The 505,673-nt window shown below is 44.5% G+C and overlaps 15 protein-coding genes and 3 long non-coding RNA genes across 40 annotated transcripts; 9 read left to right on the forward strand and 9 right to left on the reverse strand.

The window, feature by feature from the left end:
- The first annotated feature begins 9,119 nt into the window (after positions 1 to 9,119).
- On the forward strand, positions 9,120 to 36,527 carry LOC116600036 (olfactory receptor 8A1). 4 transcript variants are annotated; one of them, XR_004289477.1, is made up of 4 exons: positions 9,120 to 10,004; positions 13,666 to 13,739; positions 14,092 to 14,132; positions 35,901 to 35,929. XR_004289477.1 is itself a non-coding variant. In XM_032360021.1 (3 exons), the coding sequence occupies exons 1-2, from the start codon at positions 9,120 to 9,122 to the stop codon at positions 35,925 to 35,927; spliced, it is 912 nt and encodes a 303-aa protein (XP_032215912.1). In that variant the 3' UTR covers positions 35,928 to 35,972; positions 36,321 to 36,527. The 4 variants fall into 4 exon arrangements, 2 of the variants coding, with proteins under 2 accessions (XP_032215912.1, XP_032215911.1); XR_004289476.1 differs by lacking the exon at positions 35,901 to 35,929 and adding an exon at positions 19,617 to 19,713; XM_032360021.1 differs by lacking the exons at positions 13,666 to 13,739; positions 14,092 to 14,132 and adding an exon at positions 36,321 to 36,527 and having other exon boundaries at positions 35,901 to 35,972.
- A 3,869-nt stretch (positions 36,528 to 40,396) lies between these two features.
- Positions 40,397 to 47,403, forward strand: PANX3 (pannexin 3). Its single transcript, XM_032360019.1, has 5 exons — positions 40,397 to 40,747; positions 41,945 to 42,087; positions 44,563 to 44,777; positions 46,317 to 46,987; positions 47,109 to 47,403. The coding sequence occupies exons 1-4, from the start codon at positions 40,567 to 40,569 to the stop codon at positions 46,954 to 46,956; spliced, it is 1,179 nt and encodes a 392-aa protein (XP_032215910.1). The 5' UTR covers positions 40,397 to 40,566; the 3' UTR covers positions 46,957 to 46,987; positions 47,109 to 47,403.
- A 3,146-nt stretch (positions 47,404 to 50,549) lies between these two features.
- On the forward strand, positions 50,550 to 60,613 carry TBRG1 (transforming growth factor beta regulator 1). 2 transcript variants are annotated; one of them, XM_032358602.1, is made up of 9 exons: positions 50,552 to 50,927; positions 52,709 to 52,779; positions 53,413 to 53,645; positions 54,236 to 54,372; positions 54,650 to 54,796; positions 58,638 to 58,735; positions 58,978 to 59,088; positions 59,468 to 59,610; positions 60,286 to 60,613. In XM_032358602.1, exons 1-9 carry the CDS (start codon positions 50,778 to 50,780, stop codon positions 60,429 to 60,431), a joined length of 1,236 nt encoding a protein of 411 aa, XP_032214493.1. In that variant the 5' UTR covers positions 50,552 to 50,777; the 3' UTR covers positions 60,432 to 60,613. The 2 variants fall into 2 exon arrangements, with proteins under 2 accessions (XP_032214495.1, XP_032214493.1); XM_032358604.1 differs by lacking the exon at positions 60,286 to 60,613 and having other exon boundaries at positions 50,550 to 50,927; positions 59,382 to 59,610.
- A 2,776-nt stretch (positions 60,614 to 63,389) lies between these two features.
- Positions 63,390 to 102,249, reverse strand: SIAE (sialic acid acetylesterase). Its single transcript, XM_032359692.1, has 10 exons — positions 101,991 to 102,249; positions 97,886 to 98,047; positions 89,448 to 89,623; positions 80,151 to 80,289; positions 76,430 to 76,607; positions 74,934 to 75,043; positions 74,244 to 74,377; positions 67,400 to 67,554; positions 65,978 to 66,167; positions 63,390 to 64,566 (listed from the first exon to the last, which is right to left on the reverse strand). The coding sequence occupies exons 1-10, from the start codon at positions 102,055 to 102,057 to the stop codon at positions 64,315 to 64,317; spliced, it is 1,563 nt and encodes a 520-aa protein (XP_032215583.1). The 5' UTR covers positions 102,058 to 102,249; the 3' UTR covers positions 63,390 to 64,314.
- Positions 102,250 to 102,260: 11 nt separating this feature from the next.
- On the forward strand, positions 102,261 to 115,224 carry SPA17 (sperm autoantigenic protein 17). The gene is made up of 5 exons (XM_032359698.1): positions 102,261 to 102,358; positions 103,462 to 103,642; positions 109,439 to 109,509; positions 111,587 to 111,673; positions 114,871 to 115,224. The coding sequence occupies exons 2-5, from the start codon at positions 103,489 to 103,491 to the stop codon at positions 115,006 to 115,008; spliced, it is 450 nt and encodes a 149-aa protein (XP_032215589.1). The 5' UTR covers positions 102,261 to 102,358; positions 103,462 to 103,488; the 3' UTR covers positions 115,009 to 115,224.
- Positions 103,752 to 138,757, reverse strand: LOC116599708. The gene is made up of 4 exons (XR_004289457.1): positions 138,568 to 138,757; positions 130,172 to 130,286; positions 124,678 to 124,718; positions 103,752 to 103,985 (listed from the first exon to the last, which is right to left on the reverse strand). It is a non-coding gene; the product is annotated as an uncharacterized LOC116599708 (long non-coding RNA).
- Positions 138,758 to 155,819: 17,062 nt separating this feature from the next.
- NRGN (neurogranin) lies at positions 155,820 to 162,517 on the forward strand. Its single transcript, XM_032359699.1, has 4 exons — positions 155,820 to 156,014; positions 160,804 to 161,030; positions 161,288 to 161,305; positions 161,708 to 162,517. Exons 1-2 carry the CDS (start codon positions 156,000 to 156,002, stop codon positions 161,023 to 161,025), a joined length of 237 nt encoding a protein of 78 aa, XP_032215590.1. The 5' UTR covers positions 155,820 to 155,999; the 3' UTR covers positions 161,026 to 161,030; positions 161,288 to 161,305; positions 161,708 to 162,517.
- Positions 162,518 to 162,781: 264 nt separating this feature from the next.
- On the reverse strand, positions 162,782 to 167,767 carry VSIG2 (V-set and immunoglobulin domain containing 2). The gene is made up of 7 exons (XM_032359697.1): positions 167,476 to 167,767; positions 166,747 to 166,910; positions 165,928 to 166,135; positions 164,968 to 165,126; positions 163,926 to 164,045; positions 163,666 to 163,810; positions 162,782 to 162,967 (listed from the first exon to the last, which is right to left on the reverse strand). Exons 1-7 carry the CDS (start codon positions 167,534 to 167,536, stop codon positions 162,835 to 162,837), a joined length of 990 nt encoding a protein of 329 aa, XP_032215588.1. The 5' UTR covers positions 167,537 to 167,767; the 3' UTR covers positions 162,782 to 162,834.
- A 947-nt stretch (positions 167,768 to 168,714) lies between these two features.
- ESAM (endothelial cell adhesion molecule) lies at positions 168,715 to 177,135 on the reverse strand. Of its 2 annotated transcripts, none has more exons than XM_032359696.1 (7): positions 176,968 to 177,135; positions 173,345 to 173,457; positions 172,032 to 172,233; positions 171,673 to 171,828; positions 170,168 to 170,290; positions 169,768 to 169,894; positions 168,715 to 169,529 (listed from the first exon to the last, which is right to left on the reverse strand). In XM_032359696.1, the coding sequence occupies exons 1-7, from the start codon at positions 177,035 to 177,037 to the stop codon at positions 169,214 to 169,216; spliced, it is 1,107 nt and encodes a 368-aa protein (XP_032215587.1). In that variant the 5' UTR covers positions 177,038 to 177,135; the 3' UTR covers positions 168,715 to 169,213. The 2 variants fall into 2 exon arrangements, with proteins under 2 accessions (XP_032215587.1, XP_032215584.1); XM_032359693.1 differs by having other exon boundaries at positions 173,270 to 173,457.
- A 4,010-nt stretch (positions 177,136 to 181,145) lies between these two features.
- On the reverse strand, positions 181,146 to 213,974 carry MSANTD2 (Myb/SANT DNA binding domain containing 2). Of its 7 annotated transcripts, XM_032359688.1 has the most exons (5): positions 196,654 to 198,145; positions 192,908 to 192,997; positions 188,906 to 189,005; positions 187,259 to 187,319; positions 181,146 to 182,681 (listed from the first exon to the last, which is right to left on the reverse strand). In XM_032359688.1, the coding sequence occupies exons 3-5, from the start codon at positions 188,979 to 188,981 to the stop codon at positions 181,829 to 181,831; spliced, it is 990 nt and encodes a 329-aa protein (XP_032215579.1). In that variant the 5' UTR covers positions 188,982 to 189,005; positions 192,908 to 192,997; positions 196,654 to 198,145; the 3' UTR covers positions 181,146 to 181,828. The 7 variants fall into 7 exon arrangements, with proteins under 7 accessions (XP_032215579.1, XP_032215576.1, XP_032215577.1 ...); XM_032359685.1 differs by lacking the exons at positions 192,908 to 192,997; positions 196,654 to 198,145 and adding an exon at positions 212,876 to 213,863 and having other exon boundaries at positions 188,906 to 189,161; XM_032359686.1 differs by lacking the exons at positions 192,908 to 192,997; positions 196,654 to 198,145 and adding an exon at positions 212,876 to 213,862.
- Positions 213,975 to 214,906: 932 nt separating this feature from the next.
- Positions 214,907 to 236,947, forward strand: LOC116599460. The gene is made up of 3 exons (XR_004289386.1): positions 214,907 to 215,389; positions 229,739 to 229,874; positions 233,723 to 236,947. It is a non-coding gene; the product is annotated as an uncharacterized LOC116599460 (long non-coding RNA).
- A 19,119-nt stretch (positions 236,948 to 256,066) lies between these two features.
- Positions 256,067 to 272,616, forward strand: ROBO3 (roundabout guidance receptor 3). 9 transcript variants are annotated; one of them, XM_032357967.1, is made up of 28 exons: positions 256,070 to 256,537; positions 259,664 to 259,990; positions 260,288 to 260,445; positions 260,950 to 261,070; positions 261,167 to 261,305; positions 261,587 to 261,714; positions 261,994 to 262,118; positions 263,512 to 263,683; positions 264,001 to 264,209; positions 264,435 to 264,516; positions 264,813 to 264,978; positions 265,225 to 265,391; positions 265,908 to 266,029; positions 266,221 to 266,446; positions 266,661 to 266,782; positions 267,027 to 267,198; positions 267,350 to 267,535; positions 268,521 to 268,544; positions 268,625 to 268,667; positions 268,870 to 269,009; positions 269,327 to 269,521; positions 269,679 to 269,817; positions 269,981 to 270,193; positions 270,573 to 270,724; positions 270,861 to 270,968; positions 271,177 to 271,344; positions 271,821 to 271,999; positions 272,308 to 272,616. In XM_032357967.1, the coding sequence occupies exons 1-28, from the start codon at positions 256,378 to 256,380 to the stop codon at positions 272,317 to 272,319; spliced, it is 4,155 nt and encodes a 1,384-aa protein (XP_032213858.1). In that variant the 5' UTR covers positions 256,070 to 256,377; the 3' UTR covers positions 272,320 to 272,616. The 9 variants fall into 9 exon arrangements, with proteins under 9 accessions (XP_032213856.1, XP_032213857.1, XP_032213854.1 ...); XM_032357963.1 differs by having other exon boundaries at positions 256,069 to 256,537; positions 268,521 to 269,009; XM_032357968.1 differs by lacking the exon at positions 268,870 to 269,009 and having other exon boundaries at positions 256,069 to 256,537; positions 268,521 to 268,667.
- A 1,662-nt stretch (positions 272,617 to 274,278) lies between these two features.
- ROBO4 (roundabout guidance receptor 4) lies at positions 274,279 to 288,161 on the reverse strand. The gene is made up of 18 exons (XM_032357973.1): positions 287,988 to 288,161; positions 287,303 to 287,632; positions 286,930 to 287,087; positions 286,630 to 286,750; positions 286,247 to 286,374; positions 285,918 to 286,146; positions 285,546 to 285,658; positions 284,664 to 284,832; positions 284,318 to 284,500; positions 284,163 to 284,205; positions 281,567 to 281,703; positions 281,183 to 281,446; positions 277,702 to 277,809; positions 277,377 to 277,515; positions 276,996 to 277,241; positions 276,481 to 276,839; positions 275,068 to 275,274; positions 274,279 to 274,930 (listed from the first exon to the last, which is right to left on the reverse strand). Exons 1-18 carry the CDS (start codon positions 288,055 to 288,057, stop codon positions 274,920 to 274,922), a joined length of 3,015 nt encoding a protein of 1,004 aa, XP_032213864.1. The 5' UTR covers positions 288,058 to 288,161; the 3' UTR covers positions 274,279 to 274,919.
- Positions 288,162 to 298,951: 10,790 nt separating this feature from the next.
- Positions 298,952 to 314,481, reverse strand: HEPACAM (hepatic and glial cell adhesion molecule). 2 transcript variants are annotated; one of them, XM_032359345.1, is made up of 7 exons: positions 314,025 to 314,481; positions 304,003 to 304,344; positions 302,994 to 303,275; positions 302,613 to 302,712; positions 301,865 to 302,094; positions 301,651 to 301,721; positions 298,952 to 301,123 (listed from the first exon to the last, which is right to left on the reverse strand). In XM_032359345.1, the coding sequence occupies exons 1-7, from the start codon at positions 314,383 to 314,385 to the stop codon at positions 300,821 to 300,823; spliced, it is 1,689 nt and encodes a 562-aa protein (XP_032215236.1). In that variant the 5' UTR covers positions 314,386 to 314,481; the 3' UTR covers positions 298,952 to 300,820. The 2 variants fall into 2 exon arrangements, with proteins under 2 accessions (XP_032215236.1, XP_032215237.1); XM_032359346.1 differs by having other exon boundaries at positions 302,021 to 302,094; positions 314,025 to 314,480.
- Positions 314,482 to 328,616: 14,135 nt separating this feature from the next.
- On the forward strand, positions 328,617 to 408,072 carry CCDC15 (coiled-coil domain containing 15). The gene is given in 19 exon segments (XM_032358255.1): positions 328,617 to 328,890; positions 329,228 to 329,416; positions 334,693 to 334,842; positions 335,376 to 335,567; positions 342,802 to 342,915; positions 345,136 to 345,213; positions 345,215 to 345,275; positions 346,124 to 346,128; positions 347,600 to 347,719; positions 348,443 to 349,075; positions 349,644 to 349,766; positions 350,015 to 350,137; positions 350,714 to 350,821; positions 351,779 to 351,853; positions 359,170 to 359,262; positions 361,546 to 361,649; positions 405,225 to 405,401; positions 405,608 to 405,756; positions 407,156 to 408,072. Coding segments are annotated over 18 exon segments (2,607 nt in total). The 5' UTR covers positions 328,617 to 328,890; positions 329,228 to 329,236; the 3' UTR covers positions 407,278 to 408,072.
- On the reverse strand, positions 344,181 to 352,438 carry LOC116598870. Its single transcript, XR_004289181.1, has 3 exons — positions 352,264 to 352,438; positions 350,760 to 350,854; positions 344,181 to 344,253 (listed from the first exon to the last, which is right to left on the reverse strand). It is a non-coding gene; the product is annotated as an uncharacterized LOC116598870 (long non-coding RNA).
- Positions 408,073 to 429,169: 21,097 nt separating the features above from the next.
- SLC37A2 (solute carrier family 37 member 2) lies at positions 429,170 to 452,069 on the forward strand. Of its 2 annotated transcripts, XM_032357528.1 has the most exons (19): positions 429,170 to 429,526; positions 441,042 to 441,123; positions 441,594 to 441,687; positions 441,800 to 441,878; positions 442,848 to 442,983; positions 443,162 to 443,238; positions 444,137 to 444,303; positions 444,869 to 444,912; positions 445,196 to 445,348; positions 445,633 to 445,723; positions 447,050 to 447,112; positions 447,475 to 447,560; positions 448,049 to 448,097; positions 448,297 to 448,370; positions 448,655 to 448,733; positions 448,876 to 448,973; positions 449,175 to 449,239; positions 449,414 to 449,470; positions 451,008 to 452,069. In XM_032357528.1, exons 1-18 carry the CDS (start codon positions 429,468 to 429,470, stop codon positions 449,442 to 449,444), a joined length of 1,527 nt encoding a protein of 508 aa, XP_032213419.1. In that variant the 5' UTR covers positions 429,170 to 429,467; the 3' UTR covers positions 449,445 to 449,470; positions 451,008 to 452,069. The 2 variants fall into 2 exon arrangements, with proteins under 2 accessions (XP_032213419.1, XP_032213420.1); XM_032357529.1 differs by lacking the exon at positions 449,414 to 449,470 and having other exon boundaries at positions 429,171 to 429,526.
- Positions 449,238 to 473,589, reverse strand: TMEM218 (transmembrane protein 218). 2 transcript variants are annotated; one of them, XR_004289098.1, is made up of 5 exons: positions 473,391 to 473,589; positions 463,213 to 463,322; positions 462,256 to 462,358; positions 458,582 to 458,782; positions 449,238 to 449,710 (listed from the first exon to the last, which is right to left on the reverse strand). XR_004289098.1 is itself a non-coding variant. In XM_032357530.1 (4 exons), the coding sequence occupies exons 2-4, from the start codon at positions 463,320 to 463,322 to the stop codon at positions 458,648 to 458,650; spliced, it is 348 nt and encodes a 115-aa protein (XP_032213421.1). In that variant the 5' UTR covers positions 473,391 to 473,589; the 3' UTR covers positions 454,956 to 458,647. The 2 variants fall into 2 exon arrangements, 1 of the variants encoding a protein (XP_032213421.1); XM_032357530.1 differs by lacking the exon at positions 449,238 to 449,710 and having other exon boundaries at positions 454,956 to 458,782.
- Between the last annotated feature and the right edge of the window lie 32,084 nt (positions 473,590 to 505,673).

Raw genomic sequence — 505,673 nt, forward strand, 5'->3', positions numbered from 1 at the left:
TCACAGTGAGGGTTAGGGCTTCAACATATGAATTTGGCAGGTGGGGGGAACACAACGCAACTCATTCCATTGCCCATGACTACAAATAAATTAATACTATTACATTATTTAAAAATGAATGAAAATATTACAATGTATGAAAGAACAGCAAAAGTCAGAATTAAGAAAACTTTTAAATTAGCAACAGAGCCCAAGAAATTATTAGAAATAAAAGGAAACAATAAGAAATATGACTGATTTAGAATTAGCAGAAGTGTGAATAAACACAACAGATAATACCTTGGGAGAAATAGAAGGTGAAAGGGGGGGTTAAAAAAAAGAGAGAGAGAGAGAAAAGAAACGAAGAGCATTTATGGCAAAGCAGCAAATACAGACACCAGCCAAAGAAGATCTAATCCACATGGAGTAGGAGCTCCAGAGGAGAAAACCAAAGCAAGGGACAGAACAGAAAATAAAGACTATAATTCTTGGATCTTTTCCTAGTGTCAAAAAGTTTTTTTTGAAGTGACATATTGAAAAGAATCATCACACCTAAGAAAATTGCCCCCAAAATAAGTATTAAAACATATACCAGTGAAATTATTAGCCTTTTCAAATGAGATCCTTTGGGAACCATGTAACCTAAAATTTTCTGGTTCTTTCTGGAAAGACTTAGAAACAATTACCAACCCAGAAACAATGAGCTTCTCTAGTACCTAATTACTAGTCTTGAAATACCATTTCACCACTTAAAGAAAGCATGTTTCCTGGAGAACTGGTCGATTCCTAATCTGAAGAATGAAATGTATGAGATGAGCTAAGAACATCTTGTCATAACAGATAAAAATTAATATTAAAGACTAGGAGCATCCTGTCAAAGACTCAAGAGACAAAATGGAGAAAATTCCACAGGCCAAAGATAGAAACTTTGAGCAACAAAAGGATAATAATTGTAATGACACATAAAATATGTTTAAACTGATGAGAGTATAATGATTCTTTTGTATTGTGTTATGCTAGTCACCATACATACATCATTTTAATGTAGTGTTCCATGATTCATTGTTTGCCTATAACACCCAGTGCTCCATTGAATATGTGCCCTCCCTAATACCCACCACCAGGCTCACCCATCCCCCCACCTCCCTCCCCTCTAAAACCCTCAGTTTGATTCCTGGACACCACAGTCTCTCATGGTTTGTCTCCCTCTCTGATTTCCTCCCCTTCATTTTTCCCTTCCTTCTCCTAATATCCTTCATGCTATTCCTTATGTTCCATAAATAAGTGAAACCAAATGATAACTGTCTTTCTCTGTTTGACTTATTTCACTTAACATAATTTCCTCCAGTTCCATCCATGCTGATGTAAATGTTGGGTATTCATCCTTTCTGATGGCTGAGTAATATTCCATTTATATACAGACCACATCTTCTTTATCCATTGGTCTGTTGAAGGGCATCTTGGCTCCTTCTACAGTTTGGCTATTGTGGACATTGCTGCTATGAACAGTGGGGTGCTTTCCAAAGAAAAGTAGCTGGTTACCTTTGGAGGATAATAAACCAAATCATTATTTTGAAAATCAGAAAATGAATGTCACATGAGTGTTTTTATCTGAGCTGTGATAACGAACCTGTGCATGAAATAAAGTTGCACTGAACTAAATGTACACACACACACAAATGAGCACAAGTAAAATGGGGGAAACCTGAATGAAGTGCATGGGGTATGTATGGCCGTATGCATGTGTGGTATTGTGATATTGCAGTATAATTTTGCAAAATGTTATCCTTGGGGAAAACTGTATGAAGGGTACACAGGATCTCTCCACAATGTTTCTTTCAACTGCATGTGATTCTGCAACTATCTCAAAATTAAAAGTCTAAAAATCTTTGTTACTGAGATGCCTGGTTGGCTCAGTCGGTTAAGTGTCTGCCTTAGGCTCAGGTCGCGATCTTAGGGTACTGGGATAGAGCCCCACATTGGGCTCCCTCCTCAGAGAGGAGTCTGCTTCTCCTCTTCTTGTGTGCCCTCCCCTCCCCCTCAGACAAATAAATAAATAAAATCTTTTTAAAAATTAAATAAAAATAAAAATCTTCATTAGCGGGGTTGTCTGGGTGGCTCAGTGGGTTAAGCCTCTGCCTTCAGCTCAGGTCATGATCTCAGGGTCCTGGGATTGAGCCCCGCATCAGGCTCTCTGCTAGGCAGGGAGCCTGCTTCCTCCTCTCTCTCTCTCTCTCTCTCTCTCTACTTGTGATCTCTCTGTGTTAAATAAATAAAATCTTTAAAAAAAAAATCTTCATTAGCAACATTTTCGTGAGTAAGATATCGCTGAATATAATCACTAAAAGTAAATTTTCTTATGAACATATTCCCTTTATGAATGAGAATATGCATGAAGAGTTCTTATAATCCTACCTCTTACATCCCTCAACCTCTTGCCATTCATTCCACAGTGGCCATCTATAGGTATGGCAGCAGGGTGACAAGTTTAGTGTTTCTTATAAATTTAACATCCCTCTACCAAAGTTCTGGCTTGTTTTAGTAAAATATTTTCGTTTGTTTCAGAAACATTTAAAATAAACGATTTCAGCCTAATTGATTATGCCTACTGAAGAGCAACATTGAGTAGTAGCCATAATGGTAGTAACAGGTGATGTGGGTGTAACGGGTAGTGGGCAGTAACGGGTGATGACTAGTAGCGTGGTGAGTGGGGGTGGGGGGTGAGGATCACGGGGTTGTTGGCTGTCAGAGATTTGAAGGCTGGCATTAGACTCTAGATTTCCCAAGCTGAAGATGACTCCAGATGAAAGGAAAATTAACACACCTGGGAGACAAACCATGCTTCACACCAAGACTCTAATTGCTCCTTCAGCGAGGACTCCAGGCTCCAGAGTGACGGCATCCCAGGAGGTTCTGCCTGTGTGTTACGTAAACAGACCCCCAAGTCTCCCAGTATCAGTGACCCCATTTTTCCTAACCGTGCTGGTGCCTCAGAATCCATTTTGGACTAGATATAAATCTGTATGTTTCTCTCCTTTCTCACTCTTTATTTCCTACTACAGGAATCAAGGCATCCCCTAAAATTTCCAGGAGACCGTGTTACTTTTTTCTCACCCCAGGTATTTAATTATGGATTTAAAGCAATTGTATAAGTAAAATATTTCTTCCATGAGCTCCTGTTTCTAATGCAGGCTTTATTTCTAACACTTGTCTACCTTCATCTCTCAGAGTCTTTTCTTTGTGTTCTGCGTTCTCATCGACAGCAATCCCAAGCCTCTGATGGTCAGGTAAAGCTAGAGGTAATCCTTGTAGTAACTGACACCAAATACATGGATCATGTTTGCTGATTTTATATCATTAGATGATTATAGGAGTAAAACATTAACTCGGTGCTGTCTAGGATTTTCGCCATCTGCACCACACTGAGCGCAGTTTACTCTGCAATTTTGTAAAGCACTTTGGTTTCTCGTAATAGTATATTCAAGCTGGATTTTCTATGTTTCTTATTGTTCTAAGAGGTAAAAATTGGGTACAAAGGGATATGTAAGATTTTTTTAATCTATTGTGATCCAGAAGAAATTTGTTTTCTCCTCTAATAAATGGGGGGAAAGTAGGTACTTCTGAGACTAGTTATTGTGAAGTTAAATGCCATACCACCAACAACTTAACATATGAGGTTTACAATGCAGTGCAGATTTTCTTGTTTTCACACCACATCCTAAGGATTTAAAGACTGTTACATCTAAGAAAAGGAAACACAGTTAGTTGCCAGAGTTATTATTATTATAGGAATCAAATGAGACAATGTATTATAAAGTACTTTATAAAGTACAAAAAGCATGTTACAAAATGTTTTTTAAAAAATACATATATAAAAATACTTATATACTTATACACATGTAAATATATATTATATATATATACATTCACATAGAAAAAAATCTAGAAAGATAGTCACTGCCGGTATTAGTCTCTAAATAGTGAGGAAATGCTATTTTTACTTTTCCTTATTTGTATTTTTTTTATGATTCATTTATTTTAGCGGGAGGGACAGGAGAGAGAGAGAGATTGAGAACCCCAAGCAGGCTCCACGCTCAGTAGGGAGCCCAACATGGGGCTTGATACCATGACTCTGGGATCATGACCTGAGCCAAAGGCAGAGGCTTAACCGACTAAGCCACCCAAACACCCCTGCCTTTGTAATTTCTTAAATGCCCCCTGAATAGGCAATGAAATCCATCCTGCATCTCCAAAAATTCAATAAATCAAGTTTATAAATAGTAATAAAGTACTACCCAAACATAAGCTACAGCAAAACAATACAATTTAATGGAAGCAAAAGAGATCATAGTCAGAAGTCCTGGGTTGTAGCCTACTTCTGCCTCTACTAACTGTATGATTTGGGGCAACATTTAGAGCTCTAATTTCCTAGAGGAGAGGGTGAGAAAAAAAAAATGCTGTGCTGAAGCTAAGATCTCAGGTGTAAAGCTTATCACTGTAGGTGGGCAGATATACAAGACTGCACACTGGGCTAAAAGAAATGAGCTCACAATCAGGAGAGAAGAGTTCTAAGTCACTGATCGTTAGTATACTTCAAGCAAGACACTGAGGATCTGGTGTACCTGTTTTCTCGATAGGAAAATGGAAATAAAAATCCTACTCAGAACACATTTCTCCTCATACCCAAAATTTTAGGAGTTAGAGATTGACCTTTGAGGACATTATACAAAAGTTAATAATTATATGAGGAAGCAATAGAAAGAATGAGAACTCAAGGTTTTTAGCCTAAGCAATATATCTTAGAGATGGGATGTCTATAAGTATCAGATCCAACAAGGACGATCCATGCTTCTTAAGGACATGTTGACAGTTTGAGTGCTGTGTCATTAGGGAGCTCATGGGGCCTGGTTTCATACTGCAATCTGAAAATCATCATCATAACACTAATGGCCTTTGGGCACTTACTCTGTACTATATTATGTGCCCATGCCCACACTGCACACAGATCAATTAAATTGAACCTCTATGGGTAGATCCCAGGCATCCATACTTTCAAATGCTCTGGGTGATTATAGTATACAGTCAGTGTTGAGAACCACTGTCTTAGAGCCTCAAGTCCCATGAAGAACTAAGAACAAATTCCAGACACCTAATGACAGCTCACTTTTATGCGAACTGAGTGCTTGAAAAAATATTTCTAAATATGCATTATCCTGTGTTATTTTTACAGCCACCTTTGAAATTGATATTACTGATTTTTTTTATTTAAACTCAATTAGCCAACATTCAATACATCATTAGTTTCAGATATAGTATTCATCACATCACATATCCTCCTATAATGCCCGTCACCCAATTACCCCATCCCCACACCCACCTCCCTTCAACCCTCAATTTTTTTCCTAGAGTTAAGAATCTCTCATGGTTTTTCTCCCACTCTGATGACTACCTATCCAGTTTTCCCTCCCTTCACCTATGATCCTCTGCGCTATTTCTTATATTCTATATATGAGTGAAACCATATGATAGTTGTCTTCCTCTGATTGAATTATTTCACTCAGCATAATACCCTCCAGTTCTGTCCACACTGATGTAAATGGTAAGTATTCATCCTTTCTGATGGCTGTGTGTATCTATATATAGATATGTATATATATATACATAGATATATATATACATATAGATATACATCGTGTGTGTGTATCTATATATAGATATGTATATAGATATATCTACTACATCTTCTTTATCCATTCACCTGTCGATGGATATCTCAGCTCTTTACACAGCTTTGCTATTCTGGACATTGCTGCTATAAACGCTGGGGTGCAGGTGCCCCTTTGGATCACTACATTTGTATCTTTGGGGTAAATAACTAGTAGTGCAATTGCCAGGTTGTAGGGTAGCTCTATTTTTAACGTCCATACTGTTTTGAGGAACGTCCATACTGTTTTTCCAAAATGGCTCTACCAGCTTGCATGCCCACGGACAGTGTAAGAGGGTTCCCCTTTCTCTGCATCCTCTCCAACATTCTTTATTTCCTGACTTGTTAATTTTAGCCATTTTGACTAGTGTGAGGTAATATCTCATTGTGGTTTTGATTTGTATTTCCCTCATGCCAAGTGATGTGAAGCATTTTTTCATGTGTCTGTTGGCCGTTTGGATGTCTTCTTCAAAAATATGTTTGTAATCTCTTCTGCCCATTTCTTGACTGGGTTATTTGTTTTTGGGTGTTGACTTTGATGAGTTTTTTATAGATCTTGGATATTAACCCTTTATCTGGTATGTCATTTGCAAATATCTTTTCCCATTCCATAGGTTGCCTTTTACTTTTAATGACTGTTTCCTTTGCTGAGCGGAAGCTTTTTATACTGATGAAGCTCATTTCCGTTTTTGTTTCCCTTGCCTTTGGAGATGTGTCTAGCAAGAAGTTGCTGCAGCCAAGGTCAAAGAGGTGTTCTCAAGGATTTTGATGGATTCCTGTGTCACATTGAGGTCTTTCATCCATTTTGAGTTTATCTTTGTGTCTGGTGTAAGAAAATGGTCCAGTTTCATTCTTTTACATGGGGCTGTCTAATTTTCCCAGCACCATTTGCTGAAGACACTGTCCTTTTTCCGTTGGATATTCTTTCCTGCCTTGTTGAAGATTAGTTGACTGTGGAGTTCTGTATTATCTCCTCTGAGTTCTCTGTTGTTTTCTACTGATCTGTGTCTGGTTTTGTGCCAGTACCATACTTTCTCGATGATTACAGCTTTGTAGTGTAGCTTGAAGTCTGGCATTGGGATGCCACCAGCTTTTGTTTTCTTTTCCAAAATTCCTGTGGCTATTTGGGGTCTTTTCCCATTCCATACAAATTTCAGGATTATTTGTTCCAGCTCTGTGAAGAATGTCAATGGTATTTTGATAGGGATTGCATTGAATGTGTAGATTGATCTAGATAGCATAGACATTTTAACAATATTTATTCTTTCAATCCATGAGCATGGAATGTTTTTCCATTTTCCTTTGTGTCTTCCTCAGTTCTTTAGTAAATGTTCTGTAGTTTTTACGGTATAGATCCTTTACCTCTTTGATTAGGTTTATTCCTAGGTATCTTATGGTTTTGGGTGCAATTGTAAATGGAATCAATTCCTTAGTTTCTGTTTCTTCTGTCTCATTGTTTTTGTATAGAAATGCAATTAGTTTCTATGCATTGATTTTATATCCTGCCACTTTGCTGAATTCCTGTATGAGTTCTAGCAATTTGGGGGCAGAGTCTTTTGGGTTTTCCACATAAAGTTTCATGTCATCTGTGAAGGGAGTTTGACTACTTCTTTGCCAATTTGGATGCCTTTTATTTCCTTTCATTGTCTGATGGCTGAGGCTAGGACTTTTAGTACTATGTTGAACAATAGTGGTGACCGCGGGCATCCCTGTCATATATCCGACCTTAGGGGGAAAGCTCTCCATTTTTCCCCATTGCAAATGATACTCACTGTGGGCTTTTCATGGATGGCTTTTATGATATGATATATTCTCTCTATCCCTATACTGTGGATAGTTTTAATGAAGAGAGGATGCTGTATTTTGTCAAATGCTCTTTCTGGATCTATTGAGAGGATCATATGGTTCTTGTCTTTTCTTTTATTAATGTAATGTATCACATTAATTGATTTGTGGATGTTGAACCAACCTTGCAGCCCAGGGATAAATCCCACTCGGTCGTGGTGAATAACTCTTTTAATGTACTGTTGGATCCTATTGGCTAGTATCTTGGTGAGAATTTTGGCATCCCTGTTCATCAGGGTTATTGGTCTGTAATTATCCTTTTTGATGGGGTCGTTGTCTGGTTTTGGGATCAAGGTAATGTTGGTCACATAGAACAAGTTTGGAAGTTTTCCTTCCATTTCTATTTTTTGAAACAGCTTCAGAAGAATAGGTATTAGTTCTTCTTTAAGTGTTTGTTAAAATTCCCTTAGGAAGCCCTCAGGCCCTGGACTGATTTCGTAGTCAACAAAAAGTATCTTGGAATGCAAGGTCTCCATCAGAGACAAGGGAAAGTTTCATTGCCCTGCAGTTTGCAACCAGTGAGACATGGCTTTGGGCTACAAAACCACAGTAGCTCTGTCAGAGAAGGATCAGGCTTGGAGTTTAAAGAAGCAAAAACCCTAGGGAAAGCTCTGTGCCCTTTATGGACATTGGTCAGACTCAGGTCCCAAGCTCCAAGTTTCAGGAGCAGAGTGGCAAGCAGGATACACAGCTCGCTATTTCTGGTAACAGTTTCAGGATGTGGCAGCCGCTAAAGAGCATGACAGGATGTGTTGCGAGGGTTTTTTTTTAAATGTTGCTGAATTTTGTGCAAGCTTGTCATCTCAGGCTGTGCTGACTGGTTTTGTTCCCTGTGGTCATTTGGCCTGATTAAAATTTTAGTTTTTCTCCCTTGACATGAAGGCACCCAACTTGCCTGTCAGCCATTACTGTCCAATTACTGGGGCCTCTTGTCCTCATCTGCATCTTTCAGATACAGACGCCGACTTGTCACTCAGTGATACAATTGTAATTGCTGTACTATCCTGACACTGTGTGGATTTGAGATGGGTATTTGTGCATTCACACTCGAGACTATTTGGGAATTGCACAGATGACAAGGACATTTTATTTCTGAAGCAAAATACATCTCCAAGTATAGACTATGAAAGATGCCTGCTGCTTGTTACCTATAGGTTAGAGGTTCTCAAACCTAAGCATACAGCATCACCTGGAGAGAGTGTTAAACCCAGATTGCTTCCCCCTGCCCCACGGTTTCTGATTTGGTAGGTCCTGGGTGAGGCTTGAGGGTTTGTATCTCTAACATGAGGCTGATGCTGCTGATCCAGGGACAACAATTTCAGAACAATTGCTGTAGGATATTTGAGAAATATACAAGGGGTGAACGTCCCAGATCTTGCCCCTTTTTTCCCCTCATCCTCATGATCTTTGAAACACCCAGAGGCTGGTCTTTCTCCCAGCAAACTGCAAGGTGAGGAGAGGATTCATCCGGAAAGAGCCCAGGATCGTCCAGCCGAGCCCAAGTGCTCAAAACTAACTTCATCTAAAGTCAAAGATGCAGCCTTTCATGGGCTCTTCTCTCCCATCCCCACAGGGCCTCCAAAATAGGAAAATGGCTGCAGAAAATCACTCTACAGTGACCGAGTTCATTCTCAGGGGATTGACAAATCAGCTAGAGCTCCAGCTCCCCCTTTTCTTCCTCTTCCTTGGGATCTACTTGGTCACCATGATAGGGAACCTGGGCATGTTCACACTGATCTGTCTGAATCCTCAGCTTCACACCCCCATGTACTACTTCCTTAGCAATCTGTCATTTGTGGACCTCTGCTACTCCTCTGTCATTACCCCAAAAATGTTGGTGAACTTTGTGTCAGAGAAGAACACCATCTCCTATGCAGGGTGCATGTCACAGCTCTACTTCTTCCTTGTGTTTGTCATTGCCGAGTGTTACATGCTGACAGTGATGGCCTATGACCGCTACGTCGCCATCTGCAGCCCTTTGCTCTACAATGTCATCATGTGCCGTCAAGTCTGCTCCCGGCTGGTGGCTGTGGTCTATGCCATGGGGCTCATTGGCTCAACAATAGAGACTGGCCTCATGTTAAAACTGTCCTATTGTGAGCTCTTCATCAGTCACTATTTCTGTGACATCCTCCCTCTCATGAAGCTCTCCTGCTCTAGCACCTATGATATTGAGATGACAGTCTTCTTTTTAGCTGGATTCAACATCATAGTCACCAGTTTAACAGTCCTTGTTTCCTACGTCTTCATCCTCTCCAACATCCTCCGCATCAGCACCACAGAGGGCAGGTCCAAAGCCTTCAGCACCTGCAGCTCCCACCTTGTGGCTGTGGGGATGTTCTATGGATCTACTGCGTTCATGTACTTAAAACCCTCCACAGCCAGTTCCCTGGCTCAGGAGAACGTGGCCTCCGTGTTCTACACCACAGTGATCCCCATGCTGAATCCCCTAATCTACAGCTTGAGGAATAAGGAGGTAAAGGCCGCCATGCAGAAAACACTGAGGAGAAACGTGTTTTGAGGTTTAGTGTTACTCTTTCTCAATTTTAAAATTAAGTTGTTTTAATGCCAGAGGGAAGCTCCCTGAATGCTTACCCAACCATGACGGGAAATGGGTGCCTGACTACATGTTGGATGAATGCCTCCTCCCCTTCTTGCATCTTCCTTCCCTCCTTCTCTGGACTCTCCTTTCTGTTTGAAATCAGATGACTTCAAGGTCATGTTTTCTTTCACTTGAGATCCATTTTTTCTGTCCTGGACCCTTTGGTAAACATTTACTATCTTAACTAGAATTTAACATAAATTTTAAACTTTCAGCATTGAGTTTGAAAGTCACCCATTGTTTTATTACCTTCCCTACAGAAAATATTACTCAACCCAGTTCTTCGTGTGTGTGTGTGTGTGTGTGTGCGCGCGCGCGCGTGCGCCAGGGAGTGTACAAAGAGAGGTGAATGTGAAAGTCACTGAGAAGTGAGACACAGCTACTTGCTCATCCAGACCTCCTCTCCTCTCTTCACTCCTCTCTACTTGCTCCTGCCCGAGCACCTCTGCATGATCCCTTTATGTAATTTCATAGCAACAATAAAAGTAGTTAAGAGCCAGTCACATGTTTTAAGATGCTTACCCTGAGCCATGCAACTCCCCTAAATGCTTCATAGGTGTTATTTCAATAATGCCTCACCACACATAGGTACTATTGTTATCCCCATCCCACAGATGTGTAAACTTGGTTCCGTAACTTGCTATGGTCACACAGCTGATGAACAAACAACACTGGAATCTGAATCTAGTAACTTAGAGCTCACAGTTGGCTCTCACACATTATCCCTCACCTTCAGGCTGACACTCCATTTGAACAGCCTCTTAAGTTTGACCTATGTATGCTTTTCCAGTTTCAGGTACCTCCAAAAAATAATTTCTCAGGTCCCCACCTTTGATCGCCTGCCCTAGCCTCTTTCCCTTTGTAGGAAACTTCTTCAAGATGACTAAGGGAAGATTACACCAGAGTGACCAACCTGACCCGGGTTGCCAGGCCTTTTCCCAGCATTAGCACTGAAAGCCCTACATTTCAGGAAATCTGTCCAGTCCCAGACAAAGCAGGTTGGGGGAGGGGGTCACCCTAGATGACACATTGCAGCAAAATCTCTTGTTCTGCTTAAATAACTGATAGATTTAGTGCCAGCCTCACTCAGTAAATCCAGTGGCCTTGGGACAAAGTTTCTTCCTCCTCCCCTTGTTTATAACGATATCAAGGGTAAAAGGGTTAAACTCAGTGGCCTGACATAGGGCAAAGGATTTATGGACATCCTCTTGTCATTTATAGTTCTTTTTGGTATGCTATTATATCAAGCAGTGGTTTATTATGGGAAATAGAAATAACTACTCTTCTCAAGGAGAAAGGAATCTAATACAGGAAACTAGTTGCTTACAGATTTTTGAATGACTGGAGAAGGGGTGAGAAGACCCCCAGAGTGACTCCACAATAGATATGATCTAGGGGTCCTACTGCCCCTGTCCTCACTTCCCCCATGAAAATTGCCTTTCACACTCATGAATAACAGAACCTAGGATGAGCATCACCTGGAAACCTGTCAGAAATGCAAATTTCTAGGTCCTCTGTGGGCTCCAGGCCTATAGAATTAGCCAAAATCTGTGCTTTAGTCAACCCTCAGATGATCCCAAGACACAGTGAAGTATGGGGAACCCCCTTCCACCACCTTTCCAGTGGCAATTCACATCCCAGGGCTCCAGCTACCAGGGCATCTGGGTATGTAATATTTAGTTTTTAACCTGACCAAAATGAGAGTAGAATGGATATTGAAAGAGCCATTCCCAGGTGGCTACCCATTCTTTCCTGATCTTTCTTCAGAAATAAGATCGCTACCACTATAGAAGTCCACTGGTTAGGGGGAAAAAAAAAAAAAAAAAAGCAAGTGGGAAAATACTTTTTAACTGAAGAAGAGACACCGTAAAGCCAAATAAATTGGTGAATATCATATCAGAAATTGGGATATTTGTTCAGCAAAGGACATAGGGGATGGAGATAATAGAAACAGAGTGGAAGATGATATCTAACTAACATATATTAGAAATGCAGAGAAGGGGGTGGGATTATGGACACTGGGGAGGGTATGTGCTTTGGTGAGTGCTGTGAAGTGTGTAAACCTGGTGATTCACAGACCTGTACCCCTGGGGATAAAAATATATGTTTATAAAAAATAAAAAATTAAAATCTCAAAAAAAAAAAAAGAAAAAGAAATGCAGGCAAACCAACGAGAAGAAAACCATCAAGAGAAAACATGGGCAAGGAATATATGACAATCACATTACATGACAAAACCTGAAGGGCCACCACGCATGTCAAGAGACTCTTCAACCAATTACTAAACAGAGCAGGGCAAATGGGGGCTTAAGTGGGTAGAAGAAGAATCAATGAAACAAGATGGAATTGGGAGGGAGACACACCATAAGTGACTTTTAATCTCACAAAACAAACTGAGGGTTGCTGGGGGGAGGGGGGTTGGGAGAAGGTGGTGGGATTATGGACATTGGGGAGGGTGTGTGCTTTGGTGAGTGCTGTGAAGTGTGTAAACCTGGTGATTCACAGACCTGTACCCCTGGGGATAAAAATATATGTTTATAAAAAATAAAAAAATTAAAAAAAAAAAAAGCTCTCTCTTTATACCCACCACTGGGTACATAAAAGGACAGGCTATGGCAGAGACTCGGCAGCAGTTAAAAGCAGAGGATCAGCTATGAGCGATGGAGACTAGAGCTCGAGGGCTGTGCGAGATCTACAACACATTACTTATGTACATAAAATTACATGTACACAAACAAACAAAAAAATTAGAAAGAAAAAATAATAACATAAAATATACATTAAATAGGTTAGAATGGATACCCAAAGAGATAAGATGCATGGAAGTAGGGAGTGGGGAAAAGAGAAATAGAAATAAAAGTTCCTTTTTCTAGACTCAACCCCCAGATGCATACCAATCAACACGGCCCAAGAGCCTGGGGATCAGAGCTGGCCAGTGGACTGCTAAATATGGAGACAGGCAAGCCCACCCTCAACATCTGTGAGGCCTAGAGAAAGATTCTCTTAATATTTGGAAATGAATAATCAAGCTAACAAAATGTTAAATATTTTCTTCTTCCTACCTTGACAAATATACCTTCACAACCAGCTAAAATGCCAGGTTCAAATTTAGAAATCTCAGAATGTTAAGAGTTCTGCACCAGAATGTGATATTAAAAAAAGGCTCTGCCTGGTCTCCAGCCCCCTGCCCACGGGCCACAGTGTGCTCCCTCCACGTCCCCCCACCAGATTCAGCCCCCTCTGTGAGGGGTCTCATACAGACACATTTATGGATATCCTCGCGTCCAATCTCCATCCATGTCCTCTAACACAGCCATCCCCTGGTAACCCCTTTGGTCTAGGGATGAACAACCATCTATGTGGTTTACTTTTAGGGGATGGACCTTGGGAAAAGCCCTATAAGCAGGTCAAGGGCATTCGAGGAGGGAATTCTGGCATCCCAACATTGAAAGCAAGTCCCCTTTAGATCTGTTCATCCTTTGGGGAAGGGGAGGCACAGCCAGAGAGACACTGAGGATGACACACCTCTCACCAGGTCTAAGAAGGCTGGAGTGGAGGGAGGTGACCTTTGCCTATGCGTCTGCCCATAGCTGCTTCTCTCCCTGACTGGTAAGTCCTACAGTTGAGATAAGTTTGTCCTTCATATTGCACTTCCCAAAGCATCTTTTTTTAGAGTGAATTCAAATTTGTATGCAAAAGACTGTTCTTTATCAGAAAGCATACTAAGTTTGAGATAACTTTAATTTCAGCTTTCTTGGGGTTTTTTCCTACTTATTATGGGTGTGGCATGGAGTTTTCTTAAAAAGAGAGGAAGGCCATGTGAGTGCATAAGCTTCTCACTCATTTTTCAGACCATTAGAGAGAGAAGAAGTGTGTTCACTGGAGCATCCTCTCTCATGTGTCCTCTGAGAAGGACACTCAGCCCGAACCTCAAAGGGTCTTTTTCTTTTTTTGTCTGTAGGTAACAATACGGCATTGTATACTCCAAGATTTGCTAAAATGGTAAGTCTTGTGTTGTGTTGGTGTCACAAAAAAATTTTTTAGATAGGAGACAGAAGGAAACTTTTGGAGGCAATGCATATGTTCATGGCATTGAGTGTGGTGATGGTTTTCATGGATGTATACTTATCTATGAGCTCATCTAGTTGTATACATTCAATACATCAATCACCTCAATAAAGTGTTTTTCTTTTAAATGGCATCTCAATGCTCAACAACAGTTAATACTTACTGTCTTGTGAGACCATCTTATATAGAGTTTACAAATAAGAAAAATAGGGGGTGCGTGGGTGGCTCGCTTCTTGTGGCCTCCGACTCTTGATTTCAGCTCAGGTCATGCTCTCAGGGTCATGGGGTCACAGGATGGAGCCCGTTGCACTCTGCACTCAGTGGGAAGTCTGCTTCTCTCCCTCTCTCTTTGCCCCTCCCCTACTCGCATGCACATGTGCTCACTCTCTTTCAAATAAATAAATAAATCTTTAAAAAAAAAAAAATAAGAAAAATAGAGCTAAGTGAGTTGTCCAAAGTGTGGAAAAAACAAAGACCACCGAAAGAGAACAAGCAAAGGCTATTTATTCAGAGCTTGCTGTAACAAGGAACGAGCCACTGTAGCTTGCCTTCAGTAGAGAGACTCATGAGGAGGTCAAGGAGGTGGAAAAAAGGGAAGGATTTCAGTGATGCTCTCATTAGAGGTGGTTGGCATGGGGAAGTTAGAGGCGGGGCTCCCTCTGTGATTGGCTGAGGGAGCGGATTTGGCTTTCCCTGGTTCAGCATTGGAACAGCATTGCAAAGCTGGTAGTCAGCAACTGAATCCTGACCATTCTGGGCTAATTCTTTTTTTTTTTTTTTAATTTGACAGAGAAAGAGAGATCACAAGTAGGGAGACAGGCAAGCAGAGAGAGAGGGAGAAGCAGGCTCCCCGCTGAGCAAGGAGCTGGTTGTGGGTCTAGATCCCAGGACCCTGAGATCATGACCTGAGCCAAAAGCAGAGGCTTAACCCACTGAGCCACCCAGGCACCCCTTCTGGGCTAATTCTTGCACAGGGTGTGGTTAGGCTTTACAGGTTAGGCTGGTTGCTCCACAGGTCGTGGGTAAGAATTCCATTTTTTTTAAGATTTTAATTTATTTATTTGACAGAGATCACAAGTAGGCAGAGAGGCAGGCAGAGAGAGGAGGAAGCAGACTCCCCACTGAGCAGAGAGCCTGATGTGGGGCTCTATCCCAGGACCCTGGCATCATAACCTGAGCTGAAGGCAGAGGCTTTAACTCACTGAACCACCCAGGCACCCCAGGAATTCCATTTTTACACAAGGTCTGGCCATTACGTGTTTGTGTATTCAGTTCCTCAAAAGTTACACAGTGAAAAACTAATACTACCATCCCTGGTCTTTCGACTGCAGCTTTCAAAGTTCATGCCTTCTGTACTTCTGTTCATGTACTGTTCATGTACTTCTGTATCCTGCTATGCGATCCAGAGCTTTTCAGAAGGATCTCATGTAGTTGAAACAGCTTGGAAAAATTCCAGGGCAAAGGTATAGAAAAGATGGTCTTTAGCATCAAATGCACAGTTTTGGAATGGGAACCACAGCTAAACCTTCATTGGGAAAAAGAAGAAAATGCAGTCATAATAATCCCAAGCAGAGTCTTGGGGTTCCATTCTCATTCCAAACCTCAAAATGAGAACCTTCAACACATTTAAGCAAATTTCGCTCAAAGTCCCACACCAGTAATGGAGGGTCACTGGCCCATAGCCTCCCTTTCCCTATCACCATGCTGAAAATTCCTTTGTGAGGGTTTAGCACAAAGCAGTGGAGCTCTACCAGCTCAGGGCAGCTCAGGGTAAACAGTCTGGCACCAGGCTCAGCTGAAGTTGGATCCTTTTCCAGCAAAGACTCTCTCAAGGCCAAGCCTCCCTCTAATGACCCGAGGCCAGAACAGTTAGAGAAGCATCTCCCGCTCCCAGCATAGATAACTGCTCAGAGCCAACTGCCTGAAGCTATCCTGTCCCAGGATCCCTCCTGCTGTCTCTGCCCCCACCCCTCTCCACCCCTACCCCAGGGCCCAGCACTATCTTGGGGCTTGTATACACAACTGCAGGGCACATGCTCTCTGAAGGCCTCCTGGCCAACATACCGTCACATTTATATCCTTGGGCTTCCTCCTGCCACTCATATCACTGGCCCACGAGTTACCCCCTGGGGAACTGCCACTGCATCAAACAGTGGGAGCCTCCACCACCTTATTTCCTGTCTTTGCCTGGAATTTAGAGGAAGGCAGCTCCAGGTGTGAAGCATACATTGACCGAGTTTCATTACTTGGGGCTGGGCTGGAAGCAATGAAGCAAGTGCTTAGGTATCAGTAAATCAGGACACCAAAAAGATTTTTTAAAACATCTCCACAATCTCCTAGTTTAAAAAAGAAAAAAAAAAGCCAGAAACTACTTTAATTTCAGAATAGAGGTAATTATTGCTCCATTTCAAATATTAAAATTAAATTTTGAATTTCATGTGGCTGACCGAGAGTGGGCACCATAATTGATTCATGGCCTGAAACCCCACTGTCATTGAAATGTGTCCTTGACTGATAGAGGAGTGGATGTCAAACTTGAGCCTGCATCAGAATGACCTAAGAGGCTTAGGAAGACAATGTGCAGGGCTGTACCCCAGAGTTTCTGATTTACTAACTCTGGAGCCGGGTTTGAGAAGCTGTATTTCTTTAAAGTTCCCGGGTGATGCTAATGCTGTAAGTTGGGGACTGCACTTCGAGAAGCACTGCTTTAATTAAACGGTGTCCATGTAAGTCACTTTATCGGTATGTATAACCTTGTTCCCTGAGGAAGTGAAATTCAGAATGTAGTCGATATTGGGCTCCCCAGCACCAGAACCCCCTTGTCTGTCTGGAGACCTTCCCGGTTCGACTGGAATTCTTCCCAGTTGGTAGCTAGTAAGGCCAGACAGTACTCTCCAGATCTCTACAAGGTACAGAGAGACCCCAGCCAATCAGATTCCCCCACTTAGATTTGCTTCCAGAGCAAGTGGTATGAAGAAGCAAGGAGAATTTTGAGAATAATGGAAAGAGAAAGGTTGTGCTCTCTTGCAACCAATGGTGATACATGTGTAATGGAACCAGTGATGATGGCCAGTGTCCGGTGTGACTTAAAGCAGCACATCCCTTACTTGTGGTCATAACTATGATTCTAGCCCCTGGGGCTTCCCATGGTTCCTAATTATTTCCTAAACTTGGTTCCCTAGATTCTGTACAGTTTTGTCAACTACCCCGTATCTTTCCAATACATTTCTCCCCTGCTGAAGTTAACCAGAGTCAGATTGCTTCTTGCAGCTAGGAACCATCACAGGCTGCATCCAGAGATAGCCCGTTGGAGCACCCAAGGGAAGGGAGGGGGTCAGAGAGCATTCCTGGCTGGAGAACAGCTCTCACATCCTGTGACTGTCAGGAGCCCCTCCACCATCTTCCTCGTGGGGTGAGAACTGCCCTCCCCTCTTGCTTCCACACAATACTCAATGTGTACTTATACTTGTTTCTTCCCTTCCAGGCTCTTTTAACTGGTGTAATATACCCCCTCCCAAAAAAAGTACAAAGAGGCCAAATTCCAGAGATGATTATTCCTTCAGAGAGCATCATCTTTGAGGAAGTGGGTACGGGAAGTCTGTAGGCCATTTGTCTCACAAGAACTGTATTTTAAAAAGATAAACTAATGCTCTAATGTGAGCAAAACAACTCTAACCACATTTGTTTGCAATCTAGATATCTATGAATCTGTTCAAAATTTACTGGGAAACTTCTTAAAATAATTTAATACGTCCCCCAAATTATTTTCAAACTCAAATAAGACTAACGACATCCTTATTGTTTACAGGCTAACATGTAGCATAGTTGGCATTTCTATTTTAAATGAACCCTGGTTATAGTAGTGCTCCTTTTATGTGACACACACATGTACCCACACACACATACATGCACACATGCACACTTTGTTGTCTGCTGAGGACTAACTCATTGCCTATGTTATACAATTTATTTAATTGGTTTTATGTTTTGAAAGATTATAGTGTATAATATGGGGTGTATCTTTATGACAGATAATTGGCCAGGCCTTTATTTGTTTTATACTCAATCTTCACTTGGAAACCATGTCCTATTTCTTAACATCGTTGCTATGGAAATACACGATTAAGTTTTACAGTGTGCTAAGAACTCTTTTCTCAGAGTCCTAAGTGATAAGTAGAAGGTGTCTGGCAGACAAGGGGAGAAGGATTTCCAGGTAGGGAAAGCAAAGCTAAAAAAAAGATGAGGATGTATAGAAAATACATTGTGGAGCATAAGGAATAACACAGAGGACATAGGGAGATGGAAAGGAGAAGGGAGTTGGGGGAAAAATTGGAGGGGGAGATGAACCATGAGAGATTGTGGACTCTGAGAAACAATCTGAGGGTTTTGGAGGGGAGGGAGGAGGGAGGTTGGGTGAGCCTGGTGGTGGGTATTATGGAGGGCACAGATTGCATGGAGCACTGGGTGTGGTGCGTAAACAATGAATTCTGAAATACTGAAAAGAAATTTTAAAAATAAATAAGAATATAAGTATATTTAGGAAAAGGGGAGTGATGGGCTAAATCAGTGAGTGTACTGAAGAGTTAAGAGAGCTTTGGGTAAGAGTGGTGTGATTCTTGATCTTATGTGTCAGTTTGGCTGTATCATGTTGGGAAGAAGTATGGCTTTGTTATTGTCTTTATATGGAGATTAAGTACAGTTCAAGGAGGTACGTTTAGATGCCAAGTTGACAATGGATGGACTGTGACAGCTGATTTTATATGTCAGCTTCTCTGTACTATAGTATCCAGTTGTTCGATCAAACATTAGTCTAGAAGTTGCCCTGGATGTATTTTGTAAATATGGTTAACATTTATGATCATCTGACTCTAAGCCATAGTGTGGGTAGCTCTCATCCAGTTGCTTGAAAGCCTTAAAAGCAAAGAAATTTCCGGAAGAAGGAGTTTTGCCTCCAGACATAGAATCCTGCCTTAGTCTCCACCTGCTGGTGTGCCCCATGACTTTGAGATTCAAAACTACAACATCAGCTCTTACTGAATTCCAGCAAGCCAGCCTGCTCTACAAATTGCAGACTTGTTTGCTTCCACAGCCATGTGAGCCAGTTCCTTAAAACAAATCTGTAGAGTGGGGGCACCTGGGTGGCTCAGTGGGTTGAGCCTCTGCCTTCGGCTCAGGTCATGATCTCAGGGTCCTGGGATCAAGCCCATCGCGCTCTCTGCTCGGTGGGGAGTCTGCTTCTTCCTCTCTCTCTTCCTGCCTCTCTGCCTACTTGTGATCTCTCTCTGTCAAATAAATAAATAAAATCTTTAAAAAAAAAAAAAACCCTGTAGATAGATAAATCCTATTGATTCTGCTTATCTGGAGAACACTGACTGGTATCGGCTGCTGATAATTAATCCTCCTCCCCTCCACACTCAGAGTCGTGAGCTAACTGAGAAAGAAGACGGGAGCCACACAACACAAGATAAGACCAGCCCAAACACTGAGAAGTTGATAAGATGCACCCGCACCGCTAGCCTGTTGGAGCACCCAAGGGAAGGGAGGGGGACAGAGAGCATTCCAGGCTGGAAAACAGCTCTCACATCCTGTGACTGTCAGGAACACCTCCACCATCTTCCTCGTGGGGTGAGAACTGCCCTCCCCTCTTGCTTCCACACAATACTCAGTGTGTACTTACACTTGGTTTTTTTTTTTTTCCCTTCCAGGCTCTTTTGTTGCTATAGTAAACCCTCCCCACAAAAAAAAAAAAAAGTACAAATAGGCCAAATTCCAGAGATGATTATTCTTTCAGAGAGTAATGTCTTTGCGGAAAAGGGTAGGGGAAGTCTGTAAGCCATTTGTCTCACAAGAGCGTTATTTTAAAAAGATAAACTAAAGAGGTTGGAGCTGTAACCATAAAAGGACTCTGTAATTTCCTACCTACTTCCCCAGATTAACTTTACAAACCAACAGAACTGGCCATAGTAGTCTTCCCTGCAAAGGGAGGCCACTCTGAACACGAGGAAACTCCTGAGGACAGGCCTGTCCTAAAAAGGGAAGGCTCAGGGGGTGGGGCCATACTTCACCAGTCCTGTGTCCTAGCCCCCACACTCAGGACTCACTATTCTCTCTTGGGGATGAGTCAGGAGGGAATGCAAACAAAGAGAAAGGATTCCTCCCATTTTTCATCATCCTGGGGTACAGAAGGAATAGGTACCCAGTTACCAGTTAGGCCAGAGCCAGTGGCCCCCTTCACAGATGGGGCAATCATTTGTCCACAGCAGGTTCCCTTCCTATCACATCTCAAAGACTCCCTTATTAAGTTCCATTAAATATAGTTCAATACTGTGATACCTTCGATTTTTAAACTACCCCCAAGAAATAATTAAGAAATCTTAAGATACAACCTCTTTAAAAGACTATTTCCCTTTTAGCCTTTCTCTCCACTGGTCAGAGTTTGGATCTGTTGCTGGGAACCCATGTGTAATTTGGGGTAAATACACAAAGTGCTTCTCAAGTCAAGAGCAATTCAGAGATCTCCCAATCCAATCTGGGAGTTCTTTTGGGAGACTAGCTGTTTGTGAGGGAGGGGAGCAGAGAGATGTACAACTATCATTCTTAATCTTTAGCTTTCCTGTGTCCTGTCCTTTTTTGTCCTGTGGGCTGCTGGGGCAGGCAAGGACACAAAATTTAGTGCACGGGATCCAGAGAGCAAAGCAAATCCGGTATTGGGTGAGGCAGGGAGAAAAGAGAGGCCCTAGCCAAGGGCCAGTAAGGCACAGGAGCTAGAAAAGCAAAGGCAGGAAGGACTACTTGAAGGTAGGTAGGAAGGAATCACTTCCTGCTTCCTGGTGACCTTTACATACAGAGTAGGGTAGGGCCACCATCAGCGGCTGATCATTTCCTGCTTCCTGGTGATCTTTACATACAGAGTAGGGCCACCATCAGCGGCTGGTGGGAAATAAAATGTTTCCCAGAGAGAGGACTGGTAAGAGGCAAGGTTAGAATCTAGGTCAAGGAAATGAGGGCTTGCCCAATGTCACTCAGAGTCCCACTAGAAAACAGCACACTCACATTGGACAGTTTACTCTACACTCAAATTCCAAAAGAATTTATGAAGAACATGGATGCTGGGGCGCCTGGGAGGCTCAGTCAGCTAAGTGTCCAACTCTTAATTTCGGCTCAGGTCATGATCCCAGCGTCATGGGATTGAGCCCCACATTGGGCTCATCACTCAGTGCCAAGTCTGCTTAAGATTCTCTCCCTTTTCCTCTGCCCTTCCCCTTGCTCATGCTCTCTCACATGCTCTCTCTCTAAAATAAATGAATAAGTCTTTTTTAAAAGAGTATGAGTGCTAAAGAAATGGGGAAGGGTGAAAAGGAAAGAAGAGGAAGAGAGAGTGATCAGTTTTAAATGGACTCTGTAGGTATTGAAACTTTGGACCTGGCCCCTCCCCATCAGAGATGATGCCTACAGAGATAAAGTGAGTAAAAACCTGAAATAAAGATACTAAGACTGATGACTACAAAGTTAGTGCCCATGACTACAAAACCCACGAGGCATAACACCGGAGCTATTTCAGGAGAGCCAGAGGAAGGGGCTACAACCTGTAAGAGTTGTTGCTGTTGTCTTCATAAAAGGTGGTCAATCAGGGCCTCCCGGTCAAGCCACGGCTCTACCAAACATTGTAACGTGGGAACCAAGCATGTGCAGGAAGGAATCATTAGAGAACACAGCCTCCACAGTGACCATAAGCCCCTAGTCTCAAAACACAGTGGTCACTGATGACAAAGAAAGAAATAAAAGTCTTGTAGTTTATGTAGTGATGATGATTAATGAGTTCAATTATTTGGGGGGCATTGAAAAATGAATAAAAGACATCTTTGAAGGATAAACTAAAGATAAGAAAAATAAGAAGACAAAGGGGTATGGAGTGACACACCACTTCCCTAAGATCAAGAAAAGGTAAATGACCTGCAGCTCTGGTCTATGTGTGAACTCTGCAGGGATCTAGCAATCATGCCTGAGCCACCCTTTTCTGGACAGTAATCTCTCGGTTTAGAAAAGAAGAATCTTATTAGAGGTCGAGCCATTTCCTTACCTTCAGAATGAGAATTTATCTCCAAATCAAGAGAATGTCTAGTTTCCATGCAAAGGAAGGGGAGGGAGGTAGTTATGGCTTTCCCTTCTTGTCCCTTTCCACACTTATGTGTGCTCTTCCCTTATAAATTCATCTGCAGGTCTGAAGTGTCCATAGGTCCTCAGCATATCTCCAGGCCAAGTGGAGTGGTGCCAGACTGTGCGCCAGAATCCAGTACTGACAGCATCTCAGAGAGATTGAGTAGTTGCCCAGGCTACTCAGAACTTGACCTTGAACCAGGTTTAAGACTGATACCTGGGGGAGCACCTGGGTGGCTCAGTGGGTTAAGCCTCTACCTTCAGCTCAGGTTATGATCTCAGGGTCCTGAGATCTAGCCCCGCATCAGGCTCACTGCTTAGCAGGGAGCCTGCTTCCCCTTCTCCCTCTGCCTGCCTCTCTGCCTACTTGTGATCTTTCTCTCTGTGTGTGTGTCAAATAAATAAATTTTTTAAATCCTAAAATAAAAAAAGACTGATACCTGGGAAGACCTCCTCCCTTGATTCATTCTCCCCCACCCCAGACCCAAACAAGAGGAGGGGACAAATCCAAACCAAAATCCACATCCAAAACATTCCGTTGTGGGACTCTAGATTGGGAATGATACCAAAAGACATGAAATGCAGCCACTCTCCCAATAGTGACATCAGAGCCAAGTCCTATGTTCCCTTCCCCTGCTGCTTCTAGAAGGGAAAATGCTGATAGGGGAGGTGGGGGGCAATTCTGAACCTAGATCCTTCTTTTCCCTATTATTCCAGGAAAAGAAGAGCCTAGTTCCTTTCTTTTTTTGTTAGCCTGGCAGGAATTCTGAGCTAAAGACCATGATTTCCAATTAAGACTGTGCCAGAAGCTCCTTTCCAAATGAAGGAGGAAAATATCCTTTGCCTGTATCACTGTGGCCATAAGATCATTTTTTTAAATTTTATTTATTTATTTGACAGAGAGAGAGAAAAAGAGCACAAGCAGGGGGAGCTGCAGGCCGAGGGAGAACCAGGCTCCGGGCGAGCAGGGAGCCCGATGTAGGACTTGATCCCGGGACCCTGGGATCATAGCCTGAGCCGAAGGCAGACGCTTAACCAACTGAGATACCCAGGCACACAGCCATAAGATGATATTTTAAAGAATTTTATTTTACATGTAGATAAATCAGAGGCCTAAGTAGTAATCAAGAAGTGGTTTCTTCAAATACTCACCTAGATATTATAGGAAACAGGGTACCATGGCCTTTGAGATCATACGTGAAGCACAGTTTAACCAATATGATACACAATTTCACTTCAACCCTGGCACTGCTTACTTCAGAACAATGGAGGCAGATGCCTACTCTTTCCGCTCCCCAATTTGGTCCCAGGGCCCAGGGTGGATGCTACACAGGAATCCCCACACTGGCTGTCTTCAAAGATGACCAAAATTCCATAACACAACTTACAGATCTGGATATTGGATGGGGTTGTAACATTTCCACATGACAGTAATGCTTGATTTTATTTTACTTTTTAAAATATGTATGTATATGTATACACACTATTTTACTATGTATTGCATATATATTCCTCCATTAAATAAATTATATATGTATATGTGTATATATAAAATGTAAATAAGTACATCTTTATATACATAAATATGTACACATTTAAATACAAATTTATATACATTTTTATATTTCCATTAAAAAGAGGTTGAAGATGGTGTTTAAAAATCAGCAAAGGCCTAAACATCTTCAATATGGGTTCAGAGTGGATGATTCCTTTATCTACTGCCACCTGGTGGCAACATGCCTAAAATTCAAGGATGGAAATCAAAGATCCTGCTCAGCAGCTCCCTGTATTCCAGGAAAGACTGACAATTAGTTCATAAACGCACAGAAAACCCAGATTTTGATTTACCGGTATATCTGCACAGAGGTGCCTGGGTATTAGGAGAGAGAAATGGGAAAGGAATGCCATAACATTTAAAAATGAACACCAGCCCTTGAATGTAGACAGAAATGGAAAGTACAATATACATCAATATACAATATACATCTAAATTTTTTACAGTAAAAGAAAAAGAGAGGGAAAGAGTATTGGGAGAACATTTTTAGTGTAAGGAAGGTGATCTTCTGCTTGTACACTGAGAAAAACTTAGTAGGGAAGAGAATATTAAAGGTACAAGGAAGAAAATAGAACATTTAGGATCTGAAGTACCTGAGGGGATGTGATGAGGTGGGGCCAAGAACACATGAAAAGGCATTTTACCAAATTCCATACTCATTCATTATGTCTAAACATTAAATAAATAGAAATTGGTAGTTCTTCAGATGAATTGAAAACATTCTTAATGTAAAAATATTCATTACTGTTATAGACTGGTTTGTGCCCCTCCCCCTCCAAATTCATGTGTTGAAGCCCTAATATGACTACATTGGGAAAGGGTCCTTTAAATAGGTAATTAAGTTACAATGAGGCCATTAGGGTGGGCCCTAATCCAACACCTCATCGAACTGGTGTCCTTATAAAATGAGGAAATTTGGACACTGAGAGAGACACCAGGGATGTGCGCATACAGAGGGAAAACCATGGGAGGGCACAGGGAGAGGACATCCATCTGCAAGCCAAGTGGAGGCCTTGGGAGAAGGCCACCTGCTGATAACCTTGATCTTAATTTCTAGCCTCCAAAACTGTGATGAAATAAATTTCTGTTGTTTATGCCACCCAATCAATACTATTTTGTTATGGCAGCCCCAGCAAACTAATGCATTCCCACTAAAACCTACACCAAGAAGAGGATGCCCACTATACTTAGTATTGTATAGGAGGGAAGAGGAAAATGCCATTAGGGAAGAGAACAGAATTAGAGGCAAAAGAATCAGAAAGAAAGAAGTAAAGACATGTGTATGTGCAGATGACATTATTATATATCTGAAAACTTCAAAAGAATTAATGAAAGTATACTAAAAATAATACCAATAAAATTACAGGAATAAAGTAAAAAATCAACATACTTCATATACAAATAGTAGCCTGTTGAAACATGCAATCATAGACCTCATTATAATAGAAAAATTAAAATAAAATTCCTAGGTAAAAATTCAACAAGAACTTTATAAAACCTCTCTGGCTAAAGATATAAACATACTTAGGACACAAATGAGATCTAACAAATAGGAAGACATTCCATGTTCTTGGATTGGAAGAGTCAACCAAAATATATCAATTCTAATTCTGTTTGCAAATGTAACATCTCAATAAATATAGTCTCAGTTTTTTTCTGGAGAATACAAACTGATTATAAAGTTTATAAGAAAGAATAAATAAACAAAAATAGCACAGAAAATCCTGGGGGTGTGGGGATTGGTGGGGAATGCACAATGTATAAGAGCTGACCCTAAGATATGGAGACATTATAAAGCTTCTATAACAGCACATGAAGAGAATAGTATATGGCTGGAGAGGAATATAAAACTTGCATATGGACTTGAGAACAAGTAGAAATTTAATATTTGATGAAGGTAGCATCTCAAGCCAGTAGGAAAAAGATGAGTTTCCATTTTTTTAAATAGTGATGGTACAACTGGATAGCCATATGAACAATAATAAAATTAGATCCATTTCTCACACCATAAACAGTGGAAATTTCAAATGTGTATATTTATATCTCAGACAAAAAGCTAAAGTCTGTAATATAGAGAGCTTCTAAAAATTGAGGATAAAAAGACCTACAACCCAAGAGAAAATGGACAAAAGACATGAATAGAGATTTCAAAGAAAATAGAAATATTAATTCCTTTTAAACACATGAATAAATGCTCAACTTTTCCCATGTGAGATGTCATGAAAAGTATACAGAAAAGATAATTCAAGAAAAATTGGGGTTGAAACTTCCTCTTCCAACCATGAGGGAGTACTAGGGTTCAGATTTGCCCTATGCCTTAAATTAGAAAAATAGAATATATGAAACAACTGTTCTTTATATATAATAGAATATATGTCAACAACTGTTGACAAAAAGCAGCAGAAGAATATAGGTCCAGGGGAAAAAGGGGGCGCGGATAAATATGATCACCTTGATTTTATTCCTAGAGGCAATTTCCAAACAGGAGTGCAGGGAAAGCAAAGCAATCATAGTCTGGTAATTGTGCTGAACTGAGGAGACAGATGCTGGCAGGTGGAGAGCCCAAAGCAACTAGAGTATTGGAGCAAAGAGAGCCTGCTCAGGGGAGCTCCAGAAGCCTGCATAAAGGTCTACTTGAGACTTTGGTTCAATACCAAATCTGAATACAGTTAAATTCCATGAGGCCAGATTTGGGGGAAGGAGGAAGGGGGGAAAAGAATCTAGGACAAAACCAACTACCAGAGAATATTAAGCAGAATAATTCCCAGAGCTCATGCAGCCTGAAATCATTCGAATTCCTGCCAGACAGGGCATACCCTAGGCTATTCTAGATGCATCCAGAAAAGCTTCAAATTTTAAAAGAAAGCCTGCTGGAAGAAAGCCCAATACACTTAAAAGAAATACAATAAGATTCTGTACTCACGAACATATAATCTGTAATTTTACATGCCATTAAAAATTACGAGATATGGAAGAAGCAGAAAAATGTGATCCAAAACCAGGAGGAAAATAAGTCAATAGAAACAGCCCAGAAGTGACAGAGATGATGGAATTTGCAGATAAGGACTTTACAATTAACTATTTTAAATATATTCAATATTCTCAATAATTTAAAGAAAAAATGAACATGATGCTAAAAGAAATTGAAGGTATAAAGAAAAAGCAAATGGAATATCTAGAAACTTAAAAATAAATATCTGAAGAGGGAAAAAAATCACTCAATTATATTAACATCAGATTTTACACTGCAGAAGAAAATATCAAGGCCCTTGAAGACAGAGCAATAGAAACTCTCTAGGAAGAAAGACAGAAAAAAGACTGACATAAAAATTAATAGAACCTCAGTAACCTTTAGAACAATAGCAACCAGTCTAACCTCTTTCTAACTAACCAGGTGCAATTTGAGTCCTAGCAAGAGAAAGGGGGGAAAATATTTTTTTAAAGTAATGGTTGAAATGTTTCCAAATTAGATGAAAATTATATATCCATGTATCCAAGAGGCTCATTTAATCTTCAAGCAGAAATGACACAAATAAAACCACACAAAGTTGTACCATAATCAAATTGCTAAATAGCAATCATAAAGTGAACATTTTAAAAGCAGCCAAAGAAAATAAATAAATAAATGAAAATTAAAAATAAAAGCCACCAAAGGATAAAAACACATTATAGACCAAGGAACAAAGATAAGAATTACTGCAGATTTCTCATCAGAAACAATGCAAGCAAGAAGATAATGGAATAACATGGTTAGAGTGCAGAAAGAAAACAATTAGCATTCTAGAATTCTGTATTCAATGGAAGTATCTTTCAAAATTGAAGGTGAAATCAAGATTTTTTTCCATACAAAAGCTTCAAGATTCTGTTGTCAGTTGACTGCACTGAAAGAAATGTTAGGGGAATTTCTCTAGGCGGAATGACAAAGATAATTTGGGGAGCCCTTGAAATTGTAAAATGTAACCTTGTATATATAATATAAATGTAAACCTGGAGAGCACTTAAAATTATAAGTACATGGATAAATATAAAAGATATTTTTTGTAATTTTTTATATCCTTAAAAATAAAGCAAGGAAAGATGATAGAAAGGGAGGGAAATGGGCTGCAATTTTATGTAAGATGGTGAGATTAGGCCTCATCATAAAGGTGATAATTGAACAAATACTTGAAAAAGACATGGCTAAATTGTGCTTGGTAATATCAGCTATTCTGATGTCCTGTTGTGTAAACATAGCTCAATGAAACATCCTTCCCAGGCAATACATTTTTGTCATGCATTTTAGTAACCATACCTTAATCCAGAGCCCTGGCTTTAAGGGAGAAAGCTTTAGACATAGAGATTAAAGAAGAAAAGTAGTTTCTGAGCATTTTAAGAAATCACAAATGGGGATGCCCGGGTGGCTTACTCAGTTAAGTGTCTGCTTTCAACTCAAGTCATGATCCCAGGGTCCTCGGACTGAGCCCAGCATCGGGCTCCTCACTTAGGGAGAAGCCAGATTCTCCCTCTGCCTGTCACTCCCCCTGCTTGTGCTTGCTCGCTCTCTCTCTCTGACAAATAAATAAAATCTTTTAAAAAAGATGCTACAGGTGCCTTGGTAGTTCAGTGGGCTAAGCCGCTGCCTTTGGCTCAGGTCATGATCTCAGGGTCCTGGAATCAAGCCCCACATTGGGCTTTCTGCTCAGCAGGGAGCATGCTTCCCCCTTGCCCTCTGCCTGCCTCTCTGCCTACTTGTGATCTCTTTTTTTCTGTCAAAAAAATAAATAAAATCTTTTTTTAAAAACTCAGAAATCACAAGTCGTATAACAAAGGCACCTATATTCTTTTCCTACATACCTATGTAGGTCTATAGGATATATAGGGTATATACATGTATACTATATATATATACATGTATATAGTATACATGTATATCCCTTTATAGGGTATACCTATATATCCAATTCTGTTCTTAAACACCCAGTCCTGGCTGCTCTGAATTCCATTCCTTGTGGAAGGGATCTGATAAACTCACTCCTTCAAGGACTAATATAGTTGGTATGTGAAAATCTGTATTCTACATTCCTTATTAGATACATTTTTATTTTAATGAGGACTTTTAGCCAATAAATCTTGATTTGAGGAAATTCAAGTCTCAGCAAGTTGGAGAGTTAGATGTATTTCTGGTCAGAGTTGAGGGCTGGAGTCCCTTTGGAGAAATTATGAAATTATAGCACAAATACCAAAACCAATCTTCTTCAAGGCCTGTTTATGTTGATGAGTATATATGCACACTTATCAGTGACTGCTTATTTTTCTTTGTGGCCCCTATTAAACCAATCTCAGCAGTGCAAGTTGGTACCTTATTTATAGATTTTTGCTTAGAATTTTTCTGCGTCCTTCAGTGTCATTAATAAATCCCAAGCTATCTCCTCAATCTTACTGCACAAAATTTACAAATAGAGAAAAACAATTCATTATCACAAACTTCACATAAGCCCCATAAGGCATAGTCTCCTTGGAACTTGAACACAAATAAGACCTCAGGGGTTCATTAAAAGTTGAGTTTTCTCTAAGAACCTTTGAGGGCTCTTGCTTGGATGATAACAACCCCAGGAGGAGATCCTCTGACTTGATATCACTTCAGAGACTGTTGCCATGGAGACATCATTTCAAAGGCATTTCAAAACTATTAGAGCCACCTGCTTTTTTATTTTCTGTTTTATTTTTGGTTTCTATTGAGGTAAAATTCACCACTTTAAGCATTTTAGGTTGTGTATACTATAGTTTTTAGTACATTTGCAATGCCTTGCTATTGTAAATAGTCACTCCCTACTCCCACCTACCCTCAGCCCCTGACAACCACTAATCTGCTTTCTGTCCCTATTGAGTTGCCTAATTCGGTCATTTCATATAAATGGAATTGTAAATATGTGGCCTTTCGTGTCTGTCTTCTTTTACTCAGTGTAATGTTTTCAAGATTCATTCACGTTATAGTGTATGTCACTATTTCAACCTTTTCATGGCTGAATAATATTCCATTGTATGGATATACTACATTTCTCTTATCCATGCATCTGTTGATGGACTTTTGTAAATAATGCTGCCTGAAGAGCAGTCAGAGGTGAGAACTTAGGATCTTCTCAGATCTATTCTGAGCACGTGCCCCTGCTGGGCATGAGTGTGCCCTTCTTGATTCTCAGGAATATACAGGAACTTTTCAAAGCCTCTATTTCCCAAAACATCTTATTTCCTAGTCTTTCTTCCCAAGTTTGCCCCAACTCTTATCCTTACAGTCACTAATGTATTTGCCTTTAAACACTTCTCACACATGTCCTCTTCCCCTACAGCCACCCTAGCCCTGGGAAAAGTCCAGGTTACTTAAAGTAGAGATCTTTGAGCTGGCCTTTCAGAGAACCATCAGAGAGGTCAAAACAAATGGCCATATTCTTTGAGAATCGGGTCTGCTGTTCTCCCTCCAGCACTGGTACTGATGCCAGGAATGCAGGCTGTTGTCTCCAAGGCCAACAACAAGCCCAGAGCAGGAGATGCATCCAGGATAAATTAAAATATCACAAAGCTGTCCTCCTGAGATTTAGCTTTTTTCCCTTAATTGTGTGTCTCTGTTGCTGCAAGCTTTCGGTTGGTATCCAGAGTTCCTAGAAAGTTAATTTCAAAAGTCTTTCATCAGTTTATTTATTGCTTTTGTGTATGAAAGGATGTGGGGAGTTCCCTACTCTGACATTTCTGCTGACATCACTGTAGGATCATCAGATATATCCTAGTTCCATGATAAATTATATGGCCCCGCTAATTATTCAGATCATACACTTTGGAATCAGTCTGATCTCAGTACAAATTCTGCCTCTGCCACTTCTTAGCTGAATGACAGTTGCAAAGTTGATTAACCTCTCTCTGACTTTCAAACCCCTTATCTTAAAATGGGATGATAAACACAACTCAAAGAGTTATATTCATGAATAAATGGTGCCATTTCTGGCACGATAATTTAAGGTATAAAGTTTATGATGCAATGTGGGTTTCTCTGTCTTTACTATTGAAATCTGAGCCAAGCCTAAAGGAACATGGTTAAGACGGAGAGGAGTGGAGAGGAGTGGAGGGAATCATATGAAACCATGTATTTTAAAATGCAACACAAAAAGTAAGTTATAAACAGTGTATATAATATGGTCTCATTTCAAGGAAAAAAAGGTACATGCGTCCATACAAAAAATATCTAGAAGGTAGACATTAAGTAATTAAAAATGGTCATCATTAAATAGAGGAAATATGGTGTTTTTAATTTCTCATTTTTTTCTTACCTACTTATATTTTCCCTTTTTTCCATGTGCATACATTGGTTTTGAAATTTTTAAAAAACGCTTTAAAATGATTTTGAAGTTAAAAAAAAAAGTAATAAGATCCCTCTCCTGTTTATCTGCAGAAACCCAGTAAATCCATTTTACTTTAAAAAATAAAGTCCTACACAAAAGTCAATTATAGCAAAACAGCATGTTGCAGGATGGACTGGTGGCCAGAAGTCCTGGGTCCCAGGCCCAGTTCTGTCTCTTGCTAGCTACCTGGTAACTTGAGTAACTTTTTGAGCTTTAGTTTCCTGGAAGATGAAAAAATTATAATAATACAGCATTCCTCTTTTCCCCTGTGCTGTGCAAATAGCAAACTCTCAAGAATAAGGTGCCTGAGAGACACCGGTGTACATATTTAAGAGGATACAAACTTAGGACAGTGGCTCTCTAATGTTCATGTACACCAGAATCGCCTAGAAAAGTTGTTAAGACTCAGATCACAGGACTCATCTCCAGAATTCTGATAGATCTGGGTAGGGCCCACGGTTTCTATTACAAATTCCCAGGGGTTGCTGATCATGCTGATCTGGGCACCACATGTTAAGAACCACTGAACTAGAGGCAAGGGGAAAAAAAAGTTCTTCGGTTTCAAGTTCCAAGTCATCTCTCAGTTCTGTGACCTTGGGCAAATCTCTTAATCTATCTGCTCTTGAGTTTCTTCACTGATAAAAAACATATTACAATTCCTGCTAATAAGTACCATCTGCCCCCAAGATTTTTATGAGGATTAAATGATTTAAATGTGTGAAAGGAATGCATAAACTCTACTGAATTATGCAAATGGCATTAATTATATAAGTAAGGCAACTAAAGTAACTAGAATTTAAATTATTTTTATTTTAGGAAATACATCTTAGACACAGATGTCTGTCAGTTTAGATTCCCAACAATGAAGATGCATGCTTCTAGAAAACATGTCTAAGACTTGAGTACTTTGCCACTGTGGAGATAATAGCACTTTGGTTAAATACCATGATGTGAACAAGTAAATAATAATAATAAACAACCCAAGAGTTAAAATTTATTGAACACTTGTTTACCAGGTCCCACGGTGATTTAAACCTCATGATTCTATGAAGTAACTACTATAATGATTCCCAAGCTGTAGCTAAGGTAGTTTAGGCTTCTAGTGGTCATATAACTTGCTCAGGGTCACACAGTCAAGATGGGAAACAGAGTTTCTAAATAATATGCTTACAGTGATCTTTGTTGATTCACTTAATTTAGATATTATTTGTTAATTCAGGGCCCAGAATAGTGTCTAACTCATTATAGTTATTATAAGTTCTTTGCTAAGGGAATTACTGTCAATTAGATTTGATTGGGATTTAGTTTTCTTAAACTTGCTGAACCCCCAATGCTTCTTACTTATCCCCCCAACATACATACATCACAGTTTGAATTTCTCAATACTTATTGTCTACTGCACTATGAGTATGTTTCTTAATTGGTTCTATTTTCTTTTTTCCAGAGTGAATGCTGTCCCCATGACTTTCTATGTCCTTCTTCTTAATATTTCTGCATACTTCACTCTCAGGAGTGGAGTACGACATGAGATGGGAATTTAAGAACAGACAGACTTCTTGGGACCCCAATATAAAGGATACATAGAGAAGGAACATCTGGTTCCCCACTCAAATTATCTTTCTTTTGATCTATAAAAATATTATATTTTATTTCTAGTTTCACTACTTCTAACCCTGACCTAACCTGAATTTTCCTGAGCTCCTCTCAGTACAGAAAGACCAATAGATCTCATCTTTTTTTCTTAGTTCCCTGATTTTATTCAATACAAACTACATTGTGAGCCTAATCTACCCAACTTTTAAGCTATAAAATTATTCTGATCCTGAATTTTTCAAGCTAGAAAATTCTCAGTTGATATAATCTAATCTTTCTTTAATAGAACACTGTAGAGAGTCATAGATCCTTGACTTTCCAGCATCATGGGGCTTAACCCAACTGCCAACTTACTGGATTCAGTTTCATATACAAAGAAAATCTAGTTACTGGCATAAATACACAAAGTACTATATCTTACTTCTTTTTTGCTTTTTTACAATTTTCAAAATGTACACTCACAAACATATATAATTTTTCACAGATAAATAACTGTGATAACATACATCTTTTTTGTGTGGATATATACAATTCTTTTTTTTTTATTATTTCTTTCCTTCGTCTTTGGCTCATCAACCATATACCACATGCAGGCATGTAAAACAGATTCTTCATGGTCTTCTAACTTCTACATCTGTGTGCATTAAAATTCAATGAGTCAATCTCCATCAATACCAATATGCATGATCACACGTGTCCCCGCCTTAATACCCATCACCAATGTTGACTAATTGAACATAATAAAAAGAAATATACTGATACACATGGGCTGTCAGAGTGCAGACTATACCCCTTTTGCTGTCACCCCAACGACTGCCCTCTGACTTAGCTGGTAACTAGTCTCTCCTGCTGTATTGGATCATAGAGCTTCAGGTCCAGAAAAAATCTAAAGTCAATTTCCAGCTGCCTGATGGCAACTTATATTTCTATAGCAACTGAGCATTTGAAAAAAAAATTTCCATGTGCATTACCCCATTTTGGGTTTACAGAACACCTTAAGAGTTGATATTCTGACTTCTCACTTGGTAGATCAGGGCAGGACTTGTCATTCAGTACATGGCAGAACTAGAACCATGCCACGTGGCACTCCCTGGATTGGGATAATGTCAGCTTTACATTATCATGTTCTGGTGAATATTTTGGGATTGCCTATATGAAAAAGGAGATTAAATTTCTGAAGCAAAATACACATCCAGACCCAAGAAATGCAGCACAAAAAGTCATCTCTGAATGTATGAAAAGTCTGTAGGCAGGAAAAACTCCCCAGGCCTTGGCCATTTCCTCTAACCATGCTGATCTCTGAAACACGGCCTAGACCTTCTGACTGCTAAGAAACACAGAGTGTAGTGAGATGAGTAAAACACAGGCAACAGCTCAGTGGGGCAGATGCTCATAGCTGGCCTCCCACTTGGAAGAGAATTCCTGTAGAACATAGCTATATAGGGACAGAGCTCATTCTCTGGGACTCCCCAGGTCTCTGGCTCCTCCTCTTCTAGGGAGCACCACCAGGGCGGGGGAGGGGAAGGGGGCGCATGCATGCTGAATGCTCTAATATTTCTTCCTTCTCAGCCTCACACTCCCATATACTACATCAGAAACTTACTGGTCGTGGTGTTTGTGATGGGGTTGATTGGCTCGACAGTAGACATTAAATTATTAAAACTATCCTTTTGTGAATTATTCATCAGTCATTACTTCTCCCATAGTCTAGCATGCAGGATACTGATAGGACAATTTTCTTTTTGGCTTAATTCAACATTGTAGTCCCTATTAACAGTCTTTGCGTCTTATGCCTTTTCTCTCCTGCATCCTCCAATGCAGCAGGCATCACGGAGGCAGGTCCAAAGCCTTCAGCAAAAGCTCTGAGATTTTTCTATGGGTCTGATACGTTCGTGTTCAGATTGTTGCCTCTCCGATTGCTTGCTGTGAAGAAGCCACTGAAAGATCAATATCATGCAGCCTCCAGAAAACACCGTTACACTGTCCTCCAAGAATGGAAGTTTAAAAACCAAATGGTGCATTAATATTAATTAGGAAAAGAGTTCCAGCCTTGCGTACCCCTTAAAAGCTCCTCAGGTACTCTCAGGGGCTCCTGGACCACATTTTGAGAACCTCTGCTTTGCATTCAACAGACACAAACTTTAAATTTGGAGGATGCTGGGGTGCCCGGATGGCTCGGTGGGTTGAATCTCTCTGCCTTCCACTGGGGTCATGATCTCGGGGTCCTGGGATAGAGCCCCACATCGGGCTTTCTGCTCAGCGGGGGGCCTGCTTCCCCCTTCCCCTCTGTCTCTCTCTGCCTGCTTGTGATCCCTCTCTGTCAAATAAATAAATAAAATCTTAAAGAAAAAAAAAAAGTTGGAGGATGTTAACTGTCAGTGAAGATAAGGGAATATAAGAAACTTTATGCACCACCACCATTCTAGAGAGCAATAGGATACGACTTGAGACAAGGTAACTACATGCTGCCCTATGACCCAGAACTTCTAGGTCCTTGATATATATCTTAACAGAATTTTCCTGAAGGACCACGTGGGGAAATGTACATTTTCTGGGGCACAAGTAAGAGTGAAATGTGTGTTCCTCAACAGGCAAAGGAGGAGGTAAAAACAACAGATTAGCTGTGAACAAGCAACATGAATTGACTTTAGAGGCACAGGGCTGTGTAAAAAACAAACAAACAAACAAACAATAAGATATAAAACACAAAATCACTTTTGAATATTAAAATTGTAGTGCATAGGGGTGCCTGCGTGGCTCAGTGGGTTAAGCATCTGCCTTCTGCTTGGGTCATGGTCTCAGCATCCTGGGATCGAGCCCTGCATCAGGCTCCTCGCTCAGTGGGAAGCCTGCTTCTCCCTCTCTCACTCCCTCTGCTTGTGCTCCCTTTCTTGCTGTGTCTCTATCAAATAAATAAATAAAATCTTTTTTAAAAATTGTAGTACATAGACTTTTAGGTAAAGTGCAGTATGTCAGGGCAGGGAATAAAAGGCTGTATTTACTACAAAAATTGTGTTTTGTTATCAGAATATCAGGAAGCTTTGGAAGAAATAAGGACAAGATGAATTAAACTTCCTGAGAGGACACACCCATTTCGAGGTAAGAGGACAATCTCCAGGAATTTTCACTCTGGAGGAATTTTCTGCTTGTGGCTGCCAGCTCACCATTGGCCTTGGTCCAAGCAATGGGGCTCTGTTGGGGCTAAAATGAACTATTGGATCCCTCCGCAGTTGTTAGGAAGGTAAAGTGACATTTGGAGATTTGAGGGACTTTAAACACGCACGCAGACTTCCCCACAGGACATTCCCCACATACTGGTGGACTAGACCAATAGTGACATCTCCTACTGCTTTGTGGTATTTAGGAAACAAAGACACTACACAGGGAGGGAGCCTGCATTCAACTCACTGATACAAATTCACTCAACCCAAGTCTCCTTCAAAACAGGTGCCAGATTGTGAAACTAACTACAGGCAGTGGGAGGCTAAAGAATTAAGCTGAAATCCTCTAAAGAGGATAATGGAAACTCTCCAGTCTTTCAGAGATTAAGAGACAAAGACCCAACAGGCTCCCAATCAAAAACCTGGAAAGATCAGGCTCTAAGATTAGAAAAAACTAAGTTGTGGAATGAATCTTATTAAAACTCCAGCGCTGGCCTAATTCAGCTCAGTCCCTGATCAGATTCAGTGATCAGCATCTTGCCCTATGTACCTAAGGGAAAAAAGGGGAAGCATCTGTGACAAAAAATAGCATCACCTAGAGCCATCTCTGGTTCTCTCAGTGTTCAGCATGTAGTACAAAAATGACAAGGAGGTAAGACCCTTTGCAAAAAAGAGACAATAGAAGCAGACCTTCAGATCGTCCCCAATTCTGGAGTTGGCAACAAAGATTTTAAAATAATTCTGATTAATACGATGGATGAATCAGACAAAAGAGTGGAAATTTTCACCAGAAAATAAGGATCCTTTAAAAAGAATAAAATGGAATTTTCTGGAGTGATGATAACATTCTAATCTTGAGTTAGGTGTGCATTACACCTGTGTCTGCATTTTTCAAACTCAGTGTATGCATACTTAAGTTTTGTGCACCTTGTATGTAAATTTTACCTTGAAAGAAACAAACTGTAAACAAATTTTAAGTATAATTAGTGATATTCATGCTGAATTATTTAGGGAGAAGTATGCAAATATTTGTCATTTACTTTGACATGTACCCAGAAAAATAACATCGATTGATAGGTGGATAGAGGGATGGATTGATAGATGTGCAAAAAAACCAAGCAGAGTACATATACTAATGATGGAAATATTACAGATATTCACTGTATAAGCTTTCAACTTTGTTTTATATTCAATGTTTTCATGACAAGCTATTGCTACAGTATAATGAAAGGATATCGTAAATACTGGTATGCAAAATAAATTTGACAATTTAGATGAAAAATGGACAATTTCCTCAGAAATTTAACTAGTCACTTGTAGTGTTTTTAAAATATTCCACATATTTTTTGACACTCCCTTCAATATGTGGTGCCTAATTCCCCTCCCCTTGAACATGGGCTGGATTTCATGACTCCCTTCTACTGAACAGTAAAAAAAAAAAAAAAAAAAAATAGAAACAGCCATTGCAGTGTCAGAGGTGAGGTCCTGAAAGGCACTACAGCTTCCTGTTTGATCTACCTGTTGGAGCATCTGCTCTGGAAAAACCGGCTGCCATGTTGCCCCCATGGAGAGGCCCCCAGGGTAAGAAATGGAGGCCTCCTGCCGACACCCAGTGAGGACCTAAGACTCCAGCCAGTATAATTAGTGGGTGAGCCTGGATTTGGATCCTCCAGTCCCGCTGAAGCCTTTGGTTGTGCAACCCCTGTCCAACATCTTGACTATAACATCATGACGGACCTTGAGTCAGAACAACCCAGCCAAGCTGCTCTTAGATTTCTGATCTACAGACTCTTTGAGATGATCTTTATGTACTGTCGCCATTCTAGAGAGCAATATGATAGTACTCAAGACAAGATATGCTGTCCTATGACCTAAAACTTCTAGGTCCTCGATATATATTCCAATTGAATTCTCTTGAAGGACCACAAGGGGAAATGTACATTTTCTGTGGCACAAGGAGTACAAGCAAAATGAATGTTCATCAACAGGCAAAGGAGGAGATTAAATGAATATATGATTGTTTCAAGCCCTCAGTTTTGGGACAGTTTTATACATAACAATAGAAAACTAGTGCCTTTAAGCTAATAGAAGAGAGACCAGAAAATCTGAATAGTCAAATACTTACTAAGGAACTTGAATCCATTAACTAAAACTTCCCCACAAAGAAAACCCCATGCCTAGATGGCTTCACCTATGAATTCTTGCAAATATTTAGTGAAGAGAATTGACACTGATCTTGCACAAAACTTTTCCAGAGAACAAATAAAAAAGAAGTATTTTCTAATTCTTTTCATGAAGCTGGCATTACGTGCCAGAGTCCTTCCCAGAAAAGAAAATTAGATCAAGCTTGTTCTTTTTTGTAAATATAAATGCAAAATCTTTGACCAAATTTTAACAAACTGAAACCACCAAAAAAAACCAAGAACATAATGTAGTGCAAAAGAAGCCAGACACAAAAGAGTTTATCCATCTGATACCGTTTCTAGAATATACAAAGAAGACACAACACTAATGTATGTTATTAGAAGTTAGCATAATGGTTACCATTTGGGAAATGATACTTGGGAAGGAGCACAAAGGTAGCTTCTGGGGTATTACTAAGGTTCTATTTCTTGATCAGAAGAAAGTTCATTGAACTATACACTTATGATATGTGATTACTAATGTCTGTATATCTTCCAACAAAATGTAAACTGATTTAGGCAAAAGAAAATACATACATACAAACCAATAATGAACATTTGATAAAAACACACACAATGAAAAGATATTGAAATGGGGGTGTAGAAAGACTGATGGAGTATAGAAAAGATAAAAATGGGGAATAGAATAGATCCTGTTCCCATGCCTGGGTCAGTCCATTTAACACACAGGGCAGCTCTGAATCAGAGTCGGCCTCTAGCCCGGGAGTGAAGCGACAGGCAGGTCCAGCCTGAACATTTGTGAGCCCAGGAAAAGCAGTTCAAATAGAGGTCCACAGACCATATATCTAAACACTTAAAAGTTATAAATCAAGCTAACAAAATGTTAAATAAAATATGTTCTTTCTACCTTGACACACATACAGACATACACATATACCCTCTGTTATCATCAGGAATACCAGACTTGAATTTAGAATCCCCAGACTTTCCAGATCCCTTCTTTCCAAACCACCTAAGTTCTACATTGCAAAAAGCTTCACACAATTGCCTGTGTGGGCACCCAACAACTTTTAAATTCTACCCAAATCCCTATAACAAGCCATTTCTTAGGCCCAGGAGCGCACACCAGCAGCACAATCTGCCTTTGGGAGGATGCACCCGAGGAGAAGGCCCATACCAGCCCTGGAAGCAGGCCGGGGCCACCTCGACAGGGAATTACAGTGTCCTAGTGCTAGGAGAGTGGCCCACAGCCGGTGCACATGCTCTGAATGGACACTTCCCCTCAGCCCCCGGGACTCTTGCCTTGGGAGAAGGATACAACCAAAGGGGCCCAGTGTTAAGGCCAAGGTCAAGGCCTCAATTGCCAAGTCTCAAGATAGTGCTAAAGACAGAGTGCCCTAGGCCCCAGTGTTTGATTTTCCACCCACCCAAGTCCACCAAATTGAAACAGAGTTGACATTTTCCCTGCACTTTACAGTTTACACCTTCACATACAAATACTCTTAATCACCCTCACAATCTTGTAAGATTACAACATAATTCCATTTGATAGATGAGAATATTGAAGCAAAAGTGACTCGCCTCAAGTCACGTAATAAAAAAAAATTTTTTTAATTTTAAAAAAAGAGTTCTGCTAGGTCTCCAGTGGGAGACTTTTCCCTCTAAAATGTAAAGACCATGTTCTTTCCACTATTCAATACTGCCCCCCATCCCTCAGCTTTCTAGAGAACTGATGGGGGCTAAAAAAAAAAAAATTGTAAATAGATGGAAATTGTACGTATGTGGTTGAAACTGTGGGAGAAGACCAGAGGCAAATTTAACAGCAAATATAGAGTAGTTTCTGGGAAAGAGCCTGGGCCCAAGGCAAAAGTCATCACGGAGACAAAGAATACTATGTAGGAGCAACAATCCTGGCGGGGTCTTAGGGGCTCCACTCCCACCCTAACCACAAAATGAGGGCCCTCAACAGATTTAAGCAATCTCCACCCAAATTCCACACCAATTACTTGGGGGGCCCGGCTCCACCACCCTCCTTCTCTCCACCACCCCACCAAAAATACTTTATTAATGAGAGGGCAGCATAAAACCACGGACTCCATCTGCTAGGGGACAATCCAGAGGGAGCAGCCTGGCACCAGCCCCAGCTGAAGCCCGACCCTCCTCCAGTGAGGACCCACTAAGCTGTGCCTCCCTCTAATTACCAGATGCCTGGCTCAGGGCCTGGCCGGTTATTTAGAGAACCAGTGCCTGCTCCTAGCACATATCTCCGCGAGGCTGGTGCTGCAGTCACTGTCTGCTCAAAGCCAGCTGCTTGAAGCTGCCATCCCTCCCCAACGACTGTCCTGGGACCCCTCCTTCCGTCGCTGCACCCCAAAGGTCCCTGGCACCATGTCGCTCGCACACGCAGCTGCAGAATACATGCTGTCAGATGCCTTGCTGCCGGACCGCAGAGGCCCCCGCCTCAAAGGACTGCGCCTGGAACTTCCCCTGGACCGCATGGTCAAGTTCATAGCTGTGGGCTTCCCCTTGTTGCTGATGTCTCTGGCCTTCGCCCAAGAGTTCTCCGCCGGTAAGTGGCCTCCAAGACCCAGTGTATGAGAGACCCCACTTCGTTTCACTCTTTGCATAGGCTCTGAGATGAGACAGCTCCCACCGTGTCCAGCTTCGGTGACTTTGGCCTGGGCATTACCCAAAAGGCAGACAATGTGGGGCAGGGGTTAGGGGGGTGGGTAAGGCACCAGCAGAGCCGAGGCACTGAAATTTTTGAAAATCATTTCCCAACTTTTGTAATAAAAATATCTAGTTTTAATCGTGGCATTTCATAATGTTTTATGTCATTGCAATAAAATAAACTTTCATTTTCATTTTCCTATGGATGAGAAAGACTGGGGCTCTGTGTTTTCAGGACATAGGACCGCTAACAGTTCTAGTCCGCCGCGCTTCAGACGAGCCGCTCACCGTCTCGGCCTTCTCCTACTCTCCATTTCCCCCTTCCAAGGCTTCAGATTTGAGGACTTACATTAAGAGCCTGACATATAGATGCTAAGTAAATCCATTTCTTCTTCCCCACAGACCATGGCCACGCACACAAACATGAACAGACACATATGTCTGCTGTTCTAGGCACTAGATTAACTCAGCAGATTTCCTCTGTTAAGGAAAAGGTAGAGAATTCGGATTTCTGGCTTTCTTTTCTGGCTGTGCAATTAGCTTACTATGTTTCCCAAGGAGGCATATCAACCTCTCACTGCCTCTTCATTCTCCCACAAGATGGGGAGAACCATTGGTTCCCATTTCTGCCTCTCTCTAGAGAATGACGGGAAAACAAAACTCTCCCCCAACCAAGCCCACTTTCCTTTCTGCACAGCCTGCTCACCCCTCCTCTTGATGTGGGTTCAGAAGTCCAGGCAATTAACCCTCTAAAGTTTAGAACCTAGATGTCAGTCCTCTCAGAAAGGTCTTACCCCCATACCCTGGAGAGTGGGGTGACTCCGCTGCCCACACGTCTGGGAGTTCAGGGGGAGCTCTGAGAGGAAAGAACCCTCATCAAAGGCCAGTCACACTGGCAGGCCTGAGCCAAACCGACTTGTGGTGACTCGGCCTTGCAGCCAGAAACTGGGGCCTGGGACGGAGAAAGTGCCTGTCAGATACGGAAATCGTCAGAGCCGTGGTGGCAACCCTTGGAAAGCTCTCGGCTCGTTGATCCCTGGGTCCCCATTCCTCCACTCCGGCTCCGGGCTGCCTCCAAGCTGTGTTCCTATTCCAGGGCCTCCCATCCGCTGCTTCTCTCCCAGTAACTTCACCATCCGGCAGGCCGCCTACGTGGACAGTTCCTGCTGGGACTCACTCGTCCACCATGAACCGGACGAGCTTGGCCCGCACAAGATAAAGTCCCTGTGGCCTCACAAGGTAGGTGGGCCCGGGCTCCATCCAGCCGCTTTGGGGCAGGGCAGGGCAGGCCAGAGCTCCATCAGTGTCTTCTCTCTGGCCTCTTAGCCACTCTGCTCCCTTGCTTTTTTATTTTCATCATTGACTCTTGTGTTTCTTCAAGTGTCCAGTGATCTTTTATCTGGTTGGAAGCTTTGTGCCTGTGGGTGACGCTGGCCGACCAGCCTACTGATGACAGTGAACCCTTTGGGCCATTTCATTGGGAAACCCTCAAACATGGGTATATGTGATCCTTTCTTTTGGGCCAGTTCCCAAGAAGAATCACTGGGGGATCCTTAATCTGTGCAGAGGGGGCACAGAGCAAGTGGGTTCTAAGCTTCCAACCCACTAGGAACACAGCTGTGGGTCTCAACACTCAGTAGTCACTCAACTAACATGGTCCTCAGTGTTGTTCCCCTGCCCTCAGTGGAGACAAATGCAGAAGCTCTTTTGTTTAATGTTTCCAGAGAGTGAACCATAAGCCTCTGCCAGGGGGTGGAAAGGGCAGTCGCTTGATAAGGGCGTCGTGTTCTAGGGAGGATCTGCGGGTCTGTGTTTTCAGTATTCCTGTTGACAGTCCACCTGTACCCATTTTCAGAGGTTCCTCATATCTGCAATTCTTGGGTCTTTCTGGCTCTGTAGTGCAATAACAGCTTGCTTGGCCTGCCTCAACTCCCCATCCTACCCACGCGCTGCTGCTTCCTAGCACGCTACTTTCCAGCTCGCAACATTTTACGGCAGGCTCTTGTCTCCTGTTTTCCTTGTCGTACTGATGACAGTGAACCTAGAATTGGGTCTTTTTTTAAATCCCTTTATTGTCATTCTCGTGGGGCTTCATGAGGGAGCCAAAGTCATGTGTTGGTCCAATTCACCGTGTTGAATCAGAAGTCACTCGTGACATTTTCCAGCTATGACAGTCTACAAGGCCTCCAAAGGCCACTCGGGTCTGGAACCCAGACAAAACCAGAGACTTAATGGAAAGAGTTCATGGGGGTCTCTGTCACTGGAAGTGTTCAAACAGGATCCAGATGGCCAAAAGGTCAGGATATTGCAGACGAGATTTAAATGCCAGAAAAGAGTCAGACAGTCTGTCAGGATGGCCTGAGTGCCCTTTAAACCCAGATTCTCTGGCTCCATTTCAAACCCACTGAGACCAAATCTCTGGGGGTGACGTTTATTTTCAAGAAATGCCATTTCCTGAACAGGAATGAAAAGGTTCTGATTTTCTCAAGTGGATGGGTATAGTATTCCTAGCCTGTCTCTCGTGTTCAGTTCAGAAACACACACATGCGTGCGCACACCCTTTTCTTCTCTACCTAGGTGCAACCAAATATGCATCCTCCCTCTTTTTCTTCAAACTCTCCGCTGAAATAAAAAGCATCCTTTCCTCAGCAGAAGCTTTAGTCACGTAGTCCCTAAGGCAATAAGCTCCCAGATCAGACTGCCTAGTTCCCCGATCCTGCTCCCCCCGCCATGAGATGTGTGACCCTGTCCAGGTCACTTAAGCTTTTCATGCTTCACTCTCCTTATCTGGAAGATAGAGATACTAATAGTGTCTGCCTGGTGGCATCCTCCTGATGGTCAAATGAAATACGCATGTGAAACACCTCACACAAATGTAGCTTCAAAAAGCCTGAAACAAGTAGAGTTTTTACTGTGGCCAAATAGTGGCTTATCTCAGGTAGCAAAGTGTGTAGTGAGGACACAATACGCCCTCGTACCTAAGTGTCAGCTTGTGTGCATGCATAACAGAAGTGGCCTCCAAAGAATTCCAAGACAGTCCCCGATGGTGTCGTGCGGCGTGACCATGGCTGCAGAGCTGAAAAGACCACCGCACAGGAGAGGAGTCAGGGAAGGCATGCAGGATGTGGGAGTGGACCTCCCCCTCTCAGCAATGTTAGGACCCCTGGTGGTTGGGCTTTCAAAGCTAACAGACTCTGGATGCCTGGTGATAAGAACTTGGAACAGTCAGAGGAAGAGAAGTTGATGGAGAGTGACGATTGAGAATGAAGGTCGCTCTCCCTGGGGATGTGACTCCATGACCACAGCCGGCCATGATCTCTGGCTAGCGACCCAGGCTAACATTCGTGGCAGACAGAAAGAGGGGAGGGTTGTCATGTTCTCTCTTTGTTCCCTTCTCCCCTCTGTCTCCCTCTTTTCCTCCCTCTATCCCTCTCCCTCCTCTGTCCTCCCTGAGGTCCTCCACACCTACACAGACCCGACATCTGAGGCGTGGAGCTGGGGAGTGGAGAGACCCACCATCCCTTCTCCTCTGGGCTTCACTATATTCAGCCAAGTCAGCAGAGAGCCCTAAGTCCTAGGCCTGTGGTGGCTTGTTGCCCACACTGCCTCCCCCTTCTGAGGCAGGAGGTGGGAATGAGAACCCCTCACTAAGTATTCTCTCTACAAGGCCCCTGCCCCCTGGGCTTCCCTCCTCTGCTCACTGTCACCCCACAGGCCCTCCCCTACTCCCTGCTGGCCCTGGCGGTGGCCATGTACCTGCCGGTCCTGCTGTGGCAGTATGCGGCCGCGCCGGCCCTCAGCTCGGATCTGCTCTTCATCATCAGCGAACTGGACAAATCCTACAATCGCTCCATCCGCCTGGTCCAGCACATGCTGAAGATCCGGCAGAACAGCTCGGACCCCCACGTTTTCTGGGATGAGCTGGAGAAGTGAGTGGCCTCTCCCACCTCTTTCTGAAGGACTCAGCTGCGCGCTAACAAGATACCCTTGCAAGGTCATCTTTATCTTCTGTACCATCCTTCTCAAGAATCCAACGTGTTTAACACACCATCTCACCCACTTTCTATCATTTCTCTACAGGGAGGGGAGAAAGGACACCCCGAGTCATGCGGGACTAATCTCTCTAATGTACCACTTCCATGTACCATTCCCCCACTCAGAACCTCCCCCCATGCCTCCAGAAGACGACCCAAATTCTCCCAAGTATTTTTCCAAGGCCTTGCACACACTGTCACCAACTACTTTTTCACACCTCTGACCACCAAGTGACAGAAACCTCCCCATCCACCCGCAGTCTCGTCTTCTCCTGAATAACCTACGGTTCATACACCGAAGCATTCACGCAGCCTTCGCAGCATCCCAGGGGCTGTTCTGGGTGCCTCCAACCTGGTGTGTGCTGTGTGTGCTGGGGCAAGGGTTGGAGGGAGACAAAGCTACACCTATCCATTCTACTGAGGGGAAACAGACAACAAATAAACACAACACGTAAGCAAATTATATGGCAGAAGATAAGTGGTAAGAAGTGGGGGGAAATGTAAAGCTGAGTGAGGGGGTCAGGAAAGCTGGAAGGTGGTGGAGGGGTGCAGTTTTAAATTGGGCAGCCAAGGGAAGCCCCACCAAGAGGAGTGTTGAGCTGAGCCCTGAAACCGTATTCTGTCTCATGTTTGTACACACAGTCTATCCTCTGAAAAAATATCTTCTCCCATCTACCTCTCGGAACTTGATCTACCTCTTGAAGGCCATGTCTAAGACAGTATTCTCTGTAAAGTTTTCTAAATGCTTTGGGCCATGCCATTACCTCTCTCCTAACTTTTTATGACACCATGGCTTATATCCATCATTTTAGCCGCAAGTCAAGCATGATTTTCATTTACTGTTTTCATATCGTATCTGCCCCTTCCCCACAAGCCAGACCATAGGCTCCTTCAGAGCCAAGACTGGCTTACACGTGCCTGAACACCACAGCTCTCCACAGACCCCTGTTAGCATGTTTATTTTTATAAAATAAGGTAAATAAAATTTATAATATAAAATAAAACTTTTAAAATAAAATAAAATTTCTAGGTTGCCCTAGAAATCATCCACAGAGTATGCAGACCAAGAACAAGAATGTGGTTATCTAGACTCCCAGGCCAGTGACAATTTAATAAGCCTATTGCTACCTAAGGATCCTGTTTTAGCTTGAAGGTTTAGCGTGCTCTGCAGGGCAGAAGTCGAGTGTGACCATTTGTTATCCACTGATCACTCACTGGGTTGACCACACTGCCCTCACTGGTTGGAGAATGAAAATCTACTCACACACCCTTTGGGGAGAGGAGGAGCTGTGCTCAGGGAAGGCAGATCTTCATGGGAGCCAAGAACGAACGCCATGTTGGGTGCTCAGATTCCATTACTTCCCCACATGGCTCTCTCGGGATGTGATTCTAAATGATCTCTCCTAACCCTGCCTCCTTTCTTCCCCTGCCCAGGGCTCGGAAAGAACGATACTTTGAATTCCCCTTGCTAGAGCGGTACCTGGCATGTAAGCAGCGCTCACATTTCCTAGTGGCTGCCTACCTGCTGAGGAACTCACTCTTGCTCCTCTTCACCTCAGTCATCTACCTGTACCTTGGCCACTTCCACCTGGACGTCTTCTTCCAAGAGGAATTCAGCTGTTCCGTCAAGAGAGGGCTGCTAGGTGATGAGACCCACATGCCCCATCTGATCACGTGCAGGCTGACCTCTCTGTCGGTCTTGCAAATTGTTAGTCTCTCCAGTTTAACAATATACACGCTGTTGGTTCCAGTGATAATATACAACCTCACACGACTGTGTCGGTGGGACAAACGACTCCTCTCCATCTACGAGATGCTCCCAGCTTTTGATCTCCTGAGCAGAAAGATGCTGGGATGCCCCATTAATGACCTCAATGTGATCCTTCTTTTCCTCCGAGCCAACATCTCTGAGCTCATCTCTTTTAGCTGGTTGAGTGTCTTATGTGTTTTGAAGGACATGACCACCGAGAAGCACAACATTGACACAGTGGTCGATTTCATGACATTATTGGCTGGCTTAGAACCCTCAAAACCTAAACATCTCACCCACAGAATAGGTGATGAAAACCCATAGTTAAGAACCCATGGAGCAAGAAAATTTTATGGTAAGTAAAACCCTATCTCCTTCTTCACAAGCCTCACACACTAATGTACAAAAATACCACTTTAGAAATGCTAAGTGTGGTTTCAGCTGAATCATACATCCTGTATTATGTTTTCCTAAAGGTGAGAAGATAAAATCAACGCATGAAAACAAATCTGAAAGTTGGAGCTGAAGAGTCAAAGTACTAAAAAAAATTAGGTCTAGAGCATTCTACGATAGAAAAAAAAACTAAAACTAAACCAGAAGTCTAAATATTCTACAAGGAAAGAAAATTCTAAAGGCTATTTATGGAGGCAGGTTCTTCTCCGTGTATTTACTCCATGTCCCTTCTAGGATGCACACTCAGCTTAACCCAAAGAGTATGTGAGGCAATCTGCCAAGTGAAAAAGGTGAATAAAAATGTGAAATCCCTGGAAACCTTGTGCTATGGCCTGACCTCCTAGGAACTTGCCAGCTTGCTTTGTGGAAATCACTGACTTGCCCAGACCCTGTGTGGCCCACAGAGTTGGCCAGAAGATATTGATGCAGGAACTTATCTGCTCTTGGGGGTTAGGCCAGCATAGAACAAGGCTAGGGCCACGCCTCAGCTGTGGGTGGAGCTACGGTGGTTTTCATCATCTAAACCAAAGACTCATGGGCTGGGATTATGGACTGTGGACTCACAACTCCTAATGGGCCCAGATGTGTTTCTAATATTCCAGGGGATGCTATGCCTTCTCCACTTAGAGCCAATCACTGAATAGCAACCTCTTTAGAACTATAAGGGATTGACAGTAAAGTGCTGTTGAGCCCCTTCTCTCTCTTCTCTGACTCATTACCCCGTCTTAGCTTCTAGCTTCCATTCCTATGTCTGGATTTAATGGAAACTTGGTCTGAGGTCAGAGGCCCTACTCAGTCTACAATACCAGGTTGTCTCTCATTGGATATTTCTTTTTAGAGTTGCAGATTTCTTCAGAGAACTTTTGTATAAGCCATTTAGACCCCTCTTCATATAGGTAAGCAGAAAAATTACATGGTTCCCTTGCTTCTAATAATGCTGAGCCTTTGAATGTGCTGTCTCCACTGCCCAAGATGCCCTCCTCTGTTCTTCACTGGCCAGCCATCAGCTCTCCTTCAGAGTCTGTCCAGCCATATTTTCTTCAGGATGGTTTCCTATCTCCTCCCCTCTTCCCTAACTATGTGCTACCATATCATTCAATACCTACCTCTGAGATAAAAGTTAGTACACTGTATTAACACTGTCCATTTACTGGCCTGTCTTTTCCTCTAAAACAAGTTTCCTAAAAGTTGTGTCATAGTGGGCACTCAATAAATACTCTTCTGAATAAATAAGTGACTGAATGTTGCTTGACAATGTTACATTGTTTGGAGTGCACAGACCCAGCCCCTAAATAATCTTGTCTAAAAAAAGCTTTGTGGGGCGCCTGGGTGGCTCAGTGGGTTAAAGCCTCTGCCTTCCACTCAGGTCATGATCCCAGGGGCCTGGGATCCAGCCCCGCATCCTCCTTCCCTCTCTCTCTCTGCCTGCCTCTCTGCCTACTTGTGATCTCTGTCAAATAAATAAATAAAATCTTTAAAAAAAAAATAAAAACAAAAAAGCTTTGTGCACAAAGGTGCACTTCACAGCAACTGATGACCAAAAATCCAAATAACATAGAAGTAAACATGCAAAATTCTTATGCCATACTTAATATTACTTATTATACTTAAGTATATTCTTAATATTCTTATTAAGAATCAGTTTGAAATTATGCATATAAAGCAGTCATAACACCACAAAATAACTATAATAATGTTAAGTGAACAAGAAGAAAACATTTTATTATCCAACATACATCAAAATGCATGAAAGTATTAAACACACATGTTAAAAGTGGCTCACCCTATGTGCTGTTGAATATGTGGGGCAATCTGCCAAGTGAATAAAGTGAATAAAAATTCACTTCATTTTAGTGAAATAAAAGAATGAAAAATGAAGATCTTTATGTCTATGTGGCAACATTGTGGATTTTTAAAAATCTTCTTTGTACTATATGTTCTAAATATATAAAATTTGCACAGTGTTTTATGAGTTGTAAGGAAATGGTTTTAGTGATGAAAAATAATATTTTAATGCAAATTCCACTGAAATCCATTGGCCAGAGCAGCTTGAAAACTAAAGCAATGATCACACTTTCCTCCCACCAGTTATGATACCGGTATATGAAGAGGAATAGTGAAAATAAAGTCAGATCAAAAAGCCTGCAAGGTACAAAATACAGCTGGACAGCAAGTAAATCATGCAGCTGGCAAACAGATTAAAAAAAAAAAAAAAAAGACAATCTCTTCCTATCACTGTTCTCTTTTCTCATGTTGCAAGAACCAATCTATACTAGCGAAGGTAGGATTGAGGATATTTTGTAGGCCGAAAATATTCCTGGCAGTTTCCAAAATGATTCTGATACGCCTGCCTTTGTGAAAACACATTGGCTCCCTGAAGAGTTGCTCTATGAAAACCCAGACAAGTCCCACAAAAGGGCAGCTTTGAACATGGAGGGACATAAAAGAACTTTAAAACTATTTTGTCGGACCCTGTCACTATTTTTTAGTTATCAGAAATTACATATCTGGGTCAATTCTAAACCTCTCTTCTGGGACTCTCTAAGTTACTTAGACCCATTAGCGTTACATTTTCCTCCTGTAATTCACTGAACTTGTTTTAACTATGTACACGCTTTCCTTAATTTCCACATACAACTCTAGACGTCTACATTTGGAATACGTAACTGTAATTATAGTTTACATCACTAGGAGTATCTTACGGCTCAGAACCCCCGTTAGTTCCCATTATTCTAAACAGGAGATTCCGTTCTTAAACGGAAGACCTGGGACGCAGAGGCTCCCTCGGCCGGTTAGCGGCACTGCTGGAATAAGTAGCAACACAAGCCTTTCGTCTTCCTACCGGAGCCGTTACCAATACCGCTTCCTAAACAATTGTCTACCCTCTTCATCTGATGACTTCGGAGAATCTTTGGTTACAAAGCTAGCGCTAAATAAACACAGGTCCAGGTCCAGACACATACTTTTAGTTCCGTCAAGGAAACGTTTACCAAGTGCCCTGGCCCTCCTCGCATGTTTTCAAAACTGCGTGTTGGATCTTGTTTTCCCGATTAGATTCCACCGGGGAGGCACCGGCCTGGTTTTCTGTTCACTAGTGTCTCAGATCCTCGTCAAATCCCTGCCCTCACAGGCTCTCAAGAGACCTTTCTGCGAGCTCTGTACGAGAACGCCGCAGTCCCAGCACCTGGGTTCAAGTGCGTCCCACAACGGGAAGACTGTGTTAGGAAGTGTGGAAAACCGGCGCTGAAACGCAGCGGGCTGGAGGGAGCACGGGCGACGTTCGCGCCGGGAAGACTGAGCGGAAGGGGGTTAGGCGTTAGCTCCAAAGACTCCTCAGCCAAGCGCAGAGCGCGCAGTCACAGAGCCCTCTCACCCGCCCCCTTCCCCCCGGCCGGCGGACCAGCAGAGCGGCGACCACCGCAGACTCACGGGCCCGGAAGTTACACGCGGCCGGCGCCATTACGTAACTTCCGGCCAGGGCTCACTTCCGAGACAGACGCGGAAGTGCGGGGAGGTCCCGGGCCGAGGTCGGTTGCCGGACTTCTGGCGCCGCTGTCCGCCTTGCGAACGTTCTGGAAGGATAGATTCCTAAGAGGCCGGATCCCGGCGGCCCATACAAGACGAAACCGGCGCTTCTCCGCATTGGAGCCGATGCCGGCCGCGCCCCAAAGGCCCCGTAGCGGGGCCGGACCATGAGCCTGCTGGGCGGCCCGGCCTCCTCGCCTCGGACCCCGCTGCAATCCGGCAAGGCCAGGATGAAAAAGCTCCCGAAGAAGAGCCAGAACGAGAAGTACCGGCTTAAGTACCTGCGGCTGCGCAAAGCGGCCAAAGCCACCGTGTTTGTGAGTCTGACCGTCACTCGGCCCCTCTCCGCTTCGACACTCCTGATTCGCGACATCTTCCCCCCACACCGTCCCCCTCCCGAGTGGCAGGAACAGTAGCATTAGCTTTTGCAGTACACGTTACTTGTCGTTGGCCTTGTGTCCTTAAACAAATTAGGTAATGTCTGTACTCTTCTATTTCCCGACCCGACTGCTTTTCAGAGTTGTGAAGATTAAGTGAGGAAAGGAAAGCGCCCATAAGTCTCAGTCATTGTAGTTCTTACCGCAAAGCTCTTGGAAGGGCGTTTGATTCTCAGGAGAACCCTAGAGTGAGGCATTGTTTTTAGAAATGGCCGCCCTGAAACCCGGAGAGATGACTTGCTCAAGGGCACTGTGTCAGATTCCAGCTTACACACCCTGGTCCTCGTTTCTTTACTACTTCCACTGCACAGCGTAGGCCCCAGCACCGCAGCATAACTGACCTCTTCCCTCAACACGTTTGCGAAGCTTTCAGCAGTTTACCCCTTATCCCTTGAGTCTCCCAAGTATTTCTGCTGTTCTTTTACCGCCGAGGCACTGAGTGTGTTGAATGAGAGAACTGGCGTACCAGCCACAATTTGTGGTGGGGTGCTCTGGCTTGCTGGAGCTTGCCTCTGTGCTGGGCAATAGGGAATGGAGTTCTCCAGTGGGCTTCCATGTCTGAGTCACCACCTTACCTCTTCTTTCTGCCAAAAGCCTTGAACATCTCAGCATTTTTGGAAGGATAAGGGAAGGTTTGGAAGTGAGAACATTCTTTCCAGAAGCACTTGCTTTGTGCTCTGGAGAGAAATGAAGAAAATAGAATTAAGGGGACTTGATACTTCATTGGCCATTCCCCTTCTTTTATCCCCTCCATGTCAGAGGTACCTGAAGTCTCTTGTTCCTAGGATGTTGGGTCCACTAAGGACATGAAGTAGGCTTTGTGAAGAGTCTGAGGTCTCACTTGTGGAAAGTCCAGATGGGAGCATTTCCTTTACAACTGATGCTTGGGAAACAGATCAAGTCAGGAAGATGATACTTGAGTACACATAAGTAGATTATGAAGTTTAAGAATTTTGCATACTACAGTTGATTTTATTCTATCCAGTTTTTCTCTTTAAGGTTCATTTTGCATGGGATGCTTTGAGTTAGGTTGGTTTTGTAAGTCAAGGCACTCAGGAACAGGTACTTCTCATATTTGTAAGGGTTAAATTTAAGTAGTATTCCCTTTTCTCTGCCAAAGGCTACCCCAAGATCCTACATCTTGGTTTGCCTAGGAGACCATAGTCTACCATACTGTACTGGCATCATAATTAATAGCACCCCCTTTTCACTCAGAATTGCCCCAGATTCAATAAGTTTTGTAATTATCCATAGTGGAACTTACTCTACCTTTACCTGTAGGTTTTTTTAATAGTTTGCAAGGTAGCGTAGCTCATCCTTCTCACCCAGCAACACAGATTTTTGGTTTGAAATATAGCTCCTCTTAGGGTACCTAGGTGACTCAGTCTGTTAAGCACCTGACTCTTGATTTCAGCTCAGGTCATGATCTCAGGATCATGAGATCTAGCCCTGTGTTGGGCTTCTTGCTGGGCATGGAGCCTGCTTCAGATTCTCTCTCTTTCCACTCCCTCAGCCCTTTCCCCTCACCTTCCTTCCCATGTCGTTCCTGCATGTGAGTTCTCTCTCAAAAAAGAAGAAAAGAAATACAGCTCCTCTTCCCAGCGTAATACTTTGATCTTGTATTCTTTTTATGTGATTATATCAAAAAATTTTTCTTAAAGGAAAATGCTGCTATTTGTGATGAAATTGCTCGTCTGGAGGAAAAATTTCTTAAAGCGAAAGAAGAAAGACGGTGAGCTGCCTTCGCTTTGTGTTCAGAATCACATTTTCAGCGATTGATATGGTGTTACTCTTCTGGTATTTTTCTCCAGTGGAATTTTTGTGCATTATACAACTGATTGGCTACTGATCAAGTACAGAGAAACAGTTCCCATTTACCCAAGTCTTGTTGGACCCTGGGGATGAGACAGCTCCTCTATTCACCTTTCTCACACAGCCCCCTTGCCACATATAAGGAGCTATCTTCTTATAACTCCCCAATTATAAAGGAGAAATAATAAGAGAAACTGCCTCTCATTCCGCAAACACTCAGTACGTACTGCTCTCTGCAAAGCACAGTGGGTACATATAAAACATATACATAAGCAGGTTGTGGAGTGTGTCCTTTGGCACCCTAACACCTGTCAATATCAAAGGAGAGGAACCCTTGTGTAGATGCAAGAGAGACAAGCTATAGTCTTTATCTTTCGCTCCTTAACATACTGTCTTCTGGAGCTTCATTATTCCCTGGACCCAAGAAGAACCTTGTTTTTATGAGTGTAATAATCTTTGTATATAACTGTGGCTTTTCCAATGCTTGAGTGAAATTCTGAACTGAGATAAACCAGAAGTTCATACCTCTGCTCCCTTTCCTTCCCCACCTCAGGTATTTGCTAAAGAAGCTCCTCCAGCTTCAGGCTCTAACTGAAGGGGAGGTACAGGCCGCAGCTCCTTCCCACGGCTCCAGTTTGCCCCTGACTTACAGTCTGGCCAGCTCTGTGGGAACTGTACAGGGAGCCGGGTCCATTACTGGGCCCAGCACTGGGGCTGAGGAGCCATTTGGGAAGAAATCCAAGAAGGAGAAAAAAGAAAAAGGCAAAGAGAACAACAAACTGGAAGGTACCTTGGGGAGAGGGTATCACTTGCCCCAGTGGCCCAGTGACTAATGGCAAAGACCTGGAACTCACTGATAGACACAAACGACCACGGATGTCCTGAATCCCTCTTTTGACCCTAAACCAGCCCTAATAGCCTTGGAAGGCAAGTGTATTAGAGCCACTTTGGGTGGAGGAATTGTGGACAGACCTGGGTAAATATGAAGGGAGCAGGCTCAGGCTTCCCCCCCGCCCCCCGCCACCCCCTGCACACACACCCCCAATTCCCTGGGGGGCCTTCAGTTTTATCTTTCCCAGAGGTAGGGAAATGGGCTAGGTGGCCTTTTGAGCACACGGATGGCTTGGGAAATTTCTGATCTGATAAATGAAGGTAAGAGGCCTTAAAAAATGCAAGCCTTTTAGGTCCTCAGCACTAATATTAAAATTAGCGACTGCCAGGTGGGTGGGTTAGAAAGATACTCTGGGCTTTGAGGGAAAGTCCCATGTGCCCATTCAGTGAGTACATTATTGCTCTTAGCATTCACGTGTAAATTTTTCCCTTCCCCTCCGCATTGGGAGGGGCCTAAAGTGGGTGACCCCAGATTTGCGTTTCAGTTCTGAAGAAAACATCCAAGAGAAAGAAAATGGAGGGAGGTGCTCGCAAGCTGGTTCAGCCCATTGCCCTGGATCCCTCAGGACGGCCTGTGTTCCCCATCGGACTGGGGGGTCTAACAGTATATAGCCTGGGGGAGGTGAGTGAGACCAGCGATACATAGAGAGGAGAATCAGAAATACGGGAACGGGGTTGAGCCTTCCCTCCCTGTTCCCATTAGCCGCAGCCCCTTGCTGATCCAGACCAATCCCAGAGAATTTCCAGGTCAGTTGTGTCTGCTGCCCAACCAACACACTCTCAGTGATTCGAGTCACTCTTTACAGTCCCAAAGTGGTCTTAAAGGCTACCACAGTCCACTGGACTCCTGAATTCTCTCCAGCGACCTCATTTGCTGATTGGGGGCATCTTTCTTATAGATCATCACCGACCGACCTGGCTTCCATGACGAGAGTGCCATCTACCCCGTGGGCTACTGCAGTACACGGACATATGCCAGCATCAAGTGCCCAGATCAGAAGTGTCTGTACACCTGCCAGATCAAGGATGGCGGCATGCAGCCTCAGGTACCGGCTCTACGAATAACCACCCTTTTCCTTTTTTTTTCTCTTTCTTTCTTTCCTCCTGTCTGTCTTTAAGAACCTTCTGTGTGGCAGCCACTTAAATAAGTATTACCTGAGTCAACACTTAGAATACATACTGTATAATAACCATCTGGATAACTCCAAGATGCAGAAGAGCAATTGGCCCTAAGTCAGACCTTTGTTAATAAGTGCTTAAGTTGGGATTTGAATCTGTCTTACTCCCATCCTGACGCCCTTTCCTTTGAAACCTGCCACTTGCATTGTTGCTATGGTGACCGTGAGGCTGAGTGAGTCTGCTTATGTGTGAGCTGCAGGCCTATATACCAGAACGAGGACTTGGATACTCCACTATTTCAAGAAGGACTGAAACGGAGGAAACAAAGAGACTGCATATTGGTTTCTGATTGCACACACTCTTAAGGACTTGGGAGACGTGAACATTAGGCTTATGAAATCTCTCTGTTCATCCTTCCCACTGCTGTGGTTGAAGGCAGTTCATTTTCCCCAGCCATCACCTCTGATCATTGGGAAAAAAACAGACCATTTTCAGAGTTCCAGGCTTCACTGTCTGATTATGTTACAGATCACTAGAAAGTTAGGTGGAAGGAGGTAGAGGCAAGGAAAGAACCTTTGAGCAGAAGCTGAGAGCCTGCTGATGCATGTGGATAATAGTGCCCTGCCCCAGTCCTGGTTAGAGCACTGTTAGATGCACATGAGTGTTCAGATGACCTGACCATTGCAGTTCTGTGTAGAGAGTACTCCAACCGAAAGAGTCCTATTGTAGCAATATACCATCTTTATAACAGATTTATAAATTCAGTGCAAGTTTAATCAAAAGTTAATAGCATTATAATGGATATAGACAAGCTGATTCTTAATTTCCTGAAAGACAAACTGCTGGACTATTTCTGAGAAGAAAGGTTTGTGGGGTTTTAGTTTCCTTTTTTTTTTTTTAAACTTGTTAACCCCTCTAGGCATAATTTTCAGGTACATAATGAGTTTCAGTTCTTTTTTTTCAAAACTAACATGAAGTGGTATCTCTAGTGTGCATATTATGCATAGAATACTTGAGTATGCTTCCACATGATTTTTCTTCATCTCTTTGTTTATAAATGTACTAGGACTTTTAATTACTTTAGCTTTATAGAATGTTTTGTACTATATGTTAACAGAAAATATAGAAGAATATTTTTATAATCTTTGAGGTAAAAGCTTTTCTTTAGCAAAGCATGAACTGTAGTAGGAGCCATGAAGGAAAATAGTAACAGATTTGACCCTTAAAAATTTAATGAACAACAAAAGGCCCAATAATCCAAGTTAAAACTCAAGGAAAAAACAGGAGGAAAATATATAAGGGGATTAATATCCAGATATAGTGCTCCTGTGGTCAAATATAAAAAACAAGCAGATACAACTGGTATTGCATAGAAATAGTGCAGATGGTTGGTAAGAATGGACCTCCTTAGCAATGAGGGAAATGCGAATAAAAAGGTCTTACTTTGCTCATTTGCTGTTCATATTAAAACAGCAGAGAGAGTGAAGAGCAGAGAGAGTGGTAAAACTTAGTGTTGGCCAGGGTGTAGGAAAACAAGTATGCATTAGTATGTGTGAAAACGTTTTCAGTCTTTTGGAAGGCAACTTGGCAATATCAACAAGTTTAATACGTGTGTCCTTTGACCCAGAATACTGCTAGGTATTAGAGCATCTCCTAGAAAAATATGCAAATGTGAATAAAAGAGTTACATATAACAATATACATCATAGCATTGTATGCAATAGCAAGAAATTAGAAATAGCCGAAATGAACATCAGTAGGAGAATGGTTAAAAATTAACATTTATCCACCTTGTGTAATATTATGTAGCAGTTAAAAGAATGAAGTAGAGTTATGCATACAAACAGGGAACGCTCTCCAAGACCAAAATAAGAGAAGTAACAAAACCACTGACCAAAACTCACAAGATAAATTATTGAGAAAATTGAAAGAGCTCTGAATTTGACACAGTAAAATTGAAGTAAAAACTGCAGAAGAAAACGGCTGCAGAAAGTAGTAAAATAGGTTTTGGATTCTAAGAAATGATTAATCACATGATTGAAAATACACAGAAAATAAATCTTATGGAATGATTTGATTAAACATTAAAAAGCTGGATACTTTTCTTGTTTTTATTAAGTTTTTGTTTAAATTCTAGTCAACATACAGTGTAATTAATATTAGCTTCAGGAGTAAATTTAGTGACTCATCACTTACGGCACCCAGCGCTCATCACATGTGCCCTCCTTAATCCCTGTCCCCCACGCAGCACCACCTCCCCACCACTCCTCCAGTAAACCTCAGTTTGTTCTCTCTAGTTAAGAGTCTGTTTTATGGTTTGCCTCTCTCTCGCCTTTTTCCCCCATGCTCATCTGTTCTGTTTCTTAAATTCCACATAGGAGTGAAATCATATGGTATCTGTCTTTTTTTCTACTTATTTCTCTTAGTATAATACATTCTAGTTCTATCCATGTTGTTGGAAATGGCAAGATTTCATTCTTTTTTGATTGCTGAGTAACATTCCAGTGTGTGTGTGTGTGTGTGTATGCCACCTCTTCTTTATCCATTCATCAGTTGATGGACACTTGGGCTCTTTCCGTTATTTAGCTGTTGTTGATAATGGTGCATGTTTCCCTTCAAAACCCTGTTTGTATCCTTTGGATAAATACATAATAGTGCAATTGCTAGATCACAGAGTAGTTCTATTTTTAACATTTGGAGGAAACTCCATACTGTTTTCCAGAGTGGCTATACGAATTTGCATTCCCACCAACAGTGAACGAGGGTTTCCCTTTCTCCATATCTTGGCCAACACCTATTATTTCCTGTGTTGTTAATTGTAGCCATTCTGACCAGTGTCATGTGGTATCTGATTGTAATTTTGATTGCATTTCCCTGATGATGAGTGATGTTGAACATCTTTTCATGTGTCTGTTAGCCATCTGTGTGTCTTTGAAACAAATGGATACTGTTTAACCAAACTTTGTAGAACACTGGTCAAGGAGTTTAGTTGGCAAAACAGAACTTACTACAGAAATAATTTCCTTCACAAAAATTCACTGAAATTGCAGAAAATTGGTCAAAGAATTAAGTTGGCTAGATAGTATTTGTTACAAAAATAATCTCTTGGCAAAAATTCCTCAGTATTAGTATAATTTTAATATAAGAGGGTTTTTTATAGTCAAGATATTTTGCAGTTCAAAAAATAAATGAGCCTTGCAGTAAAAATGGGTATATTCCTCCTAGATATTACAAAGTAAAGCTAAGATTACATGATCTTACTTTATTTCATAATTTCTAAAACACCATCTGTGGGGTGCCTGGGTGGCTCAGTTGGTTGAACATCTGACTCTTGATTTTGGCTTAGGTCATGATCTCAGGGTCATGAAATGGAGCCCCATGTCAGGCTCCCCCTCAGCAGGGAGAAAGTGGTGCTCTTTCTCTCTGTGTCAGATAAATAAATAAATTTTCAAAAAAAATTTTTTTAAATACCATTTGTATTTGTACTTAATAGATGTAAGTAAGTGGATAGGAAAAGTACGTAACAAATTGAAGTGTTGACTGCTGGAGAACAGTCAGGCAGGTGTATAGAACGGAAACAGCCAGAGGACTTTGTGTTTTCTTGGACTCGTTTGAATTTTGAATTGCACTCTAGGAAACTGTGCCCACCTGCTAGTGTTGTGTGCATCAGCTTCAAGACCTAGAGTGAACATGTAGTTAGAGAAGGAGTGTGACTTTCTACTACTTGCTCCTCCAAGGTTGAGCTCGTTGCCCTTTGGTCTTTCTCAGTTTGAAATCGTTCCTGAAGATGACCCGCAGAACGCCATCGTCACCTCTTCTGCAGATGCCTGTCATGCAGGACTGCTCAAGGCCATAAGTGCTGCTCTGTAAGTTGAAGCTTGGAAACAGCCTAAAGAGATCACTTGTGGTACAGTAAGACTTCCCTGTGTTTAATGTCTGGAGACCCCATATCTGTAGATGCTCTCTACAGATCCCTGCATCCTTTCTGTTTCTTACCACAGAGTATCCACATCAAGAAAGTGTGTTCTCTACATTCATACCCCAGACCTAAACCCATTCTCCTCTCCCTCTCCCCTCTTAAACTACAAATCCTTCCTCTCCTATTTAGGGGGAAACTAATGCCCAGCCTGCTTCCTTCTGGAGCTGACTTTTTTGGGTTTTCTCATCCGACTATTCACAACCTGATCCAGAGCTGTCCAGGAGCTCGAAAATGTGTCAAGTAAGTGTGGTCAAATCCATTCTCTTGAGAGAAGCACCATGAGCGGCAGTTACTGCTTTGCTCGTTCTGAAACTCACTGAGCCGCTTCTGTGTGCAGAACGCGCTTGCTCCTCAGCCAGTGTATGTCGGTGGTAGCGCTCAGCCTCGGGTGAGCAGGAGCCAGCACCCCACGGAACCAGAGTTACCATTTTCTCTGAGTACCACGACAGCAAAGGCACTGGGAAGTCCTGCAGGAGAACGTGTCCCTGCAGACACCGATCTTCTCTTAGTTACTTTGTTAATATGATTTTTAGATACATATGGGAGCGATCTCTGGAAGTAAGAATGGGCTATTACGGCTCACAGACATCCCTTATGACAATGCCCTTGGATCCTGCAGTTACCAGTGGGTGAAATTTGAGGTGTGGAAACCCGGAGACGGGCAGCTGCCGCAAGGACTACCGGACAGTAATGCAGCTATAAGCTTCGAAGCCTTTCAGAGACAGGCCTTTGGTGAAGATCACAGTGATCCCATCCTGCCAGGTATCTTAACTTTACCTTTCTGGTTTGAAAATGGACTATTTCTAGGCTGACCTCTACGCTTCATTCAGAGTTGAGTACTGCAAATTGCTGGGCAGTAAGGGATAGAAACTTCACCGCCCCCCGACCACAGAGGGTCCCGGGCGTGAGGATGGGCTGGCCTGCCGGGCTCCCCGGCAGTGCTGGCAGCAGTCACACGGAGTGGCCGCCATCAGGATGAGGCTCGGCCCGCAGAGAAATTAGGCTTTTTTCCTAACCTGAGTAAGACCCAAGCAGAGCTCCAGGGGAGAGTCTGCTGTGTAAAATTTCAAAGGAAGTGGAGGAAACCAGGTCATGGCCTTGGTCCCACCTATGTTTGGTGGATTCCCCCCACCTCCCCCCACCGATGGGTGGAACAATGAGGGATCTGGCACTGGGTCCTATAGGGAGAGCCCTGTGCTAGAAATTATAGAATTCAAATTCTCTCTCTCTAATTTACTGTATAACCTGAGGCAAATCACTGAATCTATTCCGGCCACAGTTTCCTTCAAAAGTCAAGTTTCTGTCATGTCTTCCCAAACAAGGGCAAGATTTGGCTGACAGGTGTAAGGGTGTTGGGAATTGAAAGGACATCCATGTGTCTGAGCAGTCCCCTGAGATTCCCAGGCATCGGGGAACTGAAGGGATTTTCTTCTTCAGGATCCTTGGACCTTCCAGAGCTTCAGCCCACACCCTTCGTGTCTTCTTACCAACCCGTGTTCCTGACGCACGAACCCCTGGTGGACACTCTCCTGCAGCGCCTGAAGCCTCTGTCACAGTGTAGCCCAACTCCGTCCTCAGACTGAGCGGGAGGGGATCACATACCATGTCATTTAACTAAAGTAAAATTCCAAATATGGAAGAAGACCGCATTTCAGGAGTGAAGGAGATAGCACATTTTGTCATGGAGGCTCCCGTGGTGACAGTGTTCCCTGGGAAAAACTTCAGCTGCTTTATTTTTAGCAATAAATTTCTCTTTACAAATCTGCTTATTTTCATCTTGTTGTAATCAGGATTTTTTTTCCCCCCCCACTTAGCTCTGCCTGAGGTAGCGTAAACTTAGTGTTCTGTGAGCCCGAGTGAGAGAAGGCTGCTGACTCAGGAGGGAGAGGTAGGAGTCTGACAGCCTTCCGCCTGGATTCTGATCCTAGCTCCAGAAACGACGTCCCGAACCCTGCTACCCAAGCAGCTGCCTTGTTTTCATGTCGGTACGCTCACAGCCCAGTGCTGCTTGTCCCCAAGCTGGAGAGGCCAGGCCGAGGCCCACCGTTCATCTTTTTCTTCACACGCCACATCCTTCAAGGGAATCAAAAGGTCCTCAGTAATCCTGTCTGCCCCCTTTGCTGTTCTTTATCCGAGAATGTGCTTGTCGCTGAACGCAGAGTCCACATGATCACACAGATACATCGTGTCGGGGGGCAGCCCCCATCCATCCGCAGGACAGGCTGACCCCGTCACTTCGCTAGCCGGCTAATGACATGACTGTATTCCACGCATCCGAACGTGTCGGCCTTGCTTATGGGGCTGAGGGGGAGGTTTCAAACCCGCCTCACCCGACCTGGACCACAGTGGAACCATGCGCCCCACCAGGTACCCAGGCCGGCTGGATGGAAGCCACGGAAGGACCCCAGAAGGGGTGGAACGGGGAAGGAGTGGTGACAGGTATCACTGCCGCAGTTCCTAGCTGCTGACTGGGGACAAGAAGAAGGGGATCTTGTTTCCCAGGAGTAGATCGGTCGGACAGCCGTGTTGAGAGCAGAGCGCACTGGCCACGAGACTCAGAAACTAGAGTAACCTCTGTTAACTCTATGACTCTTCCCTATAGTCCTTTTATAAGTTTGTATAGTTTTTACAGTATAAAAAGATAAAATTTGGGTAACAGCAAACCAGAGGTATAAAGGGGAGACTCAAAGCTGTTAATGCTTTCATGTTTTCCTTCTGTCGCTGCCTAAGTTGGCTGGACATGTGCACTTCCACAGAAATGACAGCTGCTGCTTTTACATAGAGCAAATATCTTCTTGTAGTGCTGTTGGAGTAAAACACATAAAAGCGGGCCTCGCTTTTTTTCTTTTTTTTTTAAAGATTTTATTTATTTATTTGACAGAGACCACAAGTAGGCAGAGGGGCAGGCAGGGGTGCTAGAGAAGCAGACTTGCTGCTGACCAGAGAGCCCAAAGCAGGGCTCGATCCCAGGACGACGCAGGAGCTGAGCTGAAGGCAGAGGCTTAACCCACTGAGCCACACAGGCGCCCCCTCAAAAGCCACCCTCACTTTAAGAAAGACTTTTTTTTTTTTTTTAATACGTTATCATGCTATTTGCTTTAATCTGAGTATTTACTTTAACTTTCCTGGAGGAGTGGTTCTAAATAGAGATCTCAACCCATTGTTTGTTCCTAAACTTAGGGAGCCAAGACTTCTGTTTTTTAAGTTAAATAAAACAGAACTAAGTAGAAGACGTCACATGTCAAATTGTTGAAATTTGGGTTTCAACTATAGTGTGTATATGTGTATTTATATAAAAATCACATCAATACACACAAAAGGGGTACATGGAATAAATGTAAAATGTTTTTACTGTGGATCATTTTTAAAAACTTGATCCCCCCCCCCCAGTAGGTTTAAATTTGACAATATCCAGTGTCAATGGGAGTGAGGCTAAATAGCACTATACCTTGGGCTGTACACTATTGGACCCTTCAAGAGAATTAAGCTGTAAGTATCAAAATTTTAAACATATTTCCCTTAAAACTGTTACTCCACATTAAGAATCCCAAGGAGGTAAGTGCACTATGATGTCTGCACATAACATTCTCACAGTATTTGTTAGAACAGGGAAAGATTGGAAAACATCTCTATGTCCACTGATGGAAAATTGGTTAAAGTAGGGGGCTCCCACAAACTGAAACACTTCAGTTATACTCAATTTACATAGGAAAAATATTTTACTAGAGTAAGTCAAAAACAGATTATAATATGACATGTAGTGTGTAAAATATAACCCAAGAAAATCAAGTGAATGTTTACCAAAATATTAAATGTTTTTTGCCAAATGATAAATTTTGGGGGTGATTCTTACTTGTTTATTCTTTTCTGTTAGTGTCCAAATCTACAGTAATTATAAACTTCATTTTTCAAATACTAAAAAGTTATTTTCATTTGGAAAATAAACTGAATTCCCGCAGAATGTTTTAAATGATTCAGCCATTAAAAATGAAGTTTCACATGACTTCTCATTAATTTATCTACTTCTTGAAGCTAATTTCTTCCCTGTGTTACACTTGGTGATTGGGGAAGGAAGGAGCCTGGGCGTATGGAACCTGACCATGTCGAGCCACCTGCGAATTAGAAAAGCCCGTGTGCATGTGTGTTGCCAGAGGGGAGGGCAGATTTACTTTTTCTCAGGAGTCTGTTCCTAGTTTTGTGGTTCCCCTTAGGTCAGATGCATACGAGGTCAAGGCATGGGTGTTGGGAGTTAACTGTACACCAAAAGCCCTCTGAGGAGCCAAAGCTCCTTGCAGACTGTGTAGTTGTATTGGTTTTTTACAAAATAAATCCTGGCACTGACTTGGGGGTGCTCGGAGCTACACCGGGGCCCCGTGGGTCAGGTGCTTCGTGCTTTAGTTCTTTTTCCCATTAAGGGAGAGGAAGCTACTCATGCTTCAGAGGACAATTTACAAACCTGTTCCTAACCCGGTTTTGATGGGCTATAAATTGCCACTAATGATTATATTTTTATTTCCAGATTCCAATAGATGACACAGTTATCAAGTTGCTGTTAGCTGTTTTTAATCAACCAATAAATAGCATTACAATTCTTAACAGTCCACACAGAGCACGCTTTCACATTTGTCCCATCTGGATTATTTTTCTACATGCTTATCATGGAGCTTTATTTTCAGCCTCTTTTTTCTTCCATCTGGGTTATCCTTTTTATAGGTAAACCTCTTACCTTAAAAAGCCTGAGATTATACTGAACCTGCTTGCTTCTCAGGAACCTCTGTTGTCAAGTCCTGAGCCTGTGACTCCCCCACCCGTCCCTGGCTGCCCACATACGTTCCTGGGCCGCTACCAACGCCCCCATCTCCTCCTCCCTCAGGCAGCCCCTTCGCGCCATCCCACATGCCTGCACACGGGGCTGGTTGGTTTCAGACAGTCACATTATCATTATTTAGACTGAAGGAACAGAACTGTTTTTGGCTTCGAGAACACAAATAGGGCTAGAAAGAGTTCAGTTCTACATAAGGAAAAACTGTTGGGAAGTTTAGAAACTTTGTAGAGACTCAGTAACCACTAGCCAGATCCTGTAAAGAACATAAATAATGAGCCTTGAAATCTCTTCCAGCCGTGTATTTCCACCCAACGCTGAACATAAGGTCACAAAAGTGTGACACCGCACGCTCTCCACAAGGCAAGTGAATGACACAGGCTGCATTTGTTTGTAGCTGGGAATTAGTCCAGTAAGACACTAGGCTGTCTAGGGGACAAAAGGCAAGCATCTCCTTTGCCTGCCAGCACTGGCTTGTCTCCTATTCAGAATCTAGAAACAACCATGTGCTGGCTGGGAGCTGGCCAGGCGGCTTTGCTATTAGTTGCCTTTAAAAGCATTAGTTGTCATCACTTCAACACCTAAATGCCCAAATCTCAAGGACCCACACTTAAGTCCAAGATGAGGGTCATGAGGCCACTACGTCACTCAGCAAGCTCGCTGTGCTTGCCCCGCCTTGGGTCTGTCAGGGACGCAATGAAGGGAGGGGCTGGCAGGGTGCTGCTGGGGTGGTACAGGGGGCACTGCTTATATTCACAAGGCCACGTAGTCCAGGCGTAGCGAACGGCAGCCAGAGCGCCACGGCAAGAACGGATATTCAGGGCCACCGTCTGGGCTGAGAAAGCGTCCATGGGAGCTGGGAGCCACTTGCACTGATGGTCACGGCAACATGAGACCTAACAAGAGAATGATAACATCGCAATGCTTGGGTCAGTGAGGCCATTCCAAAAGACTGGAAACAGGGGTCACAGGGAGAGAAGGAGCCACACTTAGCCAAGGATGCCTTTCCTACAAGAACCAGAACAAACCCGAGTTCAGGTTGGGTTTGGTCAAAACAGCCATAGTGTGATGAGAAATGCTCATGTGATCAAATCAATCAATCAATAAACCATTCAGTGACAGGGAGACAAGGAGGCATCATCACATAGAGCGTTTAGATCACACGATCCCAAATTCTAATATATTTTTGAATTTAGGCTCCCAGCAACATCCGCGTCTGACCAGATGGCACAGCAGGCAGAACTGAGCCGATGGAGCGGTCCAGCTGCTGTGAGCGCTCTGGCCCGCCCAAAGGAGCTAGGGAATGAAGAAGGGGCACAAAGGGACCTTAGATAATAAGCCTCTCTCCAACCAGAAACAATCCAAGGAAGGGGACATATATTATCCAGTACCCATAGGTGAAATTCTGTCCTGCTCCCAACTAGGATTCTGGGTCTGGATGACAGGCAGACTGCCAGCCACTGACTACAGGGGAGAACTGAACTCAGCATGGAGACTTCTGGAGAGCTAGAATTACCTTAGCCCCAGTGTCCAGAGAAGCTCAGGGCGGTTAAGTGCTGCCCAAGCACCTGAGGCAAGTGGGTGTTGCAGCTGGGACGCCAGAGGAGAACAGCCCTAGAGAAGCTAGTGTATAATTCAAGTTGGTCTTCCATGTTCTTTCATTCCCTCCAGTGCCCTCTTTTCATACACTGCTCCCCCCACCCCATCCAGCCTGATGGCCTCAGGTTCCCAGAGACGCTCATCTCCATGTTCCAAGAGGAATGCCTCGACCTGCACCCCCAACCATGGAAGACCCCTACAAAGGCTCTTTAATTATTTGCCCTCATTCCACAGTGGAATGACCCTCGCTAGATACTAGAAGAAAGTAGTTTCATTACATTAATTCACACTGACTTACAAAGCCCCAAGCTAAGCCTCTCAAAGGAAACACTAAATTGAAAAATATATTAGAATTTGGGATCGTGTGATATAAAAAGACATCCAAGGATGAGGGAAATACTCAGGAGTAAGGAATCTTTCAATAGGTAACCTCCACAGAAAGCCCCAAGCCCTTACCAGAGCAAAGATGGCTGCTCTGGGAGCAGAAATACAAAAGGAATATTTAATATGAATTCCTTTCCTGGACTGTCCTATCAAATTACCACTAAGTGAAAGAATTAATAGCTACTCAGTCACTCCTCTGAGATAAACTCCACCCTACTAAAAGCCAAGCTCTGCCTCACAGAAATGTTACAATTAGAGATGGGCCTCGGTGTGGAGAAAACCCTGACATAGGATGAATCCCTACTGTTTCAACATTCTTCTCACCTCAAATATCTTGTCCTGCCTCTGCACCCGGATTTCCTGTGAATACGTGACGTTGAGCAGCCCCTTGTCAGCCAGGAGCTCCATGTTCTCAGGCAGTGGTCCTTGAAAGATCAACTTCTCACCATAAGCCACAGCCCGGGCCCCCAAGTGCAGCCTGTAAGCCACTGTCTGTTTGTCTCGAGGGTGGATGCTGCAGGAGAAAGAACAAGCAGAGAACTTGAGCGCAACAGTAACCACACTTTAAAAAAAAGAAAAAAGAGAAAAGGATGACACAAAGCACCCTTCAGGAAGGTAAGAATGAAGCTGACTAAATCTAATAGCCAGTGACCAGTGGCTCGTCTGTTTAGGAGACATGGTGAATTGTGACCATAAATGGGGCTCTGGGCCTCCTATGAGTGAGAAACCATGAAAAAGCAGGTGACTTAGAAGGAAGGAATAAAGGTCCCCCAGGGAGGGAGGAAAGGCACTGGAGGAGAGCTTACGCAAAATTCTTCTAGCCACTGAAAGTCCTGTGTTTCGTGTGAATCCATCGTTCATCACTCAGCCCCCTCCAGGTTTTATTCACTCAATCAATCAATCTTCATTTGTTCAAAAATAAATATTTGGGGTGCCTGGGTGGTTCAGTGGGTTAAGCCTCTGCCTTCGGCTCAGGTCATGATCTCAGGGCCCTGGGATCGAGTCCCGCATGGGGCTCTCTGCTCAGCGGGGAGCCCGCTTACCTCTTTCTCTCTCTCTCTCTCTCTCTCTCTCTCTGCCTGCCTCTCTGCCTACTTGTGATCTCTGTCTGTCAAATAAATAAATAAAATCTTTTAAAAAAAAACAAAAAAATAAATATTTGTTCAAGTTCCTACTACAAACCAGACACTATGAGTTGGGCCCCATGTCCCTTGAGATCCCCCTGTATCCCACAGCTAGCATGCGGTAGTCAATGGAGCCATTCACAGATATCCCGTCACTGCCCCTCTGAGTTCAGGGAAGAAGTCCACTTCCTGCTCTCCCCAAGCCCGAAGCTTGAAGCCCAGCAGAGCCAGATGACCTGCTCTGGCCAATGCGATGTGAGCAAAAGCTCCTTTCACCACCAGGGGGAGACTTTAAGGTGCCTGGAAGCCCAGACCAACTTGGAATCTAGTTGCTCTGGATCTATGAATGACTCTAACCCGCAAAACCTCTCTGATGACCTCTGTTGACCTTCTTCAGACATGTGGTGTGAACAAGAAATAAAATGTCCTTGCACCAGGCACTGAGATGTGGAAGTTTAATTTACTGCAACCCATGCCAGTGTAAATGATGAACAGATAATGCTCCTAAGGTCCAGTCCTTAGGGCACCCACTCTTTGCCCTCTCACAAGTGAACGTCAGAGTGAAGGCCACAGACAAAGAACAGGGAGTATTGTTCAAACAAAGCCCAAGAAGCACCCGTACCTGCCAAAAGGTGACTTCCTATCACAGAGATCCATTGCTACTGCCATGAAAGTGTTGGGCATCCTTGCGTTGGGGACATAGCCGAAATCTGCTGTTTGATGCCAACGGATCTGGGGGAATGTGTCATCCGAGGTTGCAGAAAGATATGAAGATAACTAAAAAGCAGAGAATGTTGCATCAGAACCCTGTCCTAGAGTCTTCTTCATAAGCAGACTCTGCTTCTGCTTCATTCATTCATTCAAATGCTCATTCAACAAGTACTTAGTGAGCTTCTTACCATTGTAGCTGAATACCCCTCCCCCGACACCCCAGTGTGTCTGTGCTGTAACGCCCATCAAGAGGCGGAGCCTATTCCTCCTCCCACTGAATCTGGGCTGAGCCTGTGATATTCTCTACCCAGCAGAATGCAGTAGAAGTCACCCTCGGCCTCTGAGTCATTGTCCCAAGTGCCCTTGCCTTCTGATTTCATTCTCCTGGCCCCTGGGGATGGCCAGGTAAAAACAGTCCAGCTGCGCTCCCGGAGAAACTACATGGAGATGGGGCCTTGGACATTGGAAGATCCTTAGGAGGGAGAGGGGTTAATGACCCTGTGGGCTCAGCAGAGGGGACAGTCACGTGAAAGCTTGAGACTTCAGTTCAAATTGCAGCCACAGAAGCAAGCCGGGCTGACATCACATCAAGCAGAGCCGAGCCGCCCCAGCTGAGCCCTGCCTGACCCACCCATGGCATCATGAGCAAATACAATGGCTGACGTTTTAAAGCCACTAAGTTTCGGGGTTGTTTGTTACATAGCAACAGGTAACTGACACATCGATCTAAAATATGTTCAAGTACTATAAGGAACCTGAGAGGAAAGCAACTGTGAGCATGTGGTAAATTGCAGCAAAGACCCCAATTCTTCCCCCCTTCCTACAGTCACACCTTCCTGCCATCTGGCTTTGGGGTTTCTCCCAGGAAACGAAAGGCTGGGTTCCCCCACCACTTTCTAAGGTGGTTTTCTTTGGTCAACAGACTGAAACAGAAGTTAGGACACGTCAGTTCCTAGCCTCAGCCTCCAGAGACCCGTGTGGTTCCACTTGCTGTGTCACATTTCTGCTGTCGGGAGAATGACATGCCTGGCCTAGTCCACAGCTCTCTGCAGAAGGGTGAGCGCCGTGGGACGGACTGTCCTCCTCTAACCCACTCCAGCCAAGCCTAAGTGAGAGCCCCCACCTGCCACTGACCCACAGAGATATGAAAGAGTTCGGTGGTGCTCAGCCAAGATCAACCAGCCTCCAGCGACCCACACATGTGAGCTACAGTAAATGTTATGCTAAGCCATGGAGTTTTGAGGTGATCTGTTACATAGCAATAGCTAACTGGTACAAGTACTTCCCAGCTTTGTTGAGGGGACAGACCGGTACATAAGAAATGTTAAAGAGTAATATAAAATAGCATGAATTAAATGCTACAATGGAGGCACAGACAGCAAGTACTCTGCATTAAAGTTTATTATTCTAAGACAACAGGACCTCAGAATATGTTGGAAAAAAAAAAAAAAAACTTGGATGGGCCCAGAAAATATGAGTAGTCACTACAAACAGGATATGTCAGAATCTTATAATATGCAAACCCAAGAAAGAAAAAGGCAATTTTGAAAGCAAGAGAGAGAGAGTAATCGAGCTGAACTGAAGGGTTTATGTAGGAAAGACAATGTTGTTAAGACGGTGAGGCAAGTGTTTGGATAGAGTTTCTAACTCCCCCACAAGCAACAGGGGATCACTATGGAGGTAATGGTTGCAGAACACTGTGAATGTACTAATGCCACTGAACTGAATGCTTTAAAATGGTTAATTCTGTGTGAATTTAACCTTAATTTAGAAATTAGAGAGCCACTGAAAATGATAAAAGGACTATTTCAAAGGATTAATCTAGTGATCGTGCAAATGATTCTGTGAAGAAAAGAGCCCAAAAGCAGAGAGGCTGACTGGTTTAAAAGCTACTAGAACATTCTAGACACATGAGAGAAAAGGCCTGACCTAGGAGAGCAGCAGAAATGGGATGGGCAGGAATAAGACAGCCTAAAAGACAAAATGACAGAAGCAAGCAACCACCTGGATAGGGGATGGGACCCAGAGAAAGGACAACACCCATCTCAGGATTCTGCAAATGTAGGTAAGACCCTTTATCGGCAGACTTCAAGGTAACCAAAGGAAGAGTAGATGCAGAGCCCAACTCAGTCAGCAAATTCTTTAAAAAGGGGAAGTCTGAAAAGAGAAGTCTGAGACTCTCTCCTGCTGGCCTTCAAGAAGTCAGCTGCCCTGAGTTCTACAGCTTCAAAGAAACGAATTCTACCAACAGCCACCTAAGCTTGGAAGATAACCCCAAGCCTCAGCTGAGACCCCAGCTCTGTCCAACACCTTCACTGCAGCCCCGAGCAGAGGACTCAGCTAAGCCAGGCATGCCAGACTCCTCGCCCACACAAACTGTGAGATAAGAAATGTGTGCAGCATTGTTTGAAGCTGCTAAATATGCAGAAATTTTTTATGCAGCAACAGAAAACTAACATACCAGGGAAAGAACTTTCCAGGCAGAAGGAAAGGAAAACGGCCGGCCCTAGGGCCAAGTATGCCTGGTGTGCTGGAAGACTAAGGCAGCCAGTGCAGCTGACGTGGAGCAAGTGAGGCAAAGAGAGTTAGGGCGTGAGGTCAGACGGGAAGTGCGGCAGGGGCGGACCGCCTGTCGCTTTGCTGACCTCGCTTGCGTGGCGGAACCACTGGAGCCTTCTGATGCAGCTTACATTTCAAAGGATGGCTTTAACTGAAATGATGAGACTATCGTAAAGGGGAGAAAAGGTAGAAGCAGGAAGACCAGAGAGGAGGCAAGACTTCAAGGGAGAGATGATGGCACCTCAGACTAGTGCAGGAGCAGTAAAGGCAGTAAAAGGGCGTCTGACTCTGTAACATCCTGAGTAAACAAACGCTTTCATCTCGACTTAAAGTAGACAGACTCCTACTCCTGCGGAGGACAGAGCTCCTGGGAAAATTCTCTAATATTACTCAGACACATGTGGTCCCAACCCTTCCTTCCTCACTTCTCTGATATTTATATCACCCTGTTCTCTGAATTAGACCATACCTTATTCTTAGCCCCTGTCCAGCCAGTGAGAGGCATCAACCCACCACCCCTCTTTCACAGCCATGATCTAACAGGCAGTCGGGCCACAAGCTGGAAAACGGAGCAACCACGCTATCTTTGGACGCCATTTGCAAATTTCTGTCCCCATGAGGGGAGCTACGTCATGTAGAGACTGCTCCCCCAGCCTTCTCACTCTCAGAGCCAGCAAATACCTGAGATCATCCCGACAAATGTGGCCAAATGGAGCTTTGAGCACAGGAAGTGTTCTGTTTCTTGACCTTCTAGAAAATCCTCAGGAAAACCCTGGAGAGGTTGCAATGGTAGAAGAAAGGACACGATCTTGAACCAAGGGGACACTTCCAGTTCTCTTATTAAAATCTCTTGGGCAAATCTGCTTGAACATACGAAATGATAAAAGCTGCTGAAGCTTCATAAAAGAACTTGGTGAGAAGACACAGTGAGTGACCCTACTCCTTCCCACAACACCGCCAGAAGACTGAGAGCAGAACCGCGGTCACCAGCCAGTGTCACGATGAGGATCACGGCAACAAAGCTACCAGAAAGAGTCTAGGGTAAGTACTAGCCTGAAGCACGAGAGAGAGAAATGCTAAATGCAGCCACGGCAGCCCAGGAAGTTGTTTCAAAATGGCAGCGGGGAGGCCGGTTTCGTGGCTTGCTCTACTCCAAAGCAGCCACACGGAGGCACCAGCACACTCCATACCCAAGAGAAATTCTTGTTTTCCCAGATCTGAGATCTACTAGGGTGCTGTTCAGCCTCCCATAGCAATGAGTAGAAATACTGCTCCTAATGAAGGCATATGATTGGCCACAGAATAATGAAGTGGCCACACTCAGGGCACTTTACAACAGCATACTGCATTCTGCAGTCCACTCCACCGTTCCTCCAGACCCTTGGTACAAAAGCGTACTCCCACGGACTTCCTAGCCTCCTAGTCTTCCTTTCCTCCCACGCTCCAGATCACCTTCCTACTACCTCTCGCACACACGTATCTAACTCCACTGAGCTCCAGTCCTCCGTCTCTAACGTCTCTCTAGCTATTGCCACCATCATTTCAAACTCAACACCGCTATAAACTCATCTTTCCTCGCAGACCAACTGTCCCTCCAGATGTTCTGACTTCTAACATTGATAATAATTAAGACTAACATTACCTGGCATGGGCCAGGTTTTATATGGGTTAACTCACATAATATCTAAAATAATAAAGATAATAATAAAAATAATGTTTCAGGGGTGCCTGGGTAGCTCAGTGGGTTAAGCCTCTGCCTTCAACTCAGGTCATGATCCCAGGGTCCTGGGATGGAGCCCCACACAGGGCTCCCTGGTCAGCAGGGAGCCCACTTCTCCTTCCCCTGCTCCCCAGCTTCTGCTCTCTGTCAAATAAGTTAAATATATTTTTTAAAATCACATGGCTAGAGTCAGAGCTGGATTTGAATCCAGGCAGACTAGCTCCACGGCCATGTGCTGAACCACTATTTTGTCATGTTTGATATGTCTCCTTGAAGGTATACGTTTGCATTCTCAGCTTTCCACAAGCAACCAACAGATTTTTGTTGATGATGATCGCTAAAGCCGGGAGACTAAGGGACTTAGTCTCACGAAACAGAAAGGCCTGAGTGCAAGGACCAGGTCTCTCTGATTCACGCGCTATTTCTAGCACCTTACACAGTTCATGGCATATAATAAGCATACGACACATGGCTGGTATTGGCTGAAGTCACATTCAAATCACCATCTACACAGCAAAGACAAAAAAAGAACCACAAAAGTCCAAATGGAGTTTCCACCAACAGAAACAGAGAGCTGATGACAGGGCTTGCTATTTTGATAATAATGAGTAGAATCATCTTGTTTTGAAGTCAAAACAAATGTGAGAAAGGAGAAAGAACATGGTTGTAAAGTAATTATAAGTGGAAAGAAGGTCTATAAAAATCTTTATCCAAAAAAAGGTATGGTGAAATAGGACAGGGTGGGGGAGATGTGAGGACGGCGAGCGCGAGGGATCTGGGGGCCGTGGAGAGCCAGACAGCTGGACGCACGTGTGTCTCATGCAAATATTAAAGCCTATTCCATTATCACACGGTGAGTTGGGCCCCGCTTTTCCAACACCTTACTTGTTTTATTTCCTATATTCCAGGCAAGTCAGAATGACCACCCTGCTAAGATGTCTATGTCTTGGAGGGGCCAAAGGAACAGGTAGGGTAACACCATTATGAACTTGGTTAAATATATTTCTTCCTTTTCAGCAAGAGGAGAGCAGAATCTTTCCAACTAGTTGCCACTAATTAAAAGTATGATTTCTCTTGACATCTTTTTCCATTCATGTGTTAGGCCGTATTTAATGACTGCCAACCAGTAAGGTACTGGGACGCAAATGTGATCCAGGAAAAGGAGGTCATGTGTACAACTGACATGAAAGTAACATGGGGAAGGAGAGGGTGCTAAGTACCCTGATGCTAAAAACTCCCAGAAAGCTTCCTAACCTGATACCCAGGCTGAGGTCTGAGGCATGAAGTTGGCTAGGAAAGTGTGGGAGAGGAAGGTTGCTCCAAGCAAAGAGCACGAGCAGTGAGAGAGCAAAACTTCACTGTTGGTGGGGAAGGGGCAGCACTGGTTAGGGAGGCTGTGGGGAAGTGGACATACCTGCTGAGAGTATACAATTAATCCAAATTTATACACTTCTACAAAGAAACTTGAGGACATGTTCAACGCCTTAAAAAACGTTCAACTTGACCTAGCAATTTCATTTCTGGGAATTTATCTTACGGAAAGAATTAAGTACATATGCAATGATTTAGCCACAAGGAAAATAAGCATGCTGCTGCTTTTAAAGGCAAGGTGTTTAAAGCAACCTAAGGGCCCATTTATTGAGAACTAGTTAAATAAATTAGAATACAGCTGTATTTCAAAGTACTCAGCAATTATTACAATTGTGCTTAAGATTAATATTAACTGGCATGAAAAACTGCTCACAATATAACATTAAGGCAGAAGCAAGCTATGGTACAATGTTATGGTGTGGATCTCACTGCAAAAACACATGAGCAGAAGAGGTCTGCCTATGTCAGGATTGGGGAATTAGAAATGTATATGCAACTGATGAACCACTGAACACTACATCAAAAACTAATGATGTACTATATGTTGGTTAATTGAGGGGCACCTGGGGGCCTCAGTGGGTTAAGCCTCTGCCTTCAGCTCAGGTCATGATCCCAGGGTCCTGGGATGGAGCTCTGCATTGGGCTCTTTGCTCAGCGGGGAAACTGCTTCCCCCCTGCTCGCTCTCTCTCTCTCTCTCTCTCTCTGCCTGCTTGTGATCTCTGTCTGTCAAATAAATAAATAAAATCTTTTAAAAAAAAAAAGAATGTTCTATATGTTGGTTAATTTAACATAATAATGAAAAAAAGATAAAAATAAAATAAAATAAATAAAGTCAAGGTTCAGTGACCAAAAAATCTTTCAGGTTCTTTGTTGCTTACTTTTAAATAGCTTTAATGCACATATACCTTTTTTAATAAGTATTAATCACTTATTAACCTTATGTTGCAGATGCACTTGCCCATCTGTGAACTGAAATGAATTAAGTCTTACACTCATTTCTTAACCAGACAATGACGGCAAAAAAAGGAATATGGATCCCAGGAAAGAGACCTACACAGCACACCCCCACACCGATGCCCAAACCTTCCTTCCCTCAACACATACCTGGACAAATCCAAATGGGAAGAAACGCTCTGTCTGCCCCTGGGACCCCCAGTGGAAGGTCTGGCGCCAGTCTTCAATGAGCGCAGGGAATGTACAATTGTACAGGTCCCTGTTAAAATCCACGTTGGACTCCCCTAAAAACAGTCCAGATTGTGAGAGGTGAGTGCTTGGGGTGAGTGCAGACACGGCCACGCATTGCTCCCCAACCTCTACCCATGCCCTTAGGGAGTGGGCCTTCCTGCAGTCCTTCTGGACTGGCCAAGGGGGCCTTAGCAAACAGGCTGCAAGCAGAGGCTTGAAAAGTATTACAGCTTTGGGTTTCTCTCTCTCTTGATGCATGGGGAACCCTGACACTGCAATGTCAATGATAAAGAAGTCTAAACTAATTTGCTCAAGGCTGAGAGGCCACTTGAGACCATGGTGCCCCAGACGTTTGTCTCAAAAGACAGACAGGAAGGAGAAGCCATCCTAGGTCACCCAGCCATCAGACACCTGCCAGGTGGCCAAAGACACATCAGACATCCCAACAGAAATTAACCAAAGCAGTCTGTACAGGAAAATTACCCAAATAACCCAGTGAATGGTGAGCCAAATAAAATTATTATTGTCTAAGTCACTCAGTGCTGGGGTGCTTTGTTATGCAGCAGAAGCTAACTGATACAATGGAGAGACAGCAGAATGAGCACTCACCCTGGTACCATATCACCCCTTTCAGAGTCATGTTATGCAGTGGGTGGATCATGGCATTCCAGAGAACAGAGTGCTTACTGGGACCCGTCACAGAATCAGACTGAGTGAACCTGCAATTGATAAGATCCACAAGTGTCACGAGAGCGCTAGTGACCGATCACATGATGATCCCGAAACTTGTTGTCTATCCAGCTTTCACTTGGGGTGAAACTCTCATGAAACCACACAGAATCAGACTGAACCACTCTGTTTCCCATGTGAACAGCCTCCAACTTTCATATCTATCCAGGTTCTCCCTGGGATAAGTGTATCAGTCAGCTTTCTGTGAGTCCAGAGGGGACCATCCCAGTTTCCAGATAAGGTCACTAAGACCAGAGAAGAGAAGTTTTTTATTATGAGTGTCTCATGCAGACATTTTATCTAACCAGCATTCAGTGGATGGACACTTGGATTAATTTTTCTTCTTATCTTCCTTATAGCTAAAATTACTGCATAGATGCTTAATTATGTCCTTAAGATAAATTCCCAGAAGTGAAATTCCTGGGTCAAAGGGCATATTTTTTCAAGGCTTTGAACACATTCTTAAATTTCTCTGTAAAATACATAGATGAGTTTATACTCATGGCAGCTGTATATGAGAATAATGCCCACTTCCCCGCACTGTCAGTGGAGTCCCTTCCTGTCCCCAGGGATCTGGGAAGCCTGGCTTGAGATCCCTCCCATTCTCTCAGTTCCAAAGCTGACTGTCCTCCCTCCCCCAGGGCGTGTCTTTACCTGAGCTACACCAAGAGCTCAAGTCCATCCTCTCCCCAGGGGCCTTCCCAGAATGAATGAAATGATGTCTGAGAAAGCAGTTCACATCCTGTAAATCTCTGTTAATATCAGTGTCGGGATTTTATTAACTACTCCTTTCTCCCCAGCTCCACGTCTTCTTCTGGATCCTGCTTTTCCTGATGGTGCTTTCATCATAAGTATTTCATAATCAAATAGATTTCTTTGATCACGTGTATATTTGTTTTTCCTATTAGACTCTTTGTTCTCATGGGCAATACAGCACGGTGGCTGAGAGCACAGACACTGAAGCCAGACTTTGCCCCTTGCCAGTTGTACCCATAAGCGAGTTACTAAACCTGAGACTCGGCAGCTTTATTCACATATGATTTAGGTTAATAGTATCTACACTTCTAGAGGCTGTCGGGAGTACTAAGCGAGTTAATGCATAGAAAGTGATTACAACAGTATCCGACATAGAGAAAGCTTTCAGTAAGTATTAGCTATTAAGGAAAAGGATCGTAATGGCTTCCTGACATATCCTCAAATGAGGCTGGTGCCAAGCACAGTGAGAAAAACACCTGACGTGTTTGTGGAATAAGTTACGTACATTCAATACCTATTTGGACATTCAGCAAATCCTTGATTCTCCCGAGAAAACTACTGTCCTTCTTTCTTATAAAATTTCCTGGATCTTTCTCCCATACTTCAGGATACTTTCTTACCCTTGTGCTGGAACACCACAGGCTCTCAGTGGCCTTCCAGAAGACCACGCTTCGATGGGTGTCCCACCCCACGAGGAGGACATCAGCCCGATGGGGTACTGCAGGACATCATACAGGTGGCGCCCGAAGAGCCAGCACACTGCTGACATGTACGTGAAAATCCCATGGCCTAAGTTCTCTGTTGAGGAAAAGTTCAAGAAAAGAAGTCAGAAATGCGGTAGTTCTACTGCTGCCTGTAGGTCACCGGCTTGGCACTGCAGAACAGCCACACTCCAAACATTGCCAGTGTAATCCTGGGAATTCAAATCAATTTCGAATGAAATAAAATTGACTGAGTGCCAAAGGCCCTTCTACTGGCTGGGATACAGTAAATAAAGAGTACATAAAGTAAATAAAATAAATAAAGACTTACACAATAAGTCAAACATTCAGCTGCACAAAATACATGGCAAGATACAGTTGAGTGCCTCAAGAAATACAAACAAGTGGTAAGGGGTTTCAACAGCAAGATGAAGAATAGCAAATGGAAGGCAGATCACAAAAAGCCTATAAGACTGACCCCTCCCCTAGGCTTCCATAATATTCTCTGCACAGTGTTTCCCTGACCCCCCCAAAAAAACTATTAGCTAGTCAAAAACAGGAACCTTATCTTCTTCCCTTCTGCATCCCCAGTGTCTACTACCTGACGGGGGGTGGGGGGGTCAGTAAATGTCCATTGGCTGGTGTCCGGTGGCTGTGTGTATAAAGGTGGACCCTCTGATGGGCGGGAGAAGGAAAAGGAGAGAGGAGGAGAAAGGGGGCGATGCGGAGCTGGCGTTCTAGACAGAGGAAACAATGTGCCAAAAGGCACGTGGAGTAGGAAAACTGTTGAACGGATGTGACTAGAGCCTAGACCACAGAAGGGGAATAGTGAAAGATTAGATGGCAGGGGAATCACATCTTGGAGGAAAGAAAGCAGAATGCCGGAAAGCCACTTGAAATGCTTGGGAATAAGACTGGTTGGAAGATGTCCACAGCCCAATGCCTGCAGTCTGTGGCTATGTTACCTTACGTGGCTGTGGGGCTTTGTAGATGTGACAGGGGTTGAGGACCTTGAGATGGGGAGATTGCCCTGTCTTACCTAGGTGGCTCCCATCTAATCATGAGTTCTTCCCAGCTGTAGTCAGAGAGACGTGACAACAGAAGGAGAGGTGGCGGAAATTTGGAATATGAGAGCGACTTGACCTACTATGCTCTTCCCCAATATCTGCACTGCCTCGCCTTTCTCAGTTGGGACCTCCATGGCCACTCTCCACTGGAAACTAAAACCCCAGCCCAGCCCCAACAGTCCTACATGCACTCCTTTCCCTGATGTATTTCATTTATGTATTTTTGTCTCGTTAGTTTGCTCACCATCTAACCTACCCCTTGATACCCAAATGTATTTGGTCTCCAAGTTTGGAGTGAAAGGGAGCTGGTAGCAAAGTAAAAGGCATTACCCAGATCTAACTGATTCCTGAGCTTTGGATAACACGCAGGGAAAGTTCATAGACCAAAAGATTTATCCAAAAATTAACCCAAATCAATTCAGTTCCTGAGTTCTCATAGGGAGAATTTAGATGGTGTGATACTGGCTGGTATATAATGTACTGACTTTATTATTCATTTCCTGTATTCCCCCGCACTAGAACGGAAGCTCCATGAGATCAGGTGTTCTTGCCTGTCTAATTCGCTGCTATCCCCGAAGCACTTAGAACAGTGCTTAGCACACAGCAGGCTCTCGAATATTTGTTGAATGAATTAACACTTGAAAATGTGGGAGCACGCAGGAAACGAAAGAGGTTGGTAAGGATGCGGAGAAAGGGGAATCCTTTTACATCGTTGGTGGGAATGCAAACTGGTGCAGCCACTGTGGAAAACAGCATGGAGGTTCCTCAAAAAGTTGAAAATAGAGCTACCCTATGACCCAGCAATTGCACTACTGGGTATTTACCCCAAAGAACAAATGTAGTGATCTGAAGTGGTACCTGCACCCCAATGTTTATAGCAGCAATGTCCATGATAGCCAAACTATGGAAAGAGCCCAGATGCCCAATAACCAATGAATGGGTAAAGAAAATGTGGTATCTATATACAATGGAATATTACTCAGCCATCAAAAAACCAAAATCTTGCCATTTGCAACGATGTGGTTGGAACTAGAGGGTATTACACTAAGCAAAATAAGTCAATCAGAGAAAGACAATTATCATATGTTCTCATTCATACGTGGAATTTAAGAAACAGAGAAGCCTAGGGGAAGGGAGGGAAAAGTGAAACAGGATGAAGTCAGAGAGTGAGACAATTCATAAGAGAGTCTGAATCACAGGAAACAAACTGAGGGTTGCTGGGGAGAGGGATGAGGGATGAGGTTACTGGATGATGGACATTCAGGAGGACACGTGATGTCAGGAGCACTGGGTGTTCTATGCAACTGATGAATCACTGAACTCTACTTCTAAAACTAACAATCCTCTATATGTTAATTAATTGAATTTAAAAAAAGAAGAACATGTGGGAGCAGAGGTTACCAAAGTAAAGCAGGTACAGACAAAAAAGAAAAGAGATGAGAAAAAGCACAAGGGACATTTGGAGGAAGGGATGGAAGAAAGAGAGAGAGAGAGGGAGAAGTCAGAGGGGGAAACTAGGAAGAGGAGGAGACATCGTGCAAGTGAAGAATGTGCAGTTTCTTTTTTTTAATTTATTATTTATTTGTTTGTTTGTTTGGTGGGGAGGGTAAGAGTGAGAAAGAGAATCCCAAGCAGACTCCCACTGAGCACAGAGGACAACACAGGACTCCATCCCAGGATACTGAGATCGTGACGGGAGCCAAAATCAAGAGTCAGATGTTCAATCAACTGAGCCACCCAGGCGCCCCTAGAATGTGGAGTTTCTAAAAGCAGTGGTCAGCAGTGTCAAATGCTAGGGTGTCCACAGAGCATAACTGGAAGAACAGTGCTAGCCTTGAGGTAAGCTCATTGTTGAGGTGGAAGCAGAAGCCAAATTACAAAGAATGAACACAAGGAAAGGCAGTCAAAAGAATGAGAACAAAAAATGTTCTAGAAAAGCTTAACAAAGCAAAGGAGAGAGGTGAGGCATCATGAGAAGGATGTTTATGATGTTCAGTTTTCCTTTGTTTTGTCAGAATAAAAGAAAGGCTAAATCTGAGAGCAGGGCCTGTTTCTGCCCTGCTCACTGCTGTATGCTTGAGGCCCAGCACAAAGCCTGATACAGAACAGGCAGGAAATAAGGATTCTGTGCTAAATGGACAAGGGCATGGAAGACCAGAGCTCGAAGGGTAAAAGAAGGCTATGGAGGAGGTGAGTGCCTGCATCAGAGGCAACCCTAAAAGGATACCAGCCCATTGTGTTCAGACACAGAAACAAAGGAAGGGAGAAAAAAGGAGAAGAACATTGAGGCAGTGGGGAGAGATGCTCACAGAGCTCATGCTGAAGGGCCTCAGTGTGTTCAGTGAAGCTCAAGGAAGCGTCATCTGCTCAGACCAAGGAGGGAGGTCACTGGTGGAATCTTGCGAGGAAACATGAAATGGCTACCATCAGAAATTGGGTGGAAAGTCAACAGAAATGAGTAAAGGGATGGTTGAATCACAATAAATAGATCAGAAGCGAACCCAGGATTACAGATTCCACCTAGGGCACGGACCCATTATGTAGGCACTGGCACATGTTCCAGCATCCCTTACCTGAGGAGGGCTTAGCCCACTGCAGGTCAACCTGAGCAAGGTCCTCCAGCTCCTGCTCTGCCTGAATAAGTGACACGGAGAAGATGCGGACAGACTGATAGGCCGCAGTGTTGGCCAATTCTCTTGTGGCATTGAATATCTAGAAAAGAAACAGGAATGTCATTTCTTACACCTACCTACTGGGTGATCAACTATCCTACTACCTCTAAGTAAACACTGCCAACCCTCAGAACTCCTTCTAAGCCTTCATATACCAAGACTGATCAAATAAGTCACCAAAACCAGTGATGAGCTGGTCTGAGTCACTTTGAGCCACCTTGATGAACAGAGACCATGATGAATCATGTCCCCAAAGAAAAGAGTGAAATTTGAGATCTCAGCGAGCAAGGCTGAATTAGATGAGATTTAGGCTGAAGAAGGTCAACTATCAATTAGACCATATAATATAAAAATATACAATAAGAATAAAATACTTCTATTCAGAAAAGATATCTCATACCATAAAACCATAGCATCAAATTCTTTTCAAAATGGAGCCCAAAAGACCAGGAGGAGGTAGAGTTGCATAATCCACAGCACCTAAAAGAAGTGTTTTCAAAGGAACACACCTGAGAAATGACTGTAAAAGTACTGAAACACACTGAAACATTTCAAATGCTTATATTCTCATCTCATCATGGCAAACCACCCAAGAAAAGCACGGGAGGAGGCAGAGCAGTTTGAGAAAGGTGGTGTTTGGTGCGAATGTGAAGCATAGTCCCAAGGAACCAGACAAAGAAAAGTATCCATCCAAAGACATCACTTTTCCCCAAATCCCTTTATGAAACCTTCCCAGTTGCCAAGAGTATGACGGGAATGGCTTGGAGATTTTCTGGATGAGAACACGCTCTACAGAGGAGCTTCTTTGTTAGTCATTCCTCTGTGAGCTTCCACAAAAGTGCTATATCCTTCCATCCTGATTTTCTAGTTAGGTTTTTTAAATTTAATTTACAAAGAACATATTATAAATATATTGTTTTGGTTTGTTATCTATGTGGGTTTTTTTTCTTGCCTTCTCTCTGGCAAGAAACTGTCCCCCTAGACTAGTCTGGTTTTACCAAAACAAAGGGCTAAAAGGAGCATCAGGAAGCCCAGTTATCATTGGCCTCGTTGTTGGCCTCCGGGAACAAGAGCTCCAGCTGACAGGACCGCCACAGCGACAGGCACAGGAGGCTGGGAGACTTTCCATTGGCCGCTGGCCACAGAGTGTGCAGCTGGCTCCCTCTCCCTCCCACCCACCACGGAGAATACAGCTGGCCCTCCAGCCCACAGCGTGAGAGAAACTGCCGCCAAGCAGCCAGTGTGCCCCCACAGGGCACTTCATTGAAATAGGCTGCCCCCTGAACTGCCTTTTGACTTGCTACGGAGCCTGCTGTGGCCAATAAGAGGGCCAGCTGCAAGTGAAGTGTCTCTCGGGGTCTCCCAGGGAGCCACAGCCTGAAATGCCCACTGGGTGACCACCGCTCTAGCCGGACAGGGTGACTGGTGGTCGTCGCTAGCAGGACAGAGATGACAGATGGTGGCGGGAAAATTCCATAGGAAATCCAGCCCTGTTTGTTCCGAGTCCTGCCTGGCAAGCATACTATAAAGTAAACAGTAAAGAGTGAAAACAGGCTCAAGTGCTCTCAGTCTATTCTGGCAGGAAAAGTATTTTTCAGCGGCAAGTACCTGTAAAAAGTCACCTCCCTTGAAATCAGCTCCGCTCTCAGCGCGGAGGATCATACGTCGCTGCCATGGGAACAGGGGACGAAACTGCCTCCCTTCCCTCCACCCACACCAGCTTCCGCACTGGGAACTCAAGTGCCTCCTCACAGGGAGATGCCAGCGCGGGGAGGTGGTATGGGCGAACCAGCTACTTGTCGTGTAGACCGCTGCGAGCCCTGCAGAGCAGCACAAGGCCACCAGAGTTGGGCGGCTGGCACCCTCCACATTATGAAGCACATGGTACTGGTCCCCAACCCCCGGCTGGGGAAAACTTCCATTTTCAAACTCACATTGGTGTCCGAGATTATCTCAAGCCAAAACTCAAAAGCCACAGCAAGTGTTAAAAATGGGGGCCAGGGGGGTGGGGGAAATTCTTGCTCTACCTGATGGCAATTACTTCTGAAATTGGTACCCTTTCCCAATATCACCAAGCCTTCTTGATGGAAGCATTTCCTCAGGGATATTGGCAGCAAATTTAGGAATAAAGAGATTTCAGGAAGATTTTCATTTAAATGACACTTGGTTTCCCTGCTGATGAAAGGGGAAGCCTTCCTCCATCTGCTGAGATCAAATCTCATCTCATCAAACACCTCAGTGTAATTATTTTTCTACCAAGTATTTAAATGAGGATGTAAATGAATACCAAGGCATTTGAAGTCATTAAGGCTGCCTCGGCTGAGAGGGAAAACCATTGGTTCTCAAGGGACCCGCAGTTCACCATCAAAGCAGCTGCTCCCCGGTGTTCATTTTGTAACCTTTATGCCACATTCTTGAATTAATGAAGAAACGTCAAGAATCTATTTCCTCAGAGAATCTTGGCATGGGGTCTGCATGAGGAAGCAAGGCACATGTGTAAGAATATGTGTGTGTGTGTGTGTGTGTGTGTGTGTGTGTGTGCGCACAGGGGACAAGGGTGAACTTTACTTAAAGCTTTGGATTCTGTAAGTTATAGTCCCTTCTACCACAGTATCATAGAGCAGGTTTAAAGTTGAGGGAATTACTATAAATAAGCCAGCCATCATCATTCCCATGAATCTTTCATTGTAATATGGTACCAACCCTTTTCTTCTGGATTTTGACTTCTCCATGTGTAAGGTAGGAACGTCAGGATATTGAAAACTGGGTTTCCTGTCTAACAGTGGCCATCTTCTTCTGAGCCTAACTAGAAATATCCAAGTCTTAAGACCTACCCTGACTTAGGAGGCGACAGATGAACATTTAGACTCTTCTCCATTTATACACATCTCACTCAGTGTTATAAATAACACTCAATCTTAAAATTCTACTTTACCCTAACAACAAGATGGGCATACAATCTGCCATTGCCTTCATTTGAATGTGAAGAGTGGTAGGTTATAGTAGAAATCTTACCTCCTCAGAAAAGTCACATGGAGGGGAGCAAAAAGAAGAGATAGACACTGTGTGTACATGTGTGTATGTGTACGTGTACGTGTGTTTGTGTGTGTGTTCCTGTCGGTAGTCTTTAAACGAAAAGGAGGAAAAGGGATAAAGAAGGAGTCATATAAAGCACTCTTTTGATCAAAAAAATAAAGTTTTACACAGTGTTAAGAAACTGGAGAATTTGGTTTGGATACTGTCAGCACCTAAAATGTTGTCTTGCAAACTAAGCGTATGATTTAAAACAAAAAAAAATTTTAAAAATTAACTCTTGGCTGTGTCAGAGGGAATCTTTTTTCTGTCTTCCTATATGCCAGAGCTTGTAGCCTTGGTCTAATACAGAAGATGCATAAGAGTAAATTCTAGGCAGAGAGAATGTGTTCACTCTTAACAATATCAAAATCTCATTCAGCTTGACAGAAAATGGGATGAGATCCCCTGGCATAGACTGCTATTGGGAACCTGACTGTATAGATACAAATACATCTGGTCCATGACTTTCTGTGCAAACAGGGAACTACAATTAAAACATTAAGGAAAGTACTGTTTTCCTTAGGGAGTTAGCAGCAATCCCGGTTCTATACAAAACCATGCTTTCTCTTAAGATATAAAACTTCAATTTTGCTTCCACTCACTAGTGCTGAAAGGGAGCCCCGTTAAAATTCACCTTAATAAACATTTAAACTCAAAGGTATCCATATATTTAAGCAGGGCAGGAAGCAAGAGTAAATAAGATATCAGTTATGAAGACATAAATGCAAGAATTTAGATTCTGAATTACAAAACTAATAAAAAATGAAGTAGATATGTCCAGAATAGAACCTTTTTAGTAGCACTATTTAGTGATTGGTTAACAAACGAAAAAGAAAAAAAAGCAATCATGGGTAGAAGAAATAGAAGCAAAACAAGAAATCAAAGTATGTGAAAGGACCCAATTTTATAATTTTCTTTTAAGATAAATGAACTGAGATCACAGTGTCATCATAGAGATTTTTAAATCTCAAATTTAAGTATTTCTCAAAAATGGAGAAGTAGGTAATGAGAGAAAGGCAGGAAAATAAAAATCAACTTGAGAAGAAATTAAGTTTTAGGAAGACCTGGGAAGACAATAAGGTTTTCAAGTTCTTAGCCAATTAAAGGAAATAAATCAAAGTACACAGAACATATCTGTGCCAACCCATGATGCAAATTAAAGAATTTATTCCTAAGATTCCTGTTTATATAATATGACTCTTCATTGTAAATAGTGCATTCGATAAATATTTAAGAGATTAGTTAAGTCAGTATCAATTTCCGTTGTTACAGCTTTCTTTTAAAAATTAGTTATTTCATGCTCATTATAGAAAAATAAGAACATACAGATAAGCAAAGAAAATCAATCCCAGTTTCAAATGTGTCAAAGAACTTAAGTCAGAGTAATTTCTCTTAAGTTCTGATACTGCACAGAAAAATCTTTACTCCTCTTTCAGCAATACTTTAAGCGGATTAGTTTCAATATATCTATGAACTTGCTAATACACTATTCAGCCCTGATTCCAATTGAAATGAAACCACAACAGTCTCCCTTACTTTCTTTTTTTAAAAAGATTTTATTTATTTATTTGACAGACAGAGATCACCAGTAGGCAGAGAGGCAGGCAGCGAGAGAGGGGGAAGCAGGCTCCCCGCTGAGCAGAGAGCCCGATGCGGGGCCCGATGCGGGGCCCGATGCGGGGCCCGATGCGGGGCCGGATCCCAGGACCCTGCGATCCTGACCTCAGCTGAAGGTAGAGGCTTTAACTCACTGAGCCACCGAGGCGCCCCTCCCTTACTTTATTTTTAAGTCAGATAGCTTCCACCAAACCAATGAAGCCATGACAATTCGGAGGCCCAAAGTACTAAACCTATCACACCCTATCCCAAAATCCAACCTCCTCATTCTAGATAGTTTTGGGGTTTCATTTGGAAAGTAGAGCAGATTTTAAAAAGGAAGCTGAGTGCTAAAGACACAGAGCACCAAGGCTTTGTGCTACCACTACTGTCTTGCTAGAATACCAAAGTATGAGGCATGCTTCCCTTGGCAACTTTTTCCAGTGTCCTTTCTATCCAGCTTTACTTAAGAAACCTCACTCAATCAGAGGAGGGGCCCTATTCTCTAAGAGCAATGAAGACATGAACCTTCAAAGTGAATTTCATCACTGACTGACATTGGCAAATCAGAATTCCCTTGCTCTGTCCCACTTGATTCTCCATGTACTCTATGTGCCCCATCCCTCCTTGGGAGCCTACCAGTGCTCTTCCACCCAATATTCTAGCAGTGAAGCTCTATATAGTTATATAATAAGGGAGGAGAAAAAATATGAGGTCTCAATATTTAAGAACAGTTACTCTTCAAAGACCATGACTGAAAGAGAGAAAGAAGAATTGATGCCAACAAAAGAAATCCTAGGCTATGAAAAAACTGAGCAAAAATAATCATCACTGGCCTATTATCTCTCCTTTCTGTGTAAAGAAAAAACACATCTAAACATATTAATTTGACATACGAATATATATTAATTTCATATATGATACCCAAGTGAAGTATCAGGATGTCTTCAGCTTACCTTGAGATAGTTCACATACACACACACACAAACACACACATACATAAACCAAATATGACAAAATATTCACAACTGTCAATCTAAGTGATGGGTATATAGGTGTGTATAAGTCTCTTAATTTTTGTGTGTGCTTGAAATGTTTTATAATAAAAAGTTTAAAAACATAGTGACATTTTATTTTTAGACAGCAGTTTTCAATTTATAAAGACCTTTTAGAAACAAACACAATAATTTAATCTTTGTAAATTAGGTCAGTACAGTCATGAAAACTAAGTCCCAGACATTTAACAAAATTCAGCATACTTTCATGATTTAAAAAAAAAAAATCAGACAACTAGAAATAGAGAGAAATTTCCTCAACATGATAAAAGGCACTTATGAAAAACCCACAAGTAAGATCACACTCAGTGGTGAAAGAGTGAAAGCTTTCTCCCTAAAACCAGGACAAGAAAAGGATGTCTGTTTTCACCACTATTACTCAATATCACACTAAAAGTGCTAGCCAGAGCTATTAGAAAAGAAAAAAGAAATAAAAGGCATCCAAATAGGTATAACTATCTCTATTCACAGATGATATGCTAAGTTTCAGGGTACAAGACCAACATGCAAAACTCACTTGTTTCTATACACCAGCAATGAGCAGTCTTATGAGAAAATTAATTTATAATAGTATCAAAAATAATTACTTAGGAATAAAGCTAGCAAAGGAGGTAAGAAATGTGTACATTGAAAACTGTAAAATGCTGCTGAAAAAAATAAAGATGTAAATTAATGGGAAAACATCCCTTCATATCAAGTAGGCTTAACTCCATTAAAATGTCAATATTACCCAAAGCAATCTATAGATTCAACACAGTATCTATCAAAATTACAGTAGCCTTTTTTTGCAGAAATGGAAAAGTATATCCTCATATTCATACGGAATTGCAAGGAACCATGACTAGCAAAAAGCAATCTTGAAAAAGAAGAATAAAGTTGGAAGACTTACACTTCGCAACTTTGAAACCTTCTACAAAGTTACAGTAATTAAAACAGTATGGTATGAGGATAAGCAGAGACATATAGACCAATGGAATAAAAGAGGAAGCCCAGAAATAAACACACATATATGGTCAATTGGAATTCCAAGAGTATGATAGCAAAAGGCTAGTCCTCAACAAATGATGCTGGGAGAACCGGATATCCACTTGCAAAAGGATGAAGTTAGACCTTCACCTTATACCTTCACCCAATAAAAACTGACCCCCAAAAATAGATCAAATAATCCAAAAAATGGATTTATGGTAAAACTATAGCATTCTTAGAGGACAACACTGGGGAAAACCTTTGTATTTGGCAACAATTTCATCAGTATGACACCAAAAGCATAGACAACAAAACATTAATAAATGAACTAGACTTCAACAAAATTAAGAAATTTTGTGTATCAAAGGATACTCTCAAGAATGTGAAATGACAACCTACAGAGTGGGAAACTATTTGCAAATCAAATATCTGAAAAGGGATTAATATCTAGAATATATAAATAATTCCTACAACTCAACAACAAACACCCCAATTGAAAAATGGACAAAGATTAAGGAAGGTACATATTGCATGGCACACTGGGTATTATATGCAAACAATGAATCATGGAACACTACATCAAAAACTAATGATGTACTGTATGGTGACTAATATAATGTAACAAAAAATAATAAAATTCTTTTAAAAATAAATAAAAAGAACTTAGTTCCCCAAGAAAATATATAAATGGCCAATAAGTACATGAAATAACACTCAACATCATTAAATCATTAGGGAAAAGCAAATCAAAACTACAATCATATCTACTAGCATGGCTATAATAAAAAAATTTTTTTAATTAACAAAAAACTAGAAAGTAACATGTGTTAAAGAAATTGAAACCTTTGCAGATTCCTAGTAGGAACATAAAATAGTACAGGCACTGTGGAAGAATGGTTTGGTGGTTCCTCAAAAGTTAAACATAGAACTAACAGATGATCCAGCAATTTCACTCATAGGTATATATCCAAAAAAACTGAAAGCAGGGACTTGAACAGATATCTGTAAAGCGATGCTCCTAGCAGCATCATTCACAACAGCCAAAAGACAGAAACCCCCAAGCATCCACCAACAGAAGAATGCATAAACAAAATGCGTCATAAAAAAGGGGAAAATTTTGATATATGCTACAACACGGATAGACCTTGAAAACATTATACTTAGTAAAATGAGTGAGACATAGAAGGACAAAGATTGCATGATTCCATTTACAACAGCATCTAAAAAAGAAGAAAAAGAAAGGAAGATGGTTTCTAGGCAGAAAATGAATGCATGAATGAATGAGGGAATGAATGAACTAAAGAACAAATGAATTTAATACTTGGGAATAAATCTAGCCAAGGAGGTAAGAGACTTATACACTGAAAACTGAGGTACAAGAACAGGCAAATTCATAGGAAGAAAGCAGAACAGAGGTTACCAGGGGCTGGAAGAGGGAGAGAAAAGGAGGAGTTCTTGTTTAATGGGTACAGAGTTTACAACAGGGATGATGAAAAATCTTGAGTATAGATACTGGTGATAGGTACTCACAGGACCGTGAATATGTTTAATGCCCCAGAGTTGTACACTTGGCAATGGTTAAAATGATAAATATGATGTTATATTCATTTTAACAATGATTGTTTTAAAAAGTACATTTTGAGGGCGACTGGGTGGCTCAGTGGGTTAAGGCGCTGCCTTCGGCTCAGGTCATGATCTCAGGGTTCTGGGATCGAGTCCCACATTGGGCTCTCTGCTCAGCGGGGAGACTGCTTCCCTTCCTCTCTCTCTGCCTACAGAGTGGGAAACTATTTGCAAATCAAATAGTTGATTTGCCTATTTGTACTCTCTGCCTACTTGTACTCTCTGTCTGTCAAATAAATAAATAAAATCTTTAAAAGAATAAAAATAAAAAATAAAAAGTACATTTTGAAAACAAAGTCTCAGAAATACAGTGATTTGCTCCAAGTCATACAACTGATGAAAGGCAAAGCCAACATTTGGTCTCAATTTGTTAAATCTCCATGACAACAAAAGACGTGTATTCTACTAGATGCATAGCTTAAAACAAAATCTAATTGTTTTGATTTCCCAGGCTCTCTCCAGAAGCTCATCTTCTAAAACCTATCAAGAAGAAGAGTAATCTACTTTGTCTTCAATTTGATATGAAATCTCTCTGACCATGGGATACTCCAGCTTCTGCCTTTAGCTCAGGAAGGGGAGGAAAGAGTGCCCCACACCCTTGCAGTGCACCAGGCGTGATTAAGAAAGGCTCTGGAGTCACCTGGCTCTATTATTAACTGCTGACCTTAAGCAGGTCATTTTAACCTCCCTGGCCAGTGTCCCCATCTAGGAAATGAATGATATTCACCTCATCAAGTCATTAAATCAAATTATTACATTCCAAACACTTAGAACAGATTTTTGCCTCTGGTAAAAAAGAAGGTTTCTACCTCCTCCTTCCTCCTTCTTTTTTCTTCTTCTTCATCATCATCAACATTATTAACACTGAACTTCTGAAAATTACCTGTGAAACTGTCATCTGCATGTTACTCTGCCCACTGCAAAGCCAGACATCTCCAAACAGGACATCATGAACTCTCAGCGTGCTGTTCGTTCTCCCAAAAGTCTGTTGTGCCACCATCTCGTAAGGTCCCCCAGGCTTCACAGGATCCAGAACCACCATCCAGCTGTTAGAGTGTCCTGAAAGCATTAAGAGGCTCCAAAGAATTAATCAATCAATTAAAATGAAATTAAAGTCCAGTCCTGCCATGCGTCACACTCATTTGTGGCTAAACCCAGACATTGTGATGAGCTGAATTCAAAGATAGGAAGATTGGCCAAATTTCACACAAGCAAATAGAAATAACAAAACCAGTGGCATTTCTATCCTTAATCTGTACCAGTCCCTCCTTCCTTGTAACTGAAGCATTTACAGGAAAAATAAATCACCCGGTTATAATCCTAAGTGAGAACAGACAAAAACATACTGAGATTAAAATTCAGGGAGTTTAATTTAAAAAAAAAACATTAAATAGAAACTCTCATCCAACTGCCAATATTAATAGAATTGTAATCTAATGGATTTACAGTGCCCCAAACTAGTCTGTATTATATAATCAAAAATGAACACAGGTTAGAGAAAATCATTTACAATCTGGAACTTTCCCCTTACTTGATGGTATCATCCTTGTCATCGCTCCCCGACCCACTCCCCATGTTGCATCCAAGGATTAACGCTACCGTTGGGTCTGGGTTCTCCAGACTCACAGGTGAGCAGAGAGAGTGACATACAAGGAAACGGTAGGAGAATACAAATTAATCTCTATGAAGAAGCTATTCAGACGTGCCCAATTAATTATTTTCAGAGTTATTTACCAGACACAAGGTTTTCGGACTCAATTAGGAAGATGAAAAAGCTATCCAAGACCCTATTTCAGAAATGCATAGCATATTCCTTAAGAACCACCCCCCTACCACCTTCCTACCTCTCACCCACTCATACTACCACCACTGCCAACATCATACTCGGAAACTTAAGGAAAATATCTTCAAAATGGCAAAATTATGCCTCGGAGAACCAAACAACATGCACAAAGTTGAAGAAATGTGAGTGAGAAAAATAAAGAACATAGAGAAGTGATCATTTTAAAATAAATATTCTTGGCACAATGCCAAAGAATACAAAATCATTTCTAATCCGTGCCCATCGGATCAATGTTAGTTCAAAGGGAAACAATGGTAAGAACTGGAAATGGAGCAGCCTGAAGTCATCACAGCAACCTGTAAAAAAATAATAATGAAAAAATACTATCCAGGTGCCTACTGTGTGCTAGCCACGGTGCTAGGTTCTTCCAAATCAGCAAAAGCTACGCAGGAGCATGAGGGGTCCAGATGCACGACAGGAGATGAGTAACAGCTTGGGCCATACAGGATTGCTCAGTCTTGGGGAAAGTGTCGAAAAGGCCCAAGGCACCAGCAAAAGGGTACACGCGTGTTCCTCTCAAAAGTAAAACTGACTGAGATTGCTTCTCCCGTCTCTTGGAGGTCAGTTAAAGCCAGGTCCAAATGTTCACTATCGTTTTTACACCAGCAGTAGCCAGACAGCAACATATTAAATGTATAATTCACCTAAAGCGGAAAAATCACTGTTTTGGAAACAGTGGGCAGCTAGTGCAGATTGTGTCGCACAGGTGTGATATGTGCCGTATGGCTCACGCTTCTGAGCAGACAGACACGCCAATCTGTCCCAACGACAGGCTTGCCAAGGTCTTTCCAGGCTTCTTGCACGGACATATCTTCCCGAAGCTCTGTCCTTCTGCCACCAACGTTACTCATTTACTGATAAGGAGGTCAAAAAACTTAGGCAGGACGATTTTTTAGCTTTTTACTACTAAACAATCTACTTCTACTCACTGTTGCTTACTAGATATTTACACTTTGCCTCAGTCACACAGTATGTCACACCAGTATGGCTGGTGAACAAAATGGTCTTCACTGGGTCCTCTGGAACAAAACGTTTTGCTGCCCAGCAACAAGAAGAAAAATAAGAGCAAGGGGAGACATTTGGACAAGAGATGGCAACATCGGCCTACGACAGCAGGAGGATGAGCTCCTTCTAGAACCTAAATATTCTGAGGAGGACTAGGGATGCAGGCCTGACGCTTATCCCCAAGCACTGCTCTCCTGAGGAAAGCTCTCAGCTCCCTCACAGACCCTGGAGAACCGCCTCTGCCCTGCTCCTCAAGTTCTCTCAGTTTCAAGCGGTTTCCCTCTCCCACTTGATAAAAATAAATAAATAAACTCTGACACAATAATGAGGGTTAAGTGAAGCTGCCTGGCTGGGAACGCAGGAGACACCAGACCCACTGCAGAGAGCTGACTAGGGGTCAAACTAACTGAGAAACAATTCGTTAAAACAACAAGGATTCCCTCCCTGGTTAAGTACACACAAAGGAGGGCAACCCCTGCGAAGGCTGCTTCTTAGACTAAAGGCAAGGGTAGAATGACAAAGGCAAAAGTCACCCCGTTTCCCACAGAGAACGGCTGGATAAAGCGGAGCTCACCACAGGATGATGAAATCCACTTAGAGTATTTAGAAACTGTGTTGACCCACCACATCCATGAGGTTGAAGCCAAACAATACAACTGAGTCGCTAACAAGAGTTGGAAGTTCACCCCCCAGCTGGCTTTCCGCTGATCCTGATGGGCTTTCCGAGCAACAGCTGCTCTGGTTCCTTCTTCTGGGCCCTCATCACCTGCCATCTTACCACCTCACTTATCAATCCAGGCCCAGGTTTCTGTACATTCTCATTTTTGTTGCATTCAAATTTCTGCTTCCTCCTATTCTTTCTTCTCCCATGGGGGAAGATTCATGTCCTTCCCTCATTATAAAGTGTCTTTGAGTGCTTACCGTGTGCCAGGCTTGCCATCAGGTAACCCACAGAGAGTAAAGGCCAGCGCTGACCACGCAAACCAATTAGGGCTTTGTGTTTCCGTGTCCAATGGTGAGCGTATCTTGTGGCCTATTTCTTCCTGTCCCTCTTCTCTTCCTACTTCTCTACATACCGGGACAAGGGCTTAGGTAAAGAACTCTTTTTTTTTTTTTTTTTCATTCCAACTCCTTGACCAACCCCCACCTCAAAAATCGGAAGAACAAATCATCAAAGGGAAAGAAAAATTAAAGGAATTTGTCTAAAGACATGATTAGTCATAAAGTGCTTTCATGCTTTCTTCCCTTTTGCTATTCACATCAGATGGTAATTAGTTTTCGGGTTATTGTGCCAAATCTCAGATGCCAAGAGAAAAAGGAAAATTATCCATGACCGTTCCCTTCCCAAAAGGAAAGCCTAGAGCTGGAAGAAGCAGCCTTATTTGCTTCTTCCCACAGAAACCCTGGCACTTCACCAGCCGCAAATCAGCTCAGTGATTTGTGGAAGTGACTGGGAGATCTCAGTGCCCAAAATGCCCCTTGACAACCTACATTTATTCTGTATAAAGTTCACCTCCACCACCACCAAATACGAATGTAAAAAGAAAAAAAAAAAAAAGCTTGAGTATTTTTCTAGCAATAAAACTGTTTATGCAAGTTGTTTAAATGATAGCACACTACGGCAGACACAGTGACCCCCCATAAGTCACACCCTTATGTAGTCCCCTCCCCTTCAAATACAGGCAGAATCTGTGATTTGCTTCTAACCAACAGAAAATGGCATGGGGGAGGAGATGTCATTCTCGTGATGACTTGGTTAAAGATAAAGGAGTTTTGCCAATGGAATTAAAGTCCCTAATCAGCGGACTTTAAGTTAATGAAAAGGGAGAAATCCTTGGGTGGGCCCCGACCTAATAAGGTGAGCCCTTTAAAATAAAGAAGGTCTTGGGGCGCCTGGGTGGCTCAGCGGGGTAAGCCTCTGCCTTCAGCTTGGGTCATGATCCCAGGGCCCTGGGATCGAGCCCTGAATCGGGCTCTCTGCTCAGCAGGGAGCCTGCTTCCCTCTCTCTCTCTGCCTGCCTCTCTGCCTACTTGTGATCTCTCTCTGTTAAATAAATAAACAAAATCTTTAAAAAAATAAAATAAAATAAAGAAGGTCTCAAGATCGGAGACTTGGAGCCACAGAATTGCTTCCACGAATGCTGTCAGCATAAGGAAATGAATCTGCCTGCAATCTACAAGAGCGGGGCATCATTCCCTAGTCAAGCTTCCAGACGAGAACACAGCCCAGCCAACACTTGATTTCAGTCTTGTGAGACCCTCAGCAGAGAACCCAGCTGAGTGATGGCCCAGGCTTCCAGATCGCTAGAAACTGGGTCATAATAAATATGTGTTCTCATAAGCACCTAAGTTTGTGGTAGTTTCTTTATTATGTAGCATAGAAAAGGAGCATGCATGCTAACACTGCAACTGGGAGCTTTTTGCTTCTCTAAGGGGTTTAAGCTTTTTGGAATTCTCTAAGTTAGAGAAAATATCTCTGCTTACCACAGTCGTGATGACAAATCCAGACACACCCTCATGTTACCACCCCCCACGCACCCCCCCATGTGCATCAGAGTGAGAGGATACACGCTTCCCCCCCTTCATTTTATTCCTTGTGTCTGAAAGAATCATCAGGCATCATTTGACAAGATGGTCTGAATAGGCCCATACCTGACCCATATTCCCAATCATTCCCTCAAGTTTTTAATTTTCCCAAAGCTTGAGTGTCAGTCTGCTGGACAAAAACCTTCATGCTGTTAAATCCATTTTGTTGCGGGCACCCGAGGGATTGATTATAGGTAATAAGGTAAATATTAACAGAGATAGAGTGACAAATTGAGGTAGTCTAGCTGAAAATCCCAGAGCCCTCATGAAAATTCAGACAGAAATCAACCCTCTGATATACCCTGCAGTGTTTCCTTTCAGAAGCATTTTCTTTGCTGCCCTATAAAATTTCCTATATGTTTGCGTCCTTTACTCCAAATAACACTTTATCTGTGTTGCTTCTTGTGCAGAACAGAGTGAGATGCCCCTATTGATAGTTCATGGATCTACATACAATGCATACCTTTCTTCCTTACCTAGTAAACGTGGACAGCCTAATAAAGAGATCTACCCCCACTGCTACCAATAACATCCCCCCTTTCCCTGTGAAATTACCGTCAATAGTCTATGAATCACTCGGTTCCCTTAGGGTGCTGCTGAATATTTTAACTTCAAATGACACATCACTCTGCAGTAAAGCAACAGAAGCATTACTTAAACCTAAAGTACCGAATGTGAATGGAAAGCATGAGAGAGTGCGTTCCTGCAGGATGGGCACAATTTGTATTCTTCTTCGTATTTTCTAGGGTTTCGGGGTTTTATACACAATAAGCCTTCAGTTGATATTTATAGGATTGAACTCAATACAAGTGAGCAAGTTCTCTATCACCATGAAGGAAAAGAAAGGCTCACCCCCTAATTAATTACATTTCACGCCTTGTTGTCACTACCTACCCTCATGTCCCATTTCTGGCCATTCCCAATATTGGTCTTACAATAGCCAGGAGGGGAAAAAAGACTTAAAATAATGCATAAGAACATTTTTAAAAATCTGAAATGCTATATATATGGGCAAAGATCAAGATGCCCCTATAAGGAGGTTTATGGATCTACATTAAATAAATACCTTTTTTTGTACCAAGCAAATGTGGAGAGCCTAATAAATATATATAAAGTATACACATACATATGTATATATGTATATACATATAAATATATATACATCTTCTGTATCTACCATTATAGTACTATGTTGCCTCTATCTTCTAAATATTTATTGGTATGTTAATTATTGGCACCAAGAATATCCTATTTATTATATTTAAACTACAGTGGTTCTTTGGATTTATAAATCGACATCATTTACTGAGATTACACTCAATAAATACTCTGTGCTGCTAATTTCTGAGATGGACACAACACTAAAAGAAAGCACTTCTCATCTCTTGAATTCCTTTTCAGTTTATCCTATAGGTCACCAGTAGCATTTAAATCTAACAGAGAACAATTTCTCAATCAGCTTAAGCTTCCCTTTTAACTCTTAGTCTTACCCAATAACATTCCTACCTCAAGAAGTTTTAAAATCCAAGAACTAGAAGCACTCACCTTGCATCTACGGCTGGTACATAATAGTTAAAAATATTCATTGAATGGAAATTAATTACAAAGAGCCTGCACCAGGGTCTGGATCACTCTGAATTGGATATTGACAAGAACTGATTCAGCCATCTTTGTTTTCAAGGGCCAAAAGGATTTCCATAAGCTTCCCAGTCATCCATATATTCAACTCACAGCTCAAACCACCAACTCCCACCTTCACCCCACTGCTCCCCAGAGTACCCTCCTTACCCGTCTGCCTCTCACCTTGAATACTCCATAGCTATATTGCTACTTCTAACCAAGATCTGATCCAATCTCCACTTGACCCAGCCCTGACTGTGACTTCCTGCCTCCAGTAAATTCCAGCTATGCTCTTCCCATGCTACCTTACATAGCTTTATCTCTTCTAGACAGAGAATCCTTTGTAGGACCTGTCTGCTCATGGAAGCTTCTGGTTCTCAACTTCTTGAACATCCCTGCAGCCACCACCTTGGGTAAGGCCTTCACGGTCTATTGCCAGAATCTCATAACTGCCTACCAGTTCTCACCACCTCTACTCTTACTGATCTCCAACCCATTTCCCACCGTGCTGCCAGAGTCATCTTTCTAAAATACAAATCCAACTGAGTTATTTTGCTGCTTAAAATCTAAAAATCCAAACCAGAATATATACTCCTTAGCAGTGACAGACAAGCCTTCCTACATTTCCAACCTTCTCCCCCTCATCTGCCAGCAGTCATACACCCCAGCGTTCAAGCAAACCAGCCTGTTTGCCATCTCGCGAAGGACCCGTGCTCACTCACACCTCCATGCTTTCGTCCAGGCTATTCCCCCTACCTGGTTTGCCCTACTCATCTTTCAAGATAAACCTCAGGCTAAGTGAGTTATTTCCTCTAGGTACTCCCAGAGCACACTGCACTTCTAGACTGTGGCACCTAACGCACTTACCTGTCATTACTTATTATTTTTCTCTCTCCTCCCCTATCTGTAAGCTTCCTTAGAAGACCACATCTAGGGGTGCCTGGGTGGCTCAGTCATTAAACATCTGCCTTCATCTCAAGTCATGATCCCAGGGTCCTGGGATGGAGCCCCACATCAGGTTCCCCGCTCAGCAGGAAGCCTGCTTCTCCCTCTGCCTCTGTTTGCATTCTCTCTCTTGCTATGTCTCTCTCTGCCAAATAAATAAATAAAATCTTTAAAAAGAAGAAGAAGAATGGGACGCCTGGGTGGCTCAGTTGGTTAAGCAGCTGCCTTCAGCTCGGGTCATGATCCCAGCATCCTGGGATCGAGTCCCACATCGGGTTCTTTGCTTGGCAGGGAGTCTGCTTCTCCCTCTGCCTCTGCCTGCCATTCTGTCTGCCTGTGCTCTCTCTCTGATAAATAAATAAAAATAAATAAATAAATAAAAAATCTTTTAAAAAAAAAAAGGAAGAAGAAGAAGACCACATCTATCTCGCTGATCATGGTATCACCACTACCTAGCACAGTATCTGGCACACGGGGACTCAATAAATATTTGACCGACTAAATATAACAATATAGTGGCAGCTAACATTTATTCAGTACTTCCTGTGCGCCTGGCACTGTTCTAAGTACTTTACATGTGTTAATTCATTTAATCTTTGCAATAATTCTAAATATCATTTTTTAAATATCTTATTTATATATATTTGAGACAAAGAGCACAAGAAGAAGAAGAAGGAGAAGAAAAAGAAGAAGAGTGAGAAGGAGAAACAGACTCCCTGCTGAGCAGGGATCCCGATATGGGACTCGATCCCAGGACCCTGGGATCATGACCTGAGCCAAAGGCAGCCACTTCACTGACTGAGTCACCGAGGCACCCTTAAATATCAATATTATCCCCACTTCAAAAATAAGGAAATTGTGATGCAGAGACATTAAATAACATGCCTGAGGTTTTATGGTGATAATGTTACAGAGTCAGAACCTGAAGCCAGACGGTGAATCCAGAACCGCCTCTCCTTCATATATGATTCAGTTCAAATGGTAGTTCCTGCAGGAATCGTCTCTTACCATCCAGTCTGAGTGAGACGTTTCTCTTCTGAATCCCATGACACTCTATATACTCCTTGACCATAGTATTCATCACGCTGCAATTTATGACTTGGTGTCTATTCCCATTACTCCATGAGACCGTGGACGGCAGGGGCTTTGACTTTGTCTTGATTTCCTTTGTATCCCCAGGGCCCTACACATGGTAAATACTCGAGCTCTTAGGGATGGTGGATGGCTGTGATAACCTAAACTGGAGCCTAAGCATTCATTTCCAGATTATCCAGCAGGTGGCAGAAGAGGACAAAAGCTGAACAGAGGACCAGCCTCCTTACCTTTCACACTTGTCACTTTCCTCATGATGGTTTCCTGACCTTGCCACAGAGTCACTGTCACCGTGGCTCCCGATGTGCCATAGCCCCAGATCACTGCCCCGGCAGGCTCCTTCTGCAGCACCATGTAGTTATTGATGTATGAGGCGAAGCGAAAGGCGACATCTAAAAAATGTAACAAACCCTTAGAAAAGCGTCATCACCAATTGAACCTGCTCAAACAGCAAGGAACAGAAAGTATACAGGACAATTTGACTATATCCAGCCCTTTTCATTCTTCTAAGCCCAGATCTTATTCCTCCCAATTAGGTAAGTGACCTAACAAGAACGGTTGCCAACAATAGGCAGCATAGTACAAGGTGACCAATAAAAGAAAAACTCAAAGAGCCTAGGGCAACCCATGTGCCACCAGCCTCCTCCCCCTCAGAGCTCCTGATCTGACTTTGCCCTGGGGCTTGGCCCTGCTGCTTCACTTTCTCCCCCCATATTGCTAACATGCTCCTCTTATACACCCCACAGATGGTATTTATGAGAAAAATAAACCACTTCCTTCCCCTACTTTCTATTACCACGCCCACTCCTTGTTGCTGGGAATAAAGAAACCTGTCTCCCTCCAATACAGCCTTCCCTAATTTTTCCCCTCACTCTTTATCTCCCCTTTTCCATCCTACCAGTGTCGATTTCCCACAAAGAATTCCCCTTATTGTGGTGGGTTTTTTTTTTTTTTTGGACAACCCACTGAAAATTCTAAATAAGCATTTATGAATATCTGCCATGTCTGCTTCCTTCTAAGGCAAGTACGGATAAATTAAGATGAAATAATAAGGTCAGTGAGAAAGAGAAGGTCAAAATGTCAGAACAAAGGTCTTCTGTCTCAATTTTACCCATCTCACAAGCTAAATTATATAAAAAGAACAAGAGGGAGAGCACTTGAAACTGCAGATTCTATTCTAGAGTCACTAACAAGACTGAATAAGAACTCACTTTAACGAGATCATTCCTATTTTTAACATGCAGCCTATATTGAAGTATTTTATTAATAACAAGCATCTATCCAAATTATCTCAGTGAGTTCCTCATCAAAACTTAACAAGGGAAAAAAAAAAAAAACTTAAGTTGTGTCCCAATTTGTCTGAGCAAAACAGACTAAAATCCCTAGAAGAAAATAATTAACAAAGTTATGGGTTTTTTTAAGGGCTTTAAGCAAAAATGATAGGCAGGAAGGAGAATGAGAACTAACAAGGTTGACATTTTCCTCCCTGGAAGCTACAAATAAGGATGGCCCCTTAGGCTATGCTTAACAGGACAGCACAGTTAATGGGGTCTATCCCACACAGACTCGGTGGCCTATTTGTCCTGCGTTTCAAGTAACAGCCCAGTCGCTAAACATGCTCTGCTCTCCCTCTCTCTCATGAGCTTTTAGTCCCATCATATAACTGACATGACAACCAAAGATCATCCAGAAGGCTGGATAATGGGCTGGAGAGGCACAGCTACCACAAGCAAAATGCTCGGAGTAGACTCTCCCACCCCACAATTGCATAAGCAGGTTGGCAGCAAGCTGGAGGGAAGGGGAGAGGCACATGTGTGGGAGGGCCTAGTCTTGGGTAGGTACCTCATATGGAACAAAAACTGGAAACCAAAGGGCTAAGAGCTAAGCAGAGTGAGGGTGAGGGGAGGGGGGGAACAGAATGAAGGAAACCAGCTGTCCGCTCCCACATGAGCCTGTGCAGACCGATGGGCTCTCTGAGTGCAGCCATTGTCTTCCAGACAGGGGACACATCTTTCCGAGTCCGTCTGTTTTCGCCAACACGCATTTACAGGACCTCCTTGTGCCTGGCTCTTTTCTGCGTTAAAGACTTTTATTTATTATTTTTAAAGATTTTATTTACTTATTTGACAGAGGGAGACACAGAGGGAGAGGGAACACAAGCAGGTGGAGAGGAAGAGGGAAGAACGGGCCTCCCGCAGGTCGGGCAGCCTGATGTGGGACTTGATCCCACAGCCCTAAGATCACGACCGGAGTCAAAGGCAGACGCTTAATGACTGAGCCACCCAGGCATCCTGCGTTAAAGAATTTTAGAGGTAGAAAGGATCTTTCACACCCCAACGTACAATCATGTTACTTACTGATCACCAGACTGACACCCAGGTAGCTTAGGTAATTGCAGTTAATAGCTTGAGTATTAATTAATTAATTTGACAAATATTTATTGATGCCTTGTGTGCCAGGCACCACTTTAAGCACTGCAAATATAACAGGAAGAAAAAGAAAGAAAAAGAAAACAGACAAAAATCCCTCTAGCAGCAGGGAGCTTACATTTTACTGGGAGCTTACTTGTGGCAGGCACAGTGCTAAGTACACTGCACATCATCAACTCCTTTGACCAATCTGAAACCACACAGGTGGTTTAGGACAGGCCTAGAAACCAAGCCACCTTGGATTCCAAAGTTACTGCAATTTCCACTCTGCTGCAGTTAGATACTGGTGGTAAATTAAAAAAAAAAAAAAAAAGTCCTATTCCCTGCCCTTATAAAGCTCACATTCCAAGCTGATAAGAGTAGACAGTGGAACATTACCAAGGAATTGAGCAATGAACAAAATAGGAGACTAGGAAAGGAGGCGGGGCTGGTCATTCCTTTTGTCAAATACAAGACACTTGGCATTTGAATTTTTTTTTTTTTTTAGGTCTTCAATTTTTCCTTCATTTGGGTGTTGGAGTAGACAGCAGGAATTAGCATTCTGGGGACATTAAAAGTAGTCATTAAAATTAGACTGACAAAATTAGGACAGTGTTTAGGTTACCTCTGATGGATGCATTGGAGAGGAACACCCAGAGAGGCTCAATAAAATGCAATGACCTAGTTATTAAGTTGGGTGCAACACCCGTGGGTATTGAATTTTTTTGTTTCATTGCTCATATATTTTTATACATTTCAACTATTTTACATAGTCAACATGGGCACAGGGGGAACGACTGGAAAGAAAGATGCCAGGATATGCAACCAAATAAGAAGTAAAGAAAATTTAAAGCATTAATGAAAAATACAGTCATTGTAAATCAAAGTAATGGAACGGTAAGACCCAAAGGTGAAGACAGAATACCGTATTGGCATTAAAGTTCACAGCCTTTAAAAGAAAAACTAATTTGAAAATGGCCTTACTCTCCTCTCCTAGGCTGGACTCAAAGGTCACTGAGTGGGAACGAGAGTCAGAAAGTGCTATACAGAGCAGTGCTGGTCTACACTTTTGTTAAAGCCCCAGACACTACTGATGGGCTGCAGGCGGTCTCAGTCTGGGTACTTCAGGGTTCGCAGTGGAGCAAGAGTCATTTTTCTGCACCCTGTCCCCATTCTCACTTCAACTTTCTTATCTTAGCAGGGATCTGTGGGCTCCACTGTTTGACTGGTTTGAGGGAAACAACGGGTCCGGCATTTTCACTGTACTTGACATAGAGGGCAGAGTCCACCCTCTGGTTCTCCATGGCTGTGGCTCGGTGTCCAGCCTGGAGTAGTCAAATGACAGGATCCGCCCTGGACAGTAGTCAAAGTGAGTCGCCCTCCTCCCCAATGCCGTGTCTACTATCCCACCACCGAAATCCGTAACCTGCGCCAGAAATCAAGGCTAAGCCTTAAATATTCTGAGCTAGTGAGGGGGTAGTATTTCCTAATCCTAATCACCACTTAAACTAGTCAAATATAATTCCCCTAAGGAACCAGGCTTGAAGCAAACCCTCCCCAAGGGTACTACTGAGGGGGCTGCAGGGAAATGTTGGGGATGACTCAGTCACCTGTTTGCAAATATTATCTAACGAGCTTCGCCACACCCCTTCCACTTCCCCCGCGGTTATTCAAAGACCCCGAGGGCCTCGGTCTGGGACCTTTGGGCCTCCCCCTTTAGATACGCCCACATGTGCCTCTGCGCCACACCGGTCATCAGGACCGTGCAAGGGTGTGGAGGAAGCGGACCGACCGCAGACATTGCGGCCTAGGCCTGGGTCCCCAGGCCGGCTCCAGGGTCGCGGTTCGCGGGTCCTGCAGAGGACGCGGCATCTCGGAGCCCGCGCAGGTGGACGGGCAGGGGTCGGGCCGAGCCGGGCCGCCTCACCTGCACTCGTGTCAGCCGGCAGGATTAAAGGCAGCACCAGCCCAAACACAAATCCCGGCGCTACCATATTGGCGAAGATCCGCCACCCGGGTGCGGGACTCTGGACACGGACTTCAGGGGCGGCGGGGGGTGGGGGGGGCGGAATGGGGGGCCGGAGTCGTGGGCGGGGCCTGCGCGGGGCGGGGAGGCCTGACTCCACCCCCTCCCGGGCAGTTCTGTCGCGAAGCCGGCCCCTGGCGGCCCGGTGCGACCATGCCTCACCCCTTCCCGGCCGCCGTAGTTGAATTTAAAAAAAAAAAAAAAACGGTTACCCAGCAACGAGAAATAACAACCGGAACCATCGGCACCAGCTCTGAGAGAACGAAGAGGTGAGGCGGTTTACCCCACTTCCTCTCCAAATCCGACACCTCGCCTTTTCCCTTCGCCTCTCGCATTCTCTCCGATCCCAGACACATTGCGGGATCGCGAAGGCAGAGTGGGCGCCAAGGCAGCCCGTTCTGCGAGACTCTGAAATCCCAGATCCTCGACGTGTCCCCCCTCCGGCCGCCCTCCACTCCCCATAGTGGTTCAGGGTGTTACCTGTCCTTCTCACAACCCGACAATGATTCAGTGCCTCATCTCCTGTTCCCTCAAAAACAGAAAAACGTCCTCCGCACTTTGGGCCTCATCAAACCTTCTAGTCCCTCACCTAGACCCCTACTACGGCTTGCGGACTTGCCCCAAAATGGGCACCTTCACAAAAAGGTCAGGTCCCTGAGTGTCGTTTGCATACTCAGCAGCCCAACCCGCTGCTTGGCAGCTGTCCTTAATCCAGTCCTTGTATTCCAAGACAGGAAGATAAGACCTGGTCAAGACCAAACCAGAAAACACAAGAATCCCCAAATCATGGACTCTTCCGACTGCAAAATCGTGACCTTGCCTCCGCCCCCCTCTGACCCTGCTGCCCCTTTCAGAGTATGTAGGTACTGTGGGGCATTTTAAGTCATGCTTCAGAAGTGGAAACAAAGGGCAAGACCTTAAGTGTTAAACTTCTTCATTCAACGAATTAGAATAATTTCTAGAACCAAGGTTAGTTCTTAATTCAATTTTTTAAAAATTTTAGACCCCAAACAGCGATTTATGATGAATTTTTAACAATGCTTCTCTCTAAGTTCCTGTGGGATAGCAGAAATTACCCTCACCTTTTAAAGACAAGAGGGACAGAGAGAAAAAGTACTTAACGTTGTGAAAAAATCTGTAATTTTTGTAATTTAAAAAGATGACTTGGCCTAGTAAATGAGTCTGTTTTTGTAATATTCTAATTAATGATGGAGAGTTCAAAACTTGAAGAAGTGATGGACTGGAGTTGTGTTGGGGGGAAAGAATTGAAGTCCAGAAAATTGGGAGCTCAGGAATAATTTGTTGTCATAATTGTGATTATATAAGTAAAATCAGACAAATTTAAAGAGAATACTCTCTAATGAATCTCTAGGTACAATAGGCAGTTCCTTCCAAGGAGATGTCGATTCCATTCTCCAACACCCACTACCGAATTCCACAAGGATTTGGAAATCTGCTTGAAGGGCTGACACGCGAGATTCTGAGGGAGCAACCAGAAAATATACCAGCTTTTGCAGCAGCATACTTTGAAAATCTTCTAGAGAAACGAGAGAGTAAGCTTTTTTTAAATAGGCTTTTTTTTTTTTTAAAGTAAGAGACTAAGTATTTGGTTATGGTGAAACTGGCTTAAGTCCTCATTCCTTAGAAAGTTTTTATGAGGCAGGTAGCTTCAAATAACAGTTTTTGCTATTGAAAACATATGGCTTTATGACAAGATCTCATAAATCAAGTTATTTCACATTATTGAAAATTACCAGTTGGTTACACAGACCTTCTTCATTGTATTCTTCATGGACACACTGGGTGGAAGGAAACCTCAAGAGGTCATCCAGTCTAGCTCTCGATTTTCCAACAGGCTGTTTCAGTGCATGCCAGGCAGTTGACTGTCTCGTCCTCCTGGGGAGAAAGTTTGTAGTTTTCTTTACATGGTGACTCTTCTTACTTGAAAGTATTATAAGTATTGTTAAAAAATAATAATAATAATTCCATGCTCCTTAAATAGATTGGTATTTGCTGGGGTATACGAAACTAGTCTGCAAAAAGTCACAGAGAAACACTACTTTTAAAGTGAAATTCCAGAAGTGCTTGGTGGCTCAGTCAGTTAAGCATCTGACTCTTGATTTTGGCTCAAGTCTTGATCTTGGGGTCATGAACTCACGCCCCACATTGGGTTCTACACTGGATGTGGAGCCTACTTAAAAATTAGAAAATGAAATTCCAGCTTGGGAAGGTGATTTATATCCTTTCTCTATTCTCCCAAGATCCTGTCCTGCCCAGATTCATACTCACAGTGACTCTTTGGCTGAGAGCCAAAGCAGTTTTTCTTCATTTCCAGAAAGAAAATGTCCAAATTCTAATTCTTGAAGGTTCATAACTATCAAGACCTGATCCAGTAGTCAAAATGGGAATTATTACAGCTATATATTACCATTTAAAAAAACCCTTTTTGACTAGAACAACCACTTTGTATAAGCTGTTTCCATCATTACTTTTGACTGCAGTATTCCAACAGAGTGGTAAAGGTGACAAGAAATAACTACAAGTAAGTAAGCATTTGATTTGAAATCATTTTCCAGAAGAAGGAAACCTTCCACAAGTTTTTTTTTAACTTTTTTAAAAAAGATTTTATATTTTTTTATTTGATAGAGAGAGAGATCACAAGTAGGCAGAGAGGCAGGCAGAGAGAGAGGGGGAAGCAGGCTCCCTGCTGAGCAGAGAGCCCGATGAGGAGCTCAATCCCAGGACCCTGAGACCATGACCTGAGCTGAAGGCAGAGGCTTAACCCATTGAGCCACCCAGGCGCCCCTTCCCACAAGTTGTGAATTCAGGCAACTCCCATACACACTGCACAGCTCCGCCATCTTGTCTTCTTTGCTGAACCCTGGCAGAGCCTAGAATCTCTGCCAAACTCCTGAACGTTGTTGGTCTTTTCCATTGTGAATATCTGTTGCACAATTTGAAACTTATGTGCCTCTAAAAAGCTATTAAGAAAAATCTTTTAGGGTAAGAGGTGAATTCTAATGAGCATTAATTTAATTTTGTTATTATAACATTAATTTTACAAATTCATGATTAAAAAGTCTTTAGTCATTTATTTAATTTTAGATCTCAGAAATGTCCCATTACAAAAACATTTGAGTCATTGTTACTGATCATGATAATTAAAGAAATTTGTGATTCAGATTAATGGTCTCAGCTTACTAGTCTCTAACTAATAAGAATTAGACAAAACTATTTGAAAAAATTTAAAGCACCATACCCATTTCCATTTACGCAAACTAAAAGCTAATTATCCAAATGATACATCTATCAGAATGTAGTCTCTCCAAAAGGGAAGAAAAAGTCCTCTAGCCCAGTCCCTCACACGATGCAAGAATTCCCTTGCCAGCAATCTTCATAGGTAATTATTAGTCTTAATTTTGATTTTTTTCTGACAGAAAACTATCAGCATTTGATATAAGTGGTATCTGAGATCACTAGGGAGAAGGTAGACTTTTTATAAGGTAGACTATGTTGAGATAAAGATGGAAAAAGATAAAATTAGATCTGTTCCTTGCAACATACACCAGGGTAAATTCCAAATTGACTGAAGATTTAAATTATTTTTTAATGAAACCATACAAATACTAGAAGGAAACGTGGATGAATTTCTCTGTAATATAAGAGAGGAAAAAATTTTGCTAGCTAATTGCTATCAATAATTACTTAAAAATTCAAAAGCAATTAGGGAAAAAGACTAATAGGATTGACTACATAAAAGTAAGCTTTTCCATGACAAAATTACCATAAGAAAAATGAAACTACAAATGACAAACTGAGGAAAACTTTGTAATTTATATCGCAACAGGTTAATAAACTTAATAACTAAAGGTTTGTAAAAATACTGAAGAAAAAACTAGGGGCGCCTGGGTGGCTCAGTGGGTTAAAGGCTTTGCTTTCGGCTCAGGTCATGATCTCAGGGTCCTGGGATCGAGCCCCGCCTTGGGCTCTCTGCTCAGTAGGGAGCCTGCTTCCTCTTTTCTCTCTGCCTGCCTCTCAGCCTACTTGTGATCTCTGTCTGTCAAATAAATAAATAAAATCTTTAAAGAAATACTGAAGAAAAAACTAATAAACCTTATATAAAACAATGGTCTAGAGATATGAGCAAACACACAAAAAATGCAAGTGGCCCTTAACATATGAGAACATACTAAAACTAACCCATAGCAACAGAAGCTGAAAATCAAAACTACAGTGGGGACCACTCCCATCAGACTGGCAAAAAGCCAAAGTTTGCCAATTTATTCCAGGCAAGACTGGAAAGGAAATAGGCAGTCATATACATTGCTGGAGGAGACACAAAATGATAGAACACCTAGGGAGAGAATTTGACATAGAAATTCAAATTCTCCCCATTTCATGGCATCATTCTTTGAGGGGAACAAGTCAAATATCCATCATAGGGGATTTATTGTATAAACTAGAGGACATCCACAGAGTGGAATTATATACAACTGTAAAACAAACAAAACCAGAGTGAGGACGATCTCTATATGTTGCCATGGAGTGATCTTCAGGATACATTAGGTGAAAAAAGTAACATAGGAAAAAGTATGTTTAGGGGCGCCTGCGTGACTCCGTCACAGTTAACATATACATTAACTGTATGTTAAGCGTCTGCCTTCAGCTCAGGTCATCATCCCAGGGTCCTGGGATTGAGCCACTCTCAGGCTCCCTGCTCAGCGGGAGCCCCGCATCAAGCTCCTTGCTCCACAGGAAGCCTGCTTCTCCCTCTCCCACCCCTGCTGCTTGTGTTCCCTCCCTCACTAGGTCGCTCTCTGTCAAATAAATCTTGAGGAAAAAAAAAAAAAAAACTAGACTTCTCTGAATATATTTTGAACTGAAAATCATAAATGTTTAACATAATTTAAAGTGGAAATAAATTTTGGGGGGGCGCCTGGGTGGCTCAGTGGGTTAAGCCGCTGCCTTCAGCTCAGGTCATGATCTCAGAGTCCTGGGATAGAGCCCCGCATCGGGCTCTCTGCTCAGCGGGGGGCCTGCTTCCTCCTCTCTCTCTGCCTGCCTCTCTGCCTGCTTGTGATCTCTGTCAAATAAATAAATAAAATCTTTAAAAAAAAAAAATAAAGTGGAAATAATTTTTTTAAATTGTTGAATCTCTAAAGTTCAGAAGCAAAATGAAACAAACAAACCTAGCTAGTATCGACTGGGTAGATATAACCACACAGAAAATAATTAATTCTTTTTTTTTTCAAGTGACTTTATAGCACAGTAATTTGACTATACATCCCTCAGTGGAGATAGCCTAAAAACAAAATGACATTAGATAGTCTTGAATTGTTTTCAGTAACCACTGTTAATAATATCATAGTTTAATAAAAGTTATAGTATAATTATAGTTCTTATACACTGTGGGACATAGCAAATAAGTCACTATCCTACTGTTATTAGGACTAAGACTTTTACCATAAGAAAAATGACAAACATATAAAAATGAAGGAAGTTAATAATCCTAAATTTGAACAGAAAAATATCAGTGTGACTTCAATGACATGTTTTCTCTGTAAAAATGAAAAAATGTTTTCTAACTGTATGCATTTTTTAAAAGGCCACAAAACAATAATTAACCCAGTACTGGTGAGCACTTAGCTTCTAGACTGTGGCCTCTAGCTACCATTTCCCAGGAACGAAGGTTTCTTAGAGAACTACCTAATTCTGTGAATTGGTGAGGAAATACGCAAGTTGAACCTGAACATCTAGTCATACCAGAAAAGAAGGAAACTGTCAAAGATTACTAGAGCTGTTTCCAAAGCACTCAGGAGCATCTGAACACCTGAATGAGCTCCTACCAGCCAACTCTGGACAATTAGAGCATCAAGAAGAAGAATAAATGCAAGGGATTGAATTTGATCCAATTTCTTAAATATTCATTTGTTCATAATGATCAAAACAAACAAACAAAGAAAACCTCCTTAAGAGGATCCTAAGGAACCAACTGATTATTCTGTAAACTGGTTGATAAGGGGAAAGAATCAAAACTTTAAAATGCCTTTTATTGATGAACTGTATGTCAGGGTAACCAAATAATTGCTATGGGTAAGTTTTTCTTTACTGATTACTCCAGAAATAAAGAAGTCATGATCAAATAAGAACATTGCCATTTTGCAACCCCTAAAGAAATGATCTAAGCAATCATCATCAATGGGCTTTTAAAGATAATAAAAAGAGATACAACCAGATATTATATTACACTACGCTATCTATAAAGTATGCTTTCCAAATAAATAAATAAATACCTAAATAAACAAATCCTGAATCAGCTACAGGAAATTCAAAAGCAAAGGAACTTGTTAAAAGTCATCACAGGAGTGGAATGAGAAATATCTGAACTGTGGAAAACTCCAAAGGAAAAATGATCCAATTTCCTCAACAAAAACATTGCAGGGAAAAAATGTGGGCTGAGAGATAGGTGAAAATCTCTTTCAATTAAGAGATGGGAAAGGCATAACAAAATACTGTGTGTGCCTATTGTTTGGGTTTTGATTTGAACAAATCAACAGTAAAAAGAAAAAAGCCAAAAATATATTAGACAATAGGGAAAATTTGGATAGCTGATATTAAGGCATAATTGTTAGTATTTTTAGATGTGATAATAGTATTGTGGCTTTAAAATAAATATTTGCAGATAAAACAATAGGGTGCCTGGAACAGGCTTGAAAATAATCAGACGAAAGAGAGGGAAACTGAGTGAAATTACAGATAAAATAAGATAAATCATGAGTTTATAATTGTTGAATGTGAATAATGTGCACATGAGATTCTGCTGTATTATTTCTTTCTACTTTCTAAGTTTGAAATTGTTTATAATGAAAAGTTAAAGGAAAATTCTGCTTGAATATAAATATAGCCTGTCTATGTCTACTAACTATATAATGTGCCTCATTTTTTAATAACCTCTCCCATTCTTCACTTTTCCAAACTTCCTTGCTATTTAGCATTTATTTTTATACATTTCTTGTGTTTACTGATACATGTTTATGAGTTTCTGTATTTGTATTTAAGTATTGGCATTTGTTCTCTCCCATATTATAAATTCTATAAAGCAGAAATTATGTTTTTTTTTTAAGTGCCTTTCTAAATATCCCCAAGGGCTCATCTAATGTTTAATTCATGATCATTTATTCTGTGATCACTGGTTATGTTTACAATGTTAGGTTATATACATAATAATATTTTCAACTGGCAGTAAAGAACCTGTGGTTTAAAAAAGAAAACTTGTTTTGTGTTACTATTCTGGATTTACTTTAATGAACTCAAAATAAGTCCGAAATTATAATATTTTTGTTATTTAGAAACCAACTTTGACCCAGCAGAATGGGGGACTAAGGTCGATGACCGCTTCTATAACAACCATGCTTTCAAGGTATGGACCCAGGAAACTCATGGATTTGGTTCTCTTCTTCTCCCTGTCTCCAAAACAGAGAATATTGCAGTCTTCCCAGAATCATGAACATCATGAAAGGCAAACAAATATCTTATTAAACCTTTTTAATTGTGCTGTTCTTTCTGATGAGAAATTTTTTCCTAAATTATTTGAATCATGGACAGATACTTAGCGGAAATGGAAAGGTGATCAACAGGAAGAATGAACTTGAAAGTTACAGAGTAATTACTCATTTATTCTTCAAATTGTATTGGGTATCACAATGCTTAGCAATAGCAGATCTTCAATAAACTTTTGTTGAATTCATGAATGGCATTTCATAAAACACCATTCATCCCGTTGTTTCATCATCATTGACATCTTACAAAAGACTGATTAGAATTTAAATTCATAATGGGAGAGTTTTTTTCTACAAAGCTAATCTGTTCAGAGACTGAACCTACCTTCTCGTTAGCAGCATTCTCAGAATCAGCCTTTTTCAGCCAAGGTTCCTCAAAATAATTAAGCCCTAGGGCACCTGGGTGGTTCAGGTCATGATCCCAGGGTCCTTTGATAGAGTCCTGAATAGGGCTCCCTGCCCCACATCGGGCTGCCTGCCCTGCATCAGGCTCCCTGCTCAGCGGGAAGCCTGCCTCTCCCTCTCCCCCACTCCCCCTGCTTGTGTTCCCTCTCTTGCTGTGTCTCTCTGTCAAATAAATGAATAAAATCTTTAAAAAATAAAATAAAATAATAATATTTTGCCTAAGCCAAAGGCACTCACTGCATGTAAGGAATTGGTGTCCCTCCTTTTTTCCTCGAATGGCTCTAATTATATACCGTCCTTGAGAGAATTACGAGAAGAATCACTCAAAACTTTCTGTGTTCTGTGGTCCAGAAGAGGAACACTGGTTGAGAAAAGCTGTGTACAACCCTGCATCACTGCCATCATCTAACTGGTAACTTGATGGAAATTTTGTCTCAGGCCCTACTCCAGATCTGCAAGTTGGAAGCTGAACTTTAACAGGCTCCCCCAAAGTAATTTGTAGGTACATTCAAGTCTGAGAAGCACTCTTCCTGACAACTCAGATATTACGTTAGCCACAAAGCTCCATCAGATATTAGAATTAAAGGGAATTAGCCAAGTTCAAGTTTGATGGTGTTCCCCAGTAGATTTGGGGAATTTCCTGGGGAAATACCTGTCACTTATTCCATGAGTTCAAAAGTAAAGTTCCATCCATTTGTGCCTGCCAGATATGGGGGTGTTGAGTTTGTTTCCATCTAGTCATTTAACAAGATTCTCTGTGTTCATGTTTTATTTCAATCAAAGGAATAATGTCAGAAAGTTTTAAATCTTTGTGTCACATAGCAATTTCAAGGTGTTTTTTTCATCTCTCTTGAATTCTAAAGACTTTACTAATTAGCTTATATGTCTTCAAATTTCTGTTTTATAGATTAAAGAAACTCTTCTCATAGGCTGTAAATTAGCAACGCCTCTAATATTTTGGTGGAATATTTCAACAACCATGTCAAAATAGGCAGAGCTGATTTCCCTTTTTTTACTTAAATTGTTCCCCAAGCAGAACTTAACTCTTGGACATGGTTTTGAATATACAGACTCCATTAAAAAGTCAACTTGACTTTCTCCAAATTCCCCAAATCTACTGGGGAACACCATCAAAACTTGACTCACACTATGGGACATAGTAACATATATTTTGCTCTTATTTTAAAAACTAACAGCACTTCTTTTTTATACTTTGTTCAAGATTCATTACAGCATCTCAACAACTTTTAGTATAAGACAATAGTTTGTTTTTCATATGAAATAATGTTACACACATTCCAAAAGCAAAAAATCTGCATTTTTCACTGATTCACCAATCTACCAATTGGTCATATTCCTTTGAAAATTTTCATGTATTTCTTTTTTTCCAACCTACTTTCCTTTTTTAAAAAATCAGTATGTATTTAATTCCTACTACTTCTCAATAACAGCAGTATTTAATGACTTTAAGAGGTTTGATCCAACACTTTACTATTTTGGATTGACTATTTGGTCCTGTCACCCCTCTTCCAGGAACATGAATCACCTGAGAGTTGTGAGTCTGAAAAAGAAAAGTCTAGCACATCTGTGAAAGAGGACGAGACACCAGTCAAAGTCTTAGTAAGTTATGTTTTCCATATACTATTAGATTCCTACAAAGAATCATATCACTCAATTTAAAATTATACTCCAAATAGGAAGCCAGTCTGTTACCCATATTGCTAAAATTATGATTTTGCTTTCTAGATAACTGGCATCAGTGATAAACTAACTGGTGGATCATTTTTAGCTATGCCTATCGTAAAGGAAAACTCCTTCTTCCCCTTAAAAATTAAATCTTTGTTTTTTCCAAGAATTCAATGAGTGGAGAAATCTCCCCAAAGGGAAAAACAGACAGAACTCACTGCCTCACTCTTCATCCTTCAGAGTCACTTTCCACTTTGAGAATTTTTCACTAATTGATGCTCTCACCACCACACAGTGACAAAAGGTTCAGAGATAACAAAAGGAAACCCAGAGAATCACATACCACCAAACAGAATGGCTTTACACAATGGGTCTTATTCACCTTCCATGTACTGTTGTCTACAAAATGACTTCCTGATGAGCAGCCTACCTCTAAGCAATAAAGACTTGAGTAGGGCCCACCTTCAAAGACACCTATGCCCAGGAGTGTGCTACATCCAGCTCTCAAGAGACAATTGTGCACATCTCTATACAACCCATGATCAGCAATGTCTGCTTGGTAGCTTGAAATCAGCCATGGTAGGAGTATGAAGATCATGGCCAATATTGCAAATCAGACATTTTTTCTGGAGAGTCTATATCTAAGCATTTACCAGCATATCACTATCTATACTCTTCACAGCCCAGATGCTAGAGAACCAAACCTAGTGAGAAAGAACTCACTCTCTACAGTGCTGAAGGCCAAACTTCTGAGTTCCTTTTCATGTTCTAATGTCCCCATTAGTCACCCATTAACTGACACCCAAAGTAGACATCCTCTTCAAGGAATACCTTACCTCCTCCCCTTTTGGAGACTTAACTTTTCCTTATAACCTTTATAAATTATTCCAGAATTGTATCAACACAACCCAGTCAGCCTAACATTGCCATACGATGCAATGGGAGGTCAGGGAAGAAAGGGAGTCATTTCCTTACATCTTTAGTAGTTGACCTTAACCAGCATTTCATGACTTTGAGTTGAGATCCTATTGATTTCCAGCTTCATTATAATTCATCTGCTCCTACTGCGGCATCATCTCAAAGGATTTAATACCATTCTGTTTGCATTTAGAAGTTTGAGATCTACATTTGCCTCATTGTTTTTTTAATAGGGTGAGGGGTGTAAACAACCTGAAGGTCTGTCAACAGGAGACTGAGTAAATAAATCAAGTTGCATTAGTACATGTAATACAATGGTGTCATTAAAAAAGAAGAAGAATGGGCAGTTACATACTGAATAATAATAAAGAGAAGAGAACCAAGATATATAGTTATGAGGAAAAAGTCATTGGGAACACTATAGTTAGTATTATCTCATTTTTAAAATAAAAAGCCATGTATATACCCATATAAATACTTTTTATATAGAGAAATTTTTGAAAGTTGTATATACTCAATCCATGGTAATGGTTACATCTTAGGAGTAGATTTGGAAAGGGGGAGAGAACTTCCAATATGAGTGACATTTAAGTTTTTATTTATTTATTTCTTAAGATTTTGTTTATTTGACAGAGAGAGAGAGAGTACAAACAGTGGGAGTGGCAAGGAGAGGGAGAAGCAGTCTCCTGCGGAGTAGAGAGCCAGACATGGGGCTTAAACCCAGGACCCTGGGATCATGACCTGAGCCAAAGGCAGAGGCTTAACCCACTGAGCTACCCAGGCTCCCTGATGTTTAAGTTTTTAAGTGTATATGTATCACTGTTATAATTTAAAACTATATATTAAAAACTATGTATCGGGGGCACCTGGGTGGCTCAGTGGGTTACAGCCTCTGCCTTCGGCTCAGGTCATGATCCCAGGATTCTGGGATCGAGCCCTGCATCCGGCTCTCTACTCAGCATAGAGCCTGCTTCTCCTTCTATCTCTGCCTACTGCTCTGCCTACTTGTGATCTCTGTCTGCCAAATAAATAAAATCTTAAAAAAAAAACTAAAACTAAATATTGGACACCTAGGTGGCTCAGTCGGTTAAGCATCTGCCTTTGGCTTGGGTCATGTTCCTGGGGCCCTGGGATTGATTCCCACATGGGGCTACTTGCTCCATGGGAAGCCTGCTTCTCCCTCTGCCTCTGCCTGCTGCCCCACCCCACCCCTGCTTGTGTACTCTCTCTCTCTCTCTCTCTGACAAATAAATAAATAAATAATTTTTTTAAACTATATATCTTTTGAATTAGACACTTAATATCTGTGTGTCTCACTTATTATAATTTAGGTAAATAATACCTAAATTTTATTTCTTTTTTGAATGCTTTTGTTTATTTATTTGTTTACTTGAGAGGAGAGAGCAGGGAGACAGAGAAAGACAGAGACAGGCAGACTCCTTGATGAGCATGATGCCCAATACAGGGCTCGATCCCAGGACCTTGAGATCAGGACCTGAACCGAAATCAAGAGCCATGTGCTCAAGGGACTGAGCAACCCAGGCACCCCTATACCTAAATTTTAAAAAACAAAACAAAAACAAAAACTATATGCAGAAGTTCAGCCAACCACCTTAAAACTGACATTATTGGACTAAAAGGATTTCTTTGGTAGTCCACTTTACATGTATGATTCTGATTAGCTAATCATTGAAAAATTAAGAAATTAATTTCATGTGATCATTATTTTGAAACAGCACATTTACTATTCTTGACGTTTTTACCATGCTTCAAGGATTCTTACTTATTTTCCAAAAAAAATGTCATTGCTTAGGAAACTGTTAAATAGGAGCTATTTTGAGGGGGGAAGTTGGCACTGATCATTTATTGCAGAGGCATATTAAAGAATGAGAAAACAAAATGCCTGCTATTTTGGCACTCACTGTTTGGAACATGCACAACATGACAGTATATAAAATTCCCTTAGGAAGCAACAGATCTCGACTGTTACATCCCTATATTGATTACATTTCTGCACTTATTTTTATGGCATCAAAATATTGTATATTTAATTATGGACATTGGGGAGGGTATGTGCTATGGTGAGTGCTGTTAAGTGTGTAAACCTGGCGATTCACAGACCTGTACCCCGGGGGCTAATAATACATTATATGTTAATTTTTTTTTTAATTGGATATTTAAGAAGTCTCTTACTTGTTCTCCTTTCCATGAAGGAAACATCTGAAGAAGAAGAAAGAGAGAACGCTGCTCTCAAAATTCAAGCAGCCTTCCGGGGATACTTAGCCAGAGAGGAGGTGAAGAAAATGAAATCAGGTGAGGCTCAAGAAGAGAAAAGAGAAGAAAACGAGTGAGAAGACTGGTTTTACTCCCCCGCTCCCCAGGGGGAAAAAAAAAAAAAAAAAAAACACATGAGCAAACCATCCAGATCCATCAACCTCGCTGTGATTGTTGTTTTTTTTCTTAGGAAGGGAGATTTGATGTAGTGAAATAACATTTGTTGCTGTTGTGAAAATCTGTCATGAGCGTTTGTTTAATAAACATGCCATTGAACACATGCCTCTTAAAGATTTCTCGGAGTTCATGAGTCTTATTTATATTTCTCCCAAGTTTCTGTATGAAGACCCCTGGATTTAAAGTCTTAGAACTGGCATATCTGAGTTTTTAGGACTCTCAGTGCTTATGTGGTCTAACCAGTATCTAATAAATAAATCCTCTATCACTTCCCTGATAAATGGTCTTTCTGCTTCTGTTTCACTCCCAGTAATAGAGAATTTTATTGCCTTTCCCACATAGTCCCATTTAATTTATGAGTAACTCAAATTATTAAAAAGATAAGCTGAATCCAAAATCTGCCTCCCTGTAAGTTTCATCCATATGTTTTCATTTGTCCTGCAGGCAGACATGCAGTCATTTATTGAAAAATGTATTGAGCCCAAAACGTGTGCTGGGATTTGCTAGGGAATATCTGTTCTTACACCCATGGCTCTAACACACTTTTTATTATCTTGCTACCCAGAACCTCACAGAATAAGACAAATACATATTTGCAAAAAAACAAAACAACAACAACAACAACAAAAAAAAAAAACAGAAGCCATCATAACATCATAAACACTCTCCCATAAATACTAGAACTTCCCAAGTTTTCCCCAAAGCATGAATGGTAAATACCTGTGTCATAAACTCAGAGGCCTTACGTCTTTTTTTTTTTTTTCAGTGAATCATTCAAGCCCCCTTTTAGAAAGTTTAGTCTCTCCTTTTTTAGACCTTCTCATCCTTGAATATCTTAAGACACTGTGAGGTTCATGACTTAGACCAAAAGATGCAGTTCCCTTCCCAAAACAAAAGAGAGAGGAGGTGGAGTCTTGTTTAACCAATGCTGTTACCTTCTACTGCAATGATGCGACACATGGTAACGTCCTGGCTGGTTCGGACTCCTGTCTGCACACACTGGGTGTCCCGAGCTTTGGTTCTAGCACGACACCTCTCTAAGTTCACAGTAACACAGCCATTGTTCCCCAAAGTTCAGTAAAATGCCTGGCTCTGTCTTGAGGAGCTTCTAAAACCAGCCCCATGTTATGCGTAACAGGAGTACACCTGCCAACACTTAGATCCTTGTCTTAAGCTCAGACATTCTCTTTCTGCAAAGCACTTTTATTTCAGGTGCCCCATTTCCCCCCACCACCATCCCTGAGCCTTTATCAGGGTGTACATCAGAAGTTCACCCAAGTGATCTTCTCCACTCAAATCAGATGACTTGTGAAAACAATTTCAAGGTTGTGGCATTCAATCTCTGATCTCCACTCACCTCCAGAGAGCCATCCCCCCTTCCAAGGTCTGACTGCCACTAGGGAGCTGCATACTAGCTAAACACAAGTCTCTAATGCCCATTGGACCTCTTCCTCCTACCCGAACCCCCCGCCCTCTGCCTCCCAGGCTTAGGGAGAAAAAAATTAATCAACTCTCCTCCAGCATCCCAGCTACTCATTCCCCTATTCCTTTCAAAGCATCAGCCTCCAATCTACTTGCTCTTCAAAGCCATCCTGCTTGCAGGATTATGAAGGGATCCCAGAATTAATACAAAGACTAAGCTTCTCCGTCCTGGAAAGAAATCCAGAAGAGAAAAAAATTTTATTTTCCCCCTAACAAGTATATAGAAAGGAAAAAAGAAAAAAATATACCTGTTAGCTTTTTAATAATTCTGTTCTATATATAAAGTGATTAACACTGTGCTTTCCACATATCCACACACACATACACAAATCTAGTGGTGGTGACATTTTTGGTGAAGGAAGAAGAAGGAAGAAAAGAGAAGAGAGTAGGGAGGAATAGATTCATCTCATAACAAAACATATTAACACTTTATATCATTTAACTGGTTTTCCTCTTATATCTCTGCCTGATCCTTCTCAAACTCCTTAGCTGATAACTTCAACTCCCCAACCATGAAACTCTAAAATGTCCCCAGGCTCAGTCACTGGCCCCCTTTTCAAGTGATCACACTTATTGATCTGACCCAGTCTCATGGCTTTAGAAGCCATCTACAGACTAGCTACTCTCAGATGTGCAACAGTATACACTGTGTACCTGTATACACTTTCTCCAACTCCAGACTTGTATATTCAGAAATGGCCAGCTTAGCATCCCTACAGATGTCTAGAGGCAACTCAAACTTGACACAGCCAATAACATGTTACTGCTCCTGACAACCTCTCCTAATATTATGCCAAGTCTTCAAGTCCCTCTGTTTTTCCCATCCCAGAAAATGACCATTCCATTCTCCAGTTTGCTCAAGTCAAGAGCCTAGACTTCATCCTCAATGCCTCTCTTTCTTTCACACTCCATTTATAATCTATCAGCTAAACCTGTGGGTTCTATGTATAAATACATCCAGAATCTGAACACTGTGACCACCCTGGTCCTAGTTCCCATCCTCTCTTTCTCTCTCATGAATTATTGCAATTACCTCCTTAGTGCTCAGCCATTACCACATTAACGTCTCATAACCCATCCCAAAGGTCAGAGATTTAAAACAATTATTTTTTTCTCATGAGTCTGTGGATCATTTGTTGAGGTAGGCTGGACGTAGGCTGGAGATTAGGTTTAGATCAGCTGTATGCTGAAGGTTCATGGGTTGATTGGAGAAGGTTTGCTTCAGGCTGTAAGAACAGGAGTCAAGTGCAGGACCTCTGCTTCATACGTCCTATTCAGAGCCCATACTAAAAATGCCACTGAAGGCATGCTCTTCTCGTGGCAGTCACAGAAGCACAAGCAGGAAAAGCCAACACAGAATATCTCAAGCTTTTGCCCATATTACTTCCCCTGACATCCCACTGACCAAAGAAAACCACTTCACTGAGCCCAAAGTCAAGAGGTGAGAAAATACACTGCTCACCACGCAACCGTAGCAAAGTCCTTATATATGCATAACACCACTACAGGGTAATGAAGAACTGTGACGGATCAATAATTTAATCTACCACAGTCTGCTCTCTTGGTTATAACTATTCACATCCCTTTCAAATATGCACAAAATGATTCACTCCTATTCCCAAGACCTCTAAAAGATCCATCAAATTCTTGAAATTCTGGATCTATATATGCCTGTTCTTGAGCCTATGGATTAAAAAGCAAGTTTCTTCTTCTCATACACCCAACATGCAACAAATGATGGACAGAGACAATATAACCACAAAAATATACTCTTAGTCAAAAAATAAAACAATGGGAGCGAAGAGGAGTCACTGGCCCATAACAATTATGAAATCCCATTGAGTGAAGATTGTCAGGTTCCTATATTTGGGAAAAGATGATAATTTTCCATGATTAAGCACAGGTTCTCCTCTTCAAGTATAACTTTCCAGTCTATTCACCTAACTCTTGGTTCTTCAGTCTAGAAAATTATCCTTTTCCCATCATCTTCCTTAGTCACTGGTAAAGGGCATTGACAAATACGTCTTTCTTGGTGAATAAGTGAATTTCTTTTCTTTTTTTTTTTCCTAAGATTTTATTTATTTATTTAACAGACAGAGATCACAAATAGGCAGAGAAGCAGGCAGAGAGAGAGGAGGAAGCAGGCTCCCTGCTGAGCAGAGAGCCCAATGTGGGGCTCAATCCCAGGACCCTGGGATCATGACCTGAGCCAAAAGCAGAGGCTTTAGCCCACTGAGCCACCCAGGTGCCCCGATAAGTGAATTTCTGAACCTGATTCCTGCTTGTAGAAAATTGAGAACCCAAATTTCTGTTCACATCTTGCACATCATTATCTCCTTTAGTTGTTGGAAATACTTTTGCCAATAGCCTTTTCTTAAAAACTTTTTGCAAGTTTTTTGTGTTTGACTCTAATCAACTTCAGAAGCCAAAAGCTGAACCTATAATTTCTTTCAAGATATGCCTCCCCCGCTCTAGATTTAATTATATTAAAAGGAATGCAGAATTGGAACCAATATATCAATATACTAAAGCCTCATAACTGTCACAACCATTAGTCTCCCTACTTCCACCATTTTCCCTTTTCAACACAACAGCCAGAATGTCCTATCGTAGTTTAAGTCATACCTTGTCATTCCTCTGCTTGAAATTTCCAATGACTTCTCATTTCACTCAGAGTAAAAGCTAAAGTATCCATAAGAGTCTATGAAGTTGTTATTGTTATTGTTTTTTAAGATTTTATTTATTTATTTGACAGAGAGAGAGAGATCACAAGTAGGCAGAGAGGCAGAAGAAGGTTCCCTGCTGAGCAGAGAGCCCGATGCCGGGCTCGATCCCAGGACCCCAAGATCATGACCTGAGCTGAAGGCAGAGGCTTAACCCACTGAGCCACCCAGGCACCCCAGTCTACAAATTTTTACACAGATCTTGCCACCCGTTATCTCTCTACTCCTTTCCCTTATCAACTTTTCCCCATATTTCTGAACACCATCTAATGAATATATCTTGTGTACTGCCCTCTTCTTCCTACTAAAATGTATGTTCCATGAGGACAGAGGTTTGGCATTTTGTTCACTGCCTCGTTCCTCTATTACATGCAGCAGGAAAGAGTGAAATGTTTCTAGTGGCTCACACAGAAGTGGGAGGAGAAAGAAGAGATATTTATCTTCTTCCATCAAATTAGCTCTGATTGGGTAATACACCCATCCCTGGATAAATCACTGAGACCAGGGAAAAAGGATATGCTAATTGGCTCATCAGAACCCGCTCCTGGGAGTAGAGGGTCAATTTTGCCCAAAAAAAAACTGGTTGAAGTTCAGGGAAGCTTGAAGTGCCTTCTAGGAGATAGAGTAATATTGTCAGGAAGAAGGGATAAGGGAAGTTGGGCAAGCAACCAACAAATAGCCACCACGATGATTTAATCACCACATGGCTTCACATTACACTGTGCTGTACAGTCAATTATTTGCCAAAACACTAGGAAAGTATCAAAAATGACAGGGAAAACTTAAAAACAACAGATGAGGTGCTAACAAACATGGAGGGAATCTGAGTCGCCTACCACAGAAATTGCAACGGTGATGGTACTTCTTGGACTTATGCCATGAGGACAGGGGAGTCTCCCAAGAGAAAGAGCTTTGGAGTCTAGGAGAACATGAAAAACCATGCGAGAGAGAAAGAACTGAAACTGTTTTTAAAATATATGCCAAATTTTGTTCTGTGGGAGGCTAAGTGTGAGCGTTTGTGACCCTGAGTTTTCCATAAAACATTTTTTAAAGATTTTATTTATTTATTTGACAGAAAGAGAGATCACAAGTAGGCAGAGAGGCAGGCAGAGAGAGAAAGAAGGGGGAAGCAGGCTCCCTGATGAGCAGAGAGTCCATAGCGGGGCTCGATCCCAGGACCCTGAGATCATGACCTGAGGCCAAAGGCAGAGGCTTAACCCACTGAGCCACCCAGGTGCCCCTCATAAAACATTCTTAAGAACACCGTACCTAATTTAAAATAATAATAATAATAATAAATAATAATTAAAATTTTTAAAAAAGAACACTGTACCTATTTTAAAGGAGCTTCTGGGGGCGCCTAGGTGGCTCTGCCTCTCTGCCTACTTGTGATCTCTGTCTGTCAAATAAATAAACAAAATCTTTAAATAAATAAATAAATAAAAATAAATAAAAGGAGTTTCTGTCAAGATCATCAGCCGGTCCGTTTTAGTAAACATAAGTCCAGCATAAGAATCTGGAGGGACGGGTTCCCTGTTGCACTGTGATATGGAGCTCAGTCAGTGTCTGTGAGTGAGAGATGAGCCCAAGAGCCTGAATTGTTGCTGCCGTTCTGTCTTTAAACACGACACCATCCCTCTCTTTTTTTTTTTTTTAAGATTTTATTTATTTATTTGACAGACAGAGATCACAAGTAGGCAGAGAAGCAGGCAGAGGGAGAGGAGGAAGCAGGCTCCCTGCTGAGCAGAGAGCCCGAGGCGGGGCTTGATCCCAGGACCCTGGGATGACCCTAGCCGAAGGCAGAGGCTTTAACCACCGAGCCACCCAGGTGCCCCCACCATCCACTTTTGTTGCTGGTCTTAGAGCAAACAACAGTGACTTCCCTAATTTCTCAGTAAAAGTAACCCAGTAGTTTCTCTATACCTCAAGCTAACTTGAGTTTTCTAATATATGGAAGCATTTCAGCCGGTATCATATTTTCTCCAAACTTGGTTTTGTCCTATGAAATTATTTCCATGTTCTTGTTTTATGGGAGAGAAGGGAGGTTATAAGAACCAAGTACTAATTTTCTACATGGAGCTCTCTTGGCCTGAGGATATTTCTAAAGAGTAGGGTAAAATATATGACTAGGACGTTGGCTCTTTGCTTTTAGTCCTATTTTCCCTCTCGCATCTGCAATGAACATATCTGTAATGAACATATAATGACCCATTTTATATGAATTTATGATGGGGACAAACTTCTATCCAATCGGAAGAGCTTTTTACAAACATAGCTACTGGGGTTGACAATCACTTACATCTGTGAAGCTCTCAGAAAAGAGTGGACATGAAAAATGCGATGCTTCAGAACATAAAAAATATTTTTGTGAGTAAAATATGCTTGGGAGTACACAATCCCTGTTGTATAGAGACAAAATATGAAAGTCTGCTGGATGGTGATGTCATTGTAACAAAAATCACAAAAGCTTCCACATTTGTTACCAAATACCTTGGCACAGGACTGTCAGCACTCCACAATCAAGAGATCACCACAGGAAGGAATATGCTATCCCTGGGGGATCAGAGATCATGGAAAAGGTACGAAAGTCTGCTGTCCTTCTATCCCTGAAAACATCTGTCTCAGAGGGTTCAACCAAAAACTCAGGCATTTTATTGCACTGAAATTATAGTATTAAGAAGCAAGGCTCAGTTTGATAAACCAGGCATTAAGCCAATTTTGGAAGCTGCCAGAAAGACTTGTTTTTGAAATCCTCGAGATAATTGAAAACATGCTTGCCTGGAGACGTAAGCAATTAGAAGGGGAACATGATCAGTGACTGCAGTGCAATCCCCTCGATGAGTTTAGAGGCACCTGCTTTTAGACTGTTCGAGTCCTGTAGTGAAGGCTGTGGTTTGCTGCCCACGCTTCCCCCTCCCTCACCACAGGTTTTCAGGACTAAAGGCTACTTCTGTTCTAGAAAACGCTGTCAGCATTAGGGAGCTGTTTCCCGCTTGGTCGCACCCTCCCTGGAGACAGTTTGCATCTAATGACTACAGCGGTCCAGGGACATGGCCCCTTGCCTCAGAGTGAGACCTCTGTGCAGGGCCCGCCCAGGTCTCAGCCATACCATTGGCTGAGCTTCTGTTGCAAATTTAGCCCAGTTCAACATCCTCTTCCATTCAGTCCTGCTTCCTAACAATCCTTACAGCTATTGTTCAGTAAACCACCTCTGCTCAAACTCTCAAAACCATCAGTCTCAGAAACCATTTCCAAGGAACCTGACCTATGATAGTTAACTCAAAAGTCTCTGACATACTGGCACGTATATAAACTCTTGACTTCCTCTACTGTCATCTGTATGAAAATTCAGTGATGGGCATACTAGCTGATCAGGGGCTAATCTATAATGGAAAAATATGCATTTCTACTTCTTCTTTAAATGAATTATAATTACCAAACTTCCAAATAATGATATTATAATACTGAATTATGTGTCGTGTGTTGAGGCCCTAACCATCAATGTGATTGTATTTGGATATGAGACCTTTGGGAGATACTTAGGTTTAGATAAAGTAATGAAAGCAGGGTCTTCATGGTGAAATTAGTGCCCTAATAAGAGGAGACCTCAGAGATATCTCTCTCTCTCTGCTCCCCACCCCCACCTTCTATCCATTATAATGGAAGAGATAATGAGGGCCTAGGACTCATTGATTAATTATCAGGTATTATAATGGGAAAATATGGCAATGGTCATTTAACTGCCACTTTGTGCCTCATATCAGATTTTTCTGGAGGTAGCCTTTTCTTGACTATCAAGTATCACCTCTACCTTCCCATTAGCACCTAGCTTTTCTCTTTGATTTCTGCCCTTCACCAACACAGACCAAAAGCTGATCCATCTCTAGAGATAAGTCCAGATTGGCTTAAGCCAAGTAGGACCTTCTATGATTGTTTCAGACCAGACACATGATTAAGGCCCATCGGATTAGGTGAGCAGCTCTCAACTGGGGGTGATCTCACCCCCCAGGAGACTTCTAGCAATGTCTGGACCCATCTTGCTTGTCCCAGTCCAAGGTGGAGAGGAATGATACTGATATCTAACAGGTAGAAGCCAGAGATGCTTCTTACATCCTACAATGCTTAAGATAGACACCTTCCTCAACAAAGAATTATAGCCCAAATGTCACTGAGTTAGGCATAAAAATGTCCTGTAGCTGTAACAAAGAATAAACTTTAGAATAAAGCTGACGGGGGTGCCTGGGTGGCTCAGTGGGTTAAAGCCTCTGCCTTCGGCTCGGGTCATGGTCTCAGGGTCCTGGGATCGATCCCCATGTCAGGCTCTCTGCTCGGCGGGGAACCTGCGTCCCCCTCTCTCTCTGCCTGCCTCTCTGTCTACTTGTGATTTCTGTCTGTCAAATAAATAAATAAAATCTTTAAAAAAGAAAAAAAGAATAAAGCTGACATAGTAGGAAGTAGGTCAAAAAGACAGAAAGATACTGTATCTGGTCGCTGACCTACTCGATGATCTGCTGAAGTTCAAGGCTTCAGCCTTGTATGATCCTATTAATCCCCTTTATTTATTTTTTTAACTTTTTAGTAATGCCCTTTATTTCTAATAATTTTTGGCTATAACTGATATTCTTCTAAACGCATCACTCTTGCCTAAAAGAATAGGAAGGAGAAATGCAGACATGAAGATAAAGGGAAAAAGAGCGAAGAATTCAAGATAGGACTGAAGAGATCAGCTGCGAGAGCCAGATAGGCAGAGAAACACAATATGCTGCTGTCCATCAGCTAGGGCTGATGACCCACCAGTTGGGATTTACTGGAATTAATATTGTAGAGGATGAAAGTACATAAATCATGATCCTTTCCTCAAGGGAACATAGAGATTTATCAAAAAGATAAGACCTACAAAGAATACAGGAAAGATAGAAGAAGGATTTTTAAAATGTAACACAAAAAGCACACCCCATAAAAGAAACATCTGATAAATATGATCACATTAAAATTTAAACTTTCATATATCAAAAAACACCATAAGCAAAGTGAAAAACACAGCACAGAATGAGAGGAGATATTTGCAATTCAAAATGCATAAAATTAACAAAGGGTTAGTATCCAGAATATAACTTCTACTCAATATAAAAACTTTGCATGGGAATGGCACACTGAATTCCTGATAGTGATTATTGTGGAGAATGGAAGAGAATAGGATTGAAGAAGGGGGTCAAAAGGATCTCAAGTATATACATGCTTTATTTCTTAAAAACAAAACAAAACAAAACCTAGAGTAAGACAATGAATGAATACAAATAAGATAATTTAATAAAGCTCGGTAACTGGAACATGCATGTTTTTTATATTAGCCTCTATTCTTACCTCTATGTTTCAGATACATTTGCCGAAAAAGTTAAGAGTTCCTGCAAATCATTAAGGAAAAAAATTAGGGAAATGGGCAAATATATGAGAAGAAAACAAAATCCAGTTCCAGTAAACATATGAAAAAAGATGCACCTCCCCCTCACTAAGGGAAACGCAGATTAAACAATGGTGAGATGCAATTTCTCATTCAGAGGTTGGCAAAACTTAAAAGTAGATGATGTACAAGCACTTGAACTCATCCTGCTTTTGGGAATGCATGCACATTGGACCATTAGCAAATCAACTTGTTGACACTAAGCCTACTTGTTAATGTTTATGTTTCTCCTTTGCCATCTGATCTCTTTTTAAGCTCTGACAATAAGGCCCATTCAGGAGAAACTTCAAGTCTAGTGGAGGAGGATGGCACATGTCGCCTTTCTTTCTTTCTTTCTTTCTTTCTTTCTTTCTTTCTTTTCTTTCTTTTTTCAAGATATTACTGATTTATTTGGGAGAGAGACACAAGCACAAGTGGGGGGAGGGGTGGAGGGAGAGGGAAGAGCAGATTACCCGCAGAGCAGGGAACCCAACACGGAGCTCCATTCCTGGACCCCAAGATCATGACCTGAGCCAGAGGCAGATACTTAACCAATTGAGCCACCCAGGTGCCCTGGCATGTGTTCTTTTCTGTTTAACTTCTCTTTGGCTTCTGTGCCTGTTGCTATCCTTCAAGGCTGCTGCTTCCTCCCCCCAGGGCAAAGGTTCAGAAGCAACTGAATGGAGCTTTCCAGGACTCCTAGCTGGCCTCACCGTGTGGGCTCAGAGACGCCCGTTCCAGCCAAGTGTTCTTCCTCAGATGCCTGAGTTTCAGCTCCGGGAGGCCCTTTCATTAAGTTTCTAACTTTTAGTCATTCTGACTTCCTCTCTTTGTTCTGCAGGCCTAGGAGCGGTAGCTGCTTCCCACAATTTCTATTCCCCTAACAGATGAGTTTTCTATTCTAGCTTTTTAGGTAACAATTCTTTATACTTCATTAACAATTCTTTATATTAAATTCTATTAAAATAAGTATAGTAGTTTTTAATCCCCTAATTAAATTGTGACTAATTCGGATGGGAAGAAAAATATCAGATTTTTTTTGTGGATTGGAGACTTCTGGATTAAGATGGAAGACTGAACACATGCATCCAATTCTATATCATCCAGAAACTCCATTAAAGCAACAGCAAATGAATTTTTTGTTTTGTTTTGTTTTTCCTAATTTTTTTTAAAGATTTTATTTATTTATTTGACATAGAGAGAGAGAGACAGCGAGAGAGGGAACACAAGCAGGGGAGTGGGAGAGGAAGAAGCAGGCTCCCCACTGAGCAGAGAACCTGATGTGGGGCTGGATCCCAGGACCCCAGGATCATGACCTGAGCCGAAAGCAGACGCCCAACAACTGAGCCACCCAGGCGCCCTCCTAATTTTATTTTTGAGTTTTATAGCATTGCTATTGTTTTTTAAAATCTTTTTTTTTAAATCTTTTATTTTTTATTAACATATAATGTACCCTAGGACCCAGGGGTACAGGTCTGTGAATCGCCAGGTTTACACACTTCACTGCAGCAAATGAATTTTTTTAATGAAAACATAGTGCATTGGGAACTGAGACAAAATTAACAAGATTTGGAAACTGGAAACCAGATTCAGAAGAACTGAAAGAGCCAAATTCCAAACCCAATGTGAGGAAGACTGAGAATTAAGACAATTTGCACCACAAAATTCAGAAAAGTTGCAGAAATTGGCAGTATCAATTAAGTTAGTACAGGATCTAGAGGTGAAAGGGAAAAGGCTAAATAAAACTGAGTAAAAGCTATTTGAGAAGAAGCTAGATCCTCAGGTTCTTTTTCCCACTCCATGCCACTAGGAACCGGCCCCCACCCCTATTCTAGCCAAAACCTAGAGGTTTACAGTTCAGAGAGAATAGAACAGCCTCCAGACCAGAAGCTACCAGGCCCACTGGAGGACAGAGACACTATGCCCAAAGAGGGCTATAAGGTGACCATGTGCATACTGAATTGTGAATCCAGAGATTTCCAGCCTTCTTTCCCGATCATTCCACCCCCAGCCCAGAAAACAGGTAGAAAGATCCTATCCTTCCACAGGAGATTGGAAGGTCCTTCTCTGAAGACGCTGACTGAAATAATTGACATTAGGAGTTCTCAACAAACAACCCATCAAATCACTTTGACACTCAAAGACTACCAACATGATAGAGAGTATGATCCAACCAGTTTTCCAGTTCCTCATTCTTGACTAAAACCATTCTTGATCAGCCAAGGATTATGAGACATAGAGGGTAGGCAAAGCCTCTAACATAGAAACAGACTTTTAAAATTAAATTAAATTAACTTTTCCAACAGACTATACAGGGAGAAGAAATCTCAAAAAATAGATATATCATGAAACTCTCAGGGAGGAAGATATTACATTCCATTTTTACATTCCATTTTTAAAAAGAAGAAGCATTCAGATAATTTTTTTAAAGATTTTATTTATTTATTTGACAGAGATCACAAGTAGGCAGAGAGGCAGGCAGAGATAGAGAGGAGGAAACTGGCTCCCCGCTGAGCAGAGAGCCTGATGCGGGGCTCAATCCCAGGACCCCGGGATCATGACCTGAGCTGAAGGCAGAGGCTTTAACCCACTGAGCCACCCAGGCACCCCACATTCAGATAATTTTAATGAGATGCTTAGAAATATCAAATTCAGGGCACATGGGTGGCTCAGTGGGTTAAGCCTCTGGCTTTGGCTCTGGTCATGATCTCAGGGTCCTGGGATCGAGCCCCACATTGGCTCTCTGCTGAGCGGGGAGCTTGCTTCCCCTTCTCTTTCTCTGCCTGCCTCTCTGCCTTCTTGTGATCTCTCTCTCTCTCTCTCTCTGTCAAATAAATAAAATCTTAAAAAAAAAAAGAAATATCAAATTTGATTGTAGAATTTCAAAACTCAATGAAGTTTGGCAGTGCCTCAAAAACTTAAACATAGAATTGCCATATGACCCAGCAACTCCATCTCTAGGTATATAGCCAAAAGACTTAAAAACATATGTTTTCACCAAAACTTGTACATAAATGTCCACAGCATTATGCAGAGTAGCCCAACAGTGGAAATGACCCAAATGTCCAACAACCAATTGGTGGGTAAAGAAGATGTGGTATATCCATACAACAGTATATTATTCTGTCATAAAAAGGAATGAAGTATTAGGGTGCCTCAGTGGCTCAGTTGGTTAAGCGTCTGAATCTTAATTTCAGCTCAGGTCATGATCTCAGGAGTCATGGGATCAAGTCCTGCATCAGGCTCTATGCTCCAGGGGGAGACTACTTGAAATTCTCTCCCTCTCCCTCTACCCCTCCCCTGCTCATTCTCTCTCTCTCCCTCTCTCCTCTAATAAATAAATCTTTAAAACAAAGAGGAATAAAATTGTATTACTACATGCTCAAACATGGATGAGACTTAAAAGAAAATAACTATGCTAATTGAAAGAATCCAGACACAAAAGACCACGTGTTGTATAATTCCATTTTTATGAAATGTCCAGAATAGGTAAATTTATAAAAATAGAGAATAGGTTAATGATTTCCAGAGGATGGGAGTAGGAGGGAATTGGGATTAACTGCTAAGAGGTACAGAAATGTTAGAAATGTCCTGATAGGGCGTCTGGGTGGCTCAGTGGGTTAAAGCCTCTGCCTTCGGCTCAAGTCATGGGATGGAGCCCCACATCAGGCTCTCTGCTCAGCGGGGAGCCTGCTTCCCCCTCTCTCTCTCTGCCTGACTCTCTGCCTACTTGTGATCTCTGTCTGTCAAATAAAATAAATAAAATCTTTAAAAAAAAAAATGTCTTGATCTTGGGATGTTAGAAATGTCCTGGAATTTGATAGTGGTGATTGTTATACAACACAGTGTATATACTAAGAATCACTGAAGCATGCACTTTAAAGTAGTGAATCATGTATTTTGAGAGGCATATCTCAATTTTAAATGGTATTAAAATAAAATTCAACAGAAGGATTGAAGGAAAAGTTTGGGGAAATCTCTGAGAAAGACCAAGATGGAAAATAGGAGAAAATTAGAAATTTAGGGGAAAAGGGAGGAGGGTAGCTCTGGCAGCTAGAGGAGCTATGCTGATTCTCACTGTAGGTCTATAGGACAGTTGGACCAACTCTGTTCCACATGCCTCTCATCCTCCTTGGGCTAGTATATATATACTTCTGTCATGGTGATGAAAGAAGCTTATAAGAATATACAAAAACATGGGCACCTGGGTGGCTCAGTGGGTTAAGCCTCTGCCTTCGGCTCAGGTCATGATCTCAGGGTCTTGGGATCAAGCCCCACATCTGGCGTTCTGCTCAACGGGGAGCCTGCTTCCCCCCCCCGCCACCCCGCCACCTGCCTCTCTGCCTACTTGTGATCTTTCTCTCTGTCAAATACAAAAATAAAATCTTTAAAAAAAAAAAAAAAAAGAATATACAAAAACAAGTGGAAGGTGCCAGGGTGGCTCAGCCGGTTAAGCATCTGCTTCAGCCCAGGTCATGATCTCAGGGTCCTGGGATAGAACCCTACATCTCCCTCTCCCTCTGCTCCTCCCCCTCCTCATGTACATGCATGCGCTCTCTCACTCTGTCTCTCAAATAAATAAATAAATAAATTTTTTGAACCCCCAAAATGGGGTCACCTGGATGGCTCAGTGGGTTAAAGCCTCTGCCTTCGGCTCAGGTCATGATCCCAGGGTCCTGGGATCAAGCCCCACATCGGGCTCTCTGCTCAGCAGGGAGCCTGCTTCCCTTCTCTCTCTCTGCTTGCCTCTCTGCCTACTCGTCATGATCTCTCTCTGTCAAATAAAGAAATAAAATCTTAAAAAAAAAAAAGTGTGATTCCTCTTTAAGGCCTAAGCTTGGAGCTGGCATCCTCTCACTTCCACTCACATGTCATTGACCAAAAAGTCACATGAGTCCAAAGACAGGAGTCCAAGGAAGTACGCTCCACCCCTAATGAGGACCCAAAAGGACAGAGATAAGGATGAAGAATTGAGCTGTACTCAATCTAGCATCCCCACACTAAGCTTTTTAATAGTCACTTTATTAAACCCACCTCAGTGACATGTGAGTGTGCCACATGTTTCCTGCTAGGCTCTAAACTGATGTAAGAATAGATATCAGGAAGGACCCAGAAAACATCTCCCCAAACCAGAATTCTGATATCCTATTGCTCTTGTCTTTGTAAAGCACAGGACTAACCTCCCTACCAGGAGAAAATGGAATACTGGTAATCTATTCTAATAATGGCATCCAGTGGCATCACAGTGACTCAACTTAGCCTACAAGGTGGTGAGGAATGAAGTGCAGGTGGAGGACAATGGAATTCAAGTCACCGTGGCACTTAGTCTCCATGGTGACAATTGTGATTATAAAGACGGTGGTGTTGGCTGGCTGCTTCTGATGACTCCCCAGAGAGTAAACAATGAAAAGGACATACTGAAAGCCTCTTAATACCCAACTCAGAACCAGGTAGACGATCAGAAAGTGTGTATGGTAGTTCTAAAGGACTCCATCTCTTGTAATCTCTGAATTGATACGGGTGAAGACCAAGTCTAGAAAATAATTATAGTGGTTACAGAGTTGCAACCCAATTAAATACTCAAATCCTTCAGTTTCAGTCTCGTAGACTAAGGTGAGGGTGCTGATGGGAAGCAAGTGGAGCCCCAAGACAAGGGATGGACACATTTATGTAGACATGATGACAAGATGGGACTAAGATCTTGACTGTTCAAAACTCGCTAAACCTCCCTGAATGTCCTGCAGTCCTTTCCCCACTGAATAAAAACTTTTCAATGACCGCACCGAGGAAATTCAGTTCCCCTCGGGACTCCCCTCCTCTACCCTCATGGCTTCCAGATCCTCGAGGAAAGTTAAAGAACAGCACAGTTCAGACTGTAAAGTACCAGCCCTAGGCCCTGAGGGGAGAGACCATACACCAAAAGAGTTGCAGGACTTCGGGAGTCTGAGGAGCATGTATTTAAGGGGATTCTAAGTTTGTTAGACCAAGAAGAACACACCTTAACTTGATTACCTAAATTTTTGAAAATGAATGCACAACTGGGAATGAAGATTTAGCATTACGGTTTGAGCACTTGGGAAGTGGCATTACTAGACAAGTAAGTTGGCCAATCTCAACTATAAGCTACAGCCAGTAAGATCAAAATGTCAGAACTTCCCTGGCATATACAGATGGAGGAAGAAGTCTAAATGCTACAGAATATGAGAATGTTAAGATGAATATGTTCTATGCAACCTGTTCACCACCCCCTATCCTATTCCCCCAGAGGATACTCTATTCTTCAGAGCATTAAGAAATAGCTGAATTAAATTAATCCTAAAACCTGAAATACCCTCTTATATCACTAACCAGAGTGTGTTTATGAAAGTCGGGTAAAAGATGGAGTTTTTGTCCAAGTCCAGCGAGACCATAGATCGAGGCCAGGTTCTAGGTCTTAGAAGGTATATTTTGAAAAGATATACTCAGTAACTGGAAGAATCTTCATCATGGTTCCCTGACCTCTACAGGGTGAGGTCTATTATGGCCAGAAGGGAAAACCAAGTATAAGGCCCTAGAACTGCCCTACCTCAACCCACTTTCCCCCTGCCACAACAGTAATCCAAAAGCAAACCCAGCATCCTGAAAGAATTACAGAGTTAGAGCCACCATTAAAATTTGAAAGAGGCAGAGGTGTGATTCCAATCACATCTCCATTTAACTTCCTCACTGGCTCTTGCAAAAGCCAGATGGTCCTGGAGAATAGCTATAGATTATCACACACTTAATCAATGCTGTCATTTACAGCCAACTCTGCATGTGGTTACTTTGTTGGAACAACACAACAGAGCCTTTGGAAGCTGGTATGCAGATACTAAATTAGCAAATTCTCCCCCACTCTCCATTCCTATCACCAAAACTAATCAGAAGCAATTTGACTTCATGTGGCAAGGACAACAATATACTTTCACTGTTAATGTTCCTGCTCTTTGTCATGGTCTTGGAGACACCTCAATTAAACATCATACTAATCCCTTACACTCTTACCATATTCAAGGGTTTACCACATCAGTGAAGTTCCTAAGGATCTAGTGGTCTAGCGCATGTCAAGATATACTCTCTAAAGGAAAAGACAATTGATTGCATTTACCCATTAAAAAAGAGGCACACTGGGCGCCTGGTTTGCTCAGCCATTAGGCATCTCCCTACGGCTCAGGTCCTGATCTCAGGATCCTGGGATGGAGCCCTGCATCTCCCTCCTGCTCAGCAGGAAACCTGCTTCTCCCTCTTCCGATCCCCCTGCTTGTGTTCTCTCTCTTGCTGTCCTTCTCTCTGTGTCAAATAAGAAGATAAAATCTTTAAAAAATAAAAAACAAAAATAATAGGAAATTTTAAAAAGAGGCACAATATTCAGCAGGACTCTCGATTTTAGCAGCAACCTATAGTACCTATGAGTGGGTTTCTCCTACTCATTTATCAGGAAATTCCGAATAAGGCTAGGTCTAAACAAGGAAAGACTTTGCAACAGGTTGCTGAACAAAATACTTCCACTTTTAATTAATTGTATAGGGCAATGCTGACTACCGGTAAGGGAATGGGGCCCATGGGGCACCCTCCACACAGATTACTTCGCACAGCTATGGTCAAGGATGGTTTCTTGGGGGAAGAAGAGGTATGGGATCATATGTTGGAGAAGCATGAGTCCATTTCAGTCAGGGAAAACAGCTAAAAGGCTTGTGTATTTCCATTTAGCTTTGCTTCAGAAAACCCAGTTTCTGGAAGAAGCATCATTTCTACACTGGAGAGGTCACATGAAGTTCAGAGTTTCCTATCCTCTGGTGACACAGTCAGGATTAGGAATCATGGGCTTGCTTCTACCCAAGTTCCTTGAAACCCCAGTGTAATAGTACGACTGTTTTAAAGTAAGTCTTTGCCACCGACACCATCTCAGTTGATATGCCCAACACCGGGAGGTGACCCCAAATGAGGAAAATGAATGCAATACCCCTGGGTAAATCTTCACCAGGATAGTGGCTACGGGCCCTCCTACCCGATATATTTATTCAATGATGATTTTTAAAAATTGTTTTCTATTCTATATCCATCACAGTCCGTAGAAGGACAGACTCCTTCCTGGAACCAGCCCTTGGCTGTCTTAGAGGTGGTTTCTCTCTGGAACTTTTCCTTAAGGGTCCCCAAATCTGCCGTGAGGCCGGAGGGAAGGGGAGGAGCAGGATGGGTGCCCTGTCTGGTTCTGCCTTCCCTCTGGCGTTGGCGGGGTTGGAAATCAGCGGCACCGTGCCCGCAGCGCCCTGACCTTCGGACCCCAGGGGAGGCCAGGGAGCAGCCAGAGAATCATGGGTCTCATTGGCGAGGCCAGTAAAAAGGAATCTTGAGACCCCAGCTGCCGCCCATGCCCGGCACCGATGTGCCCACGCCCTCGTCTCTCGGGGAGAGAAACTGTGTCAGAAGCAGGCGTCTGCCACTCAGTCCTGTGATGGCTGAGGAGGCGGGCCAGGGCGTAGTAAATATCTGGCAGCCCCAGCAGCTTCCCCAGTGGGGATGGAGAAGCGAAGGATGCAGAGAGCATCATGGAGGCCCAGGCAGGCCCGAGCATTGTTCTCGCTCCTGCTCCCGGGGAGAAAGAAACAGGCCGCCGAGCACCTGCCGGCCGCCGGCGCAGCAACCCTCCTCCCGCGGCAGGCGTGCAGCCCCGCGCCGGGGGCCCGGCACCCGCGACTAGCGCAGCGCCGAGGCGTGGGGACAGCTGGGGGCGGCGGCGGCGGCGGCGGCGCACCCACTCGGGCGGCGGCGCCCTTGGTGCGGGGAGCCGAGATGCTGCCGGGGGAGTGGCGGGCGGCGTCATGATTTGTTGCTCCCCAACCGCACGGTTGTTAGCGGTGGTGTTTTCATTGCCGCGGTTTAGCGCTTGGCAGCGCCTCGCCTCCCCCGGCGGTGCTCGCGAACTCTCGGGCCCCGGGTACCTCGGCCGCCTCGGCTGGGCTCCCGCTTCCTCCTCCTCTCGCTTCGCGTCCCCCGCGCCGGTCTCCGTCCCCGGGAGCGTGCCCCCGAGGAGGGGGCTGGCTTCAGGCTAAGGTACTAATTGTATTAGCGAAAATGGCAAATACACATCCTTCCCATCTGGCAGCACAAAAGGAGAGACTGTGGGAATGCAATTACCCACTACAGGAGAGAGTAAAATATTTGTCAGGTTTAGCAATGAAATTAATATCCCCAATTACTAGAACTTCACTAATGAGATGAATACGAATTGCCTTTCCTAGTTGCAAAAGGAAGAACCTGTCGCATAAAACCCTGTGTGCAGGGTGGTTTCTTTTCTTTTTTTTTTTTTTTTCCCCTTGGTTTTTGTTTTGTTTTGTTTTTTTGGTTTTTTTTCTCCCTTGCAGGAAATCTCTTGCCATTGAGACAGGCTTTCTCCCTGGCTGAGGATTCAGGGTTGTGAAGCTGGAGATGATGTTCTGATTGTTGGTGACGCACACCCTGACATTACAAACTGGGGTTGTGTGTAGGGGGGTACGTCCATCTGGAGCCTGTGCTCCCGGGACTCCAGAGGGCTCTGGACAAGTCCCCAGACCTGCATGACAAGATGGCCAAGCCCCCCACGCATCCCGGGCCCACCCAGTCACTTTGGCATGCCACCTGTGCGCCTTCCAGGTCGGCTGCAACAAATGGTTGTAGCCAGATATTTCTGTAATTTCCGACATTTTTTTTCCTTCATGAAATTTGTATATAGCAAAAGCTGGGTTTGCTTTAGGCAGAACATATGCTTCATATTTATTGGAATAAGTTTTCTGGTTCCTTAGCATTCTGTTCACTGATATTCCGTATGTTAAAAATATCTCCACTTTTTCCCCTGATACTCAGTAGTAGGCAGCCACAGTTTTCCTCTATAGTTTTTCTTGGTAGAAACCAGAATCTGTTCTCCACCGCCCGGGGGAGTATTCTATACCTTAGGACAGGGATGACCTGATTTCCCACCCATGAAGAGAAATACGATTTTCTTACTCTCGGCCAGTCTCACAGATAAGGATATCAGGCAGCCTGATTCCAGGGAGCGAAGAGCCTGATTTTAGAAAGGAAAAAGCTAAGACCAAACTCTTTGCCTGTCACTTAGGGGTTCTGGAATTCTGATTCCTCTTGCAGGTCTGTAGGGTGTTCCGTGTAGGAAGCGCAAAGAAGAGGATATGAACACTTCAACGAGTGGGGGACTCAAGGAGATTGCAAATAAACTCAGCAGGGGCACCCTTCCCGGGAGGAGTGGGCTATCATCCCCTTGGGACCCCATGGCTGTAACCAACTCTGTGATTTCCCAGAGGTCCAATGGGGAGGCCATCTTCCCTGCTGAGTCCCCGGGAGCCACAGGGAACTACCATTTCTGCAATGGTAAATTACAGCGGTGGTGAATTTCAGCAATGGGAAATTGATATTTTTGACAACTCCAGCAATAAGTGAATAAGTGAATAAGCCAGAACTATCCTCACTTGAAAAAAACACTTTTTGGAGTTAAGATGGTAAGATCAATATCCAAACTCATATGCGTGTGTGTATGTGTATATATACACACACATAATATACACATTATATACACACACATAATGTGTGTGTGTGTTTGAGAGAGGGGGAGAGAGAAACAGAGAAAGACAGCCAGAGAGAGAGAGACGGACCGACAGACAGAGATGCAGAGAGAGACAGAGACGGAGAGAATGAGATGGTTGGGTGGGGCTGGGGGAAGAGGGAAGAACAAACCATTCCTTAGAGCAGCCCGAGCTGAATATGCCTCTCATGTGCTGAGAGAATGGATAGAGGATGGAGTTGTCAAGGCCAAGGCTATTCATCTACTGGCCCCAACAGCCCCTCGGACACCTCTTGGGAAGACCCTCTCCCTCAAAACCCATTCACACGGATGCCTGCAACTTGTTGCCTTGTATGAGCGAGGAAGCTGTCCAGGGCTGTCCAGAGCTACATGTCGTGGCTTCGTAGGCCCACTAGCAAATTAGGTGCCCAACCCGGACCCTGACCTCTCTTCTCTCGGCCCAGCCTCAAAAAGATTCTATAAGTAGACCAGACTCACAAACTCCTTATGTTTCTAATATTCTTTTGTAAGCTGATGCTCTTTCATGTAAAATGCCTTTTCTAAAATAAACAGCATATTCGTTCACTCACCCAACACCTGTTTGCTGAGTTCCTGCTCTACCAGTTGCTGGAGACACAATGGGGACATAGAGTCACAACCTCAGATCAATCCGTAAAAACCGGTTCGATCCATAATAAAGGCAAACTAATTTTTGCATGTGGGAGAACTACATCCCGAGCTCCATCTTGGACTACCTGGAAAATAGCATTCCTTGCCTTGGCAATAGCAGTTGGAACTCCCACCTGGTCCCTAAGCAACTGCAACCGTAAGTAAGAAGTGCAGAAGCCAGTATGTGCTGCATCCCGACTGTATGTCTGGCTGCGCTAACACTTTACATACGTCTACGGGATATGGCTCTCTGAGACAGACACAATTGCTCTCATTTTACCAATAAAGCATCCAACTCTCAGGAGCCAAGTGAAGTTGCTTAAGGTCATACAGTTAGTGACTAAGCTGGAATTCGAGCCCAAGCTGCTGCCACCAAAGCCCGTGTTCCTTCTTCTGGTCATCAACGGACTGCCTCAGTTCGGCTTTTGGCCCAGAAAGGTGGGGCAGCTTGGAAAGGTGTGGCCGGAAGGTACCCTTCCAGGGCTCTGACCACGGAGGGCCATGAGGCCATGGGGCCATGGGGAAGTGGAGCGTACAGATGTATACATGATTTCTCTGTCGAAATCAAGCTCTGACAACACCAGCCACCTTCCCTGGCATGGCTTGTCGCTGTTATGGGCCCAGCCACCTACCCTGGAATCCTCCAGACTGACGATATATGCAAGTTCCCAAGACTCAGCTGGAACTAAGAACCCTTTCCTTCCACGGTGTTTTCTGAGGGGGATGCTGCTGAAGACAAGCAGGAGGAAGCCAGAGACTGAGTAATGGAAGAGTTGCTTATATAATACGAAACCACCCAGTCTGGGCCACATGGACCTCTCTGGGAGTCAGGGAGCCCGAATTCCAGAGTTCTGTTCCAAGATCTACAGAGCATGGACTTGTCCCCTTGAACAAATTGCCCACACCTTCCCCCATTTTCCACCACATATCCTTGATGTGGGGGGTGAAGGGGAAGGAATGCTCTTCTTCTCATTTCCCACTGTGAGGCCCCCAGGAATGCCTGCAGCACTGGGAGCTGTGTGGCAATTTGAGAGACATCCTTTTCTCTCTAACCCCCCAGCCAAAGCCTCTTGCCTCCAGATGCTAACTTTTCCACCTTACTCCCCAGCGGGCATGGCCCCATTTGCCTCTCAAATGTCTTTAGATTTATTTGACATACCTAAGATGCCTTCTCCCCCAGGGCCCCCGTCAGGGTGATCGTGGCTTCTAATTATCAAGCTGTGTGCAAAGGAACACCAACAGCAGTTTCGACTTAAAATGGAATGAGTCTTGGCCTGGATACCTGTTTTCTCGTCATCCCTTCTGCCACTAATGAGATCTCTGTCTTGGGAAAGTCACTTACATGTCTGGAACTCAGTTTCTTCATTTGTAACAGAAGAGGATCAAGTTGGCTGTCTCTAAGAGTCTTGGTAGTTTCCTGGTTTTGATCCCCTTACCTAGGAATCGCAATCATCTTCTACAGGTTATCCTCCACTTCCCGAAAGTTCACCTTACGTCACTCTGCTTTTACGAAAGACGTACAATAACGACACCTGTCTTCACTCACTGAAAGAAATCCAGAGGGGATTTCCGCTTTTATGACAGAAGGTGAAAAGTGAAAATAGTGTTTGGGGTGTGTTTGTCCCAGAGAGGCAATGTGCACACCCGCTCCCCCAAACAGTGAGAACGGCCCCACCAGAGCTTTGACCTGTGACTGTGAGCACCTGTGCTTGATCTTGTTTTATTTCGTGCATCCAAGAGGCACCCTAAGATATCAGAAAGGCTCGAGAAAGGTTATTTTGGGCGTCTGCAACTGTTAAAAAATTTTCCATATAAATTGATGGTAATCGGTTCTTCACTTTATATCATTTTGATTTAGGAACGATTTCAGAGGAATGCGCCACTTTTGGGTAGCAAGGGAAACCTTACTTCCTTTGATTTCATAACCTTAGGAGTGACAAGACTCCATGGGTTGATCAAAATGGACACACAGGAACATGCCCACAAATTGAGGCCCTTCCCCAGTCATGTGCCTACTTGGTCCCCTAGTGTCAGGTTCTGAGAAGCACCATTCCAACCACTGCTATCATATGTCTTCACTCCAGCTGCCGCCCATCCCACCCTGGCACCTGCTCCCCAGAACCTTTGCCCCCATCCACTTCCTGGAGAGTTTCTTCTGCACGGCAGGTGGCTGCCCACCAGAGAGTCGCTGTCTGAAGTTAGAGGGCCGAGCTGGAAGAGGACACTCGCTCCTTGCCCAGCCACCCGCATCCCAGCTTCAGGACAGCTTTGCTCTGCTCCACACGCCCTGCGTGGGTTCGCTCCTGTTGCTAGGAGAACCTGACCATTTGCATTTCCTGCTGTTTTTATTTTAGATTAGCAGCCGCACTGCTGCAAGAACACAGGGTATTTTAAGAAAGACAGAAAAGGGAAGGGTGAGGGGAACACCTAGCAAGGGACCTCCTTCCCCAAGGGGGCCAAGGCACTCAGACCAAGAGGACACCCATCCCAGACCCCGGCCCCACCCAGGCCTTTGGCTTCCTCCCCCCGTTGGACAGCAAAACCTCCCCGTCCTGACACCATCACGAACACCTACCTGCCAGCCATACAGGAACAAAACAGCAGCCTTCTTCCAGCACAAGACTGAGCCGTGTACTCAACCGAATGCACACAGAGCACCCGTCTCCCCATCTTTAAACAAACAGGTAAAAACACTTCTAGATTCCCATAGGGATTTCCAACTCTGTCAAAATACCTCATCTCCGAAGAGGGCACATGTTTCTTCCTTTCCCTTGCCCCTTCTCCCCAGGCCTGCCTTAAAGACGGAGGCTTGGCTTTTCCTTCAAGGCCTCCCAAAAATCAGTGTTACCCCTCTCCTTTAGGGTTCCTGACCCCAATTCCAATGGTGGGGGTTGGAGAGCAGGCCCACACACGCTGCACCAAGTAATTCTCAGAGAGGCTGCTGGTGTCTGAGAATTTAATTCTGACACCAACTACCTGGAGATAACATCAGGTTATCCTGTGGTTAAAGGTTCAGTCCTACAAGATGCTCCCCATCCCCCCACTTCAGATGTGAGTCACAAGCCCAAGGCTGACACCTTTGCTTCTGACCAACCAGCTACAGATTGGAGGCTCTAACAACCTCCTCCTTAGACTTAATGAATATGCTAGAACAGCTCACAGAACTCCTGGAAACGCTCACTTACATTTACCAGTGTATAAAAGGGTGTGATAAAGGATGTAAATCAGCAGCCAAATGAAGAGATGCATAGCGTGAGTTCGTGAACAAAGGAGCTCTGTCCTCCTGGAGCTTAGGGCCCCACTCGGCTGCATGTACGGGCATTCTGGTTCCCCAAGTATGGAAGCTTCCCTAAAAAGAACCCAAATACTGTCCTCTTGGTTTTAATGGAGGCTTTATTACACAGTCATAATTGGCTAAGCATTGCCTATTGTCCAATTCAACCTCCAGCCCCTCTCCGCAGAGGTTGGGGGAAGGAGGCTGAAAGTTCCAATCACAAGGTTGGTCCTTCTGGCAACCAGCCCCCAAACTTGGGTGGGGTCCAAAAGTCAGCTGTATTAGTAATAAAATACCCATTATACCCATTTCACCTTCATGGCTCTGAAATGTTTTCAGAAACTGTACATGAAGACCAAATATATCTGATGAATACGCTTTGATCATCTGAATTATATATTACATATCTTATAAATTATATTGAACCTTCCAAGATCCCCTGTTGTTTAATTAATCTCTCCCTCCCCCTTCTAAAAATAACCTGCATCTTCTCACCCTTACTTTTGTTTCAGATCAGGAATCTACTCTCCTGTCTTACCCTCTAGACTGTTGAACTCCCAGAAGCCAGTATCTTTGCAATTTGTTTAATCCCCTTCTTAATTCTAAATTATCTGCTCACAATAGATGTTCATTAACACTTTCAAAATGTGTTCATCCCCCGTCAAACAGGTATCAAGCCCTACTAGGATTTGCACACCCTAAGTAATCATGAAACATTCTCTATCATTTAGGAGCTCTTGGCCTAATGGAGGAAAACAAGTCAACAATTTTAAACAAGGTGATGAATGTTGTAATAAAGATAGGTCCAGCACCACAACGAGTTTCCTGAGGCGGGGGTGAGGGTGGCATTTGGGCAAGGGGAGTCAGGAACGGTTTCATGGAGCTTACTCTTGAAGAGGGATCAACGTCCATCATGGAAAGACCACTTCCATTAGGAAGAGCATGTACAAAGTTTCAAAGACTAAAATAAATAAATAGGGTTGAATTGAATATACAACCCAGGTACTCAACAAATAGAATCTCTCACTGGCCCAGTTCACTTCTCTGACACTCACGTCCCAGACTCATCCCCATTGGCGTCTTCCCTCAGAAAGTAACAACTTTGGGCCACCTCAGTGGCTCAGTGGGTTAAGCCTCTGCCTTCAGCTCAGGTCATGATCTCAGGGTCCTGGGATTGAGTCCCCCATCGGGCTCTCTGCTCAGCAGCGATTCTGCTTGCCCCCTCTCTCTCTGCCTGCCTCTCTGCCTACTTGCGATCTCTCTCTCTCTGTCAAATAAATAAATAGAGTCTTAAAAAAAAGAAAAGAAAAGAAAAGTAACAATGTCTTCCTTCTCCTCAGCCACCTATTCCAGGTTGTGGGGAACAAAGTGCTGCCAGAAAGAAGATAATTACGAGAGACCAAACAAAGCTGTTCCTAGACACATACCACAAAGCCTCCTGTGAGCCACATTCCTCAGGGGAACAAGAACCGGGGTAGTTAGCTTCCTTTCAAATAACCATCCTTATCGGAGGCTGACCCTGCCCACCTCACGTGGGACTACCAGCCGCTGAAGATCCAGCTGTCAACTCTGGAGTGGCTGACGGGACTCCATCTGAACAAAGGAGGCACCTGGATTTTCGGTCTGTTTCTATAAGCATCTTTGTCTGGGCAGTGGGCATGAAACCCTTGGCCAGATGGCAACATCTCCTCCCCCAAAGCTGAGATTCTTGACCTTTTGCGAGACAGAGCCTGCTGCAGAAATTTCTAGGGGTCTGCCACTCTCTCCTTTTCCTTATTAACAGGAACACTGATTTTATATGGAGCTGCAACACGGTCAGTTAAAAGACCGTATTTCCCAGCCTCTCCTGCAGGTGGGTGTGGCCAGTAAATTGGAGGTGAATTTCTGGGATAGCTTACTAATAGGGGGACAGAAGACTGGAGTGGATCTTTTCTGCCCTCTCTGCCCACCCCAGCTTTCTCCTGCTCCCTATCCAGAAGATAGAGCCTTAGCCTGAGCTAAGGCTCTAGCAGCCATCTTGGGCTTTGGGGTGACCTCAAAGGCGGATACCACACGCTGAGGATGACTCTGTTGAACATCACGCCAGCCCTGATGGAAATTCACTACTGCCCCACAAATACCTTTTACACGTGCACACATAGTTTTGCAACTATGCAAGACACCTGCATCTTCAGGGTTTTGTGAACCATGTAACCAATGCATGGACCCCAGGACCCTTGCTTTAGACTCCTGGGGAGAGCCAGCTCTACCACAGTTGTTAGATCATGACTGTTAAAGTAGGGGGAGCCTAGGAGGGTGTTGTGACCACGAACTCTGTAACCTGCAAGCCCTCTACTTCCTTCTCCAATTCCAGCACCAATACCTCGGGTGCCTCATTCTTCTTACCAGCTCTAAGGCAGGCCTCCCCCCCCCATCGCCCCTCTCCTCCCCTCATTCCCCCTCCCCACCTATTCTGCCTGGGCTCCCAATCCCACTGCAAAGTCTCAGTATACCAGCAAGGAAATTAGCATTTGTATTGGGATAAAAAGTGATGCTGCTCCGCTCTCCCTGTCATTCTGCTTTTAATTAATATTTAACCTCCGAGACTGTGCCGCAGACAGAAGTGGCGGGAGAACACAGCCTGGGCTGACTCTCCCTCTCAGCACTGCCTCCCCGACTCCCAGCCTCACTCCCCGCATCTCAGGGCCCAGAGGGTCCAACAGGAAGTGACGACGAGGCGCACCAGTGGAGACCCCCGGAGGATACCCTCGATGATATTATATGGATTTGCTCCCTCGGATCTCCCATCCAAACAACACTTCTGCGACAAAATGGGAGCAGCTGGAACTCGGAACTGCGCCCCGGTGCCCGGAGCTAGACCCAGGCGTGGCCTGCCCAGAAGGATGAAGAGACAGGCAAGGGGGAAAGAAAAGCAATGCAAATGTGCCCCTCAACAGATTATATTTAATGCACTATTTTTAGTTGCCTTCAATCCCTCGGGGCTGTCAGGGCGGTTGCAGCCCCACTCCCCCGGGGAGAGGAAATGACAGGCATTATTACCCAGCCCAGAACACTGGTGCAGTGCGTGGTGGGTGGGGGAGGTGCTGCCTTGCCAGCTCCAAAATTTGGGAACTTTACTTCCAACGGGAAATTGAGGACACCCAGAGAGATCAGGCTCCACACAGAAGGGCCCACAGGACCCCCTCCTCCGTCTCCAGCCAGATGCCAGACCATCCCCAAATACGCGTCCACTGGGCCCGGACCAGGAGTGTGGGAGTCTCCTCAGTCCTCAAGTGTCTCGAAAACTAGGTTATACAACATCCCTCACTGCCAAGTTCTTCCTTCTCTCTAATCTTAGCCCTGCCTTCGGTCTAAGCCCATTTCCCCTTGCTCTGCATGCAGAGGCAAAGGAGGACAGCTGGTCGCCATCCCCCAGCCGGGGAGCCCTTCTTTGTCTTGAAGAAAATGATTCAGTTTCCTCTCGGCCTTCTCCTCTCCAACCTGAGTCATCTCCAGCGCCTTTAACCTTCCCGCACATGTCATGTTTTTTCGCTGATCTCCTAGTCACTCTTCTAACCCTGCTCTGGTTACATATCCAGCTTCCTCCTTGGAACCTGAACAGAGGCTGGGCCTTCGCCAGGGAGCACCTGAAGGTCAACTTCAATGGAAGAACTTAGCGCATGCTGTCTCCGAGAAGTTGTCTGATTGTCCTCGTTATCGTGCCTCTCCGCAAGACCAAACCCCGCTTACAGGTTTCACCCTTTCCTTCTGGAACCTCCCTCTCCCTCCTCTGCACCCAGCCAAGTCCAAAGCTCGTAAGAAGCGACACATACATTTTCATTGTGGTTTAGGTCTAAATGAGATGCACATATAACGTTTTTTTGGCCAAGGAGTTATCCGTTGCTTTGTAAACTACCCAGTGGCATCTAAGTGATAGCGTTTACGGTTGTTGTGTGTGCCAGACCCCTGGAGAATGCTTGCTTTTTTAACCGTAGCAATGCAAACCACAGCATTGTCTTATAACCATTCAACCCACAAACACTGACCGAGTTCCTGCTGTATTTCAGGCACCATGCTAGATCCTGAGATGTCAAAACGAAAGGCCAAATTCTGGCTCCACAGACGTTTGCAGCCTAGTGAGAAAGACAAAACATGAGCAATTCCCAGGCTGTGTGGCAGCCACTAAAAAAACCATTACATATCCTCCAGGCACAGAGAAGGAGGGACTGACCACAACTCTTTGCTGTCTATGATTACACCTTGTTAGGTTTTGGTGTGACCGTGCTTGTGACTGCCAGCCCCCCGGCCAAAGGTTGGCTGAGTTTGTGTTGTCCACAAGTATTGGTCAGCAACATGCGCACATACCCAAGAAGGACTGTGCAGAATACCTGCACAAAATTTGCTATGCGTATGCAGAGGAGGAAAAGGTCTCTCTTTCTTTTGTTGTTTCTGACCTGTCTGCAGCCTTCTCACCAATCTGAGGGTAAAGATAACACAGAGAGACTCTGAGGGAACCATGGTTGGAAAATGGAAAGGCTAACAGTAACCTACAATAGGATTCCAAGCCCCTGGGTCCAGTCAAGCGGCCCACTAATTCCTTATTTTTGTTTTAGCTAGGAACTCCAAAGGAAGCAGATAACACAGAGAGACTCTGAGGGAACCATGGTTGGAAAATGGAAAGGCTAACAGTAACCTACAATAGGATTCCAAGCCCCTGGGTCCAGTCAAGCGGCCCACTAATTCCTTATTTTTGTTTCAGCTAGGAACTCCAAAGGAAGCAGAAGCCTGAAAAGAGCCCGCAGTACAAAGATGGCGTCTCCTGGAGTGGAGCTGAGGGGTAGAAGGTCGTTGCCCAGTGTACAGATTTGGGGTAATTTTTCCTGATGGCTCCATGACTCTAATAGGTCAAGGAGAAACTCATCTAGGGAAGAGAGGTGGCCAGGCAATGGCGTAGCTTTGGAGTGAAGCGAACTCCAGTAGAATCGTAGCTCTTCTGCCCACCAGCTGTGTGACCTTGTTCCAGTTGCTTCACCTCTCTTTCCCCACAAGTTCCTTGACTATAAAACACGGATAATTGTAATTGCTTCCCTGGAGTATTACTAGCATGGCCTGACTTCATGTACTGAATTGGGCCTATACTCCTCGGTCAGCGTGATCAGGAACAACTCCTTTTCTTTGGTGGAAATGCTCTTGCCCACTCTAACCAAATGGTTCTGGAGGGGACGTCCATCATAGAATCCAGCTGGCCACCTGGTTGTGCAACAGGCTGGGTCAGTTTTAGTTCGTCCTTCCAGCCACAGGGATTGGGGTAGGGATGAGCATGTGGCCTGAGTCTGGTTTATCAGACACTTCTCCCAGGAATGTTTAAGTTATTATTAATGCAATTGGGATTGAAGAATGATATTTCCCTTTAATTTCAAGACTGCAATGGTTTAAGTTCAGAGCTGCCTGCAGCCACAGTTCCAGTACGATGAGGAGGGCAGCATTATGCAGAATGAAGCAAAGACAAGAAATTAAAAGGCAAGAGGAGAATCTTTTTAATATTCTATATTCCTGGAATTGGTGTTCCTGAAGCTCCCCCTCTGTCCTTGCAGTGAACTTATGCTCATGCTAATGGAAACTGGGTTTCTATCCCTTACAACCAAAAAAGGCTTGATCAGTACAATATGTGATGCCCTTGGTGTAAAGCAGATGGCACATAATAAATGCTCAAAATAAATATTTGGCACAGAAAATGCTCCAGGAAAATGATTTGAGACCTTTCAGACTTATGACATGTCTACTTTACTTTCAAGTAAATTCAAAAGTTCTTGCAGGGGCGCCTGGGTGGCTCAGTGGGTTAAAGCCTCTGCTTTCGGCTCAGGTCATGATCCCGGGGTCCTGGGATCGAGCCCTGCATTGGGCTCTCTGCTCAACGGGGAGCCTGCTTCCTCCTCTCTCTCTGCCTGTCTCTCAGCCTACTTGTGATCTCTGTCAAATAAATAAATAAAATATTAAAAAAAAAAAAGTTCTCCAGGCACCTGGGTGGCTCATTGGGTTAAGCCGCTGCCTTCTGCTCAGGTCATGATCTCAGGGTCCTGGGATTGAGCCCCGCATCAGGCTCTCTGCTCATCAGGAAGCCTGCTTCCTCCTCTCTCTCTGCCTGCCTCTCTGCCTGCTTGTGATCTCTCTCTGTCAAATAAATAAATAAAATCTTAAAAAAAAAAAAAAGTTCTTGCATATAGGTACTGGTTTATAATAATCATAATAAGTGCCCTCACAGTGTGCCCAAGGTTTCTGCTTCTAGGGGCAAAGCATCCCCTTGTAGTGGTTAGAAGTAATGCCCACTTTATTTATTTTTTTTATTTTTTTTAAAGTTTTTTTATTTATTTACTCGACAGACAGAGATCGCAAGTAGGCAGAGAGGCAGGCAGAGAGAGAGGGACTCGATCCCAGGACCCTGGGATCATGACGTGAGCCGAAGGCAGAGGCTTTAACCCACTGAGCCACCCAGGCACCCAAAAGTAATGCCCACTTTAAAGGAGACATGCCTTCATTAGCCGAAGAACTGGTAGAGAACCTTCGTCCTCAGGATATCTAATTAGCCCTTCAGAATATCAGCTCGACTAGACAGGCCCCTCCGTGCGGACCGCACGGACTGTGCCGCGAGGACGGTGGAGAGGAGAGGAGAGAAGCGTGCTCTGAAAGAGCTCTGAAGGCTGCACAAACAGAGATTCTGGATGAATATCTGCTCTGCCTTGAATCTTTCTCTTTCCAGCGCTAACCTTGGAAGGTTTTATTTTTACCAAAAGCGGGGGGACCTCGCTTCTCTGTATGGTCTGATAAGGTTAATCCCAAGTCCCTTAAACTCATATGTTAACGACTTCTCCCTACCAAACCAAACCAGTGGCCTGTCAACAAAGGCCAGCCTGTTGCTGCCATTTATGAGGAATCGAGGGTCTAAAACCTGGAACTTTTTAAAAAGCAGCACAGATCAGCCGTCTCGCTAGAGATAAAATGCCTGAACCCATCCAGTCCTCATCTGTCTCTGGGTTCTTGTCTCTGTCTTAAAGGAATTTTCCTTAATTGTCAGTAATTCTAATTATAGCAAACCCACACACCAGTCATGGGACAACTGAGAGGTTTGATGTGGTAGCAATGCTGTAAGGCCAGGGACAAAGGCTTTGAGCGTGACTACAGGAACTATAAATGGTCACTTAGAATCCTACAATGGTTCCTTTAATTAAGCAGAGCCAATCCAGGACAACCGATTAGGAAGTCAAGCTGCACGAGATCACGTACACTTGTGCCTGAATTACTAGCTATTTTAACTTAGAATTTTCAGGTCTGTCATCAAAGAATCCCTGGAAATAACCTGCGCATGCAGTCTTCCTCTTGTCAACGACAGGTGCCCTGATCTGCACTTGAACCTCTCTTTATTATGATGTCATCTTAGGGATTCATTTGTGTAAATCACAGACAGTTTGAATGACAATGGCTTAAATATAAAGGAAGTACTTTTCCTGGTGATTTCAGTATTTGACTTGCTGCATGGTCGAAAGCTAGCGGATACCGCTCTGTATTTAAGGTCTGTATTTAAGGCAGAAAGAAGGGGGCTGGTGGTGCCAGCTGCATCTGCCTCCTCCTCTCGGGAAAGCAAAAGCTTTCCCAGAAGATTTCTCAGCAGAAATTTGCTTATATCTCATTGGCCATATCTGCCTCTTGTGACCAGCCCTAGCTGTCATAAAAGCTGAAGTAGAAACAGGCTGAGACTGATTATGGCACAAAGTCAGGTCCGGACCCATGACTGCTCCCAGCAAAACTGCCGTTCTGTTAGCAAGCAAGAAGGGGAAATGCGTAGATATTGGCTAGGAAATCAACAGCGTCTGCCATGATGGTTTTAGTAAGATCTATACACATCCTCACATAGTATCCCAAATGTGGAACTTTCCTACTGTTATGATCTGACATATGTTTAACAAATCATAACATAGCATAGCTCCGTGACGCTCTTCCCAGTAGAAAAAAAAAAGCACTCTCTCTTTTTTAAGGACTAGGCTTTATACTCTTTTGCTTCTGAGGAATAGCTACGCCATAGGATTGTGTCTACGGTATAGAACTTGGACTCCGTCTTCGAGGTATTTGTGAACACTGAACACCTGTAGAAAGACTACTTAAAGACCTTAAGGCTTCAGGGTCAAAAGGACAGGATGGTTTTACCTGGCATGCCTTCTGTCTAAGCAACAGGAACATTTCCACTAACAACCCAGTCCCAAAACAGCTCATGTTCCAGCACTCCCCACTCACCCCACTCCAACACACAATCCCACGGCAGGCAAAGCAAAAATAACAAAAGTGTACCAACCCCAAATAACTACCAGTGCTTACCTCGTTAAACTTAAATGCTCCACCCAAATTACAGAATAACAAAAGCTTGTAGTTAATAATCCTTTACTTTCAGTGCTTCGATCTGGCCAAAGAGAAAAAAAAAAAAATTCATGCAAAGCAACATCACTGTCCAAGGTTAGAGACAGGGTTAAGCTAAGTAGAGCTACTCTCATTTTTACATTAGGAAAGACATTTGAACCAATGACTAAATTCCTGTGTCATCTAATTTCAGGGGTGTGTGACATGTCTTTCATGTTGGGTGATGCCTTTGAGGAAGCTTTCTCCTGCAGATGGTCTGCCACCCAGGCTTTTCAATGGCTGAATTCTAATATCTGCTCCCCCATATCTTGGCCCCAACAGATGACAGTCTGCTAGGGAAATTCTGTCAATGTCTCCATCCTTTGGAAGTTTATGGTTAAGAGACCTTTCCATACTAACACTTACTGTTCTCACAGGAGCTCAAATGGAGATTCAGTAGAAGATGATCTTTGGTAACAGCATCTCTGGCCACGTGGCTGATCTGTACTGGCTTGAGGAAAGTGAAAGGTGGTAGGCCCTTAATTCCTTATAAATGGGAGTGGCTGGCTGGTCTTCATCTACCTATCAGACCCCTGGATTGGCCTGGGAGGCAGAAAACATTAACATATAAACTTATTCAAGAGAATTGGGATCAACCATGGTCTGACCACTCAACGAAAGAAACATCCCCCTTAAAAAAAATAATAACAGGGGCGCCTGGGTGGCTCAGTGGGTTAAAGCCTCTGCCTCTGGCTCAGGTCATGACCCCGGGGTCCTGGGATCGAGCCCCACTTCGGGCTCTCTGCTCAGCAGGGAGTCTGCTTCCTCCTCTCTCTCTGCCTGCCTCTTCACCTACTTGTGATCTCTCTCTCTGTCAAATAAATTAATAAATAAATATTTAAAAATAAATAAATAAAAAAAAAATAATAATAATAACAGGGATGCCTGGGTGGCTCAGTGGGTTAAAGCCTCTGCCTCTGGCTCAGGTCATGATCCCGGGGTCCTGGGATTGAGCCCCACTTCGGGCTCTCTGCTCAGCAGGGAGCCTGCTCCTTCTCTCTCTGCCTGCCTCTCTGCCTACTTGTGATCTCTGTCTGTCAAATAAATAAATAAAATCTTTAAAAATAATAATAATAACAAAACTCTCTAAGGTTATCAATGGGAAGAGACTCTCTCCATGGAACAGGGCAACAAGACCACACAGTTGGACTCTTACCTGCTGAGGGACATTTCCTTGTAAGATACCCCACAAACAGCGGCTGCCACCAAGTTGGCTCTTCCACCTTGGTCTCCCCTGAGACTGTGGATAGACCTCTTCCTTAAATATCCCCTTTCATAGCTCAGACAAGGTTGAAATGCTTAACCAAGATAAAGGAAAGAAATAATAAAACAGAAATAGAAACACAAAACTCAATAAACTGCTTTACAGGCATGGCTCCTTCCCAAGCTCTTAGGCCCTTCTCATGCTCCATCTCTCATGCTGTTCCCATAAAATGTCCACCTCAGCATGGACTTCCGAGGAGCACAGGGGTCTATGTCTCAGCTCCTCAGAATGGAAGGCCTAACACTGAATCTCAGAAAAGTGAAGAGTTGCCTCCCTCTTTAAGGGCCGCCCACTGAGTGCTTGCTGAAAACACACCTGGCCTCTAAGAAATTTGATCATGCCTGATCACAGAAATATGCACTTTTTTCTTTACCACTTGTTTCCTTTATTTTTTTTTAAATTTTATTTATTGATTTGAGAGAGAGAGAGTGAGAGCATGGCAGGGGGAGGGGCAGAGGGAAAGGGAGAAGCAGGTTCCCTGCCGAGGAAGGAGCCTGAGGCCGGGCTGGATCCCAGGACCCTGGGATCACAACCTGAGCCAAAAGCAGATGTCCAAGCAACTAAGCCACCAGGCCCTCCCCACCTTGTTTCCCTGTGATGGTATGATTCATTCAGCCTTTCCTCATTCAATCATTCAAACAATGTTTACTGGGTATCCACTATGTCCCAGACACTGCATGAAGGCTACAGTGGTAAAGAAAACAGTCTCGTCCCTTTCCTTAGGGGGCTTCCAGGCTAATGGACATACACTTTAAAAATAAGTATTAAAGAGTTTGTATGTTTCAAGGACACATACTTAAATGTTTATAAACGAAATGGTAATAGGGGAAATCATAAGGAATACAGGTTATACGAGTTCAGTGACATGCTGGGAATTATTGAACGTGGGTAATGGGTACAGCGGGGTTCACTATGTATTACTGAATTTCTGCAAGAGTTTCAAGTTCCTAAAATAAGACAAAAGGTTAAAAAAAAAAAAACGTACATTGCTAGATGCCAGATGAATGAGAGCCCTGACCAGCGGATCCAGATCAAAACCAGCCCTCCAGGCTCTCAGATTAAACAGTGTGAGCATGAAGAAGGGGAAGGCTAGGATCCTTGCCTCATACACAGGCTCCACGAGATGCGCATTCTGAATGATTGTAAGAGGGTCTCCATCTCCAGGATGAGAGTTTATTGTTCTGTCCTGAGGTAGACGATGACAAGGAGAATGGCCTCAGCCTCCCTTGACGCGTATTGCTAGTGGAATCAAGAATGTCTTTTATCTGAATATCTGGCTGAACCACAAAAATAAGGGTCCATAAATGGACTAAAAAATCAGGTGAGAATTACACCTCATCTAAGTCTTTTTATAAAAACTAATTCAAACAGACATTTTTCTGGACCCAAATTGGGGGAGTTATCAGGTTTATGCTGGAGTTTGTCATTAAAATATTATCAAGAGGGCGCCTGGGTGGCTCAGTGGATTAAGCCGCTGCCTTCGGCTCAGGTCATGATCTCAGGGTCCTGGGATCGAGTCCCGCGTCGGGCTCTCTGCTCAGCGGGGAGCCTGCTTCCCTCTCTCTCTCTCTGCCTGCCTCTCTGTCTACTGTGATCTCTCTCTGTCAAATGAATAAATAAAAAAAATCTTTAAAAAAAAAAAAAATATTATCAAGATGGTTGTTCCCTTGTTGTAAGAATGGTTGTGCAGGTCCAATGTTTACAGATGGCATGTGTAGGCCCAGAAGGTACACACACCATCACTAGCTGTGATTCATAAGGAAAGGTGGGGAAGCAAACTGAGGAAAGGGAAGTGGAGTGGAACAAAACAAGTAGACAATTGGGGCAATTGAGGAACAGGGAGAAAACCACATCCGGGACTTTGAACCACAATGGCCCAGAGAACAAGGGGGTGGAGGTGAAGAAAGCAGCCTCCGGCCACAGCAGGAGGAGCAGGGCCTTGAGCAGGAACACGCACACATTTACAGCACACCTACAGGTCCTGGAGGGTTTCAAGATGTTGCCATAGGTAAAATCAGGACGCTGAGCTTCAAACATAAAACCTCGCTGGGGCAGGGTCCCTGGGAGGCTCAGTCAGTTAAGCCTCCTACTCTTGATCTCAGCTCAGGTCTTGATCTCAGAATCCTGAGTTCAAGCCTGCATGGGGCATTGATCCTACTAAAAACAAAACAAAAAAATCCTTGTGAGTGGCAGGGAGGAGATGGGGATTGTTGTCCTCAGCGCCTTTCTGGACCAGGTAGCTTAAGCACAGAGACACTAAATGCAATGCATGGCTCACATTTACTCCTGCCTAAGATGTCCTTCTGCCCATCTCTATCCCCCTCATCCAGAAAGCCTTCCTGGATCATCCCAATTCTCAATCATTTCTCCCACACCTCAACTCCCATAACGCTTACTCTGCATCATTCATTTGGCATCTACTATTTATTACTTAAATTTATCTCATATATATACACAAGTAGATACATATACACGTCTATATCTATATATACACACACACATATACATATGTACTTTCATCATCAGACTGTTGGAGCCAAGAGAGAAGAGACTATGTCTGATTTGCTAACCACTATAGCGCCCACTCCCAGGAGCCCACTGCAAGGTCTAGGTGTTGCACAGAGCAGCTTAGAGGTCAAAACACAGATTTCAAAATTAGAACTCCTGATTTTAGCCCTCGTTCTGCAATTCACCTGAGGGCTAATTCTAGATAAGTCATTTAGCCTCTCTAGGCCTTACTTTGTCCTCAGGAGAAGGGGTTAAAAATACCAATACTTTCCCATGCAGTTCTCATGAGCACCAAATTAAATCGTGAATTTGGTAGCACTTTGGAAAGCTCTATTCCAATATAGAATAATTATTATTCTGCTCATGAGTTTTGATCTAGAGTTTTCCCTTGAATGACGATATAAGCTTGGGCAAGTTCTTCAGCCTTTTTGCTCCTCCCTCTGTAAATAGGAAACATACGGCTGAAGTCACAAGTTTGTTTTAAGAATGAAATGGAAGCGCGGAGCTGATGTGGTGAACACAACACAGGACCCTCAGGAGTGCTGGATCCTTCTGCTGTCTTTCCAAGTATCTTAAACCCTCTCTGTTGTGTCCCTAGGAGTCCCCCACACACAACAGAAGTTTTAAGAAGTATTTTCTTTTCTGGGTAATGCTACTTATGATAGTGATACTGCTGATGATTGCTACCAACTCTAGGTGAGGAGCACTCAAGGGTCAGCGAATGCCCAGCAACCCCGATTTGAATGCACCCCTTAAGCCATCCATGGTGCTTTCTTCTCCCCTCCTTTAGGATGGGTGGGGTAACGGTGGGAGGAGGCCTCCAGTCTGGCAGAGGCCCCTTTAAAAATGTACCCGGGCTCCTCCTCTGCCAACCAAGTTGCTAAAAATACTACTACAGCAAAAGCTGAAATATTTGCAGAGAAAACTGAATTTCCTGCTACCCCCACCCCCTCCATTCAAATGGGTGAAATCCTGACCTAAGAAACCCCCAGATCAGCTCCACCAGAGGCATCGGCCTCCGACTTTCCACCCCCATCTTATCATGGAGTGCCTCTGTGGGCTTGAGCTGGGATGTTATGTTCAGAAAATGCCCACTCCAAGGAAGGGAAGCCGCAAGTATTGGCAAATAGCTTGCCATGTGCCTTGGCTTTTCTCTCTGCTTACGAGGACCAACTCTCTCCAAATCCCCCACCATCTGTCCCCAGATGGAACCGTATTGGACCCCAGAATCTTCCCACTAATCCATCCCTTATCTTTTCTTTTGTCTCAAATCTCTTCCTCTGCTGGCCTTGGCTTTGACTTTGTGCCCCTCCCCTGCCATGCTCCTTGATGGATGCAGCCCCCCTCCCCTACATGCCCAGGTTCCCTCTCTAACCTGGCCCTCCAGAGTTCACCTCCTTTCCAGGCTGCCAGTTCCTCTCCTTCAGTAACTGTGGGGGCCGCAGAGTTTATGAAATTCGAAGAAGCACGGTGGACAGCTACAGGGCTCAAGTCCAGCTGGTTAAAGGGGACCCTCCAAAAGATGACCTTGGCACCCAGGTCCTCAGCCAGGCAGATAGTCTAGTCCCTCAAGGGGAGTGTCATCTGGTACTCCTCTGCCAAGCTCCTGAGCTTTGCAGAGGGAGGCAGCCTGCTCCTTAAAGCAACCAGACCCAGACATTCCACACAGCTCCTGTCCTTTCTCCTTGCTCATCTATTTGAGCAGGGGCTCAGAATTCCACCCAGCCCAACTTGCTGGCGAACCCTCAGCACCTAGTCCAAAAGAGGAGGTCCTCACCAAGAAAGCCTCAAGCATGCCCTTGATACATGATGGCAAAGGGGTCCACTGTCATGCATATCTTTGGATATCAGTGGGTGGCAATGGGCCCACAGTTTGTGTCTCTGTGGTTATGTGAGCAGGGCTTGTTTCTGTGCCTCTGGGTCCGCGCGTGTGTCATTTAAATGAGGCTGTACATGTAGCTGCTTCTTCCTCTGGATTATTTGAGTTGTGTCTGTCTTCTGATTCCCGTCTCTGCCTTCCTCTCTGTCTACCTTTTCCTTACCTTGGAGACTGCCCATCCCCCACGGCAAGCTCAGTGGCCAGTTCTGCGTGGGCGCCTCAAGTGGGCTGTTGCTGAAATGCTTGTTTTGAGGATAGAACTGACAGTTGCCATTTCTGCTCTCCCATGGGCCCGCCAGTGTTCAGAGACGCCCTCACCCCACACAAGGGCGGCTTTTAGGAAGAGGGAAGGGCTGTGCTGCCTGTGTGGGAGTTTAGGGGTGCATGTTGTAAAGAGAACCCCCCCCTTCAGCTCTGACCAGCAGGAAGAAGGGCCCAGAGGCAGCGCAGCCTGCAGAGGGATGTTGCCTAGCAACTTGGGAGACTTTACTGCAAACTCGCTAAATCCCGAATTCCTCAGCTCTAATTTGGGAAGAGAAAAGCAGAGTCCAGGCCTGATATCCATTCTGTCCCCAATTTCCTCCTTCCTTTTCGCCTCTGGATTCTAGATTTGAAGTCCAACAGGAACTGGCATAAGCTAAGGCCCCAGATGTGCCCCTCATTTAGGCAAGGGGCTGAGTTCCCAGGACATCCTGCCATTTGGTGGAGGTGGGGGGGATAGAGCATGTGCCAGAGACAGATTGGGGAACAGATTTTCAGTTACAAGGGTGGGTGGGTCCCAAACATGCTGGGAGAGACACCCCGATACCCCAAGCCCTGGAATCCCAGCCAGCATCCAGCCCAATTTGGGGGACCAAGCTGACTAACCCTGTTCCCACCATGAGTGGCCACCAGAATTTCCCTCCCACTCATTTTCCCTTTGCCAAGCAAAGCCTGTAGCCCAGTCAGGTAGGAAGGAAGCATGCAACAGCCATGCTGTGACTGGCCAGGGGCTGTGGCTTCACTGCAGTGCTCTTTCAGGATCTCCTGTCCCAAGCAGAGCCACAGGACACTGTCCCCTCCTTGCTCTGTTTCTGCTCTGCTCCTCCTTGCTCAGCCTGCCTGAGCAGCCTTCCCTCTTCTGGGACCTTAGCTGACAGAGACTCTATTTTCCTCAGATGTGGCCTACCCTATCCACTTAACACAGCATGCAGCCAGCTCTTACACCCTGACAGGCTGGGGGGCCCTGGTCACCACAGATGCTGCTGCTCCACCATGCCTGTCCCATATCTCCCTTTTCCAGCCTCTCACAAAGCCCACATCCTTCCTCCACCATGGACCCCAAAAGACAACGATTTTTTCGTATTTCCCAATACTTAGGGTTTCAGGTATTTTTCTTCTTCCCAGGGACAAGGTGAGAGTGGCCAGTTTTATGTTTTATTTTGAAGCAATGGATCAAGGTTAGGGAGGGTTGCCTGCGTGGCTCAGCAGGTTGAGCAAGGGACTCTTAGTTTTGGCTCAGGTCATGAACTGGGGTGATGGGATCAGCCCCACATCGGGGCCCCACCCCCCCCTTAGCAAGCAGTAGGCTTGTCCCTCTCCCTCTGTTCCTCCCCACCCTTGCTCTCTCTCTCTCTCTCTCTTTTTGCCTCTCTCTATTTCTAAAATAAATTAATTTTTAAAAAGACATTAGGGAGATTCTGGTCTGCGGAGTGGGAAGGAAGGGTATCTCTCCCAAGTTAGTATCTATGCATAAATACATACATTAGATAGATGGTAGATAGATAGTTAGATAATAGGTAATGGGGACATAGCAGGTAGGGTGATTACCCACCTGTGTAGGCGGCGCACCGTCTGCATTTATCTGCACAGTGTGTGTACAAGATCTATACAGTTATTTTTTTCAGGTCGTATCTGTAGAGTCTGGATGTAGCAGTGCGCGGTTTAGCCAGCCGGGCAGGGCCACCTATGCACATGTGGGGCTTGTGAGCTTTTGTGTTTAATGTGTACTCACCCTCAGGTTCTGTACTGACAGCTTTCTTGATTCCCTAGCAGAGCGAGGATGGGACTTCTTAAACGCACGTCTTAGGGGGCTTTTCTTTGAGGACTGGCGGGGGTGAGGGGGGAAGGAGTTAGAGGGAGCCATATTTGGGACTCTAAGTTGTGGAAATGTGGGGAGATGGGTGAGGGGTGCGTGGTTTTCCACATATGGGTGGGAGGGGTGTTGTGCCCAGATGTGAGTGTGTTTGTGCCCGGGATGTCGGGGCCTCCTTCTGCCTGCGGCGGCGTACATCTGCCTGGCAGTCTGCCGCCTCAGCAAACAAGGGGGTTGAATTTGGGAGGCTGGGGTGTGTAGGAGGAATGGATGGAAGTGTGTAGGCGGAGGGGTTGGGGCAGGAGCGGGAGCGAGGCGGAGGGAGCAGGGAGGGGGCGTGGTCCTCCCTGCAGAATCCCCGCCCGCCCTGCCCGAGGCTTCTCCTGATTGGCTTCTCCACCGAAGGGCTCAGGTTACATTCGCGAGCGGAGCGGAGCGCGGGAGAGAGGACCCGAGAGCAGAGCAGCTTCTTCGGCGCTGGTCAGCGGGCACCCCAAGGCCCCAGAGTCCCCACCCAGCACCACACAGACCCCACCCCCGCCCTGCGCCAGCCTGTACCCCAGCCAAGGACCCCCAACACCAGCATGGACTGCTGCACCGTAAGTTAGAGGGCCGGGGGGACCGGCACTCAGCTTGATCTGGGGCAAGGGGCTCCCAAGAACCCCCTAGAGGGAGAGTAAGGGATGGAAGTGCATTTGAGGGTGCTGAAGTGGTGGTGGTGGGTGGTGGAAGGTACCAGCCTGACTTGGAAGCCCTAGGAAAAATGCTCCCTAACTCGCGGGGGCGTCTGGACGCCCATCCGCCAGGCAGTCCAGGTTGGACCGGGGACTCTGCAGGGCTCCGCAGCTGCGAAGCTGCAGGTTAGACGAGAAGAGGAACTTCCCCCAGAGAGACGCTGTAAACTGTAGCGAAGCTGCGGCGACTCCTTTCGGTCTCCTTTCCCCTAGCTTTCGCCTTCATCCATTCCCCATCCCACTGCCGCCACCGTGGGTGGGCAGACAGGATGATCTCCGTGACCCTCGTGCACTGTACAGCGCAAGGCGGGAGGTTGGGGGGACAGTCAGTTCATATTGGTTAGCTTAGGACTGATGATGGACAGCAGAGAGCCTAGTCAGTGTGGTTCTGGGGAGGGCTTGGCCCGTCCCCCAACGCCTTCTAGCCCCGGAGGGGGCTGGGTGAAGTGACCGCGAGAGAGCCCTGCTGGCGAGGCAAGGAAGTGTCTGCAATTTGTCAGCGCCCACACGGAGACCTGGATGCTGCGAGTGCCTGATGCCAAAGTAGGTTGCTGTTAAGGTGACTTGGGTATGAGAGCGCCTGGCCCAGGACCTGGCTCCTTGCACACTAGAGGAGTACAGTGATCATACATATATCAAATGTGTTTATTTTTAATTTTAATTACTATTTATTTTTAGCCCCTACATATGGAGAAAGGCTACTCCAAAGTCCTTGCATTCTTTGTCATTCAGTCAACCCAGCTAAAGATACCAGAGGTTATGACTTTACCTGCTCCCCACCCTCCACCTTATGGCTTACAAAAGAAAAAAAAAAAAAAGTGAGGGGGCGCCTGGGTGGCTCAATGGGTTAAGCCTCTGCCTTTGGCTTAGTTCATGATCTCAGGATCCTGGGATCTTTGCTCAGCAGGGAGCCTGCTTCCCCCTCTCTCTCTGTCTGCCTCTCTGCCTACTTGTGATCTCTCTCTGTCAAATAAATAAATAAAATCTTAAAAAAAAAAAAAGTGGGGTTTGGAAGGAAAGAATAACCCAGTTTATAAGAGGTGAAACTTCCCTATGTCTGGGTACCAAGAGGCAGAAAGAACTTAGAGGTGAATCATTGTGGTTGTTATTATGATTTTGATTCATTAACATCAATAATATTGGTCAATTTGTGATTGTTTACCATGTGTCTGACTTTATATTTAATCATCAAAACAACCCTGTGAGACCCTGTCCCAGATCTGCAGGGCTAAAAGACTAAGCAAGAGATAGCACCATGGTCAGATTGTGTGGGGCGGGGGAGATAAGAAAAAAGAGAAGAGGTGCAGGGGCAGATGGCCGGGGCAGAGAGCTGGTACAAGGCTGGGACTGAGCCTCTTCCTACCCCATCCCCATTCTGTGGAGGTGGACTGAGAGCTGGAAGGGACCTGGGACACGCAGAGAACAGAGTGCATCTGGGGTCTAGAGGCAGGACTGTCTTTTTTTTTTTTTTTTTTTTAAAGTAAGCTCTATGCCCAACCCCCTCAATGTCAACCCCCTCTTGCATGAGCCAGCCAGTTACCCCAAAGCAGAGCCCTCTTTATCTTTCATTCTGGGGCTCTCCTTGCTGACCATCTGACCTGGTGTATGGTAAACACTTAATCCTGCCTTATTTCCTTCTTGTCCCTTGGTAAGGAGGCTCAAACAGAAATGAGAATAAAACAGTTGTTTTTTTTTCTTTTTTTTAAGACGCAGAGCTGCTGATTCAAATGTACCAGTTGCTGATTTACACAGTCACATATATATGACTTCCCTCCACTCACCTAATATGAAAAGCAAAGAGACATTTTTTTGGATCCCACTCCTTTCTTTTACTGAGTCTGGTTGACTTGGTCTAGCTGAACTCCTAGAAATAATTACCTGCCCTGAGGCTTCTGAATCCCATCCCAATTAGTTAGCTCTGTGGCCTTGGTTAAGTTACAAAATGTCTCTGAGGCTGTTTTTGATCTCTGAAGTGGGGATTAAGTGAGGTAATGTATGCAAAGCATAGGGCCTAGCTTATAGTAAGCAATAGGCAGGGATAATTTTCTTAAAAGATTTTCTTTATTTATTTATTTGAGAGAGAGATAATGCAAGAATGAGGTGAGGAGCAGAGGGAGAAGCAGACTCCCCACTGAGCAATGAGCCCTATGCAGGTCTCAGTCCTGGGACTCCAGGATCATGACCTAAGCCAAAGGCAGATGCTTAACTGACGGAGCCACGAGCCATGCAGGCACCCAGGCAGGGATAATTCTTAAGGCCTCTAGGATTGAGGACCTAAAGGATTTATCCCTCTAGGCCAAGTTCCAGTTGCAGGTGAAGAAACTGAGACCCCCCCCTCTCCCCGAGGTGAAGTGGTATGCCCACTTGGGACCAGAAGTCATGGTTCCTGTTTGACCCTCTAGAGCACATTCTCACCTCTGGTTCATACGGAGCTCTCAGGCTTTGGAAGGCACCAGCCCAGAGCCGAGACCCTTCCTGGATTCCATTTATTCTCTCTCTGGCTCTGCCTGTGGACAGGCCACTTAGCAGCTCTGCCCTGAGAATTAAGCTGGAGGGAGAAGGAGCGGCTCTGGGGGAGGAGCTGTGTGTTGGGTAGCTCTGCCTGTTGTTCCAGGTTTCCATTCTGGATCTGGCTGAGGTGGGTAGAGACAGCAGGTTGGCCACAGCGTGGTTGGGGAAGACACCCCTTCCTCCCTAGCTGCTGGCCAAGGATAGGTGGGCCAGGGATGGGTTGGTTGGTTGGTTTTAAATCACTGTTCCCTAAGGATATTCCAAGAGAGACGTGAGCTCTGAGAATCAGGGAACTCGAAAGAGTTGTTTCTGATTACAGATGGAGAATAAGAGATCAGAGAGAGAGAAAGAGAGAGAGCTAGACCTGCAGAAGACAAAAAGAATGCCAATCCTGTCTACAACCATATTGGCTCTTAATAACTCTGTTTAACTGCATTTAAATCAGTTGTGGGCATCTTGAGCACAAATGGCAGAACTGTGAAGTTCAGCATTGTGAAGTATGATTTTTAAAGCAGTAGAAGTCCTTGGGTGGGGGTGGGGGTGGGGGGGGCTAAAGACAATGCCCAGAAACCAGAGGGTCAGATCAAAAGAGAAATGCCTTTTTAACTCCATAGTAACCATCTACATCCCAACCCACATTAGTGCTTTGCATAATATTAAGCAAGAAAGGGGCTCAGAGACTGAGGCCCTCTCCATTCCAGAGCCTTACCTCTAAAATCAATACCATCAAGTCCCTAACCTTTGCTTGTCTCAGCTAGGGTAGGCTGTGGGAAACAGAAACCTGAAGACTGGGGGTGGATATGATTATTATAGGCTGATCCATATGAAATTGAATTTTGGGGGTTTTTTTGGCCAACAGAAACAACTATTTCATATCAACTTATTGATTAAAAGAATCATCATAATCGCTACCATTTATTGAGCAACTAGATTGTGCCAGACAGTGGATGTATATCATGCTGTTTATTCTTCCTCACAACCCATAGAGTAGATATGATGATTTTGATTGCAAGTGAAGGAGCTAAGACAAGAAAGCATTAGGTAACAAGAGGAAGAGTTTGGCTCATTTTCTTGACTGCCTTTGTTTATCCCACCGAATAGGGGTTGAAGATATACTCTGGACTCTGACATGCAAGGGTCAGAATCTTAGGTCCACTAGTAACTATCTGTACGACTTCAAGCAAGGTTTATGAACACTTGAATCATCAGTTTTATTAGCTAGGATGACAATACAAGGTGCGTCATAGCTTTGCCGGGACTAAATAAAATAATGTCTGTAAAACATTGTGTTACTGTGCCTGGAACAAGAGAAGTACTTAATGGATAGCTATTGTCATAACGCCTTTCTTCTGGAGCACACAACACCAAGGGCTTCTTGCTCCTCCTTATCTTTCCTTTGTCCTTTTTTGGAGTGAAGCCTTTTCTCTGTAGCTTCTTCCAGACCACCTCCTCTCTGCTGTTTGAGTACCTCCAGGGGAGCACTGGAAAAGGAAGAATCACTGGCAAAGCAGTCTCCCGGCCTCTAGCCCTAGATGGAGGGAGGCTGACTTACCAGGGCTTAGCCCCACCTTCACCCTAATTCCAGCTTTGAGCCCTGATGTGATCTTAGCTAGGGAAGGGACTGGCCTGATCCTTCTACACCCTGTCCCAGGGAATCCTGGACTCAGAAGGGGCCCTTCCGAGCTGGAGGCACCCTCTAAGGACGTGGGAGGAGCAGCCACGTCCAGGAGTCCCTGCCGCTGTTTACTTTGCTCCTCCCAGCCCATCCTCCATCAGCTCCGCTGCTCTCCAGCTCAGCGGATGGTGATGGACCCTTCCCTCACTTAGGGCTATTTGGCTGTCTTGTACCCCATTCCACCGTGCACGACTCTTTCCCGAGTTGGAAACCCAGCTGTTCACCTGACCCTGACCCTAACTTTTTGCTTGCCTCTCTCCAGAATGGGGACACACACACACACACACAGAGCAGCGTGCATGGCCCTTGCTCAGCTATTTCTCCACATCCGCAGCTCCCCTCTCTGCGCTTCCCACTCGCGCGAGGGGGCTCCCCCTCATCCCGGGCCCCTCACGGCTCTACTCCTATCCCACCCTCGCGGGGTCTCAGCCCAGTCACCCCACGAGTACCCCCCTGCCCCGCCCCCAGGAGAGCGCGTGCTCCAAGCCGGACGACGACATCCTAGACATCCCGCTGGACGATCCTGGCGCCAACGCAGCCGCTGCCAAAATCCAGGCGAGTTTCCGGGGCCACATGGCGCGGAAGAAGATAAAGAGTGGAGAGCGCGGCCGGAAGGGCCCGGGCCACGGGGGAACGGGCGGAGCTGGGGGCGCCCGGGGAGGCGCGGGCGGCGGCCCCAGCGGAGACTAGACCAGGTGAGGCGGGCAGGGAGCGGCGGGCGGCAGGTTCCCCCCTTCCCAAGCCTGGGGCCTGCTGAGAGCGGCCCCGGTTCCCCCACGAAGGAACCCGAAGACTCCGGGCGGGCTGCGGGGTGGAGAGAAAGCTAAGGGTGGGGGGACTCACATCCGAGACCTAGGGTGGGTGGCCGGGAGGAGGCTGAGGGCGCTGCGGGTCCCGAGAGCTCACCTGTTCCTCTCTCTCCTCCCTCCCTTCGGCCCCGCCCTGGACGAAGAACTGAGCATTTTCAAAGGTAATGAATACGACTCGGAAGCGGGTGGGAGGCCTGAGGTTGGCGGGGAGAGGAAAGGACCAAATCCCCCACCCTTCCCTCTGTCCGCCCTCACCCCCTCCCAGCCTGCGGGTTTTCTGATACATCAGGACGCCTGAGGCTGCGACAGGGACACACCTGGACCAACACAGAAACGCAGCCACCCGCGTTTGGCTGCACAAACTCGGCCTGAGGCTATAAACACAGTGCGGCGCACACACGCACTGGCCGCGGGCTTGTTTTGGCTCAGTGGCTCGCGTGGGGGTTCTGGGTGACCAGGGCCCCCTGGCGCTCGCCGCCCCGGTGTCCTGGTTCAGGAAGGGAGAAGGAAGGGGGAGAGGAAGTCGCGGGGAGGGCAGGTGCTCAGACCTTCTCTGTCCTCAGTTGCCGAGGAGAGATGGATGCCGCGTCCCCTTCGCAGTGACGAGACTTCCCTGCAGTGTTTGTGATCCTCTCCTTCCCACCAGCCTGCCAGCTTCAGGAGCCCTCCCTGCGTCCCCAGAGACCCCCTCTCCCAGGCAGGCTCCGTCGAGGAGTCGCTAAGTCCGTGCCCTTTTAGTTAGCCCTCCAGTCTAATATGGTCCCTATTCGCCCTTCCTTCCCACCCTAGCCCCAAACGCCGCGCTCTCTTATCTTCCTTCTTTTGCTTCTCGCCCACCTCTGACCGCACCCCGCATGCAGCTCTGCCTCCGCAGCCTCCGTGCACTTCCCTGCGCGCACTGCGGAGGGCGCCCTAAGCGTCGCCCAAGTACACTTTAAAAAAAAAAAAAAAGAAAGAAAGAAAAGTCCTTTCGTTCTGTACTCAGATAAAGGGGGCGCTCTGCGTGTCCGTGCTGTTCGCGCCCCAGCCTAGCCCCAGAACTTTGGCTCTGGGGTGAGGAGAGAGGGAAAGAGGGTTTTTATGGTGTTAAATACCTCCTGTTCCGATCGTGAGGGAAAGTACCAAGTACCTATTTCGCACCCGAGCCCACGCCTGCCTGTAATCTGCTTCCCCTCTCCAGCTCTCCTGTTGTTTATGCAAACGCCAATCGCCTGGGAGGCTCGGTAGGAGGAGTCTGCCGCGGCCCCGCCCCCGCCCCGCTAGCCCCGCCCCCGCCGGGCTCCTGGGGCTGTGGCCCGAAGGATTTTTATCTCCGTGTGTGCATGTGACCGTGCTGGGTTGGAATGTGAACAATAAAGAGGAATGTCCAAGTATTCAGAGGGTGCCGGAGGGAAGGGAGTTTGGGTGCACAAGGCCATCACCTGAAGCTTGAGCAAATTTCACTTGAAATTTGAGGCGAGGAGGGGGAGAATAGGGGAAGAGGACCTTGTTAAAAACCTGCTTTCTTGGAGCCAACCAGACTTCCCACCTACAGCATCTCCTCTAGGACTCCAAGCCCATTCCTTCTTCTACTGGTGATATTCTTTGTGCCGCCTAGAGGAATTTGCTGTGCCGGCAGAAAGAGGAGCGAGACAATATGGTGCCCAAAGGCTTTAATTCTTGATACTCCTCCGCAAGGATGAGGCGGTGATCAGACAACCATAGGGAGCTTGGACTTGGTGGTCGTCACACTGTTGGCAGAGGGGGGCCTCTCCAGGAGCCCTTTGCTAGAATCAGCTCTCACGGATGTTTGCTCAGAAATCCCAGGCGCAGTGGCATCCTCCCTGATAGAAGAAAATTTTTTAGTGAAGGCTGGGGGTATCCCTCAAGGGACCCCCACCAATTCTCTATCCTAAAGACTTGAGATTTTTACTGTGCATGACAATCATCTGTGGAATTTGGGTTGAAATGAAGATTCCATGCCCCATCACGTGTGCGCGGGAATACACACACACACACACACACACACACACACACACACTGCTTCAGGAGGGATATAGGAAGTAGCCAGAATCTGAATGTTTAAGAAGCCCCTGGTGTTTTTTGTCCAGATAATCTGAAGACCACACGTGGTGAAATATTGCTCTGAGCCCTCTTCTGGACCCCACGACTGACCGCTCACATGGGTGACCAAGGCAGCTTTACCCACACAGAACTAAACTCAGTTGAAGTCTCAGGACAAACGCAACTCTTGTATATGTATACGAAAAGGCCTTAAAAACTGAAAATTCTTTTAAGTATGAGGAGGGTGAGGGAAGCCATGAACCAAGTCCTCCACCCTGTGCCTTGCTCACACGCAAGTGCACTTGCTGTACCTGCCACCCCCACCACCAAATCCCAGAGCTGAGCAGCACTCCTTACCCCCAAACAGCCTGAAAGATGTCAGAGTTTGAGGGCTGAAGTCACCTACTCATAACCCAAGCCCTTTTCTCCTTTTCCCCTTTTCTGTGACACCCCTCCCCCGCCCAACCCTCCTGCTCACCGAATGTCACTACCCCCATATGTCTCCTTGGGTTTCTTCCTCCTCTCTTTCTGGAACTTTATCAGGCAGAACACAGCGACTGACAGGAACAGCACACCCAGGAGCACCCCAATCACAGCCCCAGCCATTCGGCCTTTGGATGGGTCTAAAGGGGACACAAGGAACTCAGAGGAGCAGACCTTCCTTGCCCCTGCTCAGATGTCTCATGCAGCCTTCCCAGCCTGGGCCTGCCAGCCAGACCTCTGCCCAGCATCCCCTACCAGTCACAGAGAGGGTCAGCTCACAGGACGCACTGCCCATCTGGTTGGTGGCCACACAGCGGTAGGTTCCAGAATTGGTCAGGGAGAGATTGGTGAGAATGAGCTGGCCAGACACCTCATCTGGAGGGTAAAGAGGAAGGGTTCCATCATTCATTCAACTCACAGGGAGCGCCTACTATGATGAAAGCATATTTCATTTCATCCTTACCACAATCCTGTCAGGAAGGGACTAATCTCCTTTATTAGGGGGGACGGTGGCTCTGAGAAGGAAAGTAATCATTTGAGGCGACCCAGAAAGGAAGTGCCAAAGCCACTGCCACTTCTGTGTTCTTTCCACCCTGCAAAGCTGCCTTTTCAGGGGAGAGGGAGAGGGCACATTCATGGAATCGGAGTGAGATGCTTACTGGCTGATGGCAGGTTCCTGACTGGGATGGAGGGAAGGCTTGATTGCTAGAAACGGTATCTTCTGGGGTGGCCCAAAGCTCCCCCAAATGTTTCACTAAGCTGCTTACCCTCCCTTTAGAAGGCAGAACACACACCAGATGATCTGGGGGGGCTCTCTGTATTGATAAAGGAGTGTGCTGGGGCTGGGGTAAGGGACAGGGCACTGGAACAAGCATGAGAAGGCTGAGAAGCCAAGGCTCTTACCCATTTCTCTGGTTCCTCCCAAGACACTGACTAAATGATTCAAGCCAGTCCTCGCTACTCTGCCTCAGCTTCCTCTCTGGGAAGCTTGGTAGTGATCCACGACCCTTAAGAAATCCTCAAAAGTGGGAATCATAAAAGACCCCCCTCACCTTCCACTGTCTTCCAACATCCCAGGAGTGCATGTAACGAGAAATGCTTCCAGGAGCACAGAGCTACAGATGGCAGGAAGACAGATAGGAGGGAACAATACAGACACCAGGAAAGAAGAGGGAAAGGTACAGCCGTCTGTCTCGGACCCACAGGCACAGAACTGAGAAATGAGGAGATATGGGGTTTAGAGATCAGATTTGCCCAGGACCTCAGTCCCCTCTTGCCCGGTGCCCCAGGCCCTTACCTTGCATCATGCTGCCAGGAGAAGGTGTAGGGGAAGATCCAAGGTGTACCCAGTTGTACACTGGCCGGGGGGCTCCCTGGGAAGAGCTGCATTTCAGTGCAGCAGAGCCCCCCACAGAGGTCTGACCACTCTTACTGCACAACGGACTACTAGGGGGCACTGCAAAAATCAAAGAAAGTACCTTAGCCGTCTTTTAGCTCTTCCCTGCCTCCCCATTAAGTGCTAGATTTTCTGCTCTGGCACTCCCACCAAATAGTAGTCCACTTCTGTCCACATTCCACATTTCCCCAGGAAATGATTGCCACTACTGGAAATTCTGATTGTTAGAAAATTCTTCCTCATGTTGAGCAAGAATCTGTGTTAATGTAATATCTACCCATTTGGTCCCAATTTCTGCTCACAAAGAGAAATGAAAAATCTCTCCTCCATAGGACAAGCCTCCAGATACTTGAAAGCAGTTGTAACACACCTCCTAAGTTCTCACTTTTCCATCTAGACATCCCCAGACTCTTTAATAGTTCCTGTCTGCTCATCTCTGAGCAGGTTCTGGGTTGGAGTGAGCTGGAAACTCTGCACAGAAGGTTGGTGCCTAGTAACAGGGGCCCTTTTTCCTTTCATGGCCACTCCCTTTCTCTGCCACTGACATAAGGAGAAACAGAATCTGAGCTACAAATGGGATGTCCCCCCAAAGATAGGGTTATTGGGGGGCATAACTCAGATCTATATATGAGAAAGGCTTTCTCTTGAATCTTTTGTGACTAAGAACTGAGGGAGGAGTCTTCTTCCTCCATCTTTGTGGAGGATGGAGGACTTTGGGAAGGAGGTATTTCCCCTTGGGGTCCCCAGTGCAGTGTGTGCTTGGGGTAGAAATCGGGAGTTTGGGGGGCAGGGAGGACTTAGCCGGACCAGTGCAATCTTTCAGGGTACATGGGTGGCTGCTGGGTCCCCAGCCTGCCTTACCAAGCACAGTAAGGTTGATTAGCCCCAACCCATTGGTGTAGAAATCTGGAGGGTTGTTAACTTGGCAGAGGTAGGTTCCGGTGTCTGAGGGGTTGACATCAGTCAGTTTCAGGGTGGCTACCCCTCCTGTGGGGGGGTTCTGAAGTAGGCTGGCCCTCTTTGCCTTAGAACCAGTTGGATACAGATGGCCATTGGTGAAGTACAGAATCTGGGGAGAAGCAGAAGACACACAAACGTGGTTTTTTTCTGCCTGGTGTCAACTCCTCAGTCCTTTTTCGAAAGCAGGTATAAGAAGGTATTAGGGGCCCCTCTTTTTATACCAGACAGGGAAGCTAATGCTCTGAAGCCAGAACAAGCAAGATCTATCTGTTCCCAAATACCATCCCTCCCCAAGTGCTAAATGAACTAGTTTTACTGCTTTCAGCTAAGCATGGGTCTCAATTTGCAGGGATTGGGGGGCCGGGGGAGTGGATTAACGCAAACATTCCTGGAAGGGACATCATTTGATCTTACTAACAATCCCCAAAGCTGAGTGTCAGTGGGCTTATTAACCGAAACAGGGATAGGAGAGTTGCTTGTAGGAGTTAGGGGAGAGAGGGAGAGAGGTTGGATATACAGAGCCATATATGGGATTTGGAGTCATGCAGACTGTGGTCCTAAGAACATCTAGAAAGAGACCACTCATTTTTTTCATCCAAGCATCCTGGGTTTGCTGATCCCCAAACCCAGCCTCTCTGACCAGCACCCTCATCCTGGGTGGGCCCTCTGTTCCAGCCTCTCCCAGCCACCCCCACTCCAGCGCCACCGCTCTCAGCTCACGGGATGGGACTCAGAGATGGGCTTCCCAGCCTGCACAAAGCTCCACTCCAGGGCGAAGTTGTCTCCCACCGACGTGCTGTAGCTGCAGGTCAGCTCTGCGGTCTTGCCCGCGGGGGTGCTCAGGGGTTCGGCGGGGACCTTCACCTCCACGGCTAGCCCGAGGCCTGGGGGACGAAGAGGGACGGGAGGCCGGCGGGAGAAGCGCTCGAGCGGAGCCAGGCCCGGGGCTGGGGTGGAGTGGAGGCCCGGCTCCAAATCCCGGGGGGGTGTGGAGGTCCGGCGCAACATGCGGGTTCCAAGGCCCAGGGTTGGGTAGGGGGGCCTCCCTCCCTCCTCCGGAGCTCAGCTCCCGGCCCTCAATCACTCCCTTCTCGAAACCTGAGGTTTCCGGAGGGAGGAGCACACATCTAGGCAGGGTTTTTGTGGGTAAAAGGACCGAGACTGGGCCAGGTATGAGGGTGTGTTTGTCAGGGAAAGGAAAACAATAGTCCGGTGGTGGTTAAACCCTGCCGGGGAGGCCGGACTTGCCCGCAGGTTTTCGTGACTGTGTCTTTCACCCGCCTGCCCGGCCTTCGAGGCCCTCTCCCCATCCCGCCGGCAGCACCCCTGGCCCGCCCCGCGGGACTGAGCCGGCTCCCCACCCGCAGCCGGGAGGCCAGGCCTCTGCCCCCAGCTCAGCACCCCCCAACCTCCCACCCCCGGCCCCACCCCCGCCCCCTGCCTCCTCACCGCCCAGGCAGACGAAGCCCAGCAGGGCCCGGCAGAGGATGGGCCCCGGAAGCCAGGCCATGACCGAGTCCAGCTGTCTGGGGGTCGGTCTGGGCGTCTGGGTCTGGGTGAGGGAAGGCAGCGCCCAAAGGGCAGCCTCCTCGTGCAGGGCAGCCGCCAGACTGGCTATCTCAGAGCAAACAAGGGGAGAGGCCTGCCCTCAGGTAAGGAAATGCTCCTCCCTCCTCCAGCCCCAATACTGGAATCATCCTAGCCTCACTCCCTTCTTCCTTCCTCTTCCCCCCTGTTTCTGAAACTGTCAGGTCCCGGGGAAAAGAGCAGGGCTTGGGTGGGCACCTCATGGGAAAGGATCAGATCTGGAGTGATCTGTAAAAAGAGAGTGGCCCCGCAAGAAGAGGGAGGCATTTTAATAACCTGAGTTGGCAAATGGACATCACTACTTTGGTGTTCCAGAGCATGAGCCCAGGCAGAAGACCCTTTCTGACCCCTTCAGAGATTCTTATCCTTCCTAGCCCTTCTTTTGTCTGAGATGCTTCTTTGGCACCTTTATCAGGCTTGCTGAGGTAGGAGTCTCCATGGAAACCACAGCCACCTCCCCACTCCCTGTCTCGGCACTCCTTGTCTGGGCAGAGAAACTGAGTCTTGGAGGAGACCCCACCCTTGGCAGGACAGGCGTGGCAGAATTGGAGCACAGGCCTACATCCTGTCCTATGTCCAGCTTTCCCTCACTGCACTGGAGGGCAAGATGTGTATGTTAAGGACTCAGTGGTCTGGAAGAGGGAGGAACAAGTCAGGTTTCTCCCTCCTACCCTTAAGAGGAAGCTGGAGATTAAGAGCACCGACACCCCAAGTCTGTGAACACCCTTAGCAGGAAGGGGACCAGGTTTCAACCCTTTCCTGCTCCGAGTGGGTTAGGGTCTTCCTGGCCTCAGACTTTTGGGGCCTTCCCCATGATACCTGAGAGCTAATGACCCTTTTATTTATTTTTAAGATTTATTTGTTTTAGATAGAGAACGAGCAGGAGGGGCAGAGGGAGAGGAAGAGAAAATCCCTGGCAGACTCTGGAGCTCGATCTCAGGACCCTGAGATCACAACCCTGAGATCAGGATCTGAGCCTCAACCGGTGGCACCACCCAGGCGCCCCCACAAATGACCCTTTTAATGACTCTAGAAGAGCTGTTCCAGGAAGTTGTGTGGAAAAGCCCTCCAGGGTTTGAAAAGGCAATATGACTCGACTGGTACTTTTCATACAAACACAATGCATCTTTATTGAAATTTGCAAAATAAAAACAAAAACACACATTTCAAGTTAGTTTAAAAAAATACCTTCCCTATCCCCTGTCCCAACAAAACCCAACCAAGACAGCAGGACAGGTTATATGAATGCAGGGAGCTGAAGTGGGAGTGACGGTGCTGTTAGATATGGAGGAGTACAGATGGAGGGGGCCTGGAGGACTCACTGGCCAGCAGTCCTCACCCAGACCAGCGTTCCCTGCAGTCATAGGGAGGACTGGGGAAGGGGGTGGGCGCTCTTCCTAATCTGAGGTCCACTTCCTCTTCTTCTACCTCCTGATGTTTGGATCTTAACTGAGACTCAGTTTTCCCATAGTAGAGAAAGATGTGGGTGGAGGACTGGGGGTCTGGAAGGTGGTCCCCCAAGACTCAAGCCTCTGAGCTAGGGCTGACCCTTACAGGAAGGAGAGAAACCAGATGGCTTGGGTAATAAGTGGCTGGACCATCACACCAGAGACCCAGCCTGACTCTGGGCGGGCACCATTACAGGGACAGCACCCATGCGGCTCAGAGCGGAGGAAGAGACTCCACCGGGGCTGGGGGATATTGGCTGAGGTTGGGCCCCATCTGTCCTGGGCAACCTGGGTGAGGGCAGGACCTGACTGGAGAGGCTGAGCGTGGGGGTCAGTGCACCAGGCCTGGGAGGACCTTGGGGGTGCCGGAGGGCTCGTGCTGAGGTGACAGAGGAAAGGGTCCCGTTCTTGGAGATTGTGTCTGAGCCCTTGGGCCAAGGCAGGGTCCGGGGAGCAGTGGCGTCCTCCCTAGTGATCAAAGAAGTGATTAAGAGGTCAGAAGCTGGAGGGGGGAAGAAGGGAGGATTTCTACCTGCTTTGTCTTATTCCCTGCTCAGACACCTTTTCACTCTCCCCTCCCTTAAAATTCCCCCAATGGAATGAAGTTTCAGTCACTGCCCACCTTTCCCTTAGATGACAGCGGCCTGAACTCCCAGCCAAGGGAAGCTAGGAGAACTCCACTGAGGCAGAGACCAGACACACTTACTTGATATCATTGGCCGGCTCCTCTAGGGCCTTGCTTCGGCGTTGGTACAAGAGGACCAGCCCAGCCAGCAGCCCCAGTCCAACCAGAGTGCCCACAACAGCTCCAGCAACAACCGTAGGCCCTGGCCCTGGAAAAGCCTTGGTGTCAGGGGCAGACATCCAGGGTAGACACTGGTCCCCACCCCCTCCAATCCCTCTACCCCACTGCGGCCATAAACATATTTTTCTTCTTCCTGTCAAGCAGAAAATGCAGCGACCAGACATTTGTAGAAACATTGACCAGGACAAGCTCTTTGTCCTGTTAACAGTGAGAGGCCTCAGCAGGAGGCTTCCTCTCCTCTTGCAACCCCACCCCCACCAGTGTCCAATCTTCTCCTTAACCACACTTACCCCTCACTGACCTGTGCTCACTTCCAAGGTCACATTGCACTGGGCACTGCCCACCTCATTGTGGGCCCTGCAGATATAGACTCCAGACATGGGACTGGAAAGGTTTGTGAGGCTTAAGGATCCACGGATGGCATCTGCGGACACAATTGGGCCATCAGTCCAGGGACCCTTTTTCCCACTGGAAAAAATTCTGTCCCTTCTGGAATGTCCTCTCTGACTCTCTGGGAGACTCATCTGTCTGTTCCCTCACAGTGGTAAAAGTTGTGACAACCATCATGCTGCTAACTCGATGACCCTCCCCATTTCCACAGGTCAGTGTCCTGATTGATATCTAAAAAGCATCCAAGAGGAACTGGTGCCCAGAAAAACCCAACCACCATGTTTGCTTTTATTTCCGATTGGCGGTGTGGGAGAAAGAACACAGTAGGCTAGGAATCAGAAAACCTGCCGTCCAGAATTGGACATGTGACTTTAAACAGGTTACTTGCTATCCCTGGGTCCCAACTTTTTGATCTGTAAAAGGGGTAATATGACCTCCTTGATGGTGTTGAAAGGATTATATGAAATAATCATTATTACAGTTAAAGTTTATTGGCCACTTACTCTATGTCAGAGACTAAGTTTCTTACCTGAACTAACTTGCGAAAATTTCACAACAAACCTGTGAACTTGAGCACTATTTAAAAAATACAAATGATTTTTGTGGCACCTGGGTGGCTCAGTCAGTCAAGCAGCTGCCTTCGGCTCAGACCATGATCCCAAGGGTCTGGGATCTAGTCCCTCATGGGGCTCCCTGATTAGCAGAGAGTCTGCTTCTCCCTCTCCCTCTCCCTGCTCCTCTGCCTACTTGTGCTCTCTATCTCTCTGTCAAATAAATAAATAAAATCTTTTAAAAAATACAAATAATTTTTATTATAAAAATGATCAAATGAAAAGTAGAAAGAGGGACAAAATGAAATTCCACATACCAATGTAGCTTGCTAACATTTTGCTATACTTACTTCATTTCCCTCTTTTTGTGAGACACTTAAATATAAATGCTCACCATGAGTCCCCCCCAAATAAGGGCATCGACTACATAACTATAATACCACGGCCACATCTGCTAAGTTAATAATCCTTTAACGGAATTATCTAATACCTAATAATAATTATCTAATTATCCATATTGAAAATGTCCCAGTTGTCCCAAAACATTTTTTATAATTAGTGGGTTCAAATCAGGGCTATGACATCCCGTTTTACAAATGGAAGCACAGAGCCAAGTACAGCTAGTACACGACAGAGCTGGAATTTTAATGCAGATTATCTAGCTCAAGAGCCTCTTCAGTGACACAAGTATACAGCGTGTGAAAGCCCCCAACACAGAGCCTGCACCTGCTGGGCCCTCTTTTTCCATCCCTTCTCCCCACTCCCTCCTTCAGCCCAGAATTTTGCAGCACGACCTCCCCTTTCACCCCAGTCCCTCTGGTGCCTCTCATCTTTCCCTCCCCCAGCCAGTCTCAAGTTCCCTCACCTAAAGCTGGTGCAAAGAAAACCTGGGCGGATGGGGGTGCCCTCTCCCACTGGTACTGGGCAGCTGGCTTACTCCTCGGGGACTGGCAGCTCAGGGTCACATTGGTCCCCACACGGGGCACACCCAGGAGACCACAGGATGGAGGAGCTGGAGGAACTGAAGCAGGGAGACAGGTTAAAAGCTCAACCCCAGGGGACAAACAGATCCCTCCCACCCACCCACAAACACCGCCGCCCCCCCCCCCCTTCTGTCACTCTGTCTGCCTCCTCTAAGGTTTACACTCAGCCTTTGGGAGACAGACCTGCCTGGGCTCCCGTGGGGCTGGGGAAGGTGTTGCCAAGTGTGTGCTTCTCACTCACCCAGCACACTGAGTTCTAAAGTTTTGCTGCTGTGGCTCCTTTTGATGCCTTGGTGGTCTTGCACATTCACAGAGCAGCGGTAGGACCCAGAGTCTTTCTCCTGGAGGTCCTGCAGCCGCAGTGACACGTTCTGGGAAGGCATGGAGTAGACCAGGGATACCCCATTTTTGCTTGACGTGGTCCCACTGATGTATGCCAGCACCTGGTGTGGGACACAATGCCTCCCCGTTATTCCGTGTGTGCCCTGTGCTCACAGGTTCAGCTAATCCCCCCTCCCCAAAACTGGCAGTCTTCAAGTGCTTCTCCCCTGCACTCACCTCCTCTAACCTGTCCCAGCTCCCCATTCCCCCACTGTCTCTCTCCCCTCTCTCTCCCTGCCCCTGGGTCCTCTTCCCCAGGACAGTTCTTGATCCCGTATGCTTTGTCTCTTCATTTCCCTCTTGGGGTGTTTAGAAAGGTGGTATGATGGGTGAGGGATAATGTAAACAGAAGGTATTTATGAAAGAAACTTAGATTACAGGGGGTAGGTCAAAGATTTTTTTTAAATCTTTTTATCATCTTCTTCTTGAAGATGTCCCCCCTTCCCCATGTATAAATTCAGGCTCTGTGAAACCCTGGATGTACCCCTGCAATCTAGATTTCTCTCATATGTACTCCTATTTATCAAATGACCTCTAGAAAATACTTTCCAGAGCCTTGGGAGATCCCAAGCAAATGAGGAGCTCTGAAAATGAAGTTTCATTGGCTTCCGGGTAAATAACCTCTGAGAAGAAGTCTGATATCAGGAAAGAGGATAGATGTAAGGTTGGGAAAGGAGACTGCCCCTGTGGGGCAGTGGGACGGATTCGGGAAGAGAAGTGGCCTGTGACAGCGCCCAGAAGCACAAAGAAGGTGAAAATAGGAAGATGCTCAGCTTTTTCAAGTTGTGAGAAACTTGCCTTAACCCTTCCCTGGTCCTCAAACCCCAATTCTCGCTGCCCCTCCCCCGAAGCAAAGCAAAATGCCTTTCCACTTTCCTGTGTTTTGTGTCCTGGATTTCTAGGGTAAGTTGGGGAAAAGAAAATTCTTTGGGGGCCTCCAAGGTCAGAGCAAAAATTGAGCTGGTGAGGAGGACCTTACTTTTTCCTGAATATTCCTTCCCCATCCCCCACCCCTGGCCAACCCTCCCGCTCTGGCCACCTCTTCCCCACGCTCAGCCACAGCATGTAGCCTCCAGTTGAGATGCAGCCCTCCCTCACCTGGTTCAGATCCTTCCCTTCTTGCTCCAAGAACCACATCACCGTGAGCAACTCCCACCGCTGGGAGGAAGATACCTGTCCTTGCACGGTGTACCACGCTGGGAGCACCACTTCTGATCCTTCCACTGCCTTCAACCTGGTGAGGCCAGAGGGCACGTGGAGCTCCAGCTGGGCCTGTGAGGGAGAGGCTGGGGACAAGAGCACAGAGGCATGAGCTCGGAGGACGGGCTCCTGGCTCCTCCACCTGCGGATCTTGCCCAGTGCAGCGGGGGAAGAGGAAGACTCCGGCAGAGTCCCACCTCTGTAGGCCTCGAGCCTCGAGGCCCAGGGACTGCTGACCTAGTGTCCTGCTTTCATCAGAACGTATTATCCGTAATCTCGGCCTGCCTGTGGGTTCCTAACAGGGGTAGGGACCCATTTCTGTGCATTTATTTGTATCCAGAGGAGCAGATTTCAGAGCACCAAGAAGAGGGGGCTGATTTCCACGGCGAGGGGAGAGGAAGATCTCTAAGAGGAAGGGCGTGTTGAATACTTTTAATCTTCACTCTACGTAGCCCACTTGCTCCCTCAATTTCCCCCGGGAGGGAGCCAAGAGGGCGTAGCGACGCTGGTCAGGATCGCAAGCGTTCCCCGCTCCTGCTTCTCAACCCGACGGGTGCAGGGGGTTGGGAGGCCGCCGGATTAGCGATTAACCCGCGGCTCCTTCTGAACTAACAGCTCCGAGAGAGAGACTGGAGCCGCCCAGCGCTCCAGCCGACCGACTGACTGCCGCGCTCCCCCGCCTCCCGCTGCGTCCCGACCCAGGGCCTGCCCTGGGAAAGGAGGCCCAGAAAGGGGCCCTTTGGGGGTCCAGGCGATCTGGGAGGGTCCTATGATGTCGTAGGAAATCCCGGGCAGAACTGGAACACGAACGAAGGCCCCCTGGCAGTCAAGTACAAATCTGCGTGTGTTTGGCGTTCAGGAGGTGGACCGGGGTGTCGGTTTCGAGAAGAGGACAGTGGAACCAGTGCTTGCTGATGAGGTCCAGAAACATTCACTTTTTGCCCTTCAGAGAGGCAATGGAGCAGCGGAATCCTAAGCCCTTGGGAGGAATAACCTTGGGCTTGTACCGGCCAGGCCCCAGGAGGCTAGCCACCGTAGCCCCTGGCCTCCGCACTCTGAGTCTCAGACGCCATCTCCGCGTGATGACCAGGCGGCCAAGGCGCGGACAGAGGCCGCAAGCAGGCTGGGTTTTCCGCCCTCCTGGAGCCGGGCTGCAGGCCCCTAAGGGCCCCGGCGCGGATCCGGCCAGGATGCGAGCCACCCCCACCGCTTTCCGCCTGCGCGTCTTTCCAGAACCCCCACCCCTATTCCTTGGCTTTCGCAGCACCCCCCTATCCATTTCCTGGCGGGTCCCTGCGGGCTGGGCAGGAAACTTGTGCCCGGTGATAAGCCAGAAGACAATGACCGGGGCGCCGCTGGACCGGAGGCTCTACAGGAGAAAACAAACTCTGCCTCAAGGAGTCCGACTCCCCCCTGGGGACCCAAGCGGACCTGGCCCGCACGCGGGTCTCGGGAGGCCAGGACTACAGGAGGCCTGCGGGCGGTGCCGAATCTCCCCCGGCCTTTCTGCAGCGCACTCCCGAGAGGCCGCAAACAGTTCCCGTCGGGAAACCTGCCTGGGGCCCGGGAGACGCTCGAGCTTCCTTCGCCGCAGGTGCCCCCAGCGACCTCCCCCAGGTCCTGCATTGACCTTTTTTCACTGGGAAAGGTGGCGGCGGTAAAAGAGCTAGTGATGGACACACTGGGGTCTGGGCAAATGCTCCCTGTCCTATGCCCCAGTGGGAAACTAAGAGCTGAAACTAGGGCACCCTCAGGCCTGGGTGTCAACGGGAGCAGAAGCCCCTTTTCGCTGGCAGGGTCCGCGGTACCACAGGCAGAGGACAACCGAGTGGTTGGGTCCGAGTGAAGGACACAGGAACAGGCCAAGAAAGGGACCCTTCTGGCCCACTCCGAGACCGGAGTGATGGAGCCGGCAAGGCCCAAAGAAGCACAAAAAATGGGCCTGCTCCCCGAGGCTACTATTTTTAGTCTCCTTTTCTCTGAGAAACTCCCCCCGCGGGCTTCTCACGCCCCAGGGGCAGCAGCCAGCGCAGAGCCACCGAGGAGCGTGGAGCTGCCGGGCCTCCCTGACAGCCCAGTGCCTCGGAGTCCAGCAGAGCTGGTGCCTGCCCTCAGGGCCCTGGGCCCTAGTGCCAGTTAACTCTTGAGTGGCTGGTGGAGGTCAGCAAGCCCCTGGACCGCCTGGTAGGGAGGTTGGGCCTGGGCTGTCCTTGTGAAAACTGAGGGCCAGAGTTAGGATAGGAAAAGGAGAAGTTGCAGGAGAGGTGCAGACACTGTCCAAGCAAGGAACTGGGACTTTTCTCCCTTGCTTGGCAAAAGCCCCAGCAGAGAGATGGGGGAGTTGGGGATAGAATGCAGAAGGGAAAGGGGTGCTGAGGTTGCCTTTGGGAGAAGGCAGCCAAGAAGTGAAGGGATCCGGAGCAAGCCCACGGAGCCTACAGGGACAGAAATCTGTCCAGGCTTTGGTGTGGCGGGTGCGCTGCTCGGAGTCCTCTTTGTCTAGAGACCCTAATCACTTCATGCCCCAACACTCTTTGCAGCACAAATCAGGCTAAAGGGGGCATGGGTGAGAGTTAGCTGGTCCCTGTCTCTGTCCCCATCACTGTGGATGAATTTCACTCTGTCTCTCTGTATCTGTGACTTCCAACCTGAGTGAAATGAGTTAAATTTGACCTTGACAAACTCACCCTTCACCCTTCAGGAGATCCTTGTAAAGAGATGGCAAGACAGCCCCAGAGGAAGACGCTTACAATGGGTTTAGTTCTTGCTGGGCCCTTACTCTTCAGATGTCACAATGGACCATCCCCAGCTCCTGAGAGCTCCTGGAAGCCTTCAGCACTCCTTGAGCACTTGCTCCAAGGAAGCGCCCTTCTTCTCTGACTCTTTGAGGAAACTTCTCTCTATTTCCTTTGTCCGTTTAGCTCTGGGAACCAATGGGGGTGGTGGACCTCATGGGGGGGGGGTGTCACAATTCTGCTCCTTTAGGCATTCAAACCCCTCCCCCGTTTCCTGTGTCCCAAGTGACCTCACGGTCAAACTTTTGGGGCACCTCCCTTTATTCCCAGGGCAGGAAGCTGGAGGGGGGAGAGGGAGGATCTGGACTGGGGAATTGATGTGAAGTGCGTTTGCCAAGCCTGGGATCCAGGGGATTCCTGGGGTTCTTACATATCAGCTCCTGTGTGGGGTGGGGGACATAAGGGGGCTGGAGTTAAGTCCTTAAGCTCTTTAGCCTGTGTCTCATCTAGCCGCTCAGTTCATCTGGCCCTGCTGGGTGGAGGTGGGGAGTGCTGGTGAGGAATGGTTCGCACAACTCCCAGAGAGGTCTACCCACACAGATGCCCTGACCCTCTCTCCAACCGGGCAGAGTCCACACCCAAAGTGGTAGTTGTCGGGACACAGTGGAGATAGAAGTCAACCCCAGCCAGTGATGCCCTGGGTGGGTAGAGGGGGGAGGGAGTGTGGGGGAGGAGGGCAAGAGTCAGAGGGGGGTGGCCCCATCCATCCAGTTCCTTCATCGTGCCCAAGACCACCTTCCTCAGGGTCGGATTCATCCCATTACCCGGCTCAAGTTCCCTCCCGGAGCACGTTTCACTCACCGAGGGTACTCAGCCCCAGGAACAAAAACCGCAGCAAGCTGGTCGCAGGGGGCCTGGGCAGGGAAACCATGGCACTCCCTGGCCCCGACGGAGTAAGGGGCGCCGGCTCCGGGACACACCGAGCGACAGGTGCTGAGGCGGGTAGGCAGCTGGGGCGGGCGCAGGAGTCGGGCCACTGACACCGAGGGCGGCTCTAGCCAGAATCTGTGCGCGTGTGTCCCGGCTGCGGGGTGGGGACCGACGGGGACGGGGGGGCGGGGCGTTCGAGGGGGCGGAGAGGTCGCGGTCTTCCCGGGCGGGGCGTGCGGGTGACCCGTCACCGGGGCGGGGGGGGGCGGCTCCCGCGCTCCGACGGCCGGATCTCGCGGCCTCCACCCTGGTAGGACGCAGGGTGGGGTCCGGTAAGTCTCGGTGCCCCCACAGCCGGCCGGGGGGCCAGGGGAAAAGGGAAGGGGCCTGAACTCCCACACTGGGGCCATACCCTTCCCCCTCCGCCGCGGGGGTGGGGGAAAGACGGGGAACCGAGGGAGGTTTGGACGTCCAGGAGCCGCCCGCACCTCTGACACCTGAGCCGGCCGAGACTCTGGCCACCGCTCCGAGCTTGGGGGTACCGCGTCCTCCGCCTAAGCGGGGCGGCCTCCCTGATGGAGGAAGAAGGGGGCTGCCTTGTCCCAGAGCCACTGGGCTTCCGCAGGCTGTGGGGCGGAGCGGCGGGAGGGGGCCCGGTTCTCCGGAACCGGACGGGGAAGAGATGCGGCCCAGCCCGCCTCCGCCCAGCCCCGCAGGGGCCCCCACTGTCTGCTCCGGGGAAGGCCGAGAGCCGCGCCGGCCGGGTCGTGCGGGGACCGTCTGCACCTGCGGGCGGCGGAGAGGGGCTCTCAGCACGTCCTCGGAAACTCCCTAAAACCCAGGCCCCAGGTCACTGGGTCTTGTGTCTCAGCTCCCAAGCAGGGAAAGGACCGGCTTAAGAAAGCCCCAGGAGCTAAGCAGGAAACTGAGGCAACAGGAGCCCGGCTCCCAGCGAAAAGAATGGCTTATGGGCCTTATGCTAATTGGGGAGGTGGGGGCGGCTGTGGGAAGAAAGACCCGACAAAGCCCCCCGTTTCTTTATCCCCGTATCTTCGCTGCCCCCATCCGTCGTCAGGCCGGCTCTGATCCTTTAATTCCCGGGACCAGCTCTCGTTCGCTGTGAATTTAATTTAACCGTCTCCCCCGCACCCCCCCACCTCCAGTTGGTCCAAAGGCACCTCTGCGCCCTCTGGCGGCCGCAGCTCCGCCACAGCCGGGCTCGCACCTGTTCTTGCTTCTCAGTCCAACAGCCCAAATACAGATGCTTCAAACATTGGGGCACAGCTTAACCACCGAGCAAAGGTCACCGGCGGCAGAAAGCATAACAACCAATTCTTGGCGCTGCCTGCTCTGGGTGGCAGTTGACAGGGAAGAAAAGCAGCCAGGCCTCCGATTCCATTTATTCCACACAGTCCCGCTCTGTTTTAACACCGGGTGTGGTCCGGGCGCCTGCGTGGAACGTCTTTTTCTACAGAGTTGCCCCACACACCCTGTCGGATGCCTCTGCCTCGTGTGACTTGCCTGACTGCTCTTCAAATACCTGCCATGCAGTGGCTTCGAGAAATACCTATGCAAACACTAGACCGCTCATGCAACCCTGGAATCCAATACTTGGCAGCTGAGAGGCAGCAAAGGCAACAGAAACAGATAACTGCTAATCTCATACCCTTATGCAAGGGCCTGCAAACTTGGATTGTCAAGGAGAGAGAGAGAGGGTGTGTGTGTGTGTGTGTGTACTTGGGGGCTGTTGGTTTAGTTTTTCTATTCTGTCACACTCAAATTTTCCTTTAGTTTATGCTTCAAACCACCTCCAGTAAACATTCCTCCTTCATTTCCAGACTAGGGTTAAGTTACACCAAATCGGTAACTCCTTCCAAGAAAGGTAGTACCAAGTCTCTTGGTTGTATCCCAAGAACGCCGAAGCATCTAATTACATGGGCTGTGCTCACTCCTACCAAGTGCTATATATTCACTCTCTGTACACACACACACACACAACACACACACACACACTTTCTCACTCTCTGTAGCTAACTTCTTTGGAAAGTAGATCCCAAATAATATCTTTTCCATGTAACACAGGGGCCATCCCGTTAGGACTCTTTCAATGCCCTCACCCCAACCAAAAGATCTTCCATTCTAACTCCTATTCCAACCACTTCTTTCCACTGACCCCGGCTCAGTCGGAGTGACAGAAATTAGCAGAGCAGCTCCGTTCCTTTCTGGAAGTTTTTGCCAGGATGCCTTTTAGGATGAACACAGCTGTCTACCCTTGTGTAAAATGAGAATGTTAGCAGATAACCCGTGAGTGGCCTGGGGACTGCTTCCATAAACAGACTGAATGAGAGAGCTAAGTTCATGGTTTCCTATGTTCGGAGACATGCAGGTCACTAGTGTTTCTTCCAATCGTACTTCATCTCCTTTCTCAAAGCATGAACATAGTGTCTCCATCCCCCTTGACTCAGTTCTAAGGCTTCATTAAGGTCCATTTTTTTTTATCTTTAATAATGCTCAAATTAGTTACATGATACCCTGCTACCCTCTCCTCAAGATTGTTCTGGCCAGAGAAACTGGATATTCAGTTATCAGCAAGCTTTCCATTTCCAAGCTTTCCTTTCCTTTCCAAGCTCCCATTTCCCAGTCTGTTTTGTCCTCTTGCCCCTACTCTCACTCATCCCATGCTGAGTGGTAAAAACACACTGATTCTTGGATCCAGCCAGCCTTGGTCCTCTTCTCCGTGCTGCCCATGGTGCTCTAGTAATGCCCCCTTCTCAGTAATGTTGGGTAGATCTGAAATACCCTCACAAAATGATCCCCCAGCTTAAGTAACTCAACAGCAACAGAAAGTGGGATAGAAAAAAATGCACGAAGCATGTTGGTTTTGGGTTTGGTTGGTGGCAAAGTTTGGGGGGATGCTGTATGCTACTCCTGGTAATGCTTTTTCCTGCGGCATTTAGCACTGAATGTTAAGAAATTACTGCTAAAAGATGGTCTGTAATTCCAAGTTCCAAAGAAGAGCAAAGTCAGGAGAATTTCCTAAGGCCCATACCCGTCTACTGTGCCCAGAGAGAAGAGGTGCTACACTTAAATTCCAAGTATTTGAATCCACTGAACTAGCATCCACTTATATTTTTGTTTGTTTGTTTTATTAAGTAAGCTCTACACCCAATGTGGAACGTGAACTCACAACCCTGAGATCAAGAGTCACATGCTCTACCAAGTGAGCCAGCCAGGGGCCCCAACTAGCATCCGTTTTTAGCAACAGTCAACTCCTTAGACTAAAATACATTAAATAAGACATTAATAAAATCATCCCATTGATTATAAGCTCTCTAGCCATCAGAATATAAGCGTCAGCCAACTAAGAGGTATCAGGATAAGAAAATCACTGATTTAAGGCTATTCAGGTTGTAGGAAGAAGAAGACTATTTTTTTTTTATCAATATGCAATTTTATATTTAATAGTATAAAAAAGATGGGCAAAATTATAGCTCTTACCTGGATTTGCAGTCCATCTAAAGGAGAGCACCTGAGACATGTTGGGGGAATCACTGAAGATACACCATCAAGCTAACAAGTCCCGGCCATGAGACCAAAGTGATCTTTGCCTGCCCTTCCAGTAAACTAGCTGTTAGCCAAAAGCGCTAACCTCTAAGTGGAGTGTTCGTTAGTTGATGCCAAGAAATCCCTGAGCAAGGAAGCTGCCTTCCTAATGGACAGATAGGAAGCTTTATTGTGGATCACTTAAAAAAAAAGTTTTGGGATGTTTCTGTTATATTTTCTGTTTTATAAACAGCATGATGACAATAATTCCCCACTTACACTCTTTGAGAGAGTGGCCCCTGCTGACTGAGCGTTAAGATGAAGAAGGAGAATCTCTTGCAAATTCACGTACGTAGGGTCAGAAGGAATATCCCATTTTTCAAAAAGAAATATAAAATGCAACATCCAGTGACTTTGGTGCTCTGACAAATAATGACATTGGTCAGCGGGGTGCAGAGAGTGAAGATATCCTGCTCCCTTTGTTCTGTATGTTGTGAGCAGCGAAGTCTGCATAGGTCATTCCACCGGTGTGCCTATGCCCTGCTATAAAAAAGCTCAAACAGTGCTCCAAGAGGCCAAGAATTACTTTAATAATTTTTTTTTAAAAAGTTCAAATGGCAACACAACCGTAAAGTTGATACATCACAGAAACAAAGGTCTTTGCAGGCAACACTGATTGGGAATAGCAAAACACTTGGCTGGTGAAAAAAATGAAACTCTAAATTATATACAATAGTAGCTAAGGGTGATATTGAAAAACAGTCTTATTTACTGTGACTCGCGATTTAACTTGCCATTATCTATTGCTTATTTATTCAGGGTTGTAAATAATACTTATATAGAGACATAGAGATGTGTAAAAATGAAACATTGTGAAAAAAATACAATTTTTCAATTTCATATGAAACTCAAAGTATAAGTTTTGTCCAATATGGAATGTACCTACATTTGTTTATATTAGGGCTCTAAAATCCATTTAAAAATTGTCTTTTGTTTTTAAAAAAAGAACAGCTGACCCACCATGCAAGTTCGCTGTGTATCTTATTTGCTCAAAATGAGCATTTTCAGGTGAGGTCTGTTTTTTCTGCCCAAAGTCTGGTATAATTCAGTTGCAGTTGTACTGGCCCGACTGTGGAAAGAGTTTCCGTGAAGAGTCTGATGGCAGCATCTGGATAAGGGGCAGTCTCGGGAATGCAGAGTGAGTAGAGAAGAGGGAGGTAAGAGCCCAAATCCTTATGAAGGATGACGTTCAGTTGTTAAATTTTAAGGGATATCCAATGGCTTTTTCCAGGCACTCAACTAAAGAGCCGGCGGAAAGAAAATCCCTCTCTACTTCTACGAATTTGATATAGATAGATTTGGGGGAGACTCCGGGATCCACAATACAGTTCTGGGACAAAAACCCATTAATACCAACCCAATCTTTGCTGAAGGTTTTGGTATTTGCTTGGAAATGTAAAAATAAGCATTGCTGGAGAGTCCTAACCTCAGCAATCCCGAGGTAGCAATAGATTATTCGGGTGGGTTCAATTTCCACCTGTAACGAGGCTTGCGCCGAGAGGGTCTCCAAGTCAACCCGGCCCTCCTTTCCCGGGTCCAGAGAATGTCGCTCCAGGTGTGGAGATGGGGGCCTCTCCATACATTCTTCATAGCCAATGGCATAAAGGCCTGGACTTTTGGGAATGCCTCCCGGTAATAAATACTGAACCACGTTCCCCCCAGTTGGTTTGGAATGGGCAATGGGTATCCAGTCAATTTCCATGTGCAGCTCCAAGCATCGAGCTTCACTAATGGTGATCTCTAAAAACTTGTAGTAAACATTTTTCCAGTTCATTTTCTGCACACGGGTCATAATGATCCGTCCCTCGGGCTTCTCGGAGTTGAAGTATTCCCGCAGTCGCTTGCCGAGGGGCACCTGGGAGCTGATCTCAGCATAATGGTAACGAATATCCTCTTTCCAACGGGTGTTATAACCGATTCCAAAAATGGCCAGTTTGTTAGAAAGATGAAGCCTTGAAAAGTCCGTCCAGCTCTGAAACAGTTCCCATTTCAATTGTACTGATTCCAAAATCTGGACGATATTTTGCATGATGTCTCTCTTCCTAGAAAGGGAAATACAAAGTCAAATTCTTCAGGTGTCTAGTTCAGCACGATGCACCAGTACTTTCTGCAGTGATGCAAATGTTCTAATCTGTGCTGTCCAATATGGTGGCCATTAGCACTTAAGATGTGATCAGTGTGAGTGACATATGAAATTTTTAGTCATAACTTAAAATTATGTTTAAATAGACATGTTGGGGCACCTGGGTGGCCCAGGCATTAAGCATCTGCCTTCGGCTCAGGTCACGATCCCAGAGTTCTGGGAATGAGCCCCGTATTGGGCTCCCTGCTCAGCAGGAAACCTGCTTCTCTCTCTGCCCACTCCCCCTTCTGGTGCTCCCTCTATTGCAGTCTCTCTCTCTGTCAAATAAATAAATAAAATCTTAAGAATAAATAAATAAATAAATAGCCACATGTGACTAGGGACTACCGTACTGGACACTGCAAGCCAAGATGAACATAGTATTAAAATCTGAGAAACACTCTTTCCTAGGAAATTTCTAGCAATTAATGATAAAGTGCTTTCCATGACTTCTAGAGTCTGGCTATATTAAACTTAGTAACTATTGATATGTAAGTCCCCGGGGTTTTAGAAACCCAAATCAAGAATTTAGAATTTTTTAACTTATTAATCAATTCCAGGATAGTGAACGCACATTGTTATATTGGTTTCAGACGAACCATCCTGGAACTCAAGACCTCCACACGACACCCAGTGCTCCTAACGACTGGTGCACTCCTCCATCCCTGGCCCCCATTTCCCCTCTGGGAGTCATCAGTTTGTTCTCTATAGTTAAAGAGTATTTCTTGCTTTGTCTCTCTTTTCCCTTTGCTTGTTTTGATTCTTAAATTCCACAGATGAGTGAAATCATATGGTATCTCTCTTTCTCTGGCTGGTTTATAAAGTGGCTATTTCTATGCATAGAATGGCTGCAGGCGAAGGGTCCTCTATTCAAAATGGTATCCTGCATCACTTAAAATAATGAAGAGCTTAATTTCTAACCTGGAACTTCTTAGAGTTCAGTAATTTTGGCCCATATGTGTTTGCTGTAGGAAATGCACAACCAATTATGTCTAATGGCCTGATGCAGAAACAAAACGATATTTTCTTCCGGTTGTCTGAAACTCATACTACTCCCAAATGATGAAGAATTGTCAGTTAATCACAGAATTAAGATCTGAGAATTCAGATGGAAAAAGTCTACATCAAACTTAGAAGGGAAAAATGAATGGGGACTATTGCTCAAGGGGAGCAAAAGTATAGAAATTATTTCAATTTGGATTTGGAGAGTTAACAGAGTAAGGCTGAACATGCTGGGAAGTTTTTGTTTCAGATGCTGCTTAACTCCTAAAACCGGAACTGATACTTGACGATAATTCATGCACTATATATGAGCATATGTAATTACAAGTTTGTTTCTCAGGTATGGCAAAGACTTTAACATTGAAAGATGGAAGTCTGTTAAATGTTAACTTAGTAACAATCTATTACAGTCTACATCGGTCATAGGTTTAAGCTACAAAAATACTCAATGACCACCCTTATGTACGATCGAACGCAGGCAGAGAAGAGGGTGTACAACTTCTTGGAAGGAGACAATGCTTGAAAGTTTCCTATTAAATCCTTGTATCTTCTAGGGGAAGAGTCTGGGGAACAAACTGGGGAACCTCCCACATACTCATTCTCCGTCTGTCCTCTTACTCTCTTTGGCGTTCTCTGCAAGATGACAAAATGCTAAGATTTTGTTGCCTGCTGCTTCTCGAAGCCAGAGACTGCCCTAGACTTATCTTCCACTCTTTAGTTTGTCACAGAAATTCTCAGGTATTGGAGTGGCCATCTCGATAAAATCACTGCATTGCTGGAGAACTGTTCCTTCTCAGAGTACACAAAGGCACTCAGTGATCATTCACGTTCAGCTTGGTGCTCAGGAGGTAAAGATAGAGGACTGTGTGTCTGCATGAATGCTGAAAGAAAAGCTCTCTTATACAGCCACCATCCTTCCTTGTCCTCTTTTGAAATGCTACAACGATCTCAAGGACCAGGCTAAGGAGTTGGGATGGTGGAGGGCAGAGATTTTCATTGATTCTGCTCACTGATCAACATCCCAGTGCCTGCCATGAAGTAGGCACTTGGCAAATATCTGTCAACTAAATGAGCAGGTTAGGTGACTCTACTTTATGGATGAAGGATGGCGCATATATATATATATTTTTTTAAGAGAGGTTTTTTTTTTTTTTTTTTAAGATTATTTATGACACAGAGAGAGACAGAGAGAGAAAGCCCAAGCAAGGGGAGCAGCAGGCACAGGGAGAGGGAGAAGCAGGCTCCCCAAGGATCAGGGAGCCTGACATAGGGCTCGATCCCAGGAACCCAGGATCATGACCTGAGCCGAAGGCAGTTGTTTAACCAACTGAGCCAGCCAAGCACCCTGAAGGTTGGTATGTTAAACTACACACTATGTCCACTATCTTAGGCTCATCCCACTTATACTTGGAGAAAAACATATCCAATGCCCAGATGAAGTTATTTTATTCAGCACTGTCTTAGCCTTAAATCATCCATAAGGAATAGTTCTGAGTAAACTTGCACTGGAAAATAAATGGCCCATTAGGAACCACTTTAAAGCTTCTCACTGTGTGAGCTAAAACCTGGAGCAGAGGCAGCAAAGTGGTCCATTTCTACAGAACCTGCTGATCTGATGTCTGTCTGGAGATCCCTGGGCCTAAGACTCATCACATTTTCAAAACTACGGAGCACAGTAAAAATGAGACCCAGGTTTTTATTTTTTTATTTTTATTTTTTTAAAGATTTTATTTATTTATTTGACAGACAGAGATCACAAGTAGGCAGAGAGGCAGGCAGAGAGAGAGGAAGGGAAGCAGGCTCCCTGCTGAGCGGAGAGCCTGATGCGGGGCTGGATCTCAGGACCCTGAGATCATGACCTGAGCCGAAGGCAGAGGCCTTAACCCTCTGAGCCACCCAGGCACCCCGAGACCCAGGTTTTTAAATGGCTCCAGAGAAGGGTCTATTTTAGTTCCTGATTTCTGAAATTCCAACCACGGGAAAAGTGCAGATGGTAGGGACACCCATTTTGTGAGGTCTGAGTTCATCTCCAGTTAGGTCACCTGGGCCTCTCCTCAAGGTCCAAGCAGTTGAAAGGGAGAGACGGGTCATTTTAGTAAAGGAGAGACAATGGCCTTTTTGGAGACTCAGGGCCTGAAGGGATGGACTAGTAATAATGCATTTTTTGAAAATATTCAACATCAGAGTTTCCCTTCCTTTGGGACATTCTGATGTCCCAACTGGAAAACAGACCTACTTCCCAACAAGAAACAGCCTCAGGCTTACTGACTTGAGTCATAAACTTCTTTGTTGAGTTGTGGGGAGTGGTTATAATTTTGAGAAATAATTCTTGATCCCTAAACTTTCACCCTTTCCCCTCACAGGGGAGCAGCTGATACTGGGAATTCTTTTGTTCTACAGATACTCTGAAAAAGAAGCATTTGCAAAGTGGGTGGTGGTGGTGGTGGTTGGCTCTGTGAAAACAAGTTTCCTTTTTATATTGCTTGTTGCTTATCACAGCTCTTTCCATCTTGCCTGTTCCCCCTTTGTCCACCATCCCCTCAAACACCAAGTTCACATGCGCACAATGAAGTACAGAAGAAAAAAATGGGTGCTATCAGGGTTTCTGGATGACCAGATCGAAAAAAAGAATGGCATTCCTCTACTTTCCCCCTAAATTGATCTTTTAATATATTTATTTCATAGACTTAGTGAGGGACTTCCTTAAAATTAATTAAAAGAACCACAGGGACGCCTGGGTGGCTCAGCCATTAAGCATCTACCTTTGGCTCAGGTCATGATCCCAAGGTTCTGAGATCGAGCCCTACATTGGGCTGCTTGCTCAGCACAAAGCCTGCTTCTCCCTTTCCCACTCCCCTTGCTTGTGTTCCTTCTCTTGCTATCTCTCTCTCAGTCAAATAATAAATAAAATCTTTAAAAATAAATAAAAGAACTACAAACATAGCATCACTGAAACTCAGAGTCCTGTGGTCTCCTTACAGAAGACAGAACTGAACTGACGTAGCCAGCAGAAGGACCCCAGCCCGGGATTCCATCTTTCGTCTGTCAATGTCTTTCTTTTCCAAATGGATAAAAAGGCCACCCAGGAGCTTGCTTCTTGATCCCCACAGTGTAATATCATAAGGCATGCAAGTGCCCCTCTGGCCTTTCTGGCATCATAGCCAACCCCAGATTAACTCAGGGCCCTGCGAGTCATCTCTGTAACATAATGAAACACCTACCTACATAGCCACATTCGAGTACAGGCAAACACCATTGACACACTTGTTTTTGTGCTAACACATTTATTTCTTCATGTCGTATACAAAATTCTCGGTGTAGATTAACTACTGGCAAACATAAGCTAAACAGATGAGACACTGTGAATACAACTCCTCCCTCAATGGTATGGCTGTATTTTCCATACATGTCTAATGACAGCAGTGACTTTCTATGTCTTCCCAACAGTCATTAAATTTAGGTTAATATACTTTGTAGAAAGAAGCATCTACTTACTGTGCCTCTTCAGAAGACTCTTGTTTTATTTTTAATGTTCTCTTTGTGACAGGTATTTCATCTGAAAAGCAAGGTTTTTGAAACAAATTATATTTTTCTAAGTAGCACACATTTAGGTAGAGAAGTAACTGTGTTTACTGTTCATTTCATACTTTGAATGCAAGGCTGTAATTCCAGTGTCAAACACTGTCCAATGCCAGATTTATAAATATAACTCTTATATAATGAGATGCATACATTTATATGCAAGATCAGAAACCAGCTCTACAAGTATAAAATTCTTCAAGGTCACCAGTGGATTTCTAGCTAGGAGCTTAAAGCTTAATTTCACGGCAAACATGATTTTAAAGAAACGAGAATGAAAAATGATTCTCTCCTCAGATTTTCTATGTAGGTTTTACAGAGCAATTATTCTCCCAATATCACGATCAATATACTCTGCATGTTATTTTTTCTCAAAGGTTTGGGTGGAACTTAACTCTCTAGGGCAAAACCCGAGTAATGGGATGCCAAAGCCATTTAGACCTTATTACCGTTTAGAAATTAAAGGGTGGCGATGACTTGGCATCGGCCCTTTTTAGTCTCCCAATCTTTAAGTTTCTCGCATTGTGTTAATCTTATAGTTTTATAGCCTCTTTCTTCTCTCCTTTTCCCTTCCAATATTTGAGAGATTAAAAAAATATAGCATTTGTAAGAGATATTAGCATTTAATCCTTTTTCTTTTGAAATTAGCATTTCTCTATCATCAGGAATTCTGTAACACCTGGCCTGTGGACTGCTACCGTGAGCTAAGGAAGCACATTTACAATGCCAATCCTACTTACGCTTCCTTGGAGGCTACCTGAGCAGCTCACTGGGTAGTCAGAACGTTTACTTAGAAGTGAACACTCATCACATAACTTGTTACTGAACCACACTGCCTGCACCAGAAACTGGGTTGGGACTTCCAAATTATGAAAGCCCAAACTGGAGCAATTGTTGCAAAAACAACTACATATACCTCTTTTTCAATTAGGCCATCCCAGTTTGAAATCGATGGCCAAGAGTTTTGTTTTCCATTTTTAATGCTAATCTAAATCATTCCAGCTACTGCTTGGATGGGATTCTTAGTGAATTCTGAAGTATGATCACTGATAAAATTCAAACATCAGCTCTTTTCAATATAAACTGAGGCTTCTTTTTTGTTGTTGTTCAGACTAAAGTCTGGCTGGGGACCTTTTCCAATTCATAAGCAGAAAAGTATTTGGGATAAAGCAAGGAAAAGATAGTCATGTCCAGAGAAGTTGCACCAAGAGTTAACACTCCTGGCAGCTGTCTTAGAACTCAGGAGGTGCAGGATATTTTAAATTGCATAGGATTTCACTTGTCCCTGATTAGGAATTCTGCATCTTTAGGAATTTTGTTCGTAGCCTCATCCAAATGACTCACACCAAGCTCTAGCTGGCAATTTAGGGCCAAAACAACGATGCCAATGTTGCCCCAAGGAGGCTGGTCATGTGCCTCATGTAGACAGTGGGAGCAGCACTAGAGGCTAGGACAGCGACTAAGGGTGGGTGCACATGTGAAGGGGTACACACACACACACACACACACACACACGTGTGCGCATGCACACACACGTTAATTCATATGTATTGGCTTTCTTACCCAATTCCTGATCTGTTGGATAGCCATGGAGATCCTGACTGTGGTTTCCCCAGTCCTCCTGTGAATACTCCTCCATAGTGCTGCCATCTGACTCCAGCTCCTGGTACAAGCCACTACTGTTAATAAGTACAGGCTGGCAGGGCTGAGCATCCCATCCTCCCTGACCAAACACCTGTTCCAACTGTTCAAATGTGTAACTGCTCTTTCTTTTCCCAACACCATGTTCTTTCACCCGACTGTAACACCTGCGAAGGGTCTAAGACACAAAGTCTTTTGTTATTCCTTTAAAGCTGTACTTCCTCTTCCAGGTACGGACCACAGATATTAATTACTATTAGACAGACACAGACAGACAAACATAGACACATTGTTACAGGAATGCTAGATTTCAAATTCATTATTATATTAGAAAAAAAACTAATTTAGCATTTACTCAAACATGTTATAATTCAAACAATTATTTTGCAATTAATCATCCATTAAACAACAAGAAACATTACAACATTATTGCATGTACCCCATACATATATTTTTATGCCCCCACCCCCCCTTTAAAAAGAATAAGAAAAAAAAAAAAAAAGAAAACAAGAAATACCAGCCAGCCAATAGGATGCACACCTGCCACAGAAGAGAAAAGAGCTGCTATTGTGCCCAGAATTTGGAAAAAGTGAGGGAAGGGAGGACAGAAAGAAGAATTTCCCAAAGCAAAGAATATAACCTTCCTTACTCCTAAGAAGGAAAACAGGGTCAAAACAATTGTCTAAATGAATCAGCTAGTAAAACATATTACTTACGAAGTCCATAGTCCTTAACTAACTTACTCTATCTTTAAGGAGGTTGCTAAAATTTGAAAGAGGTCAAACTGATTATGCTACAGATCCCCAGTCTCAAACACCAACCACTCAGAAACAATACACTCATTCCCACATCGAACGATTAGCCAGTACTCATCAATTCAACCAACACAAACTGCCAGCTAAAACCAACAAAGAAGGCCAATAATTTCCTTTTTGGGGGGGACGGGGGGAAAGTGAGGTGGACAGGGATCATTTTACTTCCTTCTCTGCCTCGTGCCACACAGCAAATAAAAATCACTATGTGAGTCCACAGAGAAAACCCGGACGATTTTATTATCTTGCACAACACTTCCATTTTCTTCATGGTCTTTCAATGCATACTTCTGATCATTAGCCCTGCTTCCTTAACTCTGTCTTACATGTTTTAAAGGATAAATCAAGGACTTAGTCCCAGCATCCACATTTAGTTCAGTTCTATCCACTGTCTATCTCATCTCTGCTGCTTTTGTTCCTTCGAACCTCCCTTCTCCTTGACTGGATTTCACTCAGAATTTTCTTGAGAGAGACGAGACCCTTTTTCCCTGATGGCTCTCAAATACTTTCTGACTCAACTCTACAAAACCCATTCACCTCAGACTTAATGTATACATGTTAGCCAGACTGTAGGTTTCTCCTAAATGTGAGATTACTTTCCATAAGCCAATATGTCACATATTCTCACCAAACTGAAACAACTCTTAATAATCTTTACAGAACCTCCATGAAAGTTCCGCATCTTTAAATCACAGTTGACAAACGACAAGACACTGTCAAATACTTTGCAGATCTGTCCTTTGAGACCAGAAATCCAGATGGGCAAAAGGAATAATCAAAGCAGGACACACAGGATGATCTTCCTCAGACATAAACAGAGCAGTGAGCAGTCTCCCCATCAGAAAACCAGCCAGCCTACCCCCTGCATAAGCACCTGCCTCTCCCCGCCTCTTTCTAGAGATCTCTTCTGGTGCCTCCAACAATGCCTTAAAGAGCTGAGGTTTCTGATTAATACACTCTTTAAAAAAGTGTTCCCTCTCTTTCTCTTTGTAAAAGAGAGTCACAACTACATAACACAGAACTTTCTAGAAAAAAATCAGGCAGGAACTTGGAAAATGTGTCACAGGGCAACTCTTCCAGTGGAAGGAGACAAATGCCTGCAGCAGATCTCATTTGACTTTCTATATACTCCCCTTTCCCAGTGCCCTCTGCCCTCCTTGCAGGGATTGGAATTTGAATTGCAAACATCTCCTGCCAATTTATTTTTATCTCACAATGTCTTGTTTCTGCCTCCAAGAACACCCCAACCACTCTTTTCAACTCCTCCAAAGACCGTACATGGAGAGTCCCGGCCATGTCCCTTTCACCCTTCCAAGGCCATAAATGGAGATGCCACCACTCACTCCTTACTGGCTGCCCAGAGAAAAGCACGCAGCACACAGAAGAGCCCAGTGGGATCTGTCACTGAGGGTTATTTCAGAAGTCAAGGAATAAAACTGATGTTCCTTTGAAGAAAGGTGCCAGCCTTCTCAGGATGTGATATGGGCATAAAGCAAAGCCACCAATTGTTGACTATATACATGATGGAAAACCACAGAAAAGATTGGCTTTCTTTGAAACCACCAAATTGAGCTTACAATTTTACTTGGCTTAAATAACTGTGAATAAGGAAACTAGTAATATCTAATGATTTTAGAGACCGAAGAATAGTCAGGATACATTCTATATTTCATCAAAAAAGGCTAAGAGATCTTGCCACCTCTTTCTTCATAGTGTACTTCTGTAATACACTTCAATAGTGTAATGTGCTGATATGTAAAATATCTATCAGGGGCCTGCAGGAAAAATGTTTCGTAATTCCTAAATCCATACGATAGGAATTTGATATGTTGAAATAATGTTAAAAAAAAACAAATTTCCAGATTGACTTTAACTCTCTCAAGACATAAGTACACATAAGAGGTACCTTCTGAGTTCAGTAAAAGACCCACAGATCCAAGGAGAGGCTGTTTGAATAGGGACACATCAACTAAGATAGAAAAAAAAAAAAGTGAGAACTCAAACATGAACTTGACCACCACTACAGGAGACACTGGAATTCAGTGGAACTGCAGGGACTTTAGAAATGGATAAAAGGAGCATATGGAGACCTTCCAATCAGAAAAAGTTACACTTCCCACACTCTAAATGATGAACCAAAGCAGGCAATTAAATAACTGTGTGTCTGTGTCAACAGTCCTAAATAAGCCAACTGAAAAACCTACTCTAAATCTGAGATTAAGAGAATGCTCCAGCATCTAGGAAAAACAAAGTCTCACCTCCCATTTCAGACAGCCATGCCAAACCCAACAAGAATCTCAGTTTAGCTTTCTTGGAAGGCCATTTCCTACCCAACACAAATACCCACCTCACTGCCCTTCTTTCTTTAGCTCACTAGTCTTAGAAATGTATGGGAAATTAACCTCTAACTTTTTTTTTTAAAATTATGATCTCGCGGAGGGAGTAGGGGCAGGGAAAGAATTTGCTTAAAATTATTAAAGACCAGACTATTCACAATGGAGAAGAGTAACACTTTCCTTATTACTAGAAATTTCCTCATAAATCAATATACAATCTCCCTTCTGGGGAAGAGGAGTGAGATAATACTGTATCTTGAACGAAGTCAGAGGGATAGAGGTCAGGAGGAGTCAAGAAAATCTGGAAAGAAGAACTAAAGGAGAGGTAACAACTTGATCAGGTGGTCAATCAGAAGAGTCTGGAGGTATTCGGTTTGGAAGAAACGCCAAGTGGTTAATGACTCCAACAGGAAAAGAACCAGAGAAAAGGCTTCAAAGTTTGTCCCATTACCAAAGCAGGGAGGAAAGTAAGATGGCTGACAACCGATAATTTATAGACAGAGGGAAAGTTTCACCAAAGTTTAAGACTGGAGTGAAAGGAAATGAGAGAATAAAGATGACATTCATTGTGGATGAATGTAAGAAGGGTCTACGGGGGAGGGGGTGCGGGTAAACAAAGGCAGGAGTTCTAGATTGGCAGGATTGGGGGTTTAACGGCAGCAATGCAGAGAAAGACCCAGGGTTACAGTACACGTAACATTAAATACAGTGCACAATGCAGCTATCTTGCCAAAGTAAGTAAATCCAGTATTGGGTTGTATAAGCAGAGGAATCACATGTAAGCTATGAAGGTGGCTCTTCCTCTCTATTCAGCACCGGTGAGGCCACAGCTGGAGCACAGCATTCAGTTCTGGGCATCGAACCAGCTACAAGAGAGGGAAATTGTAGAGTTCAGAAAAGGGCAAATAAAATAATGAAAGGCTTGGAAAATAAGATCTATAAGTAGGGCCAGTGGTTTCATCAAAGCCCTTCCTGACATCACATGAGCTACTTTGGGGGTAAAAAATAAGGTGTCTTTCACTTCTGTGTCCTCCAATTCCTCCTTTGACTTTCAGGAAGCGGGAGGAATTGAATTCTTCCCTGCTACGGCAAAGCAGGAAGCAAACTAAATAATCATATGGGCATATGCCAACCAATTCTGCTACTGGCTCAATCATTGTCTCAAAATTTGCCCCATTTCATACAATCATAAAATAATCACCATGACAAAACCACTGTTCTAACCAAACTGACTACAGGTGGGACAGGGTATGTAATAAGGAGGAATGGAAATAAGGCATAATAGCCACATAAATGTGTCATTTAGGAAACACTGGCATGATCCATCTAGGATGTCGGATGAAAAACAAAGTCAAACTGCGAGGCAGGACAGCTTAGTTGTAATAGCAGGAAACAATGTTATAAGAAAACACAAGCAGTGAAACAGATTTTCAAATGTAGTTGTGGAACTGGGAACACTAGAAATGGATTACATAGTTGATCTTAACCCTCTAGCAACTAAATAGGATAAATTTGAGATGTTTTAAACCCAAATGGATGTTTAAACCCAAATGGTTACTTATAAAGAATATACTTATTTGCAGTCAGAGTCTTAAAAATCACATGTTCTATTCCACAAAAGATAGGGGAAATCATCCTGGGGGAAAATCGCCAAACTAGTCCTTTATAAAAGTGTTAAAAACAATACCTCAGCCTAAGCACACATGAGTTTTGAAGCAAAAAGGTCTTTGTGAAATACATCTATCTTCTTCCTTTAAAGTTACTGCTTTAGGGCACCTGGGTGGCTCAGTGGGTTAAGCGTCTGCCTTTGGCTCAAGTCATGACCTGAGGGTCCTGGGATCAAGCCCCACATCGGGTTCCCTGCTCAGCAGGGAGTCTGCTTCTCCCTTGCGCCTCCCTCCCCACCCCACCCCCCTTGTGCTCACTCTCTCTCTCAAATAAATAAATAAAATCTTTCTAAAAAAGTTATTGCTGTAGTGTAACTGTTACAGCAAGCTGCTCTTAGTTAATGAGGCAACAACAAAACCACTGAGTTTCTTCCAGTATCTTTTAGAGAAACTCAAAAGTTCTTTAATTTGTTTTAGTTGCTTACTGGGAGCACAAAAGGTGGGGGAAAACAAAAAACAAACAAACCCCGAAACAGGAGACATAAGCAAATAAACACATTTCTGCATACAGTAAGAGAGATATTATAAGTATAGCATATATTACTACAAATGCATGTCTATTACAGAGAACTATAACTAATGATTAGGAAGTCACTCAAGGTGAAATCCATCTGGGGGCTTGCAGAAGTTTTACTACCTATTTTCTTAGGTTTTCCATCAAAATCTGGCAAGTGCATTTGCCAATCACCCAAACGCTTTAAAATCAACCCCAAACCCCAACAGATCAAAACCAAGACCAAAAATACATCACTTTCACACTCTCCCACTTCTTAGCGCTACAGAGGAGGTTTTGGCAAGTGAAAGCTCTTTCTATTCTTAAATTTCTCTTTTCCTTTTCCTCTTCAGAACAGAGGTTCTTAACTTTTTTGGGTCATGGATCCCCTCCCCAGAAAAACGCACATATGAAATTGTTTCATACAATTTCAAGGGGAACATGGACTCTGAAAGCCCATACAAGAATCTTGGGTTAAAAAGCTGCTCTAGGGGCGCCTGGGTGGCTCAGTGGGTTAGGCCGCTGCCTTCGGCTCAGGTCATGATCTCAGAGTCCTGGGATCGAGTCCCGCATCGGGCTCTCTGCTCAGCAGAGAGCCTGCTTCCCTCTCTCTCTCTCTCTGGCTGCCTCTCCGTCTACTTGTGATTTCTCTCTGTCAAATTAATAAATAAAATCTTTAAAAAAAAAAAAAAAAGCTGCTCTATACCACGGTGTTGTTTCTTCCATCAAAGAATAGAACAGGTATTAGTCAGAAGCTCTAAAATAAGGTAGGTTTAATTTGTGTATTAGGTATTACAAGAAAGATTGGGACAACCAGTTAAAGAACAATTTAACCAATTTGCTCCGTATCCTGCTCCTTTAGATAAAGCAGCATTAATATTTCCTTTAAGAGATAAATTAGCCAAATTCCCCTGCTTTTTGAAAGAAGCAATTCCTAGCAGTAAAAACATACAAGGATATCAATTTACTCATCACAAAAATGTAGGACTTTTCTCCCACCTGCTAGAGAAGAAATCTTTTTCCAAGGTGGTAATTAGGCAATATTAAATGATTCATAAATTATACTGATTATTAATTGAATCACATAATATGTGATTATTCATTATCTGATTCACTTATCATTACAGATGCTAGATAAATTACCTAAGGTAACAACTTACAACAGGGAAGATCACAGATCTAGAAACAAGTGTAATAAGTCTTAACTACTTTCCTTAGTAGTCACAATGACTAAGCTCTAGCATCCTCCCATTTTAATACTGCCTAAAGACCAAAGGGTCTCAAAGAAATTGGCAATGTCTACACTAATTTGTCCTTAACCTGATGGGACTAAGTCTGATCTATTATTCTGCTGGAATTGTTCATATCATGGTTGGCAGTGTCTTAATTACTAAGAAGAATGACCCTCAAACTTTGTCCTTAAGTCATTTGAACACTTGATACTTTGTGTCTATATCACTATCCTAGCCAGATAATCTCTTTGGTAAAACTTTCTATAATACACTGATTGACAACGGGTGGGGGGAGCTGCCCAAGGCTCTAAGAGCAAACCAGGTTCCATCTTCCAAAATATTATAGATGTTTTGAATGGAAAAGAACCTCAGAAATCATGTAGTCCACCTTCCTCACTTACCAACTGAGGAGACAAGGACCTAAGAGAAGTAAGTATTCCTTCGAAAGGGATTTGGGTGGGGGAAGGGGAGGTACCAAATGCAAATATGAAGGTTCCCTAAGAGAACTATTCCCTTAGATCATAAACTCTGGGAGGTAGAAATTATGTCTGCCTAGTTCACGATTCCCGTGTGCCCAGAATAGTGCCTATCACATAAGGGTTCAATAAATATATTTATTAAGTAAATGAATTAAGGTAATTTTCACATTCTAAATCACTTGCAAGAAGAGCAATTTCTTTTTCTTAGCAGAGAAAATCAGGAAACTCATTGTATAACCACGGTTTTGTATTATATGTATAGAATCAATAAATCCAAGGTAGCTAAGGCTCCGCCTTGAAAAAAACGGGAGCAGAAAAGGGTATGACACATAGATACAGTATAATTAGCAAAGCAAATTCCCTTCGTAACAAAGGGAATAGCTGCAGAGGGCAAGGGCTATTTTAACAATATCTACCATGCTTGCTGTTATGGTTTCCTTTGGGTGAGGGAGGGGTCCACCCACCAAATAGGGCTCTGTTGCTCTGTCCAAATTTGATCATTTCTTATGTCTTACACATTAAATAAATAAAATATTCAAGGATATAAAGTACAGTTCTGTCAAAGATAGAAAAGGAAAAAAGACTCAATTGTTTCCTGGATTCTGATAGGGCCAGACAGAAGAAGGCCCACCACAAACCAAGAGATCTTACCTCTCTGGAGCCCCAGTTTCTGTGGGGAACTGGCCAGGATTGGATTTTTTTTCAGCTTGCGCCACATTCCAACTCTGGCTACGAGTGACTCACTTTTGTGTCTATAACTGGTGAGTCCTGGCTTCAGGAGGGAGAGACTCTTCAGGAGATTTTTAATCCTCAGTGAGCGACAGCTCCCCTACGTTTTCTAGGTTTCTCCGTGCTAGCAGGTGAGGGTCTTGTCCATTCAGATTATGAAGAAGAAAAACCCTCAAGGAGGGCTATAGTAACTGCTGAAAACACATCTTCCATTGCTCAAGGAACTATGTTCACGGACTATCCATTTTCAATTCTATACTGTTGGTAAGTCATGTGGGTGTTCATACATTATCTCGTCTTGGCAGCAACACCGTACAAGGGGACCTAGGAAGTGTGGTCATGTTTAAGGGCTTCTTGGGATACGAGAATCCTTCTAGGCATGAAATCCTCAAGTGCTGCTCTATTGAGAACAAGACAGGTCAAAAAATTAGGGCTTCCTGAACTACTGAACTCTTTTGGACATAAGCAGCCACAGAGAGTTACAGCCATCAAAGACGGTCACATACCACTCTTTGTCTAGAACTTCCTCCCCATCTAAATGGGGGAAAATCAGTTGTTTGATAAAGAATTCACCTGGATTAGGTTATTTTCACCTGCCCTCCTCCTTCAGTTCTGAAGCTGCTGTATTAGCATCTCTGTTAAATCTTTTTCTCAGTACTTCACACTCTGGGGCAGAACCTCAAAGGACATTCAGATGATATTTAAAATGTTAACTTTTGTGAATATGTGAGAACTAAAAAAAAAAAAAAAAGAAAGAAAGAAAACATATTCAAGAGAGTTATCTAAAATATTTCTAGGATAGCAGGGGAAAACCGTTCATCTGTAAAGTCCTCCCACACAAACATCCTGCATTGGACACTAATTGGTCCATAATTAAGAACTACACACACACACACACACACACACTTACAGAAACACCTCACACAGCTTTAGCATTACAACGTTGTACTGCTTCCCAAACACAGGGTACTTCCTGCTAGCAATGAGACCGGTGTTTAAAAGGAAAATGGTGCAAAGCAATTCTCCCCCCACCAAAAATACAGTAAGCCACCTTACTCCTTTCATGTGAACCATGAAAGGTTTGTATATATTTTCTTACCAAAAACTACCATCTATTATGCAAAGATAATCTATACTACAGATTCTTTCCCTTAGTAAATTTGGCATATTTGGTTGTGACGTCTAGACAAAATCATTGAAAAAGAAAGGTTATTAGAAATCCCCCATCATGGTATCTGGGTACAAGCATTAGTCTTGACTGAATCTGGGACAAGATTCAGACAATTGTTTTTAAAGGGGTAAATATTGAATTAAAGTTGAACTTTGAGTAACACGGATTTGAACTATAAGGGTCCACTTATACATGAATTTTTTTTTGACAAATACATGACTGTAAATGTATTTTCTCTTTCTTATGATTTTCAAAATATTTTTCTTTAGCTTATTTTATTATAAGAATACAGTACATAATATATATACAAAATATGTCAATCGACTCTTCATATTATAGCAAGTCTTCTGGTCAACAGTAAGTTATTAGTAGTTAGGTTTTTGGGGAGTCAAAAGTTACACCCAGACTTCTGACTGCACAAGGGGGTGGTGTCCCTAATCCCCATGTTGTTCAGGGGTCAATGTACTTCAAAAAGTGGGGTTTTTCTTTTGCATTTCCATGGTGTAAACTACAGATCATAAACACATGCACAGAACACATCTTCATATGCTGACAAATACCTTTTCAATGAAAGCCCTGAAAATAAGCATGTTTTAAGTTTATGCATTTGTCCTTTGGCAACCTGAACTTATTTAGGAAGTTGTTAGAAAGAAATTCAAGCAATCATAACACTTTCTATAGCTCATTTGGTAGCATTTTTATATTTTACTCTTACCTTTATGAGGCTTGCTAAAAGTAATAGCCATATGAAAAATGTAGCCTACAAAAATCAAACATTTTCCATATGCGGCTCAATGTCCCATGCAATGAAGGTAAAAACCATTAACTACCATTATTCTCAGTGCCTACTGTATGCTGAGATTTGGGCTAAGCAGTTTATATTTATTATTCCTAATGTTTACTTTAATGCTAAAAGAGAGGGTCCCAGGAAACAGTCTCAGGAGCCAGGGCAGCAGTCTTATGGAGGAGAGCTCTTGAGAACGCCTGTGAGAGACTGACCGGAACAGGGTTGGGGAGATAAACAGGTTGTAACAGAGGCCTCAGCTAACCTAAAGTGGGGTGAGGGAACTGGGATGAGCCTTCAGAGTCGTCCTGAACTGGGGCAAGGAGGCTGTATCTTTGTATTTCAGCACTGGATGCAGGCTGCCCCTGGAGAAGGAGCCTGACCTTGGGACAGACAGCTCACTTGGGCAAAAAGAACTTCCTTCCAGGAATTCACCAGGAAGCCATGACCAGTCATTGCTCCAAGCAGCCTGGGGGGGGGGGGGTTGGGATGGGAGTAGACTGACTAGTGTCTCACTCCTGGAGGAGGGTCTGGGGAGTGTATCACAAGTATATGAAAGACACGTGATACATCCCTATTTAACTGAATAGAGAACTAAGGGCAAGGTAAGAGCTTATCCAAGGTCTCTATCAGAGCCTCGTTCACGCAGATTAAGGATTCAAAACTAGGACCCGGTATTCCTCTCTTCAGCAGACATTGAAAAGTAAAGAAAATCACTGTATTTACCTTTCTGCCATAGTTGCCAGAAGTTTATAACAGAGCTCATTTTAATATTTAGCGGAAGTAACTGTATTTACTTGGGTTACTCCCTGCACTGATTTCTTATTTTCTACTTTTAGCTTTCTTCCTATGCATATTTACTTTCTTTGACCCATTTACATTATGTATTACAAACAGTTCATCTCATCCTCATCATCTCTAAGAAGAGTACCTATACCATTTACACATTAGGTGAGTGACGGCAGGCTTAGGTAATGAAACTCCATGGCCTCCTTTTGGTAACCCACATCCTTACCTGCTTTCACTGCCAAAAAGTAATTCTACTTTGTAAATTCCTTCTGCAGTTCAAACTTAACTTCCTTTAAGAGGAGTTGGTAGTTCAATAAATACCATCACTTATATAAAGATCTGAGTGAACTGAATCTTTGACAATAAGACTATTTGTTTCAACACCTGTTGTAAACTCTTCCTTGGGTCTTCAAGTCAAATGTTTTTCACTGTGCTTATAATCTTAGGACACCATGAATTACCTGCAAGAATTTTTAAAACGTGTTTTCCATGTTAAGTAACATATATGAGCATAATAACATCCATGTTGCTATGTGTCTTTGCTATTGCATTTGTTTATGATCACACTGTTGCCAAAAATAGTTCAACTGTCAACATTTTTAAAAATGTGGGCTGATGATTCATAAAGGGGTTAACATAAACAAGTGGTTAAGAGTATGGATACAGACTGCTCAGTCCAACTTCACCACCTGCTAGCTTTGTGACTTTAGGTGAATTCATCTCACTGTGCCTCAATTTCTCCATCTGTTAGGTGGGGCTAATAATAGTACCTCTATCATAGAATTGTTGTGAGGGTTCAATGAAAAAATATAGATCACTTAAAATAGTATCTACTGAATAGCTTGTCCTCAATAAATATTAGCCATTCTAACAAAAATGAAAGTCACACCACATGGAGACCACTTATAAATAAAGGTTAGTTCAAATAGAAAAAGACAGCCCCAAAGTTTTATCACAAAGCACATGGTAAGAATAACAAATCGTAGCAGTCCGTATCAGAATCTTGTCTGGAAAGCAAGTTTCCGCTAAACCACATCACCCAAGGTTAAAGGAATGCTAGCTTGATTTTCTGATTCTTAGTTTTATTGGTATGTAGAAGTATTTTAAAGTTATTTTTGTTTGATAACATGTGAGATCAGCAAGTGTTATACCTAGATTTAGGTTTGTTACATATTAAGTAACATTGTTGCATAAACATGTTTTAGATTGTTCAAGTTTCAGAAACACCAGGCTATACTAGCATAGCTTCTTTAACTTTTTGCTTGCCTTTCCTCTTTATATATATAAACCAATCATCTAACTATTTTCAAAGGTCTGTAGTCTTGGCGAGAATATGGTGACTAACACGGACATATAAAGAAAAGGGGAGAAAAAGAATCCTAACTAACTACAGGAATAGGCCTTACTCATCAAGCAACCTGCTTACAAGAAGCAGTAGGCAGAATAGCATGAATCAAATAAGTATGAATGACCCATTTATTTTCTTGGAGTTTAATGGAACAAAAAGCATGTGGATCTCTCATTCTTTTTTTGGTGCATGAAAACTTACTGGAATTAAAATCATGGAGCACCTGGGTGGCTCAGTCGGTTAAGCATCTGACTCTTGGATTTGGCTAGGTCCTGATCTCATGGCTTGTGAGATGGAGCCCTGCTTCAGGTTTCAGGGTCTGTGCTCAGTGAAAGTCTGCTTGGATATTCTCTCCCTCTGTGCCTTCCCTGCCCTCGCGCACCCCCCACCCCCCGGCCTCTCAAATAAGTAAATCTTTTTTTTTTTTTAATTAGATTCACCACTTTTTGCAAAATAATATTTCACAGATATAGAATTATGCTACCATGAAGTTAAAGTATCTCCACTGATTTTTCTTAATTTTATACTGTGGTTGTATATTACCATATAAAGGAGAAATACTCTTTTATACTGTTCAAAAACAGGCACACCTCTGATCCCTCGAAGTCCAACTATTACCCATGTCTCCTAATTTGCAAAAGAGAGAAGGGACATTACCTGGTTATGTAAAAGACTGAGTTAAGGGTGTTCATTCTCTAATGACTGAATGAGTATTAACAATGTTGTAGTTTGCTGCTTCATGGGGCAAACTTCAGTGACAACTGGACATATCACAATAAAAAGGTCTCATATAAAACCATATACTCATTCTTAATACAGAAAAGGCAAACTGAACCTCTATGACTAACATACAATGAAAGATAAGAGTCAAACATTCCAAGGCGCCTGGCTGGCTCAGTAAGCAGAGCATGCGACTCTAGATCTCCAGGAGTTCAAGCCCCAGTCAGGCATGGAGACTACTTAAAAAAAAAAAGAAAGAAAAGAAAAAGAAAAAAAGCCCAAACATTGTAAGGTCAATAAGGTTGATACCTAGTAATATATTTGATCGGCCTTCTTTCTATTGTGCTAATTGTTTTAAATTGCATTATTTTAAATATCATATTGGTTTCTATCAGAATGTAAGCTCTTTGAAAGGGGTTTTCTTTGACTTTGTCCATTGATACATTTCCAGCACCTAAATCAATGCCTGGCATGCAGAAGCAGCTCAGAAGATTTTTTGCTAAATGAATGAATGAATGAATGAATAAAACTTCCTTAATATTTTATATGGCGACTGAGAGATCAAATATAAAGTGAGATTTTCTTTGACCTATCACACACTCTTCTTTCTAAATCATAAACCAGCTCCTTCCATTTAGAGAAAGTATCTGTAAATTTAAAATAATAATAATAAAAGCAGTTTTTGATAGATACGAACTTTATTCTGATTTTATTAATATCGATTACAAACATAATTGACTTATTCGAATAAATGAAATCTGAAGGTAGATATTAGAGAAACAATATTGTGAGTTTCAAAAATTCAGGCCATTACAACAAAATAGTCTTACATAGGCTGAGAATATGCAACTAGAAAACAAATCTAAGTAAATAACTTCCATTCTATTGTATCGATCTATATTGAATGAAGTATTACTTGGTAGCTCAAAATACGTAATTTATGAATACAGCCAAGAACACATATATAAAAATAAAATAATGGCTGTTATTCCTTAAGTATCTGAGAATAAACACAGATTTGTATTTTACTAAGGAATAACAATACATCCCACTAAGTGACAAGATAATACTTGCTTGATTAGTGCCAAGAAAAAAAAAAAAGGATTTCCATTGGCTCTCAAGGACTCTCTCAGCCACAATAGGTAAGAATTAAAACATTTAAATACATGCCTTATTCCAATACCCATTTTCCAGTGATTCAGAACAGCAGGGGGAAGACTCCGCATAGATTACAAACTCCAGATAATTTGTAACATATGCATACGAGGCACAGATTTGCATTCATTCCAGAACACTGAATGAAGTTTTTGCGATGGTCATTAGCAGGCGGACAACCAAACTGCATGAACCCACCACAGAAATAAGATAAAAGAGAACCTGATAATCATAGCAATCCTATCAATTGTCTCAAATCTACAGCTTTGTGGTACTGGTCTTTGTTTTTCAAAGTCAAGACATTTTTCCTCCCATATTTAAACCTTTTTAAACATTACATAGATATAACCTTCGAAAAGGAGAGGGAAGGAGCTGCTATTCTACCTGATATGAGCATACTTCAGAGGGCCTGTACGACAATTAACATCTGAAATTGGAGATGGGACTTTTAGTTGTTGCCCTCTGGTAATGTTAGAAAAAGGAGGGGGGAAAAAAGGGCAGGATCATCAGTTCTAAAGCTCAGGGAGATGAGAATCCAAGAGTCTAGAATATATCAAGGTAACATAGAGCTATGCTAAAATGGTGTGTTAGTTGGATCTCATTGGTTCTAGAACCAACTCTAAAAACGTAGGTTATGAGGCACTGTGATGATCTCTGAGGCTATGACAAAGATCCCGTGTAAGCTGGTAGAAGCTGTGTGTGGGGTTAAGATCTATCATACCCTAGAGATTAGAATTTTCAGATTTCCCAAACAAGCCCTGCTGACTTGGGTGTATCTGAAATCTACTGTCTTCTCTGTTTTCATAACGATTGTTTTATTGCACTTCTAGTCCAGCTTACTGCAAAAAGCCTCTGAATGATCTGTGCTTCTGGTTTATGCCTCCAGTCTCATTTCTTATCACTGCCCACCTCCTTCCACCCTCTTTCCACCAACCCTAGGCTCCAGCTATCTAGAATTACACAGCGTAAAACATTTCACCAGAATATCTGGGATATGACCTGTTCCAAATTATGATGTTTCTGAAGTTCTGATACCTTTAAGCTAAGAGCACGATGACTGGAAATATCTTGATCTCACCTCAGTATCTTCTCATCTTTTATCTAACTGTAGGTTATAGCCCATTAGTGAGCTGGGTTGGGAAATCCGAATTTCAGTAGGTTGTGATCACCTTTCTGCTATTTCTGGGGCACCTGGGTGGTTCAGTGGGTTAAAGCCTCCGCCTTTGGCTCAGGTCATGATCCCAGGGTCCTAGGATCAAGCCCTGCATCTGGCTCTCTGCTAAGCAGGGAGCCTGCTTCCCTTCTCTGCCTGCTTCTCTGCCTACTTGTAATCTGTCAAATAAATAAATAAATAAATAAATATTTAAAAAATAAAAAAAAATTTAAAAAAGACCACCAAGGCATCAAAAGGAGCCACAGAGGCAAAACTTTAGAACTCAGTGTGCTGGGTGAGTGAGCAGCACACACTTGGCAACACCTTCCCCAGCTCCACGGGAGCCCAGGCAGGTCTGTCTCCCAAAGGGCTGATGAGTGTAAACGTTAGAGGAGGCAGACAGAGTGACAGAAGGGGGAGGATGTGTTGGGGGTGGGTGGGAGGGATCTGTTTGTCCCCTGGGGTTGAGCTTTTAACCTGTCTCCCTGCTTCAGTTCCTCTAGCTCCTCCATCCTGTGGTCTCCTGGGTGTGCCCCGTGTGGGGACCAATGTGACCCTGAGCTGCCAGTCCCCGGGGAGTAAGCCAGCTGCCCAGTACCAGTGGGAGAGGGCACCCCCCATCCGCCCAGGTTTTCTTTGCACCAGCTTTAGGTGAGGGAACTTGAGACTGTGGCTGGGGGAGAGAAAGATGAGAGGCACCAGAGGGACTGGGGTGAAAGGGGAGGTCGTGCTGCAAAGTAGAGGTGGTAGAGGAGGAGGAGGACGATGCAGGGAGTGGACTGGGGAAAGGGAGCCTACCAGAGGACAATGTGTTGGGTCCTTGTATACTTGTGACACTCAAGAGGACATAAGGCCTAGTGGATTCGGAGCTAGGATACTTGTGCTCACATTTAACAGAACATACCAGAGTATACTGTACATCGTTAACTAGAGAGTCATTTTGTGGATTAAATAAAGGAATGTCTGTGCAACACTTTCAACAGTGAACAGCACGTGGCAAATGTTATATAAATCTTAGCTATAATCATTATAATTTTGTGAAAGGGTTTCAGTTACACATATGTATCATGGGAATATTAGGCCACAGGGTAAAATATTTGCCTTCTTATTGTATGTTCAGAAGATGTACTGCTTTGGGAGCGCCTAGGTGGCTCAGTGGGTTAAAGCCTCTGCCTTTAGCTCAGGCCATGATCCCAGGGTCCTGGGATTGAGCCCTGCATCAGGCTCTCTGCTCAGCAGGGAGTCTGCTTCCTCCTCTCTCTCTCTCTCTCTCTCTCTCTCTGCCTGCCTCTCTGCCTACTTGTGATCTCTGTCTGTCAAATAAATAAATAAAATCTTTAAAAAATTTAATTAAAAAAAAAAAAAAAGATGTACTGCTTCAGTTTTTCTTTCCAGTATATAAGAATGAGATATATAACACGGGGCGCCTGGGTGGCTCAGTGGGTTAAGCCTCTGCTCAGGTCATGATCCCAGGGTCCTGGGATGGAGCCCCACATCGGGCTCTCTGCTCCACAGGGAGCCTGCTTCCCCCTCTTCCTCTGCCTGCCTCTCTACCTACTTGTGATCTCTCTCTCTCTGTCAAATAAATAAATAAAATCTTAAAAAAAAAAAAAGAATGAGGTATATAACAGACATTTGCACAACTATAAAAAGGTTACTCATCAACACATAAAATTGTCTAGAATTGGTATGTGCAAATTACTATTACTCCAAAACTACCTGCTCTTCACTTTTCTTGGTTCTTTAGGATACCACCAACTAGTAATTTGTACATTCTAAGTCCTACCTTCACCAATACCATGCCCTATGGCAAACTGTTCCTCAACTGAAAGGCATGACTTTTTTTTTTTTTTAAAGATTTTATTTATTTATTTGACAGAGAGAGAGATCACAAATAGGCAGAGAGACAGACAGAGAGAGAGATGAGGAGAAGCAGGCTCCCTGCTGAGCAGAGAGCCCCATGCGGGACTCGATCCCAGGCCCCTGGGATCATGACCTGAGCCGAAGGTAGAGGCTTAACCCACTGAGCCACCCAGGCGCCCCAAGGCATGACTTTTTATGAGACTGACACACTATCCACTGTGCTAACAAGGCACCTGAAAGCCATGCATTTTTTCTTAACAACTTATCACTTAAAAATTTTTTGGAACTACAGCATTTAGATGTTTCCAGTTTAGGATTCATGAACAAAATATATTTTACTGTATTTACAGTTTGCACTGTCCTAGGTTCTGCTGTTTCTGGCCTTTTACCCCAACCGCTCATCTCTCTCTACTTTCTTCTGCTCAGTCTGGTCCCACTTTACCTCCAAGAGCCACCTCCTGAGCGTCTATGATGACATGCCTTTCCTGTGTGAGTCCAAAGCACCATGAACATAATGCCAATGTGCTGACAGACATTACTCACAACACCGTCACTGGTGCTTTCGTAGTCTGACTCCTTCACTGGAAGGTGACACTTGATGGTGGATAGTACCCTGCTGCACGTCTAGAACCTTCCATGCAAAATACTCAAATATTTGTTAGTGAATAATTAAAAAAAAAAAAAAAAAGTTAAGTGCCTAGTTCAGACTTTAGTATTTGAAGAAACGCTGTGATCTGTCAGTTGAGTCTGATGAAAGAGAATGGGCAAGATCTCCAAATCTTCCCACGGATTCTTGCATTCTAGCCAAGAGTTAAGCCCCAAAAGTTTCTCCCATTTCCTAAGGGTAGTGGACTCCAAGGGCCCAGTCCCACTATATCTGCCAAGAAAGATATCAGAAAGATGCTCAGAGTTCTAAAGCAATGGCCTCCCACTGGGGTATCTTCTACTCTTTCTTAAAATGATTAATGAAGGCCCCTTAAAACCTTAGGGATTCCTGTCATTCCCAGTCTAGGTCCTTATTTTTTAGGTATAAAGCTTGGCCCCTTAATTTAGAATAACCAAAGCAAAATAGGTTAGTGATACTGTATCTTTACACGTACCTTTACATCTTTAAATATAAGTGGAACATTGTCTGATCATCAACATTTTCAAGATGCATTTGATAGAAATCTACAGATATGAATTTTGTGTGGATTTTTCTGATTCAGAGTACATTATTGAGTAAATTTATAGCAAATCTGCACCTTATTCACCTCATTCTAGATTTCCTATTTCCTATATCCTATTAACTTCTGTAGACTTTCATACAGAATGAAAAAGTTTTAATGTCAGCTTTAAAATTCTTGGGAGTACATAAACAAAAAAGCTTAAATACCATTGTTCCAAAGCTGTTCTGGCCAATACAATAGCCAGTGGCTACACACATATGGCTATTTAAATTAATTAAAATTAAATTAATTAATAATCAAATAAAATTTAAAATTCAGTCACAGTAGCCACATTTCAGGTATTCCATAACCAGCTGTGGGTAGTGGCTACTGCATAGTGACTGATGGACAGTGCAGACAATAAGACACTCATATCACAGAAAGTTCTATCAGACGGTATTATCCTAGAGAACCAAGAATAGGACAAACTTTGCCTAAGCCACCTGAGGTTAAAACACATTATTCCTTGCTCTAAAAGCTTTTCCTCCCTAGTTCAGTGGACCATTTTTCTTGACTTCTTGATAGAAGTTACTTTACTTCTGAGCAGAAGTAAAGTAACAGGGAGGACAAGAAAAACGAACTTTGTGCTTTCCCTAAAAGTGTGAGTATGTAGCTAAGAGAACTGTTTCATAAAATAGACTTCTTTAGGACTCTAAATAACAACTTTTTACTTATACTGTTCAATATGGTAGCCACTAACTACATGTGGCACTTATAATTTAAAATTAAAATAATTTAAGGGGTGCCTGGATGGCTCAGTTGGTTAAGCATCTGACTCTTAATTTCGGCTCGGTCATGATCTCAAGGTCATGAGATCGAGGGCCATGTCAAGCTCTGTGCTCAGCGTGGAGCCTGTTTGTCCATCCCCTTCTGTTCCTGCCCCACTCACTCGATCTCTAAAATGAATAAAATATTTTTTAAAAGATTAAATTATTTAAAACAAAATATAACTTAAAATTCCATTCCTCAGACACACTAATCATATTCCAATGTCTCAAGAGCCACAAGTGACTGGTGGCTATCATAGTGAACTGCGTTAGACATAGAACATTTCCATCATTATGGAAAGTTTTATTAAATAGCACTGTACTATGTGCTTTCGAAGTTCTTTTTTCCTTTTACACATCCTCTTTTTTTTTTTTTTTTAAGATTTTATTTATTTATTTGAGAGAGAAACAGTGAGAGAGAGCATGAGCGAGGAGAAGGTCAGAGAGCGAAGCAGACTCCCCATGGAGCTGGGAGCCTGATGTGGGACTCGATCCCGGGACTCCGGGATCATGACCTGAGCCGAAGGCAGTCGTCCAACCAACTGAGCCGCCCAGGCGTCCCTACACATCCTCTTAATGAAGGATCCATAATAATTTCACTCCAGTCTTCACTAGATTTCCCAAAATGCCAAAAAATAAGCTTGGAAGCCTCTTCCTCCTAAGTTTTAACATGTGCTTGTTAGATGCTTACCTCCTAAATGGAAAGACTGTAAGAGTACGTTCAGTAGTCTAAGATGGTCTATTCTCTAAAGATACTCATCAAGCCTATATCAGATTCACATGCAGACAAGCATTCTGGAACACACAAGCTTCTGGGTGACAGTGGCAAGGGAACAACAAAAAGGAATATGTCAAAAAATGGAAGCAAACAAATCTGACTAAATCCTTCTTACAAACTATTTGAGCCATACTCCGTATTTCTTGGAAATCTTTCAATGATAGTACAGAGGTACCATCTTGGCTGCAAACATCAGAGGAAAGTCCTCAGAGATGGGTGGAGGCTATTACAATGCTTATACAGGGACAAAGATATCTTCTGGCTCCATGTCACTTTACCCTAGTGGTTCTGGCAAATAAATAATGACAAAGCTTGAGAGCCAGAAGTGAAAGACCAAATGTACTATATGTTATCTGTCTGCTAAAGTACGAAATTTGTTCTAAAGGTTATGACAATGACTGATGAATAAATCTTAGAAATATCCCTGAAGAAACTGATCATTTTGTTGGCTAGGCAGAAGACTCCCGACCACTTTTAAATTTGTCTTATGAGCAACCCGTACTGATCCAGCAAAAAAAAAGCTTTTTAGGTCATACAACACCTTGCATTTCATCTTGAGGCAGAGCTAGAAGTACACATCTGTTTCAAAGACATAAAGCCAACTCTCAAGAGGCAAATTTTTGGAGAACACCCAAAAATATGGGACTTGAGAATGAGTTTTGCAGTGCATCAGATTAACTGACTGAAGTGTGAATACAGCATCTGGCCCTGAAGTGAATGCTTTAATGAATGCCAAGTCTAGATAGATCTTTCAACTACTACAGTATGGACTGTGATGAGATCTCTCCCTCCTTTGAAGTCATCGCATTTATTGTCTGCTTTAGTCATATGACAGTTAATCAAATACTGCATCACATACCAGCCCTTGTGTTGTAGAGCTTTTTAACTCTTTGCTGCATGTATACAGACTTCAAATACATTGGAAGCTCTTGGGCTGTATATTACAATTTTTAAAAATTTATCCTAACCTCTAGCATACAGCCCTGCACATAGAAAGCACTCAAGTATTTGTGGATGGAGAGAGGGAGAAAAGTACTCTAGAGGAAGAGAAAAATCATGCAAGGACCAGACAGAAAACCACCTTATTATGTGTTTATCTGACTCTAAAATTAGAGTGGACAATGGAATTGTTAGTGGACAAATTTCCCTCTGGCAAACAAAAAAAGCAACAAAACTTCAGAACCAGTCTGTGGAGTAAGACAGTCTCAAACATACCCATTTCATCTAAAGGACTGAATAAATACCAGTAACTGGACATGTCAGACTTCAAAATGAAGCCCTTCACAGCAATAAACAATGTTTCTATGTTACTTTAAGCTAAAATCCTGTGCACTTAGAAATACACATTTTCACTTGGATGGTATTCAAAAATAGTACTCTGGTAGCAAAATCCAAGAGTTATTAATTTCAAAATTTACAATTTCAATAGACAGGAAATCTAAAACACAGTCCAGAAAAGGGTAGTGATATGCTTTCAGTTTATTCAGGAAGATGGCCAGGGAAGAGGCTGGGCTACCACTCAGCTTTCTGATGCCTTCTTGTGATGAGATTAACACACTGAAACTAGGATTAAAGTAAAGTTTCAAGGAAAAACCGAAGTTACTGTATATCTCTTCCCTCCTTTCAAATTTACAAGAAATCATTTATGGAGTTTTCATAATTGAGTTTTAATAAATATTCCAGATACATTCAGCCAGAAATTTAATTGACACAAATGATATTCCTTCCCTGAGAACCTTTGACATGAGCTCACATTTAAGTGAGCACATTCGTCTGTTGAGTAAGTTCCTTATGGTCCGTATCTTCTGTACCACTTCTTTTCTATTTTACAAAATCCTAAAAGGATGGTTGAATTTGTTTTGCAGTTCTCATCAAGACAATAAAGTTAAAGAAGAGATTTCTGAACCACACATGGCATTTTTGAAACTAGGATCTAAAGATCTGTTTTCAGGGATTTGAGATTCCCTGACGATATTTTTAAGGTTGCGTTATTTTCATAAACATATTCTGGATTACTTGGACATCCACCTCATAAGTGGGTAAGGCTATGATTTCAGTGACAACATTTGCTTCTATGCTTAACACTACATTTAACCTAAGTCTTCTGGAGGGACAGAGCTTAGTTTTTTTTTTTTCTTTTCTTTTTTTTTCAGAGCTTAGTTTTCAATGCAAAATTTTTCAAACGGGGTTTCAAAGTCTATCTTTGGATTAAAGCTTGAGTAACACTAATCTAGATTTCTATACGTTTCAAAATTCTCCTTTTAGACTTTATTTGGTAAATTTAATAAATACGTATCCAGTGACTATTATGGGCTAGACCCTGGAAATACATTACTGAATAAGAGAAACCAGAACTTGCCTTATGGTACTTATAATTCTGGCAGGAAAGACCAACATTCTTATAATGAAGTAATCGGTTCCTTGGTTGAAATCACTTAACAAGTAGAGAAAACACATACACACACACACACACATACACACACACACACACACAGAGTTATCTGTCCCCTTCATCAACTACAACTGTTGATCAGAGAATCCATTATCATCAACATATTTTCCAAATATTCTAAGAGGTTGAGGTCAATTTGGTCTTACCTGTTTGAAAACAGGCAACTGACCCTCTTTTAAAAATTCTTCAGAGAAACCTAATCTCCTGTTCCTGCTTTAGGTTATGCTTCTCATAACGAGACAAAGATGCAACCCAACTAGATATTTCCTGGCTACTTGAGAAACAATTTTATGGAGGGATTTCTATTCAGTGAGGTTTTGACAGCACAACACTTTTTCCATTTGGGAAGTTTCTATGGACAAAATCGATCAAGCTGAAACCGTTACAAATGCCTAAGTACACTTCTAAAGTCAAGAAAAGCTGATGGGTGGATGTTAATCAGCACAGTGCAAAACGCTTCCAGAAATTTAACCCTGATGACCTTGAAATTGAACTTACAACTATTCTTTAATAGAAAAATGAAACAGTGGCTACTATTAGGTACTATTTTAGTCCTGTCTATAAACAATTATTTTAATGACATCTTATTAATTGGGGAGGAGGAGCAGGGAAGAGGGGACAAAAGAAGACCTAAAGGTACATGTTATCAAGTAAACCAACTCAATTTTGTAATTGAGAAATGGGTGCCAAATTCCTTGAACAATAGTAAGTTTGAAATATCTGTTTCTGACCCAAATTTTCTAAGAAACATTACCCCAGGATGAACACTACTTGAGCCAAGATCTCCTCAACTTGGGAGCAATCTCTGATTTTAGTGTGATTGCGATTGTTCTCACTGGATTTTTACCCCCAAAGAGCTCTGAAAAAGTGTCAACCCTACCAGAAAAGAAGTACACACATAACTTTGACTTTTAACAAGAAGTAGTTCATTGAAAACTGGGAGAAAGAATCCTAACAGAATGTTTTAGCAGACACTATGATGAGGGAACTAGCTTACCTATAAAACCACTCCCTTGCTGCCAATAATACAAATCTGAAAGCCTAGATTAAAAGCCACTAGAAACAGCGAAAAGATAACCTGGCTGGTGATAAAAAATTTCTAGCCCAAATTAAGCCTCTGTAGTTAAACATTCAGATACACAAAGATAGCCAGATGCACAATGAGAGCTGTACTTGTCACCACATCCGGCAAAATAACTAAAGCAGGGAAAAACTGGCTTTCGTGAAGGAGCTTAGTCAGAAACATAGCAGGGCCTCAAGCCAATCTAACTCTGGAGGCATCGACACTCCACAAATTCCAGACCAACTCTCAGCCAGGCTAACTTTAATTGCGCCCCTAACTCCACGATAACAATACACTATCTGACTGCAATCAAGCCCTTCCAATTCTCCAAAGCATCTCAAGTCTTATTCGTCCTTCGAAGCTCAAGTTAGAAGCAAGGCGACTGACACAAAGGCCAGTCGTCCAAAAGCGCTTTTTGCATGGCTCTGCACAGCCACTCATTTGAAAATTCCTAAACTGGGGGCTCACCGGCCCCCCTCTTCTACCCTTCTTCAATCCCGCCCCGGCTGGTAAGCCTCTGCCTGGGAGCCCCTCGGCCTGGAACAAAGCGAGGGGCCCCGGCGGTGGGGGCGAGAGGCGCCAGCGACACGGGGACTGCCGCACAGCGCACAATGAGAAACTACCAACTTCAGAGCGCAGGAACATCCTCAATTGGCAAGAAAGAGGGGCGGCGGCAGGCACGCCCAACTTCAAACTCAGGAAACCTACGGGCTGGCGGCCATCTGGAAAAAAGCCCCCTTCCCAGGGAGAGAAGAAAAAGGCGGAGGAGATGCGAATCGCCCGCCGGGCCCCGGAGGGGAGCCCTGCGCTCAGACCGGCCCCCGCCCCCGAGGCCCGCTTCCCCGCCTTCTCTCTGCCTCTGGTTCGCTGCCCCAGGCCGGGCGGCCGGTTACCTTGATGCGCTCCCGGCACTGGGACGGGGTCCGCTCGTAGCCCAGCTCGGCCAGGGCCCGGGACACGCGCTCGTACATGGCTGGCCCAGGGGCCTTGCTGCCGAACACCGTGCCGGCTCCCTCCAGCTGCTGGTACCGCGCCTCCACCAGCCGCTCGTTGCCCCACACTGCGATGAGCGCGTTCGTCTCGGCCGGCGTCCACGACATGCCCCGGCAGGCGGCGGCGGCGGCTGCCGCAGCCCCGCCACCGCCGCCACCAGGGGAGAAGGAGACCGAGGACGAGGCGGCGCTGCGGCCCCCCAGCCCCAGCCCGAGACCCCCGGACGCCGCTGCCCCCGAGCCCGCTGCACTGCCCGGCCCGAGCGGGGAGGCACCCCGAGGCGTGGAAGGGTCGGACAGCGATGGATTTCCGTCGCTCAGGCCACCAGGAGAAGCCGGGGAGAGCACCTCCATCTTCGGGATTTTTAGCGGCGAGTTGGCGGGCAGCTCCGAGCCACAGGGCGCAGCCATCTTCCAAGCGGCCGCCGCTGCACCGCCCGGAAGTGACGCGCCCGCGCATCCGGCCGCCGCGGTCTCCGGGGCTGCCCTCGGGCCTGGCTCGCCTGTGGGCGGGCGGCTTCGGGCTTCTGCTGCTGAGCGGGCGCTGTCGGCTCCCCCAGGCCTCTCTCCGCGAGCCCTACCGCGCCGCGCGCTCTTCTCCCGGGGCGAGGGGCGGGGGTGAGGCGCGCCGAAGCCCCGAGCGGAGGAGAAGGGTGGGGGCATGAGGGCGCTGGTGTGAGGAACAGATTGGAGCCTTCCCACTTCCTCTCCAATCTCAGCCCCCGGGAGGAGGGGTGAGGCCCGCGAGGGGGCCAGGAGTTAAGGAGGACTTGACCATTTCGCTCGCTCGCTCTCGCTCCGCTCTCCCTCCTCTCTGCGTCTCCTCCCTCCAAGCTGGCCTCGGGGTGCAGAGGCTGACGTCCAGGGCGGGGACTGGGGAAAGCTGCGGAGGGGGTATATACAGGAAGGGCCAAGGCTGAAGGAGTGCATTTCTGGGGGAGGCTTTAAAAAAGCAGTTGTGGACCGGGGTTAGAGTTGGTAGCTGTGGCTTTTCAAGAAACCCAAGCGCATTATTTGAAGAACAGCAACTCTGACTCCAGTTAAGATGTGTTTTCCGGTTAGCCTGGGTAACTCGGACGGTCTGTAGAAGAATGAGATGTCATTATCGCGTTTCTAATTTGTAGCTTAAATATGTTACAAACTCTGGAGCCCGGCAGAAAAGTTACTTTCCGGTACCATTCCCCAACCTCCTAATTTGGAAGTTGCATCATTTTCCTACTGTATTTCACACTCTGGAGTGTAAGGAGATTGAAAAAAGACTGTCTCTGGCAACTCTTGTGACCTCTACTAATTAGTTTATTAACCGTTACTGAATACTCTTCCAAATGCTGCAATTTAATCAACATTAGCACGCCAAATCCAATACATACCTGAAAGGTATTTCAATACTCTTGAAAGCCAAAACTCTTAACTGTTTGTCTTGGATCCTTAACTTAAAAGCCTCAGTGGACCTTCTTTCAAATATGAATAAACCATGCGATTTTTTTAAAGCAAATATACATTAGTCTGGGTTTTTTTTTTTTAATAGATCTGAAGTCAGCTACGTTTAAACTCAGAATCACCCGAGAGAGAGAGAGAGAGAGAGAGAGAGAGAGATGGTTAGAAAGCCAAAAAGAATAAGCAATTGGGATGAAGTAGAGGGTCTGTATTTCACATTACAATGCCACCATAGTTTTAAATTACCAGTATGAGGAATCAAAGAAGTTCCAGAATTTATGCCATCGTTTCCTCTTTTTCTAAGAAAAAAGATATAGTCAGCTCCTTAGTTAAGAGTATGGATTCTAGGGTTGCCTGGGTGGCTCAGTGGGTTACTCAGCTGCCTTCAGCTCAGCTCAATGGCTCCAGAGTCCCGGATGGAGTCCCACATCTGGCTCCCTGCTCAGCAGGAGTCTGCTGCTTCTTCACCCTCTGCCCCTCTCTGCCTCTCCTGCTCCCTCGTTCTCTCTCAAATAAATAAATAGAATCTTAAAAAAAAAAAAAAGAAAAGAAAGAAAGTATGGATTTTAGAGTCGATGCCTGGCTTCAAATTCCAGATCAGTAACCTCAGCCAATTTATTTAAGCAATCTCTCAGTACCTTGGTTTCTTCATTTATAAAGTGAGGATGACCTGACAGCACTGTTGTGAGTAAATGGGTTAATACAGTTAATTCTCTTAGAATGGTGTCTGTTTCATAGTAAACACTGTATGCGCTATTACCTCATTTTGGCTATGCAGTAGTCCCATCTTCTGTGCGGTTTCACTTTCAGGGTTTCAATTACCAGTGCCAAAGACAGTCACGAAAGCAAATAATTCTCTCATCTACGGTCCAGAAGGTCAACAGTAGCCTAAGGCTACTTCACCATGCCTCTGTCATTCGGCTCTCATCATCTCATCATGTCGGCAATTTATCATCATCCCATGTCATCCCAAGAAGGGTGAGTACAGTACAATAATATATTTCGGTAGAGAGGAACCACATTCATATAACTTTCATTACAACACATTGCTATAAGTGGTCTATTATTGTCATTAATCTCTAAACACGCCTAATTTATAAATTAAATTTTATCATATCTATGTATGCACAGGACAGAGCATAGTACATGTAGAGTTGGGGACTGTGTGCACTTTCAGGCATCCGCGGGGGTCTTGGAACAATCCCCTATGGATGAAGAGGACTATTGTACTTTTAGTTAATAGAGAATCTTTCCTTTGTCGCTTTCCATCACTAGTTTCCAGTGTCTTCCCTGTCAGCTTTTTTAAGGGCTCTGGTGGCATCTCAAACACCTGTCAAAGCACAATTCACTCTCATTCAGCCCAACAGTAAGTTTTTTTTTCTTTTTAATAAGATCAGAGACTCTGAAGAGTTTTAATATCTCTGCTTATCCTGCTCTCATTTTCCCACAAGCCTGAAAAAGATCCTCCCTCCTCCTATTGTTAATTCTGGATGATTCTCAGATCAACTCTGACTCATGCAGGAAGCTTTCCTAGATAAAGTGGGTTGACTGGGAAGTCTCCCTTCCCACAAACTTCTGTTTCTAGACATTATTTCTCTATACCCCCCCCTTTATTCCCACACTCATCAGTCTATCCAATGAGAAAAAGTATCAAAAATAAAATTTCCAGTAATATCCTGAGGTTAAAATTAATTCAATAACATAAAAGCTATTAATATGTACTACACAGTGTGGAGACATTGCTATATAGGCAACCTGCATCACGTGCTTGTCTTGTTGGCTTACCATGGCTGCTTCTGGCTTCCAGGGGCTGTGTGATGGACTTGTTCAAGGCTTCATAGTTCAATCAGAATGTATGGAATGTGTTTGAAGTACTGTACCTTTTTTTGTGGATTCAAATGATAGCATAAGTAGATTAAAACCTACTTGAGAGATAATGTGCACAATGTCTCAAAATAATGTGCAAAGGAATACAGAACAATACATGGTAATTGACCTATAAACTGTCAAGTCCTCAGGACACCTGGGTGGCTCAGTTGGTTGGGCTGCCTTCGGCTCAGGTCATGATCCCACCGTCCTGGGATCGAGTCCCACATTGGGCTCCTTGCTCAGCAGGGAGCCTGCTTCTCCCTCTGCCTCTGCCTGCCACTCCCTCTGCCTCTGCCTGCCACTCTGTCTGCCTGTGCTCGCTCTCTCTGACAAATAAATAAATAAAATCTTAAAAAAAAAAAAACCTGTCAAGTCCTCCCTTTAATTGTATACCTCCCTTTTCTACTTCCTCCACAATCTGTGCCCAGAATTTCTCAGCTTTTCTCTCCCTTTTTTCCTTCATTGATTTTCTTCCCCATGCGGTATCTTTTATTCCCATGACTTATTCATCCCATAACTGGAAGCCTCTTCCACTCCACCTTCACCTGTTTTGCCCATTTCCCCACCTCCCTCCCCTCTGGCAACCACTTTGTTTTCTGTATTGACAAGTCTGTTTCTGCTTTTTGTTTGTTTGCTTGCTTTGTTTCTTGGATTCCACATATATATGAAATCATATGCCATTTGTCTTTCTCCGTCTGACTTATTTCACTTAGCATGAGACTGTCTAGATCCATCCATGTTGTCACAAAGGGCAAGATCTCTCTCTCTTTTTTTTTTTTTTTTTTGGCCGAGTAATGTCCATTTTATATATATTTACCTCCTCTTCTTTATCCATTCATCTGTTGATGGTACCTCAGGTTGCTTCCATATCTTGGCTATTGTAAATAATGCTTCAATAAACATAAAGGTGTATATCCTTCAAATTAGTGTTTCCTTTTCTCTTTGGGTAAACATCCTATGTAGAATGACTGGATTTTATGGTATTTCTACTTTTAATTATTTGAAGAAACTCCACAGTGTTTTTCACAGTGGTTATACCAATTTATGTTCCACAAGTTGTGTATGAGGGTTCCTTTTTCTCCACATCCCCACCAACACTTACTTTTTGTCTTTTTTGTTTTAGCCATCCAGGCAGGTGTAAGGTGTTATCTCATCGTGGTTTTGATTTCCATTTCCCTGATGGTGAGTGATGTTAAACATCCTTTCATGTGTCTGTTGGCCATCTGTATGTCTTCTTTGGAAAAATGTCTGTTCAGGTTCTTTGCGCAATTTAAAAATATATATATATATTTGAGGGAGAGAGAGAGCATGCCAGAGCAGGGGGAGGGGCAGAGGGAGTAGAAAGGAGAGAATCCCAAGCAGGCCACCTGCTGAACACAGAACCTGTAGCAGGGCTCAATCTCACAACCCCGAGATCATGACCAGAGCCAAAATCAAGAGTCAGATACTCAATTGACTGAGCCACCCAGGAGCCCTTCCTCTGCCCATATTTTAATGGGGTTATTTGTGTTTTTTTGGTGTTGAGTTGTAGAAGTTCTTTATATGGTCTGGATATTAACTCTTTATTGGATATATCATTTGCAAATATCTTCTCCCACTGGGTAGGTTGCCTTTTTATTTTATTGATGGTTTCCTTCACTGTGCAAAAGCTTTTTATTTTGATGTAGTCCCAGGAGTTTGTTTTTGCTTTTGTTTCTCTTACCTTTGGAGATATATCTAGAAAAATGTTATGGCTGATATCAAAGAGATTACTGCCTGTGTTCTATACTAGGAGTTTGATGGTCTCACATTTAGGTCCTTCATCCATTTTGAGTTTATTTTTGTGTACAGTGAAAGAAAGTGGTCCCGTGTCTGTCTGTTGCATGTGGCTGTCCTGTTTTCCCAGCACCATTTGTTGAAGAGACTGTGTGTATCTTCTGTGTCCAGTGCTTGTATTGCCAACTTTTTTAGGAAGCGTCTCTTAACCAGCTGGACAGAAGCCCTCTGTCTAATACCCACTCCTACAATTTAGCGCTCTACTTTAATGTGTTCTGTTTCCAAAGCTTCACTAATTCTGTTGTACACTCTCTTGCTGTGTTTTTATGACTGTCAGTGTGTTTGTTGCTTCAGCTTTTTTACCCCTTCATGTTCCACATCAAGTCCTGTTACCTCCACCTCTGAAATAGTTCCTAAATCTGATTACTTGTCAGCTCTAGTCCAAGCCTCCATCATGTCTTTACTGGACAACTGGACTTCCTGCTTGCATACTTGCCCACTGACGTGGTAGACAAGGGGAATTTGGTTTTATACAACCTTTTGCTTGTGAAATATAACATGAGTATAGAGGAGTACATGAAACATATGTGTACAACTATTACATGTCTTATTATAATGTACAATTACTACTATATGGTTTATTTATTGTATGGTTTATTATTATATGGTTTACTTAGAAAGCAAATACTACATAGTCACCCTCCAGGTCAGAGAAATAGAAACACTCCAGAAGCTCTGCCCCATAATCCCTGCCCTGTGTTAATTCCTATCTCCCTTTTAATGATAACCACTATACTGACTTGTCTTTCTTTATAGTGTTATCACGGTATCATGCTTTGCTAAAAGTTTTCCCTGGTTTTGATTTTTTTTGGTAAGCAAAATCGCATGTAGTCTGTATCTCCCTTCTTTCATTCAATATTATGTTTTTAATTAAGATTCATCTATTCCATATGAAGCTACAGTTTATTCATCTTTGTTGTTGTAAAATACTCTTATTTTATGACTATGTCACATTTTATTTATCCATCCTCCTGTTGAATTTTTGGGTTGTCTCTAATTTAGGATATTATGAATAATGCTGCTACAAACATTCTTGTACATGTCTCCCAGCGCATATGTGCAAGAGGATATGCCTTCCTCCCTCTCTCTCTCTCCCTCCCTCCTTCCCTTCTTGTCTTCCTTCTTCCCATGTGGATACCCAATTATTCTAACTCCATTTTCTGAAAAGACCATCCTTTCCCTCCTTCTCTTGCAATGCTATCTTTGACATAAAGCAAGTGTCCATATGTGCATGGGTCTGTTTCTGGGCTCTTTAGTTACATTGGTCTATTTGTCTATTTTTCTGTGTTCCTTGCAGCACAATAATGAGTCACCCTGGCTTTATAATAAGTCTTATGTCAAGTAGAGAAAGTCCTTCCTCCTCCTCTTCCTTTTCCTCCTCCTCCTCCTTTTTCAAGAGTGATTTGCTATTCTTGATCCTTAATATTTCCATATATATTTTGGAATTAGCTTGTCAGGTTCTACAGAAAAAGCTGTGGGTATTTTGATTGGTATTGCACTGAATCTGTGGGCCACCATGAGAAAAACTGACATCTTTGTAAGTCTTACAGTCCTTGGAAATGATATCTCTTGGAACATTTCCTTGGGAAGGTACCCCTTCATTAGTCTTTAGTTTCTCTTTAAGGTTTTATAGTTTTCTACAAAAATATCTTACACATTTTATTGCACTTATCCATAGGTAGTTGGAGTATTCTTTTAACACTCTTGTAAATGGTGTCATCTCATACATTTTATTTTCTAATTGTTTTTGCTGATATAAAAAAATATAACTGATTCTTGCATGTTTATTTTGTATCTAGTAATCTTGCTGAAACAGTCTTTTAAAATTGTAAATGACTGCACATCCTTTCTTTGCTAAAAACTCACCAATATCTTCCTACTGTAGAAATATAATCCAAACTCATTGCAGCGACTGTGGTGGTTTTAAAATGTATTCGCACATTATTTGACATCGTCCAACAAGAAGCTGAGTCTATGTCCCCTCCCTTTGACCTGGGTGAATCTTTGTGACTCCCTCAATGAATCAGACATGGTGGAATGACACTGTGTGATTTTTCAAGGCTTTTCAAGATTTCAAGATACCCTGAAGCTTCTGCCAGTTTCTCTGGATATACTTGCTCTGAAAACCTGTAGCTGCCTTGTAAGAAATTGGCTACCCTAACCCATGTAGAAACCATGTATCTATAGAGCGAAAGCCAAGGGGCCAGAAATGTTCCAGCCTCCAGTTGATTGTCCACATAGCCATATATGTGAATGAAGAAGCTTTGAAATAATCCTCGTCTCAGCCACCATCTGACTGTGTACACATGCGAGAGCTTTAGCAAGAGCTGCCTTGCTGGCCCCAGCATGCCCAGATTCATGGGCAAAATTCATGATTGTTGGTCCGTGCCATTGATTTTTAGGGTGTTTTGTTAGGCAGTGATAGGTAATGAGAACAATGGTCTCCAAGGCCCTTTTTACTCGAAGCTCAGCCTACCTTCTGCACCAACCTCATCTCCCACCTCAGGCACATTCCAGCCACACTGGCATTGTATGTGTGCTATCAAACAAGTCAAGCCTATATCTGTTTGGGGGCCTTTAGGGTTATCATAGATCCTTGTCTTAGAACAATTTTAACCCTTCAAGTGACAGCCTCCTTCTTATAATCCATCTCCTCAGATGTCACCTCCCCAGAGAAGCCATTAGTGCCTCTTTTATGACATTACCATTTTATTTTATCAATACAGATTTTCCAAAATCATTTATTTATGCACATTTTTCTTTCATGTATTTATCGTCTGTTCCCCCCCCAAATGTAAGCTGTTTGAATCCAAGTAGTGTCCAATTTATTTGCTTCTAATAGAGCCAGCACATAGAATGGTGTCAGGCAGGCTTTTACCATCAATGAAGATGGAGTAACAGAGACTAATACCCTCCTATCTTAAATAACTAGAAAACTAGACAAAATATATGAAATAATGGATTTCAAGACAATGGTTCCAACCTCTTAAAAATCTAACAAAAATCGTCATATGAATGCTTATGACAGCCTTAGTCATAATTGCCCAAATCAGGAAGCAACCAAGAAGTCCTTCAACGGGTGAATGGAAAAACCAACTGTGGTACAACCACACAGCGAATAAAGGAAATGAGCTATCAAGCCATGGAAAGACACAGAGGAATGTATATTGCTAAGTGAGAGAAGCCAGTCTGAAAAGCTACATGATTCCAACTATATGATGTTTTGGAAAAGGCAAAACTATGGAGACATACAGAAAGAACAGTGGTTGCCAGAGGCTGGGCAGGAGGGAGGGAGGGACGGAGGAAGAGAGAGGTGGAGCACAGATTTTTAGAGCCATGAAAATACACTGTATGATACTGACATACATGTAGATAGATACTGACCTTACTCATTTGTCAAAATCCCTACAGCTTGACAACAAAGAGAGCAGATGCTAATGTGAACTCTGGCCTTTAATTAATAATAACATATGAAGGGTGCCTGGGTGGCTTACGTAGTCCATTAAGCGTCTGCCTTCGGCTCAGGTTATGATCTCAGGGTCCTGGGATCGAGCCCTCCCCCTGCCCCCCAGCAGATTTCCTGCTGGGGTATGGGGAGTATGCTTCTCACTGTCTCCCTGTGCATTCCCTTTCTCTCTCTCTCTCTCTCTCTCTCTCTCTCTCGCAAGTAAATAAATAAAATCTTAAATAATAATAATAATGTATCAATAGCAGTTCCTCAGTTGTAACAAATATACCACAGGAAAATAAGGTGTTAGTAATAGGAGCAGCTGCAGGGTGGGAAGGTCTCCATACTTTCTGTTCAATTTTTCTTTTCTTTCTTTTTTTTTTTTAAAGATTTTATTTATTTATTTGACAGACAGAGATCACAAGTAGGCAGAGAGGCAGGCAGAGATAGAGAGAGGAGGAAGCAGGCTCCCTGCAGAGCAGAGAGCCCGATGCAGGGCTCAATCCCAGGACCCTGGGATCATGACATGAGCCGAAGGCAGAGGCTTTAACCCACTGAGCCACCCAGGCACCCCTCTGTTCAATTTTTCTATGAACCTAAAGCTGCTCTAAGAAAAAAGGTTTCTTAGTAATTTGTTGAAAAATAAGCTTCCATTGTAATATATTAATTTTTAAAGGGCTGACATAATACGCAACAGGTTTTAATACTGGTAATACCTAATTCTGGTTTTCATTTTGTTGTTGATCTTTGTCTTCTCAAAAAGAAATGATGGTTTTGTGATATTTGAGAAAACAAAAAAATTCAGTTATTTTTTGTTATTTTTTAATGAATTTGTTTGAGTGTGGTTGACACACAATGTTACATTAGTTTTAGAGGTACAAAGGAGTGATTCCACAAGCTTAAGCATTATGCTCTGCTCACCACAAGTGTAGCTACCATCTGTTGCAAAACAACACTGTTACAATACGATTGACTATATTCCTTATGCTGTGTCTCTTATTCCCATAACTCACTCATTCCGTACCTAGAAGCCTGTATTCCCCATTCCCCTTCCCTCATTTTGCCCATCCTTCTACCCCTCCTCCCCTCTGGCAATGATCAAGCTGTTCTTTGTTCTTTCTTCCTTTTAAGACCCAGTTATTTTAAAAAGAAGTATTTGAAGAAGTAATGCAACCATTTCCCCTCTCTCCCATTGCTATAGCACTTGTGGGACATGGTAACACTGAAGGCGGACTGTGTCAGTTTTGTTTCCAAATGGGGACAGAAGGCCTAGCTCTTAGGAAATTCTGGAGCATAGGTAAGATAATGATGAAGTTCCCTTAATGAAAGATAGCTGCTAAGGAAGGTCTCTCAGTCCCCAGCCCTGACCCAGACCAGCAGGGACAGCCTTGCCATCTCTATCTGACTCGAGACTATAGGGACTAACCTCATGCCCTTTTCCCTGTTTAAGTCACTCCACATAGGAAGCCCAGGAATACAAGGGCATCTTAAATGCATTCGAAATTAATAACGCTGGGATTCTGTAAATTCTCTTCTCTGATTTTGTTACGCACCCCTTCAAACTCCTGTGTCCTCTGGTGTTTGTGATCAGTGGTAAGAAAAACTCCCTAATGTCCTTGGTTTCCTCTCTGAGCCTTCTTTATACCTTCCTGCTCTAACCAACCGTGGCTCTCCATAGCTTCCCACTTCAGCCCTTTAAGTGAGGACTGTTCCTTTCCATTCACTTATTAATTTCTGTCTTTATAGTACTTATTGTCAAAATTACAATCCTGTTTAAATCCAACTGTCTGCCTATGCACCTTGCACCATATAACCATATAACCACTGCTGGTGGTTGGAGAAATAGACCAATCAGGCTGACTGGTTTGCTTCTCAATCAAATGCTGATTGCTGACCTCAAGTGGCCCCTTGATATGCTTGAGCAATCATTTCATTTCTCTCATTCATTCTCTCACTCTCCTGTATGACTACATTATTCAATGTCTTTGTTTGTCTCATATTAAATATTTGTGAGGAAGAGATCCAATTCCCTCCGCCCCCCTTTTTTTTTTTTTTTTTTTTTTTTTTTTTTTTTTGCATCTGGATATCCATTTGTCCAGCACTATTTGTGGGAACTACTATTTGCTCCCAATCGAATTGTCTTGCCTACCCCCTGTCGAATATCAATTGACTGTAAATGTGAGATTTATTTCTAGACTCTCAATTCTACTCCACTGATCTACATATCAATCACTTTGACATAAGCACTCTGTCTTCATTATTGTAGCTTTATAAGAAGTTTTGAAATTGTGAAGAGTGAGTCTTCCAATTTTAGTCTCACTCGAGATTGTTTTGGCTACTCTGGGCCCCTTGTGTCCTTATGAATTTTAGCATCAGCTTGTTAATTTGTGCTCCCCGCTCCCCCCCCCCAAAAAAACCAGCAAAGATTTGATAGGGATTGCATTGGTCTGTACATCAGTTTGCCATCTTAGCAATATTAAATCTTCCAATCAATGAATAAAGAATATCTTTCCATTTATCGAAGTCTTCTTTTTTTTTTTTTAAAGATTTTATTTTATTTATTTGTCATAGAGAGAGAAGCGAGAGCAAGCACAGGCAGACAGAGTGGCAGGCAGAGGCAGAGGGAGAAGCAGGCTCCCTGCCAAGCAAGGAGCCCGATGTGGGACTCGATCCCAAGACGCTGGGATCATGACCTGAGCCGAAGGCAGCCGCTCAACCAACTGAGCCACCCAGGTGTCCCCCGAAGTCGTCTTTAATTCCTTTCAACAATTTTTGTGGTTTTCAGAGTATAAGTTTTATACATTTTGGGGGGTTAAATATACCCTAGTAGTTTATTCTTTTTGATGCTACTCCAAATAGGATTGTTTTCTTTTTTTTTTTTAATAAGATTTTTATTTATTTATTTGACAGACAGAGATCACAAGTAGACAGAGAGGCAGGCAGAGAGAGAGGAAGGGAAGCAGGCTCCCCGCTGAGCAGAGAGTCAGACATGGGGCTCAATCCCAGGACCCTGACACCATGACCCGAGCCGAAGGCAGAAGCTTAACCCACTGAGCCACCCAGGTGCCCCTGTATAGGATTGTTTTCTTAATTTCATTTTCAAATTGTTCATTGCCAGTGTCTAGAAATTCTACTGATGTATGTGATTGATTTTGTAGCTGGCAGCCTTGTTGAACTTGTTTAGTCTGATAATTTTTTAGTGAATTCTTTACGGTTTTCCACAAACAAGATCGTGTCATCTAAAAACAGATATTTGGCGGTACACGGCTGGCTCGGTCACTGGAACATTCAACTTTTGATCTTGAGGCTGTGAGTTCAAGTCCCACACTGGATGTGGAGATTATTTTTAAAAAAATATTTAGGGGCACCTGAATGGCTCATTCAGTTAAGCAGCTGCCTTCAGCTCAGGTCATGATCCCAGGGTCCTGGGATCGAGCCCCACATGGGGCGCTCTGCTCTGCACGGAGCCTGCTTCCCTCCCCGCCCACCCCCCACCGCCTGCTTCTCTGCCCATTTATGATCTCTGTCAAATAAATAAATAAAATCTTAAAAAAAAAAATAGAGATGTTTTCACTTCTTCCTTTCCAATTTGAATGTCTTTTACTTCATTTTCTCACTGAATTACTTTGGCTGGAACCTCCAGTATAGTGTGGAAGGGGCTAGAGTGGCTCTCCTTGTCTCATTTGTGATCATAAGGGGAAAAGCATTCAGTCTTCCACCATTAATAATGATGTTAGCTCTGAGTTTTGGTAGATGTCCTTTATCGAGTTAAAGACATTCTGTACTATTCCTAGTTTGTTGAGTGTTTTTATCATGAAAGGATGCTGGAGTGTTGAATATTGTCAAAGAACTTTTTCAGCCTCTATTGAGATGATCATGTATGTGATTTTTGTCTTTTCTCTATTGATATAATGAATTATGTTAATTGACTTTCAGGTCTTTAAACAACTTTGCCTTTGGGGGAATAAATCCCTTGGTTATGAGTTGTAATTTCTTCTATATGTTGTTGGATTCAGTTTATAAGTATTTTTTGTTTTTGTTTTTGGTTTTTTTTGCTTTTTTTGTTTGTTTTTTGTGGTTTTTTTTTTTTTTTTTTTAGGATTTTTACATCTATATTCACACTGGACAGTCAGGCTTCACTGATTGCCAGCTGATTTCTCTCTGTTTTCTATTATGAAGTGAGGCCCACATTGCCCCACAGCGGGAACTAGTTAAGTCTGGTCCTCTGCAGGCCTAGTTGGTTTTTTTGTGGTTTTTGTTTGCTTGTTTTGTTTTTTAAGATTTTATTGAGTAATCTCTACACCCAGGCGCTTCTACAGCTGGGCACCCCTGCAGGGGTAGTTTCTGAGGTAAGCTTTGGAGGTTTGTCCTCACTCCAGAAGTGCTATTCTTAGCTGACTCTTTCCCCACTTCTCTCTGGTAAACTTATCAGCCTACAGTTTAGCTTCTTGTCCTCATGGAGCTACCAACTTTTTCATTGCTTACCACCTAAACCTCCATTGTTTTTAAGAGTGCCTTTAGGCTTGAACTTCCTGCACTCTGTTCCATATAAAGTCAGTTCACTTGGTGAAGGCCTTGGCACTCTTATGGTTTACCTTTCTCCCTGGGCCAAATCTTTGCACTTATGCGTTAGAGCTGGTGGCAGGGACAGCTCTAACTGTCTAGGTCCAAGTATCTCAGAGTGACCTGCCTCTCCAGGGCACAGGGTCAGGGTCATAACCATCTGGTCTTCTTGGCTTACCTCTGGCCAGGTAGAGCCTCTGTTCTACAAGTGAACTGAGCTGAGAGAGATTGGGCTCCCAGTATTCTAGGCCTGTCATACCTGGGTAAAGCCTCTGACCTGTGAATGGGGGCTCAGGGAAAGAAGAGAGATTCCAAACTTTTGGCAACATATCCCTGGCATTTAATGTCTGCAACACAGAGTTGGGAGGTCTGGAACATTCTGGTGGCCACCATGCACAGGGAAATAACACAATCTATGATGGGGACCTGGGGTTTGGGGAGTTTGGGCCTTGTCTTCAAGGCCACTGCTGCCATGCTGAGTTTCTATCAAGCTGAGATGGGAGAGTGGTCAAGAGAGGCAGGGGGTTGTGGCTGAGGTGCCACAGACTCTCGTTCAAACAGATCTGATAAACTATTCTTGAACAAATATTTCTTCTTTTGCTATTTGCCCCTAGGACAATTTCCAGAAACTGAAAGTTGTTTTTTTTTTTTTTTTAAGAAATAATTTTCACTTGTTATGGCTATTTCGTGGGAGAGAAGAACCACAGAGTTCCTCACACTACCATTCCAGAAGCCATCCTCTCTCTCCTTCCCTCTCAAAAGTGTTGTCAGTACTTCCTGTTCAAATCCTGTCTCCTTCCTCCTGCTCCCTGCCAACCTCTTTCTTGAACCAACTCTATGCAGGCTCTGACGCTCCATGGACTCAATGAAACCACTCTTGTCAAGGTCACCGTTGCCCTCCTTGTTGCTATATCCTGTAGGTGGAGTCTCATTTTCATCCTACTTGACCTGCCAGCAGTATTTGACACAATCGATCCCGTCTCCCACCTTCGGATGTTTTCATCACTTTGCGTTCAGAACACGACACTCCCCTGCTTCCCGGTTTTCCTCCCACCACCTTCACTGTTCCTCCTCGGTCTCCTTTGCTGGTGTCTCAGAACCAGTCCTTGGACCGCTTGTCCTTCTTATCTGCACTCATTTCCTTCGTGATCTCCTTCAGTCTCACAGTTTTCAGTAATTCCCCATAGGCTGGTGGCTCTCAAAAGCATCTCCAGGCCAGGCCTCTCTTCCAAGCCACACACTCATGTAATGTGCTGCCTGACTGACATTTCCATGCGGTCACCTGATGGGCTTTTCACACTGTGTGTACAAAACAGCTCCTGATCGTCCCCTACAAACCTGTTCCTTCCAGGCTTCCTCCTCATCCCCGTTGCTCAGCCTCAGAAGGATGGTACTGTCATTGACTCTTTCTCACTCTGTGTCCAAGCTATCTGCCAGTCTTGTTAGGTCTACCTTCAAAATTACTCAAAATATCACTTCCTGCAGCTTCCACCACTGTTTTGGGCCACTAGTATCTCTTGCCTAGATGATTTTAAGAACTGTTTGCGTGGTCTTCCTGCTTCCATTCCATTACCTGTCTGACTTCATCTCTTTTTGCAGTCTCCAACTCCAGTCACACTGGCTTCCTTGCTGTTTCTAGAATATACAAAGCATGTGGGTGAGTGTCTGGGGTTGGCAGTAGCTTGCCTATTACCACACATTAATGCCAGGAGCGAAGCACGTTCTTGAAGACACTAAAGGTTGTATTTGGAACGCTCTCACTTCTAGATTCTGCCATATGCGTCTCTTCCTCTGACTGGCTCTAATTCGTATCCTTTCATTATAATAAAACTACAATCATAAGTCTTGAGTTCTGGGAATCATTCTAGCAAATTATTGAACCTGATGGTGGTCATGAGAGCCCCCTAATTTGTAGCCAGCCAATCTGAAGTAAAGGTGGACCTAGGTGTCCCCAAAGTTGCAGCAAGTACCTGGAGTCTTGGACACACTTGGCAGCCTGGAGGACTGTTCGCTTAACCTCAAGTTTGGCTGCTCATGGTGGTGTTAGAAGAATTTAGGCAGGAGTATCCATATCTCGGGTTGGGAAAGATAGTGGTGTCCTACAGGCAACAGTGGTTTAGTTTACTGAGATTCCACATCCTGCATTAGATCCTGGATGGCATCTAGAACCTCTAGGTAAACATCATAACACCATATATTTTTTTATCTTACCTTTGCAAATTGCTTTCATATTTGAGCCTCAAAACAGGTAATGTCACCCTCCTTTTACAGGTGAAGAAACTGAAGTGAAGGGGGAAATACTCGCCCAAAGTCATTAGACTCAAACACAGGTGTTGTGCTTCATTGCAGAGCTCTTCACACCGGGACCCACAAACTGCAGAAATGGTCTACATCACTTGCACAGAGGGGTATCTTTATGATCAGTTCTCCTTTAACACCTTGTAGGAAACTGAAGGCAACTGGGTCCCTCCAGACAGGACTCAGGATTCTCTCCTACCTATGTGATCTTCTCCTTTGGGGACAGCGAGATTTAGGAGAAAATATCTAGGAACCTGGGTCTTCTCCGGTTAAACAATGACATATTGATCTCCTCCTACGAATGGCCCTCCCCAAGAGAGAAAATTTGTTACCGTCAGAAAGACCCAAATTGAGTATGTTAGGAATCTTTTATTTCGGAGACTTAAGAGAACCTGTCCCAGAGTTGATATCCAAGTCTCCAACTACTAACATATGCAAGTTCTCAAAGGCTTTGAAACATGATAAGTCATGCCTACAAACCAAATGGCAAACATATGACTAGCTGCTTTCAAGAAAATACAATTGGCTCTCAGGAAAATATGTCCAATCTCACTCATCATACGCCAAATACAAATTAAAACTACAAGAAGATTTCATTTTTACCTGTCAGGTTGGCAGAAAAAATAATTTGGAAAATGCATTGTGTTGTACGATCTGGAGAACCCTCATCTGGCATCATACAGTGCTGGTGAGGTTAAAAATTTGTCTCACCTCTGGGAAGGGTGACTTGGCAATATTTCACCAATAGGTATTTGCATTTGACTCAGCGAGTTCAATTTTAAGAATTCTAAAGATGTATCCACGTGTTAACTATGAAGATGTCTGCTGTAGGCTGAAAAGCATTGTCACAGTATTTCATAACTCTTTCCACTAAGAGATGAGTCTTTCCTGGACTCCTTACATCTAGGATGGTCCTGTGGCTTGCAGAAGTGATGCTGTTCCAGAGCCTAACCTCTGGATGGTCCTGTGGCTTGCAGAAGTGATGCTGTTCTAGAGCCTAACCTCAAGAGGCTTGTAACTTCCACTCTCATGCTCTTGGAATTCTGCCCTTGGACCAGTTGGTGGTTAGAAGCTGGAAAAACCCCAAAAAGGCTGTTAGCAAAGACTGGAGGAATGGTGGACAAACAGTTGCTGGAGGCTGGGAATGCAGTGAGAAAATCCTTATCAGAGGCTGAAGGGGGAGACAGCTCATGTTATGTGGTGATGCAATTTTTGGCAAAATGTTGCCTGTGAAAACTTGAAAGCTAAAAAATGTACCTCATAGCCTTTTTAAAAAATATGATTCAGGAGATTTCCAGACAGAATGTTAAAAGTGCCACTTTGGCTTCTTCTAGCTGCGTAACAATGGACAAGAAGAGAGAGAGGAGCAACAGAAGGAACTATGAAACTTAGAAGATTCTAGAGGACATCTGGAAACCCAAGGATTTGCTGGTTTGGAAAATATAACTCTTGCCCCAGTTCTCCCATCTGGTAAAAATCTCTCGAAGTGAAAAATCAAACCAGGGGTATGGCTGTAAGGACCCTTGTTCAGACCCCTGAATAATTTAAGTAATGCCTAAAGGACTGTTTCAAGTAGAGCTTTTGAGATCTTAAGGATATTTTCTCACAGCAGCCTCAAATCATTGCCCAAAAGACCATATATATAACACAGAACACCATGAAGCTCCCCTATTTTGATGGCATTATGTTAATTGGATCACTGGAATACCAGAGGGGAACGAATAAATCCTAAATGATTGGGGCGGGAGCGGGGGTGGGCAGTCTACTATATCAGTGAAGGTTTTAGGAGACCAGTTGTCTGAAGAATCCCAAGACATCCACACCACGTTTGAGGACAAGTACCTTGCTTTTCCTACCACTCAGAGATCCAGTACTGGGTAGACCTCTTCAGACTTTGGTGATACATACACATTTAGGAATACCGCTCCCATCTGTCTATAAAGTAACAAGTTTTGACGGGGAGCCAGAGAAAGACTAGACGCTGCAACAAGTTCTGGTTGCAGTTTAAGTGGCCTTGCTGCTTGGGTCACAGGACTAGTAGATTCCAGAGTGCTGTTTGTCATGGGTGTCCATGCCACTCAGTGTCTGGCAAGCTCCATTAGGAAATCTGCCGTATAGACCGTTAAGGGCTCTGCTGCACCTCCATTCTTTTTAATGTTCCCAGCAGCAGATCTTAACCAATGCTGGATAGAGAATTGGTAAATAAATATCCTGGCTTCCTTGCTCCTCACATGGTATAAACTCCGAGATGTGTCCTGTGCCATCTCCCAGAGCTCCCTGATGGGATAACTGACGTCCTTCCTTTCTCTCCCACACTTCTCGTTTCCTACCGGTGTTCTCTCTCTGAAATGAGCTCCTTGCCCTCTAATCTTTGTCTCAGTATCCACCTCTGGAAGGACCCCACCTAATGGACCAACAATTTAGAACATCTTTGACTCTTTCTCGAAACAGAGCTTTTTTCCAGAATAGAAAGTTCCTATGATGCAAGACCCTGGTTTACTGATGGTTCAGTGGGCTTTCTGCTGTTCTGCTGGTCCTTTCATACTCTGTCAGGTGAAGCTTTGCCAGAACCCACCCGAAGCCACAGGAGTGAACTAGACAGGCATCTATCGTCATGGAGCTTCGGGTCTGGAGATACGAAGAGCTTTCATTCACTGATGCTTTCTAGTAGACAGAATATGAAGCATTTCCCACACATTATCTTTTTCAAAGATAATGTAAATGTAATAATGTAAAGATAATGTAAATGTAAAGCCTCACTTTACAATGAAGTTAGCCTATGCTCAGACAAGTTCCTTACCCCAAATCTTATCACTGGTAAGTGGTGGATCTCCATCCTAGACCCGAGACTGTCTGATGCCAGCTTATGCCTGTACTGCTTTCCTTATTTCAGTTCCCTTATGTCAGTTCCGCCATTTGCTAGAAAATGTATCTTTTCAAGGCAGAGTAAGACCCTCTGCCCACCTCCACTTTTTGTCTCTCCTCCTGCCTTAAAAAGGATTAGACACTGGATTAAGCACTGGTTGCAGAGATTTGGGACACGAAACAAGGGACAGGAATAGAATGGCAGGAGGTTCTACTGCAGCTGGGAACTGTTAACAAGTTCCCACAACTCCTTCAAACTGCATCTCTCTGCTAGATAACTTAGGCTTTTCAAGATGTGGGGGAAAGCTCCATTTTTGTCCCTTATGTAGGCAATGGAAATTCCTTTAAATGATTAATTGAAAGAAGACAGAACCAAGTTGGTGTACATACACATGCTAATAAAGGCTCCTAAAGGGAGCAATGGGAAAAAACAATTGTAAATTAATTTCAAAGACCAAATGTTGGTTTGAATGAGTCTAGATATTTGACTTGATCAACACTAGCTCAGTAAAAATTAGGGGTTTGGTCTGTTTTGTTTTGTTTTTTTAGTCTAGTTTCCTGGTATGAGAGTCAAGAAGATAGGACATTCCATAAGTGTTACAGATGTGAACCCACTTCCATTTATTGGTGGCCTTAGATGGCCTATAACCAGGGCATAACCTTCCAGGTAAACATTTAACTTTGGAGAATTAGTACAAGATGCTTCACTAACTTCTAAAGTTATTCTTCCCTCACATGAACACTATCCCATTAGATTTGTAGCACCTTTTTTAAAAAGATTTATTTATTTATTTATTTATTTATTTATTTATTTGACAGAGAGAGAGAGTAGGCAGAGAGGCAGGCAGAGAGAGGGAAGGAAGCAGGCTCCCTGCTGAGCAGACAGCCCAATGCCATGTGGGGCTCAATCCCAGGACCCTGAGATCATGACCTGAGCCAAAGGCAGAGGCTTAACCCACTGAGCCACACAGGCGCCCCTGTTTTGTAGCTTTTAAGTCCATCTACTCAGATACAAGTGTGAATAAATTCACATATATTATTTCACTGTGTGATGGTTTACGTAAGGCCTTCCTAGTGCAAACGGGGCTGTTAAATTTGCATCTCAAATTAGTTTCTGCTAACTGAGCAACTAAAGCAAATTCCTTTGTGGAAAAAAGTTTCCAAGCATGACCTGGTAATTGTTTTAATGGATTTTCAATGAAGGGTGAAGTGCTATGCAATGTGCCCCAAAGGCATTCCATAAATATGTTTTGAGTGACTCTGTTCACCCACATAGAGCGCACACACATACACACACACAACAAATGTGTACTATTTAAATAATACTTTTTCTCCATAGTCTCTGTATTTACCACCCATATCCATTAATATTGAAGGTGAACAAGGGAGCTGAGCCCGCGGCAGAGAACTGACTAGCGAAGAACTCTGGGCAGGGGAGCTTTGCTTAGTTTGAGACCCTCAGTGTGCACCTGGGATCTGAGCACTCCCAAATGAGGGAGAAGCCCTCATGTTGATCAACTGAGAGACTTAAGGACCCCTGCAGGCTAACAGGATAATATCCCACCTGTGTTAGAGAGCCTGATACTGGTATATATAGTTTCCTGTTTTCTATGTAAGGAGTTGATCTGCTCTGACCTTGGCGTTGGTCATACTATATTCTCAGTATCTGCTGTTCCTACACCAGAGATGAGATGTATACAACAGAAATCTTTACCTTACTTTCTCCCAAAACTTTCATTAGGTCCTGCTATAAAAGATACATACATACATCCTTTTCAAAAAAAGATTTTATTTATTTATTTGAGAGAGCAAAAGAGAGCACAAGCAGGGGGAGGGGCAGAGGGAAAGGGAGAAGCAGGCTCCCCACTGAGCAGCGAGCCCTATGAGGGGCTCCATCCCAAGACCCTGGGTTCATGACCTGAGCTGAAGGTAGACATTTAATCCACTGAACCACCCAGGTTCCCCAATACATATATTCTTGTTGTAAGTGTGTATCTCTTGCTTTAGTTATTGTAGGATTTAGGTTTTGTTGACTATTGAGTATCATCTGAGGCTCACAATCATTTGGGGTGTAAGAGAGACCATGCAAGTGTCCATTAGATTGCAAGCTGGAATTTCATAAGAAGGCCCCTGAGCGGATTCTAGGGTTAGAATAAAACTTGTTTTCTTTTTTTTTGCTGTTTGTTTGTTTGTTTGAAAAAAGTTCAATATGAGCAACAGAATAAAGCACTCTCGGATGGTAGGAAAGAGAGGAGTACCTCCCCAACAATGGCCAGGAGAAGAAAGCCAAACAATGTGCCTATAAAGTGGTTTAGGGCTGCCACGTGTCTTTATGGTACCAGAAACCTCATTCTTCTAAAAAACCTCATTTCCTCTAAAAACAAAAAAAACCAAAAAACACATTTTTTGTATTTTTCTTGGTTAAGTAACCCATTTTCTTACATCTGCAACAGGGTGTACATCTTTCCCAGAAGGAAAAACTGGAACGTCTCATTGATCCCTTTCTGACTGTTAAGGAAGCTCAGGGAATCGCTCAAGTACCCTGGCAGCAGTTACAAAGGTATTTACAAGCAACTGCTCTCCTGCCTCAATTACCAAGTCTTCTAAGTAGAGAAACACCCTTTTTGTCCTAGCTCTGATTTGAAAAAAGTTTGTTTAGGCCCGGCCTCAAATCAGTGTAGGGTTGTTCACATTCCTGAGGAAAGGTCTGCCACCTGGTGGTAAGAAGTGAAATGCCACTTGCTCGACTCCGAGCTCCCTCCCTTCCTCCTTCCTCCCTCTTTCCTTCTCCCCTTTCCTCTCCTTCACTCCCTTCTTCCCTCTCTGCTTCCCTCCCTACTCCCACTCTGTCCATCCTTCCCTCCCTCCCTCTGTCAATTCAATTTTTGCAAATCCATGCTCAGTTTCTGGCTTAAATCTTGCTTGCTTGCCACGTGCCAAAGGCTTCTAATGGATGATAAAGATACTGACACCTCAGAGAGAATTTTTTGGGCAAATATCTGGAATTTGAACACCTTAAATCAACTTTAAATTGTTTCAGAACAGCTGGGGGAGGGGAGTGAAGAGGAGGGGACTTATAAGTGTTAAGTTTCTCCTAAAGAGAGAAAAAAAAGCATAATTGATTTATTCATACACATTCATTGATTCACTACTGAGTACCAAAAACCTGTGCTAATTAGTTTGCAAATAGAAACATATATGACAGCACCCCTGCTCCTCTAATGACAAAGAGATGAACAGATGACCAAACTAGGTTGGGAATATAAATTAGGGTCATTCTTGCTTCCATTTTTAAGGTGGAAGAAAGCGCAGAATTGTTACAGTCCATTAGGGGGAGTGCTAAGTCCCCAGGAAAGTCACAGGCACTGCGCTAATTCCAAACCATGCCCACAATTCCTTGGGGACTTAGCCCATCTCTCCCTTACAGAGAAAGGAGACCCCAGTATGCTTGGGAGCTTGAACTGCCAGTAACCATTTCCAGTACCACAAGTACAATACTTCAGTGTTCAGCCCCTACTTTTGCTTCCCATCTTCTCGTCTCAAAGTATGGTCCCAGGCATCAGCATTGTCATCACCTGGGAAACTTCTAGAAATGCAGATTCTCATACCCTACCACAGACCCACTGAATCAGAAGCTGGGAGTGTTTTAATGAGCGCTCTGGGCATTCTGATGCAAGTTAAAGTCTGAGAACCATTGGTCTAGTAAACCATCTGGGCATGGACCGGGGAGACCAGTGAGAGTGGAAGGGTGGGAAAGAGCAATGGATCCTACAAGCCACTCAGAGTGAGCCCCACAGGGTTAGAGAAGGCAGAGGGGCAGCCACAAGGAGGGACCACAGAGTCATTGTAGAGGTTTCTGCCAACTGAGGTTGGAGTCTGTGTTGTGGACACTAGCCCCCAAATTTACTCTATGTCAGATTGGTTATGGTACCATGACCTTCATGCTGGAAACTTCACGGACTCCTCCTTCAATTCGTGCTGCTTTAGAGAGGGAGCCCAGACAGTGTCGGGCCAGGCAGGCTGACCCAAGGCTGTGCCCACCCCTACCCAGGCTCAGCTCCAAGTCTCTTCACTCTCACAGGTCCATGGAAGGCCCATTGGGTAGCTCCGTGGCAGTGTGGTATAGTGGTAAGCCCTCTCCCGCAACTCCTGCCGCCCCAACACACAGACACATTAGTGTGGGGTTGCCTGCATTGAATGCTAACTCCACCACACTCCTGGGGACACACTGCAGGCTGCTCCCTATGTTGAATGGAGAGAATACTACCTACTAAAGGAAGTGCTATTTAAAGGCACAGTATTGCTGTATATATAGTACTCAGGGCAGGCTTTGGTCCCTAACTCTGTGTGTGTGTTGCTATCTTTTCCCAGTCTCCACTGCCCCCCCCCCGCCCTCCCCCACCATCCTGTCTGCCTGTGCCTCCTGACCTGGCATTTCCTGCACAAAATAAGCACCTGATTAAAAAGAGTAGAAAGAACAACTGAAGCCTGCTTCTGCTATTTTTCCTCATTTTCCTGGAGCTGCTGGCAGAAAAGTGGCAGCTCAGAGCCAGGGGTGCAGGCTTTGCTTGTCTCTTCTGAAAAAACAAAACGAAACGAAACAAAACAAAACAAAAACACTTTTTCTTTTAAAGGGGGAAAAGGAATAAGCTGATTGGGGCATCTCCCTGACCTCCATTCCTCCCCCACACGTGGGCACACAAAGAGCCCAAGTGCCGGTGTGAGTCGGGGGACAAGCTCCGTATGTCCGCAGTCCCGGGTCACCTCGGGCCAGGTGCTGGTAACTCAGCTGCACACTGGAAGATGGGGCCTGGGAGGGGCACGGAGCCCCCCACACCCCGCCCCGCCCACCTCCCCAGGCTGGGTGACTGTCAGGCCACATCTGCTCCAAATTTATAGCTGCTCCTCCGGCCGCCGCCGTCCTCTCCACGGCCTCTTTACCAAGCGCAGCCCCAGCTGAGACCCCTCCCGCGGGGAGCGAGAGGACACACCCGCGCCGGCCCCGGGCTGGGGGCGGGGAGCAGGTGTGAAGCGGAGGTCGCAGCCGCGCGCGCGGTCACCCTCCACCGCACCGCGGAGACCCGACCTCACAATAACGTGGACACAATGGCGCGGGGGCCAGGAGCTCATTACCGGGACCGGCCGGGGAGCGGCTGATGAAAGAGGTGGGAGCAGGGGAGGACGGCTGCCCGACCACTGCGCGCAGACCCCTGCGCGCTCGCGAGGGCGGAGGGGCGAGGTCTGCACCGAGGACGCTGGTCTAGCGGCGGCCTGGAGCGACCCTCGCCAAAAGCCTACAGAGGGCGCCGAGCTGGGCCCCCAGGGCCGGGCGGGAGGAGGAGCCAAGGGACAAAAAGATGCCTGCGGGCTGGGGAGGGCCGGGACTCTTCAGGGAGCACCTCCCTGTAGGCGTCTCCCCCCTCCCCCACCCCCAACCCGCCGCGCACGGGTCCGCTGATTGCCTATTGTGCGTCGCCCCTCCACCCCCGCCCGGCGCCCAGCGTCCCGGCCCCGCAGCCTCCACTTGCTCCGGGCTCGCGTAATTCATTCTCGCAGCCGGCCCCTTCGGCTCTAAATGAGCAGTTAGCGCCGCACACACGTGCGGGGGGAAGGGTCGTCCACTGCGGAGGGAAAAGTGGGGGTGGAGGCAGGAGGGAATGCAGCCAGAAGAGACTGCACGCGCACACACACGCGCGCGTACACACACACACACACACAGCCTGGGTCCAACACCGTCCCTCACGCGTCTCTGTGGATAAGGGGTCTTCCCTCACTCCCCACATTGACAGCCGTCTTCTCTAAGCCGAACTGCCCCGAGGAGACTCCCGCCTTTTATTTTTATTTTTTCCTGGGCAGTGGATGCCTTTGTCTGGGTTCTGGAACGCAGAGGTAGAAGGTGGGAGGTCGGCCAGATGTTGTGTGCACCTTTAAGGTTGAGGTGAAACAGTGGGAAGAGGCCAGGATAGAAGGGCGCCGGCAGGGGTTTTAAGGAAGCCTGCTAGGGTGTGACCGCTCCTAACTTCCAGCTCCACACATCATCATCCTGTGTGTCTTTGGTCCCAGGGAACTCGTCCTAGTGTTTATGGCTCTTTTTAATGTTCCTCTCTACACACCATCACGTCTTCTCTGGGAGATGGGCACCTCTGGGAAAGGAGCTGAAAAGGGACCAGAAAAAGGTTTGGGAAAATGAGGTCTAGTAATAAAGGTTCTCACCACTGATGGTTTCGATCATGGGCAATTTACAGGTGAATGGAACCACAACCTGGCTGCCCACGAACCCAAGGGAGGCAACAGACACCTTGTGGCCCAGAAAGTATTTTTTAAAATCAGTGTGTATATATATGTATGCATGCATGTGTGTGTGTGTATGTATATATATATGCACATATATATAGTCTATTTTATAGATATATAACATTCTATTGTGGATAAGAGTATATTGTGGATAACAAACAAATTCAAAATTAGAGAGAATAATAGAATGAAGCCCTGTGTATCTATCACCCAGACTGAGCACTTAACATTCAAAGGCAATCTCCTGTCATTTATACCCCCATTCTCCACTCAGGATTTGGAAGCAAATCTTGGAAATCATATTTCTTCTGTAAATATTTCAATCTAGTTCTAAAAAGTAAGGACTTGTTTAGTAGTATAATGACGATACCATTATCAACCATGTATCATTATATATAATCAATGTTCAAACTCCCTCAACTGTCTCAATTATTTGTCTTCTTGGTATTGTTTTTCAGATTAGAATCCAAATGAATCTGTCCAGGTCAATGACTCTTTTAACCTGATGTTCACTGCTTAATCTCTTTCCCCCCCCTTGCAATTTGTTTGTTGAAAAACTGGGTCATTTGTTCTGTAGAATTTTCCACAGTCTGGATTTTGTTGAATGTATCCCCATGGTGCCATTTAACATGTTCTTCTGCCCCTATATTTTCTGTAAATTGGTTGCTAGATATAGAAGCTAGATCAATTAATGTCTGATTTTTTTTTTTGCACGAATTCTTCATAGGCAATACTGTTTGTCCCCAGAGCAAATGGCTCCTTGTGTCGTGGTGTTGTTGCTGTTGTTATATTAACAACCAACAATGATCATTGCCTAGACCCATTATTTCATTAGACTTTGCCAAATTGTGACATTCTAATTCTGTGATTCCTTCTTCATTTATTATCTGGAATACTTTAGAGAAGTAGTTGATTACTTAGCATGCTCTGAAGGGGAACAATGACTTAAAATTTATATATATATATATATATATATATATATATATATATATGATTTCATGGATTTCAATACATGTGATGTGTTTTACACCAACATGTTTTGATTGCATGGGTGTTTTTAAATTAGGAGATACCATATTAAAAATACTGAGCTCTGGCTTGTCCTGTAGATGATCTGTCAAGCCCGAGACACTTTCTGGCCTGGCTGGAGTAGCCTCTGGTTGAAGGGGACTGCCCTCAGTGGGCATTTGTTCTCGCCCTGGTCTGCTTAGATCTTTTTTCTTTTTTTATTTTTTTAAATCTTCCTGGACCCTGTAGGTTTGAGTTTGTAAGCCTGATTAAACCCATGTTTCATCTTACAGATGAGAGAACTGATGAAGTAAATTATTTACCTGGGACTAGCAGATAAACTTCCCATGAGGGGAGAAGTATCTGGACTCTGACTTCCCTCCAATCTGAAATGAGTCAGATACCTTGGAATACCTCAGTATCATATTCCTCCCAACTCCCAAAACCTTTGCAGAGGAAACTTGGGAAATATTTGAAACATCCCCCCCCATTTCTGCTCCCACACCCACTCAGTCCCCTTGCTTGCTTATTGGCCTGCCTCCCTCCATTCCTTTCTCCCTCCAAATCATCTTCCTCGCTGGAAAAGAGGTTTTCCAAAACAGGAGTCTAACCATGTCCCCATCTGGCTGTAAAATGCTTCTGTAACTCCTCATTGCCTTTAAGTTAAAACTAATCTACCTTCTCTCCATAGCGTACAAGGCCCCTATTGACCTGGGTCTTACCACATCTGCCTCCTTTCCTCCTGCTGTCCCGTGGTCTGGACCCTGTCCTTCAACGGGATCAAATTACCCACACGCAGAGCTCTGCACACACACAGTGCAGTCTAGCTTTGGTCCTCTGTATTTGCCGTTTGATTCTTTTTTTTTTTTTTTAAAGATTTTATTTATTTACTTGACAGAGACAGAGAGATCACAAGTAGTCAGAGAGGCAGGCAGAGAGAGAGGAAGAAGCAGGCTCCCCGCCGAACAGAGAGCCCGATGTGGGGCTCAAACCCAGGACCCTGAGATCATGACCTGAGCCAAAGGCAGAGGCTTTAACCCACTGAGCCACCCAGGTGCCCCTGCCGTTTGATTCTTTAGGCACCACTCCTTCACCAGTTAACTCCCACTTAGAGCTGAAGTCCCGCTTCAAGCTTTGATCCTCTTAGGAAAACCTTTCCAGGCAGGCCACAGCTGCATTCCATTGTCCCGCTCTGCTCTAATGCGGTGTCCTGTGCTCCCTTTAAGAACCTCCCCTTGCCATGGTGGGTTTTTGGTGTTGCTTTTTCAAGTTGGACTGGATTTTTTTCTTTTGTCCCTCCTGGATGGTTTGGGAAGTCCCTGAAGTCACTGCGTCTATGTGTCCAACGTCCCAAACCACAGCACACTGCGGGCGCTCAGCGAGGATGTGATGAGTAAATGAAATTAAACGAGAGAGATGAAGGTTGGTGGGGTTTTGGGGACAGAAGTTCCCCCTTCCCTCGTAGGGAGGAGACTTCATGCAAATGACAGGTCCGTAGTAGACTCACTGGACAGATGCCTCGGAGACGCTGGCCGCTACCTGGGGCCCATGCAGCATCCTAGGCACCGAGCCCGGTATCTGCTGCCCTGGCTGGGTCACGACCCAGGACCTACCTGGGCTTGGCCATCCTCGGGCTGGTGTGTGTGCGCACACCGCGGGGCAGTGTGTGTGCGAGAGCGCGCGTGCCTCCGCGCGCACGTCGCCCACCCCGCCTCCTCCCGCTGGGAGGATAATTAAAGCGCCAAACGGTGAAGCTGGCGGGCAGCGTTCCCGGGGGCGCATTTCATCGGGGCTGATTAATGAGGCCGGGGAGTTAATGAGGAGAAAGCTAAACGGAGAGAGCGGAGCAGCGGAAGCCGTCTCGGAGGCCCTGGAGGGGGCTCTCCGAAGGCATCTCCCGCCCTTTCTTTTCGGTAGAGGCTTAGCGCAAACCACATGGTGCCCCTGGCTCCCGCCAGCGCCTCCGGCCCGGGGAGAGGAGGGGTCGCCGCCGCCGCCGCGTGCTGGCCGCAGTGGGGAGCTCGCTTCTCCTTCCTCTGCGTGGGCCTACCCTGGCTAAGCAGAAAGAGAGCCTGCCCTCGCCGTCTACAGCACAACAGAGGACCTCGGGAGATCAACCTTTTCTTTTCACGTTGAGGAACGTCGTCGGGCAGAAGTCCCAGACCACCTGCAGACTTCGTTCACCGCGCGAAGAGCCAGCTCTGCCCTTACCAACCTTAAACGAATTCCTAGTCATTTGGGCCTCAGTTGCTGCGTCTGTCAAATTGGGTCACGCTCCTTACCCCCCCACCCCCAATCGCTAACCTCGACTGAGAACTTAGTATAAGCTAGACCCTAGTCTAAGCGTTAGGCACGCCTAATCCCATTTACGGTTCCCAGCAACTCTAGGAAGTAGGCTCTGTTATAATCATCTGTGTTCCACAGATAAGGACACCAAGGCAGGTAAGACGGCACCACTGGCCCAAGGTCACCGTCCTACTGAACAGTAGGGCTGGCAAGTAAATCTATCTTGGGACTTGGGAACCCGCGTCCTGAAGCAGGAAGTGATGGTGCAAGTTCACAGGGTGGTTGTAAGGATCTAATCCTCTGACTCCGGGAAGGACTTTGAAAACTGTAAAATGCTAAGCAAAACTGAGAAGAAGCCACTATGATATGAATTTTTTCGTTCCCAGTTTTGAACCCAGGGTGGAGAGGAAGCAGTGAGGGATGGAGCCCCTGACAGAGAGAGAGAGAACAGACAGTATGATGATCTCCCCAGCAGTCTGCGGCCTTGTGTTCTAACATACACAGATAGAGAAGAGCAGAAAATGACCTCTGCCTGAACCCCCCATACCTACCCTCCATGCACACCCTTCTGTGGTCACCAGAAGTGCTCTCTGTGTCCCCACACCAAGTGTTCTCTGTGTCCCCATGAGTGGCATAGGAGTAGTGGCCTCACTTTTCAAGGGTAGAGCACAGAGCAGAGGGGGCTGGACTCCGAAGAACCATGTTCCAGCATGGATTTGCCCTTGACTAGCCATGTGGACCTGGCTGGGTTGCTTGAGGACTCCAGGCCTGCCCACTGGGAATGATAACTGCCATACGTATTTCACGGGGCTGATGGGAAAGGACAGTCATGAAGCTCTGCCTTGAAGAGCCCTTGTAACTTGATGTGCTCTGTATCTGGAAATGGTTGGAAGGAAAGTCCACGTCCCTTCCCAGGGGTTTGCCAGGAGTTTCCAGTAACGGAGAACAGCGCCTGAGCTCCCTAATGACTTACCCCAGTAATATGACTTTGGGCTCTACAACTCCATACTGATCTCCAGTCAAGAGTGATTTGAGACCGGAAGCCAGTCAGCTCCAACAAGGTCTTGGTGAGTTTGAAACAAGCAGTTTCCTCCGGATGAGTTTCTTCTACAGAGTCGGGAAAATGGAGGCTGGCCAGGCCAACCAAAAACAAATCACTCTGTCCCCTCTTGTCAGACCCCTCCACCTTCCCCACCAACCCCTGGACTCTTAAGCCCCCAGCCCTCACTCATACTTCACGCCACCCCCCTCACTGTGGGAGTGGGCCAGCACTGGCAAAAGGGGGAGCATCAGTAATTTTCTCCAAAGGAGCTTGTGTCTAGAGAAACCAATATTTAACATCCCCATTTACATTGAAAGCGTGATTCTGATTATGAGATGGTAATGAGGGGATTAGCCAGAGAGAGCCCCCCTGCCTGCTGCCCCCTCCCATTCTTCTCTCCATCACCCAGCAAGCGTGCTTATTCCTGGAAAAAGGGGGCGTGGGGGAGGGTGCGGGCACTCCCACTGGGAGAGCATCAGAGATGCCAGAGCAGGGCAGGGGTCCTCCAAGACCCCATCTGAGGGCCCCTTATGTCTGGAATCAATTAGCCTTAGAAGGGGTGACGGGTGAGTGTAAAACACCTGATTCTGAGGGTCCTTGCTTTCATCCCTGGCCCCTAGCCTCTGCTGAGGCCCTCTGATTCTGCTCAGTATTTCAGATAGGTGAGTTTCTTCTGTCAGGTTTTCCCTCTGAGGCAGAGGAGTGAAGTAGAAAAGTCTGTTGAGGGAACTTTTGCTTGGCTCCTGGCTTCTCTGACTTCATCTCAAACCCAGCCTCCTCCCCTAAATTCCCTGCTTCTCTGGAATGGCGTCCCTTTTCTCCTTGTCCCAGACCCTGCCTTTTAACCAGGCAGTGGTTTATCTCTGGCTCTTCCTGTGGGGCGAGGGGTGGGGGATGGAGAGAACCCAAGGGGGTCACCCATCCTGAGGCCCCGTTTGTTGGTGGACAATTGCGCTCAGACGGGATAATTCAGTGTGTGATTGTGGTCACGCCCCCCCTTTTGTGCCCCTTTCAGAGCCAATCTCCCAGGCCCAGATGGGTTAATCCATAATGCAGACGAGCAAGTAATTGGCTGTCAGCCCAGCCCCCTGTACCCCCTCCCCTATTAGTGCCACTGCCCTAATGAAGCCCAGCTTGGAGAGCCCCCTTCTCAATGAGGCGCCAGCCCCAACCCAGCCAGGCACACATGTGTCTCCGATGCTCTGCCTGAAGCCTGGCTCCCTTTAGGGACCCCCAGCCCAGCCTCCCCGGGGTGACCCAGCTGCCAGGGCTGCAGCGGCCCCGGGGGGAGGCTGTGATGGATGGAAGGGAGTTAGTTAATAGAGCCCAAAACACATGGGCCCTGTCCCCACACCGACCCTCCCCCCTCACACACACACACTTTTTTTACGGCTCTCCTCTGACAGCAGCCCTAGCCTTTTGAAATAGCCCTAGAATATTTCCCACTCCCTTCTCCAACCTAAGCCGTGCCAAAATAGGACCCAACTGGGGGCCATGAAGCTGCTTTTTTGGACATTGCTGTCCACGCTAGCCCCAAACTCTGCCAACATAGGTCCTCTTGCGTGTTTTGGGCAGAGCATTAAAAGATGGGCTTGAATGGAGCACCTGGGTGGCTCAGTGTGTTAAGCCTCTGCCTTCAGCTCCAGTCATGATCTTGGGGTCCTGGGATAGAGCCCCCACTTCGGTGTCTCTGCTCAGCAGGGACCCTGCTTCTCCCTCTCTCTGCCTGCCTTTCTGCCTACTTGTGATCTCTGTCAAATAGATAAATAAAATCTTTGGAGGAATTTAAAAAAAGGTGAGCTTGGCCCTGAGTCTCCAATGTCTCAACTATTAGAACCTTAGCTAGAGATTTCTTTTCCTTGATTCTTGGGTTGATTCCATCTGTTTCTCGATCCTATTTTTCTTCTGAACCACTTCCCAGCCAATTATTTTGGGAGCTAGAACTATGGCAGATACCCACAGACAAGACCTCTTTTCTTTGTTGGAGGTGTTTCCACTCAGACTCGGCTTCCCCATCAGGTTTTGAGCCCTGTGTCTCTGGAAGGATTCAAGCCAGGACTGGATGAGATTTGTTTAAGATGTCATAAAGGGAGGTTTGGGGGAGGATATTTGCAAAAGGACCTACCATTCTTTGATTCCCTGCATTTATTTCCTATTTCTGTGTCTCTGTTCCCTCCTTCGCCCCAATACAAAGAGTGGTGGCTTTGCTGATCCTTTTTCCAAACCAGTGGAGGAAAGGTGAGACTGGCTTCTGCCTTGGGCTTGGGCTGCTCTTGAGGGCCCCCGGAAGTGGGAGTTTTTGTCCTGAGGACAGTCCTGGACCATAATCTGCCTGCCTCCTTCCTCTACTTAGCACCTTTGAAATGATAATTTTATATTTTCCACTGTTAGTGAACAAAATATTTTTAAAAGGAGAAAAGATGGAAAAATCATATAAATGCCCTTCACACCTAACCAAACATTCCTTATATTTTGGCTTATTTTTCTTTCCGTTTTTATATGCATATAGGAAATCATTCAACACAATGAAAATATTTGCCAAGCACAGTGCTTTTAATTTTTCTACCCTGGTCATAACTCCAGTTCTGTTCTCCTCTTCTATTGCCCTAGAATAGGCAAAACTTCTCATCATGGAATATTTGAGAATTCTCACATTTAGACGTAGGAGTCTCAGGGCCTATCAAGGTTGGAACCCATGAGGGGCTCCAAAGTTACAGTGGGCAATCTCTTTATGATTAAGATCATGGAGAGGAAAATAAGGCCCCCCATTCTGATAAGCGGGGCTCAGGGGCGGAGGCAAGTGACCCTATGGAAAGTCTAGCCCCATTTCTGATTAGATGAAGGAATAACACTGAGCAGTGAAATATCATTCAGAGGTTGCTTCTAGGAAATGTTGAATATTTATGAGCTATGCAATCAGGACCTAGGAGGTAAGGTTTAAAAATAAACAGGCAGTAGGAGGGGGGTAGGGAGGACTGAAGGGGAGAGAAACATGGGAAAAGGAGAGGGCCACATGAGAAGAAGGAAGGAAAGGCAGCCTCGGTTCCTATTACTGGTCAGAATAGTGACTTCTCGGGGCACCTGAGTGGCTCAGTGGGTTAAAGCCTCTGCCTTCAGCTCAGGTCATGGTCCCAGGGTCCTGGGATAGAGCCCACACTGGGCTCTCTGCTCTGCGGGGAGCCGGCTTCCTCCTCTCTCTCTCTCTCTGCCTGCCTCTCTGCCTACTTGTGATCTCTGTCTGTCAAGTAAATAAATAAAATCTTATTAAAAAAAAAAAAAGAAAGAATGGTGACTTTTCTGCTGCTTCTTAAAATCTAGTCAAATCTCTACTCATCATCTAGATGGGGAATGAGGTCACAATGAGGTTGAATTTTTCTAGGTCAGACTGTCCTTCTGTGGGAGCCCAAAGAGATCTTGGTCATTCCCCTCCAATGAAATGAGCTCCAGGATATGTCACGAAAAGGCACCCCTTATGGTACGGACAACCAAGGATCAGTATAGAACAGTGGAAGGAAGGACTCCAGAGCAGAGGGATCCCTGCAAGTAAAGGAGATGGGTCTAGTATTCAAGGTAAACATAGACAAGTCTATGAATGCAACCAAAGAAACATGAAAAATAAAGACTTGGTAAAGTAAGGTGGGAAACCGTTCACATGTATATTTAACGCAAAAGTATTTCCCTCTGAATGTAAATCATTAGAGGCAAGGGAACAGTCCTCTTTAATTGAAAAATGGAACATCCTCTGTTGGGTGCAGGGGATTTGAAGATCTTAATTAGTCTTTTCCTTTATGAATTTCCTTATGTTCATTAATGAACATAAATTCAATGTACAGATTGAGACATAAAGAACAGAGTCCATTTCTGACTTCCCTGGAATTGTAAAAGTATCAGGAATTACAGAAATGAACTCCTGAGTGGCTCAGTCTGTTAAGTGGTTCAGTGTCAGCCTTCAGCTCAGGTCATGATCTCAGGGTCCTGGGATTGAGCCCCAGGGCGGGCTCTCTGCTCAGCGGGGAGCCTGCTTCTCCCTCTCCCTCTGTGCTCTTCTTCCCTCTCTCAAATAAATAAATATATTTTTTAAAAAAGAAATTAGAGAAGTGAGCAAATATAAAGAGTGGTGGGTTTGATAATGGTAGGTACCAGGAACTAAGAAATTTAGGAACTAAAAACAGTGGGAGAAAAAGACCTGGATGCCTTAATGGATTATACTCAACAATGTGACTGTAGAAGTTATTCTGTTACTAGAATTATATAGAAGAGTAGAATTTTGCAGGGAGGAACAGGGGGAGTTTTCCTTCTGCTGTCCTCAGATGCAGGTCTTTTTTTTTTTTTTTAAAGACTTCATTTATTTATTTGACAGAGATCACAAGCAGGCAGAGAGGCAGGCAGAGAGGTGGGGAAGTGGGCTCCCCGCGGAGCAGAGAGCCCGATGTGGGGCTCTATCCCAGGACCCTGGGATCATGACCTGAGCCGAAGGCAGAGGCTTTAACCCACTGAGTCACCAAGGCACCCCAGATGCAGGTCTTTTATAGAAATGTGATGGACTAAGCAGACAGGTGTAGGTTTGGCCCAAGTTGGAATACTGGATCCTCTACTAACCAAGTAACTTTAGGCAAGTTATCTGATCACTCTGTGCCTAAGTCTCCCCATCTGTAAAATGAAGGTAACAACAGAGCCTGTTCATAGAGTTTTAGAAGACCTGCACGAATAAAGCACTTAGAACAGCCCTGGCGATGGTACGTTTACAGTAAATGCTATCTACAGTAATTCATGTTTTCCTTAACATTAGATGAGCATTGACTACACACTGCCCATTAAGTTAGACACCAGTGATACAAAAATAAATAAGACAGAGTCTCTTCTCTCTAAGGGGAACTTGGACCTTGTGGGAATATAAGCAAATAATTAAAACATTGTAGGTTAAGTGATACAGTAGGGGAATAAATCAAGTGGTTTGGGAGGACACTGCAGTCTATATGGGAGAGCCGAGAAGACTTCATTAATCCGGTGACTAAAGCTGGGTGGCTGGGATGAAAGGAACCCAGCAGGTGGAGAATGGAGGGGAGAGGCCTTTTCAGGAATAGACGATGGGAAACACCACCCCTGACAGAAGTAAGGTAAGTTGGTGGTGGGATATGGATGGCCAGTAGGGAGGGGCTAAGTGTTGGGGTGATGGAGCAGATCTTGGAAAGGCAGACAGCATCCAGTCTATGGCCATACCTCAGTGCCACTTGTGTGGGATCTATCCTGCAGGAATTGAGGGGCCATTATAATCTGTGAGTGAGTGAGGGACATGATCAGATTTGAACATTAGAGTTGAGCATGTAACTCAGTACTTTGTAGGCACTTATTAAATGGAGGTTGAACAACCATAGGAGTGTGCAGCAGTGTGGAGAATGGATTCTCAGTGCAAGACCGGATGCAGGAATTAGTTTGCCATTGTCAGAATGAGAGATGATAAGGTAGTGGCATGCAAGGGGGGCAGGAGGTACAGAGCTGAGGCTATACCTCTCAGAAACTCACAGGAGAGGCATACTCAGCTCAGAGTTCAAGGGGGATATGGAGAAGGGAGGGGTCCAAAAGAAAGACCCTGTGTACATTTGTAACACGACGATAACAAACATTGGAATCAACAAACAAGGAGCATTTGTGATCTACATGATGAAAACTTTAAAATTACTAGAGGACCTAAAAACGAGGCTGGATTTTCCTCCACAAAACTATACCACTGGTCCTAAAGGGGGATAAGTCTACTCCTTCCTCTTTATTGTTGAATCTGAACCACCCTCTCTGCCACCTCCCAAAAATACTCCCCAACTTTCAGTCTGTCATAAGACTCTACTGACCACCATCTAAGGACCACCCACTAGCTACTCCAGGGTCATATCACCTTGTTCCTCCTTGTTCCTGGAGGGTTTTAGCTGCTGCGGGGCCGTGTCTCACCCACTCTTCCTCTGCTCTAATTCTTGGTGGTTTTAATGACCACTTAGATGGTCCATCCAGTATCCTTTGTGCTCAGTTTATTTACTTTTCCTACGACAATCTTGTCCGCTCTACCCTAGGTCTTTGTTCCTGCGCTCATACCCTGCAGACCTTGTCATAATCCTGTAGGAATCAGGACTGGTTATTGGTTAATCAATAACCAAACCACTTCTTGCTCTTAATTTCGGGCATTCTCATTTCCAACCACCATCTCCTGTTTTTTTCCCTATTTATTACCTCTTCTGATATTCTAATTCCCACCAACTTTAGATCCCATGAGGACAATCCCTTGATCGATTCTTTCCATTGATCTTAGCTTCTTTTCAGTGTCACTTTTTTCAATTTATCAACTCTAGGCTCTACTTCCCTTTTAACTCAATCATCAGAATCAGTTTCTGGCATACATTCTCAACTTCCCTACCTGACTCTCATTTCTTTAAGCTTTTCTGGCTAACCCACAAAAATGGGAGAATTCAACTCTCTACCTCTTCTGTGCCTGCACCCACGCAGCTGAATGGACATGGGAAAAAAAATGCAAAACCATGCACCATTGTCTCACTTTTATTTTTATTTTATTTGTTGACAAGCGAAAGAGCGAATGGGGGAGGGGCAGAGGGAGAGAGAGAATCTCAAGCCGGCTCCACCCCCGGCATGGAGCCCACAGTGGGAGTTCAATCTCAAAGTCCTGAGAGCATGACCTGAGCTGAAATCAAGAGTTGGACACTTAACTGAGCCGACTGAGCCACCCTGGTGCCCCAGTTGTCTCACTTTTAATTCATGACTGCTAACCTCCAGCGGTCCTCTAATGCTGCCTAGCAATTACACTGTGTTTCCTTGTGTGTTAAGTCTCCTGCTGTCCCACACGACTGTTACACACTCTCCTCTCTCCTCAAACTATCAACACTTCTTCCCCCATCTCCGTTCTAGCTGATATTTTTGCTTCCTATTTCATGGGAAATCGAGGAACGATCAGAAGAGAACGCCCACTGGCTCTTATCACCTATTTGCATGTGCCCAGACACCCTACCCTTTGTCTGTCACTGTGGCTGTTACTGTGGTTTCTAAGTGAACCTGTTCACTTATGGACCAGACTGCATCGTGTCTCCCCCGTAAGGACATTGCGCCAGCACTCTCCCTTCTCATCTGTGTATCACGATTTCCTTTCTCTGTTAGATAATGTCAGTCAGCACATAAACATATTTCTCCCATTTGTTTATAAATATATATTAACATATTTTTAAACTGTTTCCCTACAAATCTTCCCATTTTGGCAAAACTAATTCCTTTCCTTCCATTGACTCTTGGACCCTCTCCAATCAGATTTTGCCTCCGCCAGTGCACCAAAACTGCTTTCCGCATGGCCAACAGTGGCATCTACATTACTAAATCCAGTGTTAATCTTTGTCCTCATCCTAATCCTAATTGATCTTACTACACTTACCGTGGACCCCCTCCTCTGTCACTTGGTATTTCCTTTCTTAAATTGGGTTCCAGGACATCACGCCCTCCCAGATTCCCTCTCATCTCTCTGGCCCCTTCTTAGTTTTCTTTTGCTTCATCCTCAGCTTCCTCCATTCTAAAGGTAGAGTAGCTAAAGGCCCAGTCCCCGGGCCTGTCCATTTTATTCTATCTCCCTTGATGATCTCACTTACTTCTGTGGCTTTATGTACCATTTACGTGACGAGGACTCTCAAACTCATGGCTCTGACCTCGTCTGCTCCTTGGAGCTTTGGACGAGTTCATCCAACTGTCCACGTGATGACACAACCAAGATTCCTAATAATCATCTCAAACCTAACATGCCCCAAACCTAATTTCCTAATACTTTCCATCGAATCTGAGCTTCCCCGTCTCAGTAAAATCTTGTCAGCATTAATTGCAAAATATATCCAGAATCTGGCTGTCACTCTTCCTACTGGTACCTCCCTGGTCCTATTACCGTCATCACTTGCCCGTGTTATAGCAAAAAGTTTCCAGCTGTTTTCCCTTCTCTACCCTCGCCTTATCTTCTGTCTGTTCCCATCACAGCAGCCAGAGAAATCCTATTAAAAATAAGTCAGGGGGCCCCTGGGTGGCTCAGTGGGTTAAAGCTCTGCCTTCGGCTCAGGTCACGATCTCAAGGTCCTGGCATGGAGCCCCGCATCGGGCTCTCTGTTCAGCAGGGAGCCTGCTTCCTCCTCTCTCTCTGCCTGCTTCTCTGCCTACTTGTGATCTCTGTCCATCAATTGAATAAATAAAATCTTTAAAAAAATAAAAATAAGTCAGGTTATGTCACTCCTCTACTCAAAAGTCTTGCTGTGTGATTTTGGGGAGTTTACTTAAGTAAAATTACTTCACTTACTATCCTTTCTTATGCCCAATTTTCTCATTTGAAAAACGGAGATAGCAGTACTACGTCATAGGCTCCTGTGGGAAGTATACAAGATTACGTCTTCAGAGTGCTCACACCAGATTGCTTGTCTGTCTTTCTCAGACAGGTAGCCCCTACCTACCGAACTGTGTCTGGCACACAGTTGGTACCTGATGAATGTCTGCTGACTACTTGAATGAATAGAACTTCTCAATAAACATTAGCTGTTCTCAGCTATTATTTGTCTCTATAGTTTCACTTCTAAGAACTTATCCTGCAGTTATGCATGTGCACAAAGATATCTGTGTGTTTATTTGTCTTCTTTAAAAGATTTTATTTATTTATTTGACAGACAGAGATCACAAGTAGGCAGAGAGGCAGGCAGAGAGAGAGGGGATGCAGGCTCCCTGCTCAGCAGAGAGCCCGATGCGGGACTCGATCCCAGGACCCTGAGATCATGACCCGAGCGGAAGGCAGAGGCTTTAACCCACTGAGCCACCTAGGCGCCCCGTATGTTTATTTGTAACACTGTTTATTTTCAAAAAATATACAATCCAAATTTCCATAAATAGGGGACTGATTACAAGTATATTATACATACATACATACATACATACATATATACATATGGAATATTAAGCAGTCATTAAAGTAAAAAAGATGGAGAGATATATACTGATATGAAACTATGCCCTGAAAATATTGATAAGTTAAAAAAAAAACAAGGTTCAAAGCAGTATACATAGTATGATCATATTTGTGTTTTTAAAAGGATAGAGATATGAGGCACCTGGGTGGCTCAGTGGGTTAAGCCTCTGCCTTCAGCTTAGGTCATGGTCTCAGGGTCTTGGGATGGAGCCTCTCATTGGGCTCTCTGCTCTGCAGGGTGCCTACTTTCCCCTCTCTGCCTGCCTGTCTGCCTACTTGTGATCTCTGTCTATCAAATAAACAAATAAAATCTTAAAAAAAAAAAAAAGGATAGAGCTATGTATGCTTTTTCAGTCTGGAAGGATACACAGGAAACCTTCAGTAGCTACCCCCAGGCAAATGGGTCTAAGGATGAAGGACTTAAGAATGGTGGGGAATTCTGGAGCACCTGGGTGGCTTTAGAGGATGCTTTGGTTGAGGATCCAACTCTTGATTTTGGCTCCGATCATGATCTTTGTGCACATGCACAAGCATGACGTCAGGCTCCATGCTTGGTGCAGAGCTGATTTGGAGATTCTCTCTTTGCCTCTCCCACTGTCGCTCCCCCAGCTTGTGCTCTGTGTCTCAAATGAATAAATAAAATATTTTTTTTTAAAAAAGGAAATAGGATCTTTGGAGAGAGAATTAGTTAAGAAGAGATCATACCATATTGGTATGAGTCCTAACCCAGTGACCTCTGTCCTTATAAGACATCCACACACACACACTCACAGGGAAGAATGCCTCGTGAGGACAGAAGCAGGGATTAGAGTGTTGCATGAGAAACCAAGCAATGTCAAGGAGGGCCAGTACCCACCAGAGGCCGGAAGAGACAAGGAAGGATTTCCCCTAAGTCTTCTGACAGCCAGCACAGGGCCCTGCGGACACACTGGCTTCAGACTTCTAGCCTCCAGATCTTGGAGGGACTATATTTCTGCTGTGTGAGACCAGCTACTTTGTGGTGCTTTGTAACAGTAGCCCTAGGAAACAAATATAAGAAGGAGGGGAGGGGGCAGGCAGAGAAGCTAGTCGGCTCTCAGGGGCACTCGTGAGGTCTGGCTAGTTCATTAGATGTATTCACAAAACTGATCTTTATGCAGTGCTTGCTGTGTACCATTCATAAAGGGACCCAGGAAATCTCTTTCTCTTCCAGACCTTGTTCCATCCGTACTGGGGTCTGGATATTTCTGCCCAGTTGCCTCCGGATTTCCATACTTGGTGGAGTGTGTTGCAAAGTGTCTCCCCGCAGGTTCTTCCACTGGAACCCTGTGGGGCAAGGGGTACTCTTGGGCAGGGGGCCTGGCTTATTATCTCAGCAGCTGTAGGGCTTGGGCCAACAAACCCTGGCTCCTGCCAGGGGCAGGCTCCTGCTGTCCGCCTTCCAGCCGGGTGTCTGCTCTTTGCTCTCAGAGCCCCCCTCCCGTTTGGCCCTCTGGCCCCTGCTGGCTGGGTCACTGCCCCCCCCTGGCATCACCACTCTGAAGCCAGCAACCCTGCTGGGCCATTCACAGGCAAAGCCTAGTGGGGGTGGGGGACAGATGTTAGTTCCTTGCCCCCCCACCCCCAAAACACACACATATGCTCAATGTGTACCAGCGCCCTGGGAAGGGGTCCAGGCAGAGAGAGTGATGGGAGGCTGCAGGCTCCAGGGGGATGTAAATGGGCTGGGCGGGGTGGGGGGTATGTGTGTGCACGCATGCACACTGGGGAGACAGACAGTCGCAGTATTCAGTGTGAGATGGGGGGTTTGTCCTCAGACTGCCCTCCTAGGCAATTACATGCCAGCAACTTCATCCACCAGCTGGCACTCAGGCTTCGGACCACCAAGACCTCCCATATAGCCCCCAGCTTAGTCCCTGAAAACTCCCCACCACATTCTCTGGCCTGTTTGCTGGCACTAGGCCAAGGAAGTGGGCCTGGGGTGACTATTCTCTCCCTACACACACACACACACACACACACACACACACACACACACTTCTTCCCTCTAGATGCCATAACCCTCTCAGGACAAACTATCTCCATCCTCTCTGCCTGCTGCTACCTTCTGCCAACTTCCCAACCTCCTCTTCTCTTCCTTACCCTCTTTATTTATTTATTTTTAAGATTTTATTTATTTATCTGACAGAGAGAGATCACAAGTAGGCAGAGAGGCAGGCAGAGAGAGAGGGGGAAGCAGGCTCCCTGCCAAGCAGAGAGCCCGATACGGGGCTCGATCCCAGGACCCTGGGATCATGACCTGAGCCGAAGGGAGAGGCCTTAACCCACTGAGCCACCCTCCCTTACCCTTTTTAAAGTACAGACAGTACTATTGATGAGACTCTGGAAAAGAAGTGGTCTCCTGAAGTAGTAGAAGGGAGGGGCCCTGAACTCAACTCTGATTCTTCCTTCAGCCCAAGGTGGAAACTTATAAATCAATTGAGTGGACCCCCAGACAAGGGCTTCCCGATTTCAGTGCATACACTCGGAGTGTTGTATGTCATATAGGAGCACCTACCATCTACAGGTAAGGAAGCGGAGGTAGATGCAGGGAGTTACTTACTCTGTCTATGCAAGAGCGAGACTCCAGAGTTGTTATTCTGTGGGAGGGGAGGCAAGGCTGGTGAGGAGACAAAGAGGAGGCAGACTGCTTCTAGAATGGCTTATGGAAACAGTCCAGAGAAAGGCTGGACTTGGAAAGGTGCAGGGCCAACTTCTAGGCTGCCATCTGACCTTAAGAAAGGAAGGGAAAGAGAGGGCTGCAGAAGAACTGGAAGGCGTGACCCCTCTGTCTTCTCTCTGTTCCACCGCCTTCTAGCCCCAGGGCTCTCAGAACACTAGGGCAGGGGAAGGGAACTTGGGAGGTATTTATTTCCCAGTGTACCCCCAATTGAGTACACACCCCCTTTTGGCATTCAGTCTGAGTAGGTTTAAAGGGAGAGTATTCTAGAGATACAGAGGAGTACCGAGAAGGAAAGACCAGAGAGAAACAAGAAGAAAGGTAGGGACAGGAAAAAGAACATGCCAAGAAGGGGGGAGGTGTAGAGGGGGAACAAGAGATCCAGACCAGGAGAGTCTAGGGAAGGAGAGTGGCCGCACTATTTGTCCGACCTCCAAACCAGGATGAGAGGGATTCGGAAGCAGCCTTGCCCGTGGGCTGAATTGCAGCCTCCGCTCAGGGAACCCTGAGCAAATACGCCCTGATCCCCACATAAAGGGCCAATTAACTGCGCTGTCTCTGGGAACAAATCCGCTAACAGGGTGACAAGCCCCTAGACGCTGGCAGGCCCTGTGTTTGCTGAGAGGCCGATTGGGAGCAAATCAGGGGATTAGGATGGGGCAGGAGCCACATGGTGGGATGCAGTTTCCTGTCTGCTCTCCGTGTCCTGCAGCAGGGCCAGGTGCCAGGACCCTGGATTTCTGTCCAGGCTTAGCCTCTGGTGTAATGGAAGCTGGGTGACCCCAGTCAGCAGGAGACAAAACACAGGGTCCCAGAACCGGAAATCTGAAGCATCAGAGCAGAGAAGGTAGTACAATATCTCCTTATCAGAAGAGGAAATTGAAGTCCACAGAGGGGATGTCTTTCATTTGGCAAATAAGGGATTGGAAAGCCCTTCTGGGTGCATCATTCCTGAACTGATTGATTTTCTGGTGAGGGAAACCTATCTCTTACAGTCTCTTACCTGAATGCTGCCTGGCCCTGGAGCAAGGGACAGTGCCAAATCCCATATTTTAGTACCCTGGTGCATCAGAGAAAATGTGTTGCTAGCCCCTGTCTACACCGACTCATCTCAGCCTCAAGGTCAGGTCGGATTTAAGCCATTTGTGGGGCACCAGATCCCAAGTTCAGCACAGGCAGAGAGTGCTGAAAGAACAGCTCCCAGGGCGCTGCCTCCCACAGGACCATCTCAGCACCCCAACCCCCTAGCACTTTTGTTTCCGGCTTTGGGAACTCAGTCCAGCGCAGAGCTGATGCGTGTAGATTGGGGGTGGAGTTCTGGGGCAAGCCTCCCCCTCTTTGACAAAGTGTCTGCTTCACTTGAGCACTGCCTGCCTGATACTTTGAACTCGGGAATGTGTTTACTGTGGGCTCTGTGACCCGGTGGCATCCACCTCTCTGGATCCAGGCTTGTTCACCAGCCCCTCCCGGGTCAGAAGCAGCCACCCCAGGAAGGTGGTCTCATCATCCAGAGCCTGAAGACTGGGCTAGAACCCCACCACTCAGTCATCAACATGGCTTTGCCCAGATAGATAGGCCAAGGTCTCTCGCTCTCCTTGACAGCCCAATGCTATCTCCAGCCTAGGAAAGTGAGCAAGTGAGTGGGTGGTGGGGGACGAAGAGATTTTCAGGTAAAAAGAACTGCAGAAAACTCAGAAGCATGCTGGATGGAGAAGAGGGGATCGCGGTTTCTCCCCACTGCTCCGCATTGGAAGGACAACCTTTATCGGGTTTGAACGGTTTTGCACGAGTTTTGCATCAGGCCCTTCTCTTCTCTTGCACTTGCCTTTACAGAAAATATTGCTCTCTTTGTCTTGGTCCTGGCTATCTGCCTTCAGTCTCCTCAAGAAGGTAAAACAATTTAATAAACCACGTCAGAGCACAGTACTGTAAAAGTATGCAAATAGATGGCCCGAGGTATGCATATAGATGCTAAGTGCCCGGATTCCCTTGGGCCTGTCCCCTCCAGTTTTATCCTTGGTGAGTCTCCTGCGCGTACTACTAGATTAGAGCGTGTGAAGCAGGACTTCGGGTCAAGACACAGCACGCTGTCCCATGGTATCTCCGCTGTAAAACGGGCTACAGCGGGGTGACGGGTGGACGCGCCATGCAGTTATTCCGCACCCGCCCCGGACTCCCGCGCTAAACCACTCCAGCCTCCAGCACTTCGCAGCTAAGCCCCGGGACTTGGGAGGAAATTGAAACCAGGGCTTTGAGAGGTGGAGGAACGTTCTTGGTCTTAGCCTAAGGGCGGGTAAAAGAGAGATGGGAATCCTGTTTTAAAGTCAGTCAGAAGGGCAAAGTCAGACAGAGCCTCATCCCTCATCTTGGCTGCTTTGAGAAAGGAGGGAAATAGCTGCGGTGTCCAAAACCCCGACCCGGGACGCGGGGCGCGGGGCGGAGACTCAACTCGCGCGCTACGCGACTCGAGTCTCTGGCCCTGCTAGTGGCCATCGGGGTGGGGATGGGAGGGTGGAGGGAGGCGGATTAATCCCTTAATTACGCCGTGATCGGCGTGGCACCTGCTTTCCGCCCGCCCAGCTCCCGGGGGACCGCGGCACTGGGGGGTGGAGAGAAGGACGAGGGAAGGAGGAGGGCACGCGGAGGCACGCACCGTACCCAGGCGCGCCGGCAGGAGAGCGGCACCGTGGCTGGGGCAGCGCGCAGAGGCTGTGGAGGGGCTTACGGCTCCCGGCCCGCGGGTCTCAGACCCAGGGGCTGGGCCCCGAGCCCCCCGCCCCGATCTCAGTTGGGTCGCGCCATGCTGCGCTACCTGCTCAAAACACTGCTTCAAATGAACTTATTCGCGGACTCGCTGGCGGGGGACGTCTCCAACTCCAGCGACCTGCTCTTCGGCCTCAACTCCTCGGTGGCGGCGCTCAACCACAGCCTGCTGCCCCCCGGCGATCCTTCTTTCAATGGTAAGACCCTGCCCCGTGGGGACGTCGGATCAAGGGATGGGGTAAGATGGGAAGGCGGCGTGGAGGGGGAGGCCAAAGCGCCCCTGCCTCAAGATCTGGGACCAAGCGGAGCGCCCCAAGCGCCTCCTCGGGGGCGTGGGTGAGGACCAAGGGGGAATTTGGGGCTTGGAGACCCTGAGTGGGGGTATCGGTGGAAGATCCAGGGCTTGGGAGGAGATGGCTGTCAAATCCTTTGCTCTCCATCTGCGCAACCGACCCCCGCGGCCACCCCAATTGAGGAGAACCGTGGCTGGTGATGGGCAATACCGAGCTAAGAGGGGCCGGCACCCAGGGAGGGAGGGCAGAAGAGGGCACGCTGACGTCGGAGGGCGGGGGCCACTCGGTGACCCCCCAGCTAGCAAGTTTTCCCTCGCGCCCCCAAAGTTTTCCAAGAACTCACTTAGGACTTGGGTGAGGAAGCTGAAACGTTGGATGTGTTAGCTACAGAGGACGACAAAAGCGGAGGGTTTAAGGAAACTTTAGAAGTTTGCAGCTCAGAGGTGGAACTCACAGTCGGCCCACCCGGCAGGACTGCGGCGGGCGGGTTGTGCCGGCGGCGAGGTCGTTACCACTAATTACGGTGATTAATAAATGACTGAGACAGCGCGCGCTCCCCTAGCGCGGCGGGGAGGCGGCCGGAGTTGGCCGCTTGGAGTCTGGGGAAGACGCTCGATGGCGCCCCCTGCCGGCCGCGTCGGAAATTCCCGCTTTCCCGGACACCTTTGCCCAGGATTTCCCCTCTGGTTTCCCCCCATCCCTTGACACCCACCCACTACAGTCTAGGGGCAGCACGGTCCTGGAAACTCGAAGAAGACGAAAAAGGAGACATGGGCAATGTGCATGTGTTTGTGTGGGTGGTTCTCCAGGTGCTGAGGGAGGAGCCCCAGAGCTTCATTAGCATGATCATTAGCTATTCATTAGCTGCCTTCGGCGCATCTCCTGAGACGGGGAATGACAGGGAAGAAATTCCAGGGAAAGGGTGCCTGCAGCTGTGTCTACAGGAATTAGGGGGAAAGGGCCGACCAGAAGGGTGTGGTATGTACGAGCCAGGGCTGAAGAAGGTGGGAAGTGAGCTGGAATTCTCCGAATTCCTGGCCCCCCTTCAGGTTTCCAGGAGGTTAGGGGCAGAGCCCCTCTCCCAGACAGCACCGACACACCTCTGCACTCCCAGCGGTCTATCTAATAGTGTTGTCACCATGCAGTGTCTCATTTACACTCGAAAATGTAAGGAGGTTGATGGCCACATTTTGCCGCCGAGGAAACAAATTCGGAGAAGATGAAAAGTACCCCAGTGGTCACAAAAGCAGCATAAAGCTTAGCAGTAACAAACCTATTTCCATTACACCCTAAGGTTATGTGATGGGGGAGAAAGGAATATTAGGGTCTAATAGAATCTGATTAGGTACGGTGGGCTAGGGAGGAAGAGCTCCTAAATAATCAGGGAATTACCATATTTATAGAGCCTTCCCCCAAGCGCTTACATTCATTATGGTATTAGGACAACCCTATCACCACTCCCATATTCAAAATAAACAGACTCAGAGAAGCTCCATAATTTGCCAAGTCTGTATAGCTAGGAAGTGTCAAATCTGAGATCTCAGCCCTATTTGGTTCTAGGACAATCCCTGAGCTCTTAGCTGCTCTACCGTGGCTCAGCATGGGGCTCTGCCTAAACTGGGACAGGGGTGGGATGCTGTAGAAGAGACAGCTGAGAAGCAGAGATTTCCATTTGGAAGGAAGGAAATCGAGAAAATTACTCCCTTCCCTAAGTGGGAGGGAAACTGATCTTGTCCTAGCCAGTTTAACTGTTCCTGGACGACCTCGGCAAGGGGCAACCCCTTCCGGCTTTGTCTCCAAAGATCTTCTAAGAATAGGGGTGGGGCAATGAAACCCAACCCTACACCGACGCCTGGAGCTCAAGGTCGGGGGTGGGGGTGGTTTGGAACAGAGTGGGAGGGGCGCGGGCGGGGGTAGGGTAAGGTAGAGAACTGGAGTCGGGGTAGTCCTGGTTATGAGGACGCCAAATTATGCGAGGCGGCAGCGGCGCCTACTGGCCGCCGCGGGTTACAAATCCACTTGTGATGAAGTGGGAGTGTCTGAGCCTAATGGACTCGAGCATCCTGGATCCTAAAGCAACTGTGGAAGATGAAGCCCGCAGGAGTCTGCAGGCCAAGTAAGAGCCAATAGCAGACTGTGCAGGTGAACCGACTGGATGAAACAAAAGAAGGAATGGAGTCCCCTTCTTAGTTAGTGATTCAGGAAAGGAGTCCCCTTCCTAGTTAGTGATTCTTAGCCTTTCTCTGCTACATCAACCTGTAGAAGAATCTGTTGAAAACTCCGAACCTCTTAGAAAAGGAGCGTTATTCGCATTTTGCTACCATTTTCATTCAGTTCCTGGGACTTTACGGGTTTCTCCAAGCATGATTGTCTGGGAGTCAGTAAGAAGGGTACCTGGCTGGCTCAGTCGGCAGAGCCTGCGACTCTTGATCTCTGAGTTATGAGCTCAAGTCCAACGTTGAACATAGAGTTTACTTAATAAAATAAATAAATAAACAAAAAAGACAAAGAAGCACTCTATGTCCATTCCCAGACTCCAGGTTAAGAACCTCTCCTAGTCCCAGACTTTAGTCAGATCACTCTCTTCTCACTTTTCCTAAGAGACCCCAGGCTGGCCCACCACCATGTGGAGGCCAAGGACCACGTGTTGGCTCTGGTGCCCTGCTTCAGGGAGTGAGGACAATCTGCGAACCAGTCGGTGTGGGAGACTGACTACCCCTGGACTAGAGGAGTGGTCTACTTGCCCCGACAAGGCCCAGTCATTCTCCACTTAACCTTGAGAGAGAAGGCTGCTGTCTTTAGGCAGCCTAGAAAGCCAGCCTAGGAGTTTGTGTCCTGATTAGTCTACTGATCTGCCTGTCTGTAAGCATATCCTTTCCAGCCCAAGAACGTGGAAGTACCCGTCTGCCCAGAGGACCCCTTCAGAGGGAAGAGGGATTGGGGGGGGAGGGGCAGACAAGGCTGTCTTTCTCTCTGAAACCTCTCCCTAATTTCCGGGTCAAAATGCTGTGCCAACCCCCATGCCCTCAGCGTCAAGGGTCGAGCCGGAGGACGCGATGCCGCGCATCGTGGAGCAGCCGCCAGATCTGTTGGTCTCCCGAGGCGAGCCGGCCACGCTGCCCTGCCGTGCCGAGGGCCGGCCCCGGCCCAACATCGAATGGTACAAGAATGGGGCTCGAGTGGCCACTGCACGCGAGGATCCGCGCGCGCACCGCCTGCTGCTGCCCAGCGGCGCCCTCTTCTTCCCGCGCATCGTGCACGGGCGCCGCGCGCGCCCCGACGAGGGAGTCTATACTTGTGTGGCGCGCAACTACCTGGGCGCAGCGGCCAGTAGAAATGCCTCGCTGGAAGTGGCAGGTGAGTGTCGCACTGTCTTCTGGTTGGTTCCCACCAGATGCGGGAAGGCCCCAGGTAATCCGATCAGGAACCAGCCCCAATTTCAGCTCCTTCAGCATCTTCTTTTGGGACCGTGACCCTAGGTGTCTAACGTCCACGCGCTGGCCAGAGTATTTTTGCACCTGGGGAAGAGTTCTGGTCTGTGGTAATACACCCCTCCCCAAGACACTTCCCTTGTGTCCTAACCCAGTTGTTCATTTATTCCCCTGGTCATTCATTCTCATTCTCTCTTTGTCTCTGTCCGCCCCCCCCCCACAGTCCTCCGTGATGATTTCCGGCAGTCTCCTGGAAACGTGGAGGTGGCAGTGGGGGAGCCAGCGGTAATGGAATGCGTGCCTCCCCGTGGCCACCCAGAGCCTTCCGTGTCCTGGAAGAAGGACAGTGCAAGACTCAAGGAGGAGGAGGGGAGGATCACGGTGAGGCGAGGCCTGGTGCCAGGGCTAAGGATCTGATGGGCCAGGGCTGGGGCCAAGGGCGTCTTGGCGGGCGGGGCCATAGGGTAAGGTGCCCTGCCTGTCCCAAAGGAGGAAAGAGTGAATCTAAGGGTTTTGGAGGGCCAAGGAGTAATGTCTTGAATATGATAAGATTTAAGGAGATTTAAGCACCTGGCATTAGCAGACCAGAGGCTGAGAGTCAGCTAGTAAGTGAGGGATAAGTTAAGGATGGATAGGATGGACTTGGAATAAAACAGGTGGGGAGCAAGAAGCCCCAGGAACTTGTGGAAGGTAGGCTGGGCTGTGGGAACAAACATAGACCTGAGGGCCCCTCCCCCCCCACCCTTGGGCAGATCACTTAAGGATTCCTTATCTGATAAGTGGGTCAATTTTTCTGGTCCTCTCACTGGGCTTACTGGGAGGATGAAATAAATAAATTTGCTTTGATGGCTACCGAAGACCAAAGTTACCATTATTACTCTGCAGATCCGTGGAGGGAAGCTGATGATGTCACATACACTCAAGAGTGACGCAGGGCTGTATGTGTGTGTGGCCTCCAACATGGCAGGAGAACGGGAGAGTGGGGCCGCTGAACTTGTGGTACTGGGTAGGCACAGGGAGTTTGCGGGTTACAGGGGTGTGCAGCCTGGGTAGTAAGAAGCCGTGCAGACCCCCTGGTGATTCACTCACTCCCGCTCCACAGAGCGACCCTCGTTCCTGCGTAGACCAGTGAATCAGGTGGTCCTGGCCGACGCCCCCGTGGATTTCCCATGCGAGGTGCAGGGGGACCCCCCACCCCGTCTACGCTGGCGCAAGGAGGATGGGGAACTGCCCACAGGCAGGTGAGAATCCTTCTCCTTCTGCCTGTGAGGAGACCCAACCAGCTCAAGAGCATACCCTGCCCTAGAAAATGGGAAGGCAGACACCATCTCACTTGACGACACACAGAAACCTGTCTCCTGGAGACTGTGGCCCCTGCCCTATCTGTTCCCCATCTCATGTGATGGGTCCCTATTGAGGCCTACCTTGTCTTTATGTACCCCAATTGTGATGTCTATCCTGGGGGAGAGAAAAGGGGTGTGTAGCTCTGGCCAACCCAGCCTGGGGGTGGGGAGTGGAGCAGGTATGAGATCCGGAGTGACCACAGCCTTTGGATCGGGCGTGTGAGTGCTGACGACGAGGGGACCTACACCTGTGTGGCTGAGAACAGCGTGGGCCGCGCGGAAGCATCTGGCTCCCTCACTGTTCATGGTAAGGGCCTGCCTCAGACTGCCCGAGGCAGGGATGAGATGCAGAAACGTGGAGGACTGGGTAAAGAGAAGAACAAGGGAGAAAGGGCCGAGTGGGAGAGACGGGTGGGCCACTAGAGACTTGGAGGAGAGAAAGGAGGAGAAAGCTGAGCCTGCTTGAACAAGAGACGGGTATCGGCTCCCACTTAAGCCAAGCTTGGGCTTCCCTCTCTCTCCTGTTCCCTCAGTCTCCCTCTTGAATGCCTGACTCCCGGTTCCTTTATCCCCTCCCCCTTCCCAGTCCCACCCCAGCTGGTGACCCAGCCCCAGGACCAGATGGCAGCTCCTGGTGAGAGCGTGGCTTTCCAGTGTGAGACCAAAGGAAATCCCCCACCTGCCATCTTCTGGCAAAAAGAGGGAAGTCAAGTAGGTGGCCAGATCTGTGGGCCTTCCCACAGCTTCTCTTCTGGGTCTTAGCCCCGCTCCTTTTACATTCTACAGACTTCTCCTGGAGGCCCTGTTTTACCTTTGGTCCTCCCAGAAACCCTTGCAAGTTATTTGGGAGGCTTAAATAAGATAATGAATATAAAAGGCCTGGAGCATATTGAACACTTTAAAAAGAAATGATGTTAATATGTTTAGGTGGGAGGAAGCAGTCCTGTATGGTAATTCCCTGGAGAATCCTTCTATTTTTTAAGCAAGGCTGCCCTGAAGATGTAGCAAATCCAGCCCATACCTGGGGCCTGGGCTTTAATAAACTGCTCTGAAAAGTATTTACTCTAAAAAAGCTGCTCAGGGCACAGCAGGACTCGATCATCTACTTCTAAGGGACTTCCCCCAGGGGAGCTCACAGTCACCCCCCTGTGCAAACAAATTCCTCAATACACAAGCAGAATGAACATTCACTGAAGTTACAACATGAGTACCAAACGCTAGGGGAAGGGAATTTTGCTACTGGGAAACAGAATCAGTATAATCAAATAAGTGACTAATCCCACCCCAATGGACAACCAGTTCTTCTACTACCTCATTCCAAATCCACACCACGATTTTCCAACATCTTCTCCAGCATCTGGGGTTACTGTATTTTTTTTTTCTCTTAAAGATTTTTATTTATTTATTTGACAGAGAGAGATCACAAGTAGGCAGAGAGAGAGGAAGGGAAGCAGGCTCCCCGCTGAGCAGAGAGCCCGATGCGGGGCTTGATTCCAGGACACTGAGATCATGACCCGAGCGAGCAGATGGCAGAGGCGTAACCCACTGAGCCACCCAGGCGCCCCTGGGATTGCTGTATTTTAATTAGATTCTTAAATGAGTAAAAATGCTGATGGTAGTAGAGGGTGGGAGTAGGGACCCATCAGGGGGTCAGCAAGGTGCCATTTACCTGTGACCCAAACCTCTTTCTCAACCTTCCACGTATCTATGTAACATAGAACCAGAAAGAAGGGGAAAATATTAAACCTTTATCACATAATGTTTTAAAAGATTTTCATAATTACTCATTTAATCCTTATAACTATCCCCTAAGAGCCAAATTTGGGGAAATCTGGGCTCAAGAGGGTTAAAGAGCTTGCTCAAAGTTTCCCAAAGAATAAGTCATAAAGCAGGGAAGTGCACCCCAAAATCATCTAATAAAATTACCACATTTTTGTGAGTAGATCTAACTAGTTGGCCCAAGGTCATATAACTGGCTGGTAGTGACAGGGTAGGAACTAGAACCTTAGGAATTCTCTGAATTCTGGGGTGGATGGGAATAGGGATCTTTCTCTCTGCCAGCTGCCTGCTCATTCCCTACCCTGGTTCCTTGCTCTGTCCCCAGGTTCTGCTTTTCCCCAGTCAGCCACTTCAACCCAAGGGGCGCTTCTCAGTGTCTCCCAGTGGCCAGCTCAACATTACCTCTGTGCAGAGCGGGGATGCTGGCTACTATGTGTGTCAGGCTGTTAGTGTGGCCGGCAGCATCCTGGCCAAGGCCCTATTGGAGGTAAAAAGAGGTAGGTACTCATGGAGATAGGCCTGGACCCATGGCCTAGAAGGATATAATGGCTTCAAGATAATCTGTTTTTCTTGGATTCTATATAACATGTCTGCAAGGGGAGGGGCACGTTCCTGAGACATGACCTTGACGTTTGGAAATCCACTACAGCAGCCACTGATAGGTGGCTGGTCCCAGGCAGAGACTCCAGATGGTTATCGAAGCCCCTCCGATCTCTGGGGGGAGGAGGAGAGAAGGAACAGAGAAGGAAGACAAGGGGCTGGTGGCCTGAACCCGGGATCCTCTCCTGAGGTGCCCAAGTTCTTCCTCTCTCAGCCTCCTCCTTGGATGGGCTGCCTCCCATCATCCTCCAGGGACCAGCCAATCAGACGCTGGCACTTGGCTCCTCTGTGTGGCTGCCATGCAGAGTGACTGGGAATCCTCAACCTAGTGTCCAGTGGAAGAAGGATGGGCAGTGGCTGCAGGGGGATGACCTCCAGCTCAACCTCATGGCCAACGGTACCCTGTACATCGCCAGCGTGCAGGTGAGTCTCCCCCCCGGGGCCTGAGTAATGGAGCATGGCCACACAGTCCACGTGCCCACCTCTCGTAAGTACCTGCGGGGACTCCCACCATCTCTACTTCTCTGCTCTCTGAGACCATGGAAAGTGGATCACGCCTTCCCCAGGCTTCTGAACAACACCCCCTCAACTCCCTTCACCCTACCATGCTCCATCTCCAGTTTGCCAGTTCTCTACCCTCCCCTGCAGGAGACGGACATGGGTTTCTACAGCTGTGTGGCCAAGAGTTTCACCGGGGAGGCCACGTGGAGCAGCTGGCTTAGGAAGCGGGGTGAGTTTTGCCTCTGGCCCCTTGCTTTGCCTATAAAGCATCCAAACCTGCTTGGAAAGTAGTCAGTACCTCCCCAGACCCCAGCACTGCTTAAGCTTCCAAATACCATGGCCACGGTGGTGGGGAGGAGGAGGACAGAAGTCGTGCACTTGGGAGGCTGATGTTTAGTTCACTCCTTTCCCTTCTCCACTGTCACCACTGTCACAGCTCCCCAGCTTCTCTGTGAAGGGGGCAGGTTACATGGTGGGGGCATCCTTTTCCCATCCTTCTACTTAAAGATTATCTCCTCACTGCAGAAGATTGGGGAGTATCGCCAGAGCCCCCTACCGAACCCAGTATCCCTCCGGGGCCTCCCTCTCAGCCAGTGGTCACTGAGATCACCAAGAACAGCATTACCCTGACCTGGGAGCCCAACCCGCAGGCAGGGGCCACAGTCACCTCCTATGTGATAGAGGCCTTCAGGTATGGAGAAAGTTTTACATGCAAACCTGGAAAGTTAGAAGGGAATCTTATGTCCTTGTCTTGGCTTATGGTTGGGGGGAAAGCTTGGCTTATGTCCTTATGGTCTTGGCTATGGTGGGAAGAGTTTTGCCAGTTCCCTCTCCCAAGGTGAGGAGATAGGAGGGGGCCATAGAGAACGGATGAGAGGGAGGAGACGGGTTGGGGGTCCCTGGCTCAGACAACTCTGTCACCCCATCCCGGTTGCAGCCAAGCAGCTGGCAACACATGGCGGACGGTGGCTGATGGCGTGCAACTGGAGACACACACAGTCGGTGGTCTGCAGCCCAACACCATCTATCTGTTCCTGGTGCGCGCTGTGGGAGCCTGGGGCCTCAGTGAGCCCAGCCCCGTCTCTGAGCCTGTGCGCACCCAGGGTGAGTAAGGTCAGAGTCCCCGGCTCGGGGATATGACACGAAACACTGCAGATCACCCCTCCCTTCAAACTATGACAGAATGGCAGCTCTTCTCTGCTGTGCCCGCCTCTCCTGGTAGCCCAGCCCGGAATAGGTCACACCTCCCTCTCGTGGAGGGAATAGGAGAAGAGGGGAGAGGGGGAAATTCAGTCGTCTTGGCAGACCCTTACTTCTGAGCCTTTTACCCACAGATACTGTACCTTATTAGGACTAGAAGGAACCTTGGCAGGTTCATTTTCATGCTGGAGATGAGGAACTGAGGTCTCTAAAGTGCAGAAAGTAGGTTCATAGTAGCTGGACACCCACGCCCACCTCCAGAAGCTCTTCCCCTGACCAGCCCCCTCCTGATCCTGGGGTGTGCTCTGGGGTGCTAAGTAGTCCAGTCTGTGGGGGCAGCGCAAGGTAGGATACAAGAACACTTTCAGTCTCACTCCCTGTCCCTGATGGCCCCTGCTGAGTGGGCTCTTTGGTCACTAGACAGCAACCCATCCAGGCCTGTGGAGGACCCTTGGAGAGGACAGCGGGGGCTGGCCGAAGTGGCTGTGCGCATGCAGGAGCCCAGAGTCCTTGGGCCCCGGACCTTGCAGGTGTCCTGGACTGTGAGTGTGGCATAGGGATGAGGTTAAGGGCAGGGATGATCATGGGGGCCATAGTGACCTCCAAGAATGGGTCCGGGAAGGGTGGGAGGCGAGTGCTGGGGAAGACAGGGTGAGTGGAGGATGAGCAGGGCCCAGAGGACTTGTGTGGTCCCTGTTTCTCCTTCTGATGTGCTTTGTCCTGTCTCCTACAGGTAGATGGTCCAGTCCAGCTGGTGCAAGGTTTCCGGGTGTCTTGGAGGGTAGCAGGTCCTGATGGGGGAAGTTGGACTGTACTGGACCTACAGTCCCCAACCCAGCAAAGTACTGTGCTGAGAGGACTCCCGCCAGGGACCCAAATTCAGATCAAGGTGCAAGCGCAAGGCCAGGAGGGGCTGGGGACTGAAAGTCCCGTGGTGACCGGGATCATTCCTGAGGAAGGTAAGGGAGGAGGTGCACAGAGCTGATGAATGGACAGCAGGAAAAGGGGAGTGGGGAAGGATAGAAGTTTGCAGGGGAAGAGCAAGGGAAGCTGTGGGAAGTAAGGATACCTGATATTTCAGTTCCCAGGGTGGTACCTAGGAGTGGGAAGGTTGGGGCAGGAGGAGCAGCTGGCAATGACTGTCTTTCTCACCATACTCCACGGTGGGCACAGCCCCCAGTGGTCCCCCTCAGGGAGTAACGGTGGCCTTGGGGGGTGAAGGCAACAGCAGTGTCACGGTGTCCTGGGAACCTCCACTCCCTTCCCAGCAAAATGGGGTCATCAAGGAATACCAGGTACAGGGTTTTGGAAGGGATTGGGGAGGGGAGGGAGAGGGAGAAGCTAGGGGCTAGGATTAGGGAGAAGGGAACCTAGACTTTGGGGCTGGAGATGTGGTTGGGGAAGAGGAGAGAGCTTTCAAAGTATTCCCTCCAGGCTGAATGATGCCTGGCTAGCCCCCTCTACTATTCAGAGTTTCGAGTTTCCACGTGAGGCCAGGATCCCTTTTCAGACTCTAAACCCTGGTCTCGGACTCCCCAGATCTGGTGCCTGGGCAATGAGAGCCGCTTCCACCTCAACCGGTCCGCGGCAGGCTGGGCACGTTCCGCGGTGCTCCAGAGACTGCTGCCCGGTCTTCTCTACCGGACCCAGGTCGCGGCGGTCACCGGCGCTGGCGTGGGCGTGGCCAGTGTCCCGGTGTCGGTGCAGCTGCGTGAGTCCGGAGAAGGGGTGGGCCCTCAGGGCTGGGGAACTGGAGTCGGGGGGGTCCTGGTGTAGCTGGGCCTACGGGGTCAGGGATGGCCCCCCTTCCTCGCTGCCGGGTTTCCAGGCTGCTGATCCCCTCACCTCTCTGACCCCCACAGCTAACCCGCCGGAATCGGAGCCTGGGCTGGAGGTGGGCCGGGGGCTGGCGGAGCGGCTGGCGAGGGTGCTGCGGGAGCCTGCCTTCCTCGCGGGCAGCGGCGCCGCCTGCGGGGCGCTGCTGCTCGGGCTCTGCGCCGTCCTTTACCGGCGCCGGAGGCAGCGCAAGGAGCTCAGTCACTACACCGGTGAGCGGCGCCTGGTGGGCGGTGCAGGCGGAGGGGCTCACTTGGGCGCTGGGGACGGAAAGGGGGGCCTGGAATGGGCGGGGCCTAGAGATCCCGTCCCTTCCGAAGGGAGGCTGGCTGTCCCTAGAGCGAGACCGGAGGAGCTCGTAGCTCCGGGAGTGGGGGCGGGGTCAGAGGGAGGGGTGGCTCCCTCGAGACGGACGCGCAGAGGGCACCGTCGTGCTGGGAGCGGGCGGGACTGGGGGGAAGTGGCAGGACCTAGAAGGGGTGGGACCTGAGTCTAGGAAAGGGATAAAATATTCCCCTAAGATGACTCGAGAGGAGAGCGGACTTCGCAGTCAGTCTCAGTATAGAAGGGGCAATTCTGGAGGGGGCGGGGAGCTCTTTCCCGAGGGGCGGGGCCTAGCAGGAGGGGGCGTGGCCAGGGCAGAGTATTAAAATGCGAGGCAGGGTCTGGGTGGAAAGGCGGGGCCCGCTGAGAAGAGCCGACTTGATTTCTGCTACTCCCTGGTAAGGGGCGTGTCTGGAGAGATTCTGAGGTCTCTTCGATCAGGGCTTCCCAACCTTGGCTACACATGGGAATCACTTGGGGAACTTTTTAGAAAAATACTTTTTTTTTTTTTTAAGATTTTTATTTATTTATTTATTTGACAGACAGATCACAAGCAGGCAGAGAGGCAGGGAGAGAGAGAGGAGGAAGCAGGCTCCCTGCTGAGCAGAGAGCCTGATGTGGGGCTCAATCCCAGGACCCTGAGATCATGACCTGAGCCGAAGGCAGAGGCTTTAACCCACTGAGCCACCCAGGCGCCCCTAGAAAAATACTGATGCTTGAGTCCCACTTCTAGAAATTCTGATGAAATTGGTCCTGGGGTACAGGCTGAGTGAAGGAATTGGGACCGTGGCCAAGAAGGGGACAAGAATGTGGGTATTTCTGACCCTTTCTCCATTTACCCTCTTCTTTCTCCCATGGATTCCTTTTCGGAAGCCTCCTTTGCCTACACACCTGCAGGTAAGCTATCTCTGCTCCAGTGGGGCTCAGACCCCAAGTACGGGCCCTTCTCTCACCCAGTCTCCCCCTCATCTTCCCAGTGTCCTTCCCACACTCAGAGGGCCTCTCTGGAGCCAGTTCCAGGTAATCCTTGTAATCCATCTTCCAAGGACAATCCCCCTCCATCAAGCGACCATTCTCCTTCCTCCTCAGGCCTCCCTGCCACCTACTGTCTCCCACGTGCCACCCTCAAATTCACCATTACTGCCCTACAATTCCTGATTACTCTTAAATTCGCTAGCCGGTTCAGGCTCTGGGTCCCTAGCGTTCACGTGCTTTCCCTCAGGCCACCCATGGGCCTTGGCCCCGCCCCCTACCCTTGGCTAGCAGACTCGTGGCCCCACCCATCTCGAAGCCCCTCAGCCCAGGAGCCCAGGGGGAGCTGCTGCCCCAGCAATCCTGACCCAGACGACAGATATTACAATGGTGAGGAGTTCTAATTCCCTCAGTGGCACACCTGGCCCCCAACACCCTTCTCTCCTCTCCACCTCCTGGGGCACACTAAAGGGAGCCGAGGATTGCCAGTCTTCCTGAGGTTGGTCAGTCCTTGGGGAGGATAGGAGTTGGGGGAACTTCTCTCATGCCTAACCTTTACCCTGGTTTGGGAGGTAAGGTTTGGGTGGGGGAAGAAGTTGATCCAGTGGGGTCTCCTTTTGCCCTCCATTCTCCTGTTATCGCTATTTCTCTGTCTCTGCACCCTGTCCCTTGCCTCCCACCCTGGCCTCCCTCTTTCTCCTCCTCAGAAGCAGGGATCTCCCTGTACCTGGCTCAGACGGCCCGGGGCACTGCCGCCCCTACCGAGGGTCCTGTCTACAGCACCATTGAGCCACCTGGGGAGGAGCTGCAGACCTTCCATGGGGGTTTCCCCCCAAATCCCTCAGGGGATCCAGGCACCTGGAACCAGTATGCTCCTCCTGAATGGATCCAGGGGGACAGCGGTATGACTTAATCCCTAACGCCCCCATTTTAGCTCTGAGCTCTGATATCCCCCCGGGAATATCCCTACCCTTCCCCTCTGAAACCCAGCCCAGCACCTTCTTCTGACATTTCTCATCTGCCTCTTATCTTGGTGTGTCCCCATCCTACCCTTCTCAGGAGCCAGGGGAGGCAAAGTAAAGCTTCTGGGAAAACCTGTGCAGATGCCCTCTCTCAGCTGGCCAGAAGCCCTGCCACCACCTCCTCCTTCCTCTGAACTGAGCTGCCTAGAGGGGACTGAGGAAGAGCTGGAGGGCGGGTAAGGCTGTGCCCTGTTGCAGATGTCCTAGACAGATGGGACGGCCAAGGGTCCCCTGCAGGGGGAGGGCAGAGGTGCTAGGAGAGGAGCAGAGAGGGCAACCAGAAGTAGAAGGTATGGAAGCTACTCAGTCATCGCTACTCCCCTCCCTCTCTGCCCCCAGCTCAGAGCCAGAGGAGTGGTGCCCACCAACGCCTGAGCGGAGCCATGCGGCAGAGCCTAGCTCCAGTGGAGTGTGCTTGGTCCCTCCATCCCAAGGGGAAGCCCCCTCCCCCACATCTTCCTATGGACAGCAGTCCACAGCCACTCTTACCCCCTCACCTCCTGACCCTCCCCAGCCTCCCACTGACATTCCCCATCTCCACCAGATGCCCAGGTAGGGAGGTATATAGTGCCTTGCACACTATAGTTCCTGGGTACATATCTATTCTGTGGATGATTGGATGGATGGATGGATGGATGGATCTGGGATACAGAGGTCTCATGATCGTGTCAGAGTGGAAGTGTGATTCGGGAAGGAACTTGATGGCTGACAAGGTCTCTCACTCCCTTCAGACTATTTCTCCATCGGAGTGGCTCGGCAAGCTTCTTGGGGCATTTCAAAAACATGGCTCCCCTCATACTTCCCTAGCTTTCGAGCCCTGTGGGGGACAGCCTGTGCCTTATTCATTGGAGTATCTAGCACAGTGTCTGGCACATAGTAGGCACTTAGAGCTTCTTGAGTGAACAAATGCTGAAGCCTCATGTCATTGCAGGAGGGTGCCCCTTGGGCCAAGTTCCCCTCTCAGTGTATCCCAGCCCACTCTGAGTAGCCACGAAGGAAGGCCTGTTGGCCTGGGTGCTGGCACCACAGTCTCCCATCACCTCAGCCCCAGCCCTGTCCTCAGTACAGCCAGCAGTGCCCCAGGTGAGTCTGCAGAATGATCTGTCTGCCCTACCTTCCCACAACAGCCCCCACCCCCAGCTTGTTTCCTCTTCACCCTTAAGCCCCTTTCCTGATCGTCTCTCATACCTGCTCTTCTCCCCGTCTGCTAATGCTACAGGGAGAACCCGGCAGGTGCCTGGGGAGATGACTCCTCCACTTCAAGGGCCCCGTGCCCGAATCCGGAAACCCAAGGCTCTTCCCTATCGTCGGGAGCACAGTCCTGGCGGTGAGGGTGCCATGGGCCATGACAGATGGTGACAGTAGGGGGACTAGGCAGGAAACCAAGGGTGAGCTCTGGGGGCTGGAGGAGGGAGCAGGTGAACCTAAATCTTGGGCCGTTCAGTCGCAGCCTCCTGGTGCCAGGGAATAGGAGTGGGAGAAAGATCCATGTCAGTTGAGGTGGGAGAGTCTGCTGAAAGCCGGTCTCTCCCCAGACTTGCCCCCACCACCCTTGCCACCACCAGAGGAAGAGACAAGCTGGGCCTTAGGGCTGAGAGCAGCAGGCAGCATGTCCTCCTTGGAACGGGAGCGGGAGCGCAGTGGGGAGAGGAGAACGGTGCAGGCTGGGCCTCCAGGGGCCCAGCGGGGTCCCCACCTGGATGGTAAGGAGGGCCAGGGCAGGCCAGAGGGTCACTGCTACACCAGAAGGGGGCACAGGAGGCTAATTGTGTAGTATAGACCCTGCCATCACAGGGCTCTGAAATTTTCAACCCATCTCATCCCTCACCTTCCTTTGGGTTCATGCATTTGGTCCAAACCTACACTTGTCTCTGTAGCTCTCTCTGAAAAAAATCCCCTGAAGTTCCCCAGTTGTGTAACTTCCCAGGACTGCAGCCCAGATGAGGGAAGAGTGGGGCTGGGTGTTCTGTCTGGGAGTTCCTGATGCGTTTCTGAGCATGCGTTATGTCAAGGCCACGTGCTGGTCATGCTGTTTCTCCTCAGTCCCCAGGATGGCCTGAGCACCGTGCCGGCCGTCAGCAATTCTCAGAGCTGGGATTGAGACCAAGGTGGCCCAGTGGGCAAACAGGGACATTCTGTTCTCTGCCTGGGCCCGGCTGCCCTTCTCTCTTGTGTGCAGAAGAAGCCTGGCTCCCCTACAGCCGACCGGGCTTCCTGTCCCGGGGCCAGGCCACCAGCACCTGTTCCACAGCAGGCAGTAACTCTTCCAGAGGCTCGAGCAGCTCTCGAGGCTCCCGGGGCCCTGGCCGGAGTCGGAGCCGGAGCCGGAGCCAAAGGCCGGGACAAAAACGTGGAGAGGTGAGGGCTGGGGTGTGCAAGTGATGGGAGTAGAAGGCTAGGCACGGTGAGCCAGGGGTGACTGAAAATAGGAAGAGAAAGAAAGGCTTTCTAAGCTAGTGTCAAAAGGAGGGGACCCAGTGACTGAAGGGGGAAGGATCCTGGAGAACAGGTGACAAAGGTGAGGACAAGGTCATACTGAGAGGAGCCTGGCCTCCACAGAGGAGAGTGGGTTCAGGAAGGCCTGAGGAAGAGAGGAGGCCTGACCCCTCCCACAGCCTGCTTGTCCCAGCCTAGGGCCTTGCAAACCAGCCTCTTTCTCTCTCTAGGAACCAAGATGACCCTCAAGGAGGATATCAATCAGGAAATACACAGGGAAGGGCTTGTCCCCAGCCGAGGAGCCGCCCGAGAGCCCCTCCCCCTGGTAAATGGGGGTGAGCAGAGAGGAGCAGGGGGAGGGTGTCTTCCCTCCCAGCAATGATGCTTAGAAGCTAGAAAGCCAGGTCTTCCCTTTCTATCTCAACCTGAACCTCATTTGTAAATGTGACAATAAAAAGAGTCTGATCGGAGCCCTGGACCCCGCTTGTCTGGTTTCACGCAGGACATGGGGAAGAAAGGGGCTGTGAGAGGATGTAGATCAAGGCACAGAGGAGCTTCCATTTCCTTTTGAACTTCCACAAAAGCCAGAGGTGAGGACAGGGGCCTGTCTTGCCTCCTGAAGGAGCTGAAACCCACTGAAGCCCAGTTAAAGGAACTTTCCAAACGACCAACAGTGAGAAACGTCCCGCCAGCCAGGTCCTCCTCGGGTGTCCTCTCCAGTGGTCTCTTTACTCTCCTGTAAGGAAATATGCCCCTCACAATAATAATAATTCTTAAAAAATTCAAACAGGGGTGTCCGGGTGGCTTAGGCCCTTAAGCATCCAACGCTTGAGTTCGGCTCAGGTCAGGATCTCAGGGTGGTGAGAAGGAGCCCCGCTTCCAGCTCCGCACCCATGGGGAGTCTGCTTGTCCCTCTCCCTCTCCCCCTCTCTCTGCTCCCCTCTGTCCTCCCTCCCCACTCTCTCTTTAAAATAAATTTTAAAATTCTGTGAACAATTTTTTAAAATAAAACTCAGAGAATGGGGTTGATGGGGGAAACCCCAGTCGACAAAGGAAAACAGGCTTTTTTCAAATTCCCTGACCCCCTCACAGAGGGTATGTACACAGGGAGACCTCTAGGCAGGCCCAGGTGTGACTGGTTTGACTGGCATAGAATTTTTGGAAATTTTGGCCCTGAATGCTACAGTGCACATGGCTCCCTCCCCCGCAGCCCATGCCCCCGAATGGTTTACTGAGCTTTTGTTTCCTTCTGACATCTTCACCCCCAGGCTCAGGAACTGCCCTGGCCTCTCATGGGATGGCCACTTGCCCCGGCCCCTACCCCAAGCCCAGGCTCTGACCTCTCCTGCCACTGTGACCTAAGCGTGCACAAATCCCTTTTTCTCCATTGGTCTGGCAAACAGGGTTGGAATGTTTTCAAAAGGAATTTTACCAGGAAGCTGAAAGAAAAACAAAATCCAAAAAAGGAAAAGCAAATCGAGAGGAACGGATATGTATCCAGAGCACGGATTTGTCATCCTGAGACTGAGACACCCCAGCCCAGGCTGGCCTGGGGAAGTAGTTCCGGCAGCTCTGTGTCCCCCAGGCCCTTCCTCACTTGGCCTGTGAGTTCAGAGTGGTCTTCAGTTAGAGCAGCTTAGGTCTGGGGGCTAGCACCCCTTTCAGGGCCTGCTTCCTGATTGACCCTCCTTAAGGGCATCCTCCTGTGGCCCCTGGTCTTGCTCAGGAGCACTGTCCCCCCAAAACTTGTGTGTTCTGCCCCTGCCTTTCCCACCCCATTAGAAAGACAGGCCCCCATCTGCCCTTCCAGAACCTTCTGTGGCTCTGGCCCTGGCAGTCTGGCTCCATTGCTCTGTTCTATTGTTTCGTCTGAAGGTTGTTCACTAGATAGCCATTACAGGTGGTTCTACCTACTTCGTCTATTTTAAGAAACCCTCTGGTCTTAACCATCTGGGACTGGTCTCTGGGGAGGGGGGCTGGGACCACTGAAAGAAGGAGTTGTTTTCCCAGGACAAGTTGCAAAGACCAGCAGACCAGGGGAATCCAAAGGATGCGTGTAATTCTTCCCTCAATCACAGAACAGAGCTAAATGTCTCTCCCTGAGTGCCAGTGAACCCCTGATCCCGTTCAAACTCAGAATTCTTCCCATATCTCCCGGTACCCTCCCCCAAATGACGCTCTGGGGAATGAGCTCACCTCACTCAAGTCATGACAGTTTTATGGTGGTCATAGAGTCCACAGTGCAAGGAAGGGGTTTGTCCCCCATTTTCCCACCTCCCTTCTTTCAGCTCCCTCCCTGGATCCATGCTGGCGCCTCTGCCTGGGTAGCTAGGAAGGGCCTCACCCCTCCAGTGCTGGTCCGTATGTCCTCCTTCCTTCTTCTACCAGGTGTGGCTGGGGGAGAGGTGAGCCTGGGGGAATGAATGGACCCCTCCTGAGAGGGGTGGCTCTGTACAGCTCCTTTCCCTCCTGCCTGTCCCACAAGCTGCTGCTGTCCTCTGGGAAGACCTCTGGCTCCCCTATCTCCCGTGGTTCAAGTGGGTGGGGAGCTTTGGGGATAAGGCCGCTGCTCAGGCCAGAAGACCTGGTTGTGGGATGGACGGAAGGAGGAGAAAGCAAGGGCGAGGAGTCAGGCCTCGATGACCTTTGGCTCCTTAAGGACTCTGGGTCTACTTTGTGCTTATTTTGTTTTGCTTTCATCTGTTTTCACAATCCCCAAAGGAGGAGAACTCTCCAGGAGGCCGGGCAAGCTGGTCCCCCAGCTGCAGAGACGCACAGGCCAAGACTGACACTCCACGGCGGGGGGTGGTTTGATTTTCTTCTTGGTGGTCTTGGGCACACTTCATGAGGAGTCTGTGGGGGAAGTCCAAGGGGAGTGGAGTTACCTGGCTGCTCCCTCTCTCCTGCCCAATAGCCTGGACTCCCTCCTGGCCCCTCCCTAGAATCCCTAGGTCAAGGTCACCCCACCAGCTCAGGAGACAGACACTTACTGGCAGCCTTGGGCTCAGGACAGCCAAGCTGACTTCTTCGGGAAGAGATCCGAGAGTCGGGGGGCCAAGGAGGCAGCCCTCTTCCCAGCTGCTGGCTGCGGTGGTTCTCCATGTCCTCTAGCCAGTCTGACCTCCACTCCCACAGCGGCAGGGAGAGGGTGGAGGTCAGGTAGAGGTCATCCCGGGGGGAGGGAGGTGAGGAGGCGTCTGTCAGGGAGGGTAGATTTATTTGGAGATGGCTAACCTTCACTCTGAGGGACCAGGTTAGGGCAGAAGGCTTAGGGCCTGCTTAAGGCATACTCTCAACCCAAAAGATAATTTAGCCCCAACTCGGCCCATTATTTCTGGGAGCCATTGGGTCCGATGGTTTCTTTAGAGAGAATAGTTCGAGCTGTTTCCTCCTAGCCCAGCTCCGGCCTTCTATCCGTACTGTCACCCTCCATCCCTCGGCCCCCACCCCAGGCATCTCTCTTTTCTTTCTGTCCTGGATAATCCTTGCTTTCCCATTTACCACAAGCCTGGTTGTTTTTCCTGGAGGCAAAGGGTAGAGTTAAGGTTCATAAGGTGGGGATAGGGGGTCTGACAGAGTATATGAGGAAGAGGGGACGCCTGGGTGGCTCAATCCATTAAGAGTCTGCCTTCAGCTCAGGTCATGATCCCAAGGTCCTGGGATTGGACCCTGCATCGGGCTCTCTGCTCAGAGAGGATCCTGCTTCTCCCTCTGCCTGCCACTCCCCCTGCTTGTGTTCTCTCTCTCTCTGATGAATAAATAAAATCTTAAAAAAAAAAAAAAAAGGGAGGGGCACAGGGAGCGCTGAACTACTGTCTGTTGACATGGAGATAATGGTCCCACTCTGCTCGACAGGTGAGGTTCTCCTCACCCCGATCACAGGGCAAGAGGAAGGGTTTGTAAGCATAGGAGGGGGTAAGAGAGAAAAGAAAAGAACTTCCTATAGTGAGGAGGATCTAGAATGGTGGGTTTGAGTGAACAGAAGAGGTGGGAGCAATCTTTCCCAGAGACCAACATCTGGGTTAGGAGGAGGAATCTGGAGGGAGGGCAAGGGGCCATGCAATTGGCTGCTTCTGGGCTTTAGCCTTGATCATTTTGTCCTTGTTCTATGGGTGACCTTGGGCAAGTTAAAAAGCCTGTTTGATTTATAGTTCCCTCATTTGGAAAAGAAAGATAAAGAATATTCCTTATTCTTCATAGAGTTGTTAATAATGAATGTATATAAAGCACTTATCCTGGGGCCAGGGACATAGTAATCATTCAATAAAAGCTCGCTGTTTTAAGGATAACCACAAAGGCAATGTTAGGAAGCCTTGCCTCTTGGGGAAAAGGCTGGATTCTTCCAGGAGCTGTGTCTGTTCCAAGGGTGGAGGTGAGAAGTGAGGCAGGGTGATCTCACATACCCGTGAAGACGCAGTCCACCTCCCTGGGCTCCAGACCAAAGCCAAAGCTGTCCACGGCCATTGCCAGGGCCCGGGCGAAGTGGGCATCAGCGAGGAAGGAGCCATCCGAGGAGCTGACCAGGCTGGCTCTGGCGCTGGGGGCGTTGTCCTCGGAGGCAGAGCCCCAGCCGTTGGCCAAGGAGCCCTCACTGGGGGTGGGGGTGGAGCAGGGCCGGGGCGGGCACAGCAAGCCCCTCACTTCGGACCCCACGCCTCCTCCAGCCCTGCCCACATCTGCTAGCTCTGAGGCCGTCGGGATGCTGATGTAGCCATAGGTGACAGGGGGGGAAGGAGCCCTGGGCACAGGAGAGACACTATTCCTGGAAAAGACACAAAACGGAGACAGGACCAAGGTTGGGGTGGGCAGCTGGCATCAGGGAAGCATTCCCGGTGAGAGAGGGCAGGGCCGGGGAGAGAGAACCATACTCCTGCCCCAGCTTATCCCCTAGTCCTTTGGTCTCCCTCAGGGAACTCACCTGGGGGTCTCCTCGCCCTCACTGAGCTCCAGGCACAGGGCCACCTCCTCAGGAGTCAGCACACTGTCCTGATCCTCCCCCAGGGACGACAGTGAAGAGCTGGACAGACGACTGGACTCTGGGCTGGGACCAGACAGGGAAGAGGCCTGGGGGCTGGAGGGGCTGGGGGGACTGGAAGGGATCAGGACTGGGAGGGGGGCTGCTGGCGGTGGGAGGGAGGAAGGCACTTGGGGCTCTGCAGAGTGCCTGATCAGGGTAAGAGAATGATGGGTGGTTAGTGCAGCCCAGTCCATCCTCCCCCAATCCCCCATCGGAGATCAGCAAACGCCCCCTCACACGCCCAGTCCCCCAGCCCTGCTTCCTGACCCCATGCCCTCTTACTGCGTCTGCTGACTCTGAGCAGGGGTTCCATGAGAAGTGAGGGGTGCTGGGGGGAGAGGCCGTGAAGCCAGCTCTTTGGAGGAGCTGAGGAGCTGCGGTCCTAGGGCCCTCCAGGCCACCAGAGCCTGGGGCACAGCTCCTGGGAAACAATAGCCTGGGGGTGAGTCTGGAAGAACCCCCATCAGCCCCAGACCCCACCCCCAGCTTCCTGTCCCCACACCCCACCTCTCCAGGCTCCTCAGAGGCCAGAACAGCCACCTGCCAGGGCTGCAGGCCCCTACACCCTGCCTCACCCTCTCATTTCCCTTTTCGGGCCTCTTCTCACCCGGGCTTTGGGAAAGGTTCTTGGAGCCTCTATTCCCCAGCTCCCAGGCCCAGAGCTCCAGAGGGCGGCCGGCCCGGAGGGGCGGGGAGCTGTTGGCTTGCTGCAGCTCTGCAAGAGACAGTGGGGGGGGGGGGCAAGCCAGGGTGGGCCTTTCAGACTCCAACCACAGGCTCTATCTTCAGCCCAACATTCAGCTAAGCTTTAGAGTCCCTGAACCCAGAGAAAAGAGGGAAGAACCTCCTTCCACCCTCTCCACCCTCATCCAGGCAGCTATGATAAGGGAGGAAGGTAGTACTAGGCTTGGAGTCAGAAGACCTGTACTCAGAGCCCAGCTCAGTTCCATAGCTGCTGTGTGACCTCAGGGATATCCATTAACTTCTGTGAGCTTTGGTTTCATTTGGGAACACTCGGTCAAATGATAATTTTGCCAATTTTAATTTATTTATAAAAACAGATTGGGAATTTCTGGTGCCTAAAAGAGACTTCGACCATTGTATTTTCCTTATAGTATACATTCCAATCTTCCTGATCTCTATACCCTCACATTGCTACTTCACATTGCTCAGGAATTTTGGCCCTGTGAAGACAAATATCCCTTCTTTTCTTGGAGAGAATCTGTTAATTTCCATCTCTCACAATACAAATATCTTGCATGGTTCTGGACCCTGCCCTGAGAAACCCGAGTAGATCTCACTTGGGAAGAAGTGTTGGATTGTCAAGTTGAGCCAAGTGGATGAGACAAACCTGCTGGGTGTAACAGGAAAGAGTCAGCAGAGAAGAAGAGGACCTCTAGAATAGGAAGAAGTGTTGGTCTCACTGGGGGAGGCAAAGCCCTGCCCATAGATATTTGGTAATATTTGTTGAAAGAAAGAGCAAATGGATGGATAATATCAGAGATGAAGATGTCAGCACAAGGTGAGAAGAATCACAAGATGGCGGCTACCATCTGGCTCACTTGGCCGCTTAAGAGATAGGGCTCTGAGTGAACCGTGACAGTGGAGAAGCTGAGGTAACTGAAGAAACAGACCCAGCTGTGTGCAGTGACCGAAGAGCATGCTTCTTGGTCAGGCCAAACCAGAAGTGAACCAAAAGGGTAATCGAGGGAAGAGAGTTCCCCAAGACCAGAAACCAGGAAAATAGCAAGGGAAGGGAAAAAGAAGCAGCCTTCAGATTAGTGTCATAATCAGAAACTCAGTTAGGAAAGGGGTTCCTTCCTTGGCAAAACCAGAGACCAGGCAGGACCCTTGAGGCAGAGTTGTCTAGTCAGTCCGATCTCAAAGATTTGGAGGTCACCATGGGCAGCTTCAGAGCAGGACGAGATCAAGGCTATGGTATTCACCAAGACTATCTGGACCCTGGGAATCCATGTACAGTGGCCAGACCTTCTGAGCCACTGGGATGAAAACCCACACAATGGCTAGACTTCCTCCATCAAAATTTCCTTTTGTTCCTAGGCTGCTTTGTTTTTTAAATTTATTTCCTTTATTTGTTGTGTGACCTAGGGAGTCCTGGAGGCCAACTTCAGGTGCTCTAACTCTGCTCTCAACAGCTTTGTCTCGTCTAGTTCTGGCTTCCTGAATAAGCTCAGAAAAGGGGACACGTGTTGGTTGGTTGGTGTGGACAAGGAAGAGGAAAGGCCAGTCCTAGAAAAGGCCACTTTTGTCCCAGCCTGTTCTATTTCCTCTAAAGGATTCCCATCACAAAAGCCTTCCACCATACTTGCAATCACTTAGATTTTAGTTTTCAGTGTTATTGGAGCCAAGTGTGCGATAAAAATGTTATCAAGATGAGGTCAGATCTCATTGGGCATACCTGAATGGCAATAAATATTTGTTTGAATTCTTTCAGTGTTTAGGACGAAATATAATGGACGAAACATGAGAGAGTGCAGTTGTGGTGGAGAAAAAAAACCCAACTAAGGTCAAATAATAAGAAAAAAGGAATAATGATGTCAAGGGGAATAGCGGGGCACTGAGAAAGCTTGCCAGTGTCAGAAGACAAAGAATCCTCAGTCTTTTGGACTCAGGGACAGCAATAGAGCCAATTTCATGGCTCTGGACAAGACCATGGCATGGTCTTGCTGCTGCTGGGGTCCCGGGAACTGGAGGTGGGCCACTGAGTGTCCCCGGTGCAGGAGAGCTGCTGTGGTTGACCAGTGGGGCTGGGGTCAGGAGACATAGGCTGGAATGGGGACCAAAGCCTCATCCCAGAATTGGAACCTGTCTTAAGAATTGGCTATAGAAAACTACTCACTTCCCCCCACCCCCACCCCAGTAGTATTAATGTTCTAGAATGTGCTATACGTCATATCCAAGTCAGTATAGTTCTCCATGGGAAGGCGGGTTTTTAAATGGGACTTTTTCAACCCCTTTTTAGCGGCTATTTCATTACTACCTAGAATTTCTAATACTATAGTTCTGAGGCAGTGCTGGAAAGAATGCCAACTTTGTTAATATTTAGAGTCATAAAATTCTGGACACTGGACAAGGTCTTAATTACTCTGAATCCATCTTTGTCTTCATGAAAGTTGGATTATATCCACTTAAAAAAAAAAGAATTGGCTGTAGGACATTTGTAAGGCTTACTAATCAGCACAGAAGGCGCACGAAGACAGCAGGTGGAGTGCAGACCAGTGTTCAGCAAGGAGAGAAAGTAGTCAGTGTTAGAATAGAATCCCTCAGGGGTGCTCCCAGAGGGTGGCCTTGAGAAGCGGGCTACTTTGGCTTCAAATCGGAGTTCAGCAGCTTACAGCTTGTGGGATTTTGAACAAGACACTCATTTCTGATCCTCTTTCCCCATCAGCAAAATTAGAGAAATATTACCTAGCCAAAAGGTTGGAGGCTGTTTTTAAAGGAAATAACAAACACGTATAAGTCACCTAACATATAGTAGTTGCTGAAGAAAGAGACCCTGATTTTTTCTGTCTTTGGGAAGGCAAAGCTGGTAGGCAGAAGTCAGGAGAGATATCCAGGCAGAAAGGAATTACTCACTCTTTTCTGGAAAGTGAGTTGGGAGTCAGTGTCTGGGGAAGCCCCAGGCATAGTGCACAAGGAGATGAGGTCACTCTAGCACTGGTCACATGCTTTCAGGTTCTAATGTTGCTTATATGCTGGTCAGCCGCTCTCCTTAGACTCTGAGACCTTAGATGGCAATAGCCATCTCTCGTGTCCCCACGGCTGGCTTACAGTGGTGCTTATGAAATGTTGGCCAACTTCAAACAAATACCGAAGTCGGGCCCACGACTGCTGTGGCCAAGCGGAAACAGAGCCCAGCCTAAAGAAAAGCAGAGGCTGGCACAGCCCTCCCTCAGTGCTCTGGTGATAGTGGGGAGACCCTGTGTCCACCAGGACAGGACTGGAAGCCACCCGTGGGATACAGCCCACATCCAGCTGCGAGGCCCCCAGGCCACGTCCCACCACATTCCCACTCCTATTCCCTCCTGCCACCTGCTCCAGGCTGTGTCTCGCCTCCCCATCCTTACCCTGCTTCTTTTTGGCCTTCCAAGCCTCTGCAGGGGCCAGAGGCAAGCGGGGGGAAGCGAGGCCCCTGCGGCTGCACAGGCTGTCTGGACTGGGCCAGGGGCTGGAGAGTCGGGCCAGCTGGGGTGGGAGACGCCTGACAGCTGGGGTCTTGGGGCTTGGCCGAGCTGGGGGGCCGGGAGGCAGCTCAGCGATGAGGGAACCATAGAAAGTACTGGTGTCGGGAAGCAGGGGCACGCCAGGGCTGCGGGGATCCCAGGAGATCACTGTGGTAGCAACGACAGGAAGAATTATGGTGAGTGCATCCCACCCTGCGACCCCCACACCTGGCCCTGGGGTCCCCCTGCTCCCCAGCTGGGCCCTGGCCCCCCACTGGGCATGCTCACAGGAGCCACGACAGTCTAGTGGATCCCGGCGGTCCACTCCCAGCCTGCTGCTGAGGCTGCTGCTGCTGCTCAGGTCCCGAGAGCCCGAGGTGGAACGCCAAGTGTCTGCCAGCCAAGGGGAGTCGCTGTGATCCATCCTGGGGCAATGGAGGATGGGGGTGGGGCAGGAGAAAAGGGGGGAATCGAGAACATAATTGGCCAAGACCTCCAGCTCAGAGGGGAGCCGAGGGGTCAGTAGAGCTTTATTCTCCCTGCTCGCTAGCCCTTCACAAACTTCTGAAGATCTCTGACCTGGTGGCCCGAACTTAGTGGTCTCTTCTTATCCTGGGATCAGGGGGAGTCCAGGTGGCCCAGAACCAGGAGGCAATGAAGAGGGACAGCTATGTACCCAGACAAAGAGGACACAGATGTGGGGGCAGACAAACCCGCTGTAAAAAATCCCCGTCTGCCTCAGCCTAGCTGTGTAGCCCTGGGCAGCGAGGTCTACTAGCCTCTCGAAGCCCTGGTTCCTTATCTGTAAAAGGCCACGAAATAAAGCTTTCCATATAAGGCTGATATTGTGAGTTGAAATGAGGAAATGTGAGATCACTCAGCTAGGAGCAGGAGTTTGCTATATGGATTGTTGCCTTTCTCTGTCTAGTTGGTTTCCTTTTGAACTGGATGCCCTGCTGGTTGCCCAAGTAATCTTTCAAGAATAGGGATCAGAACAGAGCAATTCTCTGTTCTTCAGTGGCTCCTGATTTACCAGGATAGAGCCCAGCTGCCTAGCACGGCTAACAGGGCTAACAGACCCCTTGGTGGGGCCTCCAGCTCCCTAACCTTATCCTTTACTTTGACCCCTCATGCACCCTATGTCCCAGCCAGAGCAAATGGCTTATCACAGGGGAACTATGACCATAGCCCGCTAGTCCTTGCTGCCCCTTTTCCCTTCCCCTTCTTACCGTTAGGGTAAACATAGAACCTTCCTCCCATGTTCCCCCACCCTACCCTGCCTCCACGTATCTTGTACATGTTCCTGCATTTCTTTTCTTTTCCTTTCTTTTCTTTTCTTTCTTCTCTTTTTTAAAGATTTATTTATTTGAGAGAGAGTGAGAGCAAGAGCAGGGGTTGGGGCAGAGGGAGAGGGAGAAAGAAACTTCAAGCAGATTCCCTGCTGAGTGCAGAGCTAGATCCCCTAACCCCAGAGACCATGACTTGAGCTTTAATTAAGAACTGGCTGCTTAACCAACTGAACCACCCGGTCATCCCCATGTGTTTCTGCGTTTCTAACACCAGATTGCCTTCCTATAGGTGCACGGCTGTCTCTCTGCTTAGAGGGAGAGTTCCTGGTGGGTAGAGCCTGTGCTAAAGAAATGAAGAGACAGAACAATCAAAACGGAATCCCTCTGGGGCGCCTGGGTGGCCCAGGCAGTTAAGCGTCTGACTCTGGGTTTCTGCTCAGGTGACCTGAGCTCAGGGTTCTGAGCTCAAGCCCCATGTGAGGCTCTGCACTTAGCGTAGAGCCTGCTTAAGACCCTCTCTCCCTCTGCCCCTCCCCCATCTCATCTTATCTCTCAAGTAAGTCTTTAAAAAAAAAAAAAAAAAGAATGGAATCCCCCTCAAACACAAGGGATAATGTCCCAGGGTATCCAAGGGCTCCAGGGCATCCAAGGGCTCCAGGGTAGAGCAGACAAAGCCCAGGAAGTAGCTGGAAAACAAAGGCCAGCGAGCACAGAATAACGAATAAGGCAGGAATAGGGCCCAGTTAGCTTGAAACCTTGCTCTAGGCTGAGATACTGACCGCAAAACGGTAGCCCGAGGGCTGGACGTGCCCAGCCCAGAGCAGGTGTTTGATAAATTTCTGTTGAAAGATGCAGAGTTGGAATGTAAAGCCCTTCAGAGGAAATCCATTGAGATAAAGAGCAGGAGCAGGTGGGCAGAGAGTTGAAGTGGTTATTTAGTGTAGAACTCAGCCAATAAGACAAAAAAGGATGTTTTCTTTCTTAGCATCATGTCTTACAGCTGCAGACTTGCTTTAGCAGCCAAAGACTCTTGGAGCAGGTGTACCGGCCTGCGGACCCTGATACTGAGAATCGAGTGAGGAGGGAGAAGCAAGACCGTAGGGGCAGAGCGCCCTCTGCTGGAACTGTGGGTGATTACTGTGACCGAGAGATCCCTCAATAGGTAGATGATCTGAATGCAAAGGCACTGTGAGGTAGACACCAGGTATACAGAGAAAATGAGAAATTTGACTGGTCTTCCCATGCTAGGTATTCCCCACATAGCAGAACGAGTCAGCAGGAGAGTCTAGCAAGTATTAGTGAGAGGTGGGGACAAGCGCACCGATTAAGCTTGGGGTGTTACTAGCTGAGTGACCTCGAGCAAAGTCACTCAAGTCAGGAGTCTCGGTTTACTCAACCATCAAGTGGGGTGATAGGAACATAAATGAAAGAGAAATTAATTCTCCCTTGGAGTTCGGGAGAGATTTGCGTAGTAGGGTCCCAAAGTGCAGTGGTGGCAGTAGGAGAGATAATATTCTATCCGGTTCTCCATCCCTGCTCCACTGTCCCTTGGCCCTTGCCCTTGCCACCCCTCCAGCCCCTCCCCCATCTCTCACCTGTGCTTTAGGATGGCGTCCTCACTGGTGTATCTGTACAGACCTGAGAGAGGGTGAAAGGAAGGCTAGATCCAGAGTGTCCAGCACCAGGCCTGAGCTCTAAACCCCTGTATTGTTCGGCCTCGACCTCTTGGGCGTCCATCGCCTCCTCTCACCTGGGCCCAGGTGCACCCCAGCTCGGCGCCGGCGGTGGACACACACGGCGGTGCCCAGCAGCAGCAGCCAGAGCAAAACACCCCCACCAGCAATCACTTCTGGCCGCTTCAAGGTGGCCCGCAGCTGCTCCAGGGTCCAGGGACCATCCCTGCGTTCTTGGGTGGCTCGCTCCATGGTCCGCTCTGTTCAGGGATGTGAGCTCAGTGGGCAGGGCGGGTTGGGTGATGAGAGTGGGGCAGGGGTGGGGTGACAAGGGTGGGGCAGGGGCGAGATGAGAGTAAGGGGAGAGGAAGGTGGGAAGGGGGGCTCACAGGGGAGGGGTGGGCTTGTGGGCACTGGCCTCACCTAAAAGGAGGCAGACAGGGCTACTGGGGGGCCCAGTCCCGGCGCCGGTGACAGCAGCCACTTGCATGCAGTAGGAACCTGGCTTTCGGGTGGCAATCTCCAGCTGGGTCTGCTCGCCCGCCACTGTCCAATTGGCTAGGGGCAGTGAAGTGTTGCCTAGGCTCCAGACCTGAGGCACAAGCAGAGGTTAGCTCTTATCCCCCTGCTCCATCTTAGGAGCTGAAACCTTCATCTCTGGGCATGTGAGCACCTTGCCCTGCTGCTTGCCTGGGGACCTTCCGTGTGCCCCGTGCGGCGGTACTTCCTATTCCTCTCTCTGTGCAGAGTGAGAGAGACTTCTCTCTAGCCTGACAGAAACAGGACCAAGGCAATCCGCTAAAATAGACACCCTGCCGTGGTTCCCAACCTTCACTATGTTTTAGCAAACCCCTGGGAGGGTTTGCTAAAAATCCAGGTTTCTGGATCCCCGAGTTTCTGATTCACGGAGCCTGCCAGGGAAGGACTCAAGGATGTGCGTTTCTAACACGTCAGGCGCTGCTGCTTCTGGTCCCAAAACCACATTCTGAGGCTACTGGCTTAGAAGGTGGGAGTCAGACATGGCCTGGTTTGATTCCTGCTCTGTTTCCCACACCCGTGACCTTGGCCTCACTTTCTGTGTCTGGAACGTGGGGCTAATAACCTGGGACGGACTGTGAGCCAAAAATGAGATCAGGTAGGAAAGGGCTTGGCAGGGTCCGGCAAACCCTGGCTCAGTAGCAGTGAGTGTCCCTTGCTTCTCTGCGGCGGGGGGGAGGGGGGGGGAGGGCGATTCCCAGCGCCCCAAGCAAGGGTGTGAAGGGTGCCAGAGAAGAGGGATGTCCTGGTAGGACCAGAAGGATGTACCTGGTAGCCCCGGATGATGCCATTGTGGTTTTCAGCAGGTGGTGGGACCCAGCTCACAAGGACACTGCTGTTGCCAGGTTTTAAGGTCACCTCCTGGGGAGGGGCACTGGGCACTGGAGTGGGGGAAGAGAGGCTGTAAGGGATGGTGAAGGAGAGGACTCCAGGAAGTAGAGCTGGGACAGGGATGCGGTCACAGACCACGCTGATAAGAATGAGAGCTTCCTGCAGCTCAGCTTGCTGGCCACACAGCAGAAGGGAGTCGGGGAGTAAGACCCACCATCCCCCCAGACTAGAGTGGGACAGTCCAGGGGCCCACAGACAGCAAGGGGCCAGCCAGTATCCTGCTGAGTCCTGCGGGCATCTGTCTCTTACCTTGCTCGGGCAGCCTCAGGAGCAGCACGTTGCTTTCAGGGCCTTGAGCCCGGCCGGAGGATGGTCTCACTTTGAACTCGTAGTCTTGGCCCCAGAGGAGGCCTCCAAGCTCCGCACTCTGCCAGCCGGCCAGCAGGGCCTCTGCCCATGGAGCTCCCGGGCCTCCTGGGGCCGTCTGGACCCTGAACAGGGCTGTGTAGGACTGAGCAGGTGCGGCAGGGCCGCTTACCTGGGAGACAGTCCAGAGGAAGGATGGGAGTCAAGGGGGTTTATGACCAGTTCTTCCTTGAGCTCTGGACAGGCACCCACTCCTAGGTCCTGGGCCTTACCTTCCAGCTGAGCCACACTGCGGGCTCAGGCCTGGTGCTCTTTGCCGGGTCTGGGTTCAGCAAAGTCACATTTTCCAGCTGAATGTGCACAGCCAGCAGCTCCAGAGGCTCCTTATACTTTGGGGGCTCTGTGGGGAGCAGAGGGCTGGTCTGGGGCCTATAGGCCAGAGTGATGAGACTGAGGAGTGAAACATCCCCCAGACGTGGAACAACCACAATTCCCAGGTTTCCCAGTCTAGAGCACTCCTATTTCTCCTCTAGGATGGGTAACCTCCCTTTAGATGGGGTCCCTATCACTCTGATCCCCATCCCAGGTTAATCTGCACATACCCTCAGCCTAGCCCAAACAAGGCCCTACCTTGAGCTGACCACCCTCGCCTTACCCTGGACAGATACCCTGGCTGCCCGGCTCTCCCGCCGTCCTACACTGTTGGTGGCCACACACATATAGGTCCCCGCGTCGCTCTTCTCTGCTCTTGCCAACTGCAGGGAGCCCCTGGAGACCTGTCAAGGCCAAGTGCTTTGTGGAGTCTTCCATGTGGGGAGGGGCTCTGATGGGGGAGGGCAGCTTAGGCCCCTCCTCAAATGCTGCAGGGCACAGGGGGCAGGGGCAGGTCACTCCCTCCAGGTGTGCCCCATTCCGCTCAGGACCGGAGAAAGTACGGGAAGGGGGCCACACTTACCGTGTGCCGCCCTGGCTGTAGGTTCAGGGGTTTGCCATCCTTCCACCAGGAGACTGTGGGCTCTGGGAGGCCCCGGGGCGGCCCACACTCCAGAACCATTGGCTCACCCACTGTGGCCACTGTATCCTGAGGCTGGGTCTGGAAATCCTCCCGAAGATCTGCAGGGATGATGGAGGGTCGGCAGGGGGGCCCTGCCTCGGTGCCTCCCACGACACTCGCCCCATTCGGCTTTACCCACATTTTCACTGCCCTGTGTTCACTCTTCACAGCCCCCAGCCCAGGCCTTCCCTCACAGACAAGCCCCCAGGTACCCTCAGCTCGGGCCTCGGGCCCCAGGTGTGCCCCGCCCTGGGCCCCCCCTCCCAGGCCTTACTAGCCGCAGACAGCCGAGCGCCTCTGCTGACCACTGTGCCCAGCCGGTTGCTGGCCTCGCAGGCGTAGACACCCAGGTCTGCGGATAGGGCCTGATCGTCGTGGGCACGTCCGGAGGCCAGGGGCCGCCGCAGCAGGAGCGTTCCGTCAGGCAGGAGGTGGTGGACGTCTGGAGAGGCCATGCTCAGGGGCTGTCCATTCAGCAGCCAGCGGATGGTGGGAGGCGGCTGGCCTGAGGCTCGGCAGCTCATTTTGGCGGGGCCTGCGCCCTGGAGCAACTGGTCCTGGGGGTGGACTAGGATCTGGGGTGGGGAGTCCTGGGCCATGCCTCCTGCAAGGGAAAGGGGGGGTGGACCCCACTCTGACTACCAACGGGACCCCGCAGATCCCTGAACATCTCTTCTGCCTTCTCTTGTCTGAGATAACTTCTGATAACAACCTAGCAGGGAGGGGAGAGAGCTAGCACACAGGGCGTCCAGGCAGAGCTCTTCATCTGTCTGTCTTTTTGTCTCTGTCTCATACATACATCGTCATCATCACCATCCTTATCACCATCCCATCATCGTCCTCATCTCTGGTCCCCCTACTGCAAAAGGGAAACAAAGGAGCAAGGGGGCCTCTTCTCCCCCGGGGCCAGGCCTTGGATCAGGGGAGCAGGGTCTAGGAAAGGGGAGGACCGCACTCACCCGTGACAAGCAGAAGCAGGAGAGGCAGGGGCCCCGGGGCCCCAGGGAGGCCTCCTCCTCCAGAGCCCATGGCTGCTCTCGGGCTCCTATCCTTGTTGGAGCGAGCACTTTGTACTGCTGCTCTGAGCTCACAGCGGAGGGAAGGAGGGGCGGGGAGGGGTGGTGGTGGTTGTTTGTGACCGAGACTCTGCCCCAGGAGGGAAGCAGCTTTGAGGAAATTCATGCTTCCTGCCTGGCCCTCAGAGCCTTGGAGAACGGGGAGGAGACCAGCAGAGAGAAACTCTGGCCTTGACCCTCTAACCATAACCCTGACTCCAGCTCTGGCCCTAAGCTTTACCTTGGGGTCGAGTCTTTGATTTCCTAAAGGTGACCTTCACACTGACATAATTCCGAGCACAGCCTTCAGCCTCTATTTAAACCTTGATGCCAACCAATCCTAGTCCCTTGGCTCCAAGCGCTTCCCTTGCCACAGTGGAATGGAGACCCAGCAGTGGTGACTCAGGGCACCGCAGTGAGAAGCTGAGGGTAGGAAAAAAGTGGACCAAGGCAGCTAGGGGGAGGGTGGCAGGAGCATATTGTCGTGCAGTCCACGACCCCTAGGATAGGGGGGTGGGTAGGGCAGAAGATGGGAAGGCTTTAGGGGCTCCAGAACAAGTTGGGAGGTGCTCACAGTGTGTACCTACTTGGCTGGGAGACAAAGGAAAGAAGCTGTGGGAGACCTTGGGCCAGCTCCTTCACCCTTGCAACTGGTAGGGTTTGTAATAGTAGGAATAATAGTGAAAGTCTCCACCTTGAGGGTTGGAGTAAGACTGAGATGCGATCCTGCATGAAATCACTTAGAACAGCGCCGAATGCATTCTCAGTGACGGGTAAGCCTTAGCCAATATTGTTATTTATTTGTTTTTACGCACATGCCCTCACTGAAACTATTCAAGCATCCTTGGCAGGTATCTTTCTCAGGGTCTTTCCAGCCCTGCAGCCTGGAAGCAAGCCTTGCAGCTTTTGAGCCTGCAATGTCCGTGCTCACCCTGCCGCTCCTCCCTGCCCCCTCCCCTAGAGAGACGCTGCTCTCCCCTCTCAGAGACCAGCTACTGTTTACAGGTCTCTTCCTCCCAAATCTGGAATCTCAGCCATTTCCTGGAGCTGTTCCCGGAAGGCCAAGGCCAGGCGCTGGGCCTCAGCGGAAGAGTGTCCAGTCTTTGTTCCCCATTGTTTCTGGCCAGCTCCTCTGTGGGGCCCCTAACACAGCTGACTCCCTCCCTTCCTCTCCCTTCCCTGCCTGGCCTCAGCACCAGCCCCAGCTGTAGCCACAGCCCCAGGCCTCCATCACCCCTCCTCTCTCCCCTCAAATGCAGACCAACACTGATAAAGATAGTCAGAGCAAGAGATCACCCTAGTCTCTAGAAACTGGGCATTTCTAGCAGGTAAAGAGCAGACAGAGTGAAAGCAGCATAGTGAGAGAGCTGGAAGGTAGGAACTGGGGTTAGAGAGCAGCATCTGGTATTTCGGAAGTGCTATTTCAGAAGGGCAGTGACAAAGTCTGTGGCAGGAGCATAGGTGTCTATGTGCCCAGCAGAGTGGAGTACGTTTTACCGAGTTCAGGATCTAGGAGGCCAGAGTGATGAAGGAGGTATTCATGTGAACATTGAGGTCATCCAAGGACAAGACAAGGAAGGATGTTGTGGGACAGATGGATTTACTGTACCTACTGCCAACTTGGGATTTTTCTTGGGTCCCGAGCCCCCAAGTCCATCTGACCCCAGACTACCTGCTGTCGGTCATCTTTCTGTAGTCTCTTCTGCTTATCCATTGGACCTGGGGAGCCCAGCCAAGTTCTCTGCTCATGATTTGAACCAACTGGATCGTACTCAAATCTCTACAACTGATAAAGATGGTATAATAGGCCGGCAAGTTTCACAGGAATTCAGACTCATGGCTAGCCCTGTCCTCAGGTACACAGTAGGGAGGGGTGCCTGTGCTGAACAGTAGGAATGGAGCTCCAGAAGGAGGCTACAGCAGCCCGAGGAGCTGCCCCAACTCCACAGTCACATTCCTTATCCTTGGAGATCGTGTGCAGCGTTCGCCTCCATTCCCAGACTCTGAAGAGCCAAGTGCTTTCCTGGGAGACACTGAGACTCTCCTCACTCAGTCCAAGCATCCAGAGTCCTCAGAGATTGTGGAATGATGGCCAAGGGGACTTCCCAACAGTAAGGTGTGTCTGGATGGCTCCCAGGGATCATAGCGCTCATTTCCAGCAACCGCACCTCGCAACATCTGTGTTGTCTCATTTCCACACATTAAGGAAGAGCCAACGGCATGAGTCATGTGGATGAGTTTAGCCCATGGGGACTGTCTCCAGTTATTTCAAGGACGCGCTGCTCTGGGGCCAGTGACCAGTTTACGCAGAATCTTCCTTCACCTCCGGGTTTTAGAGTTTTGTGTTTTTGTGAGTAATTCTTTAGTTGCTTGTAAGAGGGAAGAGAGGAGAGGAGTTAAGTGTCCTCCTGAGGGACCCTCCAGGGCACATGGTTTTCCACCTCTGGCTCCTGGCTCTTATGTTCTCTGAAGATGCAGCCAGGACTCCTGCTGGGCAAGCTGGGAGGGCAAAATACATGAATTCAGGTGGGATTTGCAATTAGCCACACTTAGGCATAGATCCTGGTTTGACCACTTACTGGCAGAGAGACCTTGAATAAGTCACATAACCTCTCTGAGCCCCACTTCCCTTAGCTGTAAAATGTTTGCATCAGATTTATGGGGAGTGGATATGGAAGTGCTTAGAAAATACTAGATGTGTGTTAATTATCTCTTGTGTGCCCTGGGAATACCATATCTCTTCTCTGACCCACACAGCCACAGCTAGCCCCAGCTACCTGGAGGCACTCTTTTAGGTCTTGAGATCCTACCCTTTTGGTCTTCTGGTTTTGCTTTATTTTTTCCCTCTTTGCTTAAGTTGGTTTGGTCTCAATCTTCAAGTTCTCATTTTTGTTGCAGGATACCCATGGCTGGAGGGAAACTCAGTCAGGAGAGGAGACTGTAATGAATTTCTCTAAGCTGAATGGGAAGGTTGCCCTGATGCTACCTCACTGCCATAGCATCTGTTCTCTGGTTCCTGGGCCCATGGGTGTCACGGGAAAGTTCAACATCCATGGGGGGACTCATATCTAATGATTTCAACACTACAGTTTCTTGACCTTTGCAACACCAATGACTATGTGTCACCCTAGACCAAACACTGGAGACTAGATCAAATGGAGATTCCCAAGGCTTTCAATTTTCACGTCCAAGAAGAAAAGGAGTTCAGTTACTGTACTTTGTGTTCAACTGGTCAATGCCTTCCAGGACTTCAAAGATCACCAGGAGCATACTAGTTTCGGAATATATGGGGTTTATTACTCCTTGCAGCTAAGGAATGCGCACATTATGGGGAACTGTGCAGGGTCTCAGTGAGAGACACTTAGTTGCTCAATAAGACACTTAATAGGGTGTTAGAAAGAACCAATTATGGAATTTGGGCTTTGACTGGCTGATATTGGGGAGGGTCCTGTGAAGTGGAACTTTGCTCTAAATTGGGTGCTGTCACGAATCAGGGACAAATCTATGATTCTTTGCAGAAGAGCGTCTTTGATCATTTCCTTGCTATGCAGTAGATCAAGTCATTCTTCGATGATCTCAGGGTCCTGGGATCGAGTCCCGTCTTCTTTTTCTGTTATGAACAGTGCTGCCCCTAGCCTTCATTTTCTATGTCTCCTAGTGTAACTAGTAATCTAGTAGTAGGATTTCTGGGCCATGGGTCCTACAAATATTCAAGTGTAGATGGTCACCATTGTTTTCCAAATCAGTTGGTTGTACCAATGTCCTTGAACCACATCCCCAGAACAGTTGGTAGACCTCTTAATTTTTGACCGCCTAGCATGTAAAATAATATTTTATTATTGTCCCAATTTGCATTTGCCTGATTAAATAATAAAGCTTACCACTTTTTCAAGTGTTTTCTCACCATTTGCATTTTCTCTTCTGGGAAGTATTTGTTTCTATCTTTGGCTCATTTTTTTTACTGCTTATTTGTCTTTTTCTCAATAACTTTCAGGAGTTTTATATAAGCTGGATAATAATTCTCTGTGGATTAGAAATGTTGCAAAAACAAGCTTGGCCTTCTATTTTCTCTTTCTTTATGGTGTAACAGATGTTCTTAACTTTAGATATATTTATTTTTATGCTTAGTGTATTCTTTCCATTTTTGAAGAAAATCTCTTTTTACACTAAAACCAAAAAGATAATCTCCCATATTTTCTTCTGAAAGTATGAAAATCTCACACTTAAGTCTTTGACCTATCACTAATTGATTATTTTATATGGCTTATGTGTATATATATATATGTGTGTGTGTGTGTGTGTGTGTGCACATATATATTTTCAGATAGTCAACAATACTCCCAATACTACTTATTTAGTGACTTGCCATGATTCCTTGTTACCCACCAAATGTCCATACATATGTAGCTTGTTTCATTGGCCTATTTATCTATCCCTGTGTGAACATCACATTGTCTCAATTACTAGAGCTAACTAATAAATCTTGAGACTTGGAAGGGTGAGTTATTCTCCCCTTCTTTTTCAGAAGTGTATTGGCTCTACTTAGGGCTTCAGCTTGTCAAGTTCCTTGCAAACCTTGTGGACCTGATTGAACGTATAGGAAGAACTGACATCTTGTAACATTAAGTCTTCCTATTCATGAACACGTATACCTTTCCCTTTATTTCGCTCTTCCTTCACACCTTTCACACTTTCTTTCTTTCTTTCGTTTTCCTTCTTTCTTTTCTTTCTTTCCTTCCTTTCTTTCTTTCAAGATTTTATTTATTTATTACAGACAGAGATCACAAGTAGGCAGAGAGGCAGGCAGAGAGCATGGGGGATGGGAAGCAGGCTCCCTGCTGATCAGAGAGCCCAATGTGGGGCCTGATGCCACGACCCTGAGATCATGACCTGAGCCTAAGGCAGAGGCTTAACCCACTGAGCCACACAGACACCCCTCCTTCACGTCTTTCAATAATATTTTAGATTTTGCTGCCCACATTTTGTTAAATGTGTTTTTAGCTGACTCCTTAAGCAAAGACAGTTGCAGTACTCCCTACTATCCTGTACACTTGTTCCTGTGCAATGCTTGTCACCCCTCCCCCAAAGAAGTAGAATCTTTTCCCCAAAAGCTCAACTGGCCTCATGAATTGCTTTGACCAACGGAATACAGTGGAAGTGATGTGATGTGTGGAATGTTCAGATCTAAGCCTCTAGAGGGCTTGCAGCTTCTACTCTTGACTTTTTTTTTTTTTTTTTTTAATGTTCAGTTAGCCAGCATCAGTTTTTGATGTAGTGTTCAACGATTCATTAGTCGCGTACATGCTCTTGACCTTTTGAAACACCTCTCTGAGGCTGCTACACGAAGAAGCTCGGTAGAGATGAGCTATGCTAGCTGAGGATTCTTAGACCTACTAGCCAACCACCCGTATCAATCAGCAGACAGGTGGGTGGGTGAGGCCATCTTAGGCACCCAGATCCAGCTCAGGATAGCAGATGATGTGGTCACACAAGTAACCCATGACACCAGCAAGTGAATCACTCAGCAAGTCCAACGCAAACTACTGACACAAAGAATTGCAACTGAATAAAATAGCCACTCTTTTTTTTTTTTAAAGATTTTATTTATTTATTTGACAGAGAGCGAGCGAGAGAGAGAGAGAGGGAATACAAGCAGGGGGAGTGGGAGAGGGAAAAGCAGGCTTCCCCCCTGAGCAGGGAGCCTGAAGAAGGGCTCCATCCCAGTACCCTGGCTGGGATGATGACCTGAGCTGAAGGCAGACACTAAACGACTGAGCCACCCAGGTGCCCCAAATAGCCAAGTAGCTGCCTTTTTTTTTTTTTTTTAAGATTTTATTTATTTATTTGACAGACAGAGATCACAAGTAGGCAGAGAGGCAGGCAGGGAGAGAGAGGAGGAAGCAGGCTCTCCCTGGAGCAGAGAACCCGATGTGGGGCTCGATCCCAGGACCCTGGGATCATGACCTGAGCTGAAGGCAGTGGCTTTAACCCACTGAGCCACCCAGGTGCCCCAACTGTTCTTTTAAGTCACTCAGTTTTGGGGTGGTTCCTTACAAAGCAGAAAGAACTGAGATACTCTGACATTTTGTCTCGTAGTTTGTCAGTTCTTTCGAGTTGTCTATGTAGGAAAACATATAATCCAAATATGAAGTTTTTGGTTTTTTATTTCCCTTCTTTATACTTTTTTTTTTTCCTGCATTGCCAGGATCGTGTTGACCAGAGAGAGTGACCATGGGTCTCTTTGTTTCCTTCTTCACTTAGAATGAATTCTTCTAATGTTTCTCCATTAAGAATGAGGGTTGGGGCACCTGGGTGGCTCAGTGGGTTAAAGCCTCTGCCTTCGGCTTAGGTCATGATCCCAGGGTCCTGGGATGGAGTCCTGCATCGGGCTCTCTACTCAGTGGGGAGCCTGCTTCCTCCTCTCTCTCTTTCTCTGCCTGCCTCTCTGCCTACATGTGATCTCTCTCTCTGTGTCAAATAAATAAATAAAATCTTTAAAGAAAAAAAAAAGAATGAGGGTTGCTGTTGGTGTTTTGTAGATACTATTAATCAGATTACAAAATTGTCCTTTTTTTTTTAAGTGTCCTTTTTTTGGGGAGCCTGGGTGGCTCAGTGGGTTAAAGCCTCTGCCTTTGGCTCGGGTCATGATCCCAGGGTCCTGGGATCGAGCCCCACATCGGGCTCTCTGCTCAGCAGGGAGCCTGCTTCCTCCTCTCTCTCTGCCTGCTTCTCTGCCTACTTGTGGTCTCTGCCTGTCAAAGAAATAAATTAAGAAAAAATAAAGTGTCCTTTTATTTCTAGTTTGTTAAGAGCTTTTGATCATGATTAAGCATTAAACTCTACAAGGTTTTCCCTGGCATCTATTGAGATAGTTTGTTTCCTTTAGTCTGTTAATGTGGGGAAAAACATCTATGAATTTTCTATTTTTTTAAAGATGTATTTATTTATTTATTTATTTATTTGAGAGGGGGAAAGAGCAGGAGCAGAGGGAGGGACAGAAAGAGAGTGAGAGGGGGAGCAGACTCCCTGTTGACTGGAGAGTCTCTTCATGGGCCTCTCTGGTCGATGAAGGGCTCTTCATAGGCCTCGATCTCACGACCCTGAGATCACGACGAGAGCCAAAACCAATAGTTGACTTAATAGTTGGCTTAACTGCCTGAGCCACCCAGGCATTCCGTGAATTTTCTATTTTTAAATTTTTCTTGCATTCTTGGTATTTACCCAAAGGAGTTGAAAACTTCCATCCACACAAAAATCTGCACACAGATGTTTGCAGCAGCTTTATTCCTAATTGTCAAAACTTGGAAGTAACCCAGATGTCCTTCAGTAAGTGAATGGATAAACCATGGTTTGTCAGGCAAGTGCAAATCAAAACCACGATAAGATACCACCTCACATCAGTTAGAATGGCTGTATCCAGAAGACAAAGGATGATGAGGGTATGGAGAAAAGGTAACCTCCCAGGGTACTGTTGGGAATGTGAATTGTAGAGCCACTGTGGAAAACAGCTATGAAGGTTCTTAGAAAAATTAAAAATAGAACTGTTATATGACTCAGCAATCTCTCTTCTGGATATATATCTGAAGGAATTGAAATCCAGATCTCATTAAGATACCTCTGGTTCTGAGCACCTGGGTGGCTCAGTGGGTTAAAGCCTCTGCCTTCGGCTCAGGTCATGATCTCAGGGTCCTGGGATTGAGCCCCACATCGGGCTCTCTGCTCAGCAGGGAGCCTCTCCCTCTGCCTGCTTCTCTGCCTACTTGTGATCTCTGTCTGTCAAAAAAAATAAATAAAATCTTTAAAAAAAGAAAAAGAAACCTTCAGTCCTATGTTCATTGTAGCATTATTCACAATAGCCAAGATATGGAAACAACCTGGATGGATAAGAGAAGTGTGATACATATATATATGTATCTCGTATATTTTGAAGTTAGTTAGACACACACAATTCAATTTTAATTGTTTTGGTAAAATAAATCTTTCAATAAATGTAGTTACCCTCTGTAGCAGACACCACTGAGGTTCCATGTACAATTCTTCAGAAGTTACCTGTAGCTGAAGGCTGCTTTCTGTTTGGGGACCAAATCTGGACACATGCAGGACAAGCTAGAAGCAGTAGGTGCTAAGGCTCACGATGTATGGAGATCTGGCTGATCAATACCCCAGTTGCCTTGTCTCTCAGTTGGGATTACCCTGAGATCTGTTGATCTAAAATCTGATTTCAACACTGCTCTCCCATAGTCCCCCATAGTACGGAGCTCCAGTTTCCCACAGTTTTAACTGGTTTCATAACATACCCTTTACTGACTTTGATTGCTTTCCTGATCTACTTCCTTACACTCTACTGGTGTTTCCTGAAATAAATTATTTGCACTCAAATTCAAGGCACCTCATTTAGTCCTAATATTAAAGAGGCAATCTATTTAATTGGAAGTCAAAGGCCATACTGGTTGTTGCTAGGATAACAGGAGTAAGCCAGGACTGTCTCAGGCAAACAGGATGTAAGATCATCTCACTAATTAGGCTTTTTGTCCCAAAGTCCATGTGTCTTGTGGTTATGGTTAATAGTTATCCCAGCTTCCTCTTGCTTGCTGTTTGCCTGGTATACCTTTTTCTGTTACTTTATTCTCAACTTTTGCAAATGTTTATATTGGGTGTATTTCATTTAAATAACATATGGCTGGATTATCAAAAATATAACCCAACAGATAATATTTTAACTGATGAATTTAGGCGATTTACAATTTATTTTTAATTTTGCCTTGTTTCTACCATCTTATTTTTGACTTTCTATAGTTTCACTTTTCCTGTGTTAGGTTTTTTTCTTTTTTTCTTGACTTAAAAAAAAATTGAGTTTATGTTTGCTTCTCTCTTCTTTTTTCCCTTTTTATTGTTTTGGAATTTAAACCAATTCTCTCATTCTATTCTTTTAGTGGTTATCCTGATAAGGTTCCCTTGATTATTTGATAAAATCTGAAGTTACTATCTTAAACAACCTCCCCTCCGCAAAGAATTCAAGAATCTTGCCATAGTTTCATTCGATTAATATCCTTCCCAATTTACATGCTATCATTTTCCTGTATTTTATTTGTCAGGTTTTGGAAAGTAAAAATTAGATACTATTACCCTGATTTTATGAGGCACTATTATAGATTTGCCTACGTTTTTACCCACCATTCTTTTTTGAATCTCAAATCTTGCTTTTCCTTCTTCCCAAAATATACCCTTTGGGAATTCTTATAGTGTTTGTGGTAAACTGTAGTTTTTGTTCATCTGATAATACTTTTATTTTGTCCTCATATTTAGAAGATTGCTTGGCTAGGTACAATAATCTGGGTTAATAGTTATTTGTGTCTATTATTTTGAAGATACACTCCACTAACTAGTGATTTTTATTATTGTGTGAACATGCAAGACCCATCTTTCTCACTCTGGATGCTTTTTAACATTTTCTCTTTGTCTTTGGTATACTCTGCTTTTACTATATTTTGCGTAAAAGTGGAAATTTAAAAATTTATGTAGTGTGTGTTAATACCCTTCCTTTACCTGTATATTTACATTTATCATGAGTTCTACAAAAACGTCAGTCATCACTCTTAAAATATCGTCTCTCTCCCATGTATCTATTCTCCCCTTTGAGCTCTTGGCAAAATACATGCTAGGGTTTTTCATTCTGTGTGCCATGTCCTTTACTCTCTTTTTCATATTTTTCATCTTCTTCTTGGTCTGTGCCTTACTCTGAGACATTTCTTCGGACCCATCTTCCAATTGAACTAACTCTCTTCAACTCTACTTAGTGTGCTGTTTAATTTTCTCATTTGCATTTTTATTTGTGTAAGTTCCGTTTTTACTTGTAATAGTTCTATTTCGTTCCTGTTCCACTTGGGTCACTTTCGACAGTCCCCTGTTGCTGGTTCATTTCTACAATTTTGTCTTTCATCTCTTCAAACATTTCATAGTTATTTTATATTCTAATGTGATAATTTCAATATCTGAGGGCCTTTGGGTTCTAAATTTACTGCTTCTTCTATCAGCTGACTCTCACTCATGGTGATTTGTTTCCTTCTATGTTTAGCAGCCTTTCATGGTCATACCAGCTTGACCTTAATCTTTGAAAATTTTAGGAGATGCCTTTCTCCAGGGAGGATTTGCATTTTTATTTTGGGAGCTTGGGACTCCCTTCTGGGATACCAACTTAATCCAGGAGTCTTGGGCTCAGCTCCCCCACCCTGCCACTAACTGAAGTCTAGTCTTCCATTACTGTGCTAAAATAAACATTTGCTCCTGGATAATTGACATTTTATGAGTGCCAGGTAGTCTAGACTCACCTTATACTTGCAAGCTTTTATACAGGCTGCTCCTTTCCCCTGGAATATGTGTCCTTTTATCCTGTTTCCTCACCTGAATAACTAATCTCTCTAAGACTAAGTTCAAGCCTGTTCTTCAAGACACTTTGGCTGGCAACCCCTAATCTAGGTTAGATGATGCTCTTACGAGCTCTCAGGATCTGCTCTAATGACTTTAGTCATGGCATTTTTCACACTGTATTGTAATAACCTGCTTGCTCACCTGTCTTCCTCCATGGGACTGTCTTCTGGCTAAGGGTCATGGCATAGTTACACTGTTTCCCCAGTGTCTCACACAGGGCCTAGTCCAAGGTAGATCAACACATTGGTTGAATAAATGAGGGAGCACTGGAATGAATGAATGAGTGAATGGGTGAGTGAGTGAGTGCTGATTTGGAGTGGACACCTCGGGATTTGCAAAGACGGTGAAGGATGATGAAGATGAGAAGCAAAAGGAAAAGGGAAATGACTAGCTTTTTTAAGCTCCTTGTTTTGTTCTCTTTGCTTAAGTGCAATAAAGTTGTCCTTTCATTTCATCAAAAGTTTATTGAACATCCAGTATGTGCTAGGCACTCTGCTAGATGCTGGTAATACAAAGATGAAGATCAAAACAAAACAAAACAAAAACAAAACCACTTCCTTACTTATCCCCCCAACCCCAGATTTAAGGCAGATTTGGCTTGAGCCTGGGAAGCTGGCCCTCAGGGATTTAGCCCCAAGCCATGGGGTACGGCATGCTCTCCTCCCCCCCTTACTTCAACCCTGCCTCTCAAAACAGAACAGCCTGTACCCCTTCTCCAAGCCCTGCATCTTCCACCTGCCTGAGCAACTTTCCCCTGCAGGCAGGATCTCATTCTGGATGAAGAACCCAAAGTTAGGGGAGCAGTTCTGGCCAAGAAGGGAAAGCCGCAAAGGCACCTGCTCAGTGAGCCTTGGAGAAGTGCACGGGGACAGGGAGCTGGGAGGGGCATGCTGTCGAGGTAAGGGTGAAGGGGGCCAATTAGAAATGTTGTTGCCCTTGCGGCTGGAACAAAACTTGCCCCAGTGTGGAGTGGTTGGGGACAGGGGTGTTTCTCTGTAGGATGGTGGAGAGTCGGGGCTGGAGCTCAGGAATTTGGGGTGTGGCCAGGGATGCAAGGACCCCTACAGGCATCAGGGACGGGAGGTTAGAACACAGATGCCCTCCTTCTCTTACAGATTTTTAATTGTCCTCACTGCTCACACAGTAGATTACTGTGTCTCCTGCAAACTGTTCAAGAGACAGTGACATGGGCATAACCTGGTGACGCAGGGGCCCAACATCTCTGTAATTCTATGCTTGTGTGATTAGGGAGTCGGCCCTTGTCCTATCTCCTGGGATCTAAGTATCCTGGAACAAGGCAAGTGGGAGGCTGGAGGCCAAGCGTTGGAGTTTGTCTCCTTACCATTGTGGGCAGCAGTAAGCCTCCTCCTCCTCCCCTTCCCCACCATCATTCTGCAGACTGGAACCTTACACACTTAGAGCTGAAGGAAGCCCAAGGACCTTTCCCAGGGATACTGATTGTTTGAAAGGCTTGTTTTGTAAGGAAGCTAGGGAGAAGGCATAGGTGTGAGGGTTTAAAACAATTTTTTTTCTTCACTTAATCTAGCTTTCTGGGTCACGGGAGTGAGAACCTCCTTCTCTATAGGAATAGAGAAGGAAAGAATGCTTGGTAGCCACTGACGGAGGCTTTGGAAGGACATCAAGCTCTGGAGGGTTGAATCCTTTGCCCTTGCTAGGGCGCAGGTCAGGGGTCAAAGGAATGAATTTGACTCCTGCCTCACCAACTGGTATGCACCCAGGTACCAGATGCCCAGAGCAGGGCGCTATAAGGCACTGTCTTCACAATAATTTCCCGGATGCTCAGAACTGTCCTCTGTGCACCCACTAACTGGCAAGTTTAGGACAGCTGTTCCTTTTGGGTAAGTGGCCTCTCTAATCCGAGCTTGCCAAGAAAGTGTCCCGGGAACAGGCGTTGGCTCGGAGGGGAGGAAGGTGGGTAGGAGCACAGAGCTCGGTAGGAAGGGCACAGGAGAGTCATGGGGGTTAGGTTACTGATGTTAGTTTCCATAAGACTCTTGGGGGATTGGGCCAGAAATTTAATAATCTATATGGTCCTAAAAGGGCACAGCCCATACCCACTGAGAACACAGCCGGTGAAACCAGGAGCAAACGCGACCCGGTTTCACCACTTGAGACACTCCTGGCTGCCCCACTGCGTCCCCATGCCTAGGCTGGCCCCCACGCGAGACCCCCGCGCCCTCGCGGGGACCTCCCCTGGCGGCAGCGGTCGCGCCTCCCCACCCCCCAGCCTTCCCTGGACACCCGCCTCTTTGCAGGGCGCGCCCCCACCCCGGGGGTCCCGAGGAGGCTCAGGCGCTGATCTCCACCGGGCTGGCCTCATCTTGCTCGCGGATCAGGTGCACGCCCGCAGTCCGCAGTGTGCGCGAGGCGCTGCGCGAGCGGCCGGGCGAGCTCGGGGCCCGGGGTGGCGACGTGTGCGTCCGGCCGGTGGCTGGGGAGCGCGCGGGGGAGCGCGGGTAGCGGCGGGCCGAGCGGATGGGCAGCCCCGGCGAGCGGCCGGGTACTCCCGGCGACACAGAGTAGCCCGGCGGGCCAGGCTCAGTGGTGCTCCGAGGCTCCGGGGCGGGGTTCTCCTCGGGCTCCGGGGAGTCCTGCAAGGACACGCGCCGCCAGGGTGAGCGCCCCGTTGGGGGCGCTGGGCATACGGAGCTGAAGGAGCAGGGTTCCCTCTACCTTCCCACCCGGTGCAAGACGGCAGACAGAGGTCTGGTTTTTCTGGCCATACAGACCCTTCGTGGTGCCTGGCAGGTAACAGGTGCTCGGTAAATGCTGACATGCATTAACTTGAGCGCTCTGCGCCCTTAGTCTCCTCTTCCCACTTGTCTGGCCCAGCCTGAGACAGACTCCGTTGTAGATCAGTGGGGGAATCATCAGAGTTAGAATCCAGAGACCTAGAAGCCTAGATCTGCCACTTAATGTGTATTTACTGGTTTGATCCTGGGCAAGTCATTTCACCTCTGTCAGCCTTATTTTTCTGAGCCCTAAAGGGCGGGTGACACAATTATTTCCCGGTTCCTCGGAGTGCTATAAAGAGAGAGCAGTTCCATGTGGCTATGGCACCCCGGAACGCAGTAGGGCTCACTGTGTGTTTGTGGGGCACTGACCCAAGTGTGCTCACCTTGTCTTTCAGGATATACAGAGCCATGGGGTTCTTCCGCTCCTGCTCGCCGCCCCGTGGGAGGGTATCCGCTGCGCAGAGCGAAGAGTGGGGGTGGCTGGCGCCGTACAGGACCCTTTCCACCAGCCAGCACCTACACTCTTCGCTCCCCGAGGAGCCGGCCAAGGCCCCGCCACAACCTCCACCAAAGGATCCAGAACACCTGGGGTCCTACCTTGGCTGCACGTCTCCCTGCTCTGCAGTCTTCGCGCACTTGGTGGAGGAAGGGGACCTGCACAGCTGGCTTCCTTGCGGCCCACTTCTGCCTTTTCCCAGCAGCCCACTGATCTGAGTGCCGATGGGATGGGTGAGTGGGTGGCTGGGAGCTCACCTTCTGGTTTCAGACGGTCGTCGTTCTGGTCCATATATTCCAGGGAGCTCTGCTTCTCCAACTTCCTCTTCTTCCTGCAAAGCAACCCAGCAGCCTCTGAACAGAATTGTCGAGTGTGAGCAGGGGAGGGTCTGAGGGGCAGGGTGGCGAGAGGAATCTGGTGGCCACAAGAGAGGCCTTGTAACAGGAGGATGGGCTGGGGGCAGCGGGAGTGGCAATAGCCCGTGAGCTTTGGAATGAGTTGCCTCTGTGGCTGGCATCGCAGGCAAGTCCCCGAACCTGTCTGAGTCTCAGTGTTATTATCTGTAAACTGCGGATAATCATAACGCAGTTCATTAACCACAACCACCATGCCCTGCCCAAAAAAGGTGCCCTAAGGGAAACCATTGTTTGAGGGGAGGGGCTGTTGGGGGTTGTGAGCCCAGAATGTATAGTTCCATATGCATTATGTGCAAGGCTAAGGAAGGATCTCCGGGGAAAGAGGTGCAGGGCCCTGGGGGGATGGGCATTTAAGAGACTAAGAAGACTAGAGCATGGGGTGGGGATGGATGGAAGGATTAGGGCGCTCAGGGTGTGGAACTTGAAGAATTACCCAGACTTTTTGGAGGGTTTCCAGCAGGCACAGACTGTCACTAAGGTCACAAGGAGGAAGATGCCTCCTGTGGACAAGATGATGTAGAGGGAGCTTCTTCCTGTGAAGAGAGAGAGAGGTCGAGAGGTAGGAAAGGGTTCTGGTGAGGAGAGCTCCTGTGGCAGAAGGAAGAGAAAAGGAGCCCCAAGAGGCTTGGCTGGCCTATGGCAGGCGGAGCTGGCTAAGCCCACTTCCCACCGGTTGCTGGCCTCCGTGGAGAGCTGGCCCATCCCTGCCTCTCTCTCCCCATCTAGGGGACCTCTGTCTGGGCTGTCCTCAGTCCCTCACAGTGCCGACCTCTCAGGATTTGGAGTTCCGAGGGCAAGAAGACAGGGCACTCACTGTAAACGGTGATCTTGATAGGCAGGCTGCGGCCCTCACTGATGGGGTTCTCCACGACACAGCTGTACAGGTCATCGTCTTCCATGAGCACGCGGGTGATGGTGAGCACCTTGTGGTCAGGGGACAGGAGCATTCTCGAGTCATTGAGGAGGGGTTTGCCATCCTTCAGCCAGGTGTAGCTGGGCTTGGTGCCGTTCTCGTGCGAGCAGTTCAGGGTGAAGGCCTCGCTGAGCTCCAGCACAGTGGTGGAAGCCACTAACACCTGTGGCCTGGAAATGGGCACTGAGTCCCAGAGGTGGGGGAGCCTGTGAGCCGGGGCCAAACAGTGTCTCCCCTCCACTTCGTAACTCCCCGCCTTCCAACACGTTGCAACTGGATTTGTGGTCTGAGAGGCCCTTCAGGGATCATCAGTCCAATCTTTCCCCATAATCCACCCATTCATTCATTCATTCATTCATTCATTTCTTTACCGATTATTTGTGGAGCACATACTAAGCACAGAGGGTACAATGCTGAATAAGACAGCCATGGTCCCTGCCCTCACGAACCTTCCCTTCCTTCTTCTCAAATGCCTTTTCAAGATGTCTTGAAACTGGCCCAGCCTGGAACGTATTTCAGTTGGGCTAAACCTAGGTTCCAAACGTCTGGGTTCCAGTATTGGCTCTATCACATACCAGCTGTATGACCTTGGGCAAGTTAGTCAACCTCTTCGTGGCTCAGTTTCTGTATCTACAAAATGGGGTAAGTTATATTAACTATGCCTACATTATTATCAGCATTAAATGAGTCAAGATATGCAAAACACTTAGACTAGTTTCTGGCCCACAGTAAGCACTCCATGTGCATTAGCTGTGTCCTGTCTGCCAAAAAACTCTGATGCCCGACTGTCTCACTCTCAGCTCCCAAGTGGTTTCTGTGTTGGTATGTCCGGGATCTGGCTAGTGTACTGGGCAGTCCCTGCCCAAATCTCAGGACCAGTCCCGTCTCCATCCCTGTCAGAGCACTTTACCATCCACAGTGAGGTTGATGGTCTTCTCCCCGGTGAACGTGTCATCCGTGATGGAGATCTCAACCTCATAGGTGCCCTCGTCGGCCAGCTGCAGGTCACTGAGAAGCAGGGAGCCATTTTCGAAGAGGCGGATGCGGTCTCGGTAGTCAGGCCGTAAGGTGCCAATGACCTCTGTGCCAATGGACTGTACCACGGTCACTGGCTTGTCCCGCTTCAGCTGCCACTTCACCACGGGCTTGTCACTGCTCGTGCTGCTGTACTGCACGGAGAGCAGGGCCGACTTCCCCACCGTGCCATGGATCAGGCGCACCGGGCTGGTGATGTTCACCCCCTCCAGCGGCTCTGTGAACGGACACCCATGGGGAGAAGGCAGTATAAGACCCTTGGCTCCCTAACCCTCTCCATCCTTTATGTCCTCAGTTGTCTTCATGCCTCACCCTCTGGGCTCCTCATGCCCTGTCAGTCCTTCCTTCTTAGCCCTGATGCCATCTCCGCACCCACGATAGCTCTGGGCCCCTCTGATCCTCCATCACCCCCACACCCATCCCATTGCCCTCAGTCCTTCTTTTCACTGGCCCTCTGCCTCTGGTGGTTTTCTCCAGTACCTTTCTCTTGAGGAAGATCTCCAACTAACCCACACACTATGTGCTCCATTCACAGAAACATTTCTTGAGAACTTCCCATGTGCCAAGTACTGCTCTGTGTCCTGGGGATGTATCAACGAGCAAAACATAGACCTCAGGATGAGTTTGTCAGATTTGCTTCTTGATTGGGGATTGGGAAAGTAGGGAATGGAGAAGCGTGGAAACAGAGATTCATAGAGAAGGGAGTGTGCCACAAGACAGTGCCAATAAAGGGGAAGTTTAGGGGCCCTTCTTCATTCATACTGAGAGTCTCCTCTCTCCTTGCCCTGGTGGCAAGGAACACTTTACTAGGCCTGCCCAGGGCTGAACAGTTCTTCAGCTGAGTAGTTGGTTTTGGAAATACACCCAGGCCCCAGCCCAACAGGCAACTCCTATAGAAGAGGGATTTGGGATGGGCAGAACAAAGAGTTTGGAATCAGAAGACCTTGTAAGATTGGGCTCTACCACTTCAGGCTATGTGGACCTGGGCAAGCCATCATTCTAGGCCACATTCTTCTCATTTAGAAAATCAGGATACAAGTAACAACAAGAACTTCCTCATCAGGTTCACAAAGGAAAAGCACAACACATACATCACCTACTGTCGTGTAGTGGAGAGAACACAAGAGTGAACATCAGAGACTTGGGCCCTTATTATTGACTTGGGACCTAGGAGAAGTCACTTCTCTGTTTGGGACTCAGGTAGGTAAAATAAGTGGCAAACCTGATGTTACAACCACTTGTTCCAGCCCTGCCATTCTGGGATTTTGCCATCGTGTCCAGTGGTTACCCCATCTAGAGTTGGATCTCATATTTCAGAGATCCCTTAGGGGGCTTTGGGACCTGAACCGATGCCATTCATTGGTGTAACATGTCCTTGTAGAACATTAAGACTACCCAAAGGAAGGTCTTCTGGAGAGGACGTCAGTTGCGAGCAGGGCTGAGTTTAGCTAAACAGACACTTACAAGTCAGGTTCTCAGTCCCTCTGTACCCCCAGCTGCTCTCTCTGATGGTCACTGCCTCTGAAGTTCCCTGTCTCTTTCTCCCACTCTCCCACTCTGCTACTATTTTTTAAATTTGGGGAAGTTAAGTTGTACCTTTCCCTTCTTTATTCTCCTCCTTGAGCTCAAAGGACCCAGCCCAAACCAGGAGGGCATTAAACTAAAAGGTGAGTTATGGAGATCAAAGCAAATGTAATAAACCTATTCAGTCCATTTTTGGAACAAGCTCTTTGTTAAGGAGTGAGCTCATCACCTTTGAAAGGGGTCGAGGAAAGGCCCATTGCTGTTCTTTCACTTCTTTGTGCTTCAGTTTCCTCCTATGCATAGGGAGGTTGTGAGCCCAGATGATCACAAGGGGTCTTCTCAACTCTGGCATTCTATGATCCCTTACCTGCCAGGTATGTTAGAACCATAAAACCTTAAAAGTGGAAGAGACTATTTGAATGATTAAAGCTGCCATACGTAGGACTATGATATATTCTTTAAAAAAAAAATAGACTCATTTATTTATTTGAAAGAGAGAGAGCACACAAGAGAGCAAGGGAGGGGCAGAGGTAGAGAATCTCAAGCAGACTCCTCCCTGAGCATGGAACCCAATGCAGGGCTGGATCTCATGACCTGAGCTGAAACCAAGAGTCAGTTGCTTAACCGACAGAGTCACCCGGAGACCCCTAGGCTTGTTATCAAGAGGAGTTTTGATTTGGGGGAGGTAGATGGACAAAATCAAATATTTTCAAATATTTTTTATTGAAGATATTTTTTTTCCTGTAAAAGCATGTATAAAAATGAAAACAAAGTCTAGTTCTGGCTCAAAGATTTGGTAGAAGAGATGGTGGGGACCAGACTCCTGTCCTCCCCAATAATTTGGGGCACTACTAGGAATCCCGCTGGCTCTGTGTATCAGACTGAAATCCATTTGATCACATAATACTTCAAATTTCTTCCAGCTCTCAGTTTCTGTGATTGTTTAGGTGGGATTTCCTCCCTAGCCACTGCGAGGTCTCAGGTTTGGCTTGATTTAGAAAAACAAGTTTTCAGAGTTCCCTTAATAGGCAAATAGACTTTGGTATGTGGGACTTCAGGTGGCCCTGAGAAAAGTCATTGAGTTTCATTAAAGGCCATGGTGGTGATGAGTAAATGGTTGGGGAACCTCTGTTCAGGACACAGTTGGAAGCAGTGGGGTGTGTATGTGTGAGGGTTGTATATGCAGAAACGTCCTGCATCAAACTTTGAGGTTCTCCATCCAGGAGGCTGGGAAGTGACAGTCCCAGCTCCAAGGAAAAGTGGAAGGGATTCCCCCTCCCTTTCATCTTCTCTGGCCCTCCCTTGAGCTTCCCCTGTGTCCTGTACAAGGTCCTAGTGGTCCTTTTGTGATGTCTTCCCAGCTCAGATCAGTTCTTTTTGTCAGTTTAAATTTGATTCTTCTGCATAAAAACATTGAAAAAGCTACCGCATATGGATTGCCTTAGGCTTCACCTTCCTTTAGGTGGGCATCTTTCTTGTGTGCAGGAACATGGGTATGACCATGAGTCGCAGGGATGTATGTACACATGTTCAGAAATGAATGGAGCAGTCTTTCCGAGAAGTTAACAAAGAAAGTATTTTGCTGAGCAAACACTGTTTCCAAAAACTCTAGCCAAAATTAGAGTTGGTATTAAGTTCAGGGTTCTACAACTTTCAAGGGACACAGAGAACTGGGACAGGGGCCAAAGCAGGACACAGAAATGAGGAAATGGCTGTAACAACTATGATCCACAGTGGAAATAAAAGGGGCTAGGGCTATTCAACCTTGAGAAGTGATTAACTTAATCATGGTCCTTGAGTCTCTGAGGCATCATTATATAGAAAGTCTCTGTTCCCACTAGAGGCTGAACAAAAGGAAATTGACATCACAGCAAGATTTACCTGTCAACTTAAACTGTGCCATACTGATAGGTGGCCTCTCTCAAGGAGGCAGCAGTGACAACCAAAGAATGTTAAGCTTTAAAATATGAGAATGTATATGCCAGTGGCCTTGGGTTCCCTTAAAGCCTCTTCCTTTAAAGGAATCATCATCTCTTCATTTTTCTATGTTCCTTTATGCTTGGCATAGTTTTCCTTTTACCAGTATTTGCCTGAAATTTTCCTTTTAAAAGTGTCACTGAGATGATGCCAAACAGGTATTCTAGGATTTGGTCTTTATACACCTAATCCATACTCACGAGCACCATGGGCTGAAGTTATATCCTTTTTTATGGGTTTTTATCTTGTTTGGGTCTGTCATCACAAAGAAGTCCCTCTGGCCATCACAGATACCCTTCTCTGACCTTTCTCCAATTTTATTATTATTATTATTATTATTATATTATTATTATTATTGAGGTGAAGTGAGCAGAACTGCATACAAAAATCCAAGGATGGCGAATGTTTATAGCAGCAATGTCCACAATAGCCAAACTATGGAAAGAACCCAGATGTCCATCAGAAGATGAATGGATTAAGAAGATATGGTTCATATATACACAATGGAATACTATGCAGCCATCAAAACCCCCGAAATCTTGCCATTTGCAACAATGTGGATGGAACTAGAGAGTATTATGCTAAGCAAAATAAGTCAATCAGAGAAAGACAATTATCATATTACCTTTCTGATATAAGGAATTTAAGAGGCAGGGCAGGGAGGTCATGGGGGGAAGGGGTTGGAAAATGAAACAAGATGGGACCAGGGAGGGAGACAAACCATAAAAGACTCAATCTCGGGAGACAAACTGAGGGGTGCTGGGAGGTGGAGGAGATAGGGTGTCTGGGCTATGGACACTGGGGTGGATGAGTGCTATGATAAGACTGATGATTCACAGTCCTGTACCTCTGAAGAAACAAATACATTATATGTTAATTTTTAAAAGGATGAAAAAAAGAGAGAAAAGAGAAAAAGAATCCACGGGTAGCACATAGCGTGGTTTTCTAAAGGGAAAACATTTTGCTTTCTGATTTTGGTTTTTAATGTTCTTCCTAGTGATCAATGCTCTGAGAATAAGCCCCTTTTTTGTCCTGTCCTATAGGTGCCCTACTGATTACATACTTGTTGAGGTTACTGTGTTGGGTTCTCCTGTTGGTATCCTGTTGAGACCTCCAAGGGCCAATAAGAGTGTGAACTCATTTTAAGTGTCAGTCATTCAGGAACACAGGAGAAAGCCAGGAAACAGAAAGTGTGAAGAAGGCCCTTGGGATCCAGGAAGAGAGAGGTCTTTGTAGCTTTCTATCTGTACTTTAAAGTGTATAGATGTTCAGTGGTGTGTATATAGCTAATAGGTATTAAGATGGCACACAGAGATTTACCCTGTTTTAGATCAGAACAAGCACTGCTGTTAAGCTGTCAACTCTCCAAAACTGACTTATAAATGTAATACAATACCAACCGAAATTGTAGGAGGTTAACCTTGTGATAGTGCACAAGACTAGACAAACAGATTAGTGGAATAGAACAGAGAGTCTAAAAATAAACTTATATATAACCACTTGACTTATGAAAAGGTGATGCTTCAGTGCCCTGGGGGGAAAGGATTCTTTCTGCAATAAATAGTGCCAGGCCATCTAGGAAAGAAATGAATCTTGATCCTTACCTCACACCTTACACAAACGTCAATTCTACGTCAATTATGGATCTAAATGGGAAAGGTAAAACAACGTTAAAAAAAAAAAAAGGAAAACATAGGAGAATATCTCTGTGCCTTGAAGGCAGACAGATTTCTTAGGACACAAGAGTGAAACCCATAAAAGAAGGAAGTGATACATGAACACAATAAAATTAAGAGTTTCTGTCATCAGAAGATACCAATAAGAGAGTAAAAGGCAAAAAAGAGAGAGAGAGAGAGTGAAAGGCAAGCTGCAGGATGAGAGATATTTACAAGGCATATATCCTACAAACGACTTGTATCCAAAGCATATTTCTTAAACTACAAATCAATACTTTTTTAAAAATCCAGAAAACTTAGTAGAAAATGGGCAGAAGACTTAGAAGAGGTACTTCTAAGAGGTACTTCTAACTATCCAAATAATTAATAATTATTTGAAATTATGATATGAAAAAGATACAACTTCCTTAATAATAATAATGGAAAAGGAATTTTAAACCATAATTTGATACCACCTCATACTCACTAGGGTGACTACAATGAAAAAGAGACACATATAGTTGCTGGTGAAGATGTGGCATGTCTGGAGCCGCTGGTGGGAAAGTGGATTGATCCAATCACTTTTGAAAATTGTTTGACCATATCTACTAAAGTTAAATACACACATATAACTCAGCAGTTCGACTCCTAGGCATATCCCCAAAGAAATGCGTACACCTGTTCACCAAAAGACAGGTACTAGAGTATCTTAACAACTGTCTCAATAGAGCCCCAAACTAGAAACAACCAAAGTGTCTATCAAAGTTGAATAGAAATATAAACTGTGGTATATTCCTACAATGGAATACTAACTATAAGGCACTGAAACCAAACACATAACAATTTCAACAGCAACGCAAATGGATCTTACAGATTTGGTGTTCAGCGAAAGCAGATACAAAAGAATGCATGCATACGATTCCATTTATACAAAGTTCAAAGACATGCAAAATTCATCTGTATTAGAAGTTAGGATACCACTGTAACCCTGGAGGGCAACGGTAACTGAAATAGAATGCACATGATTCTGAGGTGCTGAAGTGTTCTATTTCTTGATCTTGGAGTCTGGTTCCATGGGTTCATTCACATTTTAAAGGTTCTTTAAACTGTATCCTTAGGTTAAATGCATTTCCATACATAACTCTCTGTTAGAAGAAAAAGATAAGACCTACAATATGGAGGTAATCTTAGGGCTAAATGGATAGAAGCCAGGTGAGGGACTTCTTCCTCTTGGGCTCCTAGAGGATGGAATAGTTCTAGGATCTCAGAAAGTAAAATGTTGCCAGTCGGATTATTTAGATCTATGGCATGCCATGTTCATGTCTGTATGTCGGTGTTCTAGTCTCTAGAAAAAAACCTTGTTTGAATGTTTCATGAATTGGGCTGTGATCAATTTAGGAAAGCCTCATTTGTCAATGTTAGGGACAAAGCATTAAAGACTGAGTGTTGGGCACCTGGGTGGCTAGTCTTTAAGCGTCTGTCTTTGGCTCAGGTCATGCATGCATGATCCCAGATTCCTGGGATCAAGGCCCACATCAGGCTCCCTGCTCTGCAGGAAGCCTGCTTCTCCCTCTCTGCTCCCCCTGCTTGTGTTCCCTCTCTCGCTGAGTCTCTCTCTGTCAAATAAATAAATAAAATCTTAAAAAAAAAAAAAAAAGAAGACCGAGTGTTTCTTACCCACTTTAAGTGCTGATCATAGAAAACTACATTTCCCAGACTTTTTTGCACTTAGATATGGCTATGTGATTGACTCCCAGCCAATAGAAGCAGTGAAATTTATAGGTACCACTTATAGTTTAGAAAAACCTCTCTCCTGTTGTTCGTTTTCTGGTTGTTTTGTTTTGTTTTGCTTTGTTTTTGTTTGTTTGTTTTTTAATTATTTACCTGAAAGAAATGGAGAAAAACCTCAGGGTAACAGGGTGACTACTGAAAACACATGTCAGAATTGATAGAGAGCTTTATCAACTTGGTCCCTGAGAACTTCACGGAACAGAGCCTTCCTCACCCCAGGCCTGGACTGGAACTGTACTGTCCTATTACATAGTAATATGTACTATTACATGGAACTTAAATTTTAGAACATATTTGTTACAGAAGATGGCATTTTCCTAACATAGTGAGCATGGCAGAAATTCCTTGTGGGATCTTAGCTCTTTGTTGTTCTCTCAGCAATACCATGGCCCAAGCCTGCACTTACCTCTTACCCATTGTAGGTCATAACTAATATCCCATCAGCCTAGTTTTTATGTTGTGCTCTATTTACTGGCTCACATTTTCCCACACAGAAGATCCGTGGTCACTTTTTGTTTTTACCTGGTTACACTGACGCTCAAGGTCTTTCTATAACTTTTTTCCTTACCATTTGATGACCTGAAAGAATTTAAGGACAGCTCTGACTTGTGTATTTCCCTGTGTACTTTGTATTCTCAATTCACTGCCTCCGTATTTTCAGATCTGGTAGTTCCTTCCACTCACTGTAATTTCTACCGAGACCACTCTCACTAAGGTGAATAGTTACCTCTGAATTGCTATCTCCAACAAACCCTTTTAGTTGTAATATAATAATAACGGTTGAACTATAATTGGTTCTTGATATACTGGAACTCTTTGACACATTTGATGCTCATTCTCCAAAAAACTCCCAACTCCCCTAACTTTTTGGACACCACAGTCTTTTAGTTCTCCCTCTGTCTCTCTCACTGTTCCTTCTTGGCCTTCCCAGACGGCCTTTTTCCCCCTCTACCTTCCGCTACAAATCTTGGGGTTACTTGGGGTTACTTTTTTTTCCATGTTCAGCCCATTTTCTCCTCCTAGGTGATATTATCCATTCTCATTGTTCTGGATTTCACCTATAAGCTGACCTCTCTGCCCCCCACCCTCACCCCTGCTTTAGGCTATTTCACAATTTCCCATAGATGTCTCATGGGCATGTCAACCTAAGTACAGAGAGTACTCATGATCATACCCCCAACCCTGTCCCAGGTGTCACTTCAGGTTTCACACAGAAATCCTACTGCCCTCTCTGGATCCTCCCACTTCCTGTCAATCACTAGGTCCTGACCTTCCCTCCAAAATACTGTCTCCACATGCCCTGTTCCCCCTATTTTTATCCTAATTCCAGCTCATGTTATTTCTCTTTTGAACTATCACAATAGTCTTGTTATCAGTTACATTGTGGCCCCCCGCAACCCCAAATTGGTATGTTGAAGTCCTGACCCCCAGTACCTCAAATGGGATCTTATTTGGCAATGGGGTTATTACAGATGTAATAAGCTGAGATGAGGTCATACTGGAGGAGAATGGGCCCCTAATCTAGTATGACTCATGTTCTGATAAAAAATGGAAATTGGACACAGACACAAGCATAAAAGAACATCCTGTAAAGAGAGAAGTTCTGCTGCCCCAGCCCAGGAACTACCTAAAGCCAGCAGAGAGGCCTGGAACAGATCCTTCCTTAGCACCCCAAAGAAAATCTGACCTTGATCTCAATGTTTTAGCCTGCAGAACTGTGAGACTAGACATTTCTGCTGTTTAAGCCACCCAGTGTGTGGTTCTTTGTCCCAGCAGCCCTAGCAAATGGGTACAGGCTTCCCTGCCTATCTCGTTTGCCTCCAGCTTCTTCCCCAATGCCTCGCCGTGGAACGAGCTCTCCGAAACACAAGCCATCCAATACCCACTCTCCCCCTTCACTGTTTACAGATTATGTCCCAGGTTCCTTAGTATGGTTTACAAGGCTCTTGCCAAATTCATATTTTCCTCTCCAGCTAAGTTGAGTGGCTGGGCTGCCCCCAAATGCGTGGTGCCATTTCAAAATATTGACCTTAGCCCATTTCCCCAACTATAATGCCCATTCCCACACCTATTTAGTATTCTCATCCTTTAAAATTTAGTGCAGACATTCCCAGGACGCCTGTCTAAATATGCCTCCCCACCCCACCCTCCACCACGAGCACGAGCTTTGTGGATGGGGTAGGTGACATCTCTCTGATCCCGGGCCTCCTCTGTGTATCAGACACATAGGAGTTTCTGCATTTTATTAGAATGATCTTTGCATTGGTTTGCCCCAGTAAACTGTGAATTGCCAGGCTCTCTGGAGTAGTGTGAGTGTGTGTGTGTGTGTACACGCCCATGCCCGCACACACACATACACAGAAACACATCTATTTAAAGTAAGATCGGTTCTCTAAGGAGTTGGTAGGGGGCAGTACAGAAGGTAGGGGGTCTATGGCACGGGGTGAGTTATGGATAGATTGGTGTGATTTCCAAAAGCCAAAAACCAAAAACCAAAAGGCTCATTATCTCCCAAGCTTATTTCATCTCCCTTGCTGTTTTACACTCAGGGCAGCCTGGGTGGGGGTTGGGGAGGCACAAAACCCAGATCTCCCCCACCTCTCCAAGCCCCATCATGATCCCTTGGAAAGAACGCCGGACTGGCCCACGCCAACAAGACATCCCATAAGAAATGGCCCACTGCCCTCTATCTAATGTACTGAATGCCGTGGGAGCTCCAAAGTCATGCAGCCTTTTGGGGGAGGGGCGCAGGGGCCGGGGCGGGAGGCACAGAGAATGAAGAAATACATTCAACACTAATGCCTGAATTGACTGAGATGCTTCCCACGGCCGCTTAGCTCTCTCCCCTCCTCCCACCTTAAAGGCATTCTGACCTTCAGCTCTCCCTCCCTCCCTTTTGCAGATAGCGGGCCCCCTCTCCAGACCCTCTCTTACTCTTCTGGTCTCCTACCTGTCTGGATCAGAAGAAGGTAGACAAAAGGAGTGAGGCTCAAGGCACTGAAGGCTCTGGATGGGGCTCCCCTTTCTCTCTTCATTTTGGGTGGCGTTCTCCAGCTCCGGCGCACACAATTAGCATGATTTCTCCACTCTGGGCACGTCCCTTTGTACCACTCGGAGTTTCTCTGCCCGAGCACAACCCTGCCAACTTCCCTCTGAATACACAGAGCCCTGTGTATTGCTGGACTTGTTCTTTCCTCTCTTTCAGACCAGGCATTTTCTAGTTTCAAAGCACTACATCCCCGGGTCGGAAGGGGGTATCTGCTTAGGATATGATCCTCAGTGCGGGTTCTCATCGGATGGGTCCCATCCATTCTTTGCCTGCCTGTGCTGAGCCCCACTACCTACCAGGGGGTGATGAGGATTGGGGCTCAGTGAGGGGACTGGACTGGGACACACACTGAACTGGATCTTGTGTCCCAACCTCCCCTGTCTCCACTTCACACTCCGTATTCCTGCAAAGGAGGGCGCGTGCCCGGGACAGACCTCCAATAAGCTCTGAAAAGGGAGGGAGAGGAGCTTTTAAAAAGCCCGGGGAAAGATAGACTCCAGAGAACCGCTGAAGAAATGGAAAATCCCTGTTCCTCCCCCAGGAAGAAGATTGGAAAATGGCTCGAATTCTATTATTTTCCTACCTGTCCACGTCCTGCCTGGCACTCTCTCTCCTATCACAGAACCACATAGATGCTGGGGACCTTTTTCCAGGAACCACTTTGTTCACTCCCCTGCCTCCAGCCAATTTTCTGGAACATGTCAGAACACAGATGAAGGTACTACTCTAACAGCCAGGATCCTGGTTCTGTTAGCAGCTTTGCTGCCTGCTTATCTCCTCTTGTCTCGAGGATGTGATGAGAAGTACCCTCGCTCCCCCTGACCCCTGACCCCTGACTACTGTGTCCACACCTCTTCGGGAGGGCTGTCAATGGAATGTGTGCTTACGAACTCTGATGTCTTGGGATGGGCTTACAATCTCCTTAAGCCTCCAATTCCACATATTCTTTGTAGGGTACGTAACTTCGTTGTGGGATTTGTTGAGAGAATCAACAATAACTCAGTACAGTGGAGGGCCCTGGAAACTCTTTGTTAGGTAACATTTTAAACTTTAAAAAAAAGCAACCCCACTGCCTCTTCTTTTCTTTCATTCCTGTAGCGATCTTTATATTTTGATGAGATCAAAGTTTACAGCTCCCCTCTTGGTTGTCTCCGAGCCTGGTCTTAGTCTTGTAAATGCGGTAGCTCCCTCTCAAAGGAGTCTTGTTCCATATTGGAGAAAGCCTGAGTAGGCCAGTTTCTGAGAACGGAAGACTCATTGCAGAGCTCATCTGAGACAAAGGTTGGAGAGTCAAGGAGAGAAGCACTGGTTTTGAGCTTCATGAAGGAACTCCAAAAAAATATTCTGAAATACATAAAGATTCCTTTTTCTTTTTTTTTTCTTCCTTTTTGCATTTCTGTGTCTATGACTTTTCCCTAGACTTTTGCCTGTGGTAAAAGTTAGCGTGGTTTCAGTAGACCTACAGTGAAAAGGAAAAAGTCAAGATTAAGCTTCTGACATCTAAAACAGTGTTTGAGAGGCAGCAGCAAGACAAAAGGCTTATGAGCCAGTCTTTGTAAAGAACAAAGGATATTTTAATTTCCTTTAACTATCACTTCCACCTATCACGAGCAACCTGTGGACAGACTCACGGAGTTCTTCTGCTGTATAGTCTAGATAAAAGGCCTCTTGTGTCTGTGAGGGCTAGGCCTTGAGGCTTATTGTCTGAGGGTAAAGGAGGATATGATGTTCAGGAAATAGAAAGTCTGGAGGCCACCTTTTTTTAGCCTGAAGGACGATGGCAAGAAAAATGTGAGAGCTGGAGACCTAGGCGGAATCAAACTTCTCAGCATCCTCCCCTCCCCTTCCCTAGGGGTGGACCTTAAGCTCCTTATATCCATACAGAATACGCAAGTGACCCAAAGTATTCACAAGCTCCCTTAAGGGGACTGAGAAGTGCCCAGAGGACAAAGAACTGGCAACACCTGGGACCTGCCAGCTCCTGGGGAAGGGTCGGCATGTGGCTCAGCAGGGAGTAGGGAAAATGCCAAACGCATCCACAGACCCCAGCTCCGTCCTTGTCACGAGGTCTCCTAAGCCATACCGCATGCACTCACCCCAACTCTCCTTAGACAGGAGCTGGGTTGGGGGAGGGAACTAAACACATTGAATAGTAGTTACATAAGTTGTTCCAGCAGTGACCAAGCCTCCTCAAGATAATGTCAAAATAGATGGGTCAGAATGAGTTTACCAGGATGGATTAATATGTAACTTTTCTCTGCTGCCTGGGGGCCGTGAGGGGGCACAGGTGGCGGGTCACAGCAGCCAGCCACAAAGGCATAAAGGGACTGTGGTTGCTTTGCGTGTCTGGGTATCCAAGGAGCAATCCTGCAATTTTTCTCCACGTCCTTCTAAGATGAGTAGACCTAAAGGAGCTTATGTTATGGGCCTACACATCTTTCTCTCTTCAACCAGTGAGGGCTCTGATTGAAGGACTATGTCTTACTGGTCTCTGTAGTCCTACGGCCTAATATAGGACTTGGCACATAGTAGGTCCTCAGCAAACAGTTGCTGAATATGACAGGGATGAGAACTTGATGGGGGGGAGGCGGGGCACTCCTTAAGCGACTGGATACAAGGTCAGGGAGCTGGGACAGGGGCGTGAGGGCAGGGAGGGCACCAAATATCGACTACCGTTGACAGACCAGTTTGGGAGTACATATGAGGCACATCTTTGTGAATTCCCAGAAATAACTGGGATTCACTTTGTGGGGGTGGGGAGGGCCTTCCTCATCAGATAAGCAACTGGGTTACATACACATAAGGTCAAGCCAACTTGATTCCACATAACATAACGTTTATCTCAGCTGTCCTCCATTACCTTGCATATGTTCCTTGGGTGTGTCTGTCTCATCTAATTGTTGAGGGTAGACTAGTCTTTGATTTTATGGGGATATCCAGATTCTAAGTATTACATTTCTTCAACGTCAAATGTCTATTTATAAGTGTCGGTCTGATGAGTTCGGAGTTGAAGGACAGGAAAGAATTCTTGAGATGTCTTTGGTGCAAAATGGTGGTTTATTAAAGCACGGGGACAGGACCCGTGGGCAGAAAGAGCTGCTGCCCCAGGATTTGTGAGGAGTGTTCCATTATATACTTGCAAGTTGGGAGGGGGTGAGGGATGGCTTAAGTCTCTAAGAAATCTTTGAAGCAAGGTTTCCAGGACCTTGAGGGGCCAGCTATTATGGGGGGGGGAGTTTATTCATGGTAATAAAACCATTTTGTGAGACCCTTTAGATGTATATCAGTGGGCCATATGCTTGGGAATGATTGTTGACACTATCTTGGAGGGTTTAGAGATAGAGTTTCCAAAGGAATTGTTAAAGTAGACCTACAGGATCCTGGTTGGGGGTATACAGGCTAGGATTGCCCTTTGCCCTTAGCAAAGCCAGGCCGTTGAGTCCCTAGAGGAATGTCACTCTGCCTGTTGTAAGGGCTTGTCAGTGGGTAAGGAAATTTAATAATTTTTCTTTTGCCTCTGTTTCCCACATCAGGTCTGTGTGTCCCACTTTGGGATCAGAAAATATTACCGAGGCCATTTCCTCATTAACCTGGGAGATTCTCCGGTGCAGGGACCGTAACTCTTCATTCTTATGAGCCTCCTCACTGGGCCCACTTTTGAGCGAGGCTTAATGCAGCGGTTGAAGTAGATGATATAGACGGACTGCTTGACTGCCAATGGTAATGCCCTTCCTGAGCCAAGACCCGGGCCCGTTTCTCCTCTGAGCACTTCACAGATGCATTTCCAAAGACACTGTCCCCTCCTGAGCAGTCCTCTTGGCTCTGCTGTGCACAGTTGCTTCTGGCCACTCTTTGTTGGTCCCACTGGGGCGCTGAGACTGGACTCCTCACCCTTGCACCCATGGCAGCCCTAGCCTGCTGCACTCAGACATCTGTGCTGAGCACCCAGATGGTGCCCTTGAGGCTCAGAATGGAGCCCCCAGAACACACATGCACACACACACACACACACACACACACACACCTGTCAACGTAAACTCACAAGTGTTCCACCCCCAGGACAGGAGGCAATGCCTTATTTTGAATAAGTTACCACTCTACATAGACCTTTATGGGAAATGCTGGTGGGCGGGGGAAGCTGGCTGGGGGATCATAAAAATGAGCTCTGACTTCAGAGAACTGAAGGTCTTGCAGGAAGGGCAGAACAGTAGATTCACTCCACAGCCAGAGACATTCGGGATTACCTTTTCCCACCTCTTAATTTCTGAGATGAGGGAGTGGAGGGACAAAGAAGTTACGTAACATGCCCAGAGTGAAACTCTTATGTAAGTCCAACCGAGGACTCCTGAAGTTACTTTATTGTAGAGGCAAGAAGAAGTAACACACACACACACACACACACACACACACACACACACACACACACATTGGTAGGTAAGTACCAATTTTAATAATTCGACCATTAGATTTAAGAACATCTCCACCCAGCTGGCTTGTTTCTTTGTCTCCAGGCTCTAGGAAGAACGCACTGGCATTGATGATCTTACTGGAGAGGTTCTGGCCATATTGACCATAGTGATCAGTGGTAATTTTTATATTTAACACTCTCCTCTTTTTCTCTCCATTCACTTCCTGGTATTGAATCAGATCTTTTCTTGCATTAGACTGTAAATCGTCTTTGGTAGCAGAGTGAAAAGAAGTCTTCCAACAAATTGCACCAAAATTCCTCTTAGGGAATTGTCTTTAGCCAGAAAAAGATTTAAATACATCACAGGGAGTGGGATGTAAGGTTAAGCATCAAAGGTTGAGGAACAAAAAGATAAACTGCTGTGCTTTAGAAAGAGACAGGAATTGGGGGGTGGGTAACAAGCAGAGGGGAGAGAAGTCAGGAAGGAAAGAGAGAATGAAAGAGCCATATGGTGGGGGAGCTGAAGAAAATCAAAGAACAGCTTGCAGAGTTGTGCTGTGAAACCCTTCCTCCTCTGTCTTCTTCAAAAGTTCTGGAAAAGTTTAATGCACAAAATGCAGAATGTGTGTGCCTCTATCTGATGGAACATGACAAAGGTGGTAGGATAGCCACTCCATTGATTAGTTTTTTCCATGGAAGACTCATCTCAGCAGACCAGAGAGAGACTGTCGTCCTAATGGCTTTGAAGATGGAAACCGTGGGATGAGCAAAGGCTCAGAGCCAAGGGCGACCCTTTGCCATCAGCTGGCAAGAAAGTAGGGACCTCAGATTTGCAATCTCAAGGAACTGAATTCTCCCAACAACCAGGGAGCTTGGGAGAGGACCCTGAAGCTTCAGAGAGAAATGCCAACCAGCTGACACCTTAACTGAGGTCTGGTGAGACCTTGAACAGAGCCAGTGAAGCAATGACCACACTCCTGACCTGCAGAAACTATAGGATAACAGGTGTATACTGTTTTAAGCTGCTAAATTTGTGGCAACTTGCTATGCAGCATAGAAAAGTAATATAGGAGAGTGTGTGTGTGTGTGTGTGTGTAAGCTACTCCTCACTCCGTCAGGCACTTTATATCTATTTGTTCATTTAATTCTCCCAGTGGCCCTTTTAGGTAGACATTATAACCCCACTTTACAAACAAGAAAATTTCAAATTCCGAGAAGTTAACAATGCACCAGGATCCTACAGTTATTCAGTGGCAGAACCTGGATTAGAAATGCAGGCTGATCACCCACAAAGCTTGGGCTTCTCACCAACCCCCTAGCTCAGCAGTAGGAATCCACTTCCCACGTACAAGTCTTGGTCCTGGTCTAGTCTTTTGCCCCCAGCACCAGCTCTCTGAATGAGCTCCAGAATGTGAGGTGGCCCTCTCTGCACACCCCTGGTGTCCCTGATTATTGCTGAAGCTGCTTTTGGTTCTTGGTTCCATAAACTTGTACGTGAATGGTGGTGGAGTTGTTCCTGTCATAAGTTCAATTTGCCAGAAGGGAGAGAGAGGGCGGAATCAGGATGCCAACATCAGCCAGAGAATTTGCAGAGCTGCAGTGCATTGCCTGGGAAACAAGGAATTTGTGTGAGGCTTTGTGTTGAGAGGAGGCACGACCCAGCTGCTCCGGCAAGCACTAAACAAGAGACAGATTAGCTAGCTCTCTTTGGAACAAAACAAGCTTTTTTTTTTTTTTTTTTTTTGGACCTGGACAGCAAGGAATGGTCCTCCCAAAGGACATTTTGTCTTTCCTTCTCCTTTTTAAAGTTCTCCTAGGTAGCCTTACTCCAGGTCACTTCTGAGAAATATCAAATAGAAAGTGGAGATTGGGTCAAAAGTTTCCTCCTGCCCTTGCCAGGGCCTTCGTCCTGAACCCTTAGTTTTTCTGCCTGCGGATATCTGTAAATGTGAGGAGTTACTCAGAGGAAAAGCCTTCTGCAGACAGATGGTATCTCAAAAAAGTGTGGGGTGTATTGGGAGAAGTATGTGATATCCGGTTGGTAAGAGGTCCCGGGTGAATTTCAGTGAGGTGGAGGGGAGGTGCTCCCCCTATTTCAGAGCTGGCCAACTGAAAAACATCAAAGCCTTTTATGCTGAGAGTAACTATTTGACTTCTGAATAGAATTCCCACCCCCTCAGAAACAGGGAGAAACTCAGGCTTGTGTCCATGGTTGCTGATCGCGCCCTATTCAGCACTCTCCAAAAGAACAAAGAGGGGAAATTAATGGGCATTGAAATGTTGGAAAGATCTTGCTTTTGCTGACCCATTTAAGATGCAGTGAGGACATTCTAGAGAACGTCTCTGGAGTTCTGTTCTTGTAAGTACTCGAATAAAAACAGGTTGAAAAAATCCTGGGGAAGCCACAGTTACCCCCAACTCATGAAAGCCTTCATTGTTTCCCTTCTTCTAGATCCTCAGATGGTGTCCTCCCACCAACCATGTCCTGCGGAAGGATCTGCTGCCACACTGCCTGCCTCTCCATCCCTCCCCTCGCCCCCCTCTCCTCCCACTGAGGGAGGCACAGAAATGGAAATCAGCTGGCCAGCATCTAATAATTCCCTACAGTGTGAAGAGGGCTCCACATTCCAGAGGTTAATAAGAGGAGTGGGATGGGGGAAAGGGGAAAGGTGGCACATTCCAAAGGAATGGAAGTCATGGTTCCTGTGCAGGCACTTACATATAGTTGGGAGAGTTACATTTCAATCTGTAAGCAAGTGTAATTGCCAATACATTCGCATTGCCACTTACACATTGCCTTTTAAATTATAATTTCATTAATCTTCTATCAATTCTATGTGCAGGACTTCTTTTTCTCCCCAAAGAGATCGTGAAGCTCAGAGAGGCTAAGTAGCCTGTTTAAAGTCCTGTATTTTGTAAGCTGGTCCGGTCCAGACTCAGCTTGTGCTTCTTGCTCTAGTGTTTATATACACCACACTCCACAAAGAGGTTGCCTTAAGTCGGGCCCAGATGTAAAAAGTCAGTAGAATACAGCAAGCCTCTGAAGCAAGATGTAAAACAAAGAAGGATAAGGCAGACAAGAGGACCTAAAATACAAAGCCGCATCAGCAAGGGAACGATTGGGTCCCCAGTAATTAGTCCAGGAACACTAAGAAGATGAATGTGTGATGTGGGAGCTCAACAGGGGGAGAAACAAAGTTTCTTTCTTTCTTTCTTTCTTTCTTTTTTTTTTTTAAAGATTTTATTTATTTGAGAGAGAGAGAGAGCATAAGGGGCAGAAGGGCAGAGGTGCAGGGGACAGAGGTGGGGGGGAAAGCAGACTCCCCACTGAGCAGGGAGCCCGACACCAGGCTCTATTCCAGACCCCTGAGATCATGACCTGAGCTGAAGGCAGACACTTAACCGACTGAGACACCCAGGCGCCCCCATCAAGACTTTTTGTTGTGATATAAGTTCCTTGTGAACGATTTGAAGCAAAAAAGGAGAAAATTCTTGTATTGTGTAATGAAAATTTTTTTAAAGATTTTATTTATTTATTTGACAGACAGAGATCACAAGTAGGCAGAGAGGCAGGTGGAGAAAGCAGGCTCCCTGCTGAGTAGAGAGCCAGATGCGGGGCTCTATCCCAGGGCCCTGAGATCCTGACCTGAGCCCAAGGCAGAGGCTTAACCCACTGAGCCACCCAAGCACCCCTGTGTAATGAAATTTTGGAGGGAGCTCGGATCATTGGAATGAAGATACTTAAAAGCTATATTGGTTATTACTCATCTCTTGCTTAGCTTTTGGTGTCAGCTTCATTTTCTCAAACTTTCTTATACTTTTTGGTGGGGTTATGGTTGCCAGATGCTATAGATTTTCAATGCTGTCCAATAAAACTTCCTGAGATGACGGCAATGTTCTGTATCTGCATTGCCAAGTGCAGTAGCTATTAGTCACATGTGGCTATTGAGCACTTTCAATGTGGCGAGTGGGACTGAGAATATGAATTGTAAATTTTATCTAATTTTAAATCATTTAAAATTAAACAGCCACATGTAGCTACTGGCTAACATACAGGACAGTGCTTCTTGTCATCCAGAGAGAAGACTTTTGATGAAGATAGTTAAAAAAAATTCTTGGTGAAGGACTGTGGTTGCCTAGCACGTGTGACATGCTCTGGATCAATCATTATATTCTGTTCTGGTTAGGATACCGTCCCAGGCTGGCCTACGTGCCTACCCCCACAGTCATGGGTGGATCAGTCCATTACCCGAAAAAAAAATTGGAGAAGGGACTCTGGGTAGACAAATCAAAATCTTCTAAAGGTACAAGAGATGACTTCTATCCTGATACCTTAAAAATAAAAAATTAACAAGCATATATCAAAAACCTGGGCGCCTGGGTGGCTCAGTGGGTTAAGCCGCTGCCTTCGGCTCAGGTCATGATCTCAGAGTCCTGGGATCGAGTCCCACATCGGGCTCCCTGCTCAGCAGAAAACCTGCTTCCCTCTCTCTCTCTCTGCCTGCCTCTCCATCTACTTGTGATTTCTCTCTGTCAAATAAATAAATAAAATCTTAAAAAAAAAAAACCTATTACATATCATGCATTTTGTATATATATTACCCTAATTCTCACAGAAAAGTTCTGAATGGTCAGCTTTTGCTCCCATTTTACAGATGAAGAAACAAAGACTCAGATTGTATGACTTGACCACAGAAAGTAAATTACAGAGCTAGAATATAAACCCAAGTTTGTTTCCAAAGCTCTGTTCTCTGCACTGTTCATATGCTGTCCCTAGAGCTTCGGGATGTAGAAAATGTGTCTACTAATAGCAGATTATCAAAGCAATCAAAGCAGAACACCCACAAATTAATGGCTTGGTTTTCCCCAAATAGTTACCTTGAGTGCCTTGCTACTTATTCTATAAAACATTTTTTTAAAATTCCTCTTCTGACATTGCTTTAAAAACCTGCACCATATTTTAAAGATATATTTAAATTTTTTAATTTAAAGATTTTTTTTTAAAGATTTTATTTATTTATTTGACAGAGAGAAATCACAAGTAGATGGAGAGGCAGGCAGAGAGAGAGAGACAGAGGGAAGCAGGCTCCCTGCTGAGCAGAGAGCCCGATGCGGGACTCGATCCCAGGACCCTGAGATCATGACCTGAGCCGAAGGCAGCGGCTTAACCCACTGAGCCACCCAGGCGCCCTAAATTTAAAGATTTTAAAAATAATTTTAAATTATCTTTAATGATTGCAAATTCTGCATTTTAGAAGTTCTTTTTTTTTTTTTAAGATTTTATTTCTTTATTTGACAGACAGAGATCACAAGTAGGCAGAGAGACAGGCAGAGAGAGGGGGAGGAAAGCAGGCTCCCTGCTGAGCAGAGAGCCTAATGTGGGGCTCGATCCAGGACCCTGGGATCATGACCTGAGCTGAAGGGAGAAGCTTTAACTCACTGAGCCACCCAGGCACCCTAGGAGTACATTTTCAAAAACAGTCAAAAGCATGGTGAATCATATAGATAACAACTATAGATAGATAAAATCATTTTGACCAAACTTACTTTATATTAAGACAAAGGCAAGTTTCTTTGGCTTCGCAGAACAGATAACCCAGTGAAGTTACCATCAAAGGAGAGGCCCAAACACTGAGGCAGCTCCTAGAATCAATTTTTGTAGGTAACTCTGAATCTTCCTAAGTCTCTGCGCCATTCTCCTCTCGATCAACTGACTCTCTCTTTGTACATCTCAGGGCTCTTTACGTTAAAAACAGTATAAAGCCTGATGCAAATTGACATCAACGATAAAGAGTATCATTCTTTCCCCTATTTACAAAATCTGAAGGCAGGGTAGCCTTGAGAGTTAGCTTAATCCAGAGGCTCTTAAGTGTGAACAGGGAACAAGAAAGACTTTAACCTGTGGTTGGACCATCTCCTTGAAATATTGCAGGTGTCTTTGATGGAAAGGAAGAGAATAATGATCAAGACTGTGGTTTTTCACTTTAGGGCTTATATGGCCTGAGTGCTGCCAGTGTTTTGGTCCCTGAGATCTCACAACCCTCCAAGAGTATGGTTGTTGTGTTCTCCAGGAAGTGGGTTCTGCAACAGAATCTCAGAAACAGAACTCCTTGATCAAGGAGTGTGTTTGAAACTGACACCTGCGGAAAGGAAAAGGAAGCAGGAGTGGGCAGAGGGAGGAGCTGAGCTGTGGTGCAGGCCAGATAGCTTCAGCTGACCCCACAGGCAGCTCTGAGGCTGAAATGATGACCCATCAGTTGTCCCAAGTCAGGCAGAAACCACTGGGCCTTTACATCTCTGTATCTATCAGTCACCGGACATGGCTGCTCCTTAAAGTGAAGGGAAAGCAGCAATCTGAAAGCCGAGGCAGTCCCTGAAGGAACTGAATGCTGGAAAAACAACAATGCTCCCAAAAGCTGGGCCAACAAGTCCTTCCTTGAAGGGGGATCTGGGAAGTGCATCTCTGGGTCCATCCTGGCACAGGATGCTGTGATTCCTATATTGATTTTATTTTATCATTCATCAAGAGAAAGGAGAAAGACTTCTGCATGCTCTAATCCAAAATTAGAGCATCTTTTGCAAAGATCAGGATAGCACATGCTAATGAGACATCTGAGTGATCTGCTACTGGTGACATTTATGATGAAATGCTGTTGCAAAAACCTGGTCTGCAGAGGCAGGCGGAAGGACCCTCACCAATGATTCCAGTTAGGTTATTTGGAGAGGTGGCTGAGGAAGAAGATCAAAGAAGGACAGTGCTATGGTCTACTTTCAGGAAATAGCCCAGAACATTGGTTAGTCCTGGGAAATCCAATTCAAGTTTGGGGAAGAGAGTGAAAGTAGGTATAACTCAGCTGCCTAGGGTTGAGTTCCCAATATCCAGATCCCATGAGACCAGAATTGGCAGGTTTCCTACCTGTATAGAAATTTTCCTTGGGGTCAGCCCTCATGGGATAACTGGTGACCAAGTTATCTGATCTGTAACCATTGTGAATCTGTTAGCCACAAATAGGATAATGGCAACCAAACAGCAAACTGCCCCCACTGCTCATCATACAATCAATTCTGTGTAGAGTGGACAGCTGCCAAGGACCCAGTGACTCAGGGCTTTGTGCAGAGATGGCCAGGGATCCCCCAGCCAAACACATCAGAGATAATCCAGCTCTGGTGAGGAGTTCTGTGCTACAGGACCTCAAGACTCCGGTGCCAGAAACACAGGTTCTTTTAAGTTTCTAAAGAAAACAGACATTCCTGAGCAAATAATTCCCTGCTATGAAACTAACTCTGGCCATATAGAAGATAAACTGGGTGAAAAGGTCAGAAAATGGGAACAGAGCCCCAGACGTGAGCTTCCTGGCTGTAACAAGAGTATGGATTCATATGAAACCTAGTGGGATGCAGAGACCTGGAGCCAGAGGTTAGAGAAAGCAAGGAGCCACCTAATCATTTCTTCCCAGTGCTGAGAGCTGTGTGTGTGTGTGTGTGTGTGTGTGTGTCTGTGTGTCTGTGTGTGTCTGTGTGTGTGTGTGTGTGAGAGAGAGAGAGAGCGAGCATTTTGGAGATATGCCAATCACTCTCCCTCCCTCCCTCCTTTCAAAGGGCGCTGTTTTCTGTTCCCTACTCCTCTGGGTGGAGATGGGATGGGTTAACTTCCTGCTCACTGCTATTTATAAACTATTCTCTCCCCTTTTTCTTAGCTTCACCCCTCACTTTGAGTCTCATGTTGTTAGACCATACCACTCACTGCTTTCCAATTATTCTCCTCTACAAACCTCCAGGTCTTTTCTCAAAATTCCTTGAAGACGATTGTTCCTGGTCACCAACACTATTCTGGTTATATATTTTGGTGATTTTGGTAACCTTGGGAATAGTCCATCCAATGCTTTGACCCCCTCATTTCTATGACCTCTTTTTATCCAGTGACCTTAACCTATCTTGGCATTCCCTCCCTTAGTCATACCATGGACTTTGACAGTACAAATATCTGCAACCCTTCCACACCCTCAGTTTCAAGCATCCCACTCTTGGATTCCCACCTCTTACTTTTTCAGGACATCCTTTCCAGAATCTTGCTTTATAAAAACCTTAGACCTCCTGGAACCTTCAGTCTCTGGATTGTACTAACTTTACAATGTTCCTTACATCCCACTTGTCCTCCCTTTTCCTTATTATCTATTTTAAGTTTCATGGTCAGTCATTTAATTACTCCCTCAAAGTAATCTCTCTTCAACTCCTTAAATCTTCATTTCTTGCTTGATAGTAATATTTTAGTAAAGCCTTAACCCTGATTAAAATTAATTTTCCACCTGCTTTATGCCTGTAACCATTCATATGCCTGAAGAAAAATGCTCAACCATCCTGACTAGTCTTACTTGAAATTCATAATCATGGGTCCTTAAGACCATCAGGCAATTGTACAGGTCTTTGGTTCTACTCTTCTGGACAACTATTTCGTACCTTATCTTTCTTCCTTGGACCTCCAATGATCCTTCCTATATATTAATTGATTCTTACTTATATTAGTTCTCACTTTCTGTGTAACGAATTACCCCTGAATTTAGCATGTTAAAACAACAAATATTATCTCACATAGTTTCTGGGTGCAGAGTCTGGTTCGGGGTCTTATATGAGGTCACAGTCAAGCTGTTGGCCAATATAACAAGATTGTTATAACAATATTTCAAGATTATTCACAGGGCTCTTGGCTGAAGCTTTCAGTACTTTGTCATGTGGGCCTTTTTATAGGGCTGCTTGCGACACAAATGGCCTCAGATTAAGTGATCTGAGAGTGAAAGCAAGAGCAAGAAAGAAGTGAGAGAAATAACACAGCATCCTTTACAACCTAATCTCTGATGTGATATACCATTACTTCTGCCATATTCTATTGGTTACGCACACCAACACTGGTACAGTGTAAAAGGGAACTACACAGGGTGTGAATACCAGGAGGTGGAGACCATAAGAGGCCATCTTATAGGCTGACTATAATGCTATTTTACAGAGAAAAGGGAGCAGTCAGAGGAGAACCTCCATAAGCTCCCACCACTACTACTACCCTACTTTGGAATGATTGTACTTGCTGCTCCCCTCTACCTGAACACTTAACTCTCCTTGGAAGATTATAGTAGCTTATTCCAGCAGATCATGGGAGTTAGCTTTGGAGCCTTTGCTCAAGAGTACCTCAGTGGGGGAAGCCTCTGTTGGTTAAGTGTCTGACTTTGGCTCAGGTTATGATCTAAGGTCCTGGGATGGAGTACTGGGCTCCCTCTCTCTCTGCTCTTCCCCCACTGCTTATGTTCTCACTCTCAAATAAATAAATAAACCTTAAAAAAGAAAAAAAAAATACTTCAGTGAAACCTTCTGTAGTCATCCTATCTAAAAATTCATTTCCTATCCCTGCAACACCCCGTCTTCTTTCTCTGCTTACGCTACAATACTCATCAGCATCAGACACCTTTACTTACTCATTGTATTATAAATTCCACGAACAAGGGATATTTGTTTTGTTCACTGCTATATTTTTCCAGTGCCCAGAACAGGACTGGCATTTAAAAAGTTCTCAATTATATGTGAAATAAATGAACGAACGGGTATTTCACAGGGATAATGAAGTGTCCCAGAATTATATCAGAGCTTGGAGTAGAGAGGGTGTCCGCTGGCGAGGCTGCGATGTTCAAATATAAGAATATGCATTAAATAGCCTTATAAGTGTAACAAGGGGTGCACAGGATCGGTATGATTTACTGTTAGCTTAGTTTGTTCCTCGAGGAAGCCCTGCCAGGCCCACCTCTTTCCATCCTTTTCTCCCGCTTTCCTCTGCGGGGACCCCTGCCCCTCCCAGTCAGCGTTTTTCAGTTCAATATAACCCCTTCCTGAAAGATTTGGGCTGGTCTCCGTGTGGGAAGTACAATAGCACCAACACCTCGGCCGCCGGCAACCAGGCATCCCCGCGAACCCACCCGTTCTCGCCCAGTCCCTCCAGCCTTCACATACTCCGCCCCGTCCGTCAGACACGAAGCGGAAGTGACGTTCTGGCAGAGCCCGAAGTCCCGCCCTTCACGCTTTCCCCTCCTGGGGGAGGAGACGCAAGACCGGAAGGGGCGGCTACAAGGCCCCCGAAGGGCGGAGCGGGGCGGCCCTCCAGAAAGTGGCGGTTTACTGGATGCAGTTACCTTAGTGTCCGGAATAGCTTGATTCTGTGGCGAGCGGCCCGCCCGCAGTGGGTCGGTGCTACTATTTTAGCAGGAGTGGGACCCCTGAGGCCTCAGGAACAGGCTTTCTCTGGCCCGGGACTTCTCGGCGTTCAGCGGTTCCCCCCGTAACCGGATACCGGTTATTTGGACTCTGCCTCTGGCTCAGGTTCCCACCCAACCCTACCAGCCCCTTTCCTTCTGGCCGCCGCGGTGGTTCCTCCCTTTCCTGGCGGTGTCTCCGAGGGGCACCGTCTTCGTTCTCTCAGTAGATTCCTTCTCTCCCGCCTCATCCCCATTCTTTCCAGAAGGCAGTCTTTTTACTTTTCCTTACTGTTTCTTCCCACTTCTCTCCGCTTCTTTCCTTCCTTCCTTCTCCAGAATTCTCGTTCTTCGACTGCCCGTCAGGCTTCTCTCCCTTTCTGGAGCCTGTGCTCATGGCTTAGGAGGTTGAGCTTTTAGCGCAGTCGTTTGAAGGTTTTAAGCTTCTCCTTTCTCCTACCCAGGAGTCACAGATGCCAGGAAGTATGGCCCCCCTCAAGAAGCCTCGAAATACCGCCAGGGTGCCTCTGGCCTTAAACCCCCTGAAGAGCAAGGACGTGTTGGCCGTGCTGGCTGAGAGGAACCAGGCTATAATGCCAGTTGGGGCATGGGTGGAACCTGCCTTGCCAGATAGCTCGGAAGTCCCAGCATATGTGAGTGTCAGTTTGATGCAAACGTAGTGGGGTTCCTCCCCCATTTTTCTTCTTTCTTTCTTTTTTTTTTCCCCCCATGTTAGCCTTCTCTAACCCTTGATGCTTAGGTAAGGATGAAGAGTCCTATCTGGGGATGTCCTTTCTCTCCTACTGGAAATAGGTATGTTCTTGAATTAGGATTGTAGAGCAAACACCTATTTGCCAAAATTGTTTATTTCACAACCCCCTCCCCCCTTTTTAAAATAATTTCACAAGCTTTTGATTGCTTGCTGTACACAAGACATGGATACTGTCTGTATCTTGCAGACACCCTGCAACGTAGTAGGGATGACCGTTGCCACACTTAAGAAAACGTTGATTGCTTGAAGTCAGTAATGTGTAGTAGAGATTCAGGAAGATTCAAAGACACAGAGAATAAGGAAAGAATACATTAATTCTGACTGGGATTCTGAGAAAGTTTAAGTATAAATTTCATGAGGACAGGGAACTTCTATTTCTTGGTTCCTTCCTTTCCTATCCTGTAGTAAGTCTTAAGGAAATACTCATTGAATGAATGGATGTGGAAATATAGTCCATGTTAGTCCTTAAAAAATGGAAATGCTATAAGTACAGATCGTAGGGAACAGCATTTCAGATGAAAAGAAACTTTTGCAAAGTTTTACTTGTGTGCCTGTTTACATAATAACTCATATGTGCTAATTGACACAGGAGGACAGTTTTGTAAGAGTATTTTTGATAGTCTTTCACAATACTGTGCCCCTTAGCTACTTTTTGAAATTTTATTGTGGCATTTCCCACATTATATTTATAGTAAGTCATTTACATATCTGCTTTCCCTGATGGAGTGTGAACTTCCAGAGCACAGGAAAAATGTCATTTATTATCATTCCCCCAACTTTATCTTGATGCCTAATTAGTGGAATGCATAAATTGTGTGAAGGTTCTTCTGACTGTATCAACAAAATGCTGAACATATGATGAAAAATATGAGTTGTCCTTGATCTCAGAGAAGAAATGAGACTTGTTTAAAATAAATGTTAAATAGCAAAGCAATGTCATATATTCATTAATTTTATTTTTTGTATGTATGTACACAATTCATTTATTCCTCTTCTGCCTAATTCTAGAAAGGATTTTAAGTATCTAAGTAGTATATGATTAAGTGCTCTGACTTTGATACTTAAAGAATAAAGATAAGACTTTGGGTTGATGCGATTCAGGCAAGTTTAATGAGTTTAGCTACAGAAGGAGGATGATTCTCTCAAGAATGGGGAGAGTGGGAAGTGAGCAAGGTGTATCAGGATTCTAAGGGTAGATTAGATTGATTGGAGTGGGAAGCTTAGTAGGGGGGATGGTGGTTCAATAGAATTGTAGAAAATAGGAGCTGTAGGGAACCGGATGAAATTTTGGATAAGGGATTGACTTCATTCATGGTTTAATATTTAGAGATGAATTTCTTAATAAAAGAGTGTTTGATTAGGTTAATTGCTTCAAAATTTTTTTGAGGTGAGGGATATATTGGCTTCTGGGGGACAAAATTAGGATGTAATTGTTACAATTTAGCCAGGAAGTATGGCATCAAGACTTGTTTAGTGGTAAGGAATAAAGAGGGAAAGTCTCGAAAAAGGATGGTTGAAGTAGGAATGAAGAGGGATAAATGTCTTAACATGTATCCCAGAAGAAACAGTAAGATTTGATACAAAGATATTTTGGTATTTAAATTAGTGACACCTCTTTTTCATTGCTCAAATTATGACATCTTTGTAATATAGCATCAAAATGGCTAAAAACCACCCAAATTTCTTTTACTATGTTAAGGAGAATTGAATCTCATGTTCCCAAACATTAAATTAAAATGCAGGTCTTGGAAAAGTATAAATGTATCTCCTTTCCCTCACTTAAAAAATTCTGATCAGGGGAAGCCTGGGTGGCTCAGTCGGTTAAGTTGCTGCCTTCAGCTCAGGTCATGATCTCAGAGTCCTAGGATCGAGTTATGCATCGGGCTCCTTGCCCAGCAGGGAGCCTGCTTCTCTCTCTGACTCTGCCTGCTTGTGCTCTCTCTCTTTCTTTCTCTTTCAGAAGTAATTAATTAATTAAATAAAATCTTTAAAAAAAAAAGTTCTGATCAGTACCAGCCAAAGGCTGTTTGATCAAGCATCTCATAGAACTCTTCACCGGTTTAGCATACATTATCTGGGGAATCCACTCTTTTTTTTTTTTTAAAGATTTTATTTATTTATTTGACAGAGAGAGATCACAAGTAGGCAGAGAGGCAGGCAGAGAGAGGAAGGGAAGCAGGCTCCCTGCTGAGCAGAGAGCCCGATGCGGAACTCGATCCCAGGACCCTGAGATAATGACCTGAGCCGAAGGCAGCGGCTCAACACAGTGAGCCACCCAGGCGCCCCTGGGGAATCCACTCTTATTAACAGATACAGCTCTTGTCAGTTCAGAATAAATGCCGGATACTTACTTCTAAAGCATGGTAGACCTAATATCATGCTTATGCTAAAGGGAAACCCCTCGTCATTTTTGTCCCCAAAGTTTCAAGGAGCTGTCAAGATTCCTAAAAATTCCATAGCTTCAGACCTCCCTCCCCTTCCATTAATTAAATTAGCATCAAAATACATTGCTGTTTTATCAGCACTTATGGCTATTGCATTATTTTATAATTTATCTGGTTATCTATTATGTAACAAACCTGGATCTTAGTGGCATAAACCAAAAGATACCGTGTGTCAGGATTTCAGCCAGGGCACAGTGGGAATGGCTTGTTTGCAACATGGTGTCTGAAGCTTCATTTGGGACAGCTAAAACAGCTGGAGATGTCTGGGACAAGTTTACTTGGTTCTGGCTGTTGTTGGATTTCTTGGTTCTTCATCTGGCATCTACTGGGCTGTAAAGTCCGTGATGGCTTTCTCACTCACATATCTGGCACTTGGTTGAGGATGACTAGAATGGCTAGGGCTTGCTGGACGCTTTCTCTTTCCATGCGGCCTCTCTACTTGGCTAGTTTGGGCTTCTTCTCAGCCTGGTAGTCTTAAGGTAGAATTCTTACATGGTGGCTGGTTTCTGCTAGGGTGATCACTACAAGAGCTGTAGGTGGAAGTTGCTTTATGACCTTGCTGGAGAAGTCATGGAGCCAGTGCTTCCTCCTCATTCTGTTGGATATATAGAGCCAGACAACGTTCAGTATGGGAGATCACTACACAAGAGCATAAATACTGGGAGGCTTGATTCACTGTGGGGAGAAGGGATCATCTTTGGAGACTACTGTATAATCTAAATATCAGTTCCATCGTATGTGAATTATCCAGAAAATGTTCTTTGGTTGTTGTGAGAAACACTTCATTGTATATATTGCCCCCTTGGATAAGCCTTAGGGTTCAAAAAGTCTATGAGGAGTTAGTTAGTACAATTGAAACAGTATTCATTTTTGCTTAACCCTGTATTTCTCAAATTGATTTGTCTCTGGGTGTCTCCTAACATTCCAGAACATGGGACAATGTTCTTGGGTTTGGTGGACTTACATAATGGTGTTTCCTAAGAAAAATATGTTTCTAAAATATGGTACACTTTAATCTTTGGTTTACAGTTGAGATTCACAGTTTGGAGTTAGTCATATACTTCAATAAGATGTTTGATAATCTCAGTATGGGGTTAAAAGAGGAAGCAGACAGATAATGGAAGTTAAAGAGGAAGGATGACTTCTGGGACTTGAGTTAATTTCACTCAGTTGTTCAGGCTTTACTACCTATAGCTCTCCTTTGGAATTGTTTTACCTAATTGTTCTTTGATACTTGTACACTGTACTTCTATGGTATGGGTATATAGTTGTATAGAATATGGGGTAGATTTCTTGGAACATTTAATTTTAATTGGAACTTAGATTCATTTGATTTTGAGAGTTAATGACCGCCTATGAAATATTTGGGCACCTTCTGAACTAAAATTTGGAATCACTGTGTTAGAAGAAGGGCTCAAGAGAAGTATGAGTTTACTTAATTTGAAGATTCCTTTTGAAAGAGAAACAGTCAGGGCGCCTGGGTGGCTCAGTGGGTTAAAGCCTCTGCCTTCAGCTCGGGTCGTGAACCCAGGTTCCTGGGATCAGGCCCCGCATCTGGCTCTCTGCTCAGCAGGGAGCCTGCTTCCTCCTCTCTCTCTCTCTGCCTGCCTCTCAGCTTGCTTGTGATCTCTGTCTGTCAAATGAATAAATAAATAAAATCTTTTAAAAAAAAAAAAAAAAAAAGAAAGAGAAACAGTCAAGAGAAGAACAGTGCAGTATAGGGCTATACTTCTAGCTCTGCTACTTGACAGCAATAGGTAGTATCTTGGGCTACTACTAAAGATTAATCTTTCTGAGCCCCAGTTTCCTCATCTTTAATATAAGAGATAAGAATACCTTCTTAGTTAAAGCGCTTGTCTTGTAGCAGATTAATTGCTTTTAATTATGGCTGTGGTTATTCAGAGCACTTCAAGGAAGTGAATACTGATCAGGGACTCAAATGGGATGAAATATTATAGATTGTTTAGACTATGTTTTGGAATTGCACATTACATAAATATTGAGTGCCTTTATATTCAAGGCTCTCTGTTATATGCTGTAGGGGAAACAAGGGAGAATTAAATACATTTCCTGTCCTCAAAGTGTACCTAATCTAATGGGGGATTTGAGAAATGTTGCTCTCAATGTCAATGAGAGATTCTATAGCACAGGAGAGCTCAGGAGGAGGAGGGATTGTGGAAGGTCCTAGGTGGGTGGGTATTAGGTGATCTTAAAGAATGAGTAGACTTTTACTTTACTTTACTAGATAGAGATGACAGGAAGAGCATGCTAGGTTAAAAATGGAGCATAAATCTGAGTATGAAGGCATTTTATAATAAGATATATTTAGTGAGTGGTGAGCAATAGGACATATTTAGTGAGCAGTGAGCAGTTTTAGGAAATGTGTGACATAAGATAGGTTTGAACTGGTTCAATAAGAATTAATGAAGACAACTTTAGTTGTCAGCTCAATGAAAAATTAAGATTTGATTTGAGTGCTCACAAATTCCAGTTTTTAGTTTGTGATTTGGTTTGAGTTCTTGGTACTCAACCAGCTATGTCTAGATTATCAGCTCTGAACTCCTGTGATTTCCTCACTCTACTGGGAATTCTGGATTACAGAACTGAATTATTTTGTCAGGATTTTATCTTGACTGATTTGTGCTTACAACAGAGCTTTAGTGGGCAAAAGCTGCTGACACTTAAGTTTATTTTCTATCTTTCATCTTTCAAGACTTCAGCATATATGATTGAAGAAGAACTAAAGGAAAAGCTAAGAAAAAAACAAGAAGCTCTGAAGCATTTTCAGAGACAAGTCAAACGCCGAGTAAATCAGCAAATCAGGCTGAGAAAAAAGCAGCAGTTTCAGAGATCTTATGAAGCAGTAAGTTCAAAAGTGAACCTGAGTAAAGATTGAATGGAAAGTGTGTGTTACAAGATAAGCTGTTAGACAGTAAGAGAATCACTTTCTTTGGATCCCATATTTTGTATAATTGCTAGGGAGGACAGTAGATTTGTATGTAGAGAAACTGTATTTTATTCTTGTGTTGTTCTGACTCACAATTTTTTTTGCTTTTACCAATAGATAAAATCAATGTCAGAATTTTGGATTTGGGTTTGAATTTTGGCTTTGCTGCTTGCTGGCTATGTGACCTTGGGCTTATACTTACACTTATACTTATCCTCTGTGGACTGTAGTTTCTTCATGTTATGGTTTTTGTCTCACAGTGTTGTTATGAGAATTAGATAAGTAAATTGTTAGCATGTAGTAGGTGCCTGATAAATATTAGTTTCTTTGCCTGTTAAAACTTCTTCCTTTCTACGCCCACCCTAATTTAAAATCTTATAGACATTATTTAATTGTAATGGCTTGAGTGGAACCTCACTAGAAGAATCTCACTTTCTTCCTTTGTGTAGGCAGAAAAAGAAGGCTCTATAGCCATGCAGTCTTCAGATCCAGCACGTTTAACTCCTAAAAGAACAAGTGTTTTTCCAGACAACTTGAATGTTGCTATTGGAAGTGCTGGGTTACCTCCTTCCCAGATGCTTGGGGATGGAATGGATGATAGAGAGAATCAGAATGAATTATTTCAACAACAAGCCCAGGCTGTAAGTACATATTCATTTTATGTCTATGATTTTTCTTAGATACAGGATCTATCTAGGATATGAAGTAGAGATTAGGAGGTATCACATTCAACTTCACTTTTAATTACCTTTTTTTTCTTACCATTGTAAAGTGGTGAATAATGAAATAATGTTTATTTTTTATACATATTTTATATTTCTTTATTTTTGGTAAGACAGTTTAGAATCATCTAAAGGAAGGTGCCAAAGTATGGGTCCAACCTTATGATAAAGCTTTAGGTCAAAGAACAGAGATTCCCCCTGCCCCCACCAATTATACTAGAATTGTGTTATGGGTAAATTATTCTGTTTGTAGCATATGGACAGAATTGATTTCTAACCTCTGTCGCAGATAGGTACGGTACGTATATGCGGGAATTTCATTCATTATTTTTGTCTCTTTTTACTCTTTTCTGTCCTTTAATCTGATTATCATAATAAGTAGATCTATAGATCAAATAATAGTATAGTAAACTCTGAACATAATTAGAATTTTAAAATGTAACATATCTAGTATTTTGATTTTACATATCTGTTATTTATTTATTTGTTAAAGATTTATTTATTTTAGAGAGAGAGAGTGTGGACGGAAGGCAGAGGAAGAGGGAGAAAGAGAATCTCAACCAGACTGTGCTGAGCACAGAGCCTGATGTGGAGCTTGAGCCGAAACTAGGAGTTAGACACTTAACTGACTGAGCCACCCGGGCACCCCTTACATATCTGTTATTTAAAAATTAACTACCATAAGTAGGTTCATCCACTCAAATCACTTGACACCAGGCACTCGACTCTCCTTGTGTTCATGAGCTTTTAGTCCATTTAATACCATAGTCTTCAACTCTGCTGTGGGAACTATACTTATCTTATTTGAAATGTATCTCTAGAGGGGCGCCTAGGTGGCGCAGTCATTAAGCATCTGCATTCGGCTCAGGTCATGATCCCAGGGTCCTGGGATAGAGCCCTGAGCAGGAAGCCTGCTTCTCCCTCTCCTACTCCCCCTGCTTCTCCCTCTCCTACTCCCCCTGCTTCTGTTCTCTCTCTTGCTGTGTCTCTTGCTGTCAAATAAATAAATAAAATCTTTAAAAAAAAAAATAAAACGTATCTCTAGGGATAGTGAGAGGAGAGCAAAAATGTAGATGATGATTATTTGGGGTGCTTGGGTGTCTCAGTTGGTTGAGTGCTCATCTGTTGGTTTCGGCTCAGGTCATGATCTCATTGTTTGTGGAATCAAGCTTTGTGTGGGACTCTGGGCCCAGGGGAGAGTCTGCTTGAAAATTCTCTCCCTCTAACCCTTCCCCCACTTAGGCTTGCTCTCTTTCTCTTTAAAATAGATAAATCTTTAAAGAAAAAAGAAAATGATGATAATGTGAAAATAAAGGATTTGTAACTGCTTGTGTGCTCAGTCGTAAGTATGAAGCAAATCTGATGGTGTTGTTAGTGTCAATAGGAAAAGCTTATTAAAAAGCACATGTTATATTGAAATACTTAAAAAATTTTTTTCTCTTTGCCCCAAACTATGACATTGCTTGATTTGTAGTAATCATTTTATAAATCATTTGTTTCCCATTTTAAGATTATGAACAATTTGTTGAGCAAATATTTATTGAGCCAGGCACTGCGTGAAGTATAAGGCTAGAACATTGATGAAGAAAGACACAATTGTTGCCTTCATGGTGCTCGTAGGTATACTCACTTAGTGAGGATTTTACTTCATCTGTATAATACATAAGTAGCACACATCAGTTCACAGATACTCGAATATACTGTGTTTGTTAAACATTGTAGAGATACCAATGAAATGTGAAATAGGACTCTTCATGGGTTGTATTTCCAAGCATAGATATAAAGCTAACAGACCCCAATCTATTAGATAATAATATAGACATTTGCTGTATTTAATGAAAAATTGTGCTATGGGAATTCAAAATTTTAAAATTCAAAGAGATATTTGTTGGAGAATTCCTGGTAGAGGTGGAATTGAGCTGTATGTGTATTTTGAATTGATAAGGTGAATTGAATTGGTAAATTCAAGAGAATTTTGAGATAGGTAGAACAATGAAAAGTCTAGAATATGTAATAAGCTTGGTATATTTGGGAATAAGTGATGGAACCATTCTAATTGTTCATTTACAGAGGAGAATAACAGAAAATGAGGCTAGATAGGTAGGAGGAAATCAGGTTATGAAAAGCCTGAAATGTTCAAAACTTAGAAAAAGTTTTTATACCCTGTTGTTTTTTCTTAGAAGTTGAACTACTGAAGAATGTTCGGTGACCTAAACTACTTTAAGCCTACAAACTTTTGCCCCTACAACATCATGACAATAGATGCTTTTTAATTTTACTGTTTCTGTTGCAGTTTTTATCCACTAGGTGTCACTAAGAACTAGACAGTGAGACATTGTTCAAGCACTAACTCCCTTGGTTTATCTAGAAGTGGTTGAGTAAATGGTGAATGTGATTCACTTTCTGAGTGTCAGTGGACTTTTCAATTTTCTTGTGTCTTGGAGTGATAGAAACATAGAATCCTGGAGTTGGAGGGTTTTACCTGTTCATCTGACATATTGAAATACTTAAGGATGACGTGACTTGATATCTGGGGTACACTTCAAGAATAACGTAAGGGTGGGGTGCTTGTCTGGCTCAGTGGGTTAAAGCCTCTGCCTTTGGCTCGGGTCATAATCCCAGGGTCCTGGGATCGAGCCCCACATCGGGCTCTCTGCTCAGCAGGGAGCCTGCTTCCTCCTCTCTCTCTCTCTCTCTCTCTCTGCCTGCCTCTCTACCTACTTGTGATCTCTATCTGTCAAATAAATAAAGTCTTTTTTTTTTTTTTAAAGATTTTGTTTATTTATTTATTTGACAGAGAGAGATCACAAGTAGGCAGAGAGGCAGGCAGAGAGAGAGGAGGAAGCAGGCTCCCTGCTGAGCAGAGAGCCTGATGCGGGGCTCGATCCCAGGACTCCGGGATCATGACCTGAGCCGAAGGCAGAGGCTTTAACCCACTGAGCCACCCAGGCGCCCCATAAATAAAGTCTTAAAAAAAAAAAAAATAAGGGTGAGATGAAGCAGGGCATTATAGATAAAACATTAGCCAGGAACTGATAATGTTAAAACTTTTTTGTAGTATAGCTTCCGTCTACTTCTCTGTATGTTTGAAGTTTCTAATATGTTTGAATTTATGTATATTTTTAATTAAATGTTGGAAATGACATTATCTAGTCTAACCTTTCTTTTTATAAGGAATTCTTTTTATAATGTCTCATATATAAATGCCTAGTTTCTGCTAGAACACTGTCACTGCTTAGCAACTGACTACTTTTTAGACTATTTCATTTTTAGAAGTCTTGAAATTATAAGTATTTTTTCAATGTATTGAGGCAAATTCTTCTCCCTATAATTTTTACCCATTGGGTCTAGTTTTGTATTCTTAAGTAATAGAAAATAAAATACCATGGTCATCTCTAAGAAACTTAAAGTATTTGATTATAATTATCATTTTTCTTTTTTGATTCTTAAATTCCAAATGTTTTCTGTCATCATAATCTTGGTTGATTTCTTCTGAATATTATTTAGTTTTTCAGTGTTCTTTTCAAATACAACTATCAAAACTGAACATATCACTATACCCCAAATGTGATTTTGGTAGGACCTCTCTTATTCTGCACCCATGCCCCATCCTCCACTTTTGTAATACTTGGTATTACCTACCTGTTCTAAGACAGATTAAGATTAGGTACCTAGGGTACCTGGGTGGCTCAGTTGGTTGAGTGACTGCCTTCAGCTCAGGTCATGATCCCGGAGTGCTGGGATCGAGTCCCACATCCGGCTCTCAGCTCCATGGGGAGTCGTCTTCTCCTTCTGACCTTCTCCCGTCTCATGCTCTCTCTCTCACTCTCTCAAATAAATAAATAAAGTCTTAAAAAAACAAAAAACAAGATTAGGTACCCAAAGTTAGGAACTATAATCATAAAACCAGAAGAAATTCCAAGTGTTCCCATAAAATAGAGCTAGCCAAACCCCGTGCTTTTTGTTAAGACTGGTATTTATTTCTAGGGATTGAGTTTCTGTTGTGTCCCTTGGTAGCTTCATTTTGGTGGGGAATTGAAGAACAACTGATGATTGTTTCTTTCTCACCATGAAATAACTTTTTATTTATGCACAATTAAGTTTATCACTATTTTTTAGCATGGTATACCTCAGCTTTTTATTTCTCACCAAATCTCTTACCTTATTTTTCACTTTTATTCTCTCTTTATAGTGCAGGTTTTCCAGCTTTTTCAACCTGGAAATAATAGTTCATTTTGTGATTAAGAAACAGTTAAAGAATGTGAAATCACCTGATAAGTTTTCTGTAATCTATCATTGAAAAACTAATGTTTAAGTTTGGCTCTTTGGCTACAAAAATTTGTTTTATTTTAGGAATATGCACGAGATAATAAAGACAAATCAGAAACTCACACAAATCTAAACTCCCTTAAGGAGTATGTGGCCAGACAGTTTTTTTTAAATCTCAGGTAGTTCCATTGATCACACAGCATGGGATCTTTGATCTTCCCACTAATATTTAATCATTAATTTGATCGATTAGGTCATCCTCATAGGGTGACCCACCTTTCCTCATTGTCTGAGGACTTGAGACCTTCAGTGTTAAACCTGGACAGTTCCAGGCAAAGTGGCAGAGTTGGTTGCCCTGTCTTTATACATATGCTTCTCCCTTATTTGCTTAATTTTCTACTAACTCGTATTCTTATCTTCACAGCTCTGAAACTTTGGCATACATAGGCCCCTTTAGCCTCTTTTCTCCAGCTTTGGACCTTTAGGTTCATTTCTGTCTCAACTTTTCATACTTCCTAGTTCATTTATATAAGATAAGGAATCTTCACTGGCCCAGCCTGCCTTTTTGAGGAAGATCTATGTTACTGGCAAGCGTATAGCTTGGGATGCCCACTTAATAATAATTTGATTTGTAACATCTCCCTCTTTTCTATGTTTTTGTTTAATGCTTATTAACATTCACTTGGGTGCTTGTAAAAGTTTTCTGTGGCTGCTGTAACAGATTACCTCAAACTTATTGGGTTGGAATGACAAATTTCTTTTCTCGAAGTTCTGGAGGCCAGAAGTCCAAAATCAGTTTCACTGAGCCAGAATCAAGGTGTCAGCAGGGCCTCTGCCACAGATTCTAGGATAAAATTTTTTCCTTGACTCTTCCAGTTTTTGGTGTCTGCTGCATTCCTTTTCTTGTGGCTACATCATACCAATCCCTGCTTCTATCTTTATATCACCTTTTTTTCTTCTGTAGGCCAGATCTTCTTCTACCTCTTTCTCATAATGACAGTTGGCATGGCACTTAGAGCCCCTGTGGATAGCCCAAAATTATTTCCTCATCTCAAGAGCCTTAACTTAATGATACCTGCAAAGACCCTTTTTCCTTATAGGGTAACATTTACAGGTTTCAGGGATTACGACCTGGTGTCTTTGGGTGTCCATTATTCAGCCTGTTACTGTCCTCATAGCTGGTCCTTGAAAGGGCCTTCAGGTTGAGGCTTGATGAAGGGTTGTGGTAATAACAGAGAAATGGAAAGACTATAATGTATATTCCAACTGCTGGACCAGTGGAAATATCCTGCTTAAGGGACTAAAATCAATTTGTGACTCTAATAGAGGGTTGGAGTTGATGAGAGATGAACATTATATATCCTTATTTCATGTCTGTTTCAGTAGGTATTTTGAATCCTCAGTCACATTGTGCAGGGCAATAACATTTACCATACTTGGTAATGAGTAAAAGCAGGCATATGTGTGGCTCTGTATTTTTCATAACCTCAGCTGCATATGGATCTCTTTTTGCAGTATGATTATCTCTATCTTGACTCCTTTAGCCACTCTGCTAACCAAATTTAGAATTCTTCCTCTTAGCAGAATAAAGAATAATGTTTCAAGCTGATTTCTCTGGCTGGAGGTGTAGACCTTTAAAGGTTTTATTTATTTATTTGACAGAGAGAGATCACAAGCAAGCAGAGCAGCTGGCAGGGGTGGGGGGATGCAGGCTCCCCGCTGAGCAGAGAACCTGATGTGGGACTCGATCCCAGGACCCTGAGACCATGACCTGAGCTGCAGGCAGAGGCTTAACCCACTGTGCCACCCAGGCACCCTGGAGGTGTAGATCTTTAAAAGCAGGGGCAGAACAGAGGTGATTTACTGTAAGGAAACTGTGCTGGTAGTGAGAATGTTTTTATCCCTACTTCACTATTAGTAAAAATCAAGGTGTTTGTTATTTATATCTGGAAATCGTGGTCATGATTTGCCTTCAAGGGAGAATTGATATCATTAAACTTTTACTGGATGGGTTAGAACTGGTCCTGGTTTTGCCATAATTTTACTGAGTAGTATAGGGATATACTTTTTTTCCTCATGATGTAGGGCTCAGCTTAAAAATGTATTTTGTTTATTTCTGTATTTTCTTTAAGGGAACATTCTGTGCAGATTTGTGAAAAATAAAATATTTGCTTCTCTGAAAAAAATCAAAATAGATGCTTAATGAAATTACTAGGTAGATAGAAGGAATGAACACAAAGTTGGCATATTTTATATTAATACTTATTATCGGCTATTATTTCAAGTACTTGAAACAAATGGGTTGAGGTGTTTGAGTTTGTGTTCTGAGTTAATAGAAAGGCTTCCTGAAAGAAGGGGGATTTGAGAAAAAACTAAATAGCTACAGTCTTCAAATGTTAGGGGTGAAGAAGGAATTCTTGTAAATAGGAAAACAGAATTTTAGAGGGACTAGGAATGGAGTCTTCTAGTAAGGAGTGATAAAAGTGATTAGGCATGCAAGGACTAATTGAAGAAATAACTTCTTATTGAGAAGGTGAATGGAAGGTTAGGAATGTATCTGCTCAATCATTTCCAAGTTTATTAATTCAAACTCTCAAGTTCTGATATTTTTGTGTACATTCTTATTAGCACAAAGTGTATGTTGGTAAAAAACAATTTGAATAACAGCACTTAAACCAAGTTATGAAATGTAGTATTTTAGAATAATGAAAATCATGTTAAAATACTATCAGCGGACCAAAGTCTCCTTTGCAGGTAATCCTCTTGTCTTAGGTCTGGCATTTTTTAATAATAGGGGCCTTTTTTTCCTGTTGGAACACTTAGTGAATTCGGTATTAAAACTTTAGCCTGTTTTTGTTTGTTCTTTTTTCCCTTTTCCTGGCAGCTTAGTCAAACCATGAAAGAGGCCCGTCACCGGCTGGCATCCTTTAAGACTGTGAATAAAAAAAATGCGTCAGTGTTTGCAGACAGTAGAAGGAAAACCTCTCCCCCACAAGAGGTAAATTAATTCCTAATAAATTATTTTTAAAAGTACAGATAAAGATTTATTTATATCTCAACATTATTTAAAGCTGTAAAAGTAATTGGAAATAACCTGAAATATCCAATAGTAGGGAATGGTTAAAAAATTATGGTATATCCACATATAGCTATTCTAAAAATGATCATGCTTTCGTGATGTGAAGACAAGGGAAATTGTGATATACAAAGTTAAGTGAAAAAAGTAGGATATAAGATTATATACAATATATTCTCAATTAAAAAACTTTATTCAGCCAACATTTATGGAATGATTATAGTTGCCAGGCATTGTTCTAGAAGCAGGACTTGGAATAGAGAAAAGATAGATAAAGATCCCGCAAGGAGCTTCTGTGCTTGTAGGGAAGCAAATAAATGTAGAATATAATTTCAAATGATAAGTGTATAAAAAAATAAAGCAAAATAAAGAGATTGGGAGGGAATGCTGTGTGCAGAGACAAAAGCCTGGAAAGAAATGGACCAAGAGGTTAATACTGACTATTTCTGGTTAGCATTACTACAGGTGATTTTTATTTTTTTCTCTCGGCTTTCTCTATTTTAAAAACTTTCCAGAGTGCACATATTTTACTTTATAATCAAGAAAAAAATACTATTTTTTTTTAAAAGAAACTCTTCTAATTCAGAATACAGGTTAGAGTGAATAATTGGAACCTAAATGTGAGCTAGACTTAAAAGGATACTTAAGGTGATACTTGTAAAATGACATTGTTCTGTGCCTATTTATTTCAGTGTTCACAAATTTGGATGCTAAAAACAAACTCATATATTTTCCTGTGTTTACTCATTTTGGCATTAATTTCAAATTTTGATAGGCAGCACTTAGTAAAATGGACCATTTCATCTTTTTTGCTCTTTTTTTGGCCATGATCACCTCTGTCCCTTACTTAGTTCTTAATTTTGCTTCCTAGATTGTATATATATTATATTTTTGTATTCTTTTCCTTAAGTATCTCAACACAACCACCAAAAACGTTTGTGTCTTTTTTGTTTGCAGTTTGTAGAATACTAATTTACAGTGTCTTCCCCTTCAGTGGTAATTAAGACATAGTTAAATATAAGAAGCAAGCAGGCATGGGTGTGTATGTCATATATGGTGGCATTTTGTCTCAGATACATTCAGTATGGTTACCTTTTTCTAGCATTGCCATATTATGACTTTCAAGATATTCTTTTGTACCTAAATTCTTCTTCATGGCTGGTATTTTGGACAATTTTCATACCTGTGGATTTGGCAACTCCAGTTCGTGACATTTGACTGACTCCAGAGTACTGTTAGAATGAAGTGATTGGACACATTCTAGTAAACCAGAAAAAAAGAGTTATCAGATCCTAGAGACTCATATTTTATATTGTGTGAAACATGTTCAAACCTTTCAGTTGATGTTTTTCCAGAAAAAGTACTGTTTACAGGTTTTACTGAAATAATCATTCAGTAGAAGGGAAGAGGATTAAGTCTGAGATAACATCCTGTATAAACGAGTTTTATACATCAAAGATGCCATTTAAATCTAATTCATTATGATGATAGTGATGATGAATTCAGACTGACACATGCATTCCAAAGAATGCATGTGTATTTTTCAACTAAGACATTGGAAATACCTATTCCATGGAAATGAGAATGATAAAAGAAATTAGTGTAATTTTTTGTATTTCTTATATCAAGTATATGGTTTTTCCCTCAAATCTGAACAGTTTTCTACCCCCCTCCCCCCACGTTGTGTGAAGTGGAAATCTGCCAGTCAGAAAGGACATAATCTATAACCCAGTTGAACTCTGGTTTCATTTCCTTGTTAGACTTATTTTTACTGACCTTAGAATCTGTCTGGTTGTTATTGTTATTCCAGATTTAGAGATACAAATAGAAGATATATTTGCTTGCGCACTGTCAGGTCACCAAGACAAAATGATAAGCCTCTTAAAATTGATCCTGGCTGGGATAGGAACAAATTGTCATTTATAAAGTTAATATATTCTAGCAGCTTATTTCACTCCATGTTTGTGTGTGAGTGATTTGTTTGTAAATCTGAAGTAGAATTCAACCACTTGTTTTTCTTTATTCTATATTAAACCATCCTCATCTGTTAAGATCATTCCAGATCTTTCACAAAAACTCAACTTAGTATCATGAACATCTTGCTTTCTTTAGACCATCTATATTTGTATTATTTTTTTTCAGAAAGCACTTTGTAGGAAACCATCATCCCTCAAGATAAATATAGGAACAAGAAGACAGTTGACCTTTCAGGTCCGTCAAGGTCTTTGGTCTTTTAACTACTTTGCATTACCAGAAATTTATAGAAAATCTGGGAGCGCAATGTAAAGAATAAAGGGAGGGGTGCCTGGGTAGCTGCATTGTTAAGCATCTGCCTTCGGCTCAGGTCATGATCCCAGGGTTCTGGGATCGAGCCCTGCATCCCTACTTCTGGGTCCCTGCTTGGCAGGAAGCCTGCTTCTCCCTCTCCCACTCCCCCTGCTTGTGTTCTCTCTCTCACTGTCTCTCTCTCTGTCAAATAAATAAATAGAACCTTGAAGAAAAAAAAAAATTTTAAAAAAGGAAGGGGCGCCTGGGTGACTCAGTGGGTTAAACCTCTGCCTTCAGCTCAGGTCATGGTCCCGGGTTCTTGGGACTGAGCCCCACATCGGGCTCTGCTCAGCGGGGAGCCTGCTTCCCCCTCTCTCTCTGCCTGCCTCTCTGCCTACTTGTGATCTCTGTCTGTCAAATAAATAAATAAAATCTTAAAAAAAAAAGGAAAAAAATGGCTTATTAGAGCTGTCCATAGCTAATTAAGTCTGGGTTTAAGGGTTAAGATTCTAATGTCCAGTATTTTTTTTCCTAACAGTTCCATTGGGATATAATTTATATACCACACAGTTTACCCATTTAAAGTATACATTTTGGGGGCACCTGGGTGGCTCAGTGGGTTAAGCCTCTGCCTTCGGCTCGGGTCATGATCCCTGGGATTGAGCCCCATATCGGGCTCCCTGTTTGGCGGGAAGCCTGCTTCTCCCTCTCCCACTCCCCCTGCTTCTGTTCCTTTTCTTGCTGTGTCTCTCTCTCTGTCATATAAATAAATAAAATCTTAAAAAAAAAAAAAGTATACGTTTTGTTTTGCAGGGAGCACTGGGTGTGGTGCATAAACACTGAATCTTGGAACACTGAAAAGATAAAGTATAGTTGTCAGTGGTTTTTAGTATATTCACCAGTTTGTACAGTTGTCGACATAATCTAATTTAGAACACTTTCTTCACCCCTAAAAAAAAAAATCCTATTCTCATTAGCTGTCACTTCCCATTCCCTCCTTTCCCTACCCCTAGTCCTAAGCAACCACTAACCTACTTGCTGTCTGTATAGATTTGCTCATTCTGGACATTTCATCTAAATGGAATCATATAATATACAGTCTTTTGTGACAGGCTTCTTTCACTTTGCATGTTTTCATTATGTTGTAGAAAGTATCAGTAATTCATTCCTTTTTATTCCCAAATAATATTCCTTTTATGGCTATATCACATTTGGTATATGCATTCATCAGCTGATGGACTTCTACGCCTTTGTAAATGACTGCCGCAAACACTTACAAACGTGTTGTGTGGACATTCATTTCTTTAGTAATGGAATTTTGGGATCCTAGGCTAACTCTATGTTTAATATTTTAAGGAACTGCCAAGCTGTTTTCCATCAGCAATATATGTGGGTCCCAATTCCCTACATCCTCACCAATACTTATTATTGTCCATCTTTTTTTATTATAACCATCCTACTGATGTGAGGTGATATCTCACTGTACTTTCGTTTTGTGTTTTCCTGATGACTTATGATCTTGAGTATCTTTTCATGTGCTTATTCACCCATTTATATGTCTCTTATGGAGATAATATCTATTCAGATGTGTCCATTTTTTAATTGGGGTATTTGGTTTTTTTTATTGTTGAGTTATAAGTGTTTATATATTCTGGATACATGTCCCTTATCAGATACACAGGATTTGCAAATATTTTTTCCCATTCTGTAGGTTGTCATTTCACTTTCTTAATGCTATCATTTATATAAAATTTTTAATTCTGGTGTTGTTTAATTTATCTATTTTTTCTTGTGTTGCTTTTGCTTTTGATGTAGTATCTAGTAAATCATTGCTTAATCCAAGGTCATCAATAATTTCTTCTATGTGTCCTAAAAATTTTATAATTTTAGTTCTTACATTTAAGCCTATAACCTATTTTGAGTAAATTTTTATATGTGGTGAGGAAGTGTTTTAACTTAATTCTTTTCCATGTAGATACCACTTGTTCAAGTACCATTTGTGGAAAACTATTCTTTTTCCATTGAATTTTCTTGCCACTCTTGTTGAAAACCAGTTGATTGAGAATTTATCAATGTCTTAATATTATCTTCTGAGTTCCATGAACATGGGATGTCTTTCTGTTTATTTAGATCTTTTTAAATTTCTTTCAACAGTGTTTTATAGTTTTCATTATATAGTCTTATGCTTCTTTTGTAATGTCCTGTTTTTATAATATTTGATTATATTGACCTACCAAATTATATTAATAATGTGCTAAATCCCAGGATTTTATTGTAATCACATTGTTTCTACCTGTAATAGATACTTTTTTTCATTGTTGATTATGTCATTTTGTAGGAACCTGACTTTGAGGAATCTTCATCTGTTACGACAGATAAGGAGACAGAAAATTTGTTTTGGGAAGACCAGCATTCTCTCCTTTCTGAAGACAGGAACAAACCTTTCAGCAGAGTTCAGGTAAAGCAGAGTGAAAGGAGATTTTAAAATAAAAGTTAAACTAAGTGTGATTTGGGTTGCCATATTGTACTAGTTTGGGAATATAGGTTTAGGTACTGTTAAGTTGAGCAAAGATGAAAATTTCCTGTTTTATTCTAGTAATTTGTTTGACTACAGTATCTTTTTAAATTTTTATTTATTTTTATTGTTTTAAAGATTTTATTTATTTGAAAGAGAGCAAGAGAAAGAGAGCATGAGCAAGTACAAACAGGGGGAGCAGCAGGCAGAGGGAGAGGGAGAGGGAGACGTAGGCTCCCCAGTGGCAGTGAGCCTGACAAGGGCTCAATTCCAGGACCCTGGGATCATGCCCTGAGCCAAAGGCAGCATTTAACCCACTGAGCCACCCAGGCGCCCCTTTGTCTTTTTCCTAAGATTTTATTTATTTATTTGGAAGAGAGTAAGAAAGAGAGAGAGCAGAAGACTGAAAGAGAAAGCTTGAGCAGGGGGAGGGGCAGATGGAAAGGGAAAGGCAGGCTCCCCACTAAGGAGGGGGCCTGACACGGGGCTCTCAATTTCATAACCCTGGGATCATGACCTGAGCTTCAGGCAGACGCTTAACCCACTGAGCTACCCAGGAGCCCCTAACTACCATATCTTTTTGAGATTATTTTAGGAATCTTATAGAAAACTTAGAGTGTTGCTACTACCTGGCATTCTATGTTTGATGTTTATGTTTACTTTTAGAAAGTACAGTTCAAAAATCCATTATTTGCCATGATGAAAGAGGAAGAACAAAAGCAATTAGATCTTCAGGGCCTTCAGAATATTCTGCCAGAAGCCCAGGATTATCTTCCAGAAGGCCAAGGTGATCTGCTGGAAGCTGAGGGTGATTTGACAGGAGTCCAGAGTGTTAAGCTAGAAGCTGAGAGTGTTGAACCAGAAGACAAGAGTGTTGAGCCAAAGCTCAGTATCCCAGCTATTGAGCTGGAAAGCCAAGCTGTTGAGCCCAAAGCGCAGCCTATTGAGCCTAAAGCCCAGGCTGTTAAGATAAAAACTCAGGGTATTGTGCCAGAAGCCCAGAATATTGAACCAGAAGATGAGAGTATTGTATCTGAAGTCCAGGATTTGCTACCCAAAGAACAGTGTGTTCTTCCCAAAGACCAGAATAATCTACCCAGATGTCAGGACCAGGACTTTCTACTTAAAGACCAGGATCTTCTACTGAAAGACCAGAATATTCTACCTGAATGTAAGAACCAGCATTTTCCACCCAAAGACCATCATGTGTTCCCCGAAGACCAGAATAGTCAATCTAAATTTCAGGACCAGGATTTTCTACTAAAAGACCAGCATCAGCATTTTCTACCCAGAGAGCAGGTAAAACAGAGTGGAAAGGAGATATAATAAGAAGAAATATCTACTTAAATTTTGGAGTGGGATTTGTGAGGACTAAATTGCAGCTGATTTGGAGAGTCATATTTGGAAAAAATAGTTTACTCATAAATTCATCAGAAGTCTGGGGTTCTCATTAAATGTTAAAGTATTGTCAGCAGCACATTACCACTTAATTGACAATTTACTTTTTTTTTAAGTCTTTATTAGGAAAAATATTTCTAGCAGCCATTATCTGCTTTGACAGCTGAAAGATGGAAAAGGGAGTGGCCCACAAGTGTGCAACAGTATCTTTTACTACTCAGGTTCCAAGTTCAGCCCTCCAGCAGAGATCAGTTAGGCCAAAAATAAGAAGAAAGGGACCAACAGGAAGCAAATTACATAGGGCTATAACTGGGCTTATGTGGAACAGAATATAGTGTTTTCTTTTTTTTCATATCATGTTCAGTTATATTCTGACCTTAGTTAATGCCAGAATTCTCACTGCAGCCTAAAGTATTGGTTAACCTGTCTTTCTTAACTGAACAATTGGTATTTTGTGTTCTTTCTTTAGGAAACCAGTTTGAAGCAGCCAGCATCAATTTTGATAGGCCCAAGAGGGAGAGAGGCATTTCCTCTGGATGTCCAGCAGGATCTTCCACCCGGGCATCAAGATCAGACTTCCACCAGGGACAAGGTAAAACAGAAAAAAGGAGAGAGACCAACAGGAACTGAATTGTTCAGGATTTCAGTTTGAAACTTGCAAAGGTTGTTCTCAGCTAGACTTTGCAAATGACAAAAAGTATGGCTTTCTGCTTTATTCCCTATTTCACATTTCTTGAGTTAGAAAAATTAGTGTAAGGCCCTAAATAAAGCCTGTAGTATTACTACTATCATATTATTCCTACTGGACAAGTTATAATTAGTGTTTTTGTTTTCTTTTAGAAAGTACGCTTCAAGGAGTCATATTCTGATGTGTCAAGTGAAAAAGGAAGAGAAGACTATTCTCTGGCAGGTTATCAGTATCTGCCTCCTAAACTCCAGGACCAGACCTTCATCAGAGATCAGGTAGAGCAGAATAAAAAGGAGATAAATAGGAGATAAAGTAACTGGATTTTATATATTCTCAATAATTGGTAATGTGAAATATAGAAACAGGTGCAGACGACCCTGGTCTGATGAACTCTATCAGTCAAATCAGTTCTGTCATTTAGAAGGTTGATAATCACATTCACATTCTTATTGTAGAACCAAACTATTTTAGTTTAGTAAGATTATACTACAACTTCTGCTAAAGCCCACATGGTATAACCACAAACATGCTGTCCCTATATGAACAGTGTAGGAAGATGTGGCAGATCCTAAATTACTTAATGTATGGGGAGTTTGTTAGACTACTCGGTCCACGGTTTAAGATTAAAAATTCAGGTCTACAGAGTTGAGCTAAAATTGTTGCATCCTCAAAAAAAAAGGCATAAAATAAAAGTATTATGTCCTTGTTCAAGTTAAAATGTATCAGATTATCCTCACCTGATACCATTTCCCTGGAGTTCTCCTTGAAACCTACGATACTATGATTAGCTTGTTGCCCTGGTCAGACAGTTTGCTTTTTTATCTTTATTCCTTTAGAACATGTTTGTCAAGCAACTTCCATCTTTTATGAGAGCAGAAAGAATGAGTGATGAATTACCTCTGGAGTATCCTCAGTATGTTGAATCTAAAACCCGGGACCGAGCTTCCCCTAGAGAACAGGTAGAGCAGAATACAGGGGGAAGACTTTCCTTCCTAAAAGAGTAACAGAGATGAAATGACTTAAGATTTGGGTTGAAGCTTCTCAAGCTAGTTCAGAGGTAGGCTACATAGAATTAAAGCTTCTAGAGTGAGGCAAAGAGCCTAACATTTTCAGTTATTTCAAAATGTGCCAGACCTAAAGTCTGTCCAGGTGAGAAAGCATATCTGTCGTTTGGGTTGGCCAAAAGACAGGGTTTGTATAATATTGATTGGTTAACAGTAGATCATTCTGCATAAACTCACATCCTGGAGCATATTTGACTTTCTGCATTTAGCTTTATAAATACTGAAGACCTTCTCCTCTTGGCCAGCTGAAGCAGTACATCAAACCAAACATTCTGCTCTACCAGTTTGCACACCAGTAATGAGGAAGGATTAAAACAAGCCATTTCCCGCCACAGAGCTCTCTGAACTTTACCACTGCCAGCTACTGTTTGTGCATGGAGTTACTGGGGACATCTAGTAGGAATACTTGTAGAAATGACACAAGATTGTTTCCTGGCTGTACCTTGGGAAAATGCTAGCAACATTACAAAAATATTTCTCAGTGTATTATTGAATAAAGAGTTACCCCATGCAAAACAAAACAAAACAAAAAACAAAAAATAAAACAAAGGACCAGAATAATCTGGGATTTGCTTTAAAATAGTCTGGGGGGAAAAAGTGGGAAAAGAGACAGGTGGAAAAAAAATTACTAATTATTGAAATTGGGGGGATAGGTATCTTGGGATCCATTATACATTTTCGTTGCTACTTTAATTTCTATTTGGGAATTTTGCATTAACACATGCAGGCACACCTGCACACTAGCTCCGTTATGTTATCCTCGCCTAGTATTATTTTGGAGTTATCACTGATGTCATTAGTTGTCACTAGTCATTTCTGCTTAGACTGTTTTTTATTTTGTTATTCCTTTAGAGCAAGTATATCAAGCAACCCTCATCTTATGAGAAATGGGAGATTGAAAGAAGAGTTCCTTCTGGAGTGCCATCAGTATGTTTCGCCCAGTGTTTAAGATCTTGCCTCTGGGGAATAAGTAGAGCAGAGTATAGTGAGGAATAAGTAGCAGAGAATAAATTGCTTAGGTTTTGGCGTAAGTTTAACAGGGAAATATAGTAACTACTTATGGGTTTAGTGTTAAGGTCAGTAAATAGTGGGCAGAGCTATCCTGTCCTCTAATTCTGTGATGTTTCATACCATTCTGACCTGTGGAAACTACTTCTGGCCTCTTCACTGAGGCTTTTACCATTGCCTGGGCATGATGCTTCTGCTTTGACAGTTGATGTTCAGTGTTGACGTTGTCTTTTAGCACAGGAACTATGGGCAGGCCTTATATAATGTGACAGATGAGAGATGGAGAAAGGAGTTACTTCGGAGCGCCATGAATATGCTTTTCATGATACCTAGGATCCAGGTTCAGCCAGAGAGCAGGTAGAGCAGAGTGTGGTGAAAAGTAAGCAGCAGAAAGTAAATCAGTTAGTGTGTGATCTGGGCTTCCCAGAGCTGTACTTCTAACAACAGTACTGCCGCTGCTGCTGCTTGTGGTAATGTTCTCTTCTTAATCCTGTTAATAATAGACGTAACAGCTTGCATTTGGTAAGCACTTTCCAGAACCAGAAGAGTTCTAGAACTTTGTATCCATTGTCTCATTTCTCAGTCTCACAATCATCTGGGGAGATAGATACTGTGATTATCCTTGTTTTATAGATGAAGAAACTTACGACTGCCTTGTGGATATAGTTGAGACCATAATAGTGGCAAGGAGTGTAATGTCTACTTTTATGCCATAATGTATCAGACTATTGTAATAGACCTGTATAGAGTAGTAGGTCAGGGCTATCACTACAGTCTAGAGTATTTTTACTAGCATTATGTCACTGCTCATATACTTTGGTGACTGCTTTTGTGGTTTTTTTTAGAGCTTATACTTCAGAAGGCAGCCATCTGTTGGGACAGCTGAAAGATGGCGAGAGGATTTGCTTCTGGATGACCATGAGCATCTGCCGGCCAAACACCAGAGAGAGGCTTGCAGCAAAAGACAGGTAGAGTATGAGTAATGGAATTTAGATAGGATTGTAGGCACATACAGAGCTGGGATTGGTAAGGCTGAGCAAAAAACAGATTCTTGTTTTATTTCATAGTGTGTGAAACTTATCCTGACCCAAGATTACTTTAGTGCTCTCGCTGAAACTGAGGATATTGGAAAAACTCTATTTTATATGTATGTTCTTTTATAAGGGGTGTATTTCTGATGGCCATTGTCTTTTATAGCAGGAGAGGGGAAGAAATGAGTGGTTTCTGAGGGAGAGGAATCAGGAGGCTCTTCCACCCAGTGGCCAGGCCTAGATCTCTGTCAGTCAGCTGTTAGAGCATAAGATGGGATCACCAAGAAATTAGCTGTTCAGAGTGTAAGCTGGAGCTTATTCGGGTTATATTGCCTGAGCTTCGATGTACTGAGTTAAGATCTGTGGTTTTTCAAGAAAACGTTACAGCAATCTGGCCTCCATGGCTTAACTGAAGTCTGGTATATTCCCACTAGAATTTATCACTGTCCAAGTAATTTCTGTCTTGTGATTTCATGTTATTTTAACAACAGAGCCTTCAGGCAACCAGTGTTGTTAGGATATATAAAAGAGATAAAGAGACATTTCCTCTTGGCTCTTTTATAAGAGCAGAAGAAAAGGAGCATAAAGACGAAGTAGGATTTGGGCTGAGGTTTTCAGGACTACACTGTAGCTCTTTTGTAATTTTTAGTTTGTCTCTATGAGGTTGGCCTAAAGGTACATTGTCATGTTTTATTCTACATTGTCACTTATATATCCAGAAGTGTGCCAAGCTCTTTCCTACCTCAGATCTGTAGCAATGTTTTTTTCCTTTGCCTGGATATTCTTCTCTTTTTTCTTCACAAAGCTGGTCACTTTTCATCCTTCAGGTTTCAGCGTAAATACCTCCTTGGAAAAGACTGTCCCGACCACCTTATCAAAAATAGGTCTCCTCTGTTTTGTTTTTCTCTATCCTTGCATTCTCTTTCCTTCTCAGTACACAACTCAGTTTGTAATAATTCTTTGATTTAACATTTTTTCCACTGGTCTGTAAGCTTTATGAGGAGAGGTACCACCCCTGATATGTTTACCAGTGTATCGGCAGCCTGTATAGTACAGTGCCTGGTACCTAATAGTCTCTTGCTAAATATGTTTTGAATTAGTCAATCAATCAAACGTTTACTGAATGCCTCATTAAGTGTTAGCCATTGTTTAGATGCTAAATATCAAAGATACAGTTGTGAATCAGACACAGAACTCAAATTTCAGACAGTCTAAAGAAGAGAGACTGACACATAAGCAGATAATTATGAAGCAACATAATTAATGGTAGAGGGGGCATAGGGTATTAACTGAGCACAGAAGAGGCATACCTAAGTGACTGTTTGCTTGACGGTGCTCTGCCTTGGTTGTCCCTCTGCCATACAAGCCCGATCCCCTGGGACAGTCCTTTCTCCTTGTAGGCTCCTGAAATAATCCAGCCTTATTGGAAAAAAAAAATTTTAATAGTGTAGATTTAGATCACAGTCATACTTGGGGCTTATAGTCATAGCTGCTTAGCATTTTTCTTCCTTGCCCTTTGTCAGCTCCCTCTCCTGCAGCTCACACTAATAATAGTAAACCTTAAATACTTTGTAAAGTTCTTGCTACATCCGCATACCCTCAGACTTTCGTGAAGAAAATAGAAGCCGTCATGCACTAACTCCCTCAGTCATTTGTTTTTTTGGCATTCTCCCCTATTCCTACTATGTCAGAAGAAGAGTTATCTGTCCTTGGACCATGTTCCGGATTCTCTTGCCATCCTTTTTTCTGGGTCCAGTTTTGAATATTATATTGTGAGACTCTGACCTCTGTTGAAATCCTCTGAAGAATGTTGCATCTTTTGTTTATTTGTTCTAACAGGCTATCAGCCTGGTTAAGTTTATGTTATAAGTTCTTTCTCACCTTCCGTGAAGAGTGGCTCAAGCATTAGTCAGTTTTCATAGCCTTCATTATATTCCTTAGGGTCCATCCCATGCAGGCACAACTCGGGTGATTTGGGGACATATAGCAATTCATACACAGGTTTAAGGAATCCAGTTTTCTAGCTCATTCCTTCTCAGGATTCCCAACCCCTACACTCTCCAGATACCACAGGCCACATTTCCTGGAACCTTTAGTTAGTATCAGTGAGGCGGAGAGGTCCATAGTAAGTTTACTCCTTGCCCAGTGCTGAAAGTCTAGTTTTTCTTCCTTTTTTGAAAGCAGAAAATGTTTTCATTTTTATTGAAGCAAAAGTAAACACAAACAAAAAGAAAAAATAACCCAAAATTCCAGAAATAATTATCATCAGTCCCTGCTATGTATCATTTTCAGATTTTATTCAGTCTGTTCTTGTTATTCATGGTAGTTATATAAAGTTGTCACATTGCAGTAGTGAATGCTAAACCGCTGTTCCTAGGGAAGATACAGAGTTAGTTTTTGCGAGCCCCTGATCATGTTATGGTCACTCATCAATACCTAACTTTGTTTTATGTGAATTTCTGTTTAAAGACACCTATTTAATACATAATGTTGATTTATTAACATGGACTCAGAGCCAATAACACTGTAACTTATTCCTGAATGAGCTTATTTCATACATGTATTTTCTCCATAAGGTATCAAGGCCTTCTTATGCTTAGAAGTACTAGATAGTACTTCAACACTGTGCTTGGGAGCCATTTTATTTTATTTTATTTTATTTTATTCTGTCTTTTATTTTTATTTCTTTAAAAAAGATGATGTATTTTAAATGGAGGCACCTGGGTGGCTCAGTCATTAAGTGTCTGCCTTCGGCTCGGGTCATGATCTCAGGGTCCTGGGAATGAGTCCTGCATCGGGTTCCCTGTTCAGCGGGAAGCCTGCTTCTCCCTCTCCCTGCTGTGTTTCCTTCTCTCTTTGTGTCTCTCCCTGTCAGATGAATAAATAAAGTCTTTAAAAAAATACAAAAGATTATGTATTTTAGAGAGAGAGAACAAGAGAGGGAGCCAGGAGAAGGGCAGAAGGAGAGGGAGAGAAATCTGCAGGCGGACTACCCACTGAGCTCAGAGCCTGATGGGATCTGGGGCTCTGTCCCAGGACCCTGAGATCATGACCTGAGCTGAAATCAAGAGTTAGATGCTCAACTGACTGAGCCACCCAGGGGTCCTGGGAGCCATTTTAAATAGTGAAATCTCCAACAAAAAAGCACAAAAGATGCAAAAACCTTGGCACTAAAAAGACCTTGAAAAGAATACCTGTTTACAGTTTGAAGTCTGAAACAAAAAGAGCAGAGCATCCCCTTGTTCAGCCTCAGCTGGCAACATGCATATCTGGTGACTCAAATTTGTCAGAGCTCTATGTCTGCAAATGACCATAAAAGCATCACAAGTGTTAATTTTGGAATTACAAATAAATATTAGTAAACAGGCAAATTCACAAGTAAGGAGTATGGAATATTGAGGATTAACTATAATTTATATATTATATAATTAATCTATTTAAAGTGTATGATGCAGAGTTTTTAGTATATTCAAAGTGTTGTGTGAAGTTTGCCACAGTGAATATTAGAACATTTTCTTCATACCCCAAAAGTCCTTACTCACTAGCAGCCAATTCCTTTTTCCTCTACCCCCCAACCCTAGGCAACCATTAACCAAATTTTCTGTCTTATAGAGTTGCCTATTCTGGACATTTCATATAAATGGGATCATCATGGAATATATGGCCTTTTGTGATTGGCTTTTTTCATTTAACATAATGTTTTCAAAGTTCATTGACCTTGTAGCATATAGCAGTACTTTTTTCCTATCATTAGATGACATTCCATTTCATGCATATAGCACGTTTTATCCACTCATCAATTGATGGACGTTTGGATTGTTTCTACTTCTTGGCTGTTATGAATAATGTTGCTATGAATATTAGCATACAAGTTTTTCTGTGGATCTGTGTTTTCATTTCTCTTGAGTATATCAAGGAATGGAATTGCTAGGAATGTGGTAACTCTATGTTTTGTTTTGTTTTGTTTAAAGATTTTTTATTTATTTGACAGACAGAGATCACAAGTAGGCAGAGAAGCAGGCAGAGAGAGGAGGAAGCAGGCTCCCTGCTGAGCAGAGAGCCCGATGTGGGGCTCGATCCCAGGACCCAGGGATCATGACCTGAGCTGAAGGCAGAGGCTTTAACCCACTGAGCCACCCAGGCGCGCCTATGTTTAACCTTTTGAGGAACTGTCAAATTATTTTTTTTTTTAAAGATTTTATTTATTTATTTGACAGACAGAGATCACAAGCAGGCAGAGAGGCAGGCAGAGAGAGAGGAGGAAGCAGGCTCCCTGCTGAGCAGAGAGCCCGATGTGGGGCTCGATCCCAGGACTCTGAGATCATGACCTGAGCCGAAGGCAGCGGCTTAACCCACTGAGCCACCCAGGCGCCCCAGGAACTGTCAAATTATTTTCCAAAGTGGCTGCACTATTTTTCATTCTTTCCAACAGTGTTTGAGGGTTCTAATTTCCTCACCAGCACTTAATGTCTTTATAATTATAGCTATATTAATGGGTGCGAAGTGGTATCTCATTGTGCTTTTGATTAATATTTTCCTGCTCATTAATAGCGGGCATCTTTTCATGTGCTCATTGGCTATCTTTATTCTTTGGAAAACTGCTTATTAGGTTATCTGCCCAATTTGTAATTGAGTTATTTGTCTTTTGATTATTGAGTTTGTGAATTCTCAATATATTCTCCATACAAGTCCCTTATTAGTTACATGATTTACAAATGTTTTCTCCCATTTTGTAGGCTTTTTGTTTTCTTGATGGTTTCCTTGGAGCACAAAAATTTTTAGTTTTGAACACATCTAAGTTAGTTACTTTTTCTTCTGTGGATTGTGCTTTTGGTGTCATATCTAAGAAACCACCTAAGGCAGAATCATGAAGGTTTACTCTTATGTGCTCCTCTAAGAATTTTATATCTCCTGCATTTAGGTCTGTGATCCATTTTGAGTTAATTTTCATATGTGATATAAGGTAGGAATTGAACTTCATTCTTTTGCATGTGGATATCCAGTTGTCCCAACACCATCTGTTGAAATGCTTACCCATTGAGGACTCTTGCCAAAAATCAGATGATCATAAATATAATGGTTTATTTCTGAACTGTCAGTTCTGTTCCATGGATCTGTAAGTCTGTTTTTTTTTTTTTAAGTCTGTTCTTAACCAGTACCACACTATTTTGATTACTAAGCTTTATAGTAAGTTTTGAAATTGGGAAGAGTGATTCCTCCAACTATGCTCTTCTGTTTCAAAACCATCTTAGCTATCCCTATCATTTGAATTTAAGGATCACCCTGTCAACTTCTACAAAGAAGTCAGCTGACATTTTGATGGAGATTGCATTAAATCTGTAGATCAGTTTGAAGAATACTGCCATCTTATCTGTCCTTTCATGTCTTTTCATTCATTTAGACCTTCTTTAATTTCTTCCAACAATGTTTTTTAGGTTTCAGAGTATAAAATTTACACTAACTTTGTTCATTTTATTGTAAGTTTTTGGTGGTATGTTAAATGGATTTTTCCATTAATTTCATTTTTGGACTGCTAATTACAAGTATAAAGAACTACAATAGATTTTTGTATACTTACCTTATATCCTGCAACTTTGCTAAAAGATACATAACTTTTAAGCTAAAAAAAATAATATTGAGCTTTCATTCTAAAAGTTAGAGATCATAATTTGACCCATAACAAAGTAGGTAACTGTTATGTCATAAATCTTTTCTAGTAATATGGGGGAAGTTAACTCCAGTTTTCTCACTTTCATGTCAGTTGATGTTATAATGTTTTTAGGTTCTTATTTGGACTCATACCCACCAAAAGAGTTGTATAAATTGAAAATGATTACAGCTTTGAGATAATAAGGGATCAGGCTTTATATCCTGGATTCAGTCCTAAGTATACTCAGAGTGATTTTAAGTGACCACTTTAGAAGAACTTTCACTCTGAACATTTTTATTTGTTATTAATTCACCCATGTTTTTGACCTGATTCATATTCTTTGGTTTATTATTTTTTATTTGGTTTATTCCTTCTGAATCTGCTTCTTTCATTCTTTTAAAATTTATTTTATTTAATTGATTTTTTATTTGTTTGTCTTTATCCAGTTGAGGTCCAAGTTGTAGGAGAAAAGAAACAATAGATAAAATATCAAAAGCACATATAGGGCTTGCTTTTGCCAATTTTGTCACTTTGTGTGACTGTACTTCTAACAGGTTTATGATGAATATCAATCAAGATTGAGCACTGAATTTCAAATTCCGCTGACACTCCAGTCTGGAGTAGATCAGGAAGAAGACAAGAGAGAGGTATGTAATGTTAATTGCTTTTGAACATCAGTATTTCTACTATAATAGTATGTGTGAAATTGTGAAGGATTTACTGTGTTCTTACACATTAAGAGCCAATACTACAAATTCCATGGACAAAGGAAAGAAGTTACTTGAGTCATTATAATATGTTGAACTTTTCTTTCAAACTTCTAGGATTTGGGATACCTTGAGGTGAAATCAGATATCTGATCCTAGTGAACTTTTTCTATTAGTGTGCATTTGTCACAATAACTTAAAGGAAAGGTTTTAACTCATGACTTCCTTTTCTTTTTCCCTTCTCAATCTAAAGTTGGGTTAAGCCAACAGTTTTGTTTTTTTTTTTTATTTAATTTTACTTTTTCAGTGTTCCAAGATTTGTTGTTTATGCACCACACCTAGTGCTCCATGTGATACGTGCCCTCCATAATACCCACCATCAGGCTCACCTAACTCCCACGCCCCTCCCCTCCAAAACCCTCAGATTGTTTCTCAGAGTCCACAGTCTCTCATGATTCATTTCCCCCTCCGATTTCCCCCAATTCACTTTTCCTTTCCTTCCCCTAATGTCCTCGGTGTTATTCCTTATGCTTCACAAGTAAGTGAAACCATATCATAATCGACTCTCTCTGCTTGACTTATTTCACTCAGCATAATCTCTTCCAGTCCCACGCATGTTGATACAAAAGTTGGGTGTTCATCCTTTCAGATGGAGGCATAATACTCCATTGTATACAGTTTTTAACACTGATGATGTGCCAGAATCAGATGTGGAGCTTTTTTCAAAATATAAATACCTGAACCCAAACAGATATACTGATCAGTATATTGAAAGGTAGGTTTGGGGAATCTGTGTTTTTAAAAAAATTACCACTGATGCTTGTGATGGCCTCAATATTAAGAACCAGCTATTAGGCTTTTAATAATTTTTACCAAAAGGATATAAGCTACTCAAAGGGCAAAAACATGTCCATGTATACATTAGTGCCCTTTAAGTAGCTTTTGTCCTTGAAAGAGAATATATAAACCCAGAGCATAAACCCAAAGGGCAATAACACTTGCTTTTTTTTTTTAAATTTTTAAATTTTTTAATAAACATATAATGTATTATTAGCCCCAGGAGTACAGGTCTGTGACTCACCAGGTTTACACACTTCACAGCACTCACCATAGCACATACCCTCCCCAATGTCCATAACCCCACCACCCTCTCCCTACCCCTCTCCCTCTGGCCCCCCTCAGTTTGTTTTGTGACATTAAGAGTCTCTTATGATTTGTCTCCCTCCCAATCCCATCTTGTTTCTTTTATTCTTTTCCTACCCCCCAAACTCCCCACATTGCATCTCCACTTCCTTATATCAAGGAGATCATATGATAGTTGTCTTTCTCTGATTGATTTATTTCGCTAAGCATAATACCCTCTAGTTCCATCCACGTTGTTGCAGATGGCAAGATTTCATTTCTTTTGATGGCTGCGTGGTATTCCATTGTGTATATATACCACATCTTCTTTATCCATTCATCTGTTGATGGACATCTAGGTTCTTTCCGTAGTTTGGCTATTGTGGACATTGCTGTATAGCACTTGCTTTTATTATACTTGTTCCCTTTCTTTGGGAGACCGGGCGTGGGGCAGAGAGAGAATCCCAAGCAGGCTCATACCTAACATGAACCCAATGTGATCCTTGATATTACAATCCTGAGATCATGACCTGAGCTGAAGTCAAGAGTCGGATGCTTAAATGCCTAAGCCACTCAGGCGCCCCATACTTGTTCCCTTTGAAAGTTTGGCACTCAGATATTCCTCAGTCCTTCTTCCCTCTTTCCTACCATGTGAGACTAGGCTTAGAGTATCCTTTTGTGATGTGGTTTTAATTTTGGAAATTTAAAGTGACTATTGTTCTTTTATAAAATACCTCTCCCATTCTTCCTTTGGCCCTGCTTCTATGGTACTTATTACTTGGAAACGCAGAGTAAATATAGTAATATATCTTATCATACCAAGTGCAGTCATTTCCTCAAGTATTGTTGACAGATGACTGGATAAGGGCAAACTAAATTAGTACTTATTTCTCTGATTTGTCTGAATAGCTATGTGCTTGAGAATATAAACCTTTTTCTGTATATGATATTATCCTAGGTCACCATAAAATAGAAGGAAATTAAGGACTTAATTCCATGTGTCTTTTGTTTCATCTAGTTTTATATATGGCACAAGGATATTTTCCTTCCTTGGAAAGTCCTCAGAGCAGAATCTTAACATTTTCAGCTTCTTTCCTTTAGCGTCAAAAGCAATACCTGAGATACAGACGACTTTTCATGGATATTGAAAGGGAACAAGTAAAAGAACAACAAAGGCAAAAAGAACATCAGAAGAAAGTTGAAAAGTAAGTTCTTTGATCCTTAATGTGAGCCTTAAATTACCAGTTAAGATGATTTTGAAAGCTAAGTTTTAGAAATAATCAGGTGGTTTGGCTTCTGATCCATAGTGTAAACTGTTTTTTATCTGGATAGAAGTATGAAAGGTAGTTAAGAGCTATGTTTTTTTTTAATAGACTTTTTTTTTTTTTTTAAGTTGTAGGATTGCAGCAAAATTAAGCAGAAAGTACTGAGAGTTTATTTACCCCCTTATGGTATACATGGACTGTCTATGTCAACATCCTGAATCACAGTGGTACAGTTGTTACCACTGGTAAACCTCCATTAACACACTATAATCCATATTTTACTTTGGGATGCACTTAATATATTAACATATAATGTATTATTTGTTTCAGGAGTACAGACAGGTCTGTGAATCATCAGTCTTACATAATTCACAGCACTTACCATAGCACATACCCTCCCCAGTGTCCATCACCCAGCCACCCTATCCCTTCCACAACTCTCCCCTCCAGCAGCCCTCAGCTTGTTTCCTGAGATTAAGAGTCTCTTAAGGTTTGTCTCCTTTCCCAGTTTTGGGATCCACTCTTGGTGTTATACATTCTTCCAGATTTTGACAAATGGATAATGACTTGTATTCACATAATATAATATACAGAATCATTTTACTGCCCTAAAAATGCTTCGTGCTCTACCTATTCATCTTTCCTCCCAGCCCAAGGCAACTACTGATATTTTTATTGTCTCCATTGTTTTCCCATTTCCAGAATATCATATAGTGGGTATAAAATACATAGCCTTCTCAAATTGTCAATCTTCCACTTAGTAAAATGCATTTAAATTTCTTCTAATACCTTTTAATGGTTTGACAGCTCATTTTTTTTTAAAGATTTATATTTATTTATTGAGAGAGAGAGAATGAGAGAGAGAGAGCACAAGACAGGGGAGGGTCAGAGGGAAAAGCAGACTCCCTGCCGAGCAGGGAGCCCAATGTGGGACACCATCCCGGGACTCCAGGATCATGACCTGAGCAGAGGCAGTTGCTTAACCAACCGAGCCACCCAGGTGCCCTCACTTCTTTTTAGTGTGGAGTAATATTCTGTTGTCTGGTTGTACTACAGTTTTGTTTCTCCATTCACCTTCTGAAGGAATCTTGGTTTCTTCAAAGGTACAGCAGTTCTAAATAAAGCTGCTTTAAATATCCACGTGCAGGATTCATGTGGGTTTTCACCTCATTTGGGTAAATACCAAGTAGTACATTTGGTAGATAAAATGGTAAGAATACGTTTACGTTTGAAAGAGACTGCCAAATTTTATTCCAAAGTGGCTGTACCATTTTGCATTTCTGTGAGCAATGAACAAAAGTTCCTGTTGCTCCAGATCTTCTCCAGCATTTGGTGTTGTCATTGTTTTGGGTTTTGGCCATTCTAACAGTTATGTAATAGTATCTTCTTGTTTCAATGTGCAATTCCCTAATGTAGGATGTGGAGCATCTTTTCATATGCTTATTAGCCATCTCTACATTTTCTTTGGTGAGGTATCTGTTTAGGTCTTTGGCTTATTTTTTAATTGGGTTATTTATTTTCTTATTCTTAAATTTTAAGAGTTCTTTGTAGTTTTGGATAATAGTCCTTTATCGATTTTTTTTTTTTTTTAACAAATACTTTCCCTCATCTGTGGCTTTAATTTTCATTCTTTTGACACTGTCTTCTGAAAAGCAAAAGATTTTAATTTTAATGAAGTCCAGCTTGCAATTATTTTTTTTTAATGTATCATGCCTTAGGTATTGTACCTAAAAAATTATTGCCATATTCAAAGTCACCTACATTTTCTTTCTTTCTTTTTTTTGAAGATTTTTATTTATTTGACATAGAGAGACACAGTGAGAGAGGGAACACAAGCAGGGGGAGTGGGAGAGGGAGAAGCAGGCTCCCTGCTAAGGAGGGATCCTGGTGTGGGTCTTGATCCTAGCACCCTGACATCATGACCTGAGCCGAAGGCTGATGCTCAATGACTGAGCCACCCAGCTGCCCGTCTTTTTTTTTTTTTTTTAGATTTTATTTATTTTTTTGAGAGAGAGCATGAGATAGAGAGAGCGTGAGTGGGGAATGAGGGAGGATGGAGGGGCAGAGGGAAAGGGACAAGCACATTCCCCACTGAGCAGGGAGCCCGGCTTGATCTCAGGACCCTGGGATCATGACCTGAGCCAAAGGCAGGTGCTTAACCGACTGAACCACCCAGGCCCTCACCTAGATTTTCTTTTGTGTTATCTTCTAAGTATTTTATCATTTTGTGTTTTACATTTAGTTCAGTGATCCATTTTGAGTCAATTTTTATAAGGGGTGTAAGTTCTCTGTTTGGATTCATTTTTCTGCACAACTGTTCTACCCCATTTGTTGAAAAGACTATCTGTGCTCCATTGTATTGCTTTTGCTCCTTTGTCAAAGCTCAGTTAACTATATTTATGCAGGTCTATTTCTGGGCTCTCTGTTCTGTTCCACTGACCTATTTGTCAATTCTTTTGTCAATACTACACTGTCTTAAGAGAAAAATGATGCCTATGAGAGACTCACTTTTGCTTTCAGGATACATATAGGCTGAAAATGAAGGGATAGAAAAAGGTACTCCATGCAAATGAGCACCAAAGTACTGTGGGAGTGTCTATCCTTATATCAGACAAAATAGATTTTAGTTGAAAGCATCCCAATAGACAAAGAAAGTCATTATATAATGATAAAGGGGTAAATTTATGAGGATGATATAACAATTATAAATATTTATGCACCCAACATCAGAGTATTTAAACATAGCGCTCGCTTTGGCAGCACATGTACAGAGTACCTAAACATGAAGCAAATACTAACAGAACTGAAAGGAGAAATAAACAGCAGTACAATAATAGTAGGAGACTTTAGTATCCTCCCTTAAACAATGGATAGATCATCCAGACAGAAAATTAATAAGGAAACATTGGTTTTGAACAACATTAATGAACTTTAATGAATACCTAACAGACATATACAAAACAATCTATCTAACAACAGCAGAACACACTTTCTTCTCAAGTACACACAGGACATTCTTCAAGGTAGATCATATGCCACATAGGCCACAACCCAAGTCTTAACAAATTCAAGCAGACTGAAATTATATTAGGTATCTCTTCCAAACACATTGGTATGGAAGTAGAAATCAGTAATGAAGAAAAATTGAAAATTGACAAATACATGAAAAACAAGTAGCACACTTGTGAACAACCAATGGATCAAAGAAGAAATAAAGGAGAAATAAAATCTTTGGACAACATAAATGGAAACACAACATACCAAAATGTATGGTATGCAGCAAAAGCAGCTCCAAGAAGAAAGTTTATACGTACAAGATGCCTTCAAAGAAAAAAGATCTCAAATAAATAACCTAATCTTACAACTCAGGAACTAGAAAAAGATGAGCAAACTAAGCCCAAAGTTAGTCAGAAGGAAGGAAATAAAGATTATAGCAGAAATAAATAGAGAATAGAAAAGATCAATGATACTAAGAGTTGGTTTTTTGAAAAGATAAACAAAATTGAAATGCTTAGCTAGGTTAACCAAGGGAAAGAAAAAAAAAGAAAAGCAAATAAAATTGTAAACAGAAGAGGAGACATTACAGTTGATACCATAGAAACACCTAGATTGGGCAACCTAGGAAAAAAAAGAGGATAAATTTCTGGAAATGCACAACCTATCCAGACTGAAATATGAAGAAATAGAAAATCTAAACAGACCAACTGCAAATAAGGAGTTTGAATCAGTAATCAAAAAATTCCCAAGAAACAAAAGTCCTGGACCTGGCTTCACTGGTGAATTCTACTAAACATTTAAAGAAGAATTAACACCAGTCCTCAAATTCTTCCAAAAAACTGAAGAGAAGGAAACACTTTCCAACTCTTTACAAGGTCTACCCTGATACCAAAACCAGACAAGGTCACTACAGGAAAAGAAAATTACAGGCCAGTATCCCTGATGAACATTGATGTAAAAAGTCTCAACAAAATATTAACAAACTGAATTCAACAGTACATTAAAAGGATCCTATACCAGGATCAAGTGGGATTTATTCCAAGTATGCAAGGAAGGTTCAGCCACTATGGATCAATCAATATGATACAACTGCATTAACAAAATGAGGCATAAAGATCATGTGATCATCTTAATAGATGCAGAAAAAGCATTTGAGAAAATTCAATATCCATTTTTGATAAAAACGCTTCAACAAACTGATACAGAGGGAATGTACCTCAGCATAGTAAATCCCTACATGACAAACCTACGGCTATCACACTGCACAGTGAAAAGTGGAAGTCATGGGTTGCCTGGGTGGCTCAGTCAGTGAAGCGTCTGCTGGTTTCATCTCAGGTCATGATCTCATGGCTCCTGAGATCAAGCTTCTGTAGGGACCCATGCTCAGTGGGGAGTCTGCTAGAAGATTCTCTTCCTTTGCCCCTCCCCCAACTCGCAAGTGTGCTCTCACTCTCTCTCAAGTAAATCTTAAAAAAAAAAAAAGAAAGAAAGAAAGAAAAGAAAAGATCTTTTCCTTTAAGATCAGAACAAAACAAGGATGCCTACTCTCCTCACTTATATTCATCCTAGCCAGAGCATTTAAGAGAAAAAGAAATAAAAGGTATCCAAATTAGAAAGGAATAATGAAATTGTAGCTGTTTGCAGAAGACATGATATTATATTTGGAAAACCCTAAAGACTCTACCAAAAACTTGTTAGAACTAATAAATGAATTCAGTAATTCCTGTACTTTTCAGGATACAAAACCAATTTACAACAATCAGTTGTGTTTCTGTATACTAACAATGAACTATGTGAAAGATGAATTACGAAAATAATCCTGTTTACAATAGCATCAAAAAGAATAAAATACATAGGAAAAATCTAACTAAGGAAGTGAAAGATCTGTATACTGAAAGTTAAAACATTGATGAAAGAAAGTGAAGATGACAAAAATAAATGGAAAGCTCATAAATTAGAAGAATTAGTATTGTTAAAATGTTCATGATATCAAATAATATACAGAGTTAATGCAGTTCCTATCAAAGTTCTAAAGCTGAAATAGAAAAAACAATGCTATGCTGCTTGGGTGGCTTAGTTGGTTAAGCAACTGCCTTCTGCTTCAGTCATGATCCTGGAGTCCCAGGATCAAGTCCCGCATTGGGCTCCCTGCCCAACGGGGAGCCTGCTTCTCCCTCTGACCCTCCCCCTTCTCATGCTCTTGCTTTCTCTCTCATTCTCTTTCTCAAATAAATAAGTAAATAAATAAATAAATCGTTAGGGGGGAAAAAAAGAAGAAAAAAAAAATACTAAATTCTAAAATTTGTATGGAACCACAAAAGACCCTGAATAGTGAAAGAAGTCTTTTCTTTTTAAAGGTTTATTTGAGAGAGGGAGAGAGAGTGCATACTTAGGTGTACACACGTGCACACGATAGGGGAGGGGCAGAGGGAGAGAAAGAATCCCCAGCAGATTCCCCACTGAGTGTGGAAACAGCACCCCCCCCACCTCCACCAAAGCAGTGCTGGATCCCATGACCCTGAGATCATGACCTGAGAGAAAATCATGGGTTAGATGCTCAAGTGACTAAGCCACCCAGGCGCCCCAGTGAAAGAAATCTTGAGAAAGTAGAACAAAACTGGAAGCATCATGCTTCCTGATTTCAAGCTATAGTACAAAGCTGTAGTAATCAGAACAGTATGGTAGTCACATAAAACAGATACATAGATTAGTGGGACAGAATAAAGAGCCCAGAAATAAATCAGTTAATTTATAGCAGTGCAGTCAAGAATATACAATGGGAAAAGGATAGTCTCTTTGAAAAAATGGTGTTGGGAAAACTGGATATCCATATGTAAAAGAATGAAAGTGGCCTCTAACTTACTCCATCAAAAATAAACCCAAAATGGATTAAAGACTTGAGCATAAGACCTGAACCTTTAAAACTATTGGACGAAAACAAAGGAGTAAGCTCCCTGACTTTGGTCTTGGTAATGATTTTTTAATATGACATTGTAAGTACAAGCTACAAAGCAAAAAGAGTCAAGTGGGACTATATCAAATGAAGACTTCACTCAGCACACCAAAGGAGACAATCAACAAAATGAAAAGATAACCTGTGAGATGGGAGAAAATATTTGAAAAGTATATTCCTGATAAGGTGCATATATGAGGAACTTACACAGTTCAATAGAAAAAAAATAACAAATCAAACAGCCCAATTAAAAAATGGTCAAAGGACCTAAATAGACATTTTTCCAAGAAGACATACAAATGACCAATAGGTACATGAAAAGTTGCTCAACATCACTAATCAACAGGGGAATGCAAATCAAAACCATAATGAGATATCACCTCATGCCTGTTTGAATGGCTGTTATATGAAAAACAAGAAATAGGTGTTGGCAAGGATGTAGAAAAAAGGAAAACTTGTACACTATTGGTGGGAATGTAAATTAGTGCAGTTACTATGGAAAACAGTGTGGAGATTCATCAAAGAAGTAAAAACAGAACTGCTGTATGATCCAAAAATCCCACTTGTGAAGGAGATGAAATCACTCTCTTACAGAAGTATTTGCACGCCCATGTTCATTGCAGCATTATTCAAAATAGCTAGGACGTGGAAACAACTTAAGTGTCAGCAGATGAATGAATAAGGAAAATGTGGTACATATATAATGGAATATTAATCGACTATGAAAAAGGAAAATCTTGCCATTTCTGACATGAATTAATATTGAAGTATTATGCTAAATAAAATAAATCAGAGAAAAATACTTTATGACCTTACTTATATAGGAACTCTAAAAAAAATGAACTCATTAAAACAGGGATAGATTGGTGTTTGCCAGAAGCAGGGAGGGATATGTGTGGGGGGTGTGAGATGTTGGTAAAAAGCTGCAGACGTTAGTTATAAGATAAAGGAGCTCTGGGGATCTAATAAAGAACAGTGTGGTGACACTGTCACTACAGTACTTGAAGTTTGCTAAGATAGTAGATTTTAATTGTTCTCATCGCATACACAAAAGGTAACTATGGAGTGATAAAAGTGTTAACTAATATGGTAATCAGTTCATACTATATATATAAGAAGTCATTGATATATATAGTACAGCTTAAAGTTACACAATATATTTGTCAGTTATCTCTCAATAAAGCAGCGGGGGGATATGTGGGTTTGAAAGCAAGGACTTCACTTCTTATCCACATTTGAGAGAGAGTCTGCATTTATTCAGCAAACATTAATCTGGCACTTTCATATGAGACTGTCCTAGACATAGGCATTACAAAGATAAATAAAACGTGGTTCCTTTTCTTGAGGAATTCATAAACCAAAATGGATGGGAACATAATTGCATGCAAGTAAGTAGTATAATTATTACAATAGAAGAAGTAGGTACAGAGTCCCAGAGAATACAGAAGTGGGGTTACCGATTGCATCTGGAAAGTTAGAGAAATTATTACATTCAGTTGGGTCTAGATCGATAAATACGTGTTTACTGGAGAAGCTAATAAGATGGTGAGTAGAAAAATCAACATTAAATAGAGAGTGGAAGCAAATAATAGTATTCATGCAGAGTTTTCTAATTTTGAAGGGCTTTCATATATTATTTCATTTGGTATTTTTCAACAATCAAACATTTGTGGAGAGTCTGGCACATGCCAGGTACTGCATTATATGCTGAGAATGTTAAATGTAAACATGTGGCAGGATAGTAGTGGTTCATAGCACAGGCTTGGAATCAAATAATCTTGGGTTTGAATTTGCAACTTATTAGATGTTTAACCTTTAGCATGTTTCTTTACCTCTGAGATTCAGTATTTTTAATTATAAAATGAGGATTATAATCCCTGTCTCCTAGGTTGTTGATAGAATTAAATGGAGAAATATACGTAAAATACTTAACATAGTGTTTGGCATTTAATAAAATCCTGGTAAATAGTACCTATTATGACCATGATGGTGGTGCTGGTGGTGGTGGTGATGATGATGATAATGATGGTGATGAAGATGTTGGGAAATAGGATGAGCACCAAGGGAAGCCAGACAAATGGAGAAAAGGAGATGAAAATAGTAATTTTAATGCTATATGAGAAGTAAGACAGGGAGACAGTTTAGGGATATCAAGAAAGGCTTTATATATAGATGGGTTAGTACTCAAGCTGGGTCTTGAAGCATGAATTGGAATTTGCTAGATGGTCATGGATATAGCATGAAAGTATAAGTTATGTGTGGGAAACTGTGAGAACTTGGGGTGGCTAAATGGGTGGAAGTGAAGTGGCAGAGGGGCTATCAAAAAGCTGTTGTAAGATTTTAAGGCATAAGTCTTGTCAGATTTGTATTTTAGAAAGATCATTCTGAAAAACTGAGGCAGAGAGTCTAGTTAACTAGTAAGTTATTTTAGTAGCTGAGGTAGGCTGTGATGGGAACAGAGAGTCATATATTTAATAAAATTTAAGAAGTAGAATTCATAGGACTCAGTGACCAGTTTGGTTTGGTGTTGAGAATGGTCAAAGGTTGTTTCTAACTTTATTCTTGGATAGCTAAATGAATGGTAGTACCATTAACATAGGGAGATAATGCCCAAAGTAGAACTAGATTTGATAGAAAGCTAGCAGGTTCAATTTAGGACATTGAGTGTGAGAAGCCTGTGGAACATTAAGTGAGGACTGACTTATACATATTTGGAAATAAGAAACTAGAATTCTGGGGTGCCTGGGTGACTGAGTGGGTTAAAGCCTCTGTCTTCGGCTTGGGTCATGATCCCAGGGTCCTGGGATCGAGCCCTGCATCAAGCTCCTTGCTCAGTGGGGAGCCTGCTTCCCTTCCTCTCTCTGCCTGCCTCTCTGCCTACTTGTGATCTCTATCTGTCAAATAAATAAATAAAATCTAAAAAAAAAAAGAAAAAAAAACTAGAATTCTGGTAGCAGTGAGAATGAAAGATTTCTTTAGGAATTTTCAGTATTTGTTTCAACATGATTTGGGACCAAGCATAGAGCTGCTTCTGGGGCATAGATAAGTAAGAGGCGCTTTTGTTGGTCTTCAGGCACTGAACTAATAAAATTGGAGACTTTGAGGGGTTTCAAACACTTTGAGGGGGTCTCAAGACATTTGCCACTGTCTAAATTTGTGCAATAAAGAAGGCTGAAAGTGGTGCACCTGGGTGGCTTAGTCAATTAAGCCTCTGCCTTTGGCTCAGGTCATGATCTTGGGGTCCTGGGATTGAGTCCCATGTTGGGCTCTCCACTCAGCAGGGAGTCTGCTTTTCCCTCCAGCTCTGTTCCTTCTTGTGCTCTCTCAAATCAATCGATCAATCAATCTTAAAAAAAAAAGGCTAGGGGTCTAAGTTGAAAACTTTTAGAAAGCTGAGAGAAATTTTCTATAATCTTATAGTACATATGTTCAGGACCCACCAGGATGAGGTTGGGGGTGTTGGGGACCCATCAGGTAAGACCCAGTGAATATACCAGGCTTTCAGTCTGGTATACAAGACACTGAAGAGTTCTACGGGAACATGGAGAGTTTGACACTAACAAGATAGTCTAACCAACTGTAGAATAAGCCTTACCCAAACTATAAAGCAGCCTTGATTATGCTGAGTGCCTGATTGGATTGAGGTGATGAACCCTGCATTCTCTGCCTAGCAGAGATAAGGGTGAACTTTTCTGTCATAGATAACATCACTTGGAGCCTCTAAATTTCTTTTAAAACAACATTCAGCATTCAGTTAGAATTTTTAGGCATGTCAAGAGATAGGACCATATGACCAAAAGCCAAGAGGGAAAGAGACAACAGAAGCAGACTCACAGGTGACACAGATGTTGGTATTAGCAGACAAGGACTTTGAAACAGTTGAGTAATACACTCACGTAAATAGAGAAAAAGATGAAGAAAATAATGAAGATATGGAGAATTTCACCAGAGAACTGAATCTATAAGATAGGATAAACTAGAAAGTCAGGCGTTGACAAATATAATCTCAAAATAGCAACTCAGTAGATACACAAGGATACACCTCTTCATACTCATTAGAATAGCTTAAAAAAGAAGATGACAACGAACTTAACAGTACCAAATGTTGGCCAGGATGTTGATGAGTTATAACTGATATATTGGTAGTGAAAGTGGAAAAGAGTATGACCACTTTGGAAAACTTCAGTTTTTTTTTTAATACTTAAATATATATCTAGCTCATGACATAGACCTTTTACTGCTAGATATTTCCTCAAGGAAAATGAAAACATTTATAAAAACACTGAACAGTGAGAGAATATATTCTTTTTATGTCAATAGCACATTTATCAAGATTGATCATATCCTGGGTTATTTTTCAGAGTATGTTTTCTGATTATAGTGATGTTAAGCTAAAAATCAGTAAGCAGTACATCTTAAGATAATTCTGAGTGAAAGATAAAATTGCAATGGAAATTATTAGAAAATGCTTTGAAGAGAGTAATAATGAAGACAAAACATAGCAAAATTTGTCAGAATTAGAAGGAATTAGAGCAATTATCAGAAAAAGTAAAAAGGCTAAAAATAAATGTTGTAGCTTTCCATCTTTAAGAAGTTAGGAAAAAATAGCAAATCAAGAAGAAGTCATAAAGAGCAGAAATCAGTGAAATAGAAAACAAATGTACAATGGAGAAAATCAACAAAGCCAACAACTGGTTCTTTGAAAATTTAGTTTTGCCAGGGATATACCATTCTAACTGATCAGTGAAAAAGATAAGAGAGAAAGCCAATATTAGGAATGAAAAATGAGTCATTACTGCAAAGCCTAGAGACATTAATGATAATAAAAGGACATATGAACAATTCCATGCTAAAAAAAATTTGATCATTTTGATGAAATAGACAAATTCCTTTAAAAAAATGTGGATGCAAGAAGAAATAGAAATCTGACTCATCCTATAACACTTAAAGAAAGTAAATCAGTTATTTTTTTTTAAGATTTTATTTATTTATTTGTGTGTGTGTGAGAGAGAGAGAGAGGGCATGCATGCTGGAGAATGGACAGAGGGAGAGGGACAGAAAATCCCATGCAGACTCGGTGCTGAGCATGGAGCCCAATGCAGGGCTTAGTCCAACGACCCTGAAATCATGACCTGGGCCCAAATCATGAGTTGAATGTTCAACCGACTGAGCCACTGAGTGCCCCCAAAGTAAATCAGTTTTTAAAAATCCTTCCAAAAAGAAAAATTTATGGTCAGGAATAGGCTCAAATGTCTTCCCTGGGGGATCCTTGCCAAATATTCAAGGGAAAAAAAAACAATAGCGAGTTTTAATTTTTTTTTTTTTAAAGATTTTATTTATTTGTCAGAGACAGAGGGAGAGAGAGCGAGCGAGCACAGGCAGACAGAGAGGCAGGCAGAGGCAGAGGGAGAAGCTGGCTCTCTGCCGAGCAAGGAGCCTGATGTGGGACTCGATCCCAGACCCTGGGATCATGACCTGAGCCGAAGGCAGCTGCTTAACCAACTGAGCCACCCAGGCGTCCCAATAGCGAGTTTTACATAAACTATTCTAGAGAATGGAAAACAGGCAGTTCTTCCCAAATAATTGTAGAGGCCAGCATAATCTTAATCCCAATCTGATAAGGACATCACAAGAAAGCACCATGACAGATTGATTTCTCTCATGAACAGAAATGTAAAATTCTAAGTGAAATAGTAGCCCAGTGACCTTTGAGGGGCACTCTTACATGCCCTTGGCCTTGAAACTTCTGCCTAAGCCTCTGCCTCTTGCCGCAAGGCAGCTTTTTTTTTTTTTTTTTTAAAGATTTTATTTATTTATTTATTTATTTATTTATTTATCCGACAGAGACACAGAGAGAGAGAGATCACAAGTAGGCAGAGAGGCAGGCAAAGAGAGGGGGGAACGCAGGCTCCCTGCTGAGCAGAGAGCCCGATGCAGGGCTCCATTCCAGGACCCTCAGAGGCTTTAACCCACTGAGCCACCCAGGTGCCCCCCAAGACAACTTCTTAAACAACCCTGAACTTTTCCCAAGCCATGGACCCAATGGTGACAAAGCTTTTTGCAACACTAATGATGATGAAAAAAAAAAGACTAAAATAAAATATTCCAAGATATTTAAGAATTATCTTTGGATGCTGGAAATAATTTTTTTCTGTTCTTTGTGTGTTTCTTAATTTTTCAGATTTTTTATCATTAGTGTATTTGACTTTGAGAGCCTATGCAATATCTGCAGGGGCCCCTTGCTGGTGAATTTCCTGTTTATTTTGTAGTAGAGAGTACAAGGACTTCTGAAATTTTTATATGACAGTCCACTAGTGAGAATAGTTTCCTTTGAGCTGTTTAATAGTTTCTTTAGTATGTTTCTATTCTCATGTGCTTTTTCTCCCCTTGAGATATAATACTCTTGTCTTAAAAACAACTTGATAAAAACAGCTGCTGTGAAATAGTGTATGTATTTGTTTTGGATTGGGGTAGAAGAGGCTTGGAAAAATCTAGACAGGATTCTATTTAAATATTTCAAGTTATCTTTTATATTCTTAATGTTCCTTAGGACTATGATTACATAACCTCCCTGGATAACAATTTCAGAATCTAAAGACACTGGCTCTCAAGAAGTTCATTCTTTTATCTAGGCCAGATTTGTCATACCATAACCTAGTCATTTAGCCATAATTATGACAGATCTGCATCAGAAATTCTTCCAGTTCTATAGTGCCTGTATATAAGCGTTTTACCAACTCATCAAGCAAAAGAACAGAAATTTAGTCCAGTTCATATAACCGAAGCCAAGATATCCCTGCCGTGGGTGTTTTATGTCTAACCTAAATCTTCTTATGACATGCCTACCACATGGCATAGACAGTAGGGAATTCTTCTTTAGCTATATGCTGACCTTCTTTGAAAGCTTTTCTGCTTAAGGCTTTTGTTTTATTGCCATTTTCTCACTGGATAATCTTTTTATTCTTTGATTTATACTTTTGACCCCAGAAAAAGTATGAAGGTCTTTGTCTCACAGATGGCATCAGAAAATTAAACCTGTTGTCAGTCATTTGCAAATAATTAAAAATAATTTTTTTGCTTTTTCCTTGTTGAAGAAACTAGATCATACAATGACTTTATTTATTTTTTTTTTGCATGGTTATGATTTAACTTAAAGACAAAACCATTTTAGCAACGTTCTAAAATGAACATACATCAGCTTTCTATACAGGAATTAATAATAACTGCTTTACCTCAGTTGTTACTGGAGTCAAATGATATGTTTTCATTCATTCATTTAGCAGCAGTTTGTTGAGTATCTATTAATTGGTATATATGATAGCTAGACTTAGGGGGTGTGGAAAATGAAAGACATCATCCTACTCCTCAAATATTTTACTAGATAGTTTTCACTCATGAATGGGGAAGCAGATAACTGAATAGATCATTATAATACCATATTTTTGGTATTACAAGACAACATAGCATGTGGTTAAGAACATCTAGAGATAATGTGTTCAGATCCCACCTCTGCGACATACCCGTTGTGTGACTTTGGGAACGTTACCTCAGTGAGCCTCGCTTTCTTCTCTGTGAAACAGAGATATACTTCATAAAGTTGCTGTGAGGATTAAATGTGGTCACCTATAAATGTATGTAATCTGGCATAATGTATGTTCAATAAGTTTTAGTTGCCAAGTATTTAAGGAAAAAAATAACATCAAATTTTTCATTATTCCAGAGAATGGAAAACAGGGAATACTCCCCACGTAATTATAGAGACCACTATAACCTTACTGCCAACCTGATAAAGACATTGCAAGAAAGCGATGTTACAGACTAATTTCTGTTATCAACATAAGTATAAAAATCTCAAGTAAAATAAAACATTCCTTTTAATACTATTAGAAGAAAAAATTGCAAGAATATATGGGGGTACAGATACTGTGTTTTCAACTCGGAATTGGGGGTATGGTTGTAGTAGTAGGCTTCCTGGGCTGAAGTTTTGAAGGATTAGTAGCAGTGCTATGAGACAAAATTGTAATTGGTCTGGAGAAAAGAGTATATGGGAATCTTAGGTAAAAGCAGTAACATTGAAAAGCAGTGACTTGAGTGACACTTCTGAGCTGGATATGATTAGAGGTAAAATAGTGGAAAAAGGCAAGTCTTAAGAAATGAAGACAAGATCATAAACAGCTATGTATGTCATGAGAAGGGATTTGGATTTTTATCCTGAAAACAGGAGCCACTTAGGGCATTGTGGGAAATAGATGAGATGACTAAGACTAGATGTTAGGAGATTATTGAAGTGTTATACTTAGAAGATGAGAGGTGAAATTTTTTTTAAAAAATTATTATATAAAGTCCTTACTGTGTGTCAAGTACTTTACATAGATTATAGTCTCATTTAATTGATACACAATTCTATAGGATAGTGGTAGCTGCCATTCATTGAGTGTTTATAATGTACCAGGCACAATGTTGAATGTTTTAGAGACATTAGCTCATTTACTCACTTCAGTAACCTTATGAGGTAAATTTTATTGTTATACAGAAAATGAGCCCTAGAGAGGTTGAGTAATTACCTAAGATTAAGATCACACTTAGCAATGGCAGAACTGGAATTCAATCCCAGATTTATTGGATTCCATCACCCAACCTCTTTGAAGCCTGTAACACCACCTTTCATATAAGCCAGGGCCAAGGAGGCAACGAGGAGGCAATTTTAAGAATGTAAGACAGAGAGTTGGTGAGATTTGTCAGTAGAGAATTCAGGGTTAAGTCCCAGATTTATGGTTTAGGCCAGCAGATAAAATCTAAAACAGATTTGCCTGGGAGGAGGTAGATGTAGAGAGGATAAGTTTAGTTTGGGGCATACTGGGTTTAAGGTGCTTAAAGGAAATCCAACTAGAGAATACAGTAGGAAGTATTATGTTATTTTTAATAATGATTTCAGAAATCACTAAGGAAGAATACTTAGCAGAATCAGGAAGTGAGTAGACAGAAAGGTTGAACAGAAAAACAGGATCAGCAAGCAGTGATTTAGACCTGGTAGATTAGACCTTAATCCTGTTGTGGCAAAGAAGAATATTTCTTTCATGTCTTTGAGATCTAACAGGGCACCTCTTTAACCCCTGAAATAAACCTGTTTTTTAATCTTACAAGCCGAATTCCTTTTATTTGAATGTATTGGTGTTGGCAAATATCTGGCTTGGAAAGACAGAAACCGTAGAGCCAAAAAGATAGTCCTCATTTTTAGGTTTAGGTCGGTATTTTAGTTTTAACTGCTTAAAGGATTAGTTGTGTGGCCTTATCATATGGAAGATTCATGAGTGACAAGAGTTTTCAAGTTGTTGCAATTGTATGACTATTTTTTTAAAAATTGTTTTTATTAACATATAATGTATTATTTGCCCCAGAGGTACAGGTATGACTATTTAAGAAAAATTTTTTAAAGATTTTATTTATTTACTTGAGAGAGAGAGAGTGAGTGAGAGCACGAAGGGGGGAAAGGGTCAGAGGCAGAAGCAGACTTCCCACCGAGCAGGGAGCCTGATGCGGGACTCGATCCTGGGACTCCAGGATCATGACCTGAGCTGAAGGCAGTTGCTTAACCAACTGAGCCACCCAGCTGTCCCGTATGGCTATTTTTTAATGCAGTTTGCCTGTAATATTGATTCATCTTAAGGATTCTTTCCAGAGTATAAATGTTGACCTATACTTGTTTAGTTGTGTCAACACACTGTATAGCAAGTTTGCCAACCAAACTGCAGTGTTTTCTATCTCTCCTCTCTTTTACTGAAAGTCTGACACTAGTTTCAGAATACCTTTTGGCATAACTGCTATAGCTGCATTCGCTTCAGTGCTCTGGAAAAAAACAGTACATTGACATGTTGATTTTTGGCCTACTTTAGTTTCTGTTGTGTACCACATGAAAGTTATATTTACACAAGATGCCTTAAAGTTATCAGAGAAGAATAAGAGCTTGTTTACAGAATAATTGTTTATACCAATTTTGTAAGTTAACTTTGTATTTTTGATTTTATGATCCTTTCTGAAACTACTATATGGCAGTTCTTAACCTTCTAACCTTTTGAGGTTAAGAATCTCAAAAACCTGTCAAAAATACCTTTGAGACAATCAAATGAAAATGTCAAATTGGCAGGTAGTTAAATAGGTTTGAATCTCAGAGCAACTGTCTGATGGAGCTGTAGCTTTAGGAGATACAGATGTTGGTGGGTCTAACTGAAGCAGATGGCATACCTCAAGTCACCTGAGGAGAAGTTATAGTATAAGAAGTGGAGAATGCCTAGATATGTTGTATTTCTGCTTATGTACTATGACTTTTGGAAGGCCACAGACTATTTTTAATATCTAATTTTATTTTTTTTAATTTTTTAATTAAAAAAAAATTTTTTTTTGCTCTCTAATAACTTTTGCTTGGGTACAATATTGGTCCCATTGAGAAAGTATGTGCCAGATGGATGAAATGACCTGTAGGCTACCATTGACTTTGGAGAGAGTTGTTTTGATGGAGTGGTTGATGGGCCTTAGAGCCACACTGGAGTAGTTGAGGAGACCAGGAAATAGAGACAGAAGGTCTAGACAACTCTCACAAGATGTTTGACGTAAGGAGTAGCTAGGGAGGAGGAGGAGGGGCTGAGTCCATCATTTCTAGTCACTGTTCTATTACCAAGATCTACAGTGTCAACATTTGCAAAACAGTGCTGACGTGTTTCCTTAGTTCTTGGTTTACCGGTTTAGAGAATGATTGGTACAGAGAATTATACCAGTAACTAAGCTTTTACATTGTCATTCACTTGGCTCATTTAAATTTCACCATTGAAAACCTCAATTTGATTGATTACCTTCAGAAAAATCTTTTACCACTTGCCTTTTTCACAACATAAGGAGTTACTGAACTAAGCAAATATAAATGTCCTCAAAATACCACTTTTCTTTCCTGGCTGTCTTTGGAATAAGATCTCTATGTCTATCCCTAGCCAGGAGCACCTTCATGATCTCAGACTCATCTTTTAGCTTTTGTATTCTTTTAATCTTGTCCTGTCATTCTCTTGCATGGTTCACACGCATTGTATTTTAAGAGAGCTGATTGCCGTGTATTTTAAAGTTAGTTGTGACTAATTTCTGCCTGTTTTGGCCTTCCACACATTACCTTTCTCATATTCCTGCTACACTGCCTTGCATTCCTTTAAATCTTCATCTTGACTGATAGGAAAACCATCTCTCTCTGCCCATGTTGCAATATTGAATTTTCTTACCTCTAACCCTATTATGACTTCTTTTTGCATTTGAGTTTGAATCATACTATAAAAGTTGTGTTTATGTTTTATACCCTTTGAGGAATATTCAGTTTAGACTTTGAGTTGGAGCTCAGCAAAGAATGGCAAGTGTGGGGAAACACACGAAAAGCCTTGTCACTCTGCTAGAGATGGCCATATTAGGTGTCAGAATCTGGATGGCTTTGAGTTCCATATACAGTACAACTACTGAGTCTCTTGTACTTTTCCAGTGCTTGATCTTTCAGCCTTTGTAGGATGGTTTCCAGGTTTTTAATATATACCTGTATTAATCTAACTTGAAGGCCATAATTCCCCTGGAGTAAATAGCTTGCCGTAAATGGATAGAAGCCCAGAATTTTCAGCAGTCCATGCTTTGTTGAAGAGGTATGTGTGTGACTTGGCCTCATACTACTGTTCAGAAAACAATAGCTCTTTTGAAGTAATTTTTAACAACTGACATTATCAGCATGTATTTATAAGTTTTCGTCTTCAATCAGCCATATATTTTAACAAACGCTCATTACTTAGGTTTTCTGATATTTTTCTCCAGGAACTACTTATTTCCTCTCTACTTATGGGTGAATTTTAAAAAAATAAATAAATACAATTAATGTGCAATAGACTGCATATATTTAAAGTATAAACTTTGATCTTTTGACATATACATATACATATATGAAATCACTACCATAGTCAAGACGGTGAACATATGTCATCCCCAAAAGTTTACTCATGCCCTTGGTAGCCCCACTTTTTCTCCTTCCCTGTCTCCACCTCAAAGCAACCACTGCTTTGCTTTCTGTCACTGTAGATTAGCTTGCATTTTTGGAATCATGCTGTTAGCCAGACTCCCTTGATCAGGTTCTTGAGTCTCAATGTGATAAAATGAACTTTGAATTGGAGAAAAAGAAAACAGGCAGAGCTTACTGAAGATAGCTTGGATACAAGATAGTTGATAAGAAAGAGGAATGTAGCCCCTGAAGGGATACTGTGCATGGTTTTTAAAGGCACTTTTCCAAGGGATGAGGGACTAGGACTGGGAAAGTGTCCTTCAGTTGCTGGATCGTTATCTTCTGGTCATGATTCGTTAATGGTCATAAGATAGTTGTAGGTTGCCTTTTGCCATGGTCAGCATTGTTTAGGCTACAGGAAAAACAGAAATACTTGTACAAGCCAACTTTGGATTGTTACTTCTGTGTAAACTGTTTCTTTTTTTTTTTAAGATTTTATTTATTTATTTGACAGAGAGAGATCACAGTAGGAGAGAGGAAGGGAAGAGATCACAGAGAGAGAGGAAGGGAAGCAGGCCCCCTGCTGAGCAGAGAGCCCGATGTGGGACTCGATCCCAGGACCCTGAGATCATGACCTGAGCCGAAGGCAGCGGCTTAAACCACTGAGCCACCCAGGCGCCCCTTTGTTTTTGTTCAAATAACCATTACTCTCTAACAGGTTAGAGGTTTCTGAGAAGGAGGTATTTGTCCATAAGTGTTTGGAAACTTAACTCTTGTAGACCAGTGGCTTTATAGGATTTAACTTCCTTTTGTTTTCCCTATTCCAATACAACATGTACTCTTGTGCCCATCTCCTTTTACTCAGCATAGTTATTTTTAGATTCATTCTTGTTGTAGTATCAAGAGTTCATTGCTTTTAGTTGTGGAACAGTATTCCATTTTATGAATATACCACAATTTATCCATTCGTAGCTTGATGGATATTTGGGTTGTTTCCAGTTTGGGGCTGTTAGGAAAAAAGCTGCAGTGAGCATTCATGCATAAGCCTTTGGAAGTATAATGCCTTTTCTCTTGGGAGTATACCTGGGAGTGCAATGGTTGGATCATATGGTAAGTATATTTTTAATTTTTTATAGAAACTGTCAGACTGTTTTCCAAAGTGGTTGTACCATTTTATTTTACTACCAGTGTAAGAGATTAAGTGCTTACAGCTTCACCAGTATTCAGTATTGGGTATGGTCAGTCTTTTTTATTTTAACCATTTGAATAGGTGTGTTGTGGTATCTCACTGTGGCATTATTTTACACCTCCTATATGACTGAAGATGTTGAGCATCTTTTCAAGTGTTTATTTGCCATCAGTATATCATTTTTTGTGACACTTCTATTCAAACCCCAATTTTTTGAGTTGTCTTATTATTGAATTTTAAGATTTCTTTAATATAACCTGGATATAAGTCTTTTATCAGATAAATGCTTTGCAAAGATTTTCTCCCACCTGGTGGTTTGTCTTTTTATTTTAATACTGTCTTTTAAAGAGCAGAAGTTTTAAATCTTGATGAAAACCCGTTTTCAATTTCTTCTTTAATAGATTATGGTTTTGGTGTTATATTTAAGAAATCATTGCATAGCCCAAGGAAAAAAATTTCTTTTTTGTTTTCTTCTAGAAAGATTATCACTTTAAGATTGCATATTTAGATCTGTGATTCAGTTAAAGGTTAATTTTTATATATGATATGAAGTTTATTTTTTTGCATATGAATATCCATTTGTCAAAAAGCTCTCTTGGTGGTGGATATTAAGGAGGGCACATATTACATGGAGCACTGAGTGTGGTGCATAAACAATGAATCTTGGAACACTGGAAGAAAGCTATCTTTTCGGGGTGCCTGGGTGGCTTGATTGGTTAAGCACCCGATTCTTGGTTTCTACTCACGTCCTGATCTCATGGGTTGGGAGATTGAGCCCAACATTGGGCTCTGCACTTACTGGGAATCTGCTCCCTCTGCTCCTTCCCCTGCTCTTGCACCCACTCTCTCTCTCAAATAAGTAAATAAAATCTTTTTTTTTTCACATGTATATTTTTATTATGGGTTAATCCTACTTCAAATTTCTAGTCTCTAAATAAATCAATCAATCTTTTTTTTAAGACTATTCTTTCTCTACTGTATTGCCATTGTGCATATGTCAAAAATCACAAACAAAAGAGAAAATTGATAGGTTAGACTTCATTAAAATTAAAAACAGTCAAGAAAGTGGAAAACAACTCCAGAATGGGAGAAAATATTTGAAAATCATATATCTAATAAAGAGACTTGTATTCAGAATATATAAAGAACTCCTACAACTCAGTAATAAAAAGACAACCCAATTAGAAAGTGGATAGAGTATTTAAATAGATATTTCTCCCAGGAAGGTACATAAATGGCTATAAATACTTGAAAATATGCTCAACATCAAGAGTTATTGGGAAATGCAAATCAAAGCCACAGTAAGATACCATCTCACACCCAGAAGCATTGCTATTATAAAAACAACAAATAATAAGAGATGTTGATGAGAATATGGAGGAATTAGAATTTCCATACATTGTTGGTGGGTAATGTAAACTGGCAAAGTTGTTTTTGGAAAATAGTTTAGCAAATCTTCAAAAGGTTAAACAGATTTATCATATGACTCAGGAATTTTACTGGATATATAGCCAAGAGAACTAAAAATACACATCCACCCAGAAACTTACACACATTTTCTTAGTAGCATTATTCATAATAGCCAGGAAGTGGAAGCATCCCAAGTATCTAAGAACTGATGAATAGATAAATCAAATGTGGTATATCTATACAGTAGATTATTAGCAATAAAAAGCAATGAAACACTGGTATGTACTACAACGTGGATGGACTTTGAAAATGTTTTGCCTAGCGAAAGAAGCTAGTCCCAAAGGCCACATGGTGTATGATCCCATTTATATGAAATGTCTAGAATAGGCAAATCCATGGAGGCTCTATTGGGTCTGGGAAAGAGGGGATGGAGAGTGACTGTTAATGAATACAGAGTTTCTTTTGAGATTTCCTTTGGGAGTGATGAAGATGTTCTCAAATTATATTATGGTGATGGTAAACTTTATGATATCCAAGTTATGTCTTAGGGTATTTAAAAAGTGAGTTGTCCATATGTGTGTTGGTTTATGTCTGGACTTTCTTCTGTTCCACTGATCTGTTTGTCTAAATACTAATACCATGCTGTTCTGGTTAGGATATTTTATAATAATGCTTGAAATCTCCTAGTGTTAGCCTTCCAATTTTTTTCCTCCAGACCTGTCTTGGCTGTTCTAGGTCCTTTGCATTTCCATATAAATTTTAAAATAAATTTGTCAATTCATACAAAAAGCCTTCTTGGATTTAAAAAAGAAAGAGAGAGAGAGAGAGAGAAAGATATATTTATTTATTTTAAAGTGAGAGTTATGGGGAGGACCAGAGAGCGAATCTCAAGCAGACTCCCCACTGAGCAGACTCCCCCTGAGCATGGAGCCTGACTTGGGGCTGGATCTCATGACCCTGAGATCATGAGCTGAGCTGAAACCAAAAGTCAGATAGATGCTTTACTGACTGAGCCACCCAGTTGCCCCAAGCCTTCTTGGATTATGATTGGGATTGTGCTGAATCTAAAGATAATATGGGGAGAACTGGGAAGAAAGAGTTAATTAAGTTTTCCAACCCATGAACAAGATACATTGCTCCATTTATAATTTTTCTTAATTACAGTTTTCAGTGTATAGGTCTTTCATGTCTTTGTAATTTCTGTCTGTAAGCATTTCATAGTTTTATTGTTAAGTAAATGGTATTTATTTTATTTCAGTTTCTAATTTTCTTTCTTGTTGCTTATATAGAAAGAGGCATAATTGATTTTTGAGTGTGGATCTTGTACCCTGCAGCCTTATTAAGCTCTCATGTATTAATTCATTGGATTTTTTAACATGGTGATCATGTCATCTTCAAAGACAGTTGTACTTCTTCTTTAAATCAGGATGGGTTTTATTTCTCTTTCTTGCGTGATTATACTGGCTGGAACCTTCAGTACAATGTTGAATAGAAGTGCTCAGAGTGGACAGTTCTGGATCTTAGGAAAGCATTTAATCATTCATCATTAAGTATGATATTAGCTATAGTATTTTCATGGATACCATTTATCAGACTGAGAAAGTTCTTTTCTCCTCCTGGTTTGTTGAGAATTTTTATCAGGAATGGATGCTAGATTTTGTCAAAAAATTGTTTTCACTAGTAAAATGATCGTATGTTTCTTTTTTAGTTTATCGATATGGGAATAACATTGATTGATGTTTGAATGTTAGACCAATCCTAGTTCCTGGGGTACACCCCACTTGGTAATAATGTATAGTTTTTTTAGTGGATTTGCTTAAAGTTTTGTTTAGAATTTACAACTACATTCCAAAAGATATTGGTTTGTACTTTCCTCATAATATCTTTGATTTTGGTTTCAGAGACTGATAAAATGTGTTGGGAAGTATTCTCTCTCGTTTTTTGAGGAAGAGTTTATATAGAATTGGTATTAACTTCTATCTTAAATGTTTGGTTGAATTTGCCAGTGAATCCATCTGGTTTTAGATATTTCATTGTGGAAAGTTATTAACAACATTTTTAATGTTGATAATAGATATAGAGCTATCTATGTTATCTATTTTTTTTCTTGTGTAAGCTTTAGTAGTTTGTGTCTTTTAATGAATTTGTCATTTCATCTAAGTTGTCAAATATTTTGGCAAGGCATTGTTCTTAGTATTCTTCTATTATTTGGTATCTGTAGTGATGTTGCCCCTCTTATTTTTTATCTTAATATAATTTGTATCTTCAGGGTACTTGGCTGGCTCAGTCAGTTGAACATCTGACTCTTCATTTCCTCTCCAGGTCATGATTTTGGGGTCATGAAATGGAGCCCCATGTTGGGCTCCATGCTGGATGTGGAGCCTGCTTGCGATCCCCTCTCTTTCCCTCCCCCACCCCAACCCTCCCAGTGCATGTACGTGCTCTCTCTCAAAAAAAAAAAAAAAAAAAAGAAAGAAAAAATGTGTCTACTCTGTGTGTGGGGGTGATCCACTTATGCTTAAGATGTTTCAGTTTTATTGTACTTCTCAAATACCTAGCTTTTTCTTTCCTTTCCTTTCCTTCCCTCCCTCCCTCCCTTCCTTCCTTCTTCTTTCTTCTTTCTTTTCCTTCCTTCCTTCCTTCTTTCTTTTCTGTTCATAATTCATTTATTTCTGCTTCAATCTTTATTTTCTTCTGCTTACTTTAGGCTTACTTTCCTCTCTCTCTCTCTCTCTCTCTTAGTTGGTTACTGTAGAAGAATAGGTCATTGGTTTGATGGCTTTCTTTTTCATATAGACAATTAGTACTGTAAATTTACTACTCTAGCAGCACCTAATGAATTCATTTCCATTCAGTTCAAAATACCTGCTAATGTTTCCTTTGTTTCTTCTTTGATATTTAAAAGTGTGTTATTTAATTTCCAAATATTTGGTGGTTTTCATAGTATCTTTCTGATACTGATTTCTAATTTAATTTTATCATAGTTGAGAATAGTATGCTATGAATGTCTTGAATCCTTTTAAGAATTTATTGTTACTTGTTTTATGGCACAGAATATGGCTTATCTTGGTAAATTTTTCAAGTTCAATAACCTCACAATAGAAGAATATGTTTTCTGTTGCTTTATAAATGTGTATTCTGCTATTCCTTAAATGTTGTGGAGTGTTCTATAAATGTCCATTAGGTCGAGATGGGTGAGGATATCAGTCAGATGTATATCCTCGCCACTTTTATGCCTACTTATTCTATCAATAATTAAGACAGGGCTATTGAAATCTCTGTAACTGTGGATATGTCATATCTCCTTATAGTTCCATCAGTCTTTGCTTCATGTATTTTGAAGTTCTGTTATTAGATGTATAAATGTCTGGAGTTATGTCTCTTTAATTAATTGACTCCTTAATTTTGAAATGATCTTTATCCCTGAGGATTTTATTTTCCCTGAAATCTACATTGTCTGATATTAATATAGTCACCTAGTCTTCTTTTAATTAGCATGGTGTACTTTTTCCATCCTCTTATTTCTAACCTACTTTGTTTCTTTATATTTAAAGTACATTTCTTGCCAGCAGCATATAATTGAGTCTTGACTTTTGTCAGATCTGACAATTTCTGCCTTTTAATTGGGGTGTTTTAGACCATTTACCTTTAATGTGATTATTGATAGGGTTTGATGTCAGTATATCATATGGCTGTTTGTTTTCTATTTGTGGCATTTGGTTTTTGTTCCCCTTTTTTTCTTTTTCTGCCATCTTTTGAATTACCTTTATATTTTTATAATTCCATTTGATCTCCTTTGTGAGCATGTTAGCTCTAACTTTTTTCTGTTATATTATTGGTTGTTCTAGGGTTTATAGTATACATCTCCAGCTTTTCCACAGGCTACCTTCAAATGACAGTATATTGCTTTCCATATAGTATAAAAATCATAGTGTAAGAATCTTGCAATAGTATACTTCCATTTATCCTATCCCAACATTTATACTATTGTCATGTATTTTTTAGGTATGAAATACATTATTATTTTTTGTTAAAAGTCTATTATTATTTAAAGAGACTTAAACAATAAGAATAGTCATATATACAACCTCAAGTATTATTTTGCAACCATTAACATTTCTTGTAGTTGTTGGTTTATGGGGATGAATTCTTTCAGCTTTTGTATGTCTAAAATCAACTTTATTTCATTTTCCCATTCTTTTGTTTATTTATTTATGAACTTTTTAAAGTGTACAGTTTAGTAATGTTAATAAATACGTGTTATATTCACATTTTCATAAATCAAATATCCAGAACTTTTTCATCTTGCAAATATGAAACTCTGTACCTGTTAAACAACCACTCCCCTTTACCCTATAGTCTTTGGTAATGACCATTCTATTTCTCTTTCTATGAATTTGACTACTTTAGATCCCTTATATTAGTGTAATCATATGATATTTGTCTTTCTGTGACTAGTTTATTTGACTTAGCATAATGTTCTTAAGGTTCATCCATATTATAACATGTTACCATATTTCTGCCCTTTTTAAGGCTGAAAAATGTTAATCTTCCATTGTATATACATACCACATTTTATTTATCCATTTATCTGTAGATTTGGGTTCCTTCCACCTCTTGGCTACTCTGAATTAATGCTGCAGTGAATATGGGTGTACAAATATTTCTTCAAGACCTTGCTTTCAGTTCTTTTAGATAATATACCCAGAAGTGGGATTCCTAGATCATATGGTAGTTCTATTTTTAATTTTTTGAGGAACCTCCGTACTGTTTCCCATAGCAGTTGTACCCTTTTACAAACCCACCAACAGTGCACAAGGGTTCTAATTTCTCACATCCTAGACAACACTTTTTTTGGGTAAGAGGTGATATTTCATTGAGGTTTTAGTTTGCGTTTTCCTAATTGTTACTGATGTTGATCATCTTTTTTTTTAAAGATTTTATTTATTCATTTGACAGACAGAGATCACAAGTAGGCAGAGAAGGAGGCAGAGAGAGAGGAGGAAGCAAGCTTTCCGCTGGGCAGAGAGCCTGATGTGGTGCTCGATCCCAGGACCCTGGGATCATGACCTGGGCCGAAGGCAGAGGCTTTAACCTACTGAGCCACCCAGGCGCCCCATATTTTTTGTTGTTGTTGTTTTGTTTTGTTTTTTTAAGTAGGCTCCACTAGCTGTGGAGCCCAGTATGGGGCTTGAACTCACAACTCTGAGATAAAGACCTGAGCTGAAATCAAAAGTTGAACATTTAATCAACTGAACCACCAAGGTGCCCCAGGCATCTTTTTTTTTTTTTTTAATTATTTATTTACTAGACAAAAAGAGAATGAGCGGGGGGAGGGGCAGAGGAAGGGAGAGAGGGAAAGCAAACTCCCCACTGAGCAGGGAGCCTGATGTAGGACTTGATCTCAGGACCCCTGAAATCATGACCAGAGCCAAAACCAGGAGTTGGAAGCTTAATAGACTGAGGCACCCAGGTACCCGGCCCTCCTCCCCTGAGCATCTCATATGCCTGATGGCATTTATAGATCATTTTGGAGAAATGTCTGTTCAATACCTTTACCCATTTTTAATTGGATTGTTTGATCCTTTTTGGATTATTTTTTCCTGTTATTTATTTGAAATAATTTCTATTGTTATGCTTTTAGATTTGGTTTCTTTTAACAGCTAATTTGCTGATAATCCCATCCAGTGTATTTTTTTAAATTATTTTTATAGAGCAGTTTTAGATTCAAAGCAAAATTGAGAGGAGAAGGTACATCAGTTTCTCTTATACTCCCTGTCCCCCAATATTCAGAGCCACTTAGTTTACCAACATATCCCACCACTGTGGTGCATTTGTTAGAAATGATGAACGTACATTGATACATCTTTATCACCTAATGTCCACAGTTTACATTAGCGTTCTCTCTTGGTGTTGTATATTTACGGGTTTGGGCCAATGTATAATGATAGATATTTATTTTTATAACACTGTACAGAGTTGTTTTACTGCCGTAAAAGTCCCGTGTGCTCTGCCCATTCATCCCTCTAACCACCCCCTTACCCCACTAAGTTCTGGCAACCACTGATCTTTTCACTGTCTCCATCATTTAGCTGTTTTCAGAATGCCATTTACAGGTTTCCCCCACTATGCAAAAGCAGTGCATGCCTGTGACACTTTCATAAGCTGAAATGGTGTAAAGCTATGAAGCAATTACTGTTAATTGATATAGAAAAAATCTTGAGTGTTCCCAGACCCAAAAAATCATCTCTCCTATGCTTTTCTGACACCCTGGAAGACATCTTGCTAATGCATGAACAAAATAAATCGAGATGAAGCACAGATCTAACCATTCAAAGCTATGCTGGCTTGATGCTGAGATTCCTGAGTGTAGTTCCCAGGGAAGGAGCTTGGTGGTGCCACTCATGCTTTCTCCCTAATGGCTCATGCAAAACAAATGCTGGACTCTGTTTTCACTTTCTTCATAGAAGCAAAGTGGTATAATGCAAACTTCTGAAAAGCTGAGGAATCTGTAGTTGGAATTATGTAGTATGTAGCCTTTTCAGACTGGCGTCTTTCAATGAGTAATATGCATTTAAGCTCCTCTGTGCCTTTTCATGGCTTGGTAGCTGATTTCTCTTTAGCGCTGAACAATATTCCATTGTCTGGATGGATCACAGTTTATTTATCCATTCATCTACTGAAGGACATCATGGTTTCTTCCAAGATTTGGCAGTTACGAATAAAGCTGCTAGAAACACCCCTGTGCAGGCTTTGTTTGGATATAAGTTTTGAAGTCCTTTGGGTAAATGCCAAGTAGCAGGACTGCTGGTTAATATGGTAAGAGTACATTTAGTATATGGGCTGTACAATTTTGCATTCCTGCTAGCAGTGAATGAGAGTTCTTGTTGCCCTACATCTTTGTCAGCATTTGGTATTGTCAGTGTTACAGATTTTGGCCATCCTAATAGCTGTGCAGTGGTATCTCATTGTTTTGTTTTGCATTTTCTTTTTTTTTTTTTTAAGATTTTATTTATTTATTTGACAGACAGAGATCACAAGCAGACAGAGGCAGGCAGAGAGAGAGAGAGGGAAGCAGGCTCCCTGCTGAGCAGAGAGCCAGATGTGGGGCTCGATCCCAAGACCCTGGGATCATGACCCGAGCTGAGGGCAAAGGCGCCTTCTGAGCTGCTCAGGCTCCCCTGTTTTGCGTTTTCTTGATGATATGATGTGGGCCATTTTTTCATTTTCTTGGTTGCCATGTGTACAGTTGATCCTTGAATAACACGTGGGTTAGGGGTTATAATTTGCCTATAACTTTTGACTCTCCCCAAATTTAACTACAAATAGCCTACTGTTGACTGGAAGTCTTACCGATGACATAAATAGTTGATTAGCACATATTTTGTATGTTATATATATTACATACGGTATTCTTACAATAAAGTAAGCTAGAGGAAAGGAAATGTTATTAAGGAAATCACAAGGAAGAGAAAATATATTTACAGTACTATAGTGTATTTCTTGAAAAAACCCATATATAGGTGGATTGTTCAGACCCATTTGTTCAAGGGTTGACTGTATATATGTATGTACAGTATACGTGTATGGAGAGAAAGAGAGAAAGCAAGTGTGACGAAATGACAACAGCTGGTGAATCTAGGTGAATAACATGTTCATTGTATTATTCTTTCCACTTTTCTATAGGTTTGAAGTTTTCCAGAGTAAAAACTCAGGAGAGAAAGTATAGGATTAAAGACCCTCAGAGTCAGCTTCAGCATGAGATGGCTCTCTCGCACTTGCCAGAGGAGGTCCCTAAAATCTGGTGTTTTGTGAAGGAAGCAGCTGGATTATTCACGACTGCTTTTCAAGCAGCTTCACAGTGTGGCTGGATTGAGCTGGATTGTAGGATGTCAGGCCACGAAGTGTGGATAGATTCCTTGGTCTGATACTGAGAAAAAAAATAGGTACTAAATGTTAGATAGCCCTGATAGATAGCCTCTGTGAATATGAGTAGTGGTCAGACCCAGAGGGGTGAACCAGGGCTAAGAAAGCTGGACAGTTGGAAAACCAGGAGCACTGTGACAAGGAGAGTCTTCTCTGACTTGCCTTCTATCGAGATAAGCCAATACAGAAGAAAGCACCAGGCTCAGAGGTGCTGGCGCCTGTTGTAGTGGGAGCAGCCAGCACTCAGGCCTGAGCTGAAGTAGGCGAGTGCCCGACATTGTCAGCATCTGGGTGATCTGCGGAGGGTTTTCTCTGGTCTCCTGTGCAGGTCAAAGGCATTGACCTCACACCCAGAGGGCCTGGGGTAAGTCCTGATCCTACCACTTGCAAGCTGTAAGGCTGATTTCCTATTATTCTTGTTTACACAAAAAACATTGACTTCCCTTCCCTTCCCTGCCTTATTGAGGGGCTGCAAAAACTGAAAACAAACCATGGAAGGGCCTTTTTAATTCCTTACTATTACTTTCTAGGCACGAAGCAGTTCATTTTGCAGTCTTCCCCCCCTTTTTAGGTCCAACTCAACTAGATGTTGTTTCAGGCCTTGAGTATATTTCCATTATAAGTTGTAGGACTAAAGCTCTTTGATCCTCTGAGGAAGCAGGATTGAGATGCTTGAAGATGCTTTTTCTCCTGAACAGAGTGGCAGAGGATGACACCCTTTGAATCTCCCTTTCCCTAGGGAACTAAATCCCCATAGACCAGTGGTGACTCACCCACACTGGCCGCAGTGTCCGCGTCCTAGCTGAGCAGATACTGGCAGCTGTCTGCCAGAGTGCTGCGAGGGAAGGGAAGTGGGACCTCCACTCAGTCCAGGAGGTCCACCTTGGCATCTCAGGGGCAGTAGAGGAGAACTGACAGAATGGAAAGAGGGTCATGCCTTTGATTGGTCTTCAGGAGGAGAGGATTGAGTTAATGGGAATGTGCCACAGTTTACCGCAATGCAAGGAGAGTTTTCGGGGGGCCCCATCCAAGCTGCAGTGGTTGCAAGGAGCTCCCCTGTACTAGAATTATTCTAACGCAGCTCCCTCGCCCATCTTAGGAGAGGTTTTGGAGAACATGCATCAGTGACCAGAGGGTTGGATCAGATGATATGCTAGGGCTCTTCCGACCTAAACAGTATGAGCCACTTTTATCTAGCAATGAATTTGAATTAACCTGTCATCTGCTTCCTAGCCCTGTGACCTCAGACATGTTTATCAGCTTTCTGAGCCTTAGTTTCCTCAGCTGTAAAATGAGATTATTACCACCTCCCCAGTGTCTCTCAAAAGGCTGTTTTAAGTATCAACAGAAATTAGAAATGATGGGCGCCTCGGTGGCTCAGTGATTTAAGCATCTGATTCTTGATTTCAGTTCAGGTCATGATCTCAGGGTCGTGAGATCTAGCCCCACTGTGGGCTCCATGCTCAGTGGGGAGTCTGCTTGGGAGTCTCTGTCTCCATCTCCCACTGCCTTCCCCACTGCTCGTGCGCTCTCCCCCTCTCTCACTAAAATAAATAAGTAAATCTTTAAAAAAAAAAAAAAAAAAAAAGGAAGGAAGGAAGGAGAAATGATTCCTGGTGAAATCATAAATGTCCTCACCTCATTCTCAGTACTCTGCCCACAGTTCCAGGGTGACCAAGTGAGTCTCTGGACTGGCTGTCCCATAGTTCAGAACAAGGATCACATGTGCTCAAGGGGTCAGCACTAAATCAGATTTCACTAGCCATCCTCCATCCATGGTTACCACTTTGGCCCTTTTTTTCTTCCCTATCCCCATATCTTTGCTCTTTTCTTCTTTCTTTCCCTCCTATTCACTCCACTAGCATGTTCTGATAGGTTGCTACATCCCAGACGCCTGCTGGGCCAGAGGGAGTATGTACATTACTGCCAGTCCTGCGAGTGTGTCTCGCCTAGTGCAGGGAGAACACAGAGAAGGGATGAGGTGGGCCGTGCTCTAAGGGAGGTTTGTGCGGTGGGCTCACAAGGTGGCAGTCCTTTGGCAGGACAAGGCTGGAGGAGGGGAGGCTAGACTGGGTAAGTGTTCACCAGGAAGAAGACATTTGGGCCTGTCTTTGAAGAACAGATGATGATTTTCCAAGTAGAAAAGGCTAGAGGAAGACGTGGACAGAGAGCACGTGGCTGTGAGTGTTGAGCCCTGTGGGCTTTGCTTCTCTGCCCCAGCCTTAACCAGCTCCTCTCCGCTGGGTGGCTCCCACGTGCAGCTGCTTTCTAAGCAAAAAGATTTGAAAGCTACAGACAGTTTTGGAAAATACTGCTGCTTGCTCACTGGGGGCTGTGAAATATTACTAGGAAATAAAGGCAGTAATTCTCCACCCTGGCTGTGTACCAGCATCTCTTGTGGGTTTTTTTTGTTTTGTTTTGTTTAATTCAAGCTTCCTGGCCTCACCTTTCATGTATTCTGATTTAGTAAGTCTGAAGCAGGACCATGGAAATTGATAAGATCTGTTTTTACAAATTTGGAAGTAGAAATATTGTCACATTATCTTTGTTTTTCCAGTTCCTCACTAAAGACTACACATGTTTTATTGCAGGAAACTCAGCATCATCTAGTAAATATTCTCACCTAGCTTCAGTTTTCTAAGAAGCCTAAAGGCTTAGAAGTTCTAAAAAGTGAAGGAATTGCTATGGGTGGGATTAGTCCAGCCTTTTTTCCCAGAGGAAAGAGAATGGATAATGATCAGTCCACTATTTACCTTCCCAGCTTCCCTGGGTCTCAATTTTCTCATCTGTGAAATGGGAATTAAAACAGTAGTCACCTCATAAGATAGTGGTGAGGACCAAAAGAGCACAGAGAACATAAAAGCACACAGCAAGGGCTCAGTAAATGATGGCTGTCATTATAGGGACAGCAAGGCCTGCCTAGTGGTTAGCCATGTGGGTTGTAGAGCTGGGCTGCTTGCCACACAGTCTGGCAGCTACTCTCCCTGTAACATCCGTGGCTCGGTTTCCTTCTCTGTACAATAGGGTTGATTGTGACTCCCTCACAGAACTGTTATGAAATGTTACTAAATGAATGAATAACTGTGAGATGAGACACTGAGATCATTGGTGGGCAAATAACATCAGGGAAATATTAGCAGTTATCAATACTTCTGCTGTGATCTCCACAATTGCCTTACGGTATTACTGTTGTATGCTGGTCCTCCCTGTCATCGGCTGGTGCTTACCAGCTGCTCCTAGTGACCTTTCAGGCCCAACTGTGGCCCTCTGAGAAGGGACATCAGCTCCTCCTTTGCTAACTGTAGCCATGGGTACCCTGACTTGATCTCCCGATTTAGCAGTTCACCTACGCAGCATCCTGCCAAGATACCAGCTGGCCCTGCAATGGTGAGTCAGACCCAGTTCTAGCTCCTCCAGCCAGTGCAGTGGAGCCAAAATCTCCATTCTCCTACCGTCTTACCCATAGAGATCCATCTAGGGTCCATAGCTTTTTTGTGACCATCTTGGAACCTAAATGTTCTGAGCATCTCCCTGTCCCCAGTGAGGTTAGTCTTTTAAAGGAAATTGCTAGGGTAAGTCCTGGGGTCCCCACACTTTCTTTGTTCAGAAGGCTGCCTGCCCTCAGTGGTGCCAAGTGACTGATTCTTATTAGGGCTCTTCTCTAAGAGATTATCAGGTGCTAACATTACTCTTCTGGTGGAACCATTGCTGGGGATTTTAAGGCACTTTTTTGCCTCTTAGAGAAGAAGGCGAAACCTACACATCCATTGGAATCCATATTATATGTTATTTTTTTTAAACCCCATGCATGATTCTGATATTCGGCCAAGGTAGAGAATCACTGAAATAAAGAAGACTGAGATGTAATGGTTATTAAGACTCACCTGTACAAGTTGGGAGGCTGTGAGCTGACTCGGATTCCCCAGCCTGCAGCGGACTTGCCCAGGCAGTCTGCTTATCATACAGATTCTCAAGTCTCGCTGATTCAGTAGGTCTGGGAGCGGAGGAGTGGGGAGGAATCCCAAATCCTAGTGAGATGCCAGGGGAAGGGACCCATGGGGAGGGCACGGACAAAGTGGGTGGAAGGCTGCCCATATGGTCGGTGTAAGCAGGGAGTTGTGCGAGGCAGGTGAGGTAGCTGAGGTAGTAGTTGTCATCATAAGGCGGAAACATAGTACGGCTCTCAAAATGAAATCTCAAGTGTCCTGTCAAATAATACATTCCCTTTGAGACTCTCAGGGCATGCTTTCAGATGGGAGAAAATGTACGTCCAAAATAGGAATCCCAATGTCAGAACTCTCTATGGGAGGGAAGTGAACCCCCTGGGAATTCAAGCTGGGGAGACAGCTGCTACTAGTGGTCAGCAGGGAAAGGCTGGGGCTCTGATCACTTCATAGCTCTTTTCTGTCACTGGACTGCCTTCCACCCACAGGTATATCAGATAGAAGACCACATGAGCACAAGGAAAAATGTCCTCCCCATCAGGAAAGCATTCTCACATGCTGCCGCCACCACTGGTTTCATTTCCCAGATATCTGGGGATGTCAGGCCAAACAAGCCTGAATGAGGTCAGTGGGAGCTCTCTCTGGAATTTTTGAGAAGTTGTATAAGGCAAATGCCTGACACACCTTGAGTTCTTTTTGTGAAATCTTTAGCTCTGACAGTTCACATCACATTTGCCCCCCGGCTCACTGAACATGGTTTTGTTTTTCTAGTAGTGCTCATTGTGAGAGGAAAGAATATTTCCATCTGGTCCTAGAGCAGTCAGCAAGGAAAACCTGTGCAGCCAGGAAGTAGTTAATTGTGGATTCAAACCAGGTCAAATGCTACTGCCTCCGGAGCCCACACCTTGGGAGTCGCTCCCACTTCTCTCTGTCCTGGCAGTGACCCTAATGTGTCTCCTGATCCCCAAAGAACTCAGTTAGTGATATTGAACTCAAGTCATGGGACAAGAGCCTCTAGGGTATCACCATTTGTAGTACCATGTCAGAAGGCTACCAAAAGAACTCCTTTGCTCGAGTGGTCATGCTTTCAAACCTCTGACCACTCCCCAACCTTACTTGGCCTCCTATTGGGCTAATATTTGGGAGCTGAAACAGTAGCCTTCCTGAAGCAGTGGTGGGCAGTTACTGGAAAGCCATGTGATTGTCTGAGTTGAACCACTTTGTCGAAGACCATTTTCCTTTTCACTCATCACCTTCCCCATATCCCACAAGAGACAGTCCCCAGAGCACAATAATCCTTTCCTGAGATAGACTGTAGAGGCATCGAAGAAAAGGAACAAAAGTGAGGCTAATTTTGACTTTTCTGGGGCCAAAGAAAAGAAAAGCAGGCAGGCAGGTCAGGTCCAGCTCTGGAGGCCAGGGTGGGCCGAGGATTGCAGTGCCAGGGGGTCTGCTCCAGTCACCAGGGGATTTGCAGAACAATGCAGGCAGAGGAGGGGGGAAAAGGGAACAGAGTCTTGCCCTGGCTGCAGTGACCAAAGCCTGGTCTAGGCTCTGAAGCCTGGACCACCTCCTCCCCCTCCTACTCCCCCTCCTCCCTTCTTCCTCCTCTTCCTCCCTTCTTCCTCCCTTCTTCCTCTTTCTTCTTCCTCCCTCCTTCTTCTTTCTTCTTCTTCTTTTTAACTGCAAACCCCATACCACTCCTCCCCAACTAAATTATTAAGGAATTAAGTTTCAGGGATTTCTTACAGACCCAGTAATGGTTCATGCTCCTCAGGGCTCTGTGAAGCCCTTCAGATTGTAGGCTGATGTTGGTATGCATCAGCATTTTTTTCTGGGACAAGGTCCTTGGCTCTCCTCTGATTCGCAAAGGCATCCACCATTCAGAGCTATGCACCTCTATGAGGAGTGTCTGTCTCCCCACTTCCTGTCCCCACCAGGCAGAGCTTCTGTCCTTAATGTCAGTGCTGGTCAAATTTCAGTGTGCAGTAGAGTTAGTTGGGCATCCTGTTGAAATATTGATTCTGATTCAGTAGGTCTGCATTTCTTTTCTTTTTCTTTTTTTAAGATTTTATTTGTTTATTTGACAGAGAGAGAGAGAGAGAACACAAGTAGGCAGAGCAGCAGGCAGAGAGAGAAAGGGGGAAGCAGGCTCCCTACTGAGCAGAGAACCTGATGTGGGGCTCGATGTGGGGCTTGATCCCAGGACCCTGAGATCATGACCTGAGCCGAAGGCAGAGACTTAATCCACTGAGCCACCCAGGTGCCCCAAGAATCTGCATTTCTAACAAGCTCAAGGTGATAGGCTGCTGTTCTCTCAAGGGGCCAAGCTGTGATTTTCTCGCCCAAGCCTGGATCTCGATCACAGTCTCTTAAGTGATCTCTAGACCACTCTTCCTATGGCCACTGGAATGATCTCAGTTGCAATTCTAATCTTGTTCTTCCCCTCCTTCCCTTCCTGTGGCTCCTCTCCCCAGCCTCTGTGGTCAGTAAAGTCATCTCGGAATCCATAAACAAAACCTTTACTTGATTTGTCTTCATCCTGTCTTTTCCCCCAGTGTGCCTTTCGGTCCATGAGTAGTTAATTCCGTTCATGCTGGACTACATGAAAGCAAGGATTGAGGGGCTGTGGGGAGGGTGTAAGTCAGACTAGTGTCTGAATCCTGTTCCCGCCACTTCCTACTTTGTGATCTCTGAAGTCTAGTTTTTTCATATGCAGAATGGGAATAAAAAGACCTACCTCATGGAGTTAACCATGAGAAGCAAATGACATACTCTATGTAAAGCATTTAGCACAGTGCCCACATAGTCACTCCTCAATAAGCTGTAGCTATTGTGGCTTGATCATAATATGCTCTAAGAGTTTCCATTTGTCACCCAATTCCCTGATTGGCTTGTTCTCCTAGTTCCCCTTCTCTGCCTCATCACATGTCGCCCCCTCCTCAAGTCCTTCCTGACTCCCTCACCCCTCAAGCCCATGCAGGTTTTCACCTCAGTTGTAACACTGTGGGTGATTTCTTTGTATACTCTTTCTGCAGCAATGCCCAACACGGTTTGGGGCACATATAAATAACTGTCACTAGAAAAGTTATAGGAAACTGAGTTGTGTTCTTATTTCTTTTTGTTGTGTAGTATTATACATATCTGTACTACCTACTTCTTAGCTACAGTCAATATATATGTATTATATAATTGGAGAGATTTGTTTGTTAATTTTTTTCCTCCAACTAATGTAATCCTCAGTAATATCTATTACTTCTGCCCTGACGAATTGCAGATCTCAAAGGAGTCTGGATTAAGATGAGCATTACCTTGTATTGAAATCAGTTCACTCAACAACTATTTATGGGCATTTTCCATGGGCACAATGAATGACCATAGTGAGGATCATCACATTTGCCCGGCAGCAGCACAGTGTATAGCTTTCTTTATGGAGGCATTGGCTCTGAGCTTCTGCCACGCTTCTGTTGACGCTGAGGCCTCCATCAGTAAGCCCCATTGTGTGCCCTCAGGGAGCCCATAAATACTAGGAATGTTCTGTAGATGTAGGCAAGGATCCCTTGGAGCCATTTCTCAACTCCAAAGTGGTTTGGGCAGAATATTCTACTTCTCTGAAAAATCAGTCCTTCTGAGTATTTGTACTCCTATCCGAGCCTCAATTCCCTCAATTCCCTAATAATAAAGGCCCCCCACCCAAGTCTCTACAGCTTACAAAGATCCTTCATGTACATTAATGAGAAGGATCATTGTCACAACCCTGAGAGGCAGACCTGAATCCAGATCTGCTAACTATAGGTCGAGCAATTCTTTTTGTGATTGAATCTTGCATCTCTGAGCCAGGAAATGATGAAGTAGGATGGCGAAACCACCCGGCTGCTACTTGCTTTCAATTCATTTCCTGAAATGGGGGAGGGGACCAGCGAGGGAGACAGCTGTGGAGGGAGGATGGCCCTTCCACATCAGCAGGAGAGGACACTTGAACGTGGAAGATGAACTTTAGTCTGATTCCTGGCCATTCTCCTTGTCTCTGAACTCACAGACTGCAGTGGGCCTCACAGAACTTCCTGGTCTGCTGGAAAAGGAAATGGCCTCAACCACATGGGCCTAGGCAGAGAGGCAACCAACAGGCATACCTCTTGGAAGAAAAGTAAGCTGAAGCAGGAGCAGATTTTCCTGTTATATGTGACTCTCTGTGGCTATGTCCCATCAGTTGTTCTTTTGAGCAAAGCTGAAGTTTAAGTTAGGGGTCTTGTAGTGGATAGCAGCTTGATAATAGCACCTGTGATTAGTGAGATTGCCAAGGGGAAGGTGACTCTCAGAAAGTCAGTATGTGTCCAATTGCCTTCCTGCTGTGGAAGTGCCTTGCCCTTGCTACTTTGGGATCTGGGATGATTTTTACTGAGGAAATCCAGGAGCTTCCATAGATGGGGAGATAGTCACTTCTAAGTACTTTCCAGGGATTGGGGTTCATGAACTTTGAAGTTCAATTCCAACTGTGAAGCTGACTACCAGAGTGTTTGGGCCTGTGCCTGGACCGGAGCCTCTCTGCTGATAGCTGTGAATAATGATGGATCAGATGATTTCAGCTTTGAATGCATATTTGAATCCACCTGGGGAGCGTTCTAAACTACATCTAAGCAGGGGCCCCACCCTCAGATCCTTTTCAATGGTCTGGGTGAGGCAGGGGATTGATAACTTTTTACAGGATCCCCTGGGCGATCAGTTGTATAGTCAAGGTGAAGAAATGGGATGGGTTAATCTCTGAGCTGTCCTGAAGATCTGGGGAGAACTCAGGTGTCCATCTGGTCCACAGTCCTCAATGCACCATGTGACCATTCTAAGAATGCCTTTAAACTCAAGGTCTTGAAATCCAGAGCTGAAAGCACTAAACAGAGGCCACTGGCCAAGTCCATTATTTTAAAGTGGCAGGCTCTGTGGGGAGCAGTGTTCCAGGCACATAATAAGGTAGAGCAAGCAGGTGTCCAGGCATTTGGCTCCCAAGCCTGTGGCCCTGTCTTAATGCCACACAGTTCTGAAGGAAGCAAAGAGAATTACTAGAGAGCAAAATCACAGTGTTGCCCAGTTTTCCCTTCAGCTCTGAAGGAAGCCAGGGGAATTACTGGGGGCGCAAAATAACTCTTTTGCCCAGTTTCCCTTGTAAGCCTTTCACCTAATGGTGTTTTGGAGTTTGGTGAATATTTACTTATTCCTTCTACACTCAGTAACTTCATGTCCAAGCTCCAGAGAAGTGGGTTATTCTTATCCACAGATGAAGAAACGACAGGTGGAAAGATTGAGACTTTCCCTGGTCACACAGCACGATAATAACAGAAGCTGTGTAATGGAAACAGAAGTCCTTGTTTTCCTGAAGGAAAATCCCTTCCTCTCCACCTTGACTTAGCTATTCAGAAGCAGCAGGTCTCGGCTGTAGTGAGCTCCATCGAGAACAGAGGCACGTCTGTGTGAGGTTGTCCTGCCCTGGAAGAGGAGAGAGTGCATTATAGGCAACGCTTCTCTAGTGGGGCAGGCGTGCTTTTGGTGCCTCAGTGTCTCTCCCATGTTTACCAAGCCCTTCACAGCCTGTCCACTGCTTTTCCCTGCCCTTCTGTTCAGGATGAGCTGTCTAGGCTATCCTGAGCCACATCATTCCATCTGAAAAGGCAAAATGGAAGGAAGGCTCCCACCACAGGATGGAGGAGGTGATGAGAAGGAAACGTGTAGGCTTTCCCGTGGTCCTGGAGGTCAGCAGAATAGCTGCAGAGGTGCTCCAGCAGGAACCATAGCATGCGGGAGTGGAAACTCCTGCTGGCTCCAGCAACATGTCGCGTGTCACCGCACATCATGTTTATGGCAGTTTACAAAGAGTGAAAAGACTATTTTTATGCAAATCTACTATGTCAATGTAGATTTCTTTTAGCTTTGCTCAGTGGAGAATCATTTCTGAAACTCTGCTATTGTTTCGCTCCCCCTTCCCACTCAGCTCGAAATTGATTAGCAGCCACAGAAAATGTGCCTCCAGAAACGGCGTCCCAGAGACGCGTGTCAGGCAAAGAATTTGTCCAGCCTGGCAAAACAGCTTTGTGGGGCTTTGCTCTGAAGATTCCAGCTGATGCTTCCCTTTGCAGAAGTGATAATCTCTCCACCTATGGAAGGTTATTGGATTGGGCTGATGAAAAATCTGATAGACCAAGAATAGCATCTGTAGACCCCATGGCTAGAATAGCCAGGACAGTGAACCACACTGCTCTGATCTGGCTTTACCTGATCTGTCATGCCAGGTGTGGCACCCAGCCTCCAAGGTAACCCCTAATGATTAGCATTTCTTGGTATCCACACCTTTGTATTGTGCCCACACACAATGAAGAGGGCTGATCCATGTGACCAATAGGATATTGCAAACTGATGGTGTGTGGCTTCCCAGGCTAGATCGTTAACAAAAATTGCAGCTTCCACCTTGGGCCCTTGAATTGCTCACTCTGGGAAGCCAGACACCCTGCTGTGAGGAGATCAAGCAACACTGTGGAGATCATGTCAGGAGGAACCAACTTCCAGCATGCACTTGCTAGGCACATGAATGCGCCCTGTCCGGAAACCTCCAGGCTCAGTTAAGCCTTCAGATGATTCTTGCTCCTCAGCATTTGAGTCTCAGCTGAGGCTTTGGACATCATAGAACAGAGATAAGCTGTCTCCACCGTGACTTGTGTGCCCTCCTGACCCACAAAAATACTGAGATAAGTCTTTATTATTGTTTTCTGCCATTAAGTTGTAGGAGTGATTTGTAATGCAATAGACAACTGGGGAGTATGTATAGACTGGGTCATAGAAGTATAGGATCATGGTGGGTAGAATATAAAGTTGGATCAGACAGAATTTATTGGAATGGGCCCACTCAGCAGTGACTCCAGATTCAGTGTTTGAAATGGGGGAGTTAGAAGTTGGTTGACTAAACCATGGCCCCAAGCGTTGCCTACACAAAATGAAGTTAAATGCCAGAACTGCTTTGTTGTAGGTGGTATGTTGTAGAGAAAGGTATTCAAAAGCTTAGGGATACTGGTATGTTAGAGTGGACTTATCATGTAAGACCTATTCACCAACTCTGGAAGGGTCAAGAGGGCACACCTTTCATCACCACTGTGAGAAATTCAACATCCTTGAAGAGTTTTGTGGTCACTCTTCTCTTTTGGAACTGAAACCACCAAATGGGGATCCCTGATGTAGTAGGGGTGGTGGGATTCCAGAGTGGCAGGGCAAGAGGGATGTGGTTACCATAATTGGACAATTGAGCCAAAGCAATAATCACAGTTGTCTGACTCAGAACTGTGGCATCTGGCTAGTAGATCATGGTCCCTTTGGGGAAGAAAGATTAGCAGTATAAAATTTTGACAGTATAGCAAGGTCCTTCCTCAAAGGGACAGGGATTTCACTTCGTCCAAGAGGTTCTTGGTCTGTAAATTGGCTCAAGTCTGGGAATTGATTGAAGGGCCATTATGACTCTGTTTTGTGATCTAAGATATATTACTGTTCACTCAACCTAAACTCTTATGCTTATCCATAGGTGAGAGTTCATGTTGATCCTTGGACTGTGGTGTGGTTTGGCTGGATGGTCAGAGACTTGACCATTGTTGGGAAGTTGGTGACAAGGAAGTCTGGGGAAGAGCTAGATGTATAGACTTCTCTAGGCAAAAGATATGAAGATATTTGTCTTCCATATTAATGCTCACTGGAGGGTAACCTCACCATTCAGTCAGTGAGTCAATAATTCACTCACTCACTCATCACGAAGGAATGATCCCATAAACATATGACCTTTGAACAATGTAGGAGTTAGGGGCAGTAATATTCCACACTGTTGAAATCCACCTGTAACTTTTGACTCTCCCCAAACTTAACAACTTATAGCCTGTTGTTGACTAGAAGCCTTCACAATAACATAAACAGTTGATAAACACATGTTTTATATGGTATATGTATTATATGCTATATTCTTGCAATAAAATAAGCTAGAAAAAAGAAAATGTTATTAAGGAAATCATAAGAAACAAAAAAATACATTTACAGTACTGTATTATTAAAAAAAAATCCACATGTAAGTGGATCCATGCAGCTCAAGTTCGTGTTGTTCAAGGCCAACTCTATATATTCTTTGCTGAGATGTCTGTTAGGTCTTTGGCTCATTTTAAAGTTAGGTTTGTTTTCTTATTGTTGAGTTATGAGTTCTTTGTATATTTGGTCAGTAGTCTTCTATGAAATATCTTTTGCAAATATTTTCTACCAGTTTATGGCTTGTCTTCTCACAGTGCCTTTTGCAGAGCAGAAGTTTCTGATTTTATTGGAGTCTAGCTTATCAATTGTTTCTTTTATGGATCATGCCTTTGGTATGTATCTAAAATGTCATCACCATACCCAAGATCATGTCGATTTTCACCTAAATTATCTTCTAGGAGTTTTTTAGTTTTGCATTTTATAGTTAATTCTGTGACCCTTTTTGTTTTGTGAGGAGTGTAAGGTCTTTGTCTAGATTCATTTTTTGTACATGGATATTCAGTTGTTCCTGCACCATTTGTTGAAGAGACTGTCTTCATGCCATTGCATTGCCTTTGCTTCTTTGTCAAAAATCAGTGACTCTATTAAGATGGGTCTATTTCTGGGCTTCCTGTTCCATACTATTCTATTTGTCTATTCTTTCACCAATACCACACTGTCTTGATCACTGCAGCTTTGTAATAAGTCTTAAAGTTGAGTAGTATATATCTTCTAACTTTGTTTTTTTCCCTCAGTATTATCTTAGCTATTCTGGGAATTTTGCCTCACCATAAAAACTTTAGAATCACTTTGTTGCTATCTATAAAATAACTTATTGGGATTTGGGGTGGGGGGAGATTGCATTGAATCTATAGATCAGATTGGGAAGAACATAGACTGTCATGTCATCTGGAAACAAACACAGCTTTATTTTCCTTTCCAATTTGTTTATCTTTTATTTCCTTTTCTTGTCTTATTGCATTGGCTAAGACTTTCAGTATCATGTTGAAAAGAAGTGGTGAGGAGAAAATCTTGCCATATTCCTGATCCTAGTGGGCAAGTGTCTAGTTTCTCGCCTTTGAGTATGATGTTAGCTATAGGTTTTTTGTAGATACCCTTTATCAAGTTTAGAAATTTCCTTTTATTTCTAGTTTACCAAGAGTGTCATAAATGGTGCTGGATTTTGTCAGATGCTCTTTCTATGTATATTTATAGGGTATGTGATTTTTCTTATTTCTCCTGTTGATGTGATAGATTACATTGATTTTTTTTTTCCATGTTGAATTAGCCTTGCATTCCTGGGATAAACCCCACTTGGTCTTGGCATATAATTCTTTTTCTACATTGTTGGTTTTGATGTGCTAACATTTTTGAGGATTTCTTTCTCTGTGTTCATGAGAAATACTGGTCTCTAGTTTGTTTACTTATTTATTTATTTATTTATTTATTTATTCATCATTTAGTTATTTGAGAGAGAGATAGAGTGAATACAAGCAGGAAGAGGGCAGAGAGAAAGGGACAAGCAGACTCCCTGCCAAGCTGGGAGCCCAATGTGGGGCTTGATCCCAGGACTCTGAGATCATGACCTGAGCTAAAGGCGGATGCTTAACTCACTGAACCTCCCAGGGCTCCTCTAGTTTTCTTTCCCTGTAATATTTTTGTCTGGTTTTGGTATTAGGGTAGTGCTGGCCTTATATAGAATGAGCTAAGAAATACCCATTCTGTTTCTGTCCTCTGAAGGAAGATTGTAGAGAATTGGTATAATTTCTTCCATGATTATTTGGTGATCCCGTGTGGGCCTGGTGCTTTCTGTTTTGAAAGGTTATTAGTTATTGATTTCATTAAATATAGGCTTGTTCTCCAGTGTGTTTTTCATTTCAGAAGTTATAGTTTTCATCTTGAGAAGTTTGATTTGTCTTTTTTATATCTTAACTTTTTGAACGTATAAAATGTAGGCATAACTATTCTAATGTTTTCCTGTGCTAATCCTAATAACTCAGTTCTAGGTTGGTTTTGATTGGTTTTTCTGTTCATTATGAGTAAGTTTTCCTGCTTCTTTGCATCCTTGGTGGTCTTTGATTAGATGTCAAACATTGTGAATTTTATGTTGTTGGTTGCTAGGTATCTTTGTATTCTTATAAATTTTTTTCAGCTTTTGGGGTACAGTTAAATTACTTTGGGGATTTGCTTTTATAATTTATGACCTTGTGTCTGGAACAGTGCTCAGTTTAGGACTAACCAACATTCCCCACTGTGGCGGTAAGATCATTCTGAAAACTCTGCCCAATGCCCTGTGTGTTACGAGTTTTTCAAGTTTGATTGGTGGGAACAGGCACTATTCCCAGCTCTGTGTGAGCCTAGTCACTGTTCCTTGTTACCCATTTTGATGATTCTGTTCCTAGCCTCAGGTTATTTTTTCAAATAGGTACAGAGTACTCTGGTCTGTATCAGAAGGACACACAGTAGATCTCCAAGTTTTCACTCTTGAACAGCTCTCCACTCTCTGGTATTCTCTGTTATGAACTCTAGTTGCCTTTGGTCCCTGGACCTTCAGCTCCATCTTCTTGACTCAGGGAGTCTACCAGGCTCTACCTCAATACTCCTACCTCATGCTGCTGCCTGGAAACTTACAAGGCAGTAGGTTTGGGTAGTTAATAGGGCTCACTTCATTTGTTTACTGTCTGTCAAGAATCACTGCCTCTCATCACCTGATGTCCAGAGTCATAAAACCCATTGTTTTTGTATTTTGTCTGGTTGGTTGGTTGGTTGATTTATCTATTTATTTGATTGTTTAAGGTAAGAAAGCTTTTGTACTTGTGTTCTTACAGCGAAACCTTTTTATACGTAAGCAGTGGTCATTGTCATTTGAGAGGCTATATATTTACATGAGCTGTAGAATAACCTTCAGTCAGCCAGCAGGAGTTTTTAAGGCTGCCCTAGGGTGCTAAACTGATTTCCTGACTCTCTTGTTTCTGGGAATTCCTTGAATTATTTGGGTCTATAAGCTAATTTAAATAATGATTTTATGAAATTCCTAACCCTGCTATGATTTTATTCTCAGAATTAAAAAAAAGAAAGAACAGCAACGTTATGCTGAAGAGCAGAGGATACTAAGAATGAACTTTCACGAAGAGCTGTATTCAGGGGAGAAGATGAGTGACATATTAGCCCAGATGAAACTTGAGGAACTAAAAGGAGTCAGAGAAAAACAACAACAGAGAGAAAAGGAATCCCAAAGGTATTTTGAAAAGTTCTGCGTAAAGTCCTGGCTCTAGAGGAATAGCACTGTATTTTCCCCAGTGCTGTTTCCCAGTACAAAGAGGAAGAGTTGAGACACAGAGATGTGAACTAGTTTTAATGATTAAAGCTGGTCGTCAGATAAGGACTCATGCTCATTCTCATGCTCAAAGGTCCACTTTGCCTGACCATATTGTATCTTTATAGATATATGGAAGCTCTGCGAGTCCAGATCCAGGAGAAAATGCGGCTGTATAATATTACTCTACCTCCACTGTGCTGCTGTGGTCCTGATTTTTGGGATGCTCATCCTGATACCTGCGCCAACAACTGTATTTTCTATAAAAACCATAGAGGTGAGCTTCTTAAAGGAATGGTTGTGGTCTGGTGGCAATTAAAAAACAAACAAACAAGAAATGTAGTGATCACAGTAAGTTAGCATTTATTGAGATTGATATCAGAGACAGTTATAACGCCTTTACAAAACAACTCTGGGACAATAAAAATAATTATAGTGAGTTATAATCCTTTTGAGATTGGCTATCTTCTTGTCTCCATTAATGCTGGGGAAATATTTCTACTCCACTGTAGGGAGACTTGGCTTCCTGGTTCCTATAAATGAAGAAATTAGGGCTTATGTTTTATGGCCATCTGTCCAGTTGCATTCCCTGTTACTCAGATACTTTACTGTTACTTACAGATTTATTACCATCTCTATCCACAGTAGACTGCCCAGTTCTGCCAGGTGACACAGAGGAAAATGAGGACCAGTATAAACACTATCTTGAGGAATCGCAGCTAGAGAAAACAGTCCTTCTTATTGTCACTGATGTTTCTGTTTCCTGGCCATCCTTAAACATTGATGTACACAGTGTAGAGATTATGTAGGCTTCATGCACACACCAAAATACCAAAATACGCCACTATTTGTATTCCTACTTCCCCATGATATGAGTTTCTCATCAATTCTGTGAGTTAAATTTTAAAAACACAAATCTTATCATGCCATTCCTCTGTTCTAAAACCTTGAGGGTTCAACATTACAGTACAAAATGCATGCCATATTTGGCATATTTTCTCTCTGGCCCCAGGAGACACTCCAGCCTTATCAAACTTGCTATTTCCAGTACATGTCACCTTTTTTGTGCCTTTTGCTCCACATATTTTTCTGCCTAGAAGACCTCCTTTCCTTTACTCTTATTAATTATTTAAGACCATCTTACATGTTACTACTTCTGGAAATCTTTTCCATCTTTTCCTAGATGTATTTTCATTCATTTTGCACTTCATTCGGTGATGATATTTTACATATACCTCTGGTTTGAAAGTGTTAACACTGCAATTTAATGATTTTTTTTTCTTTTTCTTTTTCTTTTTCTTTTTTTTTTAAAGATTTTATTTATTTATCACAAATAAGCAGGCAGGCAGAGAGAGAGAGAAGCAGGCTCCCTGCTGAGCAGAAAGCCCAGTGCGGAACTCGATCCCAAGACCCTGAGATCATGACCTGAGCCGAAGGCAGTGGCTTAACACACTGAGCTACCCAGGCGCCCTGCAATTTAATTATTTTTGTGTCCATTCTCGTCATTATCTTTTCTTGTGTGCTTGACATGTACTAAATAGTAAGTTTATTCAATGAATAGGAGAAGTTAATATCTATGAGACTTGTAGAGAAGCAGTAGTAATGGGAAGGAGGTTGGCAGAGTGAGTAGTTTAGAATCTAACTTCATTCCTCACTGTGCAAACCTTTATTTGCAGCGTATACCCGGGCACTACATTCGGTCATCAATTCCTGTGATATCCCTGAGGGGACCTCAACTGTTCGAGTCGCCATGCATAATTTGGCTTCTGCGCACAGACGGACTTTGAAAAATCTGTAATGAGAATCTGAATCCAATTGTTAGTATTTCAGTCTTCACTTAAAGTCAACCCTGAGAGATTATTTAGGAAAAGCTGTTAAAATGTATAAGATGTGTAATCTGGAAAGAAGGACTGTCTCAACAAGACAACCATCTCTATAATTAGATCATAAACATTGTTTCAGCCTCTGCCTGGGACTGAAATTGAAAGTCGACCTCCAAACTGGTGTTTTTGCTGTGAACTGTAGAGAGTCTATTGTTTTAAAAATGATCACTCAGACCAGTAAGGTTTTTTTTACTTAGCTCTGCTCTGATCAGAAGAGATCATGAGAAATCTTCGAGATTATCTCATTTATTGTCTTTGTTAAAGTGTATCTTTGAATCTTGACAAGATTGAAAATGTCTAGATAAAGCTGAAAAGAAGATGATATGAGTTTCTAAGTATCAGTGGCCATCTGTATTGCTGATAGCATTACTAGTTGTGTATAACAATTAGAGGTGAGAAGAATCTGAATTTGATGCATATTTTTTTCTCAAGATTTTTCTCTACTGGTTTTTTAACTTATTACCTCTTTCCCCATTCAGTGACATTGGACTTAGGACTTTATAATTTTATAATTTTGTATTGCAAAAATAAGGTGAATAAAACCTCTGTCTTTTGAGCATCTTGTAGGTGAAATCATTGTGAGTGACTTTTCAAAAAGTAAACTTGAAGTCAAAGTGAGTAATCAAGTCCTACCTTATTTATCCCTGTTTTTTAAGAATCTGGTGAATGGCATAGCTACAAAACAGATGAAATAAAAATTTCTGTAGTTAGTATGAGTGTGTTATTTCTTCACAGTATTTCCTGACACAAAATATGAAAAGTTTATTACTGAATTAAAGATACTATGAATTTCTTTTTCTTATGTTTCTGTAATGGAGCAGTGTTGAAGAAGCACTTAGGTTACGTCTCAAAAAAACTCCTACTAAACATCTAGCCAGGTCATCGAAAATTAGAGCCAAAAATTACCTGTATGACAAGATCGACAGGTTAGTTAACCAGATTAATAATCTAGTTCAGTCAAAAGCTTTAAGTAATTATATCCACCATTCAGCCTTTAGGAGTTGTATTTTTTAACAGTTTTATTGAGATATAATTTATATACCATATGATTAACCCATTTGAAGTGTACAATTTAGTGGGTTTTAGTCTATTCTAGGATTGTGCAACTATCACCACTGTCAAATTTTAGAATAATTTTGTCATTCTAAGGAGATACCCCCATAATCCAGCAATTCCACTTTTGGGTATATATCTAAAATAATTGGAAGCAGGATCTCGAGTGGATATTTGTATACCATGTTCATGGCAACATTATTCACAATAGCCGAGAAGTGGAAGCAACCCAGTGTCTGTCAACAGATGAATGTGTAAACAAAGCATGGTATGTATATAAATGTACAGTGGAATATTATTCAGCCTTAAAAAGTAAAGAAATGCTATCACATGCTTAAGTATGGATGAGTGCTAAGATCATTATGCTGCATGAAGTCGAGTCACAAAAAGACAAATACAGTATGATGCCACTCACATGAGAACCTAGAGTAGTCAAATTCACACACACAGAAAGTAGAATAGTCCTTGCCAGGGTCTGCAGGGTGGAGGAAATGGGAAGTTGTTTAAAGGGTAGAGTTTCAGTTTTGCAATATGAAAAAGTTCTGGAGATCTATTTTACAATAATGTGAATCTACTTAATATTACCAAACTGTACACTTATAAACAATTACAATGGTAAATTTTAGTTGATTTGGCTTTTTTTTTTAACCACAATTAAAATTTTTAAGAAGAAAAATTCCATAATTCTTCCATACCATACACTTCCATTCCTTCCTCGCTCAGCCTTAGGCAATCACCAGCCTACTTTCTGTCACTACAGATTTGTCTATTCTGGACATTTTGTATAAAAGGAATCATACAATATATAGTTTTTTGTGACTGGAATCTTTTGTTTAGTATGATATTTTAAGATTTTTCCATGTTGTAGCATACATCAATACTTCATTGCTTTTTGTTGCCCAGTAATATTTCACCCTATGGATACCACGTTTTATTTGCTCATTCATCAGCTGATGAACATTTGGGCTATTTCTACTAATTGGCTATTATGAATAATGCTGCTATGAACATTTATTGACAAATTTTTTTGTGGACATATATTCTCATATATTCTCATATACCTAGGAGTAAATATGCTAGGTCAAATGGTAGCTATATGTTGAACCTTCTGAGGAACAGAAAACTGTTTTCCAAAGTGGCTGCACCATTTTGTATTCCCACCTATGGTGTATAAGGGTTCAGAGTTCTTCACATTTACCAACCTGTGTCCTTATCTGTCTCTTCCATTATGCGCCCCCCCCCCCCCCCCCCCCCCGTGTGAAGTGATATCTCACTGTGGTTTTAATTTGCGTTCCACCACCCCACAGCTAATAATGTTGAGCATCTTTTCATGTGCTTATCAGCCATTTGTATATCTTCTTTGGAGAACTATCTTTTCAGATCCATTGCCCAATCTGTAATTGGGTTATTTGTCTTTTGATTGTTGAGTTAATGAGTCTTAGTATATTTACAAACAGGCCCCTTATCAGACACATGATTTGCAAAGACTTTCTCCCATTCTGGAGATTGTTTTTTCACTTTTTTAATGATTTCTTTTGCGGCACTAAAGTTTTTCATTTTGATGAACTCCAGTTCATCTACTTTTTTGTTCTTGTTTCTTTAATCATTACCTAATCCACTACCTAACCCTAATACACTCCTATGTGTTCTTCTAAGAGTTTTATATTTTTAGCTCTTACATATAGGTCTGTGAATTATTTTGAGTTAATTTTTGTGCATGGTGTTAGACAGGGGCCCAACTTCATTCTTTTGCATGAGGATATCCTGTTGTCCCAACAGTATTTGTTAAAAAAAACTATTATTTGCCCTATTGAGTTGATGTGACACTCTTGTCAAAAATTAGTGGACCATTGATCTAGGGGTTTATTTCTGAATGTTCAGTTCTGTTCTATTAATCTCTGTTTATCATTATATTAGTATAATCTTTTTTTTTTTTAAGATCTTACATATTCATTTGTCAGAAAGAGATTGCATGAAAGAGCGTGCACAAGCAGGGGTAGCGACAAGCAGGGTGAGAAGCAGACTTCCCGGAGCTAGGAGTCTGAGGTGGGACTCTATCCCAGGAACCTGGAATCATGACCTGAGCCAGAAGTAGATGTTTAACTGATTGAGCCACCCAGGCCTCCCCAATCTATCTTAATAAAGCTTTGTAGTAAGTTATGAAGTTGGGAAGTATGAGTCCTCCAACTTTGTTCTTTTTTTTCAAGATTGTTTTGCTATTGTGAGACCTTTCATTTTTCATATGAATTTTAAGATTATCTCCTGCAAAAAAGCTAGCTGAGATTTTTTTCATAGGGATTGCATTGAATCTGTAGATCAGTTTGAAAGCTGTTGCCTTGTGATTCATGAACATGGGATATCTTTATATTCAAGTCTTCTTTAATTTCTTTCAATGTTCTGTATTTTCAGAGCATAAAATTTGTACTTATTTTGTTAAAGTTATTCCAAAGTATTTTATTCTTTTTGGTGCTGTTTCAAATAGAATTGTTATGTTAATTTTATCTTCAAGTTGTTCATTGCAAGTGTATAGAAATGTAATTGATTTTTGTATATGGATCTTATATTCTACAACTTTTCTGAACTCTTTTTTATTTTAATAGTTTCTTAGAGGATTTCTTGGGATTTTTTTTTACATGTAAGATCTTCTCATTTACAAATAGAGATAGTTTTTTCTCTCCTTCTGAATGCCTTTTTGTTGTCTAATTGCCCTGGGTAGAACATCCAGTACCGTGTTGAATAGGAATGATGAGTGACACTCTTGTCTTGTTTCTGATCTTGGGGGAAAAGTATTTAGTCTTTCATCATTATGTATGTTAGCTGTGGGTTTTAATAAAGGATTTTTTTTTTAAGAGATTTAAAGTGCATGAGCTGTGGGGGGGTGGAGAGGTGAGGGGTGAGGGTCATAGGGTCAGGGGGCGGGGAGAGAGAGAGAAAGAGAGAGAGGATCTTAAGGAGGGTCTACACCCAGCACAGAGCCTAACATGGGACTTGATCTCACAACCCTGAGATCATGACCTGAGCTGAAATCAAGAGTCAGATGCTTTCCCCATTAAGCTACCCAGGAGCTCCAATAAAGGGTTTTTTTTGTTGTTGGTGGTTTTTTTTTTCTTTTAAAGATTTTATTTATTTATTTGTCAGAGAGAGGGAGAAGAGTGCGCAAGCTGGGGAAGCATCAGGCAGAGGGAGAAGCAGGCTCCCCCCTGAGCAGGGAAGCTGATGTGGGGCTCGATCCCAGGATGCTGGGATCGTGACCTGAGCAGAAGGCAGACACTTAACCGACTGAACCACCGAGGCGTCCCCCAATAAAGCTTTTTTTTTTTTTTTTTTAGATTTTATTTATTTGGGTGAGAGACAGAAAGCATGAGAGGAGAGAGATCAGAGGGAGAAGCAGACTCCTTCCTGAGCAGGGAGCCTGATGTGGGACTTGATCCTGGGACTGTAGGATCACGACCTGAGCCCAAGGCAGCCACTCAACCAACTGAGCCACCCAGGCGCCCCCCGGTAAAGGCTTTTAATAAAGGGCTCCTGAATGCCCTTTATTAATTTGGGGAAGTTACCCTCTGTTACTAGTTTATTGAGTGTTTTTATCATGAAAATGTGTTTAGTTTTGTGAAATTTTTTAAAATTTATTAGGATTATTGTGTGTTTTTTGTCTTTTTTTCCTATTTAATAAGATGTATTACTTGGTTTTCAGATATCAGACCAATCTTTTACTTCTAGGATAAGCTGTATTGGTTCTTATTTATTTGGTGTTGTACAAGTTTTTCCTTATTCTATTTTTTTAGTTGGTTTATCTGAGATAGGTGATTTGACTTATCTAATATCAAGTTAATAGTAAATGATGATGGGATTAAATCTTACATAGACTTAAGCAGCTTTCAAGTCTTCTTCCTCTAAGTTCAGTCTCTGAACATATAAGTCTCACCTGAGTAGGAGTATGGTTTTGCATTGTAATATCTAAACAGTGTTAATGATTTATTTTTGTGGGGTTAGAGAATGCTGGAATGGCTTGCAGCTACCAAGGAGGAAGCCTGAGTTTCATGACCCTCACTGGGAGTGTGGTGAATCCTGTGTGAATTGATGGATGCACTTTGGAAAGAAACCTGGAATCTAAGAGTGTGCCTGAATTTACAGGTTTGTGAAATCACAGTTGGGAGGACAAATTCTGTGTTTTCTAAACGAGCAGTGACCTGTAAAAATGAAGAGGACTGAATGTAAGAAGTGAGCCTAATTGAAATAGATTTTGAAGGGTGCCTGGGTTGCTCAGTGGGTTAAGCTTCTACCTTCGGCTCAGGTCATGGTCTTAGGGTCCTGGGATCGAGCCGCGCATCGGGCTCTCTGCTCGGCGGGGAGCCTGCTTCTTCCTCCTCTCTCTCTCTCTCTCTCTCTCTGCCTGCCTCTCTGCCTACTTGTGATCTCTGTCTGTCAAATAAATAAATAAAATCTTAAAAAAAAAAGAAATAGATTTTGATTTCTGGGAGGAAAAATATAATTAAATTTGGACCAACTATTTCAAATAGGATAGATGGCAGGCATTTCAAGTAAAAAATGAATAAGAATGAATACTTTCCTAGATCATTATTTCTTTATTCCTCTCAAACTTCCTCTAGGTTTTCCCTCATACTCATCAGTTGGTGACAAAATACACACTGAAAAGACAAGCAGTTTAAAGAGAGCTTCCCCAAGCTCCTACCATCATATCTACCTACCTACCTGCGTCTCTTATTCTTGTTAATATGGATAAACTATTTATTCCATCTTGGGTCTGCTCTGACTTGTGTGGCAAGATCCAGTTCCCTTCCTCCTATTCAAAGACATTGCCTCAGCATCTCTTCCCCTTGTCTTCTGCAACATAATTTCCTCCTGACTACTAGTCTTCCTATCAATATATAAATTTGCTGTAATTTCTTCCACCTTTAAAACCAACCAACTTTAAAAAAGAGAGAGAAGAGAAAAGAAAGCGACCTCTCTTTACCCTGCCTTCTCCTTCACCTACCGCCAACCTTCTCTGCTTCTCTTTATGGCAAAACAAAGTCTTTGAGTTGTCTGTCCCTTCTCCTGCTGCCCTCACATTCTCTCTTGAGTGCCTTCTAGTAAGACTATTTGCCTTTACCTCTCGAACGAAAGCACCTTTTTTAGCCACTAATGACTTCCACGTTGCAGAATCCCATGGTCATTCATTCTCAAACTTCCTCTTCACCTATCAGCAGAATTAAACACAATTGATCACTCCATTTTTTTTAAAGTACTTTATCACCTAGCTTCTACAACACCAAAGCTTTCGGTTTTTCTTCCAATTCACTTGGCCATTGCTGCTTCGGGTTTTTTTGCTGTGTTTTTCTCATCTCCAATTTTGCAATATTAGGGTGTCCCAGGATCAGTCTCTGGACTTTTTTCCATCTACACTTGCTCTTTTGGTGATCTCTTTTCTTCTGGTGGTTTTAAATGTTCTCTACAAACTCCCACATGTATATCTCTGGTCCAGACCTCTCCCTGAAACCAAATTATCATAACCCTGACTGCCTACTTGACATTTCTGCATTTTTGGTTCCCCTCAAATTTGCTCTTTCTCCACACTTTCCCATATCAATGAATTGTAGTCCTATCTATTTATTGAGGACAAGAAACTTGAAATACCACTGACTTCTATCTTCCTCTCTCGTTCATCCTTCTTCAGTTCCTCAGCAAGTTGTGTCAACTCGACCTTCAAAATGTATCTCCAGTTCACATGACTTATACTGCTAGATGCCTGGTCCAAACCACCAGCATCTCTCTCGTGGGTTATTATAAGAGTTTCCTAAGTAATTTGTCTTTGTATTTTTTTTTGTCTTTGTCTTTGTATTTTTTTAAAAAATGTTTATGTATTTTTAAATTTATTTATTTATTTGAGAGAGAGAGTAAGCACAAGCGGGGGGCGCAGGGTGCTGAGGCAGAGGGAGAAGCAGACTGCCCACTGAGCAGGGAGCCCCACTCAGGGCTCTGATCCCAGGACCCTGGGGTCATGACTTTAGCTAAAGGCAGATGCTTAACTAACTGAGCCACCCAGGTGGCTCTTGTCTGCTTGTCTGCTTGTGTTTCATGAACTTTCTCCATATATGAACCACACTTAACACATCCAAAAACCAACCTTCAGTCTCCCCCCACTCTACACACACACACACACACTCTCAAACAACAAAAATCTGTTCCTTCAGTCTTCTCCATCTCAGCAAATGACCACTCCATCCTCGTATGAGTACAGGCCAAAAAAGGATAGCGTCAACCTTTACTCTCTCATCCATTTCTTGTTGGCTCTACCTTAAAAAATGTATTCCAAACACAACACTTTGAAATGTTGTGTTTCAGTGTTGTATCTGCCCCACTGCATCCCTGATCTAAGTCAACATAATGCCTGAATTATTGTGGCCGTCTCCTAGTTTCTTCTTGTTTCTCTATTTGTCCCCTGATAGTACTGCAACCAGAGCAGTCCTTTCAGAAAAGTAAGATCATTTCATTCCACTGCTCAAAGTCCCCTTTGGCTACTCAGAAATAGCCAGCGTCCTTGTAATGTCATAGAAGGCCCCATAAAATCAGGGCCCCATATAAGGTCCTAATCACTTCTGAAGCTTTATCTCCTACTGCTCTTTGTTCTTGCTCATTCTGCTCAGCCCTTTGGGACAATCTAGGGATACTTTTGCTTTAGGGATAATTTGCTCTTTGCTCTGCCTGGGGACATTTCTCCCTTAGATAATATTTGGCTAACTTCCTTAACCTCCTTTAAGTCTTTATTCAAGTGTGTCTTATTGAAGGGCCTTCCTGGATCATCTTATTTTAAAATGTGACCCTCCTGGCCTCCTCCACTCCCAGGTACTCCATATCCCTTTTCCGTGCCCCTTCATGATATTTCTACCTGTATGACCTACTGTATATTTTACTTAATGTTTATTTTCTCTCTCGCTCCCTGCTGGATTGTAGACTCCATGAGGACAGGGATTTTTGCCTGTTTTTGTTCAGTGGTGCATCCCTAGTTCTCAAGACTATCCCTGGTACATAAAAGGCTCTCAGTAAATGTTTGTTAGATGAACAAACAGATTTGTCCTTAAAAAATTCCAAGTATTTCTACATGATTCATAGTTTTACCTAATGTTTTTGACCTTTACTCCAAAGGTCTCTAGACATCATTTTACTTTGTATTTTATTTTCTTATTGCTACTGTAATCTGGCAAAAACAATTTCTCTGGGCTACAGTATTCTGTTTTATAAAATAAGAGGGTTATAGTAAGTAACCTTTAATCTCCCCTGTAGCGCTAACAGTGTATGAATTTTTTAATTATGTTTTATACTTTTGACCTCCCTCAAGATTTCCATTTCATTTGCTGAGCTTGCACTAGTGGTAGGTTTTACCTGTGGATGGTGAGGGCAGGGTGGGACGAGTTCACTCAGCTCTGCTCTCACTGCATCACTGATCTTGTCAAAGTAGATGCAGGTTCAATAGGTCCCAGTGGAAGAGAGGGCAGAACAGGAGGACGTAAGAAAGTATGGGTGTGTGTCCAGCAAGAGGGGCACAATCCCAGGGAAGCTCAGCCGTGTTGTTCCCCAGAAGGATACTTTTCTCGGTTACACACCCATAACACGCCAAGAGCCGGAACCCGTGTATGATTAAGAGGCCATTCCAGGATTATGGTAGTAGCGGAGGATATTCATGTACTAGTTTTCCTGCAAAAAGAAAGTGGGTGGGTAATATATTTTCCTAGGTGTCTTACCAAAATAGCTTGCTTCAGTTGCTTTGGTTTAGTAAACTCTGTGTCCTCCCCCTTGCATTGTTCTGGTATATTGCTCTAGTATACTACTTAATTGTCTAGGCCTCGCCCTATCTATTTAGCCCTTTTATGATGACAGGAAGGAGATTGTCCACAACTTTATTGACTACCCACTGGGCTCAGAGGCTAGAAACTGCTGCTCTTACTTGTATCTTGTAACCTTTTAAAGTGCGATAAAGGAGGTATCTGGTATTACTTTACTATGCTTACTTAGATTATGTTTTTGGAGGCAAAATATTTCTTTTAATTTCCCTTTAGGCATAGTGAGCACAATGTGCTTTGTGTCCTGTCTTGGACGTTTTTCCATGTTTCTCAGAAAAAAAGATTTGAGACATTGGAAATATTACAGAAAAGAGAAAACAAATGTTCTTCTGGCATGCTAGGCCCATTCTGTTAGGCAAAAGGCTTTGAATATGTTGACTTTAGGTTTTTATTTTAATTTTTTTTTTTTAACTTAGATTTTTAAACCAGTCTTAAGGTGGAAAGAAATGGTCCATTTGTGGTCTTGCTCTCAGTATTACTGATCACTACTAGAGGGATATGCCAAGGCGAAGTCTAATGGATTCCTTTTGAGTAAGGCCGTTTGATACTATACCACATGAGGCATCATCCCTTTGGGGCCCCAAGATGAGATCACCCTTGGTAGAAGTTGTCATTTAATTCTTGGCTCAGGTTCTTTGCCACCCTCCTACCCCCAAACACCAGAAATCTACAGCAGTCATTAATGGGTGAAACTAGTAAACATTTTCATCATCTGAACCCACCAGTTCACCCTCACATCACTGAAAGTGCGAGAAGCAGATATTGTGCCTCCTGGTGTGATGTAGTATGGAGCATACATCACCTTCTGTAAAGTGTTTTTGCCCCCCAAAATTCGAAACTGAATGTAATCAAGACTTGAAGCCTTTTTCATCTGCCCTAAGGAATCCACCGTATATAAGAAACTTATCCCGTTCACTTAGGAGGGTACTGTGTTCCATACTGGGGATAACTGAGAAGATAGCCACTCAAATCATTTTCTGTGTTTTTTGGTTTAAGTAAAGACAATATGTAAAGAGAAAAGGAATGAGGATTCCTTTATAGGAAATAGAGGGGGAAAAAATTATACTATCACGAAGCAGAAATCTGGAGGATGAGTCGTTCAGAAGTAAACTGACAATTCCTTTAATGAGTTAATGGAATAAATTTTTAAAAATGGAGAGGTAGCTCTAGATTTCCAAATAAGATAGACTTCTAAAGATAACCACCAAATATAATGTATGGACCTTGTTTGGATCCTGATGTGAAAAAAAAAAAATGTCTTTGTACCAATCAAGAGAATTTGAAGAGTCTAAGTTACTCATTTTGGTAAGTAGGATGATGGTATTATAGTTATATAAGAAAATATCTATACAGGTATAGATACTGGAGAATCTAGGGATGAAATAAAATATTTGAGATTTACTTTGAAATAATTCAACAAAATGAGACAACAAGAGAGCGAGATGGAGTAAGTGTAGCAAGAGTTCATGACTAGTGAATCCAGATAATGGGCATGTCCTGGTCTCGTTGTGCTGTTTGGTCTATTTTTTAATACATCTGAATTTTCTTAACGACAATTTATTTTAGAAACCTCGGGCCTGACATAACCTTGTTAGCATTGTAAGTGTCCTCCTCACTGCCTTCCCCCCTAAATAATAGAAGGTTTAGGTATGAAAGTAGTACCCCTCAGCTGTGGGACTTGTGACATAGTAGTTATTATCCATTACTATTAGAACCTAGAGGCTGCAGCGTTCTGTGGCCTTTCTATAGGAAGGAGTGATTAAGTAGAAATTAAGTCCATTCCCACAAGCCAGGTCTGTATGGTAGTCCCCTTAACATAGCTCACATCTTAACTAATCAGATAGGCTCCCAGTCACCTGGTTTTATAATCAGGTGAATTCCCAGGCATATAAAACTTTGGAATATGAAGGATGAAAGATCATGGAGAACATGAGAGCACAAATGACAAGAATCACGAAATGGTAATTGTGAAAGAAGCTTTGAAATCTTAGGGAGAGATGGGAGTAAGAGAGTGTTTATGGAACTCAATTTATGGATGGGAAAAATCACTTATAATTCTTATCTTCCCTCTGAATAGAGACTTCTGGAGGTTGAAAAATTGCTCATTGTTGTCAAAGCTCTTTCTTGCTCTGTCTTTAGAGGCCCTGCTGCTATAGGACAGTTCATACAGTGGTTGAGATCGAAGTCACAGTTTAGATCCCGGTTCTTCCACATACCAGCTGTGTGGCCTTAAGCAAGTTACTTAAACTCTCTGTGCCATAGTTTCATCATCTACAAAATGGGAATAATAATAGTGCTTGCTTCCTAGAGTTGTCGTGAGAATGCAGTGAGGTAGCGTGTAGATAAATAACATAGTGCTTGGCACATGTTAAGAACATGTTAAGAATTGGGGCGCCTGGGTGGCTCAGTGGGTTAAACCCTCTGCCTTCGGCTCAGGTCATGATCCCAGGGTCCTGGGATCGAGCCCCGTATTGGACTCTCTGCTAAGCGGGAGCCTGCTTCCCCCTCTCTCTCTGCCTTCCTCTCTGCCTACATGTGATCTCTGTCTGTCAAATAAATAAATAAAATCTTTAAAAAAAAAAAAAAAAAAAGAACATTAAGAGGCAAGGTCTGCTCTGCTCACATTGGCTTTCTGTGGAATCCTGATGCTTCAGACACTTTAGCTGGGAGTAAGCTAGGTAGGTATAGGAACATAGGGACATCCAATTTGACCTTTTAATGCCTAAGAGAAAAAGGTTCCTACATGCCTAGGTTATTATGACATTTATATTTGATTTGCATCAAATTTGATACAAATTTGATCAAAATCAAATTATTTGATCTTATTCATTGTTCCATCTTACATTGAGCTTTTATACCACTAAAACCAGATTTTTTTTTTAAGTTGGAGAATCAAGAAAAGAGTTTGCCTTATTGCCAAATGGATGGGTGTGTCATTTAAATTGCAAATTAGCACACCTTCTGAATTGCTCAACCAGAGGTGAGATGATACCTACATTAAAATCCTTCCTGCTCAGAACTGTAGGTACCCTCATCCAACAGAATGGTTCACCTGGAGGAGGGACATGCCTTAACCTGCTTTCCTAGGTAGGCACTGTGGTTTTTCTTCTAAGGAGCTTAAAGCAGTTGCCATAGAGCCAACCAATCCATCTTTTTTCTATCAGTCATTAGTACTTAATGTTCAACACGTAAAACCTGACTGTCATATAGCTTTTTAGGGTTCAGAGTCACGAAGTCTTCTTTCCCATAAGATAACTTTGTTGTTCCTACCTTACCAGTAACTTGGGCCAGGGATCATAGATGAAGGGGAACCAGAAGCACAGCTGAGACAGGGAGAGGGTACCACAGAGACATAAGGCAAAGAACAGAACTGAGACTAAGATTAACAATGGAAGATCAAGGGCAAAGTGTTTGAAGCAGAGCAGGATTGGAGCATGAGGCAACATGATAGAAATCAGTCGGTTAGCTCAACATGGGTCTCTGAAGAATGGGGCGGTACTTCTTGTTAGTCTAGAAGAGTGACATGTAGTGGCCTACCCTGCGGTTTCTGTCATTAGGAACAGTAAGGCTGTAGAGCAAGTATGGACTTCCATACAGTGGCTCAGGCTGGAAAATTCATTCGTGAAGGAATGTCATCTGACCCAGGTAAACAATGATACCTGGAGACCTAGTTAATACTCCTCTAAATGTACAGCTTTCAACCGATTACATTTTCTGAACTCCTTACCTACATTTTCCTCTTGTCTATTGGCAATATGGAAATGTATAGTAACAACTATTAATGAAACTTAGTTTGACTCTGGAAATAAAATGCAACTAGATCCATATGACTACATATCTGACCTACTGAGGCGGTAGGAGTTAGAGAATTTGTTTAGGCCACCGTAGAGTTCTGCTATATGGTATGCAGGAAGAAGGCTGTAATGTTAATTTCAAGACACGTTGCTTTGAATTAATGAGTCAATTATCCTAGTTACCATCAGGCGTCGTGTTCCTGTGCTTGCTAGGAGCCCTTTCTCAGCTGAGCAGTTGAGATAATAGGTCTTGTGAGGTAGAATGATGCATAGAGAGATTCACTGTATTCAACCGGTATGTAGGGGGATTGGTTCCAAATTGGGTGTTGACCCTACATGAATCTCATAGGTTGACTCCTTGGGAGTCCAGGATGCTGGATGCTGGCTAACACTGTTAGGGTTAGGAGAGTCCCTTAGGATTAACCGTAGTTAACCCTATGTCCTTTATTGGTCATTTGAAATGCCCTTCCTATTCTGTCTTAAAATTCTATTTACACTTAAGGCAAAGTACTAGTGCCACCTGCTCTATGAAAAGATATTTTGATTTCTCTCAATCCGAAGCAATTACTCCTCCTGCCCAATCACAGTATACTGCCTGTAACTCTGGGTAGCACATATTTTTTCTGCCTTAAATGATAATTATTTATATATGTTAAAAGGTCATTTTCAAAAATGGTTAATCATGACTGTCAGGCAGATATTAAAAGAGCATATGTTGATACTAAAATGAACATGTGTTAAAGGCTTTAATCCATGAGGGAATAAGCAGATGTTTTAACTGGTTCTAAGAAAAAGTAAAAGAAAAAAATACTCCTATGGATAAAGGAATGTTGAACTGAAAGTTCAAATAGAGGCAGAACTTGTCTCTTTCATAGTTATTTATGATTTGTAGAATTATAAATTAGATCAACTAGAGGCTACAACCAGATACCCTGGAGGGCAGTTTTCTAGACCGTGGATAATATGTTTTCTACCACTTCCCTTGTTTTGGTCAAGACTAGTCTCAAAGCAGGAATATCTCCAGTCTTTACTGTGTGGCACTGGTTTATTTACTAGTCTCAAAGACTAGTCTTGATCACAAACCTAGGGTTGGTCTTGTTATATTGGATCTGATTATTTATATAGATGCAGCAAGAGTGTTAGTTTGCCATACAGTCTCCTTAAATTTGCTTTGCTGGAAGTTTTTCAGAGGAATCTCAGTTTGACTTTTAAAATATTTGTTAATTGGGGTGCCTGGATGGCTCAGTTAATTAAGCAACTGCCTGCGGCTCAGGTCATGACCCTGGAGTCCTAGGATCAAGTCCCACATCAGGCTCCCTGGTGGGGAGCCTGCTTCTCTCTCTGACCCTTTCCCCTCTTCGTGCATGCTCTCTCTCTCTCATGCTCTCTCTCTCAAGTAAATAAAATCTTTTAAATAAATAAATAAAATACTTGTTAATTACTACTGGACTGTTGGTTAATCTGTTTTCAACCTGATTAGATTTTTTAATTTTGAGATTTGTGAGTATGTATCTTAAGCTTAATTTGGTGCAATAAATAGACAAGGACTTGATAAGACTTGAAGAACCTGATAAAGCAATACAAAGACTTGAAAGAAACCAGTGAATTTTCTGGGGGTTTTTGTTTTTTTGTTTTTTCCAAGAAGCCTGCGAATATCCCCCTCTCTCTGGCTGAAGCTGCTTCATTTATAAACTAAGGAACCTGTCCCAAGTTCATTGTTAGGAAGGGGAAAACAAGGTTGAGAAACAGTGCTCAGTAAATAGAAATGATGAGCGCCTACCTTGGCATGCAGTGAACACAAAGATGATACTGATTCTAGAGAAGAAAAGTTTTGGGACTAAGAATACGAAATTTCTCAGAAGGTAGGTCTAGGATTAGGACTCTATCCCTGGAATTTTCGTCTGGACCTGATTCCTGCATCTCGCAGCCTGTGTCATGCATTGTGTAAGGCGCGCAGTAAGAACTTAGGAGCTGGAGATCTGAGGCCAGTACTCAAGAGTTTTGTGGAGAAATTCTAGGGTGAAGGTATTGCTGGGTCAAAGGGAGTTTTTCCAGTATTGGGGCTTGCCGTGGCTGCCACAGACATCTAGGAGTAGCAGGAATATCTCCAGTCTTTACTGTGTGGCACTGGTTTATTTACTCAGGCCTTTTGAAATCTTGCTAGGAAACCTTCCCTTGAAGACCTTCCCTGTCCTTGCCTGTGCAAAGTACCATGGTTCTTTGAAGTCACATGCTTCTGAACCAAATTTCCACTTTTTATTTGTCCAACCTGTTCTCCCTGTTTCATTCCTCTTGCTTCACAGCGTTACAATGAAAATGTGTTCCCAGTTGTAGAGCTAAGAGATCAGCAGTGTTAAGTGGGGAGACTTTCCCGTACTTTCCCCAGGTGCTAGGGGGGAATCTGGTTCTACATCTGGAGCGGTCCTTGGGGAGAGATGGTAGCTCATTTTTCCACCACCATCGCTGCGTGAATCGGGCATGCCAGTTCTCTATAAGCGTAAATCTCCTTGTCTGAGGAATGGGGAGAAGCATTCTCTTCCGGCCAACCAGTGGTGCAAAGGCAAGCGTGAGATAAGAACTAAGAAGTTGGAATCTAAGGAAGAGTCCAGAAATCTTGCCTGACATTAGTCTGAGTTAACACGGAGAGCTGATCCTGCCACTCCATAGCGTGTTCTCGAAAGAAAAGATTTATATTTACAAGGTAAATTTCCTATTTCTACCATCTCCTGTTTCTAGAATTAGCAAGCTGAGACCTACTAGAAGGAACTTAAAAGTTGATGAAAAACTGCCTCTTTTTTTTTTTTTTGCTTTTTATAAAACTTCTTATGAAATAATTATAGATATGTAGGAAGTTGCAAAAGTAGTTCAGATACGTCCTGTGTAGGCTTTATCCAGTTTCCCACAATGGTTCTATTTTATGTAACTATGGTATAATATCAAAACCAGAAAATTGACATCGGTGCAGCATGTAGTGTAGTTCTGTGTGTGCCATTCCCACACGCTGATTTGGGCAAATACCACCACACTCAGGCTTCACAATGATTCCATCACTACACATATCTCCTATTACTTCTCTAGAGTCACACCTGTACCTCTCCCCTCTACTGCCAACTCTCTCCCCCGGCCGCCACTAATTCGTTTTCCATCTCCATAATCTTGTCATTTTGAGGACATTATATAAATGGAATCAGACAGTAAGTGGTCATTTGAGATTTTTTTTCCCCTCTTCACTTAATGCTGCTGGGATCCATCCAAGTTCTGTGTATCAATAATTTGTTCCTTTTTACTGCTGAGCTGTACTCCCTGGTATGGACATCCCACACTTGGTTGAACCATTCATTCCTTGAGGGACAATCTGGTTGTTTCTAGTATTTTGCTATTACAGATAAGGCAGCTATGGACATTTGTGTACAGGTTTGTATGGACAGAAATGTTCATTTATCTGAGAGAAATGGCTGGAATGTTACTAATGGATTGCATGGGAAGTGAAGTTTCTTAAGAAAATAATAGCGTGTAGTTGGATCGTGTTTTTATTCCTCTCTGCCATGTGGGTGGTAGAAACCCAGGTTTTCTACAAGGCCTCCACTGATACCCTTAGGGGATGGGTGGGGAAAGACACCTCAGTACTGCTCAGATAGTGCGAGCTCCGGCTCCCTACTGGGCTCCACGGACATCACCCCGCATGGGGTAGGGAGGGTGCCTCCTTACTGCTCCCCACGTGTCCTCCACAGACAAGACGGTGTTGGGGGCGAGGTGCTCATCACCACCGGGAGCTGGTGAAAGTTCTGGCTTCCCACTTTGTGGTTTTCTTACACCACCCTGACGGGGGGGTGCTGGGGGGATTCCTCGTTATAGCCAGTCCCAAATGGAAGTTGAGGCTCCCCACTTTGCCTTGGCTGATAGGAGTGTGGGGAGGGCTGCAGTGTTTTCTGCGGTGTTTGGTGGGAGTGTGTCAGCTTTTTGTTCTCTTCCTCCTCCCTCTCTCCTCCTCTCCTCCTTCTTTCTTTCTCTCCCCACCCCCCCCCCCTTTTTTTGGTCTGTGCTGTTGGCTCTTCCAGCATCTAATACGGATAGATATAGGAAAAAGTGAACCCAGACAAATCACTACTGTGTCTTTCCTCAAATCTTTTCCTAACTCATCTGCCCTTTTCCTTCTACTTGTTCAGAGTCTTCTTATATTGTTATGTATATATTTATGTAATATATGTAATATACACATATATCTCTAGGATTTTTAGTACTCAGTGAGAACACTAAATACTAGGAGATGTGGGTCTATTCCATCTTGATCCAGAACCAGAAATCTGACAAAGGACTTTTAAATGGCCATTTCTCCTCTAAGAACATTAATCTGATCATGTCTCAGCCCTTCTTAAAATCCTTCTCTTGGGGTGCCTGGGTGGCTCCGGGGGGTTAAAGCCTCTGCCTTCGGCTCAGGTCATGATCCCAGGGTCCTGGGATCAAGCCCTGCATCAGGTTCTCTGCTCAGCAGGGAGCCTGCTTCCTCCTCTCTCTCTCTGCATCTCTGCCTACTTGTGATCTCTGTCTGTCAAATAAATAAATAAAATCTTTATAAAAACAAAACAAAACAAACAAAAAAACCTCCTCTTTGGGGCACTGGGGTAGCTCAGTCCATTAGGCATCCAGCTCTTGAGTTCAGCTCAGGTCGTGATCTCAGGGTCGTGAGATCGGGCCCTGCAGGAGGCTCTGCACTGAGCTTGGATCCTGCTTAGACCTCTTTCTCTCTCTCTGTCTCCCTTTGCCCCCAGCCCCCAAAACAAACAATCATAAAACCCACTCATCATATCCTGTCCAAAGCATAATCCCAAGCCCTTAACGTGGACTTTTGAAGGCTCCTCAGTGTCTTACAACCAGTGATAAGAGTCCTATCTCTGCAACTCCACACTTTGGGCATGCGCTCGCATCGCTTGTGAGGCGCACACACCACTTGTTAAATACACCTTGCTTTTTCCGGTTCCTTGCTGAGCACACACTAGGGCGTGTGCCCTCTGCTGCCCCTGTGTCCTCTACTTGGCAGGCGCTGAGCTATATCCTTCAGTTCTGCTTCTGTTACCTGCTACGAAGCCTTCCAAGACTTGCCCAGTTATCTGATCCCTTCTCAGTGCCACCGTAGCAGAATGAACATAATTCTACAAACTATTTCTTGCTTGAATTCATTTATTCTATTGGAGCTCTTTGGGGTGGAATTGTGTCTGTGTGTCGCTGTCCCACTCCACTGTACGTTCTCTGAGGTTTGGGCCAGCACCTATCATGTTTATGGATGTATCCCTAGCTCCTGGTGTTGGACCTGTTAAGTGTTGGACCCAACACTTAACAGGCATGTATGAAATGAACAGATGAATGAATTGTTACTTTCAGCTGCTAGAGCAACTGAAAATTGTCCTCAGCTTAGGAGGCTGCCTGAGGTTATGGCACTTTTTTCATTACGATATCTTCTTTTTCAGTTCTGCCCACCACCAACAAAATGACTTCAGGAGACTAATAATTTAACCACTTCCCCAATCTGCTCTCAGGTTATCCTCATAAATATTTGCTGCCATCGCTGGTTGGTGGTTTGAGAGCAGGACTGCCTCCTCACTTGGCTGATAGAAGTCTCCAAAGCCCCTTCTCCAGGCTAGTATGAACCATCAGTCCTTCCTCGAAAAGATTGAAGCCCTTACTTTTGACCAGTTATATCAAGACTGGGACTTTCTTTGTCTTTCATTGAAGCAAAATCTTTTGGGACACATGGTGACTTTGCTTATCTATCTTTTGACTGTGTTGGCTGGAAGCAATTTAATAGCAATTCTTAGTGAAATGACAGCATCTGACATATTTGAGATAATAATAGTTTCTTTCATTTTTTATGACACTTTTGTCAGCCCATAAATCCATCCTTGTCAACCCCAAATTATTAACATGTGTTATCATGATGTTTATAATGACTTCAGTGAGTAAAGTCATATATACATAGGTACCCACATACATACACGGTCACACACATACACATGCACACATGCAGGATAACAAGTCACACCTATTCTGCTATACTCACTGGCAAGGAAAAGCCAACTATTCTGCTATACTCATAAGGACTCTGATCTTGACCCCTATATTGTGTTATCATTGTTGTCATTGGTATCTATCCATTGTAGTAAAGATCTGATACACATATGATAATTGCTCCACTTACCAAGCGTACTTAACATGGCCAGGCACTTTTTTTTTTTAAAGGTTTGTTTATTTTAGAGAAAGAGCATGAGTGGAAGAGGCAGAGGGAGAGGGAGACAGAATGTCAGGCAGACTCCATGCCCAGTGTAGAGCCCGATGGGACAGGGCGGGGGATGGCCAGATCTCATGACCCTGAGATCACGACCTGAGCTGAACCCAAGAGTCGAACCCAAGAGTCAGGCTCTTAACCGACTGAGGCACCCAGAAGCTCCTGGCAGGCACTTTTTATATGCATAATTTTTCATTCTTATAGCCACCGTGCAAGGGCAGATGTTATTACCCACCTTTTACAGATGAAGGAACTGAGATGCCGAGAAGTAGCAGTACCTGAGTCGGGATTGGCTCTGTCTCAATGCCCGTGTTCTTCTCACTACAACACTCAGCATCTTAATTAAAAAGCCTAACATGAAATTGAATCTCTAAAAGCTTGAATAATCTCTATTTCCTCTAATATCCCAACTCCTACCCCATTCATTGAAGTTCTGTTGCTCAATGGCTTATTCTCATGGCACTTTCTCTGGCCATTTGGGTCCCTGAATCCCTTGGAGAAAAATAAGGGGAACACTGTTACCATATCTAAAAGGATCTATACAGATCACTGGCTACCCAGAAAGTCCTGTGGGTGATCAGTGAACCAGCAGGAACTAGGAACTCCTACCTCGCAGTAGGAGCTGGCATTGGACGGGCAGAAAGGCCATTAACCACAGCTCCTGTCCTCCAAGTGTCTGATACTAAACCATAGCAAGCATTTTTGACAAATGATAGGGCTTTAGTTTTAGATCCAGTCACTCCTCCCTTCCCTCCTTATTTCCTTTGGATACAACTGTCCACACCCTACAGGGTTAGGGGATATATATATGGGGTGCCAGATAACAGGAAGGTGAGTAAGAGTGGAGACCTTGTGTAGGTGAGTGAAAGGAGTATCCGAGCCATAACATCCTCTTTGTCACTCTCCCAAGCTGCAGGAAGCAGAGATTGCCCAGCTCGCCCCCAGGAGCAAGTAAGGAACACTGGTAAGAGTGTTCCCGTTGCCACCCTGGCCCCTGAACAGGGATATATGGCTGGAATTCACAGGAAGTAACTGGAACAAGGCAAAGACTATGTCAGGACTGGCCCTGCTCCCAGCTGCTTGTCGGCACCCCATGAATAATGGCCACACCACCAGGAGGGCATGCTGTTCTTGTGTCTCTGAGAGTTCCAGCCCCAACAAGCGTGGCCCCCGACGAGGCACAAACACAATGTCTCCAGAGGGACGTGTGAAACGAGCTTATTCCTCGACTTCTTGCTGCTGGAAATAGAGAGATGTCCCACACTACTGAAGTCTGGGTAGCCCCACTGGAGGCCCGGAGATGCCCCTTTCCGTTCCTCCAGTACTGTCCATGTCCCCCTCCCAGCTGGCATCGCGTAATGGCAGCGGCTTTCTTGTTTCATTTGTATTTCGACTTTACCCTTCCCTTTAGTACCCGAGAAACAAGTGGCTGTCTTCCTGGGGGTATCGGCTGATTACTCTGTTTGTTTTCTACCCCGTCACCTGCTGGCTTTCAGGCCTCCTGTCCGCTGGGTGTTACTGACCACAGAACTGGTCCCTCATACATGCTGGGACAGCAGGTGTCTCCTGGGATCGTTCCAGGTAAACCAGGACATAGCGTCTCCCTTCCCAGACGGATCATGCCCACCTCACTGACTTGGAAGAATGAAAGGAACGGACATCTCGGCACTGTGAGGGTCAAATTCAGGATTAAGTTAGCGCTGTTGGCTGTGCTCTTCCTTCGGTGTTCGACCTCCCTGTACCACACCTAATCTAGCGCCGGCTCCTTCCGTCCCCTTCCTTCTTCCCTCTATCCCGTTTCCTCCTGTCCTCTGCTTCTTGTTGTCCGCATCTCTGCCACCAGACCTCTGCCCCCTGTCCGCCCGGTGTCAACGGGTTTTACAACACTGCTTACCGGCTTCATGCTTGATTCCAGGGCGGGGAACAGCCAAGCCCATTATCTGGGCCCCGTTCTGTTTGGTGGAGCTGTCGTGCCGCTTCTCTGACTTTGCACAGGGGACCTGAGTGCCGCTAGGAGTTAGGGGCAGGGTGGTATTCCGGCTGAAACCAATTTTCGCAGACACATTCCTATTTTATGTTCTATTTTTATTCTCCAGCTGAATGCTTCCTGTCTAGCCCTGCCTAGGTCACCCTTGAGTTCATATCCAAAGACCTCACTGTATCTTTTTTTTTTTTTAAGATTTTATTTATTTTATTTATTTAAGATCACAAGTAGGCAGAGAGGCAGGCAGAGAGAGAGAGGGAGAAGCAGGCTCCCCGCTGAGCAAGGAGCCGGATGTGGGTCTCCATCCCAGGACCCTGAGATCATGACCTGAGCCAAAAGCAGAGGCTTAACCGACTGAGCCACCCAGGCACCCCAACACAGTATCTTATTTCTATAGGTGGAAACACCCTGGAAATCTTCAGGCTGGAGGCCAGAATTCTGGGCTCCTTCCCTGCTGCCTGGCTGCTGGCCTCCAGAAGGGACAGCAGGAACGGCTGCAAGATTGTCCCGTCTCGGTGCGAGGAGGGAGTGGTAGGGTCCTGTCTGACTCAAGGCACAGCCTGGATTGGGAGTGGGACAGGAAGGCCCTGTGGGGCCTGAGAGAGATGTTTGGGCTAACACCGTGACTCCCTGAAAAACTTCCTGTGCTCCGAGGGTGCCCCCGCGCTCAGATCAGTGTCATGGGGGACCACCAGGTATCGCGTCGGTATTGGTCCCCCGCGCGCCTCAGTTTCCCGGTGGGTGTCAGGAGCCACTCCTCAGGACAGAAGGGCGCTGCAGGGCTGCAGGGACAGCGGCGCGCAGGCAGAAGGTCGCGGAGAGCGGACTAGCCTGGCTCGCGGCTTTCGGTACCCAGGCGGGAAGTGAGCAGAAAGTGCAAAGCGGTAGGAGCCCCGAGAAGCTCCGAGGGCCGCCAGCTGGGAGGCCGAGCGCGAGAAAATGCAGGTGCGGGAGGTTGGCGGTCGGCTCGCGCCGGGCGGACCCCGAGGGCCTTCAGGTGCAAGGGGGCGGGGGCTCCCGGCGTCTGGCCGCCGAGCCGGGGCGGGCCGGGCCGCGGGGCATTTAAACCCGGCCGACTGCCAGCGAGGGCCACGCGCCCGGCCCCGCGCCCTCCTTCGGCCACATTCTCCGCCTCGGATCCCGGACCGGCACGATGCGGTCTTCCTTGGCTCCGGGTGTCTGGTTCCTGCGCACCTTCTCCAGGGACAGCTGGTGAGCCGGGCTCGGGGAGGGAGGCGCACCGGGTCCCGGAGCAGCTCCCCGCCGGCCCCGGAGCGCCGGAGGGCAGGAAGCGCCCGCGGCCGTGCGGGGACCGGCGGGGGACAGCCGGGGAACAGCCCGCCTCGCACACCCCACCGAACCTGGGCTTGCGTGCGGGGCCACAGAGGCCAGGGGCTGATGGAACTGCTGATCCAGGGGCCGAAGGAGTTGCTGAGTGGCCCTTTTGCTCTCTCCTACTCCTTGGATAATACAGAGGCCAGAACTCAGTGTCCTGAAACCTCACCCTGGGCGGGGTGGGGTGGCGAGGGACAGACCTCTGAGATCAGAGCCACAGCTGCTCCTCCGCTGAACCATCACCCCCGCCCAAGGAATGCCCGGGCTTCTGCAGTAGCCTCCTTCCTGACCTCGCGGGACTGTGCGGTGGGGTGGGGGGCTTCCAGCTCCCTCCCCATCAGAGGCCACACACTGGAGCAGTCTGCTTGGTCTGCACAGTGTTTTGGGGGCATTGTGTTAGTTGCCATCATTTACAAATTGTAAAATTTAACGTAAATAGCCAGACCCCTGGCTTCTCTTGAGAAACCGTGTAACAACACTAGGCCTATATTCCCAAATTATATGACTAGGGGTTGAGGATCTCTTTTGGATAGGGTGGGTGCTCTTAAGACGACCAACTTACTGGTTTTAAGACAGAAAATCCTACATACCCAACCCTCTCCCCTGAGGGAGGCTGGGATGGTTGATCACAGGGCTTGCAAAGTGGCGACAGTCCTCACTGGTGACAGCCCTCAGTCACTTCCATCCGTCTTCGCTCGTTTCCATTACTTCTTTGATCCTTCTGGAGCTTAGGACTGTTAAAATATTTTTCATAAAAAGCTGAAATCATGGCTCTGATAGGTTACAAAAATGAACATGTGCTAAAGATTTTATTTGACTTATAATGAGAGAGGCAGAACATGTCCAGGAAGGGGGGAAGAGGGAACTGTTGTTTAATGGGTACAGAGTTTCAGCTTGGGAAGACGGAAAGTTCTGGGGACGGATGGTGGGGATGGTTGCAGGGCAATGGAAAGGCACTTCAGGCCCCTGACCTGTACCCTTGACAATGGTAGAATTTATGTGATGTGTATCTTACCGCAATTTAAAAAGAATCTGAAGAACTTGGCCATTTGTAAATCAGGAATTTTGAGACCAAACTGACTTTTCCGCAGTTTGGGAGAAAAAACTATGAATTGGAGACTGTCCTTTCATTCACACAGTTTGTATGACTTAACAGTCACCTGCTGCTTCAAAGCATTATAAAATAGCCCAAAGTCAAGGAAAGGCTAGAATCTGATAACTGGAGGGGTGTCCTCTAGGCAATGCAGTTTCCCAGGGAAACTTTGTTTTTTCTTCCCAAAAGTCTCCCCTACTTTGATCAAAAATACTTACAAAGATGATTCTTGATCACAAAATAAGGCCGGTCTCATTAGATTTGATCTGAATATATATATAGGAACAGCAAGAGTGTTCATCTACAATATGGGCCTTGTTAAGTTGCTTTGCTGGAAGTTTTCATAAGAAATCTTAGACTGGACTTTTAAAAGCCTTTATTTATTTATTATTCTTTATTATTTACTTAGAGTTTAAGAAGACAAGACACTGCTTTTCACACTAGGTTTTGCCTGCTGTACCTATAAATTGGGCAAATTCTTCTCTTCTTAAAGTCCCCCAAATACCCTGCATGTCCTGGGCCTGCCAGGAAATGACCTTCCTTATTTGCCTGTAAGGGAGCACACACAGTAAGCCAGGTTTCTTGGGAGGGTTTTATTAGTATTGGCTCCACATAGTCAATATTCGTTCCTTAAAAGGGACTGGCTATATCTGATTAAATGATCATCACTGTCAAATATGACATTCCACGTAAGGCCTTGGTTATATAATCAATTTTTCGAATTACATCCGTGTTTAAAAAAAAAAAAAAAAAAAAAGGCAGGGCGCCTGGGTGGCTTAGTGGGGTTAGCATCTGACTCTTGATCTCCGCTCAGGTCTTGGTCTCCCATCCTCTGAGTTGGAGCTCCACACTGGGCATGTAGCCTTCTTAAAAAACACCAACAAAAAGGTCAATTTCTTACTGAACGCTTGCTAATAACCATATTGCTATGAAAAGCAGGAATCCTCAACAAAAGTTTCTGAATTTGGGGGTGGGGGGCGGTCTGGTAGGGAGAATAAGAAATGTGCAAGTGTTTTGTTGTAGTTTACAAAAACAGAGTCTATTGAATTGTTTTGGGTTATACACTGCTGAAGAAGAACTAGAAGTGCTTCCTCGTATTTCCAGAAAATCGAACATTGTAACATCAACAATATTCTAAACATAACGACAGCCGTCCCTCATCAGTTCACTTGGGCTTCTGTGATTCTTATTCCATTGAATCTTGGGTTAGCAATCACCTAAGCCTGTCTGCTTCTTCCCTGGAGTTCTGGAAGTCCTGCCTCAATCTGCCTATATGTTCTTTCAAGACGTGTAAGCAATGCCGTGAGAGACCTATACCCCAAGACTGAGTGTCTGGGACAGTGCTTTTCCGAGATAGTTCTCGATTGGTAAAGATGCAACTTTTGGCCTACAGCTGATTGCAGAGCCTTTAGGAAGCATCAGAATGAAACAACGGCCTATAGGTGACAGAAACCTAAAGGGGTGTGAATTAACGTACTATGATAGTTTTCAGAAGTGAACAACCTGATGAGAATTTGTGACCAGAATAATGTGGCTAACCAGGAAATGTTCCTGAGATACGCAAAACAAAATCCAGCCAATTAAAAATCTAGTGTCTAAAAACACAGTAAGGTAAATTCAAAGAAGATGGTGAACATTACATTTTTACTTATAAAAACGAATGAATACAATTTGTATGGAGGAAAAAGATCTTGAGATATTTAAAAATCCTGAGATTGAATTTATATAATATCCCAAGGACATACCAAGAATATCAACTCAGGAGACTCTGTCAGTCTGGAGTAAGGCCTACACATCTGTATTTTATTTATATAAGTAAGCTCTACACCTGGTGTGGGGCTCAAACTCACAACCCCCAGATCAGAAGTCCCACTATCTTCCTACTGAGGCAGCCAAGTGCCCCTACGCCTCTATTTTCATAGAACTCCATAGGAAATTCTGATGTCCATTCCGAGTTGAAAACCACTGACCTAGAAGATGTTCAATTCAAATTAAAGAAGTAAGGTTGCAACCCAGGTAGCATTTTAAATCAGAACCAAAAATCGTGACTGGTCGCCCTGTAATATTACTGTTAGACAGGGCTGCCAGGCCACGGATACATGGTGGTAGATCTTGGACCCGGAGGGCACTGAGAAATCTGGACAAACTGCTCATGTAGCCTACCATTTGTGAACTGTTAATATAAATAATAACATTTTGCCCTTAGAAATGTAACCTAGTCGAGGCTGAGTGTCTCTTCTGATTTCACAACTATTTCCATGCAGTTGGTCGATAGCAACATATCAAATAAAACTAATTATTTGCAGCCCTTCTCTTTTTATTTTTTTAAAGAGTATTTATTTATTTGACAGACAGAGATCACAAGTAGGCAGAGACGCAGGCAGAGAGGGGCGGGGTTGGGGGGGTTGGCAAGCAGGCCCCCTGCTGAGCAGAGAGCCCGAAACGGGGCTCGATCCCAGCACCTTGGGATCATGACCTGAGCGGAAGGCAGAGGCTTTAACCCACTGAGTCACCCAGGTGCCCCAGCCCCTCTCTTTTTATAAAAAGTGAAAAAGTAAACTTTCCAGAGGCTCTCTTGGGGGTCTCATTCATAGTTTTAAGTATGAAAGGTGTCCAGAAAGTTTAATTTTATTTTGCATTTAGGACTTGATTTTGGAAAAGCAAAACATCAAAAGTTGTTAGGACATTTGAGTGCTCATCATGAGTGCCTAAGAAACTTCTTGTCTGCCCATTTGAAAGTGATGATAATACAATAAAAAATAAACTTAGAAGGTAACATTGTAAAGAAACTGAACTGTTTCCTAAAAATCTTTGTTTTACAAAGTATAGAAAATTATTCTGTAGGACACTGGATGTTTGCCATCTAGGCAGATTCCCCAGGAGGTTAAAAAAAAAATTTTTACATCCTCTCTTTAAAAGCAGACCAATAATTCAAGGAAATTTTGGCACTTTAGCAGAGAAAATCAGATTCTACTTTTGCACTGGCATATTTGATACTAAAGGAACCACAGCCTCTTTTTGTAAATAATACAAATAAAACAAAAACTGAGCCAGATTTGGACAAAACTTTACCATAATTATTTATTTTCAGACTCCTTATTTGCATGTTCTATCATCCGAAGGAAATCAAATCCTCTTTTCACAAACTTCTACAAATGTATCCCTTCAGGTTTTGTCCTTTATTGTCCTCTTTCTTATTTCGGAATGACCAGTCATTTTACTTTAGGATAAAACTTTTCTTTTTCTCTTCTTAAAAAACAAAACAAAAATAGAAAAACCCATCATATCTTATCACCGTGTGTGCCAGTTGTACATGTCTGCCGCTATTATTCCTAATGGAGTTTCATCCATATGTGTTAATTATACCATTTAGCCAGAGTAACTTCTGTTTTAGAGGAAATAGGGTTGGGGAGGGTAGGTAATTATCAACAGCCTGTCCCACACCAGCGTTTTAGAAGAACTCATGAATACACCTAACACAGCTTTCTACAACCACACGTCATTCAAAGTATGACTCCAGCTATGTACCGTGTTGGCCAACATCTCCCAGAGTTAAGCCAGATCTGGACTGAAATCCTTTCACCACGGTATGCTTCATGCAGTTGCCTTCTCTAAGCCTCAGTTTCTACAGGATAAACCTGATACGAGAACATTCTTAACTTCCCGTGGCCGGTGAAGGGCCCTGAGTAAGTGTCCTTGTCCTTTCCTGCTGGGTGTAGGGCTGGACTCCTATCACACACTAAGCATTAATGTGGTGCCTACTGTAGGCACATTATTATTTTTATTACTTTATTATTTTTATTATCTTGAGCTCTGGGGCTTGTAGTAATGATTAAGACCTGGGCCTACCTTCCTGAAACTAAGGATCAAAGTCTTCTCAGACTTACTGCCTCCCCATGTCCCCAAAGAGGGCGTTGAAGCAGAAGCGAAGAAAGCAGGTCTAGCTAGACCTTCCTCGACTAGGACACCGGAGGCCGGAGTCACCGTGAGCTTTGGATCCCCCGTCTGTCGAGTGGGCAGGAGCGAAGCCCGCCTCACAGGACCGTGCGAGCGTTACGTGAGGCCCCGTGTGTGAAGAACTTAGACCAGGCCGAGGCTCGCGCGAACCTTGACGGACCCTTAATTACTGACTCTCCTTTTCCTCGCCTTTTCCACTACTCTGTGCCAGACAGTGTTGATTTGTAGCTCACTGCAAGGCGACGAGTTGTTTCCCCACCTCACCTATGGGTGTCACAAGGCCCAGAGAAGCTCTGCAGCTTGTCCGACCCCTGTAGTTAGTACGTGACCCAGCCGGAATTTGCACCCAGGTTAGTCCTTCTCCCTGGCCCGGGGTCCTTCTGCTCTCCTCCTGCTGAGATTGTGGCAGGGGACATGTCCCAGGGCCGGCTGGCCTCACACAGATCACTCTATCCCTTTGAGGTTGTAGGGCCTCGTCTATAACGTGGAAATGACCATGTAACTACAACAAAGGGTTCGGGTGAAAGTGAAAAGATGAGGAAATCACACGGCCCAGGGCCTGGGGCCTGGGGGCCCGGGTCCTGGCTCACGGTCTGTCCTTGGTCAGCGCTAAGTGCTCGTGCATGTCTGTGGACGGAGGGAAGGATGCAGCCTCAGCAGGAGGAGAAGGTGGCCTTGACCCAGGGGATCTGGAGGTGTCCTGAGCAGAGGCCACGGAGCCGGCAACGGCATGGAAGGGAAGACTGACCCATGTAGCTACTACTGGATGGGGGCAGAGGAGCACGGAGGGAGTGGCCCCCAGAGGCCTGCCTGAGGGAGACAGGCAGCTCGAACTGTGGGAGCAAAAGTCGGAGCCACAGAGGTTTCCTTCCAGGGAGATGTTACTCCTGCCCCTCCTCCTCTGTGTCAGGCTGGGGCCGGTAGAGTCCTCCCAGCCCTGGGCCTGGCCGGTGCCCCGCCTTCAGGCCCCGCGTCTGCGTGGGCATGTCTGGGGGCAGCTGGGAACATGGGCCTCTGGCCAGAGATGACTGCAGCCGGCGCTCATGGGGCTGGGCCCATTTCCTGGGACCCCGTGAGGGAGAAGCACTCAGGACAAGGAGAAGAGGAGCCCGTGGGAGGCGGGACTGGCTGGATGAGCAGGAATTGGGGGGAGGAAGGCTTTGGGCAGGCAGGAAGGCAGGAGCTGTGAACTCCCACATCACTGTTTGTTCCCCACACCCTGATCTTCCCCGGTGAGCTGGAAAGGCCAAGGCTGCCAGCTGGCCTCCGCTGGAACAGACGGCTCCCCTTCTAGAGTTTACGGAGGGCTCTCGTGGCCAGATCCTCGCGCCCACCCCCAGGGGACACAGAAGCCCTTCGAATACATCCCCAGACCCTGCTGTATGCCGGAGGCTTCCCCACCCCCCACATCTCAATCCTCTGACACTCTTGAGTGCGGGACTCGATCACCTTACGTAAAGAATTTCAAACTGAGGCTTAGTTCAACTCACTCAAGGCCACAGTCAGCAGGGGGACACAGTCTCTTTTGGTCTAAGTCTGGCGATCTTTTCACTGTTCTGCTGGGACCCCGATCAGGGCCCCCATTGCTGCCTGAGTAGCATTGTCTTGTCTCACTTTCCTGGTAACTGCGAAGAAGGGCTTGGTAAGGGCCACAGAAAAGGGGCCTCAAAATGAGCTGTGGCCGTGAGGGGCTGCTCTGGAAAGGACTGGAGATCCAGATGGAGAAACTGGGGGACACACTATTATCCCTGCCCCCACCGCACGGTCAGAGCTGGTCACACAGCATGGCCCTGTGGTCTCCCCTGCCCTGTCACTCGTCCCTGTGGTCTCCCCTCCCCTGTCACTCGTGATGGCTGCCCTCTCCCCAGCTGCCTTCTGCTTCCTCTTCCCCTCTGCCGTTTCCTCTTTCCCGTCTTGCAGAGCAGACTCATACCTCCCTTGGCTTTGGGAAGAGGATCTGACTTAGGGCCCGTGGACGGGTCTGGCATGATGGACGTGGTTGGTCAAGGCCTTATTTCTTCCATTCAAATTGTGCCAACTGAGTGCTGAGGTCGGACTGGAGCCATCCAAACGTAATGACAAGATGAAGGACAGACATCGGGGGCAGAGTCTCCGAGGGTTCCTGAGTTGGTGTGTATGTAGGGGGCCAAGCAGCTGCTCTCCTCTTGGCCCCGGGCTCATGCCTCAGACCCCTGACACTTCACGCTCTAGGCGGCTAGAGACTCTCCAGGGGAAGTCCATCATCTTGCCTTGCTAGGCGGGACCCTGACTCTGCCATCCCCAGGACATTTCCATCTGTGCTATTTGCATAATGTCAACCACCTCTTCCAAACCCTTCCAACTCTCACGCCCTTCCAGACGTTTCCAGCTGCCTAGACAACACATCATGCTGGAGCTGAAGCCATGGCTGTCTGTTTACAGTCTCAGGCTTCCCTCACCGAGTCTCCTTGTGCAAGCTTTCTGCTTTCCTAAAAGTGATCATGATCTTATCTGCTCATTTATCCTGCGAAGTCCTGGGCTTCTTATGGCCACCTGCCAGTCTTTCCCTTTGCTGGAAAGGATCTCGGGACCAAGCTCTGAATCAAGCTGATGTCTCCGAGCGAGCTCTTGAGTCCCAGCTGGAGGAAGGGTGACAAGGAGTGGATTCCTTTGGCTGACTTTCTGCCCCCAGAGGGCTTTGGGCCCGTCTAGCCGTGACCTGCCCCTGTCCCACCCTGTATGCTGAAGGCCTGGCTCTGGGCTCAGCCTCTATCCTTTTCAGATCTGTGGAGTCCCAGAACAGGGACCTCCAAAGACAGGCCACCAAGTCCCATTTCCTCAGGGCAAGTGCCAAGCTCATCAGCAGCCACAAGCAGCCTGTCACCTGGCTACCTGAGCAGCCCTAGCCGTCCACTAGCAGCCCCTGGTTGAGGCACGGGGGCGTAGAGGGTGGCTGTTGAGGGAGCTGAAGTCCTCACTGGCCTTACGGGGTAGGGGGTTGTGATTGGAATGTGATTGGAAAGCAAGGAAGCAGGTACGAGGGTTGACCGGGTGGCTACTGGGGAAAGGGTGCTTTTTTCCATCACCTCCTAAGACCAATGTTCCTCTCCTCTGCTGTTTCTTGTTGTTCCGGGTTGTTGTACTAGTGGTGGTAACAGGTCCTGTGGGGGTTTTATTTGTTTTTAATCCATTGCTGCTTTGGGACACATCGATCCTTGTCCTCACCTCAGAAGTCCCCGTGCCGAGTCTGGACTGTCCACTAACAGTTAAGAGATAGCTAGTTCGTCTCACTATCTAATTTGGTTACTGAGTAACCAGTGCTGGGTTGGGGGAGGCTAGGACTCTAAGAAGTGCCACTTCCTGCTAACAAAGATTTAGGGGGTCGGTCACGGAGCAGGTGGCCTCACTTGGAACCATCTGGGGGCCTCACTGTGCCTGGCCTGTCAGCCCAGCCTGGCCCAGGACCTGGGCTGCCATCCCTCCCCTCACTGCCCCCCAGGGCCCACTGCTCCCTTCCGGGGGCCTCTTGGTTCTGAAGAAAGGGCTGGTAAGAAGGGAAGTGAAACCTGTGGTTCTGCACACCCCGGAGCCTCTCAGCTATCTTTCCTGTGAGAGGCTCTGAATCTGGCAGCTTTTGGTTGGCTTAGCTCAGCCCTCCACCTGATCAGTGACCCCAGTCCCCTTTGAACGGTGGCACCTTGGCCTTTTTCTCGGAATAGCAGCCAAAGTGGAATGGAATGGAAAAAGGACTGTGGAATGGGAAGTGGACTGATCGGGCAGGAGGCCTGGCTCCAAGGGCGCTCTGCCCAGCTAGCCGCGGGCCTCTGCGCTCCTCCCGGCGCCTCTCTGCAGTCCAGGGAGGAAGTCCCAGAGGGCACTGATGCCAGGCCTGACATCACGGCACGCCTGAGGGCCTCCTGCCCCACCCCCCACAACCCCCTAGATTCATGACTCTTCTGCTTTCTTGGGTGTCAGCTTTTCTCCTGGAGGTTGAGGTCAGAGCAAAGGGAAAGGGCAGGCCGGGCTCCTGGAGGAGGGCAGGACTGGAATCTCACAGGTCTGGATACTAGTGTGGGCCCCTCCCGACACTCCTTATCTGCTCCCCAGGGAGCATCTGGGCAGGCCGCAGCAGGCCAGAGTCTCCACGCCATCCCACTGCGGGCTCAGAGGTGAAGCCGGGTGGGGGAGGGGAGTGTGTGTGGGAAGAGCAGGGGGAGCTGGGAACTGTGCTAGGCCTCCGGGCGGCTCTGACCAGCTCCCGGGAGGGCTTCCCAGGCAACACCAGGGTCTGTGGCTGACAAGGGTCTTCCTCATTGCTGGGCCTGTCATGGGAGAACAGTCAGAGCTGGGAGCCTCAGTGGGGCCTCAGGGATCTGTCAGACGCAGAGGAAATCTGATTTGTCTCCACAGTCAGTATAGCTAGCAGCCATGCTAGGCTCAGCTGAGCCCTGGGAGGGGTGGGAGTGGGGGCTTAAAGATGGTCCAACAGGGACCTGGGAACTAGGGGGAGAGTCCCATTGTGTTCACTTGTCTTTGAGATAGACAGGCTTGGTGCTCTCATCCACGTGCCACTGCTGAGGAAACCAGAGGCGAAAAGATGGAGGGACTTGTGTTCGGCTCCCCAGTACACCAGAGGCAGCCCGCAAAGCACTTAGCTTCTCCCGCCCCAGTGCTTCCCAGACAGGGCACTGGACCGGCTGTCTGCGGGGCCATTGCTTCCTCCCAGCCATTCCTCTTTGAGGAAGGCCAGCTGGACACGCTCCCTCTTCAAATCCCCTCAGAGAATGTCCCCAAATTCTACAAGCCTCCGAACTAGGAGGCATGGGCCATATGCCTGTGGCTGGGACCTAGAAAACATGGCTGCCGCTAAGCTTTCTGATATTGGTCACTGTGACAGTCCCTCAGAGTGACCCCACATTCCCTGGAGAACTCAAGTCCCTGGAGGACCTCTGTGACCCACCCATGTGTCCCTGGGAACTGTGGCCAGGGGGCCCTGTTTGTTGTAGAGGAGCATACAATCCAGACCAAATAGTTGGAACTTCGTTCTCAACAGCATGGAGGGCGGCTGGAAAATGTTAAGCCTGGTAATGGGTGGGTGTGTGAGTGTGTGTGACTTAGTTCTCTTGAGAAAATGCACCATGAGGTTGTGGAGAGAGGGGAGTCAGAGAACCCGGGTAGGAAGCTCAAGTCCGGGGTAAAGGAAGAAGGGGCCTGAGAGCCCAACCTAAATCCAGGCTCTTCTGAAATTGGGGGGAAGTGAGTTCAGGGTTTGAAGGCAGTTCCCTAAAGAGGGCAAAGTATCCTACCCCTTAGGTTCATGGAGCTGAGGATGGAAAGTTCTCCAGGGTCTCTCCTCCCCTTGTCCATTCTTCTCCATGAGATCTTGAAAAACCCAAGGCTCTGGATCTTTCCTAACACCTGCCCCTTCCTCCTGGCTTGTGGGCCCTTCTCAAGGTCTGTTTTCCATGTACGTGCTGGCTGCTGGCTGCTGACTCAGCTCAGCTGATGCTCTTCTGGGGAAGCAAACATTGACTCAGGAGGATGTCGAGGCCCTTCCCCCAGCCCACCCAAAGAAGGGCAGGGCCTGGACGTGGGGTTCATGCTTGAGGGGTGCCTGGCTGAACTGTTCTTTCCATCCCAGGCCGGTATTGGGATGAGAAGTGGGGGAAGGAGAGGGCGCATGTGATGTGTGAGCCACAGATGGAAAGAATGAGCCCAAGAATGAGCCTTCTGTCCCATGGGACGGACCAGACTGGGCCTGGGAGGAGGATGTGGATTCTGGCCCCGGCTTCTCCACTGTTGCTACATTTCCAGAGGTGTCTGGCTCTGCTCTTCCTGGGCTGCAGCCACTGCTAGGCCTGCTGTGTTCAAGGTTTAAGAGGAGTCGTGAGCTCACTTTAGAGACGAGCCATGGCGACCTCCCTCCTGCTCCCACCATTAAAACCATTGCTGGTATTTTTTAAAAACAATTCTACTTGGTTGCTCCCCTGTCTCAGCAGTGCACACACAGGGGCTTCCTGACCTTAGTGAGGTCACAGGACAAGAGAGGTGATGGGAGATGACAGAAGCGGTCTGGGGGAGAGGGGTGCATAATTTGTGTGGTCTAGGGGGCTGGGCCAGCTCTGCTGGAAGGCCACAGGAGTTGGGACCAGAGAGATTGGGCTCTCTGAGTGCGCTGGCCTCTGGGCATCTGTTCCCACCCTCCCCTTGGCCTCTGTCCCAAGGAACTTGTGTCCGGTTGGACCCTGAATTAGAGCGTTGGCCGTGTGGAGGCCCTGGGGTTGCCAGAGTGGGTCACATGGGACACTGCTCCTGAGCCGAGACCGACCTCCCACTAACCCAGGCGCCCGCCTCTCCCTGCAGGTTCCGAGGCTTCATCCTGGTGCTGACCTTCTTCATCTACACCTGTTATCACATGTCCAGGAAGCCCATCAGTGTTGTCAAGGTGAGGCTGGCCTGGTGGTGAGGAAGAATGCAGGAGATGCTGGGCTCCCGCAGAAATCAACTCTAGTAGAATGGTCTGAATCTTATTCCCTAACTGGAGTCGCGGAGATGAACGGCCTTCACATGGCCAACCCTCACTTTTAGTAGTTGTTCTTCTTAGGGAACTTTCCCTAGGTGCTCCTTTGGACAGCAGTGTTAATGGGCTATGGCGGGAACGGGAGGGCAGGGACCGCAGGCTGTATGGGCTCTGCTCAGACTCACCTTGCCCTTCGTGGAGGGTCTGACGCGCGGCCCCTTGCCCCTGTGGCGGGTTCCTGCAGGAGGAGCTGCCACAGGAAGGCTCACGAAGTCCACGGTGCTGGCCGCGGTGCTGGTGTGGTTGGGGAGGGAGATGGTTTGCTCATCTCTGGGCCGAGTGGGCTCTGATGTCAGGAGGTGAGCCCCGACCTGTGCACCCTCTTGCCTCTTCAGAGCCGTCTGCACCAGAACTGCTCGGAGCTGATCAATCCCATCAACGACAGCCACAGTATCAATGACACAACGTGGTGTGACTGGGCTCCATTCGGTAGGAACGGGGCACATTGCTCTTGCCGCAGGAAGAGGTTGTCTGGGGCCAGAAAGGGTTTCCTGCAGGGGCCGCCAAGCACCAGCTCTCTGCCTCTCCCCTCTGTTTCCAGATAAGAACAACTACAAGGAGTTACTGGGGGCCGTGGACAATGCCTTCCTTGTGGCTTACGCCATCGGCATGTTCATCAGGTAGGGGATGGGCCAAGCCTGTGACTGTCTCACAGTAGGGGGCCCCAGAGCTGAGGGCTCTCCCAGGTGGACAGGAGGCAAAGACATGGGCCCACACCACCAGCGCCTGGCCATTCTCCTTTCCTTCCCACGGTCACCCGGCCGACTCCTTCACCTGGCAGGCTTCTGTAGCTGCTTCTTCCTAGAAAGTGTTTCCTCTGAGGTTACTCTCACAGATGACAGTGGTGGTGGGATGGTTGGAATATGGGTTTTTTTTTTTTCCTGAACTGGGATCCTTTGTGGGTGGCCGTGGACATGGACATGGCTAGGAAAACCGTCAGCCTCTCCTAGGCCTAAATTAGCCCAGCAAGCATGGCTTTGACGTAGTGAGCCTGCTGTCTGTTGCCAAGAACCAAATGGGAAGAACGCCAGGTACTGCCTTCCAGTGGCTCACAGCCTAACAGAGGGGCCTGCTTCACAGCTGGTTCCAAACCAGTGTGGTGGTTTGGTGACCAAGGATGGGGGTGCCACACTCACTTGGAGGAGGGGCACAGGCCACAGGACTGAGAGGGGAAGGAGGAGGGAGAGTTCAGTCGTAGAGTGCAGAGCTGCATATGTTTGGGGGCAACCAAGTGAAGATGTCCGGAAGGCATCTGGGTGTGACCCCACAGTGGGAGAGGTCAGGATGGAGGCTACCCAGTTGGAGCCATAAAGTTGATACAAGGGACTGCGCCCTGGGGAAAGTCTGTGAGAAGGAGTGGTCAGCAAAGGCAAAGGGGTGAGCAGGCCAAGGGGAGAACAAACATTTCAAAGAGCGTGTTCAGCAGTGGCAACTGAGGCAGCAAAGTCCAGTGAGTGGAGACTCAAGGGCCTCCCTGGCAGGTGGCAGGCTGCACAGAGGTGGTCGGTGGCCACCTGGGCCAGAGGCAGCTCAGGGGTGCCGGGAGGAGGCAGCTGGTGATTAACCACAGATCCAACTCTCTTCTCCAGTGGAATTTTTGGGGAGCGGCTCCCCCTCCGTTACTACCTTTCAGCTGGAATGTTGCTCAGCGGCCTTTTTACCTCGCTCTTCGGCCTCGGATATTTCTGGAATATCCATGTGCTCTGGTACTTTGTGCTTATCCAGGTACGAGCCCCTGTCTTGCACTCAGACCTCTGCTCCATCGTGGGGAGGGTTGTAGAGGCTGCTAGTGTGGTTGGTTGGGGTTGGTGAGGGCTGGGGAGGGCCCCGCAGCCCGGGAGGGGGCAGAAGGAGTCTGCAGCATGGCCCAGGCCCATCCCACTCATCTCCAGTCTCCCTGCAGATCTGCAACGGACTTGTCCAGACCACAGGCTGGCCCTCTGTGGTGACCTGCGTTGGCAACTGGTTCGGAAAAGGAAAGTGAGTGTGCGGAGGGAGGAGGAGCGGGAGGTAGGCAGGGAGGGCTGTGGGGAGTGAGGAGGTCTCTCATGGCCCTTAGTATAATTTCAGGGTGAAAGGTTAGAAACTTGGGTCTGTCTTGCTGACTTTCACATTTAGTTCAATGTTTTAGTGGCTGAAAAGCATTACTGATTTTTCTCATGGATAAGGTTTTAGTCCACAGAACAGGCCACCCTTGTTACACTTTTTCCTCATAACTGACTAATTTCCATTTTGCATGAAGACAAAAATGAAACCTATAAAGCATTATTATTATTATTATTATTATTATTATTATGTACTTGAACTGGTTTCTGCGGGGGCGGGGGGGGGAAGAAGTTGGTTTTGAGCAGGGTTTCTCCAGCTCAGCCCTACAAGACATTTGGGGCTGGTCGCTCTTTGCTGTGGGGCAACCTTACACATGGCAGGATGTTTAGCAGCATCTACCCACTAGATGCCAGAAGCATACGCGGAGCTGGGACAGTTAAAAACGCCCAGACACTGCCTGTGTCCCCTGGAGGTGGGGTGGCCTTGGTTGAGGACCCAGATTTGGAGTAACAGCCCCAGGACAAGAGGGAAGAGAGGAGTGGGGGCCGGAAGTGCTCGGGGTGGGGGGAGCTCCATCTGGAAGGCCTGTGTGAGCTGGCTCCAGTCGCTGGATGAGGGGAGCAGGACCCCCGGCCTTGGCTGTCCCTTGCTTGGCACCTGGCAAGCCCTCCCCACCTCCCCCCATGCTGTCTTTGGGCCTGGAGGCTGGAGGCTGGAGGCAGCCAGCTGTTTGCACTTGGCCAGGGCAGGGGTGATGAACCCTGTGCTTCTGTTTTGACTTTCTTTTACTCTTCTCCCCTGTCTTTCCTGGTCCTGCCTCCCTCCCCTCCAGGCGGGGGCTCATCATGGGCATCTGGAACTCACACACATCCGTGGGCAACATCCTGGGCTCCCTGATCGCTGGTGTCTGGGTGAATGAGCACTGGGGCCTGTCCTTCGTGGTGCCGGGCATCATCACCGCTGCCATGGGTGTCCTCACCTTCCTCTTTCTCATCGAATGTGAGTGGCCCCCGCCCTTCCTACGGGGCTCAGAACTGAGCCTCCTCCTTCTCGTCCTGGGGTCCGGGGGAAGGCAGCTGGCCCTGGGGGAGGACTACTGGTGTGTGTGTGGCCAGGGACTAGCTGCCTCTCTGGGCTTCAGCCTTTTTTCCTTTTTCACTTGTAAAAGAAGACGAAGAGGGAGACGAACAGCCTTTACTTGCTATTGGTTCAGGGCTGGGGGACTAAGCAGTTGGCCTGTGGTTGCCTGGCAAGTGCTGGCTCTGACGTGTGAGCAGGGGGAGTGGGAGGTGATGGAACCCTCGTCACTTGCTGTCCTCTTCCCCGTTCTCTGATGGCCTTGGGAGATAGCTCAGCCCGCCCTTGTGGCCACTTGGTAGCCACACAATGGGGGCCCACAAGGCCCTTAGTGACGCCGGTGGCGTTAGGGGAGCCAGGCCTGGAAGGTGCCTCCCGAGCCCGGGTTCCAGGCTCCCTCTTGCTGGGAAGTAGACTGGCCATTAACTTGGCGGCTGGGGGCAGGGCCTGCTGGGAAGCTTCTTAGAAGGTTGGGTTTTTCTTTCAGACCCAGAAGATGTGGACTGCGCAGCTCCCCAGCACCACACTAGTGTGAGCCTCTCCGCCCGTGACTCCATCCATGGGGGCAGGTCCCAGAGAGGACTGGGGGCAGTAGGGGCATTGTGCGCCCACAGTTAGCTCACAGGCTCAGTGGCAGGACCTTAGGGTGGCTCCATGACAGACTGATGGGGCCTGGTGGGACATTTGTTCAGTCGCAAAGGGGGGCGCGGACCTCCTCCAGCTTGGGAGACTCTGCCTGCCGCTTGGGTTGTCCCCCCAGCTGGCAGGCAGTGGCCTCTGGCTGTGCTCCCAGCCGGGGCTCTACTCTGTTCAGGATGGGCTGGAAGAGAACCCAGACAGCCCTGAGGACCTGGGGAATGGTCCCTGCACCAACAAGGAGAGCAGCCTGGAGAGCGCGGGCAGGTGCTCCAAGGAGCCAAGGGCGCAGCCTGCGGCCATCAGCTTCCTGGGGGCGCTCCGCATCCCGGTGAGAAGTTCGAGAAGTTCGCGGCCTGGAGCTCTCTGGATGTCCCCGGTGGCGGTCGGGAGATGGGGGGGGTTCGGGGGGCTCTAGGCTCTGTGTGAGGTGTGAGGGTGCGGAGCCAGCTCGGGGAGGGTAACACAGGAGGGTGGCCCTCACACAACAAGACTGGAGATGTGCTTTGTGCAGTAGTTTGGAAGGAGGGGGGCGGCTGCTGAGTTCCTCCTGGGGCTACCCCTGGCTCAGGGCACCTGGCATGCCTTTCCGACAACCTCTGTCATGCTCCGCAGGGTGTGGTGGAGTTCTCCTTGTGTCTGCTCTTTGCCAAGCTGGTCAGCTACACCTTCCTCTACTGGCTGCCTCTCTACATCTTCAACGTGGGTGAGGACAAGGGGCAGAGGGGCGGGAGGGCTCTCTGAGGAGGCACGTGATGCACGGGATTCCAGAACACCATTGGGATGTCCGTGCACCCTCTCCTAGGGCAAAGGGAGACTTTTAAAATTTATTTTTCCTTTGGAAGTTAGACCTCAAACATTACCTCAGAGACCCTGATTCCAGACACCTTTCTTCCCTCGGACCAGAGTTGGGGGTTCGGAACTCAGAGATGTGTTCTGTCATCCTTCCTGACTTCCTCTCCAGCCTTGTGTGTAGGAGAACCCACCTCCATCCAGCTGGCTTGGCTCACAGATGAGAGGGCCTGGATGGTTCAGGGACAGGTCTGCCTTTGAATGCCCCCCCCACACACACACACACACATAGGAAGAGGGTCTGGTGAGCTACCCCTCTGCCTAAAGCCTGAAGTGAGCACCGCTCTCCTCTCCCCAAGGGCTGCCGGGAACCTCCCAGGACTGACATCTGGTGCCTGGGTCAGCGGCACTGCCCTCCTTCAGGGCCCACTCTAGCCCGTCCCTGCCCTCGGAGCTCTGCCATGGCCCAGGCCCTCTGCCCCTCAGCTATGCTGCTCCCTCCAAGCCCTGTGGGAGGACCCCAAAGTCTGCTTTGCAAGTGCTGTACTTGCTCTGAATAGGATGCCCTGGGGATTATGCAAGGCCAAATCCCAGCCCCTGACTTGACCAACAGCCTCGTCATAGGGCCTCTCTCAAAGATAAGAGGGAGCAGCGCGCCAGGGCAGCTCTTGGTTTTGTAGCCTTGATGCCAGCTTCAGAGTAGGAGTCAACCTTGAGGCTTAGGCTACAATTCCAGCTTCAGGATCTTGCTCTTTCTAATCCAAGGACAAGACCTGGGACCTGAGGTCCCCATTTGCCTGTGAGTCTCCTTCCTGGCTCTGTGTATTAGCAGAGACCTCCCATGGATAGGGAGCCTCCTGGTGGAGGCTGGCCAGGAGCTCAGGAGCAGAGCACAACTAGGGCTGGTGAGACCAGCGGTGTTCCCTCCTTCCCCCGGGCCAAGGTGGCCTAGTCTGACAGGGTTCTCCTGGGCCAGACCCCAGTGCTTTCAAGGGAAGGCTTTTCGGAGAGGTCAGAGCCAGCCTGCAAGGGGAGAAAAAGTACAGGCTGAGGTGTAGGGGGAGGCTGCTGCAAATTTACTTGTGACTCTGGCCAAACACTTCCCATGGGTCCCACTCCTTCCTCTGAAACCGGAGGCAATGGGACTGGGTCAGGTGCTCTGTAGGGCTTTTTCTGGCCATGGCACTCCAGGACGCCTGTTCCAAGCCCGGCTCTGACCATATATTTGTGTTTTCCACAGCTCACTTTAGCGCCAAACAGGCTGGGGACCTGTCGACCCTCTTCGATGTTGGTGGCATCATGGGTGAGGCCCTGCCCTATTCTGCCCTGGGCAGTATTCCCCTATTCCCCCTTTGTCTTGTGGGGGTGCAGAAGGACGGGACAGGTCCAATGTGATGTGAACTAGGTGGCATCAGAGAAAAAAGGGCTCCTACCCAGCTGGGGAGACCTCAGAAAGTTGACCCTTGTGTTTGATCTTCCCATAAAAGCAGTGGGTGCGGGGAGGGCTTCAGAGGGAGAGGTTCTACTGGTTCTGGACGCCCACACCCAGGCTAGCATTGGGTGGAGCAATGGGACAAAACGATGGGGCAAGGCTTGGGGTGCCACCTTAGTGGGCGGCTGTGGTCCCACTGGGAGCAGCTGGGTGCCAGTTGGTCTGTATTCTAGGCGGCATCATGGCGGGGCTCATCTCCGACCACACCAACGGCAGGGCCACCACCTGCTGTGTCATGCTGATCTTGGCTGCCCCGATGGTGCGTATAACCTCAAGAGCAGAGCGCACGTGCTCACATGTACCTATGCGGGCTGTTGCAATGTGTGTGCACCTGGGCGTGGATGCACACGCCTGTCTCTCTGCATGTATGCATGTCCGTGTGCACGCCAGGGGAGGAGAAGCTGGGGGCGGCACAGACTGCAAGATTCAGACTGAGGACTTTGGAAAGGGGTTAGCAGGGATTTGGCCTTGGTGGAGAAGAGGGAGGCCAGCAGCTGAACTTCCTAACTCAGGAAAGAATAGGAAATTCACGTTGGGTGTGAAAGAAGCCTTTACGAGAAACAGGAAACAACAGATTTCTACATTTTAGACCCTCCACCCCAGGAACCATTAAAGACCAAGAGTTCTGGAGTAAGGTGGACCTCTGGGGTTCCCTGGGAGGAGAGGGTGTGCCAGACTCCCAGTCTAACCCACACAGCCCATGGGGAGGCCTGGGTGTGACCCGGCCTCTCCCTTTTCCTCTCTCAGATGTTCCTGTATAACAACATTGGTCAGAACGGGATTACCAACTCTATAGGTGAGGGGGTGGCCGCAAGTCGAGCCAGCGCAGAGGAAGAGCATTGCCTTGGGGGCCCCAGGAAGCCACTTGGGGGCATTGGTGGGAGGCACAGGGAAGTGGAGGCTCTTGGCCGGACACCTGGGGGTTTCACCTGCTTTGGGGCTGGGGCGGGAGGAGGCCTCTCATCCCTAACGAGCTGTCTCTGTCACTGCCTCAGTAATGCTGATCATTTGTGGGGCCCTGGTCAATGGTCCTTATGCACTCATCACCACCGCCGTTTCTGCTGACCTGGTAAGCAGGCTGCCTCCCTGGGGCGGGGGAGGACTCTGGGAGCTTGGTCAGGGCCTGGGCACATCTCCAGGTCCAATATCCCATATTCCCACCCCCTCCCTGGTGCACAGAGATCCTGGTGTAGGAGGGCCTTAAAGTCCACCAGAGTCTGCCATCAATAGCCCCCCTTCCTCTCAACTCCAAGCCCCAGTTGCTGCCTTGCCCCAAGTTAGCCCTATCCTGGTCCTGGTGCTGCCTGGTGCTGCCTCTCTGGTTGGCCTCTCCATGCTTTTCTCTCTCCCCAGGGAACTCACGAGAGCCTGAAGGGCAATGCAAAGGCACTCTCCACTGTCACGGCCATCATCGACGGCACTGGGTCCATAGGTCTGTGACTCTAGTTTTTGGCCCTTGGCAGCTGAGCCCTGAGGCTTGTGTTGAGCACACTTCTTGGAATGCCGCTCTCGGGTGGGCGGGCTGCTTAGGGCCCCTTGTCGGGTGCCCCTCTCTGATGTTGTGTTCTGCGCAGGTGCGGCTCTGGGGCCTCTGCTGGCTGGACTGATTTCCCCCACAGGCTGGAACAACGTCTTCTACATGCTCATCTCTGCCGATGTTCTGGCCTGCTTGGTACGAGATCTTGGGGGTATAAAGATAGGTATTGGTGGGGTTGACTCTCCTGTCCTGCCAGGCTGGAATCCTGGAGGTCCAAAGCGTTGACCATGAGGGGTTCTGAAAGCAGCTGCTCGACACTCAGAACCCCTTTGTGGTCAAGGCTAATGTCGCCCTCCCCCTCCCTCTGTGCCTCTGACCCCCCCCCCCCCGCCCCAGCTCCTCTGCCGGTTGGTGTACAAAGAAATCCTTGCCTGGAAGTCATCTTTGAACAGAGACAGAGGGTGAGTCCCCAGATAGCTGTAGACTTCTTAAGGGAGTGAAAGCCCGTGTTCACTTCTCCGCACCCAGCCTGAGCCTACCTGTGGCCCAGACTGGGGCTGGACCCTGGAGGTGCTCCACGCCCCGCCCCTCTACCATGCTAATATGTCCTCTGTTGTCCCCATGTGTCTCCGTAGCTCTAATTTGGCCCTAACCCACCCGCGGTAGTATTTTCCTCAAGTCCCATGACTTTTGTGAGTATTGTCTTCAAGTCGGTGGCTGACGTGCCCTTCGTGTGGGGCCTGCATGCAAATCCTTTCTCCTCCAGTGTGATTTTTTCCCCAACTTTCTCTTGTTTCTTGGGGGCCAGCTCTGGAGACTCTTCACCCGAGCTGAGCATGGTGCTTGGAAGTGTTTCCTGAGCAGCCCAAACTGCCACAGGGGTTGGCAGACTCTTCTCCTCCGGGCGAGTGGTAGGGCTTTTTGCTGTACCCCTAGGACAGAGACGAGATCCACGGAAATTGTTTTTGCTCTGAACTAAGACTCTGAGCCCTACATGCCTCTTAGAATTCAGAAGCCAGGATATCTGGCCCCTCGGCCTGGGGTGTACAGAAAAAAGCAATAACCAATCAAAGTCTCTGGGATAAAATTCCGATCAAGCCTCGGTGGCTGGCCTGGTGTGCTCTCTGTCCATTCCCCTGTGGTGGTGGGTGTGGAGGCCGCATGGACAGGGCAGTGCCAGGGCAGAGCCAGCAAAAGGCTAGGCCGTGTGCTGGTGCTGAGGGGAATGTTCCCTCTGGCCTTTCTGGCTCTGCTTCTGAGCAGGAGGTTCTGGCTAATGAGGAGCCGGCCGGAGTGTGGACCTAGTCCTGGATGGTAAACGTGTGTCAACAACCCCCAGGAGGTCAATGGTGACCAGCACAGTAGCCGGGGAAACTCTTCCCCTGGAGGATGGCATCTTTCAGGTTCAAGGGTAGAAGAACCGAGAGCAGGAGGCATAGCAGAGTATCTATCCCGCCTGCCCTAGAGGAGGGAGCAGGGCAACTTGTCCCCTCCCCTCGCCTGCCTTCTTGGGCCTGGCCTGAGGGGAGACTCAAAGGTTAAGAAAAGTAGCAGGAAGTGGGGGGCCTGCCTGGAGTTGAGTCTGCCTTTGGACGCAGCTGCTTACCTGTTAGGCACTGTGAGACATCGGTTCTCTCATTTAGAGAAGAGAGAACAGAGGCTTAGGACAGGGAATGTGACTGAGGCCTTCAACTGAGCCTCAATTTGAACCCAGGTGTGTGGGGGCCTGCTTTCCTCTGTCCTCTTGCCACCCGGAGCTGGGCGGGCTCTGAGGAAGGCTGGTGCAGGGGGAGTGGAGGAACTTGCTAGGGCAGGGGGACCACTGGGCCTGGAACCGGGAATCCCTGGATGGTCCCAACTTCTCAGCTCACTCGCATTGATAAGACCATGGGCATGGCCTTTGTGCCCCCACATCCTTCTATGTATAACTGGGTGTGCTCAAACCTAAGACATAACCACTCAATCAGAGGCTGAGACAGGATGGATCTGGGATCCTGCTTTGTCAAACTGTCAGGTGTGGCACCAACATTGCAAGGCTTTCATTATCAAGCTTACTTGCTAATTTGCCACTGAAGGGGAGGAAGGGAGCCCTAATGACAGAACAGCGATGAGAGTCAATTATTAAGGGACCCTACAAACCTGCCTTCCCTGTACTCCTCACTGGGGCAGGAGCTTACAAACCTGTCTGTGTCTTACTTTCTCTTCCCTTGCCTCTCACCCCTCCTGTAGGTATAAAGAGATATGAAGCCCTGATTCGAAGAGAAGCACGGAGGGCCCCAGCTGATTCCCAAAGTGCTCTCCCCCGACCCCCGCACGGGGGCAAGACAATGGAACCCACCACAGACGGGCTGACGGTCCTCTGAGGGGCTGGGAGGTTCTCCGAGGGAAGGGGCCTGCCAGCAAGAGGATTCACAGCCCTGAGCTCCAGAAGCTGCAAAGCAGAAGGGTTGGGGATCAGAGCTGAGTGGTGTCTCCAGCTTGGTAAGGGAAGGATCTGCTCTGACTCTTGCTTGTTCAGATTCCAAGACAGGAGGCAGGGGGTGGACATGGGCCCAAGGCCTGGCAATGGTGTGTCTCTCCTTCCTGTGTGGAAAGTGAGCCTCGGTGCTCAGCCTATACCTGTCCATGGATTTCTGACCCTATTTGAGAGCCACCGAGCCTCGCTTCCTTCCTTTGTCCATAAGCCAGCTTTCTTGTGTATTCCCCATGTTGGAACCTCTTCTACCCTGCATTTGATCCTGACTCCTGACCCGAGTCGATTAAAGTGTTATCACTGTATTCTGTGGGACCAGGACCAGGGAGAGGCAAAGGAGGTGCCGAGGGGACAGACGTTAGGGAGGCATCGCTCTTGAGCCTGGGGCTGGGCTTCCCTGGCCCCAGTCTCATCCCAGCCCTCCGTGTCCCCAGGGGAAGAGCACATCAGAACAGTGCGGGGGAGGGGGGGCAGGCCTGACTAAAGCCACAGGGGCCAGTGACCACCAAGTGCTCACCGCACATGAGCCCTGCTCTGGGAACAGAGTAGATGGTGGGCACGGAAGACGGACTTCCGCCCGAGCACAGGCCCCAGGATGACAAGACTAGCAAGAAGGAAGCTGCCTGGCTCATTCAGGCCACTGTCCCATGGGCAGTGGCCCGAGCTCTCTGCGGCCTGCATCCCCTTCCCCCGTGTTCCTGCCTTACTTCTCCTGCCCACCCCACCCCAGAGTGCTGCCTGCCAGGCTAGACCTTGGCATTGTTCCCTGACCTCCGAAGCCACCCATCAGCACAATACAGATCCCTTTTGCCAGCCGGGCCTGTGCTCATCCTTGTCAGGGCCTGGCACGGCCGCGTGGGCTGCCACGTTCCCAGACTGGGGCTGGCCACATCTCCCTGAGGAGATGCTCGTGACCACACGGTGGGGGGTGGGGGCCTGTGGGGCTCAGCAGGAGCTAGAACCCCACACAAAGTGCAGCTGTAGAGCCCTACACAAGGTGCAGCTGTGGCATTAACGGGGACGCTGGGGCCAGGGCAACACTGACACAGCTTGTACACACTGCCCTGGTGACAAACTGACACTCACTCGGGTTTGAAAGCAGGTGATGGTCTGGGATCTCTGGGTCGGGTGCCCCCGGGGCGGTACGGCCAGCTTTCTTGGAGGCTTCTTTCCGAGCAGAGGCATCTGAGCGGCTCGCTGAGGGAAGCCACTAGATGGTGCCATCCTCCGCCGGCAGAGCCCGGCGTGGGCCGCACACTCTTCCTGCTTCCAGGTGGGGAGCAGAGGGTGCTCTGTTCACCACCTGTCAGCCTTCTCTCCGTTGCATCGGGTCAGGGTAGGAAGGCTGGGAGACTTCCTCCTGGGGTGGGAGGCTTCCTCTGCCCTCACCTCGCCCCTGACTCCTGTGAAGCCTGTGTCCTCACCTAGAAGGCAGTCCCGGCACGACCTGCCTCAGAGGACGGGCATGAAGGGAGCCGACTGAGTCAGTGTTAAGCACATGCTGCCCACCCCTGAGGAGCTTGACTGGGAAAGGGAGAAGATAGAAATACGGAAACATTTTTGAACAAGACGGGGGTGGGGGGGGGGATCGCTGGAGATGGTGCCCGGAGCTGAGAGGCTGCACCATCCCCCAGTCCAGCCTGAAGGGACAGGGGCAGGGGTGTGATCCGTGGAGGAAGGGAGGTGAAAGGCATCAGAAGAAGAACGAGTGGGACTTGGGCACGTGGCTAGTTTGATAAGGTAGGGAGGGGACCTGGAAGAGGGAGGACATGGACAGGAACACTGAGCATGCCGCTGAGAGCGCAGCAGGGGGACCCGGAGAGCGGCAGTATGTGCCCGCTTGTGCCTGGCCAGCCAAGGGATCAGCGGGGTGCTAGCAATGAGCAGAAGGCCTGTGGAGCTCAGCCCCTGGCCTCAGCGATGAGGATGGCGGCTGTGGGTGGGAGTTAGGGGGAGACGGCAAAGGTGGAGGAACCCAGGCCCTGGTCTGTGTCCCTGTGCACAGGTCTCCCAGGCCCCGGGTTCCCTGCCCCACCTCCGCTCTGGGCGCCAACTGTTCCCCGGAAGCCTGCTACCTGCCTTCTCTCTGGGCCTCAGCACTCACTTGGGGCTAATGCAGGAGCATTACGTTAATTAGTTATTCATTTAATTTAACTTCACATTTGGTCTCAATTAAGCTTAAAGTGTTCTTCCTTATAGATGTTACAATAGCACTTGTAATTAAAAAGCAATAACTCTTTGCATTTCTCCTTTAGAGAGCCATTGGGAGGCTGGGGTGGTGTGCGGTTGCGGTGGGAGGGGCGGAGAGGAGAGAAGTAATGAAAAGAGAGGGAACCCTTGGTACTCGGAGGCTTTCAGCAAGGCTGAAGTTGGGGCAAAGGAGACTCAGCACATCATAGGGACTGGAGATTGCTCTTGGGGATAAAGCCATGAGGTGGGGAGAGGATGGAAACTGGAGGGCGAAACGAAGCAAGACTTAGACTCGGAGGGTGGGGCCGTAGATCCTATGGTGGGCAGAATAACACCCTCTCCCCCAAAGATGTCTACATCCTAAACCCAGGGCCCGTGAATATGTTAACCACAGATGTGATTAAGCACCATGAGATGGGGAGACTATCCTGGGTGGTCAGTGTGGGCCCAGAGTAATCACAAGGCTCCTTACAAATCAAAGAGGGAGGCAAGACTGTCAGTGGTCAAATTAGAAGATGGGGCTCTGAAGACAGACGAAGGGTATACTAGCTCAGAATCCACAAGGACAGCCTCTAGAAACCAGAAAAAGAAAGGAAATGGGATTCTCCCCTAGAGCCTCCAGAACCTTTATATGAGCCTCGTGAAACCTAGTGCAGATTTCTGACCTCCCAAACTGTAAGATAAGAAATCTGTATCATTCCAAACCACTAATTCGGTCGTACTTCGTTACTACAACAATAGGAAGTTATTACCTGTTCCTCAGTGTAGACCTAGGGAAACATCATTTGGAAGACTGAAAAACCAAAAAGATCCCCAAAGATTAAAAGGAAACATGTAGGGAATGGCTATGTAACTCTGAGGTCCGGGGAAATGCTGCCTCTGTGACTTCCCCGAGTTCTCTGAGGGCAACGCCTGACACATTCTTTACAATACCCAACATGGTGATGGAAGCCAGAAAAAAGTAACTTTCTCATTCTGTTCGTGGTGTTGGGCCCTGATTTTGATCCCTACTGTCCTTTCTTAGGTCCCAGGAACCTGAGACAAGAAGATGTGTGCTGGGGTGGGGTGGAGGGCTGGAAGCATTTTTTCCTGGAGTAAACAGCGACTGCTGATAATGATCTGTTAGAAACAGAGACCAAGAAACAAATACATTCTTGGTTTGTGGCTTTGGTTCCCCCACTGGCACCTCTGAAAACCAACCCAAGTATCAAACATTCCAGGTGGACAGCGCTTAAGAGAGAGACAGCTGGGTATGTCCTGGAAAACAGCCTCTGGGCGGCCCCACTCTGTCTCTCAGCCAGGGAGGAGCCAAAGTCCACCAGGCAAAGACCCACCAAAAACACTCGGTGGATGAGTGCCGGTGTCTCTGAGGTCCCACGTGGCTTTTAACTGCTTTGTCTCGGACTCTTGCCCAATCCCCATTCTGGGTTTTCCATTTGACTTAGCTGCGGCTTTTTGCTATTTCTATCAACTGGATTTATATTGCTTGACCTTAGTCCCTTGTTTTTCATTCATTTTTTTTTTTTAATGGAGCAACACAGTAAAATACTAAATAATATAAATAATAATAAAAGTACATAGAAGCTTAGGCTGGAGCCAAACTACCTGACTTCAAACCCTGACTCCTGTTTAACCCTGAGCTGAATGACCGCAAGTAAATCACCCCTTCCCGATCGGTGAAATGGGGATATTAAGAGCACCGACTTCATATGGTTGCTTATGAGGATTATTTAATATTTACAAAGCATTTAGAAAAATGCTTAGAACATGTTGGTAAATATAATAAAAACTGATTTCAGCCTCTGAGGAATAGAATATTTCCAAGTATTAGGATGGAAACAGAGATTAAAGATCGAATCCTATGAGCTACAAAAACTCCTTCCAACCCTGAGTTCCTGTGCTCCTGTGAGGATGAATCCCACATCTGGAAACTTGTTCCTACATACCAACAGCCAGATACTTAAAGGTTTAAGACAAGAAGTTATGACAAAATATTTATTATTTGTACTCTAGGTGCTAATTAAAAATTCTGTAATGGAAATTCTTACCTTTTTAAAGATATTGGTTAGAAAGGACGGGGGACCAATAGCTACAAAAAATATTAGCCAATACAGAAATCAGGAGTTGCTTGCAAGCCAAAAACGATCCTTAAACTGTCTGAGGAGTGAGATGTTAGGAATCCTGATGTCAGGTTTGAGCCCCATTATTAACTTGGGAAACTCTGAAAATCTCTTCTGCTCTCTGCCTCTTTCTCTTCCACAAAATAATTGCGGCAGGTTTCTTTACACTTTGAAAAAAAATCAAGGTTTGAAAATAATCAAAGTAAAATAAAAATGCTTCAACTGAAGCGGCAGTGAGATAGAGTTGATGGAAGAGTTGTCTTAGAGAACAGAAGGAGAAATGGATCGCTGTGCGTTAGGATGAAGTGACCAGCTGCATACACAGTACAAAGCATGAACGAATGGCTATGCATTTCCTAGGATCTGAACGATGGTACAATAATTTTGATGAATTTTTAGATTAAATAGCTAATCCAGCATGTCACCAAAGAATGTCAGCTTTACTTCCATTTTTATATAGGAGAAATTTAAGGAACTTGTCTGAAAACTACCTAATATGTGTGTGTTTTGCTGGTTTGAGGGACCGTCTAAACTATAACACGCAGCGCCACCTAGCGGACCGGGCCAACGTCTCCGTTGTGGGGTAGTGCCTGCTAATGGAGCTTCTGTCAGGTTTTACCAGGCTCTGAAACCACCTGTTTTTCATGGCGCACTCTTGATTTACTCTCCCTATCCACCTTGTAAAGAGTGTGGATCACCACAGTCTCTCTGCTACAGGATCCCCTCTGGGTAAGGCACAGTAGAGCACGGCGTGCTTGAAAGCCACTGACCAAAGAATGATGAATGGGGCACTCAGATGACCTCTAGGCCCTGCCTCCAGGAAGGCAGTGAGCCCAAGGGGCGCCATATTAAACACCGTAGGCGTGCCCTATGTAGAGCTCTCAGTAAATTCATTTTTTAAGCCTTCTGCTTCTTATCCCACCCCTGTGGGGGTGTTTTGGGGCTTGGCCATGACTGCTTGGAGGATGAAGGTAGAGGGTAATCTATCAGTCATCTCCCCACAGCTGGTCGATATGGACTGGGAATCTACAGAAGGTAGGCCACGCTAAAATACTTCATAGAAAGTGTATTTTTTGCCCTTAACACACAAACCAGCCATTTATGTATCTGTGTAAAACACACACGTGCACGCACATGCTTTAGAAAGCTGTGGTGTTTTAGTTTCCAACCTTAACACATTTTTCTTCATGTAAGTAGTCCCCCAAAACTTCATAGCTATTATCCATTGATCTCATAGTCGGACACCTTTGTTGGGGAATAAAAAAGATAGATTCAAGGTCAGAACCTACAAGTCTTCCCAGACTTGCTCTGTCAGCAACTCTCTCAGGAGGAGAAAAATGGCTGCCTGTGCTTGTTAGAGGAGTCCAGGCTCCACTTGGCTGGCTCAACATCTCCACACAGCTTCAGTGCACCTGGAAGCTTCAGTGCAAGTGTCTAGAGAAGAGCACCTAGCCTGACCGCCTGCTTGCTCCGCTTTCCCCACGTGTCTGCTTTCTCCTCTCTCCCCTCCAATCTGCTCAGAGGTATGTTTCTTCTTTCTGTTCTTACCTGTGGGCCCTAGGCCAGATGAAGAGACTAGTCCTTTGAAGTGTTCTGTGACAAAGCCTTATCTGCAAAGGTTTTCCAAACCGAATAGGATAGAGACAGTTCAAGTGTAAAAATAAATACACCTGGCCCTCACCAGTCCATGACTCCCCAGAGTCACCCATTCTCTCCTCTTTTAATTTAGAGCTTAGCCCCCACTGCAGTATCATCTCTACACTGAAAACAGGCTCCAGGACAGAAAGGGAAGGAGACGTGGCCCTGACTTCCTTGAGCTCTCAGTCAAAGCTCCACAAAGCTCAGTGTGTTTTCTTCCTAGTCAGAGACAGACCTCAGGGTCTGCCACACCTGGTCGCACACGTTAGCTGTTGCGTGACACCTGGGCAAGTCAGCTCATCTCTTTAAGCCTTACTTTTTTCTACTTTAAAACCAGATTACAATAAATATATTGTAAAATTTAAAGACATTGAATTATAAGGGAACTAGTCTACTGTTGGCCTATAACACATGCTCAAAGTTCTCTTTCCATCCTGTTTTCTGGTTCTTCATTTTAAGCCAGAATATCCTTCATTTAGTTCTAGGGAGTTAGGAAGAGACTTCTGAAGTGGAACCAGCCCAGGGGCTCTCCATTTAATAATAAATTTCGGTTGGCAGGGGATCTCACACAGGTATAAAGTTCTTTCTAATCCTAGGAATGTACATTTCTCACCAGCTTTGGAGAAAAGGCTACACAGCTAAAAAGAAATGATCATAACCCAAAATGGACTCTTATCACAATTAAATAAGGCACACGAAGGCTACCAAATTCAGAAAGAGAAAGAATCTAGAGATCTATAGCAACAAGACAAACAACCAACACTTCCGTATCCTTCCTTTAATCCCCAAGTAAATTTGAAATATAGAATATAGATTGAGAAAGCTGTAGCCAAGAGTCTGAAGTGAAAGCCAGTCCTTTGGTTGGTTATTGCTTTATTAGAGCAGAGGGAAGGTATACCTGTTGCCTATACAGGTTCTGTGGTGCCATATGCACACGGTCAACAACCAACACCTGGTTAAGTCTTCCAACTCATCACATTAAAATAAGCTTTTGAACTTCGAGTGCCTTTCCTTTCCAAATGATCCCACCCTTTTAACTAAGAATCTTGGGTATTATCAAAAAGATGAGATTCTTCCGTCTCTTGGACAGTAGAAGCCGAAGTGCTCATTTTCCCCAAATCCACTTACTGATGTCTTGATTGAAACTCTACTGGAAGTAGAACCCTGTTACTTCTTCCCTTTCAAAACAGATAGAAAACCTGAGGAACGAGTGTGAAGAAGACCGCAACATCCCTCTGAAGATGATGGGAATCGTCTCCACAGGGCCAATTTTGCAACCCCGTTTCTGGAAGCCAGGATTCAAGGGATTTGTCCTAGTTGTACATGGATATTTCTCTGACCTTAAGGCATGACGGCTGTCCAAACAAGGCTCTGAACAGTACCTTTCCGCTCACCGGTGACATCAAACGTGAAGGACAAAACAGGGTCCTGGTTTTCCAGAACAGTGCTCAGTAGGACCGCAGTGGTTTGGCGTAGATTGGCTCTAGGACATGATGAATGAGAACCAAAAAGAGGCCTCCAAGGAAGACAGCAGTGAGGAAAGCCAGCAGGACATAGCGGCCAATGAAAAAGGAATCCACAATCTGTGGAGAAAAACATCAAAAATGAAATTACAGTCACTCCAGCCCCCTGCTTGTGCTCATCTGAAACCTTTGATGAGTGAGCCCAGAGTCTGTTTGCATTTGTGACTTCCAGTAACATTCTGCTCTGAGTCTCCTCTGTAAACCATTAGGAAAGAACCTTAACTCTGTGCCAGAAACACAAGAAAAAGACAAGATTAATGAAGTACAGGGAAAAATATGGCTCAATTTAAGAGGAGGTTCACGAACACTGTGAAGACCTTGGATGAGCTCTTTTATGTTCTGAAATCAGTTATCTGAAAGAGTTCATGAGAAGCTTGCTTGCTTGGTCTTAGAAAAGCTCGTTTTTGTTATTAAATTTTTTGTTATGGAGAATTTTAAACGCATATAAAAAGATGATGGTATAATAACCCCCATATATCCAAGATCAAGCCCCCAAATCATCAACCCACTGCCGATTCCAGAGGGTTCCTTTTTAAAATGGAAAGGTGATTCTTTAGAACTGTCATCACAAGAGTCCTGGACCCTAACATTCATAATCCAGCACTCCAAGCCTTAGGCTAAATGGCCATTTGCCTGAGATATTAAAATGTTGAGAGGACAGATAACGAGCCCCAAACCATCCAGCTGGCTGCCTGGCAACCGATCATACTTGAAGCCCCAAAGCTGCTGGTTTTTGCTGACAAAACCTACACTTAGAATTGGCTCTGCCCACTTGTCTACTGTCTGCTGCCAGAGCTCTACTCTCCCCAGATCCAAATGGTGGTGCTTAAATCAGTGCAGGAAAAAGCAAATTAATCTAATGGACCTAATGGAGCAGGAACACGAACCAAGTAATGGGGTGACTTCACAGCTTCCCAAAGGGAAAAGAACCGAAAATATCTGAGAAGCAATTGTGGGAGACAGAATAATGGCCCCCAAATGTCCACATCCTAACCTCCAGAAATGGTGAATATGTTAGGTTACATGGCAAAGGAGAAATAGGGTTGTCAGTGGAATTGAGGTTGCTAATGGGTGACCTTTAAAATAGGGAGATTAGCCTGGATTCTCTAATCCAGGTGGGCCCAGTGTAATCACAAGGGTCCTTAAACCTGGAAGAGGGAGGCAGAAGAGAAGGTCAAAGAAAGAGAGGGAAAGATGCAAGTAGAGTCAGCGAGATGTCACCTTGCTGGCTCTGAGGACGGAGCATAGGGGCTGCTAGCCAAAGGCAGCCTCTAGAAGCCGGGAGGACAAAGAAACAAATTCTTCCCCAGAACCTCCAGGAAGGAAGACAGCCCTGCCAACCCCTGACTCTATCCCAGGGCGACTGTGTTTGGACTCCTAACTCACAGAACTGTAAGATAATCTGTCTGTGTTGTAAGCCACGAAGTCGGTGGTGATTTGTTACAGCGGCAACAGGAAGCTAATACAATGGTGTGACACGGAGGACCTGCCAAGTCCTCGCACTGCTCTGATCACCGAGATCCCAAGATACCAAGAAGAAAAGGGCTGCTCCAGAGATTACCCCAACAGCCAACTTACAACAAAGGTCAGTTTGATAAAACAGCTTTAACATAACTTTGACCTTGGCTCCAGTACCGAACAAGTCTCTCGCGGGCTACATGTTTGCTCGTTTGACACGTTTCACTTTTTAATTAGCCAATTAGCAGGCCTTGGGTGCCGAAGGCCCAGGTCATGTATTATTGATACAGTATCGAGCCAGGCTGCTGCAGGGGCCAGTGCTCAAACCCTGAAAATGAAAACACCAATTCTGTTGGCCTCGCTGACGGACATATTTTGCTCAAACCTCCTTCTTGTCTCCTGGGTCTGCAACTCGTAGGACAGAGGGTAGAGGGACTGAATTCAAAACAGTGTGTTCTCTGTGCCCTTCTTCCAATATTCACATCCACAGCCATCCAGAGATATGGCCCTTCCTCACCCGTCCCCTCTCCGACAGGGAAACGGAGGCAGGAGTCTATTCCTGGCCCCCACACTTGGTATTTGCACCAACAGAGTGGTTTTCAAATGCTGACCAAAATCCCTGACACGTATGGAAACGATTCCTTACGTGCGTGGTATTATGTCCCATGGACTTTTCAGAACGAAATTCCTTCCTTTTGCCATGATTAGTTGTAGATAGAGTTATAAAGGTGTGTCAGTTGTAGTCAGGAAGTCGTATAATTCTGTGTACTGTGGTCTACTGTCGATGCTCACCCATGAACTCTCTGTGATGGCCCCCAAAATTCTGATGAGTCCCCAACAGTGAAGGTTTTGCAGACAGACCTCAGCTTGAATCCTTGCTCTGACTCTTCCCATACGTATATGACCCTGGGCAAGTTACTTAACCTCTTATAGCCTCGGTGTCCTAACCTATAAATTGGGGATAATAATAGCACCTACTTCATACAATTTAGGGTTATCTTAGGTTTAAGTGAGATAATGCAAACAAGGTGCTTAGCAAACAACCTCACACAGAGAAATCCCTTGAAAATGTTAGATGGGGCACCTGGGTGGCTCGGTCAGTTGAGCATCCAACTCTTGATTTCGGCTCAGGTCATCTCAGAGTTGTGGGACTGAGCTCTGTAGCAGGCTCTGAGCTCAGTGGGGAGTCTGCTTCAGATTCCTTCTCTCTCCCTCTCCCTCTTCCCCTTCCCCATCTCCTTCTCCCCCAACAAAAAAAAGTGAGTTAATGTCATCATTACCACTTTAAAAAATGCAAATGGGAAGTTGAGAGGAAAGAAACTGCTAGAAGGAGTAATGGGAGATAAGAAGTGCCCCAGGCAGGAGTGAAGCCGACAGGTGAGGTCTCCGGAAGGACTCTGAGGGAGATGGTAATTATCCCTCTAGAGAGGTGGGCGCAGGTTGATGGGGTTCCAGGAACACAGGCCAGCTGATCCCCCAGATGGTAGTCAGTACCGCATTCAGCTGTCTCCACAACCTCTGCTTTCCACAGAAATGCTCTCTCCCCACCTACCTTCTCTATGGAGAGTTGTCCCTTCAGAGCACGGGTGGAGGAATCAAACACACGGAGACGGGCGAGCACGCCGCTCAGCAGGCCGCTCGGCACGCCTAACGCACCGCATACACTTTGGCCAGGATTTGGGTTTCTGCGCCCAAACTACCGGGATGGGGACACCTGCACTTCAGGGCCAGACCCTGTTCCTACTCTGAACTCATTTTCTCATCTCCGGCCCCCACAGTGTCAGGTGGCTCTCGAACACACTGCTTGTGCAGCTTAATGACCAGCGGGCATCGAATCAGGCAAATAACCGCCCCATGGTTTGCAGGTGTGAATCACAGTGAGATTTTTGTCCCGGGTGAGAGGACAGGGGAATGTAAAACTCCCTCCAAGCTATCCCCCTCTCACGTTAACTTTACGCTTCTAACACATTTCAGCTGGCCTGTCACAGGGGGAGCAGCTCAGGGCAAGACGAAGGTGTAGATCAAGGGAGACAAGAGTTATGACTCAGGAGGTGAAATAAAGCCAGTAGTTGTACCTTCGTTTCTACCTCAGGGGCTGGGACTTCACCGGCTCGGGGGAAGAGCAGCAGAACCGACGTGATGATCAGAGCACCAAAGAACACGAAAACGACAGAGAACCTGGGGTCCAAAGACAGAATGTTACGAGCATGGTTTACAGATTCCTCTCTCTTCAGTTAGGTCTGGAGCAGCTTTTCCCTGGAGCCAATATTCTAAGTTTCAGTCTCTTAACAAGGCCCAGAGCCCTGCTGCCCACGCTGTCCGGAGAATTTAGAAATCTCTCCCCTTCAGCCCAGAGCCCTTCTTTTTGGACAGGCCCCCAACTGGATGCATTCCTGTTGATGCCTGGTAATCCCAAATTCCTAAGAATGAGAATGGGTACTTTTTATTTTGCCTCTGTGTGCTCATAATCATGAACAATCAAAGAAGCCCTTCTCTCTTCTCAACTTCTCTGTCTTTAGCTGGAAGACTTTGGCAAATTACACTGCTCGCCGCTTCATCCGGACACGGTCTGGCCACAGCACAGCTCTGCAGTGTGGTCGTGGTCTGTGTACTGAGGCCAGTGTCCTAAAGAGAGCCAGCCTAAGCCATCAGCACGTCTGCAGTGTCCCCATGCCCAAGTCAGAGCCTCAGGGACTGGACCAAGCAAGTGCCCTAAGTCGGAACAATTCAGAAACATACACCCTCCCAAGAAGTTCAACAGGCAGCGAATGCGGATTTCCTTTTTGTCTCTTCTGTCCCCCCCATCGCCTCCACAGTAAGAGCTAGAAAACACCATTTCCTTTCTCCTCTCACCTCTGCGTCAGAGCATAAATAACGCAGTCAGTGCTTATAATAACAGGTTAAAATGCAACTCATTCAAACTGCCAGTAATTACAAAAATGATCTTCTGGATTCTAACAGTTTCACGAACATCAGCGATTTCAGTTCTAATTGCTTTTACCTTGGACTCCCAGCTGGAGAGAAGGCCTTACCTGGCTATCCTGGAGGCTCTGGATAACAGCACACACAGCAGCAGCACCAGTACCCAGAGGAGGGCCAAGAGGAACACGCCGGCCCCCACCCCTAGCACGGTGCCAGCCATCTGTGGGGGAGAAGAAGTGTGAGCGCTGCACCCCGCACACCCCCTGCGCCAGTTCTGCCTGTCTTCCTCCCACTCCCGGTATGCGTGAGGGTGTTCAGACAAATGCAAGTACAGAAAGTCTGAACTCAGTCTGACGAACTTCTGATGACTGATGTGATGGCAGGATTAACTGGTACAGATCTTTGGGGGAAGTCCAGTCCCTTCAGAGGATTTAGAAAACTGAAATCCTGGGATGCCTGGGTGGCTCAGTCGGTTAAGCATCTGTCTTCAGCTCAGGTTGTGATCCCAGGGTCCTGGGATCAAGCCCCACATTGGGCTCCTTGCTCAGCGAGAAGCTTGCTTCTCCCTCTGCCTGCTGCTCCCCCTACTTGTGCTCCCTTGCTATCTCTCTGACAGATAAATGAATAAAGTCTTAGGAAGGGAGAGAGGGAGGGAGGGAGGGAAAGAAAAGAAAAGAGAGACCCAGACAATCACAACACAGAAATGTCCCCCTGTGTCGTTGAGACTTTCTTCACCAAAGGAAGCAAACTCCTAAGCCCTTGAAGAAGACAAGGACGATGAAGAAGAAAGGAGCCTCACTGTATTTGAGCATTCACGGAGTGCTAAGTATCTTACAAATACATTTCATTTACTCATGGCCGCAGGTGTCTGAAGTAGGTCTTACTATAGCCGTGTCACAGAACACGTAAGTGAGGCGTCATGCAAAGGGCTATGTATTCACAAACCAATGGCTTACAATAGAACGGTATCCTGTCACGGTACTGGAGGCCAGAAATCTGAAATCAAGGGGCCTGCCAGGTTGGGCTGTCTCTAGAGGCTCTACAGGACAATGCTTCCAGGATCTTCCAGCATCTGGAGGGCCAGGCATTGCTTGGCTTGCAGCTGCATAGTTCCAATCTCTGTTTCCATCTTTCCATGGCCTTCTCCTTTGTGTCTCTGTCACTTCCTCCTCTGTCTTTTATGAGGACACTTGTAGTGGACTTAGTGTCCACCCAAAGAATCTGGTTTGTTCTCCTCTCAAGATCCTCAGTTACGTCTGCAAAGACCCTCCTTCTCCATCAGGTCATGCTCCCAGGTTCCAGGGATTAGGATGTGGGTACGATCTTTTGAGGGGCCATCACTCAGTGGGCCACCCACTCCACTGAGTCTAGAGCATGCCTGATTTTCCACTTCAGTATCAGAGACAAATCTTAAGCAAATAAATTCCTCCTCAGTTCATGGTTTTCTTTACCATGATGGTTTAAATACCACAAAAATTATTATCTATGAGAAGTTCTGTCGTAAAGGCATTGGAAAGTTTGGAAAGGAAGCCCTGGGCATAAACTGCCAAACAAACAAACATTTATTCAGTCAACATCTATACTGTGCCACGGTCTGCGGATCACAAGGGCAGATAAGATGTATCTTCTGACAGAAGCTGCAGGCCCACTGGGGAACACTGTCATGTAAACAGCTATCCATGCCGCACTCTGATAAGGAGACAGCATACAAAGTGGGACAAAGTGGGAGCTGAGGCAGTGCAAAAGGAGAAGGGCCTCAATGAGGAGATGACTTCCCATAGGCCCATTTGGGAAAGAATCCATGTGGTAAGACGACAGGTACGGGGAGGGGCAGGCCGAGAGAGGAGTGGCAGCAGGTGGACTGGGCTCTCACTTGCTTCTCTAATCTATCTGGGGCACCCCCCTCATTAGAGCGCACGGTATTACCCCAATAACTCTAAAGTGCCAAGAGTTTCCCTACCGCTGGGTCCCTGTACTTGCTGTTTCCACTGTCTGGAATTAATCCACAAGCCCCACGAACCTTCCACTATTTGTGGGACTGGCTTCTCCTCATCTGTCTGATCTCAGCTTTAAATGTGCCTTCCTCATAAAGGTCTTCCCTCATGGCTCTGGTTAAAGGAACACCCCGAACAATTACCCTCCATCACTCCTTATTTCCTTCAGGGTCCATTTCACAAACTGTAGTTCACTTTTTAACTTACTATTTACCGGTTTACTTTCTATGTCTCCAACCAGGATAGCAAACTCCAAGAGGGCAGAGATTTTATATCTTGCTTCCCACAGTATCCCCAGTTCTTACCACAGGTATAATAAACAAGAAATATTTGTTGGATGAATAAATGAAGCAGTGCTAACAAATCCACAGAAATCGAGTGAAGGGCTGATATTTAACGTTAGCAAGAGGATTGTAACTTCTGGCCAATATGCTGGACAGCCCTAACACGGGAAGCACCTCGCACAACAGTGGACACATAGAAATGCTTCGTAAAATTACGCAAAAAGAACTCAATACACAGCAGAGCTCGGAAGCAATAACGGAAAATCCTTAAGTATCATAAATGAAAGCACATATCAGAATCTGAGTGGTGAGCAGGAGCTGAGCCCAAAGGTCTACAGGGTTACTAAAACCAGCTGCAGACCCATGGAGTGGTCCCTCCTGAACAGATGAGGTCTCAGACCTACGACACAGAGAACTGAATGAAGAACAAGGCATAAAACCCAGAAAGGGCTCAGTTGTCTTTGAAACAGGGACTAGAACATTTGCTACTGACTCTGTTGGAAGAAAGTTGGCCAAGTACCTCAGGCCGTGAGTGAAAAACAGACTAACCCAAGAGAAATCTGAATCCCAAGCCAACACCACATGCCAGTGCGGGGTTCAAATCATACTACCAAAGCGGTATGGGAATCTTGAGAAGGAAGATTTACATAAAACCAGTCTCAAAGTGAGAAACTCGTGGGATCCCGGCAGAGACAACTGAAACCTCTTGGTAGGGATGCCACACAAGTCAGCGGGCAAGGCTCCCACTAGAGTGGGTATAAAATAAATTTGGGTTGGACATAAAAGGAGTGAAATGGCTCTCATAGCTATACTTTAGCAAGAATGAAAATGAACCAAGAAAGAAGGCATGAAATGTAAGGAGGGACAGTCAGAAAAATACTGGGTAATACTGATAGTAAAGACTTCTGTAATGAAAAGAAGGGCTAATTGTTTGAGGAGTTAAAAACAAAGAAGAACAATAGCAACACAATATGGATATGTCTCCTCAGGCAAGGGAACCAAAAGCAAAAATAAACTATTAGGACTCCACCAAAATAAAAAGCTTTTGCACGACCCAGGAAACAATCAACAAAACAAGAAGGCAACCTAGTGAATGGGAAAAGATATTTGCAAATGGTATTTTCCATAAGGAGTTAATACCCAAAATACATAAAGAACTTCTACAACTCAACACCAAAAACCAATCTGATGAAAAAATGGGTAGAGGTTCTGAAGAAACATTTTTCCAAAGATATTCAGATGACCAACAGACACGTGAAAAGATGCTCAACATCATTCATCATCAGGGAAATGCAAATCAAAATCACAATGAGATATTACACTAGTCAGAATGGCTAGACAAGAAAGAGACAAGAAAGAACAAGTGTTGGTGAGGATGTGGAGAAAAGAAACCTTCATACACTACTGGTGGAACGTAAATTGGTACAACCACTTGAAAAACAGTATGGAGGTTCCTCAAAAAATTAAAAATAGAAATATGATATGATTCAGTGATTCCATTACTGGGAATTTACCCAAAGAAAATGGGAACACTAATCTGAGCAGCCTATGTTTATTGCAGCATTATTTACACTAGCCAAGATATGGAAGCAACCTAAGTGTCCATGGATGGAGGAATGGATATAGATAAGGTAGCTAAAGAGGATTAAAAGGTACAAACTTCCAGTTACACAATAAGTCACAGAGATTCAATGTGTTGTACACCTGAAACTAATATAACACTGTATGCCAATTATACTTTAATAATAAAGAAAATAAAAACAAGGAAGAGCTGAAATATTTGTCAACAGTTACGTGGAAGATGAGAAAGGCAGTTCCAAGTGAAATTATTGGTAATTATTTTGCTCTGGAAGAGATGCCAGTTAATGATCACCTGTAGGCTTTGTTAAACTAAATCTGCATGTTAAAAAACATATAGGTGAACACCAAATAACAGAAACAGGGTAAATAACTTCCACACTAATAGAGTGAAAAAAATAAAGAGGGCAGAAGGCAAGAGGGGAGAGAAACAAAGAAAAAGCAAGTAATTTAGAAAATACAACACAAGATTGTAAAATAAACCCAAATATAACAGTCATCAAAGTAAACACACATGATTATTCTCGAATATTAAAGGAGATTTTCATACTGGATGTTGTTTAAACCGGCTCTTTGCATGGAAAGAATAATGAGAGAGATACTGAAAAAAGGCAACTGATAAAGAAACTGAAAGAGCAAATACAAATAAAACAAAAACAAGGGGGAAAAGGGGAAGATGGGAGGATGTTGTCCAACAGATACAGAGTTTCAGTTTTGTAAAATGAAAAAGTTCCAGAGATCCCTTGCACAACAATGTGAATATCCTTAAGACTACTTAACCAAACATTTAACGTGGTTAAGATGGTGAATTCAAGGTATGTGTGTTTTACCACAATTTTAAAAAAGCCAAACCAAACAAAATAAAATCTGGTGAAGCAATATTAGTATCAAACAAAATAGAACGGAAAGCTTTCAAAGGTATTAAGAGCAACAGTCCCCAACAGGAAAACTGAACAAAAAAAACCCAAACAAACAAACAGAAAACCAACTCAGGACAAATATAAACCCAAGACAAAATTTTTAAATATGTAAAGTCAAAAGGAATCACTGCAATAAATGGACAAACCCACAAATTTAGCGGAGATTTTAATATACCTCTTTCAGAAACTTAAAGTGAATATATGAACGGCCCATAAAGATGTGAAAGGTGCTCAACTCCATTACTCATCAGGAAACTGAAATGAAAACCACCCTGCAGTACCCACCAGATACCCACCAGAATGGCCACGAAGGTATAAACTTCCAGTTATAAAATAAGTATGTCAGAGAGATTCGATATGTTGTACACCTGAAACTGTATGTCAATTACACTTCAACAATTAAAACAAAATAAGGAAGAGCGAAAACATTTATCAACAGTTACATGGAAGATGAGAAAGGGCAGTTCAAAGTTAAATTCTTGGTTATTATTTTGCCCTGGGGAAGGTAACACCACCAAGTGTTGACAAAGATATGGGGTAAATGGAACCCTGATTCCAAGAAACCAAACATCAAAAACCTTTCATGAGGCAAATGGGGAACTCTGAACAGTATTTGTATTTTGGATGGTATTAGGGAATTATTATTTTGTTTTATATGTGATGATATTGGGGTGTCTGGGTGGCTCAGTGGGTTAAGTGGCTGACTCTTGGTTTCGGCTCTGGTCATGATCTCAGGATTATGAGATCGAGCCCCAGGTTCTGCTCTAAGCTCCACTTAGAGTCTTGCCTGTCCTTTTCCCAATGTTCCTCCCCTCACTCATGCTCATCCACATGCACTTTCTCTCTCTCTCCCCCCCAAATGAGTAAAATTAAAAAAAAAAAAATGTGATGACACTGTGGCTACACTGCTAAAAGATTACAACATACATATAGACATGCACAGACATACCACCGATAATATATGTCTGGGAACTTTAGGATTATCCAGGGAAAGGTGAAGGGGGTTAACGTGAAATAGGACGGGTCACCCAATAACTGTTGAAGCTGGATCATGAGTACATGAGTGTTTGCTATACTATTTTTTACACTTTTGAATATATTTGAAACTTTCATAGTAGAAAGATGTGTATATTTCTGGTATAAGTAGGAATAAATACAAAGAAAGGTGTGTTAAGATTTTTAAAGCAAAAATTGCTAAACTTTATTCAAACCTATTAAAAATATTTTATTTATTTATTTATCTATTTATCTATCTATCTGTCTATGAGAGAGAGAGAGAGAACTCACAAGGGGGTAGGGAGATGGACAACAGACCTTGTGCTGAGTGAGGAGGTCAAGGCAGGGCTTGATCTCATGACCCTGAGATCATGACCTGAACCAAAACCGTGAGTCGGACACTCAACTGACTGAGCCTCCGAGGCACCCCCAAAGCTATTTTTCTTTAAAGGCCTGAATAGAATAACCAGAGTAGAGAAATAACCGACATTCTTGGACGGAACGGTTCAATAATAAAAGATCTCAACATCAATTCAATGCAATTCTAACCAAAATCTCAAAATAATTTTTTGTGGAGCTCATGGAACTTGAAAACGTATCCCAAATTCATATGCAAGAGCAAAAGCCCAAGAATAGCGAAAACAATTTTGAGAACTAGGATGGAGACTTGCCTTTCTTGTTACCAACTGCCGCAAGACACATTATAAAACCAAGGTAATTAAAACAGTGTGATATGGCATAAAGACACATGGATCAGTGGAATAAAACAGAGAGCCCAGGAACAGATCCATGCATTTATGAAAACTTGGTATAGGACAGAGTTGGTTCTGATTCAGCAGGTAAAGGATTTCATGGATGGTGTTGGGACAAATGATTATCCAATCAGAAAGCAGTCATACTCGACCTCTACTTTATGTCATATACAAGCCAATTTTAAATGGAAAGTAATTCATAATAAAACAGCATATGTTTAAATATACAAATGTTCAGGCTGACTACACCAGAATATATAATGAAGTACAGCAGTCAGATGCTTGCACCTAAACTTAGAATCCTCATGAGCGCAAAGCTACAAATGCGGGCCCATGCAGGTGTGCTGTGTGGCAACTCAAATACCACGAGCTGGGCTGCCTTCAGCTCTGTGATTTTCTCAAGTGATGAACAACTCTTGTGAAAGTTCCAAAACACAAGTAAGTATAATTTCCCCTTGATTTACATTTGAGTTGCATTCCTGGAAATTCTACTATGTCACACTGTGCCAAAGAATACATTATGTTTATATGAAAAATGGAGTTAGGTTCTAGGCTGAGATTGGAAATGAGGATCCTGTGGGACACTCGAAAATGGTGCAGGATGCAGGACAATTCTTTGCGGCAACCTAGCATCCCCAGCCCTGCTCCGTAAACCCCAGTAGTGTCTCTAAGTCACAACAATAACCAAATGTGCTCTCACAAATTCCAAAATGACCTACAGGGCGGTACCATCCCCTTGGAGAACCAACACTCCAGAAAAGCTCTTGCATAAAGAGACATGTACAAGGATGTTCACTGCAGTTTTTTTTTTTTTCAAAAGAGCAAAACATCTGGAAAAAACCAAAAGGTCTATCAATAAGGGAATGGACACAATATTATATACTCATCATGAACACTTAAAATGAACTTGGCTATCTGTATTGATATGAATGTTATCTCCAAAACAATGTTGAGTGATAAAAGCAAATTACAAAATGAAGCCCACAGTGTGATACCACTTGTATTTTCAAAATTAAGAAGGTAATAAAAGTAACCGATTGTGCCACTCAGTGGCGCAAATAAGCATCTGATTCTCGGTTTCAGCTCACATTGTCATCTCGGTCCTGAGATCGAGTTCTGCGTAGGGCTCTTGCTCAGTAGTCTCTGCTCAGTGTGGAGTCTGCCTAAGTTTCTCTTTCTCCCTCCCTCTGCCTCCCTCCCCGCCCTGTACTCTCTCACACAAGCTCTCTCTCTCTCAAAAAAATAAATAAATCTTTAAAAAGTGACGTATTGTTTACAAAATGCATATATATTGTACAAATATAAACACATGGGCATGGGGCGCCTGGGTGGCTCAGTGGGTTAAAGCCTCTGCCTTCAGCTCAGGTCATGGTCTCAGGGTTGTGGGATCGAGCCCTGCATAGGGCTCTCTGCTCAGCAGGGAGCCTGCTTCCTCCTCTCTGCCTGCCTCTCTGCTTACTTGTGATCTCTGTCTGTCAAATAAAATCTTTAAAAAAAAAAAATACATGGGCATGAATGATGCACAACAATTTCCAAAGGAAAGCAAATGGGGCCAGAAAAGAGAACAGAAGGATCTTAATTCAATCAGTGATGTTTTGTTTCTTTAAAAGAAAAAACTTGAGCAGATGTGCCAAAATGTTCATGTTTGTTTAAGCTAGTTAGTAGGGCATAGGTATCTGTTATACTAGCCAGTATAATAGTCTCGATTTATGAAATTCTTCAGAGAATTCTTAATTTTTAAAGAGGTAGCTGGAGGCTCAGTGTATATGAATTGAGATCAGAGACCAGATTGGGGACCAATAGGGGACTCTCTGGATAAGGGATGATGAGGGTCTGGCCTTCAGTCTTAGCTGTGGAAATGGAAAGGAGTCAAGGGAAAAGGTATTAGAGATGACTCAGGTTTTCTGCTTGGTTGACTGTGCTGATGGCACTATCCTAACAAGATAACTAGTCAAGCTCAATTGCCGATGTTTGGGATAAACTATAGAAATAACTTGTAAAACTTGGACCAACTCTAACGCCTAGAATGCAAGGCAAGTGGTGGTTGAAGTTGGTACCATTAGAAACAAGGCCCTTCAATCCCCCATGGAATATTAAAGGTTTATGAGACACTGGGAATCCATATGTGGCATGGCTTTAAAGTAATGAGACAACTATCCCCAAACTCTTCTAAGAATGCAGTTCATCACTTTATAAACAAACTGTGTACATTTTCTGGCTAAGCATGGAAAGGGAAGCCTGGATATAGTATAGAGTGCTGCTGTGGGAAAGATGTGAACATCTGGTCATTTTATCTTGTTAATTCGGTGTGGGAATAATACTAATGCTTATTTCTCATAGTGGAATAGCTAAATTATTGAGTAAATATGATTAAAAAATTAAAACAATGGTGTTTGGGATACATGTCCGGGACTTTTCCAAACCTTCTTTGAGAACAGATGGTTTAGCCAACTTGCTTTCCAGAGTAAGTCCACTTAAGTCTGTGGCATTTAAAGCAGGTGGACTAGAGTCAGAATAAAGAAATGTCTCCATTTGAACACCCTGTTTAGTAGCTGACAACCAGAGCAACCCCAAGGCCAATTTCCCCCCTTTGTGCTCCTACTGTGAGGTCTTTCTTTGGGAAGAGATCGTCCCAAACTTTTAGAGGTCTGTATAGTGCACTGCTCACTCATTTATTGTTAGTTCTACATACCGTTTCTCACAGCTCTCAGAGAAAACTGAGAGAGGCATACATTCATGCATACAGCCCAGTGGATTAAAAATACACGGCTCGCCATGGCTGTCCATCATGCGTGAGTATACTAATGGCCATTAGGAGATGACTTACAGTCGGGTACAAATGTGGATTCCGTGGAGGGTAAGTTGGTCCTAGTGGGGCTGGTGGTGGGAGCTAGATATCTAACCCATTCCTACATTATCAGACTCAAGACCTTGAAGGCAGCAGAAAACAGAGATTACAGGAATGAATGGCCCTTCTTCAGGATTCCTTTCCACTTTCCTTTATAACCATTCCAAACCTTCAAATATAATGGGGGGGGGGGGATATCGCACATACATTTTTCTACAGTGAACATTTCACTACGGTTTGAATTTTAATGTACTAGGATAATGCTTCTACCTTTGTAATTAAGTAAAATGCAAGGCTGGGAGAAATCAATTGTGGAGCTACGTAAATGCCATCGATGTGGCATCAGGTCCTAACGCACTGCGAGAAAACGGGGATCAGTGGATCCAGACCCGTCCTTCCACCCACTTTCCTGGACGGCGTGCGGGCCGTCTGGAAGCTACCTCCCCAGGCGCTCCCCGGACAGCAGCACTCCAGCGCCGGAGTCAGCACCCCGGAACGCGGGCTCTAGCGTCTCTCCCCAGACCTGCGGCTCGTTCAAACTGGCGGCAGGAAAACGTCGCCCCCGGGTCTCATCAGAATGTTCGCCGGGCTACCTCGCAGTAAGTAACTGGAGAGACTACGGTCTCGGTCATAGGTATTTGAATCAGACACTGACATTCACTTTCTTAGGAGCACGACAAAGAAAGCATCCCTTCTTTCTCAGCCCCAATTAAGTGTTTATTAGCCGCCGGGCCTTGGGAGCAGGTCGGCGGTAAGGGTGGTCTGAGAGTCTGCGCAGAGCCATCCGCCCGCGGCATCTTCTAGCCTCCTCAGCCCCAGCCTCCGCCATTCTCCCTTCGCGGCAGCACCCCACGCCCCCACAACTTTCCTCGCCTCCCCCTCACCTGGCCCTCCCTCTCCCCGGTCCCCTACTCACACCTCACTGTCCGGCCCGTTCCAGCCCACAGGGGCTTCGATCTACTTGTGACGAATCACAAGTGGGCTTTCATCCAGGTGATTCCAGATTCGCTAATCAGCGCCGCTCTTTCAACGCCTAGCTTCCTTCTCATTTGCTTACAACAGCAGCGCCTCCAGGCAACGCTAAGCGTGGTGGGTGGGCACGTCGCACTCCGTTACGCCTTCCGATTGGTGGGTGCTATTGGACCCGAGACCGGCCTCAAGTTCGATTGGATCGAGGCAGTCCTGGCTCCGCCTCCCGTCCCACCCTGTTGTCAATCACACCATCTCTTAGGTAACCCACGGAACCATTGGTCAGTCTAGCGTGGGGGCGGGTTGTTAGGCGGTTCTCCCGGCCTCCTTCGCTGTTACTATGGAGACTACCGCGAGGTTGTGAAGCGGAGGAAGGCAACACCTTCGCCTAGTCTAGAAGTCCGAGATTTGTACAGCGGTTTAGACGTTAATGTCTGTTTCGGAGTCTGATGGGCATCTCAGTCCCCGACCCACTGGTTTGGGTGGGTGGTGGGACTCCAGGGGCAAGTCAGGTTAGGCCTCTGAGAGGTGAGGTCAGGCCCTGACATTGAGGGTTCCTAAAACCTCCCACCCCATCACCCCCAGACGGAACCGAGTCCGAAGCACAAGTTGTATGTACCAGCGTCAGATTTTCGTTTATCCCTGCCTCGCCGTATTTTATTTGGAGCTGTTCTTCCGTTAGCCTTAGGAAGTAGACTGTGGCAAGAATGATTCTTCTCATGGGACAGACTGAAGAAGCGAGGCCAGGGTCCGTCAAATAAATCAGGAGCCACACCTCCAGGCAGCTGGAACTGGTCCATGCCTTAGCCGACTGCTCTTACCTAACTGCAAACTAAAGCTCGCCGTGATTTTGTTCCAAAGCTTTGTATGGCCCGTTAGACCAAAATATCCATAAATCAGGCCAACCAATGGAAATAGGACAGAGGATGCACGCTCCACGGCTGAATCAGGAAGGGAAAACAGACAACACTCAAACAATACCCAATTTGAGAACTGCAGTACTTGCATCTTTGACCTTAGACAACATTCTGAAACATCATGAAGCAAACTATTCAGTCCTGAAACACTGAAACTCTGATTTAGGGAATTCAGCTCCTGCGTCATAGCTTTATGGGTAAAATGGAAGAAGATGGTTGAATTCCATTAAATGTAAGTCTCAAATTTACTTTTAAGGTTTCATTTGCAGTCATATGTCCTAACAAACTACTTCCTATGTGTTTAACAACTGAAACACTTGGCGCAATGCAGAGCTCTGATGTTAAGAAAGCCATTATTTTGATTAATTCATTTCATTGGAATCGAGTGTTAACTGTGGCTAAGCACTGGTAGAGACTATAAGGATACAGAAAATACTGTGTGATTCCTGTGAATACTTAGTAAGCTGTGGTTTGTTACTGCCAACAGCATATGAAACCATTAGGAAATACGTTAAGGCAAGATATAATATGAGCCAAACTTAATTGCCCTCCATAATAATAATAATAATACTTAATATTTGCAGAGCATTTTGTAGTTTTCAGGGCACTTCTTCACCCATATTCTTTGGGGAAAATAGCGTTTTGGCTGGATTTAATTGGGGGTCTTTGTGGTATAGTTAGCATGAATGCTGGGACCTGGCATGTGGGTAGGAATGGAAAAGGTAGAACAGAGGTAGAAGGGAATCCAGGGTGAGAAAACAGTTTGAACAAAGAGAATGAGACATGAATGAGCATTGAGTATCTGGGGAATAATGTGGAGACTGGTCTAAGCCAGAGTGGAGACAAATAATGGAAAATAACACCATTTAGACCAACGGGTTAGAACCAGTTCTGATTTCTTAATGTTTTGGGGAGAAAGTGTTCAGAAGTTCAAGACTGGGAAAGTTAACCTTCTTATACTTCAAATGATCAATCTGACTTTAGTTAAATTATAAATTAAGAATAAGGCATGACTGAGAAGGCACTCTAAACCTCTTACATCTTTCCAGATGGATATAATATTTTAGGTTTCCTCTCACATCAAGGGACCCTCCCCTGGAGCCCCACCTCTATCTTACCCCTTAACTGGGAGGAGGTATTAGTTTTCTGATTAAATAATGATATTCTACCCTCTCACTGAAATTGAGAGAAGTGCTGTCACCATAGTGCTCCATCTTTTGCCGTCTCTTAATCAGAGTTCACTCTAGAGAAGATTGATTACTTGACTATCCAACCTTTCTCCTTTTAAAAATTGTCTCCTCTGTCAAGTGTAATACAGTTCCTCTCCACGTTGCTCCACATCTCTGCTGTATATGTACTGTTAATTTTGTACTTGTAGAATGTATTAGGCACCATATGTATACGCATATCATTTGTTTAATTACAATTTCCTTTTCTCCTAAACAAACCAGAAAGTTCAAGCAATAACAACACAAACCAGGGCCTAATTGACTCTTTCTTCAATGTGTAAAATGATTTTTTATGCTGTCTGAGGTAGCAAAAAGACTATGGCAGGTAAGGAGTGATTTAGCAGAAGGCATAAAATTTTCATGTTCACTTTATAGTCAAAACTTTCTGCCAGAGAGTCCTGAATTTTTTTATATACATTTTCTCATGTGCAGTTATTTGAGCATTTCTGTATGTCTGGAAGTGTACCCCAAACCTAAGTAATTGTTGGTTTTTAGCTGAGACTCAAAAGCTACCATTGTTCTATTCTGCTAATTGGGAAACTGGGTAAACAAAAATTTCCCCCAGTACAATTGTCACTTGTTAAACCCAAGTTACTGGCTTTCCAAGGTCATCCAGAATTAACAGCATGATGTTCCAGGTCATAATGTTTATTTACCTGATGCTATAGACCTGGGGTCAGCAAACTATGGTGTGGGGACCTCATCTGGCCTGCCATCTATTTTGTGTATGACCTATAAGCTAAGAATGAATTTTGCATTTTTAAATGGTTTGGGGAAAAAACAAAAGGTGAAAACCATATGAAAATCAAGTCTTTCAGTGTCAAGTCTAAGTGTTTTACTGGAACACAGGTATGCTCACAGGTTGTCTGTGGCTGCTTCGACTTTACAATACCCACAGCTGAGTAGTTAATATAGAGACTGTATGGCCCCTAAGCCTGAAATATTTACTGCTTGGCCCTTAAGAAAAAGTTCTGAGCCTAACTATCTTAGAGGTCGCTAATGATGGATGCCTGGATAGCTCGTCAGCCTTCAGCTCAGGTCATGATCCCAGTGTCCTGCATCAGGTTCCCTCCTCAAGGAGCAATCTTCTTACCCCTCTCCTTCTGCCTCCTGTTCATAATCGCTCTCTCTCACGCATGCTCTCTCTCTCTCAAATAAATAAATAAAATCTTTTTTTTTTTTTAAGAGGTCTCTAATGAATCAGGTCCCATGAAATGTTGGAGCTGAAATAGACTTTGGAAATCATGTTAATAGAATACAAAATGAAAACTAACATTGATAGAGACAAATTATTTTTTGCCTAAAACCACATAGTTTGTGGACAGTGCTGGTATTAGAATCCTGGTTCCATTGGTCCAAAATTTCTTTCATCCATGCTGTGTCTTTTCTATGTAGAGCCTATCTATCTTAGGATGGGATAGGTGTTGTATAGTCTGGTGGAAGGAGACTTCATCATATCTTTCCTAATTCTGATCCCATGTCCCATCTAGACAAATACAGTGTACCATAATCGGCTGATGGATCCTTGCACTTGCGTTCCTTCAGCCAATATGAGTTCTCTTCTGTTTTTCCTTTTTTTCCTCATTTCTCAAAATGTATTTGACCATAATGAGAAACTTTCTCACTTCTATGCTCTTTTTCTCTTTTAAAAAAAATCTCTTTTTCTCCTTCAGTAAAGGAATTCCGAGGTGGCTGAGTTTCTATTCCAGTCTAAGTTTCTTCAGGGAGATGAGGATGATTAGGAAGCCACAGGATGCACTGTTATCAGTGTGGAGTCCATGGATGGGCCATATGTGCAGGGAGAGAAGGGTCTGTGTCCACAGACCCCTTTGAATGGAAGGCTTAGTGGTTATGTGTGTATGTAGGCTTTTCTGGGGAGAGTATACATAGCTTTCTTCAGATTTTTAAGAGCTCATGACCCCAAGAAGATTCAGAATTATACACACACACACACACACACACACACACACACACACACATAAAGAGATGTGTCTGTGGTAGAAAGCTGCTCAGATATTTGACAGGGGAGACTGTTTGGGGTTCTGTGAGGCCTCAGAGGATATGAGGGGAGAACTTGCTGCCCACTTACCTCAGCCCACCCAAGTTTTTTACCTTCTCTGCCACTCATAGAGGTGATAAAAATTCATCAGATTCACATAACAGTTGAACTCCAATGGTGATGAAATCCCAGAATAATTCTCTCCAAAGAATGTTCTGATTAATAGAAACTGCAGAGGAATTAATTTTATGAAAATAGCAAACGGGATTGTTTTAGCCAAAGCAAGCCAAGAGAGCGGGTGCTGAGGCCAAGGGAAAGATGCAAACAGCCCCATTGTGCAGAGCTGACAGCTCCAATCTGGCCGTTTATTTATTAAACGTCTTTCTGCTGTAAATTATTGAGCCTGGATTCTGGGAGATGAGGGAGCTGACAGGATAAGACAATAGGATGGAAAGCAAACCTGCATAGCTTCTGCCAGCATTACTGAAGCATTGTATCTTATGAGGGCCTCTGCTTCCCTGGGTTTGGGGAAGGGGGTGAGTTCCCTCTTTGGTGGGACTCCAAAACAGAGGAGACAAGTAACAGGCTTTTCATTTCTGAATTATTTGTCCATTCTTAGCAAGTTGGATTATCCTTCAGAGAAAATTCAACATGTTGGCTCAACAACTGTGAGGCAGGTGTTTGTTTTCTAAAAGGACTGCTTCGCTCATACAAGGAAGAACCAAATTAAATGTTTTAGTCTACTCAGTGGCCAAAAGATTGAGGCCATTTGGCTTATTTGAGAGCTGGGAAGGTTTTTTCATGCTGGAAGGAGTTCTGATGTCTATTCCTTAAGCCGAAGAACAGGAAAAGGCTGGTTGGCAGAGAAGCAGTTGAATTCGGATTATGCTAGTAATCATTTGAAAAGCTGGAGTTCTGGAAAATAGGAGAGGAGCTGGGCCAGAGGGCAAGAAGCTCCATGGTCTGCTCAGGCACTGCCTACTCATTGGCTCCAGGCAAGTGATCATATGTCATTAATATGGATGCCTAAGGGTAGGGCCATTCATGCATGAGTATCACTGGATGCCTTGCCGTGTTCCAGACCATGGGGGTGAAGAATGAACCAAAAAAAGTCCCTGCTCTCATGAAACTTACACTCTAGTGGAAGAAGCCAGATAATCAACAAATAAATATGTGAAACACCTACGGGTATCACATGCTAGAAAGAAGAAAATAAGATAAAGGAATAGAGAATCACGAGGGGCATGCAGGTTGAGGGGTGTTTACACAGGGTCATGAAGGAAGACCTCTCATTGAGGTGACAGCTTAGCAGTGGCCTGAAGGAAGTGAGAGAGTGAAGAACCAAGGGCTCAGCAGGCAAAAGGCCCTTGGAGGGGAGGTCTACAGGCATCGTCCAAGAAGAGCAAAGGAGGCCAGTGTGGTTGGAGCTGGGGGAGATGCACAGAGGGCGTGGTAAGCCTTGAGCTTTCCTCTGAGTGACATGGGAAGCCATTTGGAAGATTTCTGAGCAGAGGAGGGACCTGATTTGACTGGCCAAAATCAACCACAGAATGGGTATGCCAACTAAGAGTTCATACAGCCTGTGGTCAGAATGCGGCCTGATTCCCAAAATGCCAAGCCCTTAACTAGCTTTTGGTGATTCTTCCCCAGAATGTGGAGTGCGAAGGCTAATTTCATTTCTCCTCATCTCTAGTGGGGATGAGATTTTTTTTTGTTGTTCTTTGTAGAATGGCATCCTCTCCTGGAGGGTGATGATAAGGTGGAGTTTAATGTCCCTTTGTTCTCCTACAGACTGGGAGAAGGATCTGTTACCACTGTTGCCACTGGCCCTAGCCTCTGGGTTCACCGTCCAGGCATTCTCTTCCGCAGAGCTGACATAAAGCGACCAACCGGCAAGAGGATTCCGTGAGATGTGATTTCCCCAACTCTTGTGAAGGAGAGGCTAGCAGCCTGAGAGGCACACACCAGGCAGCTGCGGGGAGGATGTATATGGCAAAACTCAGCTGGAGCCTATACAGGAACATTTGGTGGGTGGGGGAAGGAAGCTCACCATGCTTTATGGGAAAGTGTGAGAGTATTAGAAGAACCATGGGGTTTCTGGATTAGCAGATGTCTTGAGGCATTGTTACAGCCCATGACAGGCCTTAGCCCCATGCTTCTTTACAAGATGTGAAGTTCACTTCGCCCGAGAAGCAGCTGAAAAATGCTCCCGTTCGACGGAGGTCACACCGGTGGGCACTCAGTTGGTTCCATCAGGGCATTTCGGAGGAGAATCGAGCAGAGCTCAATCAGTGCAGCCACCATTCTTGGGCTCTGAGAGAGAGAAGATGGCCAGAATGGAGGGATTTTAAAATATGGTCACAAATCTTATTTGAGCTCACAGCTACTCCAATTGAAAGGCTTTTTATAGGTTGGTGCTTTGTATTGTATTGGGATTGAAAAACCTAATACTTAGGAAGGAGATCTAAGAGGTAAATCAGGATTAGGAATAACTCCCTCGGAAGCATACCGATACCTAGGTATGGCCCAGGTTAAGAGGGTGGTCTCATAAATATTCCACATTTTTTAATGGCAAGAAGCCCTGTCCATAAGGAGGAAAAGAAGCCTTGAGGAATCCAGTTCTGGGACTTTGCCCCTGAATGGTGTTTTGCTAACCTTTGGGGCACTTGCCAAACTATCCTTGATAGAAAACGTTAACATGAGTTCGTTTCACAAACTTGGAGGCCCTGAAGGCAGTAGATATGATTTAAGTTAATCTAATAAAGAAATTATGATAGGGGCATCTGGGTGGCTCAGTGGGTTAAGCCTCTGCCTTCGGCTCAGGTCTCAGCATCTCATGATCTCAGCATACTGGGATGGAACCCCGCATCTGGCTCTCTGCTCTGCGGGGAGCCTTCTTCCCTTCTCTCTGCCTCTCTGCCTACTTGTAATCTCTCTCTGTGTCAAATAAATAAATAAAATCTTTTTTTTTTAAAAAGATGATAAATAGAATTGGTTCTTTCATTACTTTGCCAACATATTTCCCAGGATGAGATAGGAGAGTCAGGTAGCATGTAAGTGGGAACAAGGAGAAGAAAGGAGGGGAGTGCAGAGGGCAGCGGGCTTGAGGAATGAAGACACGGAAGACAGAACCCTTAAAAAAAAAAAAAAGTACTGTGTAATTATCTACAGTTTAGAAGGATGGCCATTCTCTGAATTGGTCATTTCTCTAAACTCTTGCTTCTGGAGATGATTGCACATTTAGTAAAGTCTAGATTCTGCCTGACCCCTTAGTCATGTTTTGAGCTAAGGAATAAAGGCTTGATTCAATTCACTTCAAAAACTGAACATCTGCCATCCATCAGGCAGTGTTCTAGAGACGGGAGGTACGGAGATGAGACATAATTTGTTTGTTCGTTTGTTTGTTTTTCCAAATTGTTCCCATTCTACTGTTTGAGACAAGAAAAAACACCCTGCAATAAAGGCTGCATCAGAGGGCAATCTGGGGTGCTTCCTGAGTACAGGGCAGGAAATAGAGGAGTCAGGGAAGGTTGACTCTTGAACAATTTCTTTATGGATGACTGGAAACTAGTCACAGAGGGTAAGAGAGAGAGGGTTCTATGCTCAAGGACTAGCACATGCAAATATTTAGTGGTATGAGAGAGAATAACAAATAGAGAACAGGTGAGGAGGTTAGAGTGTCTGTTGTATGGAATGTGCTGGGGCTGAAGGCATGGGAGGTGGGTAAGGGCAGAAGATGAGGAGAGGGGTTCATTGGAATCTGAGTCAGGAAGGGCTTGTATGACATGATGAGGGATTTAAAGATTTTTGTTTATTTATTTGAGAGAGAGACAGAGAGATTGAGCAGGGGGTGGGGCAGAGGGAAAGGGACAAGCAGACTTCCTGCTGAGCAGGGAGCCTGATGAGGGGCTAGATCCCAGGACCCTGAGATCATAACCTGAGCCAAAGGCAGGCGCTTAACTGACTGAGCCCCCCAGGGGCCCTGACATGATGAAGAACTTAAACATTATCCCGCCGATTCTGATGAGCCACTGAGAGATTTCATAAGGGAAGGTATTTATATTTTTTATATATAAACAATATCTTTTGTAAGTCTCTTACAGATATCTACCTAGTTATCTGGCCTCTGGTGGAATCTCTTCAGGATTGGAGAGCTCGCAACTTCCCATAGCTACCCACTTGGCTGTTGGATGGCTATAAATCTTACAGAGGTCTTTCTTACACTGAGCCAAACTCCGCCTCCTCATAATTCATACTCACTGTGTCTAGCTTTGCCATTTGTAGCAACATATAAGAGGCCACTTTTAAAATATTTGAAGATACCAATGAAGCCTTCCCTTAGTTTTTAGCTTTCCAAGTTAAGTACACACGGAGTTCCCTTGTTCTTGATTTATTTCATTTCTAGACTCCTTTACCATCTGGTCACAGCAGTCTGGATGAACTGTGATTTGTTTGTCTATTTGTTTTTAGGCTGGACTTGAACTGTGGCTTATTAAAGCATTTGTAGAATCTGGTGCTCAAATTCCTCATAATACATCACATAAGCTTGGAGAACAGTGACACTCTTCCTGCTTCTTTTGAGCAGGACACTCCACAACCATCAGGGACTTGTGTCCTTAGATTGTCACTGGTCACATCTCACTGTCTGCTTTCAAAGTTTATGATTAACTGAAGCTTCTAACTCTTCGACACATTTATCACTGCCAAGTGAAATCTTGACCCTACACGGTGTGTGCAATTTATTTTTGAAATCTAAATATAAGACTTTATATTTACTTCAATTTTATCTTGTTACTTTTCCAGACTACCAGATTCCAGCCTATTAGATTTATTGTTAAAGTCTTGATTCTTTTCCCTATAATATTAGTGGGTCTCTTTGCACATTTAGTAAACACTCTTTGTTAATCTGGATGATTATTAAAAATGTTGGCTAGCATAAAACTTGGCAGCATTGGAAACCTCCTTCTTATCTGGGTATGTGTTCAGACAACTTCAGTTTTGCCTAATGACCCATTTTACAGCATAATTCATAATGATAACTTCAAAAATATATGTGTTTGGCATTGACTCCCATTCAAATTAATGAATGTTCATTGCTGACCCCCTATCTGCTAGGTTCTGTGTTAGGTTCTTTTTTTTTTTTTTTTAATTTTTTTAATTTATTTGACAGAGAGAGATCACAAGTAGGCAGAGAGGGAAGCAGAGAGAGAGAGAAGCAGGCTCTCTGCTGAGCAGAGAGCCCGATGTGGGGCTCGATCCCAGGACCCTGGGATCATGACCTGAGCCAAAGGCAGAGGCTTTAACCCACTGAGCCACCCAGGCACCCCTCTGTGTTAGGTTCTAAGGGCATAAAAATGATCAAGACATCAATCTTGTTTTATTTATTTATTTATTTATTTATTTATTTATTTTTAAAGATTTTATTTATTTACTTGAGAGAGAGACAGTGAGAGAGAGCATGAACGAGGAGAAGGTCAGAGAGAGAAGCAGACTCCCCATGGAGCTGGGAGTCTGATGCGGGGACTCGATCCCGGGACTCCAGGATCATGACCTGAGCCGAAGGCAGTCATCCAACCAACTGAGCCACCCAGGCATCCCTCGATCTTGTTTTAAAGAGCTCACAATTTAGCAGAGTTGATAACCATATGTACACCAGCTCCAAATTAATATGTGTATAATTAAATATACATGACCTCTAACTCGTTAGAGGTATATATGTTTTTCAATGTAAAATATAATAGGTATTGTATATATTATATCTTATTCCCCATTAGCAGTATAAGCAAAGTTTACAGAGGACCTGGAGCAAGGGGAGATTACTTCTTCATGGGGGAAAAACAAAGGAAGTCTTCACCAAGGAAGTGACATTAACTGGGCCTTGAAAAATATGCAGGATTTTTGTGAAATGAGTAGAGCATGGAGATGGGAGATATTCCAAGTGAAGAAATGGGATAAGCCAACCATGGAGGAATGCCTGTCCTTGGAATGGTTCAGGAAGAGCAAATATCTTAACGTGGGTGGAGTGCCAGGTTCAAGGACAGGAGTGACGTAACAGGAAATGAGGTGGGGGAGGGTGAAAGGTCTCAAATGCCATGTGAAAGAAGTCGGTTTCATTCTGTAGCCAACTCATAAGTCTTTAGCAAGAGAATCAGTGGCATGATTTGATTTATCAACTTTATAACTCTACAGGGAAATGAATTCATTTGAACAAAACTTATTCTTAGTGACCCTGTGCAGGCCCTAGTAGTAACTGACTGGAAGCTTCTGTTTAATAAGCACCTCAATCTTTCTGTATATGTTTTGCTCCTACTTTTTGTAGCTTCTACGTATTTCCTGACTGCTGCTTTGACCTTTGGCCTCTTGCCTTTCTTTCTCCTTAGACATTTGTGTTCTGTATTCTGTCGGTCTATTTGTTCACCCATAGCCTGCTCAGACCTTTACTACTTAACGTGTCCTCTGGCTGTGGCTTCCGAGCCTCAGCCATTCCCTGTCACTCAGAGCTCGCCCTGCCTTCATTCGGTATTGCTCCCCTGCTTTCATTTCCCCAGGCTCCAGTGGCCTCTGTTCTGTTCCATCGTGGTCTAACCTGGTCTCATCCTTTGCACTACCATCTTTATCTCAGTTCTTCTATTCTAGCTCTCTGACCTGCAAGTTGTACCTGTTTGCTCACTGTGGTTTCCATTCTAATGATAAAATGTAATCTTTCCTTTCTAGAAGCTATATGGTACCATTGGAGAGACAGGAGTAACACATAGGAAACTATATAAATTACAATTAGTTGACTAATTAGATATATGAACTAGAGGTGTATGAGCTTAGAAAAAAGATTGAACTGGGAAATTCAAGAACCTTGGGAGGAATGGTCCTTTTTAAAAGTTTGGATATTTGAGACACAAACCTTTCTTTGGAAGGAGGAGGAAATCTAGGGCGGAACTTCCTCTGTACGTCCCTATGATTGGCTCCAAAGCTGCCTGTGTTAGAGGAGCTACCTTGTCTGTGCCATCTAGTGGTGGTTGCCACCAGAAGCCTTACCCGCCTCAAGGAGAGAGCAATTTAACGCCATTTCCAACTTAAGCACCATATCTACAGGGCGTGAAATTAGTTCCAGCAAGCAGCAAATTTGCTGCTAATAAAAATATTTAGCGATTCACTTGTCTTTAAATCAGCAGCAGAATATTCTTTTACTTGCATCAATGCTTGTTTCTTCCAATTCTAATATTTGATAATCAAGCTCATGTTGTTTAGCTAAAGCTGTGATATAGCAAGTTCTTCAGCTCTGCAAAAATTTGGGTTTCCCAAGAAGGAATTTCTCTTTCTCTTTTAGTCAGAAATAGGCCTAGATGTTCTTTGGATCATGGAGATGGAACACTCTCACTGGGCTGAGGGTCTGGGAAATAAGTTTTCATTTTCTCCTCTGTGCCAATATCAGCCCCCGAGTCGTTGCATGTGGAGAATCTGGGACGCTAAGAGACGATGCGATTTCCCTCTCATGTTTAGACACAGCTTTACTCTGTCTTCGTGCCAAATGCATTTTAATTTCTTTTCTGTCTCTTTTAGCCTCTATCTACTTCAGAGTGAGGGTTATCTCAATAGTGAAGAAATACTAAATAAGATATTATTTATCTTACTATAAGATAATAAGTAAGTGAGATATTAAAACTTTCTTTTTCATTAAATCTTACTAAGTAAGATATTAAAACTTCTTTTTCATTTATTCAACAAATATTGGCTGGGTACCTACTATATCCATTCCTTGCTCTAGGTCCTTCTTTGGATTGGAAGTGTTCCAAGAAGCCTCTGTGACAGCTAGGTGAGAGGCTGATGTGACAGGTGACACCTCTTCTCCAGCCAGGTCACTGGGATGGTGGGTCTTATGGACTCCTCTATTTTTCTTCTCTTTATGGAGCTCCTAGAAGAAACAAAGAGCAGCAGACATTCTATCTCTCAGCACTCAGTTGGCGTAGGGTCTAAACAGATCCCTTCAAAGTCCAAATAATTTAAAGAGCATAGAAGCACCCTGAGGACTCTGTCTTCTGCCCCAGAGGAGCCCTGGCTGGATCATCTTTCTTTAGCTCCTGGTGGAAAGAAGGGTTTTTGTTGTTGTTGTTGTTGTTTTAAGATTTTATCTATTTATTTGACAGAGATCACAAGCAGGCAGAGAAGCAGGCAGAGAGAGAGAGAGAAGGAAGCAGGCTCCCCGCTGAGCAGAGCGCCCGATGCGGGGCTCGATCCCAGGACCCTGAGACCATGACCTGAGCCAAAGGCAGAGGCTTCAACCCACTGAGCCCCCCAGGCGCCCCTGGAAAGAAGTTTTGATCATCCTGACAGCAAATCCGGATGTGAACACTTCAGGACATGCACAACTATATTCTTCTCAGAAATCAGCCAACACAACATGCTGATGAAAGTAGGCTTGTTGGTTAATAGAGGGACCTGAGCAGGCCTGGTAATGGGGAGTTAGAATCAAAGATGAAGTTAACTGGCTAGCTAATCCTAACTTCCGTGTTGGAGCTACTGAAGGGGATAGATCAGAGAAAGGAAATGACAGCAGGGAATGACACATGGCAATGGCCAAGGGACTAACATGGAGGCTCGGGAAGGGGAGAAGCCCGCCATGTAAAGCTGGTTGGAGGTGCAGAGGTTTGGGGATCAGTGCTTCGGGGGTTCTATCCTTGGCCTTTTCTATCAGGATCCTGACTCATGTTGGGTGGTGGGGTGGGGCAGGGAAGAGCAGATGAACATTTACTCCCTATCCCAGATCCTCTTACTCCAGCATGAGAAGTTTGGGCTGGTGACTCTTGTTAAGGGCTGAGAGACACTTACCAGAGGGATACTATGATGAAAGCTGGATTTCTGGAGAGCACAACAGCACGATGCATTTAAGACAGACCAAAGCAAGACAGAGGTATAAGGGTATAAGACCAGGGTAAGTGGAGCCGCTTGCCCTGAATGAGACTTGTAACCCCCATCATGCTCAAATCTCAAAATGCCAAATATTTGTTACTCAGTGAGGGTCAGCTGAAGGTCCTAGAGTTTGAAATCTTGATGATTTTATCTTAGCTACAGAGTGAACAGGAATCATCCGATGTGAATTGTTGCTGAAATATAAAAATTGATTTGAAGAATAGCTCTATCTAGGAAGTACTTAAGCTACAAGCAGAATCATGATCAAGAGGGAAAAACCCTGAATAAGTTAGTAATGAAATTAGAAATAAAAACATTCTCCAGTCCTGGACCTGCCTCTCTCCTGTGTCAATATGTAATCAAGAGACTTTCTGGGAGGGAATATACAGGGAAAACAGTGGTTGTGGATTGAATGTTGATAAGGGCAGCAAGGATGGGGAACGGAAACATGAGCCAGATGATGGAGCCATGAGAAGAACTGGAGAGAAGAGAGGGAGATGGAAGATGGGAGGCCTGGAGTCTCCTGGGAGCCCCTTGACCTAGAGGCAGAGCTGACAGAGGCTGGGGAGAGGAATGATGAGGTCAGAGCAGGGATGCAGTCTTTCTCTGCCTGGTATCATGGTCCCTTGGCCCCCTCCTAGCTGCTTTTCATCTCAGCGTGCTTCCGGTAAGCTGTTTGCTCCCCCATTTCCCATTGCAGCAGCATCGCCCCTCCCAGCTACCACAGGCAGGAGGCCCCAAGCCTACAGCCCTCTTGCTTTCAGGAGCCAGAGCTGGGTCAAAGGTCAAACTGGTTCTGAGGATGGATTAATGATGCTTGAAAGTGTCTAATCCCCCATCAGTTTCTTGGACTTTTTTTTTTTTTTGACATTTTTCATAACAGCATCAATCATAGGCCAGTCATTAGGTTTCCAAGAGTCCTCCTTGAATTAATGCACATACAAGGTAGAAACTTAGCAATGCTTCTGCCAAGTTCTGAGGAACACAACCTTAGGAGGTTGGTAATTCCAAATCCAGGCTGAGCAGAGCATATGTTCAGGGTTTAATAGTCAAAAAGGCCTTGATAGATAGAATGAATAATGCTAGAGGCACTTAATCACACTGTAATCTCAGAAACAGGGGCATGGCTAACATGCCGGTTCACAAAACAGAGTGGCCATCTACAGAATCTCCAAGGGTTGAGGTTACTGATCTCATTCAAAGTAGTTATTTCAGAGGTCGTATATCAAATATGTGACTTCTCTCTAAGGATGTCTTACCCACCTTCCTAGCCATTAGCACTAGGATTTCAATTGTTGAACTCAAGACTGAGGCCTGCATACTATAGGGAAGAGATACATATGGTGCAAATCTGTCAAAGGAAACACCTTTGCTTGGACACCTACATTTCAGAATTGAAAGGTCATTTGAAGAGGGTCAAATGAGAAATGGAATTGATTTTAGAGGCCCCTAAGGCTTGGAATCCTGATAAGAATAGATACTTGTGTTAAATCGCTGGGGTTTAAATCCTTTCTCTAACTGTACCAGCTGTGTGGCTTTGGGTAAGTTACTTAACAATTCTGTGTTTTGTTTCCTCAGTGGAAAGCCATAAAAAGGGTACTTACCTTAAAGATTTGTTTAAGGTTATAAATAATAGATATTTATACCTTTAGCAATGGATTCATGACCAATGTTTGTAAAGCCCTTCAAAATGAGACATTCTACTTATATGAGCTCTCTCTGCTTAATGTAACTAGAAAACTCCAAAAAACCATACCAGTTGGATTCAGATTTATGTTATTTAAGCTGCGGTTGGCCTGTGCAGCTGTTGAGCACTCCTACTACACATTTCTTGTTGACCGCTTTGTGAAGTCACCTCAACAGTTGTTCTAAAGCAAGGTTTCTCGATCTTGGTACAATTAACATTTGGGACAGCATCATTCTTTGTTGTGGGGCTGGCCTGTGGTTAGCAGCATCCTGACCTCCACAAAAGGCCACTAGATGCCTCCCTCACTGTGACAGAAGAAAAAAAAGAAAAAAAAAGTCTTCAGACATTACCCAAGGTCTTCTAGGAGTGGAGATGGGAGCAAGGGTAGCAGGCAAAATTACTCCTGGCCTAGAACCACTGTTTCCAAAGAAAATCTGTTCCAAAGCTTTTCCAGTTTCTTCCAACTTCTTCCAGCTTGCAGCCTTCCTGCAGATACCTCCTTTCGTTTGATGGTTTATGTCTCCCGGTTGCCTTCGAAAGAGATCACCCAATCTAGGGTTTTTCAATGTCCCTTTAAAAATTCATCTGGATATTCTCCCCCTCCCCTACCATCCTTTTCTCTTCTCCTTTAGTGTGGACTTGTCTTCTTTTTCACAACTAATTGTTGCACTCATGTTTTTTTTTTAAGTCCATCCAGATACTCTAGTGCTCACTTCCATCAGCCATTGCCCTTCTCAGCTCTGTTAGCCATTGTCACTGCCTGACCTTCTCCTCTGTCTAGACGCCAGCTCTAGACTCCGTTTTTCCTTCAAACATCTTTAAGGACTTAGTTGTCCTTAAAAAGCTACCAGCCTTTTTTTTTCCCCCCATTTAAGTCATCATGTTTCTCTGAAACACACACACACACCCCTAATATTTGTGGAGCCCTTACTAAGTGCGAGGTGCTAGCAAGTAGAATCTGCTCCCCCAGCCCCCACGTTGCTTCTCACACCCTGCATTGTGGTTCTTCCCCCTCCACACCCGGGCACTGATTTTCCTGGTAATCATCTAATCACCCCATCCAATGGCCTCTTCTTGGTCTTCAGTTCTTTACTTCCGTAAGTCCCTTAACATGTTGTTGACTATCCCTTGGTTAACTGTTTCCTCTCTTGGATTAATTTCTCTGGGCTTTGATTTGATTAGCTGAACATCAGCGGAATTAATTTAAGTGATTTCCGAGACCCAGAATCTCATACATTTGAGATGCTCTCAGCTTCTATTTGCCACACAGCTGCAATCAGAACGTTGTGTCCCCAGAAGCCACAGAGGCATACCAAAGGGGGTGTGGCCAAAGGGACCCCACTACCCAGAACAGAGCAGAGGCCACCTTTATCTTCCTTCCAAGCAGCTAACTCTCTTCAGCTTTGCTTTTTCCCCAGGCACCGCCATTATGGTAACCCAGGCTTAAAACCATGGGCTGATGTTGTTTGCTTCTTGTTGGTTTTAGGCTCCCCTTCCCCTCGCTCTCCACATTTACTAGGTCCTCAGCTCAGCTTCCAAATTCTCCAGTCCATCCCACCACTACTCTAACTCAAGGCCTGATGACCTTTATGAAACGAAATTTCTCTTCCTTTATTTAGTCTGTATTTTCTAAATTGCTTTATGCTTCTAATGCTTGCTTCTACTCCCCCAACTTCTCAACATCATTGTCGTCTTCCTCTGACAGATGTTAGTTTAACTCTCTAACACATTCCAACACAAAAATACCCACTTCTCCCTCGAGCCTCCTAATTTAGTTACTAGATCATTTTGGGTTAAATTGGCATTCAGTATTTATAGTATTGTAACTGTGGGAACATTGCAGCTAAGTCCTGTCATGTGCCATGACTGCATTTTCTTTCTCATATGTATTAATTTTTTTTTTTTTTAGTTAATATTGGTCATTTAAAAATTTGCCTAGCTGGGTATGTGCCTGTCACACTCTGCCCCCAAATTTTCTAGAACTATAAATTCCCTCCAATTGGCCATAGCTATCAGATAGTTTATCAGTCCCATAGCTATTCATTTTAATTTTATTTTTCCTGAGATTTGCCACCCAGATCATCTCTCTTCCTGCTCCAGTCTGGACAGGACAGACTGAAGGCCTGTGGCACTTTGCGTCAGCATTTTGAGAATTCCTTTCGTTCCTTGCCCATGTGAGCTTCTGAATTCCCAGGTCTCGTGTTTTCCTCTTTCCTAGTTTACTGCCTGTTTTGATGATACTCATATCTTCCCTGAGCCTTCATAGAAAGGATTTACGAAAAAATTTTTTAGTACTTGAATTTTTGAAAATGTTTTTGTCAATTCTGATTCATAATTTGTCAAGATACGGAAATATTAGTTCAAAGTCACTTTTCCTCCATAATTTGTTTATTTTATTATTTTTTAAGTAGGGTCCACATCCAACATGGGGCTTGAACTCAAGACACTGAGACCCTGAGAGCAAGAGTTGCATGATCTAATGACTCAGCCAGCCAGGCGCCTCTGAAAAATGTAAAGACTGTGTGCTCCCACCTCTTTTATATCTAGGCCTGTTTTTAAACAGTCCAATGCCTTTCTGATTTTAGAACATTTGATTATCCCCAGAAAAAACTGACCTTGTACCCATTAGCAGTCCGAGCTCACTTCCCCTCAAACCACCTCCACTCTAGCGCTAGGCCACCTCCAATCTATTTCTGTCTCTGTGTAGATGCCTCTTCTGGACATTTCATAGAAATGGAAGCACATACTCTGTGGTCTTTTGTGACCAGCTTCTTGTACTTATCACAACCTTGGCAAGGCTCCTCCATGTCGTAGCGTGTCGTAGTACTCATTCCTTTGGATTGCCAAATTGTGTTCTGCTGCATGACTATACCACAGGGATGTTTATGGATTATTTACCCTTTTTGGCTTTTACAAATAGTGCTTCCAAGAATAGGGTTTAATTTTTACCCGTGACCTTCTGCCATTTTGCAGTGACAGTCCTCGGTGCCACTTTATCATTTGTAGTGCTGGGCACCCATAGACCCTATCAGCCTGGACAGCTGTGGGCTGTACTCCTGGGAGATACTCTAATATTATTTCTTTGGTGACTCCTTTGCATCAATTCTCTGTCTCTCTCCTGGAACCCCTATTAGTTAGACTGGGGACCTTCTAGATTGATCCTCAAATGTACTTCCCTCTTTCTATTTTCTGTTTTGTTTTCTTTCTCTCTCTCTGTTCTCTTCCATGGCATCCTCTTGGTTTTTTTAGGAAGACAGTGTCATCCCTTGATTCTCTTAAGTTTTAGTTATTCTATTTTTGAAGTTTCCTTTTCTTCCTGCATTGCCTGTTTCCTTAAAATTCCTTTATTTTGATTGCTCAATATTTTCTGTTAGAGATTTCACTAAAATCATCAGTAATTATTGCCTGGCATTAGTATTTAAAAATGATGCCCTAAGGCTCAGGTAGAGATTCTGTGTGTGTGTTTGGGGAGGGGGAGTGAGAAGTACTTAGTCTTGGGAACTAGTGGGCCTTATAGCAGAGTGATCGGCCAGAGATCTGGCCATTTATTTGGGGGCCCCCAAATCTCAGTGTTGATTAGTCTTCTCTCTTGAGTTGGTAAGTTCCCCAAGAAACAAATTCTCTAGTTTTCTGCCTGAGGAGGTGAGAATGAGCCTGGCTGTTGGCATTCCAGGAGCCTAGCCAGGGAAGGGGACCATGGGATCTCGCCATTCAGTCTTATCTTTCTCATAACTCCTCTGGTTTGAGAATGGTACCTCATTATTTAGCTGTGACTATTGTCCTTCATGTGGACCTCCTCCAATTCAGTCTCTCCCAGGATGTCCGGTCATCTGCTGGGGATTTGGGGTAGGGAGTAGGGGGTGTTGGGTAGCTACCTGCATGCCCATTTCCAGCCTCAGCCTGGTCCTTGGTCTAAACAGGCACCTGATGCTTCCACTTCCAAGTTGGATTTGTCAACACCTCCTGTCTGCTGTTGTCTCCTCTTCCATAGTCTTCGTCTTTGTGGATTCACGCCCCTTTTATTCATGAGTCATTTTGGTTGCATTTTATGAGGGAGTACGGATGACAGGCATGCCTAATCCACCATGTTTAACCAGAGTCCTAATTGCTTTTGATTGAGCTCTTCTACCAGCCTCATGCTCATCTGTTTTAAGTCCGCTTCTACGTTGACCCAAACTATATGTTTCTGCCAGATTAATCTTTCTAAAGCGTGGCTCTAATTATATAACTCCTCAGTTAAAAATCTTTCACTGCCTCCTCATTTTACTGTAGAATCTTAATGCTAGAAAAGACTGTACAAGTTCCCTGCTCAATGCACGAATCTTCTGTCCACAGTGATTGGTCACTGGGCGTCTACCAGAGCTTCTCCAACAAAGAGGTACTCACTCTTCCCTAGGTCATCTGTTCTCTTATGGCAGAGGTCCGTTTGCTAGAAGGTCCTTTCCTGTCTATAGAGAACTGAAATACCTCTCCTGAAACCTCAAGTTATTGACCCAAAACTCTCACCTGTGGATCCTCAAATTAGAAACCTAATCTCTCCTGCACATGATAGAACTTTATATAATTGAATTATTACTACCTGTGCCTCCAGATTTTCTCTTACTCTAGTTAAAAATCCCTAACTCTTTTGACCATTTGTTTTAAGATTTTATTTATTTATTTGTCAGAGAGAGAGAGAGAGCAAAAGCAGAGGGAGTGGCAGACAGAGAGAGAACTAGGCTCCCTACTGAGCTAGGAACCTGAAAGGGGACCTGATTCCAGGACACTGAGATCATGACCTGAGCTGAAGGAAGCCTCTTAATGAGCTGAGCCACCCAGGCGCCCCTCCTTCCACCATTTCTTGTCCCAAGAAATGTCCCATAATGTCCCAAATGCCCAAGTTCTGTACTGAAGACCTTCTGTGACATGACTCTGACCCCCTGTTGTGATGTCATCTCTCATCTCCTACTTTGGCCACACACACCGGGCACACTACTTGCCTTTTCTCATCTCACCTCCAGGTCTTTACCTGGGATACTCTTCTTCTCTTTTTGTTAAAGTCATTTCCATCCAAAGATGAGGGCCGATTCACACCAAACTGTTAAAGTAGTTAGTTTTGGGGTTAGTTTGGGGGGTAGAATTAGTTGGGTAAAAGGGGAATCTTGATTTCTTATTTCATGTAGCTTTTTTTAAAAAGCAGTAGGAATATTGATCATCTTTAAAATATATTATTTGGTGTATTAAATGCCTTATGTTGTATTCAAGTATATCAAATACATTAAAATTAGTTTTTACAGTATAGTAACAAATTCTATCCACTTATTGCAAGCTGTTTCAAAAGTTTTGGGGCTTGGAAACCTTTGATTCTTCCTTCTAATGTGACTTTCTCTACTCTGAACAATCTGAGCATTTGGGGGTAACTTTTTTATTGCCCTTACCATGTTACACTCTGCACGGATATTGGTGTGCAAGTTTTACCTTTTTACCAGATCGTCAGTTCTTAGACACCAGTGATTACATCTTACTCATTTTGGAAGGCCCTGCCTTCTGAACATACTTACATGCTACGTAATAGGAGCTCAGTACATTAAGGTTGGTGAATTTCATTATGATTTACTTATACTCGTTTAAACATAGTTCTCTATTTTTTCTTTGAATGGGAAGAGAGAACTCTGGGCACTTCAGAATGCCCACTGGTCAGCCTCTGAGTGGCCCTCATGAACAGTCTCTTCCCAGGGCACGCACTTTCCAAAATGAGCACAATTGCATCAGTTTTGCTATCTTTGGAGCTTCGTCTGCTTCAGCGTCTGCATGTGTGAAGCTAGCCCAGAGACCCGTCTAGACCCCGAAAGGGTGAAGGACTCTGGAGTTGGGGGAGAGAGATATGGAGAGGAGATGGGCTGGGTCAAGGCCCAAGGAAGGGAAAAAATTTTTGTTACAGAAAAATATCAAGCAGGAGAGTTGGAGGAGGGGAGAGGCAGGCAAGCAGGGGAGTAGAAGGCAGAACAAGATGCCCAAGGCATTGCAACATCTGGCTCAGAGGCAGACGAAGCTGCTACCCACAGATGTAAGTACTGGCCCCTGCCGCCCCTCCCCAAAAAGTGCCATAAAGATCTCTTGCTCCATCTGGTGCTGGAGTGAATGGAGAGAATAGAATCTATGTCTCTGGCAGATTTTGAGCTATTCCATGCATGAGATAGAAATACAATCTCTGTCTCTCTCCCCATCCCACCCCTACCCCTCACCCCCCACACTCCTTTAGTTCTACCTTCCCTTGCTGGGTAGGATGTATCTCTCATAGCCCCTTGCAGCAAGGATAGACCTGGGCCAACGGGGTTCCTGGCTTCTGAATTCTCAGGTCGCCCCTAGTTACAAGGGTAAGAAAACTAAGTCTTGTCCATTGACTTCCCTTGCTCTTTCTGAGTCCATTCCTTGCTCGCAACTGGCCTGCACTAGAAGAAGAATTGGGATTTAATTACAGAGAAATGTGAACAAGGGAAGGGGCAGCTGGCATACTGTCCACAGACAGATGGTGTGTCTTCAGTTTTTGGTCTTACATTGTGGACTTTGGGTGCATGTGATTGAGTTACGAGGTATGCTATCGTCACTAGTCCTGGGAGACCACACCTTGACTGAATTCTTATTTTCACCTTCTGTTCCCCCATCCCTATTTCTCTTCCCTTTTCCACAGTAACTGCTCCCAGTCTTGATTTTTTTTCACATATTCCTTAGATAGGGCTCTTTGGAAGGAAGCACATTCTGAAAGGGAGGCTAGTGCGCAGCTTCTTTGAGGAGTGCTTTCTGGAGACACACACAGAAGGAAATGAGGACCATGGGATAGGATCTAAGGTGAAGCTGGTCCCCACTGTGCTTGCCACCAGGGACTCAGCTGGGACTATGGAAGCTCTGGACCTGGCAAGATCCTTTAGAGTTTTCCTAAACAAAGCAGGACAGACCAAGTCTTTAACACTTTTTTTTTTTAATTTTTTAATTTAATTTTTAAAATTTATTTAAGTGGGCTCCATGCCCAGTGTGGAGCCCGACACAGGGCTTGAACTCACAACCCTGAGATCAAGACCTAGATGCTTAACTGACTTAGCTTCTGGGGAGTCAAGCCTTTTACTGTCCTTGTATCAGCCAGTCACTGGCCGCTTTCCCTAGAAGGGGCGTAGCCTTAGGGGAGGCAGTTTCCTGAGGGATGCAGCATTGAGCTTCAGCACTAAGACTCCCAGCAGTTGGGGGATGGGTGCATTGGCTCTAAAGAGACACCCCAACACTGTAGTATGTATTCTTCTAACTCACTTTCCATAAGTTTATCCACCTGCATATATATCATTGAGACATATGTGGTATTGCTTTGTGTATTTTTAAAGCATACACAAATTGAAAAAATTAAAAATTTTTAAAAAACCTACATGAATTATATTGTGCTATAAATCTATCCTTCCCCAACCCCTCCCCCCCATGCCAGCCCTGTTTTGGAGACCTATCTGTGTTGCTTTAAGTGGGTCTATTTCATTCCTTCTTACCACTTCACAGTGGTTACCATCATCTACCCTTCTATTCCCTTGGTGGTGGGTACCCAGATTACCACCAGTGCTCTGCTTCTGTCTCCAGCAAGATGGTGGACATTCTGTGCTTCTGCATGAGATTTTTTTTTTCCTGAGTGTGTGTACCCACAGTGCCAGTGCTGGGTCATAGGCTCTGTGCATTCTTTACTTCTAAGCTCTATCAAATTGCTCTCTAAGACAGGTGGACCAATTTTTACATTTATCAGCCTTCCTATTTCTCCACATTCTTATCAGCACTTGGTATTATCAGACTTTCTAATTTTTGCTAATTTATTATATGTGAAGTGGTATCTTATCTTTCTTTTGTGTTTTTCATATTATTTGTGAAATTAAGTCTTACCTCAAAGACTTGTTAGCCCTTGGGATTTCCACCCACTTACTTACTTTGTTCAATTTTCTATTATTTCTTCTTTGTTTTTACTAATCTGTTGGGACTCCAGAGCATTTGTTAGTACAAATGTCTTCTTCCATGCATTACCCATCTATGTGTTAACTCAGTGAATGGTCTACTTCACCTAACAGAAATCTTAAATTTTGATATAAAATCCATCCATCTTTCTCCTTATGGTGTGGCTTTTAAATCTTGCGTACAAAATATTTTCCTACCTCAAGGTCACACTATATGATCATGTATTTTCTTCTATTATTTACTATTTTACCTTTCACATTTAGGGATTGAATCTGTATACAGTTTATTTTCTTATTCAGTAATGAGATAGAGATTCAGATTTATTTTTACCATGCATGCAATAAATCATCTTTTTACCCTTTGATTTATGATGGCAGATTTATCACCTGCCAAGTGTTCATGCACACGCCTGCTTCTGGACCCGCTCTTCCAACCCACCAGTCTGTTTCTCTCTTTCTCGGCCAGTACCACACTGCTTTAATAATGCTGGCTTTGTGATATTTTTCAGTTTTTGGTGTCAAGTGTTTCTCCTTTATGCTTTTTCAAAAAAGCTACCTTAGGGGCACCTGGGTGGCTCAGTGGGTTAAGCCTCTGCCTTTTACTGAGGTCATGGTCTCAGGGTCCTGGGATCAAGCCCCACATGGGGCTCTCTGCTCATCAGGGAGCCTGCTTCCCTCCACCCCCTGCCTGCCTCTCTGCCTACTTGTGATCTCTGTTTGTCAAATAAATAAATAAATAAAAGAAAAATAAAAAATAAAAAAGCCACCTTAGCATTAGTGGACCTTTATTCTTCCTTACAAATTTTAAATGTTTGACAGACGTTCTTCTACCCTGTCTCACAGCCAAATCTCTTGAGATTTTGACTGGGAGGGATTCAGTTCGCAGGTTAATTTAGGGAGCATTGACATTATATAGAGTTCACTCATCCTACCAGAGTATGATAGATTCCTGCATTTATTTTGGTCTTTTATGTTCTTCAAAAAGGTTTACAAAGTTTTCTCCAAGTCTCTGTATTACTTCTTAAACTAGTTCTCAGGTACTTAATTTTTTGTAATTGGTATCCTATTGTACATTGAATTTTTAATTTGTTTTTGCTTATTAAAAGGAATTGTGTTTTATTCTCTATTGATAAGACAATTGATAATTCACATGCCAGGGAGGGTAAAATACCAACCCCCTGCCCCGCAAAAAAACCCACCAAACAGTATTTGAGCAGCCTTCTACATTTTGGTATCAGAGCCTGATTCTGAGAATGCTGCTGCCGTCCAGGAACTGCTAGTCTCTCAGTTCTCTGCTAAGATGTCACTAATCTGTATCTGCATCTACCTTCCCCAAAATGTACATGCTGAGTTGGTGCCAACAGGCCCCTGGCCCCCAACTACCTCTGTTTCCTCTCCTTCAGAGATCAGTGCCTGGAACTTCCGATTGATCTGATGTGCCTAGACTTTCCTTCGGTGGGTCCAACCTTGATCACAATATTGCTGATTGGAAAGTTGGGTGAAGGCCAGTGTAGGAAAAATTGACAACTCTCTTCCCCAGACACCATTAAGTAATATCATTTCTGTCTCATTTCCCAGACGAAGTCAGAAGGGGATCCTGGAAGGCAGGAGGACAAAGAAAGGGGAGCAGGGCATGGGTAAAGTGGCCAGGCCTGTGAACACCATTATGGAACACAGATGGACAAACAGCCCCGCTGTGTCAATGAGTTAAGCCAGGTCCCTGCAAGCGCCATGCATGCTCCCTCTTCTCTCTCCTTCCTTCTCTTCCATGGAGCCTTCTTAGTTAATCATAATGGAAACAACAACTCTTTTAAGCTCATGGAGTTAAACAGGCAAATCCAAGAACTACCCATCTCATATTAGACTGCTTGCCCTTTCTTAGGATGCTGTGGTAAAACACCTTTCACAATGCTTTGAGCAATACTTTTTTTTTTTTTTTTTTTTTTTTTAGTTATTCTACATTCATTAGCTCATTTGATTCTCAAGCACCCCTGGGAAAGTGAAAAGGTGCATAGACAACTCCTGTTACTAAGCTCAAACAATCATACTGGCCTGAGCTGGCCCACGGATTATGTCAGAATCAGGCCCCAGAGCATTCTGACTTTTAAGTCCAGTTTTTCCACTCGATCATTGGTGCTCATGTATGATTAATGTCCACCCCCCTCCTCTTTTTAAGATTTTATTTATTTATTTGAAAGACAGAGATCACAAGTAGGCAGAGAGGCAGGCAGGCAGGGAGAGGGGGAAGCAGGCTCCCTGCTGAGCAGAGAGCCCAATGCGGGGGCTCTATCCCAGGGCCCTGGGATCATGACCTGAGCTGAAGGCAGATGCTTTATCCCACTGAGCCTCCCAGGCACCCCTGTCCACTTTTTTTCAAAGAAGAAAACTATTCTCTCAGACATCTAATTTGGACTTGAGTTATTTATATCATAATATAACCTCAAAGGCACCAACAAAAAAATAGGCATGACTTTCCTATGTTTATAATTTTTTTACAACTAAGAATGAATTAAATGCTAACAAAATTCTAAAATAAAAAAAAATTTTAAGTCAGTAATATTAGCCCAATTTGAGCCATAATGTCATTTTTTCTGAGGCCAAATTGCTGCTGTAGGGATGAGTGTGTTGCTCAGACTGCTTAGTTACGGGTTGTTTTTTACACACTTCACCCAGTGCTGGGGGCCCACTGTTCTGGATTCAGATCTCAGTGAAACCTTTGTCTGTTGAAAGCACCGTGGTACCATCTGGCCTTCACTTGCCTTCATTAAAGTATCAGGTCTGCCCATGCAAAGTTGATTCCTTCATAAGGAGAGGCAATTAGCAAATCTTATTAAACCCTCTTATTGAATCCATGGTGCACCATGGATTACACGAAGAATTAACTCTTCTTATGATATAATCAAGTGATCCTCATGGACAGAAGTGATCATTTCTAGATTTGGTTGTCGGGGCAGAGGGGGTGTCTTTAAAAAAAACAACCAGATATTCCTCTTTGGGGAGGAGATACAAAGAGGAAAATAAATACCGAAGAATTCAATTTTGCTCTGTGAAGACTCCGTCTCTGACAAGTAGTTAATCTATTTGTTGACACCATGAGAGGAGAATATCCAGCAGGGAGAAAATTAAAAAACACTCAGCACCAGTTGCTGCCCTGATGAATCCCATCCAATTATTTAACAGGACACTGCTGGGTATGCTTTTTTATTATTATGGTTTTAATTTTATTTTATTCTCTATGGCTTCTTACACTACTGGAAAACTTTTTTGGATTTAAAAAATGAAACCTCCTTTGAGTTTGACCTTTTCTACTTGGCAACCACTGAATTATTATTATTATTATTATTTTTGGTTCTGTGTTCATAACTGAGTTCAAAATTAATGTAGGGTTATTATTGATTTACATATTTCTTTATTTCTTTTCCTCCTGGAACATAGCATCTGAGAGGTTAGATTCTGAAAATAAAAAGCATCCGTTGCACTAGGAGACTTTTAGGTGAGATCAGAAAAATAGCGTAGAATGGTGTAAACTGTAAAGTACTGGGAGAAGTGTTTATTCAATCTTCTTTTGCTGAGAATGTCCCTTTTTTTCAACATGAAGGACTGGGGCAAGAGGCCAGTGGAGGAAATCCTTCCTTATCAGTTTAGATTTGTTAACCTCTGGGATTCCAGTGGGTGCAGAGGAGAGATTCCCTTGTGTGTATCTTGCCCTGATTCTGGTTCTATCTTAAAGTCATTGGTAGAGGTAAGAGGATTTGGTCATTCCACTTAGCCCGGGGCCTTTGAAAATGACCATGCTTCTCACAACCGGAGCGGTAACTGGACCGGACTAGTCGGCCGCCCATGTGGTTAAGGCCCTGCCGTCTGTTTTACGTCTAGGAAGATTTTGACCTTGTGGTATTGAATGGTGGCGACCACTGCAACCCTTCTGTCTCCAGGGAGGGGTGGCAGATGGAACACAGGGCCACCGGTCAAATTTGAATTTCGGATAAACAATGAGTGATTGTTAGAATGAGCCTGAACCAAATATTATAGGACATACACTGTGGTTCTTTTTCCCCCACTCACCTCTGCCACACATACCCAGGGTTTCATTGTCCCTCTCACTCCCTTTGCCCTTTGACCTTCTAACCTATAGAAATCTTGGATTCCTTACTTCTTTCCGTGTCCTGACCTTCATCTGGGAAGCCTCTGCTCAGGACAATGTCCCCTGGCCAAGCGAGAGTGCAAGTGGAGGCCTGGCCAAGCATGTCCTCCCCCACTCTTGTCACGGCACTGTTCTGCACTGTGAGGAGCCTTGGGGCTGCTGTCCCCATGCCCAGGTCTGCCCACACCCTCTTTGTGGGGTGTGGTCATTCTTTTAGCCCTGTGGTGCATTCTTGCTGGATTTCTCCATTCCACCTCAGGAGGTGCTATGAAAACCAAGGTGTCTGGTTAACCTCGCTCCTGGCTCCTGCGCACACCCGGCTGCCCCTCCTTGCCACTCAACCACTGTCTCCTTCCTCTGCCTCTGCTGCAGGATTTAGGTTCCCTTTCCCTTGCACAGCACAAATCACGGGACTGCGTCTGGGTGGGGGGTGGGAAGTCACCAAATTTCGTTTGACAAAATCTTGATGGCTAAGAGTTTTAATTCAGTGCATTATTGGGGCAAGGGGCAGGGCAGGTAGGATGGAGAAGTGGAGGTGGGGGCAGGGAGTTTTGTCATTTTGAAGAGAATTTAGGCAGTTTTTTCATCCCCTTCCCCCTCCATGCCCTGCTTTGGGCTGAATTCAGCTAGTTATTTTCCAATTCGGTTGTGTGTGTAGACACACCCACAGCTTCTTTGATTCCCCTCCTTTCCTCTTAATAGACAAACTGCTGCCAAGCTTCCAGCTTCTCTCTCCATGGTGACCAAGCCCCTCATTTCCATTTCCTCTCAGCCTTCCCGTCCCCTGCCCCCCACCCTCTCCTCTTGGAAAGGCTGGCTGCTTCTTTTCTCTGGTTCTACTCTGCTCCTCTTTTCTTTTCCCTCCTCTTGGTGATTCCTCCCTAAGCACGAGGAACAAATGTCAGCCTGTCCTTGGCTCCTTCCTTTTCTCCTTTATCTGCCCCCTTCCTTCCTTTGGCCCTTTTACCTCACTGACTCCCAAACCTTTTCTTTTCTCAGCTCTTCCAAAACCTTCCTTCTAGTGCCCCCTCGAGTTCCCTTTCCTGCTCCATCTTCTGGCTGAAGGATGTAGAGGTGCAGAGAAGGGAGGCTGAGCAAGAGGGGTGCTTGTTCCTCTGTCTCTCTGGCCTCTGCCTCTGCTCTGGGATTTCCCCTGGGGCGAGATGAGGCTGCAGTCACACCTCCCTGCCCATCTCCCACTCCCACTGCCAGGGTGGCCCAGGCTCTCAGAAGTCTGCCCAACAGCGCCTGGAATCTGCTGCTGCGGGAACTTTCCCAGATGCCCTGGCCTGGCAGGCAGGTTTCGTGTGCAGGTGAGTAGGACCAAGTCAGAGAGTGGACCACCACACCTTGTCTGCGACTTGGGGCCCAGCTCATGCACCGTACCTAGTTCTCACTGACATGTTTTAGGCTCAGGGAATAGGACAGGTAGAGGTCTCACTGAAATTCCTGCCACAGCCTCCCTCTGCCACCAGGCCTTTCTCCTCTCATCAGTGATTATCTTAGAACTGCCTGTCTGTCTGTTACTAAGGCACCAGGCCCTCACACACTTTTTATGGTCCTGCATGCCCTTTGCTGTGTACGACCATTCTTATCCAAATTATCTTACTCAGCCCTCTGGATAATCAAGTGATTTCAATTTCACAGATAGGGCAACTGAGTTTCAGAGAAATTAAATGTATTACTCAACATTGGAACGAAGAAGCACCCGGGAAGCTGGGACAAGAACCCAGCCCGTCATACTCCTAGCTCCTTACACCTTCTTTTCTTTAATGGTCTGTGAAAGGGAGCAGGGAAGGGGGGAAGGCTGCACATTGTAGCATGAGGCAAAGGTGTTAATAGGAGGGGTGAGTAGCAGATCTCTCCCCTCTGCCACGTCCCCTCATGTCCAATTTACATTGTTATAGAACACCAATTTGTACCAGTCTTGTTAATGCTTCTTTATAGATGTTTTAGTTATGTCTGCCCCATATGTGCGTCTGATTTTTTTTTTTTTCTTGGATTCTGAGCTTCTTGTGGGCACTTTCTGCAGCATGACTCCCCCCACCCCCCACACCCGGGAGTGGGGAGGGCAGTACAGGCTTCCTGCTCCTGGTCCCTAGTGTGTCTGACTGAGGGCCCTGCCAGGGGCGTGGGAAAACAATACTGACCCCACCTACACTGGGGCAGGTAGCAACCCAACTTCTCACTTTCCCATCTTCCTGTTATACCGCAGCCAGGCTTCCCAGTCTGCTCATTAGCCTTCTGTGAGAAATTAAAGTCCCAATAATCAAATCAACCCTTGTAAATTCCCTAGAAGCAGCTCCAGAGCACCAAGGAGCTAGCAAAACCCAGATCCAAATCCATGTCAAATTTCATAGATATAATTTAAGTAGGGATCAAAAACCACACTAACCTAGTAACTAAGGCTGCTCAAAATGCAGAGTTTATAGTCCATCTGTCTCTCTGCTTCAGGGAGTCTGTATTAAATTTATTGCAAAGTAAAACAAATAAACCCAGGCAAAGGCAGGATGGAAATCTGCATACTCGTCAGAGAATTAGCAGCCCTCTCGGGTTAGGAAGGCTGCTTCTCAATTTGCATCTCTAAGGAGTTGTGACTGGGCTGGGGGCTGGGAGGCCCGGGCAGGACCGGGTCTCGTGGCAGCCCTGCCCCCTTCCGGCAGATTGTTGAACTGCAGCTCTGTGACTTCCTTGGGGGACGTTCCTAGGTACTCCTCAGGGCTGGCTGAAAGGATAATCAGAAGCTGAACTAAATGTTGGGGAGGTGTGGCGTTGGGGGAGCGAGTAGCAGAGAGACTAGAAGGAAGGCTACTATGAAGAAGATATGCTTACTTCTAACCGTAAGACCTGGGGATGGGGAAGCCGGGAACTTGAGAGGTATTGAGGGTGGTGAAGGTAGAGACTTGGAGTTGTCTCTAGAGACTTGGAGTTGTCTCTTCAGTTGTACAAACCAGAAACCACGGTCACTTTCTAGACTCCTCTTCATCTTCTTTTCCATTTGCTTGGCTTCCCACAACCCATGAATCACAAAGCCCAGAAAACTGGGGTGGAGGTAGCCAGAGGGTTCTTGCAACATACTGTTGGCCGTTGACTGGTTGTTGGAATCCCACTAAAGCTGTGCCTCAGTTTCAGGGCTGACTAGGGCTAAGACACACTCCCAGGACCTTGAGAGGAAATGCTCCCTTATGGTTTGCCCACCCCAGGGCTGGCCAGCTCAGCTTGCTACCTGTGGATGAAGGGGTGGGACCAGATGATTTCCAAGTCGTCTTTCAGTGTGAATATTATCTAATCCATGACTCTGTGTCCCAGAATGTGGGGAACTACAACCTACTTTCCAGGAAAGCTCCAAGAAGCCCAGCTACTCTCCTAGGATATTCCCATCATCCTTCATGACTGGCTCAAATGACATCTTCTTCAAAGTGATGCCCCACTTGACTGTTTTAGCCAGAGATAGGCTGTCCTCCTTTTAATACATTATAGACAGATGAGCATATATTGATAGATATATTAATCACACCATAATAATTAATTGTATTTACTTATATATCAACGCCATCCCCTCGAATTTAAAATCGTTGAACTCTACATGGGTAAGGTGCTGGTAAGATTCATGGTCATTCTCAATACTTAACTACTCCTCTTTTCCTGCTTTCCCAACCCAGTGCCTGAAACAGAATAGGTTCTGAATAAGCATTTGTTCAGTGACTGAGACAATGAATAAACAAATCAATAAAGTGGCACAAAATGACAAAGGTTTGATTATATGGTTTACCCAGAAACCTGAGTGTGGCCCCAACTTCCTGCTTCTCTCTGTCTCTCTCCCTTATTCTTCAACTACTCCACAACAGTTCTATCGAGCCTACTTCCTGACTCTCTCCAAAGCCAGCTGCTGCTTCTCAGACATAGACTCTAGAATCAGAAACAGCCCCAGCATTTCAGCTAGTCATGGGAAACTAGCTGACCCCAATCTCTCCATCTGGGTTTTTTTTTTTCCCCCAAAGACGATAGAGCACAGTAGTAGTAATTAAAGGTACAGATACCAAAGCTACACTGCACTGGTTTAATCCTGGCTTCTTCATTTAGCTGAGTGGCCCTGGGCAAGTGACTTAATCTCTCTGTGCTCAGTTTCCTTTTCCATAAACTGGAGCGAACAGAATCTATTTCATAGGGTTGTTGTGAGGATAAAAAAACCTGCTGATACAAAGAAAGCCCTTAAAACAGTGCCTGGTTATGTGGATGGCATTAGCTAACTCAACAAGCACTACCAATTATTAACAAAAAGCAAAGGAATTTCATAGAACTGAAGGCAAACACCTGAAGAAGAAGGGGCTGACCCAGAAGATCCTTCGAAAGGCAAGGAGGAAGCTTAGGGATGAAAAAGCAAAGCATTTCCACAAGGGACCTATGCAAACACGCAAAGAAGGATTTCACTGGTTAGGGAAGCAAGAAAAGCAAACTACTTACATCTTTGCACCTGCAGAAACCGAGCTAGCATTTTTTTTTTTTTTTCCCAGCAGAATCAGAAGTATCAATGGGTCGAACCCAAAGTTTCAAAAGGTATGGCAGCTCCTTGGCCTTTGAGATCTTCAGGGACATGTTTGCTTCTGAAACCTCCCCTGCCTGGCTCCCCTTACCTCCTCAGCCCCTCTCCTGCTATCCTCTTCCTCTGGCACTTCCAGCTCCAACCACGAGGAATGCCTTCGGCTTCCCTAGCTGAACTTACTCTCCTCTTACCTGCAGGTCTTCACACGTGAGCGTGTCCTTTCCCCTACTAGTTCTCCTGACCTTTTAGGGCTCAGATCCTCTGGGAAACCTTCCTCGTCCCCTAGACTGGCCAAAGCATCCCGACCTGAGCTCCATAGCACCATGACTTTCCCGACACCTCTTATATTAGTCTATTCCAGCTGCTATAACAAAACACCACAGACTAGGTGACTTAAACAACAGAAACTCATTTTCTTACAGTTCTGGAGGCTGGTAAGTCGCAGATCAAGTGTCAGCAGGGTTGGCTTGTGGTGCAATGTCTCCTCCTGGCTTGCAGATGGCTACCTTCTCACAGCATCCTCACATGGTCTCCTATCTGAGTGTGCATGGAGAGAGAGAGAGAGAGAGCGAGAGTGAGAGATCTGGTGTTTCTTCCTCTTCTTAGAAGAACATCAGTCCTGTCAGAATATAAACTTTAAGGAAACACAATTCAGTCCATAGCACTCCATTAGAACTGTTAAGTTCCATGAGGGTAGGGCCTTATCTACTGTTTATCTATGTATTTCTTAGCTTAGCTCTCACCCCATGTCCTTGTGATTCTCAGCAATGTCTACAGGACCTATTCATCGCAAGCACTCAATGGATATTTGTTGAGTGAATGAACAAAAGAGTTCGTCAATTACTGGTA

Source organism: Mustela erminea, chromosome 9 (assembly GCF_009829155.1).
Source record: "Mustela erminea isolate mMusErm1 chromosome 9, mMusErm1.Pri, whole genome shotgun sequence".
Classification (NCBI taxonomy): Eukaryota; Metazoa; Chordata; class Mammalia; order Carnivora; family Mustelidae; genus Mustela; species Mustela erminea.

Coding starts and splice junctions, on each gene's coding strand:
- ESAM (XM_032359693.1), bottom strand. CDS start 177,037: ATGGTTTCCCTGCCCAGGCCCCCTGCGACCAGCTTGCTGCGGTTTTTG. Junction 169,895..170,167: donor GACCTTGGAAGTGAGCACAG/GTCAGTGAGGGG, acceptor AGGCTTTTCCAG/GGCCAGGGCCTACGGTTGTT. Junction 169,530..169,767: donor GAGCCGGCCAATGATATCAA/GTAAGTGTGTCT, acceptor TTTGATCACTAG/GGAGGACGCCACTGCTCCCC.
- TMEM218 (XM_032357530.1), bottom strand. CDS start 463,322: ATGGCTGGCACCGTGCTAGGGGTGGGGGCCGGCGTGTTCCTCTTGGCC. Junction 462,359..463,212: donor AGAGCCTCCAGGATAGCCAG/GTAAGGCCTTCT, acceptor TTTGGACCCCAG/GTTCTCTGTCGTTTTCGTGT. Junction 458,783..462,255: donor CCCCTGAGGTAGAAACGAAG/GTACAACTACTG, acceptor TTTTCTCCACAG/ATTGTGGATTCCTTTTTCAT.
- ROBO4 (XM_032357973.1), bottom strand. CDS start 288,057: ATGGGCTCTGGAGGAGGAGGCCTCCCTGGGGCCCCGGGGCCCCTGCCT. Junction 284,833..285,545: donor GCATCATCCGGGGCTACCAG/GTACATCCTTCT, acceptor CTTGTGCCTCAG/GTCTGGAGCCTAGGCAACAC. Junction 284,501..284,663: donor CCCTGTCTGCCTCCTTTTAG/GTGAGGCCAGTG, acceptor ATCCCTGAACAG/AGCGGACCATGGAGCGAGCC.
- SIAE (XM_032359692.1), bottom strand. CDS start 102,057: ATGGTAGCGCCGGGATTTGTGTTTGGGCTGGTGCTGCCTTTAATCCTG. Junction 98,048..101,990: donor GCCGGCTGACACGAGTGCAG/GTGAGGCGGCCC, acceptor TACATTTTTTAG/ATGTCGCCTTTCGCTTCGCC. Junction 74,378..74,933: donor AGGGGTGATATGGTACCAGG/GTGAGTGCTCAT, acceptor GACTGTTTTTAG/GGGAGTCCAACGTGGATTTT.
- PANX3 (XM_032360019.1), top strand. CDS start 40,567: ATGTCGCTCGCACACGCAGCTGCAGAATACATGCTGTCAGATGCCTTG. Junction 40,748..41,944: donor CGCCCAAGAGTTCTCCGCCG/GTAAGTGGCCTC, acceptor TTCCTATTCCAG/GGCCTCCCATCCGCTGCTTC. Junction 44,778..46,316: donor TTCTGGGATGAGCTGGAGAA/GTGAGTGGCCTC, acceptor TCCCCTGCCCAG/GGCTCGGAAAGAACGATACT.
- MSANTD2 (XM_032359685.1), bottom strand. CDS start 213,637: ATGCCCCCACCCTTCTCCTCCGCTCGGGGCTTCGGCGCGCCTCACCCC. Junction 187,320..188,905: donor TCCAACAGATCAGGAATTGG/GTAAGAAAGCCA, acceptor CTTGCTTTTCAG/ATGAAATACCTGTCACAAAG. Junction 182,682..187,258: donor GAGTCTTCTGAAGAGGCACA/GTAAGTAGATGC, acceptor TTCCCTTTCTAG/GAAGAGAGACATCATGCAAA.
- TBRG1 (XM_032358602.1), top strand. CDS start 50,778: ATGAGCCTGCTGGGCGGCCCGGCCTCCTCGCCTCGGACCCCGCTGCAA. Junction 53,646..54,235: donor AGAGAACAACAAACTGGAAG/GTACCTTGGGGA, acceptor TTTGCGTTTCAG/TTCTGAAGAAAACATCCAAG. Junction 58,736..58,977: donor AAGGCCATAAGTGCTGCTCT/GTAAGTTGAAGC, acceptor TCTCCTATTTAG/GGGGAAACTAATGCCCAGCC.
- HEPACAM (XM_032359345.1), bottom strand. CDS start 314,385: ATGGATGGGACCCATCCGATGAGAACCCGCACTGAGGATCATATCCTA. Junction 301,722..301,864: donor CAGGGAGACGTGCAGCCAAG/GTAGGACCCCAG, acceptor CGCTCTGCGCAG/CGGATACCCTCCCACGGGGC. Junction 301,124..301,650: donor TGTATATCCTGAAAGACAAG/GTGAGCACACTT, acceptor GTGTCCTTGCAG/GACTCCCCGGAGCCCGAGGA.
- SLC37A2 (XM_032357528.1), top strand. CDS start 429,468: ATGCGGTCTTCCTTGGCTCCGGGTGTCTGGTTCCTGCGCACCTTCTCC. Junction 441,879..442,847: donor GCCATCGGCATGTTCATCAG/GTAGGGGATGGG, acceptor TCTCTTCTCCAG/TGGAATTTTTGGGGAGCGGC. Junction 448,098..448,296: donor CGGGATTACCAACTCTATAG/GTGAGGGGGTGG, acceptor TCACTGCCTCAG/TAATGCTGATCATTTGTGGG.
- VSIG2 (XM_032359697.1), bottom strand. CDS start 167,536: ATGGCCTGGCTTCCGGGGCCCATCCTCTGCCGGGCCCTGCTGGGCTTC. Junction 165,127..165,927: donor AATCAACCTTACTGTGCTTG/GTAAGGCAGGCT, acceptor TGATTTTTGCAG/TGCCCCCTAGTAGTCCGTTG. Junction 163,811..163,925: donor GCTGACCCTCTCTGTGACTG/GTAGGGGATGCT, acceptor TGTCCCCTTTAG/ACCCATCCAAAGGCCGAATG.
- LOC116600036 (XM_032360020.1), top strand. CDS start 9,120: ATGGCTGCAGAAAATCACTCTACAGTGACCGAGTTCATTCTCAGGGGA. Junction 10,005..14,091: donor ACAGCTTGAGGAATAAGGAG/GTAAAGGCCGCC, acceptor TTTTGTCTGTAG/GTAACAATACGGCATTGTAT.
- ROBO3 (XM_032357963.1), top strand. CDS start 256,378: ATGCTGCGCTACCTGCTCAAAACACTGCTTCAAATGAACTTATTCGCG. Junction 261,306..261,586: donor GGGGAACTGCCCACAGGCAG/GTGAGAATCCTT, acceptor GGAGTGGAGCAG/GTATGAGATCCGGAGTGACC. Junction 265,392..265,907: donor TGAGCCTGTGCGCACCCAGG/GTGAGTAAGGTC, acceptor TTTGGTCACTAG/ACAGCAACCCATCCAGGCCT.
- SPA17 (XM_032359698.1), top strand. CDS start 103,489: ATGTCGATTCCATTCTCCAACACCCACTACCGAATTCCACAAGGATTT. Junction 103,643..109,438: donor TCTTCTAGAGAAACGAGAGA/GTAAGCTTTTTT, acceptor TTTGTTATTTAG/AAACCAACTTTGACCCAGCA. Junction 109,510..111,586: donor ATAACAACCATGCTTTCAAG/GTATGGACCCAG, acceptor CCCCTCTTCCAG/GAACATGAATCACCTGAGAG.